This window comes from Diuraphis noxia, unplaced genomic scaffold, assembly GCF_037042655.1.
Source record: "Diuraphis noxia isolate RWA-SAM2 unplaced genomic scaffold, SU_Dnox_SAM2 contig0009, whole genome shotgun sequence".
Taxonomy (NCBI): domain Eukaryota; kingdom Metazoa; phylum Arthropoda; class Insecta; order Hemiptera; family Aphididae; genus Diuraphis; species Diuraphis noxia.
In genome coordinates, this window is record NW_028301719.1 from 463,628 (window position 1) to 1,040,343 (window position 576,716).

Genomic DNA, 576,716 nt, shown 5'->3' on the forward strand with positions numbered 1-576,716 from the left:
CGCATACGTCTGCTTATTCGCGGTTTTCGCGCTTGGTAATGAATTCGTAGTGATATAATAATAAAATGGCCTTGATTAATAAAAATATCGAAGGAAATTTTGAGTTGTGTTTTCGTGCATGCTATCATGGCACCGCGATGACAACCGTTTCATTGTAAATGCGACGTCACCAACGCAATAGCGTGTGGTATTGGTATATACGCATATGTATATATATATACCATCGTAATACATTGTACTTGGACTTGACTTATTGTATAGACATCATGAACGCTACAACAATTATACTCATCACGAATACAGTGAGCTGCTCAGGTGCATAATATATAGTATATATGGCATTTACAATAGTGCATTCTACATGAAGATACAACTATAATACATAAGCATATTATAATATTATATATTTATACTGCAGGGAGACGACGTGGCTGTTTATAGCCTTAGAACATATTATAATATACACAACATCGTAATAATGTGTGTATCGTGTATGTATAATGTTTATGTATATATAAAATATATAAATATATACACATGTATATTGTATAGCCATAGTATAGGTCTATTGTATACAGCAGCAGTGTTGTTATTCGACCATAATATGGATGTAGTGCACGGTGTATATATACATATGCTATATCAATTTTTCAAATTTTTGTTTTTTTTCGTTTGGAATAAAAACCAATGAAAACGTGACACCGTTGCAGTCTGCTATATCGGGTAAGTACCTCCTATATGTGTATATATATAATATTATAATCTTATAATATATATTATATTATTGTAAATAATGTATAAGCCAATAAGCGACAATGACTTTAGTTTATTATTGTAAATAATGTAAGCCAATAAGCGCCAATGACTTTAGTTGCTGAGCCTTTAATTGATAAATATATATATATATATAATATATATAAATACATCACGACGAACGAGTAATAAAGTCTCCTTCAATGCGTGTGTTTAGCGTGTAATGCACTGAGCACGCGGCATCGTGAAATTCTATTTCGAAGACAATAACTGAACCTCGTATTAGGTATAGCTGCTATATATATAGTGTAATGATATAAAATCTTGTCGTGAAATGATTTGGCACGATAAGTGCACAACGCGCGCACACCATTAGGGTGAAGTTACATATTATACAATTTTATACATATATACATATTATACATATTTTACATATTATTATGTATACCATCAGCTCACGACGGCTTAAGAGGACGCGTAACATGGTAAGTGCGTAACATGGTACATTTTTCGCTCAGCAGAACACGTGTAGCTCGCTCCGTTAACTTAAAAATTAGAGTGAACTGACCTCTTATAAAATTTAAAGGTAAGATTATTATCTAGACAACCTCATATGCTTTTTATTTTATATCAAATTTAAAGCGAGTTATGAGTATTTTAAAATTGTACATTTTTTGTGCATCTTAAAATACTCATAACTTCCTTTAAAATTTAAATATAATAAAAAGCATATGAGGTTGACTAGATAACAATCATACCTTTAAATTTTATGAGAGGTCAATTCACTCTAATTTTTAAGCAAACGGAGCTACATGTGTTCTGCTGAACGTACAATTTACTATATAATGCACTTGTAAGACAGTGACAACACATGTGGGTATCACGTCCTCTTAAATAATAATTTAATATGCATTTTTATACGACCGTCACATCATGGCGTATAGGTTGTAGGTATAATAGTAAGTACTTATCGTCAATATTATTGACTCCGTCCGAGGCAGACATGGTACAAATGGGTAGATAAAGTTATATATGCAGTATGCACCTGGCACAAGTACCACGATCGAGTATGAAAATACAATGAAGTTGAAATATTGCAGGAAAACCACCCTTCTGAGACTCGTCTTCTACTTATAATGTACATCGTTTACACGGTCAAATATTATCAAACATAATAATATTATAGATCACCATAAATTATGAGGTAATGTTTTTGAGGGCCGTTTCAGGAATTTCGGTTAGGTTTAAGCCATCGAAATGTTATGTCATCTGCACAGTGCACATATTTATCCAAAGATAGTCGAGCTCAAATAAAAGGAAATCAACAATTAAAATCGAAGACATTACGTATTTAACCTGCAGTCAAAAATAAACGATTTAAAAATATTGTATTCTCTTGCGGGCCGGACGAAGTTCGTCCACAGGCGGTCCACCCCCCCCCCCCCCCCATCATACAAGTGATCGCGGGCACATATATGTATTATTTCATCATGAAATAAGATGTAATTTTTTGACCGTATACCGATCAGTTGGTATATACCGCAGCGAATGTAATGTAAACGTGGGTCACGTGAACTGTGTAGTATATTTATAGACGGTAATTTCCGGTAAATAATATTGTAATGCGCATGCGCACATTATCATTTAATTTTTATAAATCAAGGGCTTTTATACCTATGAAAGTTGTGCGTGTATAACATATTTATCTTTATTCCAGCTAGGCAATATTTCAGTATGTTTTGTTGGTCTGAGGAGGAGGTTAAATTAATACACAGTTAGACCACTATAATAAAAATATTTCAAAGAAAAATTGTTGGAAACTGTTTAGGTAAAAGTACTTCAGCAAGTTCAACTGCACAGAGAGGATTTTAAGCTATTGAACGTGTAACTAGTCAAGATTATATATAAAAAGGTATAATTATTTTTTGTTGTTTATTAACTTCTAGCGTGATTATGATAGTTCAACAATTATCAAAATATAACAAAACTATTTTATTTATAATAAAAAAATTATAAATTTCTTTTTATGCGGAAAATATAAGAAAAAAAATTAAGCGAGCGCATTAATTGATGTTAAAATAATGTATTACAAAAAAATCTTTTAGTAAAAAATTCTTCAATTATATAGGTCCAAATCATTATTTCAATTGGGAGAATCTTTGAATTAAGTTAAATACTTCGAACGCAACTTATAAAATAATACTTATAAAAACTTATAATTTAGTCTTGTTATTGTATGTTATTTTATTGAAATTAATTTGTATTATTTTTATTTTTGATGTGTATTTTTTTCTGAGTCTTATTCCTTAATAGGTAATGTAAGTTTAACTCTCTATCACCATAACAAGCATCACAGGGAGGTAGGCATTTTATTAATATGGTAATCATTTTACTCATACTTATAGCCACGTTCACACTTGAGCACGCACAGACCGAGCATAATATTGTATGCTCACGCCGAGCCGACCGACTCGGCTAGCGTTCGCTGTGCGTCAAAATCATGCAAATTTGTAGAACGCACAACATGAGCACACATGCTCGGTCTGCGCGTGCTCAGGTGTGGACGCGGCTTAACACTAAAAATTTTTTAAAAAATTGCAAAATGTTCAGATACCACGCGTATATTAGGTTTCATAGACGCGTCGCATATTATATATCTATATGTAGAATAACAGTTTGTACGTTGATCGAAAAGTAGGTGACACCCGCAACACCAAAGCCAAGCGCCTCACGGGTACCTAATTGATTACTCGTCGGGGTGGTGCTGGTGGCGCGGGTGAGTAGGAATGATTTTTTTTACCATAATTATAATAATAATAATAATAATAACAATAATAATATTATCATCGTGACACAGATTTAATAATAATAATAATAATAGCCATAACGATTGCGCGCGTGTGCTGTATGTTTACGAACGGCGCAATAATGTGACTGGGTCGGCGGTGACCGCGTGAGAGGGGAAGGGAACATAATCGATAGGTAGGCGGCGGTGGAGGGGTGGCGAGGGGAAAGTGGTTCTCACTGACACGCACAATCGATTGACGGTGGAGCGGCTGCGGGGTGGCGGTGGAGTGCTCGCTGCTCAGCTGCGGCGGCCAGCGGCAACAGCAGCAGCAGGTCATCCTCCTCTCACGGCGGCGACGACGGTTGTTGTTTACGTTTCGCGACACCCGTGTAGTACGTACGCGCGGCGACGACACTGCGCAAGCGCTAGCCGAACGCCCGCGCCGCGCTGTAGCGTCGCGCTCCACCCCCCGCCCCGCTCGCAGTATCACACACGCTCGGAGAGGATTTCCCATTGTGGCACGCGTGTTGTTTTGTGTTCATTCGTCAGCTGTTCGCCGTACTAGACGCGCGCGCTTCGCTGCGGTCCGTTGTATATTTGTCCACACGCACGTATTTGTGTGCCTATAGCGAACGTTTTTCCGTTTCCTGTCACGCCGTTGTTTCCTCGTCGAGTTTCCACCGACAGCGAGTCGACTTACCGTGGTCAGCTACCTCCGACAAAGTTACACCGACCGCCGCCGTTTTCGCAGCGATTTGCCGACAGACGACACTGCAGCCGCCGTCGTCCTCACAGGTAATAATCTTCATATATTTATTATATTAAGCTCGTCCTGGTCCTGGACAAAGATAATAGTTAGGTACCATCATTGGTATTCGCACCATTATCCTCATCATATCGTACCATATTATTACAGTTAGTAATTGTGTAAATCCGTGGTTTGGGTTCTTGGCGGTCAGGTCGAGTCCAAGAGCGACCGCTAAGCAAAATTTCACTCGGAGGTAAAACTATAATCAAATTGCCAAAATAGTACCTTCTATAATATGTTATTAAACGATATTTAAACACACTCCAAGAAGTATTGACTACACTTTGTATTTAAATTATGGCATATTATATACTGTACCAGCTCATTATTGTTGACATCCTTTCATTTCGGAATTATTTTATAGGTACCTCTAAACTTAAGACTATAATATGTGCCGCGTGGTGGTATAATTATTCGTGCAATATTAAATTACACGCCTGAAGTTAACAAAATTTCTTTTTCTATTTCGCTTGGGGGTAGTTGGGGGGCACATAGCCCCCTCACACTTCTGACGCCTTCGCCTGCAGTATAAATCATAATTTTTGGAAGGTATACCTACTAATTATTACTTCACAGGTACGAGCCATCGGTATTAAAACTATATTGTTGTTATTATTATTATTGTTAAAGACGGCAGGTTTAAAATCTTTTGTTGTTGGATTTCCCTTAAACGATGATCATCCATTCAGCCCCATCAACGCAGTAATCGAGTTACCGATTGCACCCCTATGGTCATATATTCATCCTCTGTGGCTCTGCAACATTGCGTAGTAGTTTACACAATGTATTTTGCCGCCGCTTTGTGCGCACGTGCGATTATTACTCGCACTCGTAGTAGAAGAATAATGTTGCACAACGATTTGTTTTTTTTTCTCTCCTACGACTCATCCTTATACGAGCGAAAGGGGATCCAAGCACGTACCCCGTGTCGACGATTGTTTTTTTTTCTGGTTAGGTCACGCTGGGTTTTATGTGACATTTCTTTTCTAACTCGTCGTGTAATTAATATTTTACGATAACGTGATAAATTATTATTTGTTATGGTATATTATGTTTTCAAATCGGCCAGTCGGTGGCCGGTGGGCTTATATACCACCTACTTGAGTTATAATTACGTTATCAAAACAGTTATAAAGATATTTATGATTGTTGCTCTAGAATCGCGTCCGATCGTCGAGACCTTAATCACGACCTATAAAATACACACTGCTATATTGTGCAGCTCTTTGTTAAAAAAAAATTGCATTATGCATTGTTTATACCTACGCGTATTTCATAGAAGGCGTACACAGTTGAAATACACTTATACCCAAACACTTTCAGCGGTTATCGATTTGTCGACCATTTAATAATGTATGTTGGTGTTTACAAATCGCTCGACCGATTATTATAATATATTGCTGCTGGTATTTAATTTTATAATATCGTCACAATACTGGAATTAAAATCGTTAATAATTTTTAAATGGAAACGCAGTTCAGCGAAAACGCACATTATATATTTCAAAAGACTAGTGAAATTGCATAATTTTTTTCCCAACCGTTGTTCTTCGTATATACACGCAAATGCTTTATAATTACCTATATCGATACATTAATTTCATAATAATATATAGCGACAGTGTGCGCCGTATGTAGGTACATAAAATATAAGCTCGTAACAGTATACCTAATATATAATAATAATAGATTGTAATTACTAGTATGCGTGTTTTAAATTTAATCTGCGTACCTCGTCTTTGAAATAATTTTTCAAACAATAATTTACGTTTCAACGCGCATTCAAAATGAAAGCTTCCAAAATATTGTGTACAATACAAGAATACACTTATATCGCCTATGTATTTAAGTTTACTTAACGAAAATAACCGTTGGTATACATCACAAACATTTTTTCCCTGATTTATAGCCAGACGAATACTGTAAAAAGTGTTTCTTAAACAATAACATTTACTTTTTCTTTGAAAAAAAAAACTAATGCATTCTGCCCATATAATATTATATATGAAGCGTAGGTACTAGGTACACAAGAAGATAGGGAGTACCTATCCCGGGTGGTACCAGCTGTACCGCAGACTGCAGTGGTACATTTTAATTCAACAACCCATTTTGTACCTCTTTATAATATACGTGTACGAAAGAACACATTATGTATAACCTATTCTGCAGCGAAATTACAGTTAGGTAGGCAGGTACGTATCTTGTTTTACAACTATATAATATATTACGATAATAATATATACATTTTCCATTACACGTTCGACGACCGGCATAAGAGGTTGTGTGACTCGATAACATATTATTGTATACGAAAGTGATTAGGTTTCGTACAAATGGGTAGACATAAAATATAAATTATTGTCTTATATCATCACTGGCCGCATTATTAAAATGTATTCTCCGTTGTTTTCCGACAAGATTAATTATTTCTGTATAACCAAAGGTGATCCATTTAAGTGTGCTACGTACACTCTATACGCATCACTCATTATTTCAAAAAGTTGGAAAATATTGTTCTGTAAAATTTATCCGCAAAAATTTTTTTCTTTTCGTAATTTTACGTTGTTACTAACCGACATTATTGCCACATTAAATTATATTTAGATAATTATTATTAAAAAATATTTTCTTAAAAGTCAAAACCTTTTTTAACAACGATAAGTTGTTGACACTTAAATGGATTACCTTTTACTGTATACAGTCGTACCAATTAAAGTATAGGTAATGGTTTTTTTTTCTGATAATAATATTTTAACTGTGTCCATTTCACAGTTTGTTTTTATACATAGATATATATATATACCGTATTTTATGATGCACACGTTCGTGCTACCTACAATTTTTCTACGTCTACTTTCATTCCTCCATAACAGTCTACGAGACTACGGCACTATGCTTAGACTTCCTTCATCTCGAATTTATTTAGTATAAAAAAAAAGTGGGTCATTTCAAGAGGGTAAACACAACGCGCAAGGAACCTTTAATGACAGTGGCCTAGCTGTTCCTACGTATGTCGTTCGACCGAGTTCGTGACCCCCAACGAGGAACTTTATTCTATAACGTACGATCCTTGTAAAATTTACATGATTTACTCGCTGTTATGGTCTTTCTCTGGGCAGGTATACAATAGTAATGATACACGATGGTTTCTGTGATATTGTGTAGGTTTTTTTTTTTAATTTTCGGTGGTCGATCGTGTTTCTAGATAAAACAACTCGTTTTTATGCGGCTTGGCTACAAACTCGTATAATATACGCTGCTGCACGTTCTCCTATTGTGAGGACTCGCACGAGATCACGAGATTGGCCGGTTCTTCGTAAAGCGTCATGACCCTTCTATAAACATTATATTATTATAAATTATGTACGACATAATGCCAGAAACGAGAGCTTTCCCTTTGGATATTGTGCTTTTACATCATTCGTAGTAAAAAAAAATCCGTACATGCACCTTTTTATACAACTGCCGCGTTAATATTTCGTATATGGGTATGTAAACGCTGACGAAGGCCGGAGATGAGTGCGCTGCACTATATAATAATAAATAATAATAATACATCATTTTGTTCTCTAAAACATTCATTGTTGTTTTTGTATTGCGTATTTAGTATTTACCTACCCGTATTTGCGATTTTGATGGAAACGTCGATTTGACTTTTGGCACCCGAGCTGCTCAAATAAACCGTAAAATAATCGAAAGTGAGTGTACCTATACGGTCCGTAATGTGTGTTCAATACTGGCTCATCCTACATTTTTCCGCTTAATGATGAATATTAATTTAAAAAAACTCTGATTTTTGGCGTTTTCGAATAGGTAAATGTATCTTGTATCTGTGTAACGCAAGAACCATTTTTTCAAATCGTTATACTGTTCAGTATATTTATGTAATTTAAGGACCGCGTATATAGGTACTGCGTGGTAAAAAACAGACTTTTTTCTTCATGCGCGAGAACCAATTACTGTGTTTTACGTTGTAAATTATTAATGAGATGCATTCATTTCAATCTCCCCGCAGCAGTCTATTGTCTATATCATTATACGTACGCGTAATCCTCTGTTTTGAGAGTTATAACAGTAAAATTATGTGTCCCGAGATTACGAAGTGTTATATGAACTTTTAAATAAACGATTATAGACCCATGATTGTATTTCCGTGCAGTATGACGTGTAGACTAACTTACAGACATGCACATGTACACCGTTTAGGTACTTAAAATAATATCAATGTTGGTATCTACGATTGTAATGGAATTGAAATAATATGTATATAAAACAATATGAAACAATAATGATATATAGCGTATATCATTTTGTTTTTAAATTGATTTATAATGATAAATGTTGTTGATAGTGATACAAAAATGTCATAAATCATTTTAATTGATTATTTTTTTATACACGAATAATTTTGTATATATGAAATGTAACATTTTTGTTTTGTTTCTTCGATTTAATATTATTTCGACTATATTAAAACAAAAACGAACCTTAATATCTATATGGTATTTTTTTTTTTTTATAATGACTATACATATTATATTCGTGTTAGTTCTCATTTTGTGGATAATTAAGGTTGCAATATTGTGATATTATTATATTTCTGTACCTAAATAATTCGAATAGAGAAAACTGCCTGTAGGTGGTTTCGAAGAAATGTAGGGTACTTATTAGTTTATTACTTAATATGCATATCATAATACCTACTATTATGTAGCACTCAAAGGTGCTACGAAAATAAAATACATTGAATCATAATTCGACAGTTTTACGAACAGTGTGTTACACATTTAACATTTATTGATTACTGTCAATTATGACATAAATCTCAAGTCAACTCGTCAGTTACAAACCATAATCATTTTTCATGCCGTTATTTTTTTAATCTGTTATAATAATATACAAATTACCAGAATAATTATTAATACATATAATTGGGACAAAATTGGGTACATAAAATTATCAACTTAAAATTTTAAAACACTTGTATGTTATGTTATATTTGATTACGGCAGTGGCTTTATAGTATATATTAAGAATTATTCTAAGTACTTATAATTGGGGAAGGTTGTAAATAAATTAGAATCATATATTATCTAAAAAAAGGTCAATTTGAAAAATACAATTTATTAGTATAACCTTCTATTATCAATCATATTATATTATAATAGGTTTTCTTTTAATTTACATCTTTAATTTATAAATCACAATATTTTTCCTTAACGCGTTTCAAACATTTGCTCGCATTTATCTATTTTAATATTTTATGTCTCGTAACTTGTTTTTAAAAGTTTCAATATTATTAAATAAGTAATATAACTTATAAGTATTTTTATAAAGTTCGTCTGAATGTCAAAACTTTGACGGTAAGACCAGCCCGTTGAAAATTATCTCGGTTCGCCGACAGTATGTCAAAAATAATAAAATATTTATAGATATATTATTATGTACACGTGTGTGTGGCTTATTACTGAACAAAATCGATTACGTATTACTACCCACCGAAATGTTATTTTACACTTACACCTTCACGGTAAGTGGTGACTATAATATGTTACACCATATAGTTACCCTCATTTGTTCATTATTTTATTGAATTTCAATCTGTACAACCGGAAATATATTTTATTTTTAGTCGAATGAATACCTATGATATTTTCGTGGGCCGACGAAGAATAAGGGTCGGGATCCGAATTAATTTGAGCGTGTATAGAGCTGTAAATAATTTCCTATTCCTCGAAACTTTCGTGTATTTACGTCTGCTGTGATTTTATTGGCAGTCCTGCGACGACTAAAATTGCACACCAGTCGCCGAAGTACTTAATATTCATTGTTGTCCGCCTTTTGTTAGTACACCAATGCATTCGCTATTGAACCTTGATAATGAAAATAATGAAATATTGAATTGTATGCGAGTATACAATAATAATAATACACATTGGCGCATTTGAACGTTATTTTGACCATGAAGAAAATTGTCGACTATCGTATTGCATTTTCGCGCGAACGACGGCGATGACAATATATTCATAATATTATTTAATATTATTTTTTCTTTTTCACTACGTCGAATATAAAAGCTAATAATAATCTTTTTACGAGGCGCACATTCATTCGTCTACTCAACGATAGACTGTCCACGTTTAATTTGCACAACTCACACACGCGCATACATATTTTATATTCCACGACATTTAATATTCAATACTCGCTAATCTTCAGCTGTCAGAGTTATACATTTTTTTATTTATACGTATCATTTTTTTTCGTGTGCGTTTTTAATTTTGTTTTAAGTGCTTTTAAACATTTATAAATATATATATATATATATATATATATATATTCTATAACACTGTTCGTTCGTTGAAAACAGCCTTTGTAAGCTGACAACTTGACATATATTTATAAATTATGAAACTATGTATAGGTATGCTCTAAGTATGGCATCTATATAGTATATTATATAGGCTTGTAAAATCTGAAACTCAAAAACATAATTAAAAAGGAAAAAATCGTCAAAGTGGTTCAGTGGCACGGGATCGTTATTCCGACTAAAGTCTTGTCAAAATAATATGTAAGAACTAAGAATCCATTCCACTACTACAGCAGCAGTCTACAGTTTGTGTATATACATATAATACGAGTGCGTTCCAAAGATTTTTTTAACGTTTTCATTTGGGGTGAACAGAAAAAAATAAAACTTACAAACATATTTTTTATTACTCCGCTTAACGTTAGGATATGAAAATGTTTTCGGAGACTTCATATTGTTTGATTTTTTGGAAAAGTGTGTAGACGACATCGTCCGTATATATATATGTATTATTATCACATCTGTGGGCATATTGTTATTTGTATACAATGTTATCGTTGGATCAAATCATTAAACTCCGTTTCTATATTATAATATATTAATATACCTATGTACATAATATATGTATATGGTATTTATCCAAATGAAACATTTAAATGATTAATAAGCAAATAGGTATGTTTTTATTTACAAAATATGATATCATTGATATCGGATGACCTGCATGTATAATAATAAAAAAAATAAACAAATATGCTAGGTGCATTAATATTATTATTATTGTATAGGTACATAATAGCATTGTAATATTATTTTAATAATATAAATAAATACATAGGTTAACGATTTGCGTTAAGAGGACGCCACACCCGCATGTGTTGTGTCCGTCTTACAAAAGTATAACATAGAAAAATCTGTTTGGCGCGGGGCAACTGTTCTCCCTCAATATTTATAATAGAATTTTCAAAATTTCACAACGCATAGGTAAAAACTTTATCTGTGTCATAGCGTCGTTATTTTTTTGATAACATAAATATAATTAAAGTTATAAGCTTAAGAAAATACATTTATTTTTTATTTTTTCATTAAATTACTTAAAATTATTGGTTTGTGCTATAAAAACAAACTGTGAAATGGACACAGATAAAGTTCTTACCTATGCGTTGTGAAATTTTGAAAATTCTATTATAAATATTGAGGGAGAACAGTGTCCCGCGCTAAACAGATTTTGCTATGTTATACGTTTGTAAGACGGAGACAACACAATATATGCGGGTGTGGCGTCCTCTTAATATTATTATACATCTTCAGTCATTGATCCAACGAGGGGCGCCATAATGTACAATAATGTTATTAGATAAACTGAGATAAAAATAATAATATATCGGTTGTAATCATACGCAGAGAGCAATTTCGCTGTGGACTTTACTGTACATATATAGATCAACGAAAATATCATACCACTGCAATTCTTAGAAATTGGCTATATACCAACGCTTGACTATGACAATAATCAATAAAATATCGTTAATCTTATAAATGGGGCTATGGTACGCAAACAATCGAACCCTTAGGGTAAGTAATAAAATTCAAGATCTTAATTAAAAAAAACACGGAACTTATGAAAATCTATTAGCACGCCATTTTACTAGTTGAATGCCATTAGCGTTCGATAAAAAAAAAACTTCTCATTTAAAAATTTCAACAATTTGTTCACTCATTTTTTTCGAAGATGTAAAAAAGATTTAAGTATACCTTCATATTAGTTTTTTTTTTAAGTTTTTAATAATACCTAATTATTTTTCAATATCACATAGGTACATTTAAATTAGGAACATAGGACGTACTACCTATATTATTATATTTATTTATTTCCTATATTGATTGTATTTTTTTATTGTTTCCTATGTCCCACATCTAAAACTTAAAAATGTCCGACAATTCACAACATATTAGAGTGGTATTGGGTGTATGTTATATAATATTATTAAATTGCATGTTATCGTTTATCGGAAAGTGTATTATGGTAGCGCAGTCAGCCTGCATAGTGACGTTGAACAAGTCGCTTATACAAGTCTGGCGTAGAACTGACCAAATATTCATGTGATGGGGTGGGTGGTTTCGGAGGTTTAAGAGGGTAGTGAAAGCCACTATATTATGATTATAATTTTGTTCGAATAATATTATTTAAATAACAAATATGTTTCCAACTCATTATTGTTGTGTTGAAAATTTGAGTGAACTCGTTCTGTATCAAAGCGTCTGAGCCGAACGAAAATCGTTTTTAGCAAATCACACGATTAAACCGTTATCACGCGCGTGAATTTTGATACATCTCACTCGCGCAAATTCAACATTTTTTTCATTGTTTAGGTTCCTCCTTCCCTTATTCGACATTGGATTTTTATATTAGTTCAACACATTATATAGTGTACCTATACACAATATACGGAAATTCTCACGATCGGTCGTCGTGTTTCCGGCCGCGTAGTGTATATTATTATTACACAATTTATTTATATTATCATCATGATGATAACGTAAAGTCGTCGTTTGCCCGAGAAAATCCGTTGGCAGCGGCTAGCGCGTCTGTATTTCATATTATTACGTTAATATATTATTATTATTAAACACAACGCGATTTCCCCTACCACCGCCGCCGCCCGGATCGCAAGCGTACCTGGAGAGGGCATTGACAGCCGCCGCCACAGTCCAGCTAGAAAATATAAGCGGTGGCGGCGGCGTCGCGCAATACCGCTTTGTGCGGTCGACGCCACCGCCGGACGTCAGTGGGGAGGTCACGTGAGGTTATTTTTTCCGAATCGTTCGCGATTTGCGATGAGTTTTTCCTTGTTTTTTCTCTCCAGAAGTCGAACCTAGGTAAATGCTACTCGTATATCATTAAAAAAAAATATATATAATATATTATTTCCCCCCGGAAAAACAGCAAACAATCACTCGGCGAGTTATTGTCGACTAAATTTGTCGTGCATCAATGCTATATTGCTAGTTACTAATAGCTATTATTTGTGTGTATGCGTTGCCCGTCGTGTGCGAATCGCTATATTTTCTCCGGTATAATAATTGAATACCGTTGTTGTGCAATTATTATTATTTGTGTGTGAATTTTTTTTTCAAGTTTTCCTGTCCGCATTAGATCCCGTTTACGCTCGTACATCATACGTAATATACCTCGGTATAGGTATAGCTCACGAGAGTTAATTCACTTTTGAAAACACGTATATACCTAGGTATGAAATATACTGTAACGGCGTTGCAGCGTATACAATGACACGACTGAAGGCCACTCTTCTAAATTGCAGTAAAAGAAAAACTAAAACTAAAACCTAACCTAACTTACTTATTTATTTCAATAATTATAACTTCAAATTATTCGTTAAATTAATATATTTCTATGTTGAACGTGTCTGTGTTAAAGATATCATTGCAGCAATAAAATATATTGTATTATTGATTTGTATTTTTGTTTCGACTTTCGAGCACAACAATATTGTTCATAATACACGCAGTACCTATCTGCAACGAATGCTTCGAGATTACCCATAACTTTATTATAACAATAATATATCTTTCAAGGTATCTTTCCGTGGTTTATTCAAATAATTCGTCGAATTTCAAATTATGTTGATCATTAATAATTACTCGCTATACTATAGTGTTTTGTTTACTTTTGTTTGCATAATCTACAATACTCGCGTAGTAGTTAAAAAAAAATCGTTATAATTTATAGTATTGTACTATTATTATAATATATAACTAATATAACTTTATAAGTCACAGTAAAATATATGTTAATTAGCGAACAATTAACTCGGTTTATTATTTTAGCGATTATCTCGAGTTGTTTTATCGTTAAATTACACGTTCGTATTTCATAATACCGCGATGGCATTCAATAACGTTGTTTTAAATAAGCGAGAACTAGGTAAGTAGTAGCGATTAATGTTCTATGTATAGGATTATGTTGTTAATTGTTGTTTATATTGACTCAAAGATAGTATAATGCAATAAGATATTTTAATAATAATTAATAAACAATAAATTACATACTATACTATTCATATTTTGTTTTAAACTCGTATACGTAAATACGATATGCTGATATGTATATGCACGACACATGGCTGACATATAGACTTTAACATATTATTGTATAATGTAAAACATTATATTTTGACAAACATTTAACTTTATAATCACAACCGACGTGTGATGCGCGTGTGTGAATATTTGAACAATATGATATTAAGACATTTAATGTATATTATATTATTTACCCGCACTTTAGTAGTATAATATTATTCAGTACGTAATTAATTTGCTGAATACTATAACCACTATGCTCGTCATGAAATCAGTCATTATTGTTTCTAAAGCTGTTATTATTGTGACCAGGCACAAATTTAACAGATTTAAATTAAAACACAAACAAGTGTAACGACGCTTACCATTTAATGGTCTAATAATATAGTAATACCAATGCACTCAATAAACAAACTATCGCCATACACCTTGAAGTTTTCTGAGTGTTATGTCGAAAATATTGGCATTATGAGGCATCGAAACCGGCCGAGCTCAGGGATACATCGTGAAACGTAGTCTCTAAGCGCCTTTGCAGTTGTCGTCGTACCTACCTCTGATCACCTCTATCACCGAATGACACGGTTTAAAACATTTTCTGAAAAATAAAAATAATATTAATTTTCACTCGTTCGTATATTATAGTCTATAGAGTTCGAAGTTTAGTAGTGATCATAAAATATTATCCGAGTGCCGGTGAATCTCCTGCTTTTAGGATATTGTTCGAGTATACTTTCATATATAAATTACTATATATTGTAAGAATAATATCTATACGTACAGGAAAATAATAATAATAAAATGTAGTTTTGATCAGATGTTATGACCTATATTTTTGGTGGCACATGACAGTTTTCGGTGCACTGGTGCACACGCCGTCTCAATAATATATTTATACGTATTATATTACTATATAATATGATATATGTGCATTATATTAAATTATTTCCACTGTGTGCGTTCTGAAAAAAATATATTTATAATATAATATATACATATGACATATCATTCACGAAAGTTTGACTTTTGACCGTGCGACTATAACAGTAGTATAACACTATATAATATACACATAACGCACTCTCACACACACAATACTATATTGTATTGTATATTATGTTGTATAAAGTGGCCGTCGTCATAGGAACGAAGAATATTCAAATATTTTCATTATGAAACCGAAAAATTATTTTATTTTATAATATCGTTTGTTATGACAAGGGATCGGAACTTAATGAAACTTAAAATTTACTAAATATGAATGCTCTTAAGATGAGCATAAAAAAGTACAATTATACTTTTAAAATATAATTAGTATTATCGTATTTTGATATAATTGATAGTATGCTCTATTTTGTATTGTGTAACCTAACCTAACCTAACAAATTCGTGATGTAGGAAAATGTTTATTATTTTATTAATAAAAATAGGAAAACTATATTTTCAAATTGTATTATCATTATTCGTGGAATATGCTCTAAAAAATTGTAAAATAAATAAATACGTTCTTAACACTACAAGTTCACCACGAAGCAAACATATGTGCTATATAATTTTGTTATTTTTTTTAGAAGTGTAGTGAAATTAATTTTTAGCCTTGCTTAGCAATAAATGAAATGGCCCACAAAAAACATGTCAATGCAACAACTTCGAGCTCTATTGCTGTGTAACTTATAAAATTATGTTATCGATGGTAGTATTATGAAGGTATCATAATATCACAGATTATATAATCTGTGATATACTGATGATAAAATCGTAACGTTATTATTATCGCGGTTTAGTAAGTGTGCGGATGTATTATATTTTATATTCTTCAATACTGTCGCCGTCGAACGTTCCTATTTATTCATTTGGATATCGATTTTCGTCGTGCAATATTATTATATCTCTGTAATTTTCTATAATATTGATAACCAATATTGGCAATATTATTGGTACATATTATATATGGCTCGACTAAGCGCGGCTGTTCCTAGTTGGAAACCACACGTCAATATTTATTTCGGTAAATCCAAAACGGCTGCCTGCTGTAGAGGTCACCCGATTTCGTATTCGTTCGGAACCGTTTCAAAAATTAGGCACACTTACATAATATAATAATATTATCTTCTCTTTTGTACAATCGAGTATTTTGTATGCAATGATATTCACTATACAAATCATACTACTTCAACGTTTTTACTAAATCGAATCGTGCAGCTGCAGTGATACGGTAGTCGGAGGAGGGTAAGTCATCGTAACCCCCCTCTCCCCTTTTCTCCTCACGAGTCGATGGATCGACGTATTGTCATAATCGCGCGCGCGCGACAAGCCTCGCTAATTCGTTTTTTTTTACACGGGTGGAATAATTTGAATTTGAAATTTAGTGACAAGGACCTGCATAGTGAAGGGGAGGGGAGGGCTGACACCGCATACGATTTCGGCTTCGTCGACGACGACGACAAAGAGACACACTTGTTCGTGTCGTTGTCGTAATGGTTTCCTTTGTCAAATGTTCCTATAATGATGTGCGCGGCCCGTTTGTGGTGAATAATATTCGTCATTTCCGTAGTTCCGTCTCGGTCGTGGTCAGGAAACACGAACACTACAGCGGCACGCAATATAACAGCGTATATAAATATATAATACGAGTATAAATGTATGTATTTTTCCTTCTTATTTTAATTGTTAAAACGTTTTTTTTTTTTTTGTACAACAAGCATATTTTTTGTTCGTCTTTTGAAGGCGAATCACTCGTTATTATATATAGGTAGTGACATTTTCGTGAATTTTATCTTTAAGCAGATTTACTAAGCCGCGGTACTGATTTTTTTTTTTTTTTTGAAACGACGGGGAAGGTTTTCAGACGTATAGGTTGTTATATTCATACCTATTTATTCGGATTTCGGTGATTTAGTAGTTGAAGTGAGGAATGGTGAAGACGATATGGACATGTATTTTAATATATAATTCCATGTATTGTTGAAATATTGAATAATGTCAACATCAGCCAATGTGCGCATTTTGCATATTCATAAAAACAATATTATTCAATTGTGTTAATACATCATAATTCATAACTATACCGTCTATACCAGCTATATCTGTAACACAATATGTAATATATATATATATATGCGAGTGTATACAACTACAACAGCTGTGTGATGGACGGCTAGTTTCCTTGTATAAGCATGATCATGCACGGTCGATAAAAAATAAACGCGAGCCAGGAAAGTCGAGTGGACTTTTCTCACGACGAGGTCCTTGCGTTAAGTCACTTATATAAGTATATAGTCTATATGCTGTATGTATTACTATTTCAAAACGTGCAGATTTCTACAAACTCCACTGTACTATTGCAGATGCAATTGTAGCAGGATCATTATAAAATATATATTTTAAAGAAAACCCACGAATCGTATGTGAAAACAGTAGTCGATCAGTCGATGTGCCCACTACCCGACGATTCGTTTACCTCCGTATTGGTAAAAAATACTCGATACCTATGTCTATATAATATGTATATTAGTATATATATATCTCAAAGAAATCGCACATTGCATAATTTACACAATATATCCAACACCTAATGATAATAATAATAATATGATAATTGCGCGTCGTCTGCAGTAACAGCAGTTTATCGACCGATGAAACGCCGCAGGTGGGCAAAAATGGTTTTGTCCGATGACACTGTAATTATAATATAGTCCATCTTTTGTCCATCATCGTCATATATTATAATATTGGAGCGTGTGTATCCTACTGCAAGTTTGCGAAAAAAAATTATTATACGCTCACAATAATATTATATATGTTTTTATAAACGGACATCTGCTGGCGCTGCAGGCTGCAGAACCTGGAGTGTGTTTATAGTATTTATTATTATTTTTTTAAATTAATAACAAAAGATTACTGGGCCTCGCTGAGAAAAACTCGTGTGGAGGCCCAGGGGCTCGAGTATATGATACTACCGTGGTACCTGCAGTATAGTGTAATATGTAAATGAAGATACAGCTTTTATTGCACATTAAAATATATTATTAATGTGTAATGTGTATGTATAAGGAAAGTCGACCAGCCATCAATCCCTTTTCCCCCTCTCCCCACACGCGAGCATATAATAATAATATATAGTGGCCTGTACGTGCCGACGACAAGACGTCTCGCTGTAAAACGTCCGTTTGTATAAATTTTTATCGGCAGCGATAAAACACACCGTGTACACGCACCTGCCCTGTGACCGGTGTTATTCGTCCGTGACTTTGGCGCTGAAATTGCGACCACGCTGTTGTTGTGAAATAAAATCAAGGGCGGCTGGCTGGCTGGCGTGCCGGCCGGGCATCGATATGGGGTTTTTTTTTTTTTTTGACACCCACGACGTGACATGTTATAGCTCCACGATATTTATATATTATCATAATCAGGTGGCGGTATTTACAGGGGGGAGGGGGAGGCAGATGAACTTGCGTGGACTTGTACAACCTTTCCGCTCTCCCACGGTACCTAATATACCTATAACATATAAACATGCACGATAACATAATATTATGCATAATATGCAATGTTGTTAAGATTTTCCTACGCGATTTTTGGTTTTCACTGCAGTAAAGTCGATTAAATTTCGAAAATATGTTTAAAATAATGGTTATAACTATGTTACGAAGTTGACATGTTTTCACACATAGGGTACACTGGAATAATGCTGCTCAGATTTATCGTGTCGTATCTATATTATAACCTGTCCCATGATCTTTTTCAGCCCGCATCCTGTAATATTATAATACCGGAAGAATATCTATTTGTTAAAAACCGCATAACAACAACCGTTGTTTTTTACCCGTACAATAGGCACATTAATTTATAATATGACATTATATTATTATATAGAGTATAATATATGCTTTTCGTCTAACCGGTTTTTTAAATGTTTCGCGTCAATTTCCTATATATACTACTCACTAGATCTGTTGCAGTATGAAATAAATTAATAATATATTGTAATGTTATTATTTTCTAACTTTGTTACTTGGTCCTACGTTGCGCAATTTAGTAAGTTACTACGGTGCTGAATTTATTTTGATTTAAGGTAATAAACTCGGTTTCAAAAGATTTTCAGAGTTCTAATATAACCTAAACGTTTTATACATATTTATGTTATAAGTTATGAAAGCTCGTTAAAGGAGTTCCGCTAATTTTACTTTGAACTTTTCGTAAAGGAAATTGAATTATTCAAAATCAGATCTGTTACTATACGTTATCACATAGTTGCGACGTACATCTATCATTAAATATTAATGATTTGTTTTTTAGAGCTTTGAGATAAAATAAAATAGAATAATAAACTACAGATTTCACAAAATGAAATTAAACGACCAATCTCCAGACCGTCCATTATTTAGATCATGAAATTCGACCGTATCCCGTAAATGCGTATTCTTAAAATTTCTGCAGAAACATGATATCTACACATTAGGTATAATATAATCTTTTGGTGAACAATATCGTATACAATAAGGTGAGCATTGCTGAGAGTTGTGGCTATTATACGGTTCGTTTTGCAGCCTATTTATATATAAATATATAGTGTACATTATAGGTGGCCGAATAACGAGGCCCTTTATAAGACCTAAGTGAACGTCTGTAGTTTTTCTTTGTTTCGAATTCTGTGTACGGTTGCGCACAATACAAACGATGCCGTAAAACGACCGTTAAAGGCGAATGTTGCTGCAGAACAATGCGCGCACGACTTTATTTTTGGACCCATTATTATAATACAAAAAAATATTGGCCGACTAATACCGCATATATGTGTAGTGCCTATATTATGATATTATGCGATCTCAATAAATAATAATATTAATATGTGTGTGTGTTTGCGTTTAGATCGGATCGCGTAGTAGAACAATAGCTGGCCGAGGAAGGCGCGTTGAGTATAATAGTAAAGTTGTAACGGGAAAACTAATCGAACGGAGGCGTAGGCCGAAACTTATACAATTTAATATTATCGTATAGATTATTAAAATATATCAATAATATTATGATTATCTATCCCACAAACGAATTTCATAAATTAAAATATTACTATTGTTCGTCCATGTGTGAGCAGGCGTCTCGTCGATAAATAATATATTATGAAAAAGTGCATTATATCTATAATACGAATCGATGTGATTTCATAGTTATCTCTCCACACTATACAATAGCTGAAATATTATAATTCATTTGATGCGCTCTACACGCTGACGAGATTATTCATTATTATACAGTCAAATGATTTTTGTCAAACGAAGTTACTATAGTGGGAATTTTCTAAAATGCTCATTGTTCATTAAGAACATAATATTCAAGAATGCAAGATAAAATATATTAATTTAAAATACCATCTATAAAAAAGTTAAATATAATACATGCTTAATATTTAAAACAATAGTAGTTAAATAATAGTTAAGTAATATATTATTATTTATCTTATTAAATAAATATTTAAAAAAAAAACTTTTGTGGGTGTAGCCACATCACTGTTGTCACATATTAGTTCATCACTGCGGTGATAAGGTGCGATAAGAATGTCGAGCTGCAGTCTCCGATGTCAGTCTGTTTGTGACCTCTTTATTTAAGAACGTTATTTTTCGTTCGCGACAAACATCCGATCATTTTATTGTAATAATTTATACCGTTTATATTGCCGGAAAATATAAAAACAATATTAAAATAATGACGATTGTCTGCCAGCAGCAATCGTCGCTCACCGATCGACCACGTGTTTTTTAGGTGCCGCGCGTGTCATAATATATTGGGCGTCGATCGCCGTGGAAATTATGTTCCCGGAGAATATTTTTGAAATAATTTTAAAGTAGATAAATTATAATAAATCAGTCGATAATTCGGTCGTCGTGCAATCATCAGAATTCCGACGAAAATCTATTAGAATCCAATTCAAGCAGATAATGATATTAGGTACCTAAATGTAACATAAATGTGCAGAGGGCGAGGAGATCACCGCCGAGTCGACACGCGCGACGCGATAAAACATAATATTTTAGACGATGGAAGTCGAGAAATTTTGGCAGAGGTTTTCGAATAATAATAATAATACTCCAGAAAGAAACACGGAGATCATACGACCCAAGTCGACTAAAAAAAGAACTGCAGAACGGTCGGTATGAGATGGAACAGCATAGCATAATATTATAAGTAACGTCAAACAGCTAAACGTCCGCGCGCAGATAATCTTCGAGAGTCGTATTACATACATGGCCCGTTTTCGTATAAACTTTATCTCTTAGGACCACGCGAATTTTATACTAATGTCGCCACAATACGAATCGTTTAATGTTATATGAAATAGCGAAACCGAAAATCGCGTCATGGACGTGACATTATATTATTACTATTATACCGCGGTAACCCGCAACGGTCAAAGCAATGCGGCCTTGAACAGCGAACGAATAATCGACGTTGCGATCTGCGTTTCTCGGACGATCTGCCGATCTTGAAACTAAACTATAAGCATACCTACGGTAGGTATGGAAATTCAAAATTATCGATTTCTTGGAACGTCAGAGGAAATATATATTTAATTATTACAATTATAATAATATTATTGCAGTGTTTTAACTTATTTCGTAGTAACTATAAAAATACATTACAGACGGTGGAGCCTCGATTACTGGAATGACTATAAAAGTGGAGTTTTCGACAATTCGAAGAAATTTAATATATCAAAAGTACATACAATATTTTAGAAAACACATATTTTTTTTTGTCCCAACCGACTCGAAGTCAACAACGTTTCGCCGAATTAATTATGATATTACCGTGATGTATTTTTTTTCGTATACAGACAAAAAATCGTATTTAATACCTAATTATTATTATAAAAGCTCTGCGGCGGCCGCCGCGTTTTCTCGAAGTCTGGACCGGTGGTGTGAATACCTATACCTATGTATTGTATGCCACCCTCGAGCACAATTACTCCGAAATTAATGCACTTCAATATTGCGACCTGTTCGTATGATATTTAGACGTTATTATTTTATTGTTACACTATATAATAGCAGCCCTCCGAGCCATATATTATAGTTGTTACATTACGTGACGTCGCCTCTGAAACAAAGGAACGTCGCGGACTCTGCGGGCACTGAGCCAGGTGGCCCGGTCGTGTTTTCGACGAGAAATCGTACAATACAACACGTATTATAATATTATTGAAATAATACCTATGATGTAGGTAGGTATTGTGACGATGATGGGCATCGTGTTTCACATTTTTTTTATTGTTATTATCATCTTCATCCTGCCTGGAAGTTTAATACGCAGTGATGAGGGGCAGATAATAATAATATGTCGACGGGTTTTGTCGTGTAATATGTCCCGTCGTCGACGGTTCTATTTCGAAAAACAAAAATCGTATTCAATCAAAATCGTACACGACTTTTGTTAATTGTAATAAGTATATCGCGCGTGATGCGATCGAGTATTGTTTAGCTTCAGAAGCCAATAAAATGTGAACGACACATTATATTATTATGCACCCGTTACGGTATAGTCTATACCACGTATAAGGTATAGTAAAATACGTCTGCATGCTAATATATTAAACATATTATGTATAATACGACAATAATAATAGTAATAATGATGTGTATAGTCGGTATTCAGTAATCGACGCTACCGTCTTGTCGTCTTTGTCCGTTATCGTCTTGTACGTTTACATATTATGATGTAGTTAATATTTATATTATATTTTGTGTACCTACCTACTCTATACAATAATGTGCATTATTGTCGAAGAACAATGCGCACTCGTGACTGTTGTCGTGGTTTCATGACTGGATTTGTGGGCGAACGTATAATATTCTTTTAAACACAATTTTTGATAACTCATCACTCGAGGAGGAGCCCCCTTATGTATATTATACTAAGTTTCATCATTAGATAACATATTATGGCAGCGGATACCTGAACGTCTACAAATCGACGACAAGCTGCGACATCGAAATGTAGTCCTATAATAATAATATAATTTGCGTTCGTTGTACATACCTAATTTAATGACGTATAGTATTGTTTATTTAAATATTCTAATCGAATAACCTGATCAGTGATCGATCATCGGGTTCGTTGAAAATACAATATCACTGTATGAATCATCATCGACGTGAGCAAGCGATGGTTGCAGTATGCAGCTGAACGCAGAGCTAGGAAGTATAATACGTTTATCAACACTACTGCACTGCCGCAGTTTACTAATATAAGAGGTTATGTGATATAAGAATATTTATGGAGTGTGCAGTGTTTTTAATTTAGACAAAATATTGTCTTTCATAACATTTGTGTATATTTTTCTGCCAAAACGTTAAACTTAAACGTCTTAAAATAACGTTCGAACGACGATTTACCTCGCCGAGAAAAAAAGAGGTCTGAGCACGCGTCTATATAAATATATGATGCTATAATAAATTATAGACTATTTGTGTTATTTGTTGGTAGGTATATGAAGAGTGAATGCTGCAGATCACCGCTCCTGAATCCCCTCTTACTTCTTGGCACGGTCAGTTTAAAACCTTATAAGCTGATAGTCCTATATTACACAGTGCAGCTGTACAGACAGTATCCCACGGGATACTTCAAAAGAAACGTTCCCATCATAACGACCGGTGCGGGACGTGCAGGACGTATAATAAATGTTTCATATTATGATATATATATAGGAATATTCCAAAGAACCGGTAAAATATATAAGACGAGCTTTTAAAAGCGTATTAAAATAAATAAATTTGGTAATTACGAGTATATAAACGTTTCGCGCATCATGATTATAAAATTAAAATATCGAAACTTTTAGTGATGGCAGTCACATAAAGTTATAACCATCACTGAAAATCGTCGTTTTAATAACAACGAGTGATGGGTTTTCAAGAGTTCGAACTCAATCGATCAATACTAAGCTTTATAATATGTGTAGTAAAAATTTCACATTTCCGGAAACTCTATTTATTCGGTAATTCGTATATTATAAGTTCATCCCAACGTTTTATGGGCTTATATATTTCTATTAAAAATTCCTATCTCGTGTCAGATTTTACCTCGCGTTTTATCGTCTTTCGGTGAAAAAATTGTTTTCATTGTAAACTCGTATTAATGGAGAGGATTTTGGTATAATACGCCTGGACGTACAAGAAATCATTATTATGCGGTATAAAGCAAAATGTAAAATATAAGCTGGGTAAAATTTAGTACGAAAACTGAATTCAAAATGAAAATATCAAGTAATAATGTAACCTAAGTCTTCCTTCAGATATTATGTAGAAAAGAAAAAAACAGCCTGACACTCGTTAAATAAAAAAACTTGTTTAGATTTAGTTTATAATATTATAATTCTGACCTAGTTTTATTATTATATTCAATTTATCGTTGCATCATGTCTATTATATTTATAAGAGAAAACAAATCTAGGTAACATTTCTAGTTCAAATATTATTGCATGTTATTATCGATAATACAATAATTATAAATTAGATCAATTAATTTTTCTAGAACTATTTCATGGCATTGGTTCATTAATTTTATTTCCAAGAGGAAAATTATAGTTATACTGTACTTTAGAATTCAACTATACAAATTAAAAAAAGATTATTTATTTTTCACTTTGTTTGTACTCGTTTCTATACATTTACAGATTTTTTAAGCCATAGTAAGTAATATCTAATCTTTGTTCAGTTAGAAGTATATTTGGAGATATTTTATTATATAACATACACTTTAATAAATAAAAATAATAATTAACAGACTGATTTAACGTTTATTTTATTCAATTTTTATTAGTGAATAGTGACCCGTCCAGACATTATTATCACTTTTTAAAATAAAATATTGTTATTTGTATTGAATACAACCATTTTATCAGAACGGTTTACAGAAAACGTAATTTAATCACGTTTATTTTAAATCTCAGGCTTTTATAATACCTCGTTTTTTGATCACGGGTGTAGAGTACAACAATTCGAATGTAAAATATCTTTCGACTCGGAGAACGCTATCAAGATTGCAGACCATCTCACGTGCAAGACAAGCGCTCATGCCGGTTTAATGTACATAGTAAACACTAAGTATCAATTTAAATTCAAATAAAAAAAATAATGGAAAATGTTTGAAAACACTGCAGTTGTATTTGATTTCAATTTTATGAACACGAAAAAAACCGTCTCTTACCAATAAAACTGTTCAGCTGCATAATTTTATCATATAGTATTATGCACATTGTACATGCGTTTTTCTCAAATATTAACGCATTTTTCGCGGTACATTATATAATTTATTGTCCAATGACCACTATAGTCGCTATTGGTATCAAGATTTTACTGTGCCAACTTATAAGAACCTATGTCGAAAAATATCATAAATTATAAATAGATTACTGTATGAGCGTGCATATATACATAGTATATAGTGCACACAAAAACAATAGGCATAATAGTACTTGAATTTTCTACAGTGTATTTGAATGTGATTTCAGACCGTTTATTTTTAGTCCACACACTCGAAAGTTTTATATCGGACCGAAAAAGTGCTGAGTTATGAACCCAGACGTATTTGAAATGTACGCGTTTCGATCTAACGCTGCAGAATCGTCTTATTTATACCCACCATTTAATGCAGCGTTGTCCGTTTCGCATTTCGGCAAAATCCGGAAAAAATTGATCGAGTTTGGGTCGCAGGGGTGGTAGTCGGTTTGTCCTTGGGTAACGCAATAAATTTAAATGTATACGTGCAAATTATTGTTAAAATCGATACTAGACCAGTATAGGTATTGTACGCTAGTCCCAAATTTTACCACGGCATGTACATTGAATAGTATTTATTTTTTCAAAAAAAAGCACTCACGACACGACGCAAATGTAATATTGCATCGGTTGTTTTCACTATATACGTCATGCATACAACACTACAAAACATGTTTGTTATTTATTTTTTACTTACGAACTGCGCAGATGACGAACAGCAGCAAGCTCATTAAAGCAAAAAATATTATCGCACAGGAACGTTATAATTTATGAGAATTTCGTTTTGTCATGTTTCAGTTACACTGGATGCATTTGAACTTGATGTTTCGACCTGTAATCGAGTGCCGCTGACTATAGAGCATCATGGTCAAGACGTTTCAGGCGTATCTGCCGGACTGCCACAGGACTTACTCTTGCATTCACTGCAGGGCGCACCTGGCAAATCACGACGAACTCATATCCAAGGTATAGTACTAGTGGTAAGTTAGACTATAGTTAGAGGGACGACCGGATTACGATTATGGTGTCGAAAAATGCGATAAAATGATGCGTTTATAATGTGTGATGAACAGAGAGGATGAATGATGCGACGGTGTTTATTATATATACGACAGCAATAATATATACGTATATCAATAACGTTAAACAGTATAAATAATTATTGCTCGTGCATATAATATTATTATAGATTATGTATACTATCATATATAACACTATATATGAATACCTGTAATGGTCGCAGTTGTAAATAAAATCAAGGTTTTATTTTCAAGACCAAACAATATAAAATATACTGCAGTGTATCTATCCGTACGTCATCTATTATATACGCGTTGATTGTGTAATATCAATAAGAGTGCCATAAGGAGCGTATGCTAACGATGGTTTTTACTAATGTGGTTTGGTCGTCAAAACAATATTTACATTCGAACGTTCTAAACACTCGATAACTTCAATAGACTCATCGTATATGGATTTATATACATATTCACGAGTGTGTATTGTACCTATATATATTTTTACTATGCATCATACATAAATTTCACGGGTTATACTTAAAATCAACAAACTGCATACTGTACATATATATATATATATATATAGCACATAAGTCTCATATTATATAGTTATTCGAGTGTTTACATATTGATTTTAAGTGTGTTCATATATATAATATATACTTGGTTCCGTCTGAACCGAGAAAATGAAAGTTGAACGACAGAAATTTAAAAATCCATTAGGAACATATTTTTCGAAACGCGTATTTCATATGGCTCTTTGTTTGAAAAATATATAATATATATGTGTGTATAGTGCACCGTATGTATTTCTCCACAAAGTCGATAAACTGTCGATTGTTGCAACGACCGTTTTGCGGTAATGCCGCGCACTTTGCACATGTGCAACGAATAAAATATAATATTTACGCACAAAAATACACATTGTTCGATATTTTTAGTGTTCTGCATCACTTGTGTGCGTGTTTAATAACATATAATATATATATATTATAATACTTATTATTTTAATGAAGCCCGGGTGGTATTTAAATCTTGTGGCGGCGTTCGATAATAATTCACTGTAATTATATCTCGCGAGCCGCTGCCGCGCATTTGTCTATAGAAAGTCACCATAAATAATCATACGTATATAATAATATCACTAATGATCTGGAATAAGCTCATGTTATATTGTACGGTAGTTTTTTGTGAAGTCCAACGGCCTATGTTGCCGAGGGTCTCGATTAATAGAAAAAAAAAAAAAAATCACTAACGCGCATATAGTCAAATTCGTGCAGTGATCTCCCCAAAACGTTTTTCGACCGGTTAAAATAATAATAATAAGCGAGCGTGCAAAACGGTGCGGGGCCGACAGTTTTTCGTTTGTAAATTTTTTTTCCATTTCTCGCCCGGGTCGTGCAAAACGACATGGTAATGATATTAATATGTACGCCCGTGGTGTGTGCTCGTGCATATATTATTGTTATTTGTTATTATTTAAAGCTCGCGATATGGCGACTCGGCCAGCGGACCGGAAGCAAGCTGATACACGCGCGCGGTAATGCATTATAATACGAGTATATACATATATTATGTGTACGCGCACATTACACATATTATTATTATGTATTCCGGTATTCGATAGTATATACTAGGTATATATATATATATTATACATTTATTTTTACGTTTATGTGCGGCCGTTATTATTGGGTGGGGCCGTGGGGGGAATGCTTTCACTTTCCTCTGCTGTCTCTCTCTCTCTCTCTCTCTCTATCCCGCGGTTTGCTGATATTTATATATTATATATATATATTCTATTTCTACATAATATGCACCCGCGCTAAATCTCGTACATTTGTTACCTATGTATAAAATAATATATAGGTAAAATGTCCTAATTCCGTTGTGTATATATATTGTATACCTACCGCTTGTATTAAAACTCTCTGTCGCCATCACTATATCCGCGCGCGGTGTACAACCTGTCCGCATTCTGGCTCAGCAGCCATCTCCACCGGTGTGGTTTTGTCATCGGCTCGCCTCTTGTCGTCTTGCGGTCGTCGGCATCACTCGTTCGCGACATTACACACAATTGGTTAAATCTATATTATACACTGTGGTCGTATCAATAATAAGATACCGAGATAATATAATTTATAATCTGATATTATCGCCGGAGCACATTTCTAAACGCTCTATAATAATTATAATAATTATAGATAGATACCAGCTATTATAATATATGCGTATGAGTTCGTAAAACTGAAAACGTTCTATTATTATTATATTATATAGCCGTAAGTGGGCAGTTGCGCGATATCCTGTGACCACCGCATACATAATTTACCACAGCATATTAATTTATTTATGTGTGCATATACACAATATTATGCTGCACGCGGTATATTATATTATAACCTACTCCGTTGACCTCTATTCCGACGCACCCTGCAACTCTGTCGCGCGTGAAAATAGTGAGTTTAGCGCAATTATGTACTACTTCTTCCTCTTTGCGAGTTCCTGATTTTCACGAGTTCGATAAAAAAAGAAAAATTGAATTTTAATAATTTTATAAGGAAAATTTAATGATGACTCGTCAAAAATGAAAAGGATATTATTAAGGAAGTTCTAAAAATTAAAAAACGGAAGTTATATTCACTTGGACAAAGTAGAAGCAGAATATTATATGACGTATCTATATATACTACCCTTGTACACAGGACTTTATAGTCTCATTTATACATCTATATACTTTGTACTCTAAGATTCTACTGCAATAATATAGTCGAGCATACGACATATTATTTTAGGATTTCGTGCGCTTGAAAATCCTATAAATTAAAAACGATACTTTTTATTGTTATTATTTTAAGTTGCGGGTTTATGTATTTCGCCATTTCGTTGGTTATGCGATTGTATTAAATCTGCAGTATTATCGTATTAGTATATCGTCATTTTTTTTTTTTTCAAACAATCACAGCCACTCACTGAACATTAGCTAATATGCAGGGTAATGTCTTGTGACGAAGCTGCTTTTATTATATTGGGCGCGTATATATATATACACACACACACACACACGACGAAACAAAAGAAAACGGGTCTTCTGTACCCTGCCACACGTAGTTTGTGTGTAGTTATATAGATATGTATTAACAAAAACAACAACAACAGCTGTTGTAGGAGTACCAGATTGTGGGGTTGATGGGTAGTGGTGCGGGTGATGGTGGTGTCGTAGTAGTAGGTCAAAACCAGAGTTACCGTGGTAACGGAGCTCCGGTCCTCGTCGCGGTGTAATATCCTAAGTCGTTCTCCTCCCCGTCGATTGTGTTCCGCACGGAAATTATAGTATTATATATAATTTTATCATATTACATATATATATATATATACATCAATCCGTGGCTCGAACGAACGACGGCGATGATTTCGTTATATTGACATTCGTTCGATTTTTTTCTCATTTCCGTCCAAACACTGAAAAGGACTCCCAATACACTTATTTAATAATACGTAGAAAAATATAGTTTATCAAAGCGCGAGATTCGATTTTAAATGCGTAAAAACAATAATATATCATATTATGAATATTAAAATCTCTAATGCTTTTAACGAACGTTAAAGTTATTGTTTTCATATATATATGTTATATACATCATCGATTTATTCGTGTACGAGTGTATTGTGTACTTCTATTTTCATAAATATTGCGTTTTAACAGTATTATTTATACCTCTATTTACCGAACAATGTATCGATGTACACATGTTACATATTATGTACATTTTACTTTTTAAGAATCGCGTTTTTTGCGTATTAAAAAAAGAAAAAGAATTGATAAGAACGCGCGCGCCAGTGCATTGCACTTGGAATCTTTCGCGTTGCAGATAATCACCGTCAACTGAGTGTTTTCGAGTTTATAGTCTTTCCGTCGACTGCACAAACCTCTATTACATCTTTGCTCGTACATTAAAACCTTTAGTGCGTACTTGAAAAAATGTGCTTTAACGACAATGAATAGTAAGTAAAAAAAACAAAAACAATTAATTTAATCGCTTTTATTATTATTCGTACTATAAGCATAATATATTATTAATATAATTTTGGGGAAACATTCCACACAAGGCTTATTACGTTTAGTACACTAATTTATAAGTGTATAGAATATTATACTTAAATACGTCATATAAATATTGTGTTAATGATTACCACAATATAAGCTCAGCTCAGCTCTAAATCTACTCGCGAACAAATATTAAATATTATTATTATTGTTATTATAGAAATTTCGATTGACCTATATATCCGCGAACGATGCGCAGAGTTGTTGGTTTCTGTTCAACCGTAAATAATATAAGTTACTTTATTTTGACACCAGTTTTTTTTTTCGCTTTTTATCGTATCAACATTTTTCCATTATAAAATTTTATCACGCGCGAACGCGACTTTTTTTCCTGTCAATGGCGGTGTATAATATGTGGATTCCAGTTTACAAAACTCAATTCATGTCCACAAAACTGTACCGCTGCTGCTCATCTATATATTATTTGTTTTCTATTTTTTTACATTACTGTCGGTACGAAAAAAAATCAATCCATTTCGTATTATTGTATAATAGCTAATATCTCTGTATGTACGCCGTGTGTACAATATATCATAGGACAATGCCCGAGTTTGGTACGGTAATAATATATAATACGTAATATATAATTACTCGTTAACCTAAAATAGGTATAGTTAGTATATTATTCTAATCCGGATGATATAAATAATGTGTAATATTAATGCCACTGATGTTATATTGTTATGATCATTCGATATTACACAATTTTGATTTCTGCCATAGACTCGGTATAGGTACCATGTGCAGTGTATACATATACATACATAACCTATCTAGATAAACATTGTGTTTACGCGTACGAATAAATTAAACATCAACATGACGTCAAAAATCACTTAAACATTATATTTTAAAATATTATACAAATACGCGATCTGTTATAATGCCGCACGTGCATATAACTTTAGATATCTAAAAAAAAAAAAATATTGGATAAACAAAACTATTAGAAGCCATTATTTTTGCATTTATTTCTATAATTAATTAGGAAGATTAAATCCATTGTATAGGGAAGGAATATAGTATAATATCCATGATCTGCCTTCGCATGTTGTATTGTTGATTAAAAAAAAAAAAAAATTGTTTAAATTAAATGCCTTACCCATTATTATATTCAATTTTATTTATTACAATATATTAAGTTAATGAGATAATAGCCACGTATCATAATAAAATATGTCAGTTCAAATTTAAAAATCTTTATTGATATGACGTTAATAGATTATTATATACGTATTATAGCGTATAAAATTATTAGAAATAGTTATCTGTAAAACATAAAAAAAGACATTATAAATATACTTAATCGGCCTAATCAATGGCAATAAATTAAAAGAGATTTATTTTATAGTTTTAAGAACTTAAGATGAATCATGTGCGTGACAGATAATATGAAATATTGTAATCGATTTTTGTTTTTAAGTTTTTAACTACTATGAACTGGCTACAAAATGTAGAGTAGTTATATATTAAGCTATGTACACAACCAATTAATTTTAACGACTGAAATAATCGCCTAAATTACTTCTGCAGTATAGATTAAAATTTACAAGTGACAGAAGACTTGAAATCCTTCGTTTCGCGTCTCGCAACAATATATTGTTCTCCTGTCACTGTCACTGCACTTTTCGAGTTTCACCATATTAATCGCATCCAATCCGTCGTGCTATTTTCACGCGACCATATACATTGTCTGTCGTACGTGTCCCATATTGTATAACGTGATGTTGTCTGTACTGAACTATTGTTCGCTAGTTTTTCAAAACAATATCGTTTTAATGTAGTCATCATCGTGTGTCCAGTTTTATGTAGGTAGGTACTCCTTTTTCACATCGATTTACTTTCTTAATAACCCAAGACTTTTACTCGGGTTTTCGTATCAGACCGCATTATATTGTATTGCTTATTTATTTTCGTTACCAATTATACTGACGGTCTAATTGTTGTATCGTTAAATTTTCATTCGGAGAGTAATAATAAACAAGTGCATTAAGCTACTACGTGTCAAGGACTGTACAAACAGTACGAACTGACATTTTGATACAACGGCTCATGCTGGCTTTTAAAAATAAACTCAAGAAATATAGGTCAATCCCCGCGGGGTCGTTACATACTGGAGGAGGTGCTGTATATTCACACTGTGCAGTGTAAACAAAAACAGTTCTCAATAATGTCAGCCATGTGTTGAGCGAAAAAAAATGTGGTCTCGTGATGTTAACTTTTTTCGTTTATTTTAATACTGAAATTTCTGAAATTCGTTAAATTCGTGCATTCCACTTTTTGTTTGGTATAACACCATTATTTGACGTTTTAATTAACTTTTAAAACTTCGTCACTTACATGCACCTACCTGCGCTCTATATATGTATAGGGATAATCGGGAAAGTTTTTACGAAGCCAACAGCTGTCGAGAAAAAATTAGCATCTTCATATAATATTATTTATTGCAGTACCTATAATCTAATATATTACTATTGTTATATTCTAACTACATCGTGGTGTTGTTTAAAACCCAATAAAATAAAATAATTAGAAATTATTGATAAAAAATTTTTAAAAAAAAACTGTAATCTGGAAGAATATAATATGTATATATTTTATACATCACAGCACCAAAAACAAATACATAACAAAATATGGCATTACGTTTTGTAGTTCGTACTTGAAATATATATAGGTACCTACACATTTTAAGTTGAATTATTGCATATAATATAGACTAGAAAATAAAATATACACAATAAAATAATGGCGTGATTTCGTTTTTCCAAACTTTTCCCGCACGGTCGTATTTTTCCAGGGACCGGCAAAATTGATTTAAAAATAAATAAATGAAGATTTTTTCAATTTTAAACGCTAACCGAATTGGCGCGTTTTACAGACGATGCTTTGGAAAACAAATTTAAAATTCAATTCGGGGGTGGGGCAAGTGCCGGCCGTCTCCCCCCTGGGGACGCCAATGTTTTTCCGGGTCGTCGACTTAGCGCAACAATAATAATACGTATTATATGCTATGAATGTTCCTCATCCGTGAGATCCTCTTATCCCGGACGTGAACCGAAAACGAGTAAAAATATAATAGGTCAAACGGTAGTGTTTTCGAGCGCGCTCCGTATATACGTACGCGTTGTTTGTGTATCATAAGAACCGCGAAAAAACAGCCTCGTGACGTCACCGTAGCACGCGAAACTTGCTCGTGTTGATGTTTTCGTTCAGCTTATCGGTGGCGGCTTGTTTGTATCTGCGCAGTTGTTACCAGCGCGGCGGTACGCCATGTTGTGGCCCACCCGTCGCAGCTCGACGGCGCGGACCACTGTTACCGCGATAGAGGTCACCGCTTGGCGTTTTACATATTATGTGTGTGTGTATTATTATTATTGTTTTTCGACACGCTTGGAATTTAGAAATGAAAATAGCAAAAAAATTTGAAAAAAAACCGTACTCGGAATTTTGATTTTTCGCCAAGTCGACGAAAACCACGTGCTTTAGTGCAGTAAAATTATTACTATATTTATACACCACGTCCTAAAGCGGTCCCTCGACATTTTCTACCGATAACCACATAGAGAAATATTTAAAAAAAAAAACTTTAGATATTAAGTACTCCAAGGGTTTTAAGGTCGGGATGGACATGTGTCATAGCTACTAAGAAAATTTCGTTTTTAAATAACAAAATGTAATTATTAATCAATCGTACGTATTACTACGTAGACACGTAGTCGGATGTAATGCATTTTGATTTATTATTTTATTTGTACATTACTTACGCATACAGCAGTATGCCAATATATGTATTGCAGTCATGCAGTTTATTGCATTTTCAACGCGGTTTTGTGCAAACGCGAAATAAAATGTGCATGTGCAGCACGCGCGCGTTTGTCGTCGTATATAATATTGTATAAACACACTTGACACTGCAGCTTGCGTCAACAGAGCGATTATATTTTTTTTTCAACCGACTCGCCGTCGTTAAACCTCTCTCTGTGTATATATATATATATATCTTGTATTTTACATATTATTATATTGTATTTATGTATGTACATAATGTGCACTTGACATGATGACAAATAAATAATCGCTGCGCAATATTTTTAACAATGAACGCAGAATTACCTATAACCGCAAAAGGCGTTTCGACGAGATTTGCGGTGAACACCTATTCGGTGTAATAATAATAATTAGTAATTTTTACGTATTGTTATCAAACTATTATTATATAGTGTTACGTATCGCATGTTTACGATTCTACACCTTGGATAAAAGACGAATAATAAGTAACCTGGAGTGGGGCAACCATGGGAGAGGAGGTTTAAAGGGTTGTACCTTTTTTATTATTATTTATTATTTCGTCTGTAAAGATTAGGCACCCGCCGCAGATTAGTAACAGTATATTATATTACAGTACAGTATATATTTATATATATATACCACAGCGCAATCATTTTCCCGCAGAGATAAGCCCTAAACTACACTGTACACGCACATTTCACATTTTATAATATTATGTACCTACGTAAAAATAAAATGACATATATTTTTTTCCGATTTGTACGTATTATACAGTTGAATTATATTATTGTTTCGATAGGAAGAATAAATCATTGCGAATAATATTACAAACCGCATTTTACCATATTGACATTATACAACATATAATTAATATTATTTTTGTGCCGCATCGTGTGGTGTAAACGTCTAAAGCACCAATCACATATAAGTTTACCTATCAAAATAATGGCGAGATTAACATATTATTATATTATAGGTATAATAATGTACAAACAAATTTAATTCAACACAAATATTATAAAAAATCAATCACGTGTTTAAATATATGTAATGTCTTATCCGTCATGATATGTAACGTTGATGTAAATGTTGTTTCTAAAATATCTATCTACTATATATTATGTTATATTTAATTTAAATTGTTATCGTATCATTTTTAAACTTATTTTTATTACACAGCCAAGTGTCTTACCATAAATCGAATTATAATATCCATAATCTCCACATACCATGGTTCGAGCTTAAAGCTCAGTTGGTATATTACTACGCAGAACTATATACGTAACAATATTAACATTATATTTTATAAAATCGGCAACAATTAAACTGTCGTTTTTGTATAATATTTTGTTTTGACTATAAACTATTAAACGTTTATATATATATACGAGTATATAATATATATATACATACTTAAAAAAAAAAAAAAACAACATTTAAATATTTAATGATAATAATAATTTAATTAAATAATAATAATAATTTATAATAATAATAAATAAATAAATAAATAATAATAATTTAAAATACTTAATAATATTTAATACTTAAATACCGAGGGACAGTTCAACAATATTTTGATTTTGATTTTTGTTATCACCCATTATACATCGGTGTAACGGGCGCGGGTGGGTACGATCGCTTTTTAATGAAATACATTTTCGGGATTTTCAAATTGATTATATCCACACGAGTAGGTGTTGTTGTGCCGAGAATTTTCAACCGAATTAATTACTATATCGATTTGAACAGATATCTAAACGCCAATATAGGTAGGTACCTACTATCATATTTATACATAATATTATATTATTTACTGGTTATTATTTACTTTTAACAAAAATATAATAAAACTCGTCATTTTTAATAATATACAAATTAGTAAACTCGTATAATGTAGTATATATTTCCGATGGGTATTAATTGTATTCAAAACGAGTGAAAAAAAAAATTTAACTATATAATACATACCTATATACCTATGTATAATAACAAACAACACGTTTAAAATAATAACATTCGCATCGTTAAATATAATGTATTTATTACTTATTGCTTAATAAATGAAAATGGCACTGTCAAAAATGACAATTATAATACAATAACGTATTGATTATGTCCAAATGGTGACAAATGTATTTTGGCGGTGCACTGCAATACCTCAAATTTAATTTTAAAATACAACCGACCGATCGATTTTTTTTTTCTAACTAACTTGTAAAGTATAGGTAGGTACAATATTATTATTATTCTGTATTTTTTCAGCAAACAACAATAATAATAATATAGTTTTGTGTTTTTTCGTTCTGCTGCATTTATTATTCTTATCTCCGTACTGAACTTTATGGTCGTTGCGGTCGAGTCGTTCGTATCCCTATCTAACGATGATTATGATGATAACAGTTATGACCATATACCACAGATACATAGAATAAACTAGATTGCTAACCCTGATACAGTGTCTGTATAATAAATTGGTTGAAGTCATTGGCCGCCATATTTTTAAACGAGGCCAATAATGTTCGTTATCATTTGTGTTTAAAAGATGACGTAGAATTATTTTTATTTTGTAATATTCTCTAAAATTTAAAATAATAATCAAAAAACACTTATAAGGCGTAATTAAAATAAATTGATTCACAAAATTGTAGAAAGTGATAAACAAAAAAAAAAGATTTTGGCGTCAAAATAAATTTATTTATTATCAATATTAAATACGTGTGATAAGACCCATTGGTCTCTTTTTAAATGGCGGATGGTAACCTCAAGTCTTATCACAGTTAGCAATCTAGTTTATTAGTTAGTATTTATTAGTTTATCTGTGCCATATATACTAATTAATTATGATAATGTGTACTATAAATACTGGGCATTATGAAATGTTTCCTTTATGATTGTATCGATTACTATAATATCCTACACGACCGCAATGCATAATAATCGTTTCGGTTCATAGGTCCCCCTCATCGTCCCGCGGCCAGCTGGTAACAAAGTATGATAATGTAATAGATTCGTCCATAAAAACTTTATCAGCCAACGGACTCGATTATTATTCAATTATGATTATTATTATATATGACGCATGTGTGTGTGTGTGTAAACGGTACACCGTCGTCGTACCGTAGTGTGCCTTTTATTCTACCGAGCCGATATAGCGTTTAAGTTCGTTTTTAATCTTTAACTTTTGTGCTGTTCAGTATACGAATAATATGTGATATACGCGACACTGATTGACTTATATCGTCTATTATATGAATCTAAATGACTTTTTTTTCTTTTTGGGGCCCTTTAAGACCATATCTTGCCATAGAAAAAAATCCTCCCCCGTTCTTCTCTATTTTCCGCTACTTCCTCTTTCAATCCATGTCTTCGTAGTCCACCCCTCTAGCACTTAGGAAATCTTTTTCAATTCCATCTTCCCAGCGTAGTCTTGGTCTACTCAGTGGTCTTTTTCTCCTTGGCTTTTCTTGGAGTATACTCTTTGAACCATTGAATCCTGCTTTCTATATATACATACGTGCCCTGTCCATTCCAACTTACTCCGTTTGATCTCGTATGTAATACTTGGTCTATTGAAAAGCTCCGTCAGTTGACATCTAAATGACTATATTATAATATATATAAACATACATACAGTGTGGTTGAATTGGGTTAGGACGAAGGGGGACTGAGCTACTCTTCGTTTTTCTGCATAATACATTATAGCGTACTCCTTAATTATATTCATCAAGGAATAGGGTAGTTATCATTAGATTGATTTTGCTTTGGAACGCTCGCTATAGTTATAAATATATAATATGTCATAGTAATAAATCAATATACTCGAATTTTTAAGTAACGGAATTAAACGTGAACTGCTAAGCTTAAATTTGCTATGTTACGCACTTGGAAGACGGAAACAACAAGATATATATGTGTGAAGCGTCCTCTTAAATGATAATCAAATTATAAAAATAAAAATATAGCACCATAGAAATTATAATAAATTAATAAACTAATTTCAAATGTAATTTTGATACTAAAAATTTTAAAATCCGCTGTATCGTTATATATATATATATAATATATATTATGTATAATATTAACGTACATTGAAATCCACGTATTAATAAAAATTATTTTTGACATAAGTTTGTGCCGTCCTCCCTCGTTGTGTGAACCTATAACCTGTGAAAAAATATAGTTGGGTTACGTAAAAAAAAATTTGTTGAAGAGCTCCGTCCCTCTGCGCACCTACCAATTTAAACACTGCATTTATATGTATAAGTATAATGAAGAGTTTTCACCTGCAGCTGTCCCCCCCTCCCTGAAAAAACCGCTTAACCCCATTTTATTAAACTAGTTGACCTCTAAATCGTCCGACCGCGTGATGGATAGAAAATTCAAAATGGTATTATTATTCTACCACTTGAGGATATAAAACTAACATAATTTTATAACAATAACAGTAACCGGCGACGGCACTGTTTTTGTGGTATTTGGTATCGTTTTTAATTAAATTAAATATAATAATACACATTCGTTGTTGCGTGGTATGTCGTATATATACAACAATAGTGCTGTGAGCATATTATTATAATTTATAATGCATTTATATAATATACATATATGCAATATCGTAACAATATAAAACTTTAAAGGCACCGCGTCGAGTGCGTTTTATGATCTGCTCTCATCGACTTAACATAATATATAGTAGGCAAATAAGGTCGACTATCGATAACTCCAAGTTCAAAGGAAAGACATTTTTTTATTTCGAATTATCAAAAACCGATGACTTACTTAGTGTTGTGGCGTTTGAACTTCAGCACATTTATTTATTTGTTTTTATCACCATCGAGAGTCGACTACGTATTTCGCTTATATCGAATAATATTCGCATAGGTCATCCTTCTAGATTTCTTGCAGGTCCAGTATTGTATTGTACTGCTGTTGGTAATTCGTTATTATTATATTATATTCAAATAATTTATATATTTTATACCAAGAGGGGCGTGTATGATATAACCTGTTTGATCTCATATTTTCCAACACACGTTAGCCCACTTGTTTTTTTTTTCTTTCTGAAATCAATTATTGTCATACAATTGCACGCAATGAAATATAATAAGGCGTATATTATTATAATGGGCCTATTGTAAAAACTTAATAAGCCACACGTGTCTAAATAAAATATGATAATTTAATATTATAATATATAATCGCGTGCTCTTATCAGCAGGCACCTATATTATAATATTATAATAGTTTATTAATTTGTATCGTGTGTATAAATACATATACGACAGGGGCCCTCGTGTTCGATACGAAACGGGTAACCGCAGTAAACCAGCTGTAGAATATCCCGGACGAGCATCATCTAAAAAATTCCCATCCCATTAAATATATATTTTTTTTTTCCATAATTATTTTTTTACGGAATTCGAAAGAGCCTGTACAGCAGCAGTCGGCGACGAAATATTATGATAATAATTGGACTCGTCTGGCGTGGGCCAGCTTTGTATAACGCGGTATGGGCGGGTTGTGCGTCGCGGCAAACGTCTTGAATTAATTCAAAGCGTAAATAATGTTCAATCGTATTATTATATTACATTTTATACATTATTACCATGACAAATATTATAAATATAATAACAATGATAGTAATATAATATTGTGCAGCGATCAAAAGCCGATCGCTACAGTTATATAATAATTCGTCGTGCCCGATTTTGTCTTGCGATCCATCGTCGTCGATTTCGTTACGCATCGTTACGCGTTATATTATTATGGTAAATTAATATCAAATAAAACGCATTATAAATGGTTAACCTCCAACGCGAACGGGTAGGTACCGCATACCGCACAATGGGACGATGGTATATTATCTATTATACTTACCTTTTATTATTATTATAAACGCGTCTAATAATAATTAATTATGATATCGCCGAGGACGAGGAGTATCGTTTTTATAGTGGTTCACGTTCACATCCGTTGTAGCCGGCCATATAACGTTTCTACGATGTGAACACTAAACGAGATCGTAAAAAATCAAAATCGTCCGGACCGTACAATAGGCGTCTGTCTGTCTAGTGTCTGCGCTTCCGCCGCGTAAAGGCATACGTGTAGAGTACGATGGGACATGTATATATTAAATTGTGTGAATTATAGTCATTATTCGTCATCAACACACGTCTCGGACTCGCCTAAACACGACGTACAAAAGAGTCTTAAAACAATTTATTTTATAAACATAATATATTATTGGAATGCGACGTACCTACCTATATATAGGGCTATATAGTTGCGTCGTTTGATTATTTTTTGGCCTACCCACGTCGTTTATATACTATTAAAAATAATAATATATATATAGTGTCTATACCTATATACACATATATATACCGCGTATGTGGTTATTTTCTGGTTGATTGACTATATATATACACATTTTACTATACGTGGGTACTGGGTGTATATATATATATAGCTACCCCCGCCGAATCGATATAATAACATTTTAATGATATAATGTGAGAACTCGTCGGCAATAGTTGTGCAGGTTGTGCGGTCCGTATAGAAACGGTGATTTGCCATGAACCCTAAAAAACCCAATAATATTCGTTTACGGCCGTTGTCAACCATAAAATATTATACTGTTATTAATGTCCATCATCGTTGTTAACCTCCGTAGTCGCATTATTAGAATAACGTACCGTTTTGTTCAGGTGCGAACGGTTTTTGGCGAAACGGGAAAAGTTTTGTTCAGCCGTTTTGTTAAATTTTTACGATAACTAAAAAAAACTATGGAACACCTTCCGCCTATTGGAAAATCGCAGCCGTATCTCTTATATATATATATATATATATATATATATATATATATATAGGGCACATGATTTTCATTAAAAATTCCGTCTTCACATCTTTTTTTCACTATAGTGATCAAGTACAACTGCAGTCGTCTTCCGATCGCATGATGTTTTAATGTTTGGACCGAAATTGTTTGAAGTAAAACGTTCTATTATTTGCTGCAGCCTGCATCTATTAACTATTTTTTTCATCAATTTTTTTCTTTTTTTTTAATTGCGATCATGGCACTGGAATGACAACGACACTGCTTATTATTTCGAAAAACTCAACGATCGCCTGTCAACAAACCGCTGCAAAGTCCTACATAATATTATCTATACTGAGCAGCACATAGGTACAGCGGCGGTGCAATATTGGCGCATCATAATACAATTAACAGAGAATTGCATTAGATGATGCATTTTGACGCACGTCATTTTCGTAGAATCATATAAACGGGTCTTACGATCTGGGTATAGGGCATAGGCAGTGTTGTTTCAAGTTTTAATAACATCGCAATAACTACTGTTATTGGCTGTTGCGCGTAACAATGGCCCATTATGTTATTATATTTTTAATCAATGAAATCACACCCATATGTATATTGTTGATTAAATTACCTTTTGCAGTTCCGGACTGTACAGTAATTTTATCTCGGTAGATATCGGGTTTAGTTTTAGTTTTTTCATTATTTTTGTCAAATCAATTGTAAAAATACTTGGTGTATTGAAACAATTATATTAATAAATAAAATAAAAAATAATGGTAGTAATAATAATATTATGCACAAATCGTGTTTCTATTTTAAATCGTTTACATAAATTCATCGCAATCAAAGCGCGCCGGAAAATTGGAGCTATTTTATATTATAGTCATTCGTCATCATCGGTTGCTCGTATACAGTGTAGTCCCGCGAGAATTTAGTAATTTACCCATCGCGATATCTCCCGAAATAATGGAGATATCAAAATTCTAGTTTTGTTTTGTTCGTCAACATTTTTTTTTCATTAATTTCCTGATTTTTAATATTTTATTCTAGTTTTGAAGAAATAAAAATATATGATTACAACTGCTGAAATAGTTTAACCGGACGTACGAGCACGCGCACGTCGCGGAGTTTCACATGTTTGATAGCACTATACACGGTTTTACTGTAATTCGCAATTTTTCTCAAAATTAAAAAAAAATTTTAAATCGGGAAATTAACGAAAATAAAATGTCGAAACGTCAATATTTCCAGAATAATAAACTCTACAAAATGACTATAGTGATTTTTTTTTTTGGAAATAAATAAAAAAATGTATTTTAAACTTTTTTACCGAAACATTATAATATGAATATGAAATAATTGTAGTTGTTATCACGAAACCAGAATTTTGATATCTCCATTATTTCGGGAGATATCGCAATGGGTAAGTCTTCACGAGACACCCTGTACCTACCTATTGTGTACGTTTAAAAAAAAAATGTCCATTTAATGTTTTATAACCTACAATTAATCGTGCCGGATTGTATTATACCACCACGGTTATCTGGGGTATGATGTCACGAGTCGATGTACTCGATAGTAAGTAAATGAAAAATAATCTATATTTTTTAATTGCCCTTTTCCGTAACCTTATCGAAATTTATAAATGCAATAAAATGGGTTTTTTTTTTTTAAACTATAGCGACATAATGACGAGTGACGAGGTTAATGGTCGCGCCGGATCGGTTCGAAAACTGATTTGTCATAAAATAACAAACAGGACATTGGTTTCAATTTACTGTGGCGACAGAATATCGATATAATATCTGTACAATAATGTGTGTTGCTCATTTTGTGTTCGACGATAGCCTGTAACAGGAGATAATATAATTTATTATGGTTTAAACATAATATGTAGACATTGTATCAATCATTTTGTCAGGCTAATGACCATACAATATGTCTTAGCCTTAAAACGGTAACAAAAAATAGATAATTAATGTTTTGTCGACTTTTTAGTTTGCGTTTTAGAAAAAAAATAAAAACAACACGTAATATATTTTATTCCATACCTATTAATTATTATACACAATTAATTAGCACGGTGGCGGCTCGAAGGGAGTATATTTGAATCACGTGATTCGCAAAAATATTAATGGGTGGCTGGACCATTTTTGCAGGCTGGTATTTAAATATTAAATTATAAATAATAAATATAATATGTGTACTCAGCAGATAATGTACAATAATAAATAATAACTAATAACTATATTTTAGGGTGGGTGGTGTAAAAATATTAAACGTGATTCGAGGGGAAAAAAGTTCAAGCCGCCACTTATTATTAGCATTTGTACAATCGAGATATTCCGTATAGGTTTATATTATGACGAGGTATATTATTCTGTAATAGTAAGATAATGTGAAGTATTTAATTTTATAATTAAAAACTAAAAATAATTTAATATATCGAATAATTGGTATTACAAAATATGTAAAAATTAGTTTATCTATAATGGGTGCTTTATCTAATGCAATATTGTGTAGAGTATTTATATGCACTTTTATAACAATATGCATTGTACGTCATACTAAATTATTAACTAGCATTTTAGTCGATTTTATTGTTGTTGTTATTACGTCGTTTTTTTAATAATTTTTTTTTTCTTATTTTTTATTGTTTCAGTCTTTTCAAGGCAGTCAAGGAAGAGCATACCTTTTCAATTCTGTGTGAGTATAATTATTTTTATTGTTTTACTGTATAACGTTGCCTTTTTCGGGACTTGAATTAATAAGTGAAGTACAATAATTATATTTCGTTAGCGGCTATAGTCACTCTCTCAGTATAGGTTTGTAGATATTAATAAATAATATAATATAACTACATTTACGTTTCTACGTTTTGTTGAACGTCATCGCTCGGGTTCCCATTAAATTGTTTTCCCACCTCGTTCAACATAAACTTTAACGTAAATATTGACTTTTGTTCGTCCTCCTTTATAGTGTAAACGTCGGATGCGGCCCGGCAGAAGAAAGGATATTGTTGACCGGACTACATGCAGTCGCCGATATATATTGTGAATGCTGTAAGACCACCCTGGGTTGGAAATACGTGAGTGTACAACTACTGTGTATTTATTACTATATGACAATAATTATCACGTACGACGTGAAAGTGCGCAATAGCATCTTAACAAGTCAGAGTATTATAAAAACCGAAATTACGATTTCAAAAAAAATAGATTTCAAAATAGGCACCTTGCACCTACATAATGTTATCACCGCGAGAGTTTTTTTTTAAACATTTTATAGAACTTTATACATTGTATAAAAATAAACATTACATCAGTCGGCTTACATTTCTCAAGCATCACAAGAGATCTTTCCCGTCGAATCGCCCATCTGCGAATCACATATAATAATGCATTTTAATTTCTTTGAACTCAAACCAATGTTTACAAATATCGTTTCACCGTAAAAATAATCTTATTAACTATATTATAATTTGTGAACCAACTCTGCAGTTTTCATAATAATAATATTGAACTTAGTGACTGACTACCGGCAACTAAGAAAATGCTATAGAAAGAATTTTCTCAGAAGATTTAAATAAAGTTGAAAATGTATAATTCATCGTTTTTTTTTCAAACGCATTCCACGAAGTGTTCCGCTGTGATTACTCATTCTGTAGTTGAGTTTTGTTTATTAGTTACGTAATCAATTATTTAATTTTCATAAGTAATATGTTAGTACACATTTATTAAAATATTATAATATTTAATTATTTGAACTGTACCTGAATCGAGGTTCGGGATGCTTCACCAAGCATTTTCACCCCGTTTTAATGAGTTTATTGAAATTCTGATTTTTGAATTTTCATGTATACATAAAGATTACGCATATTATTTTCAAATTCCTTAGAATTTATTGTGCTACTTATTAATGCCAATACCACATCACGGAGTCCGATCTTTGTTTTGTTTTTAAAACATTAAGATTGTCCTGTCTATGTTGGTAAAAATTGAGTTCAATTTTTGTTTTGCTTTCTCGTCCTGTGTGAACCTGGCATTAAGAGTGTCCTCTGGAGATAAAAATTTCTGTTTTTCAAATGAGAATCTACCTTCTTACTGTGTAAATTATTTAATGGATAATTTTTTTGAAATTTTTTGTAGATGTACATAAATCAAAATTCCAGTATCGGATATAATATTTAGTATACAAGACCGTTTCATAATTAATTTAAAAAAAAATTCGATAGATTATAATAATATTAATAACTAAATTGTTAAAATACTCATATCTTCCAAACCCATTATCTACACAAAGTCAATTAACTTAAAAACTACTCTTTCGAATTTGATTTTTATGTATTGAAGTATATAGGTACTCTGATAAAAATATTCCGTTTTATATAATCCGTATATTGTCACACAAAAAAGTGAAAAACTTAATATATGAAAATGATTCAACATGCCTATTATATCATAATATGATCTTAAGGGATAAATGCTGTTTTGAAAAATGACTAAAAATTATGTAAATAAATATTTTCAAAAACTATAAGCAAAAAAAAAAAAAAAAAATGATTGTTCTTCCACAAAAGAACATAATATAAAGGTGAACTCTCGCCTATAAAAAACACTAACATAATAATTATTTAAACTCACTGTGGTTATATTTGTGTCCTCGTTTTTGTTCTCGCAGTACCTAATACCTATATATAATACTTGCAGCTAAAGTCATTATTATTTTTGTTCCCCTTACAATATGCGCGGTATAATATTATAATACGTGTGGGGTTATTCGTAACGCCTACGCGTACAGAGTGCACTATGAACAACAAAAATTCATAATATTATTATTATGTTATAATGATTTTGGTGTGTACATGTGTGTTGCAGGAACACGCGTTCGAATCCAGTCAGAAGTACAAGGAGGGCAAGTACATAATCGAAATGGCACACATGATCAAAGAAAACGGCTGGGAGAGTCCGCCGAAGAAATAAACTCATCTATACCCTCTATCTCTCTCTCTCTCTCTCTCTCTCTCTCGTCAAATCTCTTTGTTTTTCCCCATCCCCCCTTGGCCTACCCACCACCCGAGCACCCGAAAAATTCACACTCTCTCTTTCTCTCTCTCCTGTTTTTTTTTTCCGTTCGTCCGACCTCGAAAAAAGTTTGACGTTTTTCCGGGCATTCCGTCGTGGCGTCAGGTCATCGCAGAGTTATGGCGGCCACGGCGCTAGACGAAAAACCGAATAGAATAATAATAATTATTATGTTAATTGACGGCTGTCATATAATATTTTCGCCATCGTCCTATTGTGGAGCTCCGCTGGATATGCAAAATATGCGGTCGCCTCGGCAAACGACGGGGGAAATCTCAATTAATACGCGCCGGAGTTAACGTTAGACGGTTAGCTTATACGGACTTATTATCGATGTAGTATATAGTGATTAACTAATGGTGTACCTATTTAAAATATTAAGTATTTATGTGATAACGTGATCGTATTTATAAGAGTATAATATTTATATATTTATATATATATATATAACAAAAGCCGGCACTGTAATTCGGTTTCAAAAGAAACACACAAAATTAGAGATATTGTATTATACACACCTCCCGAGGCTTTTTCGATACATATATATTATTATGGCCACGTAAACAGATTTATCGGTTTATTGATGTTTCGATATAGTGAAAAAATGTTTAACTATTTATACATATTTTTGCGTTGTATACAAATAACATTGATGAAAAACAATATAAATTTATCTATTTTATTTATTTTATCTCGATCAGTTCGTTACAAAAGATATGAGCTATTATTATTAGGTATATACAACGAAAATCAATAAATGATAATTATTACCACCTATATTATAATATAAACTATAAATTCAAAAAATTAACGCAGGGTTTCGTTTTAAAACAATGTTTTTGTAAAATTGATTTCGATTTTATTTTTATCTAAATATTAATTGTTCTTAAACAAATAGATCATCCGGTCAATGGCGTATTGCTTGGTAAGAATTTTGAGAAAAAACTATTTTTATTTTCTATTTTTGTGTTGTTCAAATTCGTTTAAGATATGATAATATTATATTAGGACTAACCGTGTAACGTGTAACCATACTAACCCATTAAAAAATAAAAAGCAAAATTCTTGATAAAAAAAAAAAATTTAATTAAATCGTGCTGCTTACAATAATCTACCGGTTCTCTAATAATTTAATAATATCACTATATATAATAATAATACATAGATCGGTTTAATAGACATAATAATATATAATATATATATATTTTATATAAATATAAAAGCACAGTTTTTTATCCGTCGGCTTTATCTCGTAACAAAATCATATTAATAACATGGCATATCGGTTGGTATAGGTAGGTACAGTATTTTCAGATAGTCATAAGCCTAACACAATTATCGGTATAATAATGTTATTTTTCACGTACAGGTTACACTGTCGTTATTATATGGTATATGGTATATGCCATATGCGGTTGGTTTTTATTTGTATGAACGGACGAGTAGGTTTAATACAGTTCGTAACACGACATTTGGTTTTAACACCGTAACAGAAATTCATCTATACCATATAACATATACCAATGGATAACATATTGTATAACAGTGGGCGCTAGTGTACGTCGACTAAATGTGTAGGTAGATAATTGTACTTTAGCATTAAAGCGCATATAAGTAGTATATTGTATTAAAAGCCAAAATAATTATAAAATATTTTATAGAAATAATAATAATAACTTCTGTATCCAATATCATACGAAATTATTATATTAGTAGTATTTAAAATAAGATATTATTTTTTTATATTTACGACGTAGTGCTATACTTCAAATCATTGTACTTAAAACTAAAACTGGTCTCAAAAACAAACAAAATCCAAAAAAATTAAGTAAAATATATATTGTAACAGTAGTCGCTCTAAATCCATCATCGCTATGCTAGCAATTTAAAAATAAATTTCCATTTTATTATTGTCATCGACTCGATTTTTTTCCAACTATACCTATATTAATTTGTATTTTTTTTTTTTTTTGTTTACTATATTAAAGTTCCTGTGAAAACAACAAACTTTTCCACTTGTCCTTGACAAAACTGATCTCAAAATATAATGAAATATTTTTTTATTATGTTTTCATTAACTAACAGAATGGGCGGAGTTATATGAATATCTTACTGGAAACGTAAAATTCTGTACACTGGACTAATAGAGATATGCAATTGGCAATTAGCACAACTCTGCTATTTATAAAATAGAATAATATGATCTTCTTGGGAATCGTTTGTAATTTACGTTCTCGTCCTAATTATATATTTCGAATCACATCTTTGTGTGATTTGCCTATAATATTGCTTTGTGCGTATTCGCCGAAAATCATTTCAAACTGATCAAGTGCCTATATTATATAACTTTTAAATATCCAAATATATCAATGCAATCGATCGACAGTTAATATTGATTTATCGCGGACGAGTAAAAAAAATAAAAAAATATGTATACATATAATATACGCCCAAATAATATGTTATATATTTATCATAATGGCAGGTTCATATTTTCAAATAGAAATTCGTTTTCTCTTTCTTTCTTTTTTGTCGATCGGCTTTCATTTTATTCATCGGCTAAAACCTTTATGTTCATTCACGTAATCGATGACCAACCCTGATCCCTTTGTTTCCCGTGATCAGTAGACATAACGCGTTCTATACAATATTATATATCAATCTCTTCACTTTTACTATTATTATTTTATAAATTTTTAAAAATATCTAGTCTAGTGCCTATTATATATATTTCAATAGCATAATATTATTATTCGTGTTTCAGTAGGTTCCCACGTGGAAATCAATAAGTACTATATTCTTAGCATTATTAGTCTAATCAATAATAGTGAGATATATTGTGCTAGGGATCAAATTACGTATTATATATGTTAAGTTATTAGATTGTAATACAAGTATTTCAATGTGTATAAGATAGAGTTATATGTGCTTTCATTGATATAATTGTTAGTATGTAAGTAGGTACATAAAATCCCATTTAAAATTATTGTGTTGATACATTTCCAAAAATATTAGCTGTATTTTTGTGTAGTGTACACGTCAAAAGTATTCAAATTATTTTAAATATTTGTCGAGAAAATCATTTTTGTTTAAAAATATATTTAAAATACATCAATACTTATGTTATAACCATAATATTATACACTTACGTATAAAAAAATTGTGTGCGTTGTACATCTGTTTGTCTGATGTTGGAAATAGGAAGTTTTGATGCTATCCACAAAAAAATTTTTTTTGTTGTTTAAGTTTTATAAATAATATAATTATTAAGTTATTTTAACGTATTGTTTTTTAAAAATTTTATACTTAACATCTATGTTTAATGTTTATATATTAAGTTTCGATTTAGGAACGTAAACCTATTATTTTGAGTTGTGATTTTTTTTTCAGAATGTGTATGATAATTAAATAAAATTAAATAACTTGTGAATGCTGCATTTTATTCAATTCAATTGTTACCTGACCATAATTATTAATATCATAGGTGCTATTTGAATGTGTCAATAGAACCTGCAAAACAAAATGTACAAAATAATATATTATTATAATATTTTCATTAACTGCTAAATAACTATATATTATATAAATAGCTATATGAGCTGCTAAATGCATAAAACCATATTAAAGTTATAGCGACGAGTATTGACGCATGATTGTACGGAGACCTTGAAACACTACTTTATTTTTATTTTATTAAATCATCATAAATTAACAATATAAAGATATTAACTCATATATACTATTTTATGATTATCAATCCCTTTTAAGCTGAGCTTGTGTTAGGGAAAACTTTACCTATAACCCTTCTAGAAGTTTGGCAATTGATGCGTTGTATAAAACGCCAATTACTTCTCCTGAAGACCCAAAATTGGATTCGCCATCCCTTAAAACCAATGCTGATTAAACATTACCGACAAGACAGGATTCGTTTTTTGATCTTGACAAAATACCTGTAATGCATTCATCTTAATTGATATTTGTATCAATAATTGTCATGTTTGGTTTCTTGTGAGATCTCGGGGGGGGGGTCATAATTTTCTGGAAAATTTTCGTTAGGAACAGTCAAATTGAAGAAATATTTGTCAGGAAAGTTTTCATGACGAGAAAATATATTTTAGAAAAATTATTATTAGCAATTAAAAATTGAGGAAAATATAAATCAAAAAATATATCCGTAAAAATAAAACATAAGAATTCAAAATCATTAAACTGAATTTACAAGAAATAAAAAAATCAGGAAAGTTTTAGATGGTAAAATAATTTATAGGAATTTAAATACCAGGAAAATATTTACACGGAAAATTAATATTCAGGAATAATAGTTTTATAGGGGTAGCATAATACATTCCTGATTGTGAAATTTCCATAAATTATATGGCCGTTTTTATTTTCCTGAATTTGGAATTCCTATGAACTAATTTCCCAAATTTTATTTTACTGAATTATAATTTCCTGAGAAAGTTTTCCCCTTGTAATATTTTCTACAGATAGTTGTTCCTATTATATTTATTTCCGTACATATATTTTCCTGATTTTTATTTTCTAACAAATTATTGTTCCCTTGTATTATTTTTCTATATTTACTTTATTTTACTATTTTTGTCATTCCGCTAAATGATTTTCTTGGATTTCATAGATATTTAGGTCGAGAAACTAAAGCAGAATCGCACATAGATATCATGTCGAAATTCTCACCTATAAATACCTAGTCATAAAAATCCCAACACGATAGCAGTTAAAAATCGACTCACACAATGTGTATAATATTATAATATAGCATTTCCACGCTTGATTTTGAATTACGTACAGTTCAATGACTAGAACATAATATAGGTTAGTTCATTTGTTACGCTGTCAACGAACATTAATGGAGATAAAAAAAAAAAAGTAATTGAAATACACAGTACGTCATTTATTCTAGTGGTACTATACCTTCAAAGTCTTCAATCCAATATTGTCAATTAAATATCAATTCTTCGTTACCTACTACTTACGACCAGCTTATAACATTCTAAATTGGATTTTAGGTAGGTTTAACTATAAGAAAATAAATAGTGTCCTTTACAATTGACAATTGTAATTTGATTATCTGTTCAACAATTCCGTTTAAATGTTATTCTATTACAGTTCTAATTAAACATAACATATTGATCAAATATACTTCGGAGATTTAAAATTTAAAATATATTTTTCAATCAATTTATTTTTGATCAGATACTTATAAAGGTAATAACTGTTTGGATTTTTTTTTTTTTTAATTAAAATAAATAATCATGTTTTAAATAACCGACACGAATTTTTCTGTCAAAATGTTCGTTAATTTATAATATCTATAGTGGTTGGCTTGCATCATATTACAACCCCACTACGTAGGTAGCATGTATTAAACTTAATATTTATTTATGTTTTTTATTATGTCATCAATACATGAGTACATAACGTAGCTTTAACGATCTTTATTGACCATATACCATGTTTGAGGACATCAACCCCAAAAGGGTTTACGTCTTGTAGTTTGTACCCTTATAAATTATAATAAATATTATATGTTTTTTGTGGTTTTACAATTTTACAATATAATTTGATACTATACTTACATATAAAGTATTATTGCCGGGCATACGTGTAATGAAATTAATATTTAACGAGGTATAGACCTTTAAGTATAATAAAACAAAATCATTGGTATTTATAGGATATACCTTTATTCATGTTTTAAATGAAAAATAAAATAGCATTCGACACGGGAAACAATGATCGGAATAAAACTGTAAGAAGATTTTTGTTAAAAAAAATAGTGAATAATTTTGTGTTAAGCTTGTATTTTCGAAGAAATGAATTCTCAAAAATTCCATTATTGAAATATGTTTTTATATAATATTTTATACCTATAAAAATAAAGAACACGGAATTTTAAAAAAAATGTTAAAAACTTACCATACATAATATCTAGCTACACCATTTAAATTCACTAAATACAGTTTTGTGAACATTGAACAGCCTTTAAAAATGCTTATTTTACGTAACTATTTTACAGCAGAACAAAACATTATAAATTATCTTTTATGATTTTAATGCATAGTTAATTATCATATATTTCCATTATAAAACTTGTTACTAGAAGACAGAGTCTAAAGAAGAATAGAATAGAATTCATTTTTTAGTATGGAAATTAAATAAATAGTTATAATAATATAGGTATATATAATAACATTATTTATTAGTTTTAGATATGGCTATATAACAAAGTGGGTAATACCTAAGTAAAAGATATGTTATGCTTTTGTTTATGATTAAATTATTAAATCAATAATTTTCATTAAAAATTATAAGTTATTTACTATCACACAATTTATTTCTCATAAATAATTTTGTTTCTGATTCTAAGTAGGTATAAAATAATGTTAAAATAGACGTAGTTGCAAACTCTCCCGATTTTTAAAATTAGTTAACTCTCCTCTAGCTGATGCTAAGATTTTTCGTGTCAATATGAGTAAACAAAGATAGTGACATTCTAGTAAGTTTGGATTTTGTTTAAATTTGACTTCTTAGCCACACTACACAGTTGAAAATCACAAGTACAAAATAGGTTTCAAAAGTGTCTTGTAAATTAGGAGTTTTGTTTTTCACACTCTCATTTTTTTTTTTTTTTTTTTTTTTTATTAGCCTTTTATTATTCATTGACTATTATGGCTTAACAATTACAAAATTACTGTTACATTTTTTTTTTTTCGATGATCGTGAGATAAATATTAATCTTTTGGAAATAATGTGTAGATTCAAAATTGATCTATTGTCTAAGGTGAGGCCGAAATATTTAATCATGTCTGATGAAGATATAGGTTAACCACTGAAACTAGTAGGCAGAGTAAGTTTTTAAAGTAAAGGTGGTATGAATTGACTTTTCGTGGTTCAAATCAATTCTCCATTTGCTTTACCATTACATCTAAATGGGTACTATGCAGGTTATCAGAGGCTGTTTGAGAACTAGCGCCGTGGATTGAAATTATAGCATTAACATTTAACGTCAACGTGTAACAAGGGTGTTTCGCAAAATTTAGAAAAACTTAAAGGTAGGAATACACTGAAGACTGCAATCTGTAATCTTCAGATTCGTAAACCAAAATAGAGCGCAACAATGAATTAATGTTAAAACAATGTAAACAAAATATCAACTAGAGGTAAATTAACATAAAAAAAAAAAAAAATGATAAAGATAGGTTTGGCGCCCGCATGAAATCGTGTTTCAAGAGACAATAGAAAATTTAGGAAAATTTATATAGTTGGAACACACTGAAGACTGCAGTATGTAATCTCGAGATAATTAAATGCAGTAAACTCGCAGAAAAATGTATTTTAAGAAATAAAAAAAATTTTTTTGAAAGACGGCGTTTGAATTTCATACATTTCAAGAATAAAATATGTATTTACGACACTTGGGTGTTATATTTTTCGTGACATTAAATATTTATTTAAAATCTAAAACATAAATTTATGCCGCAAAAGAATATAAAAAAAACTTACCTTTAATATCGACTTTTCGTGCTTCGGTAAACTCCGTGACGAATATGTAATTTGACGTTGACGTGGAAACGCATCAGATACTGAGTTGAAGTCTGTAAATATTGTAATTTAAAAAAAAAAAATCATATGGAATGCAGAATGTTTTTCGTTTATGTTTGCTTTGCGAATTGAAATTTTAGAATATTTAGTCAAATGCGTGTTCTGCAACAATTTTGACAATCGCCACGGATCATATTATATTACATCAATGAGTAATGACATAAATCCTAAAATATATAATATAAAACTAAAAACAACTTTTATATCAAAGAGATCCGTGTTTACGTCTTCATTGAAGTAATGAATGTGATGTAACAATAACCAAAATAATTTATAATTATTATACGTAGGTATTTTGTTAATTTTATTTTTTTTTTATTTTTGATTAAAATGGTGTTTTACTCGTAATACTAGATGTGCACGTGCATATTTTTGTAAAAACATATTTTTTTATGACTATTAAATAAAACAAAAATATAGGTACTTACGTAAAGAGACTAAATATCAACTTTTCCGACGAATCTCGTGCCGTATCAATGTACCACTGCTGCGCCGAACTGAAAATATTTTGATCCCCTGACCCGCTCCAAACGATTAGGAAGACAGCTAACTCTGTAAGCGCTTAAAAGTTCACGTTTATTGATGCTGCCACCAATAACAATATAAGACGTGGCATTTAATAATCGGACAATGTACATAATCCAACGCCGTAACATAAATCCATTTCTTTAGCAAAAGTGCCACCAGTCGACTCATCGTGACGTCCAAATTCGTTCATAAAATCGTCGATTTTGCATCTACTGGCTGGCTATATAATATTTATAATATTATCTAAGTAGTGTATGGCACCGGTCGTGCGAGGGTCTACCCTCGCACTGAACCAGTTGGTACATAAAGTCCTCCAACGGCTCCAACCAACCAACTTTACTCATTGTAAGTCATAACAATAATTGTAAACCACGGTAGGCATTATTATTTTTTGACTTTTGGCTATAATGATTTAATTCATTGCGTTTTGAGATAAATTATCTAAGGTTAATTTTTAATCAATGATATTTTGAATACAGTAAAAGTAAATCGTCTGAGTTTTTGATTTTAAAGTTCAAGTTTATTCGTTGGCCACATCTTTTTCCAGAATATGTGATAATAATATTATTTTATGTTAATACCAAAAAAAAAAAAGTTAAACAAATTCGTATTTGTAATTCATTAGTTATTTTTTTAAAACACAAACAAGAATACGCGAGTTTCTAAGTTTTCTGAAAATAATTTCCCGATGTTAAGTTTTTTTTCAAATGTTTATGGTTTCCGCAGCTTTCAACCTAAATACACCCACCCCATTTTCCAACCAAACTACTGTACCTCACTTCCTTTTTACTATTACTATTTTACGCCTCACGAAACTCATATAAGTCAATGTCATTTGCATTTATAATATATTAGTTACTTGCTGTGCGTGTATAATATATTATATTCCATTTTATTTTTGGCAGGATTACGTGAATCGCTCTCTTGCACACGCGCTATGTTAAACAACAACAGAAAAATTAAAATTTGAAAATCACTTAAAACTTTTTCATGCATACCTACTTTATTCCTCTCATGTTAATGGAATGTTTTCCATTCAGTGTTCGAAAATCATTTCCGTAAAATGTTATTGTTTTGTATTTGGATCTACGCGAAGCTTGCATGTTGAATAGGTTAATGTATATATTCCCCCTAAATAGTCCAAACGTAAACATTTGACATGATATTAAACTACCAAAATAGATCTACAAACATAACATTGTATTAAGAATGTTATTTAACGTATTAATTATACTATTTATAATTAGATAGATTATAAGCCTATACACAAAAATATCAAAAAATTTACTACTCGTGCAGGCACGCAGTCAGAAAATATTCACTAAGTAGGCCCCCTCCTTTACGAAATTTGTATACTATAAAATGGTAGTTATCAGCATATCATTACTACATATACAGGGTGTAACAGATAGAACTGACTTTTAGAATAACTTTTGCTACACGTACAATATAAAAAAAAATTTTCATTTTCTTAATAGTACAAATAAAAAAATTTAAATTTGATTAAATTTTTGTTGGAAAAATTCAAAATAGCCAATTTTTAAATTTAATTAAAAGAAATATTTTGATGGTAAAAATATTTATCTAAATCAATTAGTTTATTTTTTAGAATTTTTTAAAATATCAATATTTTTTTGCATAAATTACTTTGGAGCGTTATAACTTCTTTCAAATATTATTTCTGAAATGAGTATATTTCTTAAATTAGTTATTAATTATATAATTTTCACAATTTTTGTTGTACGTTTAATTAGCATAATTTTTTTTTTTTTTTTAGTCAGTCTATCTGATACACTGTATATAACCTAATAAGTAATAATACCATATTTTATCATTTTTCCAGTAACTAATAAGTGTAATAAAAAAAAAAAATACGTTTAAATACATAAATAAATACATTCATCACTCTGCTTAGAATCTAAAATCAAAGACAAAAAAAGTTTTCAATTATTATAATGATAATAAAATCCAAATATTTAATATATATAAACACGATTTTTATATGGAATACAATAAATATAATTTAAGTACTAAAAAATGAAAATATTTTTATATTTTTATGTTTTATGGAAAATCTATTAAAAATTTGAAAACAATTAAAAGCCATTATATAATAATGGGCCTTCCTGAATACTATGGGTGGGCCGGCCTAAGGCTGGATATATATTAGGGTGGACCAGACACACCATGGCACTCCCTTAGCTATGTGCTTGTACTCATGGAAGTAAACACTTAACAGTATTGTAATTTACAGGCATATAACTACTAATTATGATTTTAAATTTATAACTAATTTACAAGAAGTATTTTTACCATCTCAGTAAGTACCAAGTTTGCATGATACTCATAATAATGTAAAATAACCGTCAATACATCAATAGACAATAACTACTATGAAATACTATTATATATTTACGTACTTTATCACTTATCAGTTGTTTTATAATATTTTAAAATGTATACGTGTAAGAAATTGTTGTTTCACAAGTAAATGTGGTCAACAAATATCCTCCTAACAAGTAGGTAACAAAAAAAAAAATATTGCAAATATTTGATTAAGACTAAGCGTTATGTCGCTATTGTGTACTAAAGAATGGTAAATATTTAATTAAAAAAAAAAAAAACACCAATTAGTTGTTTTTAAGCGATGTGATTATTTGTTTATATAATTATCGAGTTTTATGCGTGACTGACGTCAGACGAGGTAAAGTTTGGATAGTAAAATGAATAACCTTTCTATAGAACCACACAAATATTGTATCACTAATTGCCATCAGCACATTAGCGTTGAATATATATTTATACACATTTAACGGCGTCTGCAGGGAATGGTCACGAGGGGCTATTTTGGTTTTATTTTTGTAACCTAACAAAATTCTTTGGGACGTGAAATTTTTACGTATTTTATATTTTTATCTTATTTTTCTTTACCCTTTGTGCTTTTAAAATATTTAGATTATTTTAAAGCTATTTCCTATTAATACCGTATAATAAATGTTACGCCGTAAACTAATTAGAAAATAAATTGTAATTTAATGAAAAATAACATAAAATGTATTTGATTATGATAGTTTTGTAACGTATTCGTGTATGTGATTTATTAAATTAATGAGTGCCTATACGTTTTCAACTCTAATCACATAATCTAATTTTTCACCTATAAGGTATAGTTTATTTATTGTAAATAAATAAAATAAAATAAAGACAGTTAAAACCACCAATTTTAGCATCCTATTTTTTGTTATTAGGATACTAAATACAATAGTCAAAAGTTGAATTGTCTACAATTCTACATTATAGACTCCATGATGACGTTTGTTTTATGGAAAAATTTAGATAGGTATAGGTAGGTAGGTGTTCAATGTTACAAACCAGAGTGAGTAACCTTACTTGTTAAATATTGATTATTGAAATTATTATTTATTTATCGTATATTGGGATATTGGAACATGATTTAACATAGGCATGGTAATTGGTAGTATAGTGGTAGTATATTATATACGAGTACAATAAATTAGAAAAAACCTAAGACGGTCGGAAGACGTTAGATGAGTTAATCGTTTTACGCTATGTCGAAATAAAATATAAAATGATTTGCGAAAGGAAATTAATTTTCGTGATTGTAGACAAAATAAAAAACTTAATATCACAACGAATCAAAATTGTATGCGTAAAATATTTTTAACACCGAAAGAAAGGCGACAATATTGCCAAAATGTCTATTACAATCTAATTTTATTATTAATTTATTAATATAACTTCGTATTTTTCTTTGCTCGGTGAGTGACGTCAATCCTTGTGGTTTGTAACTATATATTACAGATTTAGCTGACCCTCTGTAGTCCATTTCGTGAACACTATACGACAGATTTTACTCCTGTACGGCTGTACTTAAACCACCACGAATTGTTTGTTGGAAAAAAAGTAACATTTTAAATACCAAAAAATATTCCATATTTGCAGGGTACATATACATTTCATCATCTGATATGTTTCGTATATTAAAAACTCTACGGTAACGTATTAAATCATTAAATCAAAATTTTCATTGTAACTCATAATCATATTTATACACATACCTACCTAATAAGATTTGAAATTTCGAATATCCCTCTAAATGTTGTAAACATTTTTTAAAATAATTATTTATAATTATATTATATTATTATATTTTTTTATTGCGATCTATTTATAATCAAACAAAGCATAATTAATTATTAAAATTAAAACACCGATAAACATAAATGACTCCGGAAGAATAGTCAATATAACATGTAACGATGCAAATATTTTGCCGCATGAAATCGTTCCTATATTAACACAAACAATGATTATGTTGGTCCTATACTTTGATCGTGAATTTTAAGTCTCATCATCATTAAATAGTAGCTAATTTAATAGTGAAATACATTATACATATTATGGCTTGGGTTTTTCATTAGAATTGTCGAGGTTTAACAATCATACATACAGTACAAGAGGATGAGCCACGTATAGGACATTAAAAAGTATTCTAAATATTGATCATCGACAATCATCATAAAAGCCTACAGGCGAATGGAGGAATAATTTTAATCTTTTCCGAAGACTTTAACTACAAATGCTCGATGATTGATCGATAGCTGTGATTCACTACAACACTAAATGATAACCACAGTGTCACATAGGAATTTACAAAATGTTAGATATTTTATTCTCATTTACTAAGCACTATAAAATTGTAATTATATATTTTATGAGTAATGAGTTAATCAATAAAAAATTATAATAATACAAGTTATAAAATAATATTCAAATCATGACATAACTATTAACTATTTTATATAACATGATTGTTATAAGAATATTATATATTTTGAGTTTCCACAATACTCTACTGGCTACCAAATGAATAACACTAACCATTTATCTAAATAAATTATTTTAAGTATCCATTACGACATGTGAAACATTGTATTATTTACGTACCTACCTAAATTCTTTAAATTTAGATTTTATTACCTCTGGTAATCTCGTAGCTGATCAGTGATCACCACCATTGTGTGTTGGCTGTGTTGCACTGTGAAATTTTGTTACCGTTGCAGAACCATAGGATACCGAAAATCAGATGCTGAAAATTAATTAATAATAAATAATTATTAGGTACCTATATTCTACCTTTAAGGTACTTAAACTTTACCTTTAACTTACTACTAACGTTTTTGAAATAAATTAATAAAAAATGTTCAGCCTACAAAAAATCTGAAATTAATACATATTAATATATTATATTTGACTTTTCTTTGTAGTTTGTACTACAGACTAACCACGGACTTTTTGTTTTAAAACCATTCCTTTTACCAGATATTTAGTACTTACATTTTTGGACTGTAAATCTCCATACACCGTGTAATTTATTTGTACCCACATACCCGTATATACACGATTTGACATGTAACACTATTAAGTATAAGTTTTAACTATTGCCAGCTATACAAAGAAAAAGTACAATTCTAATTCCGTAGATAAAGATAATTTAGAAATGTTGTTAAAATCCTTTTACAGTAGATTGAATTTTTTCTTAATGATATTTCATAAGCCTCAAATTAGTTACCATATGCTGATAATATATTGTGTAGAGCCAAAAAATAATCAAGATAGATATATATATATATAAAATATTAATCAATCATGTAGATTGGTATATGTAGAATAAATGAAATACAAATTCCAAAAAGTTTAGGTACAGTGTTAAATAAATGTTTATCACTTTTTACCGAATTGCCATATTTTCTGTAGTTTTCACAACTGGCTGGGAAAGGTTGTTACTGTTATTGATACTACACAATTAGATTTTGATGGATACTGTTTAAAAATCTGCAAAGAGATAATATATTGATTACTTCTACGTAACATCATTGACAGTATAAAATTATATTTACATTGATATAGTACGTATCATTCGATAAAAAATCAGTACCAAAAATTCAATGTTTATTGCGTTCTACTATAACTGATAATATATATTTTAATTGATAGTTAATACCGTAACGTTATGCTGCTCATTACTCGCCACATAATTAATAGAGATTACCATACAATAAGTCACTTACTCACCCATATCAATTTTTATCATTAAAAATTGATTCGCGATTAAATTTTTATAGGTTTTAAATATGATGTCAATTTAATATTCTACACAGGTTTTGTTCTAAAAATGAAAAAAATTGTCACATTCACAGCAGTCGTGTTAATGTCAACAGACGCTTGGCAGTATTTTTTTTTCTTCGTACATGGCATTCTAGATAAAATTACTTAGCTTAACTTTCTGGAACAATCAATTAAGTATTTACTATTTAAGTAAATTAAACGTGAACTGCGGACGGACTTGGCGTGATAGAGAAAATGGGCTGTTCACGTCGACAAATAACAAATTACAACACTAATAACGTAAATAACTGAAATGTATCAATTTGTTTCTATAACTATAACGCGTGGAAGCGATCGACACCGAATTTTTTGAAAGGATCTAGATGAATCGATAGACTCAAGTGACAAGTATTCTTTTTAATCAAATTTTCAGTTCATCGTTCAAATTAGCGCCTAGCAAAAAGGATATTCTAATTTTTAATAATTACTAATAGACTATTATATAGGTAAAATGGTATGATACGTATATGATATTGACCATATTATAATATTTTTTAAGATTAAGTTAATCATAAGGTCACAGATTTAACGAAAAACAAAAAGAATAGTGATGTAATATTAGTAAATACCTATTTAGAATTTGACGTCAAATAAAAGTGATATGTGTGCGTGTCAAGCGCATTCCTATCGGGACATCGGGTCATTTAAAGTCAAGTTGGCCTAATGGCCTGGCTCACGTTAGTGTTTGAATGGTTCTATCCATTTTGTATAAATGTATAATATAAAACATATGATATAAATTCCAAGGGCAGTATTAGTTACGATGATTTAAAATAATATATCTTAGAGCCTTCAAGAGTCTACAACGCTGTATACAACTCTTGTCAATTACATATCAAAAATAAATCCTTCAAAAATGGGTGTAAAACTGTAAAAGATGAGTATAATTATTTAATTATTTGAGAATGTCTGCAGTATAAATTATTAATCAATAAAATATTTAATTTAAATAGAACTGTTTAGATTAGGTTAGGATGTTACATTGTTACCCCGTTATGCTGCATTAGGTTTCTGATCATCGTATCGGATGCGGTATTGCGCAGCTATTTTATATACATACATGTATATGTCGTAGGCATATAGTCAAATCAGATATTTTATTAAATGCCTAGGCATTTAGTCAAAGAATTTGATGTTTATTAAATTTCTCTATCCACTTGGGCATTAAGTCATATGCCTATTTCATCTTAGTCAAATAATAAAATTGAATTATTTTGTATTATTTAAAAAATTTAAATATATTATCTATCAGTTATTAATTGCTATTTTATGTATAAAAAAAAACTTTGTACCTATTATTTATTAATATGAAAAACACGTTGGTATATGAAATAATATGTTTAATTTCGTGTTCATTATATTATTTATTACTATTGTTTTAAAAATGAAATCATAAATATATACAAGTAATAATACTGATTAGATGTGATAGACGTAGATGACAGTTCAAGTATATTGTATACCCTATATCAGTGGTTTTCAACCGGTGTGCCGCGGCACATTACTGTGCCGCGAGATTGTCTAGGTGTGCCACGAGAAATGTTATTAAATATGACATTTTTTTTTAATACAGCAACAAAATAATATTTTAAGAACTAAATTATTTAAAGTAAACAAAGGAATATTATATCATAAAGTTAATAGATTTTTAATTATTAGTGAGAAACTTGAGCTTGTCGTTTCGTACACAAAAGTTCAATACGTGGTCGAGTTGAAGACAAGCAGACACGCATTCTCTGATCAACGGAAAGAAGCCTCTCCCGTTTTTTTGTTTTTTATGTTTGTTAGTGTCGAAAAGCCTAACTTTCCGATGTTGTTGTGGATGTCAAGTGCGTGAGTGTGCCGTGAAAACTTGTGATGTATAATAGTGTGCCGTGAACCAAAAAAGGTTGAGAACCACTGCCCTATATAGTCAGTATAGTCTATATAGTACGAGACACGAGTAGTGAGTACTACATATTATTCTTATTAAATAACAATAAAAGTTCCATTAGTTTTTACCTTGGAAAATTAACGCAGGTATTTGGATGTATGAGAACCTATTATCTATATATTGAGTACCGTAGGACAAATTATAATCTAGCAAATGCCACCAAATAGCAACATGTGACAACAAGTAATAACTAATAGGTAACAAAAACTTGTAATTATTATATAACTTTTTTATTTATTTTTATGATTTCATTTTTAAAACAATAGTAATAGTGAATACGAAATTATATAAAATGTTCACCTACTTTATTTTATTGTAATTCAAAATATTATTATGGTGGTACGGAAAGAAAAGAAATTGTCGTAAGTTTTTTATTTTATTAAAAACCATTATAGAGTATTTTCTTTTTCTAAGTGATGTCTTTAATTGTATAATAGACGTATAATAAGCAGGCCAGTCCGCTTCTACTGCTTTGCCATGTTTACTAAAATATTTAGGTAAGTTTGTTCCTAACATTTTTTGATAGGATTTATATATACTTTTACAATGTCAAGGCTACTCATTTTGATGTGAAACATGCCATGTCAGACTATTAAGCTATTTCATTTGTCAGTCGTCACATGAATAAAATATTAATATCAACAATGAAACCCACGAAAAACTTATTCTTACTGTGTCAATACTCAATATTGACATTGCAAATCATAAACCTGATTATTCTATCACGCCTTAAACTATTCATAGTCGATTATAATATATGATTTAAAACTGTCAATCTTTTGTGATTTGTACATATATTAAAATATTAATATTTGCGTATGTATAAAATGCATATTAAGTTAGATTTTTACATAACAAATTACTGCACCTCCCTGATAATCTATGGCTTGTGATAGGGGATGATGAGTTAAAAACTTCAAATCATTTAGACACTTATAAATAATTAAAGGTAATATATTATTTTCCAAACTACCTACAAAATATAATCCAAAAGACCAGAATAATACCTATCAATTAGAGCAAATATAATAAAAATTTATATAATTTCTTTTTGCAAGTTTCTCTACCATTTTTTCTATTCTAAACTGTAGTATAGGACATAGGTACTTTAGGCTGGGAATGTAAGATTCAAGATTTGCTTTCACATCACTCTCACGGCCCACATCATAATTGATTGAAAAAAGTCATTTAAAATACAATTACTCTACTTTGTTTAAAAAAAATATCACCGACTTCCGTTACCAAAGTAGGCGCTCGTCGCTAAGATAAGTCATAATCACATTGGTTTGTTAACATTAAAAATCTCAACTTCCATTTGTATACCTAGTCGAATTATTATAGAACAAAGAATATCTGAGTAAGTTGAACAAACAGAACATTAGAGATCCACAAAATATATAATAAGTTTAAACTGTCATCGCATATTCAATCTGCGTACCTACATAATATTTTTACGATTTTTTCATGTCTCAGGATTGTGTGCCGTGTGGCGAGCATAAAATATATTAACAAATGGCTGAAGTTAGACCCGTTATAGTCATTGTGTAATATACAGGGTGATTATTTTAAGTGGGTACACTAGTTATCTCGAAAAGTATTTACTTTTTTCAAAATAGTTTTTTACACGGTTTCAAGTTGTTAAAAAACCAACGTTTTTATTAAAAAATTATATTTTTAAATATTTTTTATCCTTATCATCTTTTAAGTTTTTTACTTTTTTGAATGACAACATAGAGTTTTAATTTCATATTCCAAAGCAGAATATTTTTCTAAGTATTTTGATTCATAAAAATCGAATTTAGGACGAGTAGGTAGTTTATGAGTTATATGTATTTAAAGTTTAGACAAGCGGAGTAGTGGACAAACATTTTGTGGGGTAACCCCGTACCACTCCACTCTGCCTATCTAAACTTTAAAAACTTATAACTCAAAAAATACTAGCTCTAAATTCGATTTTTATGAATCAAAATACTTAGAAAAATATTCTGCTTTGGAATATGAAATTAAAACTCTATGTTGTCATCCAAAAAAGTAAAAACTTAAAAAAATGATAAGGATAAAAATGTTTAAAAATATAATTTTTTAATAAAAACGATGATTTTTTAACAACTTGAAACTATGTAAAAAAATATTTTGAAAAAAGTAAATACTTTTCGAGATAATTAGTGTACCCACTTAAAAGAATCGCCCTGTATAACTAATATATTATAAATTCTAGACTAAGAATTTTTGGCAACATTACCTACGTCACATGCGTAGGTACCAACCATCTCTTTGATAAGAAACTAAAGAAACTCATATATTTTGACCTATATATCTATTACCGTTGACCGAGTACTTACCTGCAGCTCTTGTTGATAATATTATAATTTTTGCGGACATTTCCATATACATTTTAAACGCATGAAAGAATGAGTTTATATATAGAGGTTATATTTTTTATGATTATGAGTAAACAATATACTCTCAAATCATTATTTACTAAGAATTTTAGAATATGGGTTCAGATATTTCACCCAATCATATCAAATTGACCCATAATAATTCGACTAAAATATCATCATTTTTTATATTTGGGTACCTCTTACTTGGCCTTTAAATATTAATCATTAGTACACGTTATTCCCATTTATTGCGAAGTTTTATCCTACGGTATCTATTACTCATAAGAGAGGTTTCGAAAAACTTTAATGTCTCAAGCGCTATAAAAATAATTTAGGTATAACAAATAACCTATAAGGCTATAACTAATAACTAACAATATTATTAATTATAAAGAGTATCTGGTCTCTGATATTACAGTAGAATAATAAATACCTAATATTATAATGTACATCAACATATATAATAATCGTATTGTACACTGTTTATAATATAATATTTTAAATATAACATAAATATTGTATATATTGGGATGATGTGAGTCACATCATTTGACTATGTGGGTCACAACCCGCTACCCGCATTATGGAAAAAAACTTTTATCATGTTATATCGGGCATGTACCGTTTCCGCCAAAATTTGAAGTGACCGATTCCGCCATCGCCCGTTTCCGCCAATTAAAAAACGTTCGATTCCCGTTTCCACCAATCTACCTGCTATGGTAAAATTATTATAATTATATATATTATAATAACATAATTTTCTACAATATTGTGAATACAATTTAATATTCTGTATTAATTGCAGTATTATTCGTATTATTTTCAACTTGAAGTAATTGTACGTCGTATATAATATGATAATATTAAATATTGGAAAATATATTTACAAATAATAAAGCAAATAATAATTACATAATATTTTGTTATATAGTTTTAATAAGTACAATAATAAAGTAAAAGTCACTTATTCATAAATAGATAAAGTAGTTTTATGGAGTAAAAAATGTTCTTATCGGTAGTTTCAATCTTATCGATTTATATACAATGATTCCATATTTAAGTAATAAATATATATTTTATAGAGTATGTATGGATAGGTGCCTAATATATATTGTATGTATGTGTGTATTTAAAGTCGCCTGCAGTATCATAGATTAATGTGTACAACTATGACTATCGCTTATTGCTCATTTGTATCTAACATCTCCTTATGTACCTACTAACGCATCATGTGTACGTAGTTTTAGTGAATTGAAATTAATTAAAACATTTTTACGATCGACGATGAACCGAAACACTTAAAATTTATGAACTATGAATAATAATAATAATTATTCCATAGCAGGTAGATTGGTGGAAACGGGAATCGAACCTTTTTTAAATTGGCGGAAACGGGCTATGGCGGATTCGGTCATTTCAAATTTTGGCGGAAACGGGTAATTCCCGTTATATCAAACGTAATTTCGTTTTTTTTTTTCAATTATTCAAATTTATTAAATTAATGAGCCGTATAATAATATGTTGTATACTTATAATTTGTAAATATTTATTTCATTTTTGAATTCTATATGGTCAATATTAATCAAAATTGTTCTCCTGATATTTAATTATCGGCCACTCTATAGTTTTGTAAAAGTTCACAAGTTCACTATAATGTTTCCAAACTTTCGTCTTACTTGCGGTAAGTATTGTATCTATAACCTATATAACGATTGCGAAATATTGTATGAAGAATTCGAACGTGTCACTATAGTGACAAGCACAACTAACGCGGATGTGTGTGCAGGTGCAGCTTGCCTCTATTATAATATACTTTATACACACATTTCGACCACTTTTCTGTCGTGACTTTATATCATTGTACCTCACTGTATATACCTACAGTTTATCAATATACGCGTAAATATGTGAATTCTACCGCGAAATTTTTTTTGCATTTTTATTTCAAATTCAACGCGTATACTATAATGGGTTGGACGTGGTCGTGAAAACGTATACCTGTTCTATATTATATACGTATAAATAGTCTGGTGGTGTTTTTGCGCTATTTACATTATAAGTATACCGCGGTTACGTTATGCAAATATCGCGCGGAGGACTGTCCGCACGACTGTTATTATACATTGTACCGCGTCCTGTGACCTCTGTATATTATAACTCCTAACCCGCAGCTGCAGTCAGTCGCACGCGAAACAACCGACGACGACGACGGCCTTGCGTTTGTGACTGTGTAGTGTGTAGGCATTTTAAACCAACGTAATTTTTCGTACCAAAATTTTCGCCGACTGCAGTCTACACTCTACAGTGTCGTCCGCCGAACTAGAAAGTGTACGATAATAATATTATTTATAGCGCAACACGAAATAATATAATATAATATAATATTAGGTATTACCTACCTGTACACTGTACGGTGCGGAGAAGGAAGGATGCCGAACTTCCGCCGCGTGACCGGAACGGTCTTCGCCGCCGTCGTCACCTCGTGGATATCCACCTCGGCGGTATGCGCAGCGGCTGCTTCTCCCGGCGTTCAGCGATACGAGCCCGACTGGACCAGCCTGGACGCCAGACCGCTGCCCGCGTGGTACGATCAGGCCAAGTTTGGGGTGTTCATCCACTGGGGCGTGTACTCGGTGCCGGCGTTCGGCAGCGAATGGTTTTGGATGAACTGGAGAGGTAAGCACTGTCGCACCGACTGCGTAGGTACCTACATTGTATATCAAACCCGATTTATTCTTTAATAATACATATTTTACTCGATTTCTGATTTTCGAAGCTTTTATATGCATTCTTATATGCATTCTCAAGGACCATAATATGTTATGTTTTCAACTATTTAGGTACAAATCACCATATAAGTAATTAATATGTATGATTTGAAAATCTAATTATTTGAAAATATGATCCTCTATTATTCCTTAATGTATTTAAAAATGTACAATAACTACAGAACTTGAACAAATTCATAATTAAAGGACAAAATAAGGATGAGCATCATTGAGCGTGCTTAAAAATCACCTTTATAATATATAAGGAGTAAATCGTATAGGTATGACACGTAACTATTAACTGCTTTATGCATTATTATTTAAATTCGTTTTGTTGTGGCGAATTATTCACAAAAAAACGAAAAATTAATCTAGCCTTTTTTACCATGTTTAATACTTTGTTTTTAAAATGTACCAGCTTTCACATCTAATACCTAATAGTCTTCCAATAAATTGCTTACTCAGGAGTTCTAAATAATAATTTAATTAAAACATACAAATTAATAAATAATTATAATATACTAATGAATTTGGTTTTGAATGTTATACGATATATACCAGTATTATTATTACTATAATATGTAGTATGTACACAATATTCTCGCTACAATGGTTCGATTTCTTCATAGTTAAACTGACACAATAACACGATATAATCACCTGCTACAATATTTAATCGTTATCTACTTATCTAAGTTTAGTTTTGACATAATTTCAAACGTATTTTCACCGAGATAGTTAGGTATTATATGGGAAAGCAGAAGTATTTTTATTTTTTATTACGTTTTATAGTTTATGTTTAAATTGATATTTTACATTTATGAAAATTCTTACCAGGGGCGTATTTAGATTTTTTTTTTTTTGGGGGGGGGGGGCTGTGGTATTTTCTCCAACGGAAATTCCCAATTCAGCCTATATGAGTTAGAAAATTTACATCTGGTAGGACATAATAAGCAGACTTCATAAACAATTCCTGGATTTCGGGGGGGGGGGGGGCTGAAGCCCCTTCAGCCACCCCCATGAATACGCTCCTAGTTCTTACTGAAAACGGACAATATAATTATTATTTCAAGTCGTTTAGCCGATATTAGATATACATATAGATTATGCCTAGTATATAATATAAATTTTTATAAGTATTAATAATAAATTTTTATGTGATAATAAAATTATCAAAATAATTATGTTCTGAATCACAATAGTAGGAACACATTTTTTCTATGTTTACCCGAGCGGTTTGTTTGCGTATATTTTTGTCGCTAGTGGCTACTATTATTTGCTATAAGTAGGCACTAACAGTACCTACTATAGTACTATATTGCTTTTATTTGCTTAAATTAACGTTTGTTCATGTAATCATTATAAACGTCTACGAACGATTGTCCATTGTATGTTTAACAAGGTAAAAGTAGTAAGTACACAACACTAAATATTTCTTTGGTGCTGTACTGCTGTGTACTTGTGTCTTATTAAAAACACAATAGGTACACATTCGTAGACATTTATAATAATTATACACAATAGACGTTAATATTTAAGTAGGTTACATTAAAAACCATTATTTATTAACATTTTAACCTTAGATAGATATTCATAGATATAAATGGATTAAAGGTTAATATTTTTGTACAAAAAAAATATTGTTGCATGAATATCTTGTAAGGTGGGTTAACGCATAAACGACAATAAACGATGGTTACCCCCCCCCCCCCCAAAAAAAAAAAAAAACGCCAATCATTTAATATTTGAATCGTATAATATTGTAAATTATGATTTTTCATACTTACTCTACGTGCCTATTCAGGTAGAAAGGGCGCAAACTATGTAAATTTCATGACAAAAAATTACAAGCCAGGTTTCACATACCAAGAATTTGGACCCCAATTCACTGCGGAGTTCTTCGACCCCATGCAATGGGCCAGTATCATCAAGGACTCCGGTGCAAAGTAACTACCTATACAATATTATATAATTATTAACGTAAGTTTTCATTTTTACAAACTGTACTTACGGAATCATTAAAATGTCTACGACAAAACTGATGGACATTACGCACATCACTACATCAGTAATCATAATGTATATACCCGCAATTTTTTGTCACACAAATATCAAAATTTGAAAATTATTAGCACTGCAACAGTGCAATACAACAAATTAGGGTGTTTTATACATAATACAGGGAAGCGGGGAAAAAATGAAGGAAAGCCCACCCAGCATTTATATATTTTCCAAAATAATAACTCGGGCTCGGATTTCAATACATTTGCATATTTTTTTTGGAATGTGTTATGGAATATGTTATGCATGTAAATGTAATTATATATATAATTTTTTTGTTTTTAGGTCATAAATGTATTTATTTTTATTTTTAGAGTATTTAATCTGACTCCAAATATTTAATTTACCTACCTATGTATAATGCTTGTATTTTTTGTTACATTATTGTATCTATCACATAATATATAGATACGTCGTCTTGACCACTAAACACCACGAAGGTTACACATTGTGGCCATCGAAAAAATCATTCGGATGGAATTCTGTAGACGTAGGACCCCACAGAGACCTAGTAGGTATGTAAATACAATTAATTATTATGGAGACGACAATTTTATGTCGAGTGACAATGTATTATCATATTATATGATACTATTATGTTTTTCATACGTGAAGGTGACCTGAGTAGAGCCATAAGGAGTTTAAATAAGACTCGGTTTGGGGTGTATCATTCATTGTACGAATGGTTTAACCCGCTTTGGTTACAAGACAAACAGTCAAATTTAACCAGCCGCACATTTGTGACCGAGAAAGTCCTCCCGGAACTATACGAATTGGTAAAAATATTGATGATTGTATATATATATATAAAAAAAAAATAAGGAGTGTACATAATAATATAATATAATTATAAGAGTAACCTACCCAATAAAAATAATAATAAACAGTCTTTATAAAATATGAAAATTATCATAAAGGCTGGTTATTTCATTGATTATCGTTGCAATACAATAATAAAAATGTGTCTTGTACACAATATATACAGGTGAACCATTATAAGCCGGAAATCATATGGTCGGATGGCGAATGGGAAGCTTCCGACACCTACTGGGATTCATTGAACTTTCTTGCGTGGCTCTATAACGACAGTCCTGTCAAAGATACGATAGTGGTGAATGACCGATGGGGTGGAGATACGCTGTGCAAACACGGTGGATTTCTGACTTGCGCGGATAGATATCAACCAGGTATCGTATATAATATTATAGATTTGAACAAAAAATTACATTTGATAAATTAATAAATGTAGGTACGCGTATATAGGTAGGTACAGACGTTACAGTATATGTAGGTATACAGGTTGAATGTTGATCCTTTTATCGAAGTATATTTATTACTCATTTCAAAATCTATTAAGGTTATCTTGTATAAACGTACAACGCAGCAAAAACTGTTTTTGCTGGACACTTTACTCTCTCTCTAGTCTCTGTATTTATAGAAGAATTACAAAAATTCCAAAACACATAGAGAAGAACTTCATCAGTGCTATAGCTCTGTAGTATATGTTTATGAGTAACATAATAAATACAAATTATAATTAAAAGTTATCAGTTTGAGAACATACGTTCTTTTCAAGACCTTAATATATTTTAAGTAATAGCTATACTAAGGTAGAAAATTAGACATTAGTACAGGTACAATTAGGTCTATGGTTACATATTATTTATATTTTAGGAAGGGTTGTTGGTCGAAAATGGGAGAACGCCATGACAATTGATAAGTATTCGTGGGGATATAGAAGGAACGCTCGAGCATTAGACGTGTACTCGATAAATGACTTAATCACCCAACTAGTCGAAACAGTAAGCTTTGGAGGTAAATTATACTCAAACTCTATAACAAGTTAGTTATTATGTTTATAGAGTGCAAAAAAAAAATGAATTTACAGGTAATCTGTTACTAAACATTAGTCCTACCAGTGATGGCATGATTCCTCCGTTACACGAAGAGCGTTTGCTACAAATCGGTCAATGGTTGTCGGTAAATGGTGAATCTATTTTTGAAAGCAGTCCGTGGTCGACATGTCAAAATGATACACAGCAACCAAACTTATGGTAAAACCGTAACAACAGTACTTTAAACGTTCATATATATTTATCAATAAATTGTATAAACTTGATTTTAAGGTATACGCGAGGAAAAAATTTTTCGACAATTTATTCAATTGTTTTACAATGGCCAGTTGGTAATTTACTCAACTCTGCGTGTCTGGACAAATTAGATATCGAGTCTATTGTTATGTTGGATACACAAAGTAAACTCAAGGTAATTTACCAAATAGATAAAAAAAAAAGTAACTTTTCGCATTCGTACATGTCTATAATAAGATATTATATATTCATATTTATAAGTGTATAGCGTATACACTAAATTGAATTACAATATTTTTATCACGTTAACTGTACCATTTTAAATTGTTACAGTGGAGTCAAAAGACAGAAGGTGGATTGATGATTAAGCTAGAAGATAAATCTAAAACCAAAACAGAGTGGGGATGGGCTCTACGGGTTACTTTGAACTCTTCGTAGAATGAAAATAATTAATTGAAAATAAGAAATTGAATTCTTAAGTGTTTTTTCGGGAACTGAATCCTCTCAGTTGTACTAATAATATTTCATAGGAAACAATTGTGCCAAACATCTAAAACAAAAATGTTTAATATGTTTTTACTGAAATGAACAAGTACAATTATTATTGTTAGCTAAAATTATCAAATTAAGTTCAAGTATACCACACTTACAGTTAATAAGAACCTTCTGGTCATTAAAAACATGTGACTCCCGGTTAATCCAATATGATCTTTTTGTATTTGTAATAAAAAAAATTCCACCTATTCAAATTTCATTATATATCAATAAATTACCCACTTACCCGGACCTACAGGCCACTATATATTATAATTATGTTTTTACAATTAAGAAACCATTATTAATTGAACTTGCCTCTTTACAAAATGATTGCTGTGGTATATTATAAAGGAATCTTTTTGGCAATTTGCTGCTCTCGTATATGTTCACGGAACATAAACATAATAAACATCCTCTCAATAAAGAAGCCAAAAACGAAAGTATGGCATGAACGCGGTGACTTAGACTATAATTTTCATTTGTTCGTCTGAATAATAATAATAATTATTATTATTTCAATATAAATTACTATGCTATACACGAGCTAAAATTAACAAGTTAAATTATTAGAAAATAAATATTTTTATTTTGGTTTGTTTAGACGTATATCTACTTAGATATTTACTTTAAATTTGTTTTTTTAATAATATCGTGAACCTATATATAAGATTGGTGTTTGGCCAGTATGATTTCAGTTTTTTTTCAACCTTGATATTATTATAGATACCTAATAATAATAATTTAATTTAGAAATACGTATAAGAACCATAGTTGTAGTTTATATTTTTTGTATTTTTGAAATTGAATTAAATTGTTTCCTATGCCTATTTGAACTTTATTGTATGAACACTTTAAACCCATAATAAATAAGAATATTGACTTTTAGTAACTACCTAAATACATATTTTTATAAATAAAAAAATTTGATATAATTATATTGTATTATGAGATTATAAATGTGAATTGTGAATTCTATAAATATGAAAAATACCCTTACAAGATGCCAAGGTGCAATTCTACACATATAATGTACACGTGTATTATCAAAGACACGCACAGCAAATGACAAAAGCAGTCGTTCAATAATCTGGTCAAATTGCACAGCCGCGTGTAGTCCACTCTCAATGTCTTCCATTGATCCGGCGTTAATTTCTGTATTAGTGCATACGATACGATTAGCGCACTTGTATTATAGCACAATATAATATTACAGTGGCGTGCTGAAGATTTTTTTTAGGCAGTTGCCTCAAGACTAAAATTTGAACTGGTGTGTGGTGTCATGTTGATATCATGTTAAAAACACAAAACATATAGCTAGGTACCTATATGGCTATATAAAATGAAATATAATAATATTTTGTTTTTTCGCTATATGTAAACAAATTATTTATGAGGCATAAAAATCCATATTTTGGTTAGTTATGCGGCATTATTTTTTTGTTTTGTACCAAGTTTAAAATTGTTCAGCACCCACTGTTAAGTAGGTATATAAAACAGTAAGTTGCCTATACTCGTAGTTGACATATATCTGCTACCTAGCTATAGATATGCATTATACGAATATATATACATGTATAACATATCACATATATATATTGTATATAGTCTATATTGTCTATATAGATATTATAACAATATTCACCGGAAAGGTATATTATGTATATCTACGATATACCTTGCCTTTGTGTGTTTTCATGCGGTCGTTGAATATCTGAAAGTAATTTCCCAACGCTAAACTGCCCATGATGATGATTTGGTCCGAGAAACAGAGGGTGAGAGTCGACACGGAATTGATGACCAAAGCCAACACAGCTATCCATGTGTTGTATTTAATTACAGTAAATACTTGTGGGAACATTTTCAAGACGTAAATTTCGAACACTTCGTGAGAATTCTCCCGTTTCGTCGTAATGATACCTGTCAACAAGTAGCTCCAATGTTCCACTGCAATTCAAAACAAAAATTGTAGGGCATTAGTGAAATTGTATTTAGGTACCTATAATAAGCGATAACTTTTTTTATACTAATTAGGTAGATAAGGTTAGTGTTGACCAGTGACGGTCAAATGGGGACGACGGACGAGTGGGACACCAGGATTAATTTTTAATGTTTAATATTGATAACCATAAATTATATTTTTAATTATTGAATACTGAATGTCAAAAATCTAGCCATATTCCCTCACCCCATGAATCATGATAACATCATTTGACTACCACTAGCGTGGACCTTGAAAATCTAAACCCCGTAAAACATTCTTTTTAGGGACCCCATACTTAAACAGTTTACATAGAAAAATACAAAGGCCTTAAAAGACTATTCAAAACAATATCTATTCATTATATTAATATCGTCAATATTAAATTCTAATAAATATATTGATTTATCATTTATTTATGAACCACTGTAAATGATTAGATTTTCAAATTCAATAGTTTTTAAGTATACATAGGTATTTAATCTATGTTTGAAAGATCTTAACGAAAACCAGTAGGTAGATAGACATAGGCGTGCGCAGACTTTGTTCACAGAGTATGCGGCTGATAAAATGTGCCCCCCGGGCCCCCCACAGATATAAATGCTCGTAAAATGAATGTGCATAACATTGTATTATAAACTTATGGCTGCTACTTTACTACTCTACTGTCACTTCTATTATATTCTATATGGTATCAACTACTCAACTATAATAAACATTATATATTATTATATAATATATTAATTATATCAGTATTTATACATCGTCTTTTCCAGGAAAATATAAATAGTAAATACCTACCTACCCAAACAATAAAACCCATATTCGGCAATATTCCCTTAAATTATTGAAAAACGTCCAAAATGAATTTAAAAACAATTCCATACTCCATATCGATGTCGTCTTACCATTTTATAATCCAGTCAAAATTATGAACTGAGACATTGTTCATGTGCCCCCAAGCGTCTGGCTGCAGGGTGTGCAGGCGCATACCCTGCATACCCCGTGCGCACGCCTATGTAGATAGATGTATCATACTACTTATATAAAATGTATAATACGAGATACAATAAAGGTCATCACATGTAAAACAGTTATCGGAAAATGCTGAGCTGTAAAGTATCTTACCGATCGAAAAAATTATACACACGATGGATATGAGAGTGAATTTCATCTTCAAATTCTTTTGGTGGCCAAAGTACCCCTCCACTTGTTCCCATTTGTTTAGGATATTGCACCAGTTCGTCGACAAGTTAATGAGCAACGCCATAGTGACGGCTGACCCACCAAAGAACAAAACTACACCTGTAACAAATTATCTTTATAATTGGCACGGCTATTATATATTATAACAGTTCATGTTTAAATTATTTGACCTCCGTTGAATATGTTGGCGCCGGTCTCCTTCATCCAACAGAAGCTCATAAACGTCATGATGATTTGACATACAAGCGCGAGCACCGACAGAACGGTCCTTATGCTGTACATTCGAAAACGGTCTTGGGATATCGGTATCAAACACAGATACTGGCCGAGTATTGTCGGGAAATTTGAAGCGGATCGGAACGAGTCGGATGGGATGTTGGGCACGTCGAGGAAGTAACAGGTGTTCGACTCGACGTCGACAGTCTTTTGGGGATTTATTTTGAATCGTTTGAAGTTATTTGACAGTTTCACTCCGAGAACGTTCTTCAACATGGCGTGAGTATTCGTTAAATTATATTAATAGTAAACATAATAATGTTATGTTTTACGCCGTAGGTATACTTCGCAAATACGTTTATAAGTTTTCAACCGCTATGTATATACAATAAATTATGTATGCCTTCTGGCTGTCGTAAATATAATTTACTTTGATTTAAATATTGTTTTATGTGTGTTGGATAAACTACAAAGTGCATTTTGATTTTTATCTTGACACATACACATCATATACCTACTGACAGATAAAAAATAATATTTTAAAAACAACTGAATAATTTATATACATTATGTTCAAGATGTTTATCAAATACATAGTGGCATGAACCATGATTAGTGATATAGTCAACAATGCCAACATAAGTAACATTTATAATCATGATTTATGACGTGTAGCTTTGAAGGTAGTAGCTACCTTGTCTGTAAACAAGTTGGAGTGGTCATGAGGAGAATGGTCATTGTGAGAGTTGGCATTAATAAGTAATCAGTAAAATATAAAAAAAATTTTACTGACAACTCACGAGTATAAAAATTATTCTTATTTATTGTTCTTAGATCTTAGTCTACGTCTCATTTTAGGGAACATTACACATATCATGGGCACTGTCTTAAATTTGTCAATTATTATTAAACAATGACAATTAATTTGTTAAAAATAAAATTAATAATAAGTACCTGTGCTTGTTTACTTCAAATTGATATCAAAATCTAAATAAAACAAAAACTAGATTCAAATTTTGTTGTTGGGTTTACAATTAATTTTGTTTATAGTTGAGAATATGTCTCAAATACTATTTATAGAATACTAAAATAAATCTATGTTTGATGCCAAGTTACGTATTAACCATTATTCATGACTGATAATTTGCTTGTAATAAATTGTTCTTAAGTATAAATAAAATTAATAGTATTGTTAAACTTATGAATTATGAAATAAAAATATAAATTTAATTTTAATATTTTCTTTATTGAATAAAATCAATTTTAATCAAATAAGCATAGTTAATAATATATTATTAACAAATTAATTGATACCGTTTAAAACAGTACCTATATATGTAATGTTCACTAATATAAGGTGAAGACTAAGGTCCAAGAACAATAATAAAAATAACTTATGGAAATTTAAATTAGATCTATTTATTATGCTTTATCGTTTTGATAGATTTACTTTCATTGAACGTCAAATTCATTTTAAGTTATGAAAAAACAATTAATTATTACGCCCCATACAGTCACACCTATAAATCTCTATTTATTTGTATCCTAGGTTATGATCTATTCCATAGTATTAGATTTGTGTATTAAATAAATAATTTATAGGAATAAGCAATTTAATTGTAAAAATATTCAACGATAATAACAAAAAATATCTAACAATACAATTCCATAATATATTACAATAATTCCATATTTTTCTACTATTGATCAAAAATTGTATTCACATATTATAAAATATAATATCCTTTTTGAAGATTAATTATTAAATGCTAAAAATAAATCATTAATATTATATCACATTTAATGTTTAATTTTAGAGACTTCATAGAGATATGCCGCCATCAGTTTGGTCTGAAACAAAAAAAATATATATATATATAATTTATAATAATATTAAAAATAATATATTGTCAAATTTTTTGTTGTTAAACTAATATAAACACTATGCATTATAAATATACAAATTACCAACTAAAACACATGCTAGTGGTTGTTTTTAAAACAAAATTTGGTACTTACTCCTTCAATGTAGTTGCGTACATCAATTTTTTCATTTTGTGAATGAGCACTATCATCACCAGCACCCATTGGTAACAACATTACACTCTTACCAGTAACTTCCTAGAACAATCAATTTTCAATTAATACTTTTATTGATAAACACATCCTTGAGTAATTTATATCTAAATCACAGTCCTCATTAACCATGGTTTTATAAGATAATATTGTGTCTGCTCAATATTTTAACATTCACATCTTTCAAACAATACATAAATATTTCAAAAAAATTTAGACATGGCTAATAAAAACTGCTATTCTGCTTCATAGTCGAATAATGATACCTCATATGCTACCTACTTAATTTTAATGTATATTAAATTTCATGAACCAAATACATTTAAGATATAACGAACTAAATAAAATAATGAAATATAAGAGTGTTGTTTGTTTTATCATATTTAAAAATTAATTTTCATACAAAATATGACTGTATATTATATAAAATTATAAAGTTACCTTTGTTTGAATTTTGTGCCACCTGTTGATGTACATTTTAAAGATCAATAATAATTTAAAATTTTTATTTACTAAAATTGTATTATTCTATAAATATTCACTGTAATCAAAATGAAAAAAAAAAAATAATCTAAAAACTCTAAATAACTGTTTGAAACCAGATGGATCATTTTGAATAACAATGTGAATAATATGTTTATGTATGATGTCATTAGAGGCTGAACAATATGCTCATGTAGAAAAAAAAAATATTAAATACATACTTGTAGAGTTAATGTAACAGGTATAGATCCACCGCATCTTGTATAGTCTGGTTCAACATTATAAACAGTTTTAGTAGCTTTATGAGCTGCTAAAAAGTGGTCATTGAATGGATCTGTTTTCCAAGGATTGCCACCTTCATTAACTGTGTATATCTGATAAATAAATAAAAATATTAATATTATAAAAATAATTCATAAATATTATGTAATATATTACGCAAAATACTACGATTTTAAGCTATACAAAATAATATAATAATAATTTTAATAATTATCTGTTAGATTTCATCAAGTAAACACCAAAGTGACACAAATTTTTAGTTAAATTCAAGTCAACCAGAGGTCAATATGACAATTAAGTAAAACTTTCTATTGTCTAACAATTATTAGGAAATAGAAAAATTGATTTACTCAATTTGTTATATTCCTAAATTAATATGTACAGTAAAAGTATAATTTTCATAAGAATAAATTTGGTAGGATCTACAAAACTTGAATCGGTTATTTTTAGTATTTAATAACAAAAAATAAAAATAAAAAATTCAAATCATAGACTATATATTTTTATTAAGTGTGTGATTTAAATAGTCTAGTTAGAAATATGTCTTTTTTAGAATCTCATTTTTTACAATCAGACATAAAGTCAGAACACATTTTTCAAAAGGCAGAAAGTCCAAAATGTCTTTTTAGTTTGGTGATTAAACTTTTTCTAAATATAGATATTTAATTGTTTACCGTGTTTCAGTTTAACAAATTAAACCAATGTACTTTTATTATAAAAATGTATTCATTCTATGTACAATTGTACATTGAATACACTTATTATGTCAAATTGTGTGATATAAACTACTCTCATAATATTGAAGATATTATATATTAATATTTAGAAATAAATTAACACTATTTAAATTAATAAGTACTAAAAATGAAATACTTTAAACTTGTTAGGGCTTTGTCGTTTTTCCCAAATACTTTGAACATAGTTTTTCACTATTTCTGTAATTCTTGATGGTATTTGATTTGGCACTAATCGAATGGAAAATTTTCCTATTACTTTACGTGGTATCACAGTCTTAAATCCAGGGCCTGAGAATGCTCCTTCAATTCCATGAACTGATAAACTAGGATATCTCCAATTGCTCATTAATAATTCTTCCTGAAATTTAAGTATCCTTAAAACTGTTTTATACTTACATTGTTTAATTTAAATACTAACTTTAGTTTCTTTCTGTGATTTAGATGCACCAATTTCATTGACATATGCATCTACATCAAATTCTATTTTTTCATACAATTTTTTTTCTTTTTCAGACAATGGTTCTACTCCTTCATCAATCCCCGGTATTAAAATGTTACCTTTTACATCCACCAATTGATTAAGAATATATAGTAAATCTGACATTGCTTCGTATCTAAAACAAAAATGTTATTATTAATATTATTTAAATTTTAACTAAAATATAGCTAATCTCAGAGTTGAAATCAAGATACCCACTGATATGAACGCAATTAATCAAACCTATGTTGTAAACATATATCTAATTTTCTTATTTAAAAATCAAACCCAATTATTACATAATTAAAAATTTATTTTTAGTGATAAATACATAAATTATAGTCCATGGTAATAGATTCTCATTTGTATCTATAGACTTTTTATAATATTTTAAACTGTTATTGATAATAATATAATAAAATTAAAATGTGAACCATAAAACATAAAAAAAATTCTTATAAGTAATTTTTGCTATTGCTTACACTGTTCCACCATACATTCCACTGTGCAAATCCTTACTAGAACCTTCAACTTCAACAAAGAAGGAGGACATACCTCGGAGTCCATATGTTAAACAAGGTTTGTCTGTGCCCAACCAATAACTATCTGATATACATACATAATCAACATCTTTCAAAAACGATTCTTTCTTTTGTATCAGTAGTTCATCTAATCCAACACTACCAGATTCTTCCATTCCTTCAAAAACAAACTGCAAATCAAATAATTTATCATTAAGTAGGTACATAATTAATGATTTATCTATCAATGTTAATATTATGTACATTCTAACCTTTAAATTAACAGGCAAATCAGTTCCAGTATTTTGGTATGCTTCAATAGCATGAAACCATCCAAGAACTGGACCTTTGTCATCTGAAGAACCTCTTCCATACAATTTTCCATTTTTTTCGGTTAATACAAATGGTTCACTAGCCCATCCATCAGAAATGTCAGCTGGTTGCACATCTAAATGTCCATAGAGACATATTGTGGTTTTAGTTTTGTCATTGCCTAATGTTCCTATTAAGACTGGTGGAAGATGAACTTTCTTATCATTTAAAGTCTAAGATAAACAAAATTTTATACAAAATAGTCAAATAGTTTTAATTTTATTATTTATAAATAATAAAATAAAAAATGCAAGATGAGATTGATTTAAACAATCAAAATATTTTTAAATTATTTTTCTAAGACAAGTATTTAAAATAACATAAGGTATATTTAGAATTTAGCAATTTTTTAAACCAGAAAACAAAATTATTATTTATAATTTCATAATTATTTAATTCAGATTTAAAAAATTATTGAAAACCTTGTTTAAACTTTAAACTGAGTTTAAACCAGTTTTTTTTTTTAAGTTGTAATTATTTTATTAATACCTGTTGGCCAATATCACATAGTTCAACATCAGCACCTAATGCTTTTAATTTTGCTTGAGCCCATTGCATCATTTTAATGACTTCATTTCTCAATTCAGGATCAGCTGATATGGATTTAATTGAGACTGCCTGGGATAATGTTGCCAAAAATTTGTTTTTATGATCATCAACGTATCTATTATAATAAATTAGAAAACAAAATCAAACAGTTATAAGATCATTTTGAAACAATTTTTATTTATTATAGTAGGAGGTATGTCAAAATTTTAAAAACGACTCATTTAATTTGATGAAATTTATTGTGTAATAATATGTGTATTATTAATTAGGTATTTCAACATATCTTTACTACCAAGTAATTGGTATATACATAAGATATATAGAAATATATTTTAACAATATAAATACAAACCTAATATATTATTATACATAAAAATATGATTTACCGAAAAACATCTGTTAATGCATGTGCTGACTCCATTTTAATCTTAAAAGCTCGAAATTAATACAACAATGAATGGTAATATTTTTCGAAGACAAGACTGTTGTAGAAACTAAAAATAAAATCACAACCATTAGCTGAATTTTAGTAAATAATTAGATAAGTATTAAAAACAATAATGACAAAATATGGGTAATAGCTATAATAGTATAGTAGCCAATAGTAACTATAAAATATTAATGAAGATAGAAAATTATTGCTAATTACTATGTTCCACAATTATAAAAAATAGAATTGTCTGTGCTGCATACTTACAGTAGGTATAACTAATTTACACTGAGTTAAACAACAGACAGATATTATATGTTTAATAGGTACGTTGTTAACATAGAAAATAGATAATAGCATAGAACTGAACAGTGAACACGTCCTCACAGTTTGTTTTTAATAATTTATATATATTATTAAATATAAATTATTTGAAACCCTCTCCACAATTCCACATACAAAAATAGTAAATTATACAAACTAAATACGTTATCACTGTTGGTTTAGAACAATTTTATCACCAAGGCCATGTGTCTATAGCCGTGGTAGTTGCATAAAAGCACAGAACAATAATCATAGTATCATACTTAAGACCTAACTACATATAAATTATTTATATTTTAACGATTAATATTTATATTAGAGATATATTTTTACGAACTTCCTATTACATATTATATTATTATATAATCATGTATAATATACACTTTTTATATATTTAACTATTCAAGTGTGCAAAAATATTTAAAATAACAATTATTTAAATTATCACGCTATTAAACGTTAAATTAAATAAACCGTACCTACCCCTTCTTTAAACATAATATCATGTATTTATTTTATAATAATACAATAATTATAAATTTACGATCATTTTATTGTTATAAAATTAATAAATAATATTATGTTTGAAGATAGGTACGATACGATTTATTTAATTAAATATTTAAGAGCGTGGTAATTTAAATAATTATTTCAAATATTTTTTGCACACACACAAAAGTATAATATATAAAAAGTTATATTATACGTCATAACATAATAATACAATATGAAATAGGAAGTTACGTAAAAATATACCTCTGATATAAATATAAAAATTTTGATTGTTAAAGTATAAATAATCTATAAGTATTTAGGTCTTCAGTATAATGTAATTATGATTTAAAATTATTAATATAATCATTTTTATCTTACTTTCTTTGACATTTTGCACAATTATCAATTATCTTAAATTTAATCGACAAAGCTTAATAAAATTTTCAAATTATCGGTGTGTATCTACTATCCACCATAAATTAATATATAAATAAATAAAATACCTTGTGAAAATTGTAATAATTAACACAAAGATATGTTCTTGTGAATAATTCGATTATTTTTATTTTGCGTATCATTAATAATAAATTAATAAAGGTCAAAACGCTATTGTAAAATTAATTTATACTTTATAGCGTGTGAAAATATTGACCTCTTATATTAATCTCTTTTTTATGATATTTACTGTATTTTCGGTTAATTTGTAACTGTTTTGAAAAAACTTTAGGAGATTGAATTTTAAGCGTTTTGATCGATCAGTGACAACTGTGATCAATATTATATACAAAAATAAAATGTATAAATTTAATTGCATTAATTAAGTAAAAGGAAAACTGCACATTTTTTGAAATATAACAATAAATTAAACAATACATGGCCACATAGGTACTAACTGCCATTTAAATTAATTATGGCTTTGTTACTTTAAATATCATCTAAAAATAATTCAATGCTGACACATATTTTTAGTGGCAATATTAATTAATTAATTAATTTGGTAACGAAAGTTTATTAAATATGGTGTTTTAGCATTCTATAGAGCTAAATAAATTATGTACTATTCGAAAGTAGTCATAACTCCAAATTAATTAATAGGTGTTCTAGAGACATCAATCATATTTTGTGAACATTGCATGTATCTACAGTAATTAATTTCCGAACTACTAAAATAAAAAAATATTATTTCATCGTCTCAATATTCTATAAATATTCTCATTTTTATACTATTGTTTTGTTAGTTCTTCACAGTAATTAATTATTATAAAAACAGGAAATTTTCTTTTTGACCCCTACAGTATGTATAGTATACGTATATATAAATGTATTAAATTATGGTATAATTGTAGGCTTATAAGGTATGGAATTAATAATAATCTTAGTCCGAGATAAAAATATAAAAATACTGAATACCGATTATAAATAATAATTTATTTTGATTTTCTATTCACTGGTACAATTAGTGGTACATCCTACACGTACATGAGACAATTGATTTTAGTATTTTACGTTCTCAATAGTCAATACTCGATCTAAACTCCACAGATTGCGGTACTGCGTTCGTTGCATAGTGTATATTATTATTTATTAGTAATATTAGTAACTTATTACCATAGATTATTACTCTATGGGTCGTTGTCGAGCACTCATAAAGTCATAACTCATAAGTCATGATTATAGTGTGATAATAGCTCAAATATTGTTATCGTGTATACCTATACAATACTTAATATAACATAGTTATATATACTTATATATGTGTATATATATATATATATATATATACCAGAACTATGTAACGGCAACAAACAACCGTAATCTAACCTGATGATTGTAGCATTGTTGTTGATCTAGTTTCATAATTTATGTCATTGTGGTTAATGGTTTGAGGCGTAAACTCCGTGGTGTCCACAGTTTTCTACTTTTTTTTTTTTTTCAAGCAGTTTGTGAACACTTGAAGTTTTTCGTTTTAATTTACATTTATTTCGTTATTCGTAACTAAAACATAATAAATAAATCTTTTAAAATGTCGAAAAGTAAGAAACAAAGCAATGCTCTTCCGGCTCAGTTGGTTAAAATATTCAGGTAGGTTTAAATTATAGTTAGCATTACATGACAGGCAATTAATGTAGTGTATAACACGTCAACATGGTTTTGATTTATAATACATTTTTTTGTTATTATTGTACAGTTATGTTGATGAAAACGAAAAGAAGTTTGTAGAAACATTGTCCCAAGTAGTTTCAATAAAATCTGTATCAGCAGATCCGGATTTAAGAAATGAAGTTGTTAAGATGGTCAAATGGGCTGAAGTAAAATTACAAGCACTTGGAGCGACTACTGAGCTTTGTGACATCGGTGAACAGGTACAATATTTAAATAGTTTTTAATAGGTTTGATTACACTTTTTTTTCTTAATCACATTTGAGTAATTACATTTTTTAGGTATTAAGTGGCAAAACTGTGCCTCTACCCCCTGTTTTAATTGGCTCACTAGGTAATGATCCCCAAAAAAACACCATTTGTTTATATGGCCATTTAGATGTGCAACCAGCCGACATATCTGATGGATGGGATAGTGAACCATTTATCTTAACTGAAAGAAACAATAAATTATATGGAAGAGGTTCTACCGATGATAAAGGCCCAGTCCTTGGATGGATTCATGCTATTGAAGCATTCCAAAATACTGGAACTGACTTGCCTGTTAATCTTAAAGTTAGAATAATAATGTTAACAACATATCTATCTAATTTACAATAGAATAAACAGTTTGTTTGCTTTTAGTTTGTTTTTGAAGGAATGGAAGAATCTGGTAGTATAGGTTTAGACGAGTTACTTATTAAGAAGAAAAATACATTTTTTAATGATGTAGACTTTGTTTGTATATCTGATAGTTATTGGTTGGGTACAGAAAAACCATGCTTAACTTATGGGCTCCGTGGTATGTGTTGTTTTGGTATAGAAATTGAAGGTTCAAGTAAAGATTTACACAGTGGCATGTATGGTGGGACCGTGTTAGTATATTAGTTCTTATATATTGTTATGCTTACTACCTGTTTAATGTATTGATAATACAATTTTTAATTTTTTTTTTAATTTCAGATACGAAGCCATGTCTGATTTAATTTATGTTCTTAGCCAATTAGTTGATATAAAAGGAAATATTTTAATTCCTAATATTAATGAAGATGTAGAACCTTTAAATGAAAAAGAAAAAGAGTTATATGATAAAATAGAATTTAATGTTGATACATACATTAATGAGATTGGTGCAAACAAACCATTGCAAGAAACAAAAGTTGGTGTTATTTTTAGTCTTCTAAATTATAATATATATGATTGATTTTATACATATTACTGTAGGAAAAATTATTGATGAGTAATTGGAGATATCCAAGTTTATCAATTCATGGAATTGAAGGAGCATTCTCAGGTCCAGGATTTAAAACTGTTATTCCTCGTAAAGTAATTGGAAAATTCTCTATCCGATTGGTGCCTAATCAAGAACCATTAAAAATTACTGAAATAGTGAAAAGTTACATTCATAGTGTCTGGGAGAAGCGTCAAAGTCCTAATAAATTAAAAGTAATTATTTTTGGAGATTAGATGAGTAAACTTATATAGTAACTTTGTTAAAATTGATTTAACCACTTAACAAAATTAATTTAATTATTTGTGTGATACTCAATATTTACTGGATCAGTATATTTTTAATTTATTAAATTAGTATTGAATTATATAAATGTGAATAAGTACAATGTAGTGCTAAGCATTTTTAATATTCATACATATGAGGTTTCATATAATTTTCTTAAAAAATATTATTTCATTGTTATCATACGGACAACTAAGTTTTATTAAACATTGTTATTTTAGGATTGTTTTTCATTAATCACATTAATTAATAGTTTAATACTCAGTTCGAATATTCAAAATTACTTAAATAAAATCAAAAAAAAATCTTTAACAATATTTTTTCAACTAACAATGAATATTATTAAAATGTCAATAACATTTAATTATAATTTTAAAAATAATTGATTAAATAGACATAGAAACTAAAATTTTTTAAATATTATATTCTCAATAATAGAATTGAATATTTAAAAAAAAAAATGTTCTATTAATAATTGTTAATAGGTAGACTGTATAGCTATTATAACTGGTAATCATAAAAAATAAATATAGTAATGCATTCTGATCTGTTCATTATTTTACTGAACAGTAATTAAGTATATTATTAGTACCTATTGATTTAGGCTGCCTATTAGTAATTATATAGTTATTTTGTTCATTTAAAATGATACAGGGCAATTTGTTATTAGTGCACCTAACCTAATTATATTTTATTATATTACCTATTCTCTTATGAATAAATTATATTTAATTTTAAAATATGTTCGATATTATAGATTTATATAATTCTTAAATGTGTTGTATACAATTTATGAAAACAAGTTCTAACAAGGTTTTATAATATTAAATATTTATCAATATTGTTCACACTTACGTCCATTACAAGGCCATTAGTTATGTGAATAATTAAGGGAACAGTTTTCTTGACTTTGATAACAGTTTCATTCATAAATAAATTATAGTATTAACTATCTTAGATTTCATTGTACTTATTTGTTTTATTTTTTAAAATATATTTTGGTTTGGTTTTAATGCTTTTTTCATTTTGTGTGGTAAAATATGATTGAAAAATAGTATAAATATTGATTTAATTTTATAGATTTTAACGGAAGGAGATGGTGGTAACCCTTGGATGACAGATCCATTTCATCCTCATTACTTAGCAGCCCATAAAGCTACACAGAGTGTGTATAATATTGAACCAGATTACACTAGAGGTGGTGGATCAATTCCTGTCACATTGACTTTACAGGTATGTTACTCACAATAATTATTCTACAGGATAATTCTCCAGGCATACTCACTCCCATTTTTTCCTTTAATAATGAATTTATTCAAATTCTGATTTTTTAATATACATAGGTACTCTAAGACAATTTTTTCAAATCCTCGTATTAATCAAGAAATATCATGTGGTGATACAAACATTTGATATTCAAATGAGAACCTCCTCTTTTTTACTGTAAATTATTTAGTGGATTCTTTTGAAAATTTTGATGTATCTAGTTCAAAATTTGAATGAGTGATTTCTTAGTTATTACAATGTTTTGATTAAGGATAGCAGACGTTAATTATGGTTTAACAAAAATAGTTGCAAAATATTGGAACTATTTGGTATTTATTAGATTTGGGCCATTTATTACAAGTTATTAATGTGAATAGAATAATATTAGCAACTAAATTATTCAAATCACCATAGCTCCTACGTCTTATAAACTCATTATCAAGGAATTTTTATCCATAGAATACTAAGTTAAAAAACTCAACAACTAGTAATACATTTTGATGTTGATATGTCAAATTGTTTTAGAAAAATTATTTGCTGAGTAATATAGAGCTTATAAAGTAAGTTCTCATTTGAAAAAAAGAAATTTTCATCTCTACATGACACTCCTTAAGCAGTACAAAAAATCTTAAGAATTTAAAAATATGGTATTTAACTGTATTTAAAATATAATTCAATAAATCAAATTTTAAATAACTACATTATTGAACAAAAAGGAGTTAACATGCTTGAGGAATCATCCTGTATTTATTAAAATTAAACAAATTCTATTTTAGTATATTACTAAATTTGTATTATAAATATTACTATATTCATATTACACTGTCTAAAAAACATATTTTAAATTTAATATAATATGTTCATTGTTCATGTTACTAAATTAATTTTAATGATTTACAGGAAGTAACTGGCAAAAATGTTCTACTTTTGCCAATGGGTTCTGGAGATGATGGAGCTCATTCTCAAAATGAGAAAATTGAACTGCGAAACTACATCGAGGGAGTAAGTATTGATATTTATCACTTTATTAGCACAGATTATATGAAAACAGATGGTGCTGGTTTTATACAATCTGTGTTATTAGTTTAAACATTTTATATATAATAAAAATGGAAATTCACTATTTAGATATAAGATTTTATATAATTGATATTTAATATTGATCTCTTAGTGGATTGCAAATGGATTGTTTTGAAAAAGTTCTAAATAACTTTTTCTCCAATTGTATGCATATATGAATTCAATGTGTGTGACTGTAAAGCGTTTAAGTATGCGTAAAGAAATAGCATAGCGCTCTCATATGCTTACATTCAAGTCACCGCCTCAGTGTTGCACTCGTGAATAGTAAACAATATATGCTTATATTTAGTTATTTATATATATTTTTTGTCAATCCTACTAATATACCTGATAACGATATAAGAATTCTAAAAACTAAAATTGAATTGAATTTAAATTTTTGAGTATATCTACTTGAGATTGATCAAGCCAGATTTTAAGATATTTAATTTAAATTTCAAATAATCAACAAATTTTAAATATTCAAACAAAATGTATGTAAGTTGAAGAATAAAATTTAAAAAAGGTCCCCTGATCGATCTTAATTTGATACAATACTAAATTTAAATTACTTTTCAAAAGTATAATCACATAACTAGGTCTATTTGGTGTGATTGACAAAAGATTTTTACATTTTGGTTAAAACGACTGATCATTTGCAATCCTGTTAATGTTGGATATAATATTTCAATATCAATACATTATATTTTCGTATATTATTATTCTTTGTCTTGACCTATCTATACCTAAACTAATATTTTAAATAAGAAACGATAAAATATCATACAGTAAAACCTCATTAGACCGGACAGCCGTTTTTTTAAAGTTTTTTGATTAACTTTTAGTATACACCTAAGATAGTTCAGCAATTATAAAAGACAGCCGTTTATAATACATAAATTATGCTAGTTTATGCTGTACATACAATTATGTATGTTCATACTACTTTTTAGATTTAATATTGTTAGACATACGTCTTTTAATTAGATTAAAACTCGAATAATAAAATATCCAATAAAATATTTTTAAATTTTTGGTTATTTTGTTTAGTTTGGACAACCTAGAGCCCCAATTAGTCCGAATTAATGAGGTTCTACTGCAATTAAATCATTTTATTCAATTTATAAGCTAATCTGTACTATTGGGGTTCGAATCGTTTTTCATTTAAATAATTCATTTTTACTTTTTTTTTTCAGACTAAACTGATGGCAGCTTATCTTTATGAAGTTTCCCAAATTAATAAGACCAACTAATAATTTGGAACCTATATAATTTGAAATATCGAATTTGCTAAATATTTTTATTATCAACAATTATTTTAATATATAAATTTAAAATATTGTTTAAGTATTTTAAGCACAAGAAACATTTTTGTGCATATTTTAATGGTTTCATAAAATTAATATTATCTTTTAATGACATTTTTTACATAAAAATTATTGTTTTGTTTTATGATACTCATTTTTTCTTTAAACAAATTTTATTTGCATAACAAACTCATAATCATAAATATAAATTAATTAATAAATTAATACAAACATTTTGTCTTTAAACCAACCTGACGTTGGTTTAAACAATATTTCTTATATTATTTATAAATTTCAGCATGACGTTTATTTATAATTATTTATATAGGTCCTAATATGATAATGCACTAATTAATAAGAACTTGATCTATATACAATTTTATGAACATATTTAACACTTATTTACATAACTAAAAAATGTTAACCTTTAATCCATGCGTAAAGCTTATTTTATGACAACAGCAAAAACAAAATAATAGTTTTACTCCATGATTATTGATTTAGGTATAACTTTTTTTTTTGTCATCTGTTATTGCTGCTGAGGGAATAACTGTGTTAATATTATCTATTTTTTACTTATAGCAACTTAATATGTAACTAAGTATTACTTAAGCATGCTTACTTAGTGATGAACACTTTATTGGATGGAATTTCCTCCTGAGATTAATACTTATTTCATCAAATCTAAAAATAAAATTATGATATTTTTAAAATTCATATTATATTTTGGAAAATTATGACTGCAATTCTACATGACACTGAGGATAGGCTACTAAAAGTAGATACAGAGAATAGATCATCTATTCTGTGGTAGGTTGTCAATTGTTTGACCATATGGTTAATGTGATTTGAGTTGAATATTTTAAATTTCAATGAAGTAAGGTTCTAACAATATTCCTAAAAAAATGTTTAAACAGCATAATTCTTTGCTAATTGTACTAATTATTGGTCAAGTATTACTTTCAAAATACAAATCTCATTTAATGAAAAATGACACCACTATAATTACAGAATATTTATGAGATGAAAAATTGAACTTAAGGTTAAGTTGAATGTCACCAAATCTCTTGACCCACATTGTTTTGAACAAACCTTTCAGAGGATTGGAACAGTTTTCCGTTAGTCCACAACTGTTACAAAGTACAATATTTAAAAGGCAGCAACACAATTAAATATGTAAATATGTACATAATATATGTGTGTGTGTGTGTATGTATATATAAATCTAAATCTTTAATCATGGTAGGCTAGTAAGTGGGTATTATTTTGGTGAATGATAACTTTGAGTTAGGTTTCATATTTTTTTGGATTTCAAATTTTTCATCTACATGTATAGATAAAAACAAAAAATAAGTTGAAGTGTCTATGAATACCTACCTAGCTTCAAAGCCATGAATATTATTCATGATAATATAAACACTTTAGATGAAAATTTAAATTACTTGTCCACGATTATTTGTTTTTGATACGGATTTAAATAGTTATGTTGCTTACGTGTGTTTTTAAGATTCACCAAAAAAACAAAATCGTTATTGTCGAAATCAGATTTTGCGTAAAAATTCAAATTTTCCAGAATATTTTAATAATAACTAATAAGCACTGAGAATTTTCAATTTTTACCTCTTAAAACTTCAAACTACAGAAACCAGTAACCAGTCTATACAGCTATACAGCTGGTTACCAGCCTACCGGTTACCACCTTCAAAGTTAAAAATCGAAGATTTGCTACTATTGCTTTTCGTGTTGGTACATACCCACTAATAATAATAATAATAATAATAATAAAAAAAAAACTATTGTAAAATCAATAAATTCATCGTCCAGCCCTCAAAATCTAAGAGTGAACACCAATAACCATAGTACAAAATTCTACATTTTTCCAGATTTTCTTTTACAACAAAAACTTTAGTTCAATGAGTATGTTCTTTTTTTTTTAACACGTAACCATGAAAACGAAAAACCTTACAAAAAATCATTTGGAAACTAAAAAACTAGTATTCAGCTCAAAAACTTATCATGTTAAAAAAGTTTATAGTAAAATTCTAAAGTATATTACTATCTTTAAATATTATTAAAGCGTGAGGTGATTTCTTATGAGTTATGACACTTACCTATATGGCTATATCTGAAGTTCTACCGGACCGATTTTCATGGTTTATTTTTCTAACGCAGGTACTCAGTGTGCAGATGAGCCATAAAAAGAGAAAAAGCCAAAAAAATAATTATTTAATTAGTTATTAGAAGTTTAAAATTTGCCGTATTGTTACAAAACGACGAGAGTTGCATGCCGCACGCACACGTACATCTTTACGGTGACTTTAACCTGACATCGACGGGTAATACAGCTAGGAAATGAATTAAACACAAATTTTGAGACATATAAGAGGTAGGATTTTTAACGGGCTACGATGCTACGAAGTGCATGGGCTTAGCTTTTGCAGTTCAGCAAGTGAATTAATTTATGACGCTAAGAAAGTGAGAAATAAAAAATTTGATTATAATACTTTTGGCGCTCGTTGGCAGTCCCTTTAAGCTGGTCACACTGATTTCACTGTGACTTGGCAATAATTTTCGTTGGATAGAGTTGGCAACAAGATAAATGAATAATGATAATCAAAAACTGAGAATCATTGTTGATATTTTTTGTAATACCTATGTAGTATCATTTTGGTCCGATCGTTCGCGTACGACTTGCATCTCTAACACTTTAGTATTCCATAAAAATGGTAAGTTTAAAAAAGTAATTGAGATGTCTTTCATAGTCAAGTTCATAAATGTTTGATTATCGTTCGTATTTTATTATGTCAAAACAATAACATTGTGTGATTTAGGGTCAAAGTCATTCAGGTGGTGGTGGTGCTGGTGGTGAAAAGAAAGACGACAAGGACAAAAAGAAGAAGTATGAACCACCAATCCCAACAAGAGTGGGAAAGAAAAGGAAGCGTGCAAAGGGTCCAGACACAGCTACAAAATTACCACTTAGTATGTATTGTGCAGAATATAAAAATTAAATAATTTTAAATCAATTTTGTTCAAATTTGTAGTCACTCCACATACTAGATGTCGTTTGAAGTTGTTAAAATTAGAGCGTGTTAAGGATTATTTAATGATGGAAGAAGAGTTCATACTCAACCAAGAACGGCTTAAGCCCCAAGAAGAAAGGAATGAAGTAAATATTTTTTTAAATACCAATTTATTCATCATACAATTTCATTATTTTGTTATAATATACTATTATAGTTAGGTATAGGTAGTTTCTATAACTTAAATATAACATTTGGAATATTATTATAGTAATAATTATTTATCAAAGCTGCAATTTGAAACCAGTCTTGAAGATTATATTTAAAGAAAAAAAAATGTTTGCGAAATATTAAAAAGTTTAGTGTAGGTCTACTGTACTTACATATGTTTGATAAAACTAAGACATATACATTTAGTATAAAATGTATAAAAAAATGTCATAATAAAATTATAATTACCTATATAATACTCTCATTTTCTCAATTTGATTACTTATATGTTATTGACAGGAAGAACGTTCAAGAGTAGATGATCTACGTGGAAGTCCAATGTCTGTCGGTACATTGGAAGAGATTATTGATGATAATCATGCAATAGTATCAACATCTGTTGGAAGTGAACATTATGTTAGCATTTTGTCATTTGTCGACAAAGATCAGTTGGAACCCGGGTGCTCGGTTCTACTTAACCACAAAGTAAACAAATATCCAAATAAATTAAATCTATTAAATGATGTAATATTAATGTATTTGTATTTTTTAATTTGCAGGTCCATGCAGTAGTTGGAGTACTATCAGATGATACAGATCCTATGGTAACTGTGATGAAATTAGAAAAAGCACCTCAAGAAACTTATGGTGATATTGGTGGTTTAGATCAACAGATCCAAGAAATTAAAGAATCTGTAGAACTTCCTTTAACCCATCCTGAATATTACGAAGAAATGGGTATTAAACCACCTAAGGGAGTTATTCTGTATGGACCTCCAGGAACAGGTAAAACCCTTTTGGCTAAAGCTGTTGCCAACCAGACCTCTGCAACATTTTTACGGGTTGTTGGATCTGAACTTATCCAGAAGTATTTGGTACATAAATTTATTTTTATAGTAATATCAACATAAATTTTAACTAAATTATTTTAATTTATTTTAAACTCACAGGGAGATGGTCCCAAATTGGTAAGAGAACTGTTCCGTGTAGCTGAAGAACATGCACCATCCATAGTGTTTATTGATGAAATAGACGCAGTAGGTACTAAACGTTATGACTCAAATTCTGGAGGTGAACGTGAAATTCAGCGTACTATGTTGGAACTTCTTAATCAGTTAGATGGGTTTGATTCTAGAGGTGATGTTAAGGTAAATAATATTTGTGTTATTTACTTATTTAGAATTTGAAGAATGTTCAATACATATTCATTTTTACAGGTAGTTATGGCTACAAATCGTATTGAAACTTTGGATCCAGCATTGATTCGACCAGGTCGTATTGATCGTAAAATTGAGTTTCCCTTACCAGATGAAAAAACAAAACGTCGTATATTTAATATACACACATCCAGAATGACATTAGCTGATGGAGTTAATCTTCAAGAGTTGATTATGGCCAAGGATGATCTTTCTGGCGCTGATATCAAAGTAAACACTTAATTATTGATGTCATTCCGATTAAACACTTTATGTAATATGCTACGCTCTGTGCCACGAGAGAGTGCTACTGGGCGGCAGGCGGCAACCAAAATGTATTTATTTCCGCGCATGAGCCACGGTATACAAAGTGAAGGAAATTTGGCCTCATGAAAATCATTTTGATTTGAGCGGCAGTCGTACTTTCACGTGGCAAGGAGTATAGTCAGTGTTATATTGATACAATGTTGTATGCATTGGGATTAATTACTCAATAAATAATTTCTTTTATATAGTTAAATTGTGACGGATAGGTTTTACAATATTGAATATAATAACGCCAGATAACAGTATTTGATATATTTATCCAATAATACATAATTATTTTAGCTTTTAATAGGATGTTGTACACATATATGCTGTCTTTGTGTTGCAAGTGCATAATATAACATAACGCACATTCAGTATTTCCATTTTTTTTTTAATTGTTAGCTTATATCTTAATAGTGAATTGGTATATTATCAAACATAAATGTAAGAACATTATCATTGTTTTCTTATTGGTTTTACAATATATAAATTTTTAAGTAGTTTATGAGAATTTTCAAATATTAATATTTTACATACTCATAACACACTAAAAGTTAAAACAATTAGTTATGTTCTAAAATTTAAGTTTTATAATAAGATAATTCACTCTAATATTTAAGCTAACAACACTTACTGGTTGTACAGAATGATTTATAATACATTGGTATCTTAGAGACATGTGGATACATCACGTGTGAGTATGATAGCCTCTTAAAATGTGCAGTTTAGGATATAAACCAAATAATTTTACTTATTATTTATTTATTTAATCAAAAATCATTTAAAATTTGTTGGTTATACTAGTACTTTTGTTAATTGTTATTATTAGAATTATAAAATGAATAAATTGACTGTAAGAGAAAGCATTTCAATTAACATTAATCAGATTTTATTTAGTGTTAAGTATAAAAATAAAACTTTCTTAGTTTTATAATATGTATAGTGTAATGGATATGGACATAGTAGGAAATTGGGTACTGTGCACAATGCCCGATTTTCAAAGATAAAGTTGGAATAAGTCAACATTATTTGGGTATTGTATTCAGTACCCAATTAGATTTGGTCAATGTAGATTAAATATATTGAAAATTAAATAAAACACTTTACAAAGTACTTAAAAAAGTTGTTTTATCACTTCCATTACTTTGCTTTCGATGACAGCTCCACTGTCTAAAGCTTTTTCTCTAAGACTTACTCTGATTTTAAAGTAGAGATACTAAATACAAACAGATTATGTTTTTACTTTTAAATTTTATAAGAAATCAATTCACTTTAATTTTTAAACTAATGGAACTAAACATGATCTGAACATAAATTTGCTATGTTACGCACTTGAAAGACAAAAACAACACATGCTAATATGGTGTATTGGCTTCCTCTTAACTTATAACGGACTACGCGAAGTCGCTGTCGTGGAAATAACCATTAAAGAATATCGAATGAGAATTTTACAATTCCATTTCGAAATATTATTTAGATAGTCGTAATAGTCGTGTAATATACTATGGTGATCACTTTATCGTTAAGATTACGGATGGGTTTGTATTATCAGCAGCTGTCACGTTGCCGGGTACAAATAAAATATTGAAGGATAGTTTTGTAGTGCAGGGTACACTTTGTCCGGATAATAATGTACAAAGCCCCATCAATGTTTGAACAATTTGAGTATTAAAATTATGATTTTTACATTGTCCAAGATATTTGAACATTATTATACAATGCACAGATTTCCTACTTTGTCCGTAAAATATTATACTTTATAATTTATTATACACGAAAAATAAGTTTTTATATACTAAAAAAAATTTAAATTAATTAAACTCTTGAATTTTAGGCTATTTGTACTGAAGCCGGTTTAATGGCTCTACGTGAACGCCGTATGAAAGTAACCAATGAAGATTTCAAGAAGTCCAAAGAAAGTGTTTTATACCGTAAGAAAGAAGGCACACCTGAAGGATTATATTTGTAATACTAATAATATTGAAGAATTATATTATTTTATATACCTAAAATATTCTAGGATTATATTTGTAATACCGAAAATATTTTGTACTTTGTGTTTATGAAACTCCTTAAATCAAACATAACTTCATTGCCTAACTATATTTATACATTTTTCAGTGTTCTAAAACATTTTTTCAAATTAATAAATGCAAAATTATAACCATATATATATATCAATTTTTCTATTATAATACCATCATAGTTTCACGTTCGAAAATAATATTTAATCATCCATACTAGGTATGGTTACAGTCAATTTCAATAATTAGGTATCTACCAAATTATAAGATATGTATTAAATACATTTAAATTATGTTCAAGTTTTAGCAATCGCTTATCACTTACATTAATTGTTGTAAACATAATACAGATTGCAATAAAAAAAATTGTAAAAATATTCTTTTATAAATTAAAATGTATTATATAATTCAATATTGTTGAAAAGATTTATGCTCCTTGGCTATAATATAAAACTTACTAATGCCAGGTTATGTTAGGCGGTTTCATGGTTTCGGTTTATATTATGTAATCAATAATGATTACATACCATCAAATCAAAATAGATTGTTTCATTTTTATAAATTAATTGTGTTGGAAAATTTAAATGTTATTTTGGAGATAGCCAAATAATTTTTATAAATCAAGGTTGTTCCATATGAAAACTTAAATTGACAAATATTTTCAAATAATAATAATAATCGAATAATATTGTTGATAAGTAGTAAGTAGTATCATTAATCGGCAATTAGCTCAATCGATATGTTGTATTGAATAAAAAAAGGTTATACATTGGCTGGTTTAATCAAGTTAAAAATGTAATGTTCAATTGATTGGAGACAAAAATCAACATTTTATAAATTATATTATGATCTCTGAAATTTTTTTTGAAGTTTCTCATATTTTATGTTATCTTTATTCTATTTATTTTAACATTGCCTACTCCCGGACAATAGTGCCATACGAAAAAAAAAACATATTAACTTTGGTATGAAATTAATTTTATTATCATGCATAAAAAACTATTCACTTATTAAATTAAGTTATAGTTTCTGTAATAAATAATTTAAAGAACAAATATATAGAAATATTGAACATAATTTGTCATTTAGTTGTGCCATCACAGTTCATTGATATTTATAAAATTATAATCGATTAACAATCTGACAATACCTTTGCTATGTGTAACTTCGATCAATATGTAGCAAAAGTATCTTGAATACAACTTTTAGATGCTATATTGCATGAAATGAAATTATGTCTTTGGGACAGCAATAACCGTTTATTTTTAAATTGCTAAAACGAGGGATTTACGTTGAACACATTTTACTAATTTTTTTAACACACATTCCGTAGAATAACTTTTTTAAGTTTAGCTAGTAACCAGTTGGATTTTACAATTTAACTCGTTGAAAACACGTGATAACAGTCAGTTTTAACGCATGAGACACTCACATCGTGAAAACACCTAACATTTTTCAACGACGCGAACTACCGACACGGATCTCGTGAGGAACGTCGATAATTCCTAAGCAAATTTGGAGAGCCTAATTAAAAGGAGAGTGATTCAAGTGATATGAGCCCGTTAGGGCCTGCAAAAATTGCCTAAGCGGACAGTGTTTCATGTCCACATGGCGGGGTATTGGTTAAAGTTTTCAACTAGCAATAATCGCACCTCGGATGAACCTCATTGGTTACGATATCGCCACTGCGCAAAGCTGATGATTTCGACGGTACCGTACCTTCTTATGCTGTTCCATGGTCGCAACTGATGTGCAGATGCCCGGCGAGCGATGCCCATGTTGGCCGGACCGTTTGCCGTCCACTCGTCGTCCGGGCGGCGCGCACAACTGTCATTGACTTCCTGGTGGCCACTTTTTGTGATGGTGGCCGGAAAAAGCCGTACGTCAGCGTCTTGTCCACCGTGCAGCCGGACGCCGATGGACGAGCGGAAAGTGCTCGTGCGTTCAGCGCGCTCTAACGGCCGAAAACAGTACAGCCGCCGGGAACGTTTCTGACAAAACACCGACGGCTCTATAGATGTTTTGCACGAGCGTTGGCTTCAGATGATCCAGAATGGTCTACAGACGATCTAGAACCGTTTTTGGGCAAACGAAGATCAGAAAAAGAACGATTAATCAGTGATTCTCTCAGACGCGGTTGACAGCGGCAGTGGTCGCCGCGTCGGACTAAGTGCGCACAGTCTGTCCTCTAGATGGAGCCACACTCTATGCGGCTGTGGCGGCATCGACAACAAAGCCGCGATTGTTATTTTCAAATAGTAAAATACCTAATAATTATTAATCATCGAAAAAAACCATAGCATGCTCATATTATAATAATTGGAGATTTTGTAAAATATTGAAGGCGATGAAAACTAATCCCCCGTAAGCCGCCGATATCTGCCAGCGATGAGCATGCTGCTCAATATTTTTTCTCTATAAAGAAAGTCTATTACGAATGATAAATGTGTTTTTCATGTTAATCATATTATAGTTTGTACCTACTAATAATCCGACTTTAGTTTTTAACTGAAGAAATAAAACACTAATGTATAACTATTGCAATTGTATTGAAAATAATAAATAATTAACACTTGCCGTTGATGAGTTGACTGTTTCTCTATTTTCGTCGCAATATTGACCGACAATGTCACCGACGCGACGTTTGAATAGAGTCTGCCCGACTGTCGAGTGTCGACCACGTACCTTTTAATTTTAATTAATGGCCGACCCAAGAGTATATCGTTAGAAGCATTTACATTTGGTATCGATCAATTATTATACGCATTTGTGCACCGAACAATTAATTATAATATTTTATAATCTATGCGGGTGACCATATAGTATATCCTGTTCACGGTTAGACTGTTTAGACCATGGTTCTGTTTTATACAGGATTTTTCTTTATTTTAGCTTCTTCCAGGACGCTTTTTGTCCTGTTTTTTTTTATGTCTATTCCAATTATTTCGTATTGCTTCTTAGTAATATGACGTGTTAAATGATATACATTGTACAGATATAATTATTTACATATTTAATAAATTTTCTTATTGAATTTGTGGACAAAAATATCACATTATTGACGAAGACAGTAGTGATAGAGTGATTATATTCATGAAAAATAATAACCACGAATATCGGTATTGGTGAAAATATGTATGTATACAATTATATTTAAACATAAGGTTATACATTTTCTCATCTAATTCTATACAAACATATTATTTAATAATTTTCCTTCGCTGGTATGTGTGTGTGTGGGGGGGAGGGGGGCTGGTTGTGATAGTATTATTTTGAAACTTCACTGTGTATACGCCCCTGATTACATATTATAATTTTATAATATTATTATTCATTTTTTATTGGTCTTAGGACAAACTCGGCAGCAGGGGCCATTACTTATTACTCATTAGTTACAAATTTTTGTAGGTTTTACATTATAATATGTTACATGATTTAAAATTACAAATTACAATTATATTTTTCCTAAACGTTTAGTGAGCTTGAAAAGAGTGAAGATTTTCTTATTTAGATTCAGGTTTGTAAGTTGTAACGAGTAAATATTATTTTATTATTCAATTAAGCTCGTAAAAATGTAAGCCAAATTACGTCACTGACCACGGTATATTATAAATATTAAATAATATTGTATATTATGATCTTATTCTTATACCATGGTACTAGTAACTCAGATTATATGAAATTTTCCATAAGTGGTGCAGCTTAATTGCTTATAATTTATAAAAATGTAAAACAGTCATATTATCTTAACTCGAAAAATATTGTTTTCTCCCAAGTCATAATAAATAATTACCTAGGTGGTTAGGTATTACCTATACGTTAAGTATATATTGCATATTTTTGTAAAATCAAACATAAAATATATAAACTATTCTTGTTTATATGACAGAAAATTCATTAATAGTTTTGTCGGTTACCGATAAATAAGTTGAGGTGTTTTTTTTCTTTTTCGGTATTCAATGATGACGTACTGATGTTGGAAAGGCGCGATTTTGTCCAATCGAATATCGGAAGTAATTCTTAATATTATTAATCAGAGGAAGATCTCTCTGCCGGAGCAACTGTTACGGGTGATATTAAATGAATAAGACTTGCCATTAATACATCTGTATGTAATTTCATAGTACATTATATACTTCTTATATAATATTATCTAGTTATTGTGTTTGCGCCTTTGCGGAATGATCGCGAGTCGCAAGACCGGAGCGTACGGACGACCGGTGCCATCTGACGGAAAACGCACGAAACAGCACGCCGAGCTGACAAAACATCCGCGACGGTGCGCTGTCAGACGACCGGCCATCGATCGCGCGTGACGCCGTCGGAACACTCAGAACGGACACATTTGCCAGCCGTCCGCCCGAGGATCGCACGTGTTGGGACGTCGGAAACTTGCCCGAGGCAGAACGCCCGTCACGCGGCACGCCGACTGCACCGCGTCCCGCCGATTCAGGCGGTCGTCCAACTCGGGTTCTACCACGTCCCGCGTGGCGCGTACAACATTAATAGACGCCGCCTGGCCACCGTTCCGGTTATCTGAACGATGGTCCACCAGCGATGGTTGGGCCGTCGATCTTTTAATTTCTCTAGAACGGGCCGTCAGTTCTCACGGCGGCCCACGCATCACACCACGTTACATGACCATTGACCACCATTAGACGCTCACCTCTTAGATTGTGCGATGCCGCGTTAAAACAATACTTCCGGTGTGCGGATTTCCGACATTGATCTTCATGCACATTGTCGCCATGGTCACCACGCTCGTAAGAATCGTCGGACGATTTAACTGGAACTCGTAGACTTATTTTAATTTAAAGACACAGCAGAGATCGTGGAGTTCGTTACGATTGAATTTTGGTTTTGACTTACGACTGTTTTGATTTTACTATAATATTCTAATCATCGTAATCATATTAAAATAGTTCCTAATTTAAGGCCAAGACGACAAGACGTATACAGTTAAGTGTTATTTTATGTCGACGTCACCCGATAACTTTAAAAATATTTGAAATCGGTTTCAAGTTGAAACTACGTTTCGAAATTACTAAAACCGCCCATTTACACGACATAATAATATGGTAAACGGACACGTTGTATGCCGCTGACACTTTGTACGGTGATGATGAATTGGTAAAAATCGATCTTGGACACTTCGTAATGTAACTGGTAAATATGGTGTATATTTTACAGGATAAGATAAAATCAAATTGTTAAACACTTCAAATCGCGGATCGTGATCGCATAACCAGTACCTATGCATTTGGTGACACACTTACACAGTAGATCAGTAGAACCATTGATTATAAATAGTATTTATAATCAATGGTAGAACGTAATTCGTCGGCTTCTTGCCAAAACTCGTTAACGGCAAAAAAGTGGTTGTTCAGAAAACGACTTTATAGTTTTAAAAAAAGTAAATTTTTGGTCTCAACCCTACAAAATCTTTGATTTTTAAGATATTAACATACTTTTTTTTTTTTTTAACGGAATCTGATTATATTACTAGCTGCATTAAGACATATTGAACGATTCTATATCGTCTTAAATTACCTAAAACAAATTACATACCATTTATAATGATAACATATGCAACAAATTTGATCATTTAAACAAGTTTTTTTTTTAAAAATCCTACCTCTTATATGTTGTTGTCTAAACTCTAAAGTGTGTGTTAAATTCGTTTCATGTGATTTTGCTAGCAGTATACTTTTATACATATAGATAGATGACGGTTAAAATATACTAAGTAATAATCATACATACAACGAAATTCAATTTAGTTAAACATTATGTAATTTAATTCGTTTTATCGAGAACATAGACTAAGAATAATTCAAATATTCGATTGAATGATATTTGGGTCTATCGCTATTTAATTTAATCTATCTTCTGACCATAGTTTTAATATATCTCTGTACCAAATTTGATCGCAATCAGTTCAACCGTTTAGAAATGCATTTAGGACAAACAATCCATTTATATATATAGATATATACATATAGCTTTAGAAGTCATCGTCCACGGATGGCGAGCCGGACAGTGAACGAAACAGTCCTGTATGTTTGCATGAGTAATTTCATGGGATAAACAAAACATTATACGTACGTATCGTATTTATTACATATTACAAATTATTATGTTTATTGTTTATATTATATTAATCCGTCTAAAACGTTATACTCAGAAATAAGTTAACATTTTTATAAAAATAATAATATACTATTATTATAATTATAAATCATTGTTTTTCTGCCGTCACAGCTATTTAGAAATTAGCATGTATCTACATTAAATTAATTAAATGAAAAATAAGAATAATACAATGACCAAAAATTAATCATGTAATGGCCGGTTATCAAGATAGTCAAAAATTTTAATATTTAGATACTATTCAAAAAGTACTATAAAGTATAAACTTTCTAATATAACCTAAAATCAATTGTTACCATGTATGTTGGAGGTGGAGACTCTGGTCTTACTACGGACGATTCTGTTAGCATACACCAACCTGGTTGGTTTGGTTGGTTGAAGTATTTGCATGCGCGTGTTTGGTAAATGTTCGTAATATGGAATATTAAGTTTATTCTCGGATCCGCTTCCTAAACGAACGTTATGTTAAAAATATTGTTAATTACTATTGTAGGTAGGTCGATATAATATGTATTATAATATTAATTTTTATGAATGACAAATCACCATTCATGGGTAACTTTTTATCTATAGTATGAAAATATTTTTGGTTAAAATATAATTAATACTCAATATATATTTTCATGTATATGAAAACTAACTTTCTACAAATTCCAATTTTAGTACTTTATTGGTATTGTTTGAATCTTTTCCCGAATCTGAGTTATTCGATACGTCCTTTCCGCCATCGTCATATTAACAGAAAATATACTATTAATATTTAGTTCTATAAAATAAGTAATCTCATATAGGTACCTACTGCATTAAACGTTATATTTTTTAGCTATAATCTAGTCAACCAAACCCAATTATGTGTCCATTTATACAGACTGTACAAATTAAAATAAATATGACACAAATAAATAAATATTTTGATTACCTGTACAATTTGAACGTGATTATTATTAATTAACAATTGCTTCCGCTAGCTAATAATGTAATGATGATATAATACGCCAATATAGCACATATAGCGCCAAACGTAAGGCCTGCAAATAAAAACCTTTTCGACATTTTTAGAACGCTTTTATTGACAGGCAATGGATATATTCAAATGATCAATATTTCAGATTTCTATTGAAAGAAATAATAGTTTATTCGTATAGTTATTTATTTATTTTAATAATAATCAGTGTTGCCCGGACAAAAATTTGTTTTTGTTTATATGCAAAAGCAATGATTATAAATGGTAAAAACGTCTTATACGTCTTATATACAATAACATTATTACTATTTTTTTTTTTATTAATCCTAAGTCCGGGAACTATAACAATTTGTTTCTGCAATTAGCGAATAAAATACAATGACTTATCTTTGTACTATTACTATTATATATTACGATAATTTGTATGCTGTAACCAAAAGCAACTATTTTTTTTATCTTAAATCTCAAAAAAACATTTCTTAAATGTTCATAAAAAAAGGGGGAAAGTGGATTTCGTATTGTAAAAATATGTTAGAAGCCTTGTAATAAAATGTTAAATCTTAGATTTAAAAAGAAAATTTTTAATGAATTTCTATCTAAGATAATTTGAACATTGCCGTAATTTTTATGTATTTAGTCAAAATTTGAACTTTAAATGCTTATGAAAAAAAAAAAAGTTCCTATGTATCTTTAATATTTTACAACTGCTATTGAAATAATATGTTGGAAGCCTTATATCAAATTTTGACCCAACCAATAACATTTTATTGACATTAATAGAAAAAAAAAATTAAAAAAGTTGGAAAATTAAAATGTCAGTAAACAGCTCAAAACTTATCAAAATAATTTGAAAATCTTATGACGTATAGAAAAAGCCTATATAAATGCTCAGTGAAAATTTAAAGTATCTGCGGTCATTTTTTTTAGAGCTACTCCAAAATAAGAAAATCGCTAAATGAGAAATCTAGTGAAAATCCAATGCTGTAAAAATTTAAATTTCAAACACTCATAATAACTTAATTTGACTTTCTAGTGGATATTTTTTTAATGATAAACGTTGACAAACTTTACGCGATTTTTTCCAAGTGACCGTACAAAGTGTACATAATATAATATACATACAACACGTAATAGGCACAAATTATAATGTTATGATGTGCCTAATATTAAATACATAATGTGGCAAAAATATTTAAAACTTAAAAGATTTTTTTTATGGGTGACTCAAACCCCGAATAACTAACCATATAAGTATACTTGAAATTTTCACCAAGTGTTTATAAAATGACGATTTTTCATAAATTATTACATTTTTATTTTGGCTCTCTTTCAGCTATATCCATAATTCATATATATAGAGGCAAGAGCAATTTTCGATTGTCTTCGATTGTTCAGTAATATAAATGATTTTTTTTTCCATACACAAAGGTGTCATCAATAAATTCCAAAGCGCTATTGCAAAATTAACTCGTCGAGTGTGAAAAGCGTGTTTTATCGCGAGTTTTCGTCTCAATATGATCATTTTTCTACTTCTACGTATTATTATACCACTGTGGTTTTCAACCTTTTTATATTCGAGTACCATCTACACAGTTTGACAACTTCCATGATCTTCTTGATCAAATATGCTATTTTTTTTTTTAGTCATTTAAAATACATATTAATCAGATGGTTTTACAGTAGGTAGGCATGTAATTATTTATTTTTTTTAACCACTATGTTATGAGTCATAACTTTTTTTATAAAGGAGGATTTGCTTCACGTACCATCAATAATTCTTCCGTGTACCACTAGTGGTACGCGTACCACAGGTTGAGAAACGCTGCATTATACGATTATATTGTTATGTTTTAAACAGTGTGGTGATTTCTTTGGACGGCTTTTTCTGAAGTTATGAGTCATAACTTTTTTTATAAAGAAGGATTTGCTTCACGTACCATCAATAATTCTTCCGTGTACCACTAGTGGTACGCGTACCACAGGTTGAGAAACGCTGCATTATACGATTATATTGTTATGTTTTAAACGTAGTGTGGTGATTTCTTTGGACGGCTTTTTCTGAAGTTCCACCGAATCGATTTCCCATGATTTTTATTTTAGATGCAAATGTCGGGCCTAACACTGTAACGAAAAAAGTTCAAATAATTTATTAATCAAATATAGAAATCACGAAAATAAGAATACAACGGAATGACACCATCTTCGAGGATAGTTTGAGGATATTATGTGAAGTGTAAGTTAACATATTTGTTGGTATTATATTAACATATTTACCCGAGTGTAAAAAGAGGATTCTCTTCAGGCGGCAAATGATTTAATAACCACCTATCTGAAAAATAAAATATTACAATGGCTTGTTTTTATATTTACCTGAGAAAAATTTTAAAAAAAATTTATATTTGTTCATCTCAATGTTAACTTTGTATTTTTCGTCAATAATTTTTTATTTGTAAAAATTGTTTTTATCGGTGTATTTATGGATACATGATTAAGTTGTTATACAACTAAAATAATTTTGTCTGGTTAAGAGGAAGTGGGGGTCGGGGGAGTAAGTGGCAAAAATGTTTTGCTCCAACGAGGCATTGGACCATAACTCGTCTCTGTATGACAACAATTCTGACAGGAATGTTCGCAGGAGCAAAATAGGCGCCAAACGTAAATACAAACATAATACAATATCGCAGTTAATAACCATTAATTAATATTTATTTATTCGTTTCCTCTTTGAAAGACCACAACAATTAAATTAAATAAATAGTACAATAAATTATACACTGTTGATTGTATACAATGATTCGATAAAATACCGATAAAATAATACATTTAATAGAAATAGTTTAAATGAAACGAAAAATAACTATTTTTTTTTACAAACATATATATTTAGTTACATAATATATACTTATTGTATAGATGTAGGTACTGATGTACAATTAGTTAGCCAGTAAATTAACTAAAAACGAAAAAAAAAATACAATAACTTTTTCCTTAACTTTCGAGCCCAAAACAACAACGAACATTCTAAACACATAATAATAACTTAGAACTATACTAAAAATTTACCATAATAATATATTAAGAATGTACTAAAATATTTTAAATATTTTTTTTTCTATTAAATAATTTAAGATAATTATATTCATTAAACATAATTTTAATTTTAAATCTCGTATAACTCTTATCTAAAATAACTATAACAATTTCTTTTAGCGTTATTTCCTTTAATTATTATCATTACCCTTTGGTGGGCGCACAATGTTTAGCCGGAAAATTCGAACGTGGGGGAAATGATGGAATGTACCGGCAACGCTTGGGACCGGATGAAAAAAAAGGGCATTTTTTTTGGGGGGGGGGAGGGGTAGAGGGAGTGATGTAAAATTGCTCCCTTCAAAGTAAATAAACATAACAAAAATCAATACTGGCAACAAATAACATTAAAAAAAACCCTCAAGTAGCGCAATAAAAAGGCGCAGAGTAAACCTTTTTATACTATACCACTACCTAATCACTAACATCTCAAATATACATTTTGATACGAATTATATATAATATAAAAGCGATGCGTATTTATATATTTTATCTAACGTTTCAAAAACATGCATGAAGACTAGCGCCTGTATTAACACTTTTGCGAATCAACGGCATCTTCGATATAATTTTAAATCATTGATTTTAATCGTAAGGTAATAAATATTAAACATATATATATATATGTGTGTGTATTAATTTATATTCACTTAAGATAAATATTTAACAGCAATAATATAGCTTATTCACTACCATTTGAAGTTTGGATTTTTATTTTGGAAGGGAAGACTGGAACTAAAATAATATTAGTTTACAAAATGTAAAATGTAAGTCAAAGAATTTGAGCATCGACTTGATAATGTTTTTCTTTATATATATATATATTTTTTTTATTCATTTTTTGTTTTTAATATTCACAAAATTATAATAACAGGATATAAAAATACAAAGGGGAAAATATTCTTATTTGGCACTATAATTATTTTATATTAATAACATGATGAGTTTATAATTTAATTTTTTTTTTCAAGTAGGTACCAAATTCGCGTTTCAAAAGAGTGTTTTAAAATCGTATTACGTATATATGCTTTACTGGTTAGAAATGTACACTATATTTTATATACACACACTCACACACACATACACATACATTTGAAACTATTTTGATCACATAATGTGTTAATTGACGAACTTTGGTTTTTGGTTTTCAAAAGCTTAGAGACTAAAGAAAGTTGTTAAGTTTCGTACTGAGCATTTCGATTCTAGCGTGAATTTGATTGGCACAATTTATTAATTTTTATTATTGTCCAAGACATGATGATTATTGCTTATTTAAATGCTATAGACTTCATCGAGGAAGAACTATTGCGTAAAAGTATTTTTAGTGATACGCACGCACGCACGCACACACACATACACCACACACCCACATACGGTCGTATGTTTGCACGAGTGTATACATTATTATTATTATTTTTATATTATATTAATTATATGCATATTGCTTGGACATTTTTTTTTTAAAGTACCTAACAACCCCGAAATTGATTGTACGAGCTCCGTTTAAAATTGAGCTTCATTTTGAATGTGGCCTCGAGTGTTCACTTATTAGCATTGTCTATGTAACTGAATTGGCGTTGCGACCGTCTTGAGTTGCATCATTTGGCCGTAGTCGACATTTTGGTCCAACTTTGGTTTCTTTGGTTCCGCGTCTGGAGGTCGGTGCGATTTCATATGGGCACTTCGACTCTTCACTTTGGTAAATATCCTAAAACAAAAACATAACCGTATTGTTATTAATTATCCGCAGGTAGTCGATGCACCACAAATCAAACAAATGGCGGTTGAAATCACGTACTTTCCACAGATCTTGCAAGGGAATTCTTCATAATTCGGATCATTTTGTGTTGGCGTTAGGGTTTGCCTTCGATCTGGTGTTCCGTTATTGTGTAGTCTCATATGAGCTGCTAATCCTATTTTGTTACTGAATGTCTGAAAATGATTACAATGAATAGGTTTTTATTATTTATTGTACGTTAACATTTCACAGGAATACGAATGAGGAGGGAGAAAGGATCCAACTCACCGACAAACAGTCTGAGAATTCGCAAACGAAAGTTTGTTGGTCCTCCGAACTGGTGGTGACCATAAGGTCGTTAGCCTAGAGAGGGAAAAATAAATAAAAAAAAAAAAAAAACGAAAAAAATTTAACACAAGAACGTGAGTGTTTTTTTTTATTAAGATGGGAATAAAGATGGCAATAGGGATACTATTATGTAACATGGACACACATAATGTACTTACAGGAATGTCTAATTTCGGATTGATCATTGAATCTTCATTCCTCGACTTTCGTCTTTGGAATTGAAACTGTTTATAATCTTCTGGGCAAACTTTTTTCCACAGATAATAAAACTGTATGCATTGTTTCATAGTCTTTGTACCCAACTAAAAAAAAAAAAGCTCGTATGAGTTTTAGGTCTTTAATTAAAAATAATTTGGTTAGGTTAATTTACCTCTTTGGATATAAATGCAAAATCTTTGTCATATTTGAATATAGCTTTGTGAAACATAGATACTTCATTTGGTGTCCAGTGATCAGATTCCGTGTATTCAAATTTCATCAAAGGATGTCCTTGTGGGAGATACGGCGTTGGTTGCATCAACTTTAACATTGCTTCCTGACAACCAAAAAATTTGTTAATAAATGTTTATTAAAAAAAAAAAAAAAAAATGATTAAAACGTACTTGAACGTTTCCTTTGCAAAGATGTAGCAAATGTAAAGCATATTCTTTGTTTCTTCCACCACCTGGTACTGCAGCACAGCACGCAAAATCCATGTACATTTCAACTAGGAACATTTTATGATTAATACAAAACGCTCTTATACGAATTAATTTAACCGTTAGTCATATTCACCTTCTCGATCAGAAACTGAACTTGTGATACAAGGGTCCCATAATAAATAATCATTAGACGGCTCTCTAGCTGGTCTGGTTTTGCTTACTGGTGGTATCAAAGCTTGGAAATTTGGACCGAGATTAATGTGCGGCAGTACATCACACTCTGGTGGTGAATCTAGTCCCACGCAGTCTTCAACAATAACCTCTGGAATATAAAAAAATAAATAAATAATGTTAATAATTAAAATTGGCTTTAAATATTTGTGTACGGTAAAAATTTTATGATTCAAACTTTGAAAATTAAAATAAATAAATCCTTTTGAAATTATTTATAAGCTCAATGTAACATTTAGTAATTATTATAAAACTTGATATAATGCAAACAAATATTTTGGTCGGAAACGGTTTCAATTCAAACAACCCCTTCTGAATTTAGAAATAAATAAAATTAATTGCCTTTGACAGTCGAAGAGCTTGGCCACGAAGTCATTGCTTGCCAATAAAGACCTCTTCCATTTCTAGAAGGACTCAACATGGGTTTCGGAGTAAATTGCAAGGTTGGTTCATTTAACATCCCAAGTCTATGACTACGTAATCTGGATCGGAACGGTTTGTATGTAGTAGTTTCTCCAAAACAGCGTTTTCTGTTTAATCGATGTGCATTATTTGGCGGGATACTAAAAATATGCAGTAACAAGAGTTTATATAAGTTTTGTACAAAAAACTTTACGTGAAAAAAAAAGTCAAATTTTACCTTGACGGATTAAGGAAAATGTCATCTATATCTTCAAAGTTTTGGTTATTGTCTGGTTTTTGTTGTTTGATAACTGGTATATGTTTATCAATCAGCTGGGCTTCTGTTTGGACGAACATTGTTCCAGGATTTTGGTAACTGGCTTGAACTAATTTTAAATCTCCATTTTTGTCGATTAAAAACTGACTGCCGTCGATTACTTGTGCCATAGTTCCATTGACCCCGTACAAGCGACATGTTTGATAGTCGAATTTCTTCCTAAATTCTTTAGGGTTGCTGGATAACAGTGGGTCTTCCGAGTTTGGCATCATTACCTAAATCGTATTCAATATTATTAGTGTTAAGTTTTATTCATAAATATTATTTTCATATGTAAACCTGTAGCGTGTGTTGATGGTGGTTAGGTAATGGCGACTGTGCAGCTGATGAATTATGTATTGACATCGGCGATGATACTGGTGTGTTGGCTGATAAAGGTGAATCTGTAGAAGACTCGAAATTTGGCAACACTTCGCTTAGTGCCGCTTCAACGGCTTCTGAACTTGACATGTCAGACGAATAAAAAAAGTCCCCAAGGTGACCGTTTGACATAACCGAATGAAAATTTAGCGAAGGGGATTGACCTTCTTGACTAGCTGGTGGAGTAGGATAGGTAAAACTTGGGGACGGAAGAGGCGATCTACCCAAATCCGTAAACATGGTTTGTCCAGAACTGTACGCTAGGTCAGCCAAGCTGGCCGATAGTGGAGAATTCAACACGGCTTGGAAATCTTCGTTGTTTTGAAGATCGGTCATACCATCGTAATCATCTAAGCACGACATGTCTTGCATGTCCGTAGCCTAATAATAATAAAAATAAAAACATTTCAAAATCAATTTTAAATCGACGATAGTTTAATTTATGTAAAACATTAAAGCGTAATGGATTTTGAAGGTATTTGATGAAATATGTTTTCATAATAATATTATGCATATGGTTGAGAATATTTTCGTTTCAATCATATCAGTATTGAGTATATTATTATTTCTGTACGTCGGCGTTGGTCACAATAGTTTATTTAAAGTGTGCTATTGACCATTTTCCGTCAATACTCATACCGAATTTGAATCAAAAACAAATAATAAACACAAATAAATACATATACTATAGCACCATATAGATAAAGGACACGAATATAAATGGATTCTCCGTGTATATTTAATGCACTGAGTAAATTTATGCGTGCAATTGCAACTCAGTAGTTTACTATAGCCTTTGGCCCAATAGAATCGACCATCAAACACAAAGTTCGTTTTATACTTATCTGTGTATATAGTCATATAAAGTTTTACAATTTACGTACCGGAGTACACACGGTTCAAGAGCGGGAGAAATCTCGTTTTTTATTACTAACGAGCGCAGACGAAAGGGGAATCCGCCGCAGCACTAAAACTTTATCGACCTACAGCGAATTCGTCCAAACTTCAAAGGATTATTTTTGCGAAATTGTTTGTTTGCAGATAATGTAGATTTTAACTAATGTATAGATTCAATTGATTTTGAATAATTTATAAATGTATATATTTAAATATTGATTGGCATTGATAACAATAACTGGAATTATGACCACGTACTACGATGTTTGAACAAGTTATGGATGCCTATCTTTAATTATTAATATTGGCACAACCGTAGCTTTTCAGTATAATATAATGTAATCAACAAATACAAATATAGTCGATGATTACTATATTTAATCGTTTATTATAGTACACAATCACGTAATTATTATTTTTCAACGAGGCTGCGTAAAAACCGAATTTAAAAGAGGAAAAAGTATACATTACATGATATATTGCGCAACATTCATTCAAGATCAAGTAGAATGTGACCTGTTTATAGATAGGTGTTTCACACGTTCATATTTTTGTAAAGTATGATCAGTTTATGGTTTGTTGTCTGCGTGTTCTGAAGCGAAGGGCAAAGACCGATTAACGTCACCGGTTGAATAACAATAATGCTACCCCTAAATTCTGCTGGCCTACTCCCAGTCCATTGGACCCAATCTTTGGAAAAGCACATTTTAGAAGGGGTTTTGTGTACTGATAAAAGCTCGTCGTTGTTCTGATGATTAATGCAGACGGCGTTTCCGGAATATTTTGATTAATCGACAGCGATTGGCCCCTTCCAGATTAATCTATACGCTTAAAAATGTATAAGCTTCTATCGTTTTTACTACGCAGTCGAATAAAATGTCCACAAAAAAAAAAAATTGAATCAAACGAGTGTCATTTTCTCTCTCTAGATAACACCGTGAAAACGTGAACACATTCACAGCTGCAGTATAGTCAGTAGTAATACGGTTACTGTATGGTCGATTGCTACGAACGGTCATAATTTATTTTGTGAGAATCACATTTATAATTTTTGGAATGAAATATTGATCGATTTGAAACACGACTGTGCCTGAAAATTATTCGCTTGCTGCAATAAACGATTAAAAATCAATAGAAATCCGGACCGAAAAATTATGCGTATGGATAGGTTTTTTCAAAATTCACGTGATTCGTTCGTGGCGATGGTCGTGTTTTCGTGTAACAATTATTGATTTACTTGCCCGGAAAATCGTGGCCTACGCTGAAATCGATAACTGCTGTGGTGATACACAAGTGGTGTACGCAGGATTTTTCGAGGATTTCGAAAATCTATTACAATTTTATTTATTATGTTGTCCAATAAAATAATTTCAGACGTTTAGGCGGGTGCAGGTATTTGAAAACATTTATGCAACTCGTCTTTTCGGTATTTTCATTTGAAAAAATGTTCCGGTCATCATAAAGTTCGATGGAGGTTTTCGGAAACGAATTGGATGGATCCAATCACGGTACTTTTGGCAGGTGGAAATCGAAAATTCTCAGTACTTTTTAAAATAATCGGGAAAAACGGAAACAAACGGACATGGAAATTTGTTAAAACTGTTCGATGACCTCAGTTATTAATTTATTATTAAGCCGACGCCCGGTTCGAATTTTTTGATTAATTTCGAGTTTTGTAAACACTACTGCAAGTATATACCCTAACCTTATTAGGCGCCACTGCGACTATACCGCGGACTATAATATAATATAATGCGACTGATATAATAATTCAATATTATAATATTATTGGCCTATACGGTGGCTGGCCCGTTTTACCTGCATCGTGTTTGCCAACTGCACCGAGTCGACGGCCTGCAAGAGCATCGTTTCGGCTTGTACGTTGGGAAATATATCGTCGTTGAGTCCCGGCGAATAATAGCCCTGGTTATCGGTTTCCTTTTCGCCGCCTCCACCGCCTCCACCGTTTCCGTGATTCAGTGTGTACGGGGAACCGGAGTAATTAATATCTATTTGCGGGCTGGTGCTGCTGCAACGAAAACCCATTACGGGTCGTAGATTAATATATATATATGTCTATGACGACTGTTGTTGAGTCGAGTAGCGCGCCCACACTCGCCGTGTGGTATAATATGACGATGACGATGATGACGCTGGTCGAGAGACTTATATAGGACCTAACTTAATCGAATCTCCGCCTGTGAAGCGGTTGTTGCGCATTTTTTATGTCTGCGTGCCCTAGATCAGTGGTTTTCAACCTGGGGGGTCGCAAAAAATTATAGACGAAACGATTTTTCCATTTTATTTAAAAATAAAGTCAACTGTTTATTTTTTTCTATACCTATACGATAACATGTTGAGGAGCGTAATCTTATATTCTTGTCGATAGCTTATAAAGTTCAAGTTCAAGTATCCCATTAACACGTGGATAACAAGTTAAATTGTACATTTTTAAAATTGTATGTATGTATTTTTTTATATTTAAATTTATTGTATACCTATGCTTGTATTGTTTTAAGATAATGTTGTATTATAAATTGATTCAATTTTTTAGTGTAAATAATTAATCAAAATATTATACCATGTAAATATTTTAACAGTAATTAAATCAAATTTTGATGAATAAAACAATATTTTTTTTTTGAAGGGGTTGGTAGTAAAAAAAAAAAGGGGGTCGCGATTACAAAAAAGGTTGAAAACCAATACCCTAGATTATAAATACGCTGCAGTACAGGTCGTCATAAGTGGGTCTACTGGACCCACTAAACGTCTGAATTTTAACTTCTATAACGTTGCTGACAGCGGTTCGGGCAAAGGGACGCATTGAAATATAGATTTCGGAGCCTAGTCGTCGGTATGTTCAATAGTTCGTCAAGAGCCAAACAGCTGACTAACACCCACTTATAACAAAAACTGAAAATTCTAGACCTTGGGGGGGTAGTATGAGGGGGGGGATAGTCTAAGATGGTTTTCCTGTTAACGCTTAAAACAATATAATATCCCAACGACGTGCTGCGTTAACATTGTCCTTAATTCATTGTAATCAAATAAATAATATTGTACTCAAAAAATCAACAAAAAAATGTTGAATTTAACGCGATGTACATAAATTTCACATTTCTGGGTATATGAATATTTTTATCGCGTTTAGATCGATTTTAAGAAACAATGTTGAATAAAGTCTAACCGTGCAGAAATTATTGAAATATTTATAGACAATTTATTGGAGTCTTTTAGGAATATAATACAATGTAGAATAGTAGTGACGAGATGAACTTATTTTTGTTTTTAGTAATACCCAACAAGTTAATTTCAATCCCCCAGAGAAAGTTGATCGTTATTTGACGGAGTTTTTGCTTGGAATATCAACTTTATAGCTTGTACTTTATACAGCGTATTTTTATTTCAAACATTATTCGTCATTAAGTAAAACTTTGCGCTGATGAAGTGAAATTTATGATGATAAATTTAAAAACTAATATTTTATTACTTCTGACGTTATAGTACCTACGCTATATTTGACGCGTTGGTATTTCACGAGGTTTTTAAAGTAAAGTGTTGGTGACACACTTAATGGAAGTATTCCATAAAAATATGCATGATTTATTCGAGTAAAGTTTGTGGGTAGACACTGTATTAATTAATGATGATGTATACTAATGTATTATTGGATATTTCACCGTTGTACATAATTTTGTTTAAGTTATCAACGTGCCGGCAAAGGTACATTATGAAATTACATTGTGTTTCACATTCAATCCAAATGTAATTTACGTTTTTCGTTTTGAATTGAAAAATAATATGTAAACGTTCGTTGATTATTTTTGTGTGCCGTCGAATTATTTGGTATAAAATGCATTCAAAGTGGGTACATGGAAGGCGTTTTCTCAAGCATGGCAGTTTAGAAAATTAAAGTTTCCGATTGAAAACGTACAAGTTTTTATTGGAGTGTCAGACAAGGCCTTGTCAATTATGCATGAAAGGATGTATGCATCGGTGGTTTAAATAGTTAAGTCGAAAGCCTCCGAAACGCAGGGACGAGAGAAATCCCGAAACGCCGTATTTTAAACCGACAATCGGCCGCCACACAGACATTGCCAATTTGATCGTCGCGCCAGACGCGGACAAACGCATTCAATCTAAGAGAACATCCACAAATACAAATTCCGAAATCCCACAGAGTTTATGGGATTTTATTCTCATCTCTCTCTCCCTTTCGCACACCTTTTCCATCTCTCGTCTCTCTCTCTCTCTCTCTCTCTCACTTCGCCTTCTCCAACTCTCCCCTATCCTTCCATCTTTCCGTACGTCTGTCCGTCGGCGGCGTTCGTCCCATTCACTTCTCGTTCTGTTCGCGCGTCACTATTTCAACCGACCGATCGCGTCTTCCGGACTCGTCGCCGACAACAGGATACCGATCGTGCTGCAGGCCCACCCGCATCGCCCACTCACCTGTGACTGAACTGGTATCCCGGGTCCGAGCACGCCCTCTTCACCCCGGTCTTTTTGAGTATCACGTCCGTGTACACTACGGCCGTGGAGTCGGCCAAGCCCACCGTCGTGTCCACCACGGAGGCGCTGTTCGGAACCGCCGGCACCGCGAACGACGTACCGCCGGTGGTCATCACCGCGTGTACCGCCGTGCTTCTGCTCACCACTTGTTGTACCACCGTTTCCTTCTCTCGGCTCAAGCCTGAAAAACCAACAGATTTTCGGTCAAACGGCTTATTCGAAACACCGTCCGCGATCGAACGCACACGCATCGCGGCAGTGATACTAATACGGTGCGAAAGTAAATCCGAGTTCGCCTGCACTGTATTATGGTTCGTTACACGTCTTGGTAAATATTATTCTTGAGTCGCGCGAGTGACGCTCAAAAGCCCGGAAATAATAACAATAATAATAATAATAATAATTATTATTATTACAGCAAAACATTTACTTCCCGACGGGTATAGTTATTATTTAGTTATGTCTACACGGCGAAATACGACTTGAAGGAGGGGCAAGGTATAGGCAATAACTTAGACGAATAATGTTAATATTGTTGTTGGACGGAGATGACGTGTCGTCGGATGATATTCAATCGGAAATATAACGTTTAATGTTTAAAAATGTCGCGAACGCTAGAAAATGGTCAACACGCACAACGCGTGCTTCACTTTTATTTTAGTACGCGCAATGAAGAAATCATCGTAAACAACTTTATTACTTAGAACCTAACATTGGGCGTATAAAAATATTTTTAATAATTTTTATTGTGAAAAAAAATAATAAAATGTATCAAATGCACGATTATTCGGATAGAAAACAAATCAAAACATAGTTGTGATTTTATTTATGCAACGATTTTTTTTTGATATTTTTTACAAAAGTTAAACCATAGGATTGATCAATAAATAATACGCTAATTGTATTTATTTAGAATTTATACCTTTCAGAGTAGACAAATAGTAGGTACATGTTTTAATGACATTAATATATTTTTTATGGATTGTATAAGTCAAGCGCTAGTCATTTTTATGTTGGATTTAAACATCATTATTTTTAATAATTTTGTTTGCAATACGAATAAAATAAAACAATTCGATCTAAAAAAAAAAAATGTTAAGATCGGTTCAAATAATCTAATTATTGTAGTCTTGTTTGTCTTGTTTCTTTATTATTTATTTTATTTTTTTATAAAAACATCTATGTTAAGATTTTAAGTCAATATCGAGAGGCAATTTACGATTTGAGTATTTATTTTCAATCTTTTCCAAACTTTTATTTCGGTATTAAACATTTTTTTCAATCTATTCAGTTGTTTATTTGAAAAAAATCTTCAGGCCGACCAAAAAAAAAAGCTGTAGGTACATAGCTACTGGTGCATAATAATAGTTACAAGGGCAGTAGATTAAAAAAAAAACTTGAATTAAAAAAGGGTAGATGTGTGTCACATAAAAGCCGCCAATGACGATATCGATGACGAATCGATTACAATAAAATACTTTACGTAATTATTATTATTTATATATTATCTTTATAATATACTTACAATGATATTATATTGCTAAGTAACACGCCGTTTAAAAAATTCAGAATAAATGTATACCGCGTATAACGACTAACGATTAATCATATTGTTTTAAAAGTTTAATAAAACACAACAGATTTTTTCGAAATTTCTATTTACCTTAGTAATAATGACTTAGGTACCTACTCAGAATTTCTGAAAATTTAAATGACATTTATATTGAAAACTGAACAAGTACAAAGTACCTAAGGTTGTTGCTTTTGTTTAACAATTAAGTGTTTACTGTTGTTTTAGCATTTTAAGTATTTATAACGGGAATAAATAGAACAATAAAATAAAACCGTAAGTATTCTTTTAAACTTATTTTCTCAAATACGTCTGCCCAAATCATTAATAATTTAAAAAAATTTGTTGTTTGTTTAATATTCATGTTTTTTTTAATGAAAATCTATGCTTGTACTTTATTTTTAATTATATAGTATGTTTTAAACGTGGAAAAAAACTCTAGTAGTTAAAGCCAAATGCCAATTGAATCAGCAGACTCTTAATAGGAAAATGCACGTTATCACGTTTTGAAATTTAGATGAACGCCAAAAATAATTAATGTGATTGGAAATGTTTCCATAAACTATAGGTATGTAATTTTTGACACACACAAAACTTGTAAAAAAAAGTTGTAATGTTTGATTAAAATCCAATTGATTAAATTTTTAAAAGTTTTGAAAATTTTTTTTTCACATAATTAAGGACTATTTCTGTCGAATAAATTAAAACTGAATTATTTTGCATTTAAATATTTGATTATGATTTTCAGTGCATGACGATGATATGATATGTATAAGATGTATAATAATATGTATAATCAATAGACGAATTAATCATTTTAGTTCAAATCTATTAACATAATTTTACAAGCAGATTGATATACACCAACGCATGGAAGATTCATTTATATGTATAATATTACACTACAATAACACAATATATATTTAGATATTTTTTCTCACTTGAATATGTTAGTCCGTTTTGAGTTGAACAATTTGGTTTCGTGGTCCTTTTTTGTATGATTTTCTCTTCGATCAAAGCCCTGACACTCATGCTGGCAGTCTGCAGGGGTGGGCCCGATGCTTCTTTTTTTTCCCATTTTTTTGAATCAGTTTCCTAGAAACGATTTCCAAAATTAATAAAAATCCATTTTGGCTTAAGAAAATTGTGTCCACACGAATTCCATCAGCCGTGATTTATATTTACATTCGTGGGCGTGCTACAAAATGTAGTAAAATTCCAAAAAACGTTCTAGGATTTTCTTTGATCGTTTATAACAAAGAATAAGTGGGGAAGGGAGAGGAAATATACATAATATGTATAAATATATATATATAAAAAAAGAGTTGAACATTTTCAAGAAGGGGCAGGGAAAAATCTGGTTGTATTTGATAATGCAAGACCGAACAATAAACACGAAAAAAAAACCAATGCACGTCAAAAAATATACAATTCAGCTTTTATGGTTGATATTTTCAATGCATATTTTTTCAAAACTTAATTTGATATTTTTTACGCTTAATAACATCAATCAGAGAATTCGAAACCCCTGAGGTGAAAAAAAAATGGTTTTTGAACAGCAAACAATGTTATTATAATATAATTAATTTACGGTAATGATAATTAGAAACATTTTACCGTAATCGAAAATTAATATCGAAATAGTCATATTAAAGAATATGGTTTATGATAATGTCTAGTTTGACATGTCCCTAACTGTATGCATAACCCTTTAATTAAACCGACCGAATATCGGAACTTTGGAAAATAACATAGTTAAGCTCAATCTATTTTATTGTTGAATTTTATTACTTACCTATGCATGATTTTCAAATTTTACAAATTCAGTGTTTCTATGTTATATTTATATTTTATACTCTATAGGCTTTATAGATACAATGTATTTTATTCAGAGAATAATATGATAATCCAAGTAATGCCGGGTGGTCAATAAGATAGTTAAAGATATTGAATATTCATTTCATCGTGTGTTACTATTATGGTCGAAAATGTAAATCATTTTGAAATAGAAATGTTCTGAAAACATGACTATAATCTTTTGTAGCGGAATTTAATAATATTCATAGTATTCAAGGAATTTAATCTGAAATAAGCAGTATCGAAAACGTTTAAAACAATATGGATTATGAATTTATGAGTGTTTTGTACAAATTCAGTAATTTTTGATTGCGATAAATGTTTAAAATGTATTAATTTAAAAATGATTCTGATTAAATAATATGAAAAAAAATATTGTAGTGCAACTGTTTTATACCTTTATTATTACTAAACTACATCATAATATAATATAATAACTGTTACAAATTTAAATACTAAATTAAATATTTAAATAGTTCTTAATCGTATCGTAATTTATATTATGACGATTGAGCGTTGTACACATTGTTTTTCATCTTTTTGTATTATCGTGTTCTGAACGTAATATTTTGTCTAATTCAAAATCTTAAACACTTCAACATAGGAACAATAGTTTCCACGGAAATGCGTTAAAATAAAATATTACAACATCTTTACCTATTAAAATTTTTTTTTACTTTGATTTTTACCGAGAGTTTTACTATATATAGTAAATACACACACTCGAGTCATTGGTTTGCGCGTTTGCTCATTTGCACGTTTTATGTTTTTATTTTATTATAACAATCGCGATATTAATCGCGGCGTGTTCGAGCATATGGCTGAGTTGTGCGGGTCTATTTTCTTGTGTATAATGGAAATTTCGGTGTAGCCTAGGAAAATCCAGTGAAGTTTTTCTCTGACTCTCCTGCCCACAACCCGACACCTTTTTGGAGATCGAAATAGTTCATTGCGGTTTTTGCATCCGCTAAACCCCTATAGTAATCAACATGATAAATCAGTTGACCGGGATGGAGTAAGGCAAAGTAATGGCAAAACATTTTGGGACTTCTTGCCGATACAAGGCAGCAGCGGGTGGGATGTGTGGGGCATTTCTGTAATTAATATTAGGGGAGTAAAAGGCTGGCAGATATTAAACTATGTACTCCTATACAAATACTCGTACACACCCACATCCATCCATCCATGCACCCATCCACCTATCCCGAACATACACACAAACACTCGCTGCATATGGTTTTATAATATAGCGGTCTGTCGGGATTAAATAATGATTTGTTTTGTGGGGGCGTACTTGATAGAATGGCATAATATGCAGATTTAGAGGGTACATATATAGAATATTGATATGGTTTCCAATGAACTTTTTATCACAAAGATAATAATGACTGACAATAATTGAAAAAAAATAATACCTTATATTTTATCAATCCCCTGACGCGGTGCCATAGGAATAATGTAATAAAATCCGAATTATCTGCCATAAAAATAATATAGACTATATACGTACCTACTATTATTGGCGTATTATTACATTGTAAATGTATACATATTTTAAATTATGGTATTGTTAAAAATCGGATAGTCATGCATAATGCATTATACTTATATTTTATGTCCGGAAGTATAATTTATTTAGGTCAGCTTTCTATTAACATATCGTGTAACATCTAATGCAAATTTCAATTTTTAAACTTTAACGTAATGCGCGAAGATCGATGACATGTTTTGGTATAATTTAGTGTATGGCGTTCGTAAAACTATAACACACCATAATATTTTAGTTCCTTTGAAGTTGAATTAAGTATCTTTAACCCTCATAATATTCATACGATGGTGTAAATAATCTAAAGTTAAGCTGTTTTGTGTCACGTAAAAGTTTTGATTTTAATTCCAAATGTGTACATAAGTTTTATGAAAATAAATCATATCGTTGGACAGGCACCAAGTTAAAATGTATACTGTGCACTCGGAGTAGTATATTAAACGTTAATAACATTAAATTAAAAAAGTATCTCATTTCAAATGGAGTAAGATTGAGACTCGACTGGTGGCGGGTAAGATATCGACAATTATTTCACAAAACTGCCGATAAAATTTAAAATCTAGATATCTCATTAATATTGGTACGTTTGCAATATAAACTGTTAATTATTATTATATGAGATGAAATCAATCCATTATTTATATCGACTCAATCATAATATTGAACACAATTATTATAGTATTTACGTTTGTCTGTACTTATTCGTGTCATTCGTTTTCTTACAGCTTAAACTAGTATTTTTTTTATGTTTTATAGTTTTAATTTTTTTGTTCACAATGGCTATATCGGATGAAAATTTAAATATCGCTATTCTTAAATTAAGTTTACGACAAAGTGTATTTTTTTTACTGTTTCCAATCAAGGCGGGGGCACAGACCTACCCTCTCGCTATATTTACAATTCCAGTAATTTTGTCGTACACTTCCATTGCTATACAGAATAATTCGTATACGAATCTTATTGATCACAAAGTTTGGCAATCTGGGTTTAATTTCCAACTCGTAAATTTTTAACATTTCCCACAAACACTAAATGTAAATTACTTAATAAGAAACAAAATATTTTTAAATTAGTAAAAAGGTTAATAGCTATACCAACATAAATCGTTTGGAAACGACTTGAAGACAAAGTCGAGTTTTTATATGATGGACGAGGTCAAGGTCCAAAAACTATAATAATATATTATTCTTAATTAATTAAAAATGGCCCACGATATATTCGAAATATCTTATTTCAATTATTCGTGTTTTTTTTTAAATGTATTACCTACCATTCAACTACCGAGTTTTGTTTTCATCATATAATCTGGTAAAGTATTAGCCGTTAAACTGTATTTTTTGTGACATTTATGACGCAGATATGTTCAGCATTTATTACTTTGTATAATATTACTGTGTTACTTCTGATTCATACAATATAACTATTCAGAAATGAAAATCATTTTTGTGGTGGATATTATGTATTACAATATATAGTGGTGATGATGGAAAAAAATCTTTTAGTCGCTATACATGAATGAAAGACAAAGATTTCTGTGAAAAGTATGACCCTAGGCGTCTTTGGGGCACAGTACACATTACGAAATTAAAAACGATAGTAATCTCACTCTATTTATTTAATTTTTTTTCAAAAATGAAAATGTTTCTAAAATAGTAAACATAATTTATTTTGTAATTTAATTTAAAACATATAACATACATTTATTTTCTTATTGCAGTTTGTAACTTTTTTTGTGAACGAATTTTTCTAATTTAATGAAAAGCAGAAAAAAAACGAAAAGTAATATGACGGCAATATCTCCTTTTTAGTCCTTAGCTACGACATAATTTATTAAATAAAACCGTCTGCCTTAGAGGTGAATAATTGTCGTGAAAAAAAAAAAATATATATATAATAATAGTAATAAAAAGGGATGGAAAACTCCCGCTTTTAATGCAGTATAGTCTGAAACGAGATCAAAGAAGAAAAAGGTTATTTTCCTTCAAAAACCTAAGAAACGACGTTCGTAAACACAAAGTGATTTGTTCGCCGTGTATACGTCAGTGTAAATACGAAAGTTTGATTGAGTGTTCAATGTAAATATCCGTTTCTTTGTAAAACATTTCCGGCCGTCGTGGAAAATATTCAAATTGGTTTTCAGTTACTCGTTACGTCTCTGCAGGAAACCTCTGTGTTATGTTTCCTCGACGATACATGTATGTATATTTATCGGGCGATGCGTATTGGGGCAGGTAACAAGGAGGCATTGCAGGTACTATCTGAATAGCCATATACTACTATTACCTATCATTAAAAATTGTATTATTTATTAAAAATGTGCACAGACATGGCCCGACTCGTAAAAGGGTCGTTTGCGATAACTATAGTTTTTGATGTTAATTGATTTAACGTGAAGTGTATAGCACACACAATATGATAGTCTCTCGATTTTTCCGTAATACACCAATGGACACGAACTCGATTTACTATAACGAAATGGAGTAATGCGGACTATATAGACAGCCCGTATAGCCGGTATTGGTATGTGTAAGCTTTGTGATTTCGAGTTGTCATGTATTGTGTCCGAAATTCATTCGTGAACATTTACGGAATAGAGAGATGCTAAGGGTTTTTCAGCAATAAAGAGCTCATTATTTAAAATTTATTAATAGGTTAATATTTCCGATTTTAATATTTGTTGTCACTTCTTTGTTCATAATTATGAGGTTTCCGAATAATACCGTAGTGTTATTAATACTCATTATATTACACGTGCAATCAAATTTGGTTAGGTTAATATTTGAGATGTCAAAATGTCTTACAAGAAATTATATAATAATTTTGTTAATTTATTGATATATGTAAAGAATTTCATAAATATCATATTTTATATTTATATACACACACACACACATATATATATATATATATACGTATGCATTTGTGTAAGTGTCAAATATTGTTAAAATTATTGAAAGTCAAATGTTGAAGTTATTAGACTGTATCAAAGGAAACTCAATAATAGTACGTTCCTCGAGGGTAATTTCATGTAAGTTTAAAGTATAGAAAGTTGCTGTATAGTCAACTGATAATTTGATCAGTTTATTATGTATGGATTATCATGTATATTTGTTTGTAAAATAAAAATGTGCGAAATATATTGTACGCGCATATATGGGGAACAAACAGATTAAATCACAATGTTAGTATAGCTACTTAGCTAGATATTGTGTTTAACGAAGATATTCGTTCACATTTTTGTAAAAAATAGGAAAAATTTCAAACATTACTCACATTTTGACAAATTAAAAATATTAATACAGAGAGAATTTAACCGACTAACGTTTATCAGTAATTAAAATTATAGTAGTTTTAACGTTGAGTTTTTTGTATGTGTTTTTTCAATATAGTATGTATATTTTATGTACACATAATTTTGTTTGGAATTCTATTGAACCCGTTTAGTTAAAATGTAAAAAAACCAAACCAATATTAGTATAAAGATACGAAACGTCATTTCAATTTTTACATTCAATTATAATTCGTTCCTCATTCGCAGCTATTGAACTGATTTTATATTTTGAAGTCTGCGAGTATAATATATACATACTGATTTAACATTACTTTAGGACTGGTAAATATCAATAAAATGACATAATAAAAGTCGTATAATATGTATAGGTAGGTATTAATTGTGTGTACTCAATACTTGCGTAATACTATCACTACGAAATAATATTCAACCATACTTATTATTACTAATTAGTATAAGTTGTTATAATGATTCGAATCATATCCCTACTCAATCACACAAGTTCCCTTTCGATATTCTCGAGGACTTATAGTTTAGGTACGCAGTGCTACAATCGTACATATAGGTACATATAAGCATATTATATACATGTGCACCCATCACACACACTCGCACACACATACGATATATACATATATAATACCTATTATGTATATTGTATATACCTATACACCTACTTTCGTATACGTGTGCACAAAAACAATCCTTTTGAAGTCATAGTCGACGATAATATGTTTTATAGAAACGTTATCATAGATCTCTTTGTCATACCTACTCTATCTCTTTGAGCATCGGATAACTGCGCGTCTGACTCCTTCCCCACCCGGCCCACGATTCCGACTGAATCCAGGAAAGTGTGAAGCTTTGCAAATGAAAAATTCAATTTGGATGTACGCACGATTTTCAACCCCTCCCCCCTCGCTACAAACACCGTGTTTTCCTCTCGTTCGGCATTTCCCATTGATCGAACTCACGTCTCATTAAACCTTTTGGGATTACCGAGCTGGTAGAGATAATTGGTCGAAATTTCGGTCGTGCGTTAATTAGTGAACCAGAAGGCTGCAGACATTTTCCGGGGAAGCGAGAGGAGGGGAAAAATCTTTATTACGGGTCAAATCTAACTGCCGGGATTGGGTAGTGCAGTGGAAAAAAACTCATGTTGCTGGAAATTAGAGTGTATATGTCATTTTGACAGCACGGATGGTATACACCGTACATACAAAGCGTTTTGTATATAATATGTAAAAATGTAAAAACTCCACCCGACTGTTTAAACTCTAAATTATAATTTCTTAAACAAACCTACTATTATAGGTACTCTACTACGTACCTATACTCGTATACTTTATCCGCTGCAGTAGTATAATAAAAACAGTTACGCGTGTTGCAATGTTTTATGAAAAATTTAAAACAAAAACGAAATTCGTTTACTGCTTTATGTGTATAATGTTATGAAATTATTATCACGCACATTTAATCGCAAATTAAATAATTTTGTACACGACGTAATAATAATAATAATAATAGCAATAGTTTATGTTGCGTTATTGTTGAAAAATTAATTACGTCGACAGTTTCTAATGTTAATAATTATTGTATCGACTATTTTAAAACCTCGATAGTTTTAATTTTATATGGAACGAATATTTAAAAACTTCAGCATACCTAGCTATCTACTGCAGCGAGTCTGCAAACATGCATCATACGAATTGCAAAAGCGTTCGTTATTATATTCTTACTGCGTTTTCAATTCATAACACGATGATGTGCGTTTGAATGAAATGCGTATAATATTTGCACTGAATTTCGTATCAAACACCGCCGCGTTTGGGCGTTTGCAGTGCTCGGAGAGTATAATATATTTTATATCGCAGTGCATACAGGGCGACTGTATTATAGTCAAAGAAACGTGGGCGAGTGTGTGCACGAATAAAACTACACTGACCTTTTTAAAGTATCCACCGTGCAGCCTCATGTGTCCATTTAGAGCCGGTACGTTTTTGAACTTTCGATGACACAGGTTGCATTCCACGGGCTTTTGTTCCGGCTTAGGTTGCACTGCAACGGCAGTGGGCTGTGAGTGCTGTTGTTTGTTGTTTGTCGAGTCTGTTGCGCCGTTCGAGGTCTAAAAGGAAAATACATATTATTATTGTTGTTGTTGCTATTGTGATATTATTAATCAACCAGCACATATATGTCACATCTCGTTTGTTTGTTATAAAACGCGCCCCTAACGTAACAACATTATATCTATTGACTCAAAAAACTAGCGAAAAAAAACACACTAAAAGAATAAAATATTGTCGCTCATTTCGGTATCCTATGTATAGGCAAAATACAAACACAAATGTTTTTTTTTTTTTTGTATCAATCGGTATTCTAGTCAATTCATATTAACCGTATATTATTATATCCATTGTAACTAATATTGTAGTTTTTTGTTTTCCAATTATTCAATAGTTAATTAAATTTTTCTTCGAATGAACATACTATTATATGACAAGAGAGGATGGGAATTTTGAATTTCATAAATTAATAATATGCGAAATATTGTATTGTATTACCTACAGTATCGTTCATAATGTAGACCGACAACTTTTTCGATGATGGTACAAATTGTTCGATTCGAAGAAAAAATCCCTACAGCAATGGTAGAAAAGCTGAATGAAAAAGTTATGCGTTAAAGCATTTTTAAATAACTTATAACATTAATATAATTGTTTCAGCTTATTTATGTGCTGAATGTAATACTATCCGTAAAGGTAATGTGGCGACTAAAAGGTAATGGAAAAAGTTAAATTGACGAAACGAAAAACAATTTCTTATTATTATCGTTTCATACAATTAACATACCGTATACAATACTATATAATATACAGTAATAACATGTTTTTGAAAATATTTACCTATAGTAATTATTTTCCCATCTCGTAATTTTTACAAAAGAACAGTTTTTATTCAAACATTTTTTTTTTCAAACAGTCGGAATACTGCACTGAAGAACGGCGCCTACGCCCAATAATGAAAAACGTATCATTATTTTGCGCAAACTATTATATACATAACAATATAATTATACATTATAATATTTTGTTCATTCACCGAACATGATATAAAAAGCTGCCGAAAAGAAGTGGGGAGGGGGGAATGGAAAATGTTCAACCGTCGTCGTCCGCGTCTTGTTTACGTCGCGAGGGGACGTTTAGTCGTGGAAAATCGTCAGTTGTATGAATTAAACCGGAAAACTCCACTTCACTCTCTATACTTTCTCGTCCGAAGCGAACAACTACTGCAGTGGTGCACCGTCCCGTTTAAATCGAAATTAAATTATTATTATTATTCCGAAAGCTCGTCGAAAAAACAGCCTCCCCCCCTCGTCATCGTGCACTCACCGCCAATTGCCGCCGGAGGAGCGACTAATTGGATTTCGACGACAATGAGCGCGCGAGGTTTTAATTCAATAGTCGCTCGACGAAAAGCTCTTTTCGCCTGCGCTAGAGTCTCCTGCTCCGTATACATTATATACATAGGTAAACGCATATATATATATATATAGATATAGATATAGGTAAACACACAATTTATATATATATATATATAATGGAGAGAGAAAAGGGTAGACGAAGATTTTCGAAAGCGGGCCGAATGTTGTCGCGCACTTGATTTGGGGGGTTAGACTCGCTGATGGTGTGGAATAACCAAACAACTACTACGATTGTAATAAGCACATCACTGCACGGTTAATAATAATAATTATTTTATTTTACTTAAGTAACAAAAAAAATATAATAGTATACAATATGTGAGACATATTAGGTTAGGATATTTTTTACACATAATATTATGTACCAGCTATTGCATATTTATATTGGATTATGATTTACCAAAAATAATAATATATTAAACGCGGAAAGTCACTGACCCGTCAATACCAATTTATAATATAATAATATTATAAAACAATAATAATAATATGATACAGTCGAGTCGCGATAACTCGAAGTCGAAGCGGGATATAAAATCGCTTCGAGATATATGTATTATTCGAGATATCTAACTAATTAGTAACTACCTCGAATTGTCTAGAAGAAAAAAAAATTCGACTTGTCAAGTTTTTCGATTTATCGCGACTTGACTTGCTATATTACAGCGTAATCGTGTGTACAAATATATAATATTGTGTCCGCTGCCGATGATGAGCGTGCCGGATACGACGATATAACAACAATCGCGGTGCATTAGATGAATTTTTTTTTATTATATATTTATTACGGTTTGTTCGAGGGAGAAGTTTGGCGACATGGCGAAAAATATAATAATACGTAATATCATTTCGTCTACGGCCGTCGGCCGTTTTATTTCGGTCGAATGAAATACGTCGTCTGATTAGTTATAAAATAGTAATGAAATTATGGCCATTGATATCGTTTGACAGACTCGCCGTACTTGTCGATAGTAATTTATAAGCAAATATGAAAACCCGTCAAACGTCTACTGACAATAATAATTTTAACAATTTGTCCGTCCAAAGTGCGTGATCAATAATGTATAATATACCAAAATGCTGATTACAATAGTAGTCATTGTTTTTATTATCATTGTCAACTAAGATCGAATGGTTTGAATAAATAATAAATTGCGTGGCGCACAAAAAATATGTATAAGTACTTTGGCCGTTATGTTAAAATTCCGAGTAAAAAATACAGTATGACACCGAGACGATGATAATAATAAGTTTTTATAAAGCAGAAAAGTGTTTCGGTGGAATTTAAAGGTCAATATTTTTTGATAAAATGTACAGTTTCATTTTGGCAATTTAAAAAAAAAAAAAGTTAAACGTAGCATAGTAAGGGTACGTATAGTAATTGGAAGTAGCTTTGTTACGTTCGAATGAAACTTTCGTGGGAGAAACTTTTTAAAATTGCTATTTGACGAAAAATTACACTTGAAATTTGATTTGTTAGGTTAGACTTGTCTTCTAAATGAACTGTTATTTTTATATTACGAGATAGATACTTAGTTAAAACCGCTGTAAAATAATTTTTTCCAAGGGAATAATAAATGTTTGTAGAGAAAATAACTCATATATATAATATTCCGAACATTCGCGAAAAACTAATTTAAATTTCTTCGTTATTAGATTTATAACTTGAATTTCAAAAAAAAAATAAAAATTAATAATAATAATAATTTTAAAATTAAAACAATAATGGTTATTAATTTCGAAAATACGTTTAAATAATATATAGGTTAACGTTTTGTAATAATTCCACATTCAATTTGGCCCACTCTGAAAATAGATGGTAAGCTTTTGTTATCGAAATTAAAACCATTACAAAAATGGTTAAAAGCAAAATATTACAATCGATTTGAAATTATTATACTTTGATATATTATTTGGTTTTACGGCGACAATAAACACTCATTACACTGAGGACGAAAAATCTGATAATAATTTATCATTAAATTAATCATATTGTATACTTTTGTACTCGTGTAGCAATACAATACAAGAATAAATAAACAAAATATGACAATACCGTTGCTGTAAACACATATGCGTAATGACCATGTGGTAATATAAAATAATATGTTAATGGAGGTAATCTACTTGAATTTATTTTTATTTTATTTTTACATAGCTTTATTGTGAAACTAATACGTCCTTTAATAATAATAATTTAAAAAAAAAAACATAACGTAAATAAAATAAATATAATTCAAGTAGTTATCAAACGGCTAAATCGTTGTAAATACTTAGGTATGCAAAGAGAATATAAAAATAATATAATAAGCACAACATTTTGAACAGTGTTCGGCGACATTCTAAATAATACAAGTTTATTATTGCTTTCAGTATTTTAATAATAATAATAATAATAAATAATAACACAATATAGTATATTACGTCGGTACAGATGTCCAAGTCTTTTAATAACTAAAGCGAAATGTCGTGTTCTAATAAATACAATTTTAGCGTAATTGATCTACAAATAATAATAATAATAGCTATTATGGTACCTAAAACAAAACATAGTGTAATACATTGACAATAAAATATTAGTGTCTGCGAGCGAGTGCGTTTGTGTGCGTGTGTGTTTTTTACCTCGGGATACCGGTAGCCGGTAGCATGGTTATAGTCGTAACCGTAATTGTTGTAACTATTGCAATTATTGTTATTGGTGTAGTAGCTGTACCCGTCGGGATATTGATACGTGATCCACTGGTCCATGCTCAAAACTGAACTATGCTCTCGACCAGGTACTACGGTTAAGGTTGTGAAATTTTAATTCACTCCCCCACCTCGGAGCGACGACGGTTGACGTTTTGTGAGAGAGAGGGAGGAAGAAAAACACCGCGAGACGTTGGGAAGACGACGCCCACGCATATGATTATAAACCCTAACCCTATCGCCAAACCCAAAGGGGTGTGCGGGTGGTGGACGGCGAACAATAAGGGTGCGCGTTTTGATCTATACCGAAAGAAGAAATTTGTCTTCTTAAAGCGTTTGTATTTCGTACGCCTCGAGTATGGGTGGGTGGAACGTTTTTTTTCCCGTTTTATTTTTCACTCTATCGTCGTTTCGTCGCTATACACGGCCACACCCACTCACCCACCATATTATTACCTGCGTTACCTACCCATTATAGCCACCATGATGATCTAGCGATGCGCGTATTACTGAAATATTATTATTATTATTATAGGTAGAAAATACCTTCGAAATTTTTCCCGCGGCGTATATATTTCGAAACCGTATATATCTCCACGGGTGTCGCGCAGAAATTGTGAATTCCGTTATACGGCCGGATGCGGAGGCGGAAGTGGAGGTGGCGGCGGCGCGTTAAGATTCATTGGTCGCGTACGGTCGAGGACGTGCCAAATAAATTGCGGCCGGGAAAAAATACCTCCGAGATAGTCGGGGACGGGGCGAGCTCATAACTCAGGCGTGTGCTGCGCTTAACCCGCGTGCAGGCAGAGGGTAGGCAAAGAAAGGCAAAACAAAACAAAACAAAACCAAACAAAACCGCCTCCGATACGCGGGTAATAATACGCAACCTGCCCTATATAGGTAATATTATAATAGTAATAACGAGAAAAAAATTTAAATCTTATTATATCCGCGAAACGAAAATAATAAGTCGTCGGGCAAACATATACAGGATGTAACAGAAAGACTTGATCAAAAAAATAAATTATGCTTATTCAGCGTATGACAAAAATTGTTAATATTATATGAAAAGTAACAAATTTAAGAAATAATACTCATGTCAGCGAATTCTCATAAATCATATTTGTTTTAAAGTATATTGAATTTTAAAAAAAATTCTAAAAAATAAACTACCTACTTGACTTATATAAATCTTTTAATTTGTAAATGTAAATACAATTATGTAAAAAAGTATCACAAAAAAAAAAAAAACTGTAACTAATGTCCTAAGATGTCGGGTTGTAACAAATAGATCAATAAAAAAAAATCTTTTAATCATCAAAATTGTTCTTTACAATCAGATTCACAATAATATTAAGTATTTTGAATTTATCCAAAACATATTATACGTACATGTAGCGTTGGGGTCACTTAATGGACAAAAAAAAAAAAATAAAAAATATTAATTTGAACAAAAGTTATTCTATCTTTACACCTTGTATATGTATACGCGGGAGACCTATTGCACAGGGACACCTATAACAGTAATAATATTGCTCGGGAAACACTAAAACGATAAATTAAACGCTCTAATATTTTCACGAGGACTTGAAAAACTCAAAGCTAGCAGAGCTATAAAATAAAACACCGACACGGACGATTGCACACTTTATGCGTTTTATATTTCGAGAAGAGTTCGTAGGTATAGGTAGTATATGGTTATATAGTTATAGGGCTCGTTTTTGGTCTGCTGAATTATAATATGAACTCGATGATTTATTTCAATATAAACTTTTCACGCTTATATAATAATAATAATCGCAAATGATAATATTATTATATAGTTTATTAAAAACAGTACTTATATATAATATTATACAATTTTATACTAGTCGACAGTCGTTCCATTATAATTCCATTTAATTTAGATAAAATAAATGTAATCATAAATCATTATTAAACAATATAAGTTATTATATTAAGTATTGTTAAAGTTATTTCAAAAAAAAAAACTTAAATGATTATTAGTAGTATTTTTTTTTTGTAAAAAGAAAATCTAATTTATAAATTTTATGTAGGTACTCATTGACATTTAAGTTATAATTTTTTTATTACGTTTTATTATAATTGCCTACACGTCTGTCCATATTATTGTGAGTTAACGATAACTTACTGCAAAGAGGTTTTTTCTGTTTATTTTGTTTACAAAACAAACCTACCAACGAAGGAAAAAAAACATTGCAACTTATGCGATAGGTAGTAAATTATAATAGTTTTGGTTGCAAATAAAACAAAATCATAAAAAAGTTTACCCTCGCTGTCGAGGGACAGATATTGTGGTGGAGTCACTTTTTAAGTAAAAAGTTTTTTTTTTTAATTTAAAGGTAGTCTTTTTAATACATATATATATTATATATGCATATATACACTAAACATAGTCTAAAAATGCAAAAACGTAACTACGCCAATGTGTTCAAGTTTTGAACACATCTCTAAGAGTGAAAGTTTTCAAACGAATATAATATGAAAAAGGTCACAAAGTGCTTAAATATGCTAAATACATTTTTATGTTTTGAATTAAATGTCTATCAAAGCATTTTTATTTAAATAACCAGTGAAAAACTAACAGTGTACTAAATATTTGAGCGAGTCGTTTAGTAAAAAATTATGCACTCAAAAAATTGACATTGTTTAGAAAAAGTTTCATGTAATCATCCGAAAGGTGTGTTTGTTATCATTCATAATAAATGTTGTAATATATCTATATTAATAAGTTTATGGATATGTTTGTTTCAAAGAAACATTCTAGCAAATAGTGTTTTTATTCTTGTTTGGAAAATACATGTTTGTATTTATCCTTTTTTTTCTTTTGAGAAAATATATAAACATAAAAAATCATGTGATATTGTTTTGTTACGATTTTTGAAAACTATTGATTTCGTCTAGAAAAATAATTTCAAAAAGTTTATAAAAATGCAAAATATTCCAATATTCGTCTAATATAAACGGATTAAAATTACTATATTTTAAAATTTATAATTTATTCTTTGCGGCAGTAGAGGCCTACGCATTTCCGGTTAGTATTCAATATTATATTATGCTTTTCAATTAGGGACCATGTCATATTATATTAATATAATAGAAAGTGCAACAATATTTTTATTTAGGTTTATTATTTGATATGTATTCAGAAACCCTTGCTCTTGTCGTTGTTGAATAATGAAAAGGACACATAAGACACATTGCAGTATTTGACGACCTGTCCTATCACAAGGACATTTTAACCTATCATTATATAGCTGATGCACGGGGGAGGGTAAATTTGAAATCGTTTTTGAAATCATTTCCTCCCCATCGTCGTCATCGCTTTCGCCGGCGTTCGTTGCAGCGAAGCGTCTGTGTAGTTTCGTATCAACTTCTAATAATTGACAATGGTTATTTTATTATTATTACTATCATTACATTATATGACGTCGTAAGTAGACGGTGGTACGATCAATCATTGTCATAGTCTGGTCGTGGCGGTAAATCATATTATACCTACTACGTACAGATATAAGCCGATTAAAGGCATTTTCATGATTCCGACGGGAAGTATTACCGAAACGCGGCATCGGCTTATGTGACATTAATTATTATACATAATATTAATATATACGTACTATATTATTATGAGCACGAGCCACAGAATACGGTTGTTCGTCGTGTAGGTAGGTAGGTACCCCCCGCATCTTTTGACGTACCGTGCGCCAGCTAGGCCACCCCGCACACGGAGAATCGCGGTTCTCCCACCCACTAGCCCGTAGTCCAACCGTCGACAATCGACAAGCGGTACGGCCGCGCGCGGTGGCTGAACGTACGCAGCTCGTCGAGACGAACCCTTGGATACCTCCATCTTCGGGTTCCGACAACTACCAGGTGAGTTTTAGCAATTTTAGTTATTTCCCTATCCTTCTACACGGCCGCCCAAAGCCGCCCGCGTGAAAACGGGAATTCCGGGCGGTCAGCTGTTTAGCCGGGGAACAACCGACGCCGAGCGAAGAACTGTCGGGCCACTACTGACGGAGACATCCGTCCGGCGTCATCCGTCCGACGGCGGGCTTTTCAAATTTACCTCCAACGGAGGAAACTTGGTTTAGCCGCAACGCAGGCACCAAGCCCCGCAGAAGGTCGGGGCAAAGTGCAAAGTCGCGATTTGGGGGCACAGCGTGGACTCCCCCTATCAGTGGCCAAATCCCCCAACTCCCCCTTCCAGATTTTTGGTCTGGGATAGGGACAGTTCCGGGATAGGGACGGTGAAGGGTAGCCTAGGCCAGCCAGGCCAACCGAGACCGCCAGGCGGGAACCGATACCTTCGGATTTGGTTCCTCCCGCGTCTAGGGCAAGCGAAGTGGTAGCAGCAAAGGGGGCAAGGGTCACTGGACCTCCCCCTTGCCATGGACCCCTCGGGTGCCTCTGGTGTAGGGAATGCAAGTTCCGACACTGGGGAGGTATCGATATGTCCAGGTGCGGATGTAGTCAAGACTACCTTGGCCGACAAATTAATCGCCAGCAGCAGTTCAACAGCTCAGGCGGTTCAAATAGAAAAGTTGACGGAGATGTCGGTGGAACAACTCAGTGATGTCCTCGAGAGCAAGGCTAAGACGGAGAAGGATTGCTTTGAGAGAGTTGGCAGGAGGTTATACACGATGTTAGAGGCTGTAAGGGAGACCAAGAATGTGGCTAAATCTGTTCAAACAGCACTTGCCGAGGCCATGACTGCCTACAGGCTAGCAGTAGGCGTTCGCAAACAACAGCAACAAGTGGCAGAGTTGATACAGAAAAAGAAGATGGACGTACCTCCGTCTATAACCGAGACTCTGATGAATCCGGTGAGAGAAACAGGGTCACGCACGGTGCCCACGAGTATTGCCGACGTGGTTGTTGCACATACAGACGACGACACCACAAAATCCATACTTGCAAATATGGTTCATGAAGTACAGGCTCTGAGGAAGGAAGTATGTGCAATCCGGACGGCACAAGATCAAAGCGGCGGTGACGCTGCCGACACCGGAACCTGGGTGGATGTGGTGAAGAGGAAAGGGAAGGCCAAAGCCACAGCTGCAGCCACACCCCTAACCAACGCGCCCGACGTGAGAACACGGCCCACCGGGCCTACCGTTAGACAACGCCCGCCGGCAATATTGGTAAACGTAAGCGCTGATGGCTTCCCGGAACTAGTCAAGAGGATCCGCGGGGGGGTTAACCAGACAGTTTTAGGAGACAGCGTGGTTGGCATGCGACAGGCCAAGTCCGGGGGCCTGCTAATTGAAGTACGCGGCGACCAGGCTAGGGTCGAAGCGATTCGAGCAGAGGTCGCCAGATCTGCGGGAGCCGAGGCTGATGTGAGAGCCCTCCAACAAAGGGCATTGATCGAGGTTCGCGACCTCGATCAGTGGACCAGCTCCAACGAGGTCCACGAAGAGGTTTGCAGAACTACCGGTGCTTTACTAGAGGCTGTAAAGGTTATAAGCCTAAGAAAGGGATTCGGAGGCTCCCAAATTGCACTGGTATCCCTACCGCTGAGCGAATCGCGCGGATTGGTCAGCTCCGGCCGACTGCGGGTCGGCATGATCAGCTGCCGAGTTAAAACGGCTGAACCTAAAGTTCGATGCTTCCGCTGCCTCGCCTACGGGCACACGTCTAAGGCGTGCGACGGCCCGGACAGAACGACGTGCTGCCGGCGCTGCGGAGAGACCGGACACAAGGCGGCCAGATGCAGTGCTACTGATCTCGACGCGAGCACATTTGCCAGGGTGCTGCAGGAGTCCAAACCCATGCCTAGCGCTGGGTCATATCGCTCGAGAGGAGCGACGGAGGACCAATGCACACCCAAATGATCCGCGTGCTGCAGATTAACGTCGGGGTATGCAGAGTGGCACAGGACCTGGCCCTGGCCACTGCATCTAATATGGACATCGACGTGATAATCATGAGCGAACCGTACCGTTGCGGGATCGAGACTGACGGATGGTTCAGCGACACCGGTGGAAAGGCGGCCATCTTTTTATCAAACCCCAGGCTGCAGGTACAAGCTGTCGGCCCAAAGGACAGTGCGGGGTTTAGATGGGTTAAAGTGGAGGACTGCACTGTGTACACTTGTTATTGGTCTCCCAACACCGCTTTCACTCTATTCGCGGACTTTCTTGACAGGCTAGAGGGAAGCGTGAGGCAACAGACAGGGACCGTCATAGTCGCCGGCGACTTCAACGCGAAGTCACCGGTATGGGGCGACCACAATGAAGAACCCAAGGGGCGTGCACTCGTCGATATGACCGCTAGTTTGGGCTTCATTGCGTGCAACACCGGCGACAGACCGACATTCTCGAGGGTATATGCAGGCGGGATATCGAGATCGCACATCGACATCACGTTTGTCAACGACAGCAGCAATTACAAAGTGCAGGACTGGAAGGTATTAGATGTATACAGCGCATCCCTCCACAGGTATATCAGCTTCAATATCGCTGGAACTCCCGGTCCAGTGCGCCGTTCGGCAGAGGAAAGGTGGTCATGGAGAAGGTTCGATGACTCCAAGCTAAGAGAGTTTATGAATACGGTCAGCATCGATATCACCTGTGAAGAAGCGATACAGGCCGAGGAAACTCTAGGCTCGTACCTCAAACAAGCGTGCGACAATTGCATGCCTAAGGGTAGGTACGCAGGAGGCAAAAAACCTGCGTACTGGTGGTCTCAGGAAATAGAGAAATTACGCGAGGTGTGCAATAAAATGAGACGCCGAGTCAAGAGGGGACGCCTGCAGCCGGATCAAGACCTTAGGCGGGAGGAATTTAAACGGGCCAGGAAAGAGCTTAAGGTGGCCATCAGAGTCAGTAAGAGGAACAGCTGGAATGAACTATTGCAAGAGGTAGAAGTAGATCCCTGGGGCCTACCATATAAATTGGTTACCAAAAAACTAGTTGGTAGGAGACCCATTCCCGGACTTTCCGCGCCAGGAAGAGTGGAGTCGATCGTCGACGCTCTATTTCCAAGGGAGGCAGCCACTGCCTGGCCACCACATACCGAAACATATGACTTCCCAGCGGTCACCAACATGGAAATCATGGAGCACAGTAACAGGATCCCACGAGGAAAGGCACCAGGTCCCGATGGCATACCCGATCTGATTATTAGAAATGTCGCTAGGCACAAACCGGAGATATTGAGGGATATGTTTAACAAGTGCCTAAAGGAGAGCGTCTTCCCACGTTCATGGAAGATTGCGAAGCTTGTTCTCCTAAGGAAGGGGGACAAACCTCTAGAGGACCCCTCGTCCTACAGACCAATTTGCCTGTTGAACACAGTAGGTAAATTCTTCGAAAGAATAATTAAGGCTCGTATCGAGAGGCGGCTCGAGGAAGCTGGTGACCTCGATGACCGACAATATGGTTTTAGGAAGGGGCGGTCGACGGTGGATGCTATTAGACGCGTGCTAGAAGTTGTAGAAGCAGCCGGTTCCGGACAGCTTTACAACAGAAAGCTGTGCGCAGTCGTGGCATTGGACGTGGCGAATGCCTTTAACTCAGCGAGATGGCCGAGGATAGTAAAGGCCATGAAAGATAAAGGTATGCCCCCCTATCTCGTAGGTATAATTCAGAGCTACCTCAGCGACCGGACTGTGGTACACGGAGAGAGCTCAACACCGACCACGTGCGGTGTCCCACAAGGTTCGGTGCTTGGGCCTCTCCTGTGGAATATGATGTACGACGAACTTCTACAGGTGGACACAGGAGGCAACGAACACGGTGTGTCGTCCACAGAACTGGTGGCATTTGCCGACGATGTAGCAGTCGTGGCAACCGGCCATAATACATGGATACTCGAGACAGTGATCAACCAGGCTCTGGATAGGGTGGCCGAGTGGATGATTGGTGCTGGCCTATCCCTATCGGTTAGGAAGACGGAGGCGGTCATGTTGACGACGAAGAGGGGATATAGTCAGCCGAGCCTCTCGATCCTAGGCAGCCGCATTGAAATCAGAGAGAGCATAAGGTATCTAGGAGTCGTTTTGCACAGGGTACTCGGGTTCAGGGCGCATGTGGAATCTGCGGCGGCCAGTGCACAATCTACGGCGACCGCTCTTGCAAGACTTATGCCTAACATTGGAGGCCCGAAGCAGAAAAAGAGATCCCTTCTGGCGACGGTTGTGACTAGCAAACTTCTGTATGCAGCGCCGATATGGGGTGTAGCTATGGCGTTCAATCGTAACGTAACGACGTTAGAAAGACCACAGAGAGCCATCGCCATACGTACCGTAATGGCATACAGAACGGTGTCAACGGCAGCAGTTTTGGTGATCGCGGGGATGATACCGGCCCACCTTCTTGCCTGGGAGAGGTGTGAGAGATACAAAAGGAAACATGAGCCAGACATAGGAAGGGTGACGTCAGAGATCCGTTTAGAGACATTGAGGAAATGGCAGACAGAGTGGACCAATGAGACCAACGGTGGATGGACACGGAGGCTAATCCAAGACATTAACTCGTGGAGGGGCAGGAAGCACGGACTCGTGGACTTCCACATTACACAACTGCTGTCCAATCACGGATGCTTTAGGGAGTACCTTCACAGGATCGGGAAGCTGGATACGGCAGCATGTGTGGACTGCCAAGATCCAGTAGACGATGCAGAACATGTATTCTTCGTCTGCGGCAGATGGTGGAGACAACGCAGGGCGCTGGAGGTGGAGCTTGAAGTGGACTTGTCCCCAGACAACATCGTTCGTGCCATGGTGGAGAAACGGAGTAATTGGGATGCAGTTACCAGGTTCGTCCAATTCGTGCAATCGACAAGGGAGCATGAAGAAAGGGTTCGACAGCGACTTGCGACCAACTAGTATAAGTGTTTTGTTTGTTGTACGCCGAAGGCGAAAGTTAGAGGAGTAGGGTCCTCTCTTTTTTGTGGAGCAAAGCTCATATTCGTTGCGCTTAGGGCGTACTGAAATTTATTGTACATTGTCAATAAATGATACGGATGCGAGGAGAAGGACGGCCCTCACGGGTGAAGTACCTCCTCGTAGCGCCGTGATTTCAACACAAAAAAAAAAAAAAAAAGGTAGGTAGGTACCTACATATACCACAACCTGCACGAGCAGATTTCGTCTTCCGTTAGTATGCGGTCGAAAAGATTTTATACCTAGGTCACGGTTTATTCGATTACAAGGCTGTCGACACCTGCTGTCATTCAGCCGCACAACACGATGAACATCGTGATACAACCGAATAATATATTACGGTAATATAATTATTAACTCAACCTGATATATTCCGTTTTAACTAAATCTATTAAGGTTTTGATCGAGTGAAAAAAAGCTCGTTTACAGCAAGCTTAACCAAATTTATTTCTGGAAAAAGTAGAAGAACCGCGGTGTCCTTCTCGTGGTTAGGTTATCACCGAATGTCTCCAATACACAGACGAACGCAGAGACTTCAACATACCCAGCACGTTAGACGCAGACATTCCATCATTCTCAAATTCTTAACCAAAAATAAACTTTACAATAAAATATTAAAAAACAAAATCTCCAATTGTAACTAATGGCCTTTGCGAACAATGTTGATTAAGATCAAAAGCAAAAAATAAAACATTTCACGAAGTCATCGTCTCTGTGTGGTATAGAATTTATTCGAAAAGAGATTAATTGATAGACAGCCACAGTATGCATTTATAGTGCGCCCATTGTCGTTACAAAAATGTAATTATCAATAAGTACTGCGGACGTGAAGTGCAGCCGTACAAAAAATATTTTAAATTTTTAGTTTTTTTTTTTATTACTATCAATTCTTTTAACAATCGTACGGTTCATTATTATACCTATAATAATAGTATAACGTTATTATATTTATTATTATTATTATTATTTGTTTTCCTATTACGCAAAGATCAAGTATCTACATATTATTATTATTTAAAAATAACGTTTTGAAAATATTAGTAAAAATATATATTTCGTTTTTCCCTTGGCAATTAGTTGTGAATGTAACGCGTGTATTATTTATCCCTAATGGTAATAATAACGCACTTTGTCAATGTCAGTATTAGTCACAGTAGAGAAATGTATAATTTTGAGCTCGTATAATATTGTAACTGATCTAATTTATCATCAGCGCAAACGACGTGTAATCCTCCATCAATAAATGCATTACTTAGATTGTGGAACACACAATCGCATACACCCCTAAGACTGCTATACAAACACCCTCCGTATTTTTTATGATATTTTTTTTATTTTCATTCGCCAGAACCTGAGAATGTTTATCTTTTATTTATAGCGTAGATTTTTCTTCACTGCTATACTTCTGATATCTACTCCGGCACACTCGGATTCTGTTATTGTAGGTCAAAGGAAAAAAATATATACTCAAAATAAACGACCAATGATATATTAACATATTACAGGGACTGCCTCCTTTCTGTTTAACGCTGACGTGTATATGAATGCAATCGGCTTATGAATGACAATAAAAACTTTATTTTTTTTAAACGAGGCGGCGCGAAAATCCAATACCTACATAATATATTATAAAGGGTCCGACCCCGCCGTGTGTGAATGCTAAACCTTTGACCCAAAGGCGTACATCGGAACCGGTTCGGCCACTCGACAGTATATCCGAGCATTATTTTCATTATTACCGGCGTGCGTTATTATACCCATTGGAAAGGTTAACTGTTTCGGTCATTTTTATCGAATCGTGACCAAAACAATTGGACCGGTTCCGTGTGCCATCCGATCCGACGTCTTATATATTACCATTATACACGGATGAAAATATAACGATAATTTTCGAACGGTCCGTTCTCAGAGGACATCACCAGCAGCTGTCCCTCCTCCGTGCGCGCACCACAATACATTATTGGGATTGTAGACATTCGTCTCCGGAGAACGCCAAGACGCGACCGCGACCCGAAGAGCACTTGAATCTCTGCGTACACAATGCGTGCATAATAATAATAATATAATATTATACAACATTATATTGTTATTAGGCCATTATCGGGGTGACGGGGACGGCGAACGATCCCGATTATATGTTCCGAGAGAAACAACACTCTGCGTATAGAGTTGGAATAATAATTGTCGAACGTTTCCTACCCCCTCACCGCGTCACCATTGTGTGTGTGGTTGTCGGGTATTATTAAATCCGTCGTGAAAATCGCGACGTTTGTATAGAGGTTCATTCGGACGTTTATAGGCTTATTAGAATAAATTATCATCATATTATATTATATTTTTTATAATGACTTTCCGGGCAAATCGGTACATATTAATATAATCGACGTCTGATATATATTTTTTTTTACAGGATATACACGAATTATTTTTTTTCACTAAGATGAGAGTTGTACGAGGGTTAAGATGCGGATTAGCTGATTAATTTGGATTTATCACATGTCTCTGCGGCGCCATTGGCAAGAGTGGTTTTTTCCTTTATAGTTATTATTTGAGTTGAGATTTATATTGAGCGAATTAGGACGGTTGGCTAAGCAGAAACGAATTCGTTGATAGAAAGTAAACGCAGTTTTGGATGGACGATGTCTACGTGCTTAGATCGAATTTTTTATTGTGGCTATAGAGACGTAGAAGAGTTATAGCAGGTCGAGTGTTGTTGATCGGAATTTTGGGTTTCATTTCAAGTTTAATGGTTTGGCTTTCCCTCCATACTTAGACGTTGTAAGACCTAATTGGCATTAGGTAACGATGATTTGTATAGAATTCACTTATTCTGAAGATTGGTAGGAAATTAGAGGTTCTTGTGTCTTTGGTCGAGTTGTTTGGCTTGAATTCGGTGGCCTAGTTGAGCCGTTTATCTTATAATATATATGAATAGCGAGCATTTGACGCCATAGAAATTGATACATCAGATATAAAGAAAATATCGTAGGGACGTACAGGGTACCAATGAACACGAGGTCAATGATAAACCATTATATTCGAAAACCTAGTAAAAGCGGCACTAGGTTTATTGGAAAATTGACGAGATTTGTTTTAAAACAACAGCCAAGTTAACCCTTTGTGTTAAATTTTTAATCATCAGAGACATAGGAACTCTACCTATAACCTATATATTTTTTTAGCTTTTTATTACAACTACAAAAAAAAAAAAAAAACGCCGACATCGTTGTCGAGCCAATCGCTAAAACCTATTGTGATTTACAATAGAAAATAATATATTTAATATCGTCCATCGTCAGTCATTATTCAATTAATACGTTAAATATTAACTTTTCGGTGTTAGGAGCTGGATTTTTAGTATAAATTTAATTTTTAACCTTTGCACTACCTATTGGTCTCGATATGTTGAATGTATTTTTGGTAATAGGTTGAAGTGGGCATCAACAAAATATTTTAAAATACAGAGATTATGTTGATTTTTTTTTAATAAAACAATATTATTTAGCTGTACAAAACAATCGGGTAGCTATTTAATAATTTATCGATTTTGAACACTTATAAATCAAGTGGTGCTCAAGTAATATTATTCGAGTATTTCGACTGGCGAGGTGAAAAATGCCAACGAAATGAAAACAGCGCGTAGCAGGTAGGTAGATATTTTTTCACTTCAGTGTATTTACTGACGTTTTCGATACCCATAGGGGTTTTATTTAACGAATATATTATTATTATCCATCCTTTATTGATTATACAAAAATAATTCGTATCAATGAGCTCGTTATTCAATTTCTCTTTACTCTATATATATACTCGTAAATATAATTAAATTACTGGCGGCGAGCGAAGCGTAATGAAAGCCGAATACCTAGGAATGTGTGTGTGTGTGAAGCATAATAATAATTTTGTACATACATTATATATTCCGTAAAATATACCGTCGATGGGGCGCATTCGTAATTGGATCTACATTTCTGCCTAGAACAATGTTTTAAGCACACACGCGGTGGCAGCGGTGGCAATAGCGGGGGGGGGGGTTGTCGGCGATTGGTGTAATATGGCAGTGGATGGCTTTTGTTTCACAAACGAATGTTTTATATTATTATTATCGATGATCATCCACACGGAAATATATTTTTATCAATAGTGAAAACAATAGTGTTTATGAATGAAAAGAAGATTTGTATCGCAATAAAATCAAACGTCTATACGTGGCATGAAAACGTATAATATTATTATATAGCACAGACGTGCCGAGATAAATTATGGTATTGTCTAATAAAATCATAACGCACGTTAAGTCTGTTTGTTCAATACTCGAGATCTACTAGTGGAAGCATTTGGAGACCATTTAATTTCATTATGCATTCTATGATTTCAGATTAGTATCAGAATATTAATGCTCTATTTGATTTAATAATATTATTACATCGTTCCCAGCATTTTAACATTATGATAAAATATGCGATACATAAACATTTTGCAGAAAGCAAATCATTAATGTATTTAAAACAAAACAAAATTATTTTCACTATGCGTAATAGGTTTTCCGGCAACGTGCAGAAGTCAGTTTTAGTCGTTTTGGATACAACAAATATTTTTGTAAACATTTTTTTCATGCAATAATGTTTTAAACTACCTTATTTTTATTTTGTTTTCATGTGAGTGAAGTTATATAACTATCATAGAAAAAAATCTGTCATTAGTAAAATATTTGTTGTGCTTAACAATTGCTGATGTATGTATCGAATATAAAATACGAGTTCAACATTATTCTAAAATACGAGTATATATTTTCAGTATAAATCCAGAAATCGTGACCATCATGGAAAAATAAAAAAAGGGACTCTAGGAATTGAACAAAAATGAGTGCATAACGTCTCTAAAACTTATGAGTAATTAAAAAATTTACATTTTTTTTAAAGACATTTATTGGCATTAAAAATATAGTTATTAATCAGTATTTATTTTTTTGAATGATGTCCAATAACTTCTTAAAATAATAATAATAAAGTCTTAGGTATATAGTTTATAAAATAATTGAAAATATATTATAATTCAGCACACTATTTAGCGATATAAAACAGTGTTATAAAATCATGAAAAAATATATTGTAAACAAGAACACATAGATGCCGCCCGGGACACGAATAATTACTTTCTAATGGCAATAATATCCGCAGCGATAGTGCTCAAGAAATCTGAAAAAAATTAAAAAATGTAGAGGAGCTCTGTTCTCTTGAGTCTCCTAACTATATATTTGAACCGTTGATGATAATTGAAATCATTAAAAGTTAGTTTCAATATTATAAATTATAATTATATTTGACATGAAGAAGCTGATGATTTTATTATATTATGTACCAGATTCAACAAAATTGATTGGTATTATTTCGAAATAAAAATAATCGAATATACAAACGTATACATAAATTAGTAAAAGTTGTTTATACTCTAGTTCGGATAATAATATTGAGATTTATGGTAAAAGAAAATTTTCATAAGATAATATTGTAGTTAATAATAATGTTTATTTTAATGGAGATATTTTCAAAACGATTGTACGACGGTACGATATTATCTTATAACATTATTTGTTTTGCGAAAATTACAGCGCACGTACAATAAAAACTTTAAGAGTCCACCCCAAAGGCATATGGTGACACACTTTTAACGTCGACTTGTGTTTGTTTCTTTTAATGTTCGGTGAAAACTTGGATTAGGGGACCGTGAGGGGAAAAATTAAACTGTTCGAAAATAAAAGAACCCTCTTTTTTGTGTTTATTAACCGGCTTAACTCCCGTTATTAACACATCCCGTTGACTCTTTGTCCATTATATCTCGCGAATTTTTTTTTTTTTATTTGATTTTATTATATTTTTATTCCACTTTGGCAATCCCTCTCTCGTCTCTCCTGGGTACAATGGAAAAACGCTTCTCCTGTTTCAAAATAAAACTACATCCGTTTTGTTACGGTTCGCGTGGTCTGAGTACACTTCTTTTCATTTTTTTTATTTATTTATTTCATCTCTCTACTCTCTTATTTATTATACGTAGACTTCAGAACTGAAACGATTTGACCGTCTCGATTCGATCCTTTTTCGTATGAAAAGGATGCGCTACGGTATAATTTTTATCCCCGCCCACTATTGTTTATTTATACCAGACCGAGGAGAATCTTTTGTCCTTTTACCAACGCAATGTAATCGATTCTCAAAGATTTATTCGTAAGAACAAAAATGGGCTTTTCTATGAGAGTAATAATAATGCAATACATTTTATAAGTTTTCCATATACAACGATAATTATTACTGTCAATGCGTTTTACATGCTACGAAATTAATGTCGGTGTGAAAAACACAACAACAACTATAAACAAGGATTGTAATTTCAAGGTACATACTTTAAACATTTATAGAGAGTTTCAATCGATTTATATGCGGATCCCATCGAAAAACTTAAAACTACAATATTTATGTATTAATACCACATGACGTATACAACTGCGTTAAACAAATAATTTTTCTCCGCGTAACAAAAAAATAGTACCCAGTCCTGTCGGCTTATTTAAATATGTATAATGTACTTATGTATTCCAATACTTCAAAGGGACGTATTGTACTATATAATGTCGTTGTATATATTCCTGATAAATACCCATAACTCATAATAAGTATAAAAAATAAAGTACGCCATAACTTGTTTTTTTGTACTTGCAGATTGCACTATTGCACTGTTGATTATTACTCGTATACATAATTCAAAATCCACGGGGACTATGCTATTGGTATAGATAGGTCTATAATACGTAGGCAACTGATTGGTAATGGAATCGGAAAAAAATCCTAAGCGTATATACACGATATTAATAATACCTATAGGTACATAGATTTAAAATTATACCATTGAGTTAATAATTTCCAATATGTAATTTCGTCTGAATAGCGTATGGGATTGATGTATAGGCTGTATGTATGTATTTTACTAGAATTCATATTATACAATATAATTCTTGTCGACGATCGAAAACGGAGGAATATAAGTAAAAGGAAAACGAATGAATTCTTTGATATTATGTTTGAACACGATGCAATTAGCATTGCTATTGATGTTTAAATTTTTTTAACTGCTAATAAGGAAACTTTTAATCTACGTCATATATTACATATACACAATACGCATGGGTAAATATATATATATATATATTTATTATAAAAGTAATTATTATTAAAGGATCAGTTGACGAGGTAAAATATTATACAAAATTATGATTATTTTTTCGACATAAACAAATTAAATTGCTATTGACGCGTATTAGGTAGTTAAAATCTCAAAGGAGTTGATTTTGTTTGTTATTTTGTTAAAATAAATTCGATGTAGCATGTTTAAAATAGTTTTTTTTTTTTTTTACCGAGGCGGAAATTTGTTTAATACGGAAACCCCGTTCTCCATCGTGAACAAACTATTATTTTTATACGTGCGAAATTGAATAAATGGTAGGTATATTATTAACGAAACGTCCGAGACGAACGGTTTAGCAAAATTTACGGAGCAAGCACCGTGTGATATTATAAATAATCGATCTCGCGCCCCACACAGCCGACTATATACGGTTGGTACCTATACCTACCTATACCTACGTTATTACAACGTCCATCTGAGCGTATACAAAAGGGCGAAGGAAAAAAAAATGAAATAAAAATAGCGGCGTGTCGGTGATTTTTCACGGAGTAAATCAAAAAATATTCCGGCCGAGTTATTTATCACGTAAGTATAGGAGGTTCAAGGTTTTTCGGGGAAAACCGGGACAATCGAGCAGGGCAAACAACGGGAACAGCAATACAACAGCGACGAAAACCACCCCCGAACATTCATATAACGTTGACGTTTAGAGCTTGTTTCGCGCGTGGCCGGTTGACGCAATTAATCATATCGCGAGTCCTTTCATCAGTGGGAGGTGTACCCATCACACACCCACACACCCACATGAAGTATGTATACGCACTGATAATTGCGCCGGACGATGCAGCGCCAGTTCGAATTCCGTGGAACACAACATAGGCATATATGCGACGGGTGGCGAGTGGACGGGTGGGCGAGTGTTGTGGGTGAACGATGCAGGACGGGACGACGGTGGTTCAGAGGCGGCCAGTCTGTGCGAAAGAGCTTCCGTTTATTATTGCGAATAACGCGCTTTGACCGGAGACGCGTTATTGTCGTCCAATTATACTGCAAATGACACGAGCAATCATTATCGGCTGCAGGAGTTTAGCCATGGGCCGGTGATTGCGACCGGCAGACTAATTTATTTACGACCGATTATCGCGCCGGCGGCTTTCGGGGATCCGCCGCTGATTAGGAACACCGCGAGCTGCTTTATAACAATACGATAATATTTTAAACGCTTGCAACACATATTATCTGGTCCGGATAGATACCCGCAACCCGTTAACTGGTTACACCGCGGCGGCGAGTGTACATTATTATCGTATTATTGTTTAAACCACCGTGAAGCAACGCGCCGCGTCGTCATAATGTATGGCGCTGGGGTGCGCATTAAACAAGGCTGGTCCGAGTCTGGAATAAATGTCGACAGTTTAAATAACGATTTCAATGAGATCAATAAAATTAGTCGACCTGACAAATTCCCTTTTTCCACCTGAAATGTACCTACCTACCTACCTACCAATATAATAATATAAATTCCCGTTGCTGCATTGAATTACACACGGCCGGTCGCACCCACTACAGCCGTACAATATTATAATATTATTATTATTGTATATAATAGCTCTACATAATGTAATTGTTTAACAAACGAGCTGTGCATTTATTGTGCGTCAATTGGCTGCCGCGGACGGATTTAATAATTACTATAAAACTATTCGCCCTATCACTGATTTCTCCTATAGCTGCAAGACGAATTGTTACCGTGGTCCAATATTGTGGATCAGGTAATCGAAAAACCAACCTGTATCCTTATAAACGATTTATGAATGATGTTTCCCCGCTGTAAGTGGGTATACCGATGAGTCCAAACGTCATACGTCCAATCATCATAATATATAGACGTGTGCAGAAATATTTCACATAACTCTTCAATAACTTTTGACAAAAATAACTCGTTCCAAAGGGCATGGTTTACATTCCAATAATGCTTAGAATTATCACAGACATAAATAAGCTTTAATTTTTTACGACCTTTGTCACTTCAAAATTTGTTCGAGTTCGATGAGATATCAGTTAAAGCAGGCTGCGATGTTACGAAACGATGATAGCTGATTGATGATTATAATATTATTCTATACAGATACTTTGACGTAAATAGGTTATATTATGCTAATATGGTTATGTCGTATTCATATCTATAGACAAGGTAATAATAGTATAACGAATGGTAACTTAGTTAATGGTTTAAGTACTCTGTGCAATTCATGATAATATTATTACAAAATCTAATTGATATTTTATATCATTTCAACTCCCAATATTTTTAAAAGTAAAAATATTTTTTTATTTTTTCTTGTCATAAACCAAAATGTTTTAAATTGTAATCAAAACATTTACAACCAAAAACTATGATAAAGATGACTCTACAGGATATGTCATGCGATTCGCGAATTGGAGTTCGTTTAGAAAAAAAAATATTGTGCAGTTATACGGATCGAAACAAACTTCGTTTCGTCATCGAGTTTAGAGATAACGCGCAAATTTCCATTGTTTATTAATACGTTAGGGCATTTATGTAATTCAATAAAACAACAATATCATGTATACTCTCTGTTCATCGGTATTGATGTCAAGTATACAATTGAAATCGGGTTAAAAAACTTTTCGAGGGTTTCAAAACTAATATACGCTATTACCATTTCTTGTTTAATTATTACGAAAACTTGTCATATACGGTTATGGCCGTGCTGATTTTAAAAGTCTATTATATTGCTTTTAAAGTTTTACTGCGCGAACAGACACAACAAATTAAATTCGAATTCGCACCGAATTAAAATATCAAAATAGTTTCTCGAATGCGCGACCTCGGTCGACGGAAGAGTTAATATCGGTTGCAGATGTGATTGAAAAAAAAAATTAAGTTTTCGAAACAAATTCAATTAGATTATGGAGAACAATTTAAAGTGCGGAAGGGTGCAGCCACAGTATTATCAAAATCGTAGTGCAGTCTATAAAATCTCGATGACAAAAAAAATAAAAAAATAAGGATATACCTATATATATTGGCTTAGGGATAGTGTAAGTCTTACACTGTAAGAGATATCCGTAAACGGTATAATGCTGGGGCGATTGTACACGGGTCTCGAGGTATAAGGGTTGCCAAGCTGTCCCTTAATAAAATGTGAGATAAGGCGAATGGTACTATGATATTGATTGAAAAAAAAAGTACGAAATAATTTACGACACGACTTGGCGGTTATATCGAAAAACGGTTTGGGTGGACAATGATAATTTTACCAGATAATTGTCGTAAGATAAACCGAGTGAACGACGGCCAATCAAAAGCCGCGTTTTATTCTCATTGGTGCGCACTCGTATAATAATGTTCGTCTTTTGTTGGCTTTCAGCTGTGGTCGTGTAGGATTTATAATTACATGTACATAGGTATTTCATAATCGCATGACATTTAAGTAAACATATTGCGCAAAACTGTGCAGTTCGTATACAGCTGAAACGGTGGGAAAAAGAAAAAGAGTATATATAGTCGCAAAGGATAATATTAGTATAATTATGAAAATCGTCATAAATCCGAAACGGTCAGTTGGTCGGTCGCTCGCTCGATGCGGACATCATTGGAAATTGAAAAAATTATTATTATTATTATTATTATACGCGGCCGAATTCCAGTGGGACAACGTGAAGGTTTTTATGGAAGAGATATATATGAAGAAAAAAAAACGTCATCGTTATATTGCCCGTAAAACGCAACGAGCCACGACAAATTTCACAGTCGTAAATTTTCAGATCGGTTAAAGGTCAGCGAAGACTATACGACGGCTAACGTATATTATACGCGTCGGCGGGTATGGTGAGATGGATGCAATTTCGTCCGATTAACATACCGCCGTTGATCCATTATAATATATATGGAGCATTATGGGAACGAAAATGTCCCGTCCTCACGTCCCAGGACGCGTTTGAATGCAATTTTTTCCCTCCGTTAATATTATTATTATTATATTTGCACACAGCGCGTATGCTAATATCGCGGGGAATCTTCTCTCAACGGCCAGTGTATACACCCACGACTCGTATCTGCTGTTTACGATTTTACATATTGTTACGTGAAATGCATTGTGCTCACCCATTTCGTAATATTATTATTATAATCATCGTGCGGTTCATATTTTTCCCAGGACGTTAAAAAAAAATATACCATGTACATCCTCGTACATGTACCCACACACCCACACTCGTATTATACAGATACGCATATTATTATATACAAATATATGTATCCAAACACAATGCGCGCACAACCGGAACTACTCCTACGCGCGTTCATCCCTTCGAGGAAAACCGGGTGTGCGAAGATTCTCTCACCCATTGTGCGCCGCGACGCTGGCCGGACACTGGATGTTTCCGGTTTTCGCCCCCGCGTGTACCCGGCGAAATTAAGTACGCAGACATAAACACACCGAAAAAAAATATAACAAAAATCGGGGTCGGGGGTCGAGACGTTATATGTACATCATATAATATAATATATGTATATACAGTGTACTACAATGTTTTATGTATAGCGATGGTCCAAGAATTGTACACCGGCCGTTAACGCACAGTTGTATATTATATTCCGGACGTCCTTTACGGTTTTTCGGACGACCGCCACTGATTTGCATTTCACTCCCAACCCCGTATAGCGATTGTTGTTTTCATCCCCTGCACAATCCGATGTATGGGGACTTTTGTTTTCGTGACTCAACGAATATTTAATTTAATACTGTTTAATAATTATTTCGTCAAACAACAACAATAATAAAAATAAAATGGCAAACACGTGCATTTTAATTGTACGCGGATCATAATTAATTATTCGTTGTTATTTTATAATACATTATTTATAATTTATCATCGTATAGTTTATACTAACGTCGACATATTTAGTTGGTACTAGTTTAGTTTGCATTTCAGCGAATTATTTTACAATTATTTGTGATAGGTCAATACAATAATATAATATGATATCGGATGCATATCAAATACATATCTGTATAGGTATAAAATATGTTATATTAATGTTTGGCAGTCCTTTGATTCCAAACAAAAATGTTTTTACACCCAAATGTCAGGTTAGGTTATGCGTCATAATAATATTATATGTCGTTTAAAATTTGTTTTAAAATATTTTGCGCGACATAATTGTGCGCTGGATGCACAAAATATTGTATAAAAATACATGATTATAAGTGAAAATGATGGTTTGGATAAATTTGCCGATTTATGATTTGACATAGTTTAGGGCGATTAGAAACATATAGTAGGTAGGTAATCAATGGTTTAATACATGAAACTCAATAATCATAGATAAGGTTATCAATAATATACAGTTGATCACAGCGTGATATTATAAGAATTGATCAGTGAACTCGTGTCGTGTCGTTATTATTACATGGGTGAATGGAATCGTATAGTATGAATTATGAAGAATACAGTAATTCGGTAGAATCACATATTACATAATATTTATAATTATTATAATGTACGGCAAATAAATGAATCATGAATGTAAATTCCGTAATAAGTACTAAACAAATTGTCTACACCTAAGTAGCTCCATTACAGTACTGTAATTTCATAAAATTGTAGACTCTACATTTACCTATTTAACTCGGGACGGTATTTGATCTATGCGAAATTTATCGAAACTGAAACCGTTGTCATTCAGAAATTATTTTAAATATCGAAAACTGGATGTTCAACTATGGCAATTTGAACTTACTTATTACATCTATGCGAAACATTGAACCGAACGTGTTTTTCTGCAGTATAATATTACATAGTTCAATAGTTGTTATAAAAACGATTATTACATGGTTTTTTAGAGGTTTAAAAAATAATATATAATTTTCGTTGATAGTTAAATTATTAGCAAATAATAGTGTCGGCACGTCGTTTAATGTTTTCTTAGAATTAATAATTTACGGATTAATTAAAGGACAGAAAATTGCAAACAACATTTTATCATATATATTAAACTAAAGTTTCACCATCACATAATAGAGATGATATCCTCTCTAAAGTTGTATTTCTTAGTCCTTATGATTAATAGTGGCATTTATCAAGTTATTAATAAGTAGTTTCACTTAGATTTACTTCAAAGTTAGATTGTATATATTTTTTGAATTATCAACTTGCAAAGCTAATAGGTGATAATGTGATATATATAGACCACATAGTCAAATAAATATCTTGTGGTTTTAATTGAAACTCAACTTTCATAACTCAGAAAGTTGCACTTTGCCTAATGCGTACAAAGTTAAATACAGATTTTTGATTGTCATTACTCATCGGGCCATACAAATCGAGAAACTACAAATAAAGACAAATGTGACGTTTTCAAATACAAAATCGATTGCTTTCATGGCATTATTGATAATTGTAATTTTGTCTTTCAACTATAATGTTTTAATCTTTAGCTAGAAAAATATTATTATAAAAACTAAATGAATCACGGATGAAACAAATTAAACAATTCTCTAATTATTACCGATGTTATAAATTAATATTAAATTTCCTCGAAAAACTACATCATTTAGTCGAATTGTGATAATTATTACTTACCTACACAAATAATGCACAATTTAAAAATAATCACGTAAATACGTATTTTATAATTTAATAATTATGAAATTTAAACACATCGAACATGATTTATTTTTGTTTGATTTCAACTGGGTTGTATAAGTTTGGGTACGGATATTTTTTGGTAAATTACTAGATTCATCTTTTTATTGCGTTTGTATTATATATTATATTACCGAATTTGTAATAAACGGATACTAGAGAAACGATAAATATGTCATAGGTATATATGTCAATATTTTATACTTGTTATATATAAGTACTCCTGCTCAACGCAATGTCATCCAAGTATAATATTTTAGATTTCAAATGGTATAAACATTTAAAAAAAAATGTTATTCATGTAAACTTTTTTGTTAGACAGTGGTTTTTCATTAATAATTTCACTTAAATTATGCTCACTTTTTAACGAGACATAAAGAGTATAATTTAAAAAAAGTTTTTATTTTTAACGCTGGCATTACGCTTTAATGAGTTTCGTACTTTTAATAATACTGTCTTCTCTATTTACTATTTGCCTTTAAGGTCTACTAAATTAACAAATTGCGTTGTAAACATGATGTTGATTTAAGTAAGTGCGTTTGTAAACGAGTTCTCATTAAAAACGGATAACTAAATATTCGTTAGTACATTGTCGTACCTACGTTATAAGTATTTGAACGAGACTTAACCATACTGTACTTACAATTAAATTTGTCGTTTATGTATGGAAATAATTATACTATGACAAGGCTTGTTTAAAAAATTACTTCATAATAATATGACAAACTACAATTATTTTATAATTGTATTATTTATTTATATAGATTGATTATATTATGACGTTTTTAAATTTTAAATATTTATATTTTAGCTTTTAATTTTTTTTTAAATTTTTTGTAATCGCGTTATCGAAGTGTCTGTTTTATTATAGTATTTGATAGTTTATTTATTGGTTTACTTTTAGGAGTCAATACCGAACGCACTAATCCTGCAACGATCAAACTAAATGAACACACTAAAAAGTAAAAAGTAATAAAATTGTGGCTCTAAGTCTAAGTAAACTACAAAATGTATTGGTTTTACAATATTATGATTATAATTTTCTATATGGACATATACTGATATTATAGTGATTGAAATGTTTTATGCAATGCCTTTTAAAGGCCGGAAATAGGGTTTGGACTTTAGATGATATCTGTTGTAATAAGTACCCAATTTTTAGATTTCCTTGATATTTTTTCTAAACGTGAGGGGAACATACAGATAAGCATTGGGCGAAATTTAAGCAAGCGCGATTTCAGAATCGTTTTTTTACTGCCACGAGTGAGTTATTATTACTATCAAATTTAATATCGCAACATACCACTATTCTGCGACCAGGCGAATGAAACTTAATGTTTATGTATCTATTTATATGGTTACTGGATTTTGTTTTTATGTTTATTCAAAAATAGCACGTAGTACCTAATGGTTTATTTGGGGGAAATAAAAAGAGCTATGTCGAATCGATTCGCTTTTACGTCATTATCAAGCTGAAACCAATGCATAATATTGAACATAGACGGAATATACATAAACCTAGTAAATAGTAATACATCGTTTTAATCGTTCAGTCTATGTACTGAATTCAGACAATGACTGCCCATATAACTTTACGAACTATTGTTTTAATTATTTTCTAATTAATTAAACAATGTCCAGGCAAAAAAAATAAATGTCATGATGCCATATTGTGGTGCTTGCTAGTTATAGGTAGAAGACGGAAAAATGTATGAAACAATTCAAACTTTTAGTAAAAAACTTATAATAAATAATCCATAGATTTATGTGCTAGTGATCGCGTGATGCCGCCGCCACCACCGCGGTGTCAGCCATAAAGAATAGCACCGACCACAAACACTTGCGTGTATAGTAAATTTGATTTTGCTCAGATTTTTGGCCAGGAACTAGGAACCGCAGTGTTCGGAATTCCGGCAAAAACCAACACCGGTAGTTTCTCGACTTGAGAATGTTCCATTATTTTATTTTATAACTACTCGCGGGTTGTATACTGCAGCGATGGCGACGTCCCGGAGAAGAGAATAATAATATTGTAATATTTTTCGAACCGAGACGACACGGCGGTGGCCTTTTACACTACAGCACATAATAATAATAATAATATGTTTGTCGAAGACGTTTTCGTTTCACGTTACACGCGCCAAGGCATGTGTGTATTTAGTCAACGCAAACGGATCTCTGCGATGGGGAGCGGAGGGTACGTGTGACGTTTTAAGGGGGTGTCTTGTGGCACCCTGAGGAGGGTAGAGGGTCGAGACACAATAGCACCATTGTTCAGATGGAAATAAATCCCGACGAGACGACTGTCAAGCGCAGATACATACACTCACACGCAATGTATAAATAAACATGTACACGAAATCTATGCGCGCGCGTGTGTGCGTGTAGGAATTATACTATGAAACCGCGAGGAATGGAGGCAAACATAATTAAGAAAACTGATTCGCTAGGCGCCAGAACTTGTACATTATTATATCATACTAGGATCGTCGTCGGTCGGCAGGCCCATTGTCACAGTCGAGACGTCGCGGCGGTATATATATAGGCCATATAGTCGGTATGTACGGAGGTGTAAGTATAATAAAGTGACCGGTATAATAGGTATATTAAGTGAATACGAAGGTTTGGTGTGTTAAGGTAGATTGAGTATGTGTAGGCTCTGCATATTACGTACACAGGATGACTAATTTGAACGTGTAAAAGCATTCATCAAAAATGATAAAAATCGAACATCATTTTAATCTAAATAGTTTTTTACAAAAAAAATGTACATTTTTATTTCATATTTATTTGAAGAGAGTATATTTTCTATAAATCGAATTTCGAACCCGATAGTCAATTAGTTACAAGAATGTGCTAAGTATAATAATATACCTATAACGGAGTATAGTGGACAAATATTTTGCAGACGGAAAAACCTGTACCACTATAACCTTTGTTCAATTTATATCATTAAATAGCAACTTACGACTATAATATAGCTCACTCGTTCAAAACTCGAATTTTATACATTTGAATTATCTTATTGGATGATGTTGTCATATTCAAACAAGTAAGAAATTTGAAATAATTATAACGATAAAAAATAGCAAAAAATTTTGTCCTGTATCGGCGGCGATGACTTCTATACCACAGTTCAAACTATTTGTAAAAAAAATATTTCAAAAATGTTGATACTTAGTTTTTATGTAATGAGAGCAGTACGAAAATCGACGTGTTTGCGTCAGTGGTGACCGTCGCGGAATGGCGAGGGACGTTCTATCGGCGGTGTGGATCCGACCTGTACGAAGGACTGATAGTATAGGACAATATTAAACGCTATTATTATTATTATTATAATCATAGACGTGTTAACAGATCGCGGCAATACAGATAAAAGGTGAATTTTTTTTAATTCAAACCAGTTTGAAATTTACCGTGCTTAGAAAGAGGGTGACGGTCTAATAGTGTAATATAATAATAATGTATTACGTTATGTATATGTAAGCTGTATGTATATGTTCGCTCGGACGCCTAAGAAAAATCACCACGGTGTACGGCAAATGCATGAACAATGCACTATTGCACGATATTGTGTGAATTTTTGTCATAATAATAAATCATAGGCGCGTTTTAGAGTGGATGTATAAGTGTTTACTTTATATAATTTTTACACGCTTCGAAATTTAAATGTAAATAACGTATATTTACAACGAGTTCGTTAAAATAAAAACGGTCAATGCGAACTCGTAAAAACAAGAAATCATTGCAGCTTTTTTTCTACACTCCATTAATTATATTTACACTGATCATAGAGTAGATTTACATTTAAACATTTGATCTTTTATTTCAATTTACTCCTCGCGAGGAGTTTTTAATTTACTACCTAATTTTCACTTTTTATTTTTTATGTTTTGTTTTGTTTATTTTTGGAGATTTCGAGTATTTAAAACATTCTCTCCATTAAATATTTATGTATAATGGTAAATATTTTCGTATAATTTTAGCTCTCTCTGCGCATTCATATAAAATGTTTTTTTTATGAAAAACTATGTTTATGTGTATCATTATTTTGATTTACTTAGAAGGTACATGTATCGATATAAAGTTAGTTCACCGTACAATACTGTTGTTCATTACTGAATTTGTTCAATTAAATTGCCGTTGAAGGATGAGCGTTTTAGTGTAGCGACCGTTAATTCTTTATCCGCAAAGAAAATTTTTACATAATGTTGATTTTAAATTAAAAAAAAAAAAATAATTAGTTATTAAATATATAACGTGAGTTTTATTACTTGTAATTTTAATGAGATTAATGCAACTGAATGTTCATTGTTCAAGTACTGGAAAAATAGAGCTTATAAGTTATAAGACATTTTTTTAATCCCTAAGTCTAAAGTATTAGTAGTATTTATGATAGTTCTAAATCGAATAAAACAGTTATTAAATCGACAATCAATAACAACCAACGCCAACAAAATTATCTAATATAGGCAATTAAATTGGCCAGAGTTACGGTGTAATTGAAATTGGAATAGTTAAATCTATGAAATTGTTTGTCAACCAGTATAATAATTGTTCTGGAGTTTGTATTCGTCTAAACACATAAACGGTTTTGAAATCCAAAATTAGTTAATTGTATTTTACTATTATTGTATAGCCATTAAAATTTAAAAGTCATCAATTATTTGTATATCTTGGTAAATGCACATTTAAAAGATAAAGATTATCGTGTTTCGAATTGATTAAATGGTATTAAATATTATTTTTCCAACATTTTTATTAGAGTGAAACATGATTGTTGTAAATGAATAATATGATTACGATATGTTTATGCTATAAATAACAATAACATGTTATGGTTTCCTCAATAAGATAATATTATTTGTAGGTTTTTAATTATTGTTTTTCAGCGTTCAAATGAATGTTTTTACAACAGAAGATGGATCTTTATGAATAAATATCAAAATACATATTTAGTGCCAATTTTATATAGACGCGCGAGTTTCATTCGAACGTCGCGTAGTCGTCGTTGTAATACAATACGAAAAGGAAATATTGTTTACATTGTATTGATGATATACTGACATCACCTTAAAAAAGTGTACTTTATTTTTCAGACTGACAAAATATTTAACAAACAAAATTATAATATTTTTGACTCGTGAAATTATGGTCTCGAGTTTCAGTCTCAAAATACCACAGTAGTATACGTTATAAATATGTGTTGGTATAATAATATTATTATTGTTAGTTTTTTCGTTTAAGCGTTCCGCACTATATTCTATTATTTATTTCGATAATAATAATAATAATAATATAATCGAATATTATGTGAAATGATAAGTATATATAAGTTATATAGACTAATATAGTATTATATTATGCTGTGTTGTAGTTAGTTCGTTTCGTGAACTTCGCGTTTATATAATATTGACGCCGAGAAAACAAGCGTTGACTAATATTATAATATAGTGACTTATATATTATTATAATGTAATAAACGATATCGTTGGTACGTTGCCCGTGCAGGCAGACGGGATTCGTTCACTCCGACCGTATTGAATATTATATAATAACATAATATTGTAACCAATACACGGCGATAACGGTTTAATCGAAAACGTGTGAAATACGTCGTTACCGTGTGAGCGTGTGTGTGCCTGCGCTCTCTGGAAACGCAAAGAAGGAAAACAGAATATAATATATAAGGAAAAAGTCGAGACGGATAAGACATTACGCTAGCGCAGTGCACCACCTGTCAGCCGAACACAAACACCATATTATATACATATAATTTATGTATATAAATAGCACAGCCGGTCCTTCGTATGCGTACGCTAATAATATCATACACAGCGGAAAAGCGCCGAGACCGAAATGAGGGATTCCTAGTTCTGGACAGGGTTAGGCGGAGTGGGTGAGCAAATCTCGGCGGCGGCGTCGACGAAGCTTTTTCCGTACGATATGATTATTATTATTGTTATTCATATATTATATATATATATACATTTATATGTTATATATTGTGCGCGTGTGCGCTTACTGTGTATATTGTGTAAACGTGCGAGTGTGTGAGTCTGTGAGTGTGTACAGTGTGAAAACCTTCGTCGGGCCGCCGGGAACGGATGACGGCGGCAGCGGTGGTGGTAAGAGGGTAGTTTTTCGGTATCCCTAAGGGGTCGTGCAGGGTAGGCTTTGTGCGTGCGTCTGCAGGCAGCAATAAGAGTGCCATTTATAGGGTCGGTTGAAGAATGACGCTGTCATGCATATTCGTCAAACGCACCTGAGAAATAATGTCCCCCTCCTCCTTTTCCACGCGCCCTCTCTCCTTGCAACATACACACACACACACATACTTTTTCCGTTCGCCCTTAGCGGAGCCGTTCGGTCTAATGTGACACACGTCAGTGTTCGGTGTCAATTTATTTCCACTGGATGACGACACGCATATTTTGACGATAATTATTGTCGTTATTAATGTTCGTAAATTTACTTCTCTCGCGCCACATCACGAAGCTGTATCGTATTATATACATAATATTGTTATAACATACAAGGGTTGCTTTTCTAACGGTCGGTTCTCACATACTACGTATATGCGTTCATGTACACGTATAAGGTCATTACCATCTTGTCACGTCAAAAATAGTTTTCCAATCAAGACAACGACGCCAAGAATGTGTAGAATATTATGTTTAACTTAATAAGGTATATACAGAATTACAGAGGCAATTCGCTGTACTCACATTTCTAGAAAATTTGAATTCATGGACACTTTCTCGTCAGCCATTTCCCCGTCTATATTTTTTTTAGTGCTATATAGGCCATTAAGGCCTTTTGCACGCTTCAACCAAACTTCTCTATTCATTTCGGTCCATTGCATCCTCCAATCGTTTTGTCTCGTCAGTATCTGAAATATCTTTCTTAACTCTGTAATCACCGCTGGCGAAGTCTTCCCTTTGCAGGTCGCTTTTTTGTTGGGTTTCGGATCAAGATATTTCGTTTGACACTTTCACCAGCCCGCCAGAGATGGCCAGCCCACTCTAATCGTAACGCTTTTAAGAACAATCCGATATTTAGTTTGTTTTATAACCTGTATAGTTCATCGTTCTTTCGTCTATCATAATCTCCACTTTGGTTTCGAGTAGGTCCGTGAATATTCCGTAAAACTTTTCTTTCGGAGGTAAGTACTTTCTTTTCAACCTCCTGTGTTGTAGACCATGTCTCGCATGCGTACATTACCATCGGTCTCAGGTAGGAGGTATATACAGTTTCTCTTTTATAGCTTTGGACAGTAATCTGGAGTTGAGCATCTTGTTCATAGCAAAATAATCTTTGTCGCATAATTTATTCTAGGAGAGTATTAAAATGTTATAGGTAGTGTTTTGTATTTTTTTAAATTAATTTTATTATATGTATTATGTAAACCTAACCTCGTATTTTTTAAATATATAATATGGACGGTGAAGTGACCAGATAACAAAATTTGTAACGGCATGTGAACGGCGCACAGTTGGTAAAAATATTTAAAGGGTAAAGTATCATATATATATATATTTTTTTTCAAACTTTATTCGTATAAATCCCGTTTCATAAAAATAAATTCTGTACAGGTCTTCCACGTGTTTTGGATTCAAAAGAAAGACTTGGCCGCAGCTATTATATAATTTCTTTGAATGAAAAATAACACTTAAATGTTTTAAGTAGTAAATAAATATGTATTATGTACCTAGTTCTTAAATCAAAAGTATACAACATCGATACATTTTGTGCGTGAAAGTACGATTTTCATTTTAAAAACTATCAAAACAAATGCATAATTATTTTATATTCAAATATTTGTTAATATTATGCACGTTATTTTTTACCGATAAAAATTTTTAATGACCATAATATTATTGCAACCGTAGGTATGTTATACTCAATTGAATGAACATTTTAAAACAATAATTATTTAAAAGGTTTTATAAAATATATATGTCATTGATAATAATATTTAATAATATGTGCACACGTATGGTAGTTAGAAACGAGAAGACATGACAATTGACGAAAGACGTAGACGAATATCGTTTTATATTTAAATGCTGAAACTATACAATCCGAATATAAGATATGATGATTATATTACTAACATGGAGTAAAGGTTTTGGGATGACTACCACGTTGAATAATATGTTCACTCGATGAAAAACGGCGGCGGTGGCAATAATAACGTGTAATTTGTTAACATGTAGAATGTATAAACTATTGTGTCTATATAATATGTACGTACAAAAGTTGCTTCCGTTGCTGAAACAACTTAAAATCGAAACCAGTACACCGGAAGTTTGCAGTACGTCAAATAAAGGGATAATTTCCGATTGGCTAGAACGAGCGAGCGAGCACGAGATCCAAGGAGAGAGAACACTGAGTGATATACAGACAGATAAATATAAACCATGCGAGCGAGAGAGGAATGGAAAAAATATTTTGAAATTATTAAACTCACTGATGCTGCTGCTGCCGTAACTATGTTATTTGTTCCGGACGAATATATAATGTTTGAACAAAAAAGTAGCATGCATGTATGTATAATATGTTGTAGACCCCATCGTCTTTCAATGGCCACGTTTATTTTTTGAAATTCTTACATCTACTTACGTCTCCGCCATCACCCCCACCGCTTAATCCCGCGTTCGACACAATTCAGCGGACTTTATTTATTAATATTTTTTTCACATTCAATTACCCTGTACGTTTGAGAGGAGAACCTTTTGTCGACGACATGGCTGCCGGGCATGGACGCAGATACCTACGCAGCAACAATAATAATAATAATAGTAATAATACGTTCTCGGGAACTGTGCGGATAGATGCAGGTCGTCTGCACGGGGAAGAGGTATTATACCTTGGTATAAAGGACAACGCACAACTACAAAGCGGAGTGAGCGGCGTACACATAATAATAATAACAATAATACAACAGTAATAGTAATAAGTACGTGCGCTATTTTTAAGTGTTCCGCGCGCGTGTAATTTTATTCGGAAAATTCGTATTTTGCGGATGCGTTATATTATACGGTCGTGTGTGTACGTCCGTTTTGGTTTCCAGGGCACATAAACGGCGCTCGATGTTGGTTAAAAATCTCCGGTACGTTTTCTAAGCCATACGTGACCCGAATGCGTCGCGCGGTGCACATATTATTATTATAATAGTATATACGCGTTGTGCGGACATTAGTGTATAGTGTGGATTCTATCAGCTGGACGGCATTTCGGTCTACCGAAGAGAGAGAGAACGTGTGTGTGTGTGTGTGAGAGAGAGAGAGAAAGAGAAAAAACTAAATAAAATGAAACCCACGTCTGCACCAGTGCCGCCGTCCAAAAATTATGTACCCTCTCTCGAACGACTACACTCCGCAAGGCCATCGGCGAAAAATCGAGATTTTATACCGGTGGGCCTTCGAATATATATTTATAAATCGCGACCCTGCGTTGTCACGACCAAAGACTATATTACGTTTGTTTATTCCCAACGGATACAACAATTTTTTTACATCATGGATCTGCAGATATTTCCGTTTTTTGATTAAAATCTGTTTTAGTTTTGAAAAGTACAAAAAAATAAATAGATTAGGGGATATATTATACGAACTCGGCGCTGGTTTACAGGTTGTACGTATGCTGCCACTTTCGGTTGTACACGAGTAAAGCTTCGAGAGGAGTTCGTGCGGAATTCAAATTAATTATGTAAAATAATGGCACAACTAAGGTCCAAAATTTTTGGGGAGCGGTAGCGTAAAATCCACTTTGGAGGGCTAAAGATTATTAAGAACTGCTTTATATTATTATGCTTGCCGCAGGTCAATGTTTTAAACATGTCGAATTTGTGTGATTAATAATATTAATATTATTCATAAAATTTCAAATTCTTAGTAACACAATTTGTATTTGGCCAGTTTCATATCAATTATATTATTGATTTCTAAAACTATTGTTTTATTTTAATATTTTCAAAAGTGTCGATTATTTCTTCAGAGTTAATATTATTTGTAATATCTTATTATGTTCTTAAAATTTACAAATTTGATTCTCAAATTTGTAACCTTGAAGTACGTATATAAGATATAACGAAGTTTTAATTCTACGCATTGTTGCACTAATTACAAGTACATATAGCAGGTACAATATTTGTGTACAACAGTATAATACTCAATATTATCATAAAAAATACAATGAATTGTTTTTTATAAATCAATAAAATCTATGGTGGGGCTTAGTCGTCCCTCAAATCTACCATCCCTAATATTGCGGACTGAGCTTTGGCTGCAGTTACATATTACTCCTTACTGCTGTTAGTACTACTCGGGAACTCATATAATATTCTTTCATCTAATCATAACCTGACGCAAAATAATTATACTATATTATTATCTTTGTTGTTGTCGGTCAGTTCTACGGCAACCTCCACCGTGGGCTGATGCACTATCGCTAAATTAGCGGTGCATTATTCGATGTATATAATATTATCATAAGTATAATAGGTAACCTAACGGTCGCATAAACGTGTACGCGGCTCTATGTCAGAAAGTTCGGAAGGGGAATTTTTCAAAATATATTTGTTTAGAACAATATAGAATTGGTATATCAACATAAATACAAAAAAATAAAACTTTCGAGTGGTTTAACAGGAGGGAGCTTAGTATCCACCCCCCCCCCCCCCCCAAGCTCCCAACACTAATTGGGTTTCGGCTGTAGCCGTAGGGGGCTCTCATTTTATTTTTTCTCATCTAACTCAACACGTCATAATAATATTATATCATCTTTGCCAGTCGTTCCGAAACTAACACCGCTCGCCTATAATTAACGGTTGGTGCATCATTATTCTGTGGACATTATTACCATGTAGATTGAAGGCATGCATCGCGGTCGAGTGTATATAATATAATGCGCACAGGCCACGACACAATGTCGTTGAGTCGCATACACTGTCACATGCGCTGGGTGTATATGGCTATTGTGTATATATAATAATATGCGTATACGGCGACTAGGCCGTTGGACCGAAATAATGGGACATAGGGGCTGAAAAAAAGGTAAAAACACTTTTTCTGCAATTTCACGACAACGTCGGCAGGATGATAAATTATACTTTGCATAGGAAATGGCCCCGTCTCATGTTCAGGTATCGTTTTGAGGAGCGCACACGTCGCGACGCGCCTCATAGGGGTAGGACATTAGCACGCGGAAAAGCTCGAGAAGGGTCGCACATAAATTTCGTTCCCCCGCGCTCTTAACGACGACGACGACCCGACCGTTGATAAACGGGGAGGTGGGGGAAATAGAAAAAACACCTCTCCTTCCTCGGAAGAAGTAGAGCAAAAAAAAAAAAAAAACAACAAACAAACAAAAAATAAAATGACGCATAAAATATATAACAAAATGCAAACGATGACGTGGGTTTTTTGAAGGGGGGGGGGGGTGCTAACCGAACCTAATACCACTGCAAAGGTCCATAACAACGATATTTACTTCTTTACATGCGAAATCGGTGCACACGCCGCGCCGGGTGGTTGCAATGATGGTGTCGCTTTTCGACGCAAAACTGAGCCCGAGTGTGATGAGTGTGCGGTGGGTGATGGGTGAGCGACTGCGAGGAACGGAAAATATAAAAAGGAAATAAATGCGTTATTTTGCGGAGTATTGCATTTTCGGCGGTTATGCTGCCATTATATTATTTATTATAGGTACGTCGTCGCCAGCGGTTAAAAGGCGAACATAATGACGATGTTTATCTCGTTCTACGGACGTTAATCGGAAGAAGACGGTCTATTGGCCCGTTCCCGGATATAAAATATAAACTACGCATCAAATGCAACACACACTATATACCTCCTGTATACACCCGGCCACAGCCGCAGATAATCATATCATAACATTAATTCGGGCATCCCGATTTCGAGGTATATACCAAAAGTAAGTTTTTGGCAAATTTATGGCGCCAAGTTGAATCGTAACTTATATTTTATTGTGCGCCATATAACTGTAGTATAATAATAATGATAATAATAATAATATATGCGGCGCTCGCCGTTTTCAAAAACACCGCGCTGAAACAATGGCGTCGAAAACAAAAACTATTATTTCGAATTGTATCTATATATTAATCTCGGTAACGAACAATAACGATCTATTGAAAACGCAGTAATAATCCCTGTTGGACCTATTGTACATTAACCGTAATTATCTCGTATGCGCGAGATATGAACTGCACGGAGCACTTTCGAGACGTGGCGAGTGCCGACTATATATTATAATATTATGAATGGATCAATATTTAATGGATGTGATAATAATTAAAACGCATTTCGAGTACGCAGATAGTATGTAATAATACGATGTTATAATATATTGTACACATGTACACACGTCGTCTATTAAACAAAGGTAGGTAGGTAATAATTACGATTTAAAAACTGTTCAACTGAACTAAATTATAATTAAAGGCAGCTGCGGGTTATCATGGCTGTAATCCGGTCGAAATGTTTTATACCTTCTACTACGGTTACGGCCACGTAACTGCAGTTGTATAATCTGAAAAACTTCGTGCAGGTATCTACATATCATCGCGAAACTCAATATTATTATTTTAATTTTCCGCAATAGTTTTGTGGTCGGAAATTCTACGAAAAACAACCCTGCACGTTACGTACTATATGCGTATGCTATATTCGTACGTCACAGAAGACTAATTTATCGGCATCCAGCATTTTCTATTTTCGGAGGTAATCGAAACGAATCAGGTTTGTTCTCGTCACGTCATCTCTCATATCAAATATTTCGTTCGCAATATTGCCACGACTGCGGGCGGTGAGGTGAAGGGTGATCGCCAAGAATGCAAAAAAAAAAAATGATAATAAAAAAGGGCAATTGTTATGTAAATTCAGTCCTTATGTGTTTGTCACCATGAGATTGGTGAAATTGTTTTCTTTCGAGACGATCGTACTATATACTTTTTCGCATAGTACACACGAAAACACCTACTACACATGTGTTGTAGGTGCGTATGTATAATGATATGTATACACACATGACGACTATTTCGGATTTTATGTCATTTTCCGCGTGACAAAATAAAGCAAAACTGAAATCACCCCATTTTCTTCTGCACGGAGTACCTACCTATATATACGTACGCACTTTTTAAAAAGCGAGAAAATTCGAAACGGTTTTGTCGACGAAAAAAAGGTTAGACACGGGTAGAACAATGATAATATTTTTTGTTTTTTGTCCACCGACGTGTGAGCGGGCGCAAAAGAGGTATGAAAAAACCAAACAAAGATATTATGAAGATGTCGCTTCATATTCAAAGTATAATAAAGATCTTCGCATAACAAGAAAAATCGATATTTTCATTAATAATAAAGCGCGTATTGTGTTTGCGTATCTATATATATATATGTGCCTATTTCATTAGTATAATGGTCACATTTAAAAACGCCACAACCCGGCAAGCAATGAATTAAATTACTATTTACTATAATATAATATCAAACAAACTTATAATAATATACCTGCATGTACCTATACCGTCAATACATTATTGAAATTGTCTTCGACTAAATTATCGTAAGTTTTTCACGAATAATAAAGATGTAACACATAATTTTTTTCCTTACCTGTTGACTGTTCCAATTTTTTGCGTTGGACGAATTCTTCAGATTCGAATTTTTCGATACATTTGACGTCGCTATTTGCTGTTGGGTGTGATGCATAATCTGTTGAATAATATCAAACTGCTGTTTAGTAAAACTGTCTTCGCTGTCTGCCGCATTTCGCGTTTCCGATTGGCCACTCTATTGAATAAAAAATATATGTATATAAAACATGATCAATTATTTTATTATTATTTCTGAGGCAACCAATCGCATAAAAGCTGGGGCAGATTTTTATTTAGATAAATAGTAAATAAGCTTATAATGTAATTTTCTCGTCGTTTATACGACAACGTTGGTATATATTATAATACTGGAATAACATATTGTGTGCTCATCGTAAACTAACAATAGTATAGTTTATTGGTTTTAGTTATATTGCATTTGAAACAAGTATATATTCATTTTTTTGTATGATATACATATATTTTCATTTTTATCAAAAGTCAACAATGTTTTATTTTTTATCGACAAAAACCGTCTGATTTAAATAAAATATGTTAATTCATCGGTAATCGTATTCAACGATAATACAATATATTATTGTCATACGAAAAGCACAACATCATTATTCTGAGACGTTATATTATTTTGCAGGTTGCAGATGATAATGAGTGACAAAAATACAAAACGAAATTATTGTAAGATGAAATTCAAATAAATGCGCCTAAAATAATTTGTTAAAAATACATTTTACCTATTTTACCTCACTTCGTACCGGAAGTCGTCATAAATTTATACGAGAATCGTTAAATTCGAGTAAACGAAAACGACGACGATTAAAGAATTCATATCAATATATCAATATAATATATATATATATATATATATATGTATATATGTCGCGTTAAGTGCATATCGTAATAATTTGTTTTATATATACCATGACGTGTGCGTATATATATTATTATCATGAATAATTTTCAACTCGAGGGAAATTCTTGCATATCGTCGTTATCTATAGGTAATAATAATACTAGACTATATTATTATTGGCATTGTCAAAATTCATTATTCAGTCATCCTCAACCCAAAAGTGTTGCCATATGACCAACTACGCTACCTAATTAAAACTCTAGAATGGGAATTTTACTTTTGCGAAGCAGTTGAATTGTTCTGTCACATATACGAAAGAATATAACATACGATGTAATATATATATATATATATATATATATATATATATATATGTGCGTGCGTAGTTATCTACTTATACAGATACCTACATATATAAAGTTATCGTCATTTCCCTCATCGCCGAGTATATACATAATACAATATGTGGTACTCATCTTTTGGCTTACAAGTGTGTACACTCATGCGGCGCTTGACTTGACTCACGTACTTCAAAATCCCTAACCGACCGACGCGCCCCGATACGGGTTTCCTCCTCCAGATTGAGAGTCTCGAAAAGTCGTCGTTTGACCGAGATCGAATGACAAAACGCAACCGGGCGTGCAGTTGCGCGAGAGTGAGACGGAGAGAGAGAAAGTGTGTAAGAGAAAGAGAGAACGAGCGAGTGAGCCAGCTAGTTGCATGGACGTGCGTGAGAGCGGGGTATTGGGGGGTGGACAGCGGGACCGCCACGACGTCGAACTTCGGTTTCATTTCGTGACACTCGGCTCGGAAGTAATTTGAACTTATTACCTCCGAACGCCACGTTATTTCTCCATTGTCTGCGAACCCTGAGACGGGGATGCGGGGACGGGGACGACGACAACGACGATGACGATGACGACGACTACAACGAGACCCGTGCCGCACGCAGTCGTGGTCTTCTACGCCGAGGAGAAGCACAACTACCCTTTTTTCCGCGACGAGGGATGACTACGGTAGATTGAACTTTTAGATATAAATCAGAGGAAAACTTGATACCGCGCGTACTGGGGCATACATACATACAAGTATACAACACCGTACGACACTGTACACACACACACACACACACACACATTTATTAACGCGTATCGGCGATACGTATAAGCGGCACAAATTACTGTAACATATAATATACTTTATTTTATATACTTTTATAGGTTTAATGAGTAAAGGTTTTGAACTGCGGAGGTATTATACGTTAGTTAAAATCACGTTTATTTTTAAATTAGTGGCATTTGGTGGCAATACAAATAAAAGAAAAGATCATCACTTCAATAGTACATATTATTTTAACGCTAAAATTATTCAAAATACTGAAGCTTCTGATTCAGCATCGATTTGAATTAATGTATATGTTTTGTATTTTTTTAGAATTAATTGTTTAAAATTTAAACAATTAATTCTATGAGAATTAATACATCCACATTAGACCTCGATTAAGTTGAAGAATCAGATAATGTATTATATGAATTATTGTCAAAACGTCCTTTCATTGTATAATATGTATACTGCACATTCACGTTTTTCTGTACATCGAATTAGCTTCATTTTAAATTTGTTCGTAGTGTTTGAATTTCAATAACCGACACCATTATTTTATTTAAACGTTTTTCTCAAAAAAAATGCGTTATAATACCTGAACAAAGTACAAAAGTATGAAGTGAAAGTTATATTACGCATGCGTGCATTACAAATGCAGCTAGTGTTCAACAATAATAATATAGGAACCTATTTAATTATAACCCTCAGCGCTCAGAACTTAGAATAATGATACATGACGTGTACAAGTGTAGAAATAATTGATATATGTGCATGCGTAAACAGTATGGGTAATATTAAACTGAAACTGAAACTATAATACAAGAACCGTCATTATTGTAAGGAAGAAATGTCATGTTAGAGGTATTTTTGAACTATTATACTGCATTTTATTATACTTTTGTTGATTCTTCTATATAATAATATTCATATTTTTTGTTTTGGTCAAAGCTACTGTATATCTGAAGTAATTTTAATAAATCAAAAATGACACAAAACTTTTGGACTGTTGAAGCGAAGTTATTTAAATCAATTTTATATATCATATATTACATGTATTGTTATGGTGAAACTACGCATGTTCGAGCTATGGAAGAGTTTTTTTTGTTTTTTCATATAAGTCGGAGTACGGCGAACATTTTTTTTTCAGTGGATTTTTTCTACGCGCTTTCGTCTATATCTTCTTGTTTGTTTCCACAGCGTTAAGACGATATTCTTTTCATTAGAAAACATCGCCTTATAGAAAGCTTAAGACGGTAAAAGAGAGAGAGATGGACGGGCGCACAAGAATATAGAGAGAAATGGAGAGATAAAAGAAAGGGATAGAGAGAGAGATAGAGATTGAGTGAGTGAGCGGTGGAACGGAAAGCGTAATTTAATATTCTGACGCTAACGTCTTTCGATATTGTTGCGTTTTCTCTTCGGCTCCTCCTGGAAATGACATTATCTAATTTCGCAGGTGGCGCGGAGCGTCCTGCGACGTGAGTGTATGTACGTACACTCCATACCGTTTTCCAGGACAATAATCCGCTCATGATGGTCCCGGTGATGATGCAGGCGCTTACGATGACAAAGAGAATATAACTCCAGAAGATGCACGAGCGATTACGAACCCGTGTAATAGCCGTCCGTGAGTCTGCAAACTCAGTAATATTACGCGACTACATATTATAATATATACCAGCCATCACAGGTTGTTAATTTTGCATACCTATACGAATTTATTATATTTTCATTGTTTTCGTTTTTATTTTTTTGTTCGACGCACAGCATCGTCGATATAGGTGAATACAATATATTTTGCAGTCCGCAGAGCGAGAGAGAGATAGAGAAAAAGAAAGAAATAACGTCAAAGACAAACCAAACGAAGACGAAACCACCATTAAATATATCTTTTTGGAAAAAACATTGTCTCCTCTGTGCAAAGTTTTTGTGCGCATCATTACTCGGCAGCGTATATGTCTGTCTCTGGTCGATTATGCTCTATTACCTCCGTTTACGAGGCAATTATGTGCCAAATGGACTTCCAACTGCTGCTCACCCCGGCAACGTGCATATAAGTCACGGCGTTTTCTTCGAGAATCTTTGGTGACGTTTTTGTCGATAATTTTCAGGTTTTCATCTTTTAAGACTTTGCGATGAATTTGATTAAATATTGTTGCCAGAAAAATTATCTATAAATTTCGATATCAATGCTTGTTCATATTATATTTTCACATTTCCAAAGACGTCCGTGTTCTAGTTATGATGCACATTCAATTTAAATATCGACAGCCTGATCTCGCATAATAAAGTCATACTATTATTAGATCAGGTTTAGTTAACGAGAGTTTGACATGTAAATACAGTTTAATTATTTTTTGATTTGTTTGACAAATTTATCGCAAATGGTGTTTCGCTTAAATGATTCGAAACTCGTTATGTACCTTATGTAAATTATAAATAAAACACTATTATATTTTAATCTGTTCTTTGAAAACATAAACTCAAAAAGGTAATAGAAAAAATGAGAAACGAATTACTTCTTGACAACAATGAAGAATCACGTTATATCCAAGTAAAACGTTAAATGTCATTACAGCTGTAACTGGGTCATGTTTAATAGTGAGATATAAAGAGCAGTTTTGAATTATTATATTAAGAATAGCTAGTAAAGGTTTTAGTAGGCGAGGAAATGCTTTTAAGATTTGTTGAGTTAAAACCGGCAGAGTTTACTGTTGAGTATTGTATGGAATGAAAAGTGTTTTATAAATTAAGTACTATTGGTTGTTTTTCCGTTTCCAAAAAAAAAAAAAAAGAAAAAGATTTACTAAATGACAAAATTTACACCCTTTTTATATTTCTCGTTTCTATTAGGTATATTTATGTATACAATCAAATCTCTGGTAAATCCTTTTAATCCATGATAAAATGAAAATGTAATTATAGTTTACAGGAATTCGTGTCCACGGATAAAACGTTGAATCGTCCGATGTGAACGATATAATATTATACATGCACATTATTATTATTATTTAGAGTTTAAATACGATTTACGAGATAGAGTTTAATTATTGATTACTTGATATAAGTCGTAATTAGATTGTAATTCGCTTTAATTTATCGAATTATTAATTAAAACCATATTATCGAACGTTTCACAGCTTAGGTTCATCTTATAAAAAGTATTATGTCAGGAGAAAGTTTTTTGATGGGTTTTCAATAACAATTTTGGCTAAAAGAAATAATTAATACTTTTATTCGACGTACATTTATTACATATTACTTCACAATTTCGTACGGAAATTATCGGATAAATAGTTAAAATAACGATATAATTACAAATAGACATTCGTGATTACAAGATTTATTTATAAATCTGGCCGCCATCAGTTAGATGACATGGCAAGAGAGAATTTGAAACGATTACACGTGCAGATCACAGTCTACATGCGATGGCTGTCAATTTGTATTCTAATAGCGTATGTGTGTGTGTCCATGAAGTAATTTGATAAGTGAATGAATATTATCATAAGTAAAAAAAAAAACGAAAAAGTTCAAGTCGAGTTTAATATTGACGGGTTTATTCTAAACGTATAACGACGAAGGGCCGGATTAGAGAGAAGTATCAACGAGCCTATTTGTGAATAAGATCAATAACTAAAGAAAAAAAAAAATAACGACATACTTTTTCTCCTTATTTATACCGAACAATGTCATTACTGTTTATCTATATAGATTGGAAATTGAACGCAGATGGTATTTTATATACGGTTCGAACGTCCCAACAGATTTGGAGAGAAAATCGAGAAATATGGCCGAGAAAACAATAATGTGTAATTGCAGCATCTCAAGAATTCGTTTTTTCTTTTTCTTTTCTTTTTTTTAACAAAGTCTCGACCATCTTTTTCGGGTTCAACCGAACACCACGCGGCACCGTGTTTCGGGTGCATAACAATACATTTGTCCGTTTGCCGTCGTCGAATTTCCATCGGCGGGGTGAACCTATATTATTATTATTATTATTATACCTACAATAATGATAATTTAATACTATTACGACGTGTGGTAAATAAAACAACGACAACTAACGCGTAGCTAATCGACAGCCGTCCGCAAATCTATAAGAAACTGTTACAGTTTATACACAAGCCAAAAAGTATACAACCCTTAGCATAATATAATATTACGACCAGAGGTAAACGATATTTTAAATTCGACATACGGAACAAAATCAGAAAGTCTACCGGTGAAAATATGGACATAAAAAAATAATTTTTCTCGTGAAATATTTATTCGAAGTAAGTATTATACATAATAGGAATTGGAATTGAATTATAATATTCATTTCTCAAAAATATGATACCATTTCCGGACAGTGTTGTGTAAGAGTTGAATCGAAAATGGCACGGAATCGCATTTCCATATTTTAGTTTTGGTATTTATCATTACATAATTTTACGTTTCACCATTTCGTCAGATGTTATTTTTCTCCTCGTCTTTAATACAACAGCACTGTGGCTTTCGGACAGGTTTCACCGTAAACGACAGCCACTGCGCAGCCAGGGCCGTGCTAGTAATTTTCTATGGGGAGGGTTTATACCTCTTTCATACTGCATCTTAAAGGAATTTCTTGGTAACCTCATAGTGAAATGCATTCTCCGTGTGTGATACGTTTTAACAATAGAACAGTATTATACAGTATAGTTGTAGTTTTTGGATCCTTTTGGTAGAAAAAAAAGAAGCTGAGCGCCGCGTTGTTGCCGTCGCACAATAATAATAACAACAATATTTTTTTCCTTCGGCGCGCGGCGTAGCTAACCGTAATAATAATAATAATAATAATAATAATAATAATAATAATAATAATAATAATAATAGTAATAATTATTGCGCGTGCTGACGAAAAAGAATAAAGTTCGTAGCGGCAGTGGCCGCGATCTGTCGGGGATGTTGAATTACACGTCTACCGGATGCTGAGATGATGGTAATTATTACTATGGACTATTGACCGATAAACACATACCTACATAGTACATAATATTACACAGATATTTTGTAATACTTTGTACGGGGCATCCACATATACGCTTTATTCGACTCCGGTGTAAATATGCGTGCCTACGTGACGCGCCGACCGAAGGACTTAATATCTCTCTGCCGTCGCGTACCTACATCGCTCCAGATCAGGGCCAGCGCAAGAAGTTTTGGCGCCCTGGGCGAAACCATGTTTTGGCGGCCTTAACACCCCCCCCCCCCCCGCCAAAACTAGTTCGAGTAGTATTAAAATTAAGTTTTTTAGTAAGTTAAATAAAATTAGCATGTATTTTGTATCATAACAATATTGTAATAAGGTTAGACATATTATTTTATTAACTTATAAAATTGTACAACGAAAATAATATTAAATTTATATTATCATATTTATAGATACTGCGAAAAACGTGTTAAGTTAATAATACTAATTTTCATAATAATAAATATGCGAATGTGCGATTCACCACGTTATATCGACCGTTGCGCCATATATTAATTATTATATATCATCATATATTCATATCAATTATCAAAATTCAAAGTATATCCATTAACATAAAATATCAAATCAAATAATATTATATTATTTCACGCCACCAGCCCACCACTGCCTATAATATAGGAATATTGTGTTTCTGGTTTCTGGTTTCACTAACTACTTATTAATTAAAACGGAATTTATTGTAAAAAAGAAACCAAAATACTATGTACAAATTTACTAAACAAAATATATGATCATATGAATATTGATTACCTGTTGGCGCCCACAGAAATTTTTCTAGGGGGGGGGGGGCAATGTTAGGATTTGAGGATAAATATTATAATTTTACTAGGTGTTTTAAAATAATAACGTTTTTTATTATACTCGTATACAATGTATTATATTTTATTATATTACAACTTATTTTATATTTTAAATTTGTTGTATAGTGTATAGTCATTTATCTTAAAACATTCAATTAAAAAAAATATTTTGAAAAAGCCAGGGGGGGGCAAATGCCCCAGCTTGCACCCCCCTGCGGGCACCTATGGTTGGCAGTTACTTGTTAGCTTATACATTTGAGTATTTGACATTACACAGGAGCGAGAGCTCGTCGAAAACAATAAATTGAATAAATAATTGTGTGTGTCAGACAATTGTGTCTTTTTGATTTACGCTTTACTCTGCGGTATTTTCACCGTAAGGTCCGAATGGGTTTTACCGCCACGGGTTTTCTAACGAATCTAACTAATCGTCTAGTTATATGATTTTATTTATAAATAGGTAAATATTATAATAAGATAATAATTATTACGACCATCTATATATTTTATTGACACACACAAATGCGGTGGTATGCTTCCATAGTTCCGTGTATTCTTTTTACATCAAAACTAGCGGTATCGATGCACTGTTATGTTATTCTTATATTCTACAAATATGACTTATGCATCTTCAATTAAAACGACATTAGTTAATGAATATTTCAAATTGTATAGATTGTTAATGCGTTTTAAAAGATAAATAAATAAAAATAATTTTCAGTTTGGCGCCCCTCCGTGCTGGCGCCCTGGGCAGTCGCCCAGGTCGTCCATAGCTTTCGCCGGCCCTGCTCCAGATAACCCTTCCCTGCCACCGTAAACACTCTCAACCGAGGCAACGTAATATTATCATTAGGTCAGATCCTAGAAACGATTTTGGGATGTCAAATTAAACGAATTCCACCCACGACCCCACTCCCTCTCCACGCACCACGAGTACATACAATGTCACGTCGATACAACAACGATAATAATAATAATAATATCGTCCCAAAATCTGCAGGAATTCTAGAGACATCTGGAATAGTGACGACGGAAATATGCTGACTGAAGAATCTGGAGATTGTTGCAGCAGAGTCGGTCACGTTCTGCCGAGACGAGTTGGGGCGAATACTCCGTCGTCGACGTACCAACGAATTAATTAATTAACGGCGGTATAATGGCAGTGTCGGACAAAAAAACGAAAAACATAAACAATAAATTTTATGCAGTTGGGTAACTGCAGGTAGGTTTGAGAAATCATAAATTCGGTCTATGTGCGGGATGTCAACAGTTGTAGTGTTGTACTCTGCGTGCACATCAGAGTGTATGTTGAAGGTCTCGAATATAATAATAATAATGATAATAATAATAATAATAATAATAATAAAAATAATAATGATAATAATAATAATAATAATGATGATGATAATAATAATAATCACTTATCATCGCTCTCCACACGAAAACGCGTGGCATTGTTTAATGTGAACGAGTCTAAAGAATGTGTCACTACGATTTTATCGGAGCATTTTACTGATTGAATTAGGATCGGTAATGCATTTTAAAGAACACAGTTGTCAAAAGCGTTTTCGAGACGAGTATAAAACAGTCGGATTTAAATAACGCATGGCACGCGTCCCTCCTCCGTATCGTCATCGTCAAAATGATCACTGGAACCCGTATTTGACCGCCGTTTTGCTCTATTTACGTCAATTCCACCCGCATGAATAAAAAACGAAAAAGAAAACAACAACAACGACCCCGCATCGGAACGAAAATAGGGCAAACTTCCAAGAGTAAAATGGATCGTGAGCGTAAAAAACTAAGGGTTCTAGTATCAAGATCCGTAAAAAAAAAAAACCATTAGCAGTGTGACAAAAAGAGAAAAAGAACATTAGCTGAGGAAGTTTCTCAATGTATTATTTTTGTTTGGCATTGGGCTATCGTGACCTATCTCTCTCGCTCACTCTTCTCATCTTTCTCTTACTTAGTCTCTTTCTCTGAAAAGTGCGCTCGTGTGTCGTTGTCATCGTCTTATATACTATAGTACTATAGCACCACGTCTGGTGCGGCGCGGCACTCGGTTATACTACTGACGGGTGATTTAGGTCTATGTGGTGCACGTCTCAACTTTGGCCAAAAGTTCGATCTAAGGACATCCGGTTTTCTGTTTTTTTTTTCGCCTTTTTATCTTCGATAAAATATTATGATAAACACAGTATCATTAACGAGCGCATGGCGCTAATAAACGAAGAGATAAACGTTATTATTTTTTGTTCAATAATAATAATAATAAAGTTATGTTAGTTTCTCAATTCGTCGTTTTTAAAACACCGAACTACTTTAAGTTAAAGCACTCGTGTAAATACGAGAAACGGCTTCACGTTATAATAATTCATCGCTAGCGAAACTATTCAATTAGATACCTACTTAACAGTATTATATATATATATATGTATGTATAAACATTTAAAACGTTTAATGTTTAAATTTAAAATGTAAAAGGATTAAAGGTAGAATATTTCGTAAAATTTAATTTTGCGCTTTGTGTTTTAAGAGCTTTCGTTTAATAACTAGTGAAATTTGTTTATTTGCTTTTAAGCGGTAGCTATACACATGAAATACCTAATGAAATAAAATGTTTTTCTTTTTTTTTCAAATACACCTACATTTACTCTGAATTCTGATTATTATTTATAAATACTCAAAGCTGCTATGGTTTGAACAAGTACTGCAGATGTTTAAATAATCAATTAAAATACGTTATAGTTTTTTCATGAAAGCTTATTGTGTACCTATATGCTTTTCTGTAGAAGAGCGAATATACAATTACTATTTAGTGAAAAATATTTAACTTGGACTTTAATTTCATGAGATAATATTAAATAAATATTTAAATATTTAAAATATTGCTTGCAACTGAACAATTTGCGATGTAAATTTCTTTATGGGTATGCATAGAAAATTGAAGACATTGTAACACATACAATTATACCACTAACTGGTTTTTAAATACATTTTAATTGAATTATATTGCAATCAAAAGAGTTAATTAATTCGTAAGCTAAACAGATATTTTCATGTATAGAACACATCAATAAATTTGTAATGATCAAAATCGATACACTGCAGTTCTTTTTATTTTAATTGATTAAAAGTTAATAATCAACATTTGAAATGTGGACGGAAGACGTCAAATATAATATCATAGTTAATTTAATCAAATATAAAATGGAATAAGTAACAATTCTGTTTATAATACACATAACTTAAGTAAATAATATACTATAATATAATTGACTATATGCATTTATTATTGATAAAAGTAATAATTTTAGTTTTTATATTTAGTAAAATAACCACTTATTATTGCGCATGTTATAGTTAAATTTCATAATATGATAAAAACAAGTAAATATATATTTTAATTAAAACTTGTACCTTTCATAATGAAATAATTATGAAAGAACATTATTTAATTTTAAAAGATAAATGTAAACATAATTTATTAAAAACAGTTGAGTGTACTTACGTATAGGATTTACCACAATATTATTTGATAATGTTATTTTTAGATAAATCAAATCAATTATAGTTTGAATGCATTTAAATTTTAAATTGGTCATTATAAATTAAAATACTCTAAAAATATATTTAATGACCTCACGTTTTGGTAAAAAAAATAATTTAAAACGCATTGACGTTAAATGATGATTGGAATTTAAAGGCACTGTTTACTTTTGCGATGCTGTTTGATGTTTTAATACATTTTGTTTTTAATAAAGTAATTGCAAGTGAACAGAATACTAAAATTTAGCTTCAGATAACCATACGGTTATACAAATAAATAATTAAATACCGCGGAATGACTAATTAATCACTCGATTTTAAGGGATTAAATAGTATTACGATACTGACGTATTATTGTTATTATTATTATTTTTGTTCAAACAATTGAAAACAGTGTAAAACTTTAATATACCTATTGGTGTATACATAATAAAATAATTATAAAAATATTGAACTTGAGATAATATAATATTATTATTTGGTCTAACTATAAATTAGACAAATTCTATGTTCATTATAACGAATTTCAGATGTGTCATAGGCAGCAAAAATTTAATTTTAACTCGTTCTGATTTAAATTAAAATACATACATTTAAAATACGGCAAAATCACAAAATATTAGATTTTAAATTCTTTTTCCACAAAATACGTTAAGTGAAGAATGTTATATATACAACTCTAATGTGGGAACTTAGATATTATATTGTTTGAATAATGATATCCGTTGATTTTCGAGAAATGCTGAGAATACTCTTAAAATAAGAATGTTATGTAGATTGCAGTGGCAAATGTTTTATTATAATAATTTAGCCATAATTTTATTACGTCGGTTATCCGAAAAAGAAACTTAGAAAATCAAAAAATCAAAAAAAAAAAAATAATAATAATAAACATGGTGACGAGGTTCAGTTCACACGTATCATGTATTTCTTTTTTCTTTTATATATTACATAAACGAAATTCCCAGGAATTTCGCACTGCTACCGATGGCATGCATGTTATTGTTCGGGCCAGGGTTTACACACGCATGACGCCATTATTCCCTAGCCGCAGTACCGACAAGAACGACCGTATAAAAACCTAACGGCGTGTTTAATACGACATAATCCTGTGCAGGAATTATAAATAGAGAGAGCGGTAGGTACTTAAATTTTCGAACCTTAAATATTTCGATACGAGTATGATATGTATGGGAGGTATTATATTATATTATTAATATTACAGCGACCGATCGTGTTCCGGTGAAATAATTGGTATTGGAAAATTATTTAAATATACGAATACATAATATTATTATTGTTGTAAAGCTCATTATTAAGCTTATTATTGTCGTTTTTTTAAGTACTGCGGGTATATAGAACCCGAGGCTGCACGTATAGCCTAAGTTCCAGTGACTGCGAAATCTTCTGTATTTATATGATATAATATTATATACAGTATTATAATATAGTATATTGTATATATAGTATATTATATACCTATTCCGATCTTATTACTGTTTTCAAACTCCAAAGGTCTTTTGAAATTAATAATCGGTTCGAGCATTCGGGGAAATGAGCTTATAAAACGCTTATATTATATTTATGCACTTCAAATGAAGTTTTTTTCCCAATCTATTGCTAAAGTAAAAATAAATACACTGCGGAGAGGTTTTATTTTCGCGGAAAATTAATAATTCAAACGATACGATAATTAGGTAGTTAGAAAGAATGGCCAAGCCATGAAGGATCAAATCCGAACGGCAAGTATAGATGAAACTAAGTTAAACGCGATATCTGAAATTTGAATTAAGAATTAATATTCCCGTCAATGTTTGTTACAAAGAGATTTTGCTACCATAACTCACGGGGTCTTTGCATTACAACATTATACTCAGAGTGAATAATATGTATTGTATATGCTATTTTTGGTTGGACTTCTGGAGTAGGTTTAAGGGTGGGAAGTGTTACGAAGAAATTACTCCTTTTTTGGTCCTTAGATAGAATTTTTTTAATAAAGCAAATATGCGTTGGCTATAGAAAATAATTTGTACAAAACATTAATAAAAAGCAGGTGTCGGTTCAAAGAATTAAATTAAATCGGATTTTGGTTAAATTTTTTTATGGTTTTCGGTTTTACTCCTATAGTAAATAATTACTATTATAACTAATAAGCCATTAAAGACGTATAAAACTATAAAACAATTTATTTAATTTTAAGTTATTCACGCAAATCAAGTACATGCTACAATATGATTTTTGAGAAAATGAGTGGACTCGATCTGAAAGACATATATTTATGAATACTAATCGTAGACGTTGAATATAAATTAAAACTAGCCAAGTTTTTTAATATATGTTTGTATCCTTTCCCCCATTTAAGGAGAGAGATGATATCCATGACTTAGGATTTATTATATAGACATAGATGTAAAATTATGCCTAAAAAATATTAACGTGATTCATGTTATGAATGTTATGATTGATATGTTGTATGTTGACCACGTTACTCATACATTATTATTATTATTATTATTCAATAAATAACATTTTGGTAATATTTATTTCACATTTTATTGTACACAGATAAATCTTACGATAGTCTTGCGAAAATACTACTGCTAGAAAAATGTCCAAATACAAGTTCGACATTATGATTGAATTATACTTCATATATGGCCTCAACGACCGTTGTCTCGTTAAAACCCGCCAGTGTGACATGTGCAGAGCCCATTTAAACAAAGAGATCATTCTTTTAAAAATATAATACTCGCAATCTCACAATGTCTACCATTGTACTTTATTTTAGTACATTTTTTTTCATTGATTAATTTTTGTTATTTGAACAAAAAACTTTGGTGTTTTAATCAACGTTGAAATTAATTGAATTTATTAAAATGCATAATGTATATGTATAATAACTATAAACAATTATTTTACATGCTAAATTATCGGAATTCAAATATTTATTTAATTTAAATTATTGATGTAAAATATTTGATTTTGTTATTATTTCTATTTTATTTTAGAGGTAATTTTTTACGTACAGACCTTGATGCAGAATATTGTGCACTGTGGTTACATTACTATACAGTTATTATCATAAAAAGAAACGGCTTCAATAAAATTTCTAATTACTTTTTCATGTAAAGCAAAATTATGCGCATGAACATAATATTAGAACGTCTAGAAAAATGTATTTAAATTTCGCTGTAAATCATTAAAATCTTGAAAACTTAATTTCAAACAAAACGAGGAACGAGGAGGGACACGTTAATTTCTTATAGATATGTAAATTTGTTAATTGAAAATCAATCTCTAGTGGAGTAAAAGCGTTACGAATTGTGCACATGGCGTCTTAATATTTGATAAAAGAATCTGATGGAATGTAAATTACTTTAATATAGAGTTTACATAATTATTTCACGAGGTATTCATAAATTGTGCAAAAATCATTAAAGGTTTGAATAAAGATGAAATACGGAACAATGAACACAAACCAATGTCCAATTATAGACTGAAACACGACATTTGAATCGATAAAATCAAGGCACAATCAAATTATAAAAAAAAAGTACCTCGTGTACACATTATTACAGTGTGTCAGTATCCACGTTAAATATACATTCGCTTTCCAATGAATTAATCCACAGGGATTGAGATTCGAGTACGGTACGAGTTGACGTTTTCTGGCGTACATGTTAAAGTGCATTTGTCGATTGTAATATCCAAATTCTATACTTAGTAAATAATTGTATATAACAATACATTATTATTTAAATACAATAAAATACATCATGAGACATATTTCTGTGTTAAATATTGTTAATTACAATTCAGATACCTACTAAAATTTAATTTTCAATAAAAAAATGTTTGCGTTTATATTATAATAGTTGTATAATGATTTATTTGAATTTATTTATGTTAATTACGAGATATGAGCTGGTTTGGCATGTTTGTCTTCAGTATTCCATAGACACTCAAAAATCAAGTCTTATATTGCAGGTAAAATGTACGAAAACTCTTCACTTTCTTTATAAAGCTTCCAATTGTATTAGTAGAAAGTATTATTGATTTTTATTTTCCGTAAAAACAAATTTTATTAAATTGTATCAATATAATATTATTGATTTCGCAAGTTTCTGACATTTAAAGATATAATATATATATAATGTGTTTACTATGTTTTATTTTGAACCAGTGATTTTTTTTAGTTTTCTCATGGCTGTGTTATTTTGAAGAACTGTGAAAAATTGCATTGAATTGGCTGTATTCTTTCAAATAAAGTTTATGAACATCTATGAATTTCATTTACTTCCGAGAAAAAATATTGGAAAGTTTGCTGTTCTATTCAATACGTACATTTTCAGAGATAAAAATAAAAATATTCATTAATACACGTTCTACGAGTCGTTAAAAGGTATTCTATCGTGCTTATAGTATTTTATATAGTATTTATAGTGTTTTACAGCATATTCAATCAAAATATTTACACATTATAGTTTAAGCATAAAGCTTGCATAATGTTAATATGACCAACATAAAATAAAATTTATATTCATTATTGAATATTCATTGTGGCATTAAACAATTTTATATATACAGGCAAGAAAGTTTTTTTTAATGAAATGAAATCAAATAATTGAGTTTAAACTATCTGTGATAGTATTTAATATTTTCATTCAATCTAGGATGCGCAGACAATATTTAATATCATTCTCAGTATAATAATGTAATACGAAGATTATAATTTATTTTGTAAATTTTGATAAAAGGCCGTATAATTTGTCCTTTATTATTAATCACATTGTAAAAAACAAAATAATTGCATATACAGTGAGCAAATAATAATAATATAATTTGTTCATAAGAAGGCGCTTTGTATATGCAATTTTAATGCAATGTGTGTTTTAAAAAGCGGGAAAGTGGATATCGCTCCGCTGTACAGTAGGTTACAAGTGGGTTAATGTAATGGATGGAATTAAATTTGAATCCATTGATATTATATCATTGTATACGAAAAACGATTCTGAGCGTAGACGGTTTATCTGTTTGGGATATATTATAGATTATTATTTCTTATTATTAATACTTATTTTTTATGAATTTATATCTATAATTTGAACATTGCTGTACTTTTCACGTATTTAGTAAAAATTTGAACTTTAAATGCTTAGAAAAAAATCGTGCTTAGTATTTTTAATATTTTCAACTGCTATTGAAACATTTTGAAAGCCTTATATTCAATTTTGAAACTTTTTGACCCAACCTATACAATTTTATTGACATAAATAGAAAAAAAAAAACTAAAAAAGTTGAAAAATTAAAATGTCAGTAAACAGCCCAAACTAATCAAAATATTTTGAAAATTTTATCAAATATAGAAAATGCCTATATAAACATTCTGTGAAAATTAAAGTATCTGCGGTCATTCCTTTTAGAGTTACAACAAAATAAGAAAATCGCTAAATGAGAAATCTAGTGAAAATGTTGTAAAAATTTAAATTTCAAACGCTCATAAAAACTTAATTTCACTTTCTGGTGGATATTCATTTTATGATAAAGGTTGACAAACTTGTAAGAAATCTTGTTTTAAATTTTACTGCCACAAAAAAAAACACATATCATGGTAAAATCAATACGTTCCTCGCTCCGCTCAGAATCTAATATTGTAATATTGAAGACATTATAATTTATATTTAATTAAAAAAGCTGTTATACTATAGCTTCAACTACACTATTGTTAATGATAACGAACAACTTTATTAGCATAGTGTATTTAATCAAGTTTATCTAATTAAATCATACTAGTAAGAGCTAATGAAAATGTCGACATAGACAAAACAGATATTTTTACACCGAAAAACAATGATGAATCGTATTTTAATTACAGTAGAAACGTGCATAAATCTTTCTGTTACCCTTTATTATTATTATTATTTTTTTTGATTTTTATACCCACCAATTCTTAACGAATAGAATATATCATGTGGCATATTAATAACGCTATAATAACTATCGTAAATATTTTTACACAAATACAATATCATGATTCTTAAAAATGGCGATTAAATTGTCCAATATCGAAATACTTAAGATAATAATAATAACGATAAAACTATAAAATAAATAATAACAATAACATGTTAATAACCTAAGTTGTTGAACCCTTATTTCTTTAAAATAAAATAATAATAATAATAATAATATAGTAAACAGTGCCACAAAATAGGAGTTTATCGGCGGGGATGCAAGCATATTTTATTGGGCGCGGTAAAAATGTTATGTTTTAATAATAGTTTTGGCAGGTACCAAAAACACCGACAGATTGGATAGAAGATACAAAATATGAGTCAGTGGATTAAAATATGACAGTAATATAAAATTGCATTTTAAATCAAAACGATCGAGAAACTACAGATGGTACAGATGGTATATTTGGTATAATATATTATATCTGATGGTATACTAGTGTATAATGTTATAGTCTCAGAAAATCGGTAGTTTATTAATATATTATCTAGGATAAAAAAATAATACACTTTACTATTAATAATGTGTGTATGTTACCATAAGGAAGTAGTGGTTATTGAAATATGATTATCACTTCGACACTTCATCAAATGCAAAATGATTAAATAAAAATAGTGTACTATAGGTTCTAAACTAGTATCATTCTAAACTAGCGAATTAAATCAATTTAAAATCATCATGCGAATTCATATTGTTATAAAAACGAATCATTTTATTTCATTTTCATTTATAAATTATTAACTGTTACGATAAAACAATATGATTAATCACTATATACAGTAACCATTGCATACCACTGCATTATAATCTGGAATTATTTTCGGGCAACATTCCGTTCCATGTACCCTTCCATTTAATATTTCAATTATTTTCTATGATTATATATCCATTACAATCTCTTACCTTTGAAGGAAGTGCTCCTCCGCTGCCGCTGCCGCCAGTCGACGACAGTGGTTCGGCGCTAAGCAGCTTTTGCAGCTGACTGGGCGTCGCGTCATGCGGCTGCTGTTGGTGGTGCGGTGCGGCGGACGAGGACGTCGTCGATGACGATGACATTGATGGCGAAGACGAAGACGACGACGAAGACGATGACGACGCCGACGTCGAAACCGAAACGGCTGTCATGGATCCGAACGCCACCGAAGTGGACGCGGTCGAAGACGACGAGGACGACGTGGACGACGTGGATGGCGACGAAGTCGAAGACGACGCACCGGCGGCCACCGTGGTGGACGTGGCGGCCGCGGACGATCCGGGAGGCGACGGCATGGGCGCGGGTGCGTACTGAATGCAACCGGAACTCGTGGACGAGGACGGCGACGCGGGTGGCGAGCCCTGATTGGACGACGGCTGATGGTGGTGATGGTTTTCCGTGTGCCGGCGCAGTGACCGCGCATCGCAGTACGACTTGCCGCATCCGCTGGCCTTGCACTCGAACGGCTTTTTGTGCCGGTGCGTCAGCATGTGTCCGTTCCTGCCAGGACATGCACATCGTCACTATCGTGTACACGAGGGATGGATTTTTAATTTTACATTTGGAAATGGCTGGTTGGTGCATGTAAGTATCCAGAGGCTGTATAGCTACTTTTGGTGCAACTTGGAGGAGGAGGGTGAAGGAAAGGGGAGGGTTCGATGTAATCTAAGCCGACTTAAGAATAATTAGATTTGGTAAAAAATTGGCTCGGGTGAGTATGACGCGAGATTGTTTTTCGAGTTCGAAAAAAATGTAAATGTATTGTAATGATTTATAAAAAACATAAGACTATTATACCATGATTAAAGAGATAAGAAGTTTGTATTCAAATAAAATTTTAATTCGTTATAGCCAATTGTACACACGTCATGTTTAAATATTAGTGTAAATTTATTTTATTATAAACTATACTTATGAATATTATAGCGGAGGATTTAAAGTGTAAGGAAATATTCGCAAAATATAAAGGTTATACCACAAAAAAAAACAAAAAAATGTACTTGTTTCGCTTAATGAATGGTGGATTCACTAATCATCGGGGAAGGTTGGAAAAAAAACGGTGTATGATTCAGAATACGATATGAAAAATAAAAACAACCTTGCATAGATTATAATATTATAGTAGTAATAATAATATCGAAAATCATTCGTCTGGATAACGTATTGAATTTAGAATATTGCTCTACAGTCTCAAGTGGCACACCATCCTAGTATGGTATCTCTGTCGTATGGTCCGGTATCACGTTTGGACGTTCTGGTAGTGTTACCGCTGCGGCTTATTAGTCTCTCAATCTATTGACCTTGAACCGATTACGGTTTCACAGAATACACCTAATGGGTATATAAATCGAAAACGTGTAAATTGCGTACGCCAGCCGAATAATAATGATTAACGACACTGAAAATCGTCTGTTTCCTATAAGTAGTATTTTCTCATCTGCCCGTCGACTACGCTAAGTATAAGAAAAAAAATGCTTTGACAAAATATATATTTCGTACCCGTGGGACCACCGTGAGGACATTATCAACAGTAACGTTGTGAGGTTAACTAATTAAAACGGATTTGACGGCCTTACCGAATTACTCGGTAAGATAACGCGGTAATGAATGCGCCAAAAAGCTAAAGAACCTTTTTGTGGTGGACATTTTATAGCAACACTATTTTAGCGTTTGCCAGGACGATAAAAGTATATATTAAAATAGGTGTGTGCGTGTGTGTGTATACGTTTATACAATATATACGCGTGTTGTGCGGCGGTGGAAGCGTAAACCAAAATTATCACCATATCGTTAATCGTTATTTGTTGCAAACCTGCACGGTCTACGAATAATCAGGGACATAATAATAATAATAATTACATTTTTTGGATTTTTCTTCTTTTTTTTTTACTAATTTTTACGGCGTAATAGAAAAATGTCCGTTTATTTAAAAAAAATGTATTTACACCATGTTCCCGCACCCTATCGCACCGTAGTGTAGCAGCAAAGTAATTGTTTTATTTCCTTCTCATTGTACCCTGCACGTTTTCCGTAGTCGTATATATATTATTATACATGTATGCATGTACATAATATACATACAAGCATATACTACGAGCCAAGCACTAGAATTTTATCCGCGGTACTTTTTTTTTCCACCGTGATAATATAATGTCGGAAATGAAACAGTGGGATTTGGCGTATTATTACAGAATCACCAAAACACGAGCACGGTCGGAAATGCTAACGACTATTGTTCAAAGAACAATCCGGATAAAGTTCTCTCGTCGTTTTCTATACTGGAACACTGCACGGGTGGAGCGGCGGTACCGGGTTCTGGTATACGGTATAGTGGTAGGTTTCGGGGTTAGTGAGTGGAGGTTCGAGGGACAGGAGGGGCGTGGCGTTAATAGATTTATAGCTGTATTACAGCGCCGAAATTATTGCTCCGGTTTCTCTTCGGCTGATATACGACCAAACCCGGTATGGGCGTGTGTGAGTGTATGTGTACGTGTGTTTGTGTGTGGGTATGTATGGGAATCCGCCCTTGTATATACCTGGTTGAGTGTTTTCTTCCTTTTATTTTTTTTCTCCACTTCCTACCCGTCCTTCGACGGCGCGTACCCATTCCACTGCACGTTATCGGCCAGAGAAACAACATACCGAAAACTAAATCATTGAAAATCGATTGGGTCACGGGGATATAAATCGGTACCGGGATCAGAAACCATGGACCGAAAGGCTTGGGAGTCTATCCCCGTCGGCCGATCATCTTGGCTATTGAGAAACCAATTTTAGCAACCATTTATCTCGGACGGCAGGTAAGAAGGGCGTCCTCCGGGAATTTCCTGGTTTTGACGATAGGGTTCGTTTAAAATATTATCGAGTTAGAGGGGACGAAATTGTTATTTCCGTCGCCGCTCCGCCGACGTCGATGGCCAATTTCGTGATACATATTTTGAGAGTCGAGACTTGAAATATACGTGAAATATAAGCGTTCCCTGGTGACAATATTATTTTTCATTTCAAAATGATTCGGGGACGTAAGTATTTCAAATGAATTTCTATTTTCAGTGTTCAAAACTACGGAATCAATGCCAATCGAAATTCAATCAGCAATATCAACTTGTACTGTATAATATGGCAATTCATACTTTAAAATATAATATAATAAACAAAAATAACATATTAACTATACGTCACACATCAAACCGGAGAGTGGTGGTAAATAAACCCGATTAAAATATTCAAATTTAAATAATAATTTATTGTAGATGATTGTAAATGAGACTATTTTTATTCAAGCACAGTAATTATTTTATTGAGCATAATATATTTATAACGGTATTGATCTAGTTGTCTCAAAAAAAAAATTGTTTATTGTTATTTTTGATAATACCTATATAAAATTAGATAAAATTTTTTTCTTAAAATCTGATTATCAGCTTACAACATTTATTTTATTGCTCTTGAAAACTGTATATTTGATATCTAATATTTTCCTACTTATAAACATTTTTAATTTATTTATTTGCCCGATAGTATTAATCGTCATAATATACTGCGTATAAAGATGATATTTTTGCTATTTATTTACACAGAACACTCAAAATTACACTTTGAAAAATACATGGATTATATTCTAAACTTTAATTACATAAAACTTGAATAACTAGAATATTATTATGATAGCGTTATGTTTAAGAAGATTCACCTTAAACACACGCTTCTATAAGTTTATGAAAGGTTTAACAAATTCTAACATAATATTATATTAAGTTTTGGGTTCATAGGAGCGGTGTATTCTAAACTAAATATGAAATACCTATATGAACAGATTTTAAACTATTCATAAAACTAGTGTATTTAATTAAAATAGTTAAATAAATAATATGTTCAATTTTTTATGTAAAAACATCGGGATCATCCTTTTAACGAGTTTGAAATTATTTCATTATAAACTGCGTTATAACTTAAGACGTCGTATCAAGAATATTATTGCTGGGACATTCGATAATTGTTCTAACCCTATGCATTTATTTATAATAGATTGATATGTAAGACAACAGCAATTATCTTTCGAAAACAATGATTTATAATTAAAGCTGCGTACGACCCGTCTAGGACATTTAGGTTTATACTTATTATGCTCATTTAGTATATATAGGCAGTCTATTTTTAATGAGAAATAGTCTTATAGCTCTCTTGGGGTTTATTTGAGAGGGACTCACTGCTGGTTATTTAAAAATTATTTTGACTCTTTTTAATTTTAAGACGAGCCCGATGTTGGAACCATATTTCCGAAATTAAAAAAAAAAAAAACTTTTGCGTTGTTTTAGTTGAATATTTAAATGAACTCCGTTCGTCCAAGTCTGATCTACATTACGAATGAATAACCCCACGGGTGACGCGGGCGAGCGGGCGAGGAGAATGGCAAATGCCGAAGGATCTTATTTTTTGAAATAAGAGAAACACTGTCGAATTGACGTTTTCCATAGTTGGCATTTGGAGATGTTTAAAGGTTAGGTTAGTATATTCGTTCCATCAAACGGACAGCTGCTAGAAGCGTGATGGAAATGCTGTTGTGTATATATACATAATGATATGCGTATATAACCGAGCGACACGTGGGCTGACGTCGTGCGTGGGTTAGGCGTTGTAGTCTTGGTCCGTTTTTAATTTTTTCCGCCTCGAGAAATACCTCACGTGCCGTTACAGAAAACGAGACTGTTTATGTACGTGCGTATATATTATTATCACGAGCGTATGACGTTATTTTCCCGAATCGCCGATTTATCCACCCGAGGGGGTTGTCAGCCGTTCGATTATTCACGTGCGCGTAGGTATATATATAACGTATATAATAGCCTTTAGGTGATGGTAAGTAATGCGTTGACCCGTTTTCACAGACGTTGTCGACGACGACTACTGCAGTACCATATACATATGAGACCGGAATACATTTTCCAATTTATGAAAAAAAAATCACTACGAGTCTCAGGTTTCTTACGCAAATTTATTTTTCAAAATACATACTTTTATTATTGGTGCCGGTGTTAAGCCTATGCGCGGTAATTCATACATGATGTGGATATTCAACTCGCACCGCGGTAAGGTCACTGGTGTGAGTGGTGTATGTGTGTGTGTATTTGTTGTTGGGAGCGCAGAGGTCGGGAAAAAATACCATTTACGTTATAATATATCATGCACGCGCACAGGTACTTAGGCAATAATGTCGATGCGGTTATGCTTATATCCCAGGCGGGGTTGAGTTTTCAATTTCCCCGACGTAATGAAAACCGATACTTGTCGATTTACGTAAGTCGGGAGCTCCGACTAAGGGGATGTAGGGTACAACAGCGACCCACCGCACGACCATGAACGGGACCGCTATCGGTTGCAGTGGCCGGAGGCTAGTTCTGCGGAAGTGGTGGCGTTGGGGTGGTGTTGGACGTTTTCGGTCGGCGAGTCAGTGGCGGTGGTGATTGTGGTGGGGAGGGTGATGGGGTGTGTCGGTTTGGAGGAGTAGTAGTAGTAGTAGTGGTCATGGCCGCGGTGAGAGGCAACGGGGGGAAAGTGGAGAAAAGGTCACGATAAATATGAAAAAAGGTCCTATGTGAACATAAATTATTGTTAGGCTACGACCGTTCTCGGAGGTTTAAAAAAATAAATAATAAATAAATAAATAAAAATATATCTATGTAAATACGGTATAATTTGAAAATATCAACCGAGACGTATGAAATTATGATCGAGTGTGTATATGTGCGGTGGTACGAAAAAAATATAAATATAATTCAAACACAAAAAATGAAAATACGCGAAAAAGTTAATATTTTTTTGGTGCACTTAGAATAACAGGCCGGTCCGATAGTTCTAACACACGTGATATATTATGACGTATTTTACAATCATGACGTATATTTTAAAACGTAGCAAGTTAATCGTACATTGTACAATGTAGAAACACTTACAAGTGGTCTTGTCTTTTGAAAGCTTTGCTGCAAACGTTGCACACATACTTCCGTTCGTCGCTGTGTGTCAACTTGTGTTTGGCCAGTGCAGACGCGTTCCCAAACACTTTCCCGCAGGTCTGAAACACACGAATTTTCGACGATTTCATTAATACACAGCGTAGCGTGATCATCACAACAACAATAATAATAATAATATCGTAGTCACCCTCGAGGATCATCAATTTTCATTTATTTATTTTTATTTTTATAAATATAATGTATTAATACATTTAATGTTTATATATTTATTCAATTATTGTATTGTATAACGCTGCTATTATGATTGTTACAATATTGTTTTATGCGTGGTGACCATGTGTGATGATAATAATAATTCCGATATGAAGAGCAAGATACCCTCGCGCGTTCTGTATTATATGAGTGAAAGAGTGGGTAGGAGTGGTACAATGATGTGACTGGAGTGGGGGAGAAGGAGGAGGTTAAACGTGGTATTGACAGTTTTATTGTTACCAAGAATAGAAAAAATATACGTATTTATTTTGCACTAGCTGTCGTATCCTGCGTAAATATATTGATGTTAAAAGCTATAAGTTTTACGTGCGCGACACATGTTACTTCCGACATTATAATCTGTCACACACTGTGTGTGGTCAACATGCACTTTATAGGAACATATTATTATTATTATTATGATTACTTGTTCGACTTCACTCTAAAGCATTTAACTGTCAAGTAAAGATAACGTGTTTATTTCTGAACGCCTTCGATACGACGCATTTAAAAATGTCAGTGCCAAACTAAATATAGTTTATTTTTTCTGGAGACATATCTGAATCGATTTCTAAAACATAATTGGTCAACAACCGTTGACTGATGAATTAAAACCATGTTGCTGTATTTATATGTATAATAATAATATAATATATAAGTATCGATTATAATAAATAATATTTCAAAATAATATTTTCATTTCAATGACAGTCGATCTGTGTGATGCTTATTAGCCATTACTCGTATTAAAGTTTAAGGAACCTATATATGCATAGTGACGTTTGCCGGCAACGTTTTTGATCATCAGAATATATTATTTCACGTTCTACTTGTTTGCATAGTTTTGTAAACGCTTGTCAAATACTTTATGGATCTGGTGTACTTGTGATAAACAAACATAATACAATACATGTTATTGACATAATATAAATACTACTGAAATAAAACGTGTATGCGTGCACACAATGTAATTTAACTTCGAAATCTCATTAAAATTATTTCAATGTGAAACAAACAGCTAAATACATTTGCACAGTAGAATTTATATTTTAATAACAAATATGTATATTCATTTGAGCTTATTACATGACGATGATATGCTATAAACATTACACTATATGCATATTATTTTTCACTTTTTTAATCGTACTGTTAATTTCAAATGTCGATGCTGTCAATTAAAATTCCACCATTATCTACTTTCACAGTATTTTGAATAATAATAATAATAATAGTAATAGTAATAATAATAAAAAAGATGGCAAGTTGGTAAATCCGATAAATCGTATTTGTCTTTTGCCCACTCCAAATGTTATCCTAACGAGATTAATTAATTATAAATTCGTGTTGCTGCAGCGTTTACGATTGAACAGAACAAAAACTTGCGATTGCTAGCCTCCACCAATTTATTATTATAAAACGCTCGTTAATCAACAATCTTAATGTCTTCTTGAAGAATTTTAACGAGCACTCGTTAAAAAATAACAAAAAATAGAAGACGAACAAAAAAGAAAGTGAACTACTGTCTTTTAGGTGGTCGGATAATAGGGGTGAGGGGAAATGAAATTTTACTTATTATTTGAAATTTTATTGGTGTACATAAATCGTAACGAACTGAGAAAAAACCTATTAAAATTATTTGAGAATGCAAACTTTTACACATGGAATGAATTGAATGTGCATTTGGAAATTAAACGTTTAAAATCGTAAGGATTATTGTCCTAAAACTTCTAGTCGCGCGTTGGAATAAATTGCGCTACCTTAGCTCGCTGATTTATAACTCTTCCTCAATTTATAGGACTTTACAAACGTCCATTAAAGGTGTTCTGTAGAAATGTTTCTACTCTCATTGCACTTAGACCCAAATGTTGGGTTACTTTTCATCATCTCCTTTGCCTTATCCCATTTAGTCGCTGTCGGCTACCCGTTCTTCTCTTTAATCTTGCTTTTTGGAAACACTATAATGTTCTTACTTGGTATCACGTTTAATATAATACATATATTCATGCAGCTTATTATAACACGCGTACATAAACGTTGGATTGGTCGAATTCCATTATTAAACATTATTAATATTTTACCAACGCGTGTGTTTTGTTATTGTTTAAAAATTTATTTATTTTTGTGTCCATGGATTTTACGAATTTGTAAAGATTGATTTTCGATTTTGTTGACATTTGATTTAAATAGATATTCGATAAATTTTGTTTTCTAGGACATTCAGTTCTCTCATTATAATAGCGAACATCATGTTTAACAAACACGGTATGCTATAGTAGTAATACATAAACTGTACTGAATATTAAATAATAGATTTGATAAACAATCGAAATAAATATAATACCTATAAAAACCAAAGTCAATAATTATTATGAAGCCTGAGAAATATCAAACACGTGTAATTTTCGTTTAGAAATAAATGCGAATAAATATAAAAGTTATAATATTTGATATTTTAAAGTGCATATCTGGCGAGACTATAGCACCTCTTTAAAAACGAAACACTATTTGTCGTCCTATCTATAACAATGAACGATGAATGTTATCTGTAGAAAATGAGAAAATTTAACGTTTTTTTTTTGGCTCATTAGAATAATAAAAATACGATTTACATGTAGAGCACTTATTCACATATAACGTTGTTGGTTTCTTGGAAAATACTCTTGAGTGAACGCAGTTTCTCTCCGATAAAAAAATAAAAAAACGATGGGAACGTATTATAATATTCTACTCAGGTGCTTCGGAAGGTGAATGGGTGGAACAGCAAGTACATATAGTACAGTAAGGAGGCCAGGCAGACGTTGCACACTAAGGTTTATTATTATTATGATTATAATGTTAGGTTGCGGTAGCTCTTTTTGAAGTGGCTTATTATTATTATTATTATTATTATTATTACGATTATTATTATTATTATTTTTTTTACTTCGTGGGACGAAGCGATGTGGTGGCTTCATTTTGATTCCGAGAGGTTGTAAACAGCAGCCGGCGGTCGGCCCACAGTCAAATTTAATGAAACGCATAACTTTTAAAACTTTAGCCGCCAGCGATATTAAAACATAGTGTGCGTGTGTGAGAGTGCGGTATACCCCGTTATTTATTTATATCAGCCCACTCTCTTTGATGTTATAAAATGCAAATGTTCCCGATGTCTTCGTTAACCTCTCTCGCCCCCGACCTATGGCTCTTCGGAGAGAATAATACTTGTACTTGATATTTATTTTACGAATCATTGTTGAGCGTTTAACGACGATGTTATATATAATATATTGTCATCATATTATTGGTATGAATTATATCTATTATTATTACTATTATGTATGCCATGCATGGTCAATTTGATAATAATTTGTTCGAAAATTAGTACCACGAAAGGTTACCACTTGACCTTTGAAAAATTATTACATGAATAATAATACTGCAGAGCTGTATTATACTTTACGCTATATTTATAGAATAATAAATTGAGTGTATTTTATGAATCTATCTATAAAAAGATCACTCTGGCTGTCGTCTTAGGTACATATTTTTAGTCTGATGACCAATAAAAAACGTGAATAATTTTAATAAAAAGATAATAATATTTCAACAACGATTTAGTAACTTAAAAAGACCGAATGGACTATACGTATATGTTCAATGTGCGTAATTTGTCTGTATCGTTTTTAACGGTCGAGTAGAAATGAAAGTAATTTGTATCAGCGCAAGTCGTTCAAATTACAATAATAACTTATAATGGCAAATAAATAATAATAACAACGATGCAAATCGATATCAAATTAAAGGGAATAAATGTTCGTAATATATTTGGTATATTTGGTACTGCATAAGGGTCCACCGAGTATCATCGAATTCGGTACTGAAAAAGTTTGAAAGGGAGAATTATCGTGAAGAAGAAATTATAATATTATGATATTTAATGTAAATAAACGCGTATACCTACCGCTTTATATTTTATTTTGATTCTGGAATTCCGTTATCGTGTCCGTCCATATATTTTTGAAAAATCCAATACTGTAAAATTATTAATTATGATTCACGACGATAGTCTGTTCGTTTACTTACGATGTGCTTTTTATTTTCACGGCGAATGAAATCATCGTTGCTCCGACACGATATAACTACGGATCCGCAGCGGACAGAGTTGATGCGTTTCACAATAATTATATTCTAATGTTTTCATATCGTACCGCAGCCTTTCGAGAGTAATTTGACTACGTCGAATAAAGGTTAGCTAATTTGCTTAAAAAATAGCTTTTTGTCCGATTTCTTTGATCTTTACGCTCATCGTGTCGCAGTATACTGAATATTCGTGAGCCGAGTTTTGGCATAGTTTGATCGAAATAATAACATACAATTATGTCTATGGCACGCTCTTCTAAAATATGGAAACGGTATTCGTGGCACATGATTAATAAAAACAATAATTTCGCGTCGTCCAGACTCCAATCGTCGTAAAAATTACTCTTCACGTCTCTCGTCTGGGAAAGTTGTACGGATGTATAAGTGTAATGCTAAACCAACACGATTTACGTGGGTGAGTGTACATTATTTTGTAACGAGAATTCATATTATTCATATTCATATTATTATTCTACGGTACCACCGCCGTTAAAAGGGTCCAAAATGATACGACTGTGCGTATTATATATATATGCATGTACTTGTAGCAATAGTATATACATAATATTTGTGCTGTAAGTGCTTAAACAAATAATAAACTATTTATCGCCGACAATAGAAATTTGTATTACCTTAATTTATTTTGCATACACGTTGATTAACTCAAAATGGTCAACTCCGCGTTCTGGGCGAGTGTGCACTGCACACAATATTTATAATATTATTATATGCACACGATGCGCCGTGTACGAGAAGAATTAATAATTTTTGTTCTTTTCTCCTCCACAACGACGTTCGTCGAGACATTCAACTTAACCATCGTCGAATAATGTTTTTAAAGAACCTGGGTAAACTGTGTGTTTTGTTTAAATCGTTTGCAAAAACGCGATTTATGATTATTTTATTTCGTTCTACGTAGGACTCGGGTTTTATGCGCGCGTACAAGCGATTATGATGGTTATTTATTTCGCGCAGTGCCTATTATATTATCACCGAACCATTGGCGATGGGTATATATATATATATATATATATATATATATATTATTCAAATTTAAAAGTGTTAAACAGTTATATTATATAATATTGAGACACAAATCAGTTGTTTGATAAAAACAGTTGATTGACCATAATATAATATGGCTGCGAGCGGTGATAAGAATTATATCACTGAATGATATAATAATATAATACATTTTTTTAAATATTTCATTAAGTTGCCGTCGTCAGTATAAACTATACTTTCGGTTTGCCCACAAACGATATGGTCTAAAATATGAATTATACTTTGCCCATCACGATGGGTGTCGTTTCGGCGTTATACGTTTATGTGCCAAACATTTTTATTTTCCGCATATTGTTACACATTATTATACAATGGTCGTCGGATAAATCGTTTTCACACCGTCGACGTCGAATTGGAAATTGCGGTTTCCGAAAAAAAAAAATATATATCGTTTCGAATTGAAATCTCTGCATCGCATATGCGCATCAAATAAGAACGAATTCATATTATATAAAGGTAATTCATAATATTATATAAATAAGTACAAAACAATATATTATTATTCGTCGAAACTTTTCGGGGCGTTCAAGCTAGGCAATTGACTATATATATACTGTACGCTATCGTACGCTATTCTCTCCTACTCGCTTTCTCTGCCAGCAACATTCGATTCCGACTAGAGTCTGCATATGTACGGACGCATTTTTTTTTTTTATGATTGATAGTTTTCGGTGGCTTCTCTCAATCTTACATGCCAAATATTTCAAACACGCCATGAATATATCATTACTTCAAACTCTCTATATATATGCGATGTATATGGCTTGCGCAAACACTTTTACATTTGTCGATTGTTCTCAAAAAAAAAAAAAAAAAAAAACACCCCACAGTCGGGTGTTTGCGATGCAATATTTTTAATGGGCTTTATACGTATATAGTTTTAAATTTTTACCGTTCACTACAAAAGACGCGATTATCGAAATTCGACGTCTTTTGTGAGTTTCTTCAAAAACATATAATCTTGCACAGGCGCATACAGACATACAGGCGTATAATAAACGAGGTCATGTTATAATCTATATACCTACCGAATTATAGATTCAGATAAAATAGATCAGCTAAATTCGATAACTACGTCGGTCCACACGTGCTTGTTTATTCAACGTATTACTTGTATTGTAATATAATATTTACATAAAACAGGTGATGCAAATGCATGTATAAATGAAATACTAATAGCTTTATAGTTGTTGAAGCAAAAATTTAAAAATAATTCAAGACCAATAAAAAAAAAATAAAATAACAAGTTTAACTCCATATTCATTTATTAGTAGGTATATAATATGGAAATGAATGAATATACAGAATTTGTCTATAATTGATCATATTTATAACAAGAGATAAATTCCGTACCAAATAAATATGGATAATAAAGGTTAAAAATATATTACAATATTAATTATCCGACACATTAAAACATAAAATTAAATAACTTAAGTTATGAAATAAACTAAGCTCCGATGCCGAGGGTATTAAGTGAAAATTTAAAATTGATCAAAAACTCATTAATTAATATTGACTAAGAAATCTGATCACATAACAAAAAGTTCAATAGCAATTACAAAACTTGTTTATTTATTTTTGAATAGTAATTGTTGTCTTTTAGAAATATTTATTTAGCTTACAATAAAATCGGATGAAAAAAAAAAGTGTATCGCATTAATAAAATGCAGTAAAGATGCATAAAGTGTAAAGTTTTTTTTCGGTTGTAGTTATTTCATTTTTTTTATGTGTTTACTTTGAAAAATGAGTTTTTTGACGTAATATAATATTATTTATTTTACAATCGAAAAAATATATATAATTTTTCGATTGAGAAAAAAAATAAATTGAAAAAGAGATTTCAATATTTTAATTTGTTCACCACAAAGAGGATTTTCCGTCGTCAGGGAGACGATTTAAACTAGCCGTTTTTCGTGGTAAAGTATTGACTGGAAATCAGCAGTTAGTGTTGGAAGGAAAGATGGGATTTCGTCCCTATTAACGGCTGGTATTGATACCAGGAAAAAAAATTTTCTGTTTCAAGTTTAATTATAAATATATATATATAGATATAAACTGAAAGGAACACAAGTAAATAAGTACCTACAGGAAATAAACTAAAACTCAATGCATTAGAACTACAAAATTCAACGGTTGAATTTTATGACAGTTCAAATTATATAACATTATATTTTAATCATTATAACATATCCTAGAAAAACAATTATTGGTGTGTTCATTAATAATTATTGAGACACGCACAATATGAGTAAAGTAACGAAAACAAAAATCTTATAAAAATTACACCATAGTTGTAATTTCAGGTGTACAAACGAATGGCGGATAAATGGAAACGATACTCTGGAAGAAGGAGGCTATGAGGAGAGCACGGAGGTAGACGATGAGTGGACGGGTAGGGTAAAAAATTTTGTTTTCTGAGGACCGAAGGCCAGCTTTTCTGGGTGGTTAGCGGCCCTCAATCTGCAGTACTGTGATGAATAGTTTTCACTCATTCCTTGTTTTTGAACAGGAAAAAAAAAGAATAAAAAAGGTATACAAAAAAGAAAAACTAATAGACAATGACTTTAAGATTGTATAAACAAAACTTAGGTATGGGAAAATATATAGAACCTAACCTATGATAACGGTTGTTGGAATAATTGATTATTGCGGTGGACGCTGAAAGTCACAATAATTAGAAATCGTTTGTTTAAAAACGTCGAACGAAACGATAGCATTATTACCATCATAAACCTTTCTCAAAAGTCACGGAAAATTTATTATAAGTAAGAGATAATTAATTATTGTTTCGTTTGTTTTAACTTTTCGTTAATACAGCGAATCTCTCCCGGGATGAACGTCTAATGCACGAATTAATCTTTTTAAACTAAAAACAAATTCTGTACAACCATTTAGTCGATAATATAATATTAATACGCATTTGAAACCGATAAATAATATTCATTATCTAAAGTTTTTGTCAGGTAAATGAGACCCAAGAGACACCATAAATAAATCAGTTGGGTCTATGCCGGACATACTGTTATATAATATAATTATACACATTTAATGCCATTGAATATCCTTTGTTGTTGTTGTTTTTTTTTAATTTTCAACACATTTTGTGTGAATTCTTAAGTGAAAAGTTAGTAGGTACAATAATTAAATTTTGCAAATGGAATTCGAGTATAGAATTAATGATTAACGTAACTCATGTTCTCCGAGATTAACGTCATAATGTTATAAATAAAATTGTTTTTATTTTCGTTGACATAAAACAAACATTATATATATATATATAGGGTAGTTGATTGATCAAACTGGCTTTTAGATTTTTTTCACAATCGGCATGTTAAACGGTACACGCGATAAACGCACGTCCATATAGATTCACGTATTTTCTACACGCTTTAATCCATGAAAACTGACTCAAGAGTGGTCTGATGCAATGCGCAAAATGTTGACGTGACTTTTTCGTTTTTAATCACATGGCGACTATATTGTTATTAAATATATTTTTTGGTATCTCGTCCCCAGCATATTATCATTATGATAACGCGGCGTGATGTATAGGCAATTTAGGAACACGACTGTCTCGGTATTATTTCATACAGTGCTTTAATATAATAATAATTGGACGGATTATATTATTTTATACATTGGAGAAAAATACTAAAATATTATTATCCTCATAAAAGAGCGTATCTAAAATCACTTTACTCAATCCATCGTCCTTCAATTTTCTCTTATGTACAAATATAACATCGTGAAACGTTGTGTCCAAATTTGACTTTATACTATTCAAACTATACTAAACGTGCGTATCACCCGAACTACAATGACCTAACCATATCGATTGAAAAGAATGAAAAAATAAATAGTTTTCATACTCCCAAACCTAGGCACATCAGAATTATTAAAGAAAACTAGAAGTTATTTTTTATAGCAACATAAACAGATTGAAATTCAATTAACAATACAATCAATTTTATTTACAATAATTAATTAACTATATAATATACAATTAACCGTGTGCTAAACAATAAGTTTAATTGTATTTTTTATATTTACAAAAAAGTTACACCAACATATTATCTATAAACGGGTTCAGAATTTAAAAACCAGCGATATAAAAATATTAAATTTGCTTCGTGTGGAATTGCGTTATCGTTTTTATTATTATACGTTTTAATTGTGGCGGAGTGTTGGTAAATAGAAAATGTCAATTTTAATATCCGTATTTATAGTAACATTATTACTTACATTTAAGTGACGAATGCACAGTAGGTTTGTAGGTTTGATAGATAATCAATCGTTAAATGTAAAAAAAAAAAATTGTTGATATTGTATACCGGGCGTGTGAAAATTTACAGAAAAAAAACACATTTAACGCGTTCCCTCTTAAACGAAGAGTTATTAAAATTCAAATATTTTTATACATTCGACGTATGTTCTATATGGAGGGAAAGCGAGACATTTTCTAGAAAATTAACACTGGAGGCGATGATGGCGTGGCGTTCGTAATTCCCCTAGTTTTTACTGTTATATTGCCGCCATTGCAGCCGTTTCATGCACAGCTACAAATAATTATTATATGCTATACAACTATGTATATACTTTAACTCTTTAGTGACTATCCCATTTACTACTACTACTACTACTACTACTACTACTTCTACTTCTACTACTACCACTAAAATTGATACTATTACTATCATACTATATCCCTATTGCTACTGCTACTGCTGAGAAATCTGCTCTCTGCTGCGTTGCGTACACCTCCCCGACACGCATTCCTATTTTAAGCGTTGTTCTACAGTCTGGAAAAAAGCACCGGCTCGTGAAATTGTTCGCCGGCGAAAAAAAAATAGAAAAAAAATAATGAAAAAAAAAATGAATATTAAAAACTCGACGTTGGAGCGCGAACGCTCGCATAAGGGCACCAGTGCGAGTGGGGGATGAAACGGCGAATACCAAGTGTTACCCTGCCACGATCGCTCGAACAAACCCACTCCTACCCCTTTCACCCACCCCGCCTCATCGTTCCTTCCACACCATCAGCCAGGGCGTTTGTGCATTATACCGAAAACGCGCAGAACGATCACACACACGCTCCAACGAAATTTTTATGTCGATGATATGTATCTCGCTCTACCCTACTCTTCTCACCATCCCCGACCTATTCATCAGCATCCGCCACCGGTGTCTTTTTCGATATTTCGTTTTAATTTTTCTCATTCGATATACATATATGTAGGGCGTAGGCCAAATTAAGTCATCTTATCGTTATGCGCGTTAACTGTTTAGTACGTATTCGCTGCGTCGATATGATATTATTATTATTACCTTATATTTTTGGAAACGAGCATGGAACTTCGGTAGGTATTTGGGCACCTAGACAAGCGATCGTTAGAGACAAATTCATCACAATGGGTTCACTTTATTCTTGGCGCAATTATTTAAATGTACACGCCGTAGTTTATGACTTAACAATCGGGACGAGTCGAGTACAGCATAAATGTCCATTTTGTAACCGAGTGATCTCGATCCTTGCTGGTTATATGTTTTTACTATTTAATTATACGCATTACGTTGCTACTTTTATTTGATGCATCACCGCGTCAGTTCGCATTTGATTTTTATTTAGCGAGTAGATTTTTTCGATTTTTATTAGTAATAGTTACGGGCCCAGACATGTAGGATTGTTTACGTGTGTTATACGCCTGTAGTGTGCGTTTTTATTACCAATTTACGATAGCTACCGCCGCGGCTTTAAATATAATATACGATTTTTCGTCGGATAATAAATTTCGATTCCCAATGAAATGGGATATATTTTATCTTCTTGACTTGTTTACCCTAAATTGTATACAATACATTTTATCGCGTAATGACAATAGATATTATAATAATAATATCTGGACAGAGGCCAACTGAGCATTATAGTTTAGGCGTTAAAATGTTTTCAAAGCTATGATATAATATATGACATGATGTATATTTATGGCATTAAATACCCACAAAGGAGTTTTGTTTATAAATAATATTTTATAAAACTTTTTTCGTAAATAATAATAATATTAATTTTGAGAAATTACAAGAGACTGCAGTGGATGGATTAAGTAATGTCTTATTACCTAATATAATATAATATTGTAGTATATATTTGAGATATTGTTTTCTTATTTATGAAATTGAAAATATTTTTTGGTACACTAATTATAATTTAAATTAGATATGAAAAAAAAATTATTTTTTATTTATTTTGTTAAAACATAAGTCTAATCGTGGTTGTATTAAGAGGTTAACATGATAAAATAAAATATGCATAATTTGCAAAAAATTGACGATTATTTCCTCCACTTATCAAAATACTACATATATCATATATGTAGTTAAAATTTAAATATTTTTCACTACTCGACCAACTTTTTTTTAATGTATCGTATAACCTTAAAATTAAATATTTAAAATGTATTAGGTAAAATAATATTTTTATTTTGGGTAATTTTTAGAAGATCTTAGGTAATTTTCACACAATAGCTGAATAGCTGGGTGAGGACGCTTTCTTTGAACTAGATTAACATAAGGTTAAAACATTTATAGTTATTATTACTTTGATAGTCGAAACGAATTAGTTCAGGAAATATGGTTGAAAATATTAATATGTTGTGTGGACACATATTTCCGCTACAGTTTGAAAATATAAACTATGCAACTCGTAACGAACTTTATACATTGAACCAATTATATTTTTAACATGGCAAAATAATAATTATGTTTAAAACTTATAAAACGATATTTTAAACAAGATCTATTATTGTGATAACAATATACTTGATATGCAGGATTCCATCACACTATACTTAAATTTTGTATTCAAAACACATATAAACATAACCACGAGAGACAATTAATACAAATTTGTGAACTTCTTGTGAGTATACTAACCCCACCCTTTATCATAACTTTACGATTTGATATGTGGCACACGAAACTCAAAGTGAACACAGTTCGGAAAATGTATTCCTAGGTAGTAGTTGAACCATTATGACCGAAATTTCAGACTTAGCATACACGACACGTGGTACAGTGTACCTATCCTGCATGTGTGATCTGCTAGCAAGAGACATCAAACTATTTTTATAAAATATGTTGATATGATTGCAGTTTAAATATTACGTTTACAAAGTACTTTCGAAATTAAATTATTTGTAAAATAAAAAAAGATACTATGTGTGGTCTGTGAACTATACTATGAAAAGATAACAGTGTATTAACTATGGTATCATGAAAAACATTATATTATATGGAGAGTAATGATAATTATTTTTTATTCCAGTAAGAAACAGATAATATATCGAAATTATTTTATATGAAGTCAAACCTCAGGAGTAAAAATATAATATTATTGATGTTTCAATTTTTATTCAACTTTAGGTTAGGTTAAAATTTAAAAGCAATATGTTATTTATATTCAGTTGAGTAAAAATTAATTTTTCTGAAAGAAGATCTTAATATTTTGAAAAATATAAATAATATGTATTAGTGTAAATTGTTTTGATAAAATAGGAAAGTTACCAAAAACATAATTTAGTTACAAAATTGAAGTAATTTATCGTTGATATAATTAAATAATAAATATCTATAATAATATGAGTTTATTCGTATACAAACCTTGAGTTTATAATATCTTGAAAAGTAAAACAATATTATACTCAGAGATACTGATCGTTTGTTACAAACTTATAATAAAAGCTTATATTTGATCTAACAATTTTATGTAGCCGTGATAATAATATGCGCGTTTCAAGAATACTTAAAAGTTTGTTTGCAGCCGATATTTAAAACGTAAAATCATTCAATTTTATTTAAAAAGGGAATTGCAAAAGAAAACGTGCTAGCTAATTGGCGAAGAATTTAATTTAATTTTACATTAACCCTGGATTCATTTGTGAGGAAGTTTAAACAAGTTTATGAAAATAATTTCATCGGCGTGCCTATAAAAAAAAAAGTATACGACTAAGGAAAACTTCAGCAAGATATATGAAAAATGTATAAAACTGCGCATAAAAATTTCTTGAAACTAATAAGGTAGTACGATTATTTATTTTATAAATATAATTGCGATTTTCATTCCATTAAAAAAATATTGACAGTCTGATTTTATTATTGTTTTTAACAAACAACATGTCTTAATATATCTTACGCTGAAATGACTAAATATAATATAATACCTAAATGCATATAATATATATATTAGTATTCTTGAATAATATATAAACTAAATGAGTATCTAAATATATGTGTTATATTTATGGAGTAACAATTTATGTAAATACAGCGAAATGAGTGGTTATGGAATAATTCATCAAGGTGGAGTTTTGATTTAGTTACCTATATTTATCTTAAGAGTAAACATTTTAGCTAAATCATTTTGTAGTGGGTTCTGCGCGTTTGTATTGAAAAATATTAATTTAATTAAACAATATTGGCGATTCGGAGTTGGTTATATAATGACATTAATAAAATAATAACTCTATAATCATAATACCCTTTTGGTAAATTTTAATTAAAATGATCGTCAAAATGTCATAAATATAGTATAAGTAATTGTACGGAGATCATAATATTATATTATTTAACTTAAACAAAATGGAAATTATTTTTTTTTTAACTTTGAATTACTAAGTTTATTTTAACCCAAATGGGTTAAAATAAAATGAGTCTTTACATACAATATTATTATACTGTTTAGTGTTCATATAATTTTAATAAATATTCATATTATGTTAATATCTGTTTTTGAGTACAAATAATATTTAAGAAATTAAATAAATAAAATACCAATTCTTGTATTAAAGATTCTAGAGGTTATTTATATAAAATATTATGCAACTACATTAGATACAGATTTATAGAACTATTTGCATTTATTTAGGAAGTGTTTGAATCTATTATTATACTTTCACATTTTATGAATAAAATGTAGAATATTAAAAATAATATTGTTTTCGAATTTATAATTACTAAAATAGTAATAATTTCGAAGTGAATTCGGTTATATTATTGATAGAAGACGACTTAAGAAGGTGAGATCAGGAGAAATATTTTTATAATAATTAATTATTATTCCTAAGTATAAATCAGTATAATATAGTTCATTATGAAAAATAGGTTAACAGTTAATTTAAGAATAAGTTATAATTTAGAAATATTAACAAATATAGTAATATATTTTATCATTTTTTTATATATATTTATTTGGTTTTGTGTATTTTAATTAACGTAACGTTTATTATAAACAATCATTAATGTTTGTTGTTTTTCAATAAGATAGAGTATATTATATACACAGACTACAGAGTTAAGGATAGACACATTCGACCTGGTCGTGTGGTGCTTCATCCAATATTATGTGCATTTAAATTATTTATATTATACCTTCGCAGTAATGATTAATTGTGTAAACGAAATTGAAAAACTCTTTCAAAGTTACATAACGATTTGAACGTCATCTGTACAATAATACAAATTAATCATCGACTAGTTTAACGATATCGTATTATTATACCCCAAAGTACCTATGGCAAATGTTTTCGTTTTATGTGGGTGTTGTGTTTTTTGCACTGCAGAAAATGATATTGTAAAATACGGGAAAAGAACCTGCACCCACCATCACACACAATTTTCGCCGAACCTATTCAATCCCAAATAACATTTTATTACCCTAATGGCGTGAAAACGAGCGAAACTCTAAAACAAAAGCCTCTGGAGATGAATAATTCCGGTAAATATTATTTCTCTTGCATATTGCATATTGTATATAATTTAACCATAATACATACCACCGGCGCATATGCCTTCATTATTGTTATTTCACCTATACGCTCGCACGCATGCACACACACACACACATGTACGTGTACCCGTATGTGCAACTGTCGTATAATTTTATAAGCCTCGGTCGCCTCTCCCCCGTTTCGGATATCTCATTCAGCATTCCACATCGTAAAATAATTCTCTAGAAACTTCCAAGTCTGCCCCACGTGTTGTGCAGTGTAAAGTAAGTGTGTGGCTTTTTTCTATACGCGCGCGCGCGCGCGCGCGTGTGTGTGTGTGTGTGTGATTTTCTCTGATTAACGTCGCGAAGTCGCGTGCTACAAACTTCCAGTAAACGGTACACTAATACATCCGATATATACCTATATACTGCAGTGTTGTAGATGCGCGACTTTAGCTCCAAAAGTTTTGGCATCCAGTCACGATGTACACGCGCGTTCATGATCGACTTACAAACGTTTGTGTATACAAAGAGAATTGGCCAACAGGTGCGCGATGGGTGGGGATGACCTGCAGGGACCACAGCGGTGTGCGAGTTAAAGCACCAATGACGATATGTCGAGGTGGATATGACAAGACATATAATACAGTTATATGGTGAAATGTTTAGTGATTCATTTAGTTTGACACTCGAAATTAGTCAACGTCAATAGGGGCGGAAAATGTTCAAAACAGTATTTCGCAGTTTGATGATGTATTACTGTTGGGCTATGACTTTTTTTCAGTTAATAAACTAATTTAAAGAACACAAATATACAACGATATAAATACGGTATTTGTAATGGATGAGTTTTTTATTTATAACAGTTTTTCACGGTTTCATAACCGATAACAAAAGTTCAAGTACCATTAAAGTGTTGGTAATAAAATGAGATTGTTATTATTCAACACACGTGTTATGAAGCTAACGTTGAGGAGCACAAAAAAACTGTATTACTTGAACGTATAAAACAACAATCATCGATTTCATATGCGGCTCTATTTGAATAACAATAAAATTTTATTGCAAAGGTAATGGGTATAAATAAAAACTTATTTTCAGATATTGAAACATTTCAAGGGTTATCGAATACTATAAAATAAATGTAATGTCCAATATTTATAAGAAGATTAACAACGAATATTGTAAAATAAAACTTTTCAAAGTTTTTGAATACGCTTTAGGTTTATCATAAAATGGAGATGTTTGTATACATATTAGCACAGTGACAATGGCTTATATAGAGTTTAGGATAATTAATATGACAACAAAAGTTTAGGTATAGAGGATCAAACAAGTCAAACAAAATTACTTCAAACTACCAAACTAATTATTACGTCCCCAGGATCCTTTGTGTTTTATTACTACAAAATGTTTAATAAAACCATTTTATTATTATATTATTAATCAAATATAGAAAATTGTTTTAATATATTATGAGTTTATAACGCTTCAAAAATAAATGCATTATATGTTTAATAAACATGCTAATTCTTTGTATAAAAAAATATTTGAAACTATGTAATTTTGTTTGTTACAAAAAAATATCTTTAATTATTCTGTGTAGAGATGTTTACAGTGTTTAAGAAATATTTTAATTGGATTGGTGTAAATATACAGTTTTATTTGGAAATGAAAAAAAAACCGGGGGTGTTGTGGCTGGGCGGATTATATAAGGCGTCGGTTACGACGCGCACCGGCGATGGTTTGAATCCCAAACCTACGGGTGCTCATTCAAAATTCTGCCAAAACATCCACGAGTACCAAAACCAACAGTTCCCTCCCCGACAGTTCCATGGCCTTTGTTGTCGAAGCCTCAACCCCCCATAAAAAAAAAAATAAATAAAAAAAAACTAAAATTTTGTTCAAATACAATAATCAGACTTTTGAATGAAAAAATGAAAATACTATTATATATTTTTAATATATTAACCAAGTGATTTCATTTTCTATCTCAATGATTTTCTTTGCGTATATTTATCACGACAATTATATAATATTCTTGGAAAAATAAAACCATAAATGACTTTCAAGGATAATTAATAATATAATTCTTCTTGTTTACAAGTGTTTGTTATGAATGCATGAGTTTAATTATGATGTCATAGTTTTAATATGCATTCAAATTGTTTCCGGTACATACTTTTAAAAATAAGAATCTATTTTGACCAATTTAAGTCACATGCATAATAATGAATTAATGTAATTTTATTACATTTATTAGTGATCTAATGAATGAAAAATAATATATTATATGTAATTACATTGCTTGAACAATATCTCAGTTAAAATATATGACACCATCAACTCTCGATTTCACAAACTTAGATCAAAGTATATGTATATGACATGTTTGTAATAAAGTTTCAAAGTACCTGTCTACATTATTTTAGATAAATATTGAGAAAGTTATTTTGTATACGCTGTATGGTTTACGAATAAGAGTACATTTAAAGGGTGGGAGAAATGTTTCCAACGTTCGTTTTTAATATGTATTTTGGATGGGGACTTCGAAATGAACTAAGTATTTAGAAGCCTATAATAATTACATATTATTATAGATTATTATTATTATTATTATTATATTATTACAGATTATTATACCTATACGTCTATTTAAATAATTGTTAACTACCAAACAGCAACTTTTAAATCAATTTGATTGTACCTTTAAATTACAATATTTTAACGATTTCATAAAAGTATTATTATCCCATTAATAAAAAAAAATATTTATAAAATGTTTTAACGGTGTTAAAAATAAAAACAATAGTATGAAAACTTTAGGTGTCGAGGAGATCTAATGGCAAGGTTCAATTTATCAATGTTAATTACCACACTAATTATTAGTTCATAGAAATAATGCTCCAATGATTTCTGTTGTAATAATATTACGATTCAATCATTTTATAATATTTGCCTGAACTTTTGAAATTATTGTACAAAAGAGAGCTTTTTTTGCTTGTGGAGATTTTGATTTGGTATTATTTGAAATAGAAGACGAGAAAATAAATATAATAAGACCAGTGAAAACAAGGAGGTGAAAATGAAATGGACTTTGGATGGAGGATTAAACAATAGCAATGACTGAAACGGTCTTTCGTGATCCTATCTAGAAAACTATCATTTCTCTGGAGAAAAAAATGTACGTAAAGCACGTTCTAAGTTTCTCTTTATTGTTTTCTTTAAACGAACGTGTCTAAATCTACTTTGAAGAACACGTGAAACGTTACCGTGAAAGATAATGGAATTATAAAAAAAAAAGTCGTCCTTTCGACAACATTACATCTGTGCCGTCTTTAATAAAAACAAAATAGCATTTTAATACCCACCACATGGTCTATAATAATAGTCAAAAGTATACTGTATATAGTGAGTATTATCAGTATATAGAAGTTACGGTGTTATTACGTATTATAAAAGGGTAGAACCGAAAAGGTTTTTAAGTCCAAACAATAATATTTCTTGGTGTTTGCGATATATATTATTATATAATACGCAATTCAACTGAATATCAAAATATCGCGATAAACAACAATTTATATTCCATTTTAGATTTATATGAATTGATAAGATTATTATTATATTAGGTTTATTGTGAACGCACAGACGCCATCGAACGACGGAAGAATGAAATTGAATTATCCAATTATTAGAAGCGAAAAAACGTTTTTTTTTTTTTGGTAAGGAAAACTTTTCATTTTCGACTTTAATTTTTTTTGTTTTTCACACAGATAAACAAAATATACTTCATGGATACTATAAGATAGTGTATAGAAAGTATAATATACACTGTTTAGTTTTTGTTCCACTTTGTTATGATCTCGTGTCTTGGGGAAAAATGTTGATGGAAGTATTATATATATATATATGTGTGTGTGTGTGTGTGTGTGTGTGAAGTTAACAATAATTTACGAGTTGAGGAAACTTTCACGCTCCAAATATTATCTCCGTGGTATGTCGACCCTTTTTAGATTAAGCGAAGACGAATTTAGCAGTCAAAATATTCGTTTGTGTCCGTGATTTATAAAATACCGAGAAAACTTTTGTGTGGTATAATATCGTGGTATGCAGTATACACCCTTGGTTATAACATAAAGAAATAGCGAAGCGTCTCCAGCGGTCATCGAGGGATTCGCAACGCGGCAACTTAAGAATATTATTATGTCAAGGATTACGAAGAAAGTTGAATGGTTCCTGCTACATGAAGTTACTGAAAAGTCATTACGTAATTAAGATTTATAGTCCGTAATGAAAAGAGAGATAGAAACGCGACCGGCGAACAATGTTGATCTAACCCTTTTTTTTGCGATAACACAAACTGTTCGATTGGAAAATAATATTATGCTGAGTCTTAACGTAATATTATCGATCATAATGGCCCTACGGCTCACGGTACACGCAAATCAATCGTAATTAAATCGAAAGTGTATTAATTATTCATCAAAGAAAGTTATTCGCGGTATTGTAGTCGCGAAAGTCGGATTGAAGTTTAATTTGAATTCATGTTGTGTATACTCTGTGACAGACTAACGTTAATCTAGGGTTATTGAAATTTGTTGCATTCTTGATTAATTGATTATACGAGTTAATGAGAAAACGTTAATTAAAACATATTTTGTACGCTCGACTTTGCACTGTAGCTATATCGTGGGTGAAACTTTTTCGACTTTCGACGTTATTGCCGATTCGCAATTGCTTTTTTTTTTCTTTTACAAGGATAAAAACTAAATATGGCAGGCGAACTGTAGCTATAAAATAATTAAACGCGATGAAATATGATGGATTTGGATTTTTAGATTACCTATACTACGGGGTATTCCAACGTGCATTCGGATTATTATTTAATAACTATAAGGGCTGAAGACTATATATAGTTTACAACCGTCTTATTGTTCAACGTCATGTTCATACACAAACTTTTGTGCTCGTTTAAAGCTGTTTCGAGTTTGACTATTGGGAAGGGGAATAAGGGAATATTATCGTTAATAACACTCCTGTCTGCTTACATAGCCGACGGTATAATATACAACGAGTGGGTACACCGATGGAGTACCTTTTAGTCTGCAAATAATATTATACAATAATAATATTAATATGGGTTTGAAGGTTTAAAACGTTATAGGTATTCTACTGCAGTTAGAAAGAAACAACGTTGCTCGATATTATGCTTTACTGCTTTATGCTGCGGCAATATTATAGTGATTTATTATTGTCTATTGCTTTTGTTTTTCTCGCATTTATGAATAACCAAAGTGAAATAATGGGTCTTGTATAAAATTGAATCAAGTATCGTGCTGATTTTGCAGTTTACAACCGTAAATAAATGTACAAATATAATATAGTATAAATATATATATAATAGTGGTACTTACAATACACTGCTGGGGACCCTGTCTGTTGGGAGACATAGCTTTCGCCACCGGTTTTGACCGCCTCGACATATTTAACTTGCTCAAATCTGCTGACTTAACGTCTTCCGAGCTGCCAACTGTAAAATGGAAAAACTGATAATTAATTCTTATTCTAAAACTATAGCCATCATCATTTAATTTATATATATATATTTTTTTTATCACAGATTCCAAATAGTTTCATTAAACTTGATAAAAAAAAGTAGTTGGGTACATTTATGTGACATTTTAAATGTGTTACAATAATTGAATATTATATATTTTTATTTGTGAACAATAGTTAGAACGAGATTAATATATTAATTATTTTGAAAATGTTGCTGTTTTCGGATATTTAAAATTAAAATAAATAGAAATATGTTTAAACTTTTTTAAACTATCATTGTTTGTATTTGATTTAATTTACGAGTGATAATTAATCAAAACAAAATTGGATGAATTACCTACGGAAAGAGAAAACAAATCAAGAACTAGAGTTAAAGTTTTAACTGTGGCTTAACATAATAGTAAAGAAAAAACATATCTACGTGCCAGGGTCGAAAACATAAGATAATCCTTCACAACACATAAAATCGAATTCATAATAATTAGGTGCATTTATTACATAATTATGATATATTTATAATTCGCTTGCATTTTAGGCATGTGTAAAATTATGTCAATTTTCTAAACTGACATAAAAATTATTATCATCATTTAGTACATTTCGATGAAATGTAATAATAATCATCATTTTTCGCTATAGGCGGCTCACTCCTGCAGCAAAAACTGGGCAGATTGCGGTTAAGTGATTTGGTCGTCGTGTACCGCACACCCGCAAAGCCCAGACACTAAGACTCACACTCCCATCACACACACACTCATCAGTCATCTCTCCCTCATTACATTTAAGAGATCATATAATCCGTTCTGAACGAAAAACCGTCGGCAAACATTCACTCCCGGTGGTATTTGTGGCGGGGAATCGTCAGTTGTTGACGGTGAAAGAGGAAAAGGAAGAGGAAGAAGGGGCGAGAGAGAATGAGAGACAACGAATAAAGACGATATAGTTTAGAGATCGAGCGTTTGCTTTGACGAACCGCTACCGAATAATATACTCTTAGCTTGCGTGTGCACATAATAATGTATTATTATGTGTTTAATATATATATTAAACGCACGAAGTAGCGGCACAACGGCCGATCTCACATCGCGATTGGCAACGAATGCGTCGAACGCGACAAGATTAGTGACGTAGATATCCTAGGGCAAAGTGAGCAGTCCCCGGTGCCTCAAAACTTAGGAGGCCTTATTGTCACCTTGAGGGCCTATCGTAATTTTTCCAAACATTTTATACCTACTATTTATTAAAAATAATAAGACTATTGTTAATAATTACGATATACCGTATGTCGGTATAGTGTATACCCGTCCAGATTTTCATGGCTACAAATTACAATATGTATAATATTTTAGATTTAGATTAAAATTATGTTGGTCTAAATTAATTACTGCTCCGGACCCCAGTCCCATCTTGCTACGTTATCGGTCAAGAGGAGACGCACACTTCGTAGGTATATCGCGTATTATAATATACATGTTATAGCTATAAACACATAGTACACGACCGTAGCGAATTCGACTCAGCTATGACATAATAATTATTTGGTATCGGTTCTCCGAGAGAAAACACAGGCGAAGTAATAATAATGAGATTCGGTCAAAACGCGAGTGTCACGTATAATATGGAAAATACGTGGTCCAGAAAATGATCAAAGATACGACGCCTCAACCAATGTGCACCGAACAAAATAGTTCCGCTATTCAGAGATATTGGTTACACCACGTTATTATTACATTGCGTTTTATATCGAGTTGGAAACGTAATACTTTATTACTTTCAGCACATAATAATATAATAACCTGGTATATAGCTGCGGCTTATACATATTTTACACATCCTATACTCGTACTAATATTTTAACAATGTAATGAAAATATATAATATATTTAAGTGTTATATTATAATAATTGTTGAGCTATAAATAGTTCTATACGTCACTGACAAATAAAATTATCCTTAAAAAAAAAAAAAACAAATCAACGTTGATTCGACGACGTCTTGTAGCCGTTTTCGTTTTTGCGGTGACGTTTACGATAATTATTAAGAGTTATTTAAAACGCACGAAATACACGCGAAGATAGTTATATTTTATACCGAAGCTCTAAAATCTCAAACGTGGGCAAACAAAAGGGTTGTGTGTATTTTTGCGCGATGCTTACATTTCACATTTGTACGATGACGGCGATGATGAAAAGTTTGACTTGTTTATATACGTGCCGAGATTAAACCTAATATTTGAGAAACTAAATTTCATCTGTAAACTACAATAATAATAATGATATAAGCTCATCTCGTTTCGAAAACGCATGTGAGGAAATCCGAAATTGAGTACTCTGGCTGCTCTATACCTGCAACCTCACTTTGATTACAACATACACACACACACACAAACCACATTGTTGGAGGGCACGGACAGCGTAACTACAATAATATATCGAGCTCGTAAAACACGTGCTGTCGAAATTCGAATGTTTATTATCTCGTGTGAGGTGAAAGAAAAAAAAGAAGCGTATCTGCAACATGCAATTTTAATTATGGCAATACAACTATCCATTATTGTTTTATAATTGCGGATGAATAATAGATGAAGGCAAGCAAGTACAGAAGTCAATATTTTTTGCCACGTTTTCATTTTTAGGTGTACTACTTCACTCCGTCAAACTTCCCTTATCATAAATTCATCGGCCAACAAACATTATGAATATATGCAATCAAATTTTAGAATTTAATTCGTTTTACGATTATTAATTATATTTTATATTGCATCCAAGGATGGAAATTAAAACTGAGAAGGTCAGTACGCAGAAACACTAACTTCACTTAAGAGGACCGGTGGTGGCCCAAAGGTTTTCAACTTGGGACTATTCCGAGGGTGGGTACTGCAGTTACGAGGAAGCATATTCTGGAACCCAATATCATAATATTTTGAGTTCGAGTGCTGTTGTCGCATGAACGGATATTTATTTATTTTATATATAATATGCATAAAAGAAGCGGATAGAATTATTAAAATGAGAACGCCACTGTTTATTTTTTTAACAACTTTTCACGCAAACCTCAAACATATCTCTTAATTATTTTAAACTTACGAATACTTTACGGCTGAGCTATGCGCCGTCTACTTTGCACGAGAAAAACGGTAAGTAGTGTTATATATTATATATATGTACGAGTGCATAGCACGACCGTAGTTGTCCGCGGTACTTAGTGAGAAAATGTCTGTTGAACACATTGCTGTGAACTTTAACTGCGCTCCGTTTACTTTCTCCCTCGTTTTATTTTTTTTTTATAGCACTTCTTCCGAATCTCATCAACCTTTTTATGGGGAATTCATTACACAACGAGTTTCCCGAGTAATATATTTTACATTTGCTCGTTTATGCCACCACCGCAACAAACGTGCGCCACGACCTCGCCGAACGCGCCACCAATCCAACCTAAGTAGCTATTTTATAATATATTATGTGCACTGGAAACGGGAATCGTCGTTAGAGGGTGTGCAGGTTTTCGGGGATGGATATATAGTAAATAAATTGTTCGGGCAAAAGTATATAGTACCTACGCCCCTGAAAATTTCGATTTATGGTACGCATGCGCCTCGGAGGGATGTGGGTTGTGGATATAATGGATATATTATATGAGAGCGGTGCGGTGTCAGATTGTGAAATTTTATGGCCGTCGGTAGCGACGACGGAAACGAAAGATATATATATACATACCCAATAATCTATGTGCGACGTATATCATGAATATATACATATAGGTGGTGACAAAAACTATATATATATATTTACATATGGATAACGACGTGGAAAAAAAGAATTTTTTTCTTTTATTTTAATTGGCTTGTCTACGATCGAATACGTTTTAGTCGATATTACATTATTGTAATAAAATAGTATGGTCGATTACGATCAGATGTTTCTCTCATGTTTCTGCGGTTCCTAGATATCAATGCAGTATAATTTTACGAGACAAAAATAAATCGTCCTCACACTCAATACACTGGCAACACACCATTGGCGTGATTCATTACGGTGTGAGAATAACGCATAAATAATTTTATACGTAATTATTGTTCTCCTCGGTATAGAAAATATCGAACTGATATTGTGATATTTTCTTAAGATTTTGGGTAAGAGGCCCATGCTACAATGATATTATAATATTGTTTTACAACAATATGCCATTGAATATTTATGTAACTATTTTGGGACGAAAATAACACAACTTTAATCTAGCGCAGACGGTTTTTATCGTAACTCCGTATTTTATTTCCCTTATTATTCTACGAATTCATAACCGTGGTAATGTTATATCGATTCGACGAAATATATTTATGGTAAATGCATTGAAATCAAGTACCCATCAACCGTATAAATACATACATAATACATAGTTACTTATTATATATATATATATATATTTTACTTACAAAAAAAATCAACCTTGACTTTATATTATATTATGTATCATGCACGTTGCACTGCGCAATATTATTACACGTCGCAGTGAAAAACTCAATAATTATAATTTTTTGACGGTGACATGATACAAACCGTTAAATAAATAATGATATGCAATACTTGTGTAATTTTATTAACTGTCAGTATAATTACAATGACCTATTTTGAACTCGAAGACAATAATGATAAAAATAAGTAGAAATAGGTACCTACCTAATTTAAATGTAACAATTATATTATTGTATATGAACGTCTAATGAAATATTAATTTACCCTGTTTATTATTTCTCATAGAAGCATAACGGTAGAATAGCGACAAATTGTCCGACTGAACTCTTTATTTATTTTCAACTGAATAGAATGATGTACAAATTACAAGTACAATAAAAAATAGATATTAAAACGTATTTCGAACGCGTGGTATAGTTATATAGGTTGACGTGAAGTTAACAAATAATTATTATAGTATTTCAATATGATGGATTTCAAGTTATTTAATGACTATTGCCGAATAATTTTCGTGTAATAATAAATTAACAACTATAAATTAATATTGGTTATAATATAATATTATGTGTACAATTATTACATAATATTGGATACAGTGTCTACAGAAGTGGTTATTTTAAATTGTTGGTGTCATAATATTACACCACAGATGTTTGTTGATCTACTAACCAACAATTATCTCAGAGCAGTGCAGCCTAAGTCTTTAATTCAAAGTGTTGGGCTTATTTATTATTTTAAAATATAATCAAATTCGTGAAACGCATCGTAATCACTCAACAAGACACGCACCATATTATGATTGCATACGTGTTTATGGATGACAACGGCGGCGCTTGAGATTTTAAAACTGAGTCGTGTGCAACACAGAGGATTATTTTCTCACTGACAATATATAATAATATATTATATAATATTATGTGTGTGCGTTCGATAATAATATTATAAATTATATGGACCGTGCCTTACGGTGCAAAACACGGCACAATGCAATGGGAGGTATATATTTTAAAAGATGTCTATACACGACTCGGCCACCCGTTTACAATAACCGTTGTACGCCTTCATTTATGGTGCTCATAAAACTTCTCTTTCTTTTTCTCTCTCTCTCCGAACACTGCAGCACACCTAGACCTGCCTTCGTGTGCGTGTGGGTGTGTGGGGTGGTGGTGGTGGCGATGGGAGAAGGAGGAGGAGTCAGAGGCAGTTTCACCATTCACTATATGTGTGTGTTGTGTGTGTGTGTGTGTGTGTGTGTGTGTGTGTGTGTGTGTGTGTGTGTGTGTGTGTGTGTGTGTGTGTGTACGCCGTACGGACAAATGGTGGCTAGTGTTCCAGATAACGTTTTTCGGGTAACAATGTTTTTTTCCCAGCGAGAAAGTACGTGCTCTCGTAAAACAATAGGGCTTCATCGGACTTCGCAAAAAGCTTCGGTTCCGAGAAAGAAATATATATATATATATACACGCATAGCCCATGAGTGTGTGTGTATGAACGAAAAGGGGAAAAATAGCACTCTCTATATATATATATATACATAAATATGTATGTATATAACTACATATATACACACGCATATATATATATATATATATATTGCATTATATTTACGATGGAACACGGGGCGGTGAGCGGAGTAGGATTGTAGATTATATACGGTGCTGTATGTGTAATCGCGTGTTGTTGGCCGGAAGATTAACGAGCCAGGTGGCTGGAAGCGCGTGGCATAACGGATATATTATTTTTCGAGATATGACCCGGATATGAGGGAGAAAACATAAAAATGAGATGCGAGAAAAAGCGGAGAAAAAAAATATCGATATGACGGCATCGGTGGCGGAGAACAGTGGGGAATAATATCGAGACGAAATAATAAAATAATAATATATTCGAATTTCGTCTTCTGTGAATTTCATCGGAATTCGGAATGTTATAATATAGGTATAACTGTCTAGTGAATGTGAACGAAAGAAAATGATTTTATTGTTAATAATCAGATGCACTCAACACACCGTGAATTCAAATATTATCTACAAACCACGGTGATAAATTTTGGCGAATATTAGTCGAGTCGTGAGTTATTTGGATCTTGTAAAATATAATAATATTTGAATTATGTATTTAAAAAAACACACACTAGACGTAATATTATCATTTCATCACATCGAATTCTTTTATAATAATAATTATTATTATAATCGATATTAAACCGTTTGGACGAATAATTATAATGTTGTAATAATTCAGCGCTAAATACGTATAATAGGCGCGAAAATGTATAAAGTGTCAAAAGATAAAAGAACATAGTTTTTTAAGCTTGGCGCACCATATGATGAGATTATGGACATGGAGGTTACCTGCTTATATCTACATTGTATGTTATTGTGTTTGTCTCGTTCACTTTTCTAGCTACATTGATCGAACACGTTAATGAATCGGCATCACGTCTGGACAACGAAAAAGAAGAAGAAAAGTCTTTAGAGTTATCGTTCAAAGGGCATTCATCAAGGGCGCGACTTTTTCGATACCATAAACGGTTATCTTGGCTCCTCTATACAGATGGTCTTTTGTAAAACTCTATCCGCTCTCTTATTTTCTCTATCACTCTCCCGGTCTGCGCAGTATCTCGTACGAGATCTGCTGACGAAGCTACACGGCTCAGTCCATTAGTGTAATTTGTTTTAGTCCGGGCCCCTCCGACTCGCGAAGAAATAAAAGAACTTTCTGAATGAAAAAAAAATATATATATATATATGTCGGGGACGAAGGGTAAGAAACTATATTACTGGACTTTAGAACTTTTATCTCATTCAACCGATCGGAATTGATTTGGACCTCCAAAGAAGAAGAATGCCAGCCTTTAATACTCTCGTTTGATTTGAATGACCGTTTCCTTTGGCCGATTCGTCCTGCAATGACGTTTTTATTCGCATTCGAACCGAGTCTTTTGACCTAAGTGGAGGAGGGGGAGGGTAAGTGGAGGAACTCGGAAATAAATGTACGGAAGATTTTTTATATACATATTATTTTCGTTGAAGAAAAAACACAATTTTCCCAATCCCGACTGCTGCAGCAGTAACCTATAACGATTTAGTGAGTTTTTACCGAGCACATGACCATTATTTTTATTTCGGTCGTTTAGTTTATCTGATTCGAATATTTAGATAAAGCGTGTATTATGTAGTAGTATTGGTCCTTTTCGTTTATATAATGCCCCAGATTCTTATCTCTGAATAATAATAATAAAAAACAAAAAAAAAAAAAAACAGAGATTTGCGTTTTGGTTGTTATAAAAACTCGTGTGTGCGGCACAGGTTTGAATTAAAAACGGCATATACGAAGACGATGTTGAGAGTTTTTAGAAATGTTCAAAAAGATTTATATTGAAAACCTGGGAAATCTTCATTCACCGGAAAAGGTCTTGTTCGCGTGTGTATAACAGTTCTTACAGTTTGGGCTTTAAGCAGCGACGACAGCGCAAGATTTAAGCATCGTTTTTAAGCATCTTTCACAAACCACATAAATCCTGCAGTAGGTACTGGAGCAATGGAAACTTTTGGGTTCGTTGTCTCTGGAACTCCGAGTACAGTGTCTCAGACATAAATCGCCCCGTGGCCGTAATAATGCACATCTATGAACCTATATGGTACCTTTAAGATCAAAAATGGACCAGACACAAAGGCGTTTTTGTTTATGTATTATTGTCATGTTTTTGCGTTCACATGTGGCTGTAAACATATATATATATATATATACATAGGAATCTATACAAGAATCTTGAATATGTTTATATATGTTAAAGGACATAATATAGTACCGTTTACAAATACATCAACTCCATCTAATAACTTGTTTACTCTTATATAGGTGGCATTACGACAGATTTTATGAATCAACACATTACCTCAAGTTATTATTACGATATAGTTAGTATTATAATCACCAAAGTCGTGACCATATTCATTCTTCAATATATAATACCATCGTATTTCAAGTTTGTACGATTTGTTCTCAATGAATGGTATTAATTTTTTACAACCGAAAAAAAATCTACCATCACTATTTATCATATTACATTATCACAACAAAAGCTAAATCGGAGAAGACCAGGACAATAGTTTATTAAATTAGTAAAAGTTTATTTTTTTCGGGACCTAGCTTGATTATTCAGTTGTTACTTGTTACAAATATATCGAATCGATTCAATAACCTGTTTACTCTATAATGGATACAGGTAGGAAATTACTAAGAAAAAAATTACTTTGTTTGTATTCACATTAATTTGATTGTCATAGAATATCAATACTGCAAGTGTTATATTTAATAATATTACGTTTGAAAAACACTATTTAAATTAATACGATTTTTACAGTATATTTTTAATTTTATGAAATATACTTCAAAAGATACACATTCAAAACTACAATATTGTTTTGATGAATTCGACTAAACTATAATCAATGTATTAACTTTATAATATTAAAATATATTGTTTGAGTTCAATTACTAAGTTTCAATGTAAAAATAAATAATATACTATTTAGGCAGCTTCGAAATTCACATAATTTAAACAATGATCCCATTACGTTTGTTGTGTATTTATCGGTGTAACTTCGGCAGAAAATATAGACATCACTTTGTCGTTTATTTTCTCCAATGTAGATGAGAAAACGTCAGCTATTTCAGCATTTGAACTTTTAAACTCGACCCAAACAAGTTTAATTCAATATTTTGGCCTAAGAGAAAACATTTGCTAAAGGCCTTTAAAAGACAACATCTCTCTCAAATCATCTAAAAATACAATTGTTAAAAGAACTGTGTACACTGTATACTAATAACGAATTCAATTAGATAGTTGTGAACATTGTTAGAAAACAACAATTAAAAACATATACTGAATTTTATTAATATTTATTTTTTCCGAGAAAACATTATTTAAAACAAAATTTATTGTTATGCGAGTAACTGAAAATAATGTTAATTAGGGCACAAAAGAGACAAAAATATATTCATACCATTAAATAAATAAGTTAAAGCTTAATTTAAAAATAATTTAACCCCCCAAAAATGAAGACAAGATTATATATAATTTTGTTTTCTTAATATTGTAAATTTTAGAGTAAAAAACATTTGCAAGAGGAAAATACTGTAATACTATTTTAATTGCATATACTTGACTAAGCAATTTAAATTGCATACATCTAAGATATTTAAACTATTGTTTACAAGACTTTCATGAGGTATTTTTAATAAATTCTCAAAATCAACTAATTCTAGTATAATAAAATATTTCATGTTTAGTATAAAATTACTTTTATTATTTTAATTAACATTTATGAAAAATAAAACGGATTGAGATAAAACTTTTAATTTTGCTAGTTACTTTTTACTTTATCTACGTTTTTGTGCGATATTCTAAAAAAAATATAATATTATGTTTTGTGTACAATAATAAATATTATATTATTATATGTATATAACATAAAATATTCCAATACTTTTAATAACTTATTTTTTTATTCATATGAAATGAAGTATGGAAATCAGTTTTATCATAGAATTTAATATTACAAGTGTTTAATAATATTTTAAAAGTATGTAAATAATGAGTTCTCTCGAGCAAACTCAAAGTAATATGAAGTTGAATGAAAAACACTAAAAAGTAATTCCAGTATATAGTTTATAATTTTTCCGTTTCAATTATTAAATCATTATTATTATTATTATTATGAAAATTAAAACAAAAATACAATATTTTGCAATTATCAAAAAATGTTATAATACTGGATGTGTGTGCAAGAGTTCAGCTAGCTGTTGTATGAGATGGGAAATAATATTTTAAAGGAATTGTTAGATAATTATAATTATATACAAGTATGTGTAGGTAAAATAAATAAAATAATTGTCAGTTTAATATTTTATACATTAATCAAGTTGTAATTACAAAAAAATTTACTATTAATGTAATTTAATGGAAGTGATTTTTTTGTAAAAGTATAATAATAATAATCGTACGCTTGAATAATTAACTTAAGCTTAAATATGATAGATGAAATGTATGGATCTGTCTACTGTCAACCAAGACGAATATAGTAATTTTAAAGTTATTTCCATATTTAGATATATTATACAAGGATTATGTATTTAACGTATATCACTTTTCGATTAAATAAGTTGTGTACCTAATTGTTGTAAATTAAAGCATAACTGCAGTTTATAATCATCGCAGTACCTATGAGATTACTTTGAACAGACCTTGGGATACTATAGGTACTTGCGGTAACTGTTTTTTTTCTTTATCAACTGTGAATATTCGAAAAGAAATATGTTGAAACACAATTTTTAGATTTATTTTGAATAGGTAAAGTTTGGAAAACATCGTGATGTTTCCCTTTATGATGCTATATTATAATATTAAAAATTAAAAATATATATTTTATAAAAAATGTCAAGCAAAAATATTCTGTAAAAATTACAACAGAAAACGGCCGCCTTAATACAATATTTATTTTAAAATTGCTTCACCATAAATATTAGTTTTTTTTCATCGTTTCTTACAATTATGATATTATGTTTTCCCAAAAAAAAAGTGACTTCTTTAAAATGTATAGTATATACGTCATAATAATATATGTATGTTGTACCTATACAAGCTGAGTATATTGCTTCTAAACAAACCGATATTGCAATATAAAAACGTTATGTTCATAAATAATAACAATGATTTGTTTGTCGTAAATATTATTAAAATAACAAAAATGTTAAATACTGCTATGTACAACATGCATTCAAGTAAAAATAAATTATAAAACATTTTGTATTATTTAGGGCAGAGCAGAACGCCCAATAGACGATCGCGGGCCTATACCATGCAGGCCAGTTGGCTAATACGGATGGATATACATTTTTAATATTATTATCATAGGGACAAAATAGGATGCGCCAGTAATTCCGTTAAATTCGTGTTTCCTTGAAACCGTGCGTGTATTAGATAGTTGATTTTCATTATGATGATATTTTCATCTACCTATGCGTTTTAAAAACAGTTTTTTTTTTTTTTTACTTATATATTATTATTATTTATTATTTTGTTATTTGTAATTTCGGTAAAAATATTGATGCATAAAGCCCATACTCTCTATAGCATACCGCAAAACCAAACGACAGGGGTTTAAAACGTTTACATTTATATCTATATAAATATAATACTCTTGTGTGTGTGCGTGGGTGTGTATAATAGTATGAGCGTGTATGGGATGGTGAGTGTATGCGTGTGGAGTATAGAAATGTATGTATATGCGTGGCTGTATTTCCCAGAGGAGAATCACGACGGTCTCGCTTAATTAAATATATTCGAAAAAGCATTAATTCTGAATCCGGACTTTTACGTAGCGCCTCGACCGGTGTGCGTATCACAAAAGCGGTGGCGGCTCGCCAGTTCCAAATGCATATTATATAAAGTCCCCGACATCGATATAAATAAAATTGCCCAATAAATATAAAAATTCACTTTATTTTCCTTTTTTTTTTTACTTATCAATTTCATGACCCTAACGAGTCGATATTTGTTTTAAAAATGCATTGTACAAGCAGACAATATCCGCACATCAGTGTAACGCAAATAAATTATTTTTGAATCAAATAATATTTTGTTTTTTTCCTCCACTATCCTTAAAAAAATTAGCCATGAAAAAGAAAAAAACATATATATGGCACAGGACGCTTCAAATAATAGAAATATTATACCAAAATGATTAAACATTTTTTGTACAGCTTATCTTATTATAGCACACGTAAATTTCAAGCACACACGTTAGAAAATATTAATTATTATTTGTTATAGATAAAATGCAATGTTTTTATAATTATAGAATAAAATAAGTCATACATAAATTTGAACCAGCGGTGGGATCCAGAAAATTTTTTTTCCCGTTTTCGCTTTTTAATTTTAGATTTTGAACGAAGTGATGAATGTATTGATTTTAAAATGATGTGTGTGTGTTTTTTTTTTTTGTTTGTTTTTGTGCCTGTGTACAGCATAACTAGTCGAAATATCTTCAATTTCAAACTTTAGGGTTGGTTTCCGATGTAAAAGTGAATATCCTTGGTGCATTATAGAGGTCAAAAGTAAAAAAAATCGAGAAAAACAAAAAAAAAATGACAGAAAAACGGGAATTTTTACGCAAAACCAGTTTTCGACCAAATCGATATTTTTATATGGTTATAATTCAAAAACTAATCACTGTAAATACTTGAAATTTTCACCAAATGTTTATGTTAATGTTATCTATATACAGTTTAATTCTCAAAAATTTTTGATTTTTTTTTAGTTATTTATAGACCACTGAAATTTTCGTTTTTTTTGAAGTGTCGGTAAAAAAATGTTGGACGACCAAAAGAACTTGAAAATTTAATACAAGGTTCCTTATAAGTTGTTATTATTGTAGCTAAAAAAAATTAAAAATCGTTATTCACAATCTTTTTTGTAAGCGTTTATAGTTCAAATTTTTACGAAATATGTCGAAAACGCGAAAATTTGCAAGTAATTTTGAAGTTTAAAAATCATAAAATTTTTTCTGTTTATAACTAAGGATTAAAAATATAACACTAAGTTTTCCATAAGTTTTCCTTCAAATAGCTATAGAGAAAACTCGAAGCGTCATTATAGGAAAAATTTTAAGTGCGTTTGAATTTTAAATTTGTACGAAATAGCGTAACGATAACGATTTATCCTAAAACGATTTTAAATATTTGTTATTTTTCAAAAAGTATAAGTCGTAGATACTTGAAAATTTTATCAGTTATTTAGATTGGCGTTTTCATTACATGATTTAATTTTCAAAATATTTTGACATTTTTCGAGATATTTATAGACAACTGAAATTTTCAATTATTTTGAAAATTTTCTTTTGAAGTGTCGATAAAATTTTTTTAGCCCTATCAAAATACTTGAAAATTTAATACAAAGTTCCTCATAAGTTATTCTTATAGTAATTAAAAACTTATAAAAATACGTAGGCAAAATTTTTTTTATTAGCATTTGAAGTTCAAATATTGACTAAATACGTAAAAATTACGAAAATTCGCAAATTATTTTAAGCTTGAAATTTATACAAAATTTTCTTTTTAAATTAAAGATTTGAAAATTTTTAATTATCTATAATATATCCTAGACTGACAAATCATCTCCGTTCAGAATCGTTTTTCGTATACAATGATACCTATCATTGCATTCAAATCTAACCTACCCTAGTCAGAGGTCTACCCCACCACCTAATGTACAGCAGAGCGACATCCACTTTTTTTTAGATTAAACACATTTATTCAACATAACAACTGATGTTTATTATTTGATATTAAAAAAAAAAAATTGCTGTTTAATTGTATTAAGCGTATATAAGGGGCGGGACCCGTTTCGCCCAAAAATGACCGTACCCGTTTCGCCCGGGTACCCGTTTTGCCCAAATTTTATTTTTATATGATTTCCGTTTCGCCCAGAGTAGTTTAGACCAATTTAAAATTAAGTTGGCAATAGTTCAGTCAAATATTAGGTATATTTTAGGGAACGTTATAATACCTATAGCAATAATCCAGTCGTTATCGAATGAAATTACTCGTTATGAATTCATAAAAAACATGTGTAATAATTTTAAAAATAAACTTTAGGTGGTATTAATAATTATATTTTGAACGATTAAAATCGATTTTTTTTATAAGATATGTGTAAATTTTTATGACGTTAATTTGATTTTTTAATGATAAGTATTTATAAATGTTGTGTGGACTAAATTTTTAATGTGTTAAACTTTTGTGAAAAAAAAAAAAATGACGTGTGTATAGTTTTTGGAAAACAAAGAGGTGTTTTCTGGATAACGCTAAATGATACTCAAGTATTTGACTGAACTATTGCCAACTTAATTTTAAATTGGTCTAAACTACTCTGGGCGAAACGGGAATCATATAAAAACAAAATTTGGGCAAAACGGGTACCCGGGCGAAACGGGTACGGTCATTTTTGAGCGAAACGGGCTACGCCCTATATAAGCTATATAAATTACTTCGTATAATGTACCATGTTGTTATATAGTTATCAAAACCGTAAACACATATACAAATACAATGTAATTTGAACCTAGGTATTATTGAATGATAATATATGTAACTTTGACTAAAATAAAATATTATTCTGTATAGGTACTTACATGTATAAAATATGACGTATCAGTATAGAAAAACAATTATTACAATAATATTATCTATAATAAGTAAAGTTTTTCGACAAAACGTAAAATTTTTTTGTGTAATGGCAATAGCCTGAAAATGTTTAGTTATTGGATTTTACCTTTCACACGTATAGGTTGTAGGTATGTACGGATAAACAAAAAATTAGTCAATTTGTATGTTAAGTGCTATTTTACAAAAGAGATAAATTCACACAAATTGATTACAGAAGAGTTGGTAAATATATAGGTACTCCCCCTATTCGTCCCATCGTTATTTTTCCGGACAAACAGGTGAAAAAATTAACCACAATAATCGAATTCGGGATTAATGCCGATCGGATTACACGCCTGACATTTATCCATCTATCATAATTAGTCTGTTCAGGACGATTAAATACGCAATGTTGTGCGGGGTATATATTTCATCAAAAACGAGTACCTATTCCGGAATCTCGCCAAGATTGGTTTGGCTCTCTGCAGAATATCATGGGTGCACAATCCATCGAGGCAAGTTTCTAATTATAATATTTTATCTGAAATCTCTACAAAAGACAAAAATATAGGATTTGAAGTTTCTAAAATTTGCTTTAAGAAATAGGCACATTGTAGAGCCTATACGTATTAATTCGTAAATTTATTAGTACCATTAATATCATAACTGATAATAAAATATTCGTAAATAACTACAGACATTTCAAAACATTTTTAAATTACATAGGTACATTTTAATTCAAATAACGTAAAATGTGAAGTATTACAAAATATTCAAAATGTGTACGTTTAAAATTGGTGTAATAAATATATACTATTATACTATATATTGCCTAGCAGCTAGTCGATAGCATAGGAACGTGATTGAATTGTTTAAATTTAAAATTTGACATATCAACAAAATAATCGTGCTCCGGAAAATGTCAATAAGTGCTATAGAATTAAAATATTACACATTCAAGGGAAACGCGTTTTCGAAGTAATTTTATTTTACACAATAATTTTAAATTTTTACTGTAAGATATAAAATAACACGTCATTTAAGATTTTCATTTACACATATACAGTTAGTTTGCGCAAACTAGAGTTAATATGGTCCGTTTGCGCAGTTTAACTGAACGAATAAACCCACCTTTAGTACTGACACATTTAACAAAGGATAAAGGTTTATTCTGATTAATTTATGATATTATATGCTTTGACATAAAACGAGGTTAGAATTAATTAACTGTCTGCAGGACCGACGAGTCCTCGACAATATAGTTAGCTACGATAACTGTAAAAATGACGTATTAAGGTTATTAATAATATTAACCACTTGTCTGTACAAAGGTCAAAGTGGTATTTTTTTTCTTCAAACATAGGTATATATTATATGAATTCTTAATTTATCAATATAGTGTAATTTGTGTCAACACAGACAAGGAATTAAAATATTTAATTACAATAAGTCAATAATAGCAATGTTCAATACTATATTATTACGTTAGTACCCTACTACTATAATAATTAATACGTTACTGTAGACAACTTAATAGACATAACAAATAAATTTAAATAAGAAAGACTAGATAATAATATAAACTATTTAAAACGTTCGTCGGATGAACAAAATATTATACAGAGTTAATTTTAATAATCAAATCGATGGCGAAATGTTTGAGTTTTTTTACGAATCGGTCATCATTATTAATAAATACCAAACATTAAACGCAGAACGAAAAACAGGAAAATAACATCCCAGAGGAACATCAATAATTACCGTAGGTACATAATTGTACTAGTATTATTAATTGACAGTCTGAGATCGTCCTGTCAAATATAATTGAAGTCGGTTAACTAAAACTATTTTCGATAAGTTTTCTGCGGATCGTACATTTCTCCAAGCTTTAAATTATTGTTCTTTGTTTTATCCCTGGGACTTGATAAAGATATTTTTTATAAAATAAATATATACACATATAAATATTATAAGTCAAAACTACATATTACCTAAGAATGATGCAGTGAATTATATAGCTCTGACATAAACAGTATAAAATTAAATAAATATTTTTAAAATCATATTGTGTCATACCTCTATGAATAATATTTTTCATACTACAACATACTCATTGCTCAAGTCATTATTTTTTAATTTAAATGAGAATTTCAGATGTCCGTACAAAATTTATTTGTATATTATATAAATTTAGAATATTTTGAAGAACTCTGTACAAAAATATGTTCACGGTAGGTATTAATATTAAAATTAAAATTTACATGAATTGTTTACAATACAATATCTTTCAAATTTTATTTTCCTGATTTTCACATTTAAATATTATCAACTACCAACAAAGTATACCTAAAAATGTTTATGAAAATAAATGTCTTATTATTTTTAAATTTATTTGATTAAAAACTATGAGGTAGGTACCTTGTATTAATTCGTTTACATTATTGACTTAGCATAAATAAACTAAAATTATAAACAACCAACTTATTGTTTTAGCCATGGAAATAATGGTTGAAAATTGAATGAAAATGTTTAATGATAATAATGATTTTTCATAACTAAAGTAGTATTCTCTACAAATAACTTAAAACGTATATAGCAATTTTTAAGGTGATCGATTTAAAATTTAAAAAAAATTCCTCAGCGTTAAATTTCTTACGAGTTTATGTATTTTGTACGATCTATATATGTTTTTATCAGCGATCTGATACACGCATGAAGCAAACAAACATTGCGTGAAATTGCGTTATGAAATCCGAAACGTGCGGACTACAAACCGTATATTATTTTTATACCAAAAAATATGTATACAATAATTATTAATTATATTATGTTTATATATACACCGACCTCAAGTAAAGGTAAAATATTTTATGTTAAATTTTGTTTGAATATAAAATGAATGGTATTTAACTATTAAGTAATTCCATATCGATGTTTCTATAAGAATTTGTTTATTTCTTGACTTCGATTCCCTTCCCCTACCATTCATGGATTATGGCTCCTTTAATACGTAAAAACGTACTTAATGCAATATGTGATCTTGAAGTAAACTTTATCTATATAGAGTTTCGGCCATTTCATCGGTTAGAATTATATGATCAACGAAAGCGTATCATAGAATATTTTATTGAAGAAACTACGGTACTAAAGAGAAATTCTGTGTATATTAAACGATAAAACAACGCACTGGCAAAGGCAATTAATGATAGCTATCTATAAGAGCATTTATTCCACGTAACGTTCGATCGTTTAATCAGCAGTAAAGGGGGAATGAAAGTTGAAACGGTTTGGAGGTATTAAGGATATTCATTTTCATACTTCCGACCGAAAGTTTAAAGTTGATCAACAGAAAATTGGTCCTGTGCGTCTGAACCCAGGATGATTCCGTTATCCAAAAACTAGTAAAACTATTTCAATAGCCAGCAATACAGCAGTTACATTTAAGAAAAGAACTTGATCAATAAAAATCTTTTCTATACTCTAAAATGTTTCTTTAAATGTTTTCTAAATTATAATGAAGTAGGTGTTATTTTAAACACGCTGTTGTTAATATTATAGATTTTGGTTTTGATCAAAGGTCGGTAATATCACATTATATTTGATGCATCATTATAGATTATAGTATGTCCAATCTCTTATGTAACTAATTTATTTGGGGAAACTGCTTTGACATATTATTATTAAAATAAATTTCAAATATAGGACAGTTTCATGTAAGCACCATAAGTTTCTAAAAATATAAGGTAATTACGACCTAGGTTAGGAGTGCTTTCAATATACGGTCATGCACTGTTGGGAGTCTAGAGGGCCTGTTTATTCATGGTCGAAGCCTTAGATCCTTGTGAACTCATACTGATGGAAACTAAAGGACTTAATTATATTGCCTTGGAGTCTAGGTTTCATCTAATGTATAATGCGTGAATAACATGGTCATCAGCTCCTTTAAAGTTCATAAAGGATCGAGGAACAAACCTTTGAAACGTTTGCCGGGTAAATGCAATATAATTTTCAACCCAAAACAAAATATTATGTCGACCCATTACAAGTAATAATTATTCGAATAGAATTATCGATGAAAGTACTAACCTTCAGTTATTTATAAATTATTACATTATAGACTTAATAGATAATACAAGTTAACCACTTCACACATGAGGACAATGTACAGTTCTAGTTTAACATCATATATAAGAACCTAATAATGTACCTACGAATGTTATTATTTCAATATGACGCAAAACCTTATCACCAGCTCAATATAAATAATTAAAATACTGCGCAGACAAAATAATTTAAATGTTAGAGACAGAGAAGTCAATATTGTACGCAATTTTCTGGTTTTTTTTTTTTACATAGTTTTAAGTAGAACTTTATAATATTATGTTAGTGTTATTCAAGAAAGTAGGTAGTAAATTATTATTTTGTAAGAAATAAAATATCCGTAGAAAGTTTAAGTTGCTAAAAAAAAGAAATCATAATTATAAAGCTAATGTCATTCTTATTTGAAGCTTTTTACTTCATTCAAACAAACTTTTCAAGAAAAATTACTGCTTATTAATGCTTCTATAAATAGGTACTATAAATACTTGGCGATATAAGTAATCTTTTGAAATTCGATCAACTTTTGAATAAAATTATATTGAAAGTACTGACAACAACAAACTATTACAGATGGTATAAGCATTTTTTCATACATTTATAATTTATCTTCATCATAATGAATATTTAATAAATAATTAATTTTTTATAAATATCGGGTTTCACTCAAGCGATAAATATTTTTTTTATTATTCAAATGCATTCAGATGAATTTATTTACAATTTTTACTTATGCATTTTATGAAAAATTAAGAAGAAACATCATTGAAATATAATTTATCGGTGTACAAACATAGGTAAATATAATATTCTGGTTTTCTTCACTATAGATTGCATTATAGTTCAGATTTGGTTTTTATATGACATTGCATTGCTCAGACCGATCTCAATAACTAAAATTATTCGAAACCGTATGCTGTCAATTCAAATTCCACGTCCAGAATTTGACACTGAATGGAAAAAAGGTGACGTGCTAATTTTCGGTAATCGAGAAGGTGTTCAGAACAATTCTAGAAACTAATTTTCTTGCTGATTAGTACATTTAGGAACATTCATATAAAATGTGAACCCTCCCATTTTCATGCCCTTCCTGACGAAAAAATATATATTTTTTTAAATAGCTCCTTATTTCTAGAACAATATTATCTTACTTACATGAACGTCATTACTTTTTGTTTCCTATACTTTGAAAATTTGCCATTTTATATAATCTTATCGAATTATCTATTTTGTCGCCCATCACTAATATTATTATTAATTTATGATTTAATAAAATTATTAAAACCGGTTAGTTTAAATTAAGTTTAATTAATTTTTTTTTTTTTTGAATAACGGATAAAATAAGTTAGATATATAAAGATATATAAAGAATATAATTCTGATTTTCTAAATATAACGAATAATATTGTACCGGTTAATGTGTTTATATTAAAAGTATTTGCACTCGGTGATTTTTAAAAAAGTTAATGAAATCTTACAATTGTATAATATAAGACAATTCCAGTCATTTTGTGTGTTTATGGAAATAATAGATGGTTTAATAGTTTCGTTGTGGTTCAATTCATAATTATTATTATTATTATACTATGTAGTATGTTCGCGGTTCGTCTTGTGGAGTGTGGACCAAAATATGGCTGATTCAAAATCAGAATCAGCCGTGGTTGTTGTCTAGGCTATTCCTGATATTTAAACACGATAAAAGCCCTTCGAACAACGTAGGTTTCCACGTCGGTAATCATTGTTTACTGTTTGCCATTAAGCTCGCACGTAACCTAAATAAATCTGAATAATCCGACAATGGACTCAAGTACCTGTCTGTTGTTCCTCACCCCACTCACCGCCAGGCAGCTTGCTCTGGCCCACCTACGGTTGTCGTTTAATTAAACTAAGACGTGTTGAGTGCACACACACACACATATATATATATATATATATATATATATATATATGTATGTGTCCCTTGTTCCATTCAACGTGACTTGTTTTCACACAGCCCGTTTTATGCACATACATATTATATAGGTCCTACTGCCAGCGCGCTGTACTGTTGTAGAGTATTTTTTTATTTTATTTATTTTATTATGCTACGAACCTACTAGTTTTCCATCCAAGTTTAAAATTAAATTTTGTATTTAAATACGTTTATGTATAGTACGGTAATTAATAATATGCCACTTTAAGTGACTTTTTCTAAGCTATATTTCTTATTAGTTTTTTTTTCTAGAGCAAATATATATGTCAAGTGTTAAGTCATAACGTTAAAAAAAAAAAAAATAAATAAATAAATACGTCGTTCACATGTTGTTGTATATTTTCGCCCAACAGTCAATTTAAGCATAGGTGCATGATATTATTATTTTATATAGTTAGGGTAAATTTCTAATAATTGATATTCATCACTTATATAATACACGTAGCTATATAGAATGCATAGCCACACAGCCACCTAATATAATGGAGAACATTTTAACTTTCACAACATTAAATATCATATAAATCTATAAGCACCGTATAAATATTTGAAATAACAAACGATTCCAGTGAAAGATTAAGTTGACATTAAAGGATGCATTCTTTCTTTTATATTTTAAAATTTTTGCCATTCGTATACATCATTGTAAACGATTAAGTATTAATTTACATTTTAAATAAATATGTAATAATATGTACTGTGAAGTATATTATTTTAATAATATGTTGTTTATCAATAAATAATTTATAAATTAACTTTTATTAGATTATATGTTAACAAGGAATAGTAACTATTATATTAATATTGTAAAAAACTCCTCTAAACAATGTTGAGAAACGTTTTTAAAGATTTAACGTCAAAATAAAAGAAACGTCAATCACAATTACATTAGTATTTAATAAAGTTTTTATTAAGTAAATTTATTATGAATAAAACATAACGTTATTTGTCAGAAAACGCTGATAGTATTTCATAAATAAATATATATTAAATATAACTGAATAAATGTTTTTGAAACGGATGTGATTTATTTGTTCAAATCATAAAAGTTCTTGAAAGAACCTACACTTGTATTTGATTTTGTTACGTGTTTTTTATTGGATTACAGGAAGTCCGAAGAATCGAATACGTTGCTTTCGTTTTAAATTTCAACTATTTTCATCAACTACTTCGACAGCCAAATAAACAAATGCCAACAGTTTAAAATTACACACACACACGAACAACGTACATCAAAATGTTTAAAGGTTTTTTTTTTGGGATTTGAAATCGTTTTCCTGTCTATTCACATGTCCTTGTATATTAGTGTATATTACAAATAGTACACTTTAACCAATATGTCGACTGATTTTTTTATTATGTTATGGGTTATACATGTATTCAATAAACTGTCGACTGTAAGGGATTACCAAAACCTGATAATATTATTAAAAAGAGTTATAGAATACATACTTTTGTCAAAAATATATTATTTACATCCCGGATTTTAATAGAAAAAAAACAATTAAATAGGTAGTTACTTTTTTGATATAATACTACGTCATAATATAAACCGAACATAATGAATTAGAGTTATTATTACTATTTATACCTCTTTGTTTCTATGTTTAGAGTTTTATAATTTGACTAAGCAAGGTAAGCTTGAAATGCTAATAAATTAATAATTATATATTTACATGCATTCAGAATGTATTAATTAAAATATTAAATGAATATGTTGCATAAGTAAATATTTCAAAGTATCTGCAAATAAGTTTAGGTATATATTTAGTCATAGTAAACTGTTGTTTGTGATTATATATGTACAAACAAATTAAAATACCTATCCCTTGTGTAGTTGTGTGTAAATTTAAAACTAACAGTGTACAATTCCGTTAAGGAGGATACGAAAAAAATTATTCACTTTAAAATAAGAAAAATTATTAATATAATATATAATTTTATAAGATAATTTTTGATAAATTTAATTTCGTAAATTATTGTACCAATTGCGTTTCAGTCGCTTTAAATGATTAATAGTATAAATTATACGAAAAATCCCTAAGAACGATTTAATTTATTTATTTACCTATATCATAATATATGCATAGTTTACTCTTCTTATAAAAATAATATTCATCATTTATATTCATTAAATTTGATGTTGGATTTCTGGTTTACAAGTTAATAACTATACTAATATAATTTGGGGTTGGTTATCTTATCAGCAGCTATCAACATTAATGTTTAGTCGAATAAAAGATACTGAATTTAATATTTTGTTTATAAAATGTATCTTCAATGAGTTTTCTCTCCATAAAATCTTTATGTTTAGGAATTCTGGCGTCACAGGTCACCTACTTTTGTAAAAGGGGTGTGTTTGAGAGGGTTCAGTATACATGCACATACATTTGGCAATATCGTGAATTATGAGTTTTTGTCCAAGAGTGGGGCTAAATCACCGCTGCCGCCGTCACCAGGGTGGGATGGAAACTATTAAATTACGCATGGGCTAAGGATTCGAAGGGGGTGCGTTAAGGGGGTAGGGGGAGCAAGGTTGTTGGGCGCCAAAACCAAAACTTTCCCCAAATTTATTTATCGTTCCCCCGGCAGTTGTTTTCGAGCTATACGTATTTATTGTTTGTGTATGTGTGCTAGAGAGAAGGGAAAAGTGGAGTAGAATTTACTCGTAATCAAACGCACCGGGTGCACTGGAGAGGTATACAGTTCGAAATAAAAATAACATATATCAAAGTATCCCCAGAAGTCGTAAAAAAAACTCGTAATTTCCAAATACTGATAATGTCACAAAATTTATATTAAGTTGATGAAAATATAGGCATCATATAAATTGTGTATACCTATACTAAAAATAAAAAATTATGTATGAATTTCAATCGCAAAGTGATAAAAAAAAATGAACGTTTTAAACTCGCCCATGAAAATGTCATGTTACATGATTCAAATAGTATGAATAAAATATCAACTTAGGTAATATTCTAGATTATATCACTTTAGCTATAAAAAACATGTCATTACTTGATTCCGCTATTAATTTATCGTATTAAATAAATACAATAAATTTCAGAAATATACTAATAATTCTTATGGCTCAGATATTTATTCATTTTTATATAAATACGATTAAATTAAAAACACCATATTTTTATTTTTTTATTTTTTTAACACTCGGTGCTAAAAATGCGTACAATGTACATCATTCATTTAAACTATAACTTTCTAATTTGTGAGTTTCATTTTAATATAATTGTTTAGATATCTAATACGATTAAAACATATTGTAACGCGTTTTACTTTTACAGAACCAGAAACATTATAAATAGGGCTAGGATTTATATACATTTGCGTGTTTTTTCCTCGAGTCCAAATTGATTGGTTGTCAGATTTGTCCACGATTTGGCTTATTCACGTATAAATGGGACCAATTTTTTTTTTGTATATTTTGAACATAATGCATATAATTGCCTATTCACAGATTTTTTAGAATTTAATATTTTTTAACTTACATTTTTTAATTTTTATAAGTTATTGTTATGTTAGGTTAGGTTAGGTTATTTTCGTAAATATATAGCATAAATACTACCTATTTTATCTTAGGTCGGATAATATCCGTTTGTTACCTTATCGTTGATCGGACGACTGGTAGAATTACATACGCATTGTTATACAATGAGACAGCACAGAATAATTGTATTAGTACGACGTCGTGTGTTGCGTAAATATGCGGACGTTTATACTTAATAATTTGAATGGTTTTAATAACAGTGTCCAGTATGCCAAAAGTTCAAAGTGAAATTGCCAAGTTTTGTCTAACTAAACTAATATTTAATATTTTAATGTAATAATATGAGCTAATAGTAATAAGTAATAATAATAAATTATGAATTATAATAAATAATAATAAAAATTTATTTTTGCGTATTTTGGTAAATAAAATGCATATTTTACAATTTGTTATTCCATATAAATCCTAGCCCTAATTATAAATATATTTGGGCAACAAAGAGTTATTCTTATTAGTCTACTATTACTGTTTATTTACAGAACAAGCATACTATACGATAACACAAAAGCTGTAATAAAATTGTTGTTTTATTTTTCATCACTTGTTAGTTTTTCTTTTAAATCATATTTCCTTATATATATATATATATAACGTCCGATTTGACAAATGGAATAATTTATAATATAAGAGTACCAACAGAATTTCGCAGTCACAAAGTGAACATTTTCTACTTATATAATATTATAATAATACGATTATACAAATCTTTCTATGGAGTTAGGAGTTATTTTCATTAATATTTAATTTTTAAATGGTTAAAATATTTGATAAGTCAATAAAATATTCACATTACCTGTGTCAGACTCATTGACGGGCATGCCTATGCTATTTGAGTTGTCGTTGACTAGAAAAGTCTCAGCTGTGGTATTAGCCGTAAAAGTTTGTGGTGATAGCGTGAGATCGTGACCGTTGTCCGAATCGAAAAGCTCGAAACCAGGTGAATCTGTGCTTTGACCATCACCTGTAAAAACATGAACATTATTTAAGAAAACATAACCCAAATACAATAATATTCTTTTTTTCAGATCTAATAATTAAATAATTAAATAAATTTGATAAATACTATAGGAATTGATAGAACAGTCTTAGTGTACTTTGTTTTTGAGTTAACATAAAGTAAACTTTTTTCCTATATTACTTATTTAAAAAAATTAAATACCCTTAAAATTATTAACTATAAATTACATTTTAATACTAAAATTGTTTCAAACTAATATGCAGACACAGGCCATCAAACTTTGAGTTAATATACGAAGTTTGGGTTTGTGCATACTTAGTGAGATTGGGTATCAATAAAACTGTTGTGCATAGATTTCCCAACATATTGAAGTTTGTAAGTGTATAATTGTATTTATAATGTATTTGTGCAACTAATGACTTGACCTTGAAAACAAACAAGTTTCCATGAATATTGTGTGTTAAATGTTAATGATGGAATAATCTGCAATCTGCAAATTGTTCTGCCTATAATAGATTTATTCTTATAAGTTTATACCATATAATACTATACAGTATAGTGCACCAAACAATAAATAATATTGTACATTGTACATAAATACATTAAATCTATATTTTTATTTTACATTTTGAAAAATATGGCTGCCGTGTAAAACAAATACACAAATTATATTTAATATACCATCTATATTGTACCAAGTCGTAATGGAATTGTTGTAGGTGCGAGTGTGTGTGTAACATTAACAAACATTTGTCGCGGTGAAAACATTTAATTTAGATGGTAATCCCAACTACGTTTGGTTTTGATATTCTGCCAAAAGTTTTTGCCGAGAGACACAATTGTCTTCCGAGCGAAATAATTGCGATGAGTGAGTGTATGATTCTGCAGCGACATTTCAGAAACTGCGCGCCTTTACATTCGCCTAGGAACCACTCTCTGTGTGGTGTATATTATATTACTATACATACGCCGCAGTCTTTGTAATATAATTATAATAACAATCAACATATTTTAACATCACGGAGTATTATTTTATAATAAAATATTATGTTTTTATTGCAGCAGAATTCTATGTAGGTATTATAGCTAGGTACCTAACAAATACGAATTCCAGCGACCCTGTGCTATGCATTAAAACGCTCATAAATCCTGTGCAGTCGGGTTATTGGCATTGAAGGCGTATCAGCCATTATGTATAATAATACAATGTGTATAGTAATAATAAATAATATAATACCTATAATATATATTTATATATTATAATATAACCCTACACGCGTATACATATGAACACTGTTTTAGGGGGGGGGGGGAGTGAGAGGACTGAGAGGAGGGAGTGTCGTGTGAAGAGTTGAGACACGCTATTCTTATCTTCTTGTTTTTCATATAAAATTTCCATTCACGCGCATATTATGTATATTATATATATATATTCCTCGCGCGCACCGACAATAATCTATAAATAATATTATATTTAGTTATGTATCTACTGTGTACACATATAAGTATATGATATATATATATACATATATACTGCATATATGCAAGGTTTACTAGCTATGCATATTCATATCCAGGATACGAAAAAACCTATACCGTGAAATTGCTGACAGTCGAAAACATCCGACCGCGGTCTCTACAAAGGGATGCTGATCATTCGGCAGCCATGTTATTATAATGATATATATTTTACGGAAAACGAATTCTGTTTTTCGGGGAGGTTTTTTTTCCATTAATCAGAAAACTGCAGTGTTTCCAGTATTAAATATACCTATAATAGGTACCAATTCTTTATCGTGTCGGACGGACGTTACAAGTCGTTCGGAGATTGTTTTTACTACGCACGGACGCGCGCGTAGAGACTCTGAAATTTGCGGTTCACAAAAACCTAAGCGTTCGTATATGCGCGCAATTTTGACGGAATTACTTCGCGTGTCAACCGTGAATAATATAAAAAAAACCCTGCAGCGCAACTTTCCCACCACCCATATTTCGCCACTATGTCGGGGGTTCACACGTGCAATAATAACGGTAATAACACGACAACAGTGAGGATATGAGGGGGTGGTAAACCCCGCGACTGGTGCCAAAATGGGCAATATAGTTTCGGAGAGGGGTACTGCAAAGGAAATCCGGCAATGTAATAATATCTCGCGAAATATTATTTGAAATGTGAAGGCAAAAAAAATGTCATAGAAATGGGCGAAATAAATGGATTTTTGTGAAATAATAAAAAATAATAATATTACGTGCTGTATTTACGGAAATGTTTTGTGTACACGGCTCTAAACTGTAAACCAATGAGGGTCGAGTGAATAACCGTCCGAGATTTGAATAGGCATACACACGGTTTACGTGATTCTTTATTAAAATACTTTATGAGCAGTTTTATTTTTAATTGTGTTTACGTTTGAAACGGTTGACATGAATTAATTAGTTGTAATAATAGCCACAACCATTGTAATATATATATAATATTATTGTGGTGGCTTGGAATTGTTCGCCAATAGTCAATTGTAGTTTTCGATGAATAATAAATTAATTAAAAGCAAAAAGAGTAACTACAATGTTATTAAAATTGTTATAATTTTTGCAAAAAAAAAATATCTGTAAATATGATATTTGTTTTTAATGTTTACATTGCATATACCAGCTCGATTGTTTTTTCATGCATCGAAATTATTATAGTTGAAAATTTTATTTAAAAATCAGTAAAATACGGTTCAGACAAAATTAAAATTATATAAAATTTTCATTAAAATAGTTATTAAACGGTAACTCTAATGAATAAGGTTTATTACATTTTTCCTATATGTGATATCTAAAATGTAAAACAACTAAATTTAAAATAGATTATTAATTTAAATATTTTTACATAGTTCATACCTCAATAAATAAAAGAATTACGAGTAAAGCAGAGAAATGTTAAATTATTAAAAATCTTCCTTATTAGTATAATAATTTAATGTAGTATTACAAGAAAAATAAATCCCAAGATATTAAATTAATTTATTTGTGGATATTAGTAAAAAGTATTTTATTATTTTAATTGAAAATATTAAAAAATGTTTTCTTTGAAAATTCAATTCGTTGAATAATGAAATTAAAAATAAATAAGGGATTTTTTTTATTTTATAAATTGTATACTAAAATAAATCCTTAGTCGAAGTAAGTAATTGTTTTTAAAAATCCACTGTGAGCTGTGAGAACTATTAAAGTACTTAGAGCAACTAAACGGGTATACGTACTTTGTAGGTACGACAACTCCAGGATTTGAAACTAGTAATATAACTTGGAAAATTTGAATTTTATTTTATTTATTATTTTAAGATAATCTAAGTATTATATTGTGCAAATTTATTCCATACATATTTATGCAGCATTTTCTTTGTGCTTATACTAAATTTTAAGTTTTTTTCCACATATATTTTCTTGTTACTTATATGGAAATCAACAACATTAAAATTAAAAATTAATATTTTTACTATTTTAAAGTAATTTTACCGTTAATATTTGATTTAATATAATCTAGTTATTACATTTTTGGTTTTTATTGACTACATTGTTATTAGATTCTATAATTTATAAGTAAAAAGTATACATGTAGGCACCATACAATAATATTATAAAATACTAACCTATTTTAAATAAGTATTTAAAAATAAATTTTTAAGTATGACCCATTTAATGTATTTTGTGTGTTTATTGTTAAATGTAGATATATTTGATAGTTTTGATGGACCATAGTGATGAATAGGTACTACATTTATTTCACTTTTTCGAAATTCTGTATAATTTTATATTAGATACCATGCTTATTGTAATAAGTAATAACAAGTGCATAAATGTACAATAGTAATTTTGATTTTATGATTGTTCGAGTTATAATGGTATATGTAATCCAACATCATACTTAATAAAACCACTTTAATTATTATTAGTATTATTCTTTTGTTTTGTTTTTTAGTCACGATATTTTATTGCAATCATTATTTAAATATAAAACCATTAACAAAAGAATTCTCGTCAGAATCCCATAAAAAGAAAATACATACGCGTCTCATACCAATAAGGATGTATCCTTTTCAGCACACGCCTTAACCTGCTGATACTACACACATAGGTACCTATACCTAAATCTAAGCCACTGTTATTATAATATTTTATATACCCCGTGACGTTTACATCCTTCCTATTCACCCGCTTCCAGTTCCTGTCGTTGTTATTAAAAATAATAATAATAATAATAATGGCTGTTATGTTTTCAAAAATTAAATCCTGATTAAGTGATAATGTTACAACAAGTACAACAGTACACCAATTTCATTTAAGCCAGCCACCACGAATGAGACCTGTTTTTACATATTTATTTTATCATGACATCATTAAAATATCCACTTTGTGCGTATAGTACATAATATTATTATTATTATTACGTATTTATACGTGGTTATTTTTGATATTATTAATATTATTTTACGGTAAAAAAATGTCCATGATATATCATTGGTTTTATTGTCCAGAACAACTTTTGTCTGAGACATTTTTAAAATATTGTTCACTACTTCCGGTGGGGCTCAGTGAAAAAAATATACAGCTCGGCGCCACATACACATGAACGTTCTCCTCGCTTTTTCCTTCTCCTCACTCGGCCCACTTCATCACTTTCTTGAAAACACGTCGTAACCACATCTCACCGTCAAAAATACTATGTTCGACTGTATGCTGTGTGTTTAAGTGCATATCACAAAACACACATTGGAATTTAATGTCATGGTGTATAGGTGGGAATACAACATTACCGAATACCATAAATATATACCTACTTTTATTATTTATGAACTTACAAATTATATTAAATACTTAGCATATATCTTTCTATTTCAAAATCTGTGCATTATATTTTTGTGGATTAGATGATAAAAATTATTTTTTTAACAATAAAAATTGTAAAGTTATAACAAATAATTTAAAAAATGTCATTAAACATTTTTGTTTTTCATAATAATAATATTAGATTACCTATACGAGTTCCATTGGAATAAAACGTCATTAAAATTTTGTTTCCGACGTTTCCAATTTAGATAGATATATTTTTATCGCCATTATTAAACTTAAAACGTAGTAATTAAAAAAAAAAAAAAATAATAATAATAATTTTACATTTTCATTTTTAATAATTAAACTACCAATTTAATCACAATTAAGGTACCTACTAGCTAGGGACCTACTGTAAATGATAAACTTTAAAATTAAATACAAATTATATTGTATTATAAAAGTATAATTATACATGGTAGATTTAAGAGTTTAGGGTAAACTCGTAATTAATATTTCACCTTAAAGTAAATTTAGTAAAGTAATCACGAGTTGTATAATAACACATACACCCCAAATGTTAATTAAAAAAACAACAGGTTTTTGACTAATGTTTGGTTATCGGAGCCAGACAGAGCTCCCTATACCGTTCTGGCGTTCTAACTTTACTTTATCTACGTACTAAATAACATTGGTCCATTTTACTTCTCAACTGCCCGGCTAGCTCAGTCGGTAGAGCACGAGACTCTTAATCTCGGGGTCGTGGGTTCGAGCCCCACGTTGGGCGATAATGATTTTTTTGTTTTTTTTTCACGAATATTTTTTCACCTTTAGGTATTAATAAATTCTAAAAACATTCGCTATTTGAACACTGGTTCATATACTACGGACGAGAATAAATTCAAGATAGATCGATAAAACTGATTTAAACGGATACGCTTTTATACGAGAAAAAAACATCCCTTTAGAAAATAATAATTACGTCGTCGTCGTCGTCTTCGGACGAAATCACATTTACGCTCCGGTACTCTATAAGAAAAGGGATCGGTACGCGAGCGTAAGAACTCTATATACCCATAAAATATACATTATATATATATATATATATATATATATATATATATATAATATATAAAGAGGCAATAGCTTTTTACATTACACGCATATATATATTTTTATGTTCAGCTTAATAAAATAATAATAATAATATAATACTCTTTTTGATCATTCGCGATCGGGTTTTCTGCGAACAACATTCATCCCGTGTCATGTGTTCTGCGGTGGTAGGAGGCTTAAAATATAATATACCATATATTTTTTATTATATTATTATTATTATTATTATTACCGAGAATAGGTCACTGTAGTGTAAAATAATAACAGTGTGTGTGCGTCCGGGCGACTAAGACGATTGAAAAAAGAGATCGGTTTCTTCGTTTGTTAGTTTACCTTATATAATATTATTGTATACATTTCATATACGCGCACGCAGTACCTACGCACTGGAAGAGAGGGATCGACGCCACTCTGTACGAGCGTAGACCGATTTCATACCTATACAATATAATATAGACATTCATTTTTATATTTGGGCGCGCGAGTAGGATAAATTCATCGGTATTGTGAAGTGAGAGAATAATAATAATATTAATATCGTGTCTCAGAAAAAAATAAAAACACGGCCGTAATTCATATTTTTTTGGTCTGTTTTATTTAATATTATTTTCTAGTTAGAGATATTATTAGCTAAGTATTCGTGTTAAAGGATCGACGACGTCATACTGTCTATGTTGCAGCTCCCAAGAACTGCACGCGCCACCGAATCGTTATATTTTAGTAAGTTGTTCGTATAACAAACACGCAATAGTAATTAGAATAATATCCAGTGGCGAAACTAGGTTTAAACTCTGGAGGAGTAGAGGGCTATACCCCGCCATACCTTAAGCTTGGGCTTGGGATTATTCAGAACTGCCCAATATATATTAATTGTATACGTTGGCGGGTTAAACAAATTTACTTTTCGCTATATTAGGTCACAGTATTCACATTCGTCTTTTACACAGGTTTTATATTTATTCAGTATCATACTATTTCTGTTTCAATATTTGCGAATTTGTTAATAGTTACTCTTATTTTCAGAGTAAATATAATTTGTAATGTATTTGTCTACATGGTATTTACAAATGTTAGATTTGAAAATCGGGGTTATAACATTGAAATTGTATGATATACCTATATTCATTTTTCCATAATACCATTACAATAATAATAATAAATAATAACGCAAATAATGTTTATTTTTTTATATACTAAAAATATGCAAAAATATCGGTGGCTAATGACTATCCATATATTTGAACCCTTATAACCAAAGTTAGAAAATAATATGATAAAAATAATAAATTTAATAAAGAAATTGTATCATTACAACATAAAATTATATTATGTATCATAATCATCGAGCAATATTCAATAACGACTACGACGACGACTGCAGTCACGGTCAACGAAACACATATTTTAATAATATTATTAGATATCTTATTACGATGTCATGAAATAGCTGTGGTCCGTATAAGTATAAAGTTCAGTGCAGTGTGCCATTGTTATATTATATTTGTACATAATAATAATAATAATATATGGACTACGGTTTCGATTAATGAAGCGGGTTGTATATATATATATATGTATCATGCATGTATGTATGTATATAAATATATTATATTATTATATGCAGTACGTATCAGGGTGTCTCTGATTGATGAATGGATTCCGAACCCACTATCGGCGGCACCGGCGCGTGTATAATAATAACAATAATAATATTACAACATCAAATCGAAATTTATTGGCTTATATAATATATAATATTATTATTATATACCTTGCAGCACGCTTATTGTATCTCGTGCAAAGGATAATAATATTAAAGCAGGTATATAATATACTGTAATGTGTTTATGTGTATGTACAGTACATACAAACATATATTCATAATATTATATTATTGTTCCTAAGCCATTTATACTCAAGTATATAGAGTAGAATATAGTACAGTAGTACACACAAACACACATTTATATATATATAATATTGTGTTTGCGCAGAGAGGCAATGAGAAGATTTGTATATATTATTATATTTCGGACGAAACGCCGACGCTGTGGCGTGTATCGGCGGAGTGTTAAATTTCGTAACATAAATCATGAAATTTATGGCTTCCTCTTCTTTCGACGATCAGTTAAACTATACTAAATTCGTGTTGTACAATATTATTATAATTCGACTGCTATATTCATTACACATTTGCGTGTGCGCGCATGTAAAGGGCGAAATTATGTAAAGTTGAAAGTAAAATTTTTAGTAATTATCTATAAATTATTGGGAAACAAAAAATAATTAGTTAAAAAGCGAATGTTTACGCTAAACTAATTTTGACTAAATCGATTCTATTGCTAAGTTGGTTGAAATTCAAAGATGAATTATCATAGATACTTAAAATTGTATTAAGATCCCTACTAATAAAATGAAAAATAAATTACTTTTATAGTAATATAAATATTAAATACGAGTACATGATAAAATATACTTGATAATATACTAGGCTGACAAACTGTCTTCTGCGCAGAATCGATTTTCGTATTAGTAGGTAATACGAGTATACTAATATCATATTGAATTTATTCAAATTTAACACAACTATAACTGCGACTTATACCTACTCATTGACCAGGTGGCAGGTACACTCGACACCTACATCCGAACTACATAATATAGCGGTTACCTACCTATTTATTTTCCTATTTTTTTTATTAACCACTCTATTGAAATCGTTTGAAAATTACTACTGAATCTCGATTAACACACTATAATAATGTTTGACAATTTTAATACGCACACAATATTTAGTCCAGCTTTGGCGCAGCTATATTTTCTCGAATATATATATTAATTTGTATCGTTTTGTACAACTTATCGTGGGTTAATGGCATCCACATATGGTACGTCGCATTAAGTGATTTTAATTTTTAAAGCTATCTCGTATTTTTTTACCAGAAACAAATATTCGTTCATTTTATTCATTATTCATACTAATATTCTTTTAGAGCTATATTATATATAATATGGTTTATCGCTAAAAAAAAAATCAGTACATTGCACGAAATACTGGTTGGATTTGTCTCGTTTCTACAATTAATATATTTAAGGTATAGGTACTAGTAATTTTACTTAATTTATCAACCAATAATATCGAAATTGAATCCTTGATTAAAACGGAATCGTAATTTTTCTACATAGATCCCTTCTGAAATTTCAAATACACGTAATATGGCTATACATACGTAATAATATACATATGATATGTATATAGGCTTATTAAAAATATTGTGTATATACATATACTATTATATTATACGGCACGTTATTTCTCAGTCATAATATTAAAAATAACAACCGATTTTATAACGCACCATATAACGACGTGTATATAATATTATTATATAGTACCAACGCATTTATTTTTTAATTGCGCGTTTGTTTCGCCGTATACATATATTAATGCCCTATAATACCAACTTACCTATATAATAATATGGTGTTGTGTAGGTACATTATATGAAATTATGTATATGATAATATTTTATTTGATGGACACGGGGTCGTTATATTATATTATTATATAATAGTGTTTTTACGTCCAAACGCCATTTGTGGACGCAAAGTTTGAGTGGTATGGGTGTATACAGTATACAGTATACACACATATATATACTTAACACACACACATTAATACATCATATATATATATATATATATATATATATATATATATATATATATATATATATATAAATCACGTGTATACGCATCATACTATCATATTATGTACCACACGTGGTACAGCGCATATTATTTAACACACATCTATAATACAATAATTATACCTATATAGTAAATATATATATATATATATATATATACACATATATTGTATATAATATGTTTATAGTACTGCGAGGTTAGAGATGGTTGAGTAATTAATTACAGTTTATACCGAGTTTTTTTGAATGCTCGGCTGCATATTATATATTCACTAATAAGGTTTTAAAAACAAAAGATGAAAGACATTATATTCACGGCGGTAGCCAGTCGCTCCTCGTCCGACGTCCATTGGGCGCGTACAACGTTTTAAACGTTAACGGGTTGTATACTTTTAGAATTCGAAAACGTGAAAAGTTTTGATTATGACTAAAAAAATTTCAACCCATCAAAAGGGTAGTTGGTGCACCAAAATATTACCATATTATATTATATTATATTATACATGTATCAACGTTAAACTCGATTCCAGAGCACTAATGGTTCGTTTTTTTAATTTCGACGATTAAAACTAAAAACAAAAAAAAAGCTTTTATCGTCAATACTGCAGGTTTAATGCTGATATAATCGTATAACATAATATAAAATATATACTTGCGTAACGTATATAGTATAATATAGAAAGTATATATTATTACATATTCTGTATGGTTATTTTTTTATTGCATCGCGCCGCATTAGATGCGTATAATAAATGACGTTTATGTGGCTATTTGTATCGGATTTACCGACCTCGCAATGTGGATAGTCACCGCCGCGTGTCGTCTTCGTCGTTCCTCCAATAAAAACCGTAAAATTTATTGTCATCGCGCTACGACTTTTCGAAATAAAATTTCACCTAAATCGGATCAAAAAGGTTCAACTACAGCGTCCACGTATAGCGTATAGTGCAATGATATTAACGTAGAGGTATACGCTTGCCTCGTAAGTATACAGCGCGTCCTAGGTAAATGATAATTTACGGGGTAACTTATCACCGGCAAATCTCCAGTTTTCGTCGACTACTTTGCGTTTTAATACCTAACCAACGGCGACGACGACGGCGACAATGACGACGATGGCGGTGGTGACGGCAACGACGACGACTATGCAACGCGCAAAAGGATCTTGCGAAAATCCTGGACATCAACACGAAACCACCCCCACCCCTATACCCACCCCTATCAAGACTTTATATATACGCACGCGGGCCATTTATACATACATTTATTATATACCTATGTATAGTGAAATAATCTCGGCAAATCCCTGTTTTGTAAAATCCTTAGATTTATTCTGTTTTTAAGTAACGAAAAAACCCCGCAAACACACCGAGGGGTTTACCTGCAGGCTGCAGCAACGTTTTCTTCTTCCACCTTCTGCGCACTATTCCACCGATTCATTCGAAAAAAAACTTGGTAAATGTCTTGTTCGGTATACGAATTGTTATTTAACCTTTTTATTATTATAGTTATTACTATTTTTTTTTCGGTCGCGTGCTACGGATTAGAAAGACTGCAGCAGCAGTACGGCATATAGCATTGCCATATACTGTAGTTAACACAACACAAATACCCCTCGTGGCGCGCATTTATCAATAAACCTTGACGTCAACGCAGTCATCGTCTGGCCAAATTAAATAATACAATTTCTTACCACAAAATTAATAATTTATTATGCTTGTCATTGTTTATTTTTATTATTATTATTATTATACGGAACGCACATGAAGCGGCTGTGGGCCACTGAATGGTGGCGGAAAATTCGGGTTTCCGCTGAAGTTCGCTAGAGTTCGATTTTTTCGTGTATACCAGAGCTGCAGTTAGTTCAAAAATAAACAATAACTCAACGATAATAATGGCCCTGTGTTATATATACGACGCGTTCAATGTGGACGGCGGAGACTACAGAGTATAGACGAGGCGAGAAACTCTGCAGAGCGTTCGTCAAAGTTTATTCGACCGATTTAAAAACTCAAACATTCGTTCGGGAGGAGCAGCAGGATATACTATTATATGTCTCAAGATTACGCAGTCCAACTTTTTCTTTTTCTTTTCTACATATACTTTCCTCGTCGCCGGGTTGTTGTTTGGAGAGATAGAGAGATGGAAAGACGTGTGCCACGTGTATAAAGTGTATTGTGTACCCGCGCACGCAAAAACACACCAACACACACACAAATACGTATACATAAGTTACGTGCACATCGAGTAAGTTAAACCCGTTTAAAGTCAACCCGTGCAATGTACGTGTGTGTAAGAAGTGTGTATGTATGATGTGCGTTATTCTTGTTTTCGACACGTGCGACGACCCACAAGGGATTTACAGGGTTTTACGTGAAAAACGAGTCTATATAATAATAGCAATAATATTATATTTATTATTATAAACAAGTATATTGTTGTTATTATTCTAAGTTGACTATGTATCATCCCGTGTTACCAGACGAAGACGCGACGACAATAATAATAATTATTATTATTATTTTTACGATATATAAGTTAAGGTCTCGCTCAAAATTCAACCCTACACCTATATCATGTATGATGATATTAAGTTTGAAAAGTAAATCGTAATGTTTATATAAAAACAGCTTGCTTTTGTTTTTCGACTAACCATTTGAAATAATTTATATAGATATGTACAGATTTGTCTCAGTCAGCCTAATTTTGAAACAAACACTCGTTTCCTCCCCCTTCCCGCCCATGAACAACTTAACATTTTACCCGGTCCCGGTGTGGCGGTGTCGTGGGAATTAAAAATTTGTTGTGTAAAAATGTATTATAGGCTACCGAGTAGACGTATACAATATACATAGTTCACATAATCCAATGTTTAGTTTCAAATTCAGAGATGTAAATACAAAATAAATGTTAATGTGTGTGTGGAAAAAAAACATAATTTATTAACAACATTTTTATTTTAATAATGAGTTTATTTTAATTATTATATTAGAATTTTCAATTACACTTAAAAATTATATTTTTAAATACGTATTTACTTTTGGTATCCTATTTATGGAGTGACCTACAAACTTCTGTTTTCCAAGTGAAGACCATTTCTTTAGTGTAAAATGTTAAACCTCAGTGATTTTTTTTTTTTATATACGTTGATATTTATGAATTGAAATTTGAACGAATAGTATTTAAATTATTAAAGTTAAGGATAATAGTCCATGATAACATTTTTTTAAATATGCAGGCTATGACGATAATAGTAATTAGTGTTTTTTTATAATTCCCAAAATTTTCCAAGCATATTAAGTACGACTATACTAAAAATTGCATATTTTTCATATGTTATGTAAAACTCAGAGACAGCTGGTTTGAATTTTAAGTTAGATTCATGAACATAAAAAAAATCATCTTTTTCATAATTTACTGGGAAAATAGGTTGATATCATTTGGAAGAAAAATAAATCTATACCGTCACAATAATCTCTTTAAATGCCGAGTGTATTAAGATATTTAAAAAATAAGAATTTTAACAACTACATTCACCTTGTATGATTATATAAATATATAAATATATATTTTTTCAATATGAAGTGAAAATTTAGTATGGTAATATTAAAGTAATTTTTGAAAAATAATGTTCAAGTTTATATAGTTAAACTGTAGATACCTTATTGCTTAACCTAACCTAATACATGCAATTATTTATTATTTATTTAATTTATTGCTAAAAATATTAGGCCACCAAAAATACTGCAGATACCTATACAAATCAACTAAGAATCACTAATTGCATGATTTTTACAACTATTTAATTAATGATTAAACAATATCGGTAATTAAAACAATTTTGGTACACCGATGACATAATATACTACTAGCACTAAATTTAAATTGCTACTACTACTACTACTACTAATAATAATAATAATAATAATAATAGTAATAATCATAATAAAAACTTCGGGACAGAATTCAAACATTTAATTTTCATTGCATATTATATTAATCGACTGTTATTATAAATATATGAAAGTAGAAAAGTAGGTAATATATCATTAGGTATACAATAATTGTTACTTTTAGAAGAGAGGGAGGGGTTTTAATTATAGAAAATGAATATATTATATGAAAATAAAAAGCTTGAACATGTATAGATTAAAACATTACATTGCTCTATAAATATAAAGCAAAAATGTAAGTGAATATGGTTATTATTTTTTTTTTTACATAGTTAACTTGCCAACGTATTTAATCTGTTAGAGTTTAAAACTATCGTAATCAAAATAGTGTATTATTAAAGATAATAGTGTGTGTTGAACTGTTGAACATGTGCCAAACATACACTTCGCTTGTACATTTTTCAATTGTAGTTTTTTATAAGACGTTTAGTAAAACTTAGTTTCGTTACATGACTTCAAAGACACGTTATATAGAAAAAGACGTCGGCATTCTTTCAAAATTATAATTCAAATTCAATTTTTGTCTCGTAGTCTCGTTGTAATACTATTATTATTATTATATCATAGATTAGTGGGGTAAGTAAAGCTAAAAATAAAAAAATTGTATAAATAAAAAATTGTTTTACCTATTTAAGTTTTTAAAACCAGAACATTTATTTGATATGATAAACATATAAACTAAAAAGATTTTATCTAAAATATGATTATGAATCGATCAGATATATATGTTATATGAATTATAACTTCATTGTTGATTTTTGAAATATTTATTGTGAGTTACAATAGACGGATAATAGTCCCCTTCGTTTCCTGTTACTATATGAATGGTCTTTATTGTGTTTCTTGATATTTCTCCTCGTAAATTCAGTTGTAATAGTAAGCATGTAATACCTATACTAAATCACTGATATTAATAATATTTGTGGATAAATAATCCATATATCAATTACTTCTATCAGTTACATTTCTATTATGTTATAGAAGTCTTAAGCATTTATAAAAGAGATATAATATGATTTTAAAAGGGAAGGAAATTGTTTTCGTCCATAAAAATGATTTTGATTAAATTAAGGTATTTTATTATAACATTGAAACGCTATTCAATAGTATACCTAATTATAACAAATATTTTAAAATAATTTTAAGTTAAGTTGGTACGAGTTAAAATCGTGAATATACTTGAATAATATAAAACATAAAAAATATTTTCCTTTCGCTCGTTCATAGTTTTACATCAAAATTTGAAAGTATATTTGCATTGTAATCACATGGGTTTATGGAATATTTTTGAAAATGATAAATACTTTCCTTGCTACACTCACTGGCTAAGTAGCCTTTCTGCAAGCAAAGATAGGTTTAAAAATAAAATAATGGTTAACGGCGTTTTATATAGGCAATTTAGCTACACCACTCCCATATTACTTTTTTTTAGTAAAATATCATAAATTCATAACATTGTTTTATTGATTTTTAATCAGATAAAGCAAATTGGATTAAGAATTTGGACGATTACTCGTGTACCTATTTATATACTTTTTAAAAATACCAATTAATGGAACGGCTTTATAGTAATATAATATTCAAGGAACAATCATATTTATCAGGAACTATTGTTTAAAATACTACTTCAAAAGGTATATAAAATATTTAAATTTTAAATGTACTGACGACTGACGAACACAAAAAATCAATATTTCAAACGTAATTTTTAATAATTTTACATACGAAAAATTATAGGAAAATTGGCTTTACAATAACTACAGAATATTCGTATAAATCTATTTAAAATGTGATAAAAATGTTTAGTCAGGTTAAATGTAAAAAAAAAAATTGAATCAAATATACAAAAAAGTATAGAAGTTTAACTATTTTTCTGTAAATAGTTTTTTTTTCTATTTATATACTTTATACTTGAAATTAATTAGTAAACTAAATTGTATTATTTTAAATCTCTTTTATATTGTCTAATTATTTGAAATTATATAAGTATTTTTGTATATGTTTTAAACTATCAAGGATATTTTAATCATTGTATGTAGTGTATAGATAGTGTAGTGTATACATAATTATTCTTAGAATACAACTGAGGTTAATTTCAACAATTGAATTTTAATACAACGATATTACAGTTTTTAAATATGAGATATGATTAGAGTTGCATTTTTTTTTTTTTTTGAAAATATTCAATAAATACGTCTTTAAAAAAAAAAAAAACAATACTCTCTGAAGACCAATTTACAACATTCAAAAAAAAAAAAAAAAAGTAAACGGTTTTAATAAAATATTAACAATGCAATTCAGTAGGGTCCTCTTATGAAAAATGTGATATTTTTTTACATTTATTTATATATGTATACTAACATATAAATATTTCATATTTACATATTTATACACCATAAATTTTATTATATTTATATAGTCTTATTTTAATACTTTAGAGTTGAGAGTACACTAAAATATTGTTCTCAATATTAATTTTTTTACCATAGAAAATAATGTAATGGCTGTTGAACATTTTTTTTTTTTTTTTTTAAATTAAATATTTTATTTTATTTTAATTTTTATTAAGCATATTTACAATCTATACAATTTGTACAATAAGTAAATTTGATAATAGGTATTAAATGACTTGAATGTCTTGAGGGGGGAAAACCGTCCATCAACAGTACCTCCTATTTAATTTGATTGGTTCAATATGGAGACCGTTAGGCAAGAGCGTCTCTTGACCATTTTCTTTTTAACCTCCTCGGAGGATTGTTGTGGATGGTTATAGAGGACATGCGGGAAATTAGAGGGTTTGGGTTCGAGTGCAGTTTGGAGTGAAACTTTTTGTAGTGACGAGTTGTGATTTCGTCGACTGTTGGGATTTGGAGATCTTTGTGAAGTGCGTCGTTGGTCATGTACTATGGGGCTCCGGTTATTTGTCTAAGACATATAGACTAGAAAGTCTGTATGGGTTTTATATTGGAAGGTTTGGCTTGGCCCCAGATTTGGATACCATATGACCAGAGGGGGGTAATAATCGTCTTGTATATTAATATTTTGTTTTTTAAATTCATTGAAGGAGACGGAGGATAATAATAATGGAATAATAATAATGATAATAATAATAATAATAATAATGGACGGAGGAGATGTAGACGTGTGTTTGCTTGTTTTCTTTTCTGTTTTGTGTGTTGGGCCCAGGTAAGTCTTTTATCTAAATGAACTCCGAGGTATTTGGTTACATTTTGGATAGTAATTGGTGAGTTATTGAGCAAAAGTTGAGGACATTCGTTTTTTTTCAGAGAAAAATTTATTTGAACTGATTTGTTTTCGTTTATTTTAATTTTCCATTTTTGAGTCCAATCGGAGATAAGATTTAAGTGGTATTGTATATCGTGGGTGGCTATGTTTGGTAGGTCACTTCCCTGGGGTACTCCCGCTTTGATTTTATGGTAGGCAGAGTAGGAATTGTTAAATTTAACAGTGAAATATCGGTCTTCAAGATAAGATTTTAGGATGAGGGGAGCCGGTAGAAACGATTTTAATTTGAACAATAATCCGTCGTGCCAGACGCGATCAAATGCTTGCGCAATGTCAAGGAAAAATTAAATATTTAATTTATAATTTACGCTGATATGGCTCAAGCCAAAGATAATTTGTTTGGATTTCAAAAAATATACATCGGTGTATTATACATTATAGGAGGTCGTCGTGGTAATATCACCAATATTGTGATTAATTTCATTGAATGTTAAAGAGTTTTCAGCAGTAATTACTATTTAATACTAATTTATATTTACAAGTTCCTACTTCCTATTTTCGTATAACATAAACAATTATCTGAATAATGTATAATATTCTAAGAAAATGTTTGTGTTTTTTTCATCGAATTCGCCGTCACCGAAATCATCATTATTTCCATTATTATTACTATTATTATGTAAATTCTAATATTTTTAGCTAGAGTAGGACAATTTCGGTATTCGAATTGGTATAATATACAATATGAACTCGGGTCCGAACAAACACCATAGCGCCGCCGGGGTCGCGCGCTCCATTTCAGCCGGTCACGTCATGTCAGTATATAACATGGACGATGTAAAATATTCTATATACCTTTGAAAAGGCTGTACAAATATCATAATGGCCTTCACTCTGTCAGCCACTACCTATTCTTCCCCAGCGCGTATGTGTATAACCTCCATCGACGCTACCGGTACCGTATATACACGCGTATTGCAACTCTCGATGTTTGGTTTAATATTATACATATGAATATATACACTACCTATATACAATATACATACATATATTTATCATACGCCGCCGTATGTATGTGTACAAACAACACACGGAATACAACGCGAACAAACAACGGCGCACGAGATTTTATTTTTTTCCTTCCGGACACGGCAAAAACAAGCGTTTCCCTCTCATACCACCCACTCATTGATTATGTATATATAAGCTGTATACATGTAATATGTGTATACAATGTTATAGGGCACATTATATTATTAGAAAAATATTGCACTGGGGTGTACGGCAGCGGACAGCTACGCTTTAACCGGAGTCAGCGCGTGGTGGTGTATAACAGGACGTTTAAGTTCAGAGGAAATGGAACACGAGGAAGTGGTGGATTCATATTGAAAGAAAACATCCCTTGTTGACCCTTTCGACTAACGAGATCCTCGCTCGGGGGCTGCTTTATATCCACCCGCACCCCATTCCTCTACTCCCTGCTTGTCCATCGGTTATTTTTGTTTTTCACGTCGCGTTTGCACTCCCCGTTTGTGGTAGTCGGTCCACGCCAGTTTGTTGGTTATTTTTATTATTTATTTTATTGAAACGTAAGCTGTGCGCCAACACAGATACACACACACATACATACTACATTTGATTTAATTTCGGAGTAGAGGGCTTGGTCGTATTATTTTTCTATCGGCTATCCGGTGGGGCAACGGAATTATATAAATTACATAGAGAGAGAGAAAGATCAACACTGAAATCCAAACGAATATACGCTTACCAATCCCTTGCATTCCTATATCAGAGTTTCTCCATTTTTTTTCTAATTATAGTTTATTTTTTCTCGTAAAACTTGTAAAGCTTGTTTGAAAAGTTATGAATTAAAAATTTATAAATATAAATTATTATATGCGCTCAATCAATATCACCAATTCACTAGCCCGATAATAAAGCACGTCCTGTGTTGTAGTTTAAATTTTATTATAAAAAAATTACTTTATAAAATTCACTATATTGGATCTAAATACTACGTGTTGAGCGTTCCTTTAAAGTTCATGCACATAATGTAACTAATAAAAAGAAAAAGAAAAAGAAGTACGATTCGGCTGTAAAACAAAGTAAAATACAATAAAATATTATACGAGTGGTATAATATATAACTCGATTGAACATTTTATTTCTGCTATTTTAGTATTCTGGAATTCAGTAAATTCTGTACAGTAACCAGCAATCTCCATTTTACAAAACTTTTAAGGAGGTATTTCTTATATATGTATATATTTTGGTTTATTTATTATATCGTTATATTTATCACATCTTTAATTGATATTGAGCAAAGAATTTAATTTTAAAAATAAGATTTAACTATGGTTTAGGTTATATAGTATATTATATATGAAAAATAACAAATTTTTCATTTAATCTAAGAATTTGCTCACATGACTGTAAATTAAGGTGTTTAAAACCTCTTAAACAAAGAACCAAGCATTATATAAGTGTTTTGCGTAACTGAGTTGAAGAAAAACACACTATTAAGTTTTAATAAATAATATTATAAGCGAAGTACAATTCATGTTTTGTGTAAACCTTGCTACCTATTTATATAATTTATAATTTAATCCAAATATTAAATGAAGTAAATAAAATGTTATTGTTATATTATGGACATTACAGTAGGTACCTACTTTACTTAATATTTCATATGCTTTCTGCAGAGTAAAAATATACCACTGTTCTTACACCGAATACCTATTTTGTATCAAATATCTCTATAATATTTAAATATTATGTGTTATTTCTTATAAGTTATAAGTGTTATCCAGTGATCGTTATTGTACAGAAAAAAAAACAACTTTTTGCTTTATCATAAATTGTGAACTCGTGATTTTTAGCAAAAAAATGAGCTATCAAATTGAACCGGACCTTTGATTATTACAATACTCGTAATCACTCACGCATACCTGGTCCATATTTAATTGTTTGACGAAAAATTTACACATTACCTAGCTACGTTTATTAATCGTATGTATTTCTCTCAACAACTATAATAAAGGTGATAACAATGGGAAGAGTTTTGAATTTATATTCTTTCACAGAGCTTTTTAAAACATCTCAATTGTTGAATCTTCGCAGATCTATCACCGCCGAAAATAAAATGTATATAATATAATATATACATTTTTTTATACAAATGTGCATAATATGATGTATACAACAATAGTTTCGTACTGTAAATAAAAGTGTTATGTCGTAGACTGATTTTGAATCTGAAGAATGATTTTACGAGTTGTACGAAAAATATTCATGGGAATAAGTTCCAGATGTTAATCAAAATATACATTTTTTCAGGAATCTCTGCGGGGTTGTTAGAATGTGTAAAAGGGTATAGAGTAATATTATTTTTTATCTCACATGTGTATTTTAGTTACTACAGAATGCACGGCGCATGGAAAGTGGATACACATTACGATGGAAAATGCGTCCTTAAAACTGAAGTCTCTCAAAAACTATAATGTTACACAAAGAAAATGTACACGTTTATTATTCTTGTATAGATACATGACAATCCTAAATATAAAAGATGATGGCGAGCAAAAAATTGTTAAATTCCATGAAATTTCTGAGCTTTCGTTGCAATCCGAAATAGATAAATTCAGTTTTATAATCTTTGTGCTCTACAACATATTTTCGAACTTGTGAAATATGTACGTCAGACAGTAATAATCGTTAATTCACATTGCATGGATATAGTTTGAATTCATTGTTACTGAACCTTGGATATTCTTACCGAGCAAATCGTCATGAATGTGCTCCTTGATAAACTTCAAAAGATTAAAATGCACGAGATTATAAATAGGTACCTGTTGAATGGATTGTGAATATCACAAAAATAAAAATAAATATTGGTTTACAACAAAAACTTATTATTAATATTATTAAATATTTTCTTCTTATCTGCGCAGTCACCCCAGGCCCGTAAATCGTAAATTAATACTAAAAAGTATGGCATTATGATCGAGAGGGTTTAACAAAGAAAAATTCAACTTTAAATTTCAAACATTGTCAATAACAGTAATGTAACCTACACGAAATAGAGGCTTTTTCAAGGCTTTGTGGTAATACGTTTTTGAATTATATAAGCGATGAAATAGCGGTGGGGTGGAAAAAAAAATATTTCTCCAAACGTCTCTTACGCTTAGCAGATTATTGTCGGAAAAAAAACACTTTAAAAATACATAATATTATATATATGAAAAACAACAAACAAACAAAATAAAATAAAAGGATAAAGAAAATATTTTAATCGTACAAGCAGGCAAGAATTTTTTTTATTTATTTCGCTTCGGGAACTTTTTGGTCCGTAGGACATGCGTTTTTTCCGAGAAAGTCTCAAAGGATCGTATGCGTAGGATTCGATGAACGTTCGTGACCACTCCAAAACGCACGTGACCTCGTTCACGACTGCATATATTATTATTATAATGCCCAAATACGCCTTGAATTTTTCCAGACCGCCAAGAAACGCCTTTCAGATTAAAAAAAAGTTCTCACACACCTCCCATTATATTTACATCAGGTATACGCGTGTTCCTTTTTATTTTATACAATTTTAAAATTCGATTTGTAATACCTATTAGATCCTGAGTGGGGTGAAGGATGTATTGATTTTATCATGATGAGTGTTTTTTTTTAAAATTTTTTTTTGTGTCTGTCATCATGTTTTGGAGCAGTAAAAGTACTTCGATTTCCGACTTCATGCAGTACCTCGTTCGATCAGAAAGTGAATCTAGTTGGTATATTGGGGGTCAAAAGTCAATATTTTTCTAAAATAATCGGGATAAACAAACTAAAAATTAAGGAAAAAACAGGAATTTTTACGCACAATCAATTTTAGTTTTTGATGTAACTTTAAAACAAATAACCATAATATATACATGACATTTTCACCGAATGTTTATATAAGTATATTCTATCTTCCATCCAATTTTTAAAAATGTTCAACTTAAGTTGAACTATTTATAGGCATATGCAATTTTTGATCATTATTAGTTTATTTTAAATTAATATCGATGAAAATGTATTTGTTGGGTAGAAAAGCTTAAAAATTTGATATAAGGCTCCTAACATATTGTTACAATAGCAGTTGAAAAAATAAAAAAATTCATAGTAACAATTTTTTTTTTTTTATAAACATTCAAAGTTTGAATTTTGACAAAATACGTAAAAATCACGAAAATTCGCAAACTATTTTAAGCTAGAAATTCATAAAAAAAATTCTTTTCAAATCTAAGATTTAATACAAGTTTGCAACCTTTATCATCAAATAAATATCTACCAGAAAGTCAAATTATGTTTTTATAAGCGTTTGAAATTTAAATTTTTACAACATTGGATTTTCATGATGTTTAAATAGGCAATTTTCATATTTAATAAAAATTTTCAAAATATCTTGATTAGTTTGGGCTGTTTACTGATATTTTAATTTTTCAACTTTTTTAGTTGTTTTTTTCTATTTATGTCGATAAAATTGTATTGGTTGGGTCAAAAAGCTTCAAAATTTAATAAGGCTTCCAACATATAACATATTGTTTCAATAGTAGTTGAAAAATATTAAAAATACATACGCGTGATTTTTTTTATAAACATTTAAAGTTTAAATTTTAAATTTTACTAAAAACGTGAAAAGTACAGGAATGTTCAATATTTTTAAATCTAAGATTTGAAAATTTAATTCAAGATTCCTTATAAGTTTATCTACCTTTATCACAAAAAAAAAAAAAAAATGTCCACTGGAAAGTCGAATATTTAAAAAAGTATTAATAATAAGTAATAATAATCTATAATACATCCTAGACAGATAAACCGTCTCCGCTCAGAATCGTTTTTCGTATACAATGATATGATATTGGATTCAAATTTAATTCCATCCATTACAGTAACCTACTGTACAGCAGAGCGATATCTACATTCCAGCTTTTTTTATGAAAATGTAAGGCCCATTACAATTTATTGTTTTAGATAATATCTATATGAATTCAGATTAAACAGATTATTCATTATAAATTGTGTGCAGAGAATCTAATGCCAAAATCACGATCGCGGTTTTATAATTTTTTATTTAAATTCAATTAATTTCTTTAAAACATTCCTTCAAAATAAAATAATAATAATAATTTTTAATTTTTCGAAAATTTAATAGATCAATTATAAAAATCAGAAATAATAATTATTATAGTAGCTGATAAATATTGAAAGTTATATTCATGTCTAAATATAATAAAATAAAATAAATAAAATCCATCTTCAAAAATATTAGTGCACGATAAGACTGGTTTATAATACTTTATATACAGGGTGTCCCGTGAGGATTTACCGTGCGATATCTCCAGAAATAATGGTGATATCGAAATTCAGGTTTATTTAATACTCACAGGGATAAGAAATATAAAATTATTTCATATTTTAATTTACTTTAATGTTTTGTTAAAAAGTTTTAAACAAATGTATTTTTTTAATTAAATTTTTTTCAAAAAAAACTAAAGAGAGCCATTTTGTAGAGTTTAGTTTTCTGAAAATATTGACGTTTCAAAATGTTATTTTCATTAACTTCCCGATTTTTAATATTTTTTTTAGTTTCGAGAAAAATTGCGAATTATTTAACACCGTAATGTTATCAAACATGTGACCCGCCGCGCCGCGTGCGTTCCCATACGGTCGGCCGAATACTTTCCGTGTTCCTAATAGTTATACACTTATAATCATATTTCATTTCATCAAAACTATAAAAAATATTAAAAATCAGGAAATTAATGAAAATAAAATTTTGAAACGTCAATATTTTTAGAAAAATAAACTCTACAAAATGGATATATTTAATTTTTTTGGAAATAATTGAATAAAAAAATATATTTCTTAAGTTTTTTACAAAAAATGAAATAATTGTAGTTCTTATCCCTGTGAATCTTATTATAAAACCAGAATTTTGGTATCTTCATTATTTCGTAAGATATCGCAATGGGTAAATCCCTTGCGGGACACACTGTATGTAGACGCCGATAGGAAACTTTGAAATTAATGAAATTCTATAGCAAACATTCGTCACTAAGAAGTAGGTTAGGTTAGTCACTATCACTTTCAGAATACTATGCGTAATTCCACATACCGGTGAAAAGTTGAACAATTTTGTAAACAATTTAAAAAAATAGCTTTTCATCAAATTTTTTTTTAAATAAATATTTCGTGTAATATAAAATATCAAGGCGTTTACATATTATTATATTACGCAGTAATTTATATCATCGTTTGAAAATAAAATGTAAATTGTTCGGCTTTAATATACACGAGAAAATGTTATGTATTCGAAACTCTTCATATAAGGCCCACGAAAAACATGTTTTCATAATATAATTTACGTTATAGAAATATCGTTTACATTAAGTGGATTGTCTTGTTTACAAAGAGATAAGTATTAAATATGAAACGAGTAATTTATTTTCCTAAAATCTTTTTATTATATTTTTTTTTAAGTTTTTCATACTTTTATATTTTAGCATAACATTCAGAAGTTTAAAACTTTTTTATAAATTTGTTTTGAATAAAAAATATGTTTTTCTATATTTAAGCAACGAGCCTCATTGTGCGTATAATTAAAAAGAATAATAATACTTTTTCTAGACATAAAACGTTTTATAAAATTGTTCATTTTGTGAGTAGGTTAAAAATATATACATGGAAAATAATTGACAAGGTGTGGAATTACATCATGCGGATTTCGATTTGGTACAAAATCTATACAACTAATACGTCTTGAAATAAAATGATTATATAATACTAACTCAATACAAAAATAACAGTGAACTTTGTTTAAACGGGCAGGACATTTTTGATGTTATTATTATTAGTTAAATCAACAGAAACAATTAAGGTTTATTAGTAATTTAGTATTATTTTTTTACTATAACATATTTAATATTTATACAAAATAGGAATAACATGTGATGTGGTTGTGTTTATAATTTCAAATATTAATAAATTATATTAATTAGCATATAGTATATATGATATACTTTGTCATGGTGGCCACTAAAACCGTTTGAAACAGACAGCCTATAATAATACTAAGTATACCTACATACAAAAAAAAAACAGTAACAGTAATAATAATAATAATAGTAATAATAATAATAATAATGATAAAATATCATTCTGTAGTTTTTTAGAGTACGCGTTTTAGTCTAATAACTATAATTACACAGGTAATATTACATAAAAATTACCTAACCTAACCATGGTAACGAAAACTATGGTTCCCCAAAAAAATAAAAATTAGTGGTAGTTCTGATAACCTGAAACTCATGGTTAGAAACGAATGGCTCTTAGCAGGAAAATTTTTTTGTAGAATCCATGACGTCATATCTCATGAAACTGTGATAAGACGGACTATGATGTGCATGTGCAAAACAAAAAAATAAATATTTTATTACCATGTAAACCTGCAGTAACTTCAACATCTTTAACATATGAATTAGCTGTTGATAATGGTTTCCTACAACCAAACGAAACTCAGCCAAAGTTAGATGAAAATACAGATAATACAGGAGAAATCACAAATAAGTTAGAGTCAATACTGGGAATGGTGAATCGTACCAAGTTAAATGACATAGATCAAAAATATATAATAAAACAATGTGATAAAATAATTTCGAAATTGGCCAAAAATACAGATTTTAAAAATACTTCAAATGTAGGAAAGAAGAGAAATATTGAACCTCAAGCCAGATTTTTTACCAACAAAAAAAAAGAATTGAACCACCTACTTTATCATCTAATGAGAGTAAGCATATTAGAGAAATTTTCCCACCAAGATCGTATCATCTGGCAAGGTCATCAAGTTTCAGACTTTCAGTTGAAGTTTGAAAAACAAAACATTGATATTCTCGTTATCATTGTTATCATAGTCCGTCTTATCACAGTTTCATGAGATATGACGTCATGGATTCTACAAAAAATTTTTCCTGCTACGAGCCATTCGTTGTTAGAAAGCGGTATCAATATGCCACAGTAGTATGCCTATATACCATAAGTCAGAGATAAGAATCAAATTCCACAATATTTTTAACCAGTTACCACTATTACCGCGTTTGGTACACTGACATAAATTTAATTCAGTCACTTCATCACAATGACTTTTTTTCCTAAAATGCGGTTCACGTTGTCAAATTTATATTGAACCTAGATGGTTCGTCACAGCCATAGAGGTAACAAATTATACTATGGTCACAACCGGTTAGATGGTTGGACGGCCGTTTGATGAAATTAATGCGGTGGCAGGGGCCCAATTGTGACGACCACTTTTTGCATTTGCTTCGTTCTACAAACCTTTTACATTATTATGACTATTACTATTATTACTGTTATTATTTATTATTTTTGTTCAAAACGATGTGGTCTCATGAATCTTGTACGTGCTTCAATTATTCCGAGCGCGTTGCACGCGCCGACCCCGTTCCAGTGAGATCATATTGTTATTATTATGACGAGATTGCCTCTGAAGGATAACCACTACTACAGTCGACAACCGTCCTGGGGAGTTAACTCGCGAGGAAAAACAAAATCGAAAAAAAAATGAATAAAAACACCACGTTGCAATATTAATGCGGGTTTTTCGGGCTGAGTGCGCGCGTATATGGAGTCCGCATGGCTGGTGGTTTTCGCGGGTGCGCAGCAGATGTTTACAGACTGTGGTCTACTTTTCGTTTTAAATGTTAATTTCGATAAACCAGTGAAATTTCACAGAGGTTTGACCGTTCTTTTTTTTTTTTTTTGGGGGGGGGGGGGGTCTTATACCCTTGATAATTTTTGAGCGTTTATTTTTTTTCGTTTCCTAAATATAGAACCGACTCGATTATTTTCTATTTATATAATTTGTATACAATAATATATTTTTTAATTCGTTCTCGGTTCACATACGACTATGGAGGTAAAAACTATAAAACAAAAAAAAAAATAATTAAAAAATACTATTATTTTTTTATTTTATTCTAGCTAGAAACTATAACAATATCGTTATAAATAACTGCATTTATTTTTCGTTCTCAAATGTTACCCGTTAATAGAATATAATAGTAACCTAACCGTAAATACAATAATATAATATTTTAATTATTATGCCATGACACGTGTACCTACTTTCATTGCGAATTACAATCATATACATTACAATAACTGAACTACTGTAGTAAAAATACATATATATTTTACCTGCTATATTTTAATCTCGGTACATTTTTGGATAGGTACTAACTATGATTTAAGAATATTTAAATCAAATTTTGATGATGTGACTTTTAGTTGGTCATTGCAAATCAATTTAAAATTCACTTGAGAGGAAGAATAAAAATATCGTTAACAAATACGCCAAGTATCGAAAACTAGAAATTAAAAGATATGAACGAAAATAATATAATAATATGTGTTAAAATAATATATTTTTCATATGAGTATAGCGATTGTAGTATCATCAAACCAACAGATCTTCTGGTTTTAATAATAGCGTTGATCTGTTATGTTACCTATAAAAAAGCGCTATTGGACCAGTTAAAAACTTATTAAAAAAAATTTCACTGGTTTTGTACGGTAAAATCATTATTTTTATAAATATATGTTTCATTTATAATATTGTAGTTTTTATCTAATTCTCGATTTTTTAAAATAAAACTGTAATGCTGCATGCAATACTAGTGTTTAAACGCAATACAATAATATTAATTATTTCATTCAAATTAACATCAAAAATAAACCATTCACAAACTTTATTTAAAGTGCCCGAATAATCGTACAACATACAGTCTCGAATAATTGAAATACATCAATAATCATTTATAACAAATATTTGAATTTTATTTTATAGCACAATATAATTATAATATACAGGGTGTCCCACAGAGATCTGACATTCTGACAAATGAAATAACTTTTGTTCTAATCAATATTTAAAAAAAATTTCTTTTAAATATAATTCATAGACACTTGCGCTATATTTTTAGAATTCATTTTTTATTTTTTAATAATGAAAATAAAAAACTTAAAAATTGATAAATTTTTTTTTCGAAATATTCAATATAGCCAATTTGTAAATTTGATTAAAAAAAGTTTATATGGTAAAAACACTTATTTAAGTCAAATGGCTGATTTTTTACAATTTTTTTAAATATCAATATTTTCGTTAAGTAAATTACGATCTAGTTTATGTTAGAAACCTTGTAATCACAAATAATAATAAAGTTTTTTAAAAATATTTTTATAAGAACATTTTTAAATTAGTGCATGTTAAAATCTAATTATTTTTTTTATTGTATTTATTTTAATAATATGTGATGTATACCTAAACTATAAATTACTATAATTTACCTAACAAAAATATTGATATTTAAAAAAATTGTAAAAAATCAGCCTTTTGACTTAAATAAGTGTTTTTACCATATACATTTTTCTGAAAATCAAATTTATAAATTGGCTATATTGAATATTTCGAACAAAAAATTTATCAATTTTTAAGTTTTTTATTATCAGTATTAAAAAATAAAAAATGTATTCTAAAAATGTAGCGCAAGTGTCTATGGATTATATTTAAAAGACATTTAAAAAAAATATTGATTAGAATAAAAGTTATTTCATTTGTCAGAATGTCAGATCTCTGTGGGTCACTCTGTATGTGAAATATGGTTCAGAATCATAAAGGTATGTTTATAGTACCTATGCATTGCATAATGCATCCAAAATTAAAATAATATACATTCATAAATAGCATAAGAAATGCCAGAAAGCAATAAACTAAACAAATAATACTTATCTATGAAATACACACACACACAGATTACGCTAAAGCTGTCAAGGTATTCTTAAATTTAGTCTGATTAAAAAAACGAACACAACTTCTGAATTCGACGCGTTTCTGAAAGTTTTAGAATTTCCATTTTTTTTTTCATTTTGGGAACGATTCCTGTCAGTCCCGACAGCCTTAATCAGACACTTTCCATCCAGAAGTTTATTTTTTTTAAGAAAACTTTCAGAATAGTTTTAATAAATTTTTAAATTTTTGACAATCATTCTTGGAAACCACTGAATTCATTACAATATAATTACTATATATCTTAAAAGCTTAATAAAAAAAAAGGTATTCGGTATCACGCAATTTCATAAATATTTTTTAGGTCTATGATTAAAGTTACGGTTATCTTTAAATTATTTTGCTTGATAATAAATAAAAATCCAATGGTTTAAAATAATATTAATGATAATATTAAAATCCTAGTAATAAAAGCAATAAAAGCAATATCTCTTTCTAGATAAATATTTATTTATATACTTTGTACATTCATAGTTATTATAGTTACTTTTATAAATATACTTCTGTGCTTAACCGTTAAAAATTATAGAACGTTATATTATATTATTATAGTACACACAAGTAAATATGAAATAAATTTTATTATTTTACGATACTATATTATTTTCACCAAATATCTACTTAGCAATAATCAGAAAAAAAAATACAAATACAAATGATACGTTTTGATACATATATGGGCATGTCAAGTAAAACTTTTCAATTTTACTAGGCTGACAGACGTTCTTGAAAATTGTCAAGACGTATAATTCGTTTTATAAAAATAAAAGCTCCTTTTATAATCTTGAAAACACTTAAATATTTCATACTAAAACGAACAACGCGATTTGACTCTTTCATATTTCTATTTATGGTTTGATTGAAACGAGAAGGCACCTGTATAAGAAACATCGGTGTTTCTTCAAAATATTATACTCAACAGAACAACTTGTTGGTAGCAATCCAAGCCAAACACTTTCATAAACCGATATCAGCACAGAACAAATTACAGAGAAAATGCAATTTCATAAATTCGGTTTTAGGATTTAGGAGCAATTATAACTCGAGATTAAGGTTTGTAAAGGTCGTTTTAAGCTTTTTTCTTATCCTGTTTTATCTTTATATATCAACTATACTGCGTAGGTATCTATACCTGCTTTATTGTATTTGTTCCGAGGAATTCATTAGACTCTTTTTTTCCCCCGTCTATGTGCAAACTCTGATTGGCTCGTGTTTCAAAAACTTCACGTGATAGTGTTTCTTTGTGTCAATCGCGAGTCATTGCAGAGGGTAGAAAAAATGTCAGAAACCTGAATGACGGGATCCGAAATTACACGGTTCAGATAGTTGAAAGAAAGACAGGCAGAGACGTATACAGACAGAAAATGAAAATGCACACATATATACTATTTGCACACGTTCACTGGCAATACATGCACAATAATATATATATATATTTGTGGCAATAATGTATCGAAATATCACCGCCAATACTTTCAAAAGTAAATTACATCTTTTTTTTACTGTATTGTGTTTTTACAAACAAGAGTTAAGAAACGAATTTCGACAATGAACAATAACTTTGAAAAACTTAAATCGTATCACGACTCTGTACACCATAACAGACGAGAGGTGGAGTGTGAATCTTTTTTGTCTATAAACTTGGTGAGTATACAGAGAGTAGGAGTGTGATGAGATAGTGTATATACATACATACATATATATAAAGTCTGAAGGTAGGGACAGGGGAGGGAGTAGTGCGCTCAAAAATTGTTTACAACGGCAAGCGAGATGGTAAATGAAAAATGGTTTTAGGGAAAACGCGTAGAGTTTATTATAGAGCCACAGAAGAACGACGAATTAAAGGCGCCACGTCAACTTTTGCGAGAATAGGCGAGTGGCCATAGACGATATATATCGAGGGTAATAATAATATTATTATTATAACAACCGATACGATAACCAATCACGAACGAAGTAACACATACGTTTATAAAAATCATGATAATATTTATTTCCGTTATACATAACATTTACAATTTTTATACATCACATATTATTATTGTTTGTTTCCTGAAAAATATCGAGAATACAATAATTTGCATATTATTATTATTGTTATTATTATTATCGTCATACTACGTACAGTTGTCTTAAACTATATTCGACACTACTTTTTTGAAAGAGCCGGATGAGAAGTATCTACTGCAGTCCCCGAGGAATTTTATCAGCTAAGGTTGTTTATAAAAACAATTAAAGCGTACAGTATGACTTTTACAGAATTTTTTGTCGAAAACTGTTCAATTATGAAAAATGAATAGCTGGTAAATGATGACTTAAATAACTGAATAGTGACAAAAAAAATTTCAATTTATACATCTAATAAGAACTACAAGCAGTATAGTGAGTAACTTAATAGTTGCTCGTGGTTCTAGTAAATGATGAGACAGACATTTAGTAAATTTCAATAGATTATAGATAGTATGAATTTTGTCAAGGTATTAATTAATATTATGTAAAAGTTAAGAAAATACTCTTTTATGATACATTTACGATCTACTTATAATTAGTATAATGATAAATTTCAATTTAATTGAATTAAAAATTAATCAACGTAATCAATGGAAATAGTTGGGTAATAAAATAACATATTATCGATTTCCTTGATCATATTACTTCAATTATAGTATTATCTGTATAAAGTCTTGTCGTTTAAATTATTTAGAAACTACATACACACAATGATATAGGTACCGCTGAGGAAAATTATATCTGTCATATTTTAACATATTATATTTCTAACCCACTCCTACCACTTAGTATTTATATTACAATATAGCAACTGATCTCAAACATCTCTTGCCTCTCGGGCCTCTTTGGTTCGCTTTGTAATCGCTATCTAATGAGTAATCGTAATTTTAATGTTTTCACTATTTACCTCTCATCCCTTTTATGCTGCTCATAACCACGAATTATAGCACTCGTGGGTTGTACTATGTCTTACTATATGGTACCACAAAACAATATTATACCGAACAGTAGGTTGACCCAATCGCATGCTGTTATCATTTTTTTTACTATCGATTCGCTTGTCATTTTTGATTCAAAATCATAAATTACATTTTGTATAGAATTTATTTTAATACTTTGGAAAATAATTAGATACTGATAATAACTAGGCTCATAATACATTTTGATTAAGGTAAATTGCAGTGTGACTGTGCCTAACTTGTCTCACCCAGCGAACAGTCATTGCTCGGTTTAGTAACCACAGATGATCTACAGCGAGGGTTATAATAGTATTATATCAACCGATGTGATAACTGATCCTGAACGAAGTAATACATAAGCTAATAAATAAAAATGGTATTCTTTTCCGTTCTACATATTATAACATAAATATAAATATGATTTTTACACATCACATATACTGTTTGTTCAGTATTATATATAAATGTTGAGAATATAATACATATTACATATTATTATTTTTAACACCATACTACTACGATGGCTGTCTGAAAATGTATTCGACACTCTTTTGTAAATTGTGGAAAAGTATTTTCAGTTCTCGAGTATTATTGCCTAAGAATATACATGAAAACGGCGTTGCGCAATGTGTATAGATTTCATCGAAAATCGTTTAACTATAAAAAAACGACTAAGAAATAGTTAAATATAATAAATAAATATAATAAATAGTAACAAAGTCGATACAAATGTTACATAAACCGTATTATTAAAATATATTATATATTATTTTAGACTTCGGGGGAAAAATTAAAAATTGATAATGATAAACGTGCGAGGCGCAATAAGCTCTTCAGTTTTAAATAATTGTTATAACCATTATATATGAATATCAAGTGTTTAATGTTAATATAATTTAATATCATATGTAACAAACATTAGATTCACCAAAATAATGAACAAAAGTGGAGTGAGATAATAATGAAAAAAAATTTTATAGGTGAATCATCCAGATTGGTTGTTAAGGTTCATATTATGGCTTAATACAGACGTAACGAATGTTATTTTTGGACAGCTAAGCCAACTCCAGTCCCACCATAACAACAATATTATATACGGTTTATATTGCGTTATTCATATTACTGAGGAAAAAAACCACGTCGACGTTATCTGACAATGTTGTGTGTACATTTTTTTTTTAATAACTATATATATATATATATAATATATATACGTAACTCTTGTGTGTGCAGATCGTATTTATTATGTCAAAAGTTAATAAAAAAACTCACGGAAAAGTTTAAAATTGTTATTTAATTAAATTAATATGATGGTTTAATCAGTTTAATATTGCAAAGTAAATATTGAATTCAACTTTTGTATTATTTTAAATGAAAAATATAAAATACTATAAAAACCCGTTTAACTGTATAATAATTCAATGTATTATGTAGGTACCTTTTGTTTTACATAAAAAAAATACTTCCATTTTTTAAGTTAAAAAGTGACGTCTTGTTAATTATAAACTTTAATAATAATGATAATCAAAAAAAAAAAAAATTCAAAACATGAACATCTTATTTTTAAGCCATTGGTTAATGACTGAAACAAAATTCTTTCTCTGAAGTCTTAGTAGTTAAGTAAACTATATTTAGAATAAAGAATAAAGATTTGTTCATTCTATACTATAGTTTTATAATAAAATATTTCATGTTTATGCGTATATAATAGCTGCAAATAACATGTACCTAATAAATAAATATCATGAAACTAGAACTTATGAAACGAAAAAAGAGGCATTAAAAAAACTTTCCCAATTAACTTTTTTGTTTGAAAAATTAATGGAGTGTATCGGTATCGAAGGAAAGTTGGGCACTTAATTTTTATTGAAACTACATCCAATGTTGCGTTCATTAGGTAAATACATGGATAAAAACATTTAAATCAACATAGGTATTATTCAAACGGCGTTTGTTCGATAAATAAAAATAGTTTGATGATAAAATATTAAGCAAAAGTTTAAATCGCTATAATTTAATATTTACAATATCCAAACGACTTATGGTACCTAAGTCAAATAATTTATTATATATTTACATTATAAATAAATACGTCTGCACTCTGCACACGATGTTTCGTAATTATATATTGAGTCTAATTGGTAGGCATTATAATATTAATATCATACCCGCGATATAATTTTGGACGAGTGATTTCAAAACGATTCGATATAATTATTGTTGTTATAAATTTTCACAGCTGTTCTATATCAACAGTGATAGTCCGGTGATCTTAATGTTAGTATTACGTATACCTCCGTATACCATTATATAGCGGTTTTATTACGTTTTATTTAGTTTTTTCGTTTAATGACTATACGATACGCGCCTGATAAAATCGATATCGACCTTGAATGAATTTCACTCATAATCGGATAACAATAATTAATAAAAAAAATTCAGAATTTTTCTTTTGTGTCATGACTATGTTAGTAAGAGGTATACTACATTATGCTACATTTCCGTCTTATCATCTGATAATTGAATAGTATTGTAAGTATTAAATTAAATTAAAAAATTGTGCAAAATGTTTTTTTCGACAAATGTTAATATGCCTAATAATTACTTCGAGTTGGACATGATTGGTTGATATGTAATGTTTGACGGTTTCGATATTAATTCTGTAGAGTGAGCGGAGAAAACACCCTTCCGATGACGTGGTCACGACAGTTATAGTTTTGTATATCTACCTATAAAAAAAAAGGGGATTTGGCGAGTTGGTTGGTTCGTCATGTGCTATATATGTGGAGGCGTATTTGATTATCACACGTCTCCGAGGGTGAGGAGCCCTATATTATTATTATGTGAGTAAACCTCTATGTTATTATATGACCACCCGGGGCCACTCGAGGCCATGCGAATTCATGCCATTGTAGCCACGTATGGCGATCGTTGGACTTCCGCGCAATATGTCGCATTTCGCTCGCATCTGAAACGCACTATATTATTATATCATAATTATTATACGCACAACCATCAGCGCTATAAATACGTATTAATATTGCACAGTGACGATAGCGTGTAAAAGCTCAAACGCAAATAGTATATGATGATTTACGCGCGTGCAAAAGGCCGCAGCAGCAGAGCTGGACCACCCTTTACGACCCACAGTGTATGATTTACCAACGCCCACATAGTACAGACCGCCGCACAAACTATAGTGTATACTAGTGTAGATTTTTCGCCAGTCATGTGATGGTCGGAAGTTACAATCCGGTGGAATAGGAATGAAACTCGGGTAAACTACATGCGTGCGTGCGTGTATGTATGGTATATATAACCATCCGGTGGTCTCGCGAGGAAGTTACTCTGTGCCCGCGGCGGCAGCAAGGGTGGTTTTCTCGTAAAGATTCGTAATGCAACACTACTGCTGCTGCTGCTCACTCACTCGTTGTTCATTGTATAATTATTATTATTATTATATTGTGTACTGAAAATTATATAATATACCACGTGGCAGTGGCGGCGGCTGCGTGACGTGATGACGTGGACCACCACCGTCCACCGCCATAGCAATGAAAGCGCATACACGCACGAACTAACGGACCGCGGAGCTATAATGTGAAACTGAATGGTACGCATCGGTAAATTGTGATAATATATGCAACTGTGTGACACGATCACCACGCGTTGCCGATGACGATGACAATAACAGCGAACCACAAGAGACCACGAACCGAAATGATTAGCGAACGAATTTTCCGATAAGTGATTTTTATCGAACATTATAATATATTGTACATTATATGAATACAATTGTGCCGTGGAGACATATACCATGTTACCTCCCGTAACGGCCTTCACCAAATAACAGCAGATTTTTTTGAAAAAAAAAACTATACATATTTGGTATAATCAGAATATTCTAAAAAGCAGACATCTTCGAATATTGGAAACAATTTCAGTGGACGAGATGTCTTCAGAAAGTTAGAGGATTCACTGTACTATGAACCTAACCTAACACAATACCATGGTGGCAAATCCTCTATGTAAATGATCAGAATATATACGCGTTACATTACAAACTAGAATTAACATTGGGCTTTGCATAGGTAGTCAACCGTAAATAAGCAGTCTAAATCGTGCCCAGTACCCACCTATATGAATTTCTGACGCATCTGTGTAATCATTTGGATAATTTGGTATTACTATAATGATATGACATTGTGATATAATAATATTATTATCGTTTTATGGGGGTCACGTGGTATTAACATTATATAGATACGCCTTTATTTTTTTTCAATGAATAAAAAAACTAACAACGATCAGTCTCGTAAAGTACCTACTCGAGTAAAAGCATTCAAATAGATACTCTTTAAGTACTCAAATACATAATTTAAATACTTTCTCAAAGTATCTGTATTTAAAATAAAATAATGATTTTCAAATACTTATTAATTTTAGTTTATGTATTTTCAGTTAAAATTTTGGTCACGACTTTAAATTAAAATTAAAATTCAGAATACTTTATACTATGATATATTTTTAAATGTGAATAATTATATTCAAACAAAAACTGAAAATACTTCGACAAAGAAAGCAAACGGGTATTTTAAAATCATACGAAATATGATGCGGTGTTTATTCTTTTTAAAATTAACGTAAAACGTGAGATAGGTTTAATTGATTTATAACGTTTAAATAATATTTAATGAACAATTTGAAAATACTTGAAAGTATACCTATCTATAAAATATTAATGTTTTTTTTTTCATATACGTATTTTATATAATTTTTAGATTAATATCTATATCTGTATTTGAATACTTTACAAATGACCTATCTCTTACAAGACTAATAATAACGACGTAGAACAATTATATTTATCAATTGAAATTTAAATATGTGTGTACAACGTATTATTACTATATTTATAGTATTATTATTGTGATCTTTCGTTATCGCTACAAAGTTTGCAAGTATGTATAATAATGTATATTGTATTATAATACATCGTTGATGTTCGCATATAACCAATATTGAATAACATTGTTGGCGTATACTCCAAGCATTTATTAGTATAACTTTTCATCAACTACCACCGGGATCTATCGCTGCAAGTTTCACCAAAATAAGTTTGCAGCTTAATATTACCCATTCTATCCGGGTAAACAGTCAACCTGAAAATATTTCGTCTTAGCGGTCAACCTTGTTCTAAGTACCTACCTATTTAATGCATACTTATTAACATTATGTACATAATTCAAAAGGGTTCCGAGATGCTTATGGTTTTGTTCTGCTGTAAAATATTTTCATAATCGTATCGGTTACTTGCATACTCGTGCTAATTTATCTCATTTAAAATAAACTGTATTATCAATTTCGGTGACAAACGATTTATGTAAGCAATAAATTGAAGTCAGAGAAAACTATAAAACTGTAAGTATACACAATTAATTTTATTCTAATTTAATAGTATATGGGTGCTTATCTTTGAGAAGACAAAATTAATAATATAAAATATGTTAAAAGATTTAACATTAAACGGAAACATCAGATGCATTTTAAGATCAAAAGAAAAGATAATTTTCTGCAATATTAAAAATATTCCGATGTTAGTATTATTATAATATATTTTTAAAACCATTCGCTTGAAAAAAGACGATCTTCTAAACGTCACGACGGGGGTTGACGGTCGAATATGTAACCCATTTGTTGGCCACCAGCAGGGGAACTTGACATTTTGACCAAAATGTCTTTTTGGATACAGATGGACCTCCCCGTGGCCTTTGCGCTCTAATGAATTTCTACCAAAGTGAACGAAAACTTCATAGGGCATAGTGTTTGAAAAGGTCAAGTGATTATAGCCACTAGACTAATGTGTATAAAGCAATGGGAATTTTTATCTCTTTGGCGTTTGTAATTTAAAACATCAAAGTGATTTTAAATAGAAATATAACTAAAAGTAATTACTTATGATTTAGTTAAATAATTATATAGTAATAATAATTAATTGTACTATTTTAGTTTCGATAATAGAGTATTGAATTATTTTAATTTTACATAATATATTAAACCACAATAAAATAAAATGTAAAATTTACTATTTTTATCATACAAAAAATTAATTGAAATATTAAGCTATTACGCACTAATAGTGAGAGACATATTGTTTTTGTTTCAGTAATTCCATGAACAAAGTAATTTTAAACAGATGTTTTGTTGTGACGTATTTCCCTGATATAAGAGAATTGTATAGTTTATAATCAGTTGGAAATTAGTTTAACAATCGTAAAGGGACATATTATAAGACATATTAAAACAAAATATTATAATATTATATAGGTAGGTACTCTTGAATTTGGATCACATCCACTGAACAGACATTGTATCACTTGGTTGTTTGCCAAGAAACCTGAGGACACCCTAAAAATTAACTCGATTCCATGTGTACACCGCGCGCAAATAGACCTTTAAACAATTTTGGTCGCGTCCTCTTTTTCATCGTTATTTCTTTCATTTTTTATTTTTTATTTGATTAACGGGGCGGAGAACGAGAATTTACATCTTACCGAGCACGTAAGGAGCAAAGCATTTTTTTTTCCATTTCCTTACCGAACCGTCACCAACCCCAACAAAAAAAAGGTCGTCCTCTCTAGGGAAACGTAGCTAAATATATAAAAACAACTGTCTCAAAATCAACTTGCATTCCCTGTGGATGTATGGTAAAATAAAGAACAATTGAAAAAAATAAATACTTATAGGTAGTTATGGGTGTTTGTTTTCTTTTTCTAATCAAATTATATGATGATATTTGTATTGATGGTGAAATTAATCAACTCACGAAAATGAAGTGTCAAAAAGTATCAAAAACAAAATAAAGAGACTAACTAATTTGAAAATTTGATTGTTTGGGCGAGAAAAAAGAATTATTCTAATATATTTGACTTAAAAAATAATTAAAATGCAAAACAGCAATGAAAATCAAAAAAAAAGAATCATTTAAATTATTTTTTTGTCATCTTAGTCTGTCCCTTGAAATTATGATAAACGGATTTTCAAGGTTTTAGGTTTAAAACAATTTGACAAATTATACTCTAAGATAAAAGTTAGATGAGGAAAATGTACAAAGAAAAATTTTATTATTATCATTATGATTATTTAGCATGGTTATTATAATTATTTTTTTAGAATAATAAAAGTTGTCACTACTCACAAAACCTAGCATGACGAACTTCAGTGTAATTTTAGATTTAAAAATATAACTCCTCAGTCTCCACTATAGTTACATTAATTATTGTCTGGCTTTTCGCTCATTTTTTAAACTAAAATTAAACATTGTTTCGTTTTTACCACAAAAATTAAGTAGGTAATAATATATGTGTACAATACATTATTTTAATGATAATTTTAAAAAAAATAACACAACTTTATTAAATCACCGGTATAACAAAATTAAAATTTAAAATAATAATTATTGATTTATTTGAAAACTAATTCCAGAAATTTAAATTAAATAAAAATAAAAATAATTTGCATACGAGCAAACGTAGTATGCAACAATGTATTGTTTGTTTATTAAGCTTTACCAAGAAATTTTTTTTTTTTGAATTTTTTATTTCTTTGTTCATTTTACTAAAAACTTTTAATCGTTTTTAATATATTTTGTAAAAAATGAATTAAAAAGTTTTTTGTTCACGAAAAAATATCAATACAAATAAACAAGTTGGGTTTAATGCATTTTTGTAGGAAATATTTTAAACCCTTTGCCTATTCAAGAACTAACATAATGTAATTAATATTAGGAATTACGAATAATAATATTATAAATACATCATAATATATACGCCCATAAAGTTTTTAATTCCGACTTTTGGTCAATAAAACCATGTTGATGCGTACTTTAACATTGCAAACCTTGTTAACAATTTATTGTTATGAATAATTATGTACACAACGTAATGACAAATTACTTTTTTTCATTAAGATTTCAGTGGTAGAAGCCGTGAGGAATAAGGTCTCGACTTAAAATTCATTGGTACCGTAATTAAGTCATAAGTGTGAAGTCAGAACGATAGTTTTCGGTGAGAAATGTGTTATATGCATTGAGTGTGTAGTGTGTGTTTGATACGGTAAGCGTTGGACGTTAACGTAGGAGAAGCAGTGGGTAATACGTCGGTGGCGCACGTAAACCTTTGTGAGCGGTGGCAAGTAAAGAATCGAGCACAGGACCACTTTAGCAAGTACAACTTTTCGGATGCCATGCGTGTGGCGAAGTGCGGGAAAGCGAACGTTGTATATATGGTGATAGGAGGGTGACGGCGATAAAATAAATTACAGACGTCCATAAACAAAAGGCGTTCTCCCCGTCATTGTTAAGGGCCTCTTATTTGTCATTTTATGGGTATTGCACGTCATAAAAGTAAAACAAAAAATTCCAGGATAGAAAAAGAGACCTTTGTGCAAGGAGTGTAAGGGAGACGAAATATATATATAAAACCTACCTTCCCGTGATAACATAAGGTGGTGGTGGACCGGCTGGTTGGTGGCGCTATTGAGGTGGTGTAACTGGTGGAAGGGTTGCCACGAAGGGGATGGTTAGAGGAATTTTACCGTTGCCAAAACCACGAACGCGTTGTATATATATTTATATTTCACCCACGGAGTGTGCTGGGTAAACCAACGAATTCCGTCCGTGCCAGAGGACAAAATGTTTTTTAACTACACACACATACAAATCGATTAACGACGCGTACCCAACGCACAAAACTCGGAGACGTTGCCAAACGCTTTTTACACGAATGGACCCGACGACTGCGACAAGCCAAAGTTAAAAAAAAAATTGTCGAAATACCACAAAATGGTGACCACGCGATAGGTAGACACTTTTGAAATATACATAAAATATTACTGGTGGGGGGGGGGACGTTTGTGGTCCAATAATACCTAACCAATAGTTGCCACGGCAGTTGACCGAGAATGAACAAAAAAACACTTCAGTATCATGCGCTTGTGTACTGATTTTTGCAGAAGATCCGTAATTAGTAAACTTTTCATATTATATTATATATTAAATAAAGAAGCAGTAATCGGTAAATATGGCAAACGCCTATGAGATATTACACTCGGAATACTTAAACAGCATCGATTATTGATGTATAATAACTGTTTTATGATGTGTTGTTTTGTCAATATTATAGTAAAATTAATAGCGCACCTCCATAATACAAGCTGTATGTATAATATAAAATGTATGTTGAAATAACGGACTTACCGGAAGAGTGAAGTGGCGTGGTGGCCAGAAGCAGGTCGATGGTGCCGTCGGTGAGCACCTCCGCCGAGTCCTGGTAGCTGATGGACAACGTGGCCGTGTCCGTTTGCCGGGACATCTTTGACAGCATGGACGCGGGCAGCTCGATGGTCTCGTCCGTCTCGCGCAGCTGCAGCGTGACTGTCTGTCCGTCCGGGCCAGCGGTGCTGTACATGAACACCGCCGTCTGTTGGGGCAATGCCGACGCATAACTGCTCTTCAACGGAACCCGGATCCCAGGCAATCCCTGTTGGGCAGAAATACAATGATGTCCGTAAGAAGGCGTTCAAAATACGGCCGACAACAGTGTTGTAGGGGTAGGTACTTATTTATAGTACGTATGATGTTTATAATACAATAAGGGCTCGAGTCCTAAAAAACATATGAAAACAAGCTGTTTTAAATGCACTCAAACCGCAGACTAAGATCAACTAATATAGTACAGTGAAACCTCCCTTAACGGACACCTCTCGATAGCGGAAATCTCCAAATAGCGGACGAAATTTTGGTGACAAAAAATGTCCGGTATTTAGAGGAGGTTTCAATGTATAATAATATTGATGGTTGTGGTAATATGGTATTTTAAACACCATAGATTTTTTGGGGAATATTGATTATTATTTTGATGTCGCGACGTGACTGGATTCTGGTGTATTTGTGTATTGTATGCCTCCCGGAAAAAAGACTTGCAGTTTACCTTACGCTTTGATTACATCGAAAAAAATTATAAGGGTCGTAATAATTTCATCGAAAAAATACATTGACCCGAACGGGAAAATTAAATGAGTATCAAAACGCTATAAATCGTAATATTTTGTCAAAACGGCATATTATATCATCTAATATAATATGTATCTGGAACTCTAGACATGATTGAAAAGTCATGATAACACACCTTGAATGTATAGGTTAGGTTAGGTACAATTATCTTATTTTAATTATGCACACGAGTACAAAATATTATTAAATTATGATTACATCGGATAAATTGCGATTAGTCTCTCTGGAGCAAACATATCAAAGATACTTTCTTTACTACTTTCAATACTAGCCCAAAAATATTGAATGGTACACTGCGCGGTCAGTGCGCAAAAAAAGTTTCGGAAAAAAAACATTCTAAACACATTTTACTTAAAAAATACAATGAGGTACACAAAAATATTATATTATCTATCCCTAACATAATTATTACGACACAGCTCATAAATTGTGTTTTTTTTATATCGAGAGTCTATAGATAGTCGGTATATTATATTATGCAGAGATAATAATACACTGTTTCGTTACTATTAAAACTATTAGGTACACGTGTGTTATGATGATAATTATTATTATCAGAAGTGTCGCGTGCACATAATTGGAGTTGATCTGATCGTGTTGTGAGCTGGTTACAGCATGTGGGTAGGTTTTCGTCTTGCCTTCAAAACCGAATTGGTCGGTCGTGAATTAAAACCCATACAATCGGTTCACCTTCGACGGGAGCAGCGGCGGCAGAGACGGCGCTCACTACGCTCGTCATCGGCGCCCGCGCCCGAATAATCGAATTCGGCGTGCCAACTCCATACACACGCCGCCACCACGACGGTGGTAGATAAGAAGCTCAACGGTTACGTGCTTAATTTGGGTTTGGAAACTTAATAGTTTCCCCCGGCGAAGTTTTCTCTCGGAAATTACAAGGATTTAATGCCAGCCGAGGGAACGGACGCAGGTGAACGATGATTTATACCGTAACCATGGTAACCACACAATGGTCGGACCGTCTCCCACCGCAACATAATATACACTCATACGCAAACATACACAAACACACGCACACACCGCTACTACCACCACCGCAACCACCTCCACCGCGATCGTACACGACCGTGATCCAACTTTGCACGAATCAGTGTCAGGGCACGCGATACGTCGCATGTTTTACACGTAGGTGTCGCGACCACACTTCACTCTCGCCACTATCATTCAATGTTCGCATGAAATGGTTTTATTGGTCGAAAAATATAAAAAATAAAAAACTCGCACGCAAACCTGTGTTTTTCGACGGCGGCCAACGCAAAATTCTAGTGATGCATTTTCACCCGGAATCGTCGGACGAAAGAATTAAAACGTAATAAAAAAAAAAAACAATTCTATCGTCGCATCGAGATGGCCGTCGCCGCCCCGTCCGCTAGTGCACGCATTGCCCCGAACTAGTTCAACTCTCCAATATTGTGTCGAGTCGCTTAGATCACGAAGGTCACACTACGACATGTAAACGTTTCGTACCGGTCGATTTTTGTTTTGCATAAAACGCGTCACTTGGACAGTTGGACGTCACACGTATATTATATTGCAATTTTCAATGAGATTGCATCGTTGGCCGTCACCCGCTTTCGCCTCGGCGTTGATCTATATATACAATATGGCTGGCGCTCGCGTAATAATATTATCAACTATACTCGAATAATACATTTATAATGCATTTCAAGAGTCCCCCAACAAGTGTCTACGCAGCATATCATTGTAATATTATTTTGTATTTATCATATTATATTACCTACGTAGGTATCCGCACAGCTGGTTTGAAAGTCACGGAGCAAAGGTGACTGCAAATGGCGGCTGTGTCAGTGTCGTGCTGATTCAATCGATTCGCGCGTTTTAAACGTGTTTTGTTCGAGTTTGATTATATACCTATATTTGAGACTTGTCATAACTGATTATTGTCGTCAGAATATCGCGAATATCCGTCATATTTGTGATGATAGTATTCGAGCGGTTTTCTGTACAATATTCACTGGCGGTAGTTTATATGCGCGTAAGATACGTCACAGTAATCGCGTAATAATACGATAGGCATAATAAAACGTTAGCACGGAGCGTCACGTCCAAGTCAACCATCAACGACGGTGACGGACGGTGAGGTTAACTTGCAATAATATTTATAATGTTATAGGTATGATAATTATAATATTTATTTTTGTCGTTATAAAAACGCGAAACGCGACATCGGTGCGCGTACACGTTTTACTGCGGATAATTGCGGATAATTGGTTTTTGGAAAACGTATATAAATAAATCGTAAACTACATACCATCGTATTAATAATTCGATTATTTTAATATCACTGTCCCTCGAACGGTAAGAAACTAAAGAAACGGTAACGATTTATGTTTGTGACGACGATCATTATAATATTTTATTCGGAAAAAATATAGCGTTTAATCGTAAATACTCGCGGAGGCACTGAACTGAATACGCGGAAGGCGAAACGCGTATTGTCTGCAAAGCCTTAATATGTCAACCTACTACGCAGGCCGCCATTTTGAGCTTGCCAATGTTCTTTGTATGATTCATTTCATAGGCAGAAATATTTTTTTTTGTTTAGCGTCTCCAGCTTTTCTTCCATCGATAACCCGCCTGTGGTATGCCGGTGGTATTTCATTGTTCTTATACCGATTAAATGTGGATGGCCAACACCACAACAACTCCTCTAGCTGGTCTGTCTCTTATTCCTGCGGTTGGCCCCACTGGGATTTCGGCGCCCGAATGAACGATTCTCGCTCGGCCACAGTTAGCACTCGTAGCGTTTCTGTCGAGTCCTCATACCCACCGCGTCCACTGTCGGCCACGAGGTTCCCGAATTGTGCGACGCAGGGCCAAGGCCGCCGTCGAGTACTTCGCCTTTTTCCCTACGATCGTCACCCGCCAAACCACTTCCTCGCCACCACTCGAGCAGACACCGACCTAGGCGACCTCTGTATAAAACTGTCAAATCAACGTCGTCGTCGTAAATAGATAACAAGTGATACCTAAACTGCTCTTGATTTTTTTTATAACGCCATATCGTCGTCGCGTATAGACCTTAAAATACTGGACAAGTTACGCGTAATGTATGGCAAGCGGCATAAGATTGAGGACGCTTTTCGGTGACTGAGCCGGACTATCGTAAGTGCGGGTCAACCGCAATGGCCTTATCGACAAATACACAGTACTTGTCTAGTAGTGAAAAAACTAGCAAACTATGGTACGGCGTAATGGTAAGGCGTAATTTAAAAACACCAATAAATTGGTAGGTATTAATAAAAAAGTTCAACGTACCTAGTATTTTACTGCCTTTTTGTTTAAAATAAATTTATTTAACTATGTAAATTTTGCATGGTTTTATTTTTAATCATTAGTGGTAAAAAAGTTTGAGGACCACTAGCTGGTCTACGCTAAACTGAGCATAGGGATTCTATGTGGGAACAAACACTGTCAGAAATTGCGCAGATGAGTTTTATTGTTTATTCCACACGTCAAGACTCAAAATGGCAGCCTACTAAGGTGGAACACGTTGTCAGACCCTGCAATATTCGTTCAATATTATATTCAATTCAGTGCTCGGAGGACTGCGAAACAATATAATGCGGTGAGAAGAGAGACCGTTTCGATGATGGTTTAGACTCAGGGTACGAGAGGTATAATATTATTATTTGGCGAGCCGTGTTAAAATGAATAGTTCTATAAAAAAATGCAATCGATTCCACGAAAAATATATTAATGGGAAAACGGTCGTTCAGGGCGATATGAAACAAACACAATTTGTGTGTAGGTGCGTTATTATATATGTGTGTATATTATATTGTATTATGTACGTTTTTATTATATACAAAAAAATAACAGTCGCGGATGTTTATTTATGTTTTATTAGATCACTCTATATCGCTATGTGTGTAGGGTAATGGGTCAAGTTTTTCGGAGTCGAGAGCGTTCCATAATAATGACGGGTGCCGTAAAAGTCATCCGTCATAACTGTCACATGCTGCTTATACATATATATATATTATAATGATGCCAAGTGTTATAAAACACAAAATATACATTTTCTAAGAGAAATATAAGCTCTGGCGGGTCATTTTACAATCGTTAACGAAATATACGTCAGCCAAGCTGAGTAATTTTTTTTTTTAATATGTTTATTTATAACTCGTCATTCTTCAAATATTTCATGCTTAACATGTGTTTGTTTTTATTATAGTCGCAACGAGTAAGCACGCGTGGATCTTATTATTGCATCGCGATAATATAATATCATATATTAATAATTACAATAAATATGTAACACAACAATATAGTCTTGTACAAAGACGTGACGACCGTGTGTGTTTGTATAATTTCGGGAGGAACACGCTTATATTATCAAAATAATATAGTCTTGTTATTGTTTGGAATCGAAAACGAAATGAAAACGTGCACGAACAACAATGTCCTCGGAGGCAATATATAAGCCACAGCTCGGCTGCAATTTAGAAAAACTAGGAGAGTTATTATATTATATTGTTACCCCGTCACCAGGACAATTCGTTCGTATATTTATATGACTCACGAGCTAATGCCACCCGGCCAGACTATGATTTCCGCGGAGACCAATATAATATAATATTACATTGTCCGAGTGTCTCGCTGTCGGTTTCGATCAACTTTATTCTCGAAGATATTCGTTTGTAAATATGAATGCATTCGTGAATTCGTTCTAATATTTCCGGCGGAGTATCTATAATTATATTGCATGATACTATATTATGCGCACCGCCATCTATTAAAGCGTGATAAATATAATAAATATTATACTGTAAGCGTATCACTGTAGTATAAAAATAATTATATTATTATTTAGGTAATACAATAGCGTTATATAACCATTATCAAATAGGTACGTAAAGTTGACATTTAAAGTAGTGACTGTGTGAAAATATGAACATAATATAATTAAAGCCGTATAGGTAATCGAAAAAACATTGAATATCTGTTAAACAGATGAGAAGAAAATTATTTTATCGCTGCTGGAGAGTAGAAAAAAAGTGCTAACGGTTGTAAACGATTTTAACCAATACAAATTTGTAATACGTAGAATTACAGAATATGTATAATTGGATACATATATACACTATTATATAAAATGTAATAGGACTACCTATTTGACAAATTTTTCTATCGAATATTTCTAGTTTTTTTTTTTTTTTTTTTAACTATTATTTCACATTGACACTATAATTTTAATATTTTTGGCTATATAATATGAACGTGTAAAATATTCTTTTGATTAAGACATTTTTTAAAATAATTATCAAACTTAATACAAAGTAAAATTTAAATATAAAATTATAAAATCAAAGGATTCTTAATTTTTTTTAATTTCCTTGATTTTATTCCACAGAAGAATACTTGGTGTTAAATTATTATTTTTTTTTTAAGGTATTATAGGTATAGTTAATATTAAATTTGGATTTGCATTTATGATGCCATTTCTATTTCGTATTTATAAATTGATAACCATTATTGACGCGAGGAGTTTTGTAATTTTTTAATTATTCATAAGAGATTCAAGATTAGTAATTACAACTGTATTTATTTCCGAAATTGCATATTATGGACACCACACACATCTGCTTGTTATTAAAGGTTTTAATTATAAACTATTAGTAAGAAGTGCAAGGTAAGAATAAACTACAGATACGGTTAGAATAAAATATGGTGTTATTTTCTTCGAAATAACAAAATAACTGAGATATTGTTGAAAAAAATGCCTGTTTCAACTCTTATATACATACAATCTGCATTTTACATTAAGCCAAAAGAGGAACAATAATATTATAATCATTTTTTTTTAAATTTTCATCGATCCATCGATATTCTAATACCATGATTACACGATTTCTTAAATTCTGATAGCGAATTTAATAATTCACTAATGTGACCGAGTTAAAGTAAAGTTGAATCAGTTGAACTTGTATATAAATGCTCATTCATTAAATATTTGCAATTAAAACCTATATTACTAGTATCTATATGTTGTATACACTTTATTTTTTTTTTTAATAATCGCATTATTATGCGAATTATCGTACCTATATTTAGGAGTGAATAGATTTGGGCTGTTCGAAGCCATTCGTATAAATCAACTGTCTCTACTATTCACACGATGATGCATATTTAATACATAACCAATAATGCATCCGAAATTTCGAACGTTAAAGGCCATAAAATATGTATCCCCAAGATGCAAATTCTGTGCGAGAATCGATCTCACTAATAGATATCTGAATAATTTAATTCCACTGATGGGCGGAGAAAAAAAGGAAGATAATTACATTGTAAAAGGTCATAAAATATGCAAGTGAAATCTTCGAAATCTCTATTACGCGACCAACTGTTCCGGCGGAGAAAAAAAATAAGGTTTAATGAAATTGTATTTTTTTTTTTTAATTTTTTTTTTGCTGACGACTTATTGTTTACTCTCATAATGGGATTTGAACGTTTTTCGCTTTTTCAATTGCCTTTAATACTCGTTAAGATACTGTACTAATGGAATTTTTGATGTGCTTAAGTGGAAAACAAAGGCTTAACCGTGGTGCTGCTACTGGATAACCGGAGAGGGTCAGTTGTTTAATATCGAAAACTTACAAAGGTTACTCTCTCTGTAGTCAGTCTTATTGAGCAGGATTAAAACTTTGTTTATCAGCTCGTCGTCGGTGCTGGAAATCATTCAGTACCTAACGGACAACGCCGTTATTTAGTATTTTGCTCAAATGTATAGTAAAATAATGTATTATTATTGTTTATTTATATTGTCGAGTACGATGTTTTTTCTTGGATTCCCAATTGAACTTTTGTTTGAATTCTTGAATTAAATTGGAAAACTATAAAACAAGGCACGACGTTGCTTTTATTCTATTTACATTTCTAATAGGCAAATAAGGTGCAAATAATTCAAATGTACTTTTAACTTTTTAATTATCCCCAACTGTTTGTAAATTAATTTTAACATTACTGTTTTTTTTTTTACTTTTTTACAATTCACAATATGATACAAATTATAAGAATAACATTCATAAAGTTAAAATTAGTATGAAAAAAAAAAATAACGGAGAGCATACAATATATAAATATTAAAGTCCTTGAAATACTAATTGTAAAAATATATTTGCTTTTTCCAGCTAGAACATGCAATAGCTGTAGGGTGCATAATACTGGGTTCGGAAAACAAGACATTTCGGGTACTTATATTTTATATTTTATAAATTACTCATTTCATTAAAAAAATATCTACATTATATCACTCTATTGACTGCGCAGTATAATTAGTTTTTATTATTTAAAAAAAGTCATATCATATATTATTATTATATACTCGGCACTCGCGTATAATATAATATTTTTCACTTTATCTTAAACGACCATTATAGTTAATCTTAATTTATACATAAAAAAATATTCACTATAGGTACGTATAATTTTTTTTTTCATAAAAGCCAAAGACAACTTGATTTCCGAGAAGAGCATAATATATTAATATTACAGGACGCGTAGAGTATATATAGTCGTTGTCCATGTACACTTGGGAAACCGCATAATAGTCATCGAAACTCATAAAAAACTGCAGGCGTCTTTTGTCGTGAAATTGCATTTAATTTAACCTGCAGCTAATGCCCCCCCCCCACGCGGTCGCGCTTGCACAAAAAAATTTCAAATTAAAATTTCCGATGAAATGACCGACCTTTAAAGCTAATGTATTACACCGAGGACCATCTTGGCGTTTACCTGGTACTTTGTGTTGCGCATACGTATAATTTATAAATTTATATATGTGTGAGCACACGTACACACTTTTTTGTTTTAAAAACAGGACCGAGTAAAAAGTTTAACATTGGAAAAGTTCCTTGCGCACACCTACACGCGACGTACATATACCAAAGGGGGGGGGGGCGACGATAGTGTGGATGGTTGGTGGTAGGTGGATGTGGGTTACCGGTAGGATACGAAAATGAGCGATAAAAAAAAATGAAAAAGGACGGCCGTTCGGAGGGTGGCGACGCTAATTGAAACTCTAATTGACGTAAATTAAAAGACAAAAGTCCAGGAATATTTGAACAGAGAACTCATGTTCTTCCCCATATTATATTATACGACAGAGGGCAGTGTGGAAAATGTGGCGGCGGAGGCGGGGTAGGATATTTCAATTTGCATTTTAGTGGAACTCTGGGTACATGGGGTATTACAAAAAATAATACAAAAAAAAATAAGAGGAAAAAGTCCGTGAGAGAGAAAAATAAAAATCCTTTTGTATATACACGACCGAGCAGACGCCTTGTGTAATGAGCTCAAAAAGTCCTCGGGCGTAGTGCGGTCTTGTTAAAATGTAATAAAATAAAACCCTTTTACAGGAATAGGAAATAATTCGCGTTGTTATTTTTTTTCCTCATCTTTTGTCTCTCATACATCAGCTACGAGCGGGACTCTGACCACCCGCCGCCGCCGGCTAGTGCCGCGTCGTTGTCGTGGGTCGTGGGACAAAAAAAAAAGTTCATTAGCATTCCACCTTTGCTGCAGCATTTAAACGGCCGATGACACGACAATACGTGCCGCCAATCGTCGGCGCGAGGTTACTATCAGCAGCTGTTTCGAGTCTCTGGGATTTTTAAGATTTTTTGAAAAAATAAAAAACAATATAAAGAGTTCGTGATATGTACCGAAATAATAATAAATGAAGAGGTAATTTATTTTTATCGTTCTTCCTACGGTCGTAAAAGAAATTACATTTCTTTCGTCCTCGATTTTACGCACTCAATTGGCTAGCGGCAAATGCGTTTGCGTGACGATTCGAATAATAATAATAATATATATATATAAGTGTATTATTATATAAGACGTCACAAAATGAAATATAATATTATAAAAAAACCATTGATTCATGCGGTGTCTGTCCGGGAAAGTATACAAGGTATACATACCCAATATGACATACGTACCATCGAATATTCTAAAATAAAAAATAATAATAATAAAATAAACGGATATGAACGGACAGGTTGTCAACTTGGTGATTTTCTGAAAACTAAAGACGTCACTATTAAGCCCGCAATATTTCACTGTCACGCGAAAACAGCAATTAATATGAACTTTCATTGAACATAAAACCAAACGGATTTTTTTTTTCATAAACGCATACATTATTATTATCATAAAGACCAAAATAATCATTTTTATTGATAATTGAAAATATTTCATTTTTTTGTGTGGCTTTTTTATATTAACTCAAAATAAATTTTTCGCTTGTTATATACACAGAGTAACTTATATTACATTATAATTTAAATCACTAAAATGTGAAGCGTGCAAAGTATACCTATATACTTATCGTAAAATGTTATTATTGAAAAAAATACGTAATAATGTAGGTATGCCTATGCTCTATATATACTGCAATATATAAAGTTTCTTTGTTGAAAAAATGGTAGAAAAAAAAATACATTTTTTTTTAGAAATATTAATATTAGCATCCCGAAATTATTACTTCTATATTGTGCCCAATGGATAAAAAATAAAATTTTTTCTTCCGTCGAGTAGGTCGAAATTATTATTATTTCCAACGAATAATAAACCTTTGCAGGCCAGTTAATGTAATAGTATAGTAATAAAAATGGATCGGTACAACAGATGCAGCGTAAAACTATCGTCGAAATTGAATACTAGTTGTAGTTCAATACTGTTTTACAAAAAAAATAAAAAATAAAAAAACAATGTTATTCAAGCTCATCGAATGAACAGGGCACATACATACGTCATACATACACTGCAAAGGTACGCACGCAATGAACAATTTATAGAATAATTGTATCTATGTTCGAAGAATACGTTTGTTTTATGCACGTTGGAACTTATTGTGTGCGCAATTAAAGTATAGACTGATAATACTAAACGAAAATTACAACATTTACTTAATATACAGCCCGTACTTACATTTTTCGATGATATAATATACATATTCGATAACATATTAAACGTGTTAATAGTAATTGGAGGACAAGCAGCGACCATTTTAACATTTTAAAATAAGACATAATAATTTATGGACATATCATCATAGTTGAAATTTTTTTATGATTATTTTACTAGTTTAACACTACGGAACCTCAACAATAATTATAATATATGATAAGAAAATTGTACGGCCCATAGTAAATTTTGAAAAACATTATACCATTTACCACATTTAATTTATAATAAGTAATAACATATAATACTATGATATAATGATTTATGAAATGGTCAAGGGGGTTGTGCGGGCATAGCCACCATCACTAGGACGATAGTATAAACTTAAATTCCACCACAGAATCAATTCAAAATTACACCACTTTCACCAACCACTGTATTTTGAAATAATATTTGAAAAAAAAAAATACAATTACTATAAAATCGATGTCGATTAGTCGCTATTTTTGGTCTGGCAGGTCAGCTACAGCTAAGGACGCGTCGTGTCGGTTCGGAAATATTTTATTTTACTTTTTTTTTTTTTAATAAAACGAAAACAGCGACGGCACAGAGTCGTCGTGACTATACGGTTATTTTCTTCACGGTGATTCGTCCAAATAATATATTTTATCAACAGTCACGTGAAAATATATTATACCAAATTCGCTACATAATAAATCAGCACCGCGTCCATATTACAATAACCTTCGAATATACAAATTTAAGATTTTTTACGCAATCCATTTGGCCATCGCACTTTCATACCCACCATAAATGCGATAATATAAATAATATTATTATATTGCAGATATAAACTATATAATATTATGTACGCGCATATCGACCGCCGCCGATCGTGTTGATCAATAAACCCACTGAAACAACTATTATCGTGTTGTAATTATATGAATAAAACATACAAATATTATTATTATTATTATTATTATTGACTAATCGATCTCGAGCAAGGCAACTAAGGCCATGAGCATAGTCATAGTGTTATGTTTGGGCAAGTATGTGATGGTAAAAGTTGGAAAGAACTCGGTTGGTCACCCATCCGGAAACCCATGATGCCGGCCGGTGCTGGCATTCATAACACATCAGTGACTGAAGTCGAACACCACACCACAATATTATTATTGTACGGTGCGACGGTATTGTTATGTTGCAGTCTTTATTAAGAAAAAAAACATCGGAAAACAGCATGTCGAAAAACACGCTATATACTACGCCAAATCCGTCCTTCTTAGGGTGTTCAGATATCGATGAGGGTCACCAACACGGTCGGCTGGGTCGTCGTCACCCAACGTGGTCGGCCGATCGGGTTCGAACGGTGCCAAAGGGCATGATAGTTATTATGATTTGATTGATGACCACGCGTTTGGACTTGAGTGCGTCGCGCGATAAACAGACTCCAGCGGAGCTAGGCACAAGGTAATCTCGTATATTGCGAAGAATTTCGCATGGGAAAACGGCTGGGGGCGGGGGGGAATGTGAAAAATTCTACTTAGACCTGGCCCCACACCCGTGGTGGAGCCCGAGGGAGTTAGGTCTCAACAACGATTCGTAGAGAATAAAGAATAAAGTCGTGTGAACGCGTGTGTGCATCATATTGTGTGTGCGTATGAATAAAGTCGCTGCGACAAGTGAGTTTAGGTTGTTGTTTTTCGACCCGACGCCTATAATAACGCCGAACTATCTCCCACTAATTGAATTGCAAATCTGTTCGATAATTTATTATTTTCAATTAAAACGCCGAATGTAAAATAACGAAACGCGAGTCGAGTTTCTCTCCAGTAGAAATTAATAATAATAACAATAATAATAAGGAGTGGCAGTGATGACGACAACGACGACGACGCTTAATGATTCGCAAAATGTTTAGCATACGCCATCTGCTGCGAATTTTTTCTCCTCTTTTACGTCCCTTCATAACAATACGCAGCAACGTCATATATATAATATTATCATTACAATATTTATAAAATAATATTATACAAGTATTGATAAATCATCGAAAACCAAAATGTATTCTCAAATTTATATGAGAAGTACATAGATTTAACACTTTAATAATATCAAACTTAATGTCAAAACGACTTTTATATTATATGCGCTTACAATAGGTTAAAATTCATGCCCCTCAAAAACAATATCTTACTAAGAAAATTATATTCAAAATATTTTGATGCGCTCAAAAACTTTAATTAATTAGTATAATTACAATAATTTTCAAATCAGCATAGCGCATAGCGCCCACATAATATTTTTTACTGTACTCAAATTCCAAACTCAAAATCTATTCATCCCAATTTCAATTAAGATATTATAAAAATCTTTTTTTATAAATTAATCTTGTTTTAAAAAAGCGTGATTTTAATTTATTTGGAAATTTAAAAATTCAGAATAATTCAAATTGTTTGAACAAATCATAGTGGGAAAATTGAAGTCGAGTATGCTCGGTGAATCGTCCTGCAGGTATATATAATTAATATATGTTATATTACACCTACATTATGCGTACGCAATGGATATTATTACATAATATACCGTACTTGTATTTTTCCCGGATTTTGACAACACTAACATTAATACAGTAATTCCAATTACACGCGAACGCCGAAAATTTCATTAGGTGAAACATATTATACGGCAAAGGGTCCTCTTCCGCCGCTCATGTGAGTGTGTAACGCGAGATCCGGATGTATACACCATAGCAGATGAGTGTCAAAGAAACTGATCAGATTCTAACTGAAAAGGCGGTGTTCGTTTCAGTGAATAATAGTAATAATATATATAATAATTAAACAATGCTTGATGAGCAAACGAGATACACGTTTTATCGCGTCTAGTCGGAGTTAAGTTTGTAATGGCGATTCTGCGCAAGTACATTAAAAACCGTCGCCTTATCAAATATTTACGTTTAAACGCGAATACGTAAATTACATATTATAATAATCAATGTTTTCAAAACGTGACAAAAATATGGAGAAAGGCACTAACAGACAACTACAACTACAACAACAGTGGTACAGTTGCGTACATCCGGGAAACTACTGCAGGATGCCAGACAATGAATTTCCGCGTACAATGGTTCTCGCCTAAGTCACCGATAATTTCGAATGGACATCATCCCAAGGAGGTAATTTTGAATGTATAAAATTACTCTCATTGTCAGCTAAATAATAATGACCAACATTTTAATGAGTAGAAAAAACAAATAACCACATAAGTAATAAAAAATATTATCTGCGGATAACCATCACTGTCTATAGATAAAGATAAAACCTACCTAGGTATATTACAGGTTTGTACCTACTTGAAACCTATCTAGGGACACTCCTACAAATGGATGTACCAATCAAAATGCATTTTTTTTTATTTCCCTAATGTAGGGTTATTCGTTTTTTGCAACTTATTCGAAGAACAAGACTAATAATTAATTTGATTAATTGATGAATAACCGATTTTCTGTCTTTTAAATACAATGATGAATAATATTTTTATCGACAAGGACGTTAATAAATTATTATACAATACTTGTGTAAATAGACTGAAAAAATAATATAATGATGTACAAACAATATCGTATTCTGGCAATGTAGAAACAATAATAATAGTGATTTGAATATTTTTGTTCATTTTACAAGATTGGATATCGACGAATTAATGCTAATAATACAATCGTTTTTCAATACGCATAGAATTTCTCTACCTTGCGGTTAGTCAAAATTATTTAAATTGGGTTATTTGTTGCTATGATTTTTTTTTTTTTTGAGCGTGATTTACTTTTGTTTAATATGTTGTTTATTAAAGAACGATTGAGTTTGGTCGAATAAACCAAAACAAAAGAAACTAGCGATTTTATTTGTAACACAATGCGTAGTTATACGATATTATTATGAATTCAGTTTTTTAAAGGTTTTCCATTTTCGGTGTTAAGTATAGTCCACCTGAAGTAGTGTCACTGGGCACCCTCTTCACTCACGTCATCAAGACTTGTTAAAAAAAAAACCATCAAAATTACTTATTGTACATATATTTACAGATTGTATATTTTCTTTTTTAATAATAAAAAAAAAAAAGTTTAGTCCACATTTTATTTCACTTTATAACGCAGACGAGTGACCTCCTCCTTAAAAATTGGGCATTTTTTTGTATAATTAGATTTGTGTCTACCCATGTATAATTTATTTTTATATAATAATATTAATGATAATAATAATATGATACACGATACGATGACTGAAATTATTGCCAGCTGGATAACGTATTATTATTATTGTGCATTATTAATTACACGTAGGTAGGTATATAATATAATATCAAAAAATGATAAACGGCCAGCCATCTATTCCGGACCACGGTATACGACTGTACCATTATTTAATATGTATACATTTTGTTTATATATGTGCCTAAATTAATAAACTACAACCGTCCAAACGTAGGCAATCGAATTCAAACACGGCACGTGGACCGAATGAAATAATAATAATATTACAAGCGCCCGTGTAACAACGAAATCGCAGACCGACATAATATTATATTATTATTATTATTATTATTATCATCACACTATTTACAATATCATATTTCCATTTCCCCGAAATACACACACACACACACACACACATACATACACACGACTTTTTAAGTTTTCATATGCACTACATAATAATAATAATAACAATTATTATTATTATTATTACTGAAAGTCTACCTGCGACATACAACCGATTAAATTATTAGACGCGGCAACTACGGCTTACCGTGATGAGATTTTAGCGCGATAATATATTACCGAAACTCTGTCGGGCCCGACAGTTGTTTATGACAATCGTATTGCTGCCCATCCTCTCTTCCATACCCCGTCCTTGTCTACCACCCCGCAATCACCATCAGTCCCCCACCCAACAGATGCGAAATAATGGGTGTGTATAAGTATTATTTGTCGGCCATAATAATAATAATAATAATAACAATGTACGACAATTATAATTATATACCATGCAACACAATATCAATTATTATAATTATTGTGTAGTCTGCGGTATAATATATAATACAATACGTCTTAAGTCGTGTAATAGCAGGGCGTAAGCAAACACCCGCGACGCAGAGATGTCCGGAAAATCGGATGATGAATAATTTTTTTTTTTTATATATGCTCCTGTAACACGACGCACAGCTGCATACGTACAGTGAATTTCACCGAATTTCATACTTTTTGGCGTTTTTTTTTATCACACACGATTTGGATATTATATTATATACGCTCGTCTTATAATTATGCATTGCTGGTCATAACTATACAACTGTACAATGTATTTTAAGAACTCTTTGAACGCCGCTCGGACCGCTAAACAAACTTTTATGGATCGTTAAATCTTTTTTTTTTCAACACTTAACTTTAGTCTTAAGCTACAGACTGTAATAATATGCAGTATCGCTTTCATAACATCACTACTATACCAAAACGCGTATATTCGACTTACAGCGAAACCGTCATAATTTTATGTTCGAATTTTATACATCGCGCAACCGGGCCAAAATAGCTTAGCCGACTGAGGGCATCGTCGTTCTTTTCCACTCTCATTCGACAATAAAACCCGGTAATTACACAAACGTGAATGGGGTAGTTAGTGGATAGGGGGGGGGGGGGTAGGAAAGCAAGAGGTACAACCCCTTCGGACTCTCCGTCCTCGTCCATGAAAAGTAATTAAATTCCTCACTAATTGCCCGGCAATAAAATCCGGATTAAAACTCGGTCGGCTGGTGGTAATTAAGGCCTGATATTTTTACCATCCTCCTCCTCCTCCACCTCCAGCCACCACTACTATTCATGAAATTTTATAATACTAGCTCATCAAAACCCCAATCCTTTCGAATTGTAATATTTATTTATTTTTGTTTTTTGTTTTTTTTCTTCGGTTTTTATGTTTTTACAAACGACCCCCATACGAGTAATCACCAATTATCGATAAAAATTGACCATTAAAACTCGTTAGGTTATGACACGGTGGTATTTTCGTTGTTTTTTAACGTTCGAATGATAAACAAAAAAAATATATGTTGTGATCAAGCGCACTTTATTGTGGTGTATAAGTATATATATAAAATACTCGGCGATTGCTACAACGCTGTGGGTAAGGCGGCCGAGTGAATGGTGATGGGGTGATTGGGGTGTACGTGCTTGGATGTGCGTGTGTATGCGCGCTTCGTACGCCAAGTGTTCCTGAATAATTCATGAGTATCCGCTATATACGAGACTCTTCGGCGTATAATTCGGGTGAATACGATTTGATTTGCAAATGCGAGGGCATTCAGATTATTACCTGCGGATAGACAGAGCTCCAAGTGAAAGTCGGTAGGGGGGGTTGCTGTAGGGTAGGGACAATTATACATGACAAACGAACGTGTCGGGTGGGTGAGTAGTGGGCCGGTGGCGAGAGATGACGACCATGTGAACCATCAGAGAACAAACAAACTTATGCGGAGGGGGTGGGGCGGTGGCGGGACGAGTTAAATGAACGCGGGGCAAAGGAAATTGACAAAGTTGCGCTTGGTGTGACGTTGTGTTTTAGAGAATCCGAGGGCCTTTGAATTGTATTACGAGAGCGGATCCTATTGGTTTGGGGTAAATATACCACGGTTACTAGAATCAAAAAGCTTTGTATCTCCATTCTCTAACGAGTCTATCTGGCGAACTTCTTTGTACCCCTCACACCGTTTGGATTTCTTTTCGTGCCAAAAACTTTGCCGGTATCAATTTCTATTGTTTGTTATGAAATATAATAAATATATATATATACATATTATGTTCTAATCAACAATAAATCTCGTACACATAGATGTAGGTATAGTCACGCGTATTATTTCATACTATAACTTTGTAATCATATAATATATTATATCGGAAACGTATTGAATTTATCCTTCGTATAATGTCATATAAATTTCGTGTCAATTATATAATATAATTAAGAATATTGCAGATGAGCAACTATATAAGTAGATTGAGCAATATTGTATTTAAAAATTAACTCAGAGCTATTCTTGCAATAGTGATAAATATTATCTTAAAAACTGGCGTTAAATTTCGCCTAAATATTAGTTTGATCTTAAGATCCTAACTTTCGAGTTTAATTCATGAAAATCCAAGTAACAGAACGATAGATTAATGAATTATAATGCATTTATATGAATTTATTATGTGGACACAGATGAATGTTAATTCGGTGTATAAATAATTTAAACAACATATTTTTATTATTAGACAGTCGTTTGTAAATTCAGTTGTGTAACGTATTAATTAATTATTTATATAGACTAACTTACCGTGAGATATTTTAATTATGTTCAACATATTTTGTAAATGCAGAATGTCATGATAAATTTTGACAAATTGTATACTGTAATAGTCATGTAATTGTCGAATTTCAGTGAAAAAATAAATAAACCTCGTAAAGCAGATAGGTACTTTACTTCGTTGTCTTCAACGCATTTTTTAGTAAGCGGTTCGTTAGTAGCGTTCTTGACTTAACAGAGATTTTGGCTTGTAGTCAACTACAAAATGCGACAAAAACAACAGGTCTCGTAATCGGATTTGCCAAAAAAGTGGCTTTACTTCTAGTCTCTCGCCCGACACCGGATTAAGTCAGTGTCATTTTGGACTTCTTCAGAGTTTCCTGAAAACACACCGCGGAGCTGCACTCTTGTCGAAATAGCAATCCGTTGTATTGGCAAGGTTTTGTTCGGCATTCGTTCTTCTCCGTTGTGCTTATGCAAAACCACTTCCACAGGAAAAAAAAAACAAGAACACGGTCGCTGTAGACACAGTATCATTTACAAATATTCTACTACGCACCGATCATCCACATCACACGAGACGTCATCTGCTTCAATCGTTTCCGACCATATAATTCGTCCGATCGAGATATATTTTCGACTCTGTCTTGCAGAAGATAATCGCAATAACCGAACGAGATAATAGAGAGTTACTTTACAGTGTTTGTATAGTCTTCTTTTTTTTTTTTTTTTTTTTTTTTTATTGACGATAAAAGTTTATTTACAATCTATACATACAGTGTATAATAAGTAAGTGTGGTGACTTAAAAGAAAAAAAAAATAACATTAGTTACAGAGAAGGAAGGCTCCCAGCAGTGCCACCTGACAAGTAGTTAGGGTTTGAGTTTATTTATTTTATTTTTTATAATTAGGGTTTATAATTAGGGTTTTTAATTTTTTTTTTTTTTTTTTTTTTTTTAAATTAGGTATTGAGCAGGTCTCTTGGCCATTGCCTTTTTAACCTTCTAGGAATGATTGGTATAGTCTTCTATAGTTTATTTAATGGCAGATATTTTTACATGATTTGCCCTTTGACATAGCTTCGTTCGTAGAAACGCAAACATGATGATGTTCACCGTCTATATTTCTGTCGAGCATTGCAATATTAATATTTGTGGCGGTGTTCCCAAAGGACAACGATATCGGGGTGATATTATCAGTTGGTATTTTATGGTTATATTCAGAGAACGGAAATGATACCGCGATATTGCTTCTGATACTGTTACTGTCCCCATCAACCTGGGCATAACGATATTATACAATCACGTCTTGCCATTACTTTATAATATGAGCGTATAATAGTATCATTTTATTATGTATTTCGAAGTTTGACGGTTTTATTAACATAGTAAGCTGCTGCAGAGGACGGCTTATCGACAAAAAAAAAAACAACTTATATATTCGATATTGTTACTACGTATCGTTTGTATCGGAGAGTTGTAGCCGTATAGCATTACGCGCAGTTGTGTGTACAGTTTATTTCATAATAATTTTGGTTTTCTAGATTCGGCGAAATCGTTTCCGCCCTAGCCGCAGACCGTCCCGCAGGCTCTCCGGGGACCGCCATTTATATGTATATGTACACGCGCTGACCGTTATACTTATTATTATGTATAGTCCGAACATATTTTAAAGGTCTCTAGCCAACACACAAGCAGCAGCATCCTTCAGCCGAGGTAATATACCGAAGGGTTCATAGGTCTGATACGAGGGACTCGTAAATCGCTCGCTCATTAAGTATTCGGCGTACGTATTCAAAAGATATCCGCCACCGTCGCCGACGGACTCCTTAAATTTCAACGCACAAACGTGTGATGCGCCTCCTATACGCGCACACTAGCACACTGCAAGAGTTGGCGCAATTTCAACCCTCGGGCCGGGATAACAGTACACTATATTATACTTTTGTTGTACTTGAGAGTGTGTGTGTATGTGTATGTGTATATGTATATGTGTGCGGCCGAAGCAAGCGCGTCGTCCGCGATGGCCGTACAGCGATAGCGCCACGGGCACTGATACCGTTTGTGAAAATGCGTTCGGAATGTTTTATTAGCTCGACAATGTAGTCCGGGACTGAATTAAAAATGTAATTCCAAAGCAATTTGAGGAAACCAATTGCACGTGATTAAAATGAATAAACATTAATACAGTCGTTGTTAAATCTAGTGTTTGTGGGATTTACAACGATAAGATGACCTTTCTAAATTCAAATAAAATATTTTATATATATATATATATATATATATATATATATATATATATTTAATATTTAACTACTTCAGAAATCTCAAATCTATGTAGTATTAACGATATCTGTGAAATGTATTAAAATAACTATACGCGATATTTACTTACACCAAAAAATCAAAACTATTTTATACTACTTATTATGTTCATGGTACAAATACGCCTCAAAAGGAATTTTACAGATATTTTCTAATTAGATAAAATATATAAGCGATAATAATTTCGAAAAGGTATTAGGTACCGGAGTATTATGAATTAAAATAACTGTTATCTATTTAGTTTTAACATATTTTGTGGTTCTTAAAATCTGTTTCTTCATAATATTATTAATCATGTTACATAATAATCATAATAAAATTACTATATATTGTGTTTTACCTATACAACAAATAATCGGCTACAACGACAAAAACTAGCTGGCTCTTAAAAATCGTTATAAATGATTTCTACTGTATTATGAAAATAAATGAACACAGAAAAATAAACATTTAAAAAATTGTACACACGACGTTCACGACATACTTAATCTTTAGATTATAGAAATTAAACGAGATACTAACTTGCTTAAAAATAAACATAACAATTTAACAATAATAACAAGTAGATAGTAAAATGTATTATAGCTTGAGTGAGAATGTAGATTTTGAAATGATAGGGTTTGGAAAATAGATAAATATAGAGGTACAGTGCTAGAGCAAATGAATTAATGAAATATTATTAAACATTATAATATAGAATATACTATATAGGTAACAGCGAAAAAAAAACGTAGGTACCGTACAAAAATATATAGAATAAGAAGTTTATTTTAATACGCCACATAATAGTTTCTTATTAAACTTCGTCACAGTACATTTATTACAGTATTATTATTATTATTATATTTTTTTTCACATTGACCAAAAAGATTTCGTATATTACGTCCTTCTTGTCATATACTATCACGTAGCGTCCAAGGACAATATAACTGTCGGACACAGTTTATTTTCAGGGGCCATGTTTGTATGGCTGAAAAAAACTTTTCCCACCTTTCCCTATATCAAACGTGATTTGCCGGGAGGGTCGAATTTTTTTTTCTTTTTTTTTTTCAGAAAAAAAAAGAGAGAATGGAGATAGGACAAACCGAAATGAAATGAAATTGAACACACGGCAGAAATTGAGGAGAACTGCTGCAGCAGTGACGACAGGACTACGGGCCCCCGAGGGGTCGGGAATAAAAACTAAAATTCTTTTTCGACGACAAAACACGTCCGTTTGCCAAGCACGTACATGCCGTAATTGCTTCTCCCTTGTAACTTATTACGACGATATATATATATGTGCATGTGTGAACGTGTGTGGCATGTGTGTGTATGTGAGAGAGAGTTAGGTACGTGTGCGTTAGGTTATATAGCGTATATATATATATTATGTGTTTCGTATTGTTTTCCGCGAGACCAATCAAAAAGTGTTAATGAAAAATCCATCGAAATGTCAAGAAAAATATTATTATTTTTATTTCACTCGGGTGCAGTACACCGTTTATCGTCTACCCTATCGTGGTAGTAGGTAAGAACTCCGTGTGGCAGATTGATAATTGTTTTATGGGTTTAGAGGAATGCATAGTTCTCTTTTAATACAATATAAGTAATAAATTATATGGTATTTTTGCAGTTCATAATTGTAGTATTCAAACACCCTATATATGCTATTGTTCATCGAAAACCTTCTCGAATCGACTAGGTTTAAATCGAGTTATTATTTTAAACATTTTCAATGTGGTGAAAATCATTTTTCCTAGTTTATTATCGTCGGTTTTATCCGATTCGACCAACCCCCCCCCCAAACTACTTACTACACACATAGTACATACCCAACCTATTAGGTTTTTATTTTTCACCACGCAACTGTTTTAAAATATATTTCGTAATAATTAAATTAGATATATATTTATACTGCAGCAGCGAGTTAACCTGCCTTAGAAAAAACACAACTGCAAATAAAAAGTCTCGCATGAGTATTTCATGAATCTAAATGACCAAGAGTTATATACGCTGAATTTAATGAAATAAATTACCATTACAGGATAATAATATGTAAACTATATGCTGCCGTGTAATTTATCATCGCCAATATAGCGAGTTGCAACGACAACTCTTATGTTAGATCTGAACCGTGAAATTTAAATATTTCTATAGAATAGATGGCTATGCGCAAGGCAATGGCAATTTTTTATGCAGTTGTAGTAAAAACAGAAAATTTACTTCTAATAAAATAAAATACTTCGTATGTATTTGTACTCCCGCCTCCATCTCCAACCCCCTCAAAAAAAAAATCGACAGAAAATTAATAAATTATGATGGCAGATACGTAATATAGCTATACGATATATTTTTATTATTAATTAGGTATCTAATATTATGTTAATTTTATTTCTTAACTTCACCATCATTGCAGATACTACATCTATGTTAATACATACTAGGTATATACAATATCGTATTTTTTTTCATGGACATTGTCCCCAAAAAATATTAATGATATTGTCAAAAATTTAAATATGAAATATTACGCTTTACCATTAACTGCTGTATTTATTAATCGAACATTTTTCAAAATGTATTATAATTGTATAATATATGAGGACTGATTTATTATTAATTATAAATATAAATGGCACGTATTTATTATAATTATATGGCATACATAACATTTGAAGTATACCTACAATATAATTTGACAATGTTTTTTAAATTTTATTTCGATTTAATTTTTAAGTGTGCAATTTATTTTTTATATATCAGTATAGGACATAGGTATTGATATATTATATATATTTATTTTTGAATGGGATTTCGATATCGACTAAACGTCAATCATAGTGGACTGCAGTAATCATAATTATTTAGGAATGAAACAAAAATTTTAAACGCAATTCATGTCTGTCGGTGATTTTTTATGGAATCCAATTATCAGAAATTTTATTAGTAATACAATGACCCATAAAATATTATTATATATTTATCAGTTCGTGGAATTTATCATTAGCTGCTGTTTAAATCTGAACCGTGCAAATATTTTTACTGACAATTAAATTACATTATTACGTATCATATAAAATAATGACTAGAGGAATGTAAATATTTAATTTTTTGCCTATATACTTTTAATTTTTATAACATGTTATAAATTATAGATAAGTACTCTTTATCGATTATATGTAAACTCGGGAACTCGCGTGATATATATAATATACATCGTATTAATTCCGACCAAACAAAATAATAATAATATTATTATATTGTATCATTTAACTATATATCATTACTTAGTGTTCGAGAACCCTATATTAATATAAAATTATTATATCATGCTATTCTACAACTCTTTGGAGATGTAAAATAAACCGCCGGGATTTAATTTGTCAGTCGAGAAGTTATCAAGTCAGAATAATATCAGCTGTTGCGTGGTGTTCGAAACACAACATGTATAATAATAATACAATATAATATTATATGCGACTCGAGGCAAACGCAAGATATGCGAAAAACTCACAGGGATTAAATTTCTATACAACACTATTCCTATTAAACGCCATTAACTTAATTTGCTTAAAGCCTCTCTGACGGGATGACGCGTCGTCTCAACATACATTTATTATTTATTCATATATATTATATTTATACATATATGCGTACAAGATATAAGATAATATATATATATATATATATAAGTACACGAATAATAGTCGTCGACTGCCGCTGGTAAACTATTTTCTAATTAAACCAAACATGACAATGTCTCTCGGATGCTTCCTGCAGCTCTCGTCGAGATTCGTGTAAGGTTTTTTTCTCTCTCTCTCTCTATCTCTCTCCGCTCACTGCTCACTCACCGTGTCACCTACACATGACTGCTATTAATAAAATCAACCCTTTGCCTCATGTCGCTGCACGAATCACTTGATAATAGCCGTTTCACGCTCCTTAACCGCGCGCGTGTATAATAATATAGCGCTCGAATCGCTGCAGTCCCGTGGACTTAATTGTTACGCGTTAATGACTTCAAACATTTCGATCGTAAAACCACTCTCGTGTTAATAAGTAGGCAATTCAAGTAAAAAATATACACTACACGTTGCACGTGTCTAAAAATCGATAGTCGAAGCGTGTGGTAAGCTTATAGTAATACTGCACTGCCTACTAGCCGAACCACGCACATTTAATATGATTTCTATATTCTATACCATTAATTTTTTGTTTCACAATTAAATTTGACAATTATTCCTTTAAAATAATTGGAAAAGTCGAGAGCGGAAAAAGAGTTTTTCGCAAAAATATTATGTACAGCCGCGATAATCGCAACCTTTAAATATGCAGAATCAACACTCTATTTACATGTAAACATTACAAAATTTTTATGATTGTCGATTGACAGTTTTTTTCGTTATAAGCCAGCTATTATAATACTCAATAGTACAGTATTTTGTATATTATAAACGGTAACTTAAAATTTAAAAGAAATAAGTCATTCAAATGTTTTGAAAATTTTCCATGTCTATAGGTAAGGCTAATATAAGTAAACAACCAAAATTTCAAGTTTTTACAGATATTTTTAATTGAATTACAACAAAAAAACTCCCAAAATTAAAATGCCTATAAATAGCTCAAAAATTGTTAAAATTTTCGAACATTATATTGTAAGAAACAAAATCAAAAATACAAAAAAAAAATCTCTTGTCATTTTTCATTTGAAGCAATATTTCTGGTAGAAAACGTCGTCATCTGTAATTATTTAATATTATAAAGTCGTGAAATTGTACGTTTTTTCTCCTTTAATCGCTTTTATTTCGAGTACTGTTTCGAAAATCGAAAAATGACCTCTCGAAAGTACCAGCTCAAAAACATTACCTTTCATAAAAGATGCTGCACTCAATATTTTTGAGCAAGTTTAGAGGGAGAAAAAGTGTTTACAGAACAAAAAAGAAAAAAGAAATAAACATCATTGTAAAACATTCCTCTAATCTAAAAGTTTGCCCTTTTATCTAAACGTATATTGATTTGAATCATAAATCTGTAAAAAATGGTATGAAAATTTACACCCTCTCATCCCATAAATGGCATCGCTTTGAATTAAATAATTATTGCATTCATGTATTATTAAAAATTATGTATTTAAATGCATGTTTGGGAAGAAACAAAGTCTAAGAAATTTTTTTATGACAAAATATTATGTTAATACATTTTATAATACGCACAGACAACATTTTTTTCAACATTATAATAAATCCATATTTTAATATCTAAATAAAAAATGATATACTTCCGTCAAATCAATATAGGTGCATGTTAAATTTAAATAATGAAAATAATATTATTCAACTGAAAGTTATTTGCTAGATATGTTAGCATATAATATGATGTAGAAATATAATATTGTTATTATAGTCTCATATTTCATAAAAACAAAATAACAATTCCATGAACTGAAGGAGGCTTCTCGAAGACCCAAATGTATTGTTTATAAAAGATTCCTATAAATTGATTTCGATTCTTTTATAAAAAAAAAAAACAAGTATATTATATTTGAAAGCACCACTAATATTCCGTGAGTCAAAATATGAAAAAATCTAAAAGAAAATGTCCATTAATAACAATATGAGAGTTATAATATATCTATACCATCATGTATCTACGTATAATCATATATTATATTATATATGAATTTATAGCAGTTTGGAAGTTTGTCACGGATGTGAAGAATATTTACAAAATAATTGTGTAGTCTAAACTCAGACGCGAGAATATTGTTGTCCAATAATAATATTGCACTTAGCCACCAAGTACCAATTACTACCCCTTATGGTCGTCAGTTAAAAATGTCACTAAACGAAATTTCACAAACAACAAATCTTCAACACCATGAACATCACAACACTCGACCACCCACTTCTAACCTTCTTTCAGATATTTTATTTTAATATGATTTTTATTTTTGACTCACAGATTTGATCATTAAAAGTTTTTGAATTTTGTAAAATATTCAGAAAGTGTAAGACTTAAGTAGAAAATCTATCTTAATAACATATTGGGTTAGATTTTATCCTATTTTTTTTTTTAATATTAACTTTTTTCATTATTTTTAATTTTTCATAACGAAATAGAATAATTCTTACTGAATGAATTGTATTATCCATGAGCGTATATCATATAATTATAATATATAAAATATATACATTTTCACAATTATTTTTCTCATCCAAAGTTTAAATTATAATACTATAATAACAATAAATTATTAATTATACGTACTGTATAATATATTGCATTTCTGTAAAACTGTACCTTACTTTATTTCGGTATACGAAAAATATATGACCGAAAGATAATCGTTTAAAAACTGAAAACATAGCCACTGTCTATGATAAAAAAAAAATGTATAACTTAAGAATGCAGAAGTGCTGTATTATTTACAGGTACTATTCAAAGGTAAAAGATGAGTAGGTAGGTAGGTACATATACTTTTTAAAACACATCGAATATGACCGTTAAATCGACACGTGTCTGAGGATAAATAAAATATCACCATGTATAAAATAACCCTAGCCGGACTGTACAACACATTGCATATTATTATATTATTGACTCGCAGGGTAAACATATATATTTTACGGACAGTGCGGCGGGCTACATGTCTATTCGTCGACAAAGGAATGTGGATGGGATGGGTGGGTGCGCGATAGGCATGTGGGTGAAATCAAAGTGTAGATCACTGCAGCTGTATATAATGGTCGTATTTTACGCGCGTGTCTATACATATTATTATTAGAGAACGCAAAATAGATGCGGTCTACGACTACGATGATAATAATGCAATGATTTATGCCATAACGATACTCATTGTGTGGGACGGTGGACGTTATACGACAGTCGACATGGGTGCGGGCAGATCGGCGGGGCCTTGGAAGACTCGGCGACATTCCGCCGGGCGGTATAATAATATTATACCACTGTAACCTGCGTGACGACCACGCCGTGGGTAATAATAATCGACGGACGACCATTTATAGTACGTAAGTATTTTGAGGACGTTCACGCAAAATCGAAAACGACGGTGATGGTCTTTACGATCCGAGAAATTTGCCCGCGGTAAGATTATAAGTCCCTGTGCCGAAACCAAGATAATAATATTATTATTTTATCGTGTCCGCCGCCGGCGACGACCATGAAATTACGTCACATACAACGCTAACTGTCTATGCAGGACACTGGTCCACCCTCTATAATATAGTGAATATAATATTATTAAAATATATTCCATCGACGAGGTGTAGGAACCACAGAGGTATAGGTACTTACATCGTATCGGTATTTATATCTATCTCATCCTACTTTTTTCCTCCTAGGTATGATTTTATAAAATTTATTATAATTAGGGTTATGAGTGTGAAATATTTCACATGAAATTTTCGCTATGAAAAATTGAAAAATATAAATTTTAATTTGTTTTTTGTTTTTGTTATGTTTAACAAAATCATCACTAACTAGATGGTCACACTGATTTCATAACTGATTATAGTAATTATCGGTACACAATTATGTTTTTCTTTGAGGTTTATAAATTATAATGATCATTAGTAATACTAATGTAATATCATATTTATATATTAATATACAAATATTGAAATATAATATTATATTAGTCCTATAAGCTGTAAATTAAAAATTATAATAATACTATATTATACTAAGGACTTAATAAGTATACAATTTTTATTTTATTTAAACTTAAATAGGAATACTATATATAAGGTTTTAACTCATAGATTATTATAATAAGGAATCTGGTAGTAATTACGAGTACAAATTATTAAATACACGTGAATTAAGAAATGTATATGGTAATTCATGTATTTAGAAACTTTTTTAAGTATGTTTATAGAAATTTGATGTAATTTATATAATGTACGAAGAATGCATAAAATATTTCAATAACATTACTACTCTAGATTTAAATTAAAATTATTTTTGATCATAAAAATAAAAATAAATTTCATGAAAATTTTAGAACCCTAATTATAACACGATCGGTATAATATAAAGAATGGTTTTATATTCTGAGAAAAACCAAGTGTGTGCGTGTGAGGAAGGGGAGGGGGTTGATTATGACTTAACGAGGTTATGCCGTTTTTACGAAACCATTTAATATAAAAATACCAATCGTATCCATTTTGGTAGAATATAATACAACGAGTGATTCCTTGAAAATTGCTGGGCGAATAACAATTTATTGATTTTAATTATTAGGAAGGTATACAGCGCAGACGCTGACGCTAACGCTAATATACAGTATATTTTTCAATCCATTGATCCGGAAAAAAAATTTAAGATCATAAATTAAATATAGAAAGTTATTGGTATAATATAGTTATTCATTAAATAAATATTTTATTATTGTTTTGACGCACCGCCGGAATTCTGTAGAAAACAAAATGAAATATAACGCTCGTGATACCGGACTACCAAAAATTTTATATAATAATAATAATGTGGTCGATGTGTTGATGCCGAAAAGAACTCGGAGGAATTGAAAAAGTAATGCAACACACAACACACACACACACACACTCGCGCATTGTGATATTAAAACGTTACACAAAATGAGGTAATCACTCATGAATAAAAATATGATAAGGAACGCGGCGGTCTGCGAGGTAATGTTGTTTTATTTCAAATCCCCAGTCGGGAATGATCGTGTGAAGGGTGCGGTATGGTGGTGGTGCCGGCAAGGGTCGTGCCCGGCGTGTACAGTCCCCGACGGTAAATGTCTCGGAACGAAAACAAACGACGTGCATTGCACTGGCGCAGCATCAACAATATGCGACCGCGGGGAAATGATAATAGTGGCCAAAGTTGGGGAACGGAGAGAGTCCGCGGTGCAGAGAAATTTACCAGAAGTATGTTTATTTGACCGATTTCCACGAAAGACTCAAAGACCAGTCGTCGTCGGTCGGCGACAGTTAACTATTATAGCGCACACCGACCGTATTTTATCGTACACTATATATATAATATACATACACGAACCATATGTACAGAGTGGTTGAACGACAACAACGCTTGGAAGCCTTAATGGAAGTGAAAGTTTAACGGCGAGAATAAGAGAGAAGTGTTTATTTTCTATAACGATTATGGTAATAACATAATAATTGCAATCTAAAAGGTCTCGAACAAATAAACGATTCGCCCGCCATGTTGCTGATAAAAGATTTCTGGGAACACGAAAAAAAATTACCAACCACGTTCTACATAATATTATAGGTACTTGTTATATTAAGATAGCAACCAAACCGTTTCGACTTAATTTAAATATAGCTTTTTTTCGTATGATACTTAAAATGCACTAATTTAAATAAAATTATAGTTGTTAACATTATCTTCTAGTCCACGTAACTGTTATATACATACAATTATATAATCGTGTATTAAATTAATGCATATTTTAATTTTCAGTTTAATAATATTTACGAATAACTAAACATTATATTTAGACCCCGATGTATAAATAATTTTTCATTCATCACGAAATATATAATATCGTTGGTATCAAATACTAAAATTTCAAATGATCAAAATAAAAATAGTTATGATATACTATATGTATTAAGTGTCAGTAGAATAGAATTTGGAGATCAATAACAGTATATAGGTACCTATAATATATAGTAGTTTTATTTATACACCCAATCAAAGCTGGAAAACATAATTTTTAAACACACTTTTCTCTATATTGGGGTCGTCCTTATATTATGTTGTAGTGGATATTGGCGAGCTGATGAAACAAAATTTGTATTGTTATTGAATGGTTATCCCTTAACGTACTTTGTATTCTAAACTCATGTTTTAGAAAGTTCACTAAACAATGTATATATGAACACTTTATCGAGTTTTGTCTATACTGCTGCCGCTGCTGCAGTACATACGTAATGGCTATTGGTACCAAACTTGACCGGAAGTGAACTCGTTTTCACCGGGTGAAATTTGTATGCGTCTTACTTTACAACGTGGAAAATGTTTACTCACCTGAAACAAAAAAAAATAAACACGATTGTTAGAAAGACACACTCGAATAACTAAGTATACATAAGTAATAATATGTGTGTGCGATTCAAAATGTAAAATGTCCACCTTGTTTTGTTCGTTACAGTAAGTTGGAAGTCCACCTGCGTGGACTTTCTTATATAAATATATTTGAATTTATTTGTAAGTTTTGACTATATTTTGTATTAAATATATATATATATATATATATGTATGTATGTATGTATGTATGTATGTATGTATAGTAGATATCTTATTATACTATAATACATATAAAATAAGTAAAGAAAAAATAAGTTTGGTTATATGCAAGTTATTGAATATCATGATTAATTTTTTTCTGCAATTCGATTGACGAACTTGTGTACCTACCTATATTATCGATTTCCAGCTGGAAACCATTCCCCTTAGCCATAATTACCATTAAATTTAGCAAAGTACCAGAGTACCTATGTTAATGCAAAACAATAATAACCGATCTGTGTGTATTGAAAATAAATATCGGTTAATAGTTTAATACGCTTAAATTGCAATATCTCTATAAATATTATATTATTATAATCCGTTGCTCGGACCATTGATGTTAATATATATGAAGCCTGCAAGTGCTCGTGAAAAGCAGCAGATCGGACATCAAGCATGGAACCATTGAACTCATGGGTGGTCGCGGGTGAGAAGGGTGAGAGTGTAGTTTGAGTGGACGCGTTCACGGTTCGTATTATTTCGATCGGCTGCTGCAGAAGTATATTATTCGTAATCTGTCCTTATTATGGCAGGCAACGATGATGACGGATAATATTGTGCTTATACTTCAAGCCGTTTAATGAAACTAATATCATCGTACACTATCATTTGTTTATTACTTTGGATGCAGATTAGTGTAAAGGGTAAGCCGGTGCGGGGAAGTTGCAATAGTGGAACAGCGGCGCACGTAAAGGATCGATACGGTTGACGATGTCACCTGAATGGGTGCTGACTGACACCCATTGTAGTTTGATATTCCATTCTCGTCGACATATTATTATAATAATGTAGACATTATCAGACATTATTATTCGTGAAAATATTATATTATAGGCGCGGTGTTGATCGGAAAAATCATGTTTCATGTACCAATCGGTTTTCCGCTCGCTTTTAGCTGACTAGTTCAACAATATATGTATATATATTATATAATAATATATAACATAATATTTAGGTCATAAATGCAACGGGTTGGTCATTATATCCGGGTAACTGATGTCAAACAACATTACAATTTACAGGAACGGGATTATTGCCGTCGGTGTACTAAAATACATGCCATTACGTCCAAAATTCCATTACAAGTGTATTCTACTGTACACAATTACGTTTGCTATAATATCCTGGAACCTACGGGTATATATAATATATATATATATATATATTATATTATATATTTACAAATTATCACGAGATGGGACCTTATTCGAAATCAAATAAAACATAGGCAAATTTCGTATTCGTAATGTAAAAATTATTACCCGGTTACTGGTATATTACTGGTACCACGTGATATTTTGAAAGCAAACACGACATTTATATGTATATTATTATACCTACCATATGATGTGTACAATAATAATTCTGTTTCGCGTATACTTGGCATTGAAACGATTATGGCGATAAATTATTATCAAATACGAATATCAAATATTTAGGTACAACATTCGTATATTATATTGTATTAATTAAACATAATATTATTATTAATACAAAACCATCGAATGGTTGACAAATTGACGATTTAGTAGAAAACACATTAATTACTCTACTCGTAAATTAAACTCAAACATAGGACGGATTAGTTTCTAAACATATAATAATAATAATATTGGTCGATCCAGGCATTTTATGCGATCATTATTATGATTATGTCTGGGGTATCAGCAGTATTAATAATATAACCAAATACGACATAAATATCTTCGCTCTGCGTAAAATATAATATATTACACAGCGACGTTTTTGTGTAATATGATAAAATAAATGATGTGGTTTTTTTTTTAATATAAATAATATTCATAATTTAGTTGTTTGATTTACATATATATCGCAATACACTAAATAACTATCGTTGATTTTGTGATATATTATCGTAATACGGTGGAAGTTTATTTTAAAATCAATATGGTAATAATAATATTATATAGGTAAGCCGCGGTAGGTACAACATGATTACACGAGTCGTATTTAATATTTTATTTACCTCGCGATATCAGTGTGCATAATTATTATATCGTACATTAACCGCTACCGTCAATGAAATGATATTCCGAATTAAGGGTTGAAATAACATTTAAAGAGAAAAAAAATCAATCAAATTGAAAAATGACGAATATCGTCCCTCGTACAAATGTCGACGGACGACGGGGGCAGATATTGGTCCACGCGGTCGTATTCCCCGGAGGGATTTCGGTGCGTTATTAAAAGCTTTACGACCAACCGAGTCTCGTTTGTCGGGCCGTAAAAATCGGCTGACCTCGTGGATGTGTACATAATATATATACATATGTATATGTAGTATATGTATATATATATATATTATATATATATATATATATATGTATACATTATATATGTGTAAGGGTGGGTGGATCGAGATGAAATAATAATAAAAATAATAAACCGAATTTATAAAATATTTTTTCCTCCGTTTTTATATGAATATAACAGTAAAAACGGTCGAAATCGAAAAATATTATATTGCAAATACAAAATCGAGAACGACTCGAGACGGCCGTATACTAAATATATGCTTTTTTTCTGTTTTGTTTTGTTTCGTTTCGGTTTTTTCTTCCTTTTTATGTATACGGGTGACTTTTATTTATTATCAGTCGCGGAACAGCCGTATCTGCATAATAAACGATCTCGAGAGAAAAAAAAAACTATAGAACAAAAAAAGAAGAAACGAATTCCAATCGATTCGTTCGACGACTTGAAGTTCCAGTCACGTTTTTCGCATATCATTATTACAGTTCTGAAAGTATAAACAAATGTTTCGTACCCAGATAAGTCCGGGATTTCTACATCCCCCCGAAGACAGATTCAAATGAGTTTACTGGAATTGGCAAAAATATAAGAACCGTGGAACGAAGAATCCGAGGGGGGGGGGTGGTTAAAACTAAACAAAAAATAAATTAATAATATTAACAATAATAACTGGGTGCATATTTCATTCGGTTCGTAAAAGATTAAATAATATTATTATCCATCCTCTTTAGGGCGAGGGGGTAGGGGTTGAAGTGAAATTAAAACAGCTAGAATTCCATCTAAAATAAGCGGAATGGATTGCAAAATATTCAAAATATCGAGTAAAAAAATATTTCGAGGGCACGAGTTTTACTGCTTTACGGACGTTGCTGTGTCTAACTGTGTTAAAAATACGGCATGTGTATCGTATACCATATATTACTATCACGAATTAGTATCGTTTTTATTGTGTCCCCGACACGAGACTGTATAGAGATAAGACGGAGCAGAAAAAGCGTTATGAGGTTAAAGAATATGAAGAATGAAAGTCAAACACGTAATTTCGATTAACTTACCGCACGCGAACATGATATTACGCGCAGTTCCTAATGTTTTTTTTCTATGTAGCCGTATTATTATAAGAATCTAGGACAAAATATGGAAATTTATCCGTTTTTACGTAAATTAAAAGATTACACATTACATTCTAATAAAATTAACTCAAATATCAAATTATTTAATTATAAAAATATACCTAATACCTATATAATAATTATATAAATATATATATAATTTTTAAATTTTTAGAAAATAGTGTAAGTAGTCATTTTTTTAGCAAACTATTCCTGTATTCATAAAAACAAATTGTTTTACATTTTATTTTATTTTATTTTATATTATTTGACTATTTGACTAATGTTTGTGCAGTATATTTTGTGATATTATTATACTACTAACGTAATTTTTATATTTAGAAGTTAATTTTATAAGAAAGTAAAGTGTAATATACTAATTTACGTAAAATTTGGATATTTTGTCCGTGAATATTTTGACCGTTGGATATTTTGACCGATTACCTATTACAAATAGGATATTATTTTTTATTTCTTTTATTTTTAGCATTAGTTATGCAACACAGGTTATTAGCTTATATAAATATTTATATTTGTTTGATATTATTATATAACACTGCACATTTCAATTTTTTAATATAAGAAATTATATTGAGGAGGCTTGAACATGGACCAATATTGCTACATATAAATTGTTCAGGGTGTTAAATTTATCTCTGGCTTCGTTGACGTTCGGAAAATAAACTACAGTGAAAAGATTTTTAAAATGAAATATTCTACAATCATACCTATTATTCTATAAACCATACCATAAGGCGTTGAAATACGTCTTCATTATTAGATTTTTTTTTCATCTATATACACTTACGTTTAATAAATTCAGAATATTAATTGTTAGGTACCTACCTCAAATGGTACGCAAAGTGGTGTTTGTGCATTTATTTGAGTAAAATTATATAAATATAAAACGACCACCTAGGATAATGCTAATCATCTAAATACAATTACAGCTGCAGAATTCACATATATTGTTTTAATATTATTAGTTTGGGAGTCATACAATATAAGACCATTCGACAAGAACAAATGTAATTCCATATCCGTTAACCGGAACCTTTAGTAATTTATGGAGGAAAAAGGAAAATGTTGTCAATATAAACTAATTGTAAATTATTGAAATTAAATATAATATACCTACCAATACGATGGCTACATTTTAATTCGCGTTCTGTACATATTATATAAAATTAAGCGAACACGACATGTGAATATTCAAATCGGTTTCGCTCCGAAAATTGGCTGAAGCAATTGTTACACGACTTTTTATTTTTAATTGAAAATGTATATATAAATATATATGTGTGTGTATGTATAGTATAATGTTATATAGTTTATCTAAAAAAGTTATCGACAAAGTTCATAAATAGTGCCATAAAATATAGTATATATGATAAATCTGACGTGACCGCATTTTATTAATTTCAAATAGAGGTCTGATAAACATCTTGGCTATTCGGTCTTATAGAGCTATCCAAAACACTGCATATAACTCTGGCACTTTAGTTAGTCATGTACATAGGTCACCACAGATAAAAACAAAAATAAAAGCGTCTTTTAAACAAGTCCTGAAAAAACTACCATGTCTAACAAACAGGACAACTTTCAGAGTTGTTTAATATTCAATTTCAAGTGTCTCACATAGATTTTGCGAGACGATGGTTTAGTACACTTTCTTGTTTTTACAAAATATTTATGATATGTTTGCACTAACATGCTTTATTCTCGTACGACATTATGATCAAGCTCAGGTTGTTATACATTTATACATAATACATATACTCGTACGTCATGATCGCGAATGCTGTGGGTGAATGCTGTTTAACAAGAGAAAATCACAATTCGAATTTACAATTTTTCTTTCGCATGCAATTACCGCTGAAAACCTCCTTACTAATGAATTTATTTAAATTTTTTTGACGATCTGTTAGATCACAACGACGTTACAGTAATGTATCGACCACGATTCACTAAGATTCCATCTGACAGTTGTACGTGAAAAACATATTTCCTCGGTAGAAATAATAGATAGGCGATTGTAGTTTTTAATAGGACTATAATGGCCAGTCAGGTTAGCGAGAAAGAATTCACAGGAAAAAAAAAAACAGAAAAATGTAATAACGATGTATCTCGTTTCCTGAAAGACCATTTTGGCAATGCGTTAGCCGTTTCGAAATGAATATTTTTCCTTTTGATGTCGGAAAATGCTTAGCTAAGTGTGAAGTTCAATATGAAAAATAAATCAGAAATAGTTAACTATACGAACTATAAACACATATATGGAGAAATATCAAAGAAATCGCTACTTTTGTGATAAAGGTATTTATCTACAAGTGCGAGGCAGGATGAGTTTATAAAATTATCAATAAATTATTTTATAAGATTTTTGGAATGTTTGGTATGGAAATCTTAAAAGGATAAATTTCAGAGAATACGTCAAAAGAGTCCAGAAAAACTTAGAAGAAAATCCCATAAATGATTTCAAATACTTAAAAAATGTTAAATCAATATATATTTAGTATAATAATTAAATATTATAATAATTAATACTATCAGAGGCATACGATAATAATAATATGTTCCACAACTACAAAAATAACTAAATCAATTGAAATTAAAATCTGATTAATTATCTAACAATTTTATGTGACGATATATGGTGTTTAATATTTATTTGTACGGAAATAAAATTAAAATTTTTTGTCTAAATGATTTTGTCATCAAAATATATACTGCACCGTTCACGAAAAGTTATATTACAATTATTATTATCACGTTTCGTATTAAATGTAAAAATAAACTTTACACAAATAATAAATAATATTGTGTTATTGAATTCTGCACTGGAATTAGAAAGCAAATATTCTAAATATCTTATTATTAACAAGCCAAACCTAACCGTACAATATAATGTTATAATATAGATACCGAGAATGTGTATCCTCGACAACAAAGTACCTGATTTGCCTACCTAAAATGCCGTGTGATCAAAATTATTATATTTAAATGCACTGAACAATATGTATTTACTAATAATATAATATATTGTAATATTATAATAATTAAATTTGATACAACGAGAACATTTATTATTTAATAATTATACGTAAAAATCAACTGACTAGAAAAAAAAAACATAATAATAATATTACCCCCGGTAGAAGTCGCCTTTCACCCGTCGTCTGCAGTACAACATAATATAATGCGTATTTTGAGTACGTCACCGAACCGATTACCAAAACCAAAACCGAAATCGAAATCATCACTTTTTTTGTTTTCCAACACTGAAACCGAATCGCTATTCACACGTTGGCGGCGACCAAAACGTTTTTCATTACGTTACTTAAAATTTAGATACGAAATTGAATTTTAAACATCAAGGAAAAAAATAATAATACTTAACCGCTGGATTTTAAAGTTCATATAAAATGTCACTGAAAAAGATTTCCAACGGTATACATTTTACAGTGTTGCCAATTTCAAATGAGTTTACAAGTTTGCAATCATCGTTATTTGTTTTTCTTTATAATTTGCATGACGTTTAAACTGTGAAAACTGTTTTTTTCATAGGTTCTAAAACCTATGGAAAAACTGCTAGTGTGCTGTAATCGATGATTAGTTAATTTATTTATTACACTTATAAGACGTGTGTAATCAAATAACGTTGTCGACTTATTAATAATCTCGACGAACTGAATTCCACAAATTATTTAGCGATTACCTATTAGTTCTGTTTTTATTTTTTTTCCCCGCGTCAACGCCCATTATTGCTTCTAGTCGCCTCCGTTCGGTGTCGATTGATTTTTGTTGTTGCCTTCCCGATATACAATCGATTTTTACTCTCGATTTTTGATTATGAATAACAAACGAAACTCGGTCCCGGCGATACTGTTGGTCTGAATGTTCCTGTGAATCGTCGACGATCGGCTTTTTTTTAGTCCGAAAAACTGAACACGGCCGCGTGTCATGGCCCGAATATTGTACAACAATAAACATACCTACCTACCTCATCGTGGCATCGGTCAATTAGCTGCTGACACACAGCGAGAGACAACTGTTTTGTGCTCCGACCGGGTCAATATTATCCTGTTGAGGTACCATAAAACCTATACGGATTATCAGACTAAGTGCGATATAATATTTTTCTACTAACATATTATATGCTTAACCCTTCGTGACTGACCGTCGTCATCTCCGAGGTCGTCATCGCCAACCGGGTATGCGGTATACGCCCAAGTAACGTATGTTTTACGTTTTTCATAATTGAATTTTGTTTGTTACGCGGGCGTTTAGGTTTAAAATAAGAGACAAATTTACATTATTGACGATTTGGTCGCGGATGTAGCGTGGTTTCATCACAAAAAATGCGATCTGAAGTCAATGGGTACTGTGTACACACGTATGTCTTAACCAACTGTACCTATCCACAATAAAAAAACCTACATATTAAAAATAATGGTCTAATGGCCTATGTTTCCACGGGTTAATCAATGATAATAATAATAATAGTAATAATAAAAAATAAAAAAAAACAAATAGATTGAACTGTTTTTTGAGAAAATTGTCGTACTCGCAAGACATGCGTTGTTCTCGCTTGCACTCGTGAAACATAGCAAATCTACGTACTTTCTATGTGCTCAATACGGTTTAGGTATATATAGGTAAAACATTAGTGTAATTAGGAATTCATGCTAGGGAGGAGGGATAAAGATTTTTTTGCAGTGTACATAATTTACCAGCTATTTATACATTTCTTTTTATTCACTATTACAGTAGACAATTCTATTCAAATTTATTTTGTCGTGACGTCAGTACAAAATCCACAAGTTGCAAATTAAAATAACTAAATATATTTATGTATATTATAAAGGATCCGAGGGGAAGGGTCTATCCCCCTCATCCATTATTAATTACACTCTTAATTTATAATAAAGATATAATATCAGAGAAAACATAATACGCATTATCAAATTTTTAGAGAAGAAGCATATACTCGTATAATTAAACTGCTGTGTTCGAGAAGCTTAGAGTTTTTCGTTTTGTTTCTTATTATGATAATTTTAAATAAGCTCTATGAATTCAAAATGTTTATAATATTATTCTCAAGTACCTAATGTAACTTACTGCATGTATATAATAAATAATAATATGCATACTTGTACCCCATTAGTCGTTATAAAATAAAAATAAAATATTCACCGACAATAATATTGTGCTATGCGCGTGCAAGAAAAAGACAACACATCATTCGGGTACGACGTCCTCTTCAAAATTATTTTCCATTTTGAGAAATGATAATAATTGTTTAAAACGTAAACACATTCACGAATGGCAAAAAAAAAAACTCGCGCGTTATTATACGGTATAATATTAAACGATTTGATACACGTTATATATATATATATATATATATATGTACTATGAGATGAATACCTTAGTCGTTTTTGCGAAAACTCACTTTGTAATAATAATAATAATATGAAACGAATATATATGGGGTGAAAAACAAACAACGGAGATGAGCTGGAAAAAACTTGCCGTGTCTACCTATATTAGTTTATAATATAATATATATATATGTGTGTGTGTGTGTGTGTTTATTTCATCATAATATACTTGGATAACATCATAAAAGCTGCTGGTGCCGTATTAAAAATTCCTCGGAGTAAATATTGTAATATTTTCATACACTGTTATATTATAAATATCTGAAGCACGCGTCCCTTGTTTCTTTTCTTATATTTTCTTTTCCCACAGCAGCAGTACATTATAATAATACTATTACATCGAATTTTTCATTTGCACGTCCGTCAACGTTACATAATATTACATACGGTTTGACATAAGCTTTTAAAACACAGTTATGAAAATTTGTTCATCGCGAGATAATACTATCGTATAATGGTAAATAGAATTATATTATACGTATTAATTATCCAATTGTGATATGGTATGCAGGGCCGGAGCTTAGGTGGGGGGGGGGGGGCTAGGGGGGTCTTTTGCCCCGGGCGGCAAATTTTTAGGGGCGGCGAAATATAAAAACATTTTTTTTTCTAACACTTTGAAATGCTACGATAATTATACGCGCGTACCGCCCACTTATTTATACCACAATAACGACGGTCGACGTCGGGTATCCGCAAGCCGCAATTTTTGATATGGCAAAAAAACAATACAATTAATATTTGTCACTGTAATTCATTTATTCTGCAGTATAGGTAATAATATAATGTTATCGGTAGTTTTGCAGCTATCGTCGTATTCTGGGAAAAATTCAAAACTATTAATATTCTGTAGTACATTAATGTTATCTTTGATCGTGCGGTTGTTTGTGAACATAGATCTATGTTCATGAGTTTTGATTATCATTTTATATTTTTATTGTACTAGCGCGATCACACTATAATCATTTATTTTTATGATTCGTGATTCGACGACTGACGTGTGAGATGAAAGTGTACAAAGTGTCTACATATTCAACATCTTAGAGTTGTAAATACGGTAAGAAAATTTTTAATAATTAAAATTTATTTACGGTAAAAAATATAATATACACTTTTAGTTTTTAAGAATAGCTTTGTTATGTATATTTTGCCTGAAATACAAATAAAAGTTTTAGCATGCATTTTTATGTCTTAACTTTTCAGAAAACCTAACTTATCATTTAACAACAGTATAATAGCATATTTGTCACTTAACATCCAAATAAATATTAAATATTTTAGAATTTTCTCAAACTTATATTGTAATAACAACACTGAAATTTATTTGTTAATTATTGTGGCTGAGTGATGGAAAGAGGGGCGGCAAAATTAGAGCTTGCCCCTCCTAGAATAATGTGTGGCTGCGGCCCTGATGGTATGTATATGCTAATGAGATGGTAAGTGCGCATCTAATATCATGAAGGAAAACATATAATATGTCAGAAATATTTATTTATTTATATCATGATCTGCGTATCGGATGCGATACCTATGACATTAATCGGATTTATTGCATAATGTGGATCGCAAACTCCAAATTGACAGTCAGTTCTTTCGTTTCACCAGTTATTCTTGCACGGCCACTACGGGAAACGTGCATAAGATAGAAACCAAATAATGATGATTATCTAGTTAATTAAAAAATGGTACCGCAGGATTACAGCAGTTAGTATTTTAGTCTTTCAAGACTTCAAGTTATCCTCATATTGCATTATTAAATATTAATAATTATTATGTCACGTTGAAACTAAAAGAAACTAATGCAAAATATTTTGGTTGGGTTCCAAAAAAAATAATAATAATAATAATCACGTACATAATATGATAATAGCGAACGAGGTATTGTGTCATACTTGAGCACTTTTAAATTGATTAGTTCATGTAATCGCATTATATAATTTTGATGCATCGCGTCGCGTCGCGTTGAAAACATTATTTTTCATCTGGGTTTTTCATTGGTTGTTCAATTGGTTTTCTCGACACGAAGCAACTACCGGTCGTGGTCATCTCATTGGTCATCATTCAATTCTCAGAATTTGTATGCATTTTTAAGTTTGTTAATACCACAATTTTGAACAATTATACTATACAAAAAATCGTTGCGATTAGCGATGCTTGCATTGATGGTAAAAAGATTTTTTTTTAAAGTTCTCGTGAAGAAATCGCTTACGATTGCGAACGTAGCGATCAGTTTGTAAATACCTTTTGATTTATCAGTAATTAAAAGGCTTACAGTCAACTTGCCGTAGTGGTAGTTAGTTTTGCCATATTCCAATCCGATGAAATTACGCCAACGCTGTGACAGTGAGTAGATTATAATATTTTGTACTCTTGGAAAGTGAAATCTAAGAAAACAATCTGTAATCTATTTTGTAATGCTCGTATACCGTATTCCGGCTGATTAACAATTATGGCAAGTTAATATTGTTTTAATAAAATTTTGCGCAATTATTAATAATTATTATCAAGGCATCAGGCAAAATATACATATTATTACCTGCGGTACTTGTACCTATTATAATACAACAACCAAAGCGATTACACCTAATAATATTATACGCGGGAGCACAGCACCTATAGTAGTGAGTATCTTCACGACTGATTAATATTTAATAGAAATGATATTAATCACAAAATATATAAACAATACCTTCCCGGGAGCAATAAATTATACAACGCGGTATTTGAGTATGGATTAAATTACGTCTAGACAACGAATAGAATATAACACTCCGGTGCGTTGAACTCTGATCAGTATTTATTTTTTCGGTGGTTCTATATATTGGAACTACAGTTGTTGTAGTCATCGGTGTGACTCTATGCAAATTCATCATTATAATATCGATACGCGTTGTTATATATGTGTAATGTGTATGTACACATAAATATTATAATTTATATTTTATATTGTGTACCTATATAAGATATAGGTTAGGTTATAATGTATAAGATCTGTAGGTAGCTATATAATAATATACAATAGGCAAGAGTTCCTTTGTCGTCTAATTACACCGCACAAACGACGTTGTGACGAAATGAGTTTCTGACATCATCGTGTGTATTTAGGTATTCGGTTATTATACTATAATTATCATCTTTGAACCCGCGTATCATGTGAGACACATCAAAGGAGGGTATGAGGATCGAGAGTAAAATTTTGGGTATCATTAGCCGAAATTTCCATAACTTAAATTACCCGCTTTAAACTCAATACACCGCAACGATATTTTTCCTATGTATATAGTATATAGATACCTTCGCATGGCGTAATGACGTAATGTACATAATAGATATAAATATAATAATATTACGACGTTCGAGGCACAAACCTCTTCAAGCATTATATTATTATTTAACATTTTAATCGCTGTACAATATAATACTTATAATATATACGACAGACCGCGTCGTTCTGTCGGCGATTCTTAGAAAAGCGGAAATAGAGCAATGATTTTCTGATGCATATAGGTACATCCTGTATGCCTTGCACAAGACGATGATGAACTATATCGGCGCTGACATACGCTGTACGACGTCATAAACAATTACTCAAGGAATTCCATTTATGTTGTCGTCGACGGACAAGGTATGTCATCGCGATTTATCGACAGCAAACGGTATATTATGATATTATTTTGATAGCGAGGAATATCATGATGGAAAATTCGACTGCATATTAAGAGCTGCAGCACTGCAACTGCATCGATTGCAATATATAATATGTATAGCTACCCGGTTGACATTTCATCGTTATGAATATCACATTTTTTGTCGACAATATCGGCTCGTAACGCAATGCAATGATATTGTGTCGCAGTCACACGAACAATAATAATATCGATGCAATAATTATAATTTTTGTCTGATATTTCAGAAAGAATAGACAGACAGAGAACTCGCTCGACGCGTGACCTACAGCCATTATGACTCAGTAATGTAGACATTTAACGTCGTGCAATCTTTTTTCTTCGTTTCCTCACTCGAATAATGTTCATATCATTATATTAATACCATTATATTCTAAAATAGTACACACCGGTATAGAGGCAGTTATTATATTTTTTCCTCATGCTAAACAACGATATAATTTATAATATTATTATATTATATCTTATGCGCAATACAAATATCATAACGATTTATCACTGCGAATCGTGTGTGACGTTATTCACGGAAAATGAGTGGCGGCGGATGGCGATGATGGTCGTTGCGCTTTGAGTGCATGGCGGCGGCGGGTGGAGAGGGGGGAGGGGGTGATCCAATTCGGTTATATGGCGGGCAGTGCAAGACATCGCGAGAGGACAGAGATACTAAGACAATAAATATAGAACACTAGCAGCAGCAGCGTCATCAGACTGTTAACTGCCGAGTCGTTTTGTCAACGTCTAGTGCGAAAAGCCCACGAGGAAAAATAAACCCATGACAATTAAACGTTTTATCTGACGGAGGATAAAAACAACGAGAACGACGCCGTCGTCCGGTGCCAAAACGATAATAATAATAATAATAATAATAATAATAATAATGATGATGATGATGACGATGGTGATAATAATAATACGACGTATAATAAAAGTTAAAATATCATAATATAGTGATTATCGTCTGGTGATGATCATTCTCTTGCCACGGTGGCGCGTATAGAGATGTAATAATAATAATTACGCAAAGTCGGACGGATGGACGCAAGTTTGTTGTTGTTGTTATTATTACTATAATAATTTTTTTAGACTTATATCTGGGAACGACGACGACGAGAAACCTGAAGGTTGCGATGGTGTAATGTCTGCAGGGTGGGTGAGTGGGTGGGTGGGAGACTACAGAGGGAGAAAAATCATCGAGAGACCGAATGATGCCAAAAATGCGTTTTGGCAATAGGCGTGGAATGGTGGATGTGGTGGAGAGGAACGTGTACAGCGTACATACGTACATAGTGAGCGCGCGCGCACACACACACACACACACAAGATAGAGATTGTTAATCCGGACGACGGGTACGATTTATTTGGTCCGGCTCATTAAAACGCCAAAATGGATTTACGGTGGAATGTTTATTGCTACGTGAAAATCCGTTTATAGTGAGCTTCGGATAAGGATAAAAAAAATAAAAAATGAAAAATAAATAAAAAATAATAAGAAAGCAAAAATATGATGTTCGCTGAATACGCGGGAAATCCGGTATATATATTATTATTATCATCATTACTAAACTATGTTTGTCTGGGCATGCGCACAGAGACGTATATAAGCAGCATAACATAATAATATGACATAATATATCAAATAATAATACACCTATAAAGTACCTACATAAGACACAGGAGCTGTTGTCTGGACTCTCGAGGAGTCAGGTTTGATATTAACCCATAACATGTTATTTTTATGTATATAATATATATGTGTGTGTGTGTGTGTGTTTATTATGTTCAGTGTAGAATTTGTCGATTGGGGTCGAGGAGAGGAAAAAAAATGGCCGTGCAAGTCGATCGAAATTCGATTTCGGTCTATGGACTAGGTGCAATCCTTAAATCGTATTTTATTCCATTCCTTTTTACGAAACTTTCTGATAGAAATTCTAATAAAAACGTACGTTAAAGTTTTGAAAATCTCTCTCTCTCTCTCTCTCTCTCGCTTTCTCTTTACTTCAATCTTTCAATGTTATATACTCGCGCATATACTTATATGGTTTAATTAATTAACTAGGAGTTCAACATAGTGTCCTATATATACGTTATTTTATAATAATAATTATATGACAGACTATATAATATAATATGCACGAAAATTAGTTTAAAATTATATAGGTATACTCTTGTAGAAAAATTTCTCAAAGTTAGTACTGCAATCATAACATTTTAAGTTATGTATAAATTATTGTCAATGCATAATGCTAACATAAACGTGAGCAATCAGTCAGGTGATTATAATATATTTTGGAATTTTTTCGGGATTTATAATACATTCGACAAAAACGTCTCTTATTATCTCATCCCTAATCATCAAAAACACATAAATTATTAGTATTTTATTATTTTTATCTAAATCAAACAAAACGAATATAATTGAATAAACTGCAGTTTTAATATTTTAGCCAAACATAACAATGATCCTATTTTTTTATTTTTTATTTTTTGGTTTATGATAATGATCTTTTTTTAACAAAAACTGACAATTTTTACAAAAAGTAACTCAAATAGTTGTGAGAGGTAGGTACTTTTACATGGTTACAACTATTTAATTCACCGTTTTATTTTTTTAATTTACAAGTTATTCAATTTTAATCAATAGCGTTCATTATTTTAGTATATAAAACGTATTCTGAATCATCCATCCTTATTATATCATTAAATGTATTACAATTTTTATTTACGGATTGTTAATGAGCAAATATTAATAATTTTCAATAAATTCTTGTGGTGAAAAAAAACGTACTCACGTAGGTTTTATTCGTTTAAAATTCCACAACGATAATAACACTTAAAACATGTTCACGAATCGATTAATAATAAAGTGAAAAAAATTCACGTTTTAATGGATCTTAGAGTTGTCAGACTTCGATAGGGGAACGCATAAGTATGAGTAGTTGTATTTATTTAATTTTAATTTTTAATACTAAATGGTTTTAAATTATTTTCTTGCAATCGAATTTTTTTGGTAGGACATAATTTTGCAAGTATTGATTTTTATCGATTTATATAAAAATAAATCTAATTCCTCTAATATCACCAGGTACCCACAGTTATTGATATTATAATAATTTATGTATAGAAAACAGACCGTTTGAAGAGAATAAAATAGCCCCGAGTTTTCAAAAAAAAATTCTATGGATAGAAAATACTGCACAAAAACTATAAATATATACAAATCGAACACGCACTCTCAAGTCAATTTTTACATTTTTATGACAGGCTTTGCAATATTCTATACTCATGATTGTATAAATCAACATACAATTCATAGTTATACTCGTATTATGGGTTTGTATACATATTTTATTTTCAATGGAATAATACTAAAAATCTATTCATAAGTTCAATGACATATTATTATTAGTATAGGCAAATTTTCAATACGTCATTATCATAACATAAAAATGTTCACTAAATTTCTATGAGAGATCTAAAATATAATGTCTGGGCTTGAGATTATTAAATTATATTAAATCGCGATTTTTGTTCAATAGTGTACGAACTACCTTCCACGCGAATTTAGAAATTGAACAAATCAATATAAAAAAAATCTTTTTGGCTTCATTCAATTTGACTGTGAAAAAGATAGTTAATACTTCTGTGGGTACCTAAATATCGGTTAGGATATGTTCGATTTCATGTCATATATATAGTATACACCTTCATCGCGTATAAAAAATTGACATCAAACGTTAATTAGTTTTTTAATAGACACTATAAAACTGAACAAATGATATACCTACTATAACTACTCGATGAAAAAATGTGTTAATTTAAACATTTAAAAAATATACGTATATTCTAATGGGTAGGTAAAACTCCTTTCACATATCAAAAAATTAAAATTAAATATTCTCGAATAAAAACTATTGTCACACTAATGTGTAAGTCACATATGTATACGCACATTTGTGCCAAATTGCATTTAAAGTTTTGAACGGTGCAAATGCTGACACGGCTAAACTACCTTTACATGGCAATAACAGATGGTCTGAAATAATGCATTTGTCACTATAAATAATATTATGTTTGTTCAATTAGAATAGTAAGTTATATCTTTTTGTTTGTATAATGGAAAAAGTATTTTTTTTTTTGATTTATGACTTTAAGAATCTTGTCATAGGATATTTATATAAACGTGAAACACAAAAGAAAATAATAACAATCCTTGAGGCTAGCAATCCATGATAATAAACGGTCGATAAAAAGTATGGTTTTTTTTATTCAAATTTACCTTATAATTACACCTATTAATGTTTATTGCAAGTCATTTTATTTTACAATAAGTATTATGTATTTGCAAATTGTAAAAACTACCTTACATTCATTAGAATATTTTCTGCAAAAACAAAATTGAATCAATAATTAATCACAGTTTTTTTGTTCAAAAATTGAAAATCATTAATACTGTAACATCGCCGCAAGACAAAACAGTTAAAATAATTAAAACACAAAAGTCGAAAAAAGTTAAATAAAAAACAACGATTATTCCATCAAATAAGACGTTTTGTTTTTAAATTACTGATTTTTTCTTCTTCTAGAAATCCCACGATAAAATGAAGTTCAATGAAGCGGTTGAAATTAGAATTGCATAAGTCATATATATTTATATATTGTAAATGTATATAATATAATTTATTAAACATGACCGAAATTCATGTTTTAAAGATTTTTCCGCAGAGATTTAATGTGTTTTTATGACACGACAATAATTTCTATATATAATGTTATTTATATATTTTATTTTTGAGGAATAACCAAAGAAAAATGAATTCATCCAGTCAGACTTTCTTGACACGGAAAAATAAAGTTATTCTTCAATCGGTTATATTTTTCTTATTAAATATACAACTTTACGAGCTCGATAACAATGATGTTTCCCGATTTGGAAAACACGTGAAGAAAATGAGAGCCGACACAGTATAATATAATATAATATAATATACATCAACTGCAGAACGTGATTCGAATTATTTTATTTTATTACTATCGAAAGCAATTTACAACTCTTGCGGAAAAAATAATCAATAGCGAATTTTATTACACATTTTCTTATTAAATTATTATTCACACTAGCACCACGCATATTATCCACAAATAAAGAAATACTCTTTCAAAATCTGAATCACCTGCAAGCAAATACGCAAATATAAAGTCATTTCTTAAAATAAATCAAATTATACATAATAATAATATGCGGTCTTGTGTACCTATATATGGTATTTTATTACATAACGATTGATATACAACATATTACCAATTTAAATTTAAAAAGAAACACACACTTTTATACGTTTGGTTCGAATCAGAATTTTCAACATATTATAATGAAAATATAGTAATTTTGTACTGCGAAGTGAACTTAAATTGTTATTTTCACTCAGTAAACACATTTAGGTACTCAAAACCGACCGACGCTCGGCGGGCTTAGCCGATTCACATGTTCGCATAAACATATAATGTTAGTAACAGTGCAGCAGTACTTGTAGTATAGGTAAGTACTTACCTATATATATATATATAATATAGGTATATAACCTAACGCGCTCGCGTAGAATAAATAATTCACGTAAAATAAATAATTCATCGGATCTCAGCATTTAGCCACAAAACTGCGGCAGCGGCGATGGTGGTTAGGCCACCCGGGCGACTGAAGCTGGTGGCGACGAGCATACAGCAGTGTATAGACGTTGCAGGTGCTCAGTGGAGGTAATCACGGGTCGACGGACGCACGTGCCTCCAAAGAACTCACAAAATCTCAATCGTGCCCGCAAGACTAATATAAATATCATGATGTCACGAGTGTGCGGTAAAAAGTAAAAATCGCCGCTAAAAAAAATGATGTCGTCCCGCTGGGAAGATACTCGCTAGGCTATCGTTCTTTATATAGGTACCTCATATGATGATACGGTGCGCGTGCGCGAGCAGCATAACTACCTAGTATAAGTAATATAGCAAACGGCGAGGGTGGTGGCAGTGGTAATAGTGTTCGCTGAACCATCGTCATTAAGGACGGTCACCAAGGTCGGTGACGGTGGACGTGTGTAGGCACCGATGCGAGTGTGTATATATATACGGAGTGAGGCATGTGCACACATATCCAGTAATGTGATACCCATTTATCTACGTCACAGCTTGCGACTTCTAAGCCCGAGGGGGCGCGACCGACGAGCTTGCTGCGCGGCGAAAGTGACGGAACGGGTAGGACCGGCACGGGGGAGAGTTTAAAAGAGGCAGGACGGAGTCGGTGGTGGAGAACGTCCTGTACGGTGCTTCATTATGTCCCGGTCATTATCCCTATCTTTTTGTTTTTTTTTCACCTCCATCCCGGCCCCCGCTATCAAAAACAACCCGCTGTAACTATCACTCGCCCCCCCCTCATACGCCGTCTTATCCGCTCACTCGCTCCCTATCTCTCAGTCCCAATCTCTCGCACTCTCACTCTCTTTCGCACTTTCACTCTCTCTCTCTCTCTCTCTCTCTCTTCTTCTCTTTATATCCTCCGTAGCTTTGTGCGCGCGTAGTAGTGACGCTATGTTATGTTCGCCTTTTACATTACCGGTCCGTGTGTAAATTTACCAGGGGCATTCCGTTTTGCCCCCCACCGATCATCAATCATGTACACCCTGCCACCCACCACCGACGGGTTATCTCCAAAACAATACGGCGGTGGAGAAAAAAAAGTTAAAGTGCAACAATATACCTTGAATGAAAAACAAAATATATACATCATATGTGTGTGTGTGTGTGTGTGTGTGTGTGTGTGTGTGTGTGTGTGTGTGTGTGTGTGTGTGTGTGTGTGTGTGTGTGTGTGTGTGTGTGTGTGAAATAAATAAAGAGAGATCATATCTGTATACACGGCCGCGAAAAACTTACGGTTTTTCAGTGTGTATATATATATATACATAATACATAATATTTTTAATATAACATTAAATCAGCTGAATGCTTACGTGGTGGTGTCTGCTGGACGAAAAACACGAGAGTATACTTTCCTACAGACAACATCATCATTACGCGTCGTTAGCCGAGTCTCATCGATAACTATAATATGACATCTCGAGGGGAAACATATTCGATTTATGTGTTTTTCGAATCATAACCTCTTCAAACGTGACCAAAAAATCTCTTGGAAGTACGACAGGAAATATTGTATATTTATCGAGACTGACCGTGTAGTTATTATTATTATAAAGGCACGCTGCGGCCGCAACAACAGTGAAGTCTTAAACGTGTTGTAACGCGATTTATAACGACAATAATTATGATTGTATTCGTCGGGAATGGTGGATAAATGTATGTTATTTACCTAACCGCGCACCACACACATAAACTACGGGTAGAAATGTGTGGACCGAGTGCCTTGCGTTTAATAGAAAAGAAACACAAAACGCCATAATCCTCGCGCATAATTTACATTTTTTCTTCGCACCTACAACTGTAATAATAATATTATCATCGTACAAAACGAATAATTGTAAATCGTGTTTATCGTTTCTAGCTGTTGCAGCGCAGCTCGGTTTAAGCCGACTGAAAAACTTAAATTCAAAATCATTTTTTTTGTTTTTAATACCACTCATGATTGCAGACTTCTGTATTATTTTAGTTGATTTATTCGTTCAAAATGTTCAAGCGCATTGATACAACAGCCGCGTTGCCGCGTTGGCACTACACGGAACAATATAAACCTGCAAGGACCCTGCATGACAATGTATTCGGTTAAACAATTAATCGATAATATTCGAAAAATTAAGTTATTTCCGTAACGAAACTATTTCCGTGAAATATGAGTATAACCAATTCATACATAAACCTACTTAATATTATAATTCATTACATGTTATTCTTAAATATTGTGTAATGGGGTAAACACGTCATTATGATTTTGGATAGAGTTTCGCAGGAAAAATTAAACAAACGAGAGATCACGCGGACGATGTATTGCGTTATACTGATTAGGAAAATTATATTTATGTTCGAAACGTATCGATGGCTTTGAAGTCAGACGTTTGTGTGTGTTAAGAGTTATTATGACTCATTATGCATCGGCACGCGTGTGTAGTACTGTTCAAAATGAATAATAATAGTAATAATAATGATTGTCCATTTAATCGAATACGCGTTACACGTACATTACTTCCACATTAGATCTAACTGGCTAAAAATAACAGCAAACGGGGCCACCTATATGGATAATAATCGGTGGGCAAACGGCCAGAGGGACGCAGTTAAAATGCCCCGAGTCTCCCAGCGCGAATAATTTCGTATAATATTCTCATTATCCGGTTCGGTGGGAGCCAATTTCACAAACGAAACGCGGGCGAAAAAAAAAACGAAACGAAACTGTGAAACCCTCGAAATGCACGAGAGCAGTATAATAATATCGTTTTGAAGCGTATCGTGTGTAAGAAAGCACATGGCTCGAGTTCATAAAAAATAAAAAATATTCGTAACGATAACGAATATTATATTATTATTATTATTATTATTATTAATGTCTGTTCCAAAACTCGTCGTGCAGATCGCGCAGTATTTCACCTCGTCGGCTATTATAATACGCGTGTGCATGACGACACAGTATTACCCATAGGCTGTGAATAATAATATTATTTGGTTCCCATTTTTTACCAGCCCTCTTTGAAAATATTTTTCGAATTTTGAATTTGATACCGTAGGTACACTAGGTAGCTACTAAGTTTATGATAACTTTTTACGTTTCTTGATCAATTTACGAAAACCATCACCACCGTCCAACTCTATAGTTAATATTATTATAACATAATATTCGCAACTTATTAGAGATAATATTGTTAAAAATATGAACAATAAACCTAGAAAGATAAAAATAAAAAATTACAATTAAATATTATGTGGCTCATTTGTTTTAAGTATGTGCTCAACAAATATAAAATCATATTTGTCACACGCATACAATCATCTAATCTTTAAGTTAAAAATTAAAATATTATCATCAATGGTGCACCTAAAGCCGTGACCAGTGGTTGATAAACTGGTAGGTAACCTGCAGCAGACTGGTTAGTACGGTTACATCCTGTCGGAAAACGGTAGTGCACGCACTGTCCGCATAAAATCTTATCGATGCACAAATACCTATAATGAGACACTATAATAAGGACGCTTACAATTGAGTTACTTGATCGATAGCTCTTTGCGCGTATTGTCAAAAAACAAAAAAAAGACGAGGAGTTACGGTACCTGTCACGAGGTTTAGAGAAAACAAAAATCACGCGTAGAGAATGAGGGCACGAAGTTCGAAAGCGCTCATATCATGGGGTTGTAATTCGGTACAAAATATTGTAATGCTAATTATATATAGTGATGGCGGATTCAGAGGTTGGTATAAATGAGAAAATGTCCGCTCCTTCATCAAAAAAGCCGTAATTTATTGCAATTCTTAGTCCTTGTTTTCCACCGTGTTGTGCAGTCACAGTGAATGATTAAACAGGCGTGGCAAAATATTATATTCATGATAATTCCATATAGAGTTTCAAAATTAAATTTCTACTCGTTCGTTGCGCCCCCCTGCAGTTGTCGTTGTAAAATAACGATTTTCAGAATAAAGTGTTCTGGTCTGATAATAGAACAAAAGTGATTTTACGAGTGTGCGCCTGTGTATTTTATCATCCATAGTTCAAGCGACTGGATTTACGATAGTAATACGACGAATTACTTGGCTGCATTGGTACACCTCTATTCGGTTATCAAAGTTATTAAACTTTAATGGTCATTATTAAATATCAGTACGTACCTGTCATAGTAATAATTGATAGTATTAATTTGTTGTAGCACTGATGATGACGACCTAGTAAATTATTGTTTTGCCATAACCGAATATTACTATCGGTGTGTCGTGTGTGTGTGTATATGTGTGAGTGGTAGGGACATCCGAATTATCGTAGCCCTAATAATAGTAATAATAATAATATTTGTAGTCATCGTAAAACATCACAGAGCCGATCGAGACGATTTTCTCGTAAACACAATAATTTTGGACGAATAATCGCCAGCAGCAACGAAAAACCTGCGCACCGGTCGCGGTAATAACACAATAATTTAAACGCAATGGGGCCGATTTATAGACGTTAGCGCAGACGTTTTTACTGCGAAACTACGGTGTGTATTTATAAACAGTTAGTGTCGCGAATAAATCTAATTTTAATACCATGGCACATAATAATATCGCAATATCGTATAATATAAACCAGCGGCTCGCAAACTTTTTTTCACGGTGCCCTCTTTTGGGCCAAATACAGCCACGGTGTCCTGCTGTGAATACCTACCATGAAAGACATGAAAAAAAGTTACTCGTTAATAACGAATTTTCGAAATAAAATTCCATACGTTTTAAAATATAATTTACTGTGAGTCGATGACCACAGTTTGGGAACCTCTGATATAAACCAACGCGTTTACGGCGCCGACGTGAAAATCGAATGCGCGCGTGGCACTGAAAGGATCGAACGCCAAGATAATAAATCTAATTTTTTTTTAATCATTATTATTATTGCGTTACTTACGTTTTCACGTTGTATTGTAATATTATATTGAAGGACGTTATGTTTTTAATTTACCGTTGCAAAAGCCTGCAGCTGCAAATCCGATGGCTCGTTTCCTCTTTCGCACATTATACCCTCCCCACACCCTCTTCACACCCTCGGCTCTATTGCTTTACCGAGCAGAAGCCAAAACAAAATATTTCTCGGTAAATATTCTTCATTTTTATAAGTACCTTTTATAAAAGCATCCCGGTCCACGTCATCTTTGCCAACACCGCCACCGCCACTAGTACCATCACATCGCCACCCACGAATTTATATAAGGGCGTCGGCCAACGAAGCATTTCCTCTTTGTGTGCGCATTTCCGGTGTGGGTGGTACGCGCGAAATGAAAAATTATGACGACTCGAAAGCTTGTGTTGCCGTGTCAGGGCGGTGCACGCGTTGACGACGATAACGAAATCGCATAAAAATAATAATTATGAAATTGTATTAAACGCGGACGAGCCGTCAGCACTGACTCAGGTACTGCACGATACGTCAGATGTAAAAAAAAAATAAAATAAAATACGAAAAATACGCGTCAAAAGCCTCGTGTGCCATGTCTAAACCCGTGTCGGTGAGGTTTGATATTTTTCGTGATGCCGAGATTGTCAACGCAGCCGGAGATTCGACGCAATAATCCAAAACGTCTTTGTCGTGCTGCACTAAACTTATGTAATATTTAAACTACACATAAATATGCGTAGGCAAATAGACCCACCGATCCCTAGAAAATATATCACACGGCAGTGTAATATATTAAACCAGGGTGTTCGACTTGTGTGTTATCTATACTTCTATATACCTGTTATAGGCGTTCGTACCTCTAAACGATCTGCAGCTCTCGAGGGCGTTTGCTTTTTAATTGATAAATCGGGACAACCGGAGCGGCGAGATCGTATTTCGGCGTGGTGGCTGCTGCTGTTGGTGCAGTCTTCTATTTATCAGTTATCATGCGACGGTGGATACGACGTAGGCATCGTATATATATATATGTATGTATAAGTGCCGGTCGGATTTCAAGCGCATATTGTCTAATAAATAGCATCTACGACAAATAATATACTACATAAGTACCATGTACGATAATACGTATGATATAATATATGTGTACAACAGAGCTCGTTTGCGATATAATACTACTATATACATGCTGAAACTTTCGCGAGATCATATAAATATAGTACGTTCAAAATAATAATAATAATATATCTTAGAGCGTATAATATTATAGTGAAATTATTAACCATAAACGTGTGGTTCAGTGTCGGCCTCTATATGTATAATATGTCATTGAACGCTCGTTTTTGCTTGCGTTAAAACGTTAAGTTTGCTTTTAATTATTTCAAGTGGGACTCAATGTTTTCCTCCTAAAGCCATGTAGGTAGGTACTGATGTTTACAATGCTATAGTCAATCGGTCGGAAACGCGTTAAATATAATATAACTGTATTCCGCGTGGGCATCTCATAATATTATATTAAATTAATATTGTTTTGAAGACCAATCAAACTATATTATCGAGTTGGAATAATAAACGCGCGCCGAGAATGTTTGAAACGCGAAAAACAACAAAAGCATTAGACGGTTCTAAAGTTGTTTTTACATTTTTAATGCCTATTTATCATAATCCTCATAAATTCCGACGCAGCACTTGGCGAATGAAGGATCCACACACAGACACGCACACACACACGCACATACGAACAAGCGTGTACTGTGTACACTCATACGACGGTATAAATAATACGACGTGTGTTTCGACGGGGTCATACTATTATCTTTATTGAAATCCCCGTGGTTCCAAATTAAGTGTAGATCCGATGAGCAAACGGAAACACCCCACCGGGGTCGGAATTGTGGCGACGGTGTGGTGGCGGCGGTGGTACTGATGATGATGGTCGTACGGTGGAGTGGGAGGTCGGGGGGGTTGGAAAAGCCGCAGAAGCAGTTGTATATACGCGGCTTTTATTATGTGCATTATTTATTGCGCTCAATAGGAAACATTCATCACAGGGCCCCCAAGAACTTTGCCGAGTTTAATGAAACTTTTCAGACCCAAGTCGGCTGAGGTTGCGGGGTCGCGGAGTTGTGGGGCAGGGCCGGGGACTCGGGAGCCAGCCAGCCAACAGTATTTCTAGCCAGCTCTGGTGCGCCGTACAGTAACTATATTATAATATGAGGCGCGGAAAACAATAATAATAAAAAAAAACAACAACAACAGAAAAAAGTGAAAAAAAAATGAGAAACAAACGAAACAATCATTTTTCTTTGGTCGTGTTCTCCCCGTCGCCGTTGGATTAGGGCGGTGAGAGGAGAAGGATTTCATAACTGAAAAACCCGCAGCAGACAACTATATTGGTAGAGGTAGCTGGTAAGTATATTATTATATATATTATAGTGTAAATTCCGGAATAAATTGACGGCTATATAATATGCGTGCCGATGTTTGTTCGTTTGCTTGTTATTATGCCTACGCGCGTTCATCGAAAAAGAAAACCACAATGTATCATACATAAGTATACTATATATTATTATTACACACAAGCGTGCATAATATGTGCAGTGAGAACACTTGAATATTATACGTACCTACTATACGAATATCGAGATTAACTTAGTTCCGTACTAGTTTAACAACGACATAAACTCCAAAGTTCTGCCGACCGTTCCCGGCAACGTACGAAACATTATAATATACATAAATACATGTAATATAATATAATTGCATAATATTACCCTTATCATACGTCATATACGTCGAAATAATTAAAATATATAACATAATTATTATAATGCGTATAAATAATATAGGCCTTTACCCGTGTGTAGGCACTTCAAACGAGATAATATACGTGCCTATTACGATTGTGCATTTATTTACATGATATATATATATATATATTATATATACTATATGTAGTTCCGTTTAGGTTATTGTCATACTACGTACATAATAATATAGTCTGTATTAGAAAAACTTGCGTCGGCAAAACGTTTCCCGAGGACTTGTCGTTACTATATTATTTTGGCGAACGAACATTTTTCAAATCTCTATGAAAATAAATAATACGAGGATTAACGTCGACGTGTTTTGTATTGCAGTTGGCTATAGTGGTGAGAGGTACCATTGAACAGGAAATACAATTAATGATATCTATATATAAATAAATAATAACTGGGTTAAAAATCGTAAAAAGTCCGTGTTCTGTCATGCGCAACACGGCGAAAAAAAAATATTGCATAATAATTACACGGAGTAATAGGTATGGGTTGGTACAACTATTTAAGTTGTAAATTATTAAAGTGAAACACCTCCTAATACCGGACACTCTCGATCTCGATCCAATATTAGGAATATTCAGAGTGCTCGGGTTATAAAAATAGTCTGTTTGTTCTCTCTCTCTCAAAAAAAGAAGAATTTAATGTGAAAAAATAGTTGTTTACCTTAAATTTATAATATATTATAATCAAACAAATTGACATTGACTCATTGCCATTTCAATTTATTTATTCATTTTTCCTATAATGTATACGATCGAACTTAAATCCTTCTGGATCAATATTGACGTGTACCATGAATGTTTTTTTTTATTCAAATAAAAAACAAAATCAATATTTGTGGCCTAAAAAAATCGATAAATTATACCTATCAAAGGCCACACCAGTATATACAAGATGATTAATTCTAAAATTCTACCTATTATAGCTAAAAGAAAATTCAAGTGAATGAAATTTTTGAAATCCGAAGGCAATGCGACATAATATATTATATGTATATGTATAGAAATCTTAATAAATAAAAAAAAATGCATGCTGGCAATCTGAGGATCCGATGCGAAGCATAAAAACTTTATAATTGATATATTATTATAATGTACAACGTCGTTCGCAAAAATGATAATATAATATTATAATTTATAGTATCGAAATTCGACTAATGTGCGTGTGGGCCAATAATAATATAGTACGTCGTCGCCGTGTACAATATTTTAATAAGCCGCAAACTCTAAAAACCCGGACGGAGGACAAAGTTTCACCGCGGGTGGTGTCGGGTGAGCCGCGCCGTATTCGTGGCAAATAAATAATATCGTGTTCGGTCCGTATTATCCGAATTCTAGCGGATAGGTATTTACGGGCCGACGAGGAACTGATCTGCGCCGCCATTTTGAGTTAGGCTAGTTGGTTTTGGTGTGGTATTTACGCGAACAAAAGTAAAAGGCATTTTCTTTTCCCGACACAACTGAATACATTTTTGAGCAGCAGCTAGACAGCCGGGGGACTTTCGGCGTCCACGAAGTTTTCTAAAAGAAAAAACTTATTAATATAACATTCTTCATACGTCTCTCGCTCCAACGTCCCTGTAATGGTATAGTCCAATGGCAATTTATTTTCATCCCGAGTTTTTACCGTCTCTCTGCGAATTGTCTGGTTCCGATGATATCGACCCGACGACGCACGGACGACTGATCAGAGAAAAACTTTCAGCCCGGAAGAACGCAAAACAAATAATTAAACCGGATTTCTATTCGAAAGACCCATCGTCTCTGTCAATTTAACTCATACGATACTTTATACATACACTTTCCGACATACGTTAGAGCCGAGTCGCAATAGTACATTTCGCGTATAGACCTCAAAATCAAATACACTATAAGCATTTCGTTCTTGGAAAATAAAATCGTATTTTATCCGTATACCACACCACTCAAATTGTAATTCCATAGGTATTAATATACTTATTTATAGTTTGTAATATTTTCGTTTTTTATACGAAAGAATATTATAAAATACTGCACTGTATAATAATAATAATAATGGCATTATTATACGTTTCAAATGTTGTGTTGTTTTTTTAATTAATAAAATCGATTTAATAACGATGTTATAATTATAACAACGATTTTTGGATGAATTCATCTCGCCACGGTATTATGTATTACTTAACTTTTGTTAAACTTTTAAGATAGGTCTTTCTATTGTGTATACTCCTAATTACGAAACACATCAACAATCATTAGAGTACCTACCTAACAAAAGAACCATTCAATGTAATAATCGTGAATTTATATTTAATATTAATGTTGTATAACTGAACAAAAGCTCGAGGGCAATTATTATTGTTGTGTACGGTTTTCAGTAGTATTGTTTAAATGTTTGATTTCGTATCGATTGGCCTTAATATAAATAATTTAATCCAAAAATAATTACAAATTACAATATAAGCTCGTATACCTATCCGCTTGGTCGATTAAATGAAAATTATTAACGCTTTTTAAACAAGTATAAATCATGTTCTGTACTTGTATAGGAAGTTATTTTTATTTTTGATAAATAGCATTTTGTTTTTTTAATTTTTGATTTTCATTAAAAATTATAATGCTTATTATAATAACAATCTACGATTCGTAAACTACGAATATATTATAATGTCAGCAACTATACTCTCTTAGATTAGGTATAACGAAGTTAAAGCATCTTTCTCAATTAATTACTGTGGAAAAGCCTTTCTGGAAATGAATTTTTATGACAGCGAAAAAACTTTTAACTGAGGGTCCGTATAGAAAATATGACGAGAAAATTGCTCTTCAATGAAACACTCGTGTATGTACCTACTCTGTTTGAAGTAATATCGTGGATCCTGCTCGACGACGTGCTTTATGGCGTGACACTTCGTATACACTCTCATACATTTCTGTTACACTCATATAATAAACGCATGTGTGTGTGTGTGTGCTTATGTTATTTTCCTACCAGAGCCGACAACTGATGAGAGCCCTAAAAACGTTTTGACAAAACATTAAACGCAAAGAGAGTATAGATATCTCTCGTCGGACATACACTTCAGTCTATAAGCAAGTGCTTCTTAGGTTTATAGAGTAGTGTTGTAGATTGTCACTTGCGAAAATGCTGAACGCTTGCAACGGTTTCACGAAAGCGTAATAAAAAAAAAAAAAAAAACCCCCCGTGTACCATGAACAACAGTGCTGGCTATAAATAACGTAATTTTGTAATATAATCGACACATATAATACAACAATCGCCTAGTAATTACCGAACGGCCATTAAACGCACTTTGTACGGGCCGTGAAACGTTTAAGTATTTAAATTTAACTGTGACCCTAATAATCGGTGCGGATCGAAATCGAGAACGACTTCCACAATATTTTACGACATACGTATTTGGCACTACGCGTGGAAATAAATAAATAAATAATACTAATATATATATGCATATTATATTGTGTAATGTATAAACGAGGCCTTTATCCTAAGACACTATGACTATAGGAATGCGTTCGAGCCAACTACTTAAAAACATTTACTCGGTCAGTCGTACAAAGATCAATTATTGTTCAGCAGTATTGTTGCGTACCTATTTCGTCTGTATTTCCGTATAGTTTGAATCGAAATTAGATTTACATAAAAGTTATTCGTTTCGAACAAAATATTATGATATAATATAGTCACCTTGAGCCAGATAAAAATATAATATGTAACGTCGATTATTTTTAAGCCCATAGTGCCACGCGTTGTACTCGGACGTTTTGGGTGAAAGCGCTGCGCAGGTATATATACGTGTAAACTTCAGGTTAAGTATTGATCAAGCATTAATCTTGACCGGCTACCGCCATTAATGGCCGGACATCGTCCGACAAAGAACAATATCGACGACGACGCACTACCCACACAACAATAATATGCGATTTTTCAACGGGCAGATTAACGGATAGTTGTTGGATTCCTATAAATTATATAGACGACCGATTTCGGTTTGTAATGGCGGGCCACCGTATTACTAAAGACCGAAAGCACTCGAAACGGGCGCAGCTCTCGAACCCGCGTATATATAGTTAACGGTGGCTAATCGACGTCCGTCAAAGTCTTCAGGCGTATATAAAACGGCAGTCTCGGTCACTGTGCGATTTGTCAGCGGTCGATTCCCTCTGATCTCGCCCCTCCCCCTCCCAAAAATAATTCACAAAATTATTTCAAACATACGTCCGCGTATAGTGAGATGTTTAAGTTGCTGCACTGTTCCGCGTAACGCGAACCCGAGACGATTTATCCCGCGGAACGCCGTGGCGGAATACATTGGTATAAGGATCTCAATACTATAGAACGAAATATTATCATCTTTAATATTTTATTACGTGAGCCATCAGACTGCAATTGTAGCCCAAAATACAAGTAACGGTAGAAATAAAAGATCACTGTGGTTAGGTTAAAGCATACGACACGACACATTGATATTGTTATGAATAAATCGATTATGGTATTATTGGTATTTAAAACTTTAATAATGTGTACGTTAGCGATGACGTCACGATAAAAACTGACCCTGACGTCTGCTTTTTTTTTGGCGGATATTGGCCACTGGAAAATACAAACAAGTGGACAGCGTGACGTATCACACATCTTGGCAGAGAACACGATATAGTATTATACCAGTGGTACAGTTTTTAGTCATGATACGGATATCCAGGTCGTCGGGCTGTGGTTATCCTCCTCGTCACGACGGTTAACTAGAAACGACATTGTTATACCGTTCGAAAACTTGCTCGCCTGGGGAGCCATCAGCTCGAATATTGTGCAGGTATTATATGATCTCGTTTTGGAAACGTCTACTCTAGTTTTTATAGTGCACTGGGCTTCTGCCGAGAATACGCGTTTTCAGCTACAGTATTTCTAATGCAAACACGACAAGGCAATCCCTTGATAATTATCAGCGGTGATGCAGAGTTACCGACATTGGTACAACGACTATAATATTATATACCTATACTTACTATCGTTACCTTGTTATCTATAATACATAATCCCTACGTGTGTATAAAACCTGTGGGTTACGGTAGTAACTAAAAAATAAAAACAAAGCGTATCTATTAGGATCGAAAAGACTGCTCGTTTCACGAAATCAAACACATATAATAATCCATGTCTATAGAAACGTCGTTGAAAAAAAATAAATTATAAAAAGTGCAACACATATTATTGTAACAGACTTTTAGAGTTTTTCTGAACGAATTGCCCATTGTCGAACCCTAATAAAACTATACTTAACTCGATAAAATAAATTTATCATGCAATTCATCAGCTATTGATTGCGTGATAATATTATAATACTATATTCAAACGTACAACGACTCTGCGTAATAATTTAGTCGCCCTTATCGTCCAAAGAACATATCATATAATGTGTAAGTAACTTGTCGAACTATATTGTTATCGATACCTGACACGCAAGTTGTGTGCATGCGTGTGGTATGTGAGAAAAAGAGAGAAAGAATGACAGAATGAGAGAGAAAAAGAATGTGTCAGAGAGAGAGAGAGAGAGAGAGAGAGAGAGAGAGAGAGAGATTATATGATTGAGACAAACTGACAGCCTGTGTGTGTAGGGTTCATTTTAATCGCCGTCAGTTACAGACATGGGTCACTTGTTGAAGGGCAATAATATGTTTGCGAGGTGTTAATACCGTTTCGACCAATGTTTCATCGGATTTTAAAACAATAACTCGTAAGAGAATGTATATAATATAGGTAGATAAAACATAAATTGTGTCGAAACAGTCAACATTATACTTAAAAATATATTTTAGCACGCACTATTGCGCATTTTAACCTATTGGTATAATGGACCCATACGCCATTATCGTTTGATAAAAAAAAAATCTTGTCCGTAGTATTGTTGACACTTTTTTTTTTGAAATGTGTCGCGTTAAATTGACATATCCTTTCAAAATTACTAGCACGTCACAAATATATGTCAAGCGTTTGAAGTTTTATTCAAAATCACGTTAAAATACTGATGGCCTCGACTTCAGACTCATCCTGTTCCCTACACCACATTCATCTGGGGTTCAACATAATCAGCTTATTGATTCAAATGGATTATAATATATGTACGTACCTACAATATGCGCACATATAGCGTTCAAGCCGTATAAACGAATTAAACCGTTTTGAATTTTGTCAAAAGCGAGGTTTAAGCTCAATTAGATTTCTACGTTGAATCGACCTCGTTTAAAATAGGATGCGAGCTGTGGGGAAGGGAATTGAACAAAACGGCTCCTTTGAAGACCTTTATGACAAAATGTCACTCCTTTGAAATACATGGAAACGAGAACCTTTTAATAATTCGTCACTGAAAACGTTTAATGACGCCCTTTTGAACCCTTTCCCTTCGGGGCAAATCCTCCTGTGAGCAGACCCGTTGTACTTAGGATCTATGTACCATGGTTAAAGTGAAAATTGGCGTGATAATGACAAGCAAAGCCATTATACGTTTATTCCTAAAAAAAAAAATTAATTAAACTGACAATAATTTGTACTTGATATCGATATTAAACTTATTGTAATAATTGGAACTTAAAATTTCACAATAATTTTGATTTATGTTGATCACCTTAATACAGTGTAATATAACAATAACAAAAATGTTGAAAATGTGTCTTGTTTACTTATTGAACCATACAGCAGTAAATAATAAAAACGATATTTAAAAACCACAAGACTAGAAATTATTTTAATCAGATACTCAGATTAGATCCATTGTTAAGCCTCAGGTTCGTTAAAAAATAACTAGTTTGAAGCACTAAAAATGCGTTATTTTAAAATGTGTATGTATTTAATATACATATAAGTTACTCAGCATAATTATAGACAAGTTACGTCATAAAAACTGATATATTTTTATATCAGTATTAATACTATATTAAGGTATATTGAATCTATTGTTACTTAGAAGGCTTTGCAACGTTATTTTGTTAGTGAATCAAATGAAATATTTTTATGGAAAATTCGTACTAATTAAAATGTTTTGACTAATATTGTAATACAATGAAAATTACATAGGTACAATCCGTTTCTGTACCACTTTGGATTATTATTATTATTACGGGAAATAATATTCATACTTGCATGACACGTATAAAATCGAATTCAGTCATCAGCCTTAATCACATTATAAAACGATTCCGTTATACGAAAACATTAGCGAATAATAGAGTTATCATGGTCGTCTAAAGTTATCATTATACACTGTTGCAAGCAGTATAAGAGGGATGATATTTTTTTCGTTAATTTTATATGTATTTAATATTTCAGCGGTGTACCGCTATTGCATACAAAATCATCAACTGCTTTGACAACAACAACAATAATAATTATTTGATTCGTCCCGACGACGTCCTACCCCCATTATTATAATTACATTAAAAACGGGTAAAATGTATTCGGTTTAATCGATTCGACCGAATTTCCCATAATATTTTATATTTCACCCCCGACTGCGGGTATTTTCTCGAGTGGTGTGAAATGGAATCGCCGCGGCCGACCCGTCTGTAGCCGATGCTGGACGAATCGGAAAACTGCGCCGCTTTCCCCAGCGAAAAACGCTAAACGGCCGGTAGAGGGAACACGAAACGAGTATATAGTCTCGTATTATTATACATTGTGCGTGTATATAATAATAATAATAATATAATACCGTAGCGCGTAAAAGCGTCCGGCCAGTTAGTTTGTGTGTGCCGCACGGCCCGACTATACCTATATAGTTGTAAGCTTAAGGGTAAACAATGTTTTTCGGCCTGACGAACCGTAATTATTAATTATTCAGGGCCGCCGACCGTGAATATCGTTGTGAACACAACACGTTATTATTATTACGGTGGTATCGCCGCTATGATAAAGGCTGTGGTGGATGGTGAAAACAGAAGAGCCAGAGGGACAGATGCAGATGCAGAGACAGAGAGAGAGAGAGAGAGAATGTGTCTCTCACTGAAACTTCATAGACTCGCCCGACCGTTCATCGCATCCCGAAACTTTAAAATTTATCGTCGGCCAATTATTTATTATTTAAATTTGTATAAAAAATAATAATTTTAACACGCAATATTATTATAATCGTCTTGACGATTAGCTAGATGATTTTTTTTTTTAAATTGATGAATTAGGTCATTCGAAGACAATAGAATAATATGATTAATAATTAGATACAGTTTAAAGGTCGTTCGATGTCATAGACCGAAAATAATGATACAGATGGATTGACCGGCAGGTCGTACTCACACAAGCGAGTGGATCGTTTTTTTCGTTGTTGCACTTATAATTCTACCTACGTATCAAATATCAACGAACTAACTAAACCCTTGTAATAACCCTCTGGATAATCGTAAGCAGTAACAGGTAGTGATATTTAATGATCATTTATACCTTTATGATATTATTATGTCAGAAAATCAATTTCCTACCAATTCCATTTTTTGAATTTTTAATATCGTTTTATTCTAATAGAAAGTAAATTACATTTTCAAAAATCAAGAATTAATATAGTTCAGTAGTGAGCAAATTTTTATGTAATAGATAAATCTAATATAGTTATGCATCTAACTGTTTTTAATATTTGATAGAAGTATTCAATACTATAAAACTAGATTAAATACTTTAGTTATGTTATAAATTGGAAAGTTCTTCCTGATATTGATAATTAAAAAAAAAATCAGTTAGAATTCATGAGGCCCTAAAAAAATCTATGTTATGAAATAAAATATATTACGAAAATTATACGAGTTCAATTTTTGTGAATGAACATTTTATTAAAAACGAAAATGTGAAATGTACCTATAACATTATAGAGTGGTTTTTTAAATTAAAATATAATACATGTTAACATTTTTGGGAATGAGAGCAGTTGTTTTTGTGTAAAATAAATTATTTGTACGAGATCTCCCATTAAGTAATTAAATAACGTTATATAGTTATTGTAATTAAAGTAACAAGTAACAACATAATAACGTAATAGTAATAAGAAGGTATATGTTATAAACTTTTGAATGTTAAAACAATGATTTCCATCAACAACAACATCAATTTAAATCTAGTTAAGTATTTTGTTTTCTGACTTATTGTATCGAAATGCTTTAATAGTTTTTGTAAAATTTTATAACGAGTAGAATATTTTTGAACACGTAAGAAACTAATATTGATCGAAAAAAATTCTATGAAATAATATCTATGGCGTAGAAAATAAAAGTTTAGAAAGTTAAAGACTATATTATATGGACTATATATGTACGAGTTGTTACATCATTTCATAATACTGACATTTTACACAACAAAATAAACATTATTGAAAAACTTTTCAATCCATCAAAGTTGTGTAAATATTATAAGTATATATTATTATTATTATTATATGTTTGGTTAATATGAATAGGTTTCTAGTTATTTTTAGGGTGATGATTATAATGTTCAATATAATATACTAATAAATAATAATATTATTTTTGTTATTGATCTTTATAATATATAACTGGGCAACAAGGGTCATTAGTTAATCTCTTAAAACAAATACTAATTACAATTTTTACTTATTAATATTATTATCTATTCAACTTTTTAAAAATAAAAAAAAAAAAATTAAATTATGACAAACGAATAGCATAATGGGTGTTTTCACATTAACGCTTGTTATTAAGAGACGAAAATTATTTATAAATTATACATTATGTATGATAGTGACGGACAAATCAAAAAATGTAATAATGCTACACGAAAATCGATTTAAAAAAATGTGTACCTACATAATATTTGTGTAACGCATTTATCGACCCGAAATCGAGCAGAATCGTAATTGAAATATATACGTTGCACTTGAGGTCACGCCACGTCGTGTAATAAGAATGAATGTGAACGATATTGTTATATATTTTTTATACATAATAATGTATTATTATTATTACTACGTTATATAGATATGCTGTAATAAACGATATAGCAGTAATTTTATTCATGACGTCCCGGCAAATCATACTAAATAATAATATAATATTTTGTCATGCGAATATTGTGTTTACACGTTTATAACAATAATGTAAATAATAATAATATGTATATTTATGTTTGTATTTTACACGTTACATGTCATTTTTATAATATAACATAACGCACGCTATATGTTGTCACTAAAAGCCTACTGCTGCATGGGCCGAACGAAAGTGGTGGTGGGTGGTGGGCTGATGGAGAAAGACGGGAAGAGTACAAATGATGCAAGTTGTAAGCTGATATTATTAAATTTATTATAGAATAAATAATATAATATGTATAAGGATCAAATATGTATATTGCGCAATCGTAGTTGTCACTCGGACTATATTCTTTTGGTGAGAAGTACGCCGTGATAGTTTCCGATAATATGATCATAGAGGAAAATATGGATGGTTGGGGGAGAGAACTAGGAAAAACTTGAAGATTTTAAAAACATCACAATTTATGAAAAATTTTCATTTCCACACAAAAATCTTCAGTCGATTCAAAATCTAAAACACCATTTACGCTCATGATTATTATACTCATAATTTATTAACACCGACAGTCCATAAGAATCGTTCGCCAACCGGTTATTAGGATTATTATTATTATTTATTATTATTATTATTATATATATATATATATATATGTATATGTATATGCACACATAAAATATCCTTATAATAATTATATTAGAGTCGTGTCTGTTGCAGTGTCACATTTGACCTCTCCCAAGTGTCGACACCAAGCGAGACGATTACCAGCACTGTGGTGGCGTTACAAACGGGGTCCCAAGCGCACAGGTGGGGGGGGGGAGACTGTAAGTCAAAATGATTACGGCCAAAGTAATTTCCGTGATAGTGAGAGCCACGAGGGTGGTGAGGGTGAAAACTAGAACACCCGCTGATCGCGAGCCCGAGACGTGTATTCATAATATTGCTGCTAGCAGGTGTTATTATAATATATACCTAATGATATAATAATACAATAATTATAATCATATTAAAATAGTTGCTTGGTGTGGCGCTGTCGTACGCTCAAATGCAAAAACGCTCTGAAAGTACGTACACCGGGCGATGTTCTTAGCTCCCGGATGGGTGACCAACCGGGTTCTTAGCAACAAATTCTCGTCACGTATACAACAAGTGTTCCAAACCAATCATCTCCTTCCTAAAAACAGCTAATAACTATAGCTGTCGTGCTTATGAACAATAATAAAAAAATAATAATATTAAAATACTCATATTATATAACTCGTTGTGTTGCACTTTTATACGATTCGTATATAAAATATATTTCGATGTTAGCAATCGTGTTTTGCCCACGGGTGGCATATTAAATATTATTGTTTGAACGTCTCACTTATATACGCTTATATTGTCCATGTCTTTAAGTAAATACACATAAACGTGTATGTGTCTGTATAAACGTTAAATATTATAATATAATGGCCATAGAATTATTTAATCACGTGAAAATAATGTCTCCGTTGTTAATACAATAATATTTTAATAATAGTTACCGGACTTTTCCTCTGTTCATTTTTACCGTCGACAACGAACACAATTATTTGTTTTGCATAATTAAAAAAGACACTTGAGTATAAAACATACTTGTATATTGAGTTATTGAACGGTTAGAGTACAATAGAGTGTGTAGGTATATACATCATACATAAATACATTGAAATTTCCCTCTTTTGTGTGATGTATATTACACATATATATATATATATATATATCTCCATCAATCGTTAGGTTTTAATAAGCGTCGGTACATAAAATGCGTTGTATGTAGATCAAGTTCTAAAATAACATAGATAATAATTAAGTCATTAACGAAATTTCAATATCTCTGAATGATGTCAATTATTTATTAGTTTGTTCCCGTTTTAATGCTCTTAACATATAATATCCCAATTTGTATATTGAGATTTGAAAAATAATAATAATAATAAAAGTGACAAGCTAATTATCAACAATGAGTTGGTATTTTTATAAGAATATAGGATTGGTAAAAATAATCTTTATTAAAAATCCATCCTGCAGGTGTACGGTTTTATTAAGCTTTTTTTTTAAAAAATAAATTCAAAATTACCTGGACTATTGTTATTAATTAATTTATATTTATTGTATTTTGAATTTTGTATTATTTAAAAAAGTTAAAACTTTGATATTTAATTTGTTTATAGTCTTAATATTGTTCTTAATTATAATACATACACAAACACACACGCATATATATATATATATAATAGTGTATACTATATAGTATGCATGTAATAATAATATTTAAAACAATTTAAAAACAAATCAAAATACTTTATAAAAAGAAGCATACATCTTTGTTTTTTTTCAAATATCCTCAAAGTTTTTTAGTATTGGTATTGATGACAAAAATTCGATTGGTGTTTTTTTTAGGTTTTTACCCTGTTGCATTATGAAAAAAAGTTGTAGAACCAACTCACACACCTTAACACGACTATACTATAGGTACATATACGCGCGTAGTATACGGAGATGGATGGTGACCATATTTTTCGGCAAAAAGCGATCGAAAACGGAAATGCAGACCGAGACGGAGCTGCAGCGATGGTGTAGTATAGGAAACGCCGATACGAGTTACCAGTTTAAAAATGACGTCGTATATAATATACACTGTGGAATTATTTTATTTATTATCGTTTGTTGCTGTTTTCTTTTTTTCCATTTTTCGTTTCACTGCGTCCCCTGCCCCTCCATACAACACACACACACACACACATACATATCACCAAAACGCGCATTTCGACAATTGCAGCGGGTAATACAGAAATCCGACGATTGATTTTCACCGTTTTTCGCTATAAATCGGTCCTTCGGCACCGACTCCCCTAACTTCACCATAAATACAACACACAAACGCGCATGAGTTCTACATATACACACACACACTTGCAGAATATAATATACCACTGGTGGAGGGGGTGACGGTGGCAGGGATGATCCTCCACCACTCGCGCTGTATATTGTGCGTGTATATAGAGTGATAAAAAAGCAATCTAGAGCTTTGTTCCACCGCTGCCGACCCAACGAGGCGAACCCTTCCACCCACATCGCCTCCTTCCCCAACACATACACAACCACCTCCACCGCCGGGTGGTGAGCCATTGTTTCGCGTAAGGTAATTGTGTTATTTTCGACTCTCGTATATATATATATATATATATATATATATATATATATATATATATATATACTAATATATATATAAGTACACATTTTACACACACACACACACACATATATATATATATATTGTTCACCCCTACATTAATGGAGAGAACAAGCAGTGCCGCGCTGCACCGTCCGGCGTCCGTGCGATATTATTATTATGGTAATAAGAAGCGCACAGCGAAAAAGAAGAGGAAATTATACTTTGTAAATTAAGTGTCAACTACCACTGAAGATGTTGTTATTGTCTGCACAGTATATTTAATATTATAAACATATATATATATATACAAGTACATTGCATCGGTGTGCAAAAAAGTCGAGAGGGTAGTATATATCGTATACTTAGAACGTATACCTACTATACATTATTATATATCATAATACACCTAGCTACGTCTTAATATTACATGAAATTTTATGTGTAGATAGGCAGGTAGATAACACGGCGCAGAGGTGAAAAAATTCGAAGGCACAGTGTTTATTAAGTTTTTATTATAATTATTATTTTTTCGAAACAGTATGGTAGTGGGTGTATGCGAGCAGCGAAAAAAAAATAATAGCAAGTGACGCGTTTTATAAAAATTAATATAGCGAAGCCTGCTGATGCTGTTGCCGCTACTTCCATCTCACTCGAGGTGATTTCGAGATATTTAATAATGATGAAAATATGTCGGGCATTTTCTATTATAACGACGACACCATTCCCTTCTCGAGGAATTTGACGAGCTGCTAATTTTCGGCAAATGGATGCGCCACTATTCGTGTTACCATAATATTAAAAAATGAACTCCCGGAGGTGTTTGAATAATGAAAAAGAGGGCATTCTTTAAAGCGCACATCATGTAGGCCACGGTATAGGCCATAAGGTATAGTATAAGCAGAGCGAACACAGGGTTATATCATATTATTAAATTCATAACTAATAATATGTAATAATCATTGTGTCAACCGTAACGAATTTGATTGGTTGAAAAATATACATAAAAACATACATTATGTACAAAAAATAATAAGGTTAGTTCGGTTAGGTTAGGTTAATTTGAGAACAATAATATATGATATTAAAATATTTCACACATCAAATTTCTGATTCCAAAAATAGTATAACATTCTCACACTTACAGATAGTTTTATACGAATTAATAATAATGTTTAAATGTCAATGCATTTGCTTCATCAAAAATAAGAGGAAATACCTATGGTAATTACGTAAATATTAAAATAAGCAATACGAATTGAAATTAACGGAATACCTAGTCGGATTTTTAAAAATGGATATTAATTTTATTCCACAATTTGAAATGTATCCTAATTTATTTTAGTGTCACAAGGATGATTAAATATAAAATTAATAAGTTTATTCTCAAACAATATCATATTATAAAATTGTTATTTAAAACATTCCTTTGTTTAGTAACAAAAATTAACAATGGTAAAAATATAAGTTTAGAAATACTTATTTTTCAAACGACTCAACGGTTTAAATTATTAAATTTAATATTTGCTTTTATAATATAGTATCAATGGAAAAAAATATTTCTAGATTTTTAACTTAATTTAAAACATTTTAAATTTGGTACATACTTATGCAAATTGTCATATCAGGTTTCCAATGATAAAAAAAACTACGAATACAGTTATACCATAGCCAATTAATAGGCACAAACACTTTAAATTAGCATATTAGGCTGAACAAAATAAATTTAACTTTAAACGTGATGATAAAATACTTTTGAAATATAAAACTATTTTATGAAAAAATGTAAGACATAATTTTTAGTAGGATGATACATTTTATCATTATGATTTCTTACGTTTATAATCAACGAGTTGAATAATTTTTCATGAAAGAAAGTTTCCAAAAATACGCGTGTAGTTTCTTATGTTTTATTACCTAGGTATTAAAGTTTTTTTTTAGATATGACATTTTTTTTCATTCATTAATGTTTTTATATACTAATATAATAAACATAATAATATATAATAATATAATAAAATTAATATATATTTTATAATTTTTTTAGGGTGGTAAATTTGAAGTTAATTTTATTAAATAGAATACGATCAGGTTCTAATGAAAATAATAAAATAGTATTTATCGTATAGAAGAAATCAGATTTATTTTTAAATTATTTAATGTTAAACATCTTAAACACAATATTTCTTTATTTTATTTTTTTTGCATGATAATTGTTAAAATTGCTTGCGCTTGATTTCTTTTTTTTTAATAACAATAATTATTTAGTTTTATAAAGTTTTTATTGATTTCCAAAAGCTTGGTAACAATGGTAACAATTAAAAAAAAATATATATATTTATAATTTGGAAAAATGGTAAATAATTAAAAGGAAAGCGTTTTTACAACGATTGGCTGAATCATCTAATCCAATGATTTGGACCGTAGGCGAATTGGACAAGTTTAATTTCGCAAGTAATTTATTTTGACGTTATTTATAGTACGATATAGAATATCATTATTGCCTACGGTTTATTTAAAAATTGAACTATTTTTTGTGCAATACAGTTAATAACATTAAATTATTATTTATTTAACTAATAAATGAGAATTAGTTTCGAATTGCCATGTTCTTAATATATGATTTAACGTTCTAGTTTGGAGTTTGGAGTTGGAACATAAATTATTTTTGTAAAACCACTCATAATCCATTCAAAGTATTAGGTAGTAAAATGGTCTGCAGTGTGTTACTTTTGGAACTTTTTTTTCCGTAAAATTATTACTATTAAAAATCATACCCAACATTATAAAATCAACAATTCCTTCATCGTTGGTACATAAATGAATAATATGCTAACCATATATACAATTCAATTGGCTGATTCTTAACTTTTTTAAATTATTGGACTAATGGCGTACATACATAGTTGGCCTTTCTTATGTATTTATTTATTTTTATTAAGCTCTTTTGTATAGAATAAAAAGTACCCAGCCCGGGATCGAATGCAACCATTTTCTGATTTTACTAGATTTTCTTTCACATAAAAAGCACCTCAGCAACCTTTTTTTTTAACAATCCTAGAAAGTACATTCTTGTTTTATGGTATGACTTGAATGCACGATATTAATATTTATAACGTCACTGAAGTTCCCGGAAAGTTTATGTCCAATTACATTCCTGGGTTACCTTACATGTACGTCAACTCGGAGAAGTTTCTTCAATCTTATATAGCGAATAGCGATTCTGTTGAACTAACAATGCTAATTTGATTCAATAAATGAGTTAATACGGCGTGGTTAAGGTCGGTTTTATAATTTATAACCCAATAATGATCGAATAAAACTCAAAAGCCTTTGGAAATCAAATTTCTATATACCTATAAACGCATTTAAACCAAAATATATTACCTGATTGCCTCGTATAATATTTTAACATGCGTAAACGCTTTGTTAAATGCAATTTTGTTTGAAGCGATCAACGTTTGAATGATTTTTAAGTTAAAACCACACGAATTTCAGTATGTTCGAAATATTGAATAAAAGAAAATAATAATTCGCACATGAAAAATAAATTACAGAAAGTACAATACTTACAGTATTTACAGCCGTCATGTCTTTCACCTTGGAACCGGCGCCAACATATGTTGCTAAATCGTCTTCAATCTGAAACATTTTATAAATAAATATTTGAATAAATGACACAAAACTCATAAAATAAAAATTTTAGTAGTAGGTATTTATTAAATAAAATTATATAAATAATAATGGTATTATTTGAAATATTGAAAATTTGATAATTTTTTCTCAACCCAACGTCAAAAATGTGTGTATTTCATAATTGCGGAATACATAAAATAACAAATCAGCTTTATTACGACTATACTATAACTGCAATATTTCATAATTCATGAGTATATACCAATAGGGTCTGAAGTAATTTGGTATGTGATGAAAAAAAAACCCTAGGTATTTCAAAGCCAAATGCTAATTGCACCAGTAGAGTTTACATGATAGCGACTTGATAGTTATTTATATTCTACAAACATTCATATATGCAGTCGATATAGGCACTGGGAATGGAAAAGTGATGATTACCGTCGACTATGCATGATGCAAATTCAACCAATTTGAGTTAGTGACTCACAAAAATACATTTTCATATCCATCATGCAAAATTTTTTTTGTAAATCCAAGTAGTTAATTCCGACCAAAATGCCGTAAGTTTACAATGTACTTAAAATTTCTCTCTATATTTAAAAACTACACAGAGAAAAATCGTTTTTTTCAATACGTCTATTGGGTATATTAAAATGTAAATTCAATATTATATCAACCAAATATTATGCAAATGAAAAATAATTAATCCCAATTCCCAAGTCGAATTAAACTGCATGCATTTAGTTAATAAACATAGTCATGGTAGAAATCATTATCTTTTCGACGACAGTAAAATGAATGCAATATCTTTCACTATAATTTAGTGGAATCGTGTAACGCGTCACACTAAATAGAATTAGAATAATCTTTACAGATGATGCAAAACATAATATTGAATATTAAATTTGAATTTATTGCTATTGAACTATATAACATGTGGATAACTTGATAATATTATTATTACCTAACACTATCTCGCGATTACGCATTCACTGTAGTGTGGATAATTTATTTAAACGATTATCCATCTATATATAAAATTTCGGGCGCCTTTGTCTCGAAAATCACTACCGCTCTCGTATGCGAGCGCCCAGCCTTAAAGTAAACCCCAGCCGGATGTAAAACGCGTTCTATAAACTATCTTTATTAACTTATATACCTTAAAATATCTGCTCACGCTTACATCAATATTCTAGGTAATTTATGCCTGACGTCTTAAACGTAATATAATTATACCAGTAAAAGGTATAAGAAAGTTGTACAAACAGAGAGAGGGTTAAGTAAATGTTCCGAATAAATGGGTTTATGAATAATAGATAAAATGTTCTTCAGACTTTTGTAACAGTTTATATAGCTTAAATCTTCCGCATACTAAGACCAAAAAGTTTAAGGAATTAGAGCATTTCGTATGTATGTACAATGTGCATATTATTATAATTATTGCTATACCTACCAATAACACGTACGTTGAAATACAAACAGTCTAATGGAGTGGTAATTATATATTGTTAGGTTCTCATCAAGACACGCCAGTTGCTGTAGAGAAGGGTTATTGTCAGTGTCTTTTTATACTTATTTTATCAAGTGTTCCAATTCCCGACACCCATTCCCATCCCTTCCCAACGATCGCTAACAAAAGATACACCATGCTACAGCTGTATAATATTGTACGAGTACACTCGACTTACACGATGACATCAATTAGTACTTTTTCGCTTTCACACATTTTTTTCTCCTCCTCCCGCCACTACCACTATTTCGCGTTGTTGCTTTACATTATTTAAACTACCACTTCCGACCTCGTCATACTTGCATCCCTATCCACTGCCAACACCACTTGAGACCATGTTATTATTACGAAATAGACCAATGTAAGTCCAACAGGTATTGCGTGCGCTCTTCGTCGGTGTGAACAGGTGTGAACGTGCCTAAGTGCGTTTTTTCCACGGCTTCATTGTCCTTATTTTCTGATGGTAAACAACCGCACTACAAATCGCCTCCAACCCCTTACCCCCGTCTACCTCCAACGAGCTACCCTGCAGCGGTGAGCTACGGTAATGATAATTTTCCCTGTCACCAATAACACTTAACGCGCGTGCGACGACGGCGGCGGCGGCAGCGGTAGAAGCGCCGCGCAATGTATACACTTAACGACTGCTAAGTACCCTCTCGTGATGGCGACGGGTAAGATATAATTTTTAAATGGCACGTAAAACAATATACTATATACATAAATATATATATATATATGAAAAAAAAAAAATGAAAATGTGTTCATTATGACAAGGAAATCTAGGGAAACGTTCAAAGTTATTGTGTTTCGCAACATTACGCATATTATACACGTACCTATAATGTTATATTTTTTCGGTACTCATACTCTACATATTAATAATATCGTCTTGAAAGTCTAGTTTGTATATCTACATGAAATTCTCAGGTAACTTAACATAAAAGATTGTGAAAACGTCGTGAATGTATTTTTTTCTTACCACTGTGATGTAAAACACAAGTCATCGTCACTGTGCTAAAATTAAAACTATTGTTCAACGATATGTTCAATGAATCGTGTAGTACCACTAATATCAGACATTATCTTGAATCTTAATTAATAATTATTATAGTTTACTTAATTTTTAATGGACAGGATTTTAATGTTTTATTTGTATTAAGCACCTATATAGTTATAACTTATCATATTAAACCAGGGATATAACAATGATTCTATTTATCTAAATTTTTTCTGGAAAATATATTTCAAGCACATTATTTGTAAATCAAATAGAAAAATATTTGATACAAATATTGTAAAATATATGTGACCGTTACTAGGCTTATCATTAGGGTTCGGGATTTCTCGCACTTACAATAATTATCATTTTATCGTACAATTCATACCCGGCTAATAAATGATTACTTAGGAGAGTTTGAATTTATATTTGTTTCATGATAAATCTGTAGGAGTATAGGATTCATTAGGTTTTATCACAACTATACAATAATTTCAATATTGGCGATAAAAAGATTGATTATTAAGCGATAAAGAGACTATCATCGTAAACAGACATACGTGTGTTATATATGACAAACTATACGATCATACAATAAATTATGATTTTTCCCGACAATTTTACGTTTATAAAAATATAAAAATGTGAAATTTTCCAAATATACCAAAAATTGCTCAAATAAGCGCTTTTCTTAAAATATGACGAACTATGTAAAAATATTCAAATTCAAACTTAGTATTTAATCTCGTCATTTCATAAAATAAATTTATAACTCACTTAGAATAGACTACGACCACTACAAAAAAACATGCGATTGCAAGAAGTCCCAAACCCTGCTTATCATTATAATATTAACCTAACTAAACAAAAATACTTGATATTAGCATTTCAATAAAATACCTACAATCTACACACCATGAAATAATTTTCATAGTTGGTACCTATGTTTAAACATTAGTTAACCTTTTGATATTTTTCCTCCGCTGCACATGAATTGCGTCCCAAATTCCCTTTTCCGCATGAATTGCGTCCCAAAGATATTTAACGACTACACGAATTGCGTCCCAACCATATTTAACAACTACCCGAATTGCGTCCCAACGTAAAAAAATTATTTTCCTTCTCATTTCATACAGACTAAGGACTGTCGATATCAAATTACGACTATCGGTAGGTTAAAAATATTGTTTTTTATCATTGTTATGCAATTATATGTAAGTAAAATAAAATGTGTAGGTTAATAATATAATAATAATAATATAATAGTTTTAAAAAAAAATATATATATATATAAAAATTATAATTAAAAAATTAAAAAATTGGTAAAAACTTGAATGTTACTTTCTTAATATAATCAAGGCGGGTTAATTGGCCACTTTCATATTTTGCCATATTTTGTCTTAGTGAATTTTCTTTTTCACATACCATCATTCGTCTGTTTTTAATTACATGAATATTTTGTTGTTTAATATAAGTTTCTTTTTGTACATTTTTTAAAACATCTATAAATTGAAATATATTCGGGTGTGCTGAGTAAAGCATACTGTTAAACTTGGAGTGGAAGGCTTCACAACTAATTATAGAACATGAGTACATTGCCCATACAGAAGATGGGAAATCAGAATCAGGCTTTATGTATGTATTTAACATATAATCGGAAAATTGCTGTACTTTTTCATTTTCGGGTAAAATGGATACAATATCGTCAGTAAAACAATCCTCCACTTCATCTGGTTTTAAAAATGGGAGACCAAAAAAATATTTAATTATAATAATTTATAAGCAATCGTTTAAACAAAACCGGACGCAATTCATGCAGTAGATTAGATAATGCCGGACGCAATTCGTGTACCCGCTTATCAAATTTTTTATTTCGGGACGCAATTCGTGTGTAGCCTTTTCCTCTACAAGAAAAATCTTGTACCTACTACCTACCATATACCGGGTGATTCTTTTATCATTGAACACTCATTATTTCAAAAATTACTAATGTTTTTCAAAATATTTTTTTACATGGTTTCAAGTTGTTAAAAAACCAACGTTTTTATTAAAAAATTATATTTTTAAATATTTTTTTAAGTTTTATACTTTTTTGAATGATAACATAGAGATTTAATTTCATATTCCAAAGCAGAATATTTTTCTAAGTATTTTGATTCATAAAAATCGAATTTAGGGTTAGTAGTTTTTGAGTTATAAGTATTTAAAGTTTAGATTGTCAGAGGGAAGTGGTACGGGGTTACCCCGCAAAATGTTTGTCCACTACTCAGCTTGTCTAAACTTTAAATACATATAACTCATAAACTACTCATCCTAAATTCGATTTTTATGAATCAAAATACTTAGAAAAATATTCTGCTTTGGAATATGAAATTAAAACTCTATGTTATCATTCAAAAAAGTAAAAAACTTAAAAAAATATTTAAAAATATAATTTTTTAATAAAAACGTTGGTTTTTTAACATCTCGAAACTATGTAAAATAATATTTTCAAAAACATTAATAATTTTTGAAATAATGAGTGTTCAATGATAAAAGAATCACCCGGTATAGGTACGTTTTTGTTAATAAGTAATCATGGCAACGAAAACCCAACAAGAAATCGGAAACAAAGACAGAAAAACTGCTATTTGAAATTATTATATGATTATTGATTTTACGAAACTCAATTTAAGGATCGTTAATTTTGAAATGTTATTTGACTGTGTCATAATAATTTGCCTACAATTTAACTAAAACAAATAAACATGAATAATAGTCAGGTACGGCAGGTACACATTTTTAAAGCTACTACCATTAAATACTTAATTTAATAAAAAAATATATCCATAGTTAGAAGTTATTACTAATTATGTTAATTTGTACACATTAAATAGTCTTGCTTAATATTGTATTAGTTAATTACTATGCCAGCTAAGATTCTAATCAAATATCATTATGGTCCAATTGATTATTTTCTCGTATATTAAACCAACAACGGTGAAGTCGACACAAAAATTCAAAGGAGAGATAAAACATTTAATAACGATATAATATGTGTAGGATGTTCGGAGACAAGATGATAAATTTGTCTTTGATTTTTATTTGTTTCGAAGTTATTTCATACACACCGTAATTTCACATTTATGAGCAAACTTTTTTCCACCACCCGTTACTCACTCGATAACACTTCGGGCCCAAAAACACACTGTAATAATATAGTATGATGTCGTTACACCACATACGGTAACTATGGTTACGTGACCTGGTATAACTCAGGAATAACCACCATATTATAGTTACTTTGTGATAAGATCGGTATAATCATACATAATACAAAGCCATCCGGATGAAATTCCCGGGCATATAGAGTCCAGCGCAGAACTGAAGCGCTAATTAATTAAAGCCGTTGTGGAAATGATCGAATGAGTGAAAAAAAAAACAAATAACGGATCTGGTCTGATATCAATATGTATGATATTGTAATTATTTTAATGTACCTATACATAACTCTAATTAACCTATATATGTATGTATTATATTATATTTCATATTATTTATAAAACCATTAAATTCACGACCAGTTAGCCACGTACGATATTAAAGAAAAAGTTTCTAAATATTATTAAATTCTCTTTACCTAGAAATTATGTCGCCGCGATAGGTTTTGAGCATGGTTTCTAGTTTCTAACTAACAGTTAATGATCAGAAGAGGATACCTTAAATCAAACAATAGCACCTACACAGCTTAAACGAAAATTAAGGAGGGAAGTTTAGAAATACATTTGAAAGAGACCGAAAACTTTGAATTGATAATTAGGAACTTCTTGGAGATACGCGATGGTAGTTTTTAATTTACGCTTTTAGTAATATACGCGTATATTAAAAACAATGGAAATTAAAAAGTTTAACTTAAGTAACTTAATTCATGTAAATAATACAGAAAATAATAGATACAAAACCATCTGCACAACTGTTGTAGTAATATAAATCATTACAAATTGGTTGTTTAACATTTCATTATCGTATGTACATAAACATTTTTGATTTGAATAATATTGTGTACTGTCTAGGTGTATAGTGTAATTAAAATATAACTTTATTAATGATGGCAACTGGTAACATGTTTATAAAATTTTATTCCTTTTAATTTTTTTTTTTATATTAAAATAATATTATTCTAATAAAACTTTAATCTCTCTGTAACACGAAGATATTTTTTTACTATTAATAGTATTTAGTACTGTATTGATCACAATGCTAATTCCTGGCATCTATACTACTGCATTAAAAGCAAACAGTAGAATGAAATTATTAATAACGCTAATTATGTTAGTAAGTAAGTAAGTAAATAAGTAAGCGATAATTATATGGTCTCCATCACTACATCTTACGGTATATTGAGTTGTACTAGTTTATTGTTTTTAAGAAGGAATAATAATTTTAAATATAACTGTGAATGTTATTATACACGTTAATTTTGATGTCTTACATAATACTTATTACTTGGTAGGTACTTACAATTTCTATATTTTTACAAAAAATCTTTTGATTTAATATGTTTGTTATATTTCTATAACTATATAATATATCTTTCTCTTAAAATATCTGATCTGATTATTTATAAAATATGTACTTTCTCAGATACTCGTGTAATATTTCTATTGAAATAATTCTTATCATGATTCATTATACGATACTCTAAATGTATGATGCAAACAATTTTATCCAATTCAAACAAACGGTTATAATCATTCCAAGTATAATAATATGATGAATTATTATGTTAAGACAAAAAAAACTAAGCTATCGTCTACGTTTTGTTAAAAATAACTTGACCATACGTATGTGTACGTTATACAAATACATCATGACATGTTAATATAATTTACACGATGAGTAAATTAAGAATGAAAAATCCTGATTTATAAAATGACTTCCTGTTGAAAATTCTACGTTGTTTTTTTATCAAGGTCAATTTTATATTTCGGTGTGTAGTTCTTAAGCTGTCACATTGCTGTCGACGAGCAGAGAATTTTCAACAGAGACTCAAATTATTCCGAAACCGTATATCCTGAATGACCAGACTTCTGTTTGAGAAAAAAATAAAATATGAAAAAAGTAGCAATAGTGGTTTTGTTTTTAGAATATTGTCGGCTTACGTCCAAAATCTACGTCTCTTATACCTAGTGTAGTAGTGTCTCGATGTGAAGGACAAAAATATCGAATAGTAGTTTTTGATATATTATGAAAATTGTAGGAGGTACAAACGAACTTATCTTGGAAATAGTAACAAAGATAATATATAAATAAATGTTTTTTTTTTTTTTTTACTTTAGCTGAATAATTATTCATATTATACTTGTTTATGATCTTCGAAATAATTTGTAGCACATTCATAAAATAATATTATTTTTATTATATGTTTTTCTAGAAAAATCAAGAAAAAAATCCATACAAAAGAATAATAATTATGATAAGTAGGATTACCTGGTATATGAGTATACTCATAGATTGTTGAACTCAATTTAAAGTTATTTTTCATTAAGTACATAAAAGCAATATTGGAATGAACATTATGTATTTTAGTTAAAATAATTACAGCGCAATAGTTTAATAACTAAAACATTTTACAAACATTTTACAAACATTTTACAAACATTTTAACTATAGTCGATTCCCAATATTTATCGACGTCGATTTAAGTTAATTGCGCCTACTCGTTTTACTGCATTAGGGTATCAGGTAATTTTACACTTACGTACGATGCGGTAATCAATGAAACTTCATAAACGCACTTTCCTTGATCAATAATCACTATAACGATGGTTTGTTCTAATTGAAAGACAAAATGACGATTAATTTTGGCATGAGAGAATAAAAAGCTGACGCGTTCACGCTAATTTTTCATTTTTTTTTTTTTTTGTTTGTTCCGGCGTCAAGGCCACTATTTGCCGTCGACACAATGCGTCACGTTCGTATCGTGGACGTGATACACAAACAATTGTGTTAATTTAAAACGCTCGAGGGGCTCAAATTTCGTGAAAGTAACAAGATTAAAGTGACGTGGAGAAGAGTGGAAATGGGGTGAGTGAGTACGCTCTGGCAGTAATAATGAGATAAGACAAGTCATTAAATTCGTTGCACACAGCTAAGCGACGGATAAAAGGGACATATATGTATGTGAGTGTATTCTAAAATGACACGAGTAGTTAAATTGCGACCATCGTTGACTCCTTAAATTGAACTCACGAACCTGGTTTAAATATACACAATAAAAACATTATATTATTTCAAAGTACAGCAGTTAATTTGCTATTCGTACCTAATAGAAGTAAAAAATAAAAATAAAACCGAAAAATTTACATGTTTTTTCAATTATTTAAATCTTAATCGAGATTTACCACTCTTTGCGAGTTGTCACTATTTGTCGCGTAGTGGTAACGCAATTAAAGACACTTTTTAAGGGTTGGTTTGTCAATTGAGAAACAAATTAAAGTGGTGTCTAAAACGGCTAATTAGAGTTAAGAACTGAATAGTTAATCATCGTCGTATAAAAAAAAAAAATAGTTTTTGTTTTATTCTTTATCCAACACTATGTATTTAACATAACAAATAAAAGTTTTGAAACAGTAATATCATGCCATTATACACTAAAAATGTTCATAATTATGAAAACATAAAAACGTTAGAAAAAACAAGGTATCAAAAGCTACGACAATTCTCTATAAAAAGCAAAGATACGTCATAATACATTAAATGCCTACGCTAAATTAAATTTAGAACTCTAAACGTATGTGGAAGCAATTAGTATTTACTAGTACACTTCGGAGACCTCAGGAGTCAATACGACTTCTAAATTGTATACATTATATGAAGAAAGATAACCGCGAAATTGGAAAGTCTATTCACAGACGGAAATGCAGGGCAGACGATGAGGTACCACCATTTTTTTCAACCCTCTATACCTTTTTTCCTTACAATATTTTCAGTAAGGTCTTTTAACCGTTACTCTAATGATGTTTCTTGCCGCAATGTTTCTCAAGATCGACAGGAGGGGTAGGCAAGCCATCTCTTTATTTTTCCACTTGCATGAACTCTTTGCCAACCAGCTCGTGCTACTGACTATACCGTACTAGTTCTTATTATTACTAGTAGACTCAGCTGTAATATTCCATTACAATTGTTAAGACACATTAAAACCCTTTTGTGTCATCTTTTTCAACCTAACAGGCACCCATTTCAAAACCTTTGTTAGTCTAAATATTCATTCATGCAGTAATATTTGAGTTTAAGGAAGCACGACAGAGTGGCGATATATTTAAAAAAACATAAAGTCTAATTTTTATTAGAATTTATGCGAAATTGTTCAGAATTATTATTGTAATAAATAATTAAAATAACATATAGTATGTATAATTGTACATTTTAAAAATTAACGATTATTCGTTTATCTAATTTATTTCTCAAAAACCAAAAAAATAAAATAAAATAGCGAACACATCATTTTTTTTACCTTGGTATTTTAAAGATAATAATTATTTGAATATTTAAAAAGAATATTATTTGTATATAGTTACAACTTAGATAGAATCAAAAAAGAATAACAAACTAACGTTAAATTGGTTAATATCCATTTTTTTATTCTAAGATTAACGACAACCGGCGTTTATAAAATTGTATATAGCATATACATATTTAAATATAGATTGATAACAGCACAAAACTAAACTAGGAAAATGAGCACAAACATTTGACAAAATATATGAGAAAAATACTATTATTAACTATTATAATGAAACAATATATTTTATTATTATAATACAATACAGAGAAATTCTAAAGTAGGTAACTATTAACCACTTTATTTAAACTATGCAATAAAATAAACACAACATTTTACTACTTAGATTATTATTTACTCATTTACCTATCTCAATGGATAAAGTCCAACAGACTAAACAACTTATACCTATTTTAGACCCATTGCATAATGCATTTAACACCAAAGCAATACTTATTATCTCAAAATAATTAATTATTTTCCCTCGAATAATTCGATTTCAGTATAAATGTTTATTTATATTTAATTTGCCAATAATCAATAATTTCCATCTTTAATATTATATAGTTGTGAGTTTTGAGTATGTTTATATCGTCTAATATTCACTAATTGACTATTAACAAAGCTACCCCTAAAATTACTTGGAATTTTCGTCAGAATTTAAAAAAAGATAACGTCAAGCCCTGTTTCCAAAACGATTCCTGGAAAAAATGTCACTTAAATGAAAAGCTTCAAAATCGGTACCCCTACCCAGATTCTTCTTTACGATGACGACGTATTATCTTGATGCTTTATACATATATACTTATTGTGCATTTGCCTGCTTATTATTTGGATATAATAACAATAATATGTTTTTAGTTTACTTATGCTTTAGAATTTGTATTTTTTGTTTAATCTGTGTATGTATAAAATCAAATCGTCTCCCTTCTTATAGCTGGGAAAAATATTTAAATGCTTGTAGATTAATTCAGAAAAAAACTATTTTATTGATAAAAAACGATTAAAAGCTTATTTAATGAGGATTTGTTTAACCGATCTAACGCAGATTTGGCGTCAGATACTTTTTATTTAGAGATAGTTCGATAACTATTACTGTCCAAAATAATCAATAATCAAAAATCAGGCCAATTTAACCTATACAACTATAAACATTTATAAAATGCATGCTCAAAATACAATTATATTTAAATTAACTGGACGGCTGGACTTTAAATTATTAATATTAGGGATAAATCAATACTAGTACAAGCAATACATTACCTATCACGCGAACATTTTTAATATTTATAGTGAAATAAATTAAAAGCATGATAAAATATACGGTGTTAAATATAATTTAAATTACAGTTTACTTGACTATTTATTTGAATTTTAATGTGATGAATTATGTTATCACATACAGTGAACTTTAAAAATTATTGTTAAACTTTCGGATAATATCTGCATAAAATAAACTGTTTACCAATGGTCACTCTAACTTCTAAGTGTATGGCATATCATAATATAATATGATCATTGGCGGATTGCACGAATCTGAAGTAAAAAGCAAACGCTTTATAAACAATTACCTATAATAATATTATTGGGCATGTCCGTTTTCAACCAAAAACGTATCTTTCTCTTTACGGCCGATTCACTTTTCGACCAAAACGAAAATGTATAGGTATAATAAATTTAAAACAAAATGTAGAAAATTATTTAAAACGTAAGAATATCTATATAATATTAATATTATTTTTTTGTGTTAATATGTCACAATATGCCACAATTTTTATAATATTATATAAAAAAATAAAATAATAATATTATACAATTATTGTCAATAATTATAACATATATTTAAAAAATAAACTAATAGGTAGGTATATAATTGTTGTAAAATAATGGCAAATATTAGTTATAATGATTGATATTATATATACTTTATATTTTACTTCTATAAAATTATAAGTGGCATAAAATGTTATAAAATTAAATATAGAAGGTTATTTAAAATGTAAAAATACCTATGTATCAATATTGTTTTTATATTAATTTTATCTTAATCATTATTGACAGAAATTGTATATCATAATTGTATTGTATAATTCTTTCTTTTTTTTTTTTTTTGGTTGAAAGGGGAACCAACCTATTTTAAATTTGATGAAAAGTGAATCGGCCGAAAGGAAAGTGTACAGTTTTGGTCAAGAACGGACTCGCCCATATTATTATACTAAAATTTATGTAATAACCAATTTTCTTACGAGCCTAGTTATTATCATTATATTAAAACTAAGTAATGGAATCTTAAGCTTATTAAATGTATACGTATTATACTCTTTCGTTGATCTTGGAATTTAATAAACTCTTATTAAATTATCATAATCATTAATAGAAAATCATCGGCAGTTATTTCGCCCCATTCGTATACGCCTTAAAAGCCGTTTGGGAACATTGTAAACCTCTTTGCCCATAAGTATGTATGTAAATGTAACAGAGTACGCTGGTCGAGTTTTATAAACCAAAGTAGCTATGTAGGCTGTAGAGAAATAGGGTGGGGGATGGTAAGCGGATGGAGGAGGTTCAACGGTGCAGGGCGAATGAGTGGTGGGAGGACGGGAGGGAAAAAGAGGAAGAGGATCTGGCGCATCGGGTTATGGGGAGCAGTGGTGGCCATGTCCGTAAGCCGATTACCATAAATTTCAGGCAGCCGTCAAGAAAGGGTAAGGGATTGGGAAAATAGCGACGGAGTGTAGGGAGCCTCGACATTGTGCATCGAATTTTAATGATCGACCTCGGTGATCGTGCACAAGCGAATTCAAACAAAACCGCCTTGTGAATGTGATTAATGAAAGAATGTTGTGTTTAGTTGTTTTGCTCTCTGTGTAAACACACACATACACATATATATGTGTATATTATATCTAAATATATCTACTAGTGCGTGTGTGTGTGTTCAGTGGCGCTTAAGTACTTAGATCAACTTCGCAGTAGCTAGAAGTATTAACGCTGTGACCATATAATATTGCATGCGATTTCCTGCAGTGGACCGTACAATTACTTTGATAAGATATGGCATCTCTAATCCTAAATCATTAGGATTCGACAAGAGCAGAACCACTCTTTAAAGCACTATATTAACAACGAATATACAATAGTAATGCAGTGTATTTAGTCCACTCACTACTCAGACTTGAAAAAACGTTTCAGAACAGATATATGAAATGCGCACAATATTATCCATAATATACAAGATGATAGTTATAATATTACAAATCGTAGACGCGATTATTATACAATAATTATAATATTGATCATGGTTCTATATTATATAAATTCAATTTTACTCAACTTTAGAAATTAACGCTCAGATTTTTTAGAGTATAATATTATTTTATTTCGTAATAAATGTAAGACCGCAGATTATAATTAATGTAGATACCTACATAATATTTAAACCGAACCGATTAATTAGATACCTAATGTGACTATATGAAAATATTTTGAAATTTATATCAAAATAGTGTAAAAAAAATTATACAACACACAAAAAGTACACATATGATGTAAAAATTAGCATAAAAATTACAATTATATAAAATAAGACATTTTTTTCACGATTTAATTTACTTTAAATAGTTTTCATTGTTTTTTTAATTTTTAGTTTAAATCTTTTTATTAATATTTTGGATACCTAAGTAGCAAGAAAATAATGTATTTTTGTAACAAAATATATATTGTAAAATTGAATTATTGAAGGTTAAAAAATCGTTAACATTATTAAATAAATAAACTTTTTAGTTTTCTGTCGTTATATTAATAATAATTTTTGCAGGTAATACTGTAAAAGTTGGTATGACTTAAATTATTTTAATAATTACAACACGTTATACTAAACATTATAAATATTAATAACCATTCATTAAATTTAACGTGCATTAAGTAGAAAAATATTTGATAACATCATTCAATTAAGTCATTTTAGTTAATTTCAACGACACATTTAGGAGATTTATTATATTATATTATACAAGTATAAAAAACAATAAATAAATGTTGAAAATTAATAAGATCCCTTATAAAGTTATAAATTAATTATTCTATAAACGGTAGATATTAGCGAAATTGTTTATTATTATTTTATTTTATTTCATCCTAATAATTGTACTAATTAACGAGACAACTTTAATCTTACACAATATAACGTTAAATCATGAAATAAAAAATATTATATAAAATAATCACTTTTCGATGAAATCTGTAGTGTTTTAATAAAATTAATGCTTGGTTTCCTTAATTTTCTGAGACAGAATATAATTATAATTATTATGCTCCTCATTCGATTAAACAAAAATTAAAAATAGACATTTTACACGTCAGTTGTAAAGCTTCTTTTTTGGAGGGAAACTATTGTTATAAAATGTTTATGATATTAAACTAAAATCAACAATGATTATTAAACAATCTAATAAATAATATACTGATTAAAACTGCAATTCAAAGCTGTAACTTTTAAATAATTATAAGTGTGTTTTTTTTTCAGAAAAATCTATTTATTTTATTGGGAAAGTAAAATTATAAATATCATAATATCTCTGTTTTAGATTATGAACGAAGTTTTGAATGTATTGATTATACAATGATGTGTGTTTTTTTTATGTGTCTGTGTACAGCATAACTAGTCGAAATATCCTCAATTTCAAACTTTGAGGGTGGTTTCCGATGTAAAAGTGAATATCTTTGGTGTATTATAGAGGTCAAAAGTAAACATTTTTCAATAGTTTTCAAAAAATCGAGAAAAACAAAAAAAAAATGACAGAAAAACGGGAATTTTTACGCAAAACCAGTTTTTGACCAAATCGATTTTTTATATGGTTGTAATTTATTCAAAAACTACATACTGTAAATATTTGAAATTTTCACCAAATGTTTATGTTAGTGTTATCTATATACAGTTTAATTTTCACAAATTTTTGACTTTTTTTGATATATTTATAGACAACTGAAATTTTCAATTTTTCAGAAAATTTTTTTGGCCTTATCAAAATACTTGATAATTTAGTACAAAGTTTCTCATAAGTTATTCTTAATTGTTAATTATTATTATTGTTAATTGTTAATTGCTAATTGTTTACAAAGTTTCTTTAATATAAAAAAAAAAAAAAAAAAAAAATCTAAGATTTGAAAATTTAATACAAGATTCCTTACAAATTTGTCAATCCTTATCACAAAAAAAAATGTCCACCGGAAATTCAAATTAAATTTTTATTAGCATTTGAATTTCAAATATTGACAAAAATTCGTCAAAACCATGAATATTCGCAAATTATTTTGTAGTTCAAAATTCATAATATTGTTTATATTTATATCTAAGGTTATAAAATTCAACACTAAGTTTTGCTTCAAATAGCTATAGAGAAAATTTGAAACGTCATTATAGGAAAAATGTTTTGAGCGTTTGAGTTTTAAATTTTCATGAAATCGCGTAATGATAACGATTTATCCTCAAACCCGATATATGTATATCTATGATAATATAAGGTATTATGAATTATGATAACTACATGCAATGTTTTTGGAAAAATTGATTAACCATGCCTTATTCAAAATGTGTCCTAATTGAAAAATAATATGTTTGTTTCAAAATAGAATATATGACAATTTAAATATAATATATCCAAGACTGACAAATCATCTCCGTTCAGAATCGTTTTTCGTATACAATAATAGCTATGATTGCGTTCAAATCTAACCACCCTAGCAGAGGTCCACCTCACCACCTAATGTACAGCAGAGCGATACCCACTTTCCTGCTTTTTTTCATTTATGCCCCTCATTTATTTCTTATATTATATTTCTAAGTACATTACACTGCTGCAAGTGAGTGAAGGGTTATTTACTCCTATTTTATATTATGTTATTATTATATTACATTATATGTTTCTTCCTGGTCACAAGACCACGCAGAAGAGAATAAAGTGCGGCGGCGTTCATTATCGTGCACTAGGGCCACCTGCATGTATAAACTGTAATCTATTTCTGGCATCGGTCCCGCCGTCGGAAACCTTCTACCTACCCGTCACGGCAACGTCTTGCACAAACACGCGCGCACAAATCTCTATTTACCCGAAGTAGCCCAAGCTAAAACAGTGTGTGTGTTTTTTTTTTATTATTATTATCATCATCATCATTATTATTATTATTTCAAATGAACTCAAGAAAACCTATAAAACTAGAAGTAGATATATAATATACAGAACATTTTTATGTGTTTTTTCACTACACGCCGCCGTCCATCGACCTTTCTAGGTGGGCAATATAATATTTTTTATCCACGAAATCAAATTCTGTCGACACTTTACATACCTACCTATTTATTTTCTACTGACTATTTAACTGATAATACGTGTGTTGGCGCTGCTAAAATCTATAGATATATATTATAATAAAATCCATTGTTTAGGTATCATAAAGAGAATTCAAAAACTATTGCACACAACGATCTTAAAGTATTTTACCCATAAAATAATATTATTTACCCAATTTAAAGTATGTATTTGTTTTAAATATACAAAATAAACTACATTTACTGTCTTCGAGGACACACATTTTTGACCATAGAACACATTCAAAATATTATATGAACATAACAAAATATCCGATAAGTACGACTATTCAAATTATTTGTCTTGATGACTTAATTGCGACAAATAAAAATTCAATGACCAAATAGTAATCTAAATTCTGAACCCAAGTATATATGTAGTATGTCGAAAAATAATTTTGCTCAAAAATAATGTTGTTACGTTTAACTTAAGTTTTTGTAAAAATTAAAAAAACAACATTGATATAATTTGATAGATCGAGTACCAGCTATAGGAATAATAGTATATTTCATACGTATCCTCCACATTTTTGATTTGAGTATTTTGCACCAAATCAATACAACTCTGATTAAAATATTATATACAACAGTCTCCTTAACATTCTGATACATCTTAATCGTGTACCTATTTTATTATTTGTTTTTTTTTTTTTTTTTTAGCATAATTGTGGATAACATTTCCAAATAAAATGAGAAATATTAAACAGGTAACACACGTAAAATATATGCTTTGATCACAGATCTGCATAATATAACACAATAGCTAGGTACGCTTAATTTTAAACAGCAAACACATTTATATGTGAGCACAAGTTATGTAGGTATATATATTGTATCCGATTCCGATCGTTTGGGACGATTATACCTAGATAAAATACATCTATGTTGTTATGTGCATATTATTATCGTAGTTTCGTGCCGTACGAAATATTACTATACTATTTAACATAATATAGGTCAAAACATGTCATGCTGATTGTTTGATAACAACACGGGTATACATATATGTAAACAATAAAGTATAAGAAAACAGTTTAGGATTCTAATGAACTCGTTCATTGGTTCATGCGCTGGCAGGTATACATAGAAAAATCTATCCACAACAAATGAGTATTGGCCATGACTTAATGGCCTAAACGCATACAGATGAAAAAAACATTAGCAACCGAGACATTTGTAGGTACGTAAATATTTATATATTTATAGAATTAAGCTTTGTTATAGACAATTTATACATTGAGCTCCGAAAAACGTAGGTTATTTCAATAGTTGGTTATGCTACGTATACTACTCGTATTTATGTGTGTAGAAAAACGAAAAACAACTATTATTTATTAGCCTAAGACGCGAACAAATGTTACAAAAATAAACGCTTAAATTTATACTTAATAATCAATTGTTTTCTAACCTATTTTGTCCATTGGTTCGTCAACATTTTTGAATATTGATCTTCTATTTTGACATTTTCGTGGTAACTATTAGTCCTAAACGATTGAAAGAGTCCATCGCATGAACTTGTGTTTCGTATAGCCGAAAAAAAAAACATAAGAAAATGACACTTTTTTGAAGTAAAACTTATTTACGGACTTACGGCGAGTAAACGCAAAAAATAAAAATGTGAAACGTTGGGACTGGAAGAGTAACGTTACATTCTGAGCCTCACGTCATGTTATTTTTCCATGAAATAATTTTTCAAAAGAATTGTTTCATGGAAAAATAATAAAAATATTCGTACTATGTTATAGAAAATTAGTATCGTTACTTTCTATACCGTGTTCGTATAACAATTATAAATATCCGAATAATTAGATATCACGCAATTGTGATATAAAATAAGTAAAACTAAAACTTAAACTAATAAGCCATTAATATTAAAAGCATGCGGAGGTCGACAATAGGAACTTGGTGAATAAGATATAAGATTGATTAAATTATAATAAAAGTGTTTTCACACGTCTCTTCTCAGAAATAACTGTGGACCCGTGTGAAACGATGCGAAACGGTCAGCATATTTTTAAGTTCAATTACAAGACCGAATGTTGACATGTAACAGGAAAGTCACCACCACTCCTAAGGACCAAATCATATATAAGAGAGACGGCGACAAGAGCTCGTCAGACGGATCTTAAATGTCAGTTAAACAACACATTTGGAGGCAGGTTGTAACACCACTCACAGTCTTAGCAAATTACACCTTAGATTCAGGTCGTAACACCACTCGTCTCACCATTTAACTATAATTGTATTTTTGTATTAAGTGAAATATAAAATATTATAACTAAATACATCAAGTTTTCATTTCTACGTTGATATATGAATCGACGTCAGTTGGGACGCAACAATTTGGACATTTCGTTAATTATTTCTGTGGTGATAAATTGGAAATGGTCACCCTGAACAATTACAATACCTACATGGAATTGCCTGGTGTTGAGTGAAATAAATTGAATTCAAGTTTGGATCAATTTTGTTTACAGCCGACGCGCGACGTCGACTAAAGAAAAATATCGTGTCACCTTTGTTTGTCAATCATTGTATCATCGGTATACCAGTAAGGTGAATAAATTATGATCGCATTTTTATTAATTTTTAATTTTTAATTATAACTTATAATTTGATAGTGCCATAATCGTACTAACATAATTATTTACAAACAAGTCTGGTGATTTTAAATTTTTATCTATAAAATATAAAATAATAACAATAACCATGTTTTTTAATCTTAACAAATTTTAATATAATTTTAATATTACTAAATCGATTATTTTCTTTTGTGGAAGCTAAAAATTATGCTTAAACGCTTTGTAATATCAATGCATTTTGGAATTTCTATAGTTTTCTTTATATATATATTTTAAGTTTAGAATAAATTAATATCAGTATGTATACTAATTATGAAAATTATTTTATTTCAGAGAATTTTCATCTGTTGTGAAAGAGATTTGTTGAATAAGATTTTGATCCCTTTTATGTTCACGGTCTTTAGCGTACACATATTTTTTTCCGTGTAACTTCCGACATTTACCGGATACATCTAAATCCTTATACACGAAAGCGATCATACATAGGTATAACGTTGTGAAGTATTCAGACCATAACACGTCAGCCATTAACCGTCGTGAAAAGTGTCCTACAGAACGAGGAGACATGAATCACACATTTATTTTCAAACCACGGCGTATCAAAGGGGATATGTGGTTGGAGTGAAAAAAAAAATAAAAACAAGAAATTAATATTCATATAGTATGTATGTAGGTACGTATTATTATATATTATGCATATATTTTTTATTATATATAGATCGTTATTAATGATGCGCGGCTCTTTCGTAATGAAATGGCTTGATGCTTGTAAATCAAAATTAACCGAAAAAGATTTGTTTTACCCGCCCACCTTGACCCCACCATCCCCGCATGTGGTGGCGGTGGTGTTCTGAAAAGCAGTGTATGTTAAAAATAAAGTCTTAGGTCTACTACAGCTCGTTTAACCTGAACTCTAGAAATGCCACAGAAAGTTGCACGTGATTTATACATAAATGTTAGTTGTTGTTTTGAGAATTACATCATGTGCCAAACACAACAGAAATCTGGACGTTATGTGCATTCGTCATTATGTATACACAATAATTAGAGGTACCTACACATTGAAATTCGAAAAAACTCGAATTCGTTTGAAAAATCTCTCTTTGCATTGCCACATAAATTTAAAAAGATACATAAAATATAAATTCACGTGTATTTTCAGTCGTATTAACTATGTAAGTGTATAAAAGTGTATAATTTATTCTACACATATTATATTATATATTCGTATAAGCATTAAACGAAATTATGATTTTTTCATAATTTTTAACGCAATTTAAATTGTAAGTTATGCATGTCTGTTGACTTGAAAAATTACGAACTGTGAATTAATTCTATTGCAGATAAAATGTTGTGTCTAATACGATATGTCAGATGCATATATTATTGTATACCATAAAATCGTTAAAATATTAAATTTTATAACACATTTTAGATGAGTAAAATAATATATGACCCATCGTTTTCATTTTATAATTGTTTTATTATGAAACGGCTAGTTAGATTAAATGACATTTACAAAATATTTTGTCATAATTTATTATAAACCTATATCATAGTAGGTATAGATAGACATAAAATATAAAAATTAAAACATGAGCTGACATATAATCACTCTATTCTATGGTACCTATTACCTTGAAACTAGTATAAGATTAAATTCTAAAAAGTATATAATTTCATTCAATAAACATGTCTGAGTGGAAATTGATAGAAATCACGCTTGTTAACATTTTTTTTTTTTAAATCGTCCAAAGATTGTTAGTAGATTTTTTTATATGACTAAAGGAAACTGAGACAAATGATCTCTTCAAGTTACTATAATATATTGCACACTAGTTTTGTTATAAGTACATACAGGTGTTATACTTGAAACACTTCGAAAGTCGTACATAAAAAAATATAATACAAATAAATATCAATGAAAAACCAACAAGTTTTTTGTACCTATTACAAAGAATCTAAAATATCATCATTTGAATTGTTAAAATATACAACTTATAGTCTGTAATAATATCAATTAAAAATCTTAAAAAATAATTTATGAAGTTAATTTATATTATGTATATTCTTATAATGTATATTTTACATACAAGTTTAACGTGTTTTCTTAAATCATTTTATTTTTAGTAAATCAATATTATTCAAGTCATTAACACGGAGAAACGCATCATAACATATTATAACACTGCCCTTGACCGTAACCATAATCATAATATTATAAATATTTGTACGAATAAACTAGATCGGCAATGAGTCAAAAATAGCCAAGTTCTGAACGTTGCCAATAAATGCCCACCGTTTGAAATGTTTAAATTAAATTAAAAATTGGTAAATAAAAAATGTTTCGTTGCATTTCTCCCTTAATAAATAATAATGATGTGATAATACTATGACGGGTCTAAAGACAGCGATATTTAAATGTAGATTGTAAGTATATGAAAGTTCTTAGAAAACCTTTAAGTATAGTTTTATTTTTATTTTATTTTTCTTACTTTAACTAACCCACTCGGTCACCAAACAAAAAATTCTATAATTATTTTTAGCCATTTTGTAATAGTTAAATTTTTTTCTGTTAAAACGACATCACTAAAATAATAGTCAGAAAACTTGGTTTTGACACTAAGTTATTTCCGAAATCATTTAGTTAGTGCGGTCAGAAACACATCAGCATAGTTGCTATTATAATATATACGTAAAAGATGCCTGTTGAACCTCAAACGTGATTATCCTTGGTCCGTTAACACGAGTGGCTATTATGGTCCAGTGTTCGTGAATTGCCTGAGTTTTAAGACCTTTGGATGTTTCTTATTATGTTGTAGTCATGGGCCGAGAACAAATGGGGTGTGTTATTTCTCCCGGAATGATTCAAAACAGTAGGGGTAAAAAAAGGGTTCATTGAAAAAATAATGGATTTTTGGCGTTAAGCAACATTTTTGAACCAAAATGTATTACAAAACAATATACCATACTTTACTGTTTAAGAATTTTTAATTTTTTCAAACGATTTGTATTTTGTTACTTAATTTAATAAAGTTTAATAAGTCTTGTATCTGATATTGTATGGTATTTATTTATTTATTTTATTTGAGAATAAATCACTTGAGGACTTAATTGAATACACTACAAATAGTACAAAAGAATAATAACTATAATCAGCTATTGCGTGCGTCATGCACCTTTGTTTGTCGTACTTGCAAGCTTACTCCTTTTAATTCCATTCTTGATTGAGAAAAAAATTTAAAAAAAAACTATGTCTATTCTAATGCCTGATTGTTGTATCGTCTATATCAGGGATGGGCAACTCAAAGTAACTAGCGGGCCACTTTTAAATACTTTAAAATCTAGCGGGCCGCAGGAGAAAGCAAAAAAAAAATTAAAATTTTATTTTTTATTTTTATTTATTTATATTTACAATTATTATTTAATGTGATACTTGAGGATGAGGTTTTTCAATAGACAATTTAGTAAAATCCACTTCTATTTCTGTAGCGCGGGCCAGATAAAAAAGGTACGCGGGCCGCCAGTTGCCCATCCCTGGTCAATATGATCTAACGAGTTATTCCTAATTTTTCGATTTATATACAGAAATAGTTTTATCGTAAATAGCGTCATCAATAATAGTAATCCTATGAATGATTTATTTTATATAATTATCTATGAAATATTTAAAATCAATATATCATAAAAATTATCATTACCAATTTGTTAGGTTAGGTTAAGTTAGATTATAAACATATTCTTGTTAATACGGCTCTGAAAATGTATAATTATAATTAAGTACAACATGAATAGGTACAAAATATTTGATTTAACACCATTAATTTCTCGTATATTATACTTATAATATTTAATTTATAATATTTTATTTCTAATGAGATTGAAATTTAATTAAAATGTATGCTATTATCATTTTAACGTACAGTATAGACATAGAATCAAAGAATTTAATATTCATTTAAAATTTTATACAATGTTTATAAGCAGCGGCGTCCGCAAGGTGAGGGGGGCAACGGACTGAAGCTCATTATTTGTATTATTGTTGTTTTTGTTTTTACCTCAATTTAATATAGCTTCTTAAATCGTGCGTTTACCTATTTATTGCAAACAACGCAAACCATATTGTCCTAAACTGGCTGAATTCCTAAGGTTTAAAGATAATATTTTTATACATTCCATAGTCAGTAGTCATGATTAAAGATACTGTCTTTATTCGTGCCACAGTCCATAAAAATCTATAATCTATGATAACAATTGAACTGATGTTAACAACACTATCCGTCTATGCAAACATCGTTATTCCGATGCCCGAGTTGACCTGTTAAACCTGTGACAACCGAGTAATTATTTATTTTCAAGCCCCCCCCCCCCATTGAAAAATCTTGCGTACGACAATGTTTATAAGCTATAAAGTGTGATTTATTTATTTATATTTGTGTGCATTCATACAATTTTATGGAAAAAAAACATAGAATATATCAATACCTACTAATACATTTTTAAAGTAATTTTAATAATATGATAAATACAAAATAATGAAAAAAGGTCAGAAATTTGGCCTATTAAATATTTTATTATTGTAATTAAGTTGAAATTTATAAAATAAATATACATGATATTACTAATGGTGTTTAATGTACAAAATTATTGTTCTGAATAATGTATGCTAACGTCAGTAAAATAAAAATGTAGGACGAAATATGCATGGGCCCAAAATAACTAAAATTCGGGCGTTGAAATAAATTACTATCTATACTATCTAGTAAACATCATAGCATTGATTCTAGTTATTCAACTATATATTTTTGATATTTTTATATCGAACTATTATGTTCACGATGCAAGCTTTTTAAATTGTTTTTCCCTCCAGTTTGTGATCACGACATGTTTATATATTTGTCAATTGTATGCACAGCCGTGCGTCAGTTATCTCTCGAAAACATTTTTCTTCTTTTACGGTCTAAAAAAATGCATTTTATGGCTTTTAAAATGACCAACAATCGTGTCTCCGACTTGACGAACTTTAGCAGGCTCCGGTACACGCGGGTGTGCCATGGTTTGGCCCGAGTCCAGTTGGCGCGTGTCCAAGATAAGAAAAAAAATAGAAAGGGCAAAAAATCGCGATTTTTTTTATGAACGCAAAATTATCGTCACTCTAACATTATTACATTCCACAAGAGATTCATCCGACCTCTGATCTTATCAATCACAGAGGCCAAATGAACTCGACACGCGTTGGCAACCCCCCGGAAAACGATCAGACATCAGGAACGAATTTTGGCTAGAAATCAATGTTAGATTCTACGCGATGTTCTAAAATGTTTGATTCCAAAATTTACATAACAGGAAGAAATGTACAACTTGTCTCCCCATTAAAAGAACAATGTGCATAGTGTAATATTCGTACACCTTCATGAATACACAGGCATGTAAGTATAACAATTAATGTAAAATTATGCGATCCCTAAAAAGTTTTAAGACTTTATTTTTAAAACATTAAATTTAAGATCATATTATGTTGTCAGTAACAAAATATATATTTTTACCTTGTAGTTATTTTTTCTTATTTAATATTCGTTATTTTGGAATGAGTCATATAAAATGCTTATGCGAGAACTACAGGTTTTCAACCACTGCCATATTAAAATCTAAAAATGTTCGTTTAGACGACAAGCAGTTACCACAATTTATTAAAAAGATTATGTGTTGCACCAAACGACGAATACTCTTTTATGTTATACAAAAAAAATTGGATTCTAAATAATTATTTTATTACCTATGACAATCATTAAAAAAATCAATAGATAACCTATTTAAATGTTACATATCTAAATAATGTTATTTGCTATAAGGTAAAATTAAAGCAATGTTCTGAATTCGTTTGCAGTTATTATGACTAAATGATGATTAACTTCACTAATAGTATTATACCTAAATTACACATAGTGTGACTTTCTTATTTTTAATTTTAATTTTATGTCGTTATTATTATTGACATTAGTTTTCTATGGAAATGAGATGAAAAATATTCACCAGCCAACTGTTGCAACGAAATTTGGTTTTTGCATTTTAAATTAACAGGTTACTTTAGGGGTTTGTGTGAGAATATATATATATTATAAATGTATCATCATCAATACGACACTCGACTTTCTATCAAGTTGAGAGTTTCAAAGTTTCCTCATCGAGTATAAAAAAACACACCTCTGTTATTTTCTATCCTTCAATATACGGTTAAAACTTTTTTGTGAGCCACCGCAAGTTACGTCAAGAGAACAAAGATCCAATTTCGGAATTCATTGTGCGATCGGTAGCTAAAATGGCGGTGTGGTTGGAGGGAATGGGTATGGCAATAAATCTAATTGTTTTTTCTCTCCGAGCTGCCGACTTAAAATCCTCGTATACGTCACGTTCGGAAACGTCTGCGGGAAAGGGTGTGGTTTTATAGGTAAGTGATGGAGGGAAAATAAAAATGTCCCTTTTGTACTTGTTGCAGTCGGTGAACATACAGAAGAGAACTGGAAGGGAAAAATAATTGTATTTCTTCGAGCTGAGCCCACAAAACCCCTGTCACCGTAGTTCGCGTCCTTGGGGACGGTTTATCGTGTTTGGTTTCCAATATAATGATGGCAAGCCCGGCAAAGAGAAGATGAAGAAAAATTGGAATTATTTGCTCTTTGAAGTCAAGATAAGGTATGGTATAAAAAATAAAAATAAAAAAGTGACCAAACCTGCAAAATTGATCTACAGAAATATATATAATATTCTGTGTGACGGCTTATTTGAGGAATTCGATTAGATTTTAATTGGTTTTTTTTAATCATTTGCAATGAAAATAACTGCATGAATAACTTTGTATTGATTTTTTTTTTTTAATAATATAAGTTTTGAAAATATTATTTTAGATCAAACAAATCGTAATCCAATACAAATATTCATTTTTGTACATTTCGAATTATATACGTTCTATACCTACCTATCGACCTTCAAATGGTTTATTATTACCACCGATTTATATCGTATAATGATAACTTTCGTGACTATATTTTTTATACTCCATGGTTTTATCAAGATGTGATTTTGGTAACAATTAATTTTAATATAATATATAAGACCAATGATGAATAAAAAAAAAAAACTAAGAAAATAATATATTTGATTTAAAATATTATTATTATCATTATAGTTTATTATTTTTTATTTTTTGCTTAACTATTTTTGTTTTAAAAATATTCATTAATGATATATTAGGAATAAACAAAATGTCGTTGTACTTAGCATAATAATCTTTTGAATAATATATACAATTCATAATGATGCACGATTAGGTATATATTTTTCAAGTCATTATAAAATAATTTGAATTCAACGATTTACTCCATGGTCTACGGTATACGTATAATGTATATTTTGTATCAAAGTACAACAGTGAGATAACTTGTTTTGTACGTGAAAACTCGCAAATAACCCATTGAAAATATTGTAAGACCTAACCAATAATTCATCGTTTGAAAGCTGGCCGTTGCGTAAGAGTGCACTGTGATATATGACACTTCATTTTTTATAATGCATTGCCTTTTTTTTCTTCAGTCGCTGTCCAAATGAAAAACAACTTTAAGTACACGACAAAAGTTCTTTAAAACGATAATTTTTGCTCTGACCACAAAGTATTTCAATCTCCAACAAATATTTGAGTCATTTAAAATAAGTAAACTTGTGCGCTTGTATATGTCTAAAACGCATTAAAAGTTTAATTTTCTACAGAATTTATACGTCATCTAAAATAATATATTAGAATGATTTATTATTGCAATAATAATTAAAATGTACTGAGCACAAATGGTATATCATACTATTTTTGCTCAAAACGAGGAAATAACAATATAAAAATATTGATTGAAAATATTAGAAAATTTTGAATGTTAATTTTAAAAAAGAATACTATTACCAACGGATGAATGATTATAATATAATATTTGATGTAATTTTCATACAATTTATATTTTTCACTTCGGAGTGATATTACATGCAATTGTACCTAAGTAAAAGCAAATGTTTTTGCTCACAACACAAATATGACGTGTAAATGTGTAATACAATTAAAACGTGTTTTATCGAATAACCGTGTTCTGTTTGTCGCTTTTATTTGAATAAATTATTTTGCAGTGGAATTCTTTGAAAATTGTTTGCTTAGCGTGCGCTCTTTGTGCAAGAGACTTAATATTGGAGACTTGGCATGCAATAAACTAATCCGATGTTCATAATGAATTATAACTGAGGCAAAACCCGTTAAAAGTGGTGGCCAACATTGGCATGTACACGAGGAATTTTTTCCCACCTCCCCTGACAAGATTACATAAACTTTAAACCCTCATTAACAACAATAATTATTTCACAATGATATTGTGTACCTATACCCTCTCGCTTCGAGACCGAATTAATAACACAGTTGGATTCGCATAAAACGATAAATTCTGTAAGTGTGTTGTGCATATCCGACGGCTATAAAATATATTTATATTAAATGCGCTGTCTTAAAAATTCTTCATCGCGATAAAACTAAAAGGCAGTCGTGCACCGTGAAAGCAGTGTAGCAATTACATGAACTCTAATTGAACACGCGCCACGTGCATTTGGCCATTTAGGTATCCAAAATCACGAAAAGTTAACATTCTTTTTTTCTTATCCGATTATTCATTCCGACGGGCCGCCGTGTATAACAACAATACGATGCGGGTGCCCTTCAGTTTTGATAATATACTTATAATAGCTCGTTGACACGCCAACCTTTTATTCTTTTGATTCGAGTATACGTCCTAAACCTATTTTTTTAGTTTCTCTTTATTTTTTAAACTATGTTTTAAGATAATATAATATGCCGAAGTAACCATCGTATACCTAACGAGGTTATTCGCTTAAATTAAATAATTAAGTGTTTCCAGATTATTTCCAGGCGAAAAACTCTAAAATTAAATTTACAAAAAAAAAAGAAAACAATAATTACATTTTACAAGAACATTTTTTTTAAAATGAAAAGGCAATTTTTCCATCCAATCGCAATTAATAAAAATATATTTTTAACAGTTGAAAATGTATATTCACAAAACATAATAATAATTCTATTATAATATTATGTTCTCTCATCATCGTCACGGAAAAACATTAATAACCAGATATGCGTAGGTATAAAATATATGTTTCGTTTCGTACAACTGAAGGTGTCATCATTTTATATTTCTGTCGCACAACCGTCACAGATAGGTTTACAATTATTAATATTATTCTCTGGTATTGGTGCTGTATTATCGTTTGCGTAATTTAATTATAATTAACTTGCTTGTACGTCAGCTCTATATACGAATATTTATATAGTTCTGTGTCGATTTTATTCGTGTGAAATTCTCTATTGCACTATTAAACTTTGAACATAATATAAAATAACGTATAGGTATAGTCAGTTAACGAGCAGCGTACGATGCATATATTATAATAATACTCCGGAAGCGTTCGAAAATAAATAATAACGTCTAGAGCCAGACCAGTATAATAATTATTGGCATCGCGGAAGTTGTAGCATCGTTGCTGTAGTAGTTAGCCGTATCGTTTACAAAACAGTTAATTAATTGGAGGGAAATGTTAATGGATTTTCGCAGTGTGCGCGGTCGTCAATAAGCGTTTCGTGCACAGCGTGGAAAATTCGACCCCGGTCTTATATTGTAAACGGCACTATATGCGTGCGTGTGTGCAGGGCGTGTGGGTGTGCTGGTGTACGTGTGTGGTGATGAGTAGATTGTTTTGCACGTCATAGATGCGATTATAATGTTATCAGAATATTGCATTGTTGGTATTCTTTCGTCTTCCACGAGAGAATAAACATAATTTTTTTGAACGCGAATAATATTGTACCGAACGAACATCGACGTTTCGTTTTGAGAATAATAAATATTGTGTACGAGTGCGAACACGTTTACGGCCGGTAAACGCAACCGAAACGTTGGACAGAAAAAAATTCACGAATTTCCGGTATGATCGTTACCCATCATTCTGCGAATACACAAGATATAACAATATTATATTATTATGTTTATACGAAAACACACAATATTTTGTTTTTTACTCGCGGATCGGTGATATATTGGGGTGATTTTTGACGTGACGTAACGAAAAACGTCAGCCACCGCACTGATGTATATAGGTAGGGACATTATTATTATTTTTGTGGTTCGTGTGTGCTTTTGTTTCGAAACTCGGGATGTGGTGGGCTATAGCCGAATGTATATATATACATCGGGTGGTAGGCGCGGAGCTTATGTGGGGTGGAGGTTGTATGTGTGTATACGCTGAATGGCAATCAATATGCGGAAGAGGGGCGGCGGCGACGGCGTGTCGGTGTGTGGATAGGCCTAGTTCCCAGTTTCCTTTTGTGCACTCTCTATCCTCCCCCCACCACCCAGCTAACCCCTTACCGCTAACGAAACGACCGCAGAGGAGTTATCTTCGGCACGAGATTCCCATTCAATTCCGTTTCCATTACGCCGGGCGGCGGACACTGAGCAGTGGTCCACACTGTATCAGTACCCTCGGGCTTGCAGCATCACCCCGCGCACCCCCATGCCTCGATCCCCGACGACCGTACAGCTATCGGCCATCTGATTAATTATTTTCACCGTTCCACACCTATTTCTAAAGCCGCCGAAACCATTATGTCGGCGGCCGATGCGTTTCCCTCGGTGAAAACGTATATAGGTACCTACCTAGTCACCGTTTGCCGTGGGCAACATGTGTGCGATAAGGCGGCCATGGCTAAGCCTAAAAGGATGAGGAGACCGGAAGAGATGAAAAAAAATATGACGACTCCGGACACTTTTCATCGGCCAAGCGGAGCTGCTACCCCCATCATGATGTTCGTATTCGTCGGCTACAATATGTACGCTCCAGAACTCTGCTGCGTTTGCCAAATTTCGAGCGGAAGTGTGCGAGTGATGTCGTCTCAGAGAATATATTATTTCAGTTCGAAAATAATACGTTGAGAATTATTATTCCGAAACCACGCTGTATTTCATTGTGATGTTTTTTAATTTTTTACGTTCATTAAAGGTGTATACGATATTATGACATGTCTACTATAGTTAAGTACTACCTATATACCTATACAGGGTGATTCTTTTAAGTGGGTATACTAATTATCTCGAAAAGTATTTACTTTTTTCAAAATATTTTTTACATGGTTTCAAGTTGTTAAAAAACCAACGTTTTTATTAAAAAATTATATTTTTAAATATTTTTTATCCTTATCATTTTTTAAGTTTTTTACTTTTTTGAATGAAAACATAGAGTTTTAATTTCATATTCCAAAGCAGAATATTTTTCTAAGTATTTCGATTCATAAAAATCGAATTTAGGATGAGTAGTTTATGAGTTATATGTATTTAAAGTTTAGACTAGCGGAGTAGTGGATAAACATTTTGCAAGGGTAACCTCGTATACCACTTCACTCTGTCAATCTAAACTTTAAATACTTATAACTCAAAAACTACTAGCCCTAAATTCGATTTTTATGAATCAAAATACTTAGAAAAATATTCTGCTTTGGAATATGAAATTAAAATTCTATGTTGTCATTCAAAAAGTAAAAAACTTAAAAAATGATAAGGATAAAAAATATTTAAAAATATATTTTTTGAATAAAAACGTTAGTTTTTTAACAACTTGAAACCATGTAAAAAAATATTTTGAAAAAAGTAAATACTTTTCGAGATAATTAGTGCACCCACTTAAAAGAATCACCCTGTATACATAATATAAAGGGTTATTCACCAATATGGTTAACCCTTTATTTTTCATCAGTTATGCAATTCATAAAAATCTAATTTCGGAATTTTTCGATACACCCCAAGACCGTATTTTCAAACTCTTGTGAGTGTCCTGTGGAGATACAAACATCTGTTTTTCAAATGAGAACGGGCATTCAAACTGTGAATTATTTAGAGGATAATTTTTTCTGAAAATATTGACGTGTCAGAATCAAAATTCGTACATTTTCAAATCAGAATTAGATACAACATTTTCAAGAAATTATCAGCAATATTATCTGATAAATAATTTATAGTGAAAATGAGGGTTCTCATCTGAAGAACAGAAATTTGAGAATCGTCACAGGACATTTCTTAAGTAGCAAAAAAAAAAAAAAATAAATAAATAAATAAATCAGAAATTTGAAATAATATTATCGTCTTTAGGTACACTTAAACATTTAAAAAATCAGAGTTTGAATAAATATGCTATTAAAGGTGAGCATGCTTGGTGAATCACCCTGTATGTTTATACATATATTATATAACCGTAGGTATATAAAAATATAACATTAATAAAACTTTTAAATATGGGTAATCAATCACATTGTCTCGTTAGGTTTTCTTTTTAGACTGTACACTTGGTAATAACAAATAAGTATATAGTAGAAGCACATTCGAAAGCTGCGCACACATTAAATATTTAAAATATTAAATTGTTTAATCAAATAAAAAAAATAATGTTACGCAATTAATTTTATGTGGCGGAAACAAACGTTCGCATTTGATGTATCATGCGCATTTTTCGGACAACGAATTTTTGTTATTTAAAAATAAACGGTTTAATCATATTTATAATGATTTTGTTTCAAAAAATATACATCATCCATGTTCATTATAAATATTTTTACAAGAACATAAATGCAATTTTATTTATCACACAAAAATAAATTTAGATTCAAGTAGGTAGTCAGCGCCATGTTAAAAATGATCACTTTTACATATTATTTAGAAACTATAATTTATCACGCACGCAATATTATTAACATAAGCCCGATTAATTAATTTTGTAATAAGCATAAATAAAATGGCGGTTGCATTACTCGATCTCAATTTTAAGTTTTTATGTATAACTATACCCACTGTATGTATTTCTATTTTCATATAATATTTTGTATTACTATTCTTATAGCTGAACGTAATAATACGGCTAATTATTATTTTTATTTTTAACAATCATCTACATCATCAGTAAATGCCCATAAAGTTCTTCTACTTACAATATCATTTCGGCTTGAGGTATACCTAATTTGTGTCAAATTTGTGCACAAACCTACTTCAGTATATTATGTTTTTTGAAGAAAAAAAACAAATTAAATACATAATCATTTTTAAAACAGCAATGCTAAACATGATTAAATAAATAAACATCTGTAAGCATCGCACACCGTTTAGGCGTGAACTATATAATATTATGCGGCGTGCACACACATATATTATTTTTATCATTGGTGCCAATAAATTTTCAGTTCCGGGATATTTTAAATAATTGTTATTTAATAGTCTTTTTTTTTTTGTGATTTATGGTCAGACGAATCGATTGGTTCACAAATTTTGTTATTCTATATCGTCGGACGAAATCGTTGAGCACAAAAATACCAGCGTTTAACATTTTTGAGCGATATCGTTTAAAACGCACTATTTTCGTACAATTATTTTTAACGTTCGACACGTCTAAGTGTACCACTAAACCGTTAAATCTTTTTCGGAAACCGTTAAGTGAAAATAATGATTGTATGCTAATAATATTATTGTAATGTTATGTTTATGCCTATATATACAATATATACGATAGTTTGGCGTTTATACAACGTCACGATGGACCACTGTGTTTTCAATCAAACTACGCGTTGTACAAGATTCACCATGTTCAACGGTCGCGGCCCGTCACGCTGGACTCTATTTGGGTACTATTTATGCTTCTTCTTCTTCTTTTTTTTTTTTTATGTGTATATATTATATTATGTATATTATTATTTTAGATTTGGGCCAGATTCGCTTACGTACGACTACGAACTGGAACGTTTGTTGTTATGATCTGCGACGGCAGATTTAATAACCGAACACATTATACGAATTAAAACGATTTCGTCTTTAAATTACTGTGCGACCGGATATTTTTTTTCCTCTTCGCCGCCGTCGTCTTTACGATGACATACACCACGTGCTGTGCGGGGGCGCCCACCAACTGAAATAGCCGCGACATCACAAACGGACGTCACGGTCTGTGTAATCATATCTATCAGTTTATTTCTGTCATCGCCGTCACTACACGTCGAGAGGCCTTCAGATGAAGTCGACATCGTTTTGTTTCACGTGCAGCGCACTACGTGCCCCTCGAAGGTGTGTAGGTACTCGTCTGCGTGTGCGCGTCTACATTGTATATGGTATGCTCGCATTATTATTGTATTAGATTATGTTTTTAATTAATTAATTAATTATTGTTGAATGGCGTACGCGAAATTTATGCACCTCTATGATTGTTGTAGATCGCAAACGTACGCGCCACTGCAACGAATGATATTTATTATTATTATTATTATTATTAATATTATTCATACCATATGCATTTATGACGTCTCTTTTCGTTTCACCTCGTACAAGTCATATAATTATATATATATATATATATATATATATATTATAGATCACATCTCTATCTATTTATAACCAAATATCGAACATTTTTGGAACTGACCATGATGGAGTTATTTACGAATTCATTAATTTGTTTTGAATCTCGATTTTATAATATTGACAATAATATATTATTATTGTATTCGATTATTATGGCGTGAACGATGTAAAATAATATTTTTTGAACAGTGTACGATGCGTGTTCCTAAAGTGTTAATAGTATACGATTATTGTATAGGTTACAAACACATACACATCACCATTGCATAATAAGCATGCCATATTGTCATATTATATTGTTTTTATGTCGTTTCTCTTCGTTTCACCTCGTAAAAGTCGCATAAACCTATACATAGATTACACGCCTACTTAATTATACATAGGTATCAAACATTTACAACAGATGGGTGGCGTCTTACAAATTTAATTCTGGATCTTGATTTTGTATTCCACAATGTAGTTAAGTGTCTGTATTATCTCAAAATGTTATAGGTATCCTAAATAATTGATATTTTCCCATATATTATTATTCTATTAGATTTTTATGACGTGACATGTGAACGATAGTAATAATAATAATAATAATAATAATTTTTAAACGACTCGAACGTAATGTATTAAACATATTATTAAGTTTGTTGTATATCTCAAATATACACACCACAAACACATGTACGCTACAATAATAGTATCACACCGCATACGTTTCAAAAATATTATAAAATATCCCATGTGTGATTCCTCCATAATAATACTTTCAGATGCACAGCTGATGCTTTTAAATAGTTTTGTTTTTCGAATAACTATATAATATGTAATTATTGTTTGATTGAAATGTGCCACGAAGCCAGGAAAAGTTTTGTCGAGTTACTGCACATTAAATATTCGTAATTGCCTAGAAATGATGATCAACGGCAGATACTTATAATAGGTATGTAATTATTAAGTGAATGTATGGTATTTTTGAACAAACGCTAATTACATAGAGTCATAAGACTTTTCTAATTATTTTCGTTTGTTATACAACGCTAGAAAAATAGAAATGTACACATAAGAAGTATGATTTGGACTTACCTTAAACACAACTTTAAGTATAAAATAAAATAAACAAACGTATATAATATTATTGGTCGTTGAATATTTTTTATATTTGTGATAGTACCTAAATGTAGGTAAAAAATATTTTTTGGTATCTTATTTAATGTTATCTATTCAAATTATTATTTTTTATTTTGTTTCAAAAATTAATGATATTGTCTTCATATTAGCATATTTAATAAATAAAAGAAACAGAAATTTTTACGTTTTGGACATTTGATATTCGTAATAACTACAATTATATCTTTTAAATTAAAAGTTTTAATTCTTCTGTTTGAAGTTCTATTATGTAATACATTTTTCTATGCAGTTGTATGCATCCTATTATATTTCTTGGATATTAATGATTCAAAAAATAAAAATAGAAAATAGATTTTATTAACATTAAATAATTTAGTTAATTAACATTATAAATCTTTGAGAAAATGTCATGAAAAATTCAGTAAAAAATAATGTAATTGATATGATACTTAATGAAAATAAACATTGATTCATGCAAAAAATGAGTACCAACTAGACCAACTTAATTTACGATTAATTAACTAAAATTAGATATGATATAAAATGTTCTAGTATACCCAGTAGCATCATGGTTTTAAATGTGGATTTAAACCAAAAACAAAAATCATATAATTTTAAATATTTTTCAGATAATAATTGAAAAATTATTTCATAAATTCTTACGTTTGTAAATAAAAAAAAACTAATAATGTTTAAAAAAAATTAAAAGTAATTCCGTGTTTAAACTCACGAAAGTACATAAATTTATTTTAATTTTTGGTCTAAGTATATATTATTTTAGAAAACTTTATAGCCAAAAATGTTTTCGCTGAAACACCGTAGGATTATAAGACTGTAATCCCTTACGTTCACAGACATGAAATAAAAATTCCTTTCAAGAACACGCCCGGTGCATTAAAATAATGATAATAATAATAGTAAAAAACAGAGAAGGGACATAGAGAAAGCAGTTAAATCTTTCTTGGTTTTATAGATCTCAAAAAGCCACGGGTCATATGCATCTTAGCTGTAAATTACTTTAATAATAATAATAATACATCGATAAAAAAAAATGTAGAGTTATGTTAAATTTTTTTCTTGGTTCTATAAGATTTGTTCTATTCAAAATAATATTCACCCTAATAAGCAAAGGAATTTCGTATAATGTAAGGTCGATTCGTTTGTTTTTTTAAACTTTATGTGTTCTCATACAATGGAACATTTCAATATCCATTTTACTTATAGAATTGATGTATTGTTCAATTTATTGAGGTAGGTTGTAGTACATTATTTCTAGTAGGTGTGCATAATTAAACTTTTATTTTATTCTTAATTTTGTTACTTGTTGCCTAATGCTTATATTATTACTATTGTGTGTTAACATATTTCATTATTATATTATTGTAGAATAATATAATTATTGTTATCTATCTATGAAATTATTATTTTTTTTTTATGGTTAAAAATACTTGCATACTATAAATCTTTTAGACGCAAATTTATAAATGATTAAACTTTTTATTTATTTTATGATAAAAATTGTTTTCAATTTTATTCAGTTAAACAATTTAAAGATAATGTGTATATATCGTATACATATATAATGTTTAATGTGGTATAGTATATTTATAATAATAATCTATTCACTAATTTATTTATTTTGTGGATTTCAGAATGAATATAATATCGAATATTTAAATTTTTCACCACCCAAATTGGATATTATATAAAATTTAACTTTTTTAGCATTATATTATTATGTTTCTTATTTTGATTTCCTTGGTTTAAATAATGTATGTATTTGAAATTCTACACAACATAAAATTTTATAAGTTGACAGATGACATAATATACCAAACTACAGATGTTTGTTGGAGCGTCCACAATGTGACAATAACACCTCATAATCAATCGCTTAGAAACTCACCTGTGTTATGGTGACGTTGATGGCACTGAGGTCGTTTCCATCCAGTGCGAAACCGGTTTCAGGTCCGCGACCAATAGTCGGGGCCCTAACCGCGTCCTCATAGGTGTGCACACAGGGCGATCACGAAATTTTTCGTACCGACGGTGTTTAAAACTAACTTTGCGTTGCCGTTCGGATGAAACAAATAAAAAAAAAACCACCCGAAACTAAAAAACACACTTCGAAAAGTTCAATTTTCGTTTTGCCACGAAACAACGACGGCGTGTACAATTGTTGTTGTACAGTCCGGATTGTCCAATACAATGACGATATTGTTAGATTAATTGGATCACTTATAGTCGTGTAGCTCGTGGTATGGTTGTCCAAGTTGTACTGGTAGTGGTAATATAATAATGGTCGTAAAACATCAATAGAAGTAATAAATTGTAATAGTATCGGTGGTGGTAATGATAGTCGTAAACTGGATATTATGATAATATTATTAATGAATTAACGATGGTAAAAAAAAAAAAAAAAACGAAAAACGAAAAACGATTAACAATTAACGAAAATTAACTTGTCCTAGACAGACGGCGAAAACTAAACAGACGTATAATTTTTAGCGAGACGCAACCGTCACGCGGGAAATCTCGCGAGCGGGGGAACTGGGGGGGCAGCGCTCGCGCGACGGCGTTTAGACGCGTGCTCGGCGAATGGCAGGGATGAATGGTCCGCGGCAGACTGCCGGCAACACTCGGGTTGACGCGGCGCGCGCGTTCGCCGGTGGCCACCACGCATGGGGACGCGCGCGCGGTCTAGCGGTGCGACACCGTGTGGCCACGCGCGCGCCACCCCCGCCGTCCCCGCGCGGAGACAATGACCCAGTTTCGGCGGTGGTGTCTTCCGGGAAAGATGTCCGAGGGGTCGGGAGGGTGTGCGAAGAGTACGAGCGCCGGCAGGGTGTCGTTGGTGGACGGTGGAGGCGGTGGAGGCGATGGAGGCACGTCGACGACGGCGGAGGACGGTCACGATGAGGAGAGGAGACGTGAACAAATAAATACACACATGTGCGTACATCACGCACGCTAATATTAATAATAGTGTAATTTATAACAGTGTAAATGTCTAAGTATGACGACGATCCAAGTGGTGCTATATGATGATATTTTTTTATTTTTTTATTTTTAAACTTAAGTCATTTACACTCTGAATATATTCACTTTAGCTTATTAACTAACCTAACATTTTACACAAAATATCTCATTATAAATGTTTGCTAAAGACACTGTGGGTGCAGTGATTCGCGCAGATAATACGTTTTCGAGTGCAGTCCGAGACAGTCGTCGCGCCTTCGTCTATGGGTTTATAAATTTAGCTTTGAGTAAAGACGATTCGATCACAAAATACACACGGTGAACACTTGAGAAGTGTGTATTAATACTGTTAGCTGAGATCGCGAGACTGAGTGGCCACGTGAGAGGGAAAGATGGGGTGACCTACCCTGAATTACAAAAATGAAACGTGTAGTTGTTGAGCACAAAAGTCATTCGGTGACAACCGCAGACAATGTCCACCCACTGTCAAACGACTTAGGATTTTCTAAGTCATAGACTCATAGACCTTCGGAATCCGTCCGAATTCAACAATAATTATTAATTGTTTACCCATCTTCTTCCGTCATATCATCGTGTCGTGGTGTGGACATCAGTGGTGAGTGGACAGTGGTGAGTGGATGACTTGAACTCTGATTCAGGACACGACGGTGGCGATCGGTCATCGCGAAGACTGTTGCTCGGACGCAAGCAAACGATATATTTTAATAGTTTGCACGGGACAGACGGAAAAACTCGCTTTACAATAATATTATTATAACTGGAAGAATGTGATTCGTTTTGGGGTATTCGATTGTTTGCAGGGGACTTCAATGTGTTCTGATAGAAATTGTATTTCTTCTAGAAACCTTTCTGTCCTAATCGAACATGATTGCGTTTTACAATAAATGGAAAATCGGTACAACTACGCAGTCAACTCGTATTATTTGTGTAGGACACTCACGATGCAAAAAACAATATAATATGTATGAATATATATATATATACATTACAATGACGTTATACGTTTATTTTCGTGAGTTTTTATTGTTCGCATAATATTATGATAAGTATATAGGTAAACTAAACACAATATTTTAAGGTGTATTACAATATGATGTAGGTATATTGTGATTTTTGTTTTGCCTGACCTACATTTTTCTAAGCATTTTTCTACGCCTCACGTTATTTTATACTAAAATATTGATATACTATGTGGAAATTCGACATTTCATAACACAATTTTTATTATAATAATTATGGCTGATAGATATGCAGTTTTTTGAAGTAAATATTAACATTGTATTAATTAATAATTGTTTATCATATCGTATAATTTATATTATATTATATTAAATATATAATTTTGTTTTCAAGCAGAAGACATATTTTAATTAGTGATTGCTATAATCCGGAAACTTAATCTCTGACAAAAACAAGCTGTCAAAAAAAAAAAAAAAAAAATGTATGAAAAAAAAACATAAACTAATGACGTTCTAGACTCTATATACTCCAACGGTCATCGTATTATCTGTCATCTCGAACAGTTTTCGAAAAAACACATTCAATTTCATAACTTTTATATAACATGCGGTGCAGTGTACTGGAAACACCAACACATACACACAGTAGAAAGCTTTGGATGTATTAAATGACCTGTCATTGTTATAGCTATCATGTTAAACTCGAAATTTTTCTTATTTGAAAAGAACGAAAATATAATATCGAGACAAAGAACGTCGTGAAACAAAATTAAAATTAAATTTGAGTAGGTAGGTACCTGCGAGTTTCGTGTCAATATAATATGATTCCGGAACTTTAATTATGTATCAATCTTCACTAACATTTTAAAACGACCAAACAAATAAGAATATATTTTCAAAAAAGGGTGAGATACGACTATTATATTGGTGTTTGATGGGTCGCATTATTGGGTGACGGTGAATCATTATCATATTATATAATATTCAAAAGCACTAATAAAGTAAAATATTATATTATAATCATATTTCAAAAACATTCATACTACAACAATAACATCCATTGTTCATTTATTTATTCTACACGATAATGGACATCTATCATAGATATGATATGTCTATAGAAACTACATAATAATAATAATTTAATTTAAACTAAATTTTTATAACATATATAGCACAATAATTATGTATAATATTCATAAGAGTTGATTTTTTTTAAGCTGCGTAATTAATAAATGAATAAAAAGTTGTTCAGACTATGTGTCTTACAAGTATTTTATTATTAGTCGTAACTCGTAATTGTATTGTACCTTACTGAGTGATTCACTAAGTAAGCATGTTCATTTCCTTTTTTCCTCAATAAATCTGATTTTTCAAATTTTTTTTTATTGATCAAAGTACATCGACAACTAGGCCATTAATAAAATAATTTTTTTTTTTGTTACATTTTTAGTATTTTAAGTATTTTTCAAATTTTTAAATACACTTAAACACTATTATTTCGAATTATTGTTATACTTAAGGAGTGTCCTGTACAAAAAACCACTTCTTTCAAACGATAACTCCCTTTTTTAAGTTCAATTATATTCTGTGGATAATTTTCATAAAAAAAATTGACGTATATAAATCCGTTTGACTAATTTTTGAATTATTAAACTAGGTAAGTGTTCTAATGGTAAAAGTCCATTCTAATGGACTTATAAAACAAGGTGGCTATGATAATTTGAATGTTTTTGGAAATTGTACTAATTTCTAATAAATATTAGTTCTAATATTGCGTCTATTTTATATATTTTATGTAAAGCCATGCCCAGCCATTTTTCCTATTTGTTAAAACATTTTAATGACGATGAAACTACCCGTTCAAATTTTGAATTAGGAACATTAATATTTTCGAAAAAATTATCCACTTAATGACTTACAGTAAAATAAGGGAGGTTTTCATTTTTTGAACAAACAGCCATTTGTAGCGCCACACTTTGCCACAAGGCATTCCTTGGGTAGTACGAACAATTTCAAGAATTTGAAAGTACCTATAGTGTTTAAGTATAATATTTAAAAAAATCCATAAATCAAAATTTTAATTATTTTAATCTATATACATCAATGTTATTAATTCTTGATAAATTATTATACTACAATAATCTGAGTTTCATTTATTTTTTTTTTTTAATTGTGACCGATAAAATACCAAATAAATAACACGAAACATTGAAAATAAATAACCATCTCGCCTATTCTGAATATCTAAACATATTACAACCAATTTACATTTTAAATTATATCAAAAGCACGGAATCGTTTCCTTAAATTAAAATAATAATATTTCGTATATTCAATGAAACGGTGGATTCAGCAGTCGCATAAGTACTGTGCATGTTTATTATTATTATTATTATTTTTTTTACACGTAGAAATTAAACGAATAAATATTGATCAATTGTGGGTGACGGGTCGATGGGGACCAATCGTCCCAGACTTTGGTGCTCAGAGGGGTTTCCGGAACCTTCTGATCTCGAATCCGACGAAACTCTCTGCTAATGGGCAGCGACGATATTCTTCCTTTTACTCGGATTAATGGGCACACTATGGCTTCACTGCAGGCAGCGCAATGTATTCGAAATCCACGCAGTTCGGTTTCTATTGAAATCTCGACGCAGTAGTTGATGTTTCGGCTAAAATATTATACAGAATATAACTCGTTTTGTTAACCCCATAGTTGTTATGCTGCACCATCTATTGTATATAAAAAAAAAAATACAACTGTTTTTGGCAACTACCGCGGTGTGTAGTAACATTAAAAAACACGACAAAATAAAATGACCAGTCCAAACATTGAATATTTTAAGTTTTTTTGTTTTGAAAAAAAAAATATACATATATTACATATTAAGTGATATTGATTGGAATTTCGGTCGTGTACGAGAACGAATAAAAACTCGACAGGAAAAAAATCCCAAACCGTATTGTGTGCCGAGTGTTATTCTTGTTTCTGCTAAATTTGGCAATAAGAATATAGTGCACGGTCGACCTTGTATTATATTTTTAGGTCATAAACATAATAACTCAGTGCGAAATAGCGAGAAAAATGAGAATTTATCGAGCCCTGTATGTTATCTAATCAATGCTTGTGTCAAGAGGATGATGACGATGATGATATATGTGCCTATATTAGGGCGTTCCTTAAAATGTTTTGTCTCACCCCCTAAATGTGTGCGTATATGTATAAAAATGAACTGTAAAAAATTTGAAACCAATCGGTTACGTGCCGATTTGTAATTTAAGTTTGAACTCCTTAAATTGTTCAATATTTACGAAAATTTTCCACATTTCCATAAATATTTCGTTAACCTTTAGAAATATCGACATTATTTATATTATATATTTTGAAGTAAGTTAAATTTGCTATAACTTTTATGGTGTGATATTTTTTAATATCTCCAATAGTTCGTGAAGTATAATGACTTGAACGTAAAAAAACACGATATTTTTTTAAATACGAGTAGCATAGTAACGATTAGTAATAACTAATAATAAACAATGTTATAGAATAATTAATAATTGTGTTTATGATTTATAAAACTATTAAAAAAATGTAACATTTTTATTATGAAAGAAATCCTATTGAATAAAAAAAGTTAATACTGTAATAAAGTACTTTTTTTACAATCTGGATAAATTTTCCTATGTTCTTGTATATAGGCCCTATATGTATAGTGTATACCTATTGTTTTGATGTGATCTTAAATTCTTACCGAAGCTTTTTTATTATTATGATTATAGTACAGAGTTTTACATATGCATTTATTGACCAAGTGAGAAGAAGATTAAAGCTAATATTTTATTTATTTACGTCCCACCAAACGTATATTATATTTAAATATTAAATCATATATGATATTTTTATTATTACTTTCTATTTAAGTCATTTCTCTTACCATTTATGTCGAAAAGTAAAAATCGCATATTTACTTCTATGACGCGTGTTTTTTTTTGTAAATTATATTTGGGACAGATGGTTATCTACTAATTAAACGTCGAATCTCAAATTTGTATTCCGCAACGGAAGAATTTGTATATTATCCTAAGACGTTTCGAGTATCAGAAGAATTGACGTTTCGCGTATTATTTATCTCGTTGTTTTTCCACAGCTTTAGGATTTATTGGGAGAAAAAATATGAAAATACAAAAATGTTTTTTTGAAATCGGTAAAAATATACATAATATGTGAAAAACTAAATGTTATGGTGTTTATTTACCGCACAATAACGAAGTTACGGAGACGTAACCAATATCTATGCACAAGTTACGTATGATACCTATTATACGTGAAAATATCTTTGATGAATATACTCTTATCGCCATTTAGAGATGAGTTTTACTATTAATAAATATATAATTTTTAAACAATGTACATATTATTCATGTATATACACCGATAATCAAATTGTTATGGGAATTCGTTAGCATATTATCATCATAAGCAAAATCTGAAGTTCTTAGAACTCTCAACCCAGTCATCATGGATGGTTAATTTTTTTTTACCTGTGCTCAATTAATCGAGTGACACACTAATGGGTGACTTTTTATTCTCGAATTGTCCTGCTATATAATTATGCAACTTACATCGCATATGCTAATCGTGCTATTTGTATGGATTGTATATATTCAATTTAAAAAATAAAAAAAGTTCTTGGAGTGCACCTATATAGTTGAACTAATCGAGTGGTATATTATTTTTAGAAGAAATTACTGAACAATATATATTTATTGTAATATATTATTTAGCTGGATGGAAAAATTATAAATATTTAGACTTTGCGGCTGATTGCAGTATAGTAAATATTTACAGTGCAGCACGGGACAATTATAGGCCATCACTCGGCGGATTTCTTTCCAAACCATCCTCGTCCGTAATCTGCATTTCGAATAAAGACTCCCTAAGCCTGTTGATAAGTCGGACGTTATTTTGGACCGCATTGTACCTAATTTACCTACGCCGAGTGCCAGGAGGTTTTTATTATTTATATCCTGAACGTGTGTAATAGACAGATAGGCTATCTGGCCGGCGTCCAACGATCGCATTTTTTCAAACAAATCAAACACATTTCCGATTTAAATTACTCGAACATCAGAAAGTCTCGGATTTTCAGATGGGAAAGAGACGGCGAAGGCGCAAGTGAAACGGGAGCGAAAAAAAAAGAAGAAAAACTCAATAAATGAAAATGGGTGCCTTCACCTGGTTTCACCTTAGTCGCCCGCTGTTTATAAATAAAATCTAGTCCGAGGGCGTTGGAAATTAAAAAAATATACTTGCCAAGTTATTTTCTGAATTTGACATCCAAGTTATTTGGTATAATGAAAAGAAAGAAAGAAAAAAAAAATTACAGTGTCTCGGTAATATTTTGACTCGTTGCCCGCTGGGCGTTCACAGACTATAGCAGCCATTCATCATCGAATGGTGATTTGCGGCATAAAACGTGTCCTTTAATAGTGGGAACCGAGATATCAATTGGTTGACGGGGAGGGAGCCATAACAAGATCACAGGCTGTTGGCATTTTTGTTACGAATCTGTGGTAGTGTTTTTTTTTTTTTTTTTTTTACCAACAGGTAAGTATATTAAAATAATGATATATAGGTAGGTGAAATATTATTTTATTGTTTTTTTTTCTTATCATAACAGAAAATAAGAAAATATGGCTGCCAAACGCCCGAGGAACAATAATTGGCGAATTTTAAGAACTTTTGGAACCGTATATAATATTATACACATTTAATAATAATAATAATAGTAATAATCCTATATTTACGGAAAAAATTTCCAATCGTAGATAATTTACAAATAAATTATTAAAGTACAATTAATATGCTACTGAAGTTTTCGGCTTTAAAAATGTAAAGTTATTAAAGACGTCATCATGACTAATGTTGTGAAGTTAATCATCGTCAAAATAGATTGTCGCATACGTATGCGTTAACAATTATGACATAATTTTAAAAATATCAAATAAAAAAGCCAATAATAGTTCCGAAGACATATGTTTATAATTTATAATATTTATATTAAATATCGTTAGATGGTTGTTAATACACTAAATTAAATTAAATTTTTTTTTATATAAAATAAGATTCACCATAACCGACTTAATGTTAGTTGAAAATATACCACTTGACTAGAGTATCCTCAATAATAATATTGTCTGTCTACTGTAAAACTAGTTGAAAGTTTTACAAGAGACAATTAAAAAAAAAAATTATACGCACATAATTTTCTAATTTAATTAAAATGTATTAAAATTTGTTACAAAAAAATTATACTTCTCATCGTTTCAAACATTTTTGAATAAGGTACAACCGGAACGGTGCGAGAAGTATTAGAAAATTTTAATTTTTTTTTCAGAAAACTACATAGGTGATTTGTGCGAAATTCAACCAAATGTCAGATGAAAATAATATACCATCCCTTTGCGAAAAGTATAATCATTTTCGAAATAATGATACACCGGAAATACCATAATATTTGGAGAAAAAAAATCATGAAAAATTTATTTTTAACCGTCAACATTGCAATACACAATTCACACGCAATTCGCATATTCTATAAATACGGATGTAGTTTACACAATTTATCTTTTTCGAACCTCGAGGATTGGCAGCTTAGTATTTGGATTCGTGTCTCAATGACATGCGGCTAAAAGGTCAAGAATTCAAAGAGCAAATTCGTCACGTGCATTAGATGGCAAATACACGATAAGTGCATTGAACTATATTAATTTTTACTTAACGAATTGACAGTTCAGAATTGCGCGTGACTTGCATCGGTATAGTAATTTTTTTACGTTTTGCGTCAAAGTATATTAATAGAACCTAAATTAATTTATTGTCCGCGAAGTTTTGTCTGTACTAAAAATAGTGTAGTACAATAAGCTCAATGGAAATATGTGAACTAATATAGTAAACCACCACACACTGTTATAAATAATTTTCATGCGACTTTTAAATTAACTGAGTTAAAAAAAAAGTGATAAACTTTTAACTTAACTCAGTTAAAAACTATTATCATTAATTTGCACAGGCTTGATAATAGTAATTCATTGATTGTTAATAGTCTTAAAATTATAAAAATACCGCGCAGTCGAAAACATATATCACTCAAACGTTTTCGAAATTCTTTGTTTTTTTAAGTTTTAAAAAAAAATAACTATTGCATAGGTGAAACGCTATTATCACGAAATAAGTTTAATTGATATATATATATTTTTTTTTTCATTGAAATAAAAGAAAAGACAATATAATATACACATGATTTGTACAATAAGTCATTACGATAACAATCATAAATATGAATATAAAATGAGTCACGTGATAGGCGAAATCACATACTGGTAATATCCCTCTTACAATTTCTTAGATTTATTAATTATCTACGGGAATCAAGGATGATTGTATAGTTCTATGTTTGTTTTACAAAATAGTAAGTCGCGATTCCAGTTTCTTTTCAGTCTGCGCGGAGGCTGGTCGGGGATAAGATTTGAGGACAGTTTTTTAATTAAGGGGTTAAATATTCGATGGCAGTTTTATGTAGTAAGATTTATGATGGCGTTTAGAGTGTATACTTACTGTTTCAATTTGTAAGTCGTTATGCAAAGATTGATTCGCAGTTAATCGGTATAAAAAAATAAAAACTCCTCATAAGCATTAATAATACAACAATAAGCTACAGCAGCAGTTCAACTCTTAACCGAACAATATTTAAAACTCATAATAAAATTACGTCTTACCAATATGTGGCAGGAAAACTGAAGTTCCGTGCGAGCGAAACTCCACGAAATAAAACAAGATATGTTCATATGGACACATCCCCCACGTACCTCTCTAGAAAGTTCGAAGTCACCCTAATTAGGCTACGGATTGGGCACACACAGATCGTTCATGGCCAGCACTAATGAGTGAAAATGACCACCCTCCCCCCACAATTTGTCCAACACGCGGCACCGATCTATCAATTAAACACACGATGACCGAATGTCGATTATGCTTCGGACCGAGATTGGCCTTAAATCTTTTTGAACACCTGTCAGAATCACTAAGCCTCAACAGTCCAATCGCTCTCTGCAGATGCCTTCAAGTTTGTCACAGAGACAAAACTGCAAAATAAAACTGTAAAAACTGTATAAATAGGATAAATTTGTTGATGTAAATAATGTAAAAAAGATACTGTAAGCCATTGCAATGGCTTGACATGTAGGTATTATTTCATTCAAGTTTTTTTTTCTCCATTGATTGTTGCATATTTTCACAAATTATTATTCAATAGCATAATGGCATATATATATATTTAATCACGCCTGATTAATAATTAATGTCGAAGATATTTTCATTGGTCAAAATATTATATATTATAGTTTATAATATTATTATATTCTGAGTATTATTGAAGTAGTGCCTAACCTAAAATTGCATTCAAACCAAAAACTTAATAAAATAAGGCACATTAATTTTTTTTTTTATTAGAAATAATATTGCTCTTTTTTGTTAATATTTACCAAATTTCATTAAATGATTATTTATTCATTTCAAATTCAAAAAAAAAAAAACTCTTCCATAAAAATAGAAAATAATTATTGCTAATTAATTGTGAATTCATATTCGGATACCAAAAATTGCATTCAGTTGTAATCAGTTGATGAATACATCTTACTTGTATCATTGATAAAATGCGTATGCTAAATCCTATTTATAATAATAGTTAATACTGGTCCGCACCGTACAAAATGGACCAACGGGAGCGTGATGTAGCTAAATTGCCTATCCAAGGCGCCGAGTTATCTAACGATACTACGCGTCACTATTAAAATAATATTATAAAAATAAAGTGCACCTCAGTGAATATGATAATATTGTATAACAATATAATATGATATATAACCCGGATATCAGTAGACAAAATAATAATAATATGACGATTGCTAGTCGGACACAACGATGTACATTGGTGTAATCACTTGAGAATAATATTTCTCGAGCATATGCTTAATAATCGTGGCCACACGTCTTCATAATATTGTGATTTATGTCATAAAACAATTTTTGGAGAGTTCAGCTTAACAATTATTAACATGTTATAGACGACACGCATTTCGATCAGATGCGATAATAATCGATTGATAACAGTTAAAATATGTTCAACTATTACCTATATGCATAATATTCTTAATAATAATAAATATTTTATATCAGCGGTTCTCAAACTGTTTTGTTCGCGGAGCCCTTATATTCCTAAAAAAAAAAAATACGGAGCCCTAAAAATCAGAAATGTCTATACGAGACAACATAAATTTATAAAAAATGATGTAAATTTTAAATGATTTGCTTTTTACTTTTATTTTCTGTAAAATACGAATATATACAAATTATTTAATTAATATTAATAATTTAAATTTAATTAATACAGATATTCTCAGGGAGCCACGGAGCCCCTAGACTACTCTCGCGGAGCCCTAGAGCACAGTTTGATAACCGCTGTTTTATATGAATAATTATTATTGCCTTGTTTCAATTACCTAATTATTTATAGTTAACACATTTTTTGTGGTTTTAAAATAATTTAATGTTGTTATGTAAAAAAAAAAAAAATTTTGGACATTCTAATAAATATTTGACCTATTAATACTTGTAAACAAACTGATCAATCTCGTTCGTCTTCTATCCGTATTATTATATTATTATAAATTTATTCTGGTCAACCATCTGATAACCAAACTGTTCCAATAGATCGAAGCATGCCACTCAATCTACGGTGTAAGCCATCATCGATGGACATCGCGTGAACTATGACCACAAACGTTGAATCGAAGATGATCGTTGAACATGACGGACGATTAATTATTGCCAACTAAACGACCGTCACAACGTACCTATAGATACCGTAACAGTAGTCTGATACGGTGTGAGTAGAGTACTTCATCGTATTTGTAGATTAACTTTCAGAAGAAAAAAAACGATAACTTTGGACCGTGACCCGCAGTGCACATCGACTCGAGAAACTTAAAGTTATTCTAAAGCGATCAAAAACGACAAAAACGCACAGGTCGATAATATGAGAAATTTTTATGAATTTATTTGAAAAAAAAAAGAAGTGACTTACGCGTAGACATCTCTTAAAAGATGTACGTTATCAACATTGTTGGTATACTTCGAACCGTCAAAAAAAAAAAATAAATAAAAAAAATAGTGACATTTTGGACCACTCCCGATGCTGTAGAAAATGGAATCTTAAACTTTTTAAAGCTGTAAAAAACGTATCAATTAATAAATATGAGAAATTGTTAGGCATAAAAAATTTTTAAAAAAAGCAGCAAGTAAGTTATAAGTGGATGTCGATCTTGCTGTACAGAAGGTTACAAGTGGGTTACTGTAATGGATGGTATTAACAGGTTGACTGCCATACTTAAACCTTAATATTGTCGCCGAGTGGGATCTAATAACTCTACGGTATATTTTACTGTCAGGCTTTGAAGTGTATTCAAACCCTACAGATCAAATTTATTTCTAGGCCGCGTAGAGGGTTTTGAGAACCATCGCAATACATAGTCTTATATGGAAAAATACTTTGACGTGGTCTCATTGGAATTTCTATGAAAGTAAATTTGATCCGAGCACATTTTTTTGTAAAACTTATATTTTTTATTTAAATCAAAAATCAAAATACAAGAGTTCATGAAAATGATGATGGCAATCTCGTCAACGTCTTTGTTGGGTTAATCCGCTCTACATGGCAGTCAACCAGTTAAATTTGAATTCAATGATATAATAGCATTGTATATGAAAAACGATTCTGAGTGGAGATGGTTTATCGGTCTATGATACTGTATATGTAATATTGTTATAATTTCCAAAAAAAAATAATGTAAAAACTATAAAATAAATTCCGAAATTAATCAAATAAGATTCATTATGCACCCAACAACCCAACTCACTCAGTCATACGCTCAGGTATACATATACAATTTATTAATAATTATTAATATAAGTCGTTAATCACATTAGATATTAATATTAGAATATAAAGTGTAGGTAGGTACTCTAGAAATTTAAATACCCACGAATAATATTTGTAAATTAAAACTATAACTAAAATTTTCATTCTTAATTATTTAATATGTAATTTCATCAAAACATCAACTCAGAATAACTATAAAAAAACCTGTGTTTAAATAGCTTTAAGATTTTTTTGTAGCACAATTTACTACTTACGCGGAATCTTGTTTTAAATTTTCAATTCTTAGCTTTACAATTTAAACGTTTTATAAATTTTGAACAGCTAAAGAATTTGTAAATTTTCAATTAAATACATGTTTTAAACATTTGAACTTTAAATGCTTATAAAAAAAAACGTGCCCTTGTATTTTTAATATTTTCCAACTACTATTATATAAACTCATTGGAAACATTGTATTAAATTTTCAAGTTTTTTGACCTCACGGATAAAATTTTATTGACATTTATCGAATACAAACTAAAAAAAAAACGGAAAATTTCAAATGTCTATAAATATTTTAAAAGTTGTTGAAATATTTTGAAAATTTTATCAAATATAGCAATTAACAAAATAAAAATATAGTGTGAATTTCAAGTTTCTAAAATTGTTTGTTTTTGAATAATATTTAAATAAGAAATCAGTACACAAGAAATTGAGTGAATATCCAATGTCATAATTCAAATGTTCATTAAAATTCAATTTGACTATCCGGTAGACATTTTTTTATTTGGTAAAAGCAGACAAAGTCATGAAGAATTTTTATTAAATTTTCAAATCTTAGAAATAAAAAAATAAATTTTTATGAATTTCTATCTCAAAATAAATTGCGAATTTTCGGGATTTTTACGTATTTTTTCAAAATTCGAATTTCCAATGTTTAACTTAAAATATTGTTACTGTGTATTTTTAATGTTTTTTGATTGTCGTTGTAACGATATGTAAGCTTTGCACTAAATTTTGAAGCTTTTTTACCAAACGAATAAAATTTTACTGTCATTTATAAAAAATAAACTAAAAAGGTTTGAAATATTTTGAAAATATTATCATGTGTAGAAAAAGCCATTATAAACATATTCAGTGAAAATGTCATGTGTCTACGATAATTTGTTTTAGAGTTACACCAATATCTAAAATTGAGTTTCTCAAAAATTGATTTTGCGTTAAAATTCCCGTTTTTCCTCAATTTTTTTGTGGTTTTTTTCGGTGCTTTTGAAAACTATTGGGAATTTCGAAATTTCCACCGCACCAACTAGATTCACTTTCCAACCGGAAAAGCTACTGAAGTTGAAAATCGAAGCATTATTTCGACAACTTACCGTGTATACAGACACAAAAAAAAAAAAACACACAATAACATTGTAAAATCAATACATTCATGGCTCTGCTCAGAATCTAATAATTATATAAAAATCACCAAAAATTCGTTAGGATATATTTTTATTATTTCTGTTTGAAATCTTTCCATTCACTGTATCCGTGTAAACAAAATAAAATGTTGCGTTCATACAAAATAATAATTATTTGTATCGCGGTACGAAGTGTGTTATTTTTTTTTATGAAACACAAATCGCGGGTTGACGCAGTAAGCTTCGCGCAGCAGTCTAAATCTATATCCACCTGGTCATTAAGATGTGAAAACATTCACTTTTTATTCGCCACGAATAGTATTATATTACCTTACACGCTGCAGTGCGGGCGAGTTCGAACAAGTCACGACATAATCTCGGCAACGCGTGCCTCGCCGGGGATTTCAAAAAGTTTACAGAAAGTTAGATTTTAATTCTCCGAAACTGTATGGATTACATTAAATAACGACCACGGCGAATGACGAATGTCTTGGATGTGGAATAATAATATCCGTGTTGGCGTTCTAATGTCTTACTTTTGTTTTATGATCAAAAAAGTTTTGATTAATAACAACTATGATACAAAATGCGTTAGCCTACTACACAGCTCACGATTATTCAGTATTCAAGCTGAAATTATTCTGTTTTCTAAAAATTGATGTTTCATGTACAGTGTAAACATATCATGTCATATTTATTATGAAATAATACTTTTGGGTACAGAGTGGGACGGGTGTGTGTGTGTAATGGCACATGTCGTACTGTGTTGCTGAATGATATTAAATTTATACCCTCAACCCGTAACAAATATCAGCCAGTCCATTACAGCCGCCAACCTCAAAATAACAAATATAATTAACACTTAGACTTGGTAACTACACAAACATGTAATTAATTGTTTCCTTTTAGACTTTAAGCCCAATGGCCTACGTTTCCGAGAGTATATTATGTAAAATTGAAGAAAAAAATATATATTAAATTCAAAAAAGCGACGTCATCTCGGAAGTAATAAAAATAATATATGAACAATCGGTCGTTTTGGATTTCACCAAAACATGGACGTTAACAGTTCGATTATTATCAATATTGATATATCGAGTTATAATTTCTTGTAGGAAGTCAGAATTAAGAAATATGCAGCTATACGCCGTTTAGAGAATAATTAATAATAACGAACAAAAAAAAAATATTTTTTTACATTGTTTGGCGTTAATAAAAATGAATAAAAGTTTTCGACGGAATTAAATCGATTTAACCAAGCGGAAATATTTTTATTATTGTTATTATTGTTAAGTGAAATATTATATTTATTTTGAGTTTATTACAATCATTATATTTAACTTATATTTAAAACAAAAAAATTATTAGTATTAATTTTCCGAATTTTCCGGCGTGATCACTTTATAACCTTTATAACAATTATTATAATAATAATACGTTCTCAGTGGCTTGGTGAAGCGCGGTCGTACGCTCATCTGCAGAAACGCACTGAGCGTACGTACCGGCCGCAGCTGCTGGCTTCCGGATGGGTGACCACCCGAGATTTTTAGCAACATATCCTTGCTACATATACACAAACAAACACGCGTTACAACCCTACCCACTTAAAAACCTACAAACAAATACTCAAAAATAACCGCTACCGTACCATTCCACATCCAATGGCCTATGTTGCCGCGGGTTCCCCATCACTTAGAAAAATAAAAATAAACGTTCTCGTGGTTACTTTACTATGATCGACTGACTACTGTCATGAGCATGTAATACATATTATAATAAAATATACCTGTCCTAGGAACCGTTCATTTCTGACAAACAACTCAGAAATCGCCCGAACCAGCTTTATTTAAATTTTCCTTGTTAGATAAATTAGACTTTGTTTCCAAAATTTAGAAAATAATAATATGAAACGTGTATAACCAAAGGGTTTTCGTTTGAAGAGAATCATTATTATCCGCTTTGCATTCATCTAAATATCCGTCTAAAAAAAACGTATAATCATCAATAGCTGACGATAATTAATTTTTTAGTAATTTTTTTTTTCCATAACAATATTATAATCAAACGTTTGATATTTTAATAGGCAACATAATATAGTTTTTCTTGTTAACATTTTATGCAAAGTTTTTTGTTGTTATTTTTCTTCCAGGCTTAATTATTATTATTTTTCCACGATAATATTATTAAAAGTATAATATCTGCTATTGAGCAACGACAGGATGTGAAACACCTAATGCGTATTTCAATATGCGAAAAGATGTTCTCATACATGCCGCACGCTTTTATGAGAATATATTATTCTCGCTGAAAACATCTCTCCACATAACGCGAAATTTTCGTCTGTCAAAAATAAACAAACGTGCAGTTTAATGTCCGTAAAATTCTAAACAAACAGACGAATATTCCGATTAAATGCGATTCGAACAAACGCAAAACTATTGGATGGCGCAAAGGAAAAGGGTGTGTCGAATAGTTTGTACTGCGAGTAATTGTTTAAAAAACAAAAAAAAAAAAAAACAAAATAATATTGCGATATTATTCACACAGCGACGAATCCAACAAATCGATATTGACTTATTACTGTCGGCCGCCCCCGGACGGGGTTCTTATGAACAAGTTGTTTCGACGGTGTTCGTGATTGTACTCGCAATCCCAGACGATAATTCCATTGGAGGCAAAAGTTGTACCGTTCCACATAAACGCTATCTGATTGTGACGTACTTTTTATTACCGTTTGCCTGCACACGTATTTGGGGCCTGCAACGTACCCAGGAGGGATGAAATCGTGGTCGTGCGTGTGTGTGTGTGTGTGTGTGTGTGTGTGTGTGTGTGTGTGTGCGTGTTTGCGTGTGTGTGCGTGCGTGCGTACGATGTGTCGCAACATTGTATTCACAGGTCTCGCTGATTGCGGGCGGCGAATGTTAAGTTTTCCGTTACCTCCAATCGCCAGAATATTGTTTTTAATCAGGTTTAAATATTATATATTTCTGTGAATTCAGAGTTTTTTTTGTTTTGTTTTAACGCATCGACGATTCGTCTCACGTACTGTCAATATTGGAACGCGCAAAATATTGTCTCAAATTCAATACAATAATGAGTATACATTTTCAAATAATTTTTATCACCAGCAAAGTCAGAAGATGAAAAACAAAAAATGATCTATTTTATAAAACGTACGGCCTAATATACACTGGTCGTATTTCCTAGTTAATAATTATTTAGAACGGTGTTTCTCAATCTGTGGTACGTACGTTTCATTACTTGCTTCGTTTGATAGCAATAATAATGGTTATGCATATTTAATTTTCCATTAACAGTGCATCAAACTGCGAATTCAAACACACAATTTTATTTTCATAATGTTTATTTTTATTTTTATTTTTTTTTATTAATGATACCCTCGGCAACATGGGCCATTGGGTTTAATGTGAGAAATATATATAAAGAGAAAAAAAATTACATGAATTGTATCTATATCTAAATTAATCTAAATTTTGGTTAGAAGATTGGCGGCTGTGATGAATTGTATGACGTTGGTAATGGATTGAGGATTGTTGTTCAATATTTCTGAAAGTGATGATTCGGGTAGGTTGAAGCTTGTACGGGTACTGAGATATGTTCGGCAATCGGTGAGGATGTGTTTAATGGTTACTTGAACACCGCAGGTTGTGCGTATTGGAGGTTCTTCCCTGGACATAAGAAAACTGTGGGAGATTTTTGTGTGACCTATTCTCAGTCTGGTTATTATTACTTCGAATTTTCTATGGATTTCATAATGTTTAATTTTCATAATTTTTATATGATTTTATGATATATGATTCGAATTCTACACAAACGAAGTTGTGGGTGGATGTAGCTTTATAATAATATTTGTACCATCGTTATGTACATGCATATGATACATATAATAATATTATATCTAACATAGAAATGTCGTGTCACAGTGTTGTCATTGAACAAAATATTGAGATTTACGACAGAGATTTTTACTTATAAATGGTTGCCATGGGTTTTAAAACTGTTATAATAATAATTATTGGTCGAAAATGGTGGCTATTGATTATAGGAGAAATAATTAGTAGAAATTAGTATTTTAAAGTACTCCGAGTTGTACTAATGTATAGGTATACTATATTGATAATATGCTACTTGATATAATATAGCACATTGTTCGCGATCCAACGTAGTCGGGTTGCCCTGCACTAAGGTGGCTGAATCTTACTGCTTCGTGTTACATTCAAAATGATTTGAACAGTCACAATTTCTTAAAAGGGTCGTCATTTTTTAAGGTCAAAGAAGTGCACGAGGTCAGCTAGTTATATAATAAAAAATGAAAATTCAATAGGTATGCGGAATGATGGGTGCTCCGGCTTCCCTCCCCACCTTCTCGCCATAAATCCATCCAGCTATAAATATAATACGTCATCGTCTATTCAATAAAATAATAACGAGCATAATGTAGGTATACGGTAATGGGTTTTGCAGTAGGTAGTCATATTATTATTTATTTTTTATTTTATTTTTTATTGTTATCAATAATAAAATATCAACACAATAATAATAATGTTCACCGTAATTATTAGAAATATTATTAACCGACGCAAAGTAGTTAATATTTGTTTACGTGTGGCTAAACAAAACGCTGTATAATAGTTTTAATCAAATTTCAAGTTTACAACAGTCGACGCTTATTTCCACGCGCATTGTGTACTGCAGGTACCTCATCTGTACATTAAACATGACAATACACAAATGATAGAATGTAAATGTATTTATTGTTCTCTTGAGGGATTCGAATGAAAAATAACGAATAAACTAAAGCTGCAGAATTTTACATTGTGATGCCAACCACTGCTGCTCGGCGAGCGAAAAAAGTTTCTTTTTAAAAATATATCACAGGCTGTGGCGTTTTCACAATGGCCGAGACATAATAATATGTATATTTTTTTTTCGAATTAAAAATGATGATAATATGACAATAATATTTACCGAAAGTGAAAATAAAACATTAAATTCTAAGTGGAATCAACCCGCAAAACAAAATAAAAACTATCGGAGGAAGTAAGATCGAAAAAAATAAATAATCAACGCGTGTTTTGATGATAGGCACGTTTTTGACTCAGAGCGGTTGCGACTTACATCGACACCTGTTTTATATGGTGTTTGATAATCCAGTTGGTTTTATAACGGTTATATTTTATCAAGTCAAAAATGAGATATTATGAGCGGGTCTACAATATGCCGGAAAAGCTATGCAAATCCGCAGATATTGTAAGACGGCTTAGCTGGTGCAGTATTATACATCAGTATTTAATCGAATAATATCATCAAGACGTTACGATTATAAATTGTTATGAAAGTATAAAAATGGAAAAATATAATATTATGTTCATTTTATTATATTCATACTTATATATATATATATATATATGTATAATATGTCAGCTAGAAGACCGTGCAAATGGAAATATGATTTATGTGGACGCAAGCGAGGAATCAATAGCTTTTTTTTTTATTAGCTTTTTATTCTTTGTAAAAATAATAAAGTATACGCACACATGTCGTTCAGTGTGCGGAAGTAGAAAATAATGTTCAGGTAAATGGAAATTTAAAAAAGAACCTCATTATTCAATGCAAAATTCACGGCGAGACGTAAACATAATAATAATAATAGTAATAATCATATGCTATACTGTTATCGATCTTGTAAAAATAATATTATATTTCATTTAATCTGTTACTTGATAGCAGAATATTATATTGATACGATTTTACAGTTCTGACAAAAAAAAAAAAAAAAAAAAAAATGAATATTTTACACGATATAAAAAATTTCAAAAATGTACCCATAGATATTTTATATTTTGCTAAATAACTAAATGACTAAAACCGTGGTATGTTTAGCTATTATATTATATTATTATAAAACATTAAATGAAAATAATGTACGCGACTGCTCGTGTACGGTTTAATTTTGGGAAACACGACGGGAGAAAAATCTGCAAAAAATAATTATATTTGTATATTAATAATTGTGTACCTACGTTTGAGCATGGCGTCCACCGCGTTAAAATAATATTACTTCAAATTCGCGATAAATCACTTGTTTTGTTAAATCAAGAGTAAACGTTTTGACGACTATTAATTATTAGCCTATGTTATGACGATAAATATTCCTCTGCCTGCCACCAAAAAAAAAAAAAAAAAAATTAATAATAATAACAAAAACGAAAACAATATTATACACAATCTAAAAAATATATTATAATAGCTAGATAGGCGTACTGTCTACGCGTGTATTAACTGAACGATGATGGATGGCAAACACTTTATAACATGAGCCAGAAAACTGTAAATGTGTTGGAAAAACTTATTATCTCTTCGTCGTCGTCGTCAGTATATGATGTGAGGCACAGCAGTGTAATATTATTGTCCTATTCCGTCGTCGTCAGAATCAAGACGGTAATGTCGACGCGAGCACGTGTTGTTTGAATTATGCGCGTTTTATTCTGCCCGAAAGACGCATCGTCGTCGTCGTCGTCGTCGTAATACCCATCACGCGATTCCTGACCATCCACGCACATCACATACCCACAACGCACCCATCACGCACCCACCTCCAGTGGGTACCGACTATATTATTGTTCGCACTACTCAGACCTACGGCGGCGGTGGCGAGTTAAATAATTTGCTGAACATAATCGAAATCTCCATCTCTATATTATAACACATACTTAACCAGAAAATAGGATTTCCAAAATGCGACTGCTATTTCGATTTAACTCACATCCGGCACTGTGTGTGTGTGTGTGTGTGTGTCGCGCATTCATGTCCATTCGTTCGGTTCAAAACGCCATCGTCGCATTTATCGCATTTCGTTGAGTGTTTGGACTTCGAATCTTGTACTCGGTTATTGATGATATAATATTTGTACCCTTCCCCCTCCCCGCCACTCCACCAGCTATTTGACCTATATATAATACGAAAGCAACAAAAGTTTACTCGAATTAACAACTGTTTTTCACTGATGATGTGATATTGAAATCAATATAATATTTACTTACCCGTATGCATGTACGACAGTTTCCATCCGCGACGATATTTATGATAACACGATAAAATTACCAGTCGAGATTTCGATGACTCTAATCAGCTCGAAGAGGAATGAAAATAAATTTATTTTGGGCTATACCTCAAACACAGTTTGAAAACACTCCAAGGGGGATGGGAAAAAAATTGTGTTATCGAGAGTTAATACTCTGTGTTATTTTCACACGAAAATAAAATGATCAAAAATAATAGTTATAATGTGTGTATACTCGGCTATTCCATATCTTGGGCATCGACGACCGTTCAGACATCGGTTTCATCAATATTCTGTTGAAAAAACTTCAATTCTCTGAAGGATAGGCAACAATAACCACTATTGAACAATGACTCATTATTTATAGGGTGAATGAGAATCGGTTATTTTCATGTTATACTGTTGTCGCGATAGTGGCCGCACTGGTGTTTAAAACGGATTTTGGCAACCCATATTAAGTCGTTACCCAGTCGGCTGTCCGACACGGTCTGCAGTTGAACAGACAGTTCACACGATGATGAACCGGTCGATAGTTATATAGGTATAGGTATCTATATTAATTCACGTCGCATTCGTTCGGTTCGAAATTTCTTGAATTTTGACGAGTGTTTGGATTTCGAGTTGTACACGGTTTATTGATAATCGTAAGCCTTCTTCAATGTGAACGACGCAGCGTGTTTGGCGACTACTCTTTTTACCACCGACAAAAGGAAAACCAAAAGTTTCTTCGTGACGATTGTTTTTCACTGACAATAAGTGTATTACTCATGCATTAATATTACTATTCAAAATTATTCTCTTCCAATATATTATTATTATATAGTCCACTGGATCTTTTTTTTTTGTGCTCAATTACAACTAAAGCCAAAACAATACTCAAACAGATAAAGGACGGAGAAGGAAGGAGAAGACGGTTTTAACAGAGTTTCACGACGAAAGTAATATTGTGCTCGATAGTTATAATATACGACGATGATATTTGTAATTAATGTTGATTGTATTTCATATGGATGATTCGACGTAAGGCAATATTTCAGAAGCATTCGTGAAACCACGTTGTCTGGTGAGATGTATTTTTACGTTTATACTGCTGCAACAACATAAAATACAACAATCGTAGAATTGACAAAATAAACGTTATTGAGTTTAAAACCAAACTTAATTTGTTTAGTTTTTATTAATTGTGTTTGAAAAAATAAAAAATTACGACTTTCTCATGTGCAGTTCATACGAAAAAATTTGAAAACGCATACTCGTGTAAACTTCAAGCATTTACTTCAATAATATGCACCAATGTATTATATTATGGATTATACATTAAACGAATTACATTTTAGTCTTTGAGAAACGCACAAAATAACTGATCGTCGAGATTGAAATATTTCTGTCCTATAGAGTGTGCTCAATGCAGAACTATAGAAGATTCAGACATCTGATTCAATACAAATATATATTATATAGAGTTACCTACCTACCTATTTTGAATTGTTTGATACTATTGCGAGAGTTAAATTCCTTAGAATTGTAATATTGTATAATTAATAGACGGTAAACGTACCTATCTATGGTTGAATTCATGCAATGTCCCGCAGACACTTTGTTCGTAAACCAGAGAATCGTAAAACCATGTCATCTCTTTGGAGATTATATAATAATATTGTATAATTGGGTATTACCATTATTAGTTTAATGTTATCAAGCAAGACGATGAATCACAATATTGATATCAATCAATTCATTTTCGTTTTCAAACAAAATCACCGAATGAAAGCTATACAATATCAATAATTACGATTTATACCATATAATGTGTTTAAATGTATTAATATCATTGTTTGACCATGATAATGATAAATATTATTATCCTTTAAAATCAACCGAAATGCGAATAATCAGTAATAGGATAATAGCATTTCGATTATTAAAATAATTATTATAATAATCCTATTTGCACACTGTATGCTCGCGCAATTAGACGAGTGCGCTCTATTATACTGATAAGCGACACGTCACTGAAAATATTTTTTGTCGATAATTCGAAATGCGAAAATTATTCATACATTTATGCGTATAATACTATTTACTTATATATTATTCTATATATTGTATTGATCTCGAAAGTTTTAGCAACTATACTGTAAACACAAGTTGTGCTTCGAAATATTATATGAAAATCTATTCGGTCGGTGGCCATGAAGAATACGCTACGCGTGTAACACACAATACACAAATCAAAGTTATTCCAATGGGTTTCTAACGATTATAGGTTTAGCAATAAAACAAATGCACGAGTTCTTTGTTCGACCATTTAATGGCAAACGCTTGTTTTTTATTGCCTTCAGATATAGTCTCTTATTCAATACAATATTTAGAATGGTGCGCAAGGTATGACATTTCAAAAACTATTGCCTTTCAAATATAGATGTATCTTTATACATAGCATAATCGTTTCCCTCGCCACTGTGTTATTTTTTCCTCGCCAAAACGATATTGCAAAAATACCAATAATTCGACGCTATAAAAATGTTATATAATTATATAACCTCTGATTCTATTTCAAAATATCCAATTCGTATCTAAATATATGCTTAAAATGTCTTCGGGATTATGCGTCAATAGCGTCATAGCTGTTCATATCGAAAAGTGTTAATTTACGGTTGAAAATGTATTTAAAACTTTAATAAATGAGAAAAATCTGTACAGATTATGTTAACTGATCGGGTACCAGGTATAATGGTAATTTAATTGGCTTATCACCAATGTTGCAGGTACCTACAACATTTTTTATTTTTGTTTTTCGCAGTTATTTAAAAAAAAAAAAAAACAATTATTAATATAAATATAAAAATAATAATTTTCCTCATTATTAAACTCGAAAAAATATGGAACGAGGCGTTTGCAATGATTTAACATACTGTCTCTTTTATTTCACATTGTAGTATTATCAGAGCATTTAGGGACATATTATTTGGTATATGCACTTGGTGAATAATTTTAAATATTTGTATTTTTAGGTATTGTGAGAGATGCGCAATGCTGTGTGGATTATTATCATTATTGAAAAACGTGTTAAAAAAAAAAAAAAAATACTTAAAATAGTATAGGCTTAGAGTGCTTAAATATTATAATGTACACATTCCCCCTGAATAAAATACAATTTTCGTTAATAGAATTACATTTTACAGGTACCTATTTACAATTTTCAAGTTCCATAAATATTAAAATATAAACGCTAGAAGGTAGAGCACATAATGTGATAAATAACGTCATGCATGCAGTGGACAAAAAAAAAAAAAAAAGCGGGTAAATGGATGTCTCTCTGCTGTACATTAGGGGGTGGGATGGACCTCTGACTAGGGTAGGTTAAATTTGAATGCAATGATAGATATCATGGTATACGAAAAACGATTCTGAACGGAGATGATTTGTTAGTCTAGGATATAATATTATATTTAAATATTGTCATAATATATTCTATTTTGATACAAATATTTTTTTTTTCAATTAAGACGCATTTTACATAAGGCATGGTTAATCAATTTTTCCAAAAACATTGCATGTAGTTCTCATAATTCAAAATATCTTATATTATTATCATAGATATACTTATACCTGGTTTGAGGATAAATCGTTATCATTACGCGATTTCATAAACATTTAAAACTCAAAGGCTCAAAACATTTTTCTATAACGACGCTTCAAATTTTCTCTATAACTATTTGAAGCAAAACTTATGGAAAACTTAGTGTTGTATTTTTAATCCTTAGTTATAAACACAAACAATTTTATGATTTTTCAACCTTAAAATAATTTGCAAATATTCACGGTTTTGAAAACTGTATATAGATAACACTAACAGAAACATTTGGTGAAAATGTCAAATATTTACAGTGATTATTTTTTGAATTACAAGCATATAAAAAAATCGATTTAGTCAAAAACTGGTTTTGCGTAAAAATTCCCGTTTTTCTATCACTTTTTTCTTGTTTTTCTCGATTTTTTTGAAAACTGTTTGAAAATGTTTACTTTTGACCTCTATAACGCAACAAGGATATTCACTTTTACATCGGAAACCACCCCTAAAGTTTGAAATTGAAGCATTATTTTAACTAGTTATGCTGTACATAGACACAAAAAAAAACACACACACACATCATTGTAAAATCAATACATTCATCACTCCGTTCAAAATATAAAAACTGCTGTAAGGGACTGCAAGGGGTTGTAAGAGGATATAAGGGGGTGTAAGGGCCTGTAAGGGGCTGCAAGGAGCTGTAAGAGGCTGTAAGAGGCTATAAGGGGCTGTGAGTGGCTGCAAGGTGCTGTAAGGGGCTATAAGGGTCTGTAAGGGACTATAAGGATCTGCAAGGAGCTGTAAGGGGCTATAAGAGTCTGTGAGTGGCTGCAAGGAGCTGTAAGGGGCTGTAAGGAGCTGCAAGGAGCTGTAAATGGCTTTAAGAGGCTATAAGGGACTGTAAAGTGCCGTAAGGGGCTGTAAGGGGCTGTAAGATACTGCAAGGAGCCGTAAGGATGTTAGAAAAATAAACGATGTTTCGTATTAATGATATTTTACGTATTTAACTATACGTATTAATGTTATTTTCGAATAAGATCTGATCATTGCAGTTCAAAATGGTTTTTCTAATTTGTTAACATTTTTACTAATTAGAAAGCGCCTGAAAATATCACTTCTACATTATAATGTTATTACTAATAATAAACATGTTAATTTTAACTGAATTTCGATGGAAATATATTTGTGACACTTGGATATTATATAGCTCGACGATTTCATGTAAACTTATTAGATTCGGTAATAGTCGGTGCTGCAAATGAGCAAATGCATGCGCGTTTTACGCGAATGAAATAAGTTTGTTTGGCTATCGGTATAATTAAAAAGGAATATTAACTCAAACATTAAATGCGTTTGAAAATACCATATAAAACTTTATATTTTTAAAGATTAATTAATTATGAAAACGACTGAATGATCTTGGTTAATTTGATGAGATTCATATTCAGTTTGAAGGGTTGATAATTTTTTTTTCTAAATAATTCTCATTTGATGATAAGAAAATCGTTAAATTATTACATTTTGCAAGGAAATTTTTTCTGAAAGATAATGTTCTTGAGTTGGTACTTTAGAGAGGTAATTTTTTGATTTTCGAAATAAAAGTGGTTAAAAGAGAAAAATATACGTCTTCACGATTTTATAATATTAAATAATTACGGACGACGTTTTCTACCAGAAATATTGCTTAAAATGAAAAATAACAAGAGATCTTTTTAGTTGTATTTTGGATTTTGTCTCTTAAAGTTTAAAGTTTGGAAAATTTTAGCCATTTTTGAGCTATTTAAAGACATTTTTATTTTGAAAGTTTTTTTGTTGTAATTCGGTTAAAAACATACGTATAAACTTGAAATTTGGGTTTATATTAGCCTTACCTAGACATAGAAAAATTTTCAAAACATTTAAGCGACTTTTGAGCTTTTCCTTTTATTTTATATTTTTTTCCATTTTTATGATATTTCCTAATTATAATAAATGATATAAATTAACTTTACTATTTATATAAATCGTTCTTAAGTTGTTCTTACAAGTTTACAACGCTTTGTTTATCACCATAGAAACAAATAAAACTAAATAAAAAAGATTCCCTCGTCCGCTCAGAACCGTTTTTTATCGAATGCATTCATTGCATTCAAATCGAATACAGTAAAATTACACTATCCTGTCCGAGGACTGTTGGACAAACATCCACCACCGAAATGCTGACCTACTTTTTTTATTATAATAGTCTATCATTTGCAGTAGTAGAAAATATGCAAAACATATTTTTAATTGTACATAATTAAAATGTACTGCAATGTTTATTGTTTCAGAAAAATACAAGAAATTAAACGATATTATAATTATTTTTTTTTTTTTTTTTTATTGATCAAATAAAAACTCGGCAACTACATGGCCATTAGTTACAGTTGTGGTATGTTTACATGGTTTAAGATTTTTACAACATTTTTTTTTTTTAAAGGGGATTACAATATTAAAGATAAGTTATAACAGTATGGTTTCTAAGTATTTATATAAGAAAGAAAAAAAACAAATGTGAATCATTAAATTAAATTGTAAAGACCTGTTGACTTCAAAAAAAAGATCATCTTATTGTTCTCCACAGCATTGGGTCCCAATGCGATGTCGAGGGTCGTGTCCAATCCGATGTTTTGACGTTCTTGCTGGTATTTTAGGCATTCTGTTATTATGTGTTTCACTGATATTTGGACACCACATACTTCGCATAATGGTGGTTCTTCCTTAGCCATTAGGTGCCCGTGTGTAAGTCGCGTGTGTCCTATTCTCAATCTGTTGAGTACCGATTCTTCTTTTCTATTTAAAGAGCTGTTTAACCACCTAAATGTACTGCTTTTGATTCTGTTAAGCTTGGTGTTTTGTTGTTTCCAAGTATTGAGCCATCTGGTGTTAGTTATGTCATTTATGTATTTTTTGAGATCGTTGTAGGTGGATCCAAGAATAATTTTACATACGGAGCTTGTGACTGCGAGCTTAGCGTGTTTATCAGCTAGTTCATTTCCTTCGATGCCGATGTGCCCGGGGACCCACATGAGAGTGATTTGTTTGTTTTTATGCAAGGCTTCATTTAATTTGTTCAGTATTTTTGTTGCTATTTCGCCGGGTTTGAACTGGTTTTTTATGCTATTAAGGGCACCCAAGGAGTCACTGAATATTATGTGGTTGGGGTGTTCATCATCTAAGGTTGTTTTGATCGCCTCAAGTATCGCTATTGCCTCGGCCGTATATATGGAGCAGGTGTTCGGTAGCTTCAATGTTACGTTTTGGTTCCTTAGTATTATTGAAATTCCTACTTGGTCTTGTGTCTTGGATGCGTCCGTGTAAACTTCTTGATAATCTCGGTAATTTTCTAATATGCTTTGAAAGTGTCTTCTGTAAATTTCTGGTGGAGTTTGTTGTTTTAGAAAGGAGCTGAGTTCCGTATTTATGTCGAAAGAGGAAGTCCATGCGGGTGGGGACAATTGTTCTCTCGTCATTGATTGATCCATAATAATGCCGTTTTTCCCTAGTTCATCATATAAATCGGAGTTTTCTAATGGCAGTGGTAGGTTGTTACATATATAGGATCTAACCATGTATTTAAGCGATAGGTCATTCCTTTTAATCTCAGGTATGGGTACGCCTGCTGTATTATATATGCTGTAAATTGGACTGCTGCGAAAAGCGCCAATCGCGAGCCTTAGTCCAGTATTATTGGTACTATCTATTGCATTTAAAATAGATCGGGATGCTGTTTTGTATATGTTTGATCCGTAATATATTTTCGATTGAATGGTTGCCTTATGAATTTTGATAAGTGTACTAGAGTCACCTCCCCAGGAAGTGTGAGATAATATTTTTAAAATATTAAGTGTTTGACTGGTAGATGTTTTAAGGTAGCGTATGTGGGTTGCCCATGTGAGCCTGCGGTCGAAGAAAATACCAAGTATTTTGACTGATTCTTTTGTTGGAATTGGAGTGTTGTCTAGTGTAATTATTAGTTCGCTGACATTTCTTTTTTTTGTAAATATGATGATGTTGGATTTAGTTGGTGAGAATTTGAATCCTGTCTTATTGGCCCATTCTGTTAAATTGTCGGTGGTTGTTTGTAGGAATTTTTGTATTGAACTTATATTGTTGCTACGACATGAATAACTGAAATCATCAGCGAACAAGTTGCATTTTACGGGTGGTGAGCAGCTTTTGGTTATGTCATTTATAGCTATAAGAAAAAGAGTTACCGATAATGCTGAACCTTGTGGTACTCCGTTTTCCTGGATGAATTCCTCAGAATAGTGATTGTTAGCTTTGACTTTGAAATGCCGGTCTATTAGGAAGTTGGTTATCAGATTGAGTATCTTGCCTTTGCACAGGATTTGGTTAAGCTTGACTAAGATGTTGTGTCTCCATGTTGAGTCATAAGCCTTGGATATGTCAAGGTTGACTAGCCCCATAATTTGTTTGTTCTTAAAGGTCTGATTTACTTCATGATTAATATGAGTAAGAGTATCGATTGTGCTTTTATTTCTTCTAAAACCGCATTGTTGCTTAGAAAGGTATTTGTCTTTTTCTAGTAACCAAGTGAGTCTGTAATTAATAATTTTTTCAAGTATTTTTGACAAGGTGTTTAAAAGAGTTATTGGCCTATACCCTTCGGGATTGAACTTATCTTTTTCATTCTTAGAAATTGGTATTATTGTGCCTTTTTTCCATGTGGTTGGCCATGAACCTTCAGTGAAAATTCTATTAAACAGTGCCAGCATTAGTTTTAAGGTGTTAGGTCCGAAGTTCTGAATAAAAATGTAAGGTATGCTGTCAGGACCGGGACTGTGACTTTTACATCTTGAAAGAGTGTATGTGATTTCTTCCATAGTGATTGGTAGGTTTAGTTGGCTTTGGTCCATCTTATTTTGGTCTATAGTATTTGGAATTGTTTCCAATTCGCATTTTCGTTAATATATTATAATTAGAATACTAATTATTATTAAATGTATTGACTTGATATTTTATGCAACACCAAATTTGGCATTGTAATATAGACGCTCCATTAATTATCCTTTGTTGAATTACCATAACTTCTACATCCATCTGTAATTAAAAGCAATTTATTCAAATTGATCGTAAACCATATAACTACAACGTCAGTCATTATTACCTTTTTAATTGACAATGTATGTTGACGTTCAAATTAATTTTGTAAATAAAGAATAAAAAAAAAAAATGTCTAAAATACTATATAATATGGTCTATATACAAATATATTTGTACTTATAAGCTAAATAACATGTTATAACACTGCAACAGGAGTGTGGTCAGCAATGGACGGCTTTTCCTATCAAGCCTTTACTGTTACACTTTTATCTGTCATTTATAATTTAAGCTACTTATACGATGTATGTATGGATTGTTTGATTTCAAATAAATATTTAAACAAAAAAATAAGAATAATAATCTTGTAACACAATAATATTAGATGATGATACACAAATAATATTTTAAGAAAAAACTTGCAGTACCTAGTAATATTATGATAAATTGTCATCCACGAGGTTTTAATAATTAATTTAATTTTTAATCTGACACCGTGGAAAAAACGAATTAGCATTGGGAATTATTCCACGAACAAAAATGTGTAAAAGGTGATGGTAATTTTTTAAGCCAATGAAGCGACGGAATCTTGCTCATTCGCCTGAATACGTCGACAAAATATCATAAAATTCAATGTGGGAGAAATTATAGCCATCACGCGCGCGCTCTCCTGACTACAAATCAAATCCGCCATTTTTTACCAATGGGTCGAACTCTGTATGGCGATAGCGAAATGCAACAATGACCAACGTCCTAATCGACTCCTAGCATGACTAGGAAAGTAAACATAATTATTAATTATATTAATTTTTAAAATGTTAATAAATTAGAGTCTATTATTTGTTACACAAAAGCACGTTTCCTCATCCGGTAAATCGCACTGACACGCCATTGTATATTGCTTTTACACCGTACTCATACCCAAAGGCTATATTATTTTCGTCCATGAATGATATGCGTCTTACAAGGCGTACGCCATTTTGTCGAACAACTAACTACAAACAACTATACAATATGTGGGTAGCTAATACGACAAACCAACGGAATTGCGACACTAAACTTTCAATATATTGTCTGATTCCGATGCGTATGTATTTTTAAGAATTTATATTAACTGACACTCGACGAGCTATTTATAACTGTTGAGAGTTTTGAAGTCACCACACCAAGTTATCCAGTGATGATTTTCTGACGTATAGTTTAAACACTGAGCACTGAAAACTTGTGAAATTTGACTTGAAAATACAATACAATCATTTTTCCCGATTTTTTTTGCGCGTGAGAGCTGCACCGAAAAAAATATCGTTAGTAAATTCAACAATACATAATATTGTAAACGGTTAACAATGTTTATATTGATTATTTGAAAATTGTTTATTAAAATAACGATATAATTTGTAGAAATAACACTATATATTGTCAATAAGAATAGATAAATTGTTCGATAAGATTATAATGAAATCTAGGATATATATTCATATATACAGAGTGTCCCAAAGAGATCTGACATTCTGACAAATGAAATAACTTTTGTTCTAATCAATATTTTTAAAAAATGTCTTTTAAATATAATCCATAGACACTTGCGCTACATTTTTAGAATACATTTTTTATTTTTTTATACTGAAAATAAAAACTTAAAAATTGATAAATTTTTTTCTTCGAAATATTCAATATAGCCAATTTGTAAATTTGATTTTCAGAAAAATTTATATGGTAAATTTCTTTAGGTAAATTATAGTAATTTATAGTTTATACATCATATATTTTTAAAATAAATACAATAAAAAAAATAATTAGAAATTAACATGCACTTAATTAAAAATGTTCTTATAAAATATTTTAAAAAAACTTTATTATTATTTGAAATTACAAGGTTTCTAACATAAACTAGATCATAATTTACTTAACGAAAATATTGATATTTAAAAAAATTCTAAAAAATCAGCCATTTGACTTAAATAAGTGTTTTTAACATATACATTTTTCTAAAAATCAGATTTACAAATTGACTATATTGAATATTTCGAACAAATTTTTTATCAATTTTTAAGTTTTTTATTTTCAATATTAAAAAATGTATTCTAAAAATGTAGCGCAAGTGTCTATGAATTATATTTAAAAGAATTTTTTTTTAAATATTGATTAGAACAAAAGTTATTTCATTTGTCAGAATGTCAGATCTCTGTAGGACACACTGTATATTATCTATATTTACAAGCAGTTTATCAAATCAATCATATTTGTTATTAAATTCGGAAATATGATAATTATTATTTCGATATTGACAATAATATTATTATATCGATAAGAATATAATACGTTTTTAAAGTCCAGTCCCCAGTGTTGTTTTCGCGCTTGTTGCACGCATTTTTACAATAATTATGCACTTATGATGCATTTATACAAAGTGTCCATAATTATTCGGTAAATTATTTTCTCTCACAGTTACGTTACCATTATTGTTTGGTGTGAACTTTCAAGCCAACTTACTTGCAGTTTTTTGTGACTTTGAACTTCAATAATAAACTAAAAGGTAAGTAAAAATTATATTTTTTTTTTTTTGTAAAAAGGCTGTTGGAGATTGTACATGTAATTATTCTTTTATATTTGTAATTAGTAAATATTATAGTTTACTGTCTTCCGTTGTGTGTTTTAAAAAATAAATTTAATGCTCATTAATATTATTATTTTGTATCTAAATATCTAATGTGGATAATGTCTCGAGGGTAAGTTTAAATCTCTAATCTTGTTTTCGATACTGTTCCCAAGAACCCTTCTATTCAACTCCTCAGAATACATTAGTCACACGATATCCTTAATATTTAATTTATAGTAGGTAACGAAAATCAGAATATATAATTTTATTCAATCGTTGCAATTTTTATTTGATGATAAAAACAAAGTACCTATCTTAAAACGTACATCATATATATACTAGTTCAACGTTAAGTGTATATTTTCTTTTTAAGATCAACAAATTGATATATTTCACGTTTATTGAACAACTGAAATATAACATATGATAACTAAAAACCAATTTCTCATAAATGAATCAAACGAATTTATAACAATTTTATTAATGTCCATCGTAATAATATCATGTCTACCAGATTAACTATATGTTGCGCAAGGTTATCATAAAATAATATTTTAATATCATTATGAAGGCATTATAGTGATTAGTAGTCAATCCACCTAATAAATTATACGAGTATATGTTTTGTGGGAAACTAATAATAACTATCGAAATCTATATTTAATGCACATGAATATGGAATATAGAATGTTCTTAATTATTTACTGTTTGGAGTATTGAAAAGCGCATCATTGCAGTGTTATTACAGTATTATTGTATTATACATTTTGATTATTTGAAATATTGTACGAAAATACAAAATCAAAATACGAGAACTGAATTATAAACAGAAACTGATTCAAAGATTAACATAATAATCACCAACAGTAGAATATAGATTTAGTTAAAAATGGTTTTATTGATTTTTTTTTCATAAATGAAAAATTTAAAAATGATTGTTTTTTATCACAGCCATCCATGTTTATTATTTTGTTAATTAACTACTACACTGGTAAATTAAACTTTCAGAGCTTTTTTTTTTTTTTTTGCTATTATAAAATTTTTTTCGACAAAAAACCAATCATTGTACGACGATAAATTAAATTAAAGCATAAAATAGTTTACGGGTTTAAAAAAAAAAAAAATAGCACCATCACAATTAACACAACTACGCCGGTAATAATGTTTAAACACTGTAATCTATCAAAGTTTAATTATTATAATAATAATTTGAAGCGAACAGCTATAAAAAAAAAAAAAAATACAACTTATATTAAAATAGCTAAATCATAACTTCAATTGTAATTTGCTTGCAATATTATTAAAATTATTGTTCATGATATATTACCATAATATTGTAATAGAGAATAATTTAATGTTTGTAAAATGTCGTATATGCGTGTTTATTAATATATTATTGTGTTGTAAAGTTGTTTTACTCAGCACTTTTAAAGGATTACAGAATGATAATTTTTGGTATGTTTGTTTTTGTGTTTTTAAGCTAAAATTGTCGAGACAAAACTTTTAAGCTCGAATTTCGTCTTATTCTTGATTATGTAATTTTAAAATGCATATAAAAAATATACTATGTTTATTATTACTATGATATAAACCACTACTAAAACTATAATATTAGGTTAGATTATGTGTTCATGTATAAAAGTATTAATAGTATTCTGAAATAATATATGCGACTTATATCAAATGCATTATAACCTAGCTGCAAGTGAGCTATTAAAAGTTATAGTAGGTATACAAAATGCATTATTAGTTGAAACTTTTAAAAATGTTATGCCGATTTTTATCCGATTTAATAATAATTAATCATTTACTATTTTTGAAACTTATCAAACTAGTAAGAATGCGTAACTTATAGTTTATATATATTACATAATATAATATATTGATGGTCATCTCAATAAAACAATATGAATAAAATAAAACACGTAATTCAAAATAGGAAAATGAACGAAAGTATTATTGAAGTTTTGTTTATTATTTCTCGTTTCTTAAAAAAAATATTTCAAGTTTACATGCAAAGAAAAAAATCATTTTTTACTATTACTTACTTTAAAATTCTAAAAATTTAAGCAAAAGATATATTTGGTACGTGATTTGTAAGATGTCTTATATTATATATATTTCTCTTTTGAATAATATATAACTTTATAACTCAAAAACTTTGCGAAACTTACATTAAGGTCGAGTTTTTTCTCTTTTATTTAGTCACTAAATATGTGTGGTATATAAATACATTTACAAGTAAAAATATAAATATACGTTATTTTTTAAAGTATAATACTTTGAGTTAAAAATAAATTGACACTTTAAAGATGAGCAATACTTTATTTAAACTTCGTTGAAAACATCTTAAGTATACGATTAAAAAGTTATTAATAATACACTTATAATTAAATGTATTAGTAAATCTCATAAGCGAAAATCAATACTTATTAATTTGTCTCAGTATTTAATGAATATTAAAATAACATAATTTGAAATTATTCCATCCTGATTCAAAAAATACGTCAAACTATTTTGTAAGCATAATAATTACTAAAACCATTTTGACTAAATGTACTTATAATTTTATTCCATCGAGTTAAAAGTTTGTTTTTTTTTATATTTATATTCCTTTTTGATAATATTATATAATAATATGTAATATAATAGTGAGCAAATATGTCTATGATTTAGAATGTTCTCAATGCAATTGACATCATAAATTTATTATCTGTATATTATAATTACCCATTGAAAAAGTCAAGTTTTATATTTGAATTATTATATGAATCATATATAAATATGACCTTTATGATTTTCCAGGAAAATGTATTCAAAAACCAATGTTACATGTCAAATTACTGTCAAAATACGTGACATATCTTATTTGAAGAACATATATTACTTGATTAAAACATAAAATAAGACAGGTTTTATTTTTACAAGTTGTATGATATTTTACTGTGAATTACTTTTCAAAATGTATGTGCTCATGTGTAGTTAATTTGTTATTCACGTTTTGAACGTCACGAAAAAAAGATAATAATCAAATATGATATTTTTCACTACTCTTAAGTAGATAAAATGTATAGATATAGTACAAAGAAGATCATAATATTATTGTATTTCCTAATAATTATATTCTTTTTTTTAGTCATTTCATGAATTTCATTTTTAGAAATTAAAAAAAAATGCACTGATGAACTCGATCAATTCAACATTTAAGCAAGCAAAATATGTATTTTTTTTTTTAAAAAAAAAACCTTAATACAGTGCTTTGGGTTTTCGCCTGAATATGTGTACTTATGGCTTCTAAATAATGTAAAATGTTAAGCTATCCTTTGAAGCGTATAGTATAATAAATGTACTCAACGAACAAAATATGTAATGTAGTAAACTATAGTCTAAAGTAAATTTGACAATTATTAGTCATCGTTTGAAAACCTATGGAAAGCCATTAATCAGAATTTTACCAAGTTTTATCATAATAATTAAATGAAATTTCAAATTGTGTATGTACTATGAATATGGGATGCCAAAAAGTTTTTAACGGAAATTCTTGTAACACACGACCCTGTACTATAATAATATAATATGTGAAGATTCATGATATGTAATATTTGCGTGAGACTTGTAATATTTATTAAAAAACTTAACAGTAATATAATGTTAAAAATATTATAAGCTGCACTTATTAGCAATAGTTAAGCTATAGTACTTATACCTACAAGTCAATAACTACTATGGATGATAATATTCCTGATAATATAATTTTTTGTATCATAAAAATCGGATGTCTTTTACAAAGTTCGGAAATTAAAATATTCAATTAATAAAAGAATATCAGATAACAATACCTATGCTGTGTAAAAAATAATATAATATTGATGCTTTGAATAATTGTTGAAAAACATTTCAGGTTTTTTGGTTGGTATTTGTACTGTTTGGAACAATGTGTTCAGTATCAATTTCATTTATTCATAAACATGAATATTTTTTTGAAAATATATATCTTATCAAATATATATATTATATAGTTGTGGCGTGGTGGAAAAATCTTCACATTTTGATGGAATTAGGACATAGTCCTCCTAAACTATAGAACCGTGTACAAATACCGAATGCACAAAAACAAAATAAATAATGTAACATTGATTTACAGCTGATATAAAAAAAGTATAGTGTTTCAAATATGAATAAATTATTTCTGAAAACAAAGTGATAGAACTACTACTGCAGCTATTAATAATGGCGGGAAATATAAACGAGATGACGAATATTCTACAATGAACTCTGTATCGTAAAATATATATTTTACGACGAAAATGATAGATGATACAGTTTAATCGCCAATTCTTGAGAAAAAAAAAAATATCAAATTGAAGGTCTGAAAATGAATGAAATAAAATATAAAATGCAAAGTTACTCCAATAATGAATATTTTAGATATGAAACATTGAATTAAAAAAACGTACCTTGACAATAATTATTCAAACGCTACATATTATATTGATTTTACATTGTGTTGAGTAGAGTAACGGAAATATGGTGTATAATATTACGGTAAACGATTTATCACATGTTTTAACAAGTAGATTTTACTAACCGACTATATAATGTTATTATTATGTATGTATCACAATGTTTTCTCTACCCTAAGATTTCCAACTTTATGACAAAAAAAGTTTTTTTTCCATCGCATGTATTAGAAAATAAAAAATTTACATTACTAACATTTTAGTGATATGTTTTTCTCAATGTAACTGTTTTAGACAATTTAAATGATACATAATATCAATCGCTTTAAATTTATGAAAAATGTAACTCCTCAATTTTACGAACCTAATCTTCAAGGTTAGGTTCATCAAAACAATAAATGATACTGAACAAAATATTAAGTTAATTTACAGCATACAAATCTGTAACAAAATGTTGGCCTATATTATCATAAGTAATGAAGTATACTTAAATGTATCATAATAATATATTTTATAATATTATTAGATATTTTCAGAAGAAGTTGCATCATAAAGACTTTTATCAATTGAATTCTATAAAAAATAAAAATATGGATAATTTTATTAGTTCAAGACTTGACTAATATATTAATTTTACATAAAAATGTTCTATGTTGCGTGCATTTTCTTTATTGGATAATGTACAAAAAATCATGTTTTTTTTTTTGTATATTCGCGATAAAATCTTCTACTTCAAAGCATATTATGATGTTTAGTTTGCATTATTTCAATGTTCTAAATGAAATTTATTGAGTTGGTTAATCTCCCACGATCGGCGCTTTTAGGGTTTACAGCGTAAAGCCGTAAAGGTCTTAAAAACATTCTATTGTACTTACCTTCTGTAATGGCAGCAGAGTTAACGTAACATTTTATGTCTGATTTTATGCACATACACTAAATTTAAATTTTGTTTCTTATGACTACAATTATGAAACGCTTAAAACCAAATGATTCTTTCAACATTTCCCCGAAAAATATAATAAAATTACAATGTACGATTTATCCGATTAACAAAGATTCATCCTGAAAACAGTGAAAGAAAATAATCAGAATGCAACTGAAGTTGAACTTGGTGAGATTTTTTTTATCAATATTTTTTTTAGTAGAAACTCCCAAGTTCAATATCTCTGAACTAATTAAATCCTACTAGCCAATGTTAGTTAGGTGCTTATTTTAACGTTACTTTTACAATCCAATTAATGGTATTTTGAGTAAGAGATAATAGAATATAGTCTAGTGATAATATCTTTATAGTATTGTTTAAAATCGCTTATGTAACTTATTTAATTGAGGAAGTAATTAAAAACTAACTAAATTAGAATTAAATAAATTATTATACTATGACATAACATTTTATTGCATACTGTCGTATATTGTAGACAGTCGTCAAAACAATATTATTATACGTATACATACATGTATGTGTAATTTTAATTGTAAATATTATTAGCATAGGTCAGTGAAGCTAGATATATGCTGAGGTAGCATACATATTTCCTATAAAACGTCGCCAGACACACAGGCGCGAGTATAGTCCCGTTGTCGCAGAGTGATTCGGCGAGAACGTAGGTACGACGGTTGTACGTGTGAAACGGCGACCACAGTTGTACGAGCTAGGCAATCTGGATTTGCTAAGTGTTTTATTTATATTTGTTTTAATTCATTATAAGTGTTTCCGACCTGAAAAGTCGAGTTTAATATTATTATTTCAAGTCTTCTTCGTTCGTACATTTATACCGGAACAGTGTTCTGCAGACACACACGCCTATAGACGTACGTTTCCCCAGCCCCCCCATATATCACTTTTACCAAATTTTCTTTTGCCAACATTTAGTACGTCATTTGTTTGTATTTGTTTGACCAAACTCAGAATTTGTTTGATGTCGGTTCACCTCGGAAAATCGGTTTTCCATGTACGGGACTGGAGAAACGTTTTCTTAGAAACTCTCTCCCTCCTTAGCACTGTAAATAATAGACTTAGAGACATTTTTTTTATCAATATTTTTTGCGTCATTGGTTTGTATTTGTTTGACCACACTCAGATTTTTTGATGATGAAAAAATAAAAATGTATTCTAAAAATGTAGCGCAAGTGTCTATGAATTATATTTAAAAGAAATTTTTTAAAAATATTGATTAGAACAACAGTTATTTCATTTGTCAGAATGTCAGATCTCTGTGAGACACCCTATATATTATGTTGTTGAAAACTTGTTAAAAATGAATACAATTTTTATTTTTATAATATATACCTACTGATTTGTGTTTATTTAATGTAATTTATATTTATATTATATTATTCTCGTTATTGATATTATAATATGTTTAATATATAATTTACCACGCTTTTAGAACATTTGAAAGTGAATTTCGTGAATCATCTTATAATATAGTTCCTATTTTGCATATAATAAATATATTTTACATTGTTTATAATTACATTGACACCAAAATATTACCTAAGATTTTAGGAAAAGCATCAAATAGGTTTTCAGTTTTTGTATACAAATACCTATACTACAGAGTGATTATTAAATTAATCTCTGATTAATTTATCAAACAACACTCATTATTTCAAAAGGTATTGACTTTTTTCAAAATATTTTTTACATGGTTTCAATTTGTTAAAAAACCAACGTTTTTATTAAAAAAATAATATTTTTAAATATTTTTTATCCAATTCAGTTTTTATGTTTTTTACTTTTTTGAAGACAACATAGAGTTTTCATTTCATATTCCGAAGCAGAATATTTTTCTAAGTATTTTGATATATGAAAATCAAATTTGGGGCTAGTAGTTTATGAGTTATAAGTATTTAAAGTTTAGATTGGCAGAGTGGTGAGGTACGGGGTTACCCCGCAAATTGTTTGTCCACTACTCCGCTTGTCTAAACTTTAAATACTTATAACTCATTAACTTCAGAAAATTAGGGATTTTAATCTGGAAAATTAAGGAGATGATTGTCCGGAAAATATAAAGGATGATTATTCGGAATATTAGGGATGATTTTCCAGATGATATAGAGGACGATTTTCCAGAAGATATAGGTGGTGATGATTTGGATGGTATAGGGGAAGATTATCAGGAAAATTTAGTAGTCCGATTAGTGATCGTCCGGAAAACTTAGGGGAAGATTATCTGGAAGATATAAGGGTTGATTATCCCATAAAATTTAAAAAATACTATCATAGAATTATTATTTAAATGTCACATTGATATGATAAGGGGGGGGGGGGGTAATTCCCACCCCCGTATCTACGGTTGTGTGCATAAGGGAGGTAGATAATTTATTGTAAAGTTTAATCTTAATGTTATTTACTTTTATTATAAATGTTAGGAGTTTCAAAGTTGGAATTTTGACAAAATACATAACAATTATGAAAATTCGCAAATTATTTTAAGCTAGAAATTCATAAAGAATTTTCTTTTTCTAAGAATCAAGGTTCTTTACAAGTTTGTCAATCTTTAACACAAAAAAATGTCCACCGGAAATTCAAATTAAATTTTTATGAGCATTTGAAATTTAAATTTTCACATTTTCTTATTTTGGTATAACTCTAATCAAATGACAGCAGATACTTATATATATATAGGGGATGATTATCCTGAAAATTTAGGGGATGATAATCCGAAAAATATAGGGGATGATAATCCGGAAAATATAGGGGATGATAATCCGGAAAATATAGGGGACGATTTTCTGGATTATATAGGGGATGGTTATCCGGATGATATGGAGGACGATTTTCCAGAAGATATAGGGGATGATGATTCGGATGGTATAGGAGAAGATTATCTGGAAAATTTAGGTGAAGATTATCCGTAAAATATAAGGGATGATTATTCAGAACATTTAGGGGATGATCGTCCGGAAATTATAATGGATGATTTTTCAGAAGATGTAGGGAATACAAATCTGGAAAATATAGGGGGTGATCAACCGGAAAAATTTAGGGGATGATTATCCGGATGTAGGGGACAATTTTCCAAAAGATATAGGGGAAGATTATCCGAATGGAATAGGTGAAGATTATCCGGAAAAATATAGGGGATGATAATCCGGAAAATATAAGGGATGATTATCCAGCAAATTTAGGGGATGATTTTCCGGAGGGATGATCATCCAGAAAGGGGATGATCAACTGGAACAATTAATGGGACGATTTTCTGAATTATATAGGGGATGATTATCTGGGTGATTTAGGGGACAACTTTCCTGAAAATATAGGGGATAATTTGGAAAATTAGGAATGATTATCTGAATTATATAGGGGATGGTTTTTCAGAAGATATAGGAGATAATTATGCGGATGATATAGGGGAAGATTATCAGGAAAATTTAGTAGATGATCGTCCGGAAAACTTAGGGGAAGATTATCTGGAAGGTATAAGGATTGATTATCCTGTAAAATTTAAAAAATACTATCATTGAATTATTATTTAAATGCCACATTAATATCAAAATTTAAAAATTTAGTGCTCATAAAAATAAAGTTATATTGATATTTAAAAAAAAAATTGAAAAGGATTATTATTAAAATAATTTTAGGTTCTGAACGGAGTTATTTGAATTTACAATTATGTGTTTTTTTCTCTGTATATAAAACTTGCAAAATATTTTGAATCATGTTGAGCTATTTAAAGGCATATGAAATTGAAAATAATATTTTTTTTAAAAAAAATTGTGAAATCCACCATCATTTTTTATGAGATTAATTTTGACAAAATTCGTAAAGTATAGTGTACTATTCGTTTTGTTGTATCATTGTAATGCGTATGCGTACATTATTTTTTAGTTTTTCCAAACTACGGAAGTATTTACCTGTGCAAACTTTGCGTATAATTTATCTATCTTTATTCCAATCAATATTTCAATATGGTTTATTGGTCTGGGGAGGTCTGAATGAGTTTGCGGTTAGACCTTTAAAAATGTTACAAAGAAAGATTATTAGGATCTGTTTATGCAAAAATAACTTAGTAGGCTCTTCAGGAGATAATTTTAAACTGTTCAGAGTGTTACCATTCGAGAGTGTATATAAGAAGGTAACTATTCTATATGTAATACAAAATTATGAAACATTTGTAGATAATGAAAATATAGGGAAAAAAAGAGAAGTAAGAGCATTTGATGTGAATATAACTTATTACAAAAAAGCATTTGGCCAAAAATTCATTAATTATTTAGGTCCAAAATATTTTAATTTAATGCCACTACATTAAAAAAAAACGCATTTACTCTACATCTGGGAATCTTAAAATTTCAAGTATAAAAGAGCAAATTAACTTATGATTATTTTGTCTATTAAGCGTATAAAGATTAAAATGCAACATTATTAAATTTATTTCACATAACCATTTCTTGTTTCTATATGTAACAATCTTAGATTTTTAATTCTAGTCCCCCTCCTTAACACTGTAAATAATAGACTTGCAGGAATTTTCTTTTATCAATATTTAGTGCGTCATTGGTTTGTACCTATTTGATTGACCGCACTCAATGTTTTAAAAATTTAAATTTCAAATACTCATAATAATCTTATTTGAATTTCCAAAACGAATAATTTTTTTTTATCTACCTCCCTTAAGCATATGCTTGTGATGGAGATAGAGATTTACATTTAATAGTGTACCTATACATTTGTGTCTATCATTATAAAATGTAACTCTCTATCTCCATCACAAGCATATAGATAATTTATTGTAAAATTTAATCTTAATGTTATTATTTACTTGTATTATAAATGTTTTCTTTACAATAAATTCTTTCAAAAAAAAAAATTATTCGTTTTGGAAATTCAAATAAGATTATTATGAGTATTTGAAATTTAAATTTTTAAAACATTGAGTGCAGTCAATCAAATAGGTACAAACCAATGACGCACTAAATATTGATAAAAGAAAATTCCTGCAAAGTCTATTGTTTACAGTGTTAAGGAGGGGAGAGTTTCTAAGAAAACGTTTCTCCAGTCCCGTACACGGAAAACCGATTTTCCGAGGTGAACCGACATCAAACAAATTCTGAGTTTGGTCAAACAAATACAAACAAATTACGTACTAAATGTTGGCAAAAGAAAATTTGGTAAAAGTGATATGTAGGGGGCTGGGGAAACGTACGTCGCCTATAGTCAATGAAGTTTATTTTAATCCGAATAGCACTACGGCTGTGCGTCCTAATAGTCATTTCCAATTTTAGGAAACGGACGTGGAATCGACAAACACACACCATCATATCTATAAATTACGATTGCTAATCTAAATTTATTTTTGAGAGAGTCACTAGCATAGAACTCACGAAGGTGAGGCGTATTAGTTGGTTCGCCGCGTGTTGGCTAATACGGGTTATACCACAATACAGAGATAGATTATATTATAGCGTTGTTAGATAAGTTAAAACTTAAAAGGCACTAACTGCTGGCCGAGCGTTTCAAATAAATGGTAACTCGATAACTTTTGATAACTACGATTAAAACCATTGAATTAATTAGTTCTTAATATTATTATGGATAAGTTCACTTACTTGATGAATTCGGGGCTAATCGATAATATTACATATTGTAATAAAACAATTGTATTAAGATGAGTCGACGTATTATTCGAAATTTTTATTCTGCACGTCTCTATTAGAGTGCGTTATTAATACGTTTTACGCCAATCATTACCAATTGAAATTATTCCATTTAATTTAACTCACTACTACTCATAGTGGCAGACGTTTAACATAATTAATTTAAGTCGACTGCTCAAAATATATTGTTATTATTATTATAAGGATATTGGCGCTCGTATTGGTATTTTAGCAGAGCATCTTAAAATAATATATTACACTATACCTATATACTGTTATTGGTTTTCGACAAAGTACGGCTATACATGCAGGGTTCCACCTAACACTCGTGGATTTCGCAGTGCGGCTTGACCTCATTCTAATATCTATAGTTTAGCGGTTTTACTCTAAAAAATCGAGTAAGTGCAGGGGTAAGCTTTACTGTTCGTAGTTAGGTGTCGTCTGGCTAGATGAGGAGGATTCACTGTAATGGCGAATGTGCTCAATTTTAATTCAAAGTGATATAAATAAAAATCGTATACGAAAAACGATTCTTAGCGAAGGTGGTCAGTGGTCACTTTCATGAGCCATAAAACACTCATTATTTATAAAAACTATTTACTTTTTTTTTCAAAATGTTAGATAAATACATGCTGTTCTAAAACTATATACATTTTTAATATTTTTCACCCTTATATTTATTACTAATAAATTATTAGGTAAACCACAATCAACTTTTGATTTTTAAATGGCAACCTATATTAAAAATATCATAAATTAATAAGGCTATTTTTTAAATAAATTTTTACCTTTAAATTTTCATTTTTCGTTAATCCGTTAACGAGATATTAGCTCCCAAAGTTGGATGGTTTTGGGGTGGTGTTGTCCTGTGTAAATATGTTTACCTATTTTGGGGCACAACTTAGGCTTAACTATCGTACTTACTGAATTTATTAGAAAAGTGTATTATGTTTTACGCTACAGTACAAAAAACCCAATTGCTGCGGCCGCGGCCGCGGTAATGAAATGGTATAACACATGACACATAACTTTGGGAGATTATATCTCGTCAACGGATTAACGAAAAATGAAAATTTAAACGTGAAAATTCATTAAAAAAATAGCCTTATTAATTTATGATATTGTTAGTGTAGGTTGCCATTTATAAAATCAACAGTTGATAGTGGTTTACCTTATAAATATAAGGGTGAAAAATATTAAAAATGTATATAGTTTTAGAACAACCATAGATCTAAAATTTTGAAGAAAAAAAAAATTTGAAAAAAGTAAATAGTTTTTATAAATAATGAGTATTTTACGCCTCATGAATCACCCTGTATACTATTACTAATAAGTGTGTTTTATAATATTATTGCTATCAATGTAATATATTTTACTATTTATACGTATATTACAGTAATAAGTCAAATTGATTTTTGCCGAAAAAATTGCATTTAAAAATGTCATTATGTGTATAAAATTACTTGGAATTTTAGAAAAGTTGAAAAAACACATTTAACACATTTGAAATCAAAACATTTTTACTGCCCCAAAACATAACGACAAGCTCGAATATGATAACAGTTCAAAATCAATAAGTCGTTCATCGCCCCGCCAAGAATCTTAAATATAATTATGATAAAATATTTATTTTAAAACGACACGTCAGCGTAAGTTGTATACGAATATAATAAGAACATTAATTTGTCTTTGTTTTATTACACAGGAATGACGAATAATACGTGTGGGCCGCGTCCGACACGCATTGTTCTCGAACGGTCATGACTAAACTAAAGTTGATCTCAAAGATCTATCGTAGTACTATATTATTAGTATACGTCCTTTGAATGAAAATACACATAACAAATGTAAATCGCATTTAAATTGGCTCAAACATGCCAGGACTGAAAAAAAAATAAAAGATAAAAAACGAGATCAATGTGTTTTGTAGCGGAAACTATTCGATAAACCAGTATATTATTTTTTTTAAATATAATACTCGCCTTAAATGTGTTATTATTATTATTATTATTATTGTCATAATAAAATATATTATAATTATATATTAGATTTTTTTGCATTTGCTAATTTTTAAAAGTTCGCATATTAAAAAAAAAAAATAACAATAATAACACATTATCATAATAATCTTCAAATCGAGTGGTTAACAACTAGCTCGGTATCTAATTATTTATTACTTTCACAATTGGACGGGTATCTGCAAGGTTTAAATATTATGTTCACTTTCAAAAACTTTATTTAAAACAAAATGTATTAGAGTAGTTAATCGTACCTTCACATTATCAACATTCAATTCGTTTTAAAATGTATATAAGGTCATCGTATTTTAATTTATAGTTATCAATCTAAATACGTTCAAAATTGAATTTTATAGATTTGTCTACGGAAATATTATAAAATATTTTTTGTAGAAAATTGTATTCGTAATTACACTAAACTATTTTAAATTTATTACATGGAAGTTCAATAAACTAATTATAATTTCATAATTTATCTTCTTCCATGTATCATGTTATGATTTTTAATTATAAATAGTAACAATAGTGGATATAATAATAATAATAGATTTTCATGCACATAAAAATAAGTTACTTTTATTTCCATTAGATTATACGCCATATTCAATTAATTTATGCATAAATGCTGTTAAATTTAATTCATACGGGATTGTCATTTATTCCTGTCATAAATTTGATTAAATTTACTATCACGATATGTTTGAAGTCTTTTGTCCGAATTTCAAACGTTGATTATTAACTTTTAATTAATTGAAATAAATAAAGAACTGGAGTATATGGATTTTGGTCATCACAATAGTTTGTTGATACTGTCAATTATTTTTATTAATTACATATATCTAATTCTTGCTGCTCACAATCATCATAAGTCCAGTCAAATATATTCAAGCTTTCAACTATTATTGTAATACATATTTAAATTTTGTTTTAAATTCGTGTCTTCGATCACGAATTCCTACCTGCAGCTAGTGCAGCTGATTGAATCCAGTGGTGGTCAATGGGTAGATCTTCCACCCACCTGATGAAAACCGTAATCGGTTGAAAATATTTAAGACCCATTTTCGTTTGACAGTTGAGTTAAATATTTAGATTAAACGCAACTTCAATATTAAATAAGTATAATTTAGAGTCTGAGATGCTTCGTAGCATAAATAGTTGACGATTTGGTAGAAATATTGTCTATTTTCACGGTATCCCGACCGCCGCGGATTCAATCCAATAGCATATAATGATGGATATAATATATCTTCTAGTGGTCAGATGAAGTCGAAATTCCACGGCCTCAATAATCATTATGTCCCATGGCGTGTGACATAGGGTGCAAGTGTTGCAAATGCAACACCTTAAATATGGGTTATAATAGTGTATTGATAGAAGAAAAAAAGAACATTTTACCGATAAGTTAAATCCAAGCCTTAGCAAGCAACAAAAATTGAACATTTCTTACATTGACGATACAAATTGTTCGTGATTTGTTTTCTGTTATTTTACCTTTAAAATGCACATAAGGATAGAAACAATAACAAATAAAAAAATTTCACGTTCTAAAAGAAGTATATTAGTATTAGTATATTATATAATATGCAGTGTAATATATTAAGTTTAGTGTATATCAATAAAGTAATATTAAGTTACAGTTGACCACACTATTTTATATTAATCGACTGTATGTTTTGTGTTGTTACAGAAAAAAGCCATTCATTTCGGTTCATTTATTGAGTATCTAAAACAAATATCCAAAAAATATCTCTTCAGTAAAATAGTAAGATGTATTACTACAAATTAAAAATATTAAATCTAATAATATTTCCTATGACTTATAGTATAGGCGTAATGCATGTTTCAGTTCTTTTAAATGCCATAAAATCCAAGTCCTGATTATTATTATTATTATTAGGATATTTCCACTCGTATCGATATTTTAGAAGAGCGTCTGGTAATTATATTTTAAATTAACTGTTATACCGTGTTATTATGTTGTTCAATAAACTGCCGGGTTATACGCATCATACTCGGATATTGCAGTGCGGTTTGACCTCATTTCAATGTTATCTCGCATAGACGTTTAGCGGTATATTATTTTTGAAAACATTGTAACTACGAGAAATTAGTTATTTTCAAACAACACGTTTGATATAAGTGCATAAAAAATATATAATAAAAATATTCGCCTTCGTTTAATTTCAAGGAATATGACGACGACGACGAACGCGTGCGCTGGGCCGTATCTGACACGCGTTCAGTGGCGTCCCTCCCCCCCCCCTTTATCCTCTTGTTCGTGTCTTATTGGTTACCACCACCAGAACTCATTTAAATATGATGTAATTTTTACTTTTATAACACCCCCCACCCACCCCCACCCCCGGTGGGGGAAATTTCATGTAAAATTCCATGATGCGGTCGCGCCGCTGCACGAATTGTTCTCGCGAACGCCGACATGATCTATTGCGAAAGTATAAGTTGATCATCTGTGTGCTGCAGAGATCGGTCGTATGGTCGTACTGTATTATTACAAGTCCCTCGAATGAAAATACACATTACAAATTTAAATCACATTTATATTGGCTCAAACATGGGCCGGGGCTGTAAAAAAGAAAGGAAGAAAAAAAAAGAAAACGAGAATGTCTTTTATAGCGGAAACTATTCGATAAACCGGTACGATTTACATAAGTAGGCTCGTTGCAGTTCACCTGTCAGCGGCCCTTTTTTTTTTTTTTTTTGTATGCAAAACAAACAATCCGATTTACTTTTTCGCCTTTGTAGTGCCCATCCACAACTATCAGTCACCGCAAAAATAGCAGTCCAGGGATAAATGTGGGTACAGCTGAACTGGGTTGCGGCGTGAAACCGTTACAATATCATATAATATACTATTGCAGTGTTTCCCGAACTTTGCACCGCGATACACCAAGATCACTGCGGTCTGTATACGAATCATAGTAAATAATTTAAAATGTATAGAATTTTTTTCTCAAAAATTCATTATTAATAAGTATGTTTTTGTCCTGTCTTTTATTATCGAGTCTGAAAAAGGGCGACGCGGAAAAAAAAAATGTCGAGAACCGCTGCAGATGATAAAAATAACCGCTGTATGGTAATATTATGTACGTTAAAATTGTTTCGAACAATTTTCCATCTCGAGTCTTATATACAGCTGTGTGACATATACGATGCGTATATTAACCTGTACCGCAGCGCGTCCTTAATATCACATATATATATATATATACCGTTGAAACCTCCACGTGGGTGCTCTGTCGTTTTGTGCATTAATATTATATTGTTGCGTATCGAATTTATGTACACCGTTTATTATATTATTCAAATGAGGCCCACAGCGACTAGAATTGTTTAGACATAATCTACCACCCGTGAATAGATGAATCATGGCTGCAGAGGTTCACGGTGCCATTTACTTATCGAGTCTGGATGCGCATAAGTGTGTGCATCTATAGAAATGATTGTCCAAACGTCAAAGGCCAACTCGAGCGTATTATAATTTATAACCAATTCAAAATATCGTCAAACATATAATATATTATACATATTATAGTATACCTAATATATTTGTTAGCTTTGTATTGGAGGGGGAAACTGCTCCCCCCACTCATCATCTTGGCTACGGCCTGTACTTAATATATATATATATATATATATATATATTATATTTTACCACTTAGTTTTTCCAAAAATCACCTTTAATTTTCAGATACCGTTTGTTTGTTTTCAGCACATTCTGTTTTTTTTTTTTTTTTTTTTTTTTTTTTTTAATTATTACTCTGTTTAAAGTTTCAGCTTGAAATATTTTATATTTAATGAGTGATTTTTAACGTTAGCGCAATCGTTTCGTTCGAAATGCATGGACAGGTTATACATATTATGGTCATTAAGTTAATTATCTTCGACGCGACCGATGACAAATGTTTCTAAAATATAATGTGTACCAATATTCGACTACCTGTTTTTTTTTTTTTTTTTTATGATTTCGTGGGAAATAAAAGTATAAACATCACACGGTTTTGTAAATAATGAGTTTTTTTTTACGATAAACGATTTTGGCTAATATCAACGGTAATGGAGAAAAACGCATCCGATATTTTGTTGGCCTCGTTCCAAAAGGCCTTTAGGGAAATCTCTATACTTCAAAATGAAAATACCGTCTTCTGCAGGTATCATTTTTGGCTCTCTTTCACTAATTAAAACGAAGATGATTAGCATTATCGATTTGTAACACCCTACGACAACAACAAGAACGACGTATGATGCACGTTGAAATAAAAAGCAAAAACATTCATTGTGAAAGCTATAATGTTTTTTGAATAATTTATTAAAATATTATTTAAAAATGTTTATATTTGATTTGTATGTAATTTATTTTCAAAATAAATTATGATAGTTTTATAATGATAACTGGCTGGATTTTAAAATCCTGAAAAAATAACGTTAAGCAGTTAATTTTAAATTATTTTCTCCATTTTAATATTTCTGTGATAATTATCAGCGTGCAATAATATAATATAAAATATACTCAATATTGGCTTTAAACAACATTTATTATTTTTTTTTTACGTAGCAATAATATTATTAACAAAATATAACATTTTATGCTTGGTAAATAAAAATCATTATTACACAATAAAGATTCTATCCGATATTATCTATGAATTTCCAACAATGTTATGAATGACGTTGCGCAAAATGATTTTATAGCACATCAGTCAATACACAGAAATGTTATGTTAAATTAATTCAAGCACATATTTAGATTCTGTAAACTATTCTCGGGGAAAGATCTTCAAAGTCAAACAAAATTAGATTCTCATAGCAAAAATGCAAAATAATGTTGATTTACAAAGAGATGGTATTAAACAATTTTAACAGTATTAAAATAAAATAATGTTGTATTTAAAAAGATTTACGTCACATCAATAAATTTTTCATAGCAATCTTATTATAATCAATGATATTCAAATTTCGATTACTGATAATTATTATTGTTATACCAAATTATAGTATGTTTTATATGCAATTAAAGTATACAAAAATACATAATATAAATACCAACAATGTATTTGTTTGTGATCATTCATGTTTTTACGTTGCTGGATAAGTTTGGAAAAATAATCGAAACATTGGAATTTAATTAAATGCATTCATTCAAGATGAACCTGACGTATACAATATTATATTTAAATTATGCTGCAATCATATAAAAATTCATATAACAGCAATCATAGACGCTCATGCTTTAAACAAGGAGCGCACTTGGAGGTATACTATTTAGAATTGTGTGCAAGACAACAACATTTTGGCACCCAATTGACACATAAAATATTTAAAAACTATATTATTTCAATATCTAATATTTATTATTGTGATACGATAATGATATAAATGACAAAATAATTATGTTTTGTATAGGTTTGTATTTTTTTTTTTTTATATTTCAAAAAAAATTGACTTTTGTTTTGAAATAAATTGTTACTTCTGTATAAAATTATGTTGAAAGATTATTTTTTATGTCATGCTTACGAGTATAATATTATACAAAATGTATCAATGAAAATAAATTATGGCTAGTTTTTAATGTTTATTACATTGTTCATAATAAATCGATTCAAAAAAAATTTTATTATACCAACCTATAGATGTAACTGTGTATATATTTATGTATTTGAAATAATTAAATAAATAAATATATAATATATACTCGTATAATTCGTATATTATATAATCGTTTCGATAATACCTCAAATTAAACATTTTTATTTTTATTATTATTAAGTTCGATTTAACATATGTTGCACCATTAACATTGTGTGAGTCGTTGGGTACAACATTTGGTAGAGATTATTTACACTATGTGAATAATATAATAATATATACATAAAACCATACGCGTAGTGTTTTATAATTCATCAAGTTTAGATTAGTTGATTTTATTTTATCAGTAGGAATAAACTAAAACGTTTGGCTACCTAATTATTTTCTGTTTATTGCGTGTAACATAAATACAAATTTTCATTTTAGATTTTCTGTTTTGTGGTCATAAACAACCACATTTGACATCGGTTGAAAAACTTTCAATCCAATACTGAATGCCGCTGTATTAAAAATATATACCAACAATTTTAAAAGCAGATATTTGTTTTTTAACACATATTTTATTATCACATCAAAGGCTTTAATTATTGCAATAATTTTAATTTGCCTACCATCGCACATTTTTACATGAAATACATGTTATTATTAGATGAACACAAAACCACGGGCTGCAGTGCACTTGCACCTAGGCAGATAAAGATTATCAATAATTAATATATTGCAATATAATGTGACATGTGTATATGTGCATTGATTTAAATATAATAACAAGTGTGAATCAATAGTTAAAGTTTGTTTTAAAAATAATGAGTAATAAGTAATAAGAAATTTAATACTTTTCAGGTACTTATGAAAACAACAATCATTATGTTTAATAATAAACTACTTGACAAAACTTGGTGAGATATTTGAAAATTGAATAGGTATCTATATATTATATGTTTTAGTGATTTCAAAAAATATTAATTTGAAATAACAGTTTAACTTTATTCTCAATCAAAACTGAAGTGGGTCGTTATATTTCGATAGATAATCTATATTTTTCCCCTCGAGTTCAACATTGTTCAATGCATTTTTTCAAGTGTCAAATGGATGTTGTCAAAAATAGAAACTTTGTTCGACAACCATTATGATAGAACAAGCAAAGCTCAAAATTCTACTAATTTTTTTCCAAATAATCGTTTGGACGGAATTGGTAAAAACGCCTCCGGATTTCAGTAGAGACCGAATAAATAGGGGTTGATGGTGAAATTATGTGAGCATATATTCAAGAGTAGGTAAAAAACAAGGGAGAAAAAATGTTTCGTTAAACAACATTAAGGGATTCATGTAAAGTTCATAAATCTAGAGGGAGGAGAAGTCGACAACCGGAACGTTTCTCTCGTATTCCAGATAAGAGCTCTTCCCGAGGGATTATTAAGCAAGGATATATAAATGTGTAACAAACAAAATACGAGAGAAAAATATAAATTGCACGACAATATGAATGACAAAATGTCAGGATCATATCACATAGAACTCTATCGCCAAATACCTGATACGGGCGCTGGACGACAAATTTCAATTTCTTTTATTATATTATATTAAAATTAAATTGTTTGTTTTTTTCTGATTTAATTTTAAAATAATATAATTAAATCGTAATTCTATGATTTTTATATTGTTGCACAATATCGATTCAGTTGTATTGTAACTTTTGATTAGAATTTTAATATCATTTTTCTTTTTTTATCGATTGAAAATTCTGAATTCTAACTCTAAGTTACCTGTCATCGTTCCGCGTCTGTGTAACAAGGCTAAACGTTGAAACAGTTATTTATTATTATTACTTATTTATGAACAACGCCATAGACCTATTAACTATATTGTAAACAATTTAAAAAAAAATTGTTTTCATTGTAATTAGATTTGTATATTATTATAAAATACTCAAAACGATTACTATTGTTGCATAAATTATTAAATTTCATTTTTTTTTTAATTTCAATATAAATTTTGTACGCCATTTAAATTTTTTTATTTTGATATCACTCTTTACTTCTTAGAAAGAAATTAAATATTTATAAAATAGAAAAGGCTAAAATAAAAAATTACTGTAACGGTAAAAATGTAGAAAACAATAAATTGTATATAGGTATACATTGTTATTGGCGTGAAAATAATATTTAGAACAATGGTTTTCGGAAACCTGCAGAAGTAATAAAACGTTATGAACCCACCGAGATCTATACAATTATAAGAGATAAAAATAATGTATAAAATGTTAAATTTCATTTGTAAATCTTCATATACCTGCAATATTCAATTGTTAGTCATATTATAATGGATTAAAAGTATTTTACTGAAAATAATCGAATACAACCTAATTTTAAAATAAATATAACAAAAATCAAGTTACCTACATAGTGGATGAAGATAAAATAGAAACAAAAAATATCAGATGTGATAATAATATCTTGACAATAAAAGAAAAGAAAAAGAATGATGATAAAAATGTAAAACACAATTTTAAAGGTCGTGACAAATAATTATGCAAACGAACATATAATATAATTATCATTCCTAATTCAAAGCTTGTAAATTATAATATTATGGAAGAAAAATTTCTTGGTGTAAAACATAAAACCTATTCATAAGTTAATATAACATTCCTTGGTGTTATATTTACTACTTATTTATAATATACCGTAACTATTAATATATCCCCTTTAAATATCAGTTGTTGTAAATTTATAATATTAAAATAAAATAAAAAAAGCGCGTTTTGGTTAGTAAAACATTAATAGAACTCAAATAACATCAAACTGGTGTTGCATTTACACCAATTGGACCTAACCTGGAAAACGATGTGCAAATGTGTAACCTAACCTAACCTACGACTTACGAGTGTCCAAATAATTCCGATTTCACATCATTTTGTTTATGGAGAAAAACAAAGATCAAAGAGAATATATTATTATGATTTATGATCATTAAAAAAATGACACCGTTCGAGTATTACCTACCTTAGATACCTTACATAAAATCTTAATTATGTACTATACATATACATATATATACGTAAATACATACATATATAAATACATATATTTTTGTTATATGACTGAACATATTATTATTATGCTTGTACCCTAAGTTCTCAAAAACGACTATTCAGCACCCCGCACATTGGATGAAATATGTCATTCGGAAGAGCTTTTTCTGCACTACAAAATTGATTCCATTTCTATGCGTTCGCCCCAATGCGCGTTATGTGAAGGAAGAAAAATAAAAACTCTTTCTCTCCGTATAATACGCATGTGTGTGTGTGTGTGTGGGCGTGCGCTCGCGCACGTGTGTGTATACCTTTTATACGTTTACCGTTTCGGGCACACTACTCGAAGGCAACGGATTTCGTTGAAAATTGACACACAAGTGGATCCATTGTAGGAGAAAACTCGATTCTAAGATCAACCCCTGTGCAATCCTCCCCACCACCACAACCCCCCGCACCATCATCGTATCTATATTATTTTTCGCCGTCCACGCGCAATACCTCAAATACCACTCGACAATCTAAACATCGCTCTGGATGTCTTTTGAAAGCAATTGGCTACCTCTCCCGGGACGTTTTAACCTTAGTCCTCTTTCGTTTTCTTTTAATAAAATATTATTAAAAAAAACAAACTTATCGTAAACATATTATATATCAGAACGACGTTTTGATTTGTTTTATCTGTCCGCCGCTTTCTAACCATTAGTCGTCTATAAAAAAAATATCCTCGAGTCGGTTTTGAATGCAAAAATAAAACAATAATATACCTACCTGTTTGTATATATTCAATATTCATAAGTAGGTAAGATTATTGTTTCTGTTCGAATACTATAAATTTCCTATAATACGCTATACGTATACATTTGCATACCATTTAGCATTTTGAAAAAAGCATTATTTTATTATTATATTTATAATTAGCACATAAAATGCTAAATATTTTGTTTTATTTACCAATTTATTTCGTAAAAATTCAAATTGAACAACAAAAAATACCTAATAAAATTAATCGTGTCCTGAACTATTACATTATCAATATTTCCGTGATTACCACCTACATATTGTTATTAATTACTAAATATTATATTTTGTTTTGGTTTGATCTTTTTCGATGGCTATTATTATGTATTTTTTAATCGATTGTTAATTATTTGTACACTAGACTTCAGCTAACAATCCCATATCACATTATAGGTGAGGTGTTGATTGTTAATTTTGATGTATTATTAATATTTAGGTAGTAGGTTGTGAACACTAAATTAATAAATACAGATATAAATAAACAAAATATAATATGAACTGTAATATTAATGTTTGAGTAGATGAAACGATCACTGTTTGGAATCAGAGTTAACAACTATAATATGTAGTCATGTCAAATTATTATAATAACTTACAAAACTTTTAATTGAAATCATAACAAATAATGTCGTGTGGACTTAAATTAAATTAACTTAAGAGTTGAAAACAACTATTAACTAAGCAAAAAAAAATCTTTTGTAATAATAAATTAAGTACCTAATAAAAAAAAGGGGTGAGCCTAACTATTTTATAATATAATATATAAATGACTATGACTACAGTAATAATAACAATAATATTATGTAGAAACTTAAAGTATAATAATAACAACAAAATCAATATTATGTAAATTAAAGTTTTAAAAAGGTTAATTTATTAGGCACCACCTACGCTAAAACTTAACAATTTTCATTGAGAGAAAACACTATTTAAATATTATCTCATAAGTAAATTTGTTGTTTATTTTGAATGGATTATTTTTCTAAAATAAATATATTAATATTTCGGTAGGTAGAACTTGAATGTTAGTTAATTTGATCTTGTGATTTATCAATAAATATTTATAAACCGTATTTTAAACTATATTAATTTACGAAATTGATTGTATATATATTTAAATATTTATCATTAATGTTTTTATTAATCATCTTTTCTTAACGTTTAATAATAATTGATTGAAACTGACGTACTGGTACGTACAACTGGTGAGATTGAAACTGACGAACTCGCGTATTTCCGTTTTATAATAATTACTTATGGATTGTTATAATATATTCTTGTAAAACATTAAAAAATATTTTCAGAATCAACCTATTATGAAATGTCTTTTTTAATGTATTCCAAGAATATTTTTAATGAAAATCGCATAAATGTTTTAAAAGTAAACAGACTTATAGATATTCAACAGCTATAGTGATTTCGATAAGTACCGACGTAATAAAGTATGGATTGTATTCTTAATGGTAACACAAAATAAATTTTTATTTTTATTTTTATTTTATTTATAATATTTCATTTAATTATTATTTTTTAATGGCTGTCAATTTTACGGCCCTTACCAGTTTCAAATAAATTTGTAAATAAAACTTAGGTGTATAAAATACCAAAAATATCGAATTAAATGTAATTAAAAATTTACCCGCCAATATAAATATTACATTTGATTAACTTCATCTGTTTCCGCGTTAAATGTTGTTAAGTGCTTCAATTAACCGTATTAAAAATTAATCCCGGCATTAAGTTTCATCTGTATTGAATCTCATTTAATTAACAAAATATCTCTTCGGAGTACCTAAGTTCAACTTTCAAGTATAATACACATCGTGGACCCCAACACTGTCAGAACTTGCACAACGAATCACATTAATATTCACCGCACATTTGTAATGAGCGCTTGAGCGTGTGTAATGCACTCAGTTTTGCGTAAATAGTTAAAAATTCCTTGTGGCGCATGCAGGCGAAATGTAGACCAAGTAGACAAAGGAAGTGTTATTAATTCTAAGTAGGGACAATCCCCTACCGTCGGTGGTTCGTTTGGCTTTTAATCCCTTTAGTCTCTGAAGATTGAGAGCAATACGCGGCTGTAGTAATGAAGCCAAACATCTGCGAAGAAGAGAGAGTAGTGAGTTTCTATAGGTATATTTAAGGTTTTGCCTTGAAATAAAACTATTAAAAAAAAACTTGTTGCTATATTATGTAACCAACTAATCTAACCATTTTTCTATTCAAACACATCGAGTCAAAGGATTATGTTAGTGTTAAGACAGTGAAAAGAGGCACAATCGTTTTGTAGGAGTTGCGTACAAATATCTGTAAACAGTAATTTTTAAGTGACAAGTGACAGCATGGTAGTGAGTACCTATCTATCATCTAGTAGCCAAACATCCTACTCGATCAATAATATTGATTCCTATAGCATTTCACAGATATCGTTATTAATGAAAATTAAATTGATTTTATGAAATTACAAATTATCTTATTAGATGCATAATATTATTATATATTGTTTTAGAACTGCAGGAGCAGCCAGTCTAGATGGTCAATATACCTTCATAACGTCCTAGATGATTCGCCTATGCTATTGAAGAAATATTTTGAGCTTTAAATCTAAAATTATATTCGTTATAAGGATCAACAATACCTAAGGTGACTATACATTTACATTTTGTCGTTCGTTGTTGATCATTAACCATAAAGACATTAAGAGACACTAAAGAATATTGGACCATATTACTCTCTTCTTTGAAGTCTAAGAAACAAACTTGTAGCAAGTTCATCCCATGTTGAACATTAAAGCGTAACTTTTAGCGTTATTAAAATTAACTCAAAATATTACGATATCGTTTACTTTAACGGAGGTATAAAATAATATTATTATTATTTTGAACTATACAATTTCACATTTTCAAATAGTCCTATTCAGTGGCATATATTTTGTAGATCCATAATGCGCATTTCGGTAATTATTTATGTCGGTAGATAATTGAAGTAATTTCAATTAAAAATAAAATAAAAAAGATCAAATAATTTACGAATTTAAATACTTCCAGTGGCGTAATTACGGGGGGGGGGATTTGGGTTTCGTATCCCCCATGACTTTTTTTTTTGAAGACTGGTTAACTACATTCACCTATGTACTTCTTTATCTAATAATATTTTTTTTTTTTTTTATGTATAAATATTGAAATCTAATACCTTGGCGAATTAATATTATTATAAAATAAATAGTCTATATTTTATACTTTATAGAAATAATAAAAAAAAAACAAATCTTTTATGCTAGTTGTACATAAATACTTCGTACCTAGTTCGTTTTAAATGCAGCCACGCAAGTTTATAAGTATCACTATGACACTATTGCAATATGTTTTGTGCATGTTTTGAGTTTGTTTATGCATTGTGTAGTGGTACAAAAATAAACCCCGAGCAGTAAGTATTATTTTATCGTGGTTTGACGACGCTCGATGATTATCAGATTATTTTATCTAGATTAAAGACTATTGTCATATCTATCCTATCTTATCCTATCCTACTATTTTTTCGTAGTCCTATTGAACTAAAAATAACTTATCGATTTGTACAATTAATCGAAATTTATTCCATGTCTCATGTGCACATAAATATATTGCTCTGAATTCTGAAAGGTGCTTATAATAAATACTTTTGATTTTTTTTATGGGGGGGGGGGTATAGGTAAAATGTTAAACATTTTATCCCCCCCCCCCCCATCAAAAACACATAGCCAAATTGCGCCACTGAATACTTCCTAAAATAAAATAACTGTAATTACTTCTAGTGATAATAATTTTACCAGAATTATAGTAAATTAATTTTAAACGTGATTAACTGTAACTGACTCGGCTCAACTAATAGAACAAACTATATTAGAAAAAATACTAAATATTCCAACATTAAAAAAGCAATGCTTTAAAATTGTTTTTACAGACACTAGAAATTTAATAATAAATGGTCCTGCTGGCTGTTATTAAAAAAGTGTAGAGATGAGCTGCTAACAATGAGTAAGTCACTGTTCAAACTGGCTCATAATTTTCAGAAAGCATTCAACTACAAATTAGTTTGAACATATTCTATGAAAAAAATGAATCACCAAAAGCTAACCAAATTTATAATGAATATTGATTAATTTTTACTCGTGAGTATACAATATAAATGTATTCAACATCCCTTTGAATGAAATAAAACAAAATGGGTCTTAATAAATTATTGACTTTTTTTATTTTTTATCTATTTTTTTTCTTTCTATTAATGGGATTTTAACATTAAATTATAATATGGTTATTAATTTATTATGATAAATTATGAGTGTGGTGATGATAAGATGAGGGGGGCACTAAAAAGATTTTACAGAAAAACAATGCACTTCCAGTACGATTTATTTCGCAATACATGCATATATGTTTTTTTTTTTTAATTAACAACATTTGAAATAATTGTTAGATATTACAATTTAATATAAAAATAAATTTATAAGCTTTTTAATATCATTTCATTGGTCATAGAAGTGTGCTATGATAAATGATAATAATATGCAAGTACGTTCTCACGCTTTTGTTAATCAATGGTGGTTATATGACGACAAAAAGTCTAGTTTAAATAGAAATACATAGTATCTGCAGTCATGCAATCATTTAAATATTCGCTTAGAAATTCTTTCACTTTTGTGTACAGGGTGATTCTTTTATCAAACAACACTTATATGGTGTTTGTGTGTAAATACCACCTAACATACACCTATAACACACAAACACCACCCAAAACCACCCAACTTTGGGAGGCTATATCTTGTAAACGAATTGACGAAAAATGAAAATTTAAACGTGAAAATTCATTGAAAAAATAGCCTTTTTAGTTTATCAAATTTTAAGTATAGGTTGTCATTTGAAAATCAAAAGTTGATAATGGTTAGCCTGATAAATATAAGGGTGAAAATATTTAAAAAATATATAGTTCTAGAACAAGATGGTTCCAAAATTTTGAAAAAAATTTGAAAAAATTCAATAGTTTTTGAAATAATGAGTGTTGTTTGATAAAAGAATCACCCTGTATATATTTTCTCATTTTCCATTGTTTAAATGTGTCATTATTATTGTGATTTTCAACTCATCGTTATCATCACGATTATTATTATAATGTTTCATCGTAGAAATCAATGCAGTAGTTTCTTAAGGTTGAATTTTTATTTATTTTTCATGTATATATATATATATATATTTGTCTGTATCTTACGTCAATGATGTAGATGATCAAGTTAAATGTATATTATTAAATTCAAGATCTTAGCTTAGCATCTAAAGACTGTCAAAGTTACTGCCAAAGGGTTGGGATTATTTTTATAATTATTATTATATTTCCAAAACAGAGTGAAATATTGTTTAGTAAATTGGTATTGACATTGGGCTCACAATTTTGTCATTACTCTTATAAACACGGATTATGTTCGGATTTCGCGAATGTTCGACTCATATTATCTTTTAAATACAGTGTTATTTAATTGTTTATAATAGTATTTTACTACGTAATAAAAATCAATAATGCAATGCAATGTACGAAAATATGTCATAAAACATTCAGATCGTTTAGATTGTCTTAAAAAAATAATGATCGTTTGATCGTTGTACAGAGGCGCATACACACACACACACACACACACACACACACACACACACACACACACACACACACACACACACACACACACACACACACACACACACACACACACACACACACACACACACACACACACACACACACACACACACACACACACACACACACACACACACACACACACACACACACACACACACACACACACACACACACACACACACACACACACACACACACACACACACACACACACACACACACACACACACACACACACACACACACACACACACACACACACACACACACACACACACACACACACACACACACACACACACACACACACACACACACACACACACACACACACACACACACACACACACACACACACACACACACACACACACACACACACACACACACACACACACACACACACACACACACACACACACACACACACACACACACACACACACACACACACACACACACACACACACACACACACACACACACACACACACACACACACACACACACACACACACACACACACACACACACACACACACACACACACACACACACACACACACACACACACACACACACACACACACACACACACACACACACACACACACACACACACACACACACACACACACACACACACACACACACACACACACACACACACACACACACACACACACACACACACACACACACACACACACACACACACACACACACACACACACACACACACACACACACACACACACACACACACACACACACACACACACACACACACACACACACACACACACACACACACACACACACACACATACAGAACGACGACGACGACGACACAGGATACATTACAACATCGGTGTGCACGCACATTAGGGTTAAATTTAATACAATAGCTATTGGCTTTCTACGAGCTTAACTTTTCTAGGGGCTATTAAAACGAATACAATCATTTATTGTTTAGTCCATTTTGTCACTATAACCAGACATGGAATCGGCGAGCTTTCAAAGAAGTCCGAAATAGCTTTGAAACATTGAACCGGGTCTGTCCCTAGGGTGACATTATTATTCTTTTTTTTCCTGTAAATTTACAACGGTGACGTCCATTTCAATTAAACGGTCCTACACAAAATCCGTGTATCTTTCAACATTGGATTTTACGGTCAACGTCAACTGAAACTATTTAACATAGTATAACAGCTCGAAAATAATGTAATTCTGTATATTATCTAAGGAATTGGTTAACTGAAAACGTTTACAACAGCGCGCAGAAAATCGTAGCGTTTTATCGAAAAAAAAAATCAATCAAATATAATTATTACCTATAACTAACTTGAAAATATTAACTTCAGTTGTCGCTGGTTTTATAATATCTTATTGTGTACTTTAAATGGATAATAATCGAATTAAAATTTCATTGTATGTATTCTTAACAAGCTCTACAGTGATAATTATTGTACTTCAATATTAAATGTTTGATTAGCGCATTGTGTTAACAATCAGGTAGGTATTTTAAATAACATCATTTTACCACTTATCCACATAATTTTTATTGGAAGCGATTGAAATACAATTTATCGATTTTAAAATTATAATTCATCATGATTTTCAAACACAACAATCTAAAGAATCGAATTAAATATTAAATATGTATCACATTATATTATTTTATCCGTTTAAGTAACCAAGCATAATATTGACCTTTGTTAACAGGTAGTAATTATTTTTTTATACATCATAATATGACAACAGGTAGTAATAAATAGTGAGTAATGACTATAATGAATAACAGCTGGAACCGTCGAATTGAAAGTTAAAACATAATAATTACTATCCAAATCATAACTGTTGTAAATCAGAATTTTTTTTTCATAAAATATGTAGAGGTATATAGTAGTTAGTTGCTAATTTTCATATAATTTTACACAACAATTAAAATTAATTAGATCACACGACTCGTTGTGTCTTCCTCGCCTTCGATCAAATTCATTCTATATCAATATGTTAAAAATGTGCCAACTAGGTAATTAATTCATGTAACTTTATATTAAAAGTTTAAATAATAATATTATAATCACATTGAAGTGCACTGCGCACATAACACAATTTAATGTTATACATATTGCTGTCAAATGATGGGCGTAAGGTCAGAAACTGATTGAACATCTAACGGAAATGGTTGTAATATTTCAATGTGGCTACAATAATTTGTTCACAAGAAAAAAATTGTTGATATCAAAATACTTTATTCAACACATAATAATAATGGTATTGCATTGTTGAATAACATGCATTTTATTTTGTTCAGTCAAGACAAGCGACTGTAGGTAATATATTATATTTATCAGTACAACGTATGAGCGCATTTGAGTAGATAATTACGAAAAAAAAAAAATTGCAGCGTACCTTAAATCGCGGGAATCACTTGCAGCTATGTATATATACGCGTAAAATATGACTGCGTGACACGCTGTCACCTAACCGTATAGGTATATACCATAATATCATTCTAATAATCTTGCAGGTTCAAATAACCAATACGATTTTATAGAATATAATTAATATTCGTGTAAACCTAACTGCAGTTCGGCATGGCTCCGGTACGATTTCGGTTATGGTGTTTTGACGGTTATCCAATCGGAAAATGGTGACGCAGGGCTGTGTTCGAATGTCAGAGACCACAAGCCTATTGTAGATACCTAGGTAACCCATCTACTATTTTGATGGACCGCGTTATACTGCAGACGCACATCACGCAATATAATTATAATAATAACAACAATAATAATATAACCGACGGCATCACGTGTACCGCATGGTGTCGAGGGGTAAGGTACAGTGTATGAGGAGACCGACCGACATTGTTGGATGGAGGGAGGGTGGGCGTTGATACGATGTTAACGAGGGTGAGCGGAGGAGAGTGTGTGTTGGATAAATATAGGAAACGGGAACTCGGTAGGTTAGTTCTCGTCGGGAATTGAATCGTTCGCGAATAATATAGCCTTATTCGGAGGGTGTTGACGACGGTGCCCTGCAGGCTGTGAGTACTTTCCGAGAGGGACGACGACGGCGTTGCGGAATCGTGGTAAAGGGTGGGGGGGTAGGAGGGTGGGCAAAAGATGTTTCTTAGTAGAGTATATTATTATTATACGCGTATATGCGACGGCGGCGGGGCTGCTGCGGAGACGACCCACAGGTGGCGTGTGTCGACCGTATTCCCCGTGCGTGTGCGGGTGTTGTCGGCGGGTGGTGCGTGTGCGTTAAAGGTGTAATAGACGATTTTTTGACAGATCCATTAAGCGAAATAACGCGGTCGTCGCAGGCTCCACTCGATTGCCGACGAGAGAAAGAGACAGAGACATAGAGAAAGACACAGAGAGAGAGAGAGAGAGAGAGAGAGTGAGAGAGGGCAGAGAGACTGGGGAGAGCGCGACACACGCCCACAATTGTTGTGGGGACGCGGTCCTCGTCATGTTCACCGCCTCTGCCGACTACGTCTTCGTTTTTGTATTTTCCGGATTTATATAGTATTTAAAACCTCAGTCGGAGATAACAATATGACGTACTGTTTGGCTTATACATAAGCGCGCGCGCGTGTGTGTGTGTGTGTGTGTGTACAGCTCGCTCGCGGTTTCGGGTAAACAACGGTCGACGAAATGTGACGGGACACAGACGTCGAAGGACGAATCGAGTGCAGCAGCGCAGACAGACAGGCGCGGGCGTGATACGCGCGGTGCAGCATCCGAAGCGTCGACGGCGAGTGGAATGGGTGGTGGGTTGGTGGGTGGTCGTGAAAAGTATACGAACCGGCTGCCCTGCGGAGAGAGTGTACGAGAGACGCCACCGACTCATCTGGAATAGTAATTCGCGTGTCCCGTTAATTTACATTGCGTTCTACTTTACCTCGGAGAGCGCTCACGCACGCGCAAACACACACACACACACACACACACACACACACACACACACACACACACACACACACACACACACACACACACACACACACACGGCAACCGATTCCGTGGGGGAGAGTGTACCGCGCCACTGGTGCTGTGGCGGGGTGGTCCGCGGAATGGGAAAAAAGAAGCCGTCGCGTTTTAGATTTACGTCATTTTATTTACTCGGTTCGCTATCGTCGTCCCCGCTCGTCCGTCCGTGAAGTGATCGTCGTGTGGTTTATCCGATTGCTCGAACACCTATCACATATTTATATACAATTATATATATATATATATTTACACGCGTTTAATATATATGAGCACTCGCGAGACGACGCATTTCGATTTATTACTTTTCGATTCGAATCGCCGTGAGACGTGAGTCGCCGCGGTGGCCCGATATTATGGTATACAACAGGAAACCGCCGTCAATATTCTATGCTATTATATTATTATTATTACCATAATATACCTAGGTATACAGTATTATATTAAGCTAGGCACCTGTCACTGATATCAATCATTTTATTTACAAAATATAAATTATTATTCCCCACATAACCACTTTGTTTTCCATCAATTCACATATGGTTTGCACATGAGTTTTAATGCTACAAAAAAATAAAATAACCAACAAAAATGAGTAATGAGTAATGACTCACATATTTGTTTACGTGTTTTTAGGGCTGTGTGTGATTCACCGTTGTTTTCATTAAACACAAGAGCCTAACATACAGCTTTTACAAATTAAAATTTAAAAACCCGGTCAGTTCAAAATTGGAAATGACAACAGCTCAAAGTGTTTTTATGCACAATCTTGTGAGTATTCTTTTGTCTTTCTATATCCTTTGATACGTTGACAAATTTTTTACATTTGAGTATTTCATATAGAAATATCTAAAATTTCTCCACACACAACGCATTGTGGTTGAAGGTTATTAAATTCATAACATTGAACTCCAAATTTAAAGAAATCTTTGCAATTTATTTTGAGTTATAAATTCATAAAATTTATCTTTTGAAGTCTAAGATTTGAAAATTCAACACGAGATTCTTCATAATTTGTGTACTTTTATCAAATAAAAAATGTCTACCGGAAAGTCAAATTAAATTTTTATGAGCATTTCAATTTCAACATTGGATATTTGCTCAATTTTTCTCGTACCAATATTCTTATTTTGTCGTTGTTCCAAAACAAATAACTGTAAAAATGTACACCGTATGTTTATTTTATCGATTTATATACTTGATAAAACTTTAAAAATATTTCAGTTCTTTTTAAGCTATGTATAGACATTTGATGAAATTTGATTAATTTTTTATTCTATAGACTATAAATTTATGTCAAAAAAATTATATTCACTAGGTCAAAAAACTTGAAAAATTAATATATGGCTCCCCATAAATTTATATAATTGCAGTTGGAAAATATTAAAATACATATGCACTTTTTTTCATAACCGTTTAAAGTTCAAATATTTGCTAAATTTACTAACTAAAAATTTACAAATTATTAAATTGATTATTATTGATTATTATAGCTAAGGATTGAACATTTAAAAAAATGTTCCATGTAAGTAGCTAATTCTGTCACATCTTCTGGATTCCCGGACACTCAGCCATAAAAGGAAATGAACTCGCTGACCTTGCCGCCAAAACTGCAATCAACCTTCTCATTATCATCGTACATATCATTTCTCACAGCTTCTTAATGGCCAAGGAAGAACCTCCAATGTGCCCATCATGTGGTGTCCAAGTCACCATCAGCCACATCCTCACCGAATGCCGAACATACCAAAATATCCGAACAAGACATTAATAATAACAACGTAATAATTAAAATAGTATAAAATGTCCTAGACTGACAAAACGTCTCCGCTCAGAATTGCTTTTCGTATACAATGATATTAATATATAATTTCATTGAATTCGAATTTAATACCATCCATCATCACAGTAACCGACTTGTAAACTACTGTAGTAGAGCGACATATTTGCATCTGGTATTAGCACTTATAACTAACTGTATATGGGCCTTAACCTTAATATCTGTTTTTAATGCGATTAATGTCCAATGTCATATTATAATATTTAGGCGATCCCCTTTGTTTATATTTACCATAAATTTTCCTTTTTTTCGTTTCTTATTTTGCGATTTTACAAATTCAGTATATCAATGTACAATGTGTCCCACTCAGATAGATCTGTCATTCTGACAAATAAAATAACTTTTGTTTTAATCAATCTAATTTAAAAAAATATAAATTTACCTAGGTGCATAATATGGTATTTATAAATGTTCGTTTAAAATATTTAAAAAAAAAATTTTAATATTTCTAACATAAACGATCGTATTTTTTTTTATAAGCCATTGTTATAGGTATACAAGGCATATACCTATAACAATAGCACACTTACAATTTTTTTTTTTTTTTTTTTTTCAAAAAAATTAGTGAATTATGTATTATAACATTGTATTTTTAATTATTTTATTTGCATTTAAATAATTATTTTAAAGTTTAAGGTGTGTAACAATATAATTTACTTAAGTATATAGTTTACATGACGTATTATATCAATACAATTAAATTAAAACAAATATGGATGAAAATTTATCTAAAAATATAAATAATATAATAGTTTGAAATTATTAAATTTAGTTTTTTTTTTTTATTGTGAATTGAATATATTATATATATTATAGTCCTAATTAATAGTTTAATTATTGCGTATATACTATATATAGGGTACTAAATTATGTATGGGATACAATAATTTCTAATTTCAAATTTATGTCATCGATTATGGTGACTCAAATGAAACCCAGCAGCGAAACATCGAAAAAACGAACTTTGTGCTCGTTTGCGCCCAAGAGATTTAATGTTCGAAACGGGTCCTGTCTCTTTGACTGACCAGCCTCATTGCTGATGATGTGGTCATCGCTTCATGATGTTTGAGGATCGTACGAACTTTAATAACGGTTACAGCAAGGTTAGGTTAACCTAACCTAACCAGTAAATGTAAAAAATGAACACTTCCATTTATAAGTCTAGCATCAAAACATTTGCCCTATAAAAGATTATATCATAAAAAACATCGAATATTTATGTATAGTTACTACAGAATGATATACTACTTCCTCCTTAAATTTATTGGTGAAACCACTATCAACTTTTGATTTTCAAATGTTAGTAAATAATTAAAATATCATAAATTAATAAAATCATTTTTTTCGTGAATTTAGGTGTTAACAATTTTTATTTTTCGTTTATTGGTCTGTGAGATATAGCTTCTCAAAGTATTGATGGTTTTTATTATTTTTCAAATAATTGTAAAGACTAGGAACAAATGATAAATTCGATATCGCTGAATCCAAGGCAACAAAATAAATCCAATTAGTTAATAGATAATATTAACACAACACACCAATATAGACATAGGTTAGCCATATTCGAATTATAATGGAACACATATAATAAAGGCAATCGTTATCTATATTGCAGTCAGATTGGTTTAACATTTCAGTATTCATGATTTTGACAATCCATAACAAGTGCCTGGATACTTTGTATATATGTTTACTATTAATCACTAATCATATTTCATGATTGTGTGATATAATAGTGTTCGTAATTCTAGTTTCTAAATTTTTATTCGTAAAAATTGTATATCAAGAAAATTAAATGTGAAACTGAGAACCATAACAAAGCCATAAAAACACCTAAATAAACACGTGACTATGTGAGTCATTATTGGCACATTTATTACAGTGACTCACCAGTGACCAAACATTGTGTCACAAATAATGTTGAGCGAAGCAGCATCAACTTGCCCACATAATTTTTATTTCTTTTTACCAATTGCCGAGCAAAACATTGAGCTAATTAAATTTTAACCTCTCAAATGTACCAACAGGTAGGTATAACTACCAGAAAACATACCAAAGTTGAGAACCAAACCATTTCTCTAGCTACATATCGTGTAAGCAGTCGCAAAAAATAAAAATAATACTCATTGTTGCAATATCAATACTTTTGTTTCCCAAAATTTTAAAATGTATATGCTAGGTCCATTAAATAGACAATTGTTAAGTACTTTTTGTGATTTTCGTCATATTCAAGAGCAAAAGTTATGATAATTCTTATAAATTCTATACAAATTGTATTGTGATATCAGTAAAATTACTTAAATATATCTAACAACTATATTTTGGTCTGCCGCTTCCATTTTATTCATTGCTGTTGATTATTTTGACAACCTAAGACAACTAAAGCGGTTAGTATATATAACACCCTCTGTCTGGTTATATCGTGATTAGTTGAAATATACGCGAATATTACGCCGCATTTTAAATAAAAACCTAACGTTGTATGACTTATAATATCATACCGCAAAAACATCAATTAAATTTAGGTGAAAATAAATAACGCTTTATTTTTATGAAGTGCATTACGTCTACATAGCATCAAATAATCGTACGACTGGTGCTCTGTCGCCTACCATCCGTATAAAACGAAAATCTTTGAGATTTTAGTGGCTTATTATTATCGATTAACTCATTTTCTCAAACCACCGTCGGACCGTCGTGACGATACCGAAGACAGATTCACAAGTACCTATACATTTTATATGTTTCGGAGGTTTTTATTTTAAACATAATTAATGATTTATATTTATAATGAGTTGTCACTCGTCATATCCACATAAATTATCATGTTATCCAATATTCATTAGGTTAGGTTATAACTTATGTAATATGACTTAGAGAATATATATCTATATATATAATATATATTAGATATTTTAGTTTATTTTAATGTTTTGGTAAAAAAGTTAAAAAATATATTTTTTATTTAATTATTTCAAAACAAATTTAAATAAATTTAAAAATGAAATAATTGTAATTCTTATCCCAGTGAATTTTATTATAAAACCAGAATTTCGATATCTCCATTATTTCGTGAGATATCGCATGGGTAAATCCTCGCGGGACACCTCTTGTATATATATACTGTAAAAATCTATACTAATCTATTTAGTATAGTTACTACATACGTTTCTATTTGGTATGAAAAAAATAGATCGCATAAGTTGCAGACTTCGATGAAATTTAAAAATGACAAAATAAAAATCAAACATGGGAACAATGATCTAATTTACCTACTTTCTTTACGAAATAAAAAAAAACAAATGGAAATTAAAGGGTTAATTCAAACTACTTTCATAATATATACATATATACATAAATTAAATGATATAATCGCATACAAGATGCGTACACCATAGTAAAATGCAAAAAAATGCATTGTTAAATCATAATGTTTAAAATTGCAAAAAATGTATCATTTATATACTGAGTTTAATGAAAGCCAGTTTACACATTGTCAGTTAAATTTATTTTACGTTCAGATAGATACTAGTTCACAACTAAATCACAACAAATTAAAATTACAAATTGATTTAGCATGGTAAAATTATTATACGAACGTTAAACAATAAAAAAACTCGAGGTTTTTAATTAATAATGAATATGTGTAGGTATAGATATAGGTACCTACTGTACATGCATACTATACGTTGAAATGCGAACAAACAATTTAGTGTAAATACCATTAGCGAAAAATTGTTGACGTTTAATTAATATCAACAATACCGTGATATCACTCGCGAGACGTCGAGTTTCGATTTATTACTTTTCGATTCGAATCGCCGTGAGACGTGAGTCGCCGCGGTGGCCCGATATTATGGTATACAACAGGAAACCGCCGTCAATATTCTATGCTATTATATTATTATTATTACCATAATATACCTAGGTATACAGTATTATATTAAGCTAGGCACCTGTCACTGATATCAATCATTTTATTTACAAAATATAAATTATTATTCCCCACATAACCACTTTGTTTTCCATCAATTCACATATGGTTTGCACATGAGTTTTAATGCTACAAAAAAATAAAATAACCAACAATAATGAGTAATGAGTAATGACTCACATATTTGTTTACGTGTTTTTAGGGCTGTGTGTGATTCACCGTTGTTTTCATTAAACACAAGAGCCTAACATACAGCTTTTACAAATTAAAATTTAAAAACCCGGTCAGTTCAAAATTGGAAATTACAACAGCTCAAAGTGTTTTTATGCACAATCTTGTGAGTATTCTTTTGTCTTTCTATATCCTTTGATACGTTGACAAATTTTTTACATTTGAGTATTTCATATAGAAATATCTAAAATTTCTCCACACACAACGCATTGTGGTTGAAGGTTATTAAATTCATAACATTGAACTCCAAATTTAAAGAAATCTTTGCAATTTATTTTGAGTTATAAATTCATAAAATTTATCTTTTGAAGTCTAAGATTTGAAAATTCAACACGAGATTCTTCATAATTTGTGTACTTTTATCAAATAAAAAATGTCTACCGGAAAGTCAAATTAAATTGTTATGAGCATTTCAATTTCAACATTGGATATTTGCTCAATTTTTCTCGTACCAATATTCTTATTTTGTCGTTGTTCAAAAACAAATAACTGTAAAAATGTACACCGTATGTTTATTTTATCGATTTATATACTTGATAAAACTTTAAAAATATTTCAGTTCTTTTTAAGCTATTTATAGACATTTGATGAAATTTGATTAATTTTTTATTCTATAGACTATAAATTTATGTCAAAAAAATTATATTCACTAGGTCAAAAAACTTGAAAAATTAATATATGGTTCCCCATAAATTTATATAATTGCAGTTGGAAAATATTAAAATACATATGCACTTTTTTTCATAACCGTTTTAAGTTCAAATATTTACTAAATTTACTAACTAAAAATTTACAAATTATTAAATTGATTATTATTGACTATTATAGCTAAGGATTGAACATTTAAAAAAATGTTCCATGTAAGTAGCTAATTCTGTCACATCTTCTGGATTCCCGGACACTCAGCCATAAAAGGAAATGAACTCGCTGACCTTGCCGCCAAAACTGCAATCAACCTTCCCATTATCATCGTACATATCATTTCTCACAGCTTCTTGATGGCCAAGGAAGAACCTCCAATGTGCCCATCATGTGGTGTCCAAGTCACCATCAGCCACATCCTCACCGAATGCCGAACATACCCAAATATCCGAACAAGACATTAATAATAACAACGTAATAATTAAAATAGTATAAAATGTCCTAGACTGACAAAACGTCTCCGCTCAGAATTGCTTTTCGTATACAATGATATTAATATATAATTTCATTGAATTCGAATTTAATACCATCCATCATCACAGTAACCGACTTGTAAACTACTGTAGTATAGCGACATATTTGCATCTGATATTAGCACTTATAACTAACTGTATATGGGCCTTATTTACAGGGCCTTAACCTTAATATCTGTTTTTAATGCGATTAATGTCCAATGTCATATTATAATATTTAGGCGATCCCCTTTGTTTATATTTACCATAAATTTTCCTTTTTTTCGTTTCTAATTTTGCGATTTTACAAATTCAGTATATCAATGTACAATGTGTCCCACTCAGATAGATCTGTCATTCTGACAAATAAAATAACTTTTGTTTTAATCAATCTAATTTAAAAAAATATAAATTTACCTAGGTGCATAATATGGTATTTATAAATGTTCGTTTAAAATATTTAAAAAAAAAATTTTAATATTTCTAACATAAACGATCGTATTTTTTTTTATAAGCCATTGTTATAGGTATACAAGGCATATACCTATAACAATAGCACACTAACAATTTTTTTTTTTTTTTTTTTTTCAAAAAAATTAGTGAATTATGTATTATAACATTGTATTTTTAATTATTTTATTTGCATTTAAATAATTATTTTAAAGTTTAAGGTGTGTAACAATATAATTTACTTAAGTATATAGTTTACATGACGTATTATATCAATACAATTAAATTAAAACAAATATGGATGAAAATTTATCTAAAAATATAAATAATATAATAGTTTGAAATTATTAAATTTAGTTTTTTTTTTTTATTGTGAATTGAATATATTATATATATTATAGTCCTAATTAATAGTTTAATTGCGTATATACTATATATAGGGTACTAAATTATGTATGGGATACAATAATTTCTAATTTCAAATTTATGTCATCGATTATGGTGACTCAAATGAAACCCAGCAGCGAAACATCGAAAAAACGAACTTTGTGCTCGTTTGCGCCCAAGAGATTTAATGTTCGAAACGGGTCCTGTCTCTTTGACTGACCAGCCTCATTGCTGATGATGTGGTCATCGCTTCATGATGTTTGAGGATCGTACGAACTTTAATAACGGTTACAGCAAGGTTAGGTTAACCTAACCTAACCAGTAAATGTAAAAAATGAACACTTCCATTTATAAGTCTAGCATCAAAACATTTGCCCTATAAAAGATTATATCATAAAAAACATCGAATATTTATGTATAGTTACTACAGAATGATATACTACTTCCTCCTTAAATTTATTGGTGAAACCACTATCAACTTTTGATTTTCAAATGTTAGTAAATAATTAAAATATCATAAATTAATAAAATCATTTTTTTCGTGAATTTAGGTGTTAACAATTTTTATTTTTCGTTTATTGGTCTGTGAGATATAGCTTCTCAAAGTATTGATGGTTTTTATTATTTTTCAAATAATTGTAAAGACTAGGAACAAATGATAAATTCGATATCGCTGAATCCAAGGCAACAAAATAAATCCAATTAGTTAATAGATAATATTAACACAACACACCAATATAGACATAGGTTAGCCATATTCGAATTATAATGGAACACATATAATAAAGGCAATCGTTATCTATATTGCAGTCAGATTGGTTTAACATTTCAGTATTCATGATTTTGACAATCCATAACAAGTGCCTGGATACTTTGTATATATGTTTACTATTAATCACTAATCATATTTCATGATTGTGTGATATAATAGTGTTCGTAATTCTAGTTTCTAAATTTTTATTCGTAAAAATTGTATATCAAGAAAATTAAATGTGAAACTGAGAACCATAACAAAGCCATAAAAACACCTAAATAAACACGTGACTATGTGAGTCATTATTGGCACATTTATTACAGTGACTCACCAGTGACCAAACATTGTGTCACAAATAATGTTGAGCGAAGCAGCATCAACTTGCCCACATAATTTTTATTTCTTTTTACCAATTGCCGAGCAAAACATTGAGCTAATTAAATTTTAACCTCTCAAATGTACCAACAGGTAGGTATAACTACCAGAAAACATACCAAAGTTGAGAACCAAACCATTTCTCTAGCTACATATCGTGTAAGCAGTCGCAAAAAATAAAAATAATACTCATTGTTGCAATATCAATACTTTTGTTTCCCAAAATTTTAAAATGTATATGCTAGGTCCATTAAATAGACAATTGTTAAGTACTTTTTGTGATTTTCGTCATATTCAAGAGCAAAAGTTATGATAATTCTTATAAATTCTATACAAATTGTATTGTGATATCAGTAAAATTACTTAAATATATCTAACAACTATATTTTGGTCTGCCGCTTCCATTTTATTCATTGCTGTTGATTATTTTGACAACCTAAGACAACTAAAGCGGTTAGTATATATAACACCCTCTGTCTGGTTATATCGTGATTAGTTGAAATATACGCGAATATTACGCCGCATTTTAAATAAAAACCTAACGTTGTATGACTTATAATATCATACCGCAAAAACATCAATTAAATTTAGGTGAAAATAAATAACGCTTTATTTTTATGAAGTGCATTACGTCTACATAGCATCAAATAATCGTACGACTGGTGCTCTGTCGCCTACCATCCGTATAAAACGAAAATCTTTGAGATTTTAGTGGCTTATTATTATCGATTAACTCATTTTCTCAAACCACCGTCGGACCGTCGTGACGATACCGAAGACAGATTCACAAGTACCTATACATTTTATATGTTTCGGAGGTTTTTATTTTAAACATAATTAATGATTTATATTTATAATGAGTTGTCACTCGTCATATCCACATAAATTATCATGTTATCCAATATTCATTAGGTTAGGTTATAACTTATGTAATATGACTTAGAGAATATATATCTATATATATAATATATATTAGATATTTTAGTTTATTTTAATGTTTTGGTAAAAAAGTTAAAAAATATATTTTTTATTTAATTATTTCAAAACAAATTTAAATAAATTTAAAAATGAAATAATTGTAATTCTTATCCCAGTGAATTTTATTATAAAACCAGAATTTCGATATCTCCATTATTTCGTGAGATATCGCATGGGTAAATCCTCGCGGGACACCTCTTGTATATATATACTGTAAAAATCTATACTAATCTATTTAGTATAGTTACTACATACGTTTCTATTTGGTATGAAAAAAATAGATCGCATAAGTTGCAGACTTCGATGAAATTTAAAAATGACAAAATAAAAATCAAACATGGGAACAATGATCTAATTTACCTACTTTCTTTACGAAATAAAAAAAAACAAATGGAAATTAAAGGGTTAATTCAAACTACTTTCATAATATATACATATATACATAAATTAAATGATATAATCGCATACAAGATGCGTACACCATAGTAAAATGCAAAAAAATGCATTGTTAAATCATAATGTTTAAAATTGCAAAAAATGTATCATTTATATACTGAGTTTAATGAAAGCCAGTTTACACATTGTCAGTTAAATTTATTTTACGTTCAGATAGATACTAGTTCACAACTAAATCACAACAAATTAAAATTACAAATTGATTTAGCATGGTAAAATTATTATACGAACGTTAAACAATAAAAAAACTCGAGGTTTTTAATTAATAATGAATATGTGTAGGTATAGATATAGGTACCTACTGTACATGCATACTATACGTTGAAATGCGAACAAACAATTTAGTGTAAATACCATTAGCGAAAAATTGTTGACGTTTAATTAATATCAACAATACCGTGATATCACTCGCGAGACGTCGAGTTTCGATTTATTACTTTTCGATTCGAATCGCCGTGAGACGTGAGTCGCCGCGGTGGCCCGATATTATGGTATACAACAGGAAACCGCCGTCAATATTCTATGCTATTATATTATTATTATTACCATAATATACCTAGGTATACAGTATTATATTAAGCTAGGCACCTGTCACTGATATCAATCATTTTATTTACAAAATATAAATTATTATTCCCCACATAACCACTTTGTTTTCCATCAATTCACATATGGTTTGCACATGAGTTTTAATGCTACAAAAAAATAAAATAACCAACAATAATGAGTAATGAGTAATGACTCACATATTTGTTTACGTGTTTTTAGGGCTGTGTGTGATTCACCGTTGTTTTCATTAAACACAAGAGCCTAACATACAGCTTTTACAAATTAAAATTTAAAAACCCGGTCAGTTCAAAATTGGAAATTACAACAGCTCAAAGTGTTTTTATGCACAATCTTGTGAGTATTCTTTTGTCTTTCTATATCCTTTGATACGTTGACAAATTTTTTACATTTGAGTATTTCATATAGAAATATCTAAAATTTCTCCACACACAACGCATTGTGGTTGAAGGTTATTAAATTCATAACATTGAACTCCAAATTTAAAGAAATCTTTGCAATTTATTTTGAGTTATAAATTCATAAAATTTATCTTTTGAAGTCTAAGATTTGAAAATTCAACACGAGATTCTTCATAATTTGTGTACTTTTATCAAATAAAAAATGTCTACCGGAAAGTCAAATTAAATTGTTATGAGCATTTCAATTTCAACATTGGATATTTGCTCAATTTTTCTCGTACCAATATTCTTATTTTGTCGTTGTTCAAAAACAAATAACTGTAAAAATGTACACCGTATGTTTATTTTATCGATTTATATACTTGATAAAACTTTAAAAATATTTCAGTTCTTTTTAAGCTATTTATAGACATTTGATGAAATTTGATTAATTTTTTATTCTATAGACTATAAATTTATGTCAAAAAAATTATATTCACTAGGTCAAAAAACTTGAAAAATTAATATATGGTTCCCCATAAATTTATATAATTGCAGTTGGAAAATATTAAAATACATATGCACTTTTTTTCATAACCGTTTTAAGTTCAAATATTTACTAAATTTACTAACTAAAAATTTACAAATTATTAAATTGATTATTATTGACTATTATAGCTAAGGATTGAACATTTAAAAAAATGTTCCATGTAAGTAGCTAATTCTGTCACATCTTCTGGATTCCCGGACACTCAGCCATAAAAGGAAATGAACTCGCTGACCTTGCCGCCAAAACTGCAATCAACCTTCCCATTATCATCGTACATATCATTTCTCACAGCTTCTTGATGGCCAAGGAAGAACCTCCAATGTGCCCATCATGTGGTGTCCAAGTCACCATCAGCCACATCCTCACCGAATGCCGAACATACCCAAATATCCGAACAAGACATTAATAATAACAACGTAATAATTAAAATAGTATAAAATGTCCTAGACTGACAAAACGTCTCCGCTCAGAATTGCTTTTCGTATACAATGATATTAATATATAATTTCATTGAATTCGAATTTAATACCATCCATCATCACAGTAACCGACTTGTAAACTACTGTAGTATAGCGACATATTTGCATCTGATATTAGCACTTATAACTAACTGTATATGGGCCTTATTTACAGGGCCTTAACCTTAATATCTGTTTTTAATGCGATTAATGTCCAATGTCATATTATAATATTTAGGCGATCCCCTTTGTTTATATTTACCATAAATTTTCCTTTTTTTCGTTTCTAATTTTGCGATTTTACAAATTCAGTATATCAATGTACAATGTGTCCCACTCAGATAGATCTGTCATTCTGACAAATAAAATAACTTTTGTTTTAATCAATCTAATTTAAAAAAATATAAATTTACCTAGGTGCATAATATGGTATTTATAAATGTTCGTTTAAAATATTTAAAAAAAAAATTTTAATATTTCTAACATAAACGATCGTATTTTTTTTTATAAGCCATTGTTATAGGTATACAAGGCATATACCTATAACAATAGCACACTAACAATTTTTTTTTTTTTTTTTTTTTCAAAAAAATTAGTGAATTATGTATTATAACATTGTATTTTTAATTATTTTATTTGCATTTAAATAATTATTTTAAAGTTTAAGGTGTGTAACAATATAATTTACTTAAGTATATAGTTTACATGACGTATTATATCAATACAATTAAATTAAAACAAATATGGATGAAAATTTATCTAAAAATATAAATAATATAATAGTTTGAAATTATTAAATTTAGTTTTTTTTTTTTATTGTGAATTGAATATATTATATATATTATAGTCCTAATTAATAGTTTAATTGCGTATATACTATATATAGGGTACTAAATTATGTATGGGATACAATAATTTCTAATTTCAAATTTATGTCATCGATTATGGTGACTCAAATGAAACCCAGCAGCGAAACATCGAAAAAACGAACTTTGTGCTCGTTTGCGCCCAAGAGATTTAATGTTCGAAACGGGTCCTGTCTCTTTGACTGACCAGCCTCATTGCTGATGATGTGGTCATCGCTTCATGATGTTTGAGGATCGTACGAACTTTAATAACGGTTACAGCAAGGTTAGGTTAACCTAACCTAACCAGTAAATGTAAAAAATGAACACTTCCATTTATAAGTCTAGCATCAAAACATTTGCCCTATAAAAGATTATATCATAAAAAACATCGAATATTTATGTATAGTTACTACAGAATGATATACTACTTCCTCCTTAAATTTATTGGTGAAACCACTATCAACTTTTGATTTTCAAATGTTAGTAAATAATTAAAATATCATAAATTAATAAAATCATTTTTTTCGTGAATTTAGGTGTTAACAATTTTTATTTTTCGTTTATTGGTCTGTGAGATATAGCTTCTCAAAGTATTGATGGTTTTTATTATTTTTCAAATAATTGTAAAGACTAGGAACAAATGATAAATTCGATATCGCTGAATCCAAGGCAACAAAATAAATCCAATTAGTTAATAGATAATATTAACACAACACACCAATATAGACATAGGTTAGCCATATTCGAATTATAATGGAACACATATAATAAAGGCAATCGTTATCTATATTGCAGTCAGATTGGTTTAACATTTCAGTATTCATGATTTTGACAATCCATAACAAGTGCCTGGATACTTTGTATATATGTTTACTATTAATCACTAATCATATTTCATGATTGTGTGATATAATAGTGTTCGTAATTCTAGTTTCTAAATTTTTATTCGTAAAAATTGTATATCAAGAAAATTAAATGTGAAACTGAGAACCATAACAAAGCCATAAAAACACCTAAATAAACACGTGACTATGTGAGTCATTATTGGCACATTTATTACAGTGACTCACCAGTGACCAAACATTGTGTCACAAATAATGTTGAGCGAAGCAGCATCAACTTGCCCACATAATTTTTATTTCTTTTTACCAATTGCCGAGCAAAACATTGAGCTAATTAAATTTTAACCTCTCAAATGTACCAACAGGTAGGTATAACTACCAGAAAACATACCAAAGTTGAGAACCAAACCATTTCTCTAGCTACATATCGTGTAAGCAGTCGCAAAAAATAAAAATAATACTCATTGTTGCAATATCAATACTTTTGTTTCCCAAAATTTTAAAATGTATATGCTAGGTCCATTAAATAGACAATTGTTAAGTACTTTTTGTGATTTTCGTCATATTCAAGAGCAAAAGTTATGATAATTCTTATAAATTCTATACAAATTGTATTGTGATATCAGTAAAATTACTTAAATATATCTAACAACTATATTTTGGTCTGCCGCTTCCATTTTATTCATTGCTGTTGATTATTTTGACAACCTAAGACAACTAAAGCGGTTAGTATATATAACACCCTCTGTCTGGTTATATCGTGATTAGTTGAAATATACGCGAATATTACGCCGCATTTTAAATAAAAACCTAACGTTGTATGACTTATAATATCATACCGCAAAAACATCAATTAAATTTAGGTGAAAATAAATAACGCTTTATTTTTATGAAGTGCATTACGTCTACATAGCATCAAATAATCGTACGACTGGTGCTCTGTCGCCTACCATCCGTATAAAACGAAAATCTTTGAGATTTTAGTGGCTTATTATTATCGATTAACTCATTTTCTCAAACCACCGTCGGACCGTCGTGACGATACCGAAGACAGATTCACAAGTACCTATACATTTTATATGTTTCGGAGGTTTTTATTTTAAACATAATTAATGATTTATATTTATAATGAGTTGTCACTCGTCATATCCACATAAATTATCATGTTATCCAATATTCATTAGGTTAGGTTATAACTTATGTAATATGACTTAGAGAATATATATCTATATATATAATATATATTAGATATTTTAGTTTATTTTAATGTTTTGGTAAAAAAGTTAAAAAATATATTTTTTATTTAATTATTTCAAAACAAATTTAAATAAATTTAAAAATGAAATAATTGTAATTCTTATCCCAGTGAATTTTATTATAAAACCAGAATTTCGATATCTCCATTATTTCGTGAGATATCGCATGGGTAAATCCTCGCGGGACACCTCTTGTATATATATACTGTAAAAATCTATACTAATCTATTTAGTATAGTTACTACATACGTTTCTATTTGGTATGAAAAAAATAGATCGCATAAGTTGCAGACTTCGATGAAATTTAAAAATGACAAAATAAAAATCAAACATGGGAACAATGATCTAATTTACCTACTTTCTTTACGAAATAAAAAAAAACAAATGGAAATTAAAGGGTTAATTCAAACTACTTTCATAATATATACATATATACATAAATTAAATGATATAATCGCATACAAGATGCGTACACCATAGTAAAATGCAAAAAAATGCATTGTTAAATCATAATGTTTAAAATTGCAAAAAATGTATCATTTATATACTGAGTTTAATGAAAGCCAGTTTACACATTGTCAGTTAAATTTATTTTACGTTCAGATAGATACTAGTTCACAACTAAATCACAACAAATTAAAATTACAAATTGATTTAGCATGGTAAAATTATTATACGAACGTTAAACAATAAAAAAACTCGAGGTTTTTAATTAATAATGAATATGTGTAGGTATAGATATAGGTACCTACTGTACATGCATACTATACGTTGAAATGCGAACAAACAATTTAGTGTAAATACCATTAGCGAAAAATTGTTGACGTTTAATTAATATCAACAATACCGTGATATCACTCGCGAGACGTCGAGTTTCGATTTATTACTTTTCGATTCGAATCGCCGTGAGACGTGAGTCGCCGCGGTGGCCCGATATTATGGTATACAACAGGAAACCGCCGTCAATATTCTATGCTATTATATTATTATTATTACCATAATATACCTAGGTATACAGTATTATATTAAGCTAGGCACCTGTCACTGATATCAATCATTTTATTTACAAAATATAAATTATTATTCCCCACATAACCACTTTGTTTTCCATCAATTCACATATGGTTTGCACATGAGTTTTAATGCTACAAAAAAATAAAATAACCAACAATAATGAGTAATGAGTAATGACTCACATATTTGTTTACGTGTTTTTAGGGCTGTGTGTGATTCACCGTTGTTTTCATTAAACACAAGAGCCTAACATACAGCTTTTACAAATTAAAATTTAAAAACCCGGTCAGTTCAAAATTGGAAATTACAACAGCTCAAAGTGTTTTTATGCACAATCTTGTGAGTATTCTTTTGTCTTTCTATATCCTTTGATACGTTGACAAATTTTTTACATTTGAGTATTTCATATAGAAATATCTAAAATTTCTCCACACACAACGCATTGTGGTTGAAGGTTATTAAATTCATAACATTGAACTCCAAATTTAAAGAAATCTTTGCAATTTATTTTGAGTTATAAATTCATAAAATTTATCTTTTGAAGTCTAAGATTTGAAAATTCAACACGAGATTCTTCATAATTTGTGTACTTTTATCAAATAAAAAATGTCTACCGGAAAGTCAAATTAAATTGTTATGAGCATTTCAATTTCAACATTGGATATTTGCTCAATTTTTCTCGTACCAATATTCTTATTTTGTCGTTGTTCAAAAACAAATAACTGTAAAAATGTACACCGTATGTTTATTTTATCGATTTATATACTTGATAAAACTTTAAAAATATTTCAGTTCTTTTTAAGCTATTTATAGACATTTGATGAAATTTGATTAATTTTTTATTCTATAGACTATAAATTTATGTCAAAAAAATTATATTCACTAGGTCAAAAAACTTGAAAAATTAATATATGGTTCCCCATAAATTTATATAATTGCAGTTGGAAAATATTAAAATACATATGCACTTTTTTTCATAACCGTTTTAAGTTCAAATATTTACTAAATTTACTAACTAAAAATTTACAAATTATTAAATTGATTATTATTGACTATTATAGCTAAGGATTGAACATTTAAAAAAATGTTCCATGTAAGTAGCTAATTCTGTCACATCTTCTGGATTCCCGGACACTCAGCCATAAAAGGAAATGAACTCGCTGACCTTGCCGCCAAAACTGCAATCAACCTTCCCATTATCATCGTACATATCATTTCTCACAGCTTCTTGATGGCCAAGGAAGAACCTCCAATGTGCCCATCATGTGGTGTCCAAGTCACCATCAGCCACATCCTCACCGAATGCCGAACATACCCAAATATCCGAACAAGACATTAATAATAACAACGTAATAATTAAAATAGTATAAAATGTCCTAGACTGACAAAACGTCTCCGCTCAGAATTGCTTTTCGTATACAATGATATTAATATATAATTTCATTGAATTCGAATTTAATACCATCCATCATCACAGTAACCGACTTGTAAACTACTGTAGTATAGCGACATATTTGCATCTGATATTAGCACTTATAACTAACTGTATATGGGCCTTATTTACAGGGCCTTAACCTTAATATCTGTTTTTAATGCGATTAATGTCCAATGTCATATTATAATATTTAGGCGATCCCCTTTGTTTATATTTACCATAAATTTTCCTTTTTTTCGTTTCTAATTTTGCGATTTTACAAATTCAGTATATCAATGTACAATGTGTCCCACTCAGATAGATCTGTCATTCTGACAAATAAAATAACTTTTGTTTTAATCAATCTAATTTAAAAAAATATAAATTTACCTAGGTGCATAATATGGTATTTATAAATGTTCGTTTAAAATATTTAAAAAAAAAATTTTAATATTTCTAACATAAACGATCGTATTTTTTTTTATAAGCCATTGTTATAGGTATACAAGGCATATACCTATAACAATAGCACACTAACAATTTTTTTTTTTTTTTTTTTTTCAAAAAAATTAGTGAATTATGTATTATAACATTGTATTTTTAATTATTTTATTTGCATTTAAATAATTATTTTAAAGTTTAAGGTGTGTAACAATATAATTTACTTAAGTATATAGTTTACATGACGTATTATATCAATACAATTAAATTAAAACAAATATGGATGAAAATTTATCTAAAAATATAAATAATATAATAGTTTGAAATTATTAAATTTAGTTTTTTTTTTTATTGTGAATTGAATATATTATATATATTATAGTCCTAATTAATAGTTTAATTATTGCGTATATACTATATATAGGGTACTAAATTATGTATGGGATACAATAATTTCTAATTTCAAATTTATGTCATCGATTATGGTGACTCAAATGAAACCCAGCAGCGAAACATCGAAAAAACGAACTTTGTGCTCGTTTGCGCCCAAGAGATTTAATGTTCGAAACGGGTCCTGTCTCTTTGACTGACCAGCCTCATTGCTGATGATGTGGTCATCGCTTCATGATGTTTGAGGATCGTACGAACTTTAATAACGGTTACAGCAAGGTTAGGTTAACCTAACCTAACCAGTAAATGTAAAAAATGAACACTTCCATTTATAAGTCTAGCATCAAAACATTTGCCCTATAAAAGATTATATCATAAAAAACATCGAATATTTATGTATAGTTACTACAGAATGATATACTACTTCCTCCTTAAATTTATTGGTGAAACCACTATCAACTTTTGATTTTCAAATGTTAGTAAATAATTAAAATATCATAAATTAATAAAATCATTTTTTTCGTGAATTTAGGTGTTAACAATTTTTATTTTTCGTTTATTGGTCTGTGAGATATAGCTTCTCAAAGTATTGATGGTTTTTATTATTTTTCAAATAATTGTAAAGACTAGGAACAAATGATAAATTCGATATCGCTGAATCCAAGGCAACAAAATAAATCCAATTAGTTAATAGATAATATTAACACAACACACCAATATAGACATAGGTTAGCCATATTCGAATTATAATGGAACACATATAATAAAGGCAATCGTTATCTATATTGCAGTCAGATTGGTTTAACATTTCAGTATTCATGATTTTGACAATCCATAACAAGTGCCTGGATACTTTGTATATATGTTTACTATTAATCACTAATCATATTTCATGATTGTGTGATATAATAGTGTTCGTAATTCTAGTTTCTAAATTTTTATTCGTAAAAATTGTATATCAAGAAAATTAAATGTGAAACTGAGAACCATAACAAAGCCATAAAAACACCTAAATAAACACGTGACTATGTGAGTCATTATTGGCACATTTATTACAGTGACTCACCAGTGACCAAACATTGTGTCACAAATAATGTTGAGCGAAGCAGCATCAACTTGCCCACATAATTTTTATTTCTTTTTACCAATTGCCGAGCAAAACATTGAGCTAATTAAATTTTAACCTCTCAAATGTACCAACAGGTAGGTATAACTACCAGAAAACATACCAAAGTTGAGAACCAAACCATTTCTCTAGCTACATATCGTGTAAGCAGTCGCAAAAAATAAAAATAATACTCATTGTTGCAATATCAATACTTTTGTTTCCCAAAATTTTAAAATGTATATGCTAGGTCCATTAAATAGACAATTGTTAAGTACTTTTTGTGATTTTCGTCATATTCAAGAGCAAAAGTTATGATAATTCTTATAAATTCTATACAAATTGTATTGTGATATCAGTAAAATTACTTAAATATATCTAACAACTATATTTTGGTCTGCCGCTTCCATTTTATTCATTGCTGTTGATTATTTTGACAACCTAAGACAACTAAAGCGGTTAGTATATATAACACCCTCTGTCTGGTTATATCGTGATTAGTTGAAATATACGCGAATATTACGCCGCATTTTAAATAAAAACCTAACGTTGTATGACTTATAATATCATACCGCAAAAACATCAATTAAATTTAGGTGAAAATAAATAACGCTTTATTTTTATGAAGTGCATTACGTCTACATAGCATCAAATAATCGTACGACTGGTGCTCTGTCGCCTACCATCCGTATAAAACGAAAATCTTTGAGATTTTAGTGGCTTATTATTATCGATTAACTCATTTTCTCAAACCACCGTCGGACCGTCGTGACGATACCGAAGACAGATTCACAAGTACCTATACATTTTATATGTTTCGGAGGTTTTTATTTTAAACATAATTAATGATTTATATTTATAATGAGTTGTCACTCGTCATATCCACATAAATTATCATGTTATCCAATATTCATTAGGTTAGGTTATAACTTATGTAATATGACTTAGAGAATATATATCTATATATATAATATATATTAGATATTTTAGTTTATTTTAATGTTTTGGTAAAAAAGTTAAAAAATATATTTTTTATTTAATTATTTCAAAACAAATTTAAATAAATTTAAAAATGAAATAATTGTAATTCTTATCCCAGTGAATTTTATTATAAAACCAGAATTTCGATATCTCCATTATTTCGTGAGATATCGCATGGGTAAATCCTCGCGGGACACCTCTTGTATATATATACTGTAAAAATCTATACTAATCTATTTAGTATAGTTACTACATACGTTTCTATTTGGTATGAAAAAAATAGATCGCATAAGTTGCAGACTTCGATGAAATTTAAAAATGACAAAATAAAAATCAAACATGGGAACAATGATCTAATTTACCTACTTTCTTTACGAAATAAAAAAAAACAAATGGAAATTAAAGGGTTAATTCAAACTACTTTCATAATATATACATATATACATAAATTAAATGATATAATCGCATACAAGATGCGTACACCATAGTAAAATGCAAAAAAATGCATTGTTAAATCATAATGTTTAAAATTGCAAAAAATGTATCATTTATATACTGAGTTTAATGAAAGCCAGTTTACACATTGTCAGTTAAATTTATTTTACGTTCAGATAGATACTAGTTCACAACTAAATCACAACAAATTAAAATTACAAATTGATTTAGCATGGTAAAATTATTATACGAACGTTAAACAATAAAAAAACTCGAGGTTTTTAATTAATAATGAATATGTGTAGGTATAGATATAGGTACCTACTGTACATGCATACTATACGTTGAAATGCGAACAAACAATTTAGTGTAAATACCATTAGCGAAAAATTGTTGACGTTTAATTAATATCAACAATACCGTGATATCACTCGCGAGACGTCGAGTTTCGATTTATTACTTTTCGATTCGAATCGCCGTGAGACGTGAGTCGCCGCGGTGGCCCGATATTATGGTATACAACAGGAAACCGCCGTCAATATTCTATGCTATTATATTATTATTATTACCATAATATACCTAGGTATACAGTATTATATTAAGCTAGGCACCTGTCACTGATATCAATCATTTTATTTACAAAATATAAATTATTATTCCCCACATAACCACTTTGTTTTCCATCAATTCACATATGGTTTGCACATGAGTTTTAATGCTACAAAAAAATAAAATAACCAACAATAATGAGTAATGAGTAATGACTCACATATTTGTTTACGTGTTTTTAGGGCTGTGTGTGATTCACCGTTGTTTTCATTAAACACAAGAGCCTAACATACAGCTTTTACAAATTAAAATTTAAAAACCCGGTCAGTTCAAAATTGGAAATTACAACAGCTCAAAGTGTTTTTATGCACAATCTTGTGAGTATTCTTTTGTCTTTCTATATCCTTTGATACGTTGACAAATTTTTTACATTTGAGTATTTCATATAGAAATATCTAAAATTTCTCCACACACAACGCATTGTGGTTGAAGGTTATTAAATTCATAACATTGAACTCCAAATTTAAAGAAATCTTTGCAATTTATTTTGAGTTATAAATTCATAAAATTTATCTTTTGAAGTCTAAGATTTGAAAATTCAACACGAGATTCTTCATAATTTGTGTACTTTTATCAAATAAAAAATGTCTACCGGAAAGTCAAATTAAATTGTTATGAGCATTTCAATTTCAACATTGGATATTTGCTCAATTTTTCTCGTACCAATATTCTTATTTTGTCGTTGTTCAAAAACAAATAACTGTAAAAATGTACACCGTATGTTTATTTTATCGATTTATATACTTGATAAAACTTTAAAAATATTTCAGTTCTTTTTAAGCTATTTATAGACATTTGATGAAATTTGATTAATTTTTTATTCTATAGACTATAAATTTATGTCAAAAAAATTATATTCACTAGGTCAAAAAACTTGAAAAATTAATATATGGTTCCCCATAAATTTATATAATTGCAGTTGGAAAATATTAAAATACATATGCACTTTTTTTCATAACCGTTTTAAGTTCAAATATTTACTAAATTTACTAACTAAAAATTTACAAATTATTAAATTGATTATTATTGACTATTATAGCTAAGGATTGAACATTTAAAAAAATGTTCCATGTAAGTAGCTAATTCTGTCACATCTTCTGGATTCCCGGACACTCAGCCATAAAAGGAAATGAACTCGCTGACCTTGCCGCCAAAACTGCAATCAACCTTCCCATTATCATCGTACATATCATTTCTCACAGCTTCTTGATGGCCAAGGAAGAACCTCCAATGTGCCCATCATGTGGTGTCCAAGTCACCATCAGCCACATCCTCACCGAATGCCGAACATACCCAAATATCCGAACAAGACATTAATAATAACAACGTAATAATTAAAATAGTATAAAATGTCCTAGACTGACAAAACGTCTCCGCTCAGAATTGCTTTTCGTATACAATGATATTAATATATAATTTCATTGAATTCGAATTTAATACCATCCATCATCACAGTAACCGACTTGTAAACTACTGTAGTATAGCGACATATTTGCATCTGATATTAGCACTTATAACTAACTGTATATGGGCCTTATTTACAGGGCCTTAACCTTAATATCTGTTTTTAATGCGATTAATGTCCAATGTCATATTATAATATTTAGGCGATCCCCTTTGTTTATATTTACCATAAATTTTCCTTTTTTTCGTTTCTAATTTTGCGATTTTACAAATTCAGTATATCAATGTACAATGTGTCCCACTCAGATAGATCTGTCATTCTGACAAATAAAATAACTTTTGTTTTAATCAATCTAATTTAAAAAAATATAAATTTACCTAGGTGCATAATATGGTATTTATAAATGTTCGTTTAAAATATTTAAAAAAAAAATTTTAATATTTCTAACATAAACGATCGTATTTTTTTTTATAAGCCATTGTTATAGGTATACAAGGCATATACCTATAACAATAGCACACTAACAATTTTTTTTTTTTTTTTTTTTTCAAAAAAATTAGTGAATTATGTATTATAACATTGTATTTTTAATTATTTTATTTGCATTTAAATAATTATTTTAAAGTTTAAGGTGTGTAACAATATAATTTACTTAAGTATATAGTTTACATGACGTATTATATCAATACAATTAAATTAAAACAAATATGGATGAAAATTTATCTAAAAATATAAATAATATAATAGTTTGAAATTATTAAATTTAGTTTTTTTTTTTATTGTGAATTGAATATATTATATATATTATAGTCCTAATTAATAGTTTAATTATTGCGTATATACTATATATAGGGTACTAAATTATGTATGGGATACAATAATTTCTAATTTCAAATTTATGTCATCGATTATGGTGACTCAAATGAAACCCAGCAGCGAAACATCGAAAAAACGAACTTTGTGCTCGTTTGCGCCCAAGAGATTTAATGTTCGAAACGGGTCCTGTCTCTTTGACTGACCAGCCTCATTGCTGATGATGTGGTCATCGCTTCATGATGTTTGAGGATCGTACGAACTTTAATAACGGTTACAGCAAGGTTAGGTTAACCTAACCTAACCAGTAAATGTAAAAAATGAACACTTCCATTTATAAGTCTAGCATCAAAACATTTGCCCTATAAAAGATTATATCATAAAAAACATCGAATATTTATGTATAGTTACTACAGAATGATATACTACTTCCTCCTTAAATTTATTGGTGAAACCACTATCAACTTTTGATTTTCAAATGTTAGTAAATAATTAAAATATCATAAATTAATAAAATCATTTTTTTCGTGAATTTAGGTGTTAACAATTTTTATTTTTCGTTTATTGGTCTGTGAGATATAGCTTCTCAAAGTATTGATGGTTTTTATTATTTTTCAAATAATTGTAAAGACTAGGAACAAATGATAAATTCGATATCGCTGAATCCAAGGCAACAAAATAAATCCAATTAGTTAATAGATAATATTAACACAACACACCAATATAGACATAGGTTAGCCATATTCGAATTATAATGGAACACATATAATAAAGGCAATCGTTATCTATATTGCAGTCAGATTGGTTTAACATTTCAGTATTCATGATTTTGACAATCCATAACAAGTGCCTGGATACTTTGTATATATGTTTACTATTAATCACTAATCATATTTCATGATTGTGTGATATAATAGTGTTCGTAATTCTAGTTTCTAAATTTTTATTCGTAAAAATTGTATATCAAGAAAATTAAATGTGAAACTGAGAACCATAACAAAGCCATAAAAACACCTAAATAAACACGTGACTATGTGAGTCATTATTGGCACATTTATTACAGTGACTCACCAGTGACCAAACATTGTGTCACAAATAATGTTGAGCGAAGCAGCATCAACTTGCCCACATAATTTTTATTTCTTTTTACCAATTGCCGAGCAAAACATTGAGCTAATTAAATTTTAACCTCTCAAATGTACCAACAGGTAGGTATAACTACCAGAAAACATACCAAAGTTGAGAACCAAACCATTTCTCTAGCTACATATCGTGTAAGCAGTCGCAAAAAATAAAAATAATACTCATTGTTGCAATATCAATACTTTTGTTTCCCAAAATTTTAAAATGTATATGCTAGGTCCATTAAATAGACAATTGTTAAGTACTTTTTGTGATTTTCGTCATATTCAAGAGCAAAAGTTATGATAATTCTTATAAATTCTATACAAATTGTATTGTGATATCAGTAAAATTACTTAAATATATCTAACAACTATATTTTGGTCTGCCGCTTCCATTTTATTCATTGCTGTTGATTATTTTGACAACCTAAGACAACTAAAGCGGTTAGTATATATAACACCCTCTGTCTGGTTATATCGTGATTAGTTGAAATATACGCGAATATTACGCCGCATTTTAAATAAAAACCTAACGTTGTATGACTTATAATATCATACCGCAAAAACATCAATTAAATTTAGGTGAAAATAAATAACGCTTTATTTTTATGAAGTGCATTACGTCTACATAGCATCAAATAATCGTACGACTGGTGCTCTGTCGCCTACCATCCGTATAAAACGAAAATCTTTGAGATTTTAGTGGCTTATTATTATCGATTAACTCATTTTCTCAAACCACCGTCGGACCGTCGTGACGATACCGAAGACAGATTCACAAGTACCTATACATTTTATATGTTTCGGAGGTTTTTATTTTAAACATAATTAATGATTTATATTTATAATGAGTTGTCACTCGTCATATCCACATAAATTATCATGTTATCCAATATTCATTAGGTTAGGTTATAACTTATGTAATATGACTTAGAGAATATATATCTATATATATAATATATATTAGATATTTTAGTTTATTTTAATGTTTTGGTAAAAAAGTTAAAAAATATATTTTTTATTTAATTATTTCAAAACAAATTTAAATAAATTTAAAAATGAAATAATTGTAATTCTTATCCCAGTGAATTTTATTATAAAACCAGAATTTTGATATCTCCATTATTTCGTGAGATATCGCATGGGTAAATCCTCGCGGCACACCTCTTGTATATATATACTGTAAAAATCTATACTAATCTATTTAGTAAAGTTACTACCTACGTTTCTATTTGGTATGAAAAAAATAGATCGCATAAGTTGCAGACTTCGATGAAATTTAAAAATGACAAAATAAAAATCAAACATGGGAACAATGATCTAATTTACCTACTTTCTTTACGAAATAAAAAAAAACAAATGGAAATTAAAGGGTTAATTCAAACTACTTTCATAATATATACATATATACATAAATTAAATGATATAATCGCATACAAGATGCGTACACCATAGTAAAATGCGAAAAAATGCATTGTTAAATCATAATGTTTAAAATTGCAAAAAATGTATCATTTATATACTGAGTTTAATGAAAGCCAGTTTACACATTGTCAGTTAAATTTATTTTACGTTCAGATAGATACTAGTTCACAACTAAATCACAACAAATTAAAATTACAAATTGATTTAGCATGGTAAAATTATTATACGAACGTTAAACAATAAAAAAAACTCGAGGTTTTTAATTAATAATGAATAGGTGTTGGTATAGATATAGGTACCTACTGTACATGCATACTATACGTTGAAATGCGAACAAACAATTTAGTGTAAATACCATTAGCGAAAAATTGTTGACGTTTAATTAATATCAACAATACCGTGATATCACTCGCGAGACGTCGAGTTTCGATTTATTACTTTTCGATTCGAATCGCCGTGAGACGTGAGTCGCCGCGGTGGCCCGATATTATGGTATACAACAGGAAACCGCCGTCAATATTCTATGCTATTATATTATTATTATTACCATAATATACCTAGGTATACAGTATTATATTAAGCTAGGCACCTGTCACTGATATCAATCATTTTATTTACAAAATATAAATTATTATTCCCCACATAACCACTTTGTTTTCCATCAATTCACATATGGTTTGCACATGAGTTTTAATGCTACAAAAAAATAAAATAACCAACAATAATGAGTAATGAGTAATGACTCACATATTTGTTTACGTGTTTTTAGGGCTGTGTGTGATTCACCGTTGTTTTCATTAAACACAAGAGCCTAACATACAGCTTTTACAAATTAAAATTTAAAAACCCGGTCAGTTCAAAATTGGAAATTACAACAGCTCAAAGTGTTTTTATGCACAATCTTGTGAGTATTCTTTTGTCTTTCTATATCCTTTGATACGTTGACAAATTTTTTACATTTGAGTATTTCATATAGAAATATCTAAAATTTCTCCACACACAACGCATTGTGGTTGAAGGTTATTAAATTCATAACATTGAACTCCAAATTTAAAGAAATCTTTGCAATTTATTTTGAGTTATAAATTCATAAAATTTATCTTTTGAAGTCTAAGATTTGAAAATTCAACACGAGATTCTTCATAATTTGTGTATTTTTATCAAATAAAAAATGTCTACCGGAAAGTCAAATTAAATTGTTATGAGCATTTCAATTTCAACATTGGATATTTGCTCAATTTTTCTCGTACCAATATTCTTATTTTGTCGTTGTTCAAAAACAAATAACTGTAAAAATGTACACCGTATGTTTATTTTATCGATTTATATACTTGATAAAACTTTAAAAATATTTCAGTTCTTTTTAAGCTATTTATAGACATTTGATGAAATTTGATTAATTTTTTATTCTATAGACTATAAATTTATGTCAAACAAATTATATTCACTAGGTCAAAAAACTTGAAAAATTAATATATGGTTCCCCATAAATTTATATAATTGCAGTTGGAAAATATTAAAATACATATGCACTTTTTTTCATAACCGTTTAAAGTTCAAATATTTACTAAATTTACTAACTAAAAATTTACAAATTATTAAATTGATTATTATTGACTATTATAGCTAAGGATTGAACATTTAAAAAAATGTTCCATGTAAGTAGCTAATTCTGTCACATCTTCTGGATTCCCGGACACTCAGCCATAAAAGGAAATGAACTCGCTGACCTTGCCGCCAAAACTGCAATCAACCTTCCCATTATCATCGTACATATCATTTCTCACAGCTTCTTGATGGCCAAGGAAGAACCTCCAATGTGCCCATCATGTGGTGTCCAAGTCACCATCAGCCACATCCTCACCGAATGCCGAACATACCAAAATATCCGAACAAGACATTAATAATAACAACGTAATAATTAAAATAGTATAAAATGTCCTAGACTGACAAAACGTCTCCGCTCAGAATTGCTTTTCGTATACAATGATATTAATATATAATTTCATTGAATTCGAATTTAATACCATCCATCATCACAGTAACCGACTTGTAAACTACTGTAGTATAGCGACATATTTGCATCTGATATTAGCACTTATAACTAACTGTATATGGGCCTTATTTACAGGGCCTTAACCTTAATATCTGTTTTTAATGCGATTAATGTCCAATGTCATATTATAATATTTAGGCGATCCCCTTTGTTTATATTTACCATAAATTTTCCTTTTTTTCGTTTCTTATTTTGCGATTTTACAAATTCAGTATATCAATGTACAATGTGTCCCACTCAGATAGATCTGTCATTCTGACAAATAAAATAACTTTTGTTTTAATCAATCTAATTTAAAAAAATATAAATTTACCTAGGTGCATAATATGGTATTTATAAATGTTCGTTTAAAATATTTAAAAAAAAAATTTTAATATTTCTAACATAAACGATCGTATTTTTTTTTATAAGCCATTGTTATAGGTATACAAGGCATATACCTATAACAATAGCACACTAACAATTTTTTTTTTTTTTTTTTTTTCAAAAAAATTAGTGAATTATGTATTATAACATTGTATTTTTAATTATTTTATTTGCATTTAAATAATTATTTTAAAGTTTAAGGTGTGTAACAATATAATTTACTTAAGTATATAGTTTACATGACGTATTATATCAATACAATTAAATTAAAACAAATATGGATGAAAATTTATCTAAAAATATAAATAATATAATAGTTTGAAATTATTAAATTTAGTTTTTTTTTTTTATTGTGAATTGAATATATTATATATATTATAGTCCTAATTAATAGTTTAATTGCGTATATACTATATATAGGGTACTAAATTATGTATGGGATACAATAATTTCTAATTTCAAATTTATGTCATCGATTATGGTGACTCAAATGAAACCCAGCAGCGAAACATCGAAAAAACGAACTTTGTGCTCGTTTGCGCCCAAGAGATTTAATGTTCGAAACGGGTCCTGTCTCTTTGACTGACCAGCCTCATTGCTGATGATGTGGTCATCGCTTCATGATGTTTGAGGATCGTACGAACTTTAATAACGGTTACAGCAAGGTTAGGTTAACCTAACCTAACCAGTAAATGTAAAAAATGAACACTTCCATTTATAAGTCTAGCATCAAAACATTTGCCCTATAAAAGATTATATCATAAAAAACATCGAATATTTATGTATAGTTACTACAGAATGATATACTACTTCCTCCTTAAATTTATTGGTGAAACCACTATCAACTTTTGATTTTCAAATGTTAGTAAATAATTAAAATATCATAAATTAATAAAATCATTTTTTTCGTGAATTTAGGTGTTAACAATTTTTATTTTTCGTTTATTGGTCTGTGAGATATAGCTTCTCAAAGTATTGATGGTTTTTATTATTTTTCAAATAATTGTAAAGACTAGGAACAAATGATAAATTCGATATCGCTGAATCCAAGGCAACAAAATAAATCCAATTAGTTAATAGATAATATTAACACAACACACCAATATAGACATAGGTTAGCCATATTCGAATTATAATGGAACACATATAATAAAGGCAATCGTTATCTATATTGCAGTCAGATTGGTTTAACATTTCAGTATTCATGATTTTGACAATCCATAACAAGTGCCTGGATACTTTGTATATATGTTTACTATTAATCACTAATCATATTTCATGATTGTGTGATATAATAGTGTTCGTAATTCTAGTTTCTAAATTTTTATTCGTAAAAATTGTATATCAAGAAAATTAAATGTGAAACTGAGAACCATAACAAAGCCATAAAAACACCTAAATAAACACGTGACTATGTGAGTCATTATTGGCACATTTATTACAGTGACTCACCAGTGACCAAACATTGTGTCACAAATAATGTTGAGCGAAGCAGCATCAACTTGCCCACATAATTTTTATTTCTTTTTACCAATTGCCGAGCAAAACATTGAGCTAATTAAATTTTAACCTCTCAAATGTACCAACAGGTAGGTATAACTACCAGAAAACATACCAAAGTTGAGAACCAAACCATTTCTCTAGCTACATATCGTGTAAGCAGTCGCAAAAAATAAAAATAATACTCATTGTTGCAATATCAATACTTTTGTTTCCCAAAATTTTAAAATGTATATGCTAGGTCCATTAAATAGACAATTGTTAAGTACTTTTTGTGATTTTCGTCATATTCAAGAGCAAAAGTTATGATAATTCTTATAAATTCTATACAAATTGTATTGTGATATCAGTAAAATTACTTAAATATATCTAACAACTATATTTTGGTCTGCCGCTTCCATTTTATTCATTGCTGTTGATTATTTTGACAACCTAAGACAACTAAAGCGGTTAGTATATATAACACCCTCTGTCTGGTTATATCGTGATTAGTTGAAATATACGCGAATATTACGCCGCATTTTAAATAAAAACCTAACGTTGTATGACTTATAATATCATACCGCAAAAACATCAATTAAATTTAGGTGAAAATAAATAACGCTTTATTTTTATGAAGTGCATTACGTCTACATAGCATCAAATAATCGTACGACTGGTGCTCTGTCGCCTACCATCCGTATAAAACGAAAATCTTTGAGATTTTAGTGGCTTATTATTATCGATTAACTCATTTTCTCAAACCACCGTCGGACCGTCGTGACGATACCGAAGACAGATTCACAAGTACCTATACATTTTATATGTTTCGGAGGTTTTTATTTTAAACATAATTAATGATTTATATTTATAATGAGTTGTCACTCGTCATATCCACATAAATTATCATGTTATCCAATATTCATTAGGTTAGGTTATAACTTATGTAATATGACTTAGAGAATATATATCTATATATATAATATATATTAGATATTTTAGTTTATTTTAATGTTTTGGTAAAAAAGTTAAAAAATATATTTTTTATTTAATTATTTCAAAACAAATTTAAATAAATTTAAAAATGAAATAATTGTAATTCTTATCCCAGTGAATTTTATTATAAAACCAGAATTTTGATATCTCCATTATTTCGTGAGATATCGCATGGGTAAATCCTCGCGGCACACCTCTTGTATATATATACTGTAAAAATCTATACTAATCTATTTAGTAAAGTTACTACCTACGTTTCTATTTGGTATGAAAAAAATAGATCGCATAAGTTGCAGACTTCGATGAAATTTAAAAATGACAAAATAAAAATCAAACATGGGAACAATGATCTAATTTACCTACTTTCTTTACGAAATAAAAAAAAACAAATGGAAATTAAAGGGTTAATTCAAACTACTTTCATAATATATACATATATACATAAATTAAATGATATAATCGCATACAAGATGCGTACACCATAGTAAAATGCGAAAAAATGCATTGTTAAATCATAATGTTTAAAATTGCAAAAAATGTATCATTTATATACTGAGTTTAATGAAAGCCAGTTTACACATTGTCAGTTAAATTTATTTTACGTTCAGATAGATACTAGTTCACAACTAAATCACAACAAATTAAAATTACAAATTGATTTAGCATGGTAAAATTATTATACGAACGTTAAACAATAAAAAAAACTCGAGGTTTTTAATTAATAATGAATAGGTGTTGGTATAGATATAGGTACCTACTGTACATGCATACTATACGTTGAAATGCGAACAAACAATTTAGTGTAAATACCATGAGTGAAAAATTGTTGACGTTTAATTAATATCAACGGTATTGAATGCAATGAATATAATATGCGATATGTACTCATATATACGTCATTAACTATATGGTCGCGTGTATTTGAATGTTTAATAGCAAACACAACTTTGTAGTTACCCATATTGGTTGGGTAGGTACACTCGCAAAGGCCGAATATTGAGTATACTTTGATGATACTATTCTAATATTCTGCACTCACACAGTTTGAAAATGCTTTTTAGAAAAATCCTATTATATATATTTTTATAAATTTTTAATAATTATTTATATAGGTATACATGGTGGCGCGATAGGATAAAATAATATGTAATTTCATGATAGTTTTTGAAGTACAAGTGATAGTGCCTACATTTTTTTTGGACGCAAAAGAAAAATGCGTTATAGTATTCGATCGAACTAAAAGCAAACGCACTACAACTTACTATATACACGCGGAAATAGAAAAAGGCTGATAATTTCGTTAAAACATGAACATTAAACAGAATAAAAAAAGTTTTTAAATACTTAATGACTGAAACAATTGTTTTAATGTATGGCATTCGTTGTTCAGTGTTCATCATCAGAGTGCACTTGTGCTGTTTATTTGGGTCAGAAACTTTGGTGACTCGGAGAGATATTAAACAAAAAACTTCGTGATTCTAAGCAAGACGCAAAATACATAATTACATTGAGCTATAAGAAGTTTTGAAACTGACCTGCAGTGTGTATACGGTATACGTTCTAAAATAAAGTTTTTAACGTTAATTATATAAATCTGTCATGAAGGGTAAGTTTCTATAAGCATTCGGTGCCCGAAAAGTTCATGATATTAACCAGAAAGCCTCTAAAACCTTTGCGCCGAATAAATCTAAATGTTCTTAATTACAAAATGACTGTACGTGTGCAAATGGTTCAATCGTACATTTTTATAGATTAACGTAAATAAAAATATATTATCACGCTGGTTTAATGAATTCTATTTATAGTTCACTTGTACACAGCAATACACATGCGATAATAGTAATTCAAGCATAATTGTACAGGCTACTACTTGTGTTCGATTTAATATCACGATTCACGTATAAATCTTCTTCGGTGGTCAAAGTATACAATTTAATAATATTATATATGTTACTGTGAATGTCCGCAATTGGTGAATGCTGACAGTCACCGCCCAGGTGACTGTTAACAGGCACCTAATATAAATTGGTGAATGTTGAAAAATTAAAATAATACAGACATTTACTAGTGGATGTTGACATTTACGTTAGGATTTTGGTCAATGTTGACATTATTGGTAGGTACGTTTTCGCACATATTATATTATAGTGTTATAATAGGTGTACTATTGTTGAATATATCATTTATTATAAAATAGAAACAACATAATATTATTATGTTTAATTAAATCAAAAAATTATTATTATCAAACAATAGGTATCATACAGTATCATATTTGTATTATTATAAGGTATTTAAATTATGATTATTTTATATTATTACTTATTAAAGAATGAAAAACTGTTATGAAAGAAGAATCGGTACTTAACAGATTGAAAATAGGACACACGCGACTTACACACGGGCGCCTAATGGCTAAGGAAGAACCCCCGTCGTGCGAAGTCTGCGGTGTCCAAATATCAGTGAAACACATCACAACAGAACACCTAAAATATTAGCAAGAACGACAAAACACCGGATTGGATACGATCCTCGACATCGCATTGGAACCCAATGCTGCGGAGAACAATAAAATGATAGTTTTTTTGAAGTCAACAGACCTCTATAACTTAATTTAATAAATTGTAATTGTTTTCCTCCTTTTTTTGTTTTTTTCCTTTTAAATAAATACTAAAAAACTATACTCTTACGCCAAATACCTATTAAAAAAATATATATATATATTGTTAAAATCTTAAATATTGTAAACCTACCATAATTTATTGTAACTAATGGCCATGTAGCTGCTGGGTTTTATTTGATCGACAAAAAAAAAAAAACTGTTATGACAATGTGTACCACATAAAATGGCAACATTTCTACAGCTACACTTTTTTATAGATTTAATTTTTTATCCGGATATAATAAGAGTAGTTGGTTAAGGTAATAAAACATTTTATCGAAATTATCAATTTGTACAAATAACCAACATTCACCAATATCGTTGTATAAATGTCGACATTCACTAGTGAACGTTTACTAAAATCACAAATTTAATCAATAAGCAAACATTCACCAATAATTTTGGTGTACGACGACATTCACCGGCGACTGTCAGCATTTACCAACTGAGGACATTCACAGTAACATATATGTATATATGGTCATGTTATAACTTATTTTAAAGAAATATAAACAATGTTATACATTCTTAGCCGCATAAACCTTATGTGAAATAATGCTAACATATTATGTAAGTTATGTATAATATTATATTATATTGTAATTTATTTATGTTCATGTTTTTATGAAATTCAACAAATATATATGCATAACATAACAAAATATATATTAACCAATAAATAACTAACAACTAATATTCGATATTTAGATCAATAAAAAAAAATGTATTTATATATATATATTACATTAAATTATATTTACAAACCGAGTATTATGATAATATTATTGTATTTCAATTTAGAATTATTTAAGGAAATATAAAACGCCTAATTACTGCGAATTCGACTTCAATGGTTTACAAACTAATGATCTTACGAACACTTAAAATGTAAGTTCAAGAAATAATAAATATAGATTTAAAGAATTTGTTGAGTGAACTAAATTTTTGAAAATTTATGATTAAATTTCTGCTATAAAACACATTAGATTTGTTATTTACGAATATAACACAAACCTATTCGGTGTATTGGAATTTACTAAAAAAATGATATCGAATAAAATGTGTAAATATTACTTTAATAATATAATCACAAACAAAATAAATTCAATGTTTTCGGATAATATTAACACCACACACCAAAATAGGCATGTGTCGTAAAATAATTGAATTAAATCATAAAAAATATAATAAAAAATACAATAAAAACAATGAAAAATAAACATATTATTTTTCTCCTAGAATTCATTTAATGACATATCATGAAAAAAAAGGTGACTCAATTCAAATAAAAGCACATACACTCACCTACATACACAATACAATATTTAAACAAAAAAAAAATACAATATGTATTTAAAACAGCTTATTATCACACAGAAAAGCTCGTATCGCTAGGAACAACACATGTTTTGGGTACATACAAATGGACGATATATCAAGAATTTGTGTAGTATCAGAAGTTTAAAAACTAAAATTTTTGTAAAAACAATAAATTGTATCATTTACAATATGTGAAAAAATGCAAAATTATCAAAAAGAATTAAAAACAGCTAAAGGGACATGTCGGTCGATATTTTTGGTGAGATTATTTGAAAATTCAAAGATCCTGTGATTAATACCACAGAAAATAATTCATGTGTTTCGATATGTATGATTAGTATTTTTAGACGCGGGATTTTAAACAAAGATAATGAGATAATACGCCAACCTTCAATAACTCCGACCTTAACAGTGCTTACCATTTGTGAGTTTCTGACCAGAGAAATAGAGGCCTCATTATTTTAAAATACAAATCGGTCACCCTATCTTACGCTACAAACGCTAACCACGATTTCGACGGTGAAATCGTCACAAGGATTGGAGAGGTAATATGTCAATTTATAATTGTGTAATAATTGATTTAGAGACATAATATGACCGTAGTCCGGTAATTTTAAGACTTTTAAATCGTTACGGCGTATAAAAAGTCGTTTAAAATTATAAAAAAAACACGTCGTAAACTATTTATATTAATATTTACATATTGTGTAGTAATAAACATGATATGAACATTTTGCGGACAAAACATTCAATATACACGCATAGCAGCAATGTTCGGAACGTTCACTAAAAAAAAATGAATTCGTTCACGTTCACGTTCACGTTCTTTGAAAAAATGAACGCGTTCATAAGGTCGTTCATCTAATTTTTTGTTTATAAATAGTTTACCAGCAGTTCGTTTAAAAACCCATAAACATAATATGCCAAGTAAACACAGCACGTACAATATACGGGTATACTAAGGTCTAAGGATAATGTTGGTGTATATATTATATACGTAATTAATATTCGTATAATATACGTTACCTAACAATACGGTGTATCATTGGTCGGTCGATTTTACGTGTAAGGATATACGAATATAATAATTAGGTCTCAACCCAAAAATAAAAACAATTTTGACTTTAGAGCATATACATTTTCTAAAGTATCTAAATTATATACATATTATATTTATTAAATAGTAAATAAATTGAGCGTCTTCAAAATCGTTCAAATTTATTAAAAATATAAACGCCGTTCGCGTTCACGTTCTATTTAAAAAAAAATGAGCGACGTTCGCGTATCGTTCACTAATTATTATAAACGTGAACGTGTGGACATGCGTTCATGAACGACGTTCTTTCCAAACACTGCGATAGCAGTAGTAATCATAACACAATGTTGATATTTTCCACATCACAAACGTTTTAATAAATAATAACGTAATGTTTACATAGTTACGTTTTAGTGGACCGACGCGATAATGGTCAGACGAGCGTTCACTTCCATCACTGCGTCCACTCACGACTGATCGTGTAACCGGCTCCGTCAATATTGTTCTTCGGGTAAACTTTAATAATTATATACCTACCCGACGAGCATAAAAATCAATTCATCTAAATCGTGTATTAAAAGTTTTTGAAACTGTTTATGTATAACGAGTGTCCCACTACGATTAACGTTTGAAGCAGCAATTATAATTTAAGAGGTACCTGATCGAACTTGCCGCCGCTTTTATTGCGACGTTGGCTACCGGTACGCAAGACAGCGCATCGCGCGGCCCGTATACGCCGGGCTCCGACTTTAAGTTTTTTGTCTTTTGCCACCATCTGAGACGTGTTATTGAAGTCAGCCGCCATATGCCAACAGGGCAATGTTTACAAAATCGCAAGGTTGATAAGGATATTTATTAACGATAACAAAATTAATATAAATATTAATTGTTCTGTAGTATATTATGTAGGTACTTATTACTACTTTATGGAATTTAATTTGTATTTGACATTTTGACTATAGAATATGAAAAGAAATTCGTTTTTTCATTATTTGAACTATTATTTATTATCACTTATCAATATAGGTATCTTATCTATTGAGTTATTATGTAAACATTGCCCTGTTGGCATATGGCGGCCCGACTTCAGCGTTCTTATGGGAATGTAATTTACAGTCGGCTATCTAGTTGCTATATAATGTCCATGGGCGAAACGCACAAGGCTGCGTTTTCGCCGTTCGGTTTATTACCTTTATACCGATTTTTGTCCACTCGACTCGACCGTTTGCAGTCGCTTTGATTACAGTCGAGTGGTCAAGTGTTAACGCGCACTAACGCGTGTTCCGTCGACGCTGTCGTCTTCGTCCTCGACTGCATTGAGAGGATTATAGCCAAGCTGCTGTCCGTTGCGCGACAACGAGTATGAGGGGTCCAGTGCAACAACCTGGTATGTCCACTTTTGGAAATTGTTCAGGAGAAGAAAAAAACATTTAAATTCTTTAATATTTGTCATAAACTTTATATTTATATAGAAAACATTTAGCATTCCTTTTTCTTTATTGATATTATGTATTCAAATTATAATTATATTAACACAAAAAATGTTATGACCTATAAATAAGATAAATTTATGGACTTACCAGGTTTTCTTGCTCTGAAATTTGGTTTTTTTCATTTTTAGTAAGATATACAATTTATTATATCGTTAATATGTGTGGTATTTTTTATATTTATTTTGAAAACATATAGCATTCATTATTATGAATCAATAATATGAATTAAAATTACAATTATAATAACACAAAAAAAGTTATGACCTTATAATAGGATAAATGTATGGACTTACCAGGTTCTTGCTCATAAAATTGATTTTTATCATTTATCAGTATAACCAACATAATTAGTTTCGGAGCAAAAACCTTGTATGTCCGGACATACCAGGTTCTTGCTCTGAAATGAAATAACCTGGTAAGTCCATTTTGCTTATATCTCCGTAACTGATAATCGGACATACCGGTTTGTTACACCGAATTGTATAGATTTATTTCCTCATAAAGAAACCTTGATACAATTTTTTTTTGAAAAAGTGGACATACCAGGTTGTTGCACTGGACCCTTCAGTTACGGTACCGCATTGTTAGTCGCGAGTTGCCACGTGCGCCATTCATCGGTGTCACACACATTCCATATCTGCTATATATCCTGTGTGGCATCGCCATCGTCGCCGCGACCGGTGCGCGTACGAGTTACGTAATCCATTGATTCGACCAAATCACGCAATGATCCGGCTGATTGTTGCTGACCGCCACCGTCCGTATCATCACCTGCGGATCATCGACGTCATCGCAGCCGCAGCCGTTTGCAGTCACCACCGCCGCCGATACTCTGCCCTTCAGCGGCGCATTTGCCGTCCGGTAATCAGTTGTTATTATTATTGTTGATCTCGGTCAAAGAGACGTCTTTACCGGATTCATATATTATTTATTACCATTTGTGTATTTTATTATTGTTTTGTCTGGACGTCATTAAGCGTTCCAATATACACTTATTGTTACCATATTCAGCACATATATTATCATTTATTCCCCGTCACCCTACAGTACCTATTTAGTTATATAAACTATACAAACGATACAAAATAGTTAAATAAAACAATTCTATACAGAACCAGTAACCAGAGACTAAAATATTATTGGTCATGTTTGCATTCGTTCATTACTTGATCTTTGTTTAAAAACTGTAAGCATTTGAAATGTCCAGGAACAATCGACCGATTTGAGTTCTGCACTGCAGTAGCTTACATCAGTGTATAACATATGGTACATCTTTATAAATCGTAATTGTGTGATACCATTGAAAAAATTCTCAAATAATTAAAATCAACCAATCTATGCATTTAGGTAATCTTATATTATGGTACTGTATCAAAATTTAAAAAATTTAAACCCTTTTTTCTTATCTTTTTTAATAATTTAAGTTGTGGCTCATCCAAAAAACAATCATGCTCTAACTAAACTTTATGGTGGCTTCTATAGTTACTTTTGCTACATAAATGCAACCTTGAACATGCATCGTATTCTTATTGTACTTATTTAATTAACGATTGCTGATTTATATTTCTACTCTAATTTATATTTAACACTACTATAAATTAAAATATTATATGCGATAGATATAATAATAACTGAATAACCACAATAAGTCATGCCTGGTAAAATATTATATTTTCTAGAAGATCATTTTTCTTTCGTATTTTAAATATTTTAGTAGTATTAACTACAAAATGAAATAAAAATAATACAAACACCAAACCCTTGACCAAAATTATATCTATATATGCATGTAAAAATGAATTTATATTTACCAGGGATTTATATTATAATATGATATTTTAAGTATAGGAATTCATTAGTCAATACTACAATTGTGTATCATCGGTTGCTATAATCATGTCTATAAGTACCTACCTATATTAATATTAAATTTTAAACAATAATATGTTTAAAAAATTGTTATTTGAATATTATATCAGTTTTTTTTTTTTTAATCTTTCATAGAATCATAATTATGTTTTACAAACAATTTCATTATTATACAATTTAATAACATAAAAATTATATACAATTTTAGGAAGTAAAAATATCTGTGTACTACTTCTATATTTTTTTGTTAACTGTTAGTACTCTATATCACTCGTACATATTACTTTGAAATGTTTTATTTGTAATGAGGTTTTTGTTAACTATTATATTCAATTTAATTATAGTTGTTCTCTATATTGTATGTAAAAACGAGATTTTAAAACAAATAACAATTGAATATCTAGTATGTTGTAACTATACAGAAGAATTATTATTATACGATGCAGTACATAATAATATTATATCAGTATTGGAATTTGAAATCAAAACAAACATAATATTCAACTAACATTTTCAAACGTATATAAAAAATAAAATAAAATAAACATAACGTCATACGTTCTACAATATTTTATATGTATTCTTGTACTTAAAGTTATAATGTATAGTTATTATTTTCGTGTATAAATATACATGTCATATGTAATATGTATTTCGTGTTTTTCGGAAGAACAGAACATTTCTATGCGATACGGAATGTTTGATAAGCACAACTGAGACTTAACGGGAAACGTTTGCAGACAAAACTCGTGGAAATAAGCGAAAATTAATGTATTGGAAACGGATGGAACAATCGGTAGGCGGGCATTGAGAAAAGTTCCAAGGCACGTTACGTTATTCAGGGGTCTTCGAGTTTTCAGTTGAAGAGGAATAGGGGAGCGAAAAGAAAAAAGTTTGTTATAAATCTCTAAAAATACCTACCCCAAACATCCCTACCGGAGTACTTAGGACTAAAATATATAAAAAAAAAAATAACGAAAATCCCCCACGTGCACGAAGAGAGATTCGTACATAAAACACTACAAACATCCATAACAACCCAGCACTTTTGACGATTTTCGTAATCGGGTTAAAGTTTTAAAAGAAAATTTTAGTGGCATTTCAGATTATTTTAAAACACGTATGCAGAAAAACAAAATAACACTATACATAATATTATGTAATATTGCATAAAAACAAAATTATCATCCGAATATATTCTTGTAATTTTGTTATTTTATTTGTTTTTTAATTGTTTCGAAACTATACACGTCGGTTCGCACAACAATATTTTATAATATTGTAGTGAGAAGATGGCTGATTTTCCGAGTTCAAATAATATATTGGAATAAAGTAATATAATTTAACCATGCAATTTATTAAAAAAAAAAGAAAAAACAATTTTCCCGAGATGACATCAATCTCGTCTATCTTCATTGTACTGGAACGTGCCATTTGCCCATTTGATAGTTTGAAATGAACGGTAAGGCGCTGAGCAAGCAGCCACATCGTATTTTTGTAAAACGATTAATTATTGCAAAAGCACGTAATTTTCCACTACGGCCTACGTCGTGTTTACTAAATGGCCTATTGTTTTTGAACTAATAACATTTAGTGAGAGTTCTTATCTCAAACCATTATAGATAAAAGCAATTTTTGTAAGCGGACGTTTCACTGCCCCACTCTATGTACTCATAAATATGATATTGTGGTATTCACAAATGAAAACGATTAAAAAAAAGTTTAAACACCGCCCACAGTATTATGACAATAGTATAGGTATTCCGATATTATTATTCGAACATGATACTCTGTCAATAACAAGGAATATACCATCCACGTTTCAACCATATCCACATAAATGATTGAATGTCAACACAACAGCAATAAAATCGCAATAAAATATATTTTGTATGTGACCCAGAGAAAACAGTATAAATACAATGCAACAGGGTAGGTACGAAAGTTTGACTGGAAAATCACCGAAAGTAAATAATTGCATGTATCAATAACGCAACGTAAATGGATGAACACACAATCTAGATACGGCAATCACTTCCAGTCGCATTATGATTAATGGTCGTTGGTAGTGATATATTTTTAACGTGTTAAAATACATATATACATATATATATATATATACGCGTTAAGCACTTATTTACGCGAGTGGTCTGATCGCTCAATTATTCTGTAGCAAAGTCTCCGGAAGTCGGAACGACCGCCTGTAAAGATTGATTGTGTCTAATCAATTATCGTTTACGATATCATTATATTGTTATTGCTATTTCCCTGTACCGCGGTATACGTATTGCCAGGCACATACCGCAACGATTCCACGCGGGCGGAAGACTTTAGCGGAAGTCGTGCCGTTCGGCAGAAGTTCAAACAGCGCGACACCGAAAGTGACTCATCGATGTCGACCCACACCGCCGCCCCGAACGAGAAGATGTTTTTTGATTTGCAGGGGTAAAGTTTCGACACGAATTCACGCAGTGTGACGAGAAAATCTCACAGAGTTAAAAATATAATCGAGTAGGTCTGATCACCGCAACCGTCATTAAGAACAACAGATTCGCAAAGAACGAGACGATATAATAATATTGTATAGTACCTATATCGTACATCGTATATAAAAATATGGGTAGGTAATCAATTTGGCACAGGGAACTTGACGATCTATAAATTGTGTTTAAAATGTTTATTTTACCGTACAAATAATTAGTAAGATATAAAACATGAAATACAAATACGTAATTCGATAATTTAATTTAACAGATCTAATAATAGTAAAAATGCTATTTTATTCAAACTTTACTAACGTTTTTAACAGACACTGCACTCAATACTGCAACAACAATTACACTATAATATACCTACTGACAATGGAGCGATACAATAATATCATAGGAAACGGAAATTAATATCATGATAATTTTTTTCGTTTTTATATGATCAATTTCGGAGGCAATGGAATTCAAAGGGAAAATCGAAAAAATCACTCCGCCTTTTTGATGTGTACATAAATGTGATTACTCCGTATTAATTTAAATAATTTCTAAAAAAAACACAAACAAAAATTCAATGTTTTCCATTTGTTTAGTGTACACATTAAATTACTAAATAATATTATCGAATAATGAAATAATAAAATTCACAAATATTCGAAATAAAAAATTATTTTACGATTACTTACTCTGTATTTGTCGTGAATCAGATGTCTGTAGAGACGATCAACGCTTAGTCATTAAAACAATAGAAATACGAGCCATATATACAGGGTGTCCCGAAGAGATCTGACATTCTGACAAATGAAATAACTTTTGTTCTAATCAATATTTTTAAAAATTTCTTTTAAATATAATCCATAGACACTTGCGCTACATTTTTTGAATACATTTTTTATTTTTTATTTTTAATACTGAAAATAAGAAACTTAAAAATTTATAATTTTTTTTCTTCGAAATATTCAATATAGCCAATTTATAAATTTGATTTTCAGAAAAATTGATATGGTAAAAACACTTATTTAAGTCAAAAGGCTGATTTTTTTAAATTTTTTTAAATATCAATATTTTCGTTAAGCGGTAAATCGTAGTAATTTATAGTTTATACATCACATATTATTAAAATAAATACAATAAAAAAATAATTAGATTTTAACATGCACTTATTTAAAAATGTTCTTACAAAATGTTTTTAAAAAACTTTATTATTATTTGAAATTACAAGGTTTCTAACATAAACTAGATCGTAATTTAGTTAACAAAAATATTTATATTTAAAAAAATTGTAAAAAATCAGCCATTTGACTTAAATAAGTGTTTTTACCATATAAATTTTTCCAAAAATCAGATTTACAAATTGGCTATATTTAATATTTCGAAAAAAATTTTATCAATTTTTAAGTTTTTTATTTTCAGTATTAAAAAATAAAAAATGTATTCTAGAAATGTAGCGCAAGTGTCTATGAATTATTTTTAAAAGAAATTTTTAAAAAATATTGATTAGAACAAAAGTTATTTCATTTGTCAGAATATCAGATCTCTGCAGGACACGTCCTGTATATACGAATAACATATTATTATTTCAAATATTATTACTATTATCATTATTGTATAGACATAAAACAAGCGTAGAAGGATGGACGAAAAATTCTTTCGGTGTATTATTACACATATTTTATTATTACAGTTACATAGAGTGAGAGAACCACTCGAAATAAAAAAAATTCCTATTTATCAACAATGATCACAAGTACGCCAAACTATATTTATATTGTTTGAATTCGTCTATAATACGCGTATAATGGTAAAAAAGCATATTATTACCTATATTAAATTCGTAAAAAAATCTTTTTTTTTTTATAAGGTACGTAAAGTATAAATATTATTGATTTGCGAAATTAACCAATATTTTTTATGCATCTGATGTCGAGAAACAATATAGTGTATTACCTATTACAGTTGTACGTATACAATATACATCGAAAAAAGAATTTCTCATATGATTTTAAAGGATATTATACTCCAAACCGTTAAGAGAATTCATACAAATATTTTTTCTAATTTTTTCGTGCTAACTTGGAATGAAAATGTTTTTATTTTTATTTTGTTTTAAAAATTCGATTATCTGTTAACATAAAAATGATTGTACGTCGGGGCATAAAAACTTAAAAACTATCGAACAAATTCCCAAACATATTTCTCGAGGTTCGAGGATTGTTCATAGTTTCAATTTTAACCCTTATAGGATTCATTCACACAGTCACACATGAATGTCGTTTTTGTTTTGAATATTTGTTTATTTATACATAGGGTTCCCGTGAGTATTTTTGTATCTGTAATATTCTCAAATATTACTCGGCTGAATTTGATGAAAATTTCAAATTGTTTTCAGAGATCTTTGGATGTGTTTAAAGACAACCACGTTTGAAAACACACCAACACACAGGGCGATTATCGACCTCGGTTGAGTTACTTCACAACTAGTGAGGTACATCAGCGCCGATTTCCACGTGCACTGAGTGCACTGTAACCGGAATACACCTACACAGTACACCGTATTTTATATTTGTACAATTTGCACACCGGTGCAGTGGGATCATACTGCTATATAATACATAATTAACGTAACGAGACATTGAATTAAAATTAATATTATATTCACGAACCGAGGCGAATGACCATCCTGTATACAACATCTACATAATATAATACCATAGAGTAGTAATATATGAAAACGAAAGTTTTTTAATAAAAACTTTTTGGTCCATTTATTTTTGTCTTTTCGTTGTTTGTGTTCGCCGAGTTATTTCGTCCACAATAATAATAATAATATGGTGATCTCCAACACACTCCGGCCATCTCTATAACTTGCTCGTAATGAAAATATCAAATGTATATCCACATAATTGTTGCGTATTACAAACTAAAATGTACAAAAAAACAATGTTAACCACGAGGAGTTACATATTATGAAAACGCCGAATAAATAGTTTAAGGTCACTTACTATACGGACGGTGAATTCCACAATTGCCATATGTCCCAATTATAAATCCCCACGAACAACGTTACCAATTATTATATTAGATTCCCCCCACCCCCGAATGGTTTGTAAGTTACTGTATATCAAAACAAAATAACGACGGTCCTACGACGGTTTCAAACAGGTAAGTGGTGGAGAAAACGGTCGGGAAAACTACCTAGGTACTACATGTATATGGTACACAATAACATGCAATGGTTTTGTTTTCCAAATGGCTGAAAGAAATAAGTTGTCGAAAGCTCAAACATTTCAAGAACAATATAATATAGACATAAATTCTTTGCTTGTATTCATTGCGAAAAAAGTTTTCTTTCACTGCGAAAGTTTTAGAAACAGTGACAATGGTTAGGAAACAACTAAACACCGATCGTAAGTAAAAGTCGAACGAGCAAAACGAATACTTGGTAATAATAGCAAACTTTCGCTCTTTTGTTTGAATATATACGCTGGATGATAACAGCTGAATTATATTTTTAAACAAAAATCCCACAATTGTATAGCATAGACCGCGAGGTAACGATTTTAGATTTTGAGGAAAACTCTTTCGGGTTGATAATTTGGCAACTGTTAATTTCTAAACCGTATATCGAAGTCGTTTAGAACGGCTGAATAATTTTCCAAGTCGTTTAATTGAAATTTTATGAATTTTTAAACCAAGGTTATATTTTCTTACAGTTTCTGTACAAAAATATATGATACTAGCAGCTGCACTTCGTAGCCCGTTAAAAAATCATACCTCTTATTATGTTATGTCTCAAACTATGTGTAAAAATTCGTTTCATGTGATGATGAAGGGGCAGTATATTTTTGTACATATTGCAACATATTATTAAGTAATAATCTTACAGTGATGTTTAATGTCGTATATCATCATTATGTAATTTTCTTCGTTTTATCAATATATAATTCTGACAATTCAAATATTCAATTGAATGATATTTAGGTCTATGACTTTCTAACTTAGCCTATCTTCCAATTATTGTACCAAATTATGTCACAATCGGTACCTACAACCGTTTAAAAATGTATATAAGACAAACATATCTATCTATATAGCTGTATAAAAATGGATTTCCGTCTGTTTATCCTTTATTTGAATGCTCTACCATAAATGCATAATTTATAAATTCTTCCAATAACCACGCTTGGATGAATACTTCAATTATAATTATATCAAATTTCGTCGCAATCGGTCATCCAATTGCAATTGGAATGCATAAAGGATAAACAAACAGAAATTCATTTTTATTTCCATATTGATTGGCCGCGCCTGTTATTAGTATTATGATGTTAAAAGTCAACAATTAAGAAAATAAATTTTGTGTACATATTATATTTAAAATACACTTATATATTTACATATTTAAACGCAATGATCAATTGCCAATTAAAAATACTAACACTCGTGATTTATTAATTTAATTATAGATCACGTTTAGTTATTCTTTACGGTGTAAATGTGATAGAATTTGAAATAGTTTAAAAACATATTTGTCCTAACTATGAATGTTGAATTCAAATTGGTAAAATTAAAAAAAAAAAGTATATTCCAAAAACTTAGTTTTTATTATTCTAATACTTTATGATATATAACATTTTTTGTTTTATTTTTTGGCACGTATATAAACAGTTTTGTTGGTATTCTGACACGGAAACATTTTAAATAAATAATTTATTTCGTTTTATTCATTTGTTTTATTATTATTTAGCTTATTTTTTTGTGGAAAGATGGCGCTACTTTAATTTCATCACCACTTCATCATATCCCTCTAACCCGGTAACTTTCTTAATTTGTTTCGTACATAATAACCTTCTCCTGACAATTATGAAAACAACAAAAAAAGAATTTGCGAAATCGGTCCAACCGTCCACGCATGATACGATGACCAAGAGAAACAGGGACCAATTTTTATATATGGAAAAACAATATACTTAGAGAAGACATACATTTTATTTATATTTCAATTGTATATGAGAAAGTATGGAAAGTATGGAAAGTTTAAGTTTATTCATTAAACACCTCTTTTTGTACCAACACATTATACTATTCCGTGTTATATGAACAACTCAATAATTTATATTGATAATAAAAATACTATTTTTTTTTATCTTAAGGCTTCAACATTAGCCTGAAAAAATAGCATTCTTATCGCCTTAAATTAAGTAGTTACCTATTTTATAAAATCAAAACTTAATAGATCAACACCAGACAACACAGCTCAAAGAAAAAAAAAGACATTTACACCACACTGTCAAACTACTTAACTGGCATATTATATATTGTGTGCCTAATAGCAATCATACATACTATTAAACATTTTGAAATGAAATATTTCGTTTTAGAGACACGTGTGTTTTTGATGATCAAAAGTATTCTTGAAAAATATAAATATGATAGATAATAAACGTATCTTGGAAAAATAAAAATTTACCTATGACAATATGATTTGAAACGATTGTGTTTTTATCAAATGCATTTTCGGATGGTTTCGTTCAGTGTATTTCGCAGTGGCTGCGAATATCAAACAGATTGGCGTCGAGTGGAATTTCACAAAATCAAATTATATGGAACCATAGAAACAGAACATGCGAATGCACACTGTATAATGTAATACATTCCAACCTTGAATATTCGTGTAATCAGTATAATTTCATCCGCCAACCAAATATTTTCAATGTCCTAAATGCTCAATCTCCAGTATTGCTAAACAAGTACAACGTGAGAACACTTCTCGTACGCCGTGTAAAATGTACCTATTTACACAATTTATGTATACCTACTTGTTTATATATCTAATGAATTATTTACAACGAATAATTAATTAATTACTTATTCAAATGCTGGACTGTTGTATTGACATTCTCGAAAGAATATTTTTATACGATTTCTAAAATAAGTCATAACCAAAAGGTAAGTGGTAAAACGATTTTTTCTAAGTTAAAACAATTTTTTTCGACCACAAACTTTAATATCGATATATTATTTTTAAAATGACTACAGATGAATAAATAAAAAAATATAGGTGGACACGTTGAACATTTAATTAATGAAATCGTTGACGCCGTAATCGAGTTTATATTTTTAGACTATTTAAACAAAAAACATTGTTATAGATACTACCTTTAAGCAGAGCTTGTGTTGGTAGTAGAATGTTACAAACCAAAATTATTATTATTATGACGGGCAACTAGATAGAAATCATAAGACCACGGTTTTTTGAATTCGACAAATCAAACGATTTTATATTCAAAAATTTATTTGAATAAATATTATAATTTTTATTTGCCGGCGACGTATTTGTAACTCGTTTGAAGCAACAATACAATCCATTTGCACGGTGACTAAAAACATTCTATAATAATAATAAAAATAATAAAATATGTCCCAATACCATCAATAATCTTAATATTTTTCCTATGTGTAATATTTTGTTTATTTTGTGCGTGTAAAATCAAATTGACACGTTCAATGTTATGTTGAGAACTGCAGAACATTTGTCGATTTTGTAACGGAAAATCGTTTCTACAGCTGATATTATTCTTGTTTAACATATAATATCAATAACAATTCAGAGGCAAATGATATATACGTAGGTACTTTGTATAAATCACGTCTTAACTAAATTGCATGCAGCAGTATTGTCCAAGTAAACAAAATAGGGTCTTATTGTATGAGCCCGTACATAAATCAATTCATCTGCTGAACGCTTTCTCAAAACAATTTGGACACCCTTGTGTTGAGACTTGAGCATTTTTTTTTTTTTGCTAAATTGTATCAATATATTCAGTTTGATCGTTATTTAGAAAATTCACTATAATAACATGTCATGTTTTTTTTTTTTTTTTTATTATTATTATTAAATCAAGTTTTACTGACGTAAGTCATCTTAACTTATTTTTGATTAAATCAAATTTTTTTTAACATTTGGCCAATAGATAATAATTAGAACGATATTAGTGATAAGATATCGGTTACGTTTCTGCAGTATTTACAACTCAGAGATAAAAAGCAAAAAAATTCATAAAAGTAAATTAATAAATAGTATAATTATAAAATAAGGTCATATGGACGTCCGCGCTTGTGTCGGCGTACAATAGGTCGGTCAACCAGTCTATGAATTTCGCACTGTGAGAAGAATTTATTTATATGTGGTCGAAGAAGTTTATAGCTAATTTGTTTTATGTAATCAGTTATTTTGAGTAGCTGGAAGTCTTTGTGAAGCGCATCATTACGTACAAATCATGGAGTATTGGATATGATTCTCAGAACTTTTTGATTAGAAATATGTCCTGTGAAAGTAACTCTACTTTTACTATTGAAAACCGAACAACTCCAGCTTGGTGTTTGATTTATTATTATTTTTATTTTTTTCATAAAACCAACATAATTATAGTATTAATAATAATCATATACCTATTACATTCTATTTTTATTGTGCAGTGTTTCGTCGACAACATTTTGGGAACCTAATCCAACAGAAATTAAATTCTTGTCGCTTAATGCTCGTATAAAATAAACTATATTCGTCAGTCGAAGTTATAACTACTCGGGGTTTTTGCGATGGACGTGTCAAGAATTTCTAAATTGTAAAGTATTATACTTATCTAACATACTTTTACACTCTCGGGACTATTGCACGACAACAAAATAATTGTATACTTGTATTTGAATCACAATAGAATAGGTGCGAAAAGCGTTTTCATGTATGTCAACTTTTAAATTGTGATGATGTATACTCAATACGCATGCATTGTATACGGACTGCAGCTGTATTCAAATGTCGGTGGATTTATTTTTCTGGACATGAAAATATGTGAACCTTAACAAAAAATAATATTCGTACCGACTCAGCCGAACGCCACTTTCTCCCGTTTATTTTACTTCAAATACTAACACGCAATAAAACGATAAATGGCGATTGAACATTCTGCTTGTGTATAAATAATAAAATAACTTTTCATTAAATTTCATAATATAGTAATGTTTAACAGTCAATTAAATTCGATTATTTTTCGTAAATCGTTTGGTTGATAATAAAGTCGTATCGAATAAAAACCAACCACGCATGTATCATATTAATGTTATTATATTGCACACGTGTAATTGTATCGCAAAAGTGTAAATATTATTATTTGAATACTGTTAACAACAATTTTTCATATTCCATTGTGCACCTATCCTGCTATTGTCCTACATTCCCAAAACTATTCCAATAATTAACCGTACCTCGACTATGACTTATAAGTTATGATCATATAATAATTCCATTGGCAGTACCTATATCACCTAAGAGTATAACACTTCAAATAATTTAAATTTATTCGATAGAAATATTTTGTGTCCCTCGAGTAATGACTGTTTTTCAAACTCATAGCGTTGGCACATTTTCAATTAGTGCAGTTTGTCTTGTTTTAATACCAACTTTATACGAATTTGTGATTCGTTGTGCTAAACTAATATTTATTTCATCTCGTTACAAGCAGTATTGATATTCGCTATGTATATCATACACCATCGCTTCTCGTTTATATTATACGAGTATAGTCTTGCAAAAAATAAATATGTTGAACCCTAATGGACGTTTACATTAATAAATAAATTTAAAAAAAAAATCTACTGTTGATATTTCACCCAACATTCACGTGTTTGATCGGTACGTTTACTTATGTGCAGGGAAGCTTATAAATGACATTTAGATATACGTTATGTAATTTAATGTAATGCATGCTATGAGTATTCTAATCCGAATACTGGTTAATTTTATCGTTGCTGACAACTACTGCTGTCTCCAGTGGGAATAATATGAATAATTTATTAAAATTTAATGAACTCAGTTTTTGGTCTAAAATCAAAATATGACAGGTTGTTAGGTTAAAATATAATGTAGGTAATATATATTTAGAGAACAATAACTGGAATGTTAATAACAACAACAAGGGCTAATAGTTTACTGTTGGCCGTGTAGACGTTTTCGAAAAAAAAATTGTTAATTATAGTCACATTTGCACGGTCGTGATAAATTCAAACATCAAAACTGCATAGACCGTTGACTTCAGCTGGGAAACTTAATTATATTTAAAATATATATATTGTTCTTGCATGATATAAAAAATATTATAAATTTAACTTCCATATTATGTCGACGCAATAACGCGTCTCACGCCGGTCCACACGCTTTCTTTGTTTTTTCTCTTTTGTTTCGTATATTGTCTATTGTGTTATCTTATTGGCCGGTGACCCAGTAAATTGAATATAATATATTATATGTATATATATATATATATATTATATGTATATCATTTATAGTCGATGATTATCACGAACGAGTAACGAAGGATAACTATGGCAATCATCAGTTCAGCAGATTTAATCGCCTCGTGTCAGTATATGACGGCGAGGTCGGATCGAGGGGATGACTGTCATTACACTACTCTAAGGGGTCTCTCTGTCCGTATTATAACCGCTAAAACTTAAGACCGTATTCCGGTCTAACGCGTCCGGTGGTCCCAAAGTCAGTCTGTACACATTATTACGCATATACGGTGGACATTATGTATGTGTGTGTGTGTGTGTGTGAGTATTTTTGTCTGTATGTGTATTCAATAGAAATTAGTAAAACGTCGATCATATCGAAACGAATGACGGTTAGCTGAGTGCGAATATTATATTGACAGTCATTTTTTACACCACACCATCGATCGCTGACAAGGTCAACAGACTTTTGGCGATGTGATATCTACAACTACTGTTATCATATTATTATCGCGCTATAATACACTGTTCTGTGTACTCAGTTCACAAAGTCGATTGACGGAGTTTGCAAAAATCAAATTTTACAAGAGAGACAAACCCAAATAATATTATATACATTTTTTGCGGCGGACGGGCTTCCAATATTGTGTTCTTTGATAATATTATTTTTTATAACACTATTCCAACGCGGAAGAAAATTATCACGCTGAACGTACGTTTCAATACTTCCGGTATAGTGCAGGACTTGCGTTTTAATATCCTTAAAAATATCTCAGAAAAAATTAATTGAACTACAGTCAATGTAGATTATTTAATTGATATAAACAAATTGACTTGCGTCACTCCACTTCTGTGGTACAGTATATTTGAAGCCTTAGTATCTACTCCATATTACGTCCTAATAAATAATATATTATACTCAATTAATTTTTTTTTCCACAGCTCATTTATGAGGAGATAATAACATGATACTAAAATGTCAGCTGTATATTATAATATTGTTAGGCCCTATCGCGTCTTAATTTTTTTTTCGTCAGACAAATATTAAGGTTACCTACGTCGAAAACAAATTACTATCGCTATTCGACACGGAACTGTTAGTTTTTGCGATGTTTAAAAAAATATTGTAGCGATCGATTAAAATCGATAGGTAGCTTGAAAAAAAAAATAAAAAAACAAACAAACAAAACCTCAGTAAATGTGAGTTAATATTATTGTTGTTCGTATAACGGTTGTTATTCTATACAGTGATGTACCTATATTGCCTATCCGTACCGCCGTGCAATTAATATTTTAAGAAAAAACTCTAAATTTAGCTCAATCGACAGATTAATCAAATTTTAGTCGATCAATTCAATCAACTCAGATTGGAATAGTAGAGTGTTACTAATTAATACATTGCTATTATTACCTTAATATAGCAATAATAAATGTATCATTATAACGATCGACAGATACCTACCGAGCAGAGTTTTTTTTTTTTTTTTTGAAATTTTTCTAATGTCTTATTGGCCTATTACTGAGTGCACGATGCTCGTAAACTAGAATAAAACCAACCTCATTATGTAAATAATTTATAATCTTAATAAAATAATTAGTGAAAGTTTACCGGAGTACTAAATATTGTGAAAAAAGTGATCCATAACGTAGAAACACGTTCATTTCCACATTATTCTTTGTTTCACAACATCATTAAAACTAACATCAAGTTCGTTCGTATTTCGAGTGTATATATGCATACAACGCGGCACCCGTGAACAATATATTCGCAATTTATTTTGAGAATATATTAGGTATTTCTGATGTGTATGATATTTTTACATTAAGAGTTTTTCGAATAAATCATATCATATTATCGTTTTTTTTTTCGCTCGAACTTATCTAGTGTTTGGGATAGGTATTGCGAGTTATTGTGACCAACTCATATTTAAGTATCATCGATTATACCGGAAAAAAAGAGACTAGCCAAATCGCTTTTAAACTCATATATAGTATTTTCGTTTTTAAATTAGTAAACTTTCTACGACGGCATACACCGAGGGAAACTTTGATATCCCATAAAATATACTTTAATCATCATATTTTTTTCACCCTTTAGTAATATTTATGACGGAATACCTCACACAGTATGTCAAAAAACTGAAATTCATTTAAATGAATGAATAACATAAGTTATGCTTTACTGCCTACATGTATCAAATCGTTATGAGTATGATGTGAGTTCATACCCATATAGAAAACCAATGATAAAATATTCCGTCTCGGGTGTTCACTGTTTTTGTAATTTAAGTAGGTAGTACAACCACTACCTATACATGCTATACCAATTTCGGTGTAAATATACGTTTCTACTTTTACAGTCCTGATATATTTCTATAATTGAATCATTATGATATTTTGATTATAATTTAATATTATTTATTAGGTGCTGAAATAAATTTAAAAAAAAAGTTTTCGTAAGTGTCATTGTTGAAAATCAATTTTTAGATGATTAAAACCATCATAATAAAGTCGATATTATACAGCTCCGAAAACAATAAACTCTGAGCGTGTTGCAATCGATGCATTATCGTACGTATAAGATAATGTGTGTTGCGTAACTTAACGTCGAAGATCAGAGTGGAATCTAAAACAGTGTACGATTCGGGTTGAAGTAGTTGTGAAACTGCAAAATACAATGAGCTGCAAACTAAGTAATGTGTAAATGCATGTGCTCTCATATTCGGGTGGATGTTTGTAGGTAGGTTGGTGTTCAGGTGAAATGTATAAAAGAAACTTTAAACAAGCCAGACAGAGGTGATGAAAAGCGAGAAATTAATTAAACGCTCGTTAGTACGAACCTCTGGGTTTAAATAAAATGAGAAAAAGAAGAGTTTTACGAAACATTGTTTATACTCCGACAATGTAACGTTTCAGGGGGTGCACTTTCTAGCGAAACTAAAGTAATTAATAGTCCAGTCGTTAAATATATAGGATTTAACGAGTAAACTTTGTAATGAGTTTTTGCAGGTTTTTTTTACACTCTCAAAAAAAAAAAAAAAAAGGCAAACTAGCTTTAGACAATTTTTATTTGAAATGTCAACGGTACGGGAAACAGAAATTATGGCTGTATGATGTTTAATATGGCCAACAGTTACCCAATTCATTTTTGTCGATAGTCGTTGTAGAAATACGGACAACCACAAAATACAATATTATATTGAATTGGATTTATGCGGTCAAAGTGTGTTATTGAATGACGAATATCCGGAAATTGAAATTGTACTGCTAGCCTATTATAAAATATAAGTCATTACGAATCTCAAAACTGGACCACTCGATGGTTTTGAAAACGGTCACGTGCCCATACTTGAACTAATAATAATAATAATATTATATACCAACTTCGTATTTTAATGGCTTATTACTTAGCTTATTTCAAATGAATATATAAAAACATAAAAAAACATACTCAGTTGGACGCTACAAACCATGGGGTCAACAACAGATATATAGTCAGTATTTTTTCTTTATACGCTGGCCCACAAAAACTAGATGTCAAAATGTTTTCTATTTTCTGGCGACGCAGATACTTAACTTAATGTCCAGTGATATGGCAAATATGCCGCTGCTTATTTTAAAAAAAAAATTGTCCACTAGCTCTGATATGAATATAATGTATAATCCATACGAGTTTTTCTCATTGAGGCCCAGTAATCTTTTGATATTAACTTAAATAAAATAAATAAATACATTTTAATGACGATTAACCGAGCGCGTTGTTATATGGTTTAGATAACCCACGATCTCAAAGTCAATCGTGTTGGAATTTGTTTTTAGGCTTCACACACGAAAATTAATCATAGTGTTAGTTAACAACGTTTTCTTTAAATTTCATCTATCTTATTGTCATGTTTTATTCTGATTTTGCACGTCAAATTTTTATCGAATTTTAACAGTACCTACTGTAATAATTTTACTGTGTTAATTCGGTTTCTGTTGTATTAAATCTATAAAACCGTATTTCAGTTGTTTAAAATAGAAATGTTGTTTCAAACTTGTGATAGCATGTAATAATATACTGAGACATTTCAATTTTAAGAAATAAAATTTAAACAAAAATAACCAAAAGTATTAGGCGTTGGGAAAGTGCCGTCTCCGTCGCCCAGTACATCGTAAGGTGTAGGTACTGCAATAGCCACCATAACGCACTTGAAATGGTCTGGCCTCCAAGTTGGAGGTTTAGTGTCAGGCTAATCGTTAAGAAACCATAAATTGGATCAATGGTGGAAAACCATTGAAATCGGAAAATGGACTACGTCTGGGAACTTGAAACATAATTATAAGAACATTAAACAAACCAGCTATGAGCTTTGAAATATGTACTCGAAACTAACAATGTGTGTGTGACGATTTAGCTCTACAGCAAGATATAAGGTGGCCAAACAACGCCGATCTTAAAAAGGAAAACATAATTCTCTTTTATAGCGAGTTTAATATAACGGAATGCGTGAAAATGGTGCCGGTTCTATGGTTAGGTTAGGTTAAGCGAAATTCTAAACTTCAGACAATGCCAGAATTGATCTTATGGATACAAATGAATAAAATATTATGTTCAGAATATTGTAAACGCGATAAAATATAATGTGATCAAGAGATACTCGTGTGATCAGTGGAATTGTAGGTACTATACATTGTACATACACACATGGCGTAGGGTGTTCACCCGCTTTCTACCTTTGGTATTTTTACGATATATGTATTGGTGTAAAAATTATAATACACTTTGCTATACAATATATTATATATATATATTTTTTGAACACATCATTTTTTTTTTTTTTTAATACATAACCCCTACTCCCATCGAAATTATCTGTGTATGATTATTAACTACTGCGGTGGTATAGCTTTACAAAAATATATAGTCTCGTAAATATTATAACCGTTTTAAAAATGATAGTATTATTAAAAACAACAAAATAAAAATAGGGTCTTGGAACGACACTCGTGTGGTACGATATGATAACGTGTGAGTTGTACAAAAAAAAAAAATCAAATGCAAAAATCCGTCGACATTCCACACACACATGTATAATAGTGTGTATACATTTAACATGCAATCTATTGAAGAATTCCTATTACAGCACAACACATACAATATTTGTATTATTATTATTATTATTATTATTATTATTATCATCATCATTTTTTTCCACAACATTTTTCCACACATGCACCGTATACACACAGGCGGCCTTCCCTCACACCGTCGCCGCCGCCGTCCTTTCGACACTCGATTGTGGGATTTTCTATTTTCGCACAAAACTTTTGCGGAAATAATTCGATTATAACCACAAAGGCGTTGTCGCGCGGAGGCCGCAAGTCAAAACGCATTAGGTTATTGTCGGAAATGTCTGTCTGCTTCAATTTTAGTTCTCCTCTATTTTTTTCTCTCTTTTTCTCTCTCCCTCCCCGCCCCACCCACTCTCACAGTCGCGTCTTGTCACTACGCACACACACACACGCACACCCACATATGTACATACGTCTCCGATTTTCGTTCCCGTCGCAGGCCTTGTCCTCTGTCCGACTTGACACATACCCACACTCACCCACTCACTCTTTATCACACACCACACACACACACTTGCAGGCAGCGTGTGCGCACGAATATAACGCACGCGTGTAAGTACAAGTCCGCATAATATTATATACGATATTCGAAACATCATTGTAAGTGGGTGAAATAATTATTTTTGGATCGATGGCGAGACGAATAACTATACATATATATAGTGTTGAAATATAAAAATATATACACTCCGTCGAAGAGGTATGCCACGTATACGGGAGAGAGACAAAGGGGTTGCACCCACCCGCGTGTGTGTTAGAGAGCTAACGCGTGGTGCGTAAAAATTGTTTTCGCCACGCGCCGTTGACAGTTATTATTATTATTATTATTCCCCACTTTTATCATCGTTGTTATTATTATTATTATTATTATTATTATTATTATTACGGTGCCAAACGGAATGCATATGCGAGTTGAAAATAAGGAAACGTCATATTCAATTGAATATGAGAGCTGTAGCGAACCACCCCGTTTGACGGGTTTTCAATTGGAAATATTCATCAGTCGCGAAAATGAAAAGTGGAAAACGGCGTAGGTTCCTACTTCAAATTATTGGTAAACCCGTAGTGCGACGCTTGCGAAAAATTAAATATAAAAAACGCGAACGAGACAAGATTTCTCTCTCTATCTCTCTTAGGTATTTTTCTTCGTATATTATTATTTTAATTTATCATACAGATCATGATGATCACGTACATCGTGTATATTATTACCAGCTACATGTGCGTCGAGTTTGAGGAAAATCGAATATTTCCGTGAGGTTTGTCACGCGGTCAAAGTAAATTTCATAGTTTTATGTTGTACTTAATATTATAATAATACTAATATACATAATATTATTCATGTATAATTCAAAAGCGCATCTCAAAGTAGTAATTTAAAAATAAATGTTTGTTTATGCTAGCTACTCGTCTAATGAAAATATATGTTTACTATTACACGCCAAGGAAGTAACTGCTTATTTATTTATTCATTTTTGAGTTGAACGTTTAATCGTGTAAGTACTAAAATCTGTCTTGAAGCAACAGTTTACTGTAATAATATTTAAATTTGTATATATATATATATTCAAGGCCGTAACTGGCAAAACATTTCGGGGGGGGGATCCAACATTTTTTTAAATATAGATACTAAACACTTCATTTTTACGTTAAAAATATAAAATTGTATTATTATCATTACTAAAAACATAGGTCATTATTATAATATTCAATTTTCATAAACATAATAGTTGATTGTTTATATACATATATAGACTATTTAACTATTATTCACATTACAAAAGCACAAATCCAAAAAAAGATAAAATATAAAATACAATTTTTTCAATATTAAATTTACAAAATAATTATTACGGCGTTGAAATAAAATAAAATGATAAATTTAATCTTATTTGAAATTACTGTTTTAACAAAAATATACAATTACTATTTAATACAATTTATAGTTTATAAACTATATTCACCGCTAAAATTTTTCTACTTTTAAAAATTTCGGGGGGGTCCGGACCCCTGGACCCCCCCCCCTCAGTTACGGCCTTGTATATATTATAATGTAACATATCACATATATGTGACACTGCTACATGTTACTAAATTAGAAATATGAGTATAAATAAGAATAATTAGGAAGAAGGCTTATATACACAGTAGGGTTATCCGTACACAAACAACTGTTAACATATATAAGAGGCACACAATGTTAAGTTCGTTAGTTCTGGGTCCAGTAGAGTTTCCCGCAAGCCAACGAACTCCGGAAGACCATACTGTGAGTAAGCCTTTCGATATTATTTTTGTAGTTATTAAGTATTGCGTATTTTATGAATATTGTTTAATGAATATTGTGTATGTATTATATAATAAGTATGGTGCTATAATAAAAAACATATCAACTAGAGCTTAATATTTAATCTATCTTTCCTGAAGCTCCCGAGTTACGGTTAAAATATAATTCATAGGGCTCTGAAAACCCTCACTGAATTATCTAAATATAACAGGTTCCCCAACCCCGTTACAATAATTTTCATGACAACAGTTTTATTAAAAAGGCACTACCTACAACTATATAATATATATACGAATATATATATACATATTTTTTTAAATATTTTTTCCACTCCAGTTGAATATTTACACTTCTGTGATATTTGTTCATGTGCATATTTGTGTGTTACTTTTATTCTATTAAGTGTTCATATTCTTAATTTGGTTAGGTTGATATTATTTTAAAATAAATTACAGTGTTTGTTTTTTCATTTCACAAGGCACCGCGGGACTTATTGAGGATACGATGTTTTTCCCAACTAAGTCTAATTTCATAGTCATACATGACGTAAACAACGAAATAATTAATAGTTATAAAAAACTTAGTACTACAGTACACAAAAACCTAATGTTTTCTGATCCTATTGCTTCACTAGCCGCGAAATTCAGTTAAAACCTAAATAACAAAGGTATAACCGTCTTTAACACCGGTTACAACAGCTGTTATCGTTTAAACTCGCGTGAATATTATGATTTTTGATTTGTGTTTCGTTTGAACTTCCACTTTTATTGTTATCAAAAAATAATAATTATAAGCATACATCATATTATACGGTGTTTTATAAAAACCTATTTTATTTCCGCATGGACGAGAATCGCAATAACAGCTGTACATATTGCCTAGAAGACGGTTTATTTATGGGTCTTTCGGATCCGTTTTCATTACTAAAATTAATGTAAATCAATGTTATTGCTGAGCACTATTATTGCCACTGTGTGTGTATATAGAAACAACAACGTCATTTGGCGCTGAATGAAAGAAATAAAAATCTCCGAAATTTCAACAACTACCGCATGTATATAAACATTCACCACGATTGCATTTCGACCCGTTCTCTGGGTTCAATAAATTTGTTTTAATAACTTTGTTTGGGTCTTATTATTATTTTAAATTAGGGAACATGTTATATTGTACGTAATTTAAAGTAACTACGCATCGCGTTACCAACAATACTTTTCTACACGCCCATTATTTATAAACAATAACCATATATATTAGTGAACAGTTCATTGTTTTATATTGTACTCGTATGGAATTCGTTGTTAGTCGTGAAATAGTCGACGGCGCTAAAAGTCAATAATTGTAAGTATAATAATATAATGTAGCCCGCGAATCAGTAACTATATAACCCTAGCCACCATAGTGCCTACTCCTCACGTATTGACGTCCACAGGAATGTTAGTGCCTATTGTACCAATTTGCGGGAATCCAAACGGTGGCGTACGCCAAATAGTAAACTAAGAGAGATAGAAAAAATACTACCACATACTGGCCTAAACCCAATTTATTCGATCGTAAAGATGAAGTGATTTTAAACAGACTACGGATAGGTCACACTAATATATCCCATATGAACATCTCATGCGAAGAGCAGATGCCAACACTATGCCAAACCTGTGGAGAACCGTTTACAATTTAACACCTCATTGTGCACTGTCGAAACACGTGGAAACCAGTAATAGCCTTGGAATTCCCGACAGCCTCTTCGAACCTCTGCGCCCCATTGACGACATCAGCCATAGAATTATTTCATTTCTCAAACATATATTGGTATTATGTACAACTCAATCTACTGAATTCTATGTATTTATTGTTATTTGACTATTATTTTTATCCATGTAAGCTAATAAACCATAGTTGGTTGATGTCAAAACATTAATAAAAATAAATAATTATGATAATAATAATAATATAATAGTAGTATGATCTGGTAAAGAACGATTGAACATAATAAGACTGAGCATATTATACCTTTTTAGCAACAATATTGAGCATAGGACATTTTATGCGACGATATCATATTCACATTGATGAAATTTATTATTTGCACGTATTATTTCACCAATTATTAAGATACCGAACTTTAACGAGCCGCGAGCAGTGAGCGAGTGAGCCGAGCCCCAGGTTTATCGACAATATTTGACTGACTAATAAATTATAAATATATGATTTTGTCAAACTAGAAACAATACACGATTTGCTTTGTAAAATAATAATAGTTGATGTTTAAGACAATTAATATTATAATAGAAAATATCTATAACTATATCTAAATTTGACATGATAATAATTAATGTTTAAAAAAAAATAAAGTGAAATGTCTTTTTGCCAAATAATATAACAATAAGTTTAAAGACTTTCAACTCTTACAATATTTTGAATTATTATGATTTTTTATATAATATACAGTTCAAAATTTAACTTACGTTACATCCCAGAATTTTTTATGTGCCTATTCGTATAGGTTTCTTTTTGTATTTCTATATCTTTCAATATGCCGACAAATTCGCTCAATCGTGTCGTAAAAAAGGTGTTTCATGCTCAAACGTGTTGTAGCCATTATTATATGATCAAATAAAACAAGAAATGTCATTATTATAATCACGTATCACAATTAACAATCTACCATTAAAATATTATATTTTACACAAAAATATGGCACCATATTATTTTTCTTGTAAATTAATTTAACGAATTGTTAATAATTGTAAATATGTTACTTCGGTAAACAATAAAACGGAGGTACAGTCGAATAGAATTTAAAATTAAAATAACGATATTATGTTTTATATCATAACATAATACGCGATATAAATAGGTTGTTTTTAGATCGAAGTCAAATTCCATACGTTTGCGAAGACGAATGATCACTTAAAAATCGTAAGTTTTAAGTACAATATTATAATAATACCTATAGTTATAATTTTTGAATTAAAATCACTTCAGTGGGGCAACGATGTGGAATGGACTCTCCGGTGTTGGCATTGTATTGACAAATATATCAGCGGCGTAGCCAGGATTTTTTTTCGGGGGGGGGGGGGCTGATCAATTTTTAAAATTAGTAAAATACAATTTAAGACTTTTTGATTGAATATTTGTAGACCATTACAATAATTTTTTAATTTTATTAACATTTCGGGGGGGGGGGGCTGCAGCCCCCTCAGCCCTCCCCCTGGCTACGCCACTGACATATATTATCTATCCACTATCCAACAGAATGCGTCATTGTCGGTCATCTGTAGTGGTGCAACCTAAACACGTATAGCCACGTTTATTGATTGTGAACATTGAATTAGTAATAAAACGGCGGTTAAGTCAAATAGATATTATGGCATGTGACAATGAGACTTTTTTACAATATCCAATCCAAATTCCATGCACATATTTTAGAGATAATATTTCGCAAATCTCCGCGACGACCAGTCAAATCACAACTGTGTACGAGCAATTTTAATTACAATACAATAACGATGATATTTTAAAACTACGACAACTGAGTGGAATCGATTCCCTCCAGTGTTGTTGGCACTTACCAATGACAGAATAATTCTTCAACGGCCATCTGCAAAACTATGTAATGTGTATACGTAACGGCTACGACCATCGTGACGGAAGTCGTCATATTATTATTATTTTTTTTTTCTCTCGCCATTCATGCCCGTCGATATTCGACACGACTCATTGGACACCGATGCCTTGACACATCGACTTATTGCGATCTCACAGCAGCCCACCAAAACCCGTGAGTGCTGATTAATTGTTTCGATGTATATATTATATATATAATATATAGTACATAATTATTGTTATTCCACATCGTTTCCTGTAAATAATATATAATATTATACTAAAACATACTAACATACTATAATAATACTGCGATAAGTTTTCCAACCAACAACATTATATTACAATAATTCTAAGGTCAAAAATCCGTTCGGAGACGTCATCCATTTAGTTTTGTAAAGTACTCGAGTTAAAGTATTCAAATACTTTTTAAGTACTCTGCAAATACATATTCTAAATGCATTTGAAATAAGTACTTGCAGGGCACAGTATTTGAATACTTTTTTCAAAGAATTTGTATTTTTTAAACCAAATACTATTTCTAAGTACTTTTTTCGTCTTACTTTATGTAGGTACACAAGGATGAAAGTAGTGCTGAAATCAAAAATTATTTCAGTTTACTAATGGTTCAAGTTGTATATAAGTCATAAGGTCATCGGGTCAATAGACAAAAAGGTAAAACACATTTTCGTATAAAAAAAAGTATCTTCAATATATAGACTGCCGTGTAGGGCGAATTAACCCGAAAAAGACGTTGACGAGATTGCCATCATAATTTTCACGAATTCTTGTATTTTGATTTTTGATTTAAATAAAAAAATCTGAGTCTTACAAAAAAATGTGCCCGGACCATATTTCATTTCATATAAATTCCAATGAGGCCACGTCAAAGTATTTTTCCATATAAGACGATGTATTGCGATCGTTCTCGGACGCCTACGCGGCTAGAAATAAATTTGAACTGTAGGGTCCTGAATACCCTACAAAGCCTGACGGTAAGATATACCGTAGGGTTATTAGATCCCACTCGGCGACAATATCAAGGTTCGAGCATGGCAGTCAACCTGTTAAAATTATTCGTATTTCTACTCGAATACTTTTTTCCCGAGTACACCTACCTATTAAAATAATTTTGAAAACAATAATAGTGTCTGCATTTGTACTAGAACACTTTTTAACAGTGCCTATCTTTAGAAAGACTGACCGTTTTTAACTGCGTTCGTGATGCCGCGGCCGTGTATAGTCGTAGGGTATTACATTTTCGAACTATTCATCAGAGTAGTTTTTGATTTTTGGACGTATCGTCTCCGCGCCTAGAATATATCGTACACGTCGCGTGGTTGTCGATAACGTTTTTCGGGGTCGTCCGTTTCGCTAATTTTTCCACCGGATGTTTTGGGGCGGAAGAATAGATTTCAAGAGCGTTTGGTTCTTTATGTGCAGTTTTAATGGTCTTTTATTTCGATAACTGCCGTAATAAACGACGCGGGAAATTCGGACGGAAGGTAAATACACAGACACGGTTTGAGTTTGGGCCCATTTGAGACCCATTATCGGATCCCTTAATGGCTTTCGTGTGATAACCATCGCAATGAGTGATGTGGAAACTTAGAATTTTGGACCGTATAGTCACGCGAACAGGCGGAACGCGGGGTGGAGCCCCCGAGCGGCGATTAAAGTATTTTAGATACTCGGAACGATGGGCCGGCGGTGCGGGTGGGGGCGGGTGGGTCGAGCGACGGCCGCCCGTATACTGCAGTGTGTGTTTAGCAAGTTGTTGTAGTACGAAGCAGCAGCAACAGCGGCAACAACAATGGCGGCACCGGTGGGTGTACAGAGCTGGTAAGTGTGGGTCACATCGCTCGCGTGTACGCATTATTATTATTATATTATATGCACATGATTACGACACCACCGCCGACGGAAGGCGCCGACAATATATATATATATATATATATGCACGAATAAAGCCACTGCAGTAAAGCATTAGAAAATATAAATCACACCGTGTGGGTATGGGTTGGGTTACCTATATATGTGGGCGAAGAAACCCGCGATATTTTCATTCTGACGTTTATGTATCATTTCTATTTGGATCACGTTCATTCAACAGGAAACCGTTATTGAATTATAAGTTCGCCGCCAATTCCAAAGCGAAATCCCATCGAAACGTTATTCGATTTCTGCTCTGTGACGTCCCCTCAACGCTATACCCGTATTATCATCGTCGAAAGATGAACGTCAAAACTCGAGAAATAATATTAAAAGAGACTGCGACGACGATTTTTTTTACTGTTCCTTTATTTCTTTCTCTCTTTTTTTTTTTTTTTTGTCTTTTGGGATGACGACCACGTACCGACCGTAAAAAATTGGATCGAGATTTATTGCAACAGAAATAACCCACGCGCGAGTTTAAGCTGAATTTCATACGACATTTTCACACACGGACTACCACAACGCGTCTTGTCTCGACTTGTCAAATTATATTTCTAATGATCTATAATATTACTACCTACCTATGCGAGGAACAGTTAATATAAACCTAAAGTTGAAAATTTTCCTCAAACTGTAGGTTTATTGTATTTTATTTATGAACGTACTTTTCACTCCGTTGATTTTAAATGTACAACGCCTAAAATATGGCGGAAAAATATTATAATTTTATATCATTCATTATGCTGGACAAATATAAAAAGAATTTGCTCTTTCGGAGAAAGTTGGCGGGCAAAACGCATGGAAAAAGTTTCATAACTCTAACGACCTTTTATATTATCCACAGAACAAAAGAAAAGCGACCGGCTATATGGAATAATGTTGTCGTTATTCGATTCACGAAAATAATCCGTTTCGGGACTTAGGACAAATTTATGCAAGTTAAGAGTATAGGATTCTGATTAAAGGAGGAAGTGAGGTGGTTAAAAAGTAATTGCATCGAATAATAAAAGCAAAGACTTGTAATCCTTTGATGTAAATTAATCCGCTAAGTATATTTAATGGATCTTTCAGAACCTAATAAAACACTTGTGTACATATATATATATATATATATATATTCTTAATTAAATATCATTTAAAAGATTAGACATGAAAATAAAATAATGAATAAAAAATACGTCATGAGCATAATATACTATAATGCGCATACAATACAATTTATTGGAATCACATTGGTTGTATTTCCAATGCATAATTTACCTATATAACAGACACTCATTGCTAATTAACTAAACCATACTAAAATATTAATGCAATATTATTCTTCACGGTGTTAATCGCCGTTTGAAATTCAAACTAACAGAAATATTTTTAATCTAAAAAATTGATTATTTTTATTTTTTTTGCTTCGCGTAAACTACACGTGTAGGTGCAGTACAGCCCTAACTAGCAACGAATTCTCCAACACACCGACCGCCTATACTGCTGGGTGAATACCCCTGCACGAGGTATAGACTCGATTAAAATATTTCCGTCGTGTTTGTATTGTTTTATTTGTTCAACCGGGGGAAATCGGGAAATGATTGATAATTAAATTTTGGGTTAGAGAAAGGGATAAATAAATATATGTATATATTATTATATTATGTGTGAAAAAATCGGTACGCGATAAGAATAGGATTTCGACCGTAAATCAAATTGGCGTCAAAGGCAATCGTATATGCGAAACACAAGCTCGGCAAAGAGAATCAGAGCAGTGAAAGAGGACAAGCACAATTATTAATTTGCGCCGACAGCCAGCATTCGGTTTAATTTCCTGCCTGCCTGCCTCGTCAATTGCCCCTCAGTCTGTTTTATTTTTTCCCCCTCTGTTCTCTTTGTTTTTTTCATTATTATTATTTAAAAAATGGGAAAAAACGTACAAAAAAAAAAAATTAATAATAACTCGAGCGGGAAATGTTTCCTGCAATATTCGGAATAGAAAACAATAATCACTCACGTATAGTAAACCTGAATACCAATAAATCGTCATAAATAATATATTTTAAGTAAAAAAAGATAACTGGTAACCAAAACAATGATCACATATTTTTCCCACACTATATTAATCAACGAAACTATGAAACACTTATAAAAATATTACCTAAGACTGCGTAACGTGGTAATGATTACAATAATTATTATTTATAGTTAAAAACGTAAATAACTGTTTCTATACATATACCTTACCTCCTCTACCTAACCCACTTATTTATAATGTTTTGCTACAAAACGTTCAACTGAAATAACACGTAATTATATATTATATGCATTCTTCGGCGTTGTCTGTAGTGATGTAATTCAAAGTATGCTAATACGTCTTGTGTTAAACGTGATTTAAATTAGTACGATTTCACCCGAAAATTAATGTCTGAACATTGGTGATATATTATCATCCTGCAGTGATTCTAAGCACAATACGCTAAATTAATGCATCAGACTTCTGTTGAATATTTATAGTTTCCAGCTGTTGTTCATAATTATTCCGACAAAAATGTTCTTTGCAGTTTATTATATCGTTAGGTAGGTATGTTGCTGAGAAAATATCTTTTGTAACTCACCGAATACGATTGGGAGCGTTTTATTATTATAATTATTATTTTTGAAGCAAAAGTACTTACAGCAATAATACAATATATACGTAGGTAATAATTTGTCATGTCATTTATATATTGAACGATATTCCGTATTTTACAAACGAACATAAATCGATGTGGTTAAAACAAAGACATCGAATTAATTATCAACACATACACATAAATACCAAAAAATAAATAGTTATTTTGTTGCTTACAATGATTTATGAATCGCGTTAATAGAGGTCAACCGGATAACACAACGGCGACGACGACGATGTGACCACGGGAAATTGATTTTTCCGTAAGATAATTCGCGCATAACATCAAAACCGAAAACGCCGGAAATAGGTTTTTTTTCCCTCCTAAAGTACACATCTTTCAAAAGATTTATAATCATATAGAGATTTTAAGCACATGCTGTTTTATGAGACCAACTCGGAGTGCACGCGTAGAGTGTACGTATACGGCCGCGGCGGCGGGTCCAGAACAAATTCCCCGGAGCATCGTAACCCGTAAACCTTTTTTTTTTTTTCCATTTGGTTTGTCGATTTTCGAACTTTTAAATATTTCCTGAACCTCAGGTGTATAAATCGACCCTTATCTTAGCGCGTTGGGGAAAAAAAAAGAAGAAAAAAAGGAAAACCCATTCCTACGCTGCAACAGCCATCACCGGGGTGGAGAGGCAATCGATAGTCATGACGGGGTGTGGTGATCGGGTGGGTGTGCGGGGAAAGAGAATAGTATGTTTAACAACAATGGAGAATTTGTCGAAAGACTCATTTAAAGGTTTAGACGTGAATGACAGCGGGAACACTATGCACGATGAATGAGAGGTTCTAAGAGCTGTGCAGGTTGATGTATATATATATAAATAATATATAGATGTATATAGCAAAATGGGTCAGAGTTGTAAAAATGGAATTTTCACTTCGAAGTCCCTTTACCATTGTTGGGTTAATCCTCACGTGAAATTCACTCAGACAACTTCAACCCCAGAAGAACATATTCGAGGGTTGTAAACGAGTGAAACGTTATCACAATAAATTATTATCATTTTAAAAAACGACACGTGGGACAAACAATTGATGAAAAAAACAAAAAACAGCTATCGAAATTATTATGTAATAATATAACATAATATACTATAATATTTATACGTATTACACATATCATATAATATGTAAAGTTTTATGACAATTTATAGTAATTAGGATTATCGACACAATAACATACGCTATAGATAAATAATGATTATGTGAACATTATTGTTTTGGGTTTATTTTTTTCATGTTCACTATATAAAATAATAAGACTTTCCAAACATATTATTATTATTATTATTATTATACCGGGCTCTTAAAAATGCAATTACTTCAGCTTTTTATCAATCGACTATCATCTGTATATAAACAGCAGATTTTTCGATTACGGATTCATTCCTTTCAGTCACATTCTTCCGATCACTTTCGTTGGCCATTTTTACTAATCGACCATTGTGTTTCACTATAGTAATGTATTTCACAATGATTTTTTTTACAATTGTTTATTCTTATTTATACTATCAATCTCTGCCTTATAACTTATAAGAAATACATTTTTTTCCGAATAAAATATAATTCAGACATTTATTTTTTGGCGAACGATTGTGTTGAGATAACTTAAGCATTAGTGCTCATTTTTATACGAGTAATAAGTATATTATAATGTAATTAAAATTAAATTACTAAAACTACAATATACAAAATGTATTAAATATCTAAAATATATATTCAAGGAAAAAATAATATTCCATAAAAAATTGTATAAATAAATTACTTATAATATCAACTAAATATGAAAAAAATATTCAAGCCAAATATCGTATAGGCAATTTAAAATTGAAATTTTATCGAACTATTGTAAAACTGTATTAAAAAAAAATATTTTATCTGTGGAAATTTTATGACATCATAACGTAAACCACAATTCGTATTATTTATTTAAATCATAGTAAGACACGGCAGTTAGAGTAGATTTAAAACATACGAATTTCGTTAGAACGCTTCAAAATAATTAAGGTCATAATTCTTCATGTAGACATAGGCGTACAAGCTGAATGTAAATTATTTTTAATTGAATAATTACCATAGGTATAAACGTTTTACACAAAAATGTTTAAAATATATGATGATAAAAAATGTATAATCAAGATTAATGATTTTGTTTTTAATACATTCTGTATAAATAATCAAACTGACCATCATTAAATAGGTATGCAAGCGGTGTTGTTATACTTTAAAAAAAAATACTATTTTAAAATTCAATGGTTTATAAAAAATGTATGTACCTGGATTAAAAGCTAGGCATGTTGTTCAACTTAGTCTGATCCTTTTAAACAAAATGTATGATTTTATCAGTGTATAGCCTATTCATTTCTATTTTTATCGTTAACTATTAATGTTTATAGTTTATTTAATGAATACATAATATTGTGTTATCAAATTTTCTTACTATAGTCACTTTGCATTCATAATAAAATGATAAAAATTATATTATGTAGCCTCTTTAAAATAAACAAATAAACCATTGAAATGCAGGAGGTTAGTTTTTGAGATTCGTCCTGTCATTATTATGAATAATTTATGAAGTAAATCATATTATGATTTGATGAAATCAATTGGTCTTTTAATTATTATGATATTATGCATTTTACATTGCAAATAGTTTTTCACTAAGCTATTGGTAGTCATTAAATTAATTAAATACACAGCTGCAAAAATATTATATTTTATTTGGAAACAAAACAGTGTTAAAATAGTAAGTTAAATGGAATACTTATAAAATTACGATTATATTTTTTGAGTTTTCGTGAAAATATTAATTTTTTTTTCTGATATCAATAAAATACATTACGCCTATAATTATTATTGAAATTACTTTCTGTAACAATATTTTATAACTTGTTAATTCGATCCATTGTCATTTTTCAATCGTCCTCCGTGGCCACTGTAACCTTTAGCATTGTATATATTATTATGAAATATTTATAGGATTATTCAAGGCTTACCTTATTATTATTATTATGCTCCTTGCATTCCAAATGAACCCATTTACCTTATCTCAAGTGCCAATACTGTGTTTAGAGAAGCTAATCCATACTGGATTACCTGGACGAAAGTTTTGTCTTCAAACAATTAAACCCTCATCCCGGGTAAACTCTCTATCTTCTATATTCCCTCACTATTCCCACTCAACATATCTACCTATTAAATTATGGTCAATTAAAACTCCTTAACAACGTTTTACTATAAATTAAAATTTGACGTTTTTATTAAATTAACTCTGTGAATCGGTTAGTTAAAATGTGTATTAAAGTTGTAAACAAGTTACCCTGTGAATAACTGAATTATAACAATGAAGTATACCTACCTATGAGCAAACTCGTTATCGAACAATCGTTGTAAATTATTATTTCGCTTCACCGCGCGCGTTCTTAAATCGTCAATTACTTATGTCGACGAATGTTCTTATAAGAAAGGTATGAATTAATGAATAATTGTGTTAAGTATCAATTAAGAAAAAATAAACAACCCATCGTTTTTTTTTTCCTCGGAAGCAAACGCACTGTCAATGTATTATGCAAACAATCCAAAGTTTTCACTTATAATTTTTATATAAATGTACGACCAAAAACCTTTGGCTATATCATGAATTAATTGACTGCAGTTACACTATAATAATGGTCACGTAAAAAATATTTTAAAAGCGTGAAGCCATTTTAGTTGAATGTCCATCATATAAAATGTGTAATTTTCTGTTGTTCCGTTTTTGGATGAGAAAAAATAGATAATCACCGTGTTCAATTGATTGACATCATCATATTTTATTTTTTTATTTCGTTACAATATTGTGTAGATACCAAAAGTATAAATATAAATCAATATTATTTATGTTTATCATCATCAAGAATCACGGTTGACGAATTGAAACACATATCGATCGACAAAATATGCCGGATAGGTATTCAGCTTAATGATAGTGTCCTTTAAAAGTCTTTGCACTCAGAAATCGAGATTGATAAGATAAGATAATGATATACAATAAAAAACATGGTATCATTGATATCCCCAATCCTTAAAGCATTCGGACGGTTATTAGGTCTTCGGCATGACACGATCCAATAGTTGGGATATTACCTACTTCTGAGACAAGACAATCCGTTATTTTTTCGATTCGAGACTATACGCGTTGATTTTATAATTATGGTGCCTACCTACTCGAATGTTGGTTTTACATTGGTTGTGATTTCGGAATATCGTCCTTTGGACTTTCGGTAAATCTAGCTGAATTGTCACCATTTTATAGAAATGATAAAAATACAATAATACGGTTAATTATTGGGAGTCAGGATCGGAAACTTCTCTGGCCTGAGGCCTTTCGATGACCGCCCCAACCCCTCTTCACATTCCGCCAACATTACCAACATCACTATAACTATCACATCACCTACAGTAAAAAGCGAATGTAAAACGTCTAGCACAGCTGTTCTAATTTTCAGCATACGCCTCTCATCGCACGTATATATATAGTAACGGATTTAATGAAATGTCTTTAGGGGTCCAGTTTGTGCGGTTTTTGAGGTTTGACAACCGTGTTATATTACAAAAGCCGACCCTCTCGTGCACTGGGTACGCTCTGCCCATAACGCCCTACGGCCATCATCGTTCGTATTACCATATCAAACATAATATCTTTGTTAAAACTTGTTAATAGTTTATACGGAAAACGCGATTACAAAATTGAGTGCCGAGCCGAGTCGTCCGCACGACCATGAAATCATGATGATATGGCTGAAGAAACTTGTTTTGCAATCGCATCCTTCAAAACATGGCGAGTGGATAAAAAAAAGCTCATTAAGCTCGACGAAAGTTTTAAAGGAGGGACGTGAAGTCGGGAGAAAAAATTCCGAGCGACAAATTACAAGTTAAGTGACCGGAATTCAATGCGTTCGGATCACTTTCAAACTAATGAATATTATTACTAAAAAGCGCGTTGAAATATCAAATTTAAATTTTAGGTTCCTGCAGTGTTTAAAATTTATCATATTCTAGTATATTGTTTTTTAAAATAATAAACATAAATAACCATGAATATTTTCTAGACAAAATTTGATGATAAGCTATTACGCTATACGTTTTGTATAAACACAATATTATGTGATAAATTAATGATGGTGAGAGGAACTTAAACAATTTTGAAATCTAAAATTTCAGTAATGTAATTATGTAGTTTATCATTGTTATTATCATATCAAATAAAATATTCCCTTCTTTACAAAAAATCGAACCGTTTTAAATATTATAAAAAAAAAACAATCATCAGTAAAGCATCAAATCTAAAACACATTTCTACAAAATTTTAACCGAAGAAAATACATTAAGATTCTAAAAGCTCCAAAAATTTTTTTAATTTCGGTAATGACTGTTTTTAATCGAAAAACAACAAATATTTTTAAAGAAACCGTAGTTTCTATTTTTTGTTTATTTTCATCGTCATAGTATTTTTCGGAGAAAACGCATTAGATTAATAGGTTACACTGTTTCTTAGATACCTATTTTGATTTTCTTACGAAATTTTTAGTGTTCACTTTAATTTAGGATATGTATCAACATCAGAATATATGTCATATGTCAGTCTATTTCAATTATGTTTCGTGATGTTTTGTCATGAATTTTCTTTTATATTATAACCTAATAAGGTATTACGAAAGGAAGATTTTATTTTTGACGAAAATATTGCATTTATTATAGTTATTACAATACTATAATAGTTTATATTTCTATCATATTATTATATTGATATTATAATTAACTTTTGAATAAATTCCATCGTTGAACCGTGTGAACATAGGTTCATAATATAAATAGGTAGGTATAATAGCTTAAAATGAATTTAAATATCTATTTTGAAAATTTCATAGTATATATTATTAAAATATATAATGTTATACGTCTCCATAAATAATATTTTGTAATTACAACGAAATAACTAAAATCATCGATTAAGTATTTTTCATTCCAATCCGAACATAAAATAACTTTAAAATAAAACTGTGTAATAATTATATTTATAATCTATTTTTTTTTTTTTTTTTTGAAAAAGTATCATTTTAAGCTTTTTGACTACAAATACTTTGTATTATTATTCAATGAAAACCAAGTTTATTAATTTTTATTTTTATTTTTATGTCGGTATAATCGTATATACATACTATAATAGTACCCAAAAACATGACTATTGTTCCCCTATTTTCCTTGTTGAGGTAAAATATTGAATAGCATGCTATTTTTTTTTTTTATTTCACAAATAAAACTAAATTTAAATTCCGAACATAATACAACTAGTAAAAGTAAACGAAAACAAATCTTGAATTTAGTAGACTATTAGGTATAATAATAATGTTTTAATCGAAATGCCTATTTAATATTCTGAGAGGAGCAATCAATATTAGTTTACTGATAAATATCCAATCTCGGGCAATCCCAATGTCGAAAAAACTTTAGACGCTCATAAAAAAATTTGAGTGAATTTACACTAAACTTTAAATCACACTAGTAATATCTTATGGGGAACGTTTTTTACATTTGAAAGTTTTTAACGATAATATTGAAAAAAAAACTAATAAAAATCAAAAATTTGTACACCTAAAAACATAGCTAAAACATAGACGAAATATCTTAGAAATGTTAAGGTGATGATAAATTCTAATAATATTAAACATTTTATGTACCTACGTTTTTTTTTTTATTATTTTTAATCACGACAATCGATTTTGTCAAAAACTGGTCTTGCGTACTAATTTTCCTTGACTGATTTTTTTAGTTTCCCGACTCTTTTGAAAACTACTAACATTTTCGATTCTCATCTCCCAAAAATACCAACTAAATTAATTTTCTCGTCAATAAAGATACGGACTTTGAAAATCGAAGGGCACTACTTTTCGTGTATTCTGTGCACACAAAACAGAAAAAAAAACGCATATCGTCCGTTAAATCAATACATTCATCGCTCCGCTTAAAATATAATAAATGTATTGTTTAATTTTAAGACGATAGTGAAAAATATAATTTCAGAATGTCCTCATAAATTGTAATATGAAGGGGGACAAAAACTAATCTGCTGAAGATAACTCAAGGCTTTAAATTTAAGAAAGACAATAATATAATATATCTGTTGATTGGTATTATTGATGGTGTCCCTCCCCTAGAACCTTACCCCGTGTTGCAGGATTAACCGAAGATTAATGTCTTGTACATTACTGCAGCAATTATTTTAATCGCATTGTCCTAAATGCGTATAGTCGGTGGTCAAAGGCAGAACAATGTCCGGTACACGGTACACGCGTCTGTGAACCGGCAATTAATTTCCGAGACGAGAAACGTGAACATATAGTTTTCATCAGCTCGCAACGAGAAAGTTACTCTGACCATGAAATTGACATTTAGATATTATGATTGTGGTATGATGAATTAACAGCAAAAGAATTACTATAAGCGATTTGCTTTTGGAGCGCCGGAAAGTGAATGCAGAATAATTACTATATAAATTATAATGAATCCGCGGGTAACGATAGTTATTTGATTATTTCGATTTAACGCGATATAGTACAGTATCGTAGCCAAAAGGGAGGGGGGTGATAAAGAGGCTATAACCAAGGGGTGGCCAACATGAACACGTCTACGAGTCACATGGATAAATATAATGATATCAAGAGCCAAAATGTTCATAAATACATTTTATAATATTTTCATCGTTAATATATCAACAAATATTTTTGTTTTTTTTTTAATAAGATACGAGCCGCAAGTTAATAATCCTCCCCCATTGGCCGTATTTTTTTATGTTGTATTGAAATATTTAAATTTAATATGGAAATTGTCTTACGAATTTTTAATTATTTAAAATAGCAAATATGTTATTATTGGCAAATCAACGTTAATAATATGTAATCAGTATTTTTTCTCCTTAATATTTATTTATTGATTATCGTCTTCTACACTGTATAAAATGAGTATTAACCATCGTATATCATGATAATAAATTGTTATTTCTTAAGAAACCATGTTCTAGGTAATTTCGTTTAAAACCAGCTCGTCATATTATCTATTCACCTATTAACAAATAAACAAGTCTATATACCTAACCGAAATTATTTAACCCATCTATGATTATCTAACTTTGTAGTTTGTACTTTCGTAACTCGTATATAATATTATTATTATTATTATTCATTATATTTAGTAGTTTTATTTAATATAAATATTTCAAAATGGTAAACTGGTGTTCTACCAAAGGCTGCTCAAACCATTCTAAAATTCTAGGAATTAATCTTCATAGGTAAAACACTTATTTAAATTAATTAGTTATAACGATGTCAGTAATTAACTCAAAACTATATCCCAGGGTACCAAAAGACAATATAGGTGAAGATTGGACTGCCGTAATACTAAAAGTAAATCCTAATTTTGTACTTACAACACATATTTTGATGTTTCTGTTTTATTATTTTCTGTATATTAATTAAATTAGTTATTGTATTAATTTATACTTATGTGTTTAAAATAATCATAATATTAAGAATTAAAAATATAATAATATATTAAACACTAAAAATAACAGCTATTATATTATATAATTACTAGCTGAATTACCCGTTGCCGGGTTTATTAATTGTTGTTATCTGGTAAGATTAAATATTGTCTAGTTAAATTAAATTTAAATAAGATTGTTTAAAAAAATATGTCATTTGATATTAATTGTTTATTAAGCTGATTTTTATCGTTAATATAATATTTTTCTCTAAATTACATTAGCTGTAATTCCTGTTGGTGCCAAAATAACTAAACTCGTGGGCATACTAACTCTGGAGCATACCACATACAATTGGCAATGAGAAAAACAATCATCTCTCATATCGATAACTGCAAATTTCAAGATTTGCATTGTTATTTGTTTATTGTTATGGCAAATTGGCAAAACATACTTTTACAGGAAACTGCATTCTCTTGAACTGGAAAGGATAATCTGATGGTATCATTGGTATGCGAGGAATAAGAACTGATTCACCTTTTGCAGATCCAGTCATAACAATAGCTTCAATTAAATTCTTGTGTACACCAATAATCCATTGACGTGTCACATTGCAAAATTTTGGTGGACTAAGATTTCTGAGAAGCACATTTTTTTATAACTTCGATCTTATACGAATATCGGATGATCCGAGAACATTATAATTTATAATATTTTCGTTTTCTTTGGCAATGAATCATATTTTATCATTTTCAAACCGTTCCAGAGAGTTGCTTGAACAACGCGCTGTGTTTAATTTTTTTTTTTCAAACGACTACCTACCTATGCTCATAAGAGTTTTTCGGAAACAGAATTTCCGTCGTAATTCGACTATAATTTTATATAATTTTACATTCGTATACGGACGTCGACGATGATGGTGTAATAATATATAAGACCATAACTGTAGAGTAAAACGACGTTCAATAACTGACGCCATCGTGTAGATTATTATCATATCGTTTCATCCGACGAGACGGTTGCGCGATGGCGCGTATAGGATAGGCACTCGTTACTATAATAATATGTATATACACGTGTGTGTGTGTGTGTATGTTTAAGTATCGTAATATATCTGCGAGAGGCCATAATTGAAATTCAATCCTATAAAGGTACTTGCCGGTTCGGGTGGTATGCAATAAAACGCACGTTTATAATAATACGACACGAGACGGAGGACGGTGGATGAAACTTAAAAAAAAATAGAAATAATATATTTCCGAAGAACAACTATACGCGAACGTAGATTGATGTTGAAGTGGTTTTGCAGGTGCAGACGCATCACAACGAAACAGAGGGTATTCAATTCAATTACGGAATATGGTGTGCGCGGTGTATATATAACATAATAATATGAGCTGCACCGTGACTATACGCCGGGGGGGGGGGGCATTTAAACGCTGTAGTACCCCCTAAAAAAGCAATAACACGGGAAAGTCAATATGATTCGGTGTGCGCGTGTGTGCACGTGCGCGCGCTCAATGATCTCCCGAGAAATTCCTTTGACACATGTTCTGATAGCGTGTTACGACCTAGACTATTGGCAAAGGGACGCTGCCACGAGGCATGTATATATGGGTGGGTGAATTCACAGAGAGAGAGAGAGAGACAGTGTGTGTATGTGTTTGTGTGTGTGGGGACAAATCGCCGCAGGGTTATAAGTCTGATTTGCATTTATATAGCTTGTAACAAGCACCACACCCTTTCACCGCCGTTGCCACCACTGCGCGAGCACTGCAGAAAATCTACCCCGACGACGGTCCCTTCGGATATTTTGGCGGTTCATCTCTCGATCCCGCGCGAATTTCTCTGCTCCGGCGGTGGTTCGTTTGCCCGTGTCCCCGAGCGCCGTTTGCTTATGCGCACCTGTAATGTATTCCACCAATCCGACCCCTCCCCCCAACCCACTCGACCGACGACCAAACACACCTCTCCACTATAGTCGGTCTATGGACTTTTTTTTTCATTTTTTTTTTTTTTTATATTTTGAAATATGACAATTCCGATGGTAATCCTACGGACGCCGCCGAGTTCTGAAGAGCCCCGGGGACGTATGCTAATAGCGAACGCGGACATTCACACCCGATGGAAATACCGCCCTCCCCACCCCTGCCCCCACCCACACGCTCAACTTTCGTTTTATAAATAATATTATAATAATAATATGCGATGCGAAAAAGGATTTTTTTTATTATGCATTTATATATTATGTACCTTTATAAGTGTCTTTGCGCGTACGTAAACCAATGTGAGTGAGTGTGTAAGTGTTGTGGAATAAATTTCATTGAGTGCTGCCACGGAGCACGAGTGCCCTGCACGCGTACATTATAATGTGTGCGTTTAAAAACATTTATTTGTGGTGGGATTCGAAAAGATTAATTTTCACTCGAACAATCCGAATTTTCCCCGAGAATAGTCAATATTATATTATATTTTTATATGATTATAATATAATGAGATATACCTCGCCGTTGACTTGCGAATAGTAAATAATATTATTGCAATCATCTAAAGTTCGGGTATTTTTTTCACCAAAGTGTTAATATTGAGTATCTCGTTAATGGTTATAACACATGGTGCCCATTATTGGTAGCCTATAATATGATATTATACAAATTGTAACAGAAATATATGACAAATGAAGCAAATAAAAACATAAAAAAAGGTATGACAGAATGTCATATCTTTCTGTTACACGACACAGTAAGCTCGTATCACAACGTACACGTCTGCAGCAATGTCCAGGGGTAGGTTTTATCGTTCAACAGGGTGAGATATTTATTTTGTATTTTTAAAGTTTTCCTGACGTTTATCATTTAATCGTAGGTATATAGAATTGAAATTTTAAATTCTGAACGTAGCGAGGAATGTATTGACTTTACCATAATGTGTTTTTTTTTTGTGTCTGTCATCACGTTTTGGGGCAGTAAAAGTGCTTCGATTTTCGACTTCAATACCTCGTTCGATCAGAAAGCGAATCTAGTTGGTACTTTGGGAGGTCAAAACTAAAAAATTCCCAATATTTTTCTTAATAATTGGGATAAACAAACTAAAATTAAGGAAAAAACGGCAATTTTTACGCACAATAAATTTTCGACAAAATCGATTTTGGTTTTTGATGTAACTTTAAAAAAGATGACCATCGACACATGAAATTTTTACCGAATGTTTATATAAGTATATGCTATCCACCATGCAATTTTCAAAAATTTAAAAAAATTTTTGGCTGAAGTTGAACTATTCATAGGTATTTGCAATTTTCGATCATTATTAGCTTTTTTTTAAATAATATCGATACAAATTTAATTGTAGGATATAAAAGCTTGAAAATTTAATACAAGGCTCCTAACATATTTTTACAATAGCAGTTGAAAAATAAAATAAATATATAATAGTCACAATTTTTTTATAAGCATTCAAAGTTTGAATTTTGACAACATACGTAAAAATCACGAAAATTCACAAATTATTTTAAACTAGAAAATCATAAAAACCTACCTACTGTACAGCAGAGCGACATCCATGACTTACCCGTTTTTTTGTTCATTGAATCACAATGGGAGGGGGGGAAGAATCGCAATTTGAAAATTTGAATAGTTGTATTTATTATGTAACTTCTACAATTTGTATTGAAAAACTACTTTTTTCCAAATTGTAAAATCATTTGTTTTAAGAATTAAAAAAGATGCTCTTAAAAAACTCACATAACTAATTAATTTTTAAAAGCAATAATAAGTGCCTATTTATAAAAATCACATTACTCATCAACATTTGATTTTCATCAAGAAATTATCAACTATTACGTCTAGTCCACGTGCAAAAGAATTAAATTAATAATTTATAATAGTTTCGTCCGTAGTCTCTATTACACATACCTACCATATTATGCATATAATATTATATTTAAAAGCATATTAAAACAATGAACGCAAAAAAAATTCCAAAAATATTTCTTACCGGCCTTATCCAATTTTTATTATAATTGTTCGCTGATGATCCAAAATTGGCAGTTTACTTACATTTGAAAAGAATAATTCTTATTTCTTCTTATTATTTATGACTAACAATTATTTCTATGTTTATGAAACAAAATTTTAGCTCAATATCCCCAAGGAGGTGCTACCTCTTTTTATAAAGATAAATAAGCCCTTATGATGTCATTTTATTTTTCACGATTAAAACAACTCTATGTATAACGTTAAACAGCAAATACTATACCAGGACATAATATTAGTATGTAGGTATTTTTTCGACTGTTTGTTAATAAATTCATAACAATTATTTGTCTGACAATTTCGTACAAACGAGATATATTCGAAAATACATCTATCTGAAGAAGTTAAATTTATTTAACGTTGTAGTTTTTATTAATTGTTTCAACTGGAAGTGATGGGTCCACGTTAGTCTTCGCACTCATAACATATTATATTATCCTTAATATATATACGACGTAATATAGCAAAGAGATTTTAAATCGTAGCGTATATTTGTTGAGCTTTATCTTTCTTTCGCACAAAGTATGATTTGTAGTAAGTAAGAAGAAATGAAAAGTATAACATATTACTATAAATCCCAGGTGATTACTCATTCGAGAAACGAGCGGCAGTGGCGTTCAAGCGTAAATCAACTTCAATACGTGATTTCTGATTATTATAAGTTATTTTTATTCTCAATGCATAGATATCATTTCATACTATCTCCATCTGAAGAATATTTCGAACCGAAAAGACACTTTGTTGAAACAGCACAATTACATACTCAGTCAAAATTTCTAAAATATATAATATTTAAGTGTACTGCATAAACGTTTCAACCGCAATACTGTGTAGGTATACTCAAACAATATTTTTAATCATATTTTTGTAATTATTTTTCTCTCATAATTTTCGTGTTAGTTTAATTACGACACCGTTACATGAATATTGGTTTTATTTTTAAAACTATTGCTAAAATTGATCAGTTATTATTGCTACCTACTATACAATGAAAATTTTGATTATTGATTGTCTATAAAATAGCAATAATATTCTCTGTAATTAATATTGAAAACTTTAAATTATATTAAATGCCACGTTTTATAAAATAATGTCTCATTGATTTACATAGTTTTTAAATACGTTATAATTAGAAAAAAAATTAAAGTGTATTTAATTTAATTTCATGAGACAACTTGAGCTTTTTAATTTATTCAATTAAATACTAATTATGACGTGCAATTATTGTATCAAAGAAAGAATGTAATTATTAGAACTAACAAAAAAAAATATGCAATTATAAGAGAGTATATATAATAACTATAAGGGTTGGATAATTATTTCATTTCACTTGCTTCGGCACAAGATAACTGCAGTTATCGCGTACTAGTGGTTGCGTTTTTTACAGCTTTAAGTCCATGCTGACTGACATTCGTTTTGTTTCAACTCGTACAATCTTAAAGTTTTCAATTTCAAATATTTTTTTGAATTCCATACTTTTTTATGTGTGAACAGCCACAGAAAGTCGTTGTTATACCTTATATTTTCAGTCATAAGAGGGCGTACTGATATTTATACAATATCTCATCTGTTTCTTTTTTTAAATTACTATTCTACTACATATTATTAACACACGATAATGGAGTTCTGATCTCGCGAAAATTATTATTCGTATGACCACTTTTTGAAAAAAATTGTTGATTAATCAAGAGGGACTGCTACTGTTCAAATATATGACAGACTGTATCGCCTTAGATACAGACCACTCTGCGTTTTAGAGCAATTAATATTCGGTACTATCGAACATCGATTTACATTATTCTATTTTGTGTACGTTTCAATATAATTCAGTTTGACAATAGGTACATATAACATAATATTGTATTATTTTGATTAACCATGCATATATCTACTGTCTGTAATAAACTATGATTTTTTTTTTTTGTTTTTTTATAGTAACTTAAATATAATACGATTTATACATCACACTTATAATGGGTACCTATTTTACGAAATCGTAAAATCACAATATTCATATTATGCTATATCTGCGTTTTCCACTAAAATCTGTTATACACTGTTGACTTGACGTCGCTATAAAATTTCATATCTATTGGATTTGAAAAAAAAAACGCCAGCCTGACTTTGACGTTTAGTTCAATCGTATAATTTATTCATACACTAAACGAATTCATATTATTATAAATAATCGTGATTATAACCTGCAAAGGTCGATTTTTTTTATAAAAACGATTACTGGCGATTACGGATATTACGAGTTTTTGTCGTCCATGTCACGAATATACAACAAAATGATTCAGAAATACTTGGAAAACAATACTGTTCCGAACCGGGAAAATGAATAAAAAAAAATCGTTTGTCGATTCAGGTCGTCCGTTTAATCAGCATCTATGAGGGTCTTTCGCCATAGATGGGTATCATACCATTAAAGCCCGCATTGAAATCAAATACATATTCAATTTATAATAATATTATTAGGTCGGGTTCAATACAGTATAATCAGTAAAATTATTATTATAAAACCAAAGAATTGTAATAAGTATTTTCAAAACTGTTTGAAATTCTTGTAATATGTGTTAAATTCTTGGTTAATATTTTTTTGATTACATAATCAAGACAATTCTTTTAAAAGTCAACGCTCATATTCTCAAAGAGTACGAGTATTTAACAACGTTTTTTTGGAAATACTTTTTTACATGATATAAATTCTTTAGAAACATTAAAATATTTTATGGCTATATTTTTTTTTTAAAGTTTTTTACTTAATTAAATGACAGCGAACGTCTATTAACTTCATATTTTAAATCAGAAGATTTTAATAACACATAATATATTATACATCCGAGTTTCGAACAAATTTCGTCTACCTACATTTTAATTAACTGTAATTATAGACGTACATTGGACTAATATCATACATTATGTTTTACATACTTTGCACGACTTAGATCACCGCATGTCAATTAATTAAAGTTCTCAGGACTCGAGATTCAGGAATATATTTTGCTTCGGGATATAAAATTAAAATCAAGTGCGAAAAACGATGGAAAAAAATCTATAAAAAATAACGATGTTGTTGTGTTATTCGTTTAAATTACGTTAATAAAATATTTCGAAGAGAAACAACGTTTTTAGGTATATACTTTTTAAGAAAATGTGTGTTTACTTTTAAAACAGTCGCCATCATGTTAATCACCTTACATTAAGTTATTATATTATAACTGCTGCTGTATAATACAAGTATTTTGCAGACGAGTCAAGAAAATGTGTAGGACGTACATCGAGAAGGGGTTCGTTAAAACTGTTTAAGTAGAAAATTTAAATTTCTCTTGACGTGCAATTTATATTGTTTGTATTTTATTTTGCATCTTTAAAAATTTCGTCAATTATCAAACGCATGTGTATTGTGTACATGTATTATTGTGCTTTATAAAGTGGGGACGCACAGTGCCCTATTCCATATTGCGCGGTGTTTATTAGGTAAGCATCATTAAGAACGAAACTAAAGAGCCAGATAGACATTAAAAGCCGTAAATTAAGGGTGCAATTTATTAAGAATTCAAACAAGTAGAATTTCAACATTTTTTTAACAACGCGAAATAACAGATTTAACAATATTGTTGATCAAGAAATGAACATATGTAGTTTTTGTAATATTATTCTACCGAGTAAAAAACAATATAAAAAAAAAAAACAAAAAAAACTGTAACTAATGGCCTAATATGCCGGGTTGTAACAAATAGATCAATAAAAAATAAAAAAAAAAAAAAACAATATATTTCATACTTAGTAAAAATTATTAAAGAAAATATAGGTATAAAATTGTATAGAGTTAAACTAATGTAAATTATTGTAATCAGGTACCTTTAATGCACAAACACGTGATTGCGCGTAAAGCTATCATGTAAGTTTAAAAACTATAATATGTACATAATACCTTTTTAATTTTGTACTCTTTCATATTTATTTTTAAAACTCAAAACATACAACTTCATCGACCGTAAGCCTGTAACCTTCAAACGAATTCTTGAACATTTTTACTTTAATACATTTATTTGTTCTTTTAGTTCAACGACCACTATCATTGTAAAATTATACAATTTTCAAAGGGAAGACGTCTCTCTTTTTTGTTTAGATCTTTCACAAAAGTTAAAATATTATCCGACATAAAAGAGCCCTAGTGTCGTATACCGGTAAGTGTTTGTCTGGTAAAATATTTAAAATAGATGTATAATAAAACTGAATACCAAATTGTATTCAATTCATCGTTCTTGAACTTGAAATGCATTACCTAAAGATTATTTCAAATTGCGTTTAAATCTGTTTCTGAAATACTCACCTGTTCGCAATTAATTTTATTTAACTACACTTTATTTTAAAATATTAAGAATAATGATAGGTATGATCAAACAATTATAGATACCTAATTAATTTTTATAATGTATTTTTATTTGCTCACAACAGTAATAGTTACCGAAAAAGTTCATATTTTCTTCTGTCAAACTCTAACTTAAGTATAGAAAAACTGAGTTTAAACATTTTGATTTATATTTTTTTATCACAGTATAATAATTATAACACTATAATCGATTATTCTATAGTATAGTATATAATTATATATATATAATTAGAAGTGAAAATACTACTATAGAATAATCGATTATAGTGTTATAACTATTACACTGTGATAAAAAAAATATAAATCAAAATTTTTGAACTCAGTTTTTCTACACTTAAATTAGTTTGACAGAAGAAAATATGAACTTTTTCGGTAACTATTACTGTTGTGAGCAAATAAAAACACAATATAAAAATTAAATTAAATATATATATATATATATATATGTGTGTGTGTGTGTGTATATTCCTGTAGAAACTTGAATAGTTCACTTTAATAATATAACATTGAAATATATTTAACTACGATTGATACACATTAATACTTCTGAGATATTAAAATAGTATAAAAATACATTTATAGCATATAATTATAGTTCCAATTATTTGGTAACCATAACTCAAGTTTATTACCTACCAATTATCAAAGTTTTGTATCAAGCCAACATCAAAAACGATTAACATAATTTTATAACAGTTTCCATTAAACTTTTTATGGTTAATGCAACCGTTAAAGTGTTAAATATTTCAATAGATAAAATTGATCATGCAATAATTATTGTATTTTAATATCAATAATATATCATTTTCGTAAATTGATAATTATTGGTAATAACTTAACTTTTTTTTTTCAACTCCATCTTCTGCAGTTTGATAAGTATATCAATATATAGGTATATTAAGTATAATATACCTACTCGTAGTGCTAATAAAAAACTTTTGCCAACTACTCGGTATCGTTCAATAAAACTTTTCAGCCATTTACATATTAATTAGGTATGTTAATTTATATTTTATTTATAAATTTTTTTATTTAGCCCTCGTAGTATAAAAAATACGATGTTGAATCGTAATCGCAGTGAATCATTTTGAATGTATAATAAATTACGTCCGGACGGAAACCACCGAACGCAAATTTTTGATACCTAAAAAAATAACGTGTTTAAAAAAAAACTTTCAAATGGTAATTTCACCATAGTTCTCTATAAGACAAAAAAGTTTTCAATCGCATAATGTAATTAAATGTAAAAGGTCAGAAGTCGCATTGTCTATATAGTATATATTATAATTCTGATTCTAGAATGACATATATCGCAAATGACATTTTTTTTTCTTCAGAAATTTAAATACCTACTTTGTTTAATTTTCTCTCAAAAATCGAATTTTCTAACGATAGATTATTTTTATTCATGATACCAACACGATATTAGCTAATAATAAATATTCACTAAGAAAAATTATGAATTTAATTGCAATCCGGTATTATGTTCTAGTTGTTCTTATTATGTACACGTCTTAATAATTCCGAGAGGTCTTATTGTTGTATAATATATATTTTAAAGTTATACAGAAAACTATACAGCACTTTTTATATTGTAAAACTACCATATAGTAAATCCTTAAAATGTACATGTTCCTCGCAGTTGTGTAACCGGAGTTGATGTTAAGATAGCAAACGACCGTAAAACTTCGTCAAAAGTTATAAATAAAATACTTATAACTTAGTACAACAAAGCAATTTTTACTTTATATTTTCTATATATCCATAACGGTTCACGTTGTTAAAACCTAGAATTATATAAATCCCTATGATATAACATGTATTCGAAGACCATAAAAAGATCAATAGCGTAATAAGTACTACAATTTTCTAAGTCCGACTATAATGGTATAGATAATAACGTATTCAAGTTGTACTAAACAACGTTATTATTATATGTTGGTAGCATATTGTTAGCAGAGTTAGCAGAATACTCGAACTGATGAAAATAATAATTAGGTAGGTAGGTACTAGCTTACTGTTATGTAGGAACGACAGGAACGTAAATGATGTTCAGTGACTTAAGCTTCTGTGGTATTTATTTCGTAATATATTATATTATATCGTTAGAACCAAACGAATTAGTATACATTAGGAATACCTACTACCACAGGCGTGCGCAGACTTTGACCGCAGGGGGGGACCATTAAAAAGGTCCGAACTAAAGATTCTTGTGTGATGATAATTGATTAATTAATAAAATAATAACTTAATCACATTTATATTTTATTTATACTATTAGATTAAAACTGGCTTCACTTTTTTTTTGTAAAATCTAAAAATGTTCGCTGTCTAGTATAATATACATACATATCTATTATGCATTTATTAAAGAAGAAGCCAGATGCCGCGGCACACCCGGCCCCCCACCCGGCCCCGCCTGTGCGCACGCCTATGCCTAATACACAACTAACTGCATTTGCCAGATATAATAATAATGCTGTGTCCTGGGTCATACATGGTGTCCCGCGAGAATTTACTCATTGCAATATATCACGAAATAATGGAGATATCAAAATTCTGGTTTTGTGATAAGACTCACAGAGATAAGAACTACAGCTTTTCATTTTTTAATTTATTTTAATGTTTTGGTAAAAAAACTTAAAAATATATTATTTAATTTAATTATTTCCAATAAAGTTAAAGATAGCCATTTTGTAGAGTTTATTTTTCTGACTAAATTGACGTTTCAAAATTTTATTTTCATTTATTTCCTGACTTTCATTTTTTTTTTAGTTTCGAGAAAAATTATTTAACACCGCAGCAAATGTGTGATCCGTCGCGCCGCGCACGTTCTGGTACAGCCAGCGGAAACTTTCAGTGTGTTATATTCATATTTTATTATTATTATTATTATTGTTGCCTATTATTATTTTCTATGATATTTAAAACGAAGTCTCTTTGTAAATACCTACCTCTAATAACCTAAGATTAAAAGTTAATAATTACTCTGTGATTTGGTTGTTTGCCATATAAATAAAATAATATGACGATATCAGTGGCGATTCGTACCTACACAGTTTAATTTAAAAACTAATACATTTTAATATAATTATTATGATAGAAATAACCTGAAGGTACCAATGCGTCTATGATCCCATTGAATATGTTTTGCCACGTTTTGCACACCACATGTGTTCCGTGTAAAGTGACGTCGCTGTGCAACATTTTAATCTGGAATTTCAATGTGTTTTTGTAGCCCACGTGACATAAACCCCGATCAGAAATTTATTACTTTCTTCAACGCCTGTAATGACCATTCAACAGTTAGCTGGAGCTCTTCCCTGTCAAAAGTCAACACCACAAGAGAACACGAGACCTCCATCAAACGTCTTGTAGGTTAGGACACACCCGCCTCACCCGTTCACATTTAACGAAGAAAGAAGACCCCCTTGTTTGTTCATGCTGAACGCCATTGTATAGGGTCTCGCACACAGTAAGGCATATATGTATTCTATATTTCTATAACTAAATGTAAAATAATAATATATGATACGACAAGCTGCAGAGAAGACAATTTTAGATATCCGATCACCTAACTGGAAATACTCAACCCTGAACTCAATAGCGTCTTCAAGCTCATCCAGTTCTTAATTATTCATCTTATAAACAAATTATTGTAAATTGTATCTATAATAATAAATAGTTAAAAATTTATTTTTTTATTATTATTATTATTTGTCATACCTTAAAAAAGTCAGTTTATTATAATTAGGGCTGGGATTTTAATGCCCTCAAAAACCACGAAAAATGTCCTAAAAAAAATGCTTTTATGACCTAAAAACTCAAAATAATGCCCTAAAAACCCCGAAAAATGCCCTAAAAAAGGGCAATAAATCTACAAATTTTTTAATTTTTAATAATTTTAGTATAAATTACAATAAAAAGTTACTCAAACCTTTTCCGATAATATAATACGAATTAGGAGTACCTACTTATAATCTGTTATATTTATTTAAAAACCATGTTGGTGTAAAAATCTTAAAATCTTAAAATAAAATTTCAAATTCATACACTTGGTTTCCAAAAACTCAAAAAATACTCCAAAAACTCTAAAATGCCCTAAAAAATTAAGAAAATGACCTAAAAACTAAAAAATGCAAAAAAATGCAAAATAAACTTTCTTATTCTCATTCAAATGTACATAAAATAAATTTGTGACAAGACGAGCATTGCACAGTAAGCTTTGAAAAACAATGCAAAGTGCATCGAAATCCCACCCCTAATTATAATCATCAACTAATAGTAAATACGTAATTTATAAATTATATCTGCGACGTAATGTTTCGTCCAATGGTCACAAAATTCCACGGAAAGTTTGCACAATGATATAATAGAAAACAAATTTAGACGGGCCTAACAGACGCTACTGGCTAGATCAGTGATTCCCAACCTTTTTTTCCTCTTTTTCCACTTTGGTAAACTTTGGTCTTCTTCGAGCGGGCCACCAAACATAAAAAAACGAATAATCTCAATCTTAATCTAATAATATGATTTTGTTACACATAATAGAGCACGATATACACGAAGGTACATATTGGACTTGTTTTCTTATCTTTTGTTGACCATTCGCTATTGAAAAGATTACAAACAAATCTTACCACAAGAATGTGTTAGTCATTACTACACTGATATTGGAAAACTATAGTACCTACTTACTTACCTTTAGCCTCACATATTAACCAATTCAGGGAAAATCGGTAGATGAGGAACATGCACCCACCCACACGATTTATATCAATAGGTCCAACCATGCTAATAAATATTATAACTTAAAATAAAATAATGTTCTCTATTATTATAGTTACGGGCTTACCCGGTATTGGTATGATGTGTTTCCAATCATAAAAACCTGAAGTCCAACTTTCTTGAAATTTAAAACGAGTCAAGATCAAAAAAACGTGGCTGAAATGAAACAATTTATTGTAAAAGGAAAATGAGAGGGAATACGTTTTCAGAATCTGACAAATTTAAATTATAAACTGTAAGACAACGGCGCGTACATTCTTTATTGTACTTTATATCACCAAATTGTTTAAATCTTCAAATCATTTCTAGAATATTTATGTAGGTTTCTTAGAATTTTCATCACAAAATCAAAGCAAAAATGTATTTAAATCTGCTCTTACGCCATCACAGAGCTTTGAGACCATTTGGACGTGGCTGTTTGGATCTGGGGACAGCGCGGAACGTCAAAAGAAAAAAACGGTTAATTAATAAATAAACATATTAATAGTAAACCTTAACAAAATCATATACTTTATAAGTATATTATCATAATTAGTAAATACATTAATACATTCTTAATTCTACGATTACATTTTTTTTTTTTAATATACACATAAAAATTCGTAAATTCATAAAATCTAATAAATTAAAATGATTAACCAAAATAAGATTAGATTGATAAATTGAAATATGTCTGGTTGTAAATTATATTATGATATTGTATAATAGAAACATTAAATTTTATAAAAATAAAAATGTGTCTGGTAAATAGAATAATGTGAACTACTATATTGTCTACCTATATTTTCTCCATCACGTTAAATTCCAAGGCAAATGAATGACATTATCTGTGATTGACAATCTAATTAAAAACTAACGATTTGCATTATATATACATACATTATCCTTTAGATATTATTCTATGTACGGTCGAACAATAACATTTACAATTTAATAAAATATTTATATAGAATTGCCCAGCGTGGAAATATTTTCAATTATTTACAGTTTCCAAACATTTATTTCTGTTACTAAAAATGTTAAAAAGTTCTCTTACATTCATGTATTAAACGATCATATAATTTAGTCTGTGGTTTCGGATTTGTATATCAAACATTATGGATAACTAACGGTAAAATAAAATATATTATAACATTTTAATTCCAAATAAAAATAAACTGTTCAAGTGGAAAATTACCAGACACTTATTACTTATCTAAAATATTGTATGTAGGGAAAGGGCATAGATAAATATTCCATGATGTCACTACCTATAGGTGATATATTAATTTTAGAAAACTGAGGTTTTCCTAAATAAAACAAATTAAACGTCAGACATTCTGTACCGGGAAAATTATTTTTATAACACACAATATTATAATAATGTGCATTGAAATTATTCAGATGCGATCACGATTCACATTTATGAGTGATACTTATAAACTTCATCCGGTTATATTTTAATAAAATAATACTATTAGATAGCAATAAATAACATGTTGAAAATATATTCTAATAGAAGACATAATTATTTAGTATAATAATTATTTAAATCATCATTGGGTTATTTAACATTTAATTGTTTTTCGTTAACTATATTTAAAAAAAATTTAATGGATTTGTTTGGGATGAAATCTTAAACGGCTAGTTACAATAATTACAATAATTTACTCAAATTATTAAATTAAAAAAAAAAAAACATACTTATTGACTAATAAGCTAGTTCTCAGAAAATCCACATTTTCATTATTTTTGTACATGTAAGGTTTTTTTAGTATTTTACATATTTAAAATAAAAAATATTTAAATAAGCGATTCGAGGTCAATTATTATCCAATTTAAAAATCATAAAATTACAAATTCATGTAAAATCTCATTTAATTAATAATCTTGAATAAATGTAAATTAATAATGATTTTTTTTTTAAATATCTTAAAATTTTCTGTAGCAATTATTCAATTATTACCTAACAACCATAACAAAATATTGTAATTATATAAGTAAATTAATTATTTGTGTTTTAAAATTGTATTATATGATAATAAAATGACACATTTATTAATTGTCAACTAATATCAATATAGAAATGTAGAAAAAAAATATATTATGTATAATGTATATTATATTTTTAATTATCTGTTGATTTGGTTAATAACAATATTATAATATTGCTATTTTCATTAAATAACCACGTAGATTGAGAAGAACTTTCAATTAAAATCAAATAATCTAGAAACTTAAGTTAAGAATTCCAGAAACCAACTAAAATAGCAGTGGATAAAAAAAACTAAATATTGAAATAAATTTGTATCTAGGAAAAAATGAACATTCATAGAGTGAATATAATTCTAATGATAAGTATTTCAAAAGTACTAAAACAATTACCAAATAAAATCCCATGAATAAAATTCAGAGAAAAAACATCATCAAAATAAAGAATTAAAAACAATTGAAACTTTCAAAATTGTTTGATATTCTTGACGATGTTAGTGTTTCTGCCATTAATAGTGTATCAACAAATGTAGTGTGTGATAAAATGGAGTAAAATATCAAACAATTACATAAGCGTAATAATGAGTGATACTGCAAGTACCTTATTTGACCAAATTTGACTCAAGAAAATAGATAATAATAGTACAAATTGAACAAAAGTATTTAATGATGTAATCTCTTCACTTTTAAAAGGTTTTTTGAAGTGGATGATGCTATCCCTCATAAGAATTATTATAAACTATATTAAAAGATGTGATCAAAATCTTACAAGTACAGATGAATAATCACGATAAAAGTGACAATGGTTCAAAGGTTTTACCAGTGCAGAGACAAATCTATCTAAAAATCAAGATTTCATTTATGCAGATCTTATTATGTTGAAAGAAAGTAAATTCGGTACAGGTTTTTAAATGTAAATGTATAGTATACCAAAATATTTTTTGCTGAATTAGTATTTATTGTTTGTTTTTATTCTGTTTATCGAAATCACAACAATTTCAAAACTAACCTCCGTATGCAGAATATATAATTGAAACAATAACGAGGTTCCGGTAATAGTTTTGGAATATTTACTATAGTCTTATAATTTTTTATTTCAAGTTTGTACCTATCAAAATAAATACTAAGCAAATAACAAAAATATCTTTTAAAATAAAAAATAAGATACATACATACCGCAGTCAATTAAACAAATTTTTTTCATAGCTAATACAAGAAAATGTAGTAAAAGATTTTCCATAAGATGTTCTACTTTTAACAAAACAAAGACGGAAAGTAACAAATTAATTTTACAATAGTTTTGTTTAGTGGTAAATAAACGAATTTTCATTAATCGATCATTAATATTTTGTTGTAATTCAAAAAATGAATAACCACAGACACTCGAAATTTTCACAAAAAATATTTATATTAATAATTTCCATACATGGTAACATTTTCAAATTTAATGCTTTGCATGGTTGCAATGACGCAATGATATACTACACAACATATAATGACTAAAACAGTACCCACTTAGCCTCCTCTTATTGTTATTTTCTATGATTGTTATTATTTATTTATTATTATTATTATTATTATTATTTGTTATGTATTTTAATGAAAACGCTAGCGGTACCTACATTTAAAATATTGTGCTATAATTATTGGTATTTATGATTTTAGTTTTTATTTATTTGTAAGTAAGTATCATATATATATATATATGTATAATATATTTTTTTTTTAAATAAAAACTTCGAATAAGGTAAAAATATCATTATTTTATACGTACAAGATACAATTATGTGAAATCATTACATTAGAATACAATGCTTACCTAGTTTGATATGAATATTATTTTAAAAATAATTTTAGCAATTAAAAAATAGAAAAACTACTTTGTAGTAAATAACAAATAACAAGATGATCTTATGATGATGGACTTCAAGACTCGTTTACCAATAACTAACGAACAATTTTCAATAAAATATTACGAATTACCGTGGCCTCTCATTTCTATTCCCATCACATATACATATAAACACACAAGTTTGCAAGGTCTATGACCTTGTTAAACTCGTCACTACACTGCTACGCGTACGAGAGCTGAGAAGGCATAACTGTTCTGCCCGTGACGCCGTCGTATTATAACAATTTTAAGTTTTAAGGATCTCAGCAAGGCACGAATATTATTATACACAATATATAATGAGAGTTTTGGAGGTTCAACCCACCCTCTCCCCCCTTCCAACACGGCAATGAAATATTTTCAAAAATTATTTTTATTTTTTTCCGTCATGAGTAAGTAAAACGAATTTGTTGTAGGTACTATAATACGTCTATTCACACTTTATATTGCGATATTAATTTATGCAGCTTTAATGATTAATATATGTTTTTTTTCTGCATACGTGCTTGATATCGGCATAACAATATGCACTTCATCAGGGAAGTAGCCATGGGGTCCGAACCCCCCTCCTAACCTAATCTAAACCACCCTTAATCTGACCCGAAATGTCAACAATGACATTGTATTGAAATCTAAGTGGAACGAAAAATCTAATTTTTTACAACGATGATTTATTTTTGACTTGACCGGGGAGGCCCTCCCCCTGAAATAAAATCCTGCCCACGTTAATGCACTTTATAGGCCAGTCCCATAAGTAAACAGTATAGGCTATACTTGGTCATTGATTCATTTGCTCGAATTCGATTCTCACTGAAATGCGAATTATATATTTATATTTATATTATAAAACATTTATAAAAGACTATTTACATAATATTTTAGGGTTAGCTAACGATCAACCATGTTGATTGTTGATGCTTTATAGTAGGGGTAGGTACCTAATAAAATAAAATAATGAAAAGTACATATTTTAATCATAAAACAAAGAAATGTCCATGCAAAAGATCAAGTTTTTAAAAACTGCATTAAATAACAAGAACAAGAACAAGAACAAGAATAGTTATAATATGTTTTATAAATTAATTAATGTATGTTTCGGCGTTATATACTGTTATTTGTTGTTTACATAAACAATAGTTGTGCCTATGGCCACGGCCACGTGTATAATCATGTTTAACTGATACATAATTAAGTATAGAGGTACTTGTCAACAACCAACTAATTATTTAATATTCAGCTGTTTTAATGAAAATAAATATATATATAATTATTGGACATAAATAACACTTATATGAAAAGGAAAACATAGTACAATTCTGTATGGAGTAAATACATTTTTAATTAAAAAATCTCCCGAATTCTCATCAATTCTAAATTTAGAGTTTTAATACTATTGTGTAGTATTCAAATTTGGATTACACTACAAGATTGGTATCTCAAATTAAATCACTAGTTCTCAGAAAGGAAATTAAATTAATCGAGAAAGCACTTCAAGGTCCATAAAATTACATTAAAGTTGAAACAATCTGATCCTGGTACGACGTAGTAAGTATACTAAGAACGTATATAAATATCTAGACAGGGACAAAACTTACCTTTGTGTACAATATAGATAAAAAAAAGTGTTAACATGAATGATCCAATGATCGATTATTTTATACTTTTATTTAAACGTTTTAAAATTTATTTATTTTAGATTCTGAGCGGAGCTATGAATGTATTGGTTTTACCATGATGTGTGTGTGTTTTTTTTTTTTTGTGTCTGTCATCACGTTTTGGGGCAGTAAAAACGCTTCGATTTTTGACTTCAGTACCTCGTTCGATCAGAAAGTGAATCTAGTTGGTACTTGGGTACCTGGGGGGGGGGGGGAGTAAAAAGTAAAAAATTCTTAATACTTTTCTAAATAATCGAGAAAAACAAACTAAAAATTAAGGGAAAAACGGGAAATTTTACGCACACTCATTTTTCGACAAAATCGATTTTGGTTTTTGATGTAACTTTAAAACAAAGGACCATAGATACAAAAAATATTCACCGAATGTTTATATATGTATATTCTATCCACCACGCAATTTTCAAAAAATTTCGACTTAAGTTGAACTATTCATAGGCATTTGAAATTTTCGATCATAATTAGTTTTTTTTTAAATTAATATCGATAAAAATTTATTAGAAATAGAAATCATAAGAAATTTTCTTTTTAAATCTAAGATTTAAAAATTTAATACAAGATTCCTTAAAAGTTTTTCAATCTTTATCACAAATGAAAAGTCCACCGGAAATTCAAATTAAATTTTTACAACATTGGATTTTCACTTTTAGCGATATGCTTATTTTGGTGTAACTCTAAAACAAATGACCGCAGATACTTGAAATTTTGACTAAATGTTTATATAGGCATTTTCTATATTTGATAAAATTTTCAAAATATTTAAATTTGTTTTTAGCTGTATACTGACATTTTAATTTTTCAACTGTTTTTTTTTTTTTTTTTTTATAAATATCGATCAAAATTTATTTGTTGTGCAGAAAAACTTGAAAATTTAATACAAGGCTTCTAACACATTGTAACAATAGCAGTTAATTAATTAAAAATACAAAGGCACGATTTTTTTTAAATCTAAGTTTTGAAAATTTAATACAAGGCTGCTAACATATTTTTACCATAGCAGGTGAAAAAGAAAAGAAAAATATTATCACAATTTTTATTTACAAGCATTCAAATTTTAAATTTTGACTACATACGTAAAAATCATGAAAATTCGTAAATTATTTTATGCTAGAAATTCATAAAAAATTTTTCTTTTATATCTAAGATTTGAAAAATTAATACATGGCTTCTATCGTATTTTTACAATAGCAATTGAAAAATAAAAGAAATGCATAGTCACAATTTTTTTTTTACAAGCATTCAAAGTTTGAATTTTGACAACATATTATGTAAAAATCACGAAAATCATGAAAATTCGCAAATTATTTTAAACTAGAAATTCATAAAAAAATTTCTTTTTAAATTGAAAATTTGAAAATTTTTAATAATCTATAATATATCCTAGACAGATAAACCGTCTTCGCTCAGAATCGTTTTTCGTATACAATGATATAATATCATTGGATTCAAATTTAATTCCATCCATTACTACAGTAACCCACTTGTAACCTACTGTACAGCAGAGCGACATCCACGACTTACCCGCCTTTTTTATTTTTAACATAACCAACAAAAAAAAGGAAGTTTTACATTTGTCACTTCGTTAATGTTTTTTAAACGCTCATCGGGGATGACTAACCTCCTCTCGAACTTTCTTAGAAATATTAAGCCTAATATTATTTTCTTGGTCCGATCATTATAACGGTAATAAATTATAATTTTATTTATCTCGTCGAAATAATAACAAGGAACGCTAAAAATGTTTCTATTCCTTCGTATTTCCAAGGAAAAAATCCCCAGAGATTCACTCTTTCAAGCTAAACTATTATATACGCTCCTATCGTGTGTTTCTGCACAATCTCAAGTCGAATAAAATAGTTTATACAAAAAACACAATGCTCATTAATTTTGACTGAACGCCTAATATACATATATATTTTATAATAATGACGTGTACAGATGAGTCGGTCATCGTTGACGTAACTATTGTTTCTATAATATTATATTATGTTCAAACTTATCTAGATAAGATAATAGATGTATCAATAAACTATAGTCTAGATAAAAACAGATTTTTTTACAGCTTTTATGTTTTTAACAAACTATATAATATTATACATTACCTATGTATATAATATACAGTTTCTCTACGAAGCACTCGGACCGGACTATGAAAATTCTATTAATATTCTAACTTTCCTAAAAATAACCAAACTTTATAACCTCATATAATTTCATATGTTTTCCTAGATATTCCCCTACTTTAATTACACATACCTACCAAGAATAATTTTATTGTAATATTGTAAAATGTATTGTAAATTGTACCTGTATATATAAGTAATATTTTAAAATATGTAAGCTAATAACCTTAGTTGTTGAGGCTTTAAAGTAATAAAAAAAAAAAAATATACAGTTTAGTAAAAAAATACAATATAGATAAATTAATAAATTTGAATAAAAAGAAAAGAAGAATTTTTAGCACCTATTAATATCTATACCTATTAAATATTTTAAATTATCTGGACACTATTGATTCTATAGTTAAAAGACTTAATGATACAATTTATGTTAACAAAAACGAAATATTTAATAATCAATGAAAATCATTAAATTATAAGAAACATATACATCAACAATTCATCTATTTTTTTTTTTTAAGTATGTAAATATTTTAAAACCACACTATCCGGGTGACCCCTTGTGAACTAATTGTGGCACCTGTCAAGCGTTTAATTAAATTTAAAATATTAAGAAGTGTAAAAAAAAAAACGAAAAAATCTAGTAAAATAGTGAAACTGTTATTTAATTATCAGCAGATAACAGTTGTATTTATCTAGAGATAAAAAGTTAAATATTATTATACCTAGATAATAATCAACATTATTCTGTGTCATTTCCAAGGGCTTGATGGTTATGGGGGATTGAATCCCCTCTCACGAGAAATATAGACAATGACAAAATGTTCAATAATAAATCATTTTCAAATATAATTTGTCAAAAAATGATTTTAGACCCCCTTCTCTGCAAAAAAAAAATTCTGCAGACGTCACAATATGTACATTGTTTAAATACTTATACGCATGTTTAAAAAGTTTCGTTGTTATTAATTAAAGTTGTTTTCGTCTTTCGTATCACAAATAATCCGTTTGAAATGTTTAACAATATCACTCCGTCATATAGTCCTACTGCAAGTCCACCAAAGACCTGCGTTCGCGAAAAGGTCTTATAAATAGGTAATTGCGGAATGTTATGATTTTTTTCGTTGAAATTAAATGTCAGTTATTTTAAAGAACAGATAACTGAATTAGGTCATTGCGCAGGATTCGTTCGCACATGAGATAATCCGGATCAGTGGCGGGACGTCTTATAGGAGCTTTGTAGACTGTATAGTAGCGCGTGCCAGACCAAATGGAATGAAAATCAAATTATGGCTGATATCCTCTGGACTCATCTGGATCACAATATTCAACTAAAGTCGTTCGTACCCATTTAATATAATATTTCTCTATTACTGACAAACAACACAACCCAATATGGTGGTCGGCAACAATCGGATACAAATAATGTGATTTTAACTTGATTTTTGCATAGTACCTAGTACCTACCTTCGACTATAATAACGAAGAATTGTATTCAACCCAAACTGCACAAACAGCGATCTTATGAGTTATGACTAGGGCTCGGAAGTTAAGGCATTTTTTCTTTTTGAAACTTTTTAGACCATATTCTGCTGGCCACAAATGTGTTTCACTGGCATGTGAATAACTATATTTTATTTTGCATTTTATACATTTTTGGGCTATTTTACTTTTAAGTAATTTTTTGACATTTTTAAGCAATTTTTTAAAAATTACATTTTTAGAAATGTTTACTGATTTCCCACTTGTGTATAGAAAAATATCGAGTTTATTTTGAACACCCACAATTAAATCATAAAATTTTTCAAATAATATGTACCCACCTTGATATTGCACTCTCAATAATTTGTTATCGATTCACTTCTTAGTTATTATCGTTTCTTGTTCAAAAATGTTCTAATTGTACAATGAAATGATTTTGATTTATGAGTAATTTTTAAGTTTTGATAAATTTATAAAACAAATAGTTGTTAATTTTTATTTCACTTTTAAGGAAATTTTTCGTCATTTTTATATGTCATATTTGCATATTTTTTTTAGGTCATTTTTAATGTTTTTAAGGTCATCAAATTCCTAGCCCTAGTTTTGACCAACCATGAGATCGGATTTATAAAAATATCGTAAAACACATGAATTGCTAATAGATTCAACTTTTACAGAAATATAATATTATGTATTTTCTAATTTAAAATGATATTACTGTTATAATACTATAATACTATTCTACATTTCTATACTATTATAATATTATAACAACAGACTAATGCTCTTTTTTACATGTATACAATTCAAAAATAAATCTTTATAATATAGTATTTCATTTCGAATACAATATGGATTGGTGGAGATGTTCAATTTAGGTTATTTGAATTTCAAAACAGACACATTTTTTTTATGACTCAAAAAGTTATAATAATATACATGACGACCGGTGGTGCGAATCATTTAAGTTACATTTCTACTGTGTATCTGAGGTTTTAACTAGCGGAGTTGAAAACTTTTCCAGCGTTTTATTCGAATTTGACTTTCCGGAAGCAGAACCGTGCGATGAAGTTTAACGAAGCGTTATTTTTGAAACCTCAGAAGCACAATTATTGAATTTTTTTTTTGTTTTGTTTTAAATGAATTTCAGTTAGGTTTTATTGATACTCTTTTGGGTTTGTTAAACAATCACTAAACTTTAGAAAATTAGAACAGTTCTTAATTTTACAATAATTAACTAAAATATTATAGTATAATATACCTATATTAAAATTAATTTCCACATTCTCGCAGTTAATTGCTAACAAATCCCAGAAACCCTAGTCTCACGTAAGTTGGTTTTTATACCAATATTAAAAATATCTACATGGATACAATTTTATTTCTAAACGATAATTTAAAATCAAAAATGTTATTCAATATATATATATTTATTTATTTATAAATACGATTATTTCAGAAGTATAAGTACCTATAACCTATTATATGCATATAGAATGCTTTGGCAAACATTCAAATTTTAGTGAACGCTTTAAACTTTTGTTGTCTTTTGAAATTTATAGCATTTTCAATTCATTAAAATTTTGAGAAACCCGAAAATTTAATATTTTAGTTATATTGTTTTGAAAAATATGATTTGTCATTTCGATAGAACTTCTAAGTTTTATTATTTACGATAAGTAAATACCTATACTAAAATGTGCAATACATTCAGATTAATTCTTAGTAATTTATACGACAACCATTCATAATATCACTTCATGTTAAATCTGTATTTAGATCGAAGTAAATTACAACAATAAATGATTAAATATTATAATATTTTAATATATGTATATGTTTTACGATTTTATGTGGCCGAAAATTACAAATAAGTTCAACCTACCGTATGACTAATAAAAAAATGATAAAGAGCATTGCATATTGTACATTATAAATGTATAATAAAAAATTCTTAGAAATCTATATGCTGACAGAGCAGATTTAATTGTTCTACGTGCAAACGGTATGTCGATGAACTAAAATGTAATCAACTCATTACAGTGACCTATACAATGACGAGGCACATTTCACACCTTCAATACCGAAGAGCGACTTTCCACAGGTTTCATTTTTTGTATCGAATCCATGTGAATTATAAACTATCAGCATTTAGCATGTATTATATGTTATTTAACGAAGTCTCAAGTCAGTACTAACCATCATATTATGTCTATTTGCGCTTTTACTTGTTTTAATGAGCACTACTTAATATTTAAAATAATTATTAATAGCCAAATATTTGCTATTCTACATTTATAGTAATATAATATATTCTTTATAATATTATAATAAACAGACTAATGCTCTTTCATCACCCAAATGAACGCGTCATCAAAAAAAAAAAAAAAAAAAACATAAACCTAATACAACATATAAGTAGGTAAATATCATACTAAATTACAATCAATGTATGTTCAATCATCATTTGATATAATATATATTTTTTATATCTACACTAAAATATACAATAAAACATCATTTTTGTTTGATCTTACGTGTTTCTAACACGTCAATTTGAATATATATATAATTATTAAATATATTATATTTTATAAGTTTTTGATTTAACTTGTCAGTCGCCTAGAGAATAAGATCACGCAGTAGTCTAATTTTATGACATCACAATATCTATACTGTTCTGGAATGTGTACTCCGGTGAAACTCAAGTCCAAATTGTGTAACGTTATGCTCGTGGAGTCGTGAAATTTGAAGCTAAAAAATATGTAAAATATTTTGCGCAAATTTAAAATTAATTCTTAGGTGAAAATTATGATTTTTTTTTTATCAACGACAACTTATATTATGAAAAACATAATTCTCGAAAACGTCTTTAAGAATAATTCAATTGAATATGATTGATTAATCGCCTAGAAAAAACATTTTTGCAGTAGGTAACACTGTTGCCGATATATTTGTTCATTTTGACAAAATATTATTTACAGTTATTCTAAAGTGTCCATTTGACATATTTAACTGCCATTGAATTGTGGTCAGATTATTGGTAATGTTTGCAAGTCATTTACGATTTACCAAATATACCTACCGACATGGAGACATTTTGCAAAAAGACCGTAAAATGGGGTTGTGGTTACTGGCTTTGAGTTTAATTCATTTAATGAAAATATTTGGTTGTATAGTCATCATAAGTGCAATGATTTATAGAGTTTAGACTTGAACTAATAAATTATGATTTGTGAACTATTTATAGCCTTATAGGTGTTGTAAATGCCAATATTTTTTTAAAAAAATTAACACGTCAGTTAATCGATAAACGTAAATGTTATCAACTAAATTCATATTATAACTAAAAATGGTTTCTGGCAACTTGTTATCAACTATTTAAATTATTTATATCACCAACTTATCATGATCTAATAATAGTAATACATTAGGCATGATAATAAACAATAACGATAATAATAAATTAGGGCACGGATTTATATGCACTAAAAATGTACGAAATATGCATGCATATATGACTGATTTTCGTTCAAATACGCACTTAAAATATGCGAAAATACGCGAACAAAAATGCATTTTAATTAAATTTATTTAGTTTAAAAATATATATAATTCATTAAATAATTAATATGGAACAAAAAATGTACTAAATTCCTATTTGATATAATTTAATAAAAATTCATGAACAAAAATCAATTAAAACAAAATTTAGTATATTTTTATATTTCGAAATTGCATGGAGAATTACAGTAAGTTAACTACTAAAGACTTGGATACGTTTTCAAATAAAAATGCATGTCGATTTTTAGCAAAGTTTTTTCTTATCACATCCGCGGGTTTACGTATGACAGAGCGTTAAGTATTAGTATTAATTATTTTATTGGAACCATTTTTTTCATAAATATGCATTATATTTTAGAAAAATGCTAAAATATGCGAAAATATGCAACATTTAATTATGCATACCAACACATTAGGTTAAGATTCGAATTTGTTGTTTGATTTTGATTCAAATCTTACTAGCTATTTTTTAATTTAATAAATAAAAATATGCAAATGCATACAATCCTTCTGGGCCTTAATAACAATATTAACAATGTGTAATATTTAATATTTACCTACTAAATTATTTACTATTCTATTTTCGTTCGAAAAAAAAATGTCAAGTATCTTTTAATTAATTGTAGAACTAACGAATTAAACGTTTAAACGTTATGACTTGTTATGTTATGTTCCTAACTAGTTTACTAAATGCACAACAGATTAGGATCGTAGTAAGTTATACAAATCTATCAAATAATATTTTTCAACCAAAATTCGTAATAGGTGAACTATCTACACTCATATAATATAATTATATTGAATGGTGAGCACAGATATGGGAGTAGGTTTAAAATCAATCCGAAAATGTTCATCTCGTTACACTCGCGTTTTTATTTCAATAAACCTCGGTAACGTGCAATACAATATTCATGTTTAAACTTTAACAAATCGTACATTTGTATATAATAATATTTCCCTCTATTTTCAATTGTCATTTTCACAATATTACCGTTCTACCGTAAATCCGTAGGTTAGATTAATGAGTTTTTATTAATAATCAAATTTGTGCTCTGAAAGTCCTGAAGTATGAGAAAAGGAAGTAAAAAATTAATATTTTCTTCCTTTCTTAGTTTAATAAGTGCGGTGATGGAACAAAAAAAAAAAAATTATTTAATATGTTGACTGGTGGTTAGCGTTTTAACAAGATTCAGCCAAAGGGGGTTCGACAAAATTTCACTGAGAAAAAAGACCGTTATTAATAATTTTTTGTATTATTCGTTCAATGAACACTTCTTCCACCCGTCAACTATGTACACATAATAAAATGATTTTCATGTTAAATAATAAATATTATAAAGAATTTGTTCCATGATGCGTTATACATAAAGGACCATATCTCGTTTATTGGCCAACAACTGCCCTCTAGTTTTCAAACACACTAAATACTTTTATTGTCGCCAAAGGGAAATTAAAAAAGTTTTTCGTGACTCGTTTCTTATTATTATTATTTTTTTTTTTTACTTCATTTTTTTTTCTGTTATACTTTTTTTCGCACTTTTAAAAACCCTATACCCGGTTTGCCGTGTAATCGTCCTTTTGGCAAAGTACTCGGGAGAAAATTTGACAGGAAGAAGTAATCAAATAAATAAGTTTGTTTTTTATCTCTCCTCTTCCACGGAGTACTTTTTGCTCGAGTTTATTCGTTAACTTTTTATTCTCCGTCTCTACATTACTCGCCATTATAAATAGATGTAATTTCTCGGGCATCAAGAAAAAAAACCGTCTCCTGTTATAGTAACTGTGTCTCTATATGTTTGGGCCAAACACATATCGGTAAAAGGTCTTTGTCCACCATTGAATCATTTAGATTCTAAATATCGGTTGTATTTATTTTTTTTTAGAACAGCATTTATTAAGTGCCATAACAAATGTGTTATATAATATATTATATCTATAAATTGTGTTTCAAAGATAATTCTTAAAAATATTCCTCAAAAATCTGATTTCGTTAACACAATATTACATAATATTTTAGACACGTGTCAATTATTTATCAAAGATTAATGAAATGTTAGACCATAGCGTTTTAAAATCGAATCTCAGCGAAGTTTCGTTTGAAATGTTTGAACGCAAACACTTACAACATATTATAATATATTGTAATTCACTATGCCATGAGTTTTTCTAAATTTATAAAATTCAAATATTTATAGTATAAGTAAGGTAGATATATTCTATACTTTGATACAAATTTGGAAATTCATACAGCGACGTTTAACAATATGAATGTCACTATATAGCTAATATTTTGATCCAATAATTATTACATTGTCGATTGATAATATCGAGCAACATTGACACAAAACAATAAACAAATATTATGCAGCAACAGACATCGATAAACACATCGGCATCGTTACATAATGTATAATCTTGCCTCACTAAACCAATAACAATAGTCCAACCTGTAATTATTCAATGAAATTTTGAATTTACATTGCCTGGGCTTACGTTTACATTACATAAACAAATATGTTTGCTTTGTATTTGTATACACACTATATACAGCTATGGTTATTAAAGCTTATAAGTTATGCGGTTGTCATGTTATAATATTACTAAATTTCGCCACAATAATTAAGTTTTGATTAGTTAGGCACTTTAAAACACTATCGTAATATGGTCATACGCATAGAGAACAGATCAACGCAAATATCAGTATAGACTGTGAAAAATTAATAATATTCGATAACTTAAACGAAACATAGATATTACATGCTTAATACGATATAATTTTTTTTTATCTGCTAATGTACAAACATACATCATACATCGCAATGCGAATAAATCAATGATATTTGATTAAAAAAATATAGAATTTTGAATTAATTATTGTTTGAAAAATTATTAAAACTTTCGCGGTTTTTTTTTTTAAATTCTGTATACACGTTTACGTACGTTCCCATTTTAGTGGTGCATTATAATTTTAGCTGATCAAAACAAGCTTGTTTGGTAATGTTTACCACCCGTTTAAGTTATATTTTTTTTAAACACAAGACAATTAGCAAATTGTAGTTGTAGACGTCCAGTTTGGTTGGTTCTGGAGTTTACAGACAAGAGCACCGAATTCTGAATACATTAACTCGAAAACAATAATTTTATGACGGTAACAATATATGTATAGTAATAATAATAGTAATGGCTCAGCTCATAAGGGTTAAACAATACGGCGCGTGTTGCGTACAAAACGTCAATAGTAGGTAGTCGGGAGATTACTTCGAGATGATAGCGGAAGTGGAATAAGCGATTGTCTCAGTATAACGTTATTCCTCTGGACGGCGTTCGGACGTATATAAAGAGGGTGTATAATACAAAACTCAATTTACAATAAGGCTTTTGAACGGAGGGGAAGCAAAGGGCCGGTAAAAGAATGCCCAAAGCGAGTTAAAAAAATATATACCCTCTGCTAAATTCGTTTATATTTCCTAGTTTCTCGGAGGAACATATAACCGAAATATTTTACCTTTTTTTTATTTTACTTCTCATACTGTACAGTTACACGTTGTGCTTGAAAATTGTAGTTGCATATACATATTATATTTATAAATGAAATTATTTTAGAAGCATATAGGTTACATTGAGTGCTCTGGCAAATGATCTACTTTTCATGAATATTGATTGCCTATTTTATACAAAATATAGAAATTATATTTCCATGTGAATTTTAAGTAATATCACTTCTAAACGGACTTCACAATATATTAATTCACCTTTGATATTTTATTTCGCAAGTATCGTTTTACAGATTTAATAAAGACCAAAAGAATTCCATATACCAAAAATGTGAAACCATATATTTTAGTAGGTAATATTGTGCTACAGTATTCATAACTTTATATAATATGGGTTGGTAAGTTAATAAAAACGAAGACTAAATGTCAAAACTTTAAAATTGCTGTTTCACTGAAACCTCATTAGTAACGCGTTTTTACTAAAATGTTTTTTATTTTTTAGCATTAGGCAAATATGAAATGTTTATTTTATGTTTTAAAGTGCATAATAAAAATATAATTAGCAAAAACATTAATAAATTATACTTAGCATGTACAAAGTATAAATGCTTAATGTGTTATTAATAAATACTTGTAGGGAAAATATTTGATAAAATAATTTTAAATTGCAGACTGATGCAAAGATCGGTGATACGTGTGTTAAGGATTCGTGTTGTTTCACGATTTACCTCTGTCCTAGCCAGTAAAAATATTATTCTAAATAATAAAACAATACATATCAAATAATAAAATATACCCTAAATAAAAATAACCCCATTATCTGAAAATCAACATTTATCATACATTTATTTACATGCCTATTGGCTACAACAATATTGTATTATAATATTGTTCTACATTTATTTTTTCCAATTGTATGTTTTAATGATATAACATTCAAAGTAAATGATATTATAATATGGTTAGAGTGAAACACATATTTTAACAAGATAATCTTATATACACGTACAATGTACATAAAAAAAACCAAACAATGATTTTAAATGTAAATTTTTTTTTAAATTAATTTATGTTTAGAAAATTATAATTTCTTTCGAAAATATTTCAGTGGTTGTTACTTTTTTATTACAACAAACAAAATCGATTTCATCATAACTGGAGTTTTTATTTTTCCTATAATTTAGATAAATATTGGAAAACTTTACTTTTGACCCCCCTTCCCTTCACGACTAGTACCAATTAGATTAAATATGGTAATAGAAATAACCCTCGAAGTACTTATCCTAAAGCGATATTAGAGACAACAGACAACATACACCATTTAAAACCAATACATTCAGAATCTCTAATATTATAATTAGGGATGACTGATGAGAAGTTATATGATTTGCATATTGTTTTATATATCTCCTATTTATAGCTAGGTGAGCTAAAAATCTGTTCTAGGTATAACCTAATGAATTGAAATTTGATATTTAAATGTTGCATATTTTTGCATATATTGGTAGTTTTCTTAAAAGTTGCATATTCATGTTTTTTTGTGCATAAAAATGCATATTTAATAAAATTATTTATTATTTAATTGAATTTTATAAGTTTGTAGTCAATAACCAATAACATTTTATAGTATATAAAAGTAAATTTAGGGTTAGTATCATTTATTGGATAAATCACATCTATGGACGAATTTCCAGAAGACTAGAGGACGTGATACCCGCATGTGTTGTCTCTGTCTTACAAGTGCATTATATAGTAAATTTTACGTTCAGCAGAACACGTGTAGCTCCGTTTGCTTAAAAATTAGAGTGAATTGACCTCTTATAAAATTTAAAGGTATGATTGTTATCTAGTCAACCTCATATGCTTTTTATTATATTTAAATTTTAAAGGAAGTTATGAGTATTTTAAGATGCACAAAAAATTTACAATTTTAAAATACTCATAACTCGCTTTAAATTTGATATAAAATAAAAAGCATATGAGGTTGTCTAGATAATAATCTTACCTTTAAATTTTATAAGAGGTCAGTTCACTCTAATTTTTAAGTTAACGGAGCTACACGTGTTCTGCTGAGCGAAAAATGTACCATGTTACGCATTTGTAAGACGGAGACAACACATGCGAGTATCACGTCCTCTTAACCGGAAATGACCTGATTTACTTCAAGTATGCCCCCATAAATTCAGTTGATGTGGAAAGAAGTTTTTCGTGATACAAAAATATTATTTCGGATAATCGTCGGAGGACGGAGATTGGATGTCGAAAATATTAAAAAAACTTTGGTGGTTCAATGGTACAAATTTACAGATTATTTAGGGATTAAATCACCTGGCTATCAATATATAATCAATACACCTACCAATCATTTATTATCCCATATTTATATACCTAGTATTAATTTTTTATCACACAGTTAAAAATTATTTATATTTTTATAGAATCAAATTTAACGAAATATTATTTATATTAATTTATTGTAAACATGTTTTTTTTTTTATTGAGCATATTTACATCGACAACAAAGGCCATTAGTTATACTTATTTATACAGTAATTATATAATATAATATATATTGATACAATGGAAAGTTATTAATTTGGATAAAACATTTTTTTTTATATATATATATATATATAAGATTGAACAATTTTGTTTTTCTTAAAAAATTAATTATATCTAGGTTTTTATCATGAATAGGTCCGAGTGTGGAGTCGAGGTTGAATGATATTTTATGTTCGGTGCGTTCTTGGTTGTAGATTAGACAGTCGGCTATTATATGTTTTACTGTTAATGCAGTACCACAGGTTAGACAAATAGGGGGATCCTCTTTTGCCATAAGGAAACCACATGTTTTTTTATTTATAGAAAAAATCGCATATTATAATATATTTTTTGCATATTTTCAAATTTTGATGCATATATCATAATTTTTCCTTGCATATTTGCATGCATATTTTGTCTATTTTAGCTCCTATAAGTTCTCATCCCTAATTATAATAAATCTTTTGTTTATAATAAAACAATAAATTATACTGTGTTTTAGAGCTCTTGAGTGTTTTTATTTGTATTGTAAAAATAATCTATTCACAATGATATAATTAAATAATTCTAAACGACGCTTTGTTGCAAAATAAAACCATTAAAGATAAAAATGATTTTAATTTTTAACTTTTATTAAATCACTAAAGTATAGAAACACATTAAATATTTTGTATTTTGTAACCACGAAGAATAGAAAAAATGTAACTTATGTTTTGAAATTTAACAGAACATTCATTAAAGATAGAGTAAGATGATTTAATAATCGTATAGTTGTGTAGTTTAATAGATTGAGTGATATTACTTATCTTTTTTTTTCTTGATTTTCAAACATTAAAATGGTTATTATTCACTATATTATTAAAATTACTTCGAAATTAAAAACCATCTCCGCACTGCTCAGAATCTTAAGTACCTATTTTTTCTAATTTAATACTTAAAATAAAAGTACACTAATGCTTGAAAAAATCAGAATATTGTAAAATCAAATTAATGCATTGCGAGTCGTTCTACGAATTGTTAATAACACAAAAAAAATATGAAAAAAACTTACATCGAAATAATATAAGCTCCAATATTAAAAATAAAAATATTTTTTCTTAAATTTCTTAATAATTATTTCTTCACAGATTATTCAAAAATAATGATCTTCTTAACTAAATTTAAAAATATATTAAATCAGCTTTAAGCGCCAGAAATTACGGTTCTTAATAATTGTACACAGATATACTCTATAAGACTATAAATATATTAATTTAATCTAAGAAAACCATTACATTATCTATTTTATTTATATGAAACTAATATTTATTTTGTTGTAAACTACTAACCTACAATAATAGATGCTGTTCCACGAATAAAAAAAATATATTTATTAATACATAATTTATCGGTAACTTATAAAATAAACACTTATAAAATATCTAAAAACATTTAATAGTTAAATATGGTTTAACAAGATATTTAAATGTTATTAAACTTTTTACTGTTGATCGACGTTATTTTTTAATTGTATTTTTAGCTTGTTGAGTAAACTGTATTCTTCGATTAATTTTAGAAAGTTACCAACCTCTTTCAAATTAGTGGTAAAAACTTTCTTACGGTCGTGAGTGTATTCAATTCTACGAAAGTTGTTTAAACTGAATTAGACTAGTTCAAGTGAAGAAGTTTATCCATTTAGCTTAAAGACGATCCAGCAGTTTTGTTGATAATGGGTGAACATTTAGGGACAATGTATATTCATTGAAAAGTGCTAAAAGGAAACTTCAACAGACCGATAAATTCTCATTAAAAACCATTTTAATATTACATAGTCATATTTGATATAAAAAATGAATTATTCATTTCATCTGTTTTTATTCAAAATTTTTAATTCCAACGACAGTGTTCACTGGTCAGTCGTCAACTATTTCGAGTTGAAATTCTATTAAATTTACAGGTAAACAAATGTATAAGAAAAATAAAAATGTAATTCTTATAAAAGTTTATTATTTGAACAATATTATGCGTTATATTAGTTATTAGTTATATGGTGTTAAGCTGTTCTAATATTGGCAATAGATGATTGTGATTTATATGTAAATAGTTGAAATAGTATAAACATTATCAATATATTCTCTACTGGAACCTACAGAAAATATTAAAACTCATTTAATTAACTATTTAAATTATTTATTTTTTCAAAAGTTAAAATTTTATAATATTCATAATAATTATATTCTTCATCCACATTTATTTTTTAAAATAATAATTACGATTATCCAATGAGAATTTTCAATTGTCTTTATAATTTTCTTTTGCATACGTTATGAAATATCAAAAAAATAATTGCGAATTTATTAAAATCCACAGTTTTGTGTTTGTACATATTACAAATATTTATATTGTATATATTTAAATAAAAAAAAAATTATGTATGTAAAATGAAAAAACTAACAATAAAAATTATGCTGCTTGAAAATACATCAAAAGTAGGTCAACTCATTACTTGAGCTTTGCAAATGTAATACTTCGTTAAAATTTTTTTATAATAGCTAACCAAGGATTTCTTAATTGGGAACAGATCCAAGACAATGTCTTTTGCAAAATACACAAATAAACTCAAACAATTTAACTATACACCTATTCTAGTACAAGTAAAAAAAATTGAAACAAACATGAAAAAAATTGGTTTTCAGCAAAACTTATACAAATATGAATATATGTAATTCTAATTTTTGGCAAAAGTCAAATAGATAACATGTCCTCTGCCAAAATAAATAATAATAATATATACAAATGTCTAGATTTCAGTTAAATATTACACTATGGATGAAATTAACCAAGTTGCGTAACATTTGACGACAAAATAATTATTTATTTAAAAAAATTTGAATATATAACTATTTTATAACCATTTATCTTAAAATAAATTATTATAATTGACTCGATTATTTATTCACGTCATGATGATAGTTTGTATTATTATTATTATTATTTTTTTTTTTTTGGATCGCTTACAATAGTGAATTGTAGACGGCAAAATCGCTTTTTATGATTTTAATTTAATTTAAGTTTTTGTTATACTACGTCATATTGTAATAAAAGAAGAAGTTACTGTGACTATAAAATAGTGGTCCGATCAAATAAAAACAGTGACTCCAAAATGGAAATATAAATGGTTAAAAATCAAATTTCCCAAACCGATTTGATGTAGTACAAACTACGTCTATTTTTGAAACTCAAAACGTTAGCCTGCGCATATAGGGCCGTATAACGAGCAGACCATACCCCATTAATGGTGTACCGAATAATGCGCCTCTCATTTTCTCCGGAAAAGTTTGAATTGCCATATATATTCTAGCCGACTTGTTGGTGATTGGGAACAGGGACGCCGTAGAGAAGGCGCCATGGTATCGTTATTGTTGTTATTATCATTATTATTGTAATCCCGTAGCTATACACTAATACGCGAAACGCGGCTGTTCAATATATTCATTAGAATGTTGCACGCACGCATAAAATAATGCACCGATTGACCTCCGGAAAAGCGTGGTAATAAATATTAATGGACCATAAGTGATGAGACAATGCAATATCCATTGTTTACGATGTCATTAAGCCACACTGCGTGCCTCCGCCCCCCGCTCCCCGCCACCAGTGGGGCATTAACCTGCACAGTGGTGGGTGTGTTTTGAGGGTGAGGGTAAAACGACGCGACGGTCGGTGGTCGGGTTGAATCGAATCGAATATATTATATTATCAGTGGCGGTTTTTGGCGATCGACGAAAATCGACGCATGCAGTTCTCTGGAGTCGGCTGGACTCGAGCCAGAGGCAGATCCGCACACGCCACACACACACACACACACACACTACACTACTGCTGGGCGTTTGGCAAACGATTCACACAAGTTAAATGGGTTAAGTTCTGTTGTGTTCAATATCATTGGCACTGGGGCGCGGGAAAAACGTGCCTAATGATACCCGCTGTACTGTTGTTATCTAAGAATCCTTAGGGGGGGGGGGGGGTACTTCGCTGATGTGATAATATTAATACGGACATCGTGCGAAATCTACAGCACGATTTATACATACGTCATATGTATAATTAAATTGTACAGATTTATAGTAATAATTATTAACTCGTATTGCGAGTCTTTGCAGTCTTTGTATTTTTTGTTTGTTTTTTTCAACCACCACTACCGCGGTCCATGCCAAGCGACCTAAAAGCCTGAACGTTTTTATATTCCATACACAGCCATTTTAACTTCTTTAAGGTGTTTTATTTAACATTTAAATTTTTACCGCCGATAATTTTACGGTAAATAACCTCCAAACTAAAATTAACATCTCGTCGTATTCAATAATTTAACCAGCGTTAAATATCCAACGAGCTGGGATCTCAATTATTTATGATTCATACTAAAAAATTATATTTACCAGCAAAGCTTTTAACAGAAAATAAGTCAAATACAAAACTTAAATCGTTCGTAATATATTAATTTTGGTTTTAATCATAGGTAGCATATTATTTATTATTCTTAAGTGTTTATTATTAAAATGGTAATTAATGTATCGATCCGCGTTCATTTAATCGTCGAAGATTGTTTACACAATACTTATTAAATATTATTATTTTGATTTTAATTCATCAACTTTATATTATTGTGCTTATATTAATTTTTTTAAACGAAATTGAATTATTATATTAAATACTTCACCAATAAGTTACCTATTCATAACTAGATATTGAGCTCACAGATATTACAGTTTATGACAATTTTGACAGATATTTAAACAAATCTAAATAAATCATAAAAACAATATTAATTAAATCAATTAATACGCCGATTAATTGAAATATCGTGTTCGAAAGGATTTCCACAGTGGGAATATAAAAATACATTTCGAATTTATGACATGTATAGCCAAATACCTATAATATATTCTACAGTATACAGTGGAGGCCGTACATTATTCATCATGTAGAAACTCAAAAAAACAACATTAAATGTCATTATTGTTAAATTTAAAATTAATCAACTTTTATTAAACACATATTAATAGACATTTTATTGGTACAACCACAACATATGAATCAGTCTGGTATATAATACAACAATTAACAAAACCTAACTGACACAAGTAATATTATTCATCGAAAAATAGGGAAAATATAACCATCATATAAAATAACACCGACGAGTGAAGGAGAACTACGGTGCAAGTGCATTAATTCGTTGAAAAATGCGGAAAAACACTGACGAATCGGGACGAAGAAAGTGATGGTATCGAAATAGAATGTATTCTATACAAACTATAACATCAATAATTTATATGCAGTACCCTCAAGATTTGGTAGACCTAACCACCGTTTCTACTACACAGATGTTGGCGGCGTCATTCGAATGCACTCCGCTGAATCCATTGCACGTCAATGTTCGCCTACCACGCGTGCGGACACTATGGTGGCCGAGAAAAAGTCTAGAAGAAATCAACCGTCTCCCAGATTCCTCACAAACAACACGGTCCGACCCTGAAGAAAACCCACCAACGTACATCATCTGCATGCTTCCCCTGCTGTGTCTCAGGAGGATTCCATCTTTCAGGACTTACACATGACTTCAATCATTTTATTCGAATTGGACACGTTCGACGTTGTGTGATAGAGAATCGCATCGCGCTAGAATTATAGAAGGTGCGATCAAAAGTCCAAGGATACCAATAAATTCGTACATATATCTAAGTTAAAAAAATACACAGGGAAAGACACTCAATCTGTGTTTAAAAGGCTTGCTGAAGATCGTGAAAAACTATGGAAAACGAAGTTAAATGATGTATAACGATCTAATACTGGTTTAAAAAAAAAGACACAACAATATATACCTACGTATACAAATTAAGTTTATGAACAAAACAAAGTATGTAATATACAATCGTATGACATTTGAATCTAATAAACAGTGATACACCGCAGCTGTTCAGTTCGAACGTTTGAACTACAAGAGAGACTTTTCAAAAAAAATTTCTTTGACGATAAAATCAGCTAAAACATTCGTTTTACTCTCGGAAAACAGTCTCACGCCCGAGAATTGCAATTACAACACAACAACTGAGCACTTTTAGTTACTGCTGTAATGTGGTCGGTTAAGACACTTGGAATCCGTTAAGTGCTATTTAACGTCCCATGGCTGTTTTTCCCGTCACGTCAATGCCCTCGTACAAATGTTGTACGGTTCTTGAAATAGGCGATGTGAAATTAAAAGCTCGGCGAATGATAAAAAAAAAAAAAACAAAAGACGCGCAGCCTTTTGGGAAATTTGCAGGACTCTTAAACGTCTCCGATTAAGGTGCTACGAACAAAAAATAAAATAAAAGACGCAAAAAACAAGACGCGAGGTAAAAACATCTCAATCCAATTTCCTGTCAGTATTTTCTTTCTCCTCGCATTTACATAATACGTATTAAGATTATCAACAGTTTAAGTGTAACAGGAAATCTCAGAGCGCTTTATTAAGCATTTCAAAATCGGTCAAATCACGTTGAGAAACATTGTACGCATTTGTTTCCAAGCGATAACAAAACAAATTTTGAATTATCTGCATCCGGTCAAAGGAACTCACGATTAACGAATGGTGTGCAATTTTAATACCTATACTATATATACTTATAGTTATAATATATAATAAACAGCATTATTGCGATTTGCCGTTCGCTCTTTTAAAATACAGTAATTTTTTTGATACTATAATCTCGAGTCTTTGGGGATCTGGGACATACTTCGATGATGTTTGTTTATAAAAACGGACAAATATATTAACCGTTAATGGTTTTGGCGGAATAAAATATATAAATAAGTATTTACAAAAATAAAAAATAAATATATTTTCCCTCCATGTTATAAAAAATAAAATACATTATTGAGTGTTATGTATAGTACCTATCATCTTTATGTATATTTTTTTCATGAAAATAGCTCTATTGAATTATGTTATATTGTTGAATAATAAATTACTGCACTTCATTGTAACACAAATATTCAAATGATCAAAGAGTTAAACAATTTTTTTTTTTTAGTTTATTCTAAAGAAAATCTCCAATAATATTTCCCATGATAATTTTATCAAATATTTTAACATAATATCATGTAAACATTGTAAACCATTATTAAAGACTTTTTTATCCTTAAAATAAAAAAAAAAAATTTAAAACTCAGTTAACACTAGTTGGATTTCGATCTAGATGCATTAACAATTTCGAAAAAATACCCTCTCAACTGCAATTTACAATAAAAATAAATGTGTATAGCGAATGTAACGATACTATGGATCTACGTTTTCTCTATCACGTTAAATTCCACATTAAACCATAAGCATCATTACCCTCGCTCTGTTTAAAATTGACACTGTCCAATCTAAGGCATACAAATGACATTAGCTGTGATTGACAATCTGATTAAAAATAATGATTTGCATAATATAGAATATTATCCTTTAAATATTCTATTTATGGTCGATCAACATTTACATTTACATAAAAATCAACATTTATGCAGAATTGTTCAAGCGGGAGTAATAAACATATTTTTAGTTAGTTATAGTTACATGTTATGTTAATTTACATGAGGAATCCGCGAGAATCAGCGAACCGGATGGTGAGTGATCGAACATAAAAATGTGAATGTCCTTCCACTGATAAAGACACGATGGTAGAATAAACAGTGGCAATTTCAAACGAAGGTCATTAACTTAATACCATTTAAATACATTTTTTTTAAAAATTCGTCGCTATAAACCCAGATGGTGGTCACCCAACCGATAATTAGAGACACGCTAGAATGCGATGCTTGACCGCAGCTCACGGATGTCATCACCAACAGGAGAACAACCACGCTGCACTATAGCCCAAAATTATTGTGGTCTTATTTCATATATAAATTTATTTATTAATTTTATAGATTTTAGAATACACTCTACAGCCAGTCATATACAATTATCAGTACCTAGTGTATTTATGAGGCTACTGGAAGAGGAGAAGGGGGACGGATTCTATAAAATTATAGAAAACAAGCTATATTAGGTACTAGGAAGTCGACTTGACTCTAAATGTTAAAAAGGCGGTAACCATTTTATTTTAAATGCAATAAAACATATTCACGCTATAGGCGTATTAAAAATTTCTTTATAATAATAATCGTAGAAACAAAATAAACACTAATAACGTTCAATATTGATCAAATGTTAGCTTCAGCTGTGTTATAGTATTATACATTTTAGACTTTTCGCGGTTATTTTTTTAAATTACTGCCTTAGGGCTATTTTATTGCAATTATTTCAATACTTATAATAATATACAAAATAGTAAACACTATGACTATATTATAATAAACTAATTTTACAACCGCAAATATAATCTGTTATCTGTAGGTACCAGAATAGTAGTCATCAGTTATCTATTTATAAATTTAAAATTAAAATAATATAAAATTATTCTTCTATCACAGTTATCGGTTTAGTCTATGCTTTTAAAAAATTCATAAACTATTTTATTTCAACCAACTACTAGAAATAAATGAATTCATTAATTATAAAAAATAAAAATGTATGAATTCATTCATTATCACCACAGCCTTGTCATAACAAGGAACATTCCATCACTATTTTTTAAAATGTATTCATAAAATTCTCGATCGCCCTCTGATATTATAGTGAACAACTTTAGATGGTTTTCACAATCATTTCGGTTTGGAAGTTTGGCATTGCATGCTTTTCGAAAGGTTTCAATATTATTAAATAATGTGCTTATTTTAAAATGTCTTTAATAACTCCGGATCCTTCAGAAGCTCTCAGCATACGATTTTAAAACAAGAATGCTTAAATGTTTGCCTTTTACACAAGAATAAATCTTTTGCTTAGTAGTTTTAAAATCAATTTTAGCTTCAACAACTGTTTTGACTGCATTTTTTAATGTCATAATATATTTTAAAATCTTTACCATATTTTTTCTTAAAATCTGTTCAATACATTTAAAGACTCAGTCGAGTGGTTTATAACTACCTATGTTCCCTTATAGGAAATGTATCTTTTATTTTATTTCATAGTTGGTTGGTAATCTAATGTTATTATTGTAAACTGGTTTTTGTTTTGACCTAAACATGAGTCCTAAAATAAAATTAATAGTGGTAATATAGTATGTAATAAACTAATAACAGAAAAAGTAAAAAAGAAAAGATGGAAGTATAAAAATAAATATATATAAAACTTCTGCAAATTGTTATATTATAATCGAAAGTTAATGTTAAAGACCTGTGTCGTTCTCTACACTTTTAAGTGATCTATTTAATTTAATTTAATTTTTAAATCGATTTTCCATTAAGTAAAAATAATAAATCATTGCTAAACAAACTTTATTTGGTCAACGAAAACTTTTAGTTTCATTTCATGACTACAATATATAGTTTTATGGTTTTTGATTTGAATCCGATATAACTGCAAATGTTTAATTATAAAGCCAGACTTGGTGACTGTAAAAGACATCAGTCACATACTGGGTTTGTTTTTATTTGAATATTATTATAATATTAGATGCATGCATGGAGACCAGACCAGATATTTTGATGAAAACAACATATCAATATATCATACACTTAAGCGGTATTAATCCAAATAGTACAATGTATTCGAAAATAAAATGTTAAATGGATTTGATTGAATAATAAACTTTTACAGCTAGTTTTACAACTTGACTTTTTATTTTTCGTTCATATAATTTCTCATTATAATTCCAACACTTTACTCGAATTATTAAATAAAATCTATTAACATGCATATTGATTGACAAGCTGGTTCTCAGAAAACTCGCATTTTTATTTACGGATTTTTATTATTTTTGTACGTAAAATGTTTTTTTTTTATTATTTTACTTATTTAAAATGTGACACATTTAAATAAGCGATTCGAGGTCGACATAAAAAAATAAATTGAAAATTCGTGTTGAATTATTTCATTTCATTAGTTTTTTTTAATAAACGTAAATTAATAATAGGTTACGTATTTTTATTATATCTTAAAATCTTCAGCATCAATTATCCAATTATTATCTAATAAAATATTGTTATTATATTAGTAAACTAATTGTTCATGTTTATAAATTGTATAATATTATGATAAAATCAAAATCAAATTAACTATCGAAAAAAATGGCTGTGTTATAGTTAATTAATGATTACTAATCAATTATACCATGCATATACATACCTACATAGAATATTTAATAATAAAAATATTATAATATTTTTTTATTTTTTATTTATTATTAACTAATATTTGTATAGGAATTTTATAAAATGTAATTTTATTTTAGTGCCATAACACCTACATTGTTTAATTATCTCCTCTGTAACAAACAAAAAATATCATGCGTTTTTTTTTTTTTAACTATAGAATGTTTGACTTTATTATTATAGATAGGTACATTTTTTTGTATGAAATGACTATTGATTGAATCGAGTAATAAAATTTTAAAGTAGGTACCTAATGTACAGCAAAGCCCGTCGGGATCACTATATTCCATGAAAAAATAATTTTTATTTTAAAATAAAATATACTGCGTCTATTGAGCTGCGTTACGGGTCAACGTTCAGATTATTTATATAGTTGTGAATAATACGTAATATGAAAAAGCTAATATTGACGCACACACGGGTGGAACACTTAACCGTATAATTAATTTATTAATTTATATTTTATAAAATTCGAAACTATAAAATATTCTCTGCATGTAAAATATATATATATTTTTTTTTAATTGAGCCTCAACAACAAAGGTTATTGGCTATAAACATCAATATTTGTTTACACAAGTATGAAACATTAACAATAATATATACATAACAGTAATAATAATATTTAAAAAAAAGATTGAAATATATCTAGATTAAATTAGTTGATATAATAGTTTAGTTCGTTTTAAATAATTAATTACATTTTCTGCGTTGATTGGCTGTGGACTTGGAGCTTCTTCCAGGTTGTCTTATATAATGAGCTTAGCTCTGATGTCGGTGAATTTACGGCAGTGGCATATTAGGTGTTCAACCGTGGAAGTTTCACCGCAAGTTTGGCATTGGTCAGGTTCAGACCTGTTCATAAAGTATTTATGAGTCACCCATGTGTGACTTATCCGTATTCTAGTGTGTAAAATATTGTACAGTTTATTAATACTGTTCCAGCTAAAGTCGCGTCAACAGGCATCAGCACATGCCCTGATAATTGATATTTCAAACTAAAATACGATTAAGTAGTAAACAAAGGGCTGTAATGAGATTTCTATTATTAGGTGTCGTGTCTTCGTTAGTCCGACGGTTTTTCGCCAAAAAGCCAAAACAGAGCTGTCCTATTAAATTCTATGACTTGCAAAGTCACAACGTGAACCGTACAGTGGGGAAACAAACCGCATAATGATGAGCGCCACGATATTGTTTTTCATAGGTTTTTTATCGACACCGCACCGAAACTACGTTACGATGTCGTTATCGATACCACGGCATATGAATAAATACCATAATGATTTGACTGTTTGCGGATTCGTTCTATTAGGCATTGTTGAATAGGCATTTGTTCCAAAATCAAATAGTGTGCAGGTACCTAGTATTGTCCTAGCTATATGCGTACAACGTACGTGGTATAATAATAACAGTCCACAGAACGATTCGAGAATTTCCGTTTAAATTAATAAAATTATTATCCACCATAAAACATACACGATATCGTAATTGAGAGACGTAAAAATATAAAACGCGTGTGAGACAGATTTTTCGGTGAATATATATATATATATATATATATATATATATATATATATATATATATATATATATATATATACTATATAGAAACGTTTACCGTCAAATATTGTCAAACCAGCCATTTCGTATAGCTTGTTATCTCTGCGTATTTCACGGTCCAATTATGCCGGTAGTTTCGGCACCCAGGTCCCAAAAAAAAGCACATCATTATCTGATTTTTACAACAGAAGCGTGTCCCCCCAATAACTCGGCGTGTAATCCCTAGGCCAGTTCCGCCATCATTAGCAGTGCACTAGGGATGACTTGTTATTGACTGGGACCTTTTGTCCCCGAGTCTTCGACTCCTCTCCTCTAGTGGTGAGACGACAGCAGTGTTCTTCATTCGAACATAATATTTTCACAAAAGGCTTTTGTACAAAATGTGATGTCCTGCACGTACCAAAAAATAATAATAATAACAAAAACTTTGTCGTCGCTCCTTGTTACGTGACAAATTTGACTTGTTAATATGCATATATAACAACATACCTAATGACTACGCCTTAAATATTTTTGGTTTTCTCTTTATTCGGACAATAACAGTATATTGTTCTTAAATAACTATAATTGATCTGATTGCCAGAATCGAAATAATATAATATTAATATGCAATATTACAAGAATATTATTGTCACTTACAAAAAAAGATCACCAATTACCTATAAATAAAATAATCAAAATATATTACGTAAAATAATTATTGTATGGTCAGAAAATATATTATGAATATTTTTGCAATTACTTAATACTTAATGAAAAAAAAAAATGTATGGAAGCAAATTGTAAATATTTCATAAACTAATGATGATTTAATGTCACTAGACTTCAATTATTATTCTCTAGACATTTTATACCTTTTATTCATTTTATGCCAAGCATCATCCTGCGTCACTATAAATAGCTCACAAATGTGAAATGGGTGACCACACTTTTAGCAACAAATCGTCGCAATCTATACTACATTTGTCTAATTTTATAATATTTATTATTTACCTTTTTTACCTAAACAATAGTTTTTTACAAATCAAAAATAATTCTAAGTCTGGCTATCATTTAATAACTATTTGCTTTTGTAATAAAATAATAAATCCAATATTATACCAAAACAAATTTAATGATTAAAATAAATAATAATTATAATAATTTTTTTATAATTTTATAATCTGATTTGAGTTTAATCGGCACGTAGAAATAACTTGTGCAAATAAGAATTTAGAAATTTAGGTTTACAAGATAAAACTATAATAATATAAACCATATTATGTGCCTAAAAGTGTTATATCTATCATTAGTAAGTCCTGGCTTGAAGTTAGCTACCCACGACGAACCGGTTTAATCGATAGAATTGATAAAATACAAAGAAACTTCATTAGAATAATCGAATTTAAACTATAAACTTGTGTAGACTACCTATTATCGAAGTCGAAAAATAGTGCAAGCTATCACCTTTAAGCAACAGACGTAATTATAATTTATAATGATTGTTTATTTTCACACACACTATTGATGAATGAAACTATTAACTGCCCTGAGCTTTTGAGTCTGATAGGCATCAGAACCTCTCAGGTTAATACTAGATAATACTAGACATAAGGAACACCTTTATTCCATATTGCAACTAGTAAACGTAATTTTGTTACTCATAGTCGCATTTATAGAATTTTACATTTTAGTAATGAACATCTATCTGTTTTTGATTTCTGTTTTGATAATACTTGAACATTTAAAAAAACTGTTATTTGTTCATTAATTGTAAACTTTATGTTGTTTCTTGCCTATGATATATATATATAATATACTATATCTTTGTCCTAGCAGGACGTTAGGCGTTATTATTAATAAATAAATAAATAAATAAAATAAAGAATTAATAACTTATTAAGCTCTACGAGAAACGTAAGATCAAGTAATTTGTATGAATTATAAAAATAAAACATCGAAAAAAGTAGTAATAAAAATAAAAATAATTTTTAAAATTGTTCGACATGACTATTGAGTTAATAGCTTATATACGATCGATGACATGAAAATATATTGCAAACAATAAAACTTCAAAATCCTTGAACCCATATCGAGTGAAAACTACAACGAATTGTATAGGAAAATGCCAAATATCCAAGCTAAGATTATCAAACGGAATAACCGGCTTGAATGCCAATCAAATCGTCTGGAAGAAATGTATATGTATAAGTATAATGTATATATATATATATGAATACATGATACACGTGCATACGTGCGCACGCGCGCATCTTATGGTATTTCTAACGGATTTTGTCAATATAAGACATTTTTTTTTTCGCACGGAGTAACAATAGAAGAAACGTGACTTTTGACAATAAAAAAAAAAAAAAAAAAAAAATAGAAAATTGAGTTTCCTTAGGGTGACATTTTGAACTAGGTTCTTAGAGAAAATGGGCTATCAATAAATTTTGCCCAACGAAAGCACTTTGGGGACAATACGGTTGGATTTCATTGGGCATGGAGAAAACGATCGTTGAGTTGATTATGTCGATAAGACATAAACTTTCACAAAGAGTGTAACGGGGACTGATAAAATACCAGCCATTAGAGGTACCAAAATTGCAGTAGTTTGCTTCTATTTACTGTCACGATTATATCTTATGTTGTTGTTGTTGTTGTTGTTTGCTTTTCCATTAACTTACAAAATTTAAAAAAAAAAACATTCACTCAAATCAAATTAATTCCGTCAAATTTTTTCTTAAAAATAATCTTCGTATGTTCTAATTTTTACAACAAAATACAATATATTATTAGGAAACATAATTATTAATTATCTCCTATACTAAAATTTGGTTGGGCTTGTAAACATTTTACGTTATTGTATACGTTACATTTTTATAATAGTTAATAATTATAAGTGAAACTACAAATGTATATTACAATTCAATTTTCAATTTATAGATATTCAAACCAACCGAAACAACTGAAGTACAAGTTAAGTGACATTATTATTTAATGTTTTTTTTGTGGTTTTTAATTTTTTCAACTATGATTAACTATTTTACTTAATATATTAAAACTATGTGTACCTATATAATTTTACATTTTCTCAAAATTATTAAGTAGATGTCCCATTAAAATTATACTTAACATATATAATGTACTACATAGGATATAAATGATTTGCTGTTAAAATTATGACAGATTGCGATAATGTAAATTTTGACAGAAAATCATCATAGAT

General features: G+C 30.6%; 7 protein-coding genes, 8 long non-coding RNA genes and 2 other non-coding genes across 33 annotated transcripts; 12 read left to right on the forward strand and 5 right to left on the reverse strand.

The window, feature by feature from the left end:
* The first annotated feature begins 3,903 nt into the window (after window positions 1–3,903).
* Window positions 3,904–50,288, forward strand: LOC149054185 (protein yippee-like 1). Of its 2 annotated transcripts, XM_089230534.1 has the most exons (6): window positions 3,904–4,336; window positions 24,240–24,300; window positions 26,831–27,012; window positions 44,437–44,480; window positions 44,754–44,862; window positions 46,652–50,288. In XM_089230534.1, the coding sequence occupies exons 2-6, from the start codon at window positions 24,255–24,257 to the stop codon at window positions 46,754–46,756; spliced, it is 486 nt and encodes a 161-aa protein (XP_089086660.1). In that variant the 5' UTR covers window positions 3,904–4,336; window positions 24,240–24,254; the 3' UTR covers window positions 46,757–50,288. The 2 variants fall into 2 exon arrangements, with proteins under 2 accessions (XP_089086660.1, XP_015367668.2); XM_015512182.2 differs by lacking the exon at window positions 24,240–24,300 and having other exon boundaries at window positions 3,932–4,336; window positions 26,831–26,998.
* A 17,396-nt stretch (window positions 50,289–67,684) lies between these two features.
* LOC107164374 (alpha-L-fucosidase) lies at window positions 67,685–73,928 on the forward strand. Its single transcript, XM_015512169.2, has 10 exons — window positions 67,685–67,843; window positions 67,904–68,191; window positions 70,088–70,229; window positions 70,753–70,859; window positions 70,960–71,120; window positions 71,330–71,531; window positions 72,019–72,159; window positions 72,233–72,398; window positions 72,471–72,609; window positions 72,768–73,928. Exons 2-10 carry the CDS (start codon window positions 67,945–67,947, stop codon window positions 72,870–72,872), a joined length of 1,410 nt encoding a protein of 469 aa, XP_015367655.1. The 5' UTR covers window positions 67,685–67,843; window positions 67,904–67,944; the 3' UTR covers window positions 72,873–73,928.
* LOC149054186 (gustatory receptor for sugar taste 64f-like) lies at window positions 72,639–76,921 on the reverse strand. Its single transcript, XM_089230542.1, has 7 exons — window positions 76,326–76,921; window positions 76,078–76,254; window positions 74,647–74,915; window positions 73,969–74,123; window positions 73,287–73,458; window positions 73,085–73,174; window positions 72,639–72,984 (listed from the first exon to the last, which is right to left on the reverse strand). Exons 1-7 carry the CDS (start codon window positions 76,645–76,647, stop codon window positions 72,910–72,912), a joined length of 1,260 nt encoding a protein of 419 aa, XP_089086668.1. The 5' UTR covers window positions 76,648–76,921; the 3' UTR covers window positions 72,639–72,909.
* Window positions 76,922–77,966: 1,045 nt separating this feature from the next.
* Window positions 77,967–82,733, reverse strand: LOC149054187 (cytosolic non-specific dipeptidase-like). 2 transcript variants are annotated; one of them, XM_089230468.1, is made up of 10 exons: window positions 82,567–82,733; window positions 82,256–82,363; window positions 81,810–81,984; window positions 81,221–81,493; window positions 80,910–81,139; window positions 80,368–80,563; window positions 80,086–80,307; window positions 79,152–79,304; window positions 78,391–78,492; window positions 77,967–78,222 (listed from the first exon to the last, which is right to left on the reverse strand). In XM_089230468.1, exons 2-10 carry the CDS (start codon window positions 82,288–82,290, stop codon window positions 78,172–78,174), a joined length of 1,437 nt encoding a protein of 478 aa, XP_089086594.1. In that variant the 5' UTR covers window positions 82,291–82,363; window positions 82,567–82,733; the 3' UTR covers window positions 77,967–78,171. The 2 variants fall into 2 exon arrangements, with proteins under 2 accessions (XP_089086594.1, XP_089086595.1); XM_089230469.1 differs by lacking the exon at window positions 82,567–82,733 and adding an exon at window positions 82,519–82,537.
* Window positions 82,734–84,922: 2,189 nt separating this feature from the next.
* On the forward strand, window positions 84,923–90,550 carry LOC107164375 (cytosolic non-specific dipeptidase-like). The gene is made up of 9 exons (XM_015512172.2): window positions 84,923–85,200; window positions 85,307–85,481; window positions 85,561–85,833; window positions 85,903–86,132; window positions 86,221–86,416; window positions 86,482–86,703; window positions 87,854–88,006; window positions 88,940–89,041; window positions 90,295–90,550. The coding sequence occupies exons 1-9, from the start codon at window positions 85,142–85,144 to the stop codon at window positions 90,349–90,351; spliced, it is 1,467 nt and encodes a 488-aa protein (XP_015367658.2). The 5' UTR covers window positions 84,923–85,141; the 3' UTR covers window positions 90,352–90,550.
* On the reverse strand, window positions 90,523–92,936 carry LOC149054188 (uncharacterized). Its single transcript, XR_016192301.1, has 3 exons — window positions 92,517–92,936; window positions 91,028–91,089; window positions 90,523–90,940 (listed from the first exon to the last, which is right to left on the reverse strand). It is a non-coding gene; the product is annotated as an uncharacterized LOC149054188 (long non-coding RNA).
* Window positions 92,937–93,000: 64 nt separating this feature from the next.
* LOC149054189 (26S proteasome regulatory subunit 4) lies at window positions 93,001–97,312 on the forward strand. Its single transcript, XM_089230470.1, has 8 exons — window positions 93,001–93,131; window positions 93,237–93,387; window positions 93,450–93,574; window positions 93,939–94,124; window positions 94,199–94,513; window positions 94,589–94,786; window positions 94,856–95,065; window positions 96,978–97,312. The coding sequence occupies exons 1-8, from the start codon at window positions 93,129–93,131 to the stop codon at window positions 97,110–97,112; spliced, it is 1,323 nt and encodes a 440-aa protein (XP_089086596.1). The 5' UTR covers window positions 93,001–93,128; the 3' UTR covers window positions 97,113–97,312.
* A 1,412-nt stretch (window positions 97,313–98,724) lies between these two features.
* Window positions 98,725–98,864, reverse strand: LOC149054190 (U4 spliceosomal RNA). The gene has a single exon (XR_016192338.1). It is a non-coding gene; the product is annotated as a U4 spliceosomal RNA (small nuclear RNA).
* Window positions 98,865–106,959: 8,095 nt separating this feature from the next.
* LOC149054191 (uncharacterized) lies at window positions 106,960–389,681 on the reverse strand. Of its 3 annotated transcripts, none has more exons than XM_089230532.1 (22): window positions 388,962–389,681; window positions 352,383–352,451; window positions 278,973–279,255; window positions 237,844–238,011; window positions 212,587–212,702; window positions 191,947–192,065; window positions 185,923–186,493; window positions 167,683–167,859; window positions 127,045–127,224; window positions 119,346–119,499; window positions 116,775–117,015; window positions 114,141–114,348; window positions 111,345–111,806; window positions 110,967–111,280; window positions 110,669–110,889; window positions 110,229–110,417; window positions 110,057–110,160; window positions 109,825–109,989; window positions 109,613–109,756; window positions 109,395–109,469; window positions 109,167–109,300; window positions 106,960–109,076 (listed from the first exon to the last, which is right to left on the reverse strand). In XM_089230532.1, the coding sequence occupies exons 2-22, from the start codon at window positions 352,398–352,400 to the stop codon at window positions 108,917–108,919; spliced, it is 4,203 nt and encodes a 1,400-aa protein (XP_089086658.1). In that variant the 5' UTR covers window positions 352,401–352,451; window positions 388,962–389,681; the 3' UTR covers window positions 106,960–108,916. The 3 variants fall into 3 exon arrangements, with proteins under 3 accessions (XP_089086658.1, XP_089086657.1, XP_089086659.1); XM_089230531.1 differs by having other exon boundaries at window positions 114,141–114,351; XM_089230533.1 differs by lacking the exon at window positions 109,395–109,469 and having other exon boundaries at window positions 114,141–114,351.
* On the forward strand, window positions 243,541–243,613 carry TRNAK-CUU (transfer RNA lysine (anticodon CUU)). Its single transcript has one exon. It is a non-coding gene; the product is annotated as a tRNA-Lys (tRNA).
* Window positions 389,682–446,888: 57,207 nt separating the features above from the next.
* LOC149054193 (uncharacterized) lies at window positions 446,889–456,542 on the forward strand. 3 transcript variants are annotated; one of them, XR_016192332.1, is made up of 3 exons: window positions 446,889–446,907; window positions 454,572–454,706; window positions 455,429–456,542. It is a non-coding gene; the product is annotated as an uncharacterized LOC149054193 (long non-coding RNA). The 3 variants fall into 3 exon arrangements; XR_016192330.1 differs by lacking the exon at window positions 446,889–446,907 and adding an exon at window positions 454,230–454,363; XR_016192331.1 differs by lacking the exon at window positions 446,889–446,907 and adding an exon at window positions 454,276–454,294.
* Window positions 456,543–459,558: 3,016 nt separating this feature from the next.
* Window positions 459,559–461,896, forward strand: LOC149054194 (uncharacterized). Of its 3 annotated transcripts, none has more exons than XR_016192320.1 (3): window positions 459,616–459,634; window positions 459,912–460,046; window positions 460,769–461,896. It is a non-coding gene; the product is annotated as an uncharacterized LOC149054194 (long non-coding RNA). The 3 variants fall into 3 exon arrangements; XR_016192319.1 differs by lacking the exon at window positions 459,616–459,634 and adding an exon at window positions 459,685–459,703; XR_016192318.1 differs by having other exon boundaries at window positions 459,559–460,046.
* A 3,013-nt stretch (window positions 461,897–464,909) lies between these two features.
* LOC149054195 (uncharacterized) lies at window positions 464,910–467,247 on the forward strand. Of its 3 annotated transcripts, none has more exons than XR_016192326.1 (3): window positions 464,967–464,985; window positions 465,263–465,397; window positions 466,120–467,247. It is a non-coding gene; the product is annotated as an uncharacterized LOC149054195 (long non-coding RNA). The 3 variants fall into 3 exon arrangements; XR_016192325.1 differs by lacking the exon at window positions 464,967–464,985 and adding an exon at window positions 465,036–465,054; XR_016192324.1 differs by having other exon boundaries at window positions 464,910–465,397.
* Window positions 467,248–470,260: 3,013 nt separating this feature from the next.
* LOC149054196 (uncharacterized) lies at window positions 470,261–472,598 on the forward strand. Of its 3 annotated transcripts, none has more exons than XR_016192323.1 (3): window positions 470,318–470,336; window positions 470,614–470,748; window positions 471,471–472,598. It is a non-coding gene; the product is annotated as an uncharacterized LOC149054196 (long non-coding RNA). The 3 variants fall into 3 exon arrangements; XR_016192322.1 differs by lacking the exon at window positions 470,318–470,336 and adding an exon at window positions 470,387–470,405; XR_016192321.1 differs by having other exon boundaries at window positions 470,261–470,748.
* A 3,015-nt stretch (window positions 472,599–475,613) lies between these two features.
* LOC149054197 (uncharacterized) lies at window positions 475,614–477,951 on the forward strand. 3 transcript variants are annotated; one of them, XR_016192317.1, is made up of 3 exons: window positions 475,671–475,689; window positions 475,967–476,101; window positions 476,824–477,951. It is a non-coding gene; the product is annotated as an uncharacterized LOC149054197 (long non-coding RNA). The 3 variants fall into 3 exon arrangements; XR_016192316.1 differs by lacking the exon at window positions 475,671–475,689 and adding an exon at window positions 475,740–475,758; XR_016192315.1 differs by having other exon boundaries at window positions 475,614–476,101.
* A 3,016-nt stretch (window positions 477,952–480,967) lies between these two features.
* Window positions 480,968–483,305, forward strand: LOC149054198 (uncharacterized). Of its 3 annotated transcripts, none has more exons than XR_016192329.1 (3): window positions 481,025–481,043; window positions 481,321–481,455; window positions 482,178–483,305. It is a non-coding gene; the product is annotated as an uncharacterized LOC149054198 (long non-coding RNA). The 3 variants fall into 3 exon arrangements; XR_016192328.1 differs by lacking the exon at window positions 481,025–481,043 and adding an exon at window positions 481,094–481,112; XR_016192327.1 differs by having other exon boundaries at window positions 480,968–481,455.
* A 6,193-nt stretch (window positions 483,306–489,498) lies between these two features.
* Window positions 489,499–492,929, forward strand: LOC149054199 (uncharacterized). Its single transcript, XR_016192314.1, has 3 exons — window positions 489,499–489,689; window positions 489,769–489,975; window positions 492,494–492,929. It is a non-coding gene; the product is annotated as an uncharacterized LOC149054199 (long non-coding RNA).
* The last annotated feature ends 83,787 nt before the right edge of the window (window positions 492,930–576,716 follow it).

Bases quoted from the DNA above. Each gene is read 5' to 3' on its own strand.
- LOC107164374 (XM_015512169.2), top strand. From the start codon at position 67,945: ATGCCGAACTTCCGCCGCGTGACCGGAACGGTCTTCGCCGCCGTCGTC. The intron at 68,192-70,087 runs GTAAGCACTGTC...GTGCCTATTCAG, and splicing joins GTTTTGGATGAACTGGAGAG to GTAGAAAGGGCGCAAACTAT. The intron at 70,860-70,959 runs GTATGTAAATAC...TCATACGTGAAG, and splicing joins ACCCCACAGAGACCTAGTAG to GTGACCTGAGTAGAGCCATA.
- LOC149054191 (XM_089230531.1), bottom strand. The intron at 114,352-116,774 runs GTGAGTGGGCGA...TTTTCGTTGCAG, and splicing joins GGATACCAGTTCAGTCACAG to CAGCACCAGCCCGCAAATAG. The intron at 111,807-114,140 runs GTAAAACGGGCC...TATTATTATTAG, and splicing joins AGTTGGCAAACACGATGCAG to GCTACGGACATGCAAGACAT.
- LOC149054189 (XM_089230470.1), top strand. The intron at 93,388-93,449 runs GTATGTATTGTG...TCAAATTTGTAG, and splicing joins AGCTACAAAATTACCACTTA to TCACTCCACATACTAGATGT. The intron at 94,125-94,198 runs GTAAACAAATAT...TTTAATTTGCAG, and splicing joins CGGTTCTACTTAACCACAAA to GTCCATGCAGTAGTTGGAGT.
- LOC149054186 (XM_089230542.1), bottom strand. From the start codon at position 76,647: ATGTTGAAGAACGTTCTCGGAGTGAAACTGTCAAATAACTTCAAACGA. The intron at 74,124-74,646 runs GTATATCGTAGA...GCACTAATACAG, and splicing joins TGAAAACACACAAAGGCAAG to AAATTAACGCCGGATCAATG. The intron at 73,175-73,286 runs GCAAGTTCAATT...AAATTTGAATAG, and splicing joins AGCAATCATTTTGTAAAGAG to GTGGAATTTTTTTTATTACA.
- LOC149054185 (XM_089230534.1), top strand. From the start codon at position 24,255: ATGCTGCAGATCACCGCTCCTGAATCCCCTCTTACTTCTTGGCACG. The intron at 24,301-26,830 runs GTCAGTTTAAAA...GTCATGTTTCAG, and splicing joins CCCTCTTACTTCTTGGCACG to TTACACTGGATGCATTTGAA. The intron at 44,481-44,753 runs GTGAGTATAATT...CCTCCTTTATAG, and splicing joins GCATACCTTTTCAATTCTGT to TGTAAACGTCGGATGCGGCC.
- LOC149054187 (XM_089230468.1), bottom strand. From the start codon at position 82,290: ATGGAGTCAGCACATGCATTAACAGATGTTTTTCG. The intron at 81,140-81,220 runs GTTAGAATGTAC...TTTGATTTGCAG, and splicing joins ATTTGCCTGTTAATTTAAAG to TTTGTTTTTGAAGGAATGGA. The intron at 80,564-80,909 runs GTAAGCAATAGC...TTTTTGTTTTAG, and splicing joins GGAATGTATGGTGGAACAGT to ATACGAAGCAATGTCAGATT.
- LOC107164375 (XM_015512172.2), top strand. From the start codon at position 85,142: ATGTCGAAAAGTAAGAAACAAAGCAATGCTCTTCCGGCTCAGTTGGTT. The intron at 85,482-85,560 runs GTACAATATTTA...TACATTTTTTAG, and splicing joins TTTGTGACATCGGTGAACAG to GTATTAAGTGGCAAAACTGT. The intron at 88,007-88,939 runs GTATGTTACTCA...AATGATTTACAG, and splicing joins CTGTCACATTGACTTTACAG to GAAGTAACTGGCAAAAATGT.